Here is a 543,983-nt window from a genome sequence, read left to right as displayed (position 1 = left end):
AGGTCCCTGTCTAAACTGACTGCAAATTTGTGTTTAACATTGAATTAATTAATGTGACGCCTCAAGGTTACTTTTAGAGTTGTTGATCCCAATGTTGCAAGCGAGTGTAGATGCTGTGTGTGGCGTACCACTACCAGCCTCCCCAAAAGAGCAAGGGCGGTGCAATGTTTGCAGTCTTCCATGGTCAGAAGAGCTGATTGGGCTTGAGTGGGGATTTGCATGTTGCCCTCTGTCCCAGGGCAGTGGAATTCTCACTTCAGTATGCGCTCCCCAGAAGAGTTAGCCAGAATTCTTCCTGACAGCACTCGTTGCAGTGTGGCCTGCTGCACAGGCCGTGGCTAACTCATATAGTCTAGAGCCTTCTGTTTTGAAATGTTTTTTTAAAAAATTTTGTATATTTGTTACAAGCTTAAAATAAAAGTGTCCCTTCTTGCTGACTGCAGGAAATTTTGGAATTTCAAAACCTTCTGGGGCAGGAAGCCCGTATCTTCCTTTTTTAATGCCTCTTCTGTGTCTTCTCACAATCTCCCTACATGAGCTGGTCTGGTTGCTTGCCTGTTTGTTGGCTCCATATTGCCTTTTAATAAATCGGTTGTTTGACTTAACAGCAACATTGCCAACAAAACTGAATATTGTGAGTAGGCAATTATTGTAACTAGATAATTCTCTCTAGCTGCTTTTGAAATATGCTTTTCAGTTGCACTTCAGTGTTTGTTTTGCTGTAAATGTCTCAGCATTTCCTTTGCAGCAGGAGACCCATTATTCCATTTCAAAGTTTACTGCCAGTGACATTTTTTACTACATTTTATTAATAAAAATGAAGCAAAAATATCTCATTATCACTTCTGTTGTGATGAGACTGTATCTGATAGTAAATGGATAAAACTGAGAGCAATGAAATTATGGGATAATAATTCCAATATATATAGATATTGCACTTTAACATGTTCAGACTTATGACAGCTATGCTATCTTCCCTCACATTAATAGAATAACATCACTTCATATAAACAAACAAAAATTCAATAGTTGAAGCTCACACTTCTGTCCAAAAGAATAATAAATATTCTTGTTAAGGTGCTGGACAGGGATTCAGGAAATCTGGATTCTAATATCAACTCTGCCACAGACTTCCTCTTTGAGATTGGGCAAATTAATTAATTTCTTTGCTTCCATTGCCCTTCTGTAAAATAGGCTAATACTTCAACAGCTACTACAGTGCTGGAGAGGTCATAGGTAAGACTATAAATAAAGATTTTTTGATAAAATATAGATAAATGCATTCTGTACCCATATGTTGTAAGACTTTTTAGAAATTAAGTGTTTCTTTGGTAAATGTTTGACAGTCATGGTGGCTGAAATCCTCTATCCACAGAACAGGAACAGTAGCAATGCAAGCTTGTGCTACCACTTCCTTTCATATGCCTTAGTCCAGACCTGGAAGGATGGTTTGTGGGGTGAGGAGGTAGTTTTTGTTTTTTCTAACTCCACACACAATAGTGCCAAATAACTCCTAGTCTTCTGGCTTTTATGATCTGGATGCTTATTCACGAAGAACTGAATTCACCAAATGGACAACCAACACTTTTCAGTCATTATTTATCTGGACTAGATTTGAACTAGCTGTAGTTCATGACTAACTAGTTAAGATTTTTGTTGTGCTTATCATCTTTCTGTCATGTCAAACAAGATTTATAGGTCTTTAGCATTCCATGATTTTCTACTTCAGTTGTAAGCTTTCTGGGGGCAGAGACGTCTTTTAATGTACGTTCTGTGAACAAAGTGGGCTCTAATCTATGACTGGGGCCCCTAGGCACTGCTGCAGTACAAGTAAATATCAATTTTGAGGAAGACTCCATCGTGAATTAGTTAAAAAGCATTTTTAACGTATTTCCCTATTACCGCATGTAGCAGTGGATTACTCTTTTGAAAACCACTATCTTGTATATTTCTAAAACTCGTTTTACTGTAATATGAGATACAATATACAACATTTGTAAAGGTTTATGGGGCTTTACAAACATATATGGTGATATTCCCTGACCAGTCCAAGACAACAGAATGGACAGTCGTTCAGAAGAGGGAGGGTTTGAAGACGAGGGACTGGTAGAAGTGGTGGATTTTAAGGAAGATACGAAGAGGAGGGGGAGGTATTCCAGGCATAGGGGGCAATTTACAGTGCAACATGATAGATTTTTAGATTGTAAATGGTTTATCACAGGGACTGTCTCGTTCTATGTGCACATAGCACCTAGAACACTTTGGGTATCATATAAATCAAGAATAGTTATATTTGGAGGTTGTTTTGTGATGATATTCTGGGAGAGTGGGACAGTAAGTGATGCTGTGCAGATGGCGGTGTGAGGGGAAGCCAAGTGTTGAACCAGACTGCAACACTGCAGCGGGGTCATGTTATGAGGGGGCCAGGCCATGATGCTGTATGAAGGCCACATAATGTGGAGGGACAGTCCCTTGGGGGAGGGATAGCTCAGTGGTTTGAGCATTGGCCTGCTAAACCCAGGGTTGTGAGTTCAATTCTTAAGGGGACCATTTAGAGATCTGAGGCAAAAATTGGGGATTGGTCCTGGTTCGAGCAGGGGGTTGGACTAGATGACCTCCTGGGGTCCCTTCCAACCCTGATATTCTATGATTCTAGTGGGGAAGATGTGATGCTGTGTGGAAGCCTCATTGCAGGGGGCTGCCAAGAAGGGGAGGGGATGATGCCAGGTGAAGAGGGGGGCATGACGGGAAGGTGATGCTGTAAGGAGGCCTCATGGGGAGACAATAGTGACAGTTGTGTTTGAGACAGTCATAGTGATGTCTATGGGGTGGCCTTGTTGGCCTTGTTGCAGGGGGGGCAGTGCCAGGTGGGGAGGCTATGTGGTGGGGGACGTAGTAAAGAGGAGGGTGTCAGGTGGGCAGGGTAGTAGTGGGGGCAAGATATGGTGATGTAGAGGGCAGGGTATGTGGGAATGGGGGATGATGCCAGGTGGGCTGTAGGGAGGATATGTTGTAGGGAGAATAGTGCCGGGTGGGGGGGACATAGTGGGGAACACAGGCTGTGGGGAAGTATGTGGGGTATATGGTGTCAGGCCAGGGAGAGATGGGGGACATTGTGATGCTGTGGGGAGGGTATGGGGGGGACGGGACTGTGATGCCATGGGCATGGGATACTGTCAGGTACTGGGTGGAATGAGTGATATGGTGATGCTGTGGGGAGGGGATGCTGCCCTAGAATCATAGGATTAGAAGGGGACCACCGGGGTCATCTATTCTAACCCCCTCCCAAGCCAGATGGCTCTCCAGCCTCCTTTTTGAAAACCTCCAGTGAAGGAGCTTCCGCAACCTCTCTAGGCAGTCTGTTCCATTGTCCTACTTTTCTTACAGCTAGGGAGTCATGCGGGGGGGGGGGGGGGCATGGGGATGCTGTGTGGAAGGGAATGTAGTGAGGAGGGGGGGTTGTGGGGGTGCAGTGGGGAGGACATTGGGGTGCTGTCTGTGGGTGAAGGCAGGGGGATGCTGTGGGGAAGGGACACTGTTAGGCATGGGGGTGCTGTGGGGGAGAGGGTGTAGTGGGGAGGGCATGGGGGTGCTGTCAGTGGGTGAGGGGTGCTGTGGGGAAGGGACACTGTCAGGTGTGGGGAGGGCGTGGGGTGCTGCCGGGTGCAGGGGTGCTGTGGGGGCAGGGATGCAGTCAGGTGGGGTGTGAGGGAGCAGGTGGATGCTATCGGGAAGAGGGATGCTGTCGGGTGGGGGTGCATGCGGTGCTGTGGGGCGGGGATGCAGTAGGTGGGGTGAGGGGGCAGGGGGATGCTGTCGGGAAGGGGGGTGCATGGGGTGCGGTAGGGCGGGGATGCTGTCGGGTGGGCTGTGAGGGGGCAGGGGGATGCTGTCGGCTGGGGGTGCAGTAGGTGGGGTATGAGGGGGCATGCGGTGCTGTGGGGCGGGGATGCAGTAGGTGGGGTGAGGGGGCAGGGGGGATGCTGTCGGGGGGGTGTATGCGGTGCTGTGGGGCGGGGATGCAGTAGGTCGGGTGAGGGGGCAAGGAGATGCTGTCGGGTGAGGGGGCAGGGGGGATGCTGTCGGGGGGGGTGCATGCGGTGCTGTGGGGCGGGGATGCAGTAGGTGGGGTGAGGGGGCAGGGAGATGCTGTCGGGTGAGGGGGCGGGGGATGCTGTCGGGTGGGGGTGCATGCGGTGCTGTGGGGCGGGGATGCAGTAGGTGGGGTGAGGGGGCAGGGAGATGCTATGGGGTGAGGGGGCAGGGGGGATGCTGTCGGGGGGGGTGCATGCGGTGCTGTGGGGCGGGGATGCTGTCGGGTGGGGTGTGAGGGGGCAGGGGGATGCTGTCGGGTGGGGGTGCAGTGGGGAGGGGGTGCTGTCGGAGGGGGTATAGGGATGCTGTGGGGCGGCGATGGCCTGGGCACGGAACCACCCCTTCTCCCCACCCCCTGAGGGGCCCGTGCCCGAGCGCCCGCCCCGCCCCCGCGCGCAGCGGGGCCGGATGGGCTGCGGAGCCCGCCCCGTCACGTGGGGAGCGCACAGAGGGTGCAGGATGGTGGCGGCTGCGGCGGCGCCCGGCGGCGGCAGCGGGTAGAAAATGGCGGATTTCGAGGCGCTGAGGGTGAGGAGAAAACTCGTCGCTACCCCGAGCGCCGGCCTCCCCGCGCCCACAGCTCGGGCTGGACCCCTCAGCCGGGGCCGGTCACTGATATAGGGTCTACCCACCCTCCCCGGCCGCTCCCACTGGCCTTTTGGGGGTCCCCACCTCATCTGCCACCCCCCACCAGGGTCTTCTCTCCCCCGCGTCCTTCCAGCCCCACAGGGTCTTGACCCACTAGCCCGGATCTCCCGCGTCTCCTTCCCAATCTGCCGCCTCACGGTGTGCGGCCCCCCCCAGTGCTCGCACACTGCTGAGGGCCCAGGTTGCATTCATAATTCCCAAACGGGGATGGGGGGCGGGGGCAGGGGCAGTCCAAGTGGAGGTGCCCTCCCCTTGCTCCCCAGATTTGGAGCTTTCTGTGCATGCCCGGGCATTGATCTCTCGAATTGTTATTTGTCAAAGTTAGGTGGGGGAGAGGAGAGGAACCCCCCCCCTTCACACACACACAATTCATTGTGAATGTGGCTTTTTTTTTTTTTTAATCTAAAAAGGGAGGACACTTAAGCTATCTTTTAAATGTGACTTGAAGTTAGAGATGAATGCAGGCCTCAAGTTAAGGTGCTTTGTGTGCGCACACACTCTATCTTTCATTAGCACATCTCAATGACCTTGTAGTCCTCACCTGTATGTTCTTTGACTTCCAAGAAAAATGCTTTTTATTGTCATACTTTTTTTTTAGAGGTAGAGGAGTGGAAAACTTGCAAATCCTGGTTTCCATTTTCATGTTGAGATTGTTTTCCGACATCTTGAAATCATCCTTATGATTACATCCAGTTTACACTAGTATAGAAAATTTCTGCCTACTAAGTGAGATGATTTGTAATTGAGATCTGAAAGGAGACAATTACGCAGTCACGTATGGTACCTTTTTTCTCTATTTCACAGAAATGTGTATCATTTTGTGTTAATTGGGGGCTAGGAGGATTCTCAAACTGATTTTTAAAATCAGATTTGAGAGGTTAAATTTGCCATCCAAATATATTAATTGAATGAATTTGTGAACAGTGTACACAAATGCAAGGGCTATGGAAATCGGTATTTTTTTTTGTGGCAGAACTATTCCATCTACCCTTTTTCACTCGATGTCTTTTTACACAGTTACATTGAACTCCTATAAACACTTTCAACATCAAGCGCATTTCTTCCTTTGAAATATCTGTTAAAAGTCTAATACAAAGAGCTGACTACATCTGCTTTTTTTTAAATATCTTTTTAATTTCCTTAAAGCATCTGCAAACATCTTTTTTTTGGTATATGACATTTTCCTTCATATTCTTATTTTCAGTAAATACAGCCCAAGTCTGCAAGAGTGCCATGCTTGCAGTGGGAGTTCTATGTGTAGGTTTGCAAAACCACTCTTAAACTTTGTCTACGGTAGGGATTTCTGCTGTCACCAATTAACATGAACCCCAGTGCTAGCACCAGTGGGAGCCCCATGTGGGGAACGCTGGCAGTTGCCAGAGCTCTGCCTGTGTTAGGGCTCCCGCCAGTGCTCACATTGATTCAAACAAATTGGTCACAGCCCTGGTGGGGAATTTTCCTAATCCAAATAGGATATGAGGGAAGAGCAGAGTTTGGTCTTCCTGAATATGGGCTTTCTTTCTGAATTGATTTAGTAAGATTTTTTTTTTTCCAGGCAATATAGGTGTGGTTTTGTTTTGTTGGCTCTTTTGGGTTTGCTCGTTTGGTGTTCCAACCCCCCTTCCCATGTCCTATTATTGATGGTCTTGTCTCCCTACAAACTCTACACCAGGGAACTTCAGTCTCTTGTTTTAGCTCACTTGCAGTTTGCAGTAGAAAGGAGGATATAGCAAAATGGGTGTTGTCTCAAAGGAGGTATAAGATAAAAGGTTCCCATAAAGTTCATTCCATCTAGCCCCTAATTACATTCCGAATGAATTGGAAATATACATCTGAAATGTCCAGTGTAGAAGTGGACATCCTGAATTTCTTCACTAGACGATGTAGGTTTTGACATGGCTTAAATTGTCTGGAAGGGACTCTTCCTTCTCCATACTTCTATAGATAGAAACGTCTGTAAATTCTCCCCTTCTACAATTTGGTTGTTGGTTGTGCTGCTTTATCTTCCCCTCTATTTTTATCTCCTCATAACACCAGATAGCAGGAAGTAAGTTATATGTGGTCTTTAAGCATATTACTACCGTGCAGGAGCATAGCTAAAGTAGCTTTAACTGTAAGCCCTTTGAGGGATGTGATTTGTGTGATGCATTAATAAACTATACACATCTATGTAGATTGTCCCTTGCTATGGCTGATAGAGGGCTGTATGATCCAAGAAAGCTTTATATCATTACTAGTCTGGTGAATTAAATGATCCAGCAGAGCAGTGGTTTTCAAACTGGGATACGCGTACCCTTTCGTGGTACGTAAGATTTCATTGAGGCATGTGAGAAAAATCCTGTATTGGCAGACAATGCATCATGTTATCCCTTACAGACCGTATCTCTCTTCTCTCTCTTATCCCCCCCACCCCCCATTTTCATAGGTATATGACGACCCTATCTCCAATGGGGGTACACAGTAGACTGCATTATTTGGAAAGCAGGGTACACAGTTTAAAAAGTTTGAAAACCATTGCAGTGGAGAGTAGGGGCAGGATCACATTCATTGTAAACTATAGGAGCCTCGAACTTCCATGATGAGGGTAGATTTGATGAGGAAAACTATGCTTTCCCTTATCCTCATACCCAGTTTATATTCCTGCCTCAGTTATTGGCTTAGATAAGATACATTGCTAGGGGGGAAAAAAAATCCCCATTGTCAAGGCACCTCAGTGACTCTCAATCGTCAATGTAGATATTTTCAGAACACTTCCTCTGGCGGAAATGTTGTTACCCCCATTTTACAGATAGGACAGTGAGGCCAGAAAGACTCAGGCACAGATTTTTAAAAAGAAAAGGACTACTTGTGGCACCTTAGAGACAAACAAATTTGTTAGTCTCTAAGGTGCCACAAGTGCTCCTTTTCTTTTTGCGAATACAGACTAACACGGCTGCTACTCTGAAACCAGATTTTTAAAAAGTATTTCAGCATTGCTCTGCTCAACATTGCAAGACCTAAGTACCATTAACTTCAGTGAGACTTAGGCTCCTAAGTCACATAGGCCTTGCATTGCTGAGTGAGTAATGTCCATATTTTTAGAGGCATTTAGGTCGTAATGACTTGCCCAAGGTCACACAAGAAGTTTGTAGTGGAGTAGGGACCTGGGTCTCTTCAGTTCCAGGCTAGTGCCTAACCCCTGGATTACCCTTTCTTTGTAAGAGTTGTAGGGTAATGCTAGATAGTGACTGTTGGTCCAAAGTGATGGCTCTGATGTTTCAATTTCTATTTATCTTACTTGTAAACTGGGCTGTCTGTGATCTGGATCCTCTAATCCAGAGACTATCTTGATGTCTGTTTAGCACAGAGAAGGTGGTGGTTTATGAGCCCTTTTTGTGATCCTGTGTTGCTGCTGGAGAGTGCAATGCAGTGCATGTCTAGCCATTAAGGCCTTTATTCCTATTGATAGATCACAGTTTAAAAGACTGAGCATGAAGCTCACCTGTTTGGATTAGTGATCTGAATTACAGAAATTCAGTTCACAGATATCCTTTTCTTTTAGACAGTTTCTTTTTGACAGCCTCTCCTGCATGCCCCACAGTCAAGGAGGAGAATGGCTTCTTCTCAAACTGCTTTTATGGATAAACCTCCAAAAATTTCCTCCCTAAATTAGTGTTTTTGGATTAATCTACAGTATTGTCTGTGGCAGAGTTACTTGCTACACTGATGCTGAGCAAGCTGTTCACCTCAATATGTGGTCCCTACCTGTCTTGTGAAGGGACATTAGGGCAGCTTGGAAAGCTCAATTTTTGTAAGTAAGGTCACTGGCAGTTTAGAAGCAGCAGATCAGAGTTCAGGCTTCAGCTTGATTCTGGGGTTTTTTAGGCCAACAGAGTGTGAGAATGCTGTAGAGGCAGTGTGCTCAGCTTTCTGGGGTGAAGAAGCATTTTTATGTTGTGTTTTATGATTGTGGTATTAACATACTGTGTGGGGAACCATTACCAAAAGGTTGGGGGCAGTAAGCCTTTCATTGTGGTTAAAGAAAACCAGGAGATCTTGTAGCCACCATATTCCCAATTTTTTTGGAGGGGTGTCACGGATTGTCACGGTACTCTATTTATTTTGTAAAATTGAATGCTTTTTATTATACTTTATACAAATACACCAAAGATTATTGCATTAAAGTATAAGCTTTTGTTGTCTCTCATACAAATGGTCATTATCGTTCCTGAGCAAAACAATGCTCTCAACGTAGTTTCAAGAAAGTCTTGAGAAAAGTTGTTACCAAAAACATCCAGAGTAAGCCTTACCGCTCACAGACCTTAACATTGTGGAAAGATAAGATGAATTCTGATCAAGATGGTTTAACTGCATCGTGTATAATGGTATTTCTTTTAAAAGCATTTTGGCAATCTGAGGAACTCTAAGATTTAGGTTGAAAGAAGCACACATTTGTGCTTATCTCTTAATATTTTGTGTTTTTAGAAGGAAGACTTCCATCTGTGTGGACAATAGAAAAGTTTTAGGTGAACAAGAATATACATGTTCATGCCTTTTATGTTAGGAAACAAATTAGGTGTGACATTGGGAACCTGTCATGCCATTTGGAAGGAAAGAAGAATGTGCCAGCAGAAAGAAATTCAAGTGGATCCACATTTCTGTACCTAAAAAGAAGTTTGAATCCACATCAGGTTTCGTTAGGGCTTGTAAACAATGGAAAGTAAGTAGCATCTCATTTTAATACTACATCTGCTTTCTGACTGGGTAATGCTTGCTGAGACGCATCTAATCAGTGAACAGAGTAAGGGACTAATAATATCCTACTCAAAAGACACAGTAGCTGAGAGGAGTGCATGCAAGTTCGGAAGTCTCAAACTTCTGAGTTTTAAACTTCAGTTCCACAACAGAATCCTTGTGCAGCCATAGACAAGATACTTAACTTTTCTGCCTCCATTTCCACACTTTGTAAAATGGGGAGAATAGTTGCCTACTTAACGAGGATATTGTGAGGATTAGTTAGTATTCGTACAATGTTTACAACATGTAAAGTGCTATATGTGTCCTTAGTATTAAGAAATAGAGTAAGAAAATGGTAATAGGATGTGCAGGTACAAAACATTTTTGTATATCTACAGTAAACTGTACTATTGCCATACTGTGTAACATTAGTTGTTCAAGTATAAAATTAAAACCACTGCACTTAACCCATTTAATTTTATCCAGTATAATAATGCATTTTAAAGCATGGGTTCTCAATTGCTAGCTAGGAAGGAAACGGCATATTATAAAGTGGATGAATTTTGTTTATCTTATGTCCCATTGTGCACATCTTTCAGTTTTTGTCATGTATTACTTGCATCAAGGGCTCTGGGTTTATGATTTCTAACCCAAAGCCAATGTGTAATTCTTGATAAAACTTGAGTGGTGGAATGCAGCTGTGACTAGACAGTGAACAATTGTCTGTAACTATATAATGGAGAGATCTCGACATTGTTTAGAACATTCCATTCATTCAGTTTAGTAAAATAACTGATTAATTGTAGATGGAAGATAATCTGTAATACTTGGGACTTCATCCTGCAGTCCCTGCACACAAATATCCCACTGATTTGAACAGAGATTTTGTGTTACAGGTTTGGTACCTTAGATATTAAATGGGGAGGGGGGGGGGAGATGAATTGTAATACTCTAGATTTTTAAGATCCAGTAATTCACACAAGCGATATTTAAAGAATGTTAACGTGGGGAAAAAGTGAGATAATCCATTTCATAGGGGGTAAAAGCTATGGGTTGCTCCTTAATACCTGAGTGGTGAGCATGTAGGGCCAAGTTTTCAGAGATTTGTGTGCATCCAACACAAGCATGCAGTTATGGTTTACAATACCATGCACTGGAATGCATGCAGCTTTAAAAACCTAGTGCTTAATTTCTACATTTCCTCATTAGCTATAAATTGCATTGTTCTTCTTGCCCTCCCTATTAGGGCCAGATAATCAGATGGTGTAAACAAGAATAGCTCCATTTATTTCAGTGCACATACTTATTTTTGAGTTAATCTTGCTAACATAATTTTTGTTACATGAGTGTAGAGTAGAGAACTAGAATCAGGAGGCCTTGTTCTGTTCATGAGTCTGTCACAGTGTTGCTGAGCCACCTTGGCCAAATCACGTAAACTCTCATTGCTAGGGCCCTTCCAAATTCATGGCTATGAAACATGTCACAGACCATGAAATCTAGCTATTGCAGGGGAGGGGCAGTGATGGGGGCACCCCAGCCGGGGGCTCCTACCGGGCCCGTGGCTCCTGCTGCTAGTCCACCCCTGGACTGGGAATAGACGAGACTTAATCTTCCCCTGCACAGCTGCTCTGGGCAGGGAGATCAGACCCACCTCGGGCTACCTACCCCAGCTGCAGGAAGCTCTGGGGCTGGGCAGGGAAGAGCAAGTCCTGTTCCTCCCCAGCCCTGCTGGGACTAGCAGCTAGGAGCCCCTGGGGCACCCCCAGCAGCACGGGGGAGGTCAGACTTACCTCCACCTCTGGTAACCTCCTGTGACTGCAGGAAGCTCCAGGGCTGCTGCCTTCAGAACCCAGCTCTGAAGGCAGCGCAGAAGTGAGGATGGCAATCCCATGGATCATGCCTTCTCTTACACACACACACACACACACACACACACACACACACACACGCTTTGCCACCTCCCCTATGACTCCCTTTTGGGTCGGGACCCCCACGGTTACAACACCCTGAAATTTCAGATGTAAACATCTGAAAATGTGAAATTGACTAATTTTCAAATTCTGTGGCCATGAAATTGACCAGAATGGACTGTGAATATGATAAGGCCCTACTCATTGCCTGTGACAGTCTTGAGATCTTTGGCTGAAAGGTGGTATGTAAGTGCATCAGCAGCACTATTAGCAGTCTGCAGAGTAAAAGATGAGTTGGGGAAAAAGAATGTAGAGATTCAAGTACTACTTGGTTGAGGTTTTTTCCAAGTGGAGTAGTAGATTTAGACATGTGCCTTCCATTACTTTCAGTGGAAAATACCTAAATTCCCTCGATTGCTTTGGAAAGTTCAGTCCCTGTTCACCTGCTACACTTAAGGCTTGAATTGAAACAACCATGACTAGTTTTTAAATAGTAACTACTTCTTAGGAAAAGGAAGAACTACTTTGATTTCAACTTCTTTTTAAATGGGTGAAACTTTCCTGTCTATATTATTTGGATCTATTGACCTTAAAATCTTGTTTTTGCAAAAACACACTTGAATTATAAAAGCACAGGAAAAACCACTTGAAGTTCCCAGACTGTTTTTCCTGTTTTTAAAACTTAAACATGGTCCAACAGAACTTCCTTCAAACTTTCTCCTGCCCGCCGCGACACCCTTCCCCCCCCCCCTCCCCCAAAGAAAAAGGAAAGAAGCTGATTGGGTGCAACTTTGACAAAGCATGAAGTCATAGCTGGAAGAGATTTGATTTTTACATCTGAAGCTTGCATCCGTGTTTAAAAAGGGTGATGGTGGTTATATGTAGGAGAGACTAGAAATTAAAACTAAATCATGAAAGCACCATCAATAGCCCATATCAGATCAGTAGTGTGAAAAACACACTGGTAACTAGGCTATAGTTTTGCAGTGTCTAGAGAACAAACAAAAAATCAAAATAACTTTTTGGAACCTACATTAGGTATAACTTGTAAATGGAAATATTTACTGGAAATTACTAAGGCATGATCTTGCAAATAGATGCACAAGAGTAGATGCTTATGCCCCTACAGGTTCCTGTTGATTTTAATGGGAATCCAGAGAAACATAAGGTCTGTTCTGGTGGATCTGTTTGCAGGATCAGGAACTAAATTATGAAATAGGGACTTGATCCTGCATTCCTTACACATCCAAAACTACTGTTGACTTAAAGGGAAAGCAGAATCCAGCTCTAAGTGGGATGCTCTGTTAATGAGAGTGTTTAATCACTTGCAGTAAAATCAGTGTTAGCAATATTTTTCTTCAAAAGCACAAGTTTCATACATCAGAGCAGTGTACATATTTTTCTACTTACAAGACGTATCTGAGGTGCATTGACTCTCCATTTAACTTGGGGGTTGTGGCATTGATACCAATATGCAATAGCAAAATCTAGTCTTTAGAATTTCCACATTAAGCATGAGTTGTTTCTAGACATGCTTGACTGCAAATTTTGCCTTGATTAATTTTCAGGAATGCACATAAGCAGCAATAAGGGAAATGGAAAGCGTACTGCAAGGCATAGCCTGTTTCTTTAACCCTTGATCAAGAGTTTCCACATTACATTTTGGTTTAAATTCTGTTAGTCACAATGGATTCCATAAATACTGTCAGCAAAAAGTTTTGTTCCCTAAACCAAGAATTTCACAGTGCTATAACATTTCTTTGTTGCATTTGGTATATAAACAGTCTGACCACCAAGAGCATGTTAAGCCAATAAAGCATCTTTCTTTTTAATATTAAAATCTTATTATTTTCCTATATTTTTCTAAATTTTAAATACATTGCAAGACTGTTAATTATACTGTTAATGTAAGCTAATTTTTATAAAGCCCCAATGTTTTCTTTAAATCTCCATCCCAGGCCCAAAAATAAACCTTAAACATTTGACTTCATAGGGAGCATGATTGGACCTGAAGGAGGGAAATATGTCAAAGGATTTAAAATATATATGTCCTTTTGACAGTTTGAAAGTCATTTCTGTTTGGCTGGATATGTATATTTATCTCGAATCCATTTTTTTTCATGTTCGGTTTTTGGAGATTTTCCGCTTTAACTGAAGGGAGTGAGAATTTGAGGTGACACTTTTTTTTTTTTTTTTTTTTGGCAGTCAACTTGAGAATTCTGAGTGTGCTAATTTTAGCACATGTATTATACTGTATAGTGGGAGAATAGTTGCATATCTACAGTAAAGTTGTTTGAAAAATAGAAGTTCAGAGATCATGTCAATACCTGCAATATGGCTAATAACTGCTGACAGCCAATTTGATTATAGTGATTCTAATACCAAGTTGTTATGGAGAAATAACTGTATAGTGAGTGATGTGAATTGGACATACAGAGCTGGGAACTGTACAACCATGGGGTGGAGGGGGGAAGACTAGGATAACAAATCAGTAACTCGTTTCAGAGTAGCAGCCGTGTTGGTCTGTATTCGCAAAAACAAAAGGAGTACTTGTGGCACCTTAGAGACTAACAAATTTATTTGAGCATAAGCTTTCGTCAGCTACAGCAAGTGAGCTGTAGCTCACGAAAGCTTATGCTCAAATAAATTTTAGTCTCTAAGGTGCCACAAGTACTCCTTTTCTTAAATCAATAACTGTGTTACATCTGTGCTCTGGTGGAGGCAACTGTGGTTTAGACTAAAAATAACTTTTCCCCTACTTACCTAGTCCACAATTATATGATGGATTTATCTGCTCGAATACCAAAATAAGGGATAAAACTATCTTGAAATGTATTGTCAACAGTTTCCAATATCAATATTTTATTTACTTTCAAAAATTCCAAGACCATTTACGAGTTAGCAGTAAACAAATAACGTTTTATAGAATCCTAGGTCCCTGCCATTTCAAACTCCTATTTAGGTCATCTGGTTATCTCCCTGGCTAGTTAGTATTGTTACTTACAGTACATTTATAGCTATCCTGGACAAAATACTAGAATGTGTCAGATCATGGGACTTCCTCTACTTCCTCTGGAAGACTTCCACATTGCACACCTTACTGTGTTTCATTCTCATGAAATCTCTCCTGTTAGTCACCCTAATTCTTCCCTTCAGCAGTTTTGATTCTGTAACTTCTAGCAATATCATGTATCATTCTACATAATTCCTCTCCACCTTTTACTGTTCAAATAACTGTAGCCAGTTATCATAGTACCTTTAGATGGCATCTGTTAACCAACTATTAATGGGAATTCCCACTAAAAAGATGTATCAAGACTGTCCAAGACTTTTTTGCACACTTATGAGAAACTACCTTTCCAATCACAATTACTGTCAACTGCTAATAGTCTAGGAAAAACACACCCCACTTCAAACATTTTAGATTGTAAATATTCAAGATAAGTAATTAAAGGATAATTATTCAATGGTGATGGGAAGAAATAATAGAAATGTATGGTCTGGTTTTCCTGTTTTCCCTTCATCTTTCTCCCTCAATTCCAGCTGAAGTCAATGGGAAGTGTGGGTGCTTCACACCTTTGAAAATGAGGCCCTTAGTTGTCATCATAATAAGATAGAAGGGCATGGTTTACAGAACATTGTCTGGGAACCAGGAATAAACTACAGTAGAACCCCATTTAACTGAGCCTCCATTATACAGCTCTCCATATTTATCAAAGCACTAGCTGCCTGGGGCAGACAGTGGCCAGGGCTCAGGAAACCATTCTCTGGGTTATTTGGATTTTTGGTTATCTGATCTGGCCCCAGTCCCAATTAGATCGGATAATCTGGGTTCCACTGGAATTTTAACACCAGCTCAGCAACTGGTCCCCCTGTTGTGTTGAGTGAGTCTTTTCAAGGAACTCTCAACTTTTCAATTTTTTGTTAAACTGACTAGATTTAAAGAAGTTTTATGTATTAACCTGCCTCTGGCAGGGGGGAAATAAATCAGTCTTGTGGTTTTGGATACACATTTTCCAGTCTTGTTTCCCTCTCTCTCAAAATTATCTTCTCTGTGGAACAGTCCTCTACAAACAGGGAAACTGACCGACTAGCTGAATATACTGGAGAAATAGTAAACAGTCTAAATACAGAGAACTCTCATATTCACAGAGTAAACAAGCTGAAGAAAGACTTTATTTTTTTAGGTGTTACTTGTGATAATGGGGGGGAAGGTCAGGTGGGTGTGAAGTTTTAAGTTGACAGTATCCTTTTAATTTTCTAAAGCATGAAATCAGATCTGAAAATTAATGAGTTAAGTATAAAATGGCATGTAGTAACTATTGTTTGGGACCTAGATGCGCTTTCAAAAAAAAAGTAATCAAAATTACCTTTAAATGAGCACTAATCCTTTTTAAAATGTTGTTTTACTTTGAAAAAATCAGTGACGTTGAATAGTAACAATTCATAATTCATATAAATTTTTGCAGAATTAGTTATCTATCTAGTTCATGGTTTCCCTAACTCTGGAAAGCTGAGCCCTTCTTCAGGAGAAGAAACCAACTGCACCTCCTTTTGATCCTACCTGAGGAAAGAAAAGGAGTACTTGTGGCACTTTAGAGACTAACCAATTTATTTGAGCATAAGCTTTCGTGAGCTATAGCTCACTTCATCGGATGCATTCAGTGGATTCCATCCGATGAAGTGAGCTGTAGCTCACAAAAGCTTATGCTCAAATAAATTTGTTAGTCTCTAAAGTGCCACAAGTACTCCTTTTCTTTTTGCGGATACAGACTAACACAGCTGCTACTCTGATACCTGAGGAAGTGATCCCGCTTTTTAGCAAACACTGGTCTAGTTGAATAGGCAAGATCATACTCAAATTTTGGAAATGCGCAAGGGGCAAAGCTATACTTAGGGAGAGGCACTACTGGTTTTTAAAGAATAAATACTAAACTTGAGCAATAAAAATCTATGTACTTGCAGAAATGAATTTTATATGCTGTACATATTGGGAGTACTGTGCTAACCTTAACTTTTTTTCTCCCTTTAGAATATGGTATCAAGTTTTCGAGTTTCTGAACTACAAGTGTTGTTGGGCTTTGCTGGACGTAATAAAAGTGGGCGCAAACATGACCTCCTGATGAGGGCACTGCATTTATTGAAGAGTGGCTGCAGCCCAGCAGTTCAAATTAAAATCCGAGAGCTCTATAGACGTCGGTACCCAAGGACAATTGAAAGTCTGTCTGACTTGTCACCTGTAAAACCGTCAGTTTTCAATTTGGATAGTAGCTCCTCTCCTGTGGAACCTGACTTGGCTGTTTCTGGAATCCACCCACTACCTTCTACTTCAGTCACCCCTCAATCCCCTTCATCGCCTGTTGGTTCTGTGCTGCTTCAAGACACTAAGCCTCACTTTGAGATGCAGCAACCATCACCTCCAATTCCACCTGTCCATCCTGATGTTCAGCTAAAAAGCCTCCCATTTTATGATGTGCTTGATGTTCTCATTAAACCTACAAGTTTAGGTAAGTGTTAAATTAAGCAATCTGTAGAGTTTATTGTTAAGACTGACTAAAGAAACCATCATTTTGATCATTACATCTGATCAGTAAATCCAGATCCATAAAATAGTGAGCGTCCCACATTAGACACTTGTATAGAGGTCAACATTTCCACTTTTTAAAGACAGACAGTGCTGCTTGTCGTTTTATAAATTGCTCTAATTTCCACTCCCAGAAGCAATAATGTTCTTTACCTGAGGCCAAGTGACGCTCAAAATCATGGTTCTCTTCTGCCTTTGAAAATACTAAAGAAATGACTTCCTATATGATCTTTGCAGCAAAATGTACCTATGATCAGTATAACCAAGAAGCAAACCTATCAGGGCCAGTAGAAAATGGATTTTGGAAATAATTTTTGATCCATGTGGGTGATCACAAATTGCGCTGTCGTGTTGCTAGAAGGAAGTTGTCAAGGCTAGCAAACTGTCCTCCAGCTACAGAAAATTTGAGATGTTTGTTTTCAGGGTAGGCTATGAAGAGCCCAACTCTTCCATAATGAATGTGACATTATACCAAATGAGTGAAGTAGATTTAATCACTTGATGAATGTTGGTTGTGCAGAAATGATTGTTCACCTTACCTGTTGTTGACTGAGGCTGTTGCTACATTTGCAGAGTTTTTACGCTGTCAGTTTCACCGGTGATAGGGAACTGGTAAAAGAAAAGTGCTGGTTTGTGTTCTCGCTTACTTCCACAGGGATCAGATCATGTTCACATTTGTAGCACTTACATTGCCGATGAGAGCAGCGCATTGAGGGCAATTATCCCACAGTACAGCTCTCTCCATTTTGAGGATAGGTCTTGTGGGAAGGAGGGGTGATCATGGGGCATCCTGGGTCTCTGCACAGTCTCCTCTCCCCAAACACTGATCAGCTCCAGTAGCTCAGCACTGCTCTAAGCAGGGGATCATTTGCTCTGATAAGTGAGCACGTGCCAAGAAAACAGGAAGGGGAGTTTTAAAGTTCCTGGGGCTTTACAGCGGGAGGGGTAGGACATCTGTTTTACCTGGTGTCAGAGCTGCTGGCCAGAGTGGTCACCTTAGGCACTGTGGGATATCCTCAGGAGGCTAAAAGCCATGTGAACAGGAAGAATGTGTCTTCACTTGCACATCACCACAAAAGTATCACCTGTAAGAACTGTACGCCTCTTGTGGAGGTGGTTTTCTGTTTGTGGTGAAACGTCTGAGTTTCACAGCAAAAAGTCATTGGCAAGTGAAGACGCTCTCGTGGTTTTTGCACAAAAAAGGGACTTTTTGCGCTTTAAATGACAAGTATAGACATGCCCTGACTGTTTTTATTGGAGTACAGAATAGAACTGTTGTATGCGCTTCAGCAATTTGAAGTCCTGCTTATCCTCAAAGGCCCAGATTTTAAAGGTATTTAGGCCTTGGCACACTCAGTGTTGCAATGCTTATGCGATTTAGGGACCTAAATCTCATTTTCAAAAGTGATGTAGGCACTTATAGCCTTGGACTAGATCACTTTTGAAAACAAGATTTAGGCTCCTAAATGATGTAGGCATTGCAGTGCTGAGTGCACCAACGCTTAAATACCTTCAAAATCTGGGTCTAAATTCAGCTCCTCGAAAACATATTGTATCTTTATGAATGTTGGTTTCTGCTTTTTTTAACTTGTTTGTTGCATCATATTTAATATTCATGCCTCCGAGACTGTGCCTAAGATGGTCCCTACCTCCATCTTTGCTCTCATTTTCCCTCACGCTCCCTGCTAATTGTGGGGATTTTTCTTTTCCTAATTCCTTTGTTTTTTCCCTTCACTCTTCTGTACCTGCCCCCATGACTGCGATAGACGTTATCATTTGTTAGTAGCTCCCTCTTTCCTTAAAAACCCATTTCTTCACACAATATCTTATAAGTGATCCCTATACTCTTCCCTCAATTGAACTTAATCTTTTGCCTTGTGGAGTTTACAATCCAAGGATTGTATTTTCTGTTTTTGTACAGTACCAAGCACACTGGTGGTGAGCAAGTAATATAATAACTAGGACTGTTGATTAATCACAGTTAACTCACGCAATTAACTCAAAAAATTAATTGCGATTAATTGCAGTTTTAATCACACTGTTAAACAATACCAATTGAAATTTATTAAATATTTGTGAATGTTTTTCTACATTTTCAAATATATTGATTTCAATTACAACACAGAAAACTAAGTGTATAGTGCTTACTTTATATTATCATATTTGATTACAAATATTTACACTGTAAAAATGATAAAATAGTATTTTTCAGTTCAGCTCATACAAGTACTGTAGTGCAATCTCTATGGTGAATGTGCAGTTTACAAATGTAGATTTTTGTTTGTTACAGAACTGCATTCAAACAAAACAATGTAAAACTTTAGAGCCTACAAGTCCGCTCAGTCCTACTTCTTGTTCAGCCAATTGTTAAGACAAACAAGTTTGTTTACATTTACAGGCGATAATGCTGCCCGCTTCTTCTTTACATTGTCACCTGATTGTGAGAACAGGCGTTCACATGGCACTTTTGTAGCCTGCATTGCAAGGTATTTACCTGCCATATATGCTAAACGTTCATATGCTCCTTCATGCTTCGGCCACCATTCCAGAGGACATGCTTCTATGCTGATGATGCTTATTTAAAAAAAAAAATGCATTAAATTGGTGATTGAACTCCTTGCTGGGAGAATTGCATGTCTCCTGCTCCTTTTTTACCTGCATTCTACCATATACTTCATGTTATAACAGTCTTGGATGATGACCCAGCAAATGTTGTTCTTTGCGTTTTGTCAGATTTGCAGTGAAAATGTTCTTAAAACGAAGGTACCAATGTGAGATTTTTAAAGATAGTGACAGCACTTGACCCAAGGTTTAAAAATCTGAAGTGCCTTCCAAAATCTGAGGGATGAGGTGTGGAGCATGAGGTTCCTCCCCCACTCTGAACTCTAGGGTACAGATGTGGGGACCTGCATGAAAACCTCCTAAGCTTACTTTCACCAGCTTAGGTTAAAACTTCCCCAAGGTACAAATTAATTTTATCCTTTGTCCCTGGATCTCCACTGCCACCATGAAACTCTAACTGGGTTTACTGGGAAACGTAGTTTGGACATGTCTTTCCCCCCAAAATCCTCCCAACCCTTGCACCCCACTTCCTGGGGAAGGTTTGGTAAAAATCCTCACCAATTTGCATAGGTGACCACAGACCCAAACCCTTGGATCTGAGAACAATGAAAAAGCATTCAGTTTTCTCACAAGAAGACTTTTTTAATAGAAGTAAAGAAATCACCCCTGTAAAATCAGGACGGTAGATACCTTACAGGGTAATTAGATTCAAAACATAGAGAATCCCTCTAGGCAAAACCTTAAGTTACAAAAAAGACACACAGACAGAAATAGTCATTCTAGTCAGCACAATTCTTTTCTCAGCCATTTAAAGAAATCATAATCTAACACATACCTAGCTAGATTACTTACTAAAAGTTCTAAGACTCCATTCCTGGTCTATCTCCAGCAAAAGCAGCATATAGACAGACACATACCCTTTGTTTCTCTCCCTCCTCCCAGCTTTTGAAAGTATCTTGTCTCCTCATTGGTCATTTTGGTCAGGTGCTAGTGAGGTTACCTTTAGCTTCTTAACCCTTTACAGGTGAGAGGATTTTTCCTCTGGCCAGGAGGGATTTTTAAAGGAGTTTACCCTTCCCTTTATATTTATGACATGCCCCCCAAATCTCAGCTAGGGTGAAATGCTGGCTGGGATTTCTTCCTGGAGCTCTAGGAAAAACAGAGTTAATAAGACACATGCACCTCTAAATATACTACCAAGTACATGAAGACTAACAATATTTTCCACATCTCAAGGACGATTTTAACCAGTTGATCCTGGGAAACTTTCACGGGAGAGTGCATCAGCCACTTTGTTAGAAGCTCCTGAGATGTGTTGGATGTCGAAATCAAAATCTTGGCAAGCTAAACTCCCCCGAATAAGTTTTTTGTTATTTCCCATGGTGGTACGAAGCCACTGTAGTGCAGCATGGTCGGTTTGCAGGTGGAAACGCCGTCCCCAAACGTATGGGCATAGGTTTTCCAGAGCGTAAACAATGGCATAACATTCTTTTTCACTGACTGACCAGTTGCTTTCCCTCTCAGACAGTTTTTTGCTGAGAAACACTACAGCGTGGAATTCTTGATCAGGTCCTTTCCTTTAAAACTGCTCCCACACCACGCTCGGATGCATCTGTGGTTACTAGGAACGGTTTGTCAAAGTCTGGGGCCCTTAGTACAGGGTCAGACATGAGTGTCGCTTTAAGCTGGTTAAAGGCCTTCTGACACTTTTCGGTCCACTGAACGGCATTTGGCTGTTTCTTTTTGGTTAGGTCTGTCAGTGGGGCGGCGATTTGGCTGTATTGCGGTACAAATCGTCTGTAATAACTGGCCAAGCCTAAGAAGGATTGAACCTGTTTCTTTGACTTTGGGACAGGCCACTTTTGGATAGCATCCACTTTGGCCTGTAGAGAGCTGATAGTTCCTTGACCCACCTGGTGTCCAAGGTAAGTCACTCTGTTTAGGCCTATTTGACACTTCTTAGCCGATGAAGTGAGCTGTAGCTCACGAAAGCTTTTGCTCAGATAAATTGGTTAGTCTCTAAGGTGCCACAAGTACTCCTTTTCTTTTTGCGAATACAGACTAACATGGCTGTTACTCTGAAACCTTTAAAAGACCAACGCTCCGATGCGGAATCTCTAAAACCTGAACCCCCAAAACAGAAAATCAACCTTCTGCTAGTGGAATCTGACTCTGATGATGAAAATGAACATGCACTGCTTTGGATCGTTATTGAGCAGAACCCGTCGTCAACATTGACACGTACTCTGGAATGGTGGTTGAAGCATGAAGTGACATATGAATCTTTACTGCTTCTGGCATGTAAATATCTTGTGACACTGGCTACAACAATGCCATGCGAACGCCTGTTCTCCCTTTCAGGTGACATAAACAAGAAGTGGGCAGCATTATCTCCCGCATATGTAAACCGATATAAACAAGAAGTAGGACTGAGTGGACTTGTAGGCTCTAAAATTTTACATTGTTTTATTTTTGAATGCAGGGGTTTTTTTGTACATAATTCTATATTTGTAAGTTCAGCTTTCATTGATAAAGAGATTACACTATGGTACTTGTGTTAGGTGAATTGAAAAATACTATTTCTTTTGTTTTTTACAGTGCAAATATTTGTAATCAAAAATAAATATAAAGTGAGTGCTTGTACACTTTGTAGTTTGTTGTAATTGAAATCAATATATTTGAAAATGTAGAAAACATCCAAAAATATTTAAATAAATGGTATTCTCTTATTGTTTAACCACGATTAATGACACGATTAATCGCAGTTAATTTTTTTAATCGTTTTACAGCCCTAATAATAACTGTTAATTTTTCAGAGCTGTGAACGTGTCTTAATGATTTAATAAATTTGTTGATGGTAAATAATGGCTTGTCCAGTAGTGTGAATAACTACCAGTTAGATTTTCAGCATGATTGTGTTCAACTGGCAAACTTCGGAAAAATACTTCTATATGGGTACAGAATTACTTTACACAGGGATAGGTTTCAGAGTAACAGCCGTGTTAGTCTGTATTCGCAAAAAGAAAAGGAGTACTTGTGGCACCTTAGAGACTAACCATTTTATTTGAGCATAAGCTTTTGTGAGCTACAGCTCACTTCATCGGATGAAGTGTAATCGAGCTATTTATATATCACTATAGCATGCTTTATTGGGTTACTACTAACCAGGTAGTCTAAAGCACTTTCTCTGTACATTGGTACAGCCTGGAAGAGAGTAGTGCACCTGTCTTGATTTTAGCCAGTGGCTAGATCTGGTTTTGGAAACTTTTTGGATGTTCCAGGTCTTGGGGTTGGTTTGTATGGTAGTATATGTAATTTTTCTGGGTTGGTTTGTTTTTTGAGGAGGAAGGTGTGACGGGTTGGATCACAGAAGACCCCTTGGGAACTGCCAACTGATGTGCTTAGACTACCTCTAAGCCTGTTTCCCCTGCCAGCTTGGGACTTCAGAACCCTGCCTGGTTTGAGCCAGATACGCTTGCCTGCTACAAACCCAGACCCAGGTCTGAACAACGTCCCACAAAAGCTGCAGGCTAAACTGGAAACCACATAAGAAGTGTTCCTGCCTCTAACACTCAGATGCCCAGCTCCCAGTGGGGTCCAAACCCCAAATAAATTCGTTTTTACCCTGTATAAAACTTATAGAGGGCGAACAATTTAGGAGTTTACCCTGTATAACACTGATAGAGAGAGATGCACAGCTGTTCCCCCCACCCCCCCGGTATTAGTACATACTCTTGGTTAATTAATAAGTGTAAAGTGATTTTATTAACTACAAAAAGTAGGATTTAAGTGGTCCCAAGTAATAACAGACAGAACAAAGTAATTTACCAAACAAAATAAAATAAAAACACACAAGTCTAAACCTAATACAGTAAGACAGTGATTACAGATGAAATCTCACCCTCAGAGATGTTCCAGTAAGCTTCTTTTATAGATTAGCCTCCTTCTAGTCTGGGTCCAGCAATCACTCTCACCCCTGTGGTTACTGTCCTTTGTTCCAGTTTCTTTCAGGTAGCCTCTCCACCCCGAAAGGATATCTCTTGAGACAGCTGAAGACAAAATGGAGGGGTTTCCAGGGGCTTAAATAGAGTTCCTCTTGTGGGTGGACACCCCTCCCTCCCCCTGTGTAGAATCCCAGCTACAAGATGGAGTTTTGGAGTCACATGGGCAAGTCACATGTCCATGCATGACTCAGTTTCTTACAAGTGGCAGCCATTGTTTACATGCTACCTTGAACATGCTCAGGTAGACTTCTTATGTGGATTGGAGTCTTCCAAGATCCATTGTCCATTTAAGTGTTTCTTGACTGGGCACTTACTCTGAAACCTTCTTTAGAAAGGAATTTGCAAGTTAACAGCCGTGTTAGTCTGTATTCGCAAAAAGAAAAGGAGTACTTGTGGCACCTTAGAGACTAACCAATTTATTTGAGCATAAGCTTTCGTGAGCTACAGCTCATTTCATCGGATGCATGCTGTGGAAACTGCAGAAGACATTATATACACAGAGACCATGAAACAGTACCTCCTCCCACCCCACTCTCCTGCTGGCAATAGCTTATCTAAAGTGACCACTCTCTTTACAATGTGTATGATAATCAGGGTGGGCCATTTCCAGCACAAATCCAGGTTTTCTCACTTGACATCTGATTTGTGTCCATTTATTCTTTTACGTAGAGACTGTCCAGTTTGACCAATGTACATGGCAGAGGGGCATTGCTGGCACATGATGGCATATATCACATTGGTGGATGTGCAGGTGAACGAGCCTCTGATAGTGTGGCTGATGTTATTAGGCCCTGTGATGGTGTCCCCTGAATAGATATGTGGGCACGGTTGGCAACGGGCTTTGTTGCAAGGATAGGTTCCTGGATTAGTGGTTCTGTTGTGTGGTATGTGGTTGCTGGTGAGTATTTGCTTCAGGTTGGGGGGCTGTCTGTAGGCAAGGACTGGCCTGTCTCCCAGTGTCAAGAATGTTATAATTCTTGACACAAATCAGATGTCAAGAATTATAACATTCATAAACCAGTCGGAGAACACTTCAGTCTCTCTGGTCACGCAATTACAGACATGAAGGTCGCTATCTTACAACAAAAAAACTTCAAATCCAGACTCCAGCGAGAAACTGCTGAATTGGAATTCATTTGCAAATTGGATACTATTAATTTAGGCTTAAGAGACTGGGAGTGGCTAAGTCATTATGCAAGGTAGCCTATTTCCCCTTGTTTTTTCCTCCCCCCCCCCCCCCCCCCCCCAGACGTTCTGGTTAAACTTGGATTTATGCTGGAAGTGGCCCACCTTGATTATCATACACATTGTAAAGAGAGTGGTCACTTTGGATAAGCTATTACCAGCAGGAGAGTGGGGTGGGAGGGGGTATTGTTTCATGGTCTCTGTGTATATAATGTCTTCTGCAGTTTCCACAGTATGCATCCGATGAAGTGAGCTGTAGCTCACGAATGCTTATGCTCAAATAAATTGGTTCGTCTCTAAGGTGCCACAAGTACTCCTTTTCTTTTTTCTAAAGAAGCTGACCAAATGCCTTACTAAGGCTGCTTAAAATCAAACAAGTACACAGCCAATATTCGTAACTTCAAATGCAAAAATGATACATGCATACAAACAGGATGAATATATTCAGTAGATCATAACCTTTGCAGAGATATGTTACATGGCATATGTAGCATAAAACATATTCCAGTTATGTCATATTTACATTCATAAGCATATTTCCGTAAGCATTATGGGGTGCAACGTCACAGAAGGTAGCAAACCTGCATGAAATTTTTGTTTTCCAATATTTCAGCCAGCTCTGGCAGTGTCCATATCTTCCAGGGTGCACTGCTGTAAGTGAGTTTGCTGACAGAGAAACGTGAGGCAGTGAAAATGCTAAGTTTTTTTGAATCTACGTAAATGTGAACTGTTTCTCTACAATGGCTATGATTAAAAAGGAAACTGGGTCTTGAAAATGACTTGATAATTGAGTATTACAGGCACTGAACCAAGAACAAAGAGATCAACATATGGCAGGGAAGTTGCAGTCGAGATCTGGTGGTTGTGTCAGATTTTCTTTTAAGACATTTATTAATATAAAGTTTGCTTAAAGTTTTGTGGATTGTTTATAAACCATCTATACATATTACTATTCTTAAATGGCAGGGTACAGGATAACTTCAGTTTTTTCACTGTTGTATAACATGAACCAAAAGTTGAAATTGGTCTGAAGTACTCTTCAGGAAAATATGGCTATAGGCAGTAGGTACTCTCGCCATGGCTCAAATGAAAGTCCCCATGTAGATTGAAGACAGATGTCCTAGCCTTTGTATATATTGGATGCTTATATACTATGGTGTTGGGTGCCAGTATAAGGACACAAATGATTAATAAGGACAAAAGAACATAAGAATGGCCGTACTGGATCAGACCAATGGTTGGTCTAGCCCAGTATCCTGTCTACTACCAGATATTGAGGGAATGAAGAGAGGCAATTATTGGGTGATCCATCCCCAGTCATCCAGTCCGAGCTTCTGGCAGTCAGAGGCTTAGGGACATTGGAGCATGGGGTTGCATCCCTTACCATTTTGGTTAATAGTCGTTGATGGACCTACCCTCCATAGAATAACCTAGTTATTCTTTTGACCTTCACAACATCCCCTGGCAACGAGGTCGATAGGTTGACTATGCATTGTACGAAGTACTTCCTTATGTTTGTTTAAAACCTGCTGCCTATTTATTTCATTGGGTGACCCCTGGTTCTTGTGTTATGTGAAGTGGTAAATAACACTTTCTTATTTACTTTCTCTAATCCATTCATGATTTTTTCAGACCTTTATCAAGACCTCTTCTGCCACCCCTCCCTCAGTTGTCTCTTTCCTAAACTGAACTGTCCCAGTCTTTTTAATCTCTCCTCGAATGGACGCTGTTCCATACCCCTAATAATTTTTATTGCCCTTCTCTGTACCATTTTAAATTCTAGTATGTCTCTCTTGCGATGGGATGGCCAGAACTACATGCACTATGCAAGGGGTGGGCATACTATGGGTTTATATAGTGGCATTATATTTTCTCTTCTTACGTATCCATTTCCTAATGGGCTCTAACAAGGACCACTTTTGCTTTTATAATAGTAATGTCAGTTAGTAGCGTCAGCATAGGAAACCTTCCCAAAGAGATCTGGGGTCAAATTTTGATGTACATGTGCATGGCTTGTTGGCGGGGATAGCATTTTCCTCACAGAACTCAGTATGTACTCTTTAAAAAATGACTCCAATATTAGAGTGAAATTTCACTTTTTTTTTTTTTTTGCATCTGTATACCCTTGAAAACCATGAAAGTGAAACCATATTTTGCAACTGCAATGAGTTATGGTATCCCAGCTGTACGTTTTGAGCAATGCTAGTTAAGTACCTGTGTATCTTCTAGTGGTATTGAAACTTCATTTTGTTAGTATTTCTGTAGGGCATTAAATTTTAAAAGTACTGTGCCTCTAGTGATCTCCACTTTTGGGTGGCTTGTGGAGCTGCTTTTGTTTCAGTCATGATGAAATACTTAATTTTGATTTAGGGATATTCTTTTGTAACCAAGTGCAGATTTCATACACGATTTTTAGAAGGTTTCTTTACCATATAAACTAACTAAACCAGGACACGAACCAGGAGTTTTTCTATCTGTTGGAGGTGTGTGTTTGTAAAAGCAACTGATAGTCTTGAAAGATAATGTTAAATTAGACATAGTATAGAACCAAACCGCAGAATTTCCTTAAATGATTACTACAGTGGGAACTGCCGGCAATAAGGGGAGACTTGACAAAAATTAATGCTAAATCCAGGAAGAGGAAATGGACAAGTATTCCCACCTTGAGAATCTGGCCACAATATAAAAGCACAATTGTGCTACATGTTTGCATTCCTGAAGCAATTAAACCCTTCTCCTTGCTGGGTATCATGCTTATGAATTCACTTTTTAAAAAATGTTTTCAACTGCAATATTTTTCAGCCTTTCAAAGCCATAAGCATCCTCAAAGATAGGGTGAGATGGGCCAGTAAGACCCTCTCCATTAACTTGCAAATTGTGAAGAGGAGTGATATTGAGCAGTTGTTGGCAGTATCATTTGTTGGCTTCCCATGTTTGAAGAGGGCAATGACTCACTTCATGACAGCTTTTTAGGCTTGTCACCTGCTAAGTATGACTATCTTTTAAGAGTTCTCAAGGTGAATAACGATGATGATCTACCAAGAAACTCATGCTGCAGACTACAAGCAAACTGCAAGATGCAGTATTAATGGTTACGAACTCATTGCTGCTGTGAATGATGTTCAGTGCGGCCTGGGCATGGTCTTAAAGATGTCTCAGTCCTGAAGGATCCCAAGACCATGGGAATTTCTATTGGACAACTGACCGTAATGAATGCGTGCAAACCTCCAAATCTTGAATGGCTGAAGCCTGCATTTTCATTTTTTCCCCATTTGGCTGTGTACCTTGGTAACTTAAATAGCCACCACTCAGAATAGGGCTATAGCAGACATGATGCAGCTGGTGGACCTCATTTTGCAGATGTCTACCATCTTTGTTTAGGTTCAAAATCAGGGACTTCTTGCTTTGGCAGATAGAACACTGAACGCAAACTGGACCTCTGCTTTCTGATGAAAGACAATAGTGGTTTTCCTCTGAAAACTCACTGTCAACCAAAAGTGACAGCCAATGCTATCACCTCACCGACCTCTTGTAGTTCGAAAACCAAAACTGACCCGTTTGGCTAGACAGAAGGTTTAGAAAGAGCTCTTTCTAAACATCCAACAAAGTTCTGCCACTTAACCTGTATATCCCCATATTCCATAGTAGAAGAAATCAAGGGTCTTGTGGCTAATAAAAAAGGAAAAGCTGCTCGCAAGGATAGCATTGTTAGCATGTTAGAGTAAGGCTGTACAAGTGATTTTGGGCAGTTGGGAGGAACATCACCACTTTTTACTTAACAGATGTGTTCTCTGTGCATATTCTGATTTAATAGAAGTGTTTTACTTCTGTTAGTCCTACACAATTGTCAGTGAGTCCAGGAATTTTGCCTGATGAATTATTACCAGTGATGACGCAGAAGTCAAGAATTTTTGCTTGATGTTCAGATCCCAGGCTGTCTGCAGGACTGACAGGAAAAACACTTTAAATAAAATAAATTTTAAAAAAAAAACTTGTAAACGAGGCATACTTGAGCTAGTGTTTTATTGAGAGAGAGTGAACCCTTAAAACGCCATTTTTACTGTCAGTTTGAATGAAGTACACATCAAGCTCTACAAATTAATATTTAGAGATTGGCTGCAGCCAAGCACTAAACAGAGCTTTACTTGGTGTAATTAGTTCCATATGAGTTTTTTACATGAAATATATAAAGATAATTACCTACTGATTTTGTGTGTGAAAGAGAACTGGTTTTAAAATAAAACAGACTTGGATTATGCATAATCCCATTTAGTAGACCCAGGAAGGCTCTTGAGACTGAAAACAAACAACTTGCTGTGTGTATTTGAGAATTAAGGATTTGGAGGGCAAATAGACTCTTATGGTTGAGCAGCTAAGGAGTATAGTTATTTCCATATGACTTTTTTTGAAGGGATGAATAGTTCATATATTTGCATACTAGCAATATAGTGTAGTGTTTTGGGTTTTTTTAATCTTAAAAAACCAAACCACATGTAGGCTAATGTAATACTCCTGCCTTTCCAAATGATCATGAGACTTTTACCAGCTCAGCCCCCCCCCCCCCCCCCCCAAAAAAAAAACCCAAAACAAAACAAACAGCCTATGGACCCACCCTTAACTCCCTTTCTGCATAGTAAGAAAAACTTGTAATATTTTCTGGATCCTGACCCTTCCCACAATCTGAGATTTCTGGACTACTGCCCTCTTTAGATACTGGCAGCCCAGGCTGTTATGCGGCTCAGAGACTTGGCCATGCCCCTTATGACCTTGCCCCCAAATTCTCTGCCTCCACTGGTACAATCGACATGGCAGTTCAGGGCTTCCAAGTTGCCTGTTGCAATCCTAGTTTTTATAGGCAATCTTTGGAGCCATAGCGGCAAAATCTCTAAACCCACACCCACTCTTTTCTACTTTTAAGAGATGAAAATTTCATGGGCCTTTTCTCACTGACAGGGAGGACAAATGGAGAGCCCCCAGACTTGTAAACAAGTCTGAACTGCTTCAGTATTATGGGTGAGATTGGTCCCAGAAAAGAAATCCATAAGGTAACACATTTTGCACCCTGTTCTCATGTTAAAATAATTACCACCACAAATGGCCAAGTAGGAGTCAGTAAGAGGATTCTGCCATTAGTCTGATTTCCTCCCTGCCTCCTTAAATATTCCTAAGGGGGATCCCCAGGCACATTTAGGCCTTGTCTACACTACAAAGTTTTGTTGGCAAAACTTATGCCTCTTTAATTAAAGCTCTGTGGCATGTCCACACTAGCTCCTTGTGTCACCAGAGTGCATCCACACTCTTGCATCAACAGAGAGCAGTGCATTGTGGGTAGCTATCCCACTGTGCAACTAGCCGCAGGGTGCTTTGGGAAGGGTTTTCAATGCCTTGGGGGGAGGGATAGCTCAGTGGTTTGAGCTTTGGCCTGCTAAACCCAGGATTGTGAGTTAAATCCTTGAGGGGGCCATTGAGGGATCTGGGGCAAAAATTGGGGATTGGTCCTGCTTTGAGCAGGGGGTTGGACTAGATGACCTCCTGAGGTCCCTTCCAACCCTGATATTCTATGATTGGGCAGGTACAATGTCACATGACACAGATTTCTCAATCCCATGTTCCAGGTATCCTAGTAGATTGTCAGCTGCTTTTCCATTGAAATGTTGGGGGGAGGTAGAGAAGAGTGGTGTGTGTGGGGCAGGGGAGACATCAGGCTGACTGACCTATCCTGTCAGACCCCAGCTCAGCTAAGCAGTCTCTTCCCCCAGTCTCTTCTGCTCTGCCTGCCTGCCTGGGGTTTTCGGTGATTCCCTCCGAATTCTCCCACAGCCTCTTTAGCTGCTGGAAGCGGCATCCTGAGCAGCTCTGTGAGCTCTCCCTGCTGAGGAATGTCAAAGCAGCACAGCAGTTGTCCTGTTCTCCCCCGCCCCCTTGTGTTCCTAGTGCAGGGCAGAACAGGAGCATTCCACATTAATGATTTGCTCTTTGTTCCCCAAAGGGAGCTGCACACTCAGCTGTCAGATACTTCCTGGAGCTTTGAAAGGGAAGGGGCGCAGGGCAGCAGAGTTCAAAACAGTGAGCAGAGAGGTCACGGCAGGCATTGTGGGATACTGGTGGAAGCCAGTTATGTCGACAAAACAAACAGCAGTGTCTACACTGATGCCTTGTCACTTTGCCACAAAAAGCTTTATGCCTCTCATTGAGGTGGTTTTATTTTGGCTGCAAAACAGCTGAGTTTTGCCACCAAAATAGCTAAGTAGTGTGTGCACACCTCCCGTGTTTTTGGCAAAAGCTGTCTTTTGCTGACAAAACTTTATAGTGTAGACCAGGTCTTCGTATAGATGGTTTTCTTTAGCATTGAGGTCTGGTAGTTTCCAAAGGTGTAACTTTCTTCACCACTCCTGGGATTAAAGCAGTTTTCCAGTGAATCGTTCTTCACCTGGCCAATAACAGCTTGTGCACATGCTTGTCTGATAACTACTTACTGTAATATCTCAAACTCTACTTATATTTTTATGAGGCTATGTGGGAGGAAATGCAGGGTTGCTGTTTGCTTTGCACATTCGCCTGACACCCAGCGAAAATTCTGGGACACTTCAATCCTGTATAGTCCCTTGTAAAATCTAGGAATAAAATAAACCTAGTTTTCCAAGCTTCTGAAGAGGGCATAAATATCATTTTAGTATTAAATGTAATTTTAATATTAAGCTGACTATAATTGAATGATTCATATCCATTCCTCATTGACAATTGCATGCAATCAGCAGCAACTCCATTATTATGTGACCTTTGTTTTGTTCAAGAAAGCAGAGTTGTGGACTCTTCTATTAACTCACCACCCTTGCAATCATTTGGACTTTTATTAGTGGACCATTCTGTTTTAAAGCTGCTTTGCATGTCTTCTCTCAGTACAGAGCAGTATTCAGAGGTTCCAAGAGAAGTTTTTTATCTTTGCTTTAACACCTCAGCAAGTCAGAGAAATCTGCATTTCCAGGTAAGAGGGAGTGCCTGGCATTCATTTGTGAGCATGTGTTAAATCACTGCTTTTGCAAAGTTGCAGGGGAGTTTCAGAAAAATCTTCCTTCACATCTCTTCGCCTGTGGAACAATCTTTCAAGTAAAGTGGTGGGTGGGAGCCTATTATTCAGAACACCTAAACTAGTGTTTGTACAAACACATAATGGTTATGTTGGGGGACAATCCTACATCATCAGGGAGTTAGATAAGAAGATGGGACCTGATTATTTGAAATCAAATAGCCTTCATGGCTGCTGCAAGAGTGGTTTTCTTCCCGTGTTTCCTGGTTGCTGGTGGGGATGTAAAATATTAACTGGTTAACCGGTAAGTATTAGTCTAACCGTTAACCCTCCCTAACCATTAACCCTATGCGCGCGGGTCTCGACCAGGTTCTGGCAAGAGGTGATTATGGCAACCAGGAAAGGGTGGGTCACGAGGGTCACTGGGAGCCCACCCCTGTCTTAAAGGGGCTGGGTTGATATTAACGCTCTAGCCCAGCAGGGTTTTTGTCCCAGGGGCTTCGCAGGGATGGGGGGGGTGGGCACGGCCAGCCAGGCAGGGTGTGCGTGTTTGGCCAGGGAGGTGGGCAGGGGCTGCGGGCCCTGTCGGGGGGGTAAAATCGTCCCCTGGCTTCTCCCTGTGCCACTGGAAGGGGTTCGGCTGCAGAGGCAGTCTGCACACTGGTAAGGAAAGCTGCTGCTGGGGTGGCATGGAGTGTGTGCGGAGGCCGCATCGGGACAAACTAGGTACCTGTGGCCCCTATCCCTTTTCCTGGGTACTGAGGATGTGAGGGAGGTCCTGGGCCCCCTCAGCTACCCTAGGCTCTCCTGGCTAGGCCTGTTGTCACCCCTGGTATGAGCTCAGCTGCCCTTCCCATCTGTCTGGGGCAAGGCAGGGAGGGGAGATACGCCATCCTCGGAACAAAGGTCCTGCCTGAAATGGAGAGAGTCCTGCACATGAGGCCCGAATCTCTGTTTAAACTATTAAATCTGTTATCTTTTAAAACGATATTTACATCACTAGTTGCTGGGGTGGGAGGCTGCTTCTACCCTCTATCCTTGTTTGTCAGTGGAGTGCAGTAGGGAGGACCTCCTTTGGGCTGGTTTTCCCGCCTCAGGTGGCATCAGATTTTTTTTCTCCCCTCTCTCTTCACAACCGCCTTGGAGTCCCAAGACCTTGCACAGACCTAGTTTATCCTTTTAATTAATACAAATAGATTGTTTTGGTTACAAGTGCTTTCTTCTTGTACTACATGGGTAGTGTAGTAATGAGAAACTTAAGAGTCTTGAAAGTAACTAGAGATGTTGGAGCAGGTCTGTCCTTTTTAAAAATGTGATAAATTGGGGTGTGAGATTTTGTTTCCCCTCCAACCCCTCCCCCTCTCTTTCTCTCAATGGATTTTCTTTTTTTTCTTTTTCCCTCAACAGGGACTTCTTGCCAGGGGGCAGGAGGGACTACACAGTCCAAGTTCAGCTAAGGTGATTTAAGGTTTTTCTTACATTAAGTTTGTACTTGATTATTTTAATTCAAATATATTTTAACACATGTAAATAGTTTTGAGTGTAACGTCACTTAAAAATGAAATTTCTCTTTTGGAAATAGGTTATGCTTAGCAGAGACTAGCTGCCCTCAAGAAGATAACTATCCCAATAGTTTGTGCATTAAAGTAAATGGGAAGTTATTTCCATTGCCGGTAAGTTTTTGAAATTCTATTCAATATGTAGCTTTTGCTGATAGATTAGTATGCTTAAAGGCTAAAGTGAGGGAGAAAAAGGGCCTGACTTTTTTCAAAAATATGCTCACAAATTTATGCCTAATTTGCCTGTACAGTTAATGATCTATACATCGGGCATTTTTAGGCACTGATGATCACTAAGATACCAGTGCTAATATTTATCATTTTATATGTTAAAAGTACTATGTAAATATTAATTAATTTTTGGTCCATTTGTGACAAAGATAAATTGCAGCATAAAGATTCTTCTTAAAAATTCTGACTGTGGCTGTGAGGGAAGCCTCTCTACTTAGCATCTGCAAAATCTTATCAGGTTTGCTTTGGTTGTACGTAGTCTGTTTTTAATCTGAGTGCGCTTTCTTTTTTTTTGTGCTCAATAGATGGCTTGAATTCCTGGAGTTGTGAGGAAATTTTGTAGAAGCTATCTCACTCCAAAATTTGAGCCATTTATAGCTGTTGGTATATAGCAATATTCATGGTGAGGATGAAGGACAGACAAATACTAGGCCAATAGACAAATACAAACGTTGACAAAAAGTGGTGGCGCCAAACAATGTTAGCAACTGTGGGAAACTTTTTTTGCAAAATCTCCCTAGTACAAAGAAGGCTAATGTGAGACTCATTTCTACGGGCAGGTGTTTTCATAACAGTTAACTTTTGGGCAAGGTCGTGACTTGTATGCACTAGAACTCTGAAGCTTGAGGGTAGATGAAAATGGAGGAGAACATTACCCATTTACAGATAATCTTTGTACAGCTCTGTAAAGCTGTACAGAACTTTTCTATATTGATAACAATTTCGGGACAGAGCATGTAACTTGATGCATACCCAATCACTAGACTGAAGTAAAGATCTCTTTGCTAGTGATTAAAAGAGGCTTATTGGGGTGGGAGAGAAGGGTAGGTAAGTAACTGATTTGTGATGGCAAAATACAAAATGAGTGCCAAAAAATAACTCCAGAAAACAATATTTTTAACTTTGAATAAAAACTTCTGTTTTCCAAAAACCTTGTAATGGTGTCTCTTTGGTAGATTTCAGAGTACAGTCGGAGGAGTACCTAAAATTTTAGAGACACACTTCTTTTCTTCCTTATTGCAGGGATATGCTCCACCACCAAAAAATGGAATTGAGCAGAAACGACCCGGCCGCCCATTGAATATTACATCTCTAGTTAGATTATCATCAGCAGTGCCAAATCAGATCTCCATTTCTTGGGCATCTGAAATTGGAAAGGTAAACTATGTTCTTTGAAGTATGAGAGTAACCTCACTCAGTATTACTCCTTCCTGATTGTTGCTGACCAGAGATGTGCTAACATATGTTGCCTGTACTCCTTCACTATAAAGATTTCCACTCTCTTCCCATCCAATAGCTTGCTAGGAAGAAAACATTTATCTTAGAAGCTTTAATAAAAAGTTAAATAGTTTACAGGAATGTAGGGCTTGCAGAAAAGTTCCATAGAGCGTGTGCATGATTAATGACTATAGGAGAAAACCTGGTGCCATTGAAGTCAATGGCAAAACTCCAATGAGTTCAGCAGTGCCAGCATTTCACCTGAAACTTATTAAAGTAAAACAATAATGTAAAAGGATTTAGAATTCCTTCAGAGAACAGTTTTTTTTATTCTTCACTGTTTGTAGTGAGATGAATAATAAAAATGACTAGTAATGAGAGGAACTTGCCATTTCCTAACTTGATATAGTTTGTGACAAACAAAATGCTCTGTAGCATGAGTCTTCTATGAGGCAGTTGGCCATTCAGATCCGTAAGAGAAATCAGTGGGCACAGTAGCAGACATTTTGAAAATGACCAGACATGCCCTGTCTCCAGCCACCCTCATACAGACATGCGTTTGAGTTTCCTATTTTCTACCCAAATGCTGTTCATTTTTCAGGTTTCAGAGTAACAGCCGTGTTAGTCTGTATTCGCAAAAAGAAAAGGAGTACTTGTGGCACCTTAAAGACTAACCAATTTATTTGAGCATAAGCTTTCATGAGCTATAGCTCACTTCATTGGATGCATACTGTGGAAAGTACAGAAGATCTTTTTATACACGCAAACCATGAAAAAATGGGTGTTTACCACTACAAAAGGTTTTCTCTCCCCCCACCCCACTCTCTTGCTGGTAATAGCTTATCTAAAGTGATCACTCTCCTTACAATGTGTATGATAATCAAGTTGGGCCATTTCCAGCAAATCCAGGTTTTCTTCTCTCTCCTCCCCCCTCCCCCCCCCACCCTCCTGTTGATAATAGCTTATGCTCAAATAAATTGGTTAGTCTCTAAGGTGCCACAAGTACTCCTGTTCATTTTTCAGTAATGTTTTCATGAAACCAATTTTAATTTCACAATTAGTAAATAAAAGAAATTACTTGAAAATAGCTAAGTCTCTAGTTTTTCTTACACACTAAGTTCAGTGGCACTGCTCATGATAAAACTGAGCATGTGCATAATTATCTGTGGTTATAATGAGTAGCATATCATCCTCTGTTGCAAATGGAGCCTGGTCCCTCAAGGGCTGAGTGACTTCAGGGTGGGTGGAGAGGAAGAGACTCAAAGTAATTCTCTCCTTTCCATAGTCTCCATTTTTCTAAGGGAGCTGTGGTATACCTTTTAATTTATATAAGCTTTAATTGTTCCTAGTGGAAAAGAGTATTTTGAACTCCAAATGGCAGGGAGGCGCGCGCGCGCACACACACACCACCACCACCCCCCCAAAGAAGCTCTAGAAAATCTCACTTTCTTGTGAAAATGCAAAGGCTACTGTCAAGTAATTTAGGTTTTAAGATTTTTTTTTCAAAAGAGACATATATTAATAGAACTGTTTTCATGATCCTTTTTAAAAATTGAAATGAAAACTGTTTGTTAGAATTGAAACACTCATCTTCACTGTGTGTGCAGTTCAGGTATTAAAGCATTCTACCCGTGCATGGAAACCAGAGAGATAAACTGATCAGTTTATTTTCACTGCCTGTGATGAAAGTGGAGTGCAATAAGTAAGCAACATAAATTGTGTAAAGTAAAATGAGACTAGGAACTGCTGAAAGATGAGGCTTTTTTAAAAAACAAAACACTGCAAGTGGAAAAAGAGGGAGTCAGCCATACAAAGTTATAGACTCGTGTAAAGTTGTCAAGGAGAAGACAAATAAGCAAAAAGAACAGACTGACTTTGAGCTACGCTATCAAAAAAGTGTGCTTACGGTGGGTTTGTTAACCTATATTAGCTAATGCAAGTTAAAGTAGCAATGAAGACATGACAACTCTGACTTGATCTTGGGTTAGTAGCTCAAGTTCAGCCCCAGGCTCCCATATGGGCTTTAGCTTTAAGTTGCTACCTCGAGTTAAAAGCAGAGTTGCCATGTCTTCATTGCTTATTTTAACCCGAGTTAATACATTTATTTGTATTGTAGACATACTTTCAAGAGGCTAAAGGGAACAAGGGTGTTTTAGAAAAAAAGTATTAGAGGAAAAATTAGTTCCAAAAGGAATTTGGCTTTAATAAAGGAGGGAAATCAATGATAGCTGAAAAGGTTGATACTGAATTTGTTTTTTAAAATGTCTTTGACAAGAAAGCTAAAGGAAAGAGTTCGGACAACTAGGAGGTGAGGAAGACCATATTAAAATGGCTATTGATAAAGAGCAGGTAAGGGATACTTGAAAAATTTCAAGATCTATAATTTAGTTGGTCTGGAAGATAGTCGCCCTGTGATTATTAAGTGAAGTTAGCAAGGAACTTGCTGTATGACTGACACTTCAGTCCTAAAGTTGGGAAAACTGATGAGATGCCAGAAACATGTAGTATCTTTACTCAAAAAAGGAACAAGGTTTGATCCTGACAACTACATTCTGTAAAATAAATATTAGAGAGGAAGACAACCTGTAATGATTCCCTCATAATATTCAGCATCTATGTGAAGCCAGTGGGAAAGCTGGTTAGACAAATTAGGTCTAGTGACATTATAGCCCATCTCATTTCAAATATACTACAACTGATGCTAAACACATCAAGCCATCTGCATAGCAACATGGATTGCTGCAGATACATCGATGCGGTATTCTCTGTGCACTGGTTCCCAAGGCTCCTTTTGTGCAAAGTGTGAAGTACTCTGACACTGAAGCCTGTGGGACTACTTATAAGATGTAATCTAAGCACACGGTGAAGTCCTTTGCTAGATCCAAGTCAGAGTGCTCAACATCTTGCAGGATTGAGCCCTGAATTCAGTAGTCTGGTTCAAGGTCTCTGTCATGAAATTAGAAACCTTTCATGGTATTGATCCCAGCTTCTGAGAAATCCCCTCTCCCTCAGTGATCATAACCTCCCACAATAGCTACATTCACCAGTGATAAATCTGTTAACTGATAGTGGAAGCCTTGTGAATGCAGAACTTTCACAGGAGCTGGATCTACACTGTGGAAATTGTGCCTGCAAGAGACAAGTATGATCACAGACTGCTTTAGAACTCATTCAAAAACTCTCTCTCCCCCTTCCCCCCCCCCCCGGCTTCCCTCAGTCCCCTCACATGCATGTAGACAACTTTTGTGCACCCAGACATGACTATTCCTCCAACAGGTTTCAAAGGAAGAAATGTTGTTTTCGTTTCTATTTTTGAATACTTAGGAGTGTTTCTGTATTTAAATAGGAGGCACTCTGATACTACAGTGATGGGAGCCATAAGACCACAGCTAAAAGAAAAGAAAACGGGCTGTGAAGAACTGTAAACAAAGGGTTATAAGCAGCAAATTTTGTTGGAGGGGAAGTGTCTTTTGGGGGTACTGTAGTGTCTTAATCTTCATCAGTGATCTGAAAGAAGTGATAAGTGAGTTAATGAAATGAGCAGATGGTATGAATTAGGGAGCAGTGGTAAACACCAGTGAGGACCGAAAATTGCAAACTGAGATCTGATTTAGAAAATATAAGCAAGGAAAAATAGACCAAAACAGGTCAATAATGGAGAAACCTCAAAAGTAGTAATGGTACAAGTATACATCAGACTAGGCTTGATTTTGCTATATGATACAGTAGTAAATAGACCAATACCTTCACATATGTGGTACAAAGTTATATCATAGCCCAGGAAGGTAATGGGTGTGACCACACCTGAAATAGTGTGCTCTGTTCTGAGTTTGACCAAAAAGATGGTGACAAATTGAAGGGAGTTCAGAGGACAGCATCTAAAGTTATTTGAGGCCAAGAGTGCTTAATTTGCAGGAAGAGTGAGTTAAATATTGTTTCATTCATTTGAGTGACAGTTATGTGTGGGATATGCCTTCTAACATTGCCAGGATATAAATAACAAGAACAGGTGGAGGTGTTTGACATCGTAAAAGGAAGTATAACTGGGAGTACAGGGTTGCAGGTAAGAAGGGGAAAACTTAGGGTAAATCAGGGAAAATTTTTTGCTGGTGAGATCTGTAGTACTAAGGAATAGTCTTTCAAGTGAAGTATCGGAGTCAAGTTCTTGTAATACAATTTAGACAATACAAGATATTAACTTCTACAGAGAACTATTGCACACTGGAGGTAGGATAGAAGAAATTAAATAATCTATCTCTACATTATTACTTTTTCCCTGAAGCAAACTCCCGTCTTGAGCTCTGATCCACTCTACTACTGGTATTGGAGATGTCTAGACATACTACTCTCTTCTACACTTTCCACAGTATGCATCCGATGAAGTGAGCTGTAACTCACGAAAGCTTATGCTCAAATAAATTGGTTAGTCTCTAAGGTGCCACAAGTACTCCTTTTCTTTTTGCAAATACAGACTAACACGGCTGTTACTCTGAATACTCTCCTGCAGTTGTTCATTTGGGAGCCTGCTAAAGAGATGTGGGAGAAAGTAATAGTGTTAGAATTAGTCTGAAATCTGCACTAATAATGATTAGGTGGGCAGGCATGTGCTTTTGTATAAACAGTTTTATATTCTGTTTTGGGTCACCTTTTGAGATACCTACCATAAAACTGACAAACACATGACTTGACATTTGGCCAAGTTCTCTGTTGGTGTAAAAGGGTGGAACTTTGTGAAGAGGTGCACTGTCTTGAACCAATTGTGAATTTATCCCACTGATTGCAATAGCTTCAAACTTTGGTCAGCAAACTAATAAATGGCTTTACTTAGGAAGAAATTCCATTTCTGCACCGTCATTAATCTATAGAAATATTTCAAAAAGGTGTGACCAACGGAGAACTGATTTACATTTAATTCTACTAGCATATTTAAATCTTACTGTATTGTGAGGTATGTCTGTTACTGCATGAAATAAAACTGTTTTTGTATTTATTTTTTTTTGTTTTCAATTAAAAGGCAAGAAAACAAAAATGATTAGGGGACTGGAACACATGAGTTATGAGGAGAGGCTGAGGGAACTGGGGATGTTTAGTCTACGGAAGAGAAGAATGAGGGGGGATCTGATAGCTGCTTTCAGCTACCTGAAAGGGGGTTCCAAAGAGGATGGCTCTAGACTGTTCTCAGTGGTAGCACATGACAGAACAAGGAGTAATGGTCTCAAGTTGCAGTGGGGGAGATTTAGGTTGGATATTAGGAAAAACTTTTTCACTAGGAGGGTGGTGAAACACTGGAATGCGTTACCTAGGGAGGTGGTGGAATCTCCTTCCTTAGAAGTTTTTAAGGTCAGGCTTGACAAAGCCCTGGCTGGGATGATTTAATTGGGGATCAGTCCTGCTTTGAGCAGGGGGTTGGACTAGATGACTTCCTGAGGTCCCTTCCAACCCTGATATTCTTTTAAACTTTTCCATCCTTAATCATATTTTTCTTCCTTTGTAGAATTACTCCATGTCTGTATATCTTGTTCGGCAGCTCACTTCAGCCATGCTTTTGCAGAGGTTAAAAATGAAAGGTATCAGAAACCCAGACCATTCCAGAGCACTAAGTAAGTTGGTTGAATTTTTCTAATGTTTTGTTTTTTTGTTTGTTTGTTTGTTTTTGTTGTTTTTTTTTTTAGAGAGATCTAGAATTGGTGAAAGGTACCAGATTTACAGAAGTCTTCTATCCCCAGTAGAGAGAGAGCTTGCACTGCTTTTGTTCATTCCAGATCATGTTGGAACACCTACTCAGTGCCTGGACACTCTCCTGATATTGCTAAGAGCACCTCTGCAATGGCGGGCTGTAAAGTGTAGCACTTGTGTTGACATCAATATCCATTAATCTCACCACATGTATGAGGTGCCGTTCACCTTCCTGTGAAGTGTGAAGACTTTTTTGGAGGCCCCCTTCAAAGGTTGTATTTGATTCAGCCTATATATAGGTTAGGGCCTGCTTTTGCAAACACTACTGTGTCTAGTGCTAACTGCTGTGGGTCATCGGTGGGATTACTCTTGATGGCAGTAAGTACTCTGCCTGCCAGTGTTTGCAGGTTTGGGCCTTAAGCTAGGAAATCAATGCAAATTTGATACTTGCTGCAAGCAGATTTCCCAGCTTCTCAATATAGATGGCTTTACATGAAAATTAAACCATATATTAATGAGTATCTACTCAAACACCTGAGTGGTAAGAGTGGCATTTTTAAAAATGGTTATGTAATATAATTTAAATTGTGTTTTTCATTGTACTAGTTAAAGAAAAGCTTACTGCCGATCCTGATAGTGAAATTGCCACAACCAGTTTGCGGGTATCTCTGATGTGTCCTGTAAGTAAAGTTGTGAAGTATAATATGCAATTAAATTTTGGGGGGAATCATTCTTTATTTTTATTCATCTTAAATTCAAAGTTGGATTATTGTAAAAAGAACCCACAACTCAGAACTTTGTAAAATAGCTTTTACTGTAAGAGGAATTTCTATAATATAGTAAGTGGTATGTTTTTTAAATACAAACAGTAGTCAACAAGTAAGAGCATAAAAGTGCTGAGAGAGCATCCAGTGCAACATACTTGAGCATGTGTACCTCTCAAGACCTTTTTAAACAGGAGAAGAAGTATTATCATCTCTCCCCACCCTTACCCCCCCTTTTTCTTAAGAGGGTGAAACTGAGGCATTAAAATTGACATGACTCATCTAGAGTTTCTCAGCAGATAAATGGCAGAGCTGAGAATAGAAATTAGATCCCCTGACTCAAATGTTCTACCTACTATACCACACTACCACCTTTTTATAAGAATAAGCCAACTCTTGACCACTTTGTCACTGAATGTTACCCAAGCATAAGACCTACAGATAACTTTGGGATTCTCTTTCAGCCTATTTAAATTGAAATCATGCAGGAAATAATGCTGCAAGTCTGTAGTAGTGTAATCTCTTTAACAAGAACACGATGCCTGGGAGTCAGAACTCTTTTTTACGTTTTATTCTCGGCTCAGTCATGATTTGTTTGTGTGACTGTGACCAGCTGAGTGATCTCCTTTGTTCTTCAGTTTACCCATATAAAGTGGGTATAATACCAATTCAGAAGTCAGACTTCACTAATCAATGTTCATAAAGCACTTTGAGATCCTGGGATAAAGGGTACAAAATATTATGACTGCTTCAAACATTTTACCATAACAAAATTTTAGCGATAGAACACGGACATAGGACCAGCACAATCTGCTATTAAAAATGCCTGTGCTGGACCTTGACATTTAGAAACATTGGTTTTGCCTCTGTGAATGACACAATCCTGTATTCTTTCTGCACATGCAACTCCTGTTGATTTTGATAGGATTTATGGGCATACCAGGACCTTGGGACTGGGCACTTATTTACCAACAAGAAACCATTCTTATCCTGTGATTGGTTTATTTCATTGTTATCTCTGAAAATGTATTTCGGTTCCCTCTTGTCTGTCATGCTGATACTTGTTTCTATTGCATCTCTTGCAGCTGGGAAAAATGAGACTGACAATCCCATGCCGTGCTGTTACCTGCACACATCTGCAATGTTTTGATGCTGCTCTTTACCTACAAATGAATGAAAAGAAACCCACCTGGATTTGTCCTGTCTGTGACAAAAAGGCAGCTTATGAGAGTTTAATATTAGATGGGTAAGAGATTGAGTTTGTCATTTAGCTTTTTTACAGTAGTTCTGTATCTTAGAATGTGAATATAGGAAGTACAAACCTATGCTATGCTTTCAACATTGAGATTTTCAGTTTCTGGCTATCTTATTTCAATGGTCCTTTCTGGCATTGACATCTCTGAATATTCAAGGAAATAAAGGACCATTTATGATCATCTCAGCTCACCTTTTACATAACACCAGACCACAGAGCCTCCTCCATAATTCCTGCATCAAGCCTATAACTTCTGTTTGAGCTATAGCAGATCTCTTAGAAACACATCAGTCTTGACTTAGACATCAAGTGATGGAGAATCCACCATGTCACTAGGTGTTTACATAGGCAGGCTGTACTTCTGAAATCTTTGCATGGAATTGGACCGTAAAATATTCTGTAACTGCTTCAATCAGTGTCAAGCATTTATTCCAAGGCTATAATTTTATCTTTAATCCCTATTACTCCCCTGAAAAGGTTCATAAATACCAGTAATGCTCCCCAGGTGGAGTGGGTGTAGGCTGTGGTATTCTGAACAGACTTGAAATCTATAGAGAAGGACAGCTGTAGCTGTGTGATTGTAGAGTAATGTTGTAATACCCCAGGTAGATGAAATTTTTTTTTCTCTCCGTAGCTTCGTTGATGTAATTCACACTCCATCATAGCTGGCTTTTAACTTCATTACTTCTGATTTAGCTCAGGACTGCAAACAAAACCAAAGCAACTCAACTTTATTTTCCAGGCTCTTTATGGAAATCCTTAATGAATGTTCAGATGTGGATGAGATTAAATTTCAAGAGGATGGTTCTTGGTGTCCTATGAGGCCTAAGAAGGAAGCCCTGAAAGTGTCCAGTCCTCAGTCTACCAAAATAGAAAGTATGTATATTTGGGTACTGAATAGCAAACGGATAAAAATATCCAAACATTATAGACTCTCGGATGTAATGAGGATAACTCTTTTAGCTACCGGCAAAGAGTATGGGGGCTTAGTATCCTGGCCCTTCACCCATTTAGATTTTAAAAGAACATGCCTTTCTCTCTCAAAATATTCTTTCATGTTGATTCTTTTGGGAAATGGACTGTTCATTATCCCTGGGAGAGGCCCAAGAAGCAGTTTGTTCCCCTTGGTTTAACATAGAGATGCACTGGATGATCCAGGTCTTTCTGGGGCTGGTCTTCGCTATGGTGCTAAATCGGCACCACTGCGATTGATTCAGTGGCGTCAATTTAGCGGGTCTGCTGAAGACACGATAAGTCAATGGGAGAGCGCTCTCCCAGCGACATAGCATGGTGTAGACACTGCAGGAAGTTGATGTAAGTTATGTCACGTGGGGGTGGTCTTTTTACACCCCTGAGCAACGTAACGTACGTCGACTTAGGCGGTAGTGTAGACAAGCCTTTGTAGCACCCAATCTTTGGTATAGGGAGTAGAAATCCCAAGGTTGCTTCTGAATTCTGATTTTATATATAGAGGCCAGAAGGGCAATGTTTCAGTTCAGTAGGGTAGAATTTGAGAAGCTATTCGTACCACAAATGGAAATGGCTCATGTTAACATCGCTTAAACAATCATGTTTTTTCTTTAGGTTCCAGTGTTGTCAGCAAACCATGTTCTGTGACAGTGGCCAATGAATTAAACAAGAAGAAAGTAGATGTTATCGACTTGACAATAGAAAGCTCTTCTGATGAAGAGGAAGATCCTCCTGCCAAAAGGAAATGCCTATTTATGTCTGAAACACAAGGAAGCCCAACCAAAGGGTTTGTTAATTTTAAAGTTAGTTGTTATTCTGTAATGTCTCGGATAAGCTAACATGTGGATGGACTTGTAAATATCTCTTCGGGATGCAGTTCCAAATTTCCACATCAGAACTTCTGTTAGGCTACTTCTTGCAGAAGGCTGTATTAATATATGGTATCTTCGTACAGGTGATTATTTTATATAGTTTTACGTCACACAGAGATTTGCCCTCACTTGCTGTGTATGCAGTAATGTACTGTCTTGGTGTGATAGCTGTGGTAGTGGGGGTTCCCTGTGCAAAATGCTAATGCGTTCCTGCTAAACTAGCTTTCATTTAAGGGTTGAAAATACCACAGATAGTAAAGGGCCTGCCTCCTGAATACCTGTAGTGCTGTTTCACTGATATGCTTAAGTCCAGCATGTCAGCCTTGGAAGGGAAACCCTATACTGTGTTGAATCAACTCCTAGATTTTCCTTCCAAAGTCTGCATGCAGCTGAATTTCTTAAACCTGATCATCAGCCAGAAGAGAGACAGAAAACACTGTGTGTGAGAGAGGAAAGTTAAGTGGGATAGAAGAAGCAGCAATGGGAGTTAAGGACCAAAAAAACAACCACCACCCCAGAAGATTGGCGGAGATGGCAAAAAGCCATCCTGCTAAAAACAAGAAGGCCATATTCACTCCTGGTTACAATTCTGTTGCTTTAGTAGAGTTACAAGGGGGATGGATTTTGTTCAGTGGCTCTTGTGAGGCACAGTCAGAAGTGCTGATTCCTAAAAGTTCTCTTATCTCCTCATCCCCATGTTTTTTCCCAGGTGGACACAGGATTCCTAACTTCCAGTGAAGTTCTTACCATTATCAACATTTCTTTCTCTTCTGGGTCCCTCCCATTTTTTACATCACTCAACTGCAGTCCCTGACTACAACTTCCCATCAGGGCTTTTCAGTTGGAGTACTTTGGGGGCCTGAGAGACTTTCAGATACTCATCTAAAGAAGGGGAGTATTTGTTAGGCTGACCATTATTAGAGCTGAGCATTGCTCCACCAACCCATTCCAGAGGGTCAACCTTCTGGCATTACTGACTGGTCACGATCAAATTTCCTACAACATTTGAGAGTCACAGCATAGTCACTCATGTCTTTCCTCAAGTAAATTCTTCACCCCATGCCCAAAACTTACTACTTTTCTCCCTTCTGCCACCTGATGAAGTATTGAGCATGCCCTGTTCACGCTGCAGCAACGGATGTTTACTGCTCTTTTGCAAGTCTATAGTTGAAATTACTTTTTCATAGATTTCCAGTGGTGACCCTTTTTGAATTCCCATCACTTGTTGTGAGAGCAGCAGAGGAGTCAGACTTCTTCCCCTCTCAGTACTGATTGCAAATGTAAATAGTCCTAAATATCTTCAGGAAAGAATAGGTTTAATAGTAACCTCAGATGCCAGTGACTTCCTTTCATAGTGCTGCTGCCGCCACTTTTTGGCAAGATGGGTGCAACCAGCCATATGTTTGTCCTGTGTTGGTCTGAAGTATTCCTGTCTGTTTTCTGAGCACAAAAACATCAGCTCTACTTCTGTAGAATTAAGGTGTCTCTTAAGCCATATTTTCAGTGTCTAGAAATGTGTGCATTGTGGCATCTTTCGTGTGTAAGTTTCTATCACTGACTTGAGGTTACAAAAAGATCTTCTTCAAATATTTGAGGGGATAGTTGGCCCAGTGAGTTACTGTACTGTCTTGGACCTTTGGAGAGCTGAATTTAACTCTTGCTTTAAGTTGTGAATGAAGATGAGTTTGGTCTTTTCATACCATACATTGGTAAGAGAGGACTGATAAATGCTGGACCACGATATGCTATGCATCCGATGAAGTGAGCTGTAGCTCACGAAGGCTCATGCTCAAATAAACTGGTTAGTCTCTAAGGTGCCACAAGTACTCCTTTTCTTTTTTCTTTTTACGAATACAGACTAACACGGCTGTTACTCTGGGACCAACTTTGTGGCACTAGAGATCAGCATTGAGAAACATGGGCGTAGCGATACGTGGGGAAGCTTAAACAAGTGCCACCTTGTTCGTGGCTCCAGCTAGTTCTGTCAGTTCCTCACTTCCCCCAGAGTACTTAATTCACTTACAAATATCCATTTATATTCCTGGATGATAGTGTTATAAATGACCTGAAGCACTGTACTTTGTTTTAATGCCAGCTTGCTCCTATGTCACAGCTGCTGTTGAGAGCCAAGATACGTTCATGTTATAATGAAGACTGTTATGAAAGAGGAGATTAGAGTGGAATACTGTGTAGTGAGTAGCCACACTATAGTTGTGTTGTAACATAGTGACCTTGTGAATGAGAATGCACTGTGGTGCAGAATTTCTCTCCTCTTAACTAACAGCCAGATTGTTTTTGTAATTTCCCATGCTGTTTAAAACAGGGTTCTCATGTATCAGCCATCTACTGTAAGAGTGCCCAGTGTGACAACGGTTGATCCTGCTGCTATTCCTCCTTCATTAACAGACTACTCAGTACCATTCCACCACTCACAGATATCCAGTATGTCATCAGACTTGCCAGGTAGGTGGTGGTGAATTTTTTTTTTTAAACATGTTCCAACACTCTAATAACTAATGAGGTATTGCCTTACTGAGCCAGATTATACTGAGTGCTGCACTGATGCTACATCTAAACAAGAACAGTGCAAGCAGGTCACGAGGGTGTCTTTCCACACTCAGATTCCAGTCGTCGTATAGCTTCCAAAATGGTGACGTCAAAAACATTGCTCTAATGAGCACAAACTCGAGTTTGTGTGTTGGTAAATCAGCTAGAGGAGAAGTCTCACTATGATGGATTTAGGTTTTGTTAGTGTGATCACCTGGCTGATGTGCTTCAAAAACACGAGACAGGAAGAGTAAGCATCTAAAGTTGTGACAGCTCAACTCAACCTTATCTTGCCTCTAGACAAGGAGAGAAACCTTTTACCTCTATCTAGCTGGTTGAGGTTTGTTCCTAGTGTTACTCTGTCTAGCCTAGGAAAAAGGTTAAGGTGTGAGCTACAATGTGTAAGCTCTGACCTCTGTTGCCTTTTTTTATTTAGACATACCCTAAATGCCCATGATGCATTCTTCAACACTGCTGCTAATAGCAATCAGAAGGTGGGAAATGGTGGTATTTTCTATCCTTGCTCTTTACAAGAATGCTGTTTGTGAGGATTCTTGGGATTCTTTCTACCTACACTAGTACACAGAGCCTTGGAAAATGGTTTCAGCCAACACCCACCCCTTTCCCTGACCTGTCCATGTCCTCCCTGCTGCACTTGTGCCTTTTTTTTTTTTTCCTGTTCCAGCCCCCACCTGGATGATGGTATCGGGATAGATCTCCTCCTCTGTGTTTCACTGCGCTCTCTGGTTCTTTTATTGCTCCCTCCCTCCCAACATGCCTCCCTTAAGAAAACCCAGTGTCTTTCTGTAGAATACTCAGAAAAGCCTTCAGTTCACCTTTAATTCTCTCCTTAAGGTTAAAGTGAATTAAAGTTCTAGAATTTCACAGTGAGTTGTGGATCCCTAGTGGGCGCTGTAGAGAAATCTCCTGAAACAAATCTCCCATCCATTTTTCTCAGTGGGTGGGGGGAGAGACAGCCTGCTGGTGAGGGAACACCATTGCCTAGATCCAATTGGAGGCGAGGGCTGGCTGGCAAGGGAGGGAGTAGGAGGTCTGTTCTACAGTAGCCCATTCCATTCTCTATTCTTTTGTCTTTCTGTCAATATGGGGAAGGCAAGGCCAGGATTTTCAAAAATACAAGACTAAAGTGTCTCTAGCATTGGTAGGCTTCTGTTTTTGAAAGTTCTACCCTAAATGCTTAAGCACTGAAGGTGTATAGGAGGGAAGAAATTCAGTCACTGCCCCTTGAAGCTTGTAGTTTGAACTGCTTCTGCATTCCTAATGTTTCCAGACAGCTTCAACACCATAGGGATGATGTTAGAAGTGTTTCCTTGCTGGCTGCCGTTGGATGGAGGAGAGGCCTGCTGTTTGGTGGTGGACTTACTTCTCTACAGCGTGCTTAATATTATGACTCACTTTATGTCCAATTGATAAAAGTTATGGTCACACAGTGAATCTTGTGCTATGCTAAACTTGCATACACTTGCAATATCTCCAATTAGCTACCTCCTCATCTATGCAACTGTTAAAATCACCCCAGTATATCCAGTGCCTTGCATAATGACAGGTTTCAGAGTAGCAGCTGTTGAGAGTCAAAAAGAAAAGGAGGACTTGTGGCACCTTCAAGACTAACAAATTTATTTGAGCATAAGCTTTCGTGACCTACAGCTCACTTCATCAGATGGAATCCACTGAATGCATCCGATGAAGTGAGCTGTAGCTCACGAAAGCTTATGTTCAAATAAATTTGTTAGTCTCTAAAGTGCCACAAGTACTCCTTTTCTTTTTCCAGTATATCCAGTGAATCACCATCATCGCTGTACCTTCATGTAGGGGAAAAAACCCACTTATAACTAGACAACTTTATTTTTCCTGGCTCCTGATAATTTGAGACAGGTGTTATCACATGTCCTTCACTAAGTACTCTATAGCTAACACTAAGCAATTTAACTATGATAAAACATTTCTTAAAGCTGTACAACTCTTGATAACAGAGGAGACAACATTAATCTCTTATCTTTCTAGGTTTGGATTTTCTTTCACTAATCCCAGTTGATCCACAGGTATGTTTCCTGGCTACACTGATGTCTTTTAATTTTTTAAGTGTTTTGTTTTTCATGGTTACACACTTCAGAAAAAAGAATTGCAAACTATCCGGACTAGTCAGGTGGTCCGATTAGTCAGGAATCCTTCTCAAACAGTGGCTAGTACCAAACATTGAGAGGAAGGCACAAAGCATCCCATGATAGACCAGTATAGAATCCCTTTTCAATAAGGGAAGACTCCCTCTCTCCCCTCCCCCCAAATCCTCAGGTAGGTAGGTAGCTAGTGTCCTTTTCTCAGAAACATGAAAGTTTCCGTCCCTTTGTAATGTAACTGACTCTAGGTAAGGTATCAGACCTATTACAGTCCAGTCCCCTGCATAGGCAGGAGGCTATATCAGATATTAAATGGATACTACACTTGATCTTGATCTTAATTAAATGGCCAAGACAAGAGTAGGATTTGAGACAGATTCTGATCCTCTCCTGAGCTTTCAGGACAACTGTCATCTGTCCAGTCCTTGGAGAAAAAGGAAGTACTTACTGTTGCTGTGTCCGATAGTACTTTGTGTCAGATGGGCAGGGGCATGCGCAGGAATTTAAATGTGAACACTTTTGGAGGGACACTAAACACACACAAATGACAGGTTTTGAGTGGACCCCCGCCCCCATTTCTCGCAATGCCTCTGGTGGGGATGCCCAGCAGCATCTCCCCCTGCAGCCTGTGCAAGGAGGAAGCAGCAGGGCACCTGGTCACACGCTGCTCCTCCTCTGCCCCCCCCCCCCCCTTCCTACAGCTGCAGCCTGCTGCTGCTTCTGTGCTCCTGGAGTCCCAGCGCTACTGCCTGCTTTGCAGACACAGCTGAGGTGAGTCAGGGGCTGGAGGCAGAGGCAACATGGACTCCCAGTAGCAGGGAAGGAGAAGCAGCAGGCTGCAGCTGTAGGGATGAGGGGAGGAGGAGCTCAGCCAGCAGCCCTGCCACTTTCTCCTGGCCCAAGGCTGCAGAAACACAGATATGGGGGGGCTCTTGCCCTCCTTTTTGCATGTCCCTGCAGTTGGGCCATATAGCAGGGGACTCTGAGTTGGGGATCCAAAGGCTGCCAAGCTGGGATTGATAGAGGCTGTACACACAGGATATAGATTGAATATATTGCTGTAAATCAACTTCTCCAGCCAATTCAGACATTACAGTCTGATTCCAAACACTTGCTGTGACCTGAGGTCCCAGGGTGGGATGGTTTTGAAGACACCATAACAGTATGAATCCATTTAAAAACTAGTATAGTTTTTAGAGTGCATCAAGTAGGTAAAGACTGAAGATGTTCTGATCCCTTTTGGGTATGGACTTGTTAAAACCTGCTAGAGATTAGTAGTGCCTTAAACATTCCTCGCTGTATTCAACCATAATAATGCTAGTTTAAAAGGAGGTTCTGCCAATTCAGGAAACCTGTTTCGAATTTGCATGAGTTTAGTTTACCAAAAAAAAAAATCCGACTATTACAGCCCATTTGTCATTGGTAAAATGTTCTTAGAGTCAAGTATCTCTTCCTGTTAAGTGGCTGCACTTCAGTGGTGTGGATGAAGTGATTCTTGTAGACACAGAATTTGCAAAGCACTCTTGTGTCATTCAGGATTAAAGGTGCTATGTAAATATAAGATGATTACACAAATGACAGGAGACCCTCTTATACTTGCACATCTGCAAATTGAGATAAATTTTCCACTAATGAGATGTCATAGCAACACAAGACCTTGCCACACCTCCGTACTAAGATTTCATAGTATGCCAGTAAATGTTCTGTGGCATATGTATTAGAAGTAGTGAAGTGTTGTTAAAACTAACCTAGCCTTCTCAAATAAATGAGCAGAATATATTTTGATGCATTCTCTGCTTGCTGTGTTCTTGCTTGCTGGTTTGTAAAAGTCTGGTTCTTATTATGCATGTATTAGCAAGTTTCTGTTGTAGTTAACTAACTTGTTGTAGGGAAGATGCATCCTCAGAGCTTATTTTCCCTTGTGCAGTTAAGTCTCTTCCTTATCGGCATCATTGTTTGTTTCAAGCAGTACTGTCCTCCTATGTTTTTGGATAGTCTCACTTCAACCTTAACAAGCAGCACCCCTGGCAATATCATCACATCTACCAGCCACCAGGAGAGCAGCACTCACGTTAGTTCTTCAAGCAGGAGTGAGACAGGAGTCATAACCAGCAGTGGGAGCAGCATTCCTGACATCATCTCATTGGACTGAAACGCTGGCAGCAAAAAACTCTAGAAGTAATTGCACAAAGCTGCTCGTCATGACTAGAGAAGGAACTGCAGTGTCTTGGAAGCTATTTTGATATTTATTAAAGAGACAGATTGATTCTGTTGCCTTCTGAAAGTCGAGTAAAACTACATCTACAGTAGGAACTGATATGATTAGAACTCTTCCCCCCCCCCTCCCTTCCCCCCACGGTCATAAAATATTTGGAGTAAAAAAGATCGTCAGAACAAATGTACTGTTTGGCTTGTTCTGGGGAAACTGACTTTGTTTTGTTGTTGGATGGATTCCTACACAGCAATAATGTAAAAAACAACTTTTTTTTAAATAAAAAAGGCACTTAACCACTCTAGAATGAAAACAGCATATGTTTATCCTGGATACAAGAGAAAGGTGCAGAAGTCTGCATTGCTGAATTCTTTCACTGCAGCCTGTAATAAACTTCATTTAGAATAATGAAGGTTTGTGAAATAGCCATGATTTGTGCTATATTTGTTTGTTCCTTACATCCTTCTTTCCCCTTCCTCCCCCTTCCATGGGGGGGAAAAAAATCCTGTAAATTGGTTCCGGACTGTGTTGTTTACTTATGAATGCAAATTCCTAAAGTGTTCTTTCTTGTGTATTTTGGAGAAAAACTATGCAAACCCTTCATCATACAGATGTTAATGTGTGCTTTCAATTCATAGTGTAAACACAACAAACAAACTGCTATGCAGAACCTGGCTTTGGTCCTTTAACTTCTGGCCAGGCCTCTTGTATAAGGTGGAAAGTAAAAAAACAAACAAAAAAACCCTGTTCAGACGATGAAATCCTTTTTCTTCCTTCATGTAATTGCCTACCCATACTAGTTCATAAAACTAAACTGTGTCCTTCAGTGCAGCTGTTGGAATCACAAAGTAGTTACTTATCTCTCTAGTCTGTCTTTGGTCCAGTGCAGGATTGTTCTCTGTGCATATTTGCCAAAGCTTTGTCTAGTTGAGCTTTAAATGATTCAAACAGCTTCACCCGCCTTTTTTGCTACTGCACAGTTTGACACTACGTTTGGGAAACTTTCTTTACTCTTTCAGCCCATTACTCCTTGTTAAACTTCATGGTAGACTAGAGGGTTTCTTTGTTGTGATAATCGTCAAACAGGTGTAGACACTGTCCCTGCCTAGCCAAAATATACATATAGGGCCAAATCATGCAAGGTTTCTTAACAGTCCTATTGTGTATAGTGTCTAGAAGGGTTTGCTGATCAGGACTATAATTAATCTTTCCTCCTAATCCCTCCCTTTAATATTTTTGATCTTTTTCTTCCTCTTCCCTGATATTTTCTTTGGTGGTACCCAGAATTTTACACAGTATTCTATGGATGTTCTCAGTGCTGCATGTTGGAAGGGGTTACAGACCAGGAAAGTGATAAGGAAATGCTTTGCTTTAGAGCTGGAATCTTGGTATTGTCTGTATATCTTGACATTGCAACTTCTCCAAGTATAGTGTTTCTATTGACTATATTTAAAATTCTTCCCCTAACAACTCATTTTCATTCTTTCCTGTCTCTTCCCTAATATATTTTATTTATTTTTTGATACTAGATGAGGAAGTGTTGCACTTAGTCCAGTGTGCTTTATGCCTTCCGAAAGCCATACTCATGGCACTTGTTACCATAGTATTTGAACTAAATGTAAATACAGGAGATGTTAAAACAGGGCTGATTTCAGATCCCTTTGCCATCCTCCACTCCCACCCCAAATTATCGGCATTCCTGTTACTTGTAGCTTTTTTTGTATGCTCTTTCAGCCAGTTTTCAGTTCATGTCAATCTTAATAGTGCATCCCCTACTCTTTTTTCCCTTTGTCTACTAACTTTGTACCTATTAAATGAGCAAGTTTTTTCTGGCATGATTTGTTAATAAAGCCAAGCTGCTTATTGTTTCTAATTTTCTTTAGGTGATTAGTGTTTTTCTCTATACTAATTGCATATTTGAAGTAAAAATAGCATAGTCCTGCTAATGTTAAGACACTAAAGATAAACAATATTTTTAAAAGTTCTCTTGTACTAAGAACATCTGGTACTTTGCAGATGCTGGGATGGATCAGTATTTGTCACACACGCTCAGTATCTGGCCTGGGCCGGGGAAGCTAACGATCCAACCAGCAGACTAAATTCAGTGGTGAATCCTGGTTATGTGCCACCTGAGGCATGTTGTGCATACGACAGCTGGAGTAGAAGTCAGTGACCAAGACTGGTATTCTGATACAGTGGATCATAAACTAACACGTGAAGCACTGAATTGCAATATGCAATTCTATAATTTCCTAGTCTGTTGTATCTGCTCAATTAAAAAGAAAGATTTCCTTTTCTCAGAGCAGCAGATAACTGAGGAAACATACTTAAGAAATTGCCCATGATCAGATTTGTTCAGTGCTCCCTTCCATTTGAGCAGGGTGGAAGGGTATGCACAGTATACCTGTGCCTCCTCGTCTGCATGCTTGGAACATCCATACTGCAGCAGTGAAATGAAGTGACAAGCTGTCCCTTCACAATTTGAGAACTTTATGCAGAAGGTTTTGCCAGTGGTGCCTGCAGTTCTACAGCAACTACTATAGTCTGTTTTTCACTTCTCAGACGGAAGTCTAGTGCATTGGCTTCAGCTGCCGGAAGCCAAAGTTGTGTGGTATAACTACCTTAGTCCCAGTCCAAAAAGAAATTTCTGGTTTGACCTGTATAGTTGTGTGAAGATTATTTACAGTATGTAAAACTGGATGGAGGGAGAGCCAAAAGCCCACAACAACCCTTTGACCTGGACTGGATTTGAAGAACTGGCTGTGCAGCAATGAGAAATGGACTTCACCAGCGCATAGCCACAGGACAGATTGTGCCACTTCTCCAGGAGTCCCAGCACCAAACATACCCAAGAGGCAAAAGGTGGCTTTAGCCACACACTCTCCCTCTGCCCAATGCTTGGTTGGCAGGAAACCTGCTGTGGGCCGAGTATAAATTAGAGCTGCCATGGGGATATACTAGCATACAAGGAGCTCCAGAGGGCTGCTCTGCAACCAGGGACAAGAAAAAATGACTCACCTGATAAACCCACTCCAACTTAGCGCAGCAGGTAACGGTGGGCTGCATCATGGGTGCATGATGGCAAATGTACCCTGACAGAGCCCCCTGCAGAGGCTGTAGTAGAAGGGATAATCCCTCTCAGCTTTCATGCTTTGATCAGTGCTCAGTTTCTCAACAGTACATTCTTTGTGAGAGACTGAGTAATGGAATTTATAACAGAATTGAAGTATTTCCTTGGCACCACTCGTTGAAGTGTTTGCTACATACCATTAGTATAAATCAGGTGCAGGGGGAGAGGAGCTGTTCAGCCGCCATATAACAATGATCATTATGTTAAGTAAGTGGGGCAAATGCAGTCTCCACTTTCAAACACCGCTCTTCTCGGAGAAGTTTACAAGCACTGAGAGGAAGTCAAGTTTGAGCTCTGTGTGTGATTTTTAGCTTGACAAATGTAATTCAATTTCGTCCATTGCTGTTTTCCTCGTCAGTTGCAAACTGGCAATTGTAGAATGAGATGTTATCGCAGCAGTTTTTCAAAGTTGGGCTTCTTTTGTTTTAAAAACTGGCAAAACTTTTTGATGGAAGTCCTATGCAAGGTTTACATTCAATTAATAGGAAAGCATAGTTCTAAATATCAGGCCCAACAGTACAGTGAGAGCCATGAATGCAATTGAAAGACTTCTATGGACAAATTATAGCTGGCTACAGTTCTAATACTATACAGATGTACATACAGCAGCTACTAGTTAAGACATTTGTGAATGGTTCCTAACAGACTGCTTTGACATGTCAGCCATACCAAACCTTCTGCTAGAAAGTTTATACTGAATATTTTGAGTACTCTAGGGAATGCAGTTTGCAGTGTTGGAGAACATGCTGAATTGGGCAGCATAGGGTACCCTTATTGCACCCATGCAATAGGGGGAATATTTAAGGCTTTGTACTTCAGCATGTTCCTCGCTTCATAGCAAGATTGATGTATATTGAGGGGTTTTTTTTAGTGTGATAAAATGTAAGAGCACTTCCATTTAGCTTCCACTGTAAAAGAATTTTTTTTTTTTTTTTTTTTTTTTTTTTTGCTTGGAGTGTAACTTAATTGAACTGAACAGAGCCAGATACTGTTCAGCTGCTAGAGGAAAGTAGTTTCTACCACTTTAAAAAAAAAAAAATCCCTACATTATTACATACTCTGAGGGGTAGAGAAAATAGTGGTAGATAAAAGCAAAACTAGCCTCACCCCAACAAACTGATGATGGCTATTATTTGGAGCAGCTTGGGAGAAGGCTTTCCCGAACACCTTTTTAGTTACATTATTAAATTCTTTCAGAAACTGGAACAGGCTAGTAAGAAATTGGGGGCTGTTTTTTCTAATTGTCTACTTCAGTTTCCCTAATACAAAACAGATAATCTAGGTTCATTCAAAACTTTAATCTTGTGTTAAAAGGCTTGGTTTCTAAGATCACTTTCACTATATCAAGAACATGTATGTTTTCAAAGTGAAATAGATTATTAGCTTTAAGGGGACTAAGAAGAAAAACCTAAATTTAGTTAAGAATTCCTGCATAATTCTATAGTAAAGCAGCTGCCTCCACTGTTTTCTGCATCAGGACAGTTCTGAAACAGACTACGTTTTAATGGAAAGAATCTCTTTTGTGAAAGGTGTAGGTAACTACTGAGTGGCCTGCTTACAAAAATAACCCCTCTAGTCAGTCAACAATTTTTTTTTATAGGTTTTTTTTGGGGGGGGGCAATGAACATGATATAATTGCAATATGCTGGATTGTTTGTATTCAATGTGATATTCTCAAAGCTTACTACTTCCTTCCTGGTTTTGAGGAAATGTAACAAGGTGAAACTGGGCATTGTAACATGATAAACAGAGAAGGTAATTACAACTTATCTAAGAAGTTGTCTAGAGGTGGAATACCCTCCTTCAAGCCTTTGCGCTTGCGTATTTCAGCCACAACTTGCCAAAGACGAGTAGTTGCATCATAAGGATCTCCAGGCAAAATTTGCCAATGATCAAAGATACATTGTGGGAAAGCTTGACCACCAGTGTTGGACCTCAAGTCAGCAGTGAAACCTGGGGGCCAGGAAAGCAAAGTCAGCCAGTCATACCTGCTGTGTCTAGGCAGAGTTGGAAGCCCTACTGTGGATTTAATAGTTTTTGCTAGAATGGCACAGAGGAGTGAGATTCTTGAGGTGCGTTTAGCTCTAGAGCAGAATACCCACAGAGACAAAACATTGAACTCCAGTTCCGGTACAAGAGAGAGCCTCTCCTTTCTAGCTGTGTAAACACCGAGAAGCTAAGCTCAACTTGGGCAAGAGCATGATTAGAAAGCACGTTAAACCATTAAAATAGCCAGTGTTGTATTGTAATCCCCCCCCCCGCCCCATTGTCCACTGTTTAATTCTTAGAACATCAGTGACAATCACACAAGGCACCTGGTTACTTCACACAGGAGTCTGGCACCTCTAATCCTTCCTTCACACCTACCGCTTGTGCTCCTGCTGCAATCGGTTGCTCTGTGCTGGTTTCTTAGTGGAAAGCAACAGCCATGAAGCCAGAAAAAAGGTTAGGGGATAGGGTGGAGCAGTCCTAGCTTGACCCTTCCTTTCCAACAGCTAGGAAGTCTTGTGTGGTACAGTGCTGTACGTGTGCTATCCCAATTACAACCTCTGGGAAACTGACCACCCTGAAGTTTACCATTTTGTTTTTTTCCAGGTTTCTAACTGAGCACATTAACCTCTTGTTTACTTTTCACCTAACTGTAATTACAAGTGAACGACTAGTAACTGTATTGCAATGGTTAACTTCCTGGTGGAATCTCAGCCTCAACTTAGGCACTCGTATTCATTGTACGATGCACAGGAGAGACCTAAGCACCGCAGAAGCTAGCAAGCTGAATGGGGAGCTGCCTAAATTAGGCATGAGTGAAATGCCAAGACGACTAGGTGGATGGGGGAGAAGAGAACCCCTCCATTACAAGCAGGGTACTCACCTGGGCTGAGGGCAAGTCAGGTTCAATCCCTGCTGGGTACTTGAACCTTACTCCCTCATCACAGGTGAGAGTACACCGACTCCTGGGTTATTGTGCATTATGGACATACACACCTGTCTCATGGATGGGGGCTAACCCCACAGGTGTGCTCTGAGAGTGCCTATACCATCAAGCCCTATGGGGAGGTAGGTGAAGAACACGAGCCTGAAAAACTGCAGGGTTTCAGCAAGAGCTGTGGTCCAGTGTCAGGACTGCTGCTGGCTTTTATACATGCCCATCAGCAGAAACGCACCTAAATGATGTGAGCTGTAGTTCACAAAAGCTTATGCTCAAATAAATTGGTTAGTCTCTAAGGTGCCACCAGTACTCCTTTTTAAGTACCTTTGTGGATCTTGCCCTTTCTCCCTAGATGAGTGATTCACATGCATCAGAACTACTTTGGATGTAAGTATATTTATTAAAAAAGGATGACTGACTTGTTTCACCTTTCCCTCTTCACCAAACAACGACTGCCTCCTTTTTTCTTTTCCAGCTGCAGCAATTCAGCCATGTGACTAGCTCCTTCCCAACTGCGATATCAGTACTCCTGGGAATGCAACTTAGTATGAGCTGTATGGAAAATATCAGTTTTTGGAACAGCTTCAGTTCCTCAGCTGAGAATGACAAGCCTTACCTATATACCAAGGAAATCTAGGAGCAGCTGTTTCAGCATTTGGGTTTCTACAAGATGCTCAAGGTGCAGAATAATGTGCAACCTCCACAATGTATCCTATCATTAGAAAAAGTTCAAACTTCTGATTGCAAATAGCACCTTCCAAATAGGAAACAAAGAAACCCATGTACTGTCTGTCTGAATCTCTAGACACAAACAATAGTTCTGATGTGTTAATTGTCTCCTTACAATGTTAACTGAAATCTAAAGATGATCCTTTAAATACTCATTTCATATTGATAATTTCAGCAGAACTATCCAGTTAATGTGCTTCTCACACTATGTCAAAAGCCCATCTGTTACCTTGTCCCCCTGCCCCACAGCTGGCAAAGCCTCCAGCTTCACTACTAAACACATCCTCACTGCAAAAGGGCAGTTTCAGTTTATATATATTAAAAAAAAAAAAAAAAGTACACTGAAAATTGACAAGTTCTGGGCAGTGAAAGGAAAGGGATATAATATCAAGTTAATCAGTAAGGCTATGTAGATTGGGTTATTGGTTTAAAACATCAGGCTATCTCCTCGGCTGTGGTAAGCTGGTATAGCTCTGTGTTACACAAGTTTGCTAGAGCATAAGATCCTGCTTTTAATAAATATCTTTAGTGACAGAAGTAGGGTCCTGGTCACCCTGGAATGTCCTCAGCTGGGAAGAGTAAGTTGCATGTGTCCGCACAGGGTGCCAAGAAGACATTAAAGCCCAGCGGAGAAAGCTGCCTGTCAACACAATGAGTTGAAGATGCAAAAAACACCAGGAACGAAGTCAGATGTAAGAATTCCCATTTCATTAACTCCCAGCCACATTGTTGGAAGCCCTCCCCCACCATCCAGACATACTTAAGGAAGGTACAAGGAGTTGGCTAAAGACAATATGGCCTCCTTACCAAAAGACTCATTTACAGGTAGATAAGCCTTGACCACAAACATCGGGGTTCCTGCCATTTGGAATTTGTCAAAGACATGGCCCCGTTTCCTGTTCAGCACACCATAGATACCTCCAACCACTTGTTCGGGGCACTATGAAGAAAAATGTTACTAAGTTACATACAAATAGCAATGGCTTGGTCATTGAACATAGCAGCACTAAACTTAGCACCAGACAATCCCTTTGGATTCTTCTCCCACCCTGGAACCACCTCTATGTGTGCCTGCCTCCCTTCTCCAAGGCGTTTCCTCACCAACCTCTGCACCAGTCTCGGGTTGTACAATCCCAAGCATGTCATTTGTGTCTGCAATAGACCACACTGCAGCATATGTTTGTGCAGCACTGTCCAAAGGTTGTGTGTTCAGTAAAGAACTTCTGCTCACTTTTTGCCCCAGAATAATAATTCTCTACGTCTTTTAGTGAAAGGGCAGATCAGTGATAGGCAGGGCTCCCATCATTTGTCTAAAACTAAACGCACACTAAGGTAAATATGTAAATGGAATTATTTAAAAGAATGCTTGACACACACTGATAACGCTATGTTAAAACAGTCAAGGTACTACTTCAGGTGCTAAAAAGAATGGCTTTGCAGCAGTAGCCACAGCAAGCAGATCCAGTTGTTCATTGCAATGCCCTCACTTGGCTGGGGGGACTGTGGGAAAGTGATGGGATTCAAGCAACTCTACTGTTAGAGTGTTTTCTGGTAGGGGATTTTTACCACTACACATTTCTAAATTATGGCAGGCATTGAACTTGAGGGTTTTTTTTTTTTAAAAAAAGGCAAACCAGTATGTGTTTTGCCATAGAAAATAATACATACTTTTAGTACAAATAGAAATTTCCTGAGGTCTTGCATTTACCAAACAAAGTAATTTGAACCCTTCCTCTCCCCAAAACAAAACGAGAAGTGAGTGTTAGGCTTGGTCTACACTACAGAGTTAGGTCGACATAAGGCAGCTTATGTCAACCTAACTATGTCAGTGTCTATAGCCTTGCTCCCACCGATGTATGTGCCCTACTATACCGACATATCTCCATCTCCACAAGAGGCGTAGTGCTTAGTGTCTATGTGACACTGTGTTCCTTACGTCGGAGTTGTGAAATTGATAAGAAAGCTGGCTCCCAGCTGGGCTGCCACCCAGGCTCCCAGCTTGGGCTGCTGCCTGCCCCTCTTCAGTTGGTGGAAGTGCTCCTGGTGGCTATATAGGTTGATTTAAGATCGTAGTGTAGACACAGAGTAGGTCAAAACTCTAGAAAAACTGCTGTTTAAGTACGCAGAGACATATTTAGAAATAGAGCTGCTTATACTGAGTGGCACTGGCAGTTCATGAAGAACAGTGTGATTTAACCCAATGCATGTAGCTCTCTCTGCTCAAACTCTACCCTGTTCCAGACACACAAAACTCCAACTCTACCATCCTCAGAAAACAGGACCAACTTCCTAAAAAAACCCAAAACCACAGCAAGTGCAACTTTCTTAACAGTACTTGTACAATTACATTCCTTTCATGTCTCCTCTAGCTCACCCTCTTACATACCTGGATCTCCACGAGATAGATGGGCTCCATAAGTCTGGGTTGTGCTGTAAGAGCAGAGGCATACAGGACACTTCTGACAGTGGGAAGAATTTGTGCACCACCACGGTGGACCGCATCGGCATGCAGAGTAACATCATGGATATCAAAACGAATGCCCCTCATGTTCTCCCCACACAACACACCCTGCAAGAGAGTCAATGACCTTTTATAGAATTGAAAGGAAAATGGTGGATTTGATACTGTCACTTTTTACTACTTTGAACGTTTTTACAGATATGGGAGTTCACGTGGAAATATATTTGACAGTGTGCTTACACTGACACCTTGACCTTCAACTTAAGAGTCATGAACACTCCTTTTGGTACTGAGCAGATATCCTGAAGGAATAGAAGAACTATTCATTGCAACATGGAAATGCAAGTTTTAAGAACACAGGCGTTTTCACAACAAAGCTGCACTTGGAATCAAAGTTCAATCACTCGCAGACTACAAACTATTTAATATTTGGGTGGAGGAATTCCATGCATTTACAATCACTAGAAATCGTTCATCTAAACAGAGTTTCAATTTTTTTTCTGTTCTTTGCTGAAACTGTTCATAGTTTTGTGTAATTTCCTAACATTTCTAATAAATAAGTTGTCTTTTCCGAAAGGTTACATATATATTCCATCAGTAGCTAAAAAGGTGTTTGGATAACGTCAGAGATTTTTAATATCTAATAATATCCTGCATGTAAACTATTATTCATACTTACTTCTTTTGTTGCCCACTGGAAGCCAGCAACAACATTGTCTTTGATTTCATTTAGGTACTGGACACCCCTGGTGATATCGACCAAGATATTTGGACCAGTTCCATCAGGTCCAAAGCACCAGATCTTACAAACTTCAGAAACATCCCACTCATATTTCTCTGCCAGGTAATGGGCACGCTGCTTCAGTTCTTGATGGGAACTGACTTCTCCTTTGTCTATGTCCTCTGCCAAGCCATCGGGGAAGGGCCGAGCTTTCATATACAGCCTGTTGTGTTTATTGGCAGATTTGGACAAGCACATCTGGCTCGACTCTTCACTGACTGTTTCACGATAAGATACAACTGGGTCTGATTTCTGCGAGGTAGCAAATAAATTCCAATAAAATTGTAATAGTGAACATCCAACATTTTACCCTAAAATTACAAAAGGAACCTACTATGTCCTGTCATTTCCACATTTGTATTATTTGCCCTTTTTATAACAAAAGTTCTAAATCATTTCTTTGCCTTAGGCAGCAAGTTTTATTTTGTACTCCTGGGGGAATTCTATGCCACTGTGCACACGCACGCGTGCGCACACACACAGTAATCATGTCCGGTGCACATTCCCCCCACGCCCCCGAAAATACATTCTACCCAAGAAGTCCTGCATTTCTGCCTTTTGACCACCAGAGGCTGCTGTGCTGCCAGAACACCTGGCTGACCTGCAGAAACGGCGTTCATCTGCTTGTGGAACCAGGTTCAGAGGCAGAGTGGGGCACATGGGGCTGTTGGGGTGTGTGTCACAGACTGAGGTTCAGAAGGGCTAGTGGGGTGGACAGACTGGGGTGCAGGCTCAGGAGCAAGTGGGGTGACAGCATTGAGCCAGGGGCTGAATGGGAGGGGCACTCCAGGACCCCATGGCGATAGGGGCAGATGTGCCTGACTGAATGGGAGAGGCTCGAGGTCAGCTGCGGTCTGCATGGGGGAGGCTTCCCAACTCTCTAACGATCCCCTTCTCCCCAAAAAGAAACTGTTCCATACTTTTCCCACCCACACCCAACAGTCCTCCAGGGTTCACTCTCAGGCTCCTTCCCTCTGCCTCAGCTCCTGTATTACCCCTGGCTTCCCCATGCCTTTGCACTGCTTCTGAGGGGTGCAGAAAATACTTTTCTGTATTGTAGTTTAAATGAATTACCCAAAGTTCTGTATTAATATGCCTAGTAAGGAATCTATTTGTCAAAAAAACATTTCCTGAAACTTTTTTTTGTCTGTATTGTTACAGACATACTTGCTGACAGGTATTTTGAAATAAATTATCAAAATAATTGAAACTGGTGTGATTATATTGTGTTATTTTGACAAATAAAATATGCAGAATATTGCAGAATTTTAAAATATTGTGCACAGAATTTTTAATTTTTTGGCGCAGAACTCCCCCAGGAGTAATTTTGTTCAAGGTAGACTTTAAAGTCCGTTTCATTCACTAGTACAAGTGTTCCCTGACACAGACCACAGACTGCTAATTTCATTGAGACAATAAAATGCAGCTGAAGAACTGTGCTGTATTGACAAGTAGAATCATTATCTTCTGATTCCAAGATTTTCTGTGAAAAAAACCTCAGGCCTTATAAATATGGAAAATATCCTGTGAGAAGGAATCCTAGTAACAGAAATATTTTTCCATGGCCAAATAAGTTTTAGTGCAAATGAAGATGTCTGATATTAGGATGGTATTTTCAAAGAAGCCTAAGGAAGTTAGGTGCCCAATTTGCATCAAATACCCTTTGAAAATCCCATCCTTAATGTGTAAACATCTTCTGTACATTGCAGATATAGACACAAAAGAAGCCTTTTATACCTTGATTGGAATGCAAGCATGATCTTCTTCCAGATCTTTAAGGCAAATTTCTAGATGCAACTCACCAGCTCCAGCAATGATATGCTCACCCGACTCTTCAATAATACACTAGAACATGAAATACTAGTTGTGTAAGAGTAAAAAAATATTTTCTTAAATTAATTTAAATCAGAACATTCCACAGGCAATTTCTATTAGATTATTCTGTGACTTATTTTTTCCAAAATTGCTTAGTAATAGCTGTTATTGTGGAGATTAACCAAATATCATTACATTTATGAAGTGCCTTTCATCCCAATGACTTAACAATGAATCACCTGACCCACCAGTGAAATGTTGCAGGTGGTCTAACATCATACAGCAAAACTACACAATAGCTTACAATAGGAAGTGAAGAGCGCTCCATAACATTGGAACTGTATATGGAATTCAGACAGGCAGAAAATGCCCACGCTAATTTAGCCAGACACTAAGCCCTGGTCTACACTACGGGGTTAGGTCGAATTTAGCTGCATTAGGTCGATTTAAAAATGACTGCGTCCACACAACCAACCCCGTTCCGTCGACCTAAAGGGTTCTTAAAATAGACTTTTGTACTCCTCCCTGACGAGGGGAGTAGCGCTAAAATCGACCTTGCTGGGTCGACTTTGGGGTAGTGTGGATGCAAATCAACGGTATTGGCCTCTGGGAGTTATCCCAGAGTGCTCCATTGTGACCGCTCTGGACAGCACTTCGAACTCCAATGCACTAGCCAGATACACAGGAAAAGCCCCGGGACCTTTTGAATTTCATTTCCTGTTCGGTCAGCGTGGCGAAGTCAGCAGCACAGGTGACCATGCAGTCCCCCCAGAATTGTAGAGCGTAGAATGTTTCTACGCTCCTCCTATCATCTCCATCCCTGAGGTTATCACAGATTAGAAGGCAAAAAAACCGCAGTCAGGATGACATGTTTTCCGAGCTCATGCGGTCCTCCCGCACTGATAGGGCATAGCTTAATGCATGGAGGCATTCAGTGGGCGAGGCCAGGAAAGAATTAAGTGAGCGCGAAGAGCGGAGGCAGGACGCGATGCTGAGGCTAATGGGGGAGCAAACGAACATGATGAAGCGTCTGTTGGGGGAGCAAACAGACATGATGAAGCAAGAAAGCCAAAAAGAGCACAGATCCCCGCTGCATCCACTGTGTAACTGCCTACCCTCCTCCCCATGTTCCATAGCCTCCTCACCCCGACACCCAAGAACGCGGAGTGGGAGGCTACAGGCACCCAGCCACTCCACTCCAGAGGATGGCCCAAGCAACAGAAGACTGTCATTCAAACAGTTTGATTTTTAGTATGGCTACAATAAACAATGTGGCCTTGTCCTTCCCTCCTCCTCCACCCCACCTGGGCTACCTTGTCCGTTATCTCATTTTTAAAAAATTAATAAGAATGCATGGTTTCAAAACAATAGTTACTTTATTTCAAAGTGGGGAGGGTGGTTGGCTTACAGGGAATTAAAATCAACAAAGGGGGCGAGTTTGCATCAAGGAGAAACACACTCAACTGTCACAGCAAAGCCTGGCCAGTCATGAAACTGGTTTTCAAAGCCTCTCTGATGCGCAGCGCGCCTACCTGTGCTCTTCTAATTGGTGTCTGGCTGCTCAAAATCGGACGCCAGGTGGTTTGCTTCAACCTCCCACCCCGCCATAAACGTCCCCCCCTTACTCTCACAGATATTATGGAGCACACAGCAAGCAGCAATAACAATGGGAATGTTGGTTGCGCTGAGGTCTGACCAACAGTGCCAGCGAGCTTTTAAACATCCAAAGGCACATTCTACCACCATTCTGCACTTGCTCAGCCTATAGTTGAACTGCTCCTTACTACTGTCCAGGCTTAATGAGCCATGGGAGCAAGGGGTAGGTGCAACCATGTGGTGCTGCTGGCTGGGAGAGCAGCCTGAGGCAGAAGCTTGCAGGAGAGCAGAAGAGGAGAGTTGCAGCGGAAGTGGTGGAGCCGTACACCATGCCCTGGAAGTTGCTAGGAACCGGGCAGGGAAGACGTTCCCAGAACCCCCGGCCAAGCTACATGTCCGAGGATGACTACCAGTTCTACTGCACTGTCTGCTGTGGAGTTGCAGAAGAGCAGAGTTGCAGCGGAAGCGGTGGAGCCATACACCATGGATGAGGACGGCTAGCAGTCCTACTGCACCATCTGCTGCGAAGGCACCCAGGAGCTGCTGCTGTGTAGCAATCCCAGCTGCTGAAGGTGCTTCTGTGTCGAATGCTTGGAGGTTCTGGTAGGGCAAGGTACCTCGGCCAAAGCAAAAGAGCAAGAGCCCTGGAGCTGTTATATGTGTCAACCACAGAAGTGTTATGGGGTGTTACAACGTCGACCGGACCGGAATGTATGGCTGCAAGACTTCTTCACCAGCGACAAAGGACAGGAATATGATGCACCTAAAATCTAAAAAGGCCCGCACATTTCCCAGAGTCAGTACCCTTGATAACAGAACATCAATGATTGCATTGGCTACTTGGATCACAGCAGCCCCCACAGTAGACTTGCCCACAACAGAAGTGGTGACGGTAAGCTGAGCAGGCTCCATGCTTGCCGTGGTATGGCGTCTGCACGGGTAACCCAGAAAAAAAGGAGCGAAACTATTGTCTGCCGTTGCTTTCATGGAGGGAGGGGCGACTGACGACATGTACCCAAAACCACCCACAACAATGTTTTTGCCCCATCAGACATTGGGAGCTTAACCCAGAATTCCAATGGGCGGCGGAGACTGCGAGAACTGTGGGATAGCTACCGACAGTGCACCGCTCCATACGTCAATGCTAGCCACGGTAGCGAGGACGCACTCCGCTGACTTAATGCGCTTAGTGTGGACATATGCAATTGACTGTATAAAATCAAATTCTAAAAATCGACTTCTATAAAATCGACCTAATTTCGTAGTGTAGACATACCCTAAGACTAATAACATCCCCACACTTGGAAAATCTGTAATGACAAGTAGTCAGGATCTCGGTTTTACAATCTCATCTGAAAGATAAGCAACTGCCAACATCATGCTGGGACATTGTTTCAATGCTAAATCAGAGGGAAGAGTGCTGCCTAATGAATAACCAATACTACTCATTACAAAGCCTGGGTTTTCCTTAGAGACTTCCTATCCAATTTCTGACTAGGCCCATCCCTGCTTAGCTTGTTCAGTCTCATATGATTACAATGTAAGTGGTATGGCTGCAGATTCTAAATGTCAGATTATGAAAGCTATTGTGAATAAGTATCTTTTTGAGTAAAGTCTAGTCCCTCAGGAGTACTTCACTGAAAACCAGCAACTCTAAAACTAACACTCACCTGAACACTAACACTCACCTGAACCATGGGATCAGACTTGGCCAGACGCTTTAGACCTTCAACTAGTTTTGGTAGATCAGCAGGGTTTTTTGCTTCAACAGCAACACGTACAACAGGACTAACACTAAATTTCATCACTCGCATGTTGTGTGCATGCTCAAAGGTGGTAATTGTACCCGTCTTCACCAAAAACTGGTCAACACCAACTAGACCAACAATGTTGCCACAAGGTACCTCCTCAATGGGCTCAACATAACGACCCATCATCAAAATGGTTCTATAAAGACAGAGGTTGGGTAACAATCCTTATATATCTGTTGAAACTATGCCTTTTTTTATCTTAGGAAGTTTCTATAACTGCCTTTTATTTGCCTGCATTCCCTCTGGTACTCATTTTGTTATGTAAGCCAAAAAAAATCATACAAATCTGGTATTTTCATTGACAAAAGTAAACAATGCTCCTTTTATTAGGTTCCCAAAAATAGGCTTTGCAAGCATCTTGACTTTTTTTTTTTTTTTTTTTGCATGCATGCATTCTTCAACAGAAGCAAACTATTTCCATCTACCTTTGAACAGATTTTAGGAAGAAATCTTCCTTTTTGCCAGGTGTGTAGTTTGGTCCCATGATTCGAACTTTCTGTCCAGTGGAAACAATACCAGAGAAGACTCTTCCAAAGGCATAGAAACGTCCCTTATCAGATGTGGGGACCATTTTGGAGATGTACATCATCAGAGGGCCCTTGGGATCGCAGTTTTTGACACCTACAGTAAAACAATGCATTTCAATGAGTCTTCAAAAGCTGTTTAAAACTAGGCCTAACACTTTACTGAGCATTTCCTTCCCCTTCCACTTTATAAGCCTTGTTTTTCATATGGTACCCATTATTGTGAATGCCTCCCATGCATCCGATGAAGTGAGCTGTAGCTCACGAAAGCTTACGCTCAAATAAATTTGTTAGTCTCTAAGGTGCCACAAGTACTCCTTTTCTTTTTGCGAATACAGACTAACACGGCTGCTACTCTGAAACCTCCCAAAATTAAATATGCCTAAAGTTATAATTAACAGCTCTCCTACTTTCCAGTCCAGAGGTCACAGGTCTGTGCTTGTGTGTGGCAGGTGTATAATGTGGTAGACTAGCTCAAAGGAGTGGGTTTTGGTTTCTGCTCTTTGGACACGGTGGTTTGTGGTCAACGTTATGTCTTCCAGGTGTGAGTTCCACAATTCGGCCAGTCATCAATAAATCTCTGTCTCCTGCAAGCACAAGTTTTACTTTTCTGGTTGCAAGTTCCATTGCTCCAGTAGAACGGATGTGTTATGGAAAGCCAAGATCACAGAGTGAGGTGGTCCCTCATGTAACTTGGCCTACTTGGACGTAGATCTTGAAGAGGAGGGCAAAAACTTTGATTTTGACTCATCAGGAACCAAAGCAGCACACTGTGCACAGAAGTGACATGTTGCCAGTGGTCTGTACAGAGGAGACTGCCTGACATTAGTGACCAACTGATTTTTTTTTTAAGTGGTCACCTGTTTCAGACGTAGGTACAGAGAGTTTCAGAAATCAAGTCTGGAGGTCATGAATGCCTGGTTCACTGTGGCTAAGTCCAGATCTGACAGGAGGCTGCGCTATCTTCTTGCCAAATCTAGATGGGTTTTGGATCCATATTTATTTGGGTTTCTAAAAGCAGTGAAATGTCAGGTGGACACTGAAGCTGCAGACTGTCTTCATGACCTAAGGGAAGAAACCATCAATGAAGGGCAATATTATAGAGACGATGAGTTCTGGACAGTACTTCCTTCTCCCTACCAGCATCATTTTAGTCTTTCCCAGGTTCAGCCTCAGCCATTTGCTCTTTATCCAATTGCTGATCTCAGCTAAGCCTTTGGATAGCTGGTAGATGGCACCATTTGCCTCTGATGTAATGGTAATGCACAGTTTCCCTTAGTGGCTTCATGCAGATGTTGAACAAGATGCAGGTGATGATAGTTTAATATGGGACTCCATATAAGGAGTTTGGAAGTGGAGGAGCAGGTGCTCATCATGATTCTCCAGGTTTGGTCTGATACAAATAACCAAGACATTTCAGCATGATCCCACTGTGAGGGGGTAGTCTGCCCCATTAGGCATGCTGAGGCCTACAGAACAACCCATCCCCATCACATGTTATGGCCTTTTAAGATTTTGGGAGGTCTGATATAGACAAGGACCCTAGGAGATATTGGTAGAGAGAAAATGGTTCTGGGAATTAGTGTTGGGAGGACATACCATTACCATTTCTTTAAGGGACCAGGAGCCTTGCAGAGTGGGTGGGACAAGGCTCTCCTCTCTCCCAGCCAACTGGAATGATCCTTAGGAAGGGGATCAGCATATATACTGCCTCATTCACAGCAGAAGGCCTGCCTGCTGAACCTGAGGACAAGGGGAAAAGGAGCAGCTGGGTAAGGCCCTACAGCTGGCCTAAGCTATAACCACAGCTCCAAGAGGGGAGCTGGGGAATACCTGCTTGGGAGAAACCATCTGAAGTACAAACCCAACTCCAGGAAAGAGCGCCTCCTGAATAGAGGCAAGAAAACCTATCAAGACTCTTATATGGAGCCAGAGTGTGCATGAATTCCAGCAACTAAAGAAGTGATTTAATAAATCAAAAATCCACAAAGTGGGTATGTGCTCTGAACTAATCCAGCCTGGGTAACTGACTGGAAGAGTCCGAGCGGGTGCACAGCCCCCTAACACGTCATGTCTCGGGTGGGAAAGCAGGATTCCATATTAGATAATGGTGCAGTGATATACTTGCTGTTGTGTTGCTTCGTGCTGTACATCCAAGGGTTAAGTGCACATCATCCTCCAAACTCATCCCACCCATGTATTCTCAGAGACTGAATTAAAGAGTGCAGTTTCACACACAAGACCATCCAGCACATAAGGAGGTAAAGTGGATTGTGCAGCAGCATGAAAACACTGAATTATTATTACTGAACAATTGTATTGTGGTAGCACTTCGAGACCTCAACCAGTTTGGAGCCCCACTGTGTTAGGCACCATACAAACAGAGTAATGGAACAAATTAAATAAAGAAAAGGCCAGCACAATGTAATAACCAACTCTGAGCCAGATTTATGTGGCTTGTCAGCTAGTCAGTTTTATTCCATCCGATGTGTATAACAACGTATTTTTATCTTTGCTATGGGCATTGTGTAGTTAGAGTTGCAAAGTCAAAGAGCTCCCTCCTTACCCATAGCAGCTTCATCGTCAGGTGGCCCCTCATACAGAAGTTCACAACGATATTTCTGTGCCATTACAGGGGAAGGCAGGTGCATGGTGATCATCTGAAGCAAGGCATCTCCAGCAGGCAGCCAGTGGCGCATCACAGCCTGAGGAACACAAATGTTGTATCCTCACTGAAACTTTATTTGAGGTGATAAACATAACAACTGACCCCAGAAATAACTAATGCCCTTCTACACACTAGCAAAAATTTGGGGCAAAAACCAGGACAACTAATCAAAGCTCTCCTGGGACCATTTAAAAGTTCAAAAGACTTTAATCTAATTAAGCAGTTATTCCACTCATTGCCTGTTTTTTTTTCTTTTTTAATGAAAATAATTAACATTTGAATTATTCAAATGGAGCATTCTGAAAACTCAGTTTTTTCAAGCTGGTGCACTACATTTCAGGAGGAAGCTATGCTTCGGGCCACATTAAACTCTGAAGCTGTGAATGGAAGCAGCAGTTTTAATGTTTATTGACAAACCATGAGTATAACTGTAACTTTTCTATGTGTAGTTTTGCCATCAAATTTAACTAATCAGTTGTGGAAAATTGTAGAAAGGAGACCCAATTACACCATTATTCGTGACATTTTTAGGAGTTATTAATTCTGTGCTCTACAGTAATAGTAATTGCAGCTCTTTGTGACGGCTGGCTCTGCACAGCCACACTACCCGCCTGCCTTTCCCTCTTCCATGGAGTCTTATACCCTTAAGGATTCTGGGGTTTAGCAGAAGAACTGAGATAAAGCTTCTTACAGCCTCTGCTCTGAACACTAAGTGCTGCAAAATGGTACCTGTGAGGTCCCAATAGTCACTGCTTTTCTAGACATTTCTCAAAGCTCAATGGACAAGTTAGCACATCCCATATGTGGGAATGTGCAGAGGCAACTTTGAAAAAGTTATAGTTCTCAAGGCAACTGATGCAAAATATATATATGTTGCATTAGTAGTTTTCTTCAGTTATTTATTTACCTGAATGTGCAATCTACGTTCTCTCCCTCTTAACCAATATGCCTTTGTTTGGTTGTACAGTATCAGACTCAAATCCTGTTCACATATCTCAAGGGCTCACACTTCCAGATAATTTATTGTGAACTGTGGCACTCTAGATACACAAGGTTGTCTTTGTTTGCCCCCTATGATTAGTTGATAAACTTTGAGATTTGCAACTGACAAGTAAGGTAGGTCCTTCTAAGACCCATAAAGTATTCTAGAAGGCTGTGCTGTGTAGCAAAAATAGAAGGGGACCAGCAGCAAATGTTGCAACTCCATTAATCCTGACTATTGGGTTAAAGGAAAAAAGTCAAACTGAATTATTGCATTAAATCTTTTTAAAATACCTTCAGAAGTGGTTTGCCTTCTTTGTCTCAATCTTCAGCATCCAGCTTGATGTTAAGTTTCTCTATCAGCTTGGCTGTCTCTTCCTTGTTAAAGTTCATAATAGCATCAAAGACCTACAGAGGAAAGTGTGGTAAAAGATTTACCATTATACATCTTAAATCTGTTCCAACATATTGCTGTAAATAGTGGATCTGTAACATGCAGATTGAAAATGTCCTCACGGTCTCCAAATTTAGGTTTTTATTTAATAATTCTTTGTTCTGTATAAAAAACAAAATTCATGATTTCCAGCAAAGATCTGAAAGATGACAGTCACACCAAATGTATTTTCTAAACCTCCCAATGAAAGATAATTCCTAAACCTTTGATTTGGATAACACCAAAATAATTTCCTTTGTATATTAAAACAAATTCACTGCACTAACAATTTTTTTTAAATGGAGAACAACAAGACCTGTGCCACATTCCATTCCTCTTTCAGACTTCGTGTTGCCTTCTTTCTCCTTCATGCTGTTGTATGTAGTTTACCTAGACCATAAATTCTGGAAGGCAGGGACTGCATACATAGTGTGTGCTGTACAAATAACCAGCTTATGGAGCCCGGGTTTGGTGAGTGAGCCTCTGTCTTTTTCTAGGCTGAATCCTACACTTGTACCACCGGATGAAAATGCCAGTTGGGGCAGCTACAGATTAACTTTTTGTTTTACCTTAAAGACGGGATCCAGAATGAGCTGGCAGAACGTCCGTGGCAATTTCTTTCCATCTGGGCTGGTGGCTGATTTGCTGAATTTTCCGGTTGCTGGATCAAAATATCTAAATAAAAAGTTGAAGGAAGAGGCGAATTAAGATTTATTTGGGCCCTGGGCACAAAGAACATTTGGGCCTCCCACACTCCGGGGGCCTAAGGGCATCAGAACTGGGTGGGCCAGGGTGGCCATGGCCTGCCGACTTTTTAACATGGGTGTAGTAGCCTTGGGCAACGTGCCCCGGGGAGTGGGGACATGGGCTGGGGGCTGCTCTCAGGCACCCCAGCCCCTGCCCAGGTAGGTGGAAGGTCTGGGGCTCCCCACAGCGGCCCGAGCTCCCTTGGTGGCTCTTACCACAGCCCAGCTCCAACTTCCGGCTGGGCCAATGGGTGTAGCCCCAGGGGGGAAGAAAAGGAGCAGGGGTAGAGCTACTATTCTGGCACCAGTGGCCCCACCCCCACTTTTACACAGGTGTGGTTAGATGTTCGGCTGCATGTGTGTGTTCTCCCTGTGTACTGCCCCAGCTCTGCGCAGACATCCGGCAGAGCAGACCTTGAGCAAACAGCCCAATGACCACAAGATCCGTTAAGGCACCAGGCCAGGTTTACTGTCAACAAAGCACGGTAATAGCACCTGACAGACTTGACAAGAATACTAAGACATGCCTGTGACAATGGACACAGCTCAGTTAATGGTGGGACTTTCCATTCCCCCCTCGGCTGGACAAAAGTATTCCCTCTGAGATACATCTTTATACCCTGATACAAGCAAGTTAGTACTGCCTCTGACATAGTTAGTTACTGCCCCCTGACATGGCTATTTATTACCCATCACCTTGTACATGTTGGTTCAATTAAAACATCTCTATTACATACAGTCATCCTAGCCTTATCCTTAAGAAGGGGCCAGTGTGTTCCTGTTATCTTTGGGGAATGTTTTTATACCATCCTTAATATTGGGATGTTCTGGTACCACCTAATATCGGAATATGTTTGCATAAGTACTCTATGCTTAGCATTTCTTAGGAATGTGTACTTCTGCATTATTAGCCCTGTTCTTGCCAAATTTTGTAAGCAGATCTTGCCTCATACCAGGCCTCTAATACAAGGGCTTATGTCTCAGGCTCTCTTCCTACTACAACAGGTTCCAGTGCCCCTCTGGGGGGGCCCAGATAGGCCAGGGCCCTTGGGCGTTAATCCGCCACTGATTTAAGGTGCTTTACTCATCCGGTTTGAACTTTGGAGGAAAAGTATTTGAAGAGATGATAATCATCCATGGTTTGAAAACTTTTCAAGATTTCTACTGATCAATCACTTTCTGAGAACAAGACTGTGCTTCAGTGTGGAACACCTTGAATTATGTACAGGGCACTAAAATAGTAGGAAAAGGAGAGATTCCTACTTGGAACATTTCAGAGCTGTTACATTCATAGGGAGAAGAGTTAGTTGCTTTGGATAAAAGAAGTACAGGAAGCAAGTGTTTTTGTTTTGTAAGAGATACCCATGCACTGGGATTAGATTTGTATTTTCAATCACCGAAATTGGTCTAGTGGCTTGAGCAAAGAATTGGGTGCCGGGAACTCCTGCGTCTACCTAAAATACCTTTTGTTATCTTGGATAAATCACCTCAACTCTATGCTAAATATCCCCATAAACTTGCTTATCTCATGAATAGGACCTTACCAATTTCACGGTCAATTCTGGTCAATGTCACGGTCATATGATTTAAAAAATTGTAAATTTCATGATTTCAGCTTTTTAAATCTGAAATTTCAGGATTTTGTAATTGTAGAGATCCTGACCCACAAAGGAGTTGTGGGGGAGTCACAGTACTGTACACTTACTTCTGTGCTGCGGCTGGCGGTGGTGCTGCCTTCAGAGCTGGGCAGCTGGAGAGCAGCGTCTGCTGGCCAGGAGTCCAGCTCTGAAGGCAGAGCTGCCACCAGCAGCAGCGTAGAAGTGTAAGGATGGCATGGCATGGTATTGCCACCCATACTTCTGCGCTGCTGCATACAGAGATGGACCCTCAGTCAGCAGCAGCTCTGAAGGCAGTGCAGAAGTAAGGGTGGCAATACTGCGAGCCCCCTAAAATACACTTGTGACCCCCCTGCACTCTCTTTTGGGTCAGGACCCCCAATTTGAGAAACCCTGGTCTCCCCAATGAAATCTGTATAGTACAGGGTAAAAACATAAAAGACTAGATTTCATGGTCCATGATGTGTTTTCCATGGCTGTGAAATTTGGTATAGCCCTAGTTATGGAGTAATATTAGATTTTATTTAACATCTGTAAAGGACTTCGCACTTCCGTAGTGCCTTTAACCTGAAAATTTCTTTCTAAGCATTAATACATCTTCTAATAATTAGCCTGTAACTTCCAAACAATGCAGTTATAATTCATCTGTGCATAATTATTCCTCCTGCTATAAGGCATGGTCCAAATGTAACCCCAGAACTTGATATTACTGAAGTCAGCCATTTTGTGTGTCCAGTGACTTATAGCTGAAAACCAAATACCACATAGCTAGAAATAATTTTAGGGCTCTGAGAGGCAAGGCCAAACAGCTGCATGATTGCAATTTTGCTAATCAGAATTGGAGGATGGGACAAAAAGGTAATATATCATGAAAATGAAAAGAATGGTTGGACAGCCAACGTTGGTTTTAAGTGCTCCTGACATATAAATTTTATTGTTGTTATAACTAGAAATACCAGAAATGCTTTAATAAGAAATAATGAGTAGTTTGCTAAAATTAAGAAAATTGGTGACCCACTAGGGATTAGTATGGTGACCCACTAGGAGTCACTATGAGTTATGCTTTGTTTAAGCTAGCTATAAAAAAATTAAGCAAAAGAATACACTTTGGAACAGTCCAAAGAAGCTTTTCTTCGGGCAAAGAGTTGACACCTAAACTCCCCAGCAGCTGGACAAAAGGAGGCCCCCCGGAAGCCTAGCTGTTGATCATGTGAAACCATTTCAAACACTGGGTAACTATAATATTTGGGATACTCTGACCCTACCACTACAGCATATATGTGTGTGTGTTTAAGACCTGAGAAAAAAGCACTCTGGTTTGTACCAATCATTTAGCAGACGGAGGAACTGTGTCCCCATTGATTTATTCCTGACACTGCCTGGAGAGAAACATTTAAGTTACCACTGCTTTGGGTTCCGAAAACCCTGGGTAACACAAAGCCCTCTGAATTCAGTAGAAAGACTGCGACTGATTTCAGTGGGCTTTGGATTAGGCCCATAATCTAACTTGCTGCACATTCATTTTATCCACACATTGTAATAAAAGCAAACTCCATCCTAAAGTTCTGGCAACAATCCAGTCTCTCTCTCTCCCCCACCCCACCATGGTTTATGCCATCAGAATCCCCCTCTGGAATATATTTGTATCACATACGTGTAGTATTCCTAATAGTTTTATATATACACACACACATGCACACAGACATATTGTTGAGCCATACATGTTAACTATGTCTAGTTCTTCAGGCTGCTCATTAACATTTATTTTTTGTAAAGGCATAAGCTACTTCTCCACAAACTGTCTGGATTAAATATGTATACTGGAACAGGGTGCCTTGCCCAGGGGCAGGAGAGCCTGGGGCTAAGCCAGCCCTGATTACAAGATGAGCCCCACCTAACAGAACTCAGGGGACTTCTATATAAAGTGCAGCAGGCAACTGCTGGGGATGGTGGATGAGAGAGCAACTGAGACTGCTAGAGGCAGGAAGCCTGATACTAAGCCAGGGAAGTTCAGGAGAAAGCTTTCAAGGCAAGGAGAGATCCTGCCCAAGAAGCAGGGGACAGATAGCAAAGGCCTACCTGGAATGGCCTGCGGAGAAGGACAGACTCCAGGCAAGAGGTAATGGGAAGCAGACAGAATCCTCAGGAAGGATGGGGCTGTGCCTAGCTGAAACTGGGGTCAAGACAGTGAGAGTCTGTGTTCTGTTTTCAAATACACTGTGGTATTTTGGACTACTGAGAGAGAGAGAGAGACTGAACTGCGGTTGGGGCCTGGAGGGCCAGTGAGTACCCTGTGGAGTAAATAAATGGGACCCCTTGTGGGTACTGGTTGAACTACTCTGAACTATAAGAAGGGGTCCACTTAAATTGTGGAGTAATCACACATTTTTGCAAGTTGGTCATGGCATAAATAGCAAATTTCATGGATGCGTTCATACCATGCTACCCTTGCTTCTGGGCTGCTGCTGGTGGCAGTGCTGCCTTCAGAGTTGGACACCCAGCCAGCAGCTGCTGCTCTCTGGCCACCCAGCTCTGAAGGCAGTGCAGAAGTAAGGGTGGCAATACTGCAATCCCCTGACAATAGGCTTGTGACCCCCTTTTGGTCAGGAGCCCCAGTTTGAGAAATGCTGTATACTTTTGTATACTTTTACAGTATAGGGTAAAAGTACCCAAAAGATCAGATTTCATGGTTCGTGACACATTTTTCATGACCGCGAATTTGATAGGGTCCTAACTATGAGTTCTTAAAGGGCCCTAAGGGGGGGGGGGAACTAAGCCACTGTGCTAAATATATACACTTCATTAAGCTATTCCTGAACAGCCTATCACTGTGGTATCTAAGCACGTGCCTGTGTATACATGTGTATTTCATCACTCACTTTTCTCCCCAAAGCTTTTTCATCATATCTTCTACTTTCTTTGACTGTTCGGCTGGAGGGAGTTGTGCTTTTTCACCTTTGGCATCAAATTTGGCCACATACATCTCAGCAAACTGCTTCAAAGTAAATGCCCAGCCATGTAAACCAGAGCCAAACCCAACAGTACCAATAAGGGGATCAGTCTAAAAACAGAAAGATAGTTAATGCAGGTGACAAGATACTTTGCTTTCAGTGGGATGTAGCATGTGACTGAGGCTCCCACAATAATCCGTAATCTTGACAAGACTGGTCTTGTTGGATCTTACTTTGAAGCAAGAGTTCTATTTTGTCCCATTTTGCTAATCCAATTACACCCAAAAAGTTTTGATTATATTTTACAAAGATATCTACAGCAAAAAGTTTGTTTAAAGCCTTCCAAATATTTCCATGAATTTCTGTGAATATTTGATATTGAATTACCTCTGGAAGTTGAAACCTGGGTGCCTAAACTTAGGCAAAGTGGTCTGATTTTTAGTGGCTAGATATCTGCAGCTCCACTGAACCCCAATGTGGAAGAGCCTAGGATACAATCCTAGCTAATAAGCCCTCGTTCTAACCTCCAGACCATGATGTAATAGGTTGCGACAGAGGCCATTTGGTGGTTCAGTACTCTTTGCAGCAGCTCTTGTCAGGCCTGACATACTTACTACACCTAACACACTGTTACCTTTTAGATACAGATTATGATGTTGCGTAAGATATCAGTGCAAAACTAATAACTCACTGATCATTAACATTCTTGCATGATATAGGTACCGGGTGCGTAGAAAGTTATGACTATATGCTAGAGTTATGTGCTTGGCAAGCAGTGCATAAGCCCAGTCTGCCCTAACGGACCAATGTATTTGTTTGTCTGAGCAGCCTGGCCATCAGACAGAGCCAATGAAGGTGCATTTATTCAAAAGGTAAACAAAACCATCAAGCTAACAAGGGGAGGAGGTAATGACTCAATTATCACCAGTTGGGGAGGAATCAGCATGAAGTTTTCACCAGACAACATGGCGTCCCTTCCTAGAAGGAGAAAAGGATCTTTATCTGAGAATACATTTCAATGATTTACTGGACTATAGAGACAGGAAGTCTAAATCTCAAATGATAAGTAATTTAATCACCTGACTCTATACAGACGTTCCCCGACTTACGCAAGTGTTCCGTTCCGGAACGCGTTGCGTAACTCGAATATTTCATAAGTCGGAAACGTATCTCTGACCATTACGCAAAAAAACCCCAACAACCCTCCTATTTCTAGCTTACGGAACTTTCTCCATAAATGACAGGTTTCAGAGTAACAGCCGTGTTAGTCTGTATTCGTAAAAAGAAAAAAGAAAAGGAGTACTTGTGGCACCTTAGAGACTAACCAGTTTATCTGAGCATGAGCTTTCGTGAGCTACAGCTCACTTCATCGGATGCATAGCATATCGTGCATAAATGCGGATTTGCGTAAGTCGGGTTAGCGTAACCCGGGGAACGTCTGTACAATATTGCTGTATTATAATAAGTGTCTCAAGGAAGGTCTCTTATTAATCACCAGGGTGTCATTAACTTTCACATAATTGTGAAATGTAAGTATTAACACTGCATGGAGGAGTTATGAACACTCATTATGTTTAAAGTTTTGACAAAAACAGGTTCTCCCCCAGACAGGCGGGAAGGCAGCTATCTACCTGTCACTGCTGAAATTAAGCAAGGTGTGACCAAATATAATGAAAGCCTCATTTACATACAAATAAGCAGGGGGATGGGAACTCCACAGTTAGGGAAGAACAACATGAGGTTATCCTGAGTCTGGAGACAAAACAGTGAGTTGGGGAAGCTATAAGGGGAGAAGAAGACACCATCTTGGCTTCCATCACTGCACAGATACAAAGGGACAGAGCTCTTGCAATCTCAGAAAGATGGGTCCTTCAACCAAGGGGTTGAAGACTCTGGGAACTGAATATAGATGAGAAATCTGCTTAGGCAAAGACCCTTTACTGAGAAAGACAAGGGGAACTAGCACCTTGTACTTCTGTGGAAGGTCTTGACTGAAAGTCAGCCGTGGCTGGAAAGAAAAAAAAAAGTAAGAAATCTACCTGGAACTAAGGCTATAGCTTGTTGAATTAAGTCTTAGCCACTAGAAAGCATATTTTACTTTTCTTTGCTTGTAACCATTTTGATTTTATCCCTTATATTTGAATTCAACACCTCCATTTTGATTAAATAAACTTGTTTGACCTTTTAGTCTAAAATCTAAATCAACCCCATACTGTATTTGACTTGATGTGATTATTAACTCCAGTTACAGCAACAAGCTGCTATGCTTTTGACTCTTTAAAGGAGCAATGAACCTTATTATGCCTCCAAATATTCCAGGAGGGGGCTGGACATTTCAGGGCACACACTTTTGGGGAAATTAGGGCCTGGGGGTGTGTTGGGGTCACCCTGCAAGTAATAACCCAGGCTGGTGGAGACCACAGTGCGGCTGTTGTGTTGTAGGCAGACTGGTGGGAGCAGAGTACTGTACAAGGGCTGCAGAGCACACAGATATTCAGGGAACTGCATATTTGCTGGCTGTTGGTGTGCAAGCTGTGAACCATAGCAGCAGAGCATTTAAGGCACCTACAGTTACAGGGCAGAAGAAGATACTATCTCTCATTGGTCTGAACCCCAAAATGTGACATGGGTATCGTCAGTTTTATCAGTTAGCTGCAAGACAAGTTAGTTCTTTGAGGTAACAATTTTCAAAGTTGGCGGCTTCTAAAATTAAATATGGATTTAGAAGCTAAACTTTAGGAATCCAGGTCTGAAATGTGTGGCTATAAAGAACTAGCTTGTCTCAGAGCTAATGTATGAAACTGATTACACAATACTTACTGCAGCATGATCTAGTGATTAGAACACAGGACTAATAGTCAGGATTATATTTTAAACTCTTCCATACTGACTGTAACCTTGGGCAAGTCGCATCATTTCTCCATGACTTGCTATTCCTAAGTGCAAAATGGGAATAATACTCATACATCTATGTCAAGCACCAGATAGAACAGCTTTCATTCAACATATTATTACAGTGTCAATGATTTTAGCTCCCAATAGCCTAATTAGGTCGATCAGAGGACAGCAAATCCAGTTTGTGTGCCACAAAAATGTTATAAACTTCTAATACCAGCTGCCATCTGATGATTTTGAAGGGCTTCACGTATAATTATTAAAGGAGCCTCACAGGATCACTGTGAGGTAGTGAAATATTGTTATCCTCAGATGGGAAAACAGAAGCACAGCAAAGGAAGTGACTTGCACAGCATCATAAATGAGTTAAATAGCAAAATCAACAAAAGAATCCAAATCTCCTAATTCCTGGTCCTTGGTGTGAACCCCAAGGCTATGCCTATGTCTACACCTTATTCTTCTCTCAAAGGCAGAAGAAATGCTGACCCTGAAATTCTTTAAAATTCACAATATTTTAATGTCCAAACATGCATTTAGGAGTATCTACATTTCTCTCCTCTTCTTCAAGCTGTCTTCCCTCCTGTTGCTCCATCTATTCCCCACTATCTCTCTGATGCCCTCCTGCTACCTTTTCTCCCCCTTCAGCTCCTGATTTCTAGTTGCTTCCTTTCTCAACTGGTTCCCCTCTCTCATATATTTCCTGTTCTGCATGAGGATGAAACAATACAGGTGGCAGGGGGCTGATCAGAGGTATCTTCAGGGGGTAGGCCAGAGGATCTTGAGTTCAGGAAACTGCCAGCTTCCACTGTGGAAATATTTTAATTCATTCTCCTATACAAAATCTACAAACATGTTTGCGACAGGATCCTGGTAAGGAAGTGTGAACTACCACAGAAGCTTCTGGATATATTTATTCTTGGTATCATTTAAAGCAAAAACTTGACTTTTCTTTACCATAATATTACCCATCGGTCCAGTTTCACCTTCTCCATAGGTGGAAACGATGACATTGACACTTTCCACAATACGCTGGAAGGTCTGATAAAGTTCCTCTGGTTCTAGCTGTAACTCCAACAGAGCACGATCCATCTTGTTCATCATCAGTACTGGCTTGATGCGCTCAGCAACTGCTTGACGCAGAACAGTTTCTGTTTGAACGCACACCCCTAAGAGGAAAAAAAGTCAATGGTTCAGATTCTTCAGTCTGCTAAGGCCACTTTATGCTATATAAACTGGCCAGAGAATCCCAGCACAGAAATTCCTTGTGTAGCCTCAGTGCTTCGTGCAATTGGCAGGGACAGACTGCAGCTATTATTCCAGTCTATAAACTGGGATAGCAATTGTAAAAAGCTGTGGGGAGAAATGGGGAGTCTGAGCAGCAGCCTGGCATTCTGATGCTGGGTTGGAGGATGGATTTCACTTCCCAGCCACTCTACACTTCACCCACAGAGCCTGGGTCAGATTCATCCCTCGTGGTGTGAACAGGAGAACATGCTAGGGACTAAGACCCACCATCAATTCACTTTCAGTCTAGTTCCAAACTGAAACTAAACCTTCAAAGCAAGAAGGCCAGTGCATTAAGTCACCCACCAGGCTCTTTAATGATGCAGCAAAATCTTTTAATTAAAGCACACTCACCTGAAACACAGTCAACAACTACAAGGGCACCATCAGTGACACGAAGAGCTGCTGTAACTTCAGAGGAGAAATCTACATGTCCAGGAGAGTCTATTAAATTAATAAGAAAACCCGAACAATCTTTGTACTCTTTGATAAAGGCCAAGTCATTGTCCGAGAGTTCATAGTACAGAGAGATTGCCCTACAAGAAAGAACATTTTATTTCAGTAATTTAAAATGTATATTATGGAGTCTCCTGTAGCTCCTCTGTAAAAAACACAGTCATCATGATGTACATAAACTAAAGGAAAATGAAAGAGGAACTACTCAACACTATTTTTGGGCTCACAGAATTCTTGGGATCCAACATTTTGCTCTGGCTGTAAGGAATTTCTGTTTTGATTCAAGACCAACATAGCAGGATAGTTGTCATGCTATAACACTGTAGTCCTGGCCCAAATCACTTGCTCTACAAACTTATTTTCAAATGGTTGAAACCATTGCACGGAGTCATACGTCACATGTCAAGATGCTATTCTCAATAATCACAAATGGTCAGATTCTGCCACTTCTGGTCAATGAGTCGTATCTTACTCTGCTGCAAGTAATCCTGTTAAGATCAAAGGAACTACTCAGAATAAGGTACTGCTCATTATGAGTAAAAGTGTCAGAATCTGGCCCAGAGCAAGTAGGAGAGACCACTACATGCTGTTTATAAGATGAACACTGATATCGTCCATTTTACAAAAGTATTTGTTACAAAAATAACTCTAATATAATTAGCACTACCTACAAGTTATCTACAAACTAAAATAATTTAAAAACATTCCTATTAGATTCTTAAAACTAAAAGCCATCAAAGTATTTCAATTTAAATTCTACGTGCACAAGTGAAGAAAAAGAATGAAATGTCAATTAGTGGGTTTCATTTTAAATGTGTGCTGTTTCTAGTAACAAATAGAAAATATTATATTAGGAGAAGAGTGCAACCGTAAGAATCCACTTGATGATTTAGCACTTTAAAAAATAAAGATCACAACATCTGTATGGAGGATATAATATGTATTCTCAATTCAAGAAGCATAGCTGCAGGACATATTGGCTCAAAAGAAACAAGTGGAACAGCAAATAATTAACAAATAAGATATCCCCAACTACCCTGTAAATTAAAGGTCCTAGCATTGACGTAGCAATGCTTTGATAGTGCTATATTCATTTTATTAATTCAACTGACTAACATTTGTATCTTCTGTAGGTAAGGAATTCTGAAAATAATCGCTACTATGCTTTCAGCAAAGTATGGTGATATAGTCATCAGATAGCATGGCCTATTAACATTAATTTTATTAACAATAACATTAATCCATGTATGAATATTCTCAAAAAATCTGAGTGTGTGCAGGGTTGTGAGGAGCAGTTTTACAGTGTTGCATTACAAGATTCAGACAAAGGTTAAAAATAACTTTATGGTACTTACGTAGACTTGATTGTGATACATCTTTCTTGTTCATCTTTCCACGTGTCTGTGAATCGTGTTTCACCAGCTTTGGCTGAAGCAATGATACCTGCTTTAGATACCAAAGAGTCTGTCAGTGTCGATTTGCCATGATCAACATGAGCAATCACAGACATGTTCCTGATATTGGACTTTTTGTCCATGATCGCTCGGATCTGGTCTACAGTGAAATTCACCTGAGGCGGGGAAAGAACCAGTGTTATAGAAGACTTCTATAGGACAGTACTGTATTTTATACTTCAATGACATCTGAAACAAATTACATACACATTTCCCCTCACAAAAATTGCCTATTTTGTATTATTGTTAATTGTGACATTTTAAATCATCACCATTAGGCTTCAGAGTTCAAATACAAGAGAGCTGAATGGAGTAGTTCCAAACTCTCTGAGTTATTGTTACAGATATCACAGCATTGAGATATACTCAGTTCACATTTTGCAGATAGTTTTTGTAACTATAAAGGCTAGAAACTTCGTTTTAAAAATTACTTTGATTTCACAATACAAATTGGCAACTTCTTAAAAAAATGTATCAACTTGCTGAGGCAGCATAAGCTGGCCCAATGTGATCCCTTCCTATTTCTCACAAGTCAGGAGATACAGAGTTAAGGTGGAACACATGTGTGGCTATAGATAACTAACAAACAAAAGTATTATGAGATGTGCTCTTACTAATTAAACCCTTTCCTTCTATATTGTAAATACCCTTACTTGCATGTCATAGGAATCTAGGCCAGGCCTACACTAAGCCACTTTATTAATTTATGTAAATATTGTATCTTTATTTCCTTGAACTTTGTCATTTATTTTCTCCAGAACATACCTGGTTTGCCACTTCCCCCCCAATACAATGCTTATATAAGTAGAAAGTTATTTCTACACATACACATGCAAACAATGTACAGTATACTCCCATTTATCCAAAGGGCCTGGGGGACATCCAAAGCTTTTGGATAACTGGGCATTCAGATAAGCAGAAGTTCTAGTGACTAACATGGGGATGCGCATGGATTCAGATAACCAGGATTTTCGGACAAAGGGAATTTGGATTGGATTGATACAATGATACTATATTTGTTTTGATTATTTATTTTTTGAAATAAGGGTCAGAGTCACATTACCTGTTTAGGCCATGTCTACACTACTGAACTTACAGCAGCACAGCTCTCCTGTCTACATAATAAAACCACCTAAACAAGAGGCAGTAGCTATGTTGGCAGAAGCACTCTGCACACAAGTGCTTATGCTGGCAAAACTTATGTTGCTTGGGGGTGGGGGGGGAGTTTTTTCACACCCCTGAATGACACAAGTTTTGCCAACATAAGTGGTAGTGTAGACATGGCCTTAAATTTTCTGTATTCTTTGCTTTAACACAGTTGCTTTCCATGCAGCTGTTTAGTTTTTCAATATTAGTTGTCAGCTTGAATAAACATAATTACAGTTCACACACTTCTTTCACACGACTGGGTGTTCTCTAAAAGGTGTTAAAGCAGTTCCTATAATTTGAGTTACACTGATATCAGTGAGAAGATTTGTACATTGCAGATTTGAAATGCCATGTATTTCCAACATCACTATTTATATTACAGTAGCAACCTAAGGCCCAACCAGGAAGGGGGCTTTGTATTAAGTGTTGTAAAAACATATAGGAAGATACAGTCCCTATCCCAAAGAGATCTGAAAAGACGAAAAACAGATGTAGGACAAGCTCTTCAGGGCAGGGACTGTCTTTGTTGTATATTTGTACAATGCCAAGCACAATTGAGCCCCAGTCCCTTATTGGGGCCTCAGATGCTACTGCCATGCTAATAATTAATAACAGCACAAGAAAGGCATACAGCATACAAGCAAAGTGACCCAGTTAATCCCACACACATGGAATGTCAGTTCTAAGGGTTTGTCTGCTTTTTCATTTTTAATATTTATATTACTATTGCTTTGGGGGGAGTGGTTGAAGGGGTAAAGAAGGGGGTACGTAAACAGTAGAGGGAAAAGAGGAGAGTGGTAGATGGGAAAGGAGATAAACACAACAGCAGAAGAGTGAAGTTAGGCAGGGTCAGGGTGGGATGAAGGGGACCAACAACCAGTGGAAGTCAGGGGAAAAAATTCCAGGGGAGTTGCTAGTGTAGTTCCACTGAAGTCACTGAGTGGAGAAGCAGGCTCCCAGATGTCAAGCTTCAGAGTTGAGTGAATATTGGTGTCAGAAGACCTGGGAGGCTCCTCCTGGCTTCTGTCTCCCATGGGGAGGAGAGGCCACTGGTCCAATAACCAGGGCAGATCCCTCTGTTTCAAGTGTGTGTGTCCGTAGAAGGTGGAACATAAGAGAAGTGGAAAGCCCTGACTTAAACTCTGTGGCCTTGGCTGTGGTTGGCGCTAGCTACTTTAGGAAAGGAGCCCCAAGGGTCTGGAGATTTCCATAGTTTGTCCATTACAAGCTTTCTCACTACTGCTCAATATGTGGAGAGAGTAAGAGGGGGGCTGCTGGTCATGCTCCCCTGGGCAGACTCCTCTAAGTCCTTCTAAAACTTACAGTGAAGACTAGCTTCTCATAAGCCGAAGAATACATTACTGTGTTTCTATGTATCATTGCAATCAGTGATAGTAATGCATTTATGGAAATATAATCACAACTGATTACATTCTCATTTTCTTAAAATTGGCCTAGGAAGGATTTTAGAAAACAAAGAAGTTAAAATTGTGCCTTTTTTGCTTACAATGTATAAAGGTAGCCTGCAGCAGGGTTACACTGGCAAAATCAACAAAACTGGAGTGAATCTGGCCCTAAACTTCAGCTATATAAGTCAAACGAACAAAGTTAGATATACAAGACAGGAATCCGATGAAGTGAGCTGTAGCTCACGAAAGCTTATGCTCAAATAAATTGGTTAGTCTCTAAGGTGCCACAAGTACTCCTTTTCTTTTTGCGAAGACAGGAAGAGGGACTTATAAATCAGCAGCATAAAGACTAAAGTAGAAATTACAAAAGCAGATGAGAATATCCAGGAATAAAGTCTAGAGAGAGAAGAGAAACGAGTAGAAGACAGAACCACCCTGTAGGGTTCCCATAGAGAACTTTCTCAGGACAACGTACATAATGGTTTGCAGACAATTTAAGTTATGACATGTCTAGATGGTTTAGGAGACAAACATTCCTTTCCACTATCTCCAGAGGATCCAAGAATTCTGGAATTAAATGTTTATTTCCAAATATGCCCAACTGTTATAAATTACATCTTTAAAAAGAGACTTAACATACAACTACAAACATCCCTTATAAGGGTCTATAAATGTTCTGGATATGAAAGAGGCAGAGGCACCAACTTCCCCAGTTCCCAGGGGGTGCTTGACCCCCCACTCTGCCCCAGGCCCCGCCCTCACTCCACCCCTTCCCCCACCCTGACCGCCTCTTCCCGCCCCACCCCTTCCACCCACTCCCCCTGCCTCTTCCTACCCCCGCCCTTCTGCCCCAGCACCTCCCACTCCATAAAGTCTTCCTGTTTCTTCAGTTCAATTTCAGGATGAACTGCGGGGTTCAGTACCGGTGCTGCCTCTTTAGCAGAATAAGTGTAAATGGGTCTTCTCTTCTGAACATGAGCTGGAGCACCCATAGGCAATTCAGGCTTCTTGGCATCTGTGGGAGTCTTGTAAAAGAACATGGCTGTTGTGTCTAGGCTCCCGATATTAAAGTCGCAGTTGGAAAAAATACGTGGCTTTGAACACATTGAGGAGTTGGCGGATGTGATTGCAGAGCCATTAGCCATTAACTCTGAAAACTCATGGCAATCAGGGGAAGTCCCGGATGACTGGAAAAAGGCTAATGTAGTGCCCATCTTTAAAAAAGGGAAGAAGGAGGATCCTGGGAACTACAGGCCAGTCAGCCTCACCTCAGTCCCTGGAAAAATCATGGAGCAGGTCCTCAAGGAATCAATTCTGAAGCACTTAGAGGAGAGGAAAGTGATCAGGAACAGTCAGCATGGATTCACCAAGGGCAAGACATGCCTGACTAATCTAATTGCCTTCTATGACGAGATAACTGGTTCTGTGGATGAAGGGAAAGCAGTGGACATGTTGTTCTCTGACTTTAGCAAAGCTTTTGACACGGTCTCCCACAGTATTCTTGCCAGCAAGTTAAAGAAGTATGGGCTGGATGAATGGACTATAAGGCGGACAGAAAGTTGGCTAGATTGTCGGGCTCAACGGGTAGTGATCAATGGCTCCATGTCTAGTTGGCAGCCGGTATCAAGTGGAGTGCCCCAAGGGTCAGTCCTGGGGCCGGTTTTGTTCAATATCTTCATAAATTATCTGGAGGATGCTGTGGATTGCACCCTCAGCAAGTTTGCAGATGACACTAAACTGGGAGGAGAGGTACATACACTGGAGGGTAGGGATAGGATACAGAGGGACCTAGACAAATTGGAGGATTGGGCCAAAAGAAATCTGATGAGGTTCAACAAGGACAAGTGCAGAGTCCTGCACTTAGGACGGAAGAATCCAATGCACCACTACAGACTAGGGACCGAATGGCTAGGCAGCAGTTCTGCAGAAAAGGACCTAGGGGTTACAGTGGACGAGAAGCTGGATACGAGTCAACAGTGTGCCCTTGTTGCCAAGAAGCCCAATGGCATTTTGGGATGTATAAGTAGGGGCATAGCCAGCAGATCGAGGGACGTGATCGTTCCCCTCTATTCGACACTGGTGAGGCCTTATCTGGAGTACTGTGTCCAGTTTTGGGCCCCACACTACAAGAAGGATGTGAAAAATTGGAAAGAGTCCAGCGGAGGGCAACAAAAATGATTAGGGGACTGGAACACATGAGTTATGAGGAGAGGCTGAGGGAACTGGGGATGTTTAGTCTACGGAAGAGAAGAATGAGGGGGGATCTGATAGCTGCTTTCAACTACCTGAAAGGGGGTTCCAAAGAGGATGGCTCTAGACTGTTCTCAGGGGTAGCAGATGACAGAACAAGGAGTAATGGTCTCAAGTTGCAGTGGGGGAGATTTAGGTTGGATATTAGGAAAAACTTTTTCACTAGGAGGGTGGTGAAACACTGGAATGCGTTACCTAGGGAGGTGGTAGAATCTCCTTCCTTAGAAGTTTTTAAGGTCAGGCTTGACAAAGCCCTGGCTGGGATGATTTAATTGGGGATCGGTCCTGCTTTGAGCAGGGGGTTGGACTAGATGACCTCCTGAGGTCCCTTCCAACCCTGATATTCTATGATTCTACATGGTCAAATGCTCACTGGCTAGAGTTTTTCAAATAATCCACTCTGCAACAGCCCATTTCTGAAAGGCTCTTGTTTTAAAATCTTGTCATGTAAGGACTGGCTCAAAAAGTGCATTCTATGACGTAGCTGTAAAACAGCTTCTGATTGGTCCACCAAGAGGCGGGGATAGCTCCCAAGGTTCGTCTCCCAGAACAGTTATCATTTCACTATCGGCAGTTGCTGGGGTAGGATGTTTCACTCTGCACGTGTTCAGTAACACAGACTCTCTTATTGTGTAATTTTTTTTTATTCTCTAAATCCTTTTTTCTTTGCCCTGTGCTTATTTTTCCTCTCTTTCTAGTCTTTAAAATCATCTCTCCTTACTAAACTAACCAAACAATCTTTCTTTTCTTTTTTTCCTCTAAACCAGGGGTGGTCAAACTTTTTGGCCCGAGGGCCACATCTGGGTGGGGAAATTGCATGTAGGGCCATGAATGTAGGGCTGGGGCAGGGGGTTGAGGTGTGGGAGGGGGTGCGGGATGCAGGAAGGGGCTCAGGGCAAGGGGTTGGGGCACAGGAGGGGTGCGGGGTGTATGGGGGGGCTCAGGGAAGGGGGTTGAGGTGCAGGAGGGGGTGTGGAGTGCGGGAGGGGACTCAGGGCAGGAGGTTGGGGTGCAGGAGGGGTGTGGCATGGGGCTCAGGGCAAGGGGCTGGGGTGCGGGGTACAGGAGGGGTTCAGGGTGCAGGCTCTGGCCCGGCGCTGCTTACCTGGAGTGGCTCCACGGTGGCAGCGGCGTACACCGGGGCTAGGGCAGGCTCCCTGCCTGCCCTGACTGCACGCCGCTCATGGAAGCGGCCGGCACCACGTCCCTGCGGCCCCTGGGGAAGGGGGCAGCAGAGCACTCTGCGCGCTGCCCTCACCTGTGGATATCTCCCCCGAAGCTCCCATTGGCTGCGGTTCCCCATTCCTGGCCAATGGGAGCTGTGGGGGGCGGTGCCCGCAGGCTAGGGCAGCATGCAGAGCCCTCCCCCAGGGGCTGTAGGGATATGGTGCCAGCCGCTTCTGGGAGCACTCCCGTGGCGCCGCAGGCCAGATCCAAAGCCCTGATGGCCCAGATCTGGCCCGCGGGCCGTAGTTTGCCCAACCCTACTCTAAACCTAACCAAAACTTTATTTTTAAAAAAAACTCATTTCCTTTAAGCTCTCTCACTCTATTCTTTCAACCTTTTCCTTTAAATAATCAACCAAACGCATCAAAGCACAATCACGCAACATTTCCCTGACCAAACATAAAAAATAAGAAAAAAAAATTTCAAAATGGCCGACGGCGCCAAACCTCAACACCAAAGTAAATGGAAACTGAGGGCGGGACATAAGCCCAAAATGGGGCGTGGAAACCTGTCAAAAATACATGGTGATGAATGCTATCGAGCCATATACTACTCACATTCCTCCCAAATTGTGTCCCAAAAGCCCCAACTGAAACCTTACTCAACTGTAAAAACCTCTAAAACCACTCCTGACAAATTCTATGTTACAGTAACATATTCCTCATACGAAAATTTTTGGCATAAAGAAAACTGGAAATATGGACACAGCATAAAAAGTGTTATTCTTTATATTCAATTAATTTACAGGATTTTGTTTTACATTTAAACAAAGCTGCTGCTGAATTTCCAGTATGCTGCACCAGACTGCCATAGAAAAGAATCCTGCCACAAAACGTAGGTCCAGCTTGCAACAGAGTAGCTGGGGCTTAATAGTATGGAGACAGGGCAGGTGAAAAGGCAATCCAAAAATGTAGAGTATTTTTCTCCCTTCCACAAGTAAAATACAGCAGATTTTCAACAAAACCCAGAAATTTTACAGCCACAACTGTGGGAAAGCAGAATCACTCCTGGACAACTACATGAATCATGTTGGCTGCACATACTGCAGCAGTGCTTCTCACCGGCTCTCAGCAGCACCGGGACATGGGAGAATCAACCTCCATCCCCCCATAACAAGCTTCCCCCTCTTCGCTTGGAAGTGTTTAGATCCCCACTGTAAGGCAGGGAGGAATGACCCACAACTCAGTTTCAAGTCAGGAACAGACAGCGACATAAAGTAAATATGTACACACCCCATCTAAACTTATCACTGATGTCTGTAGACACAAGTAAGGGAGGTACAAGGCAGTAAAAGGTGTACATATTGTCACGCCCCCCCAAAAAGTTACAGAAATAGAAGGACTGAACTGTGATATCTTAACAACATTAAAGAAAAGAGCAAAATGGAGATGGCATTTATTTATCACAGAACCAGGCTCATTACAGACTGATCCCTATGATAAAAATATTCAGCAGAGATGAGATACATTATTAACAGCCAGTGCTATTTAGAGTAATAGGGCCCGCTTGCCAACAAAATAAACACAAATAAATTTTAAAAAAACAACAACCACCCAGCCGTGCCTCCAATTTCCTAGGAAAACCCAGACGATCTGATTCAGGCACAACAGATCTGACCAGGTATAACACAGGATGTGTACTGACACGCCCCAAACCCCTTTCAGATCTTGCCTCAAAGGGTGGGGTACCTTTTACCTCCCTTACCTGTCCATGCTTCTAAACCCCTCTCTACCTGCGCCAGCCATCATTTAACTCCAGAACCGTAGGGGGAACGTGTGGCTCAAGGAAGGATGGGCAAAAGGTACAACACACAACAAAGTCCTGGCGTGTGTCATGACCTCCAGCACCCCCTAAAAAACAGAGCAGCACTTCCCTCTGCGGCCTGACTCACAGGCCTGCCACCTTGATGGGAACAACAGGGATTATCAGGGGGTCCGAAAGAGAACCCGGAAGCGAGGTGGAGCAATAGCACGGTGTCAACAGCCCCAATCCGGAGTCAGGGGCAGTTCGGAGCATTGGGACGCCCGCACGAGCGGCAGGCAGGCTCAAAGCAGCCGTTTGGGAGGGTCCCCACCCCGTAGAGCTCCCACCCCACTCTGAGGCTCCAGCAGCCCCGGGGCGGGCTCTCAGGGGGGTGATCCCGCTCGGGGGGACCCCGGGACCGCAGGGGGGACTCAGCAGCCCCCCAGGCCCCGCCCGCCCCAGGACAGACACGCCGCGGTGTCAGGGACCCCGCCGGGAAAATGGCCGCGCCCAGCCTCGACTGCCCTCTCCTCAGGCCCCGGAGCAACGGCGGCGCGGCTCCGGGAGGCGCGGCGCCCTGCCGCCCCGGGGGCACTCACCATGGCGGCGGGTGGCTCCGACGCCGCCCCAACCCCCGGCTGCCGCGGCGCTTCAGGAGCCTCCGCCCCAGCCGAGACCGAGCCAGGCGGAGACGGGCCCGGAGCAGGGAGATTCGGGACGGGGCGACACAGCCGCGCGCGAGCGCCCGCCTGCCCGCGGGGCTCGGGACTGCGCCGGCTGCCCCGCGCCCAGTGCCGGCGTCCCCCGGTAGCAGAGGTGCTGGGGATGCAGGAGCAGCCCTGCCTTGAAGCGGTTCCCGTCAGATACAGAGGGTTACTTTGGTTCAGTGGGTTTCAGCATCCCTCAAATGGTTCCCACGGTACTGCCCGGTACCCAGCGATTCCACCTTCCCCGGTTCCCCTCCCGTGGCAGTGCCCCATCCCCGTCCCCTCCCGTGCCAGCTCCCCCCGGTACCCAGCGATTCCACCTTCCCCGGTTCCGCTCCTTTGCCAGTGCCCCATCCCCTGTCCCCTCCGGTGCCAGTCCCCCCAATACCCAGCGATTCCACCTTCCCCGGTTCCCCTCCTTTGCCAGTGCCCCATCCCCTGTCCCCTCCCGTGCCAGCTCTCCCGTCCCCTCCCGTGCCAGCTCTCCCGTCCCCTCCCGTGCCAGCTCTCCCCGGTACCCAGCAATTCCACCTTCCCCAGTTTCCCTCCTGTGCCAGTCCCCCATCCCCTGCCATGCCAGCTCCCCCCGGTACCCAGCGATTCCACCTTCCCCAGTTCCCCTCCCGTGCCAGTGCCCGTCCCCTGTCCCCTCCCATGCCAGCTCCCCCCAGTACCCAGCGATTCCACCTTCCCTAGTTCCCCTCCCGTGGCAGTGCCCCATCCCCTGTCCCCTCCCTTGCCAGCTCCCCCCGGTACCCAGCGATTCCACCTTCCCCGGTTCCCCTCCTTTGCCAGTGCCCCATCCCCTGTCCCCTCCGGTGCCAGTCCCCCCAATACCCAGCGATTCCACCTTCCCCGGTTCCCCTCCTTTGCCAGTGCCCCATCCCCTGTCCCCTCCCGTGCCAGCTGCCCCCGGTACCCAGAGATTCCACCTTCCCTGGTTCCCCTCCTTTGCCAGTGCCCCATCCCCTGTCCCCTCCCGTGCCAGCTCCCCCGTCCCCTGTCCCCTCCCGTCCCCTCCTGTGCCAGCTCTCCCCGGTACCCAGCAATTCCACCTTCCTCAGTTTCCCTCCTGTGCCAGTCCCCCATCCCCTGCCATGCCAGCTCCCCCCGGTACCCAGCGATTCCACCTTCCCCAGTTCCCCTCCCGTGCCAGTGCCTGTCCCCTGTCCCCTCCCATGCCAGCTCCCCCCAGTACCCAGCGATTCCACCTTCCCTAGTTCCCCTCCCGTGCCAGTCTCCTTTCCCGTCCCATGCCAGCTCCCTCCATACCCAGCGATTCCACCTTCCCTGGTTCCCCTGTCGTGCCTGTTCCCCCCCCCACATCCCCTCCTATGCCAGCTCCCCACGGTACCCAGCAATTCCACATTTCCCTGGTTCCTGTCCCATGCCAGTTTCCCCCATCCCCTCCCATGCCAGCTTCCCATGGTACCCAGTGAATTCCCCTTCCCCTGGTTCCCCTCCCATACCAGTTCTTCCTGTCCCCTCTCATGCCAGCTCCTCGTGCTACCCAGCGAGTCCACCTTTCTCTGGTTCCCCTCCTGTGCCAGTTCCCTTCACCCCCCCATTGTCCCCTCTTGTGCCAGCTCCCCCCCATCCCCTTCCGTGCCAGGTCCCCGCGGTACCCAGGAGATTCCACCTTCCCCTGGTTCCCCTCTTGCGCCAGTTCCCTGCATCAGCTCCAGTGCCAGTTCCCCCCGGTACCCAGCGATTCTACCTTCCCCTGTTTCCCCTCCCATGCTAGCTCCCCAGGTTCCCCTCTCGTGTCAGTTCTCCATGGTACCCAGTGATTCCATTTCCCCCTGTTCCCCTACTGTGCCAGTTCCCCCTGTCCCCTTCCATGCCAGTTCCCCCTGGTACCCAGCGATTCCACCTTCTCCTGTTTCCCCTCCCGTGCCAGCTCCCCCCAGTACCCAGCGATTCCACCTTCCCCCAGTTCCCATCTCATGCCAGCTTCCCCACCATTCTCTCCCGTGCCAGCTCTCCCGGTACCCTGCTATTCCACCCTCCTCCTGCCCTCTGCCCATGCCAGCTTTGCCCCAGTACCCAGCTATTCCACCTTCTCCCCATTCTCCTCCCGTGCCAGCTTCCCCCCCCCCAATTCCCTCCCATACCAGCTCGCCCCTGGTACCCAGCTATTCCTGGAGGGGAAGGGGACATGGTTCGCAGTGGTGAAAAGTGGATGGGCCAGGCCCTTCCACTTTTGAAAAGTGGGAGGGTCGTGGCCCCCTGGCCCCCCCTGTTCCGGCACCACTGTCTCTGGTATGAGCTTCCTCCCACCTTACCCCCACCACCCAGCTCCGCCAGAATATACCCCTTTAGTCACATCCTACTCACTATTGTAATAATCTTTGTACAAAGTACACCTTGTAAAGTGTCATTTGAAAACTCATCATTTGCCTATCAATATAATCCTGTTAAAATATGTGTGGCAACATTGTGTGTGAAATGATAAGACGTCTCTGTATGGTGTTATTAACACATGTTCCAAACTGAGGTTGGCAAACAGGTCTGTCTTAAACAAAGGAATGTGTGCTCTGCTTAATTTGAATTTAAGCCATAATCAGAGTCATCAAACAGGAAGGGAAACAAAGGAAGCTCAAAAAGTGAGAAAAAAGTAGCAGGGAACATCCTTCCCTGTAGACTTCTTGTCTCCAGGTACCCAGAGGGAAATATTCTTCAGACCGGGGGACAGACACCCCAAGGTACTTTTCCCCTCCTCACCCACCCCCCCCCCCCGATCGACTCACTGCACCTGGAGGGATAAAGGAAGCAGCCGTTGGACTGGGGAAGGGATCCTGACCTAAGAAGTTTGGATGATAAGACTGCTGAGAGCATGTGGTGAGGAAACTTTGCTTTGAATTGAACATAGTTTGTTAAGTTAGGCACCAGTAGTGGTTTATATTTATTTTTCTTGTAACCATTGATTTTTATGCCTCACTACTTGTACATACTCAAACTCTATCTGTTTGCAGTTAATAAACTTGTTGTATTGTTTTATCTAATCCAGTGTGTTTAAACTAAAGTGTCAGGGAAGTTCTATTTGGGGTGGCAAATTGTGTGCATATTATTCCTTTTAAAGAAATAACAGACCTAATATAACCTGTACTGTCTAGGAGAGGGCTGGGCAGTACAGGACTTACATTTCTGGGGAAAATCTAAGATTGGGGGTGTGTTGAGGTCATCCTGCAGTATGACCCAGGCTGGTGAGAACCCAGAGTGTAACCCGAATGTGGCTTGCATGCTGTTATGCTTTTTGTGAGAGGCCCAAGTGGGAACTACTTCAGCAAGGTATTGTAAGGCATTCAAGGTTGCAGGGCAGAGGTAACACAGCTGCTCATTAGTTTGGATTGTACCCTGGTATGTCACAGCCACCATCCTGTGCCAGCTTTCCCCGCAGCAGACGTCCCAAAACTGGTGGTTATTCTTCCATGAGGTGTACCAAACCAGCAACAAAAGTAAACTTCTGTCTCACCACACTGGCTAACAAGAAGTCAGAAATGCAGCCTCCTTAGGTATTCCAGTCCTGGATTCAACACCCAGACACTAGACTTATTTAAAATCAATTTCATAAAACAAAAGGGTTCTTTTGATCCCAAAGGACCAGCCACATAGCCAGGTCAATCTACAACTCAGATCTTATCCAATAATCATGCTGATGCCAATCTTTTAGTATCTAATATCTAAAGGTTTAATTATAAAACAGAAAGAGAGGTGAGAGTTAAAATTGATTAAAAGAATCAAATACATACAATAAATGCAAAGTTCTTGGATCACATTCGTAGCAGTGATGGAATAAACTGCTGGCTTGTTAAGTCTCTGGTTGCTTCCAAATTTTTGGAAGGTCCTCAGTCCCTTGGTTAGAATGCTTCCTTTAGTATAAGTCCATAGTCCAGACATTTGAGCAGGAAAGAGGCAAAATGGAGCTGTTCCCAGGGCCTTTTATAGCTTCTGCCAAGTGTAGGGAAACCCATTGTTCTCACTGTGGAAAATTACAGGGAACAAGATGGTGTTTGGAGTAACATGGGCAAGTCAAATGTCCATGCATGCTTCGCTTAGTCACAGTAGAAGCCATTACAGGAAAGTCCATTAAGTGTAGATAGGCATCTCCCATGGTCCATTGTGAGTTAAGCGTTCTTTGATGGGCCATTCAACTTGAATAGTTCCTTCACAATGTACTGGCTAAATATCTTGTGTGTGTTACTCAGAAGCAAACACGTTTGAAATAGAAATATAGAGCAAATATTCACAACTTCAAATACAAAAACGATACATGCATACCAATAGCATAATCATATTCAGCAAATCATAACTTTTCCATAGACATCTTACATGCCACACTTTGTACAAGATTTGTTGTAATTATATAACAGTGGTAGCAACAATGATCTATGTGGTCATATTTTAATTAGATAACATCACAGGCACTTTATATTTTTTCATACAGCTTTTCATTCAAGAATATCCTTTATGAATATCAACGATTTAAGCTTCAGACCAGGCTGTGAAGTGCAGAAAGCATGTACGTAGAGCTTGTTACCTAATTCTGAAATGCAGCAGCCTCTGGGTTGGAACATGGTAGCTGTTTCAAAACTCCAGAGCAACACTACACAAACATGTAAGACAGGAAATGAAGAATATTATTTATTTTATTTATTAACATGTTATCTATATAGCACCATAGATGTAATTGGTGCTTTACAATCACATAGAAAGCATAGGTCCTTGTCAACAAACATCTTTCCACCTAAAACCTTGACCATGTGAGCTGTCTGCATGTGGAACTACCATTGAGTTCCCCTGAATATCTGCCCATGAAGGGCTTGTAGGATCATGCCCCAAATTAGACACATTCAACAAAAGCAAATACGTTGCAGAAGCCAGAGGAGCAACAGAAAGCCCCAAGAAGAAATCAGCTTTGGATGTGCAAGGGTATTTAGAAAAGCAGAATGTAGGAATATAGCTAGCACACCAGGATTAGCACCCTGTGACCCAGGGAGTCCCTCAGTGCCAACTGGCAGTGGGCATACCATACTATCACTCACATCACACTCATTGCCCCAACTGTTGCCATAATCTGTATCTAAAAAGTGTCTTGGGAGGTATATGCAAATTGGTAGCATACTGGTCATTATTATTATTGTGTGATGTACGTAAGGGGGTATGTGTAAAGAATTGGAGATGTGTGCTGGAAATATGTTCTTAAAAGGTGTTTTGCAAGCAGTGCCTAAGCCGAGCCTGGCCTAGACAAAGGTATGTTGTTTTTCTTGTTTCCCTGTGTCTCCGATATAAATTGAACCAGGTAATGCCTTAGAGAACAATGAAAAGTACATGTACATATAAAGTAAAAAAAACCCCAACCGGCTGAAACAAGAGGGGGAAAATACCATTTAACAATTACAATGAGTGATGGAGCCTGCATTCCCCAGGAAAGCTTCCTGCCTCTTGAACATACACAATAGACCAGGGCATAGGCACTGACTCTATGGGTGCTCCAGGGCTGGAGAACCCATGGGGAAAAATTGGTGGGTGCTCTGCACGCACTGGGAGCTCCCCACCCCAGCTCACCTCCGCCTCCGCCTCCGCCTCCACTCCGCTTCCTCCCCCAAGCTCCCAGCGCTTGCCGCCGCAAAACAGCTGTTTTGCGGCGGCAAGTGCTGGGAGGGAGGAGGAAGGAGGGGGAACGTGGCGTGCTCGGGGAAGAGGTGGGGATTTGGGGAAGGAGTCCAATAGGGGCAGGGAGGGGGTGGAGTTGGGGCAGAGACTTTGGGGAAGGGTTGAAATGTGGGTGGGAGGGGGCGGGGCAGGGGTGGAGTCTGGGCGGGGCTGGGGGGGGGTCAAGCACCCACCAGCACTGGGAAAAGTTGGCGCCTATGGACCAGGGGTGGCCAAATAGTGGCTCATGAGCTGCATGTAGCTCTTTTACAAGTAAAATGCGGCTCATGGAATACCTCCACTCCCCCATTCCCAACCTACCAGACTGGGGTGTGGGGAGCTCAGGGTTTCTGCCCCATGGTAGGCACCTGCCAGGGCTCAGAGCTTCAACAGGAGTGGGGCTGAAGCCCCGAGCCCCAGCAGGCACACCTTGTAACAGAGCATGAGTCTGTAGAATATTTGCCAAATGAACAGGCTCCACCAAAGGGTGGCATTAATCTGGCTCACCCTACACATATTGTTTTACATCATGTACAGGACCTTCTCCCCCTATAAAACTGACAGTTCTCTTACCCAAAGTACCTTTTGACTTGTACACCATTTACAGAACTCTCTTTAAAGGCTGCTAGTTCTCTTCCTCTTCCTGCTCTTTATGGTACATCCACTGACACTTTTACATTTCTCAGGATGCTGCTGTCCTTATTTTCTCCTTCACAGCATAAACTTCCAGCCTCTGCTGTCAGACTGTCTGCAGCTAGAATACACGTTGCTGAATTAACTCCAGGGGTAACTCCACTGAGGCAAGGTGAGGGAGTTGAAATTAACAGAGTTATGCTTGGAGAATGAAATATGTATGTATTCATATGTACCCTGGGACAGGAACTGTCCCCAAAAGGTGCAATTTCTCTCCAGCTGCTTCCCCTGCCCGCAGGCAGTACTGCTCCAGGAATGCTAGCTGCCTTTGGCTTAATCCCATGGTATCCCGCACCATGCCGGCCTTGGGGAGGACTGTGAAGGACGTGCTACAGCTCTGAGCTATGTTACTTGCTGCTCAGTTTTCCATGAAGAAACTGTGTAGGGCATAGTATTGCAGGATGGACAATATCCTGCTGCATGTCTTTTTTTGCCCTGTATCCTGAACTCTGCAGAGCTCCAGAATAGGGACATCCACATAGGCAGAGAGGGATTCACGGGTGGAGAGCCCCCTCTGTGTGGATCCCAGAGTGATGATCTGGTTTATGTTCCAGGATATTGGGGAGGCAAGGTCTAATAAAATATTACCTCACCCACCTTGTCTCTCTAATAGTTCTTCTGTTCAGATCACAGTGGAACCATGGGAATTATCCTGCTGGATCAGACCAGTAGTCCGTCTAGTCAGTATCCGGTCTAACGGGGGCCAGGACCAGTTGCTTCCAAGTGTAAGCAGAGTCAGGATGAGCTCCACCCTGACATCTGGTGGTGAGGTGTGCAAGTTGTGGAAAAGAACTTCAGGGGCTGATCTCATTTGCATAGGCACACCCACCCCGCCTAGAATGAGGCCATAGCTGCCCAAATGGTCACTTTGGCTGCTGTGGGATCCCCAGTGTCTCTGTTATTGGGACAGGAAGAATAAATTGTTATTACCCTGATTATGGGAATCAAGGACAGAGGAACTGTACTTGGCCTTTTGTTATGATGGAGGGACTCGCCATGAACTAAGTAGCACTTGCTAGGCAAGGGACATAGGTTCCAAAACTCTGTGAATTGAGAGAGAGGCTGGGGACAGGTATTAATACTTGGTGGCATGGGTCCCCTGCTGAGGGCCTTACATGCTAATTTCAATTCCTCCTCTCTCCACTGTGGAATATCAGAGCTAATTTTGATTCCATTAGGAGTCTAGTTACAGGCTGCTGAGCTGAATTCACTTTGAGCTAATGGTGCACCAGTACTGAGGCTCCCCTACTACAAGCTGAAATCACAAAAGAGCTAAACTTACTAAGAGCTGAAATCACTGAGTGTTGTGTTAAGTAGTGGGGGAGCCTGAAGCTATATGGCAGAGCAGTTTGCGGGATGGCGAGTGGAGCGGAGCGGCTGGCGGAGCAGAGCAGTTTGCGGGACGGCGAGCGGAGTGGCTGGCGGAGCAGAGCCCCATGGAGAGGTGGGGCCATCAGTGTTGGACGACATAAGGTGCCCCTTAACCCCACCCCAATCTCCACCCAGGTTGGGAGGTAAAACCCTGCAGATAAACTTTTGAACTCTGGGGCTGCCCTGACCAAGGACAGAGACTTTTGGGTCGTTGGACTTTTGGGACTTTGGGTGATTTTGGGTTGCTGGACTCAAGAACCAAAGGGAAAGGACATGCCCCAAATTTGCTTGGGGTGGGTTTTGCTCATGGGTTGTGTTATGAATCCTGTTGGTGGTGTTTCCCCAACATAATGCCACATTGTTTCTCTCTGTTATTAAAAGGCTTTTTGCTACACTCAGACTACGTGCTTGCGAGAGGGGAAGTATCGCCTCTTGGAGGCGCCCAGCGGGGGTGGTATACATTTGTCCCAGGTCACTGGGTGGGGCTCGAGCCGGTTTTGCATTGTGTTATTGGAATGGGACCCCTAGATACTGAACCCGGCCCTTGTTGCTGCCAACTCTGACAGGCAGAAGGGTTACACAAGGAAGGTGTGTGAATCCCTGCAAGCCAGAATTTTCAAATCATCAGCCCACAGGGGAAGTCTTTCTAATCTCAGGCAGTTTAGTGGTCGGTGTATGCTCTGAAGCAGGAGAGGTTTTATGCCTCCTAAAACTTGTTTCTGTTTTCTCTAATGTAAATGTGGGCATATTCAGTATCCAGCCCTTTGGGAAATCCTGCTAAGCTCATGGCCTCCATAATATCATGTGGCCATAAGTTTCCAGGAGCACCATTAACTCCTACAGAGTACCTGCTGGGGATGCTACTGAGAGTCTTTGGTGTGGGAACTCAGCCAATGGCAACAGGGCTCCGACTGGAGTCATACTGCCAAAGGTGAGGTGACAACCAGCACAGCATCTTTAAGGGGCAACTCTCTGTGCACAACAGCTCCTGTGCCCATAAGTTCAAGGCTTGCCATTCCTTATGGGTCACCGGGATTTGAGCAGTAGGCTTGTCCTCTCTGTGTTTGCTGTCATGCCTAGAGGGAGTTATTGTCTGAAAACTCCAGGAGAGTTACCATGTGGTGTTTACAGTCCATTGTGGTCACCTCCTGCTAGCCCCATTGTACCACATGGAAAAAAATGAGGGGACTCCGTCACAGGGCACACACTACTTGCAGTGCCTCCTGCTGGCCATTTTGGGGATTAGCTCTCCCAGCTTGCACTCTCCCTTTGATATGGCTTTCTCCCCTCTTGTCTTGCTCTGCCACCGTGCTCACTAGGGCGACCATATTTCCGAAAGAGGAAACAGGACACCCCCAGCTGCTCGCCCGAGGGCCCCCCCTGCTGTTGCCCAGTCGCTGGAACCCGGTGGGGAGGGGCGCATGCTGGAACACGGCTTCCTCCCCCTGTGGGGGGCGGGGTAGCATCTCTGCTCATCCCCTCTGCACTGCACCCCACAGTTTTGACAAAAGTGGGCATTTGTTCCTTAGTTCTTGCACCAACATTTCAGCAGAAGCTTTTTTCTGTGCAAAAAATGAAAAATATGTGTGGCTTATTATTTATGTGTGCATGCAGTAGCACAGAATTCCCCCAGGAATAATCTACTCTGCCTAGGCATGCAGCAGTGGGAGCTGCTTTGCCAAAGTGATCAATTTTGGCTGGTGTTGGGTTACAAATCACTTTATTGTAGGGGTAATGGAATGTTTTCATCCTTATTGTATGAGTAAAGGATGGCAGAACTATACTTAGCCTGTCCTGATTCAGGGATTTCCCCTAAACTGTACCTCATCCCTACCCCTTGCTTAGTGAGTGCCAAATCCCACTGAAAGAGAGACAGAGAGGGTGGGGACAGGTGTTTCTACTGGAGGGTGTGGGCTCTGCCTAGAGAGTTCTGGATGCTATTTGGCCCTTCTCTATTCACTGTTTAAAGACAGAGCTGATTAGATTCAACTGAGAGTCCTTGTTTTGTTCAGTGATTGCTAGAGCTGAAATTACTAATAACCAGGTGCTGAGCGGTGGACATGGTGTGGGACAGTATTGCAGTGAAAAAAGACTACACAGTCTGCACTATCCGTGAGTTCTCCACTAACCACTGAAATCATTGAGAGCTGGGTCAAGTGGTGGAACCTCGGAATGTGCCCTCACAGCTGAGGCATTGCTCAATACCCCCCCACCTTGCAGGGGGTGGAAGGTGAATTCATGTGAATGCACCTCTCAACTCTGGGTCTTCACTGACTCAGGACAGCAACTGTGAGTGGAGTGCAATGGAAGAAGAGGGGAGTGATGTGTTAAAGGAACATTTGCTGTTCGACTTTCACACCACAAGATGAGAAACTGAGGCAAAGGACACTGCCCAGTGTACCCAGGGGTGGGTGTTTGCAAATGGTCAGATGCTTTTGAATCATAGCTGAGGCGTTTTCCCAAATTAATGCTGGGTTCCTTTTCTCTTTTTATTAAGTTTTCCTTGTTATACACAGACTCAACGCTTGCGACTGGGGAAATATTGCTGCTGAGCGGTGCCCAGGGTGGTGGTGAATTTTCCCAAATTACTGGATGGGGGCTCGAGCTGGTTCTATCTTCTATTGTTAAGGGGAGCTCCTAGATATTGAACCCAGCCCTCGTTACTGCCGACTCCTCCTGGCAGCAGGGCTACATATACAGTAGAACAGTGGTTCTCAATCAGGGGTACCTGTATCCCTGGGGGTATGTCAAGGACTTCCAGGGAGTACATCAACTCATCTAGATATTGGCCTAGGTTTACAACAGGCTACATAAAAAGCACTAGTGAAGTCAGAACAAATTAAAATCTCATACAATGACTTGTTTATACTGCTCTATATATCGTACACTGAAAGGTATGTACAATATTTATATTCCAATTGATTTATTTTATAACTTTATGGTAAAAATGAGAAAGTAATTTTTCAGTAATAGTGTGCCGGGACACTTTTATTTTTATGTCTGATTTTGTATGCACGTCGTTTCTAAGTGAGGTGAAACTTGGGGGAACGCAAGACACATCAGCCTCCTGAAAGGGATACAGTCGTCTGGAAAGGTTGAGAACCGCTGCAATAAAAGACTGTCCCTGCCCCAAATAGCTTATAATCTAAGACCCTGACTCTGCAACTACTTATCTAGCTGCATGTAGAACTTTACTCACCCAAGTAGTCCCAAAGAAGTCAATGGGACTGCTCACATGCAGGATCAAGGCCTAAATACATTTTTAAATAAAACTATTTTTGGCTTGCCTTATACATTTTTAAAAAGCTGAATTGATTTTGATTTTTGTTCACATTTGAAAGGGAGGGAATCCCTGCCAACAGGGACTAAAACCTCTTTTTAAAATAATACGGTTTGATATTAGAAATGCTACTAAAAGAATCTCAAAGGGACGTTGGACATCGCTGCAGATCAGTGGCGCATCATGAGCCAAGCAGAGGTTTCACTCAAGGCACAGGCTGCTGGGCTAACAAAAACTGCTGCTGTTGTCATATAAAGGAGAAGGAAAGCTCCTGAAGAAATAGGCCAGATATTGCAGATCCAGCCGAAAAGGGGAGCTGAAAGGGAGTGAAGTATTGGCAGCTCATGAACAGCATGAGCCTGCTCCTATAGCTAATAAAGTCATGAAACTCCCATTGACTTCTACAGGAGCAGGCCCACGGGATTCCACTGTTTGTCCCTTGCTGACCTCCTAGGCAGGATTTCAGTGCGGGAGGGCACGCCAGCTACTGATACAACTGCCCAGACGAGGGGAGTGTTTTGTGCGCGGACTGAAATTTGACATCGGGGGAAGCTGGAACAGTGCATTGGTTGCAAATACCCGTGAGGCAGAGGCTGGATCTGGCTTGACGCATATAGGAGGTGGTGAGGGGTGGGGAGACCTGGTGATCTGAAGAGTTTAAGAAACATGAGATTGACAGTGGAGGAGAAGCAGAAAGAGAAGGGAGCGGGGATGATAGAAAAGCTGCCACACTCACTGAAGGTAAATGAGAAATCATAGTCTGCCAGTCTGTTTGGCAAAAGTCTGATTGCTGCTGACTTACTGTTCTGTCTGGAGCTCTTGCAGCTGGTAATGTGTGATGTTCTCTGGGGCACTTTCTGAGCTGTTCATTCAAACCTTTACACAAAATTTAGATCCCTGGTGATTTGCTTAAGCCTCCTGGATTTTAAAAATGCAAATCAACTCCAAACGGTTTAGGATTTCATTTTCAAAATGGAATGCCTGTATTCTAAAGTGAGATGTTTTCTGTCTAAAAATGAGAGAGTTCAGAGGAAGGTGCAGTACAAATGAGATGTCAGATCCTTGCAGATAAATGCATAGTACCAGGAGGGAGATTTCCAAAGGCATGAAAGTGAATGGGAGTTAGGCATGAACTCTCTTTTGTGCCTTTGAAAATCTCCCCCTAAAGAATTTGGTAAAGGGATTTGTTAGGTGTAATAATTATGCTGGGCTTGTCACCTGAAGATCTCAAAGTGCTTTAATAACCATGATAGTTTATGGTAATAATGGAAATGTGTAGAATGCTAACAGAAGTAGGAAATAAATAGGTGTCATAATGAAAGATGACTGTTCAATGAGGAATAAACAAATGAGAAGTCAAATTTAGTGATATGAGATATGACCTAGAAACTGGCTTGACTGAACTTGACTTCTTAAGGTTGTTTATTTTTTTTTCCCAGCTGATATATAGATGATCTTTAACTGCTATGAAGTTAATCACAGCTGAATATTCCTCACAGATGTCCTTTGAGGAGACCTATCCCAGATCTTATTTCCTGTTTCTGAGTGATGCTCTGAATTTGGATCCAATATAAACGACTCAAAAATGCTGGGCCAGTTATAGTAATGAATCTTTCAGTCACTTGCCTACTAGCATTGCACCACCCTGACTTTCTTTAGGGTGGGTGAAACACAAAAACAGAGGAACAAGATGAAAGACATAAAAACCAACAGATCCCTAATTTTATTGGAATCAGTATATTCTAGACCAGCCCCAGTAGGTAGGAGGCTGCTTAACACTTTTGCGCTTGTCACTCACCATGAAGAATACATTCCACGTAATGTAAGTTTTCCTGGGAGACTGTAGAAAACAAGCCAATACCTGTAATCCTCCTAATAGGTGGCGTTAACAGCTGTGTCGTATCAAGCCCTGCATTTCTATAACTTGCTACCTTTTTTTAAATGCATCATTTTGAGGGGGAAGGATACTGATACCTGAGCCACAATATTACTCACAATTAATAAAGCATGGTTCAATTTCTTAATGTTCACATAAAGTGTATTAAGAATTTTCTTCAATTATAGTGTATAAGAAAAGAATCTTGGAGTGATAAAGCGCCTCCTTATTCCACTTGTGGAACTCTAATGGACTCCCTGTGAAACCATTCATCTAGTGGTAGAATCTGAATGGTATAAAATATCACAACGAAAGGACCAAGCCCTGGAGTTTGGTTTCAGAGAGGAACGTCTTCATATTTCAGGACTATTCAGATCTGGAGTTTTCGTTGTGCTCAGTATAGAGCCAGGGTTCAGGAACATAGTCTGGTTTTCAACCCAAACATTTTGGGTCAAGCCCATCTCTGCACTAGGACTGTTCACAAAGCTTCACACACACTTAAAAGTGAGAGGTGTTTATGAGAACCCTTACAGCATATGACTATTTTATAGCCTTACAGTATAGCAGAGCTGAAGGCCAGGTCCATCTTCAAAGCATCTTGGAGTCATCAAGTGATCTTAAGTATTGTTAGATCTATGGTGCAGGTCCTACTTATCTTCGTGAGTAAGGATCCAAGTGTTAGTTTTTGTCTTGTTGCCTGAAAGCATGCAGTAGAATTAAACACCGCAGAGTGAAGTAACAAGTTGTGGATTCAACCAAAACAGTATTTTAAGATACTGTAATCCTCACCTATTTTGATCTAAAAGCCTAGCTACAGACTAATAGAGACTGCTTCTCACATGGATTGAAGCTGGCTATTCTGTCTTCATTTAGTCAAATTCTTCTATCAAGCGTGCAACTGACTTCCACCCAGCTGTCAGTAGCTGTCAGTACACAAGAATGAAGACTTCATACATGATCCTGATCCTCCTCTCACTGTAGTTCATAGCAAAATTACTTCACCGAGAGGACTGAATTGTTACAACCGGGCTCAGTCCCACTCTGGATGCTCACCAGTTTGTTGCAAGTGGATCCAAGTGTTGGGCCCCATATGCTTCCAAATCAACTAGGTCTACTCTGAATCTAGTCACTGTTTCTAGATCTGGGTCTCTAGGGACACTCCCAGGCTCAGACCTATTGTTGGGTCCTTCCTTGGGATATGAGATTCAATACTCCAACCACCCCAGATCCTGGACCCAGAGTCTCAGACCTCCTGAGCCCCTCAATTGCTTACATGCATTCCTCCAGAATTCCATCTTGCTGTGGGTGATCTGACTTCTAATGTAATTACTTTGGGGACAAAGTGGCAAGAAAGCAAGAACAGAGACTTAGCAAAATAACTTCTTAATCCTAGGAGCTTTACTCTTAAAAAAGCACTAGAGAGTTACAGATCTTTGCAAAATAACAAGTCCTGAGATGCACCCCCTGCCCTTAATCTAATCTCACCCTTTCTATGAGTCTGAGGTCTCCTCAGTGGTTCAGACTAGGTGGAGTCCCTCCCGCCTTCTCTCTCTCTCCCTTTCTCTCCAGCCCTCTCTTCTTGAATATGCTGATGGATGTTCCTCTCTGCTCAGAGAAACATCCTCGCCTTAAATATAATCTCCCTCTTTGGCTATGGGGCCTTGGTGAGAAGCTGCAGATCTACCAGCCATGATGGTGCTCCAGTGTAGAAAATCCATTGTTCCATGTGGTTGGGCCATCAGCTGAGAGACAATCAAAGTAGGTATCTCTAGATTGCTCTGTGATGGCTTCTCGGTCATAGTCATTCATTTAGCTGTTAAGCGCCTTTCCTGGGCAGGTTGGCTGCCTGGGCTACATTATAATAGTCTTAGGTTAGACATAATGTAAGCACACAACACAAAATAGCTCTCCTAATCCAAAATGAAGATTACAACACAAAATGGTGCTCACAATTAGATCCTGTCATATCCTACTCTGTCCCATGGATCACATGGTCCTGATCCAGAGACTGGACTGAAAAACCCAATTGACTTCTGCCCCCTTTGTGTGTAAGTGAAGTAGTGATGAATAAAGTCCCCAGCTACTGGTGGAGCTTGAGCACTAGAAAGTAACATTATTAGCCCCAGAATTATTATGAATAGCGACCTTCATGCTATTGCCAGTGATTAAGTCAGCATACTCTTTCCCTGTAGAGCCGGTTTACTGGGTTGGGGCTGGTGAGTCTGGCTTTTCCCTTGTACAGATAAGACATGATGCAATGGGCCACACTGAGTTAGCTCCTCTATAAGGGCAACCTTTGCCTTTCTGATGTGCACTGGCTGTCTTGTGGAGCTTCCCATTGCCACCAGCGATGAGTCTTCATGTTGAGGAAACGCAGTATAGGCAATAGAGAGCCGCAGTGCAGGTAAGAGTTTTGGGTGGAGATCCAAGAGGAGACGTTTGCCTTAAAGGTTATCTTTGATGTAGGTGCCCTTTGCCGAGCTGAGCTACTCTTCTGTTTCCACTAGATGGCATTTAATTTCCTTAACAAAGCTCCTCTGCTTGTTTTCCCACAATTTCTTTCTCTATTATTATGGCATATCAACGTTAGCCTCTATTTTATATACTTTTAACATCTCATTTTTTGTCTATTTTTTATCCCCTGAAGCCCTCAGTTGCTTTTTTCCCCCCTTTGGCCCAGGCTTGAGTGCATTGCCTGAATCTCAGACTGGAAAATATAGGCGAGTTTGTATCCTTCAAGGTGACCTTAAATGGCATTAATAGAAGGAAAGCAATCTGATGCCATTAACAGCATTCTCCTGGATTAATGGCTGGCACAAACAAGGCTCCTTGGTGAAGATGCCCAGAGCCTTCCTGCATCATTGTTATTTTGGGCCCTAGGATTTGTAATTGTGTTACCCAGCAAAGCTTAGCTAAGCCACAGTACCAGGTTCTTAGTGCCCTTGGATTTTTTCCCCACATTCCCAGCTGGGCTGACACATCTACACAGCCAGCAGCACCAAGCCTGAGTCGCCAGACGTGCTACAAACACTACACTACAAACTGTAAACAGCACTTCTAAGTTGCGGCTTGGGCTCTGAAGCCCACTCTCCTTCCTAGACTTGCAAGCCAGAGCTCCAGTGTCTACACAGCTATTTTTAGCACGGTAGCCCAAGCCCCACAACCCCAGGTGTGCTGACCCGGGATGAGAGGCTCACTGCTGTGGGCTGTGTAGACATACATAGAAAAGTCAAGTGCCTTGGTCAAGGTCACACAGTGAATCAGTGGCTCTGCTGCATTTAGAACCCAACATCTTTCTTGCCCTCAGCCCTTTCGATTTAATCACCTGTCACAAGGCTGGCCCTTTAAAGGAGTCAGATGCCCAGGCTACCAGTGACAGGGTTCCCTGAAGGGCATGAACCAACCCAGGTCCAAACCTGGAGCCACAGTGTTTATAGGATGAGTCACACCCCTCTATCTGGTAGCCTGCTGATATTTGCTTTCCTGGGACGCAGGAAGCCCAGTTCCAATTTGAGGCTCCGCCCCTGCAGTCTTATTGGTGGAGCCCCAGAGCAGCTGATTGGCCTGCTGGCCCTACTTAAGCCTACTTAAGCCTTAGGCACAGGGAGCTGTTTGAATAACTGGGCTCCACTCTGTTCTGGACTGTGTGCTTCCTACTCCTATTCCCCTGGCTTGATTTCCTAGTATCTGATTTGAGGTTCTGACCTCCAGTTTGTCACCTGCTTCTGATCTCTTGGTATACTGACCCAGCTGACTCCTGTATTGTGACTGCAGACTCTGGATCTGACTACTAGGTCTGGCCACTCCTGACCTGGATGCGACACCTGGGTCTAATCAAAGGCTTAGGACAGATCAGTTAAATGAAGCTCCTGAGGAGGGGAGCCTCCCAGAGAGCTTGAACTAGGCAAAAGCTTTCTAGTTAGGGAGGCCTCAGAGAGACCCTGATAAAGTAGAAGAAAATTTTCCAGACAGGGAGGCCTGGGAGAGACCCAGTGTCAGGCTCTCTAGAGTAGCTCATGGGCTTGAGTGCTAACCTCAAGGCAGACTGTCAAGGAACAGGGCACAAACCTCAACCTGATTGTATGGTCTACTATTAGACTTCACCAACCAAATAACATATGTGAACTCCTCAAGCACTAGAGCAGCCTTAACATAGAGTCACATGGGCATTCTGGTCTATCTTGCCACCCAGGCAAGCCTGCCTTTGTGATCGATGGTCCCTTACACCAAAAATCACAATATTCAGGTTACTTCCAGTCCCAAAGGACCAGTCATTTACCCCAGGTCGATTGTACTTCAGACCTCAAACCAAAGACAAGGCTTGTAGCCAATCCTATAATACTAACCAAAAATTTATTAAAGAAGAAAAATAAATGAGTTATTTACAAGGTTAAAGCAGGTAAACATACACACACTTACACATGAGAAACGTTCTTAGGTTCCAAAAGGTAATAGAAGCTGCTATAATATGCAAGCTCTATATGTCCTTTAGGGCTAACCCAAAGCAAGCAGCTTGGGGATCCCTGCTTATGCTTAGAAATGATGCCCTCTGAATTCCAAGCAGCACAGTGACAATTCCTCTTTGGCAGGGATTTTTATTCCCCTCCCTTAGCGTTCAAACTGTGATGGGATGAGTGTTTGTGCATGTCTGCCCTTCATGGGGGGGACATGTCCACTCATGTTCCACAATGGTTTGTCTGATATCTATAGGCCTTCTTTTGTTGGGCCGGAGATGACACCTCTTGTGTTGAACTAGTGTTCACATTTGGTCATGCTTTTCTCCTGACTCAGTGGGTTTCCAGTCTCATAGTAAACACTTTTTTATAGTTACAGAGAAAACACTTATATCTGTATCCCATGTTCTAAAGTAGTATTTAGGAGAGATTAATGCATGCAGCAGTTTGCGAGCATTTCATAAAGTCTAAACATATTGTTATAAATGTATAAAAATATCTATTTTTACAATGCTAACACTCAAGTGAGTCAGACTGATTTCCAGCTATGCATTTGTCAGTGTTCAGTGAGGCCTAGGGGCCTTGGCGTGAGCTGGCACCTGGTGTGCCAGTGTCATGCCTTGACCAAGCAGGAGGGAGGCTGCAGAGCTCTCCAGGCAGTGGAGAAGCCTGAGGCCTTACAGCAGAAGGTAAACTGCTGTTGGAACCCAAAGACTTTTGTTTGGGGACTTTTAAGTTTTATTTGGGCTCTGCGGTAAGAGCCTTTAAACTTATATAGGAGTGTTCCTTTCAGAAGGCTTTACTGAAGGGAGATATACTGCTGTAAAGCAGGATGCTTGGCTTCTCCTTGACTGGGCCTCTTATGTGACCTCATTGTGACCTTATTGAGATGGGGAAACTGAGGCAGGCCACATTCAGCCATAAAGGGGGTGCTCAGGAAGCAATGATGCCACCTGTACACTGCTGGATGACCTATCCCTTTTTATCATCTTTAGTTGAACAGACTGGCTGCAGGAAAATCAGCTCAAGCTTTGTAAATGTACGTGTATACAAATATATATAATGGGTGATGTTGTCTCACAGGTTCACCAGCAGTTGTTGGGAATGGCTACCTTTCTCATGAGCAATGAAGCCACAAAACACTTATTCAGGACACCCCAAACATGGACCAATAAAACCTTTATGCCCCACCACACCACTTACAAGAAATCCACCATCTTTTTGCTTCCCCCTCTCCCCCAAAAAAGTTTTGTCTGAAAGCCACAAACATTTCTCTCAAGAAGTTGTCCAAAAAAAACCCTACCAATTTTACAAACTTTTTTTGGTCAATAATATTTTTTTCAGAGAAGACACCAAGTGTGTTTATTGCAAAGCAGCATTCTCAGAAAAAGCTGCCGGGGCCAATTTTGTTGCCACTGAAGTCAATGGTCCTTGAGTTCAGTAGGAGCAAGATCAACTCTTACTTATATTTCAAGGAACGTCTGCTGCAAATCCAGCAGTTTCTAATAATTCCCACACAGAGGCAGCTGCAGGGGAAAGTCCTTTCCATTCTGGGGGAGCTGGTTTTTGTAATAGCTTCCCCTCCCCCATCCAGATGGGCTGAGGCAGCTGCAGGCAAAGTCCCTGGGGAAATATTACAGAACTAATTACAATGATCAGTTAATGCTTTTATCAGTGCTATAAAAAACAAAATTAAAAAACAAAAGGAAAAACAGGTGGCCTGAAATGATCTTTCTGGATATAGATCCTGGAAGATGCTGAGTGCATTCTGGACACTGCTAGGAGCCTTCAATTCTTGTAGACTTCACTGGAGGATAAAGGTGCTCACTACTTTGTTGGACTGAGGTTGTATGTGCCTGCTTCTACGCCACTGATGTCAATGGGAGTTTCACCATTGACTTCACTGGAAGCAGGGTAAGGCCTTCGTGGCCATTTTTTGTGTTAAGCTTACACAGGCTGGTCGGGATGCAGAAACCCAATTAGATTCCTGAATTGACATAACGTAATGATCCAGATTGTTCTACCTCTATCTATCCCCTGTGAAAATCAATAGACAGGCTCCCATTGATTTAAATTGGAATTGATTTGGGCTCTATGCCAGTGGCGGCACTGAATCTGGCCCAATTATTTAATTTTATATGAGATGTGTGCATTAAACACTTTGGGCCAGATTCGTCCCTGGCATAACGCCACTGAAATTTGGCATCTGCTCACTCATTAAGTGTTTATTATTAAAGCATCGGTTTCTATTAAAACCTCCAAACTGTACAGAGAGTGAAGTTTCCATTTGTTAGCAGCTGGCATTTTAATGTCTCTTCCTAAAGTATTCACAACAAGCAGAGCTGAGTACTAGGAAGCGTAGCCTTGGTGAGCAGATGTTAGCAACCCACATAGCAAAAATGGTGTTTAAATTTTAAACTCCGGGAGCATGACACAACCAATGTGGCTTAGGTATGACTTTAAAAAGGAGGGGCTCTTTCAGAGTGAGTTTGTGAATCTCCCAATCCCCCCTTCGGAGCCCTGACATTGTTCTAATTCCCTCCCTTTTCATTTTCCTCGCCCTATCCCCCTTGTCCATATGATGGCTATCCTCAAGGGTGAATTAGGTGCTCAGATATCACAGTGATGGACATGGTGTAAAGCCTAGATTAGATAGAATTAGGATTAAGCTTTATAAAGAGTAATCCTAGACAGTGCCATGAAAGATCAAACCAGTGCTTCATTTTTTCCCATATCCTGTCTCTGACATTGGCCAGTATTAGATGCTTCAGAGAAAGGTGCAAGAAAACTCTGTAATGAATAGTTACTGAATAATCTGCCCCAAAGTAGGCTGCGGTTGATTTATACCCTGAATCCTGAAGGTTTATATGTAATTGTAAAAGTTTTTATTCTCCATTCAAAGACACAGTCAGATCAGTTTGGCGAAGTCTTGACGCTGTTGCGGCGAGTTCCCAAGGCTCTGCGTTGTATAAACAGGCATTTCCTTTTACCGGTTTTAATTGTATTACCTTTTAAGTTCAATTAAACCCTTTCTCACAGTACTAGAATTTAGGATAAGTGAAAGCACCTGATTGACCTTTCATTATTGTCTATACCTCTATCGCTTCACGTCTCTCAAATAAGTAAAAAATGCAAGGTCCCAAAGCCAAATCCACTCTTGCATCTGCTGCTGAGTAAAAATATTGATGAATATGGGATTCCTAGTTTTGTTTGTTGTTTAAATCGTAAGAGCAGGAGGACTGGTAATGCAGAGGATTTACCAGGAATGAGGGAGCATTAACCGTCGAGGGCCAGGATCAGTCGATCCGTATGACAATTCTTTAATCCACCAGTGACCGCTGTCCATGATGGAGCCTGAAAGGAAGACCCAAGTACTTTGTGGAAAGCTTAACCCACATTCTGTGCCAATGTCCCAGGCTTCTATGGCCCTTTGGTACAGCAGCCTGGAATTTTTGTGGCAGTTTTACATAGAGAAAATGAAACAATGGGTGTTACCATACACACTGTAACAAGAGTGATCACTTAAGGTGAGCTATTACCAGCAGGAGAGCGGGGGGGGGGGCAGGGGGAGGACCTTTGCTCACCTTAAGTGATCACTCTTGTTACAGTGTGTATGGTGACACCCATTGTTTCATGTTCTCTATGTATATAAATCTCCCCACTGTATTTTCCACTGAATGCATCCGATGAAGTGAGCTGTAGCTCACGAAAGCTTGTGCTCAAATAAATTTATTAGTCTTGAAGGTGCCACAAGTCCTCCTGTTCTTTTTGCGGATACAGACTAACACGGCTGATACTCTGAAACCTGTCCCAACTAAAGTTTCCTTTATGGTCTCTGAGCCACATCCAGAGGCTATACATAAGGTGGTCTAAATTACATGTAAATGGGTATCTGGGAGCCTAAGTTGGTGTCATTTACATGCTGAATGGTCCTGATTCTGCTGTGTCTTGCATCTTGTGTAATCAATGACACCCGTGCAAAGTGAGTGTAACATGCTACTGGTGGTGTGAGTGGAGAATTCTGATTGGATAGCATTTTTTACCCACTTTCCACTGGCGTAAATGACTCCATGTGGTGCAGAGCAGCCGGGTAAGGACTAGAAAAAACATGCAAGTTAAAATAGGGGGAAGTACTCTATCATGCACCAACTTGGGCCTTCTTGATAGCTTCTTTTCCTGCTGCACCTCTCTCTTGTAGCTTCTCAGCAAGAAAGTTATATCAGTTTAAACTCTGTTACCAATGTAACTTGCATCGCCTCTGCTCTAGGTCTTGCCAGCCTACAGCCATGAAAATGGAGAATTTCCCTATCAATATTGTCTTTTTTTTATTGGGCAAATATTTTCCCTGTGTTTTTGAAGGGAGATGAGCTCACCGTAATGTTTTTGTTTGCCATCCGTTCTTGTGTAGACAGTTTGGTACTTTGGGAACACAGCCTGGTGTATCAGCCTCACCAGTGAAGAAGTACATGGCTCTGCCAACGTTAGTTCTTAGTTTGCTCCTAGAATGAGCTGGGGGAACATATAACATTTTTGTAGGACCCATAAAAATACTAGCTATTGCTTTTTTAATATCTCACCAGTGAATGCTTATTTATTAGTAGCTATTAATACTTCATGGAGCTTTATCGGGTAGTCAAATTTTGGACCTATAAACCTTGAAATAACCTTTCAGATTGAAACTGGCATTATAATTCATTTACTTAGTGCATGTATTACAAAGAGATGCTGATTTTGCTTATCACGCACCAGCCAAAAGTCTGGGTTTGAAATGACCTGAATATTGAAAAATTATAGATTTCAAATCCAGATCCAACAGATTTAACAAGTTGTAGGCTAACCACCAAATACTGTCTTCGGCCATGCCCAGACAACTCTCATTGACTTCAATCAGGATTGCAAGTGTGAACTGGAGAGTAGAATGTGGCCCTAAATTGTAGGCAGAATCTTTAGCTGTGTTAGGCACTTCCTCTGAACTATGGTATAATCCTTTATAGTAACTAAAGGTGTATCTTCATCAAACGGTGCACAGGTGTAACACATACGGCTTTAGCTATGTGGGTCCTGTGGACTTAACTTGGAGAGGCCGTGTGCCTAGGACTTCAGGGCCAGATTGCCAAAGCTAGAGGAAGAAAGGTGCCTAGTGGGATTTTCAAAAACACCTAACCTGGTTAAGTGCCTAACTCCCACTGGAAAAAAGGGAGTTAGGCACTTTTGAAAACCCCACTAGGTGCCTATCTGCACCTTTAGGCACCTATATACCTTTGTAAATCTGGCACAGTGACCAGCCTACACAAACATGACTGCCCCAATAATAACAAATACACCAGGCCTTAGCAAACTAATATTCCTATCCCAAATATCCCTGCAAATAATCTCTTTGTTCTGCCCTCCAGGTGCCCCTTCACAGAGAGTAATAGAACTGAAACCCCCATGCATCATTCTGAAAATAATTAGGTGCTATAAACTGTAGTAACTGAACTCTGACATTTGTTATTAAACTACAGGGAAATATCTACCTGTGTTGGCTGGGATCCAGATCCTGCCCTCCCTTGCTTAGTATCATGATTTTTAAACTGGAGACATTTTATTAAAGAAAAGAACTAAACGCATAGATCCAAACAACCAGACTTCTGCGCGGCTTCAGCCCCTGCTTTGTCTTCCTTGTTTACCATGACCTGTCCTGAATTCTATGCCAGAGGCTCTCAACCTTTTTCTTTCTGAGGCACCCCGGAACATACTATAAAAACTTCAGGACCCAGCAGGGGGCCTCAGGGCTCCTGGCTTCAGCCACGGGATGTGTGTGTGTGGGGCCTTCAGGGCTTTAGCCCTGTGGGTCTTGAGGAGGCATTAAGGGCTCCGGACTTCAGCCACCAGGCGTGTGTGTGTGTGTGTTGGGGGGGTGCTGGAGCTTCAGCTGTGGGCGGGTTTGGGGCTTCAGACCCGCAGCTCTGTTCCCGGTTTCAGCCCTGCAGGGGCACTGGAACTCAGGGCCACGTGCTTCAGTTGCAGGGATCCGCAGCCCCTGGTTGAGAACTGCTGCTCTATACCGCATACAGAGACATCTGGTGTCCGAATAACATAGAGCAATTCAACACACCATTTCATAACACTTAGGGCCAAAATAGCAATAGATGTTGCAGGTGGGATCTGTATTACCCTGGTGCAGGGGATCAATCTGCAGAAACACAAAGGGTGGTTTGGGATTTAGGGTTGGGTGAAAGTGTGGTCAGACAATCCACCCTCAAACCACTCTTTTTGTGAGATGGAGGGTAGCAAACCCAGGGGGGTTCTGCTAGTGTTCTGTAACCTGGGGTGAGGTGATGAAGGATTCCATTCCCCTGCCGCCCTTTGCATTGTGCAGCTCCTGTTACTGCCTTTCAAGCTTCGATTTCCTGCAGGTTATCTGAGTGTGTTTGTCATTTGACAGCAAAAAAAATAAATAAATAAAAAATTGCAAAGACCACAAAATGCCCTGGGAAGTTTCATTTGTCACCAGCAAGCCCTTTCTAGCAACAGCTCGACAAAGCATCAGAAAGTGCCAAAAGAACGTATTCTTTTTTTTTTTAACTTGCTTCCCTGTTGCTAAAATAAGGCTTAATTGATTGGAAACTGTTCTCAGGCTGACTTTTTTGTGTTTTTTTTTTTTTTTTGTATTATGAAGTTTCAATTTAAAGTGATTTAAAGTGACTGAATTACAGTGTCCCTCATACACCTTCCCATCCACCCTGCAGTGAAAAACACCCACAGACCTTTTAACTCCAGAGGAATTACTGCGTGCAGCTCGAATAGAATGTCTAGGGTTGATTGAAAGCAAACTTTAAATACTAGTACTGCTACTCATGATGATCATGCAGAAGCTTAAAGGCAGGAAAACTCATAGCTAAATGACACACATTGCTTCCCTCTGCTCAAACTGCAGCTCTCCTGGGGATGCTTGTCCTTGTCAAAGACTTTTCTGCAATGCCTGCTTATGCAGCACTGCATCCCGTAGGCCAAATGCTGTCCTGCATCTTGGATTAATAATTGGTTGTGGTTATTATCGTTCTTACGATCATGCCGCCTTCTCCCTTTGTCATGCTTAAAGGAAAAAAAACCCCACAATCAAAAACAGTCATCTCAATTATTTAAACAAATGGCATGTTGCAGCCTCCCCGGCGGCTTAAATAGCAGAAGGGTAAAGCCATTGCACGGTTGTTACCACTCACTGCTAAATGCAGAAAGCATTTGACCTGAATTACAGTGACCTATGATAGCAATGCTGTGCTAGCTATGTACTGTTGGGTTGAAGTAAACTGCTGGGTTCTACAGGATAAAGCAAAACTCAAGAAAGCTCAGTGATGGGATTATGCCTCCTTGGCAGCACACCCCAGCGGTTTCAGGTCTGACCAGAACTGCTTTAGTGACAGAGGCCCAGATCCTCAAAGGTGACTCCTGACTTCCACTGACTTCAGTAGAAGTTAGGAGACTAAATATCTTTGGGCCAGAGGCACTGTGTTTGATCCTACACAGCCCCATTGATCGCAGCATTGAGGGCTCTTCAGCTCAGAACTTGACAGGATCAGGCCCCATATTGGAACAGGAAATCTAATTACTACTAGCCTTAGCCCGAGCCTGAGAAAACTTCATTAGCTTATTTAATGTTTTCAGTTTTTTTCAGAAATTGGACTATGGAGATATTTTATCAGCGTGACTTCATGGGTAGTTGCAATTTGCTGGAATATCATAGCATGTAGAAATGAACCTGAAATAATTCCCCAGTACCAAACATCCCCAAACTTTGGATGTGGTTGAAATCTCAGCATGGATCTTGGTCCTAACTGTAATCTTGGGCAAGCCACTCAATCTCTCTGTCCCTCATCTGTCAAATGGGGCTAATAATACTTCCTTTCTCCCACCTTTTCTCTGTGATGTCTATTTTGATCACAAAATTGTCAAGGCAGGGATTACCTCTTACTGTGTGTAACCCACACACCTTCTGGGTGTGGTGTTCTGTCCCATCTAGTGGCACTGAGACTACTTAGAGTTAAATGAGTCTGCTCTCCATGTGGTAGAGGCTCATGCACTAAGCTCCAGAGGTCCCCGGCTCGATCCTGCCCGCTAACGACCAGGGGTCTGTTGACATTAGATATGCACATATACCAGGCGTTCTCAAATTTCATTGCACTGCAACCCCCTTCTGACAACAAAAATTACTACACGACCGCAGGAGGGGGGACTGCGAGCGGGCAGGCTAAAGCCCCAGGTCTTCAAGCCCAAGCAAGGAGCCTGTAACCTGAGCTCCGCCACCCAGGGCTGAAGCCCTTGGGCTTCAGCTTTGGCCACAGATGATGGGGCTTGGGCTTCAGCTTCAGCCTTGGGCCCCAGTAAATCTAAGCCAGCCCTGGCAACCCCATTCAAATGGGGTTGTGACCCACTTTTGGGTCCTGACCCATAGTTTGAGAATTGCTGATATATACAGTGCCTAGCACAATGGAGATCTTGTCTCTGTTGTGGCCTATAGATGCTATTGTAATACATATAATAAGTAATACCGGCCTGGGCATTTATGGCAGATTAGAGGATCACACAGTGAATTCTGACCCTGAGCCAAAGGCCCGGCAGAATGACATTGCAGGGGGCTCCAGGTTTGCTTGAACCAGCAGTCACTGTAATTGTGCATGCAAGTTAGGCCTGACATTGTGTGGACAAAATTTATGAATTAGACCCACAATATGAACATAAGCTGAAAACCAAGAGAACATGAAGGTGTATATCTAGGGTTAGCAGTGTTATCTGGGTAGAAGCTTCCTTCTTTTGGAACAGTTTCAGTAGAAACTCTGATAAGTTTCCATAATGCAGAAAGCCACAAGCCCAGGAAAAAAATTTTTTTCAAGGGGTGAGGTGTTTGACGTCAATGAAAGTCAGAGGGAGATTTTTTTAAAAAATTGAATTCGTGCCTTGTACTGAAATAATTTAGGGAGCGAGATTGATTCATTAAAATAACAATATTCAAGCTTTTAAAAATATATCGGCTTAGTCAAGAAAATTAACTCGTATGAACATCTGGTCAAAGATCAATCCTTGCTGTTTTCAATATCTGATTACTAATGAATGATATAAGAGAGTGTCCTTCAAAAGAGATTTTATTAAATGAACAGTAGCCAAAGCTGAATTACAGTGGGACAACTGTGGAAATACATGTAACAAGGAGCTAATGAATATATTCATTTTGATTAACCTAGTCTTACAAATGCAAAATTAATTCAGAATGATGAAACACTTAGGACAATGGTGACTTTCCCGTCATTTCTGAATTCTGATCTTTTCCCCTCCCGTGCGCATAACTGTGCATGTCAAATTATCAAATCATTCAGTTAATTCATCAACTATTACAATACAAAGGAATCTGTTAGGAGGGGGAAGGGAAAAATACTATTCCCCCTCCCCATTTCAAGTACTGTTGTTCACTGTCACAGCAAACTATGTGCCAAGACCAGATCTTAGTCATCCTGGTCAATTAAATCTATCCTTCTGATTGAAATACATCATTGTTACAGTAACATAAATGTGTGTGCAGGGAGAAGCACATTTACAATAACAGTAAAAGAAATACACAAAGGGCACTTTGCCATGAGATGAGGTGTGGTTCTAGCAATATTCCTCATTCTAAGCTCAGGAGATTCCTGCTCATTATACCAGTAATACTGTACCTCATGGAAAAAGAAACTTCACCTGTGCTTGAACTTAACAGGTGAAATCCTGGCCCTGCTGAAGTCAATGGGAGTTTCTATTGATTCCAGTACAGCCAGGATTTCACCCAGTGGTGCTGATCCTGCTGCCACTGAACTCACTAGGGAGCAGGAGCAAGGTCCTGATATTTTCAAGCATTAGGAACATGCATGGCTCATTCAACAGCTCATGGCTTGTTTCTTTTGAGCCAGGCCTTGGGCCCCCATGCAAAACCCTGAATGGAACCAGTGTAGGTAACACATATGTAAGTCATATGGGCCAGATTTTTCTGAGCTGCTGGGCACCGACAGCTCTCATTGACTACATTTGGCATTCTGGGTAGGCAGGACCACAGAAATCAGGCTCTGTGGCCTAAATTTTCATCAATGGCTCGAAATTTTGGGTGACACAATTTTTGAGAGCTCAACTTGAGATGCCATTCAGAAAATCAGGCCCCTTTAAGGGGTGGGGTTGAGTTGGAAACCCAAAACCAGAGGTATCCTAAATACTAGCCATTCTGGAAAGTTTAGGTCTATATCAGTCGGACTTCAGTAAGTTCAAGTACTGCCTCATATGAATTAATACAAAAGTAGCTTTTCTTATGTTAATCCCCCACATATATGTAACATATATAAATTATGTGAGATGTTATCACACTTATCTTTATCTCCATTTTTTTCTGTTGGTCACATGGCAATTTTATTACCCAACTCTGTAAAGCACTTAGAGCAGCGGTTCTGAACCTGAGGGGGGGCGGTGCAAGATGCCCTTTCTGGGGGTGCGAGACAGGCTAGATTTTTTTAGAAGGTAAATCATCCAAAACACAAATTAAGCCCAGGCACGTAAGTACAACTACTTTGTTTCATCAAACCTATGTATTTATTAACATTATAATTTTTTTAACGATTACTGTAATATACAAACAAAAATATATCTAGGTTTAAAGAACTGACCTACTTCAATGATTTTTGATAAGGGGTGCGAGAACATATTTTGAGAACCAAAGGGGTGTAGTCTGCAGTAAAGGTTAAGAACCACTGACTTAGAGCTATACTTACAAGGTGCTATATAAGTGGGAAAGTATTTAATAATATGAAGGAAGTGGTATGTAAACATTTCAGCGAAGGACCGAACCAGGTGACATTTTTGACACCCCGCCCTCAACATCCTGCCCCCGCATTGAAAAAAAAATCAACATGTTTTGTTTCGATATTTTGGAAATGAAACATTTTGATTTTTCAATTTGAAATGGCCTTTTGGTTAGAAATTTCCTTTAATTTGAATTAAAAATTTAAAAAATATGAAATGCTCAAAATCTAAATGAAACATTTTTGTTTTGGGTTAAATAAAACATCTAACTGAACCTGAAATGAATTTTTTTAAAAATTTTTTTGATTTGCCAAAAATTTTGTTAAAATTTCATTTTTGGTTGAAGCCAAAATGAGTCTCTCTCCCCACCCCCCACCCCCCGAATTGCTGGTGAATGGAAACATCTGCTATTCACCAAGCTCTGGGCAGGAATTGTCTCTCACTGTGTGTGTCTGTACAGCACTCAACACAATAGGGCCCTGATCTTGCTTTGGGTCTTGGTGTACTACTGTATTACAAATAATAGTTAGTAATACTAGATTCAGTACAATACTCTTTTAAATTCACTGGTTAATATAGCAGCTATTCGAAAGCATAACCCACACCCTGCAATAAGCTGCCACTAACAATTAAAAAATAGCGACTATAGCCTAGGAACCTTGACAGATGCTGTGCTGGAGCTCCTTGCCCAAGGAAGAAGGATCCCATTCACTGACCCAGGCAGAGATCCCTTTTGCAATGTGGAAAAGACGTGTGTGGCAATCTCTGTGTGTGAATCCCACTCTTTACACAAGTTGCCTATGTGCATGGACTGTAATATGAATGGAGCTGCTTTCATATTCGCTCATGTGAGTCAATATATAATCTAATAGGCATTCAACATGCAAACCATATTCTACTTCTGTGAGGTCTCACCCCACCCAGACCATTCCACTGTTAGAGGATATGGAATTGGAATGCCTTTTGGCTTCTATTCATGGCCTCAAAAGACCATGGACACTTCCAGCTTTGCTCACATTTAATATCTGGATCTCAGACTTAACTGAATCACTCAGGGATTTATGGCACCCATGAGGGACCAGACATTGTGTTGGGTAATAGATTATGCTAATGCATCTATGTTGGTTTTTATCTGCAACAGATTTAATATTGATTTGCTCTATTTTAATATTTAACAATGTGCTTCATTTAGGCAGTAATTCCACAAAGCACTTACATACAAATGCGAAGTACTCCACTTAGGAAGGGAACAATCAGTTGCACACATACAAAATGGGAAATGACTGCTTAGAAAGGAGAACTGCAGAAAGGGATCTGGGGGTCATAGTGGATCACAAGCTAAATATGAGTCAACAGTGTAACACTTGCAAAAAAATCCGAACTCCTTTCTGGGATGTATTAGCAGAAGTGTTGTAAGGAAGACACCAGAAGTAATTCTTCCACTCTACTCCACGCTGATTAGGCCTCAACTGGAGTATTGTGTCCAGTTCTGGGCACCACATTTCAGGAAAGATGTCAACAAATTGGAGAAGAGCAACAATAATGATTAAAGGTCTAGACAATATGACCTATGAGGGAAGATTGAAAAAATTGGGTTTGTTTAGTCTGGAGAAGAGAAGACTGAGAGGGGACATAACAGTTTTCAAGTACATAAAAGGTTGTTACAAGGAGGAGGGAGAAAATTTGTTCTCCTAAACTTCTGAGGAAGGACAAGAAGCAATGGGCTTAAATTGTAGCAAGGGTGGTTTAAGTTAGACATTAGGAAAAACTTCCTAACTATCAAGGTAATTAAGCACTGGAATCAATTGCCTAGAGAGGTTGTGGAATCTCCATCATTGGGGGTTTTTAAGAACAGGTTAGACAAACACCCGTCAGGGATGGTTTAGCACAGGGGTTCTCAAACTTCATTGCACCACGACCCACTTCTGACAACAAAAATTACTACACAACCCCAGGAGGGGGGGACCAAATCCTGAACCTGCTTGAGCCCCACTGCTCTAGGTGTGGGGGCCAAAGCCTGAGCTCCACCGCCCTGGGCAGGGGGAGAAGGGGGAGGATCAAAACTGTAACCTGATCCCTGCCACCCAGGGCTTCAGCCCCAGGCAGTGGGGCTCGGGCTTCAGCTTTGGTCCCAGGTCCCAGCAAGTCTAAGCCAGCCTTGGCAACCCCATTAAAACAAGGTCGTGACTCACTTTGCGGTCCTGACCCACAGTTTGAAAACCACTGGTCTAGTACTTAGCCCTGCCCTGAGTGCAGGGGACTGGACTAGATGACCTCTCAAGGTCCCTTCCAGTCCTATGATTCTAAGTACATGTTTAATTTTAAGAATACCGTATTCAGCAAAGCACTTAAGCATATTAAGCCTGTGCTTTGCTGAATCAGGGCCCCAGTAATTAACACAAGCATAAAGTAAGTTTAAAAATAGTCTTCATTTAACTAAAATCTCTTGCAATACATGTTGCTCAGGTATACTGGATGTAGGTTCTTTACCATACGTAGCAGCCACAAACAGGCTATGAGTGTGATGTGTGTGGGGCAGGGGTGGGGTGTGAAGAGGGTTGAAAGAAATTCCACTTATGAGTGGTGAGCTTATTTTGCTTATTTTTGAAGTGACGTAGTATGTTTGAAATTTTGACTCAAATTTAATATGCTATTTATAATCGTTATTTCGATTTAAACAAACTTAAAAAGCCCCCACCCCCAAATAATAACTATTTAAGGCTTTAGTTATCTTTGTCATCAAATAAAACTACAACCCATCATCAGTAAAAGACTTAAACAAGGATTGGTGGAAGGATGGATATGAAAATCCTCAATCAGATCTGCAAATATAGACCCACTGAAATCAGAAATCAGAATAGAATAAGCAGCCCTCTGTCCCGTTTGCACTCAGATGCGCTGCAGTTTACAAGATGAGGCCCTTATGATGTCTATGAAGAAAGGAAAATTCTGGTGCACCTCTGAACATAAGAAGTATAGTAGGATTCTTACCAGATTCTGTCCTTTTACAAATCTCACTGCGTGGAGCTGGCTTGCAGACTTCAGATGCACAGAATCAGCTTTCAATGAAGATTTCCCCTAGTATTTGGGATTAGATATCAGTATTTTTTTGCTAATTCAATTTTGCTTCATTCTGGCTTCTGAGCAAACAATGGGCTCCCTATATCATTGTCTGAAGCACATTCATGTTTGTGCTAAGGCACCCAGAGTCTCGCCATGTAATCTGAAAGAATTTTTCACAATGGGTTATCCCTGACAGTATTTAGCAAACATGTCACGTACCACAATAGGGGCCAGCAGTATGTGAGAGAGAGGCTGCCGCTTGCAGCCTCATAGTATAGGCATCAGAGTGTTGTGTACCTAGAGCTACAAGAGGCGTGACTTTGCCACAATATTTATAGTTTTAACATCCGATAATTAGGGTGCTTCATAGAATTAGATAGCCCAGCAATTTAATGGGAGGGAGGAAACATTAGAGTACTGGACTGAGAGTCAGAACTCCTAAGCTCATTTCCAAGTTCTGCCACTGACTCACTGTGAGACCTCGTGCAAGTCACTTAACCTCTCTGTGTCTCAGTTTCATCTATTGTTCATAAGAACAGCCATACTGGGTCAGACCAAAGGTCCATCTAGCCAGTATTCTGTCTTCCAACAGTGGCCAATGCCAGGTGCTTCAGAGGGAATGAAAAGAACATGTAATCATCAAGTGATCCATCCCCTGTTGCCCATTTCCAGCTTCAGGTAAACAGATGCTAGGGACACCATCCCTGCCCATCCTGGCTATTAGCCACTGATAGACGTATCCTCCATGAACTTATCTAGTTCTTTTTTGAACCCTGTTATAGTCTTGGCCTTTACAACATCCTCTGGCAAAGAGTTTCACAGGTTGACTGTGCATTCTGTGAAGAAATACTTCCTTTGGTTTGTTTTAAACCTGCTGCCTATTAGTTTCATTTGGTGATCCCTAGTTCTTGTGTTATGAGGAGTAAATAACACTTCCTTATTTACTTTCTCCACATCCATCATGATTTTATAGACCTCTATCATATCCCCCCTTAGTCATCTCTTTTCCAAGCTGAAAAATCTGAGTCTTATTAATCTCTCCTCATATGGAAGCTGTTCCATACCCCTAATCACTTTTGTTGCTCAGTTTTTGTACCTTTTCCAATTCCAGTATATCTTTTTTGAGATGGGGTGAGCAGATCTGCATGCAGTATTCAAGATGTGGGCATACCATGGATTTATGTAGAGGCAATATGATATTTCTGTCTTATTATCTATTCCTTTCCTAATGATTCTCAACATTCTGTTAGCTTTTTCGACTGACGCTGCACACTGAGTGGATGTTTTCAGAGAACTATCCACAATGACTCCAAGATCTTTCTTGAGTGGTAACAGCTAATTTAGACCCCATCATTTTATACATATAGTTGGGTTATGTTTTCCAATGTGCATTACTTTGCATTTGTCAACACTGAATTTCATCCGCCATTTTGTAGCCCAGTCATCCAGTTGTGTGAGATCCCTTTGTAACTCTTTGCAGTCTGCCTGGGACTTAACTATCTTGAGTAGTTTTGTATCATCTGCAAATTTTGCCACCTCACTGTTTACCCCTTTTTCCAGATCATTTATGAATATGTTGAACGGCGCTGGTCCCAGTACAGACCCCTGGGAGACAGCACTATTTACCTCTCTCCATTCTGAAAATTGACCATTTATTCCTACCCTTTGTTTCCAATCTTTTAACCAGTTACCTATCCATGAGAGGACCTTCCCTCTTATCCCATGACAGTTTATTGTAAAATGGAAATAAAATACATACCAATCTCAAAGGGGTATTCTGAGGTTTTATTAGTTTGTGTTAGTAAAGCACTAGGAGATTGTCAGGTGAAAGATGCTATAGACATTCAGAATATTATTATTATACCTAACTTTTACACATTCCAATATTGTGCTGTCTAGGCTGTCGTATTGTGTTGCATGTGTTATCCATATCAGTGACATGGGAGAGGCTTCCTGCATGCTTGGTTTTTGGCTGGGAAACACTATCTAGGCTATCCTGTGCTACTGGTAGCTCATGATATGGCATAGTACAGTGGTCACACCATCGCTCAGAAAATACTGTTGCATGCAACCTGGCTTTTAGTTCCAGTGATATGCATGATGCAAAGTACTGCAACCCCATCTTGCATTCCTGATAGCCAATTTCTGTGCCAGATGCTTGCTCACACCTGGTGTAAAATTTTTAAAAAATCTGTCTCATTTGACTCATCCCGGGAGTAGGAAGCTTTAAAGAGATGGTCACAAATGAAAAAACAGATTTTCAAAGGGACACTGAAACAAGTGTGCAAATGAGCAATTGTGACAAAGTTAACAATTTTGAATGCACATGTGAGTGCAAAAAAAAATCACCCATGGATGCTCCTGCAAATATTGTGGGCACATTTGAAAATTTGAGTATCGACATCAGATTTCTCAGTTCTTCAGGGATGGTGTCCCTAGCCTCTGTTTGAAAGAAGCTGGGAATGGGAGACCAGGGATGGATCACTTGATGATTACCTGCTCTGTTCGTTCCCTCTGGGGCACGTGGCATTGACCACTATCGGAAAACAGGATACAGGGCTAGATGGACCTTTGGTTCTGACCCAGTGTGGCCGTTCTTATGTTTTCTTTTGATATGTTATAGTGCTGGTTTGAAGGCAATTAGTATAAATTTCCTTTATACACATTACCGGGGACAGTATTTGTACAAGATTATATTTGTCACAGAAAACCTCTGAGTTTCTTAGATATTTCCTCATACTCTGTTCATGGCTTCAAGGACACAAAATTCTCCTGGGAATGTAAAAAATTCAGTGTCCTCAAGGACCATGTTTTCCAGTTAGCTCTGATTTAGCAGATGACGGTGAAAAACACAGGTAGCCAGACTACTCCTGAGTGATGGCACACATGTTGATGTTGAGGCGAGAGAGTTGCTGCAGCTAATACTTGCATATAGGCTAGGATCAGAAATAAATAATGGATATTCTGGTTTGGGGCGGTACAATATATAAGTGTGATTTTTTTCCCCTCCCCTAATGCTACGCCCTGTTAAATCTGGAGGATCACAAGACATCACACTGCTGGTTGGTGCTGAGATTACTATTAGCCCTTGAAATATGTAAATGGCCAAATTCTGCTCTCTGGTACATTTGGTGCAGTCAGTAGTCTTACTTCAGATTTCCAGCAGTGTAACACAGCAGCATTTGCTCCAAAGAAAACCAGGTTTCTAGGGCAAGATTTTCAAAGGTACAAAGAGCAATTAGGCACCCAACTCCCTTTCAAAGTCAATGGGAAATGAACACCTAGCCCCCTTTTATGCCTTTCAGAATCTCTCCTCTAAGCTCCACGGGCAGATCTGTCCATATCACATGGGTTCTCAGCTTGGGACTCGTGACTACTTCCCTTCCATTACTGCTGAACGGCAACAGGGTGCTGGCTAGATCCTAGCTAGACAGGAGGGAACTCCCAGAGGGTCCTGGTATAAAACCACTGTCATATTATACGTGTTTAAGTGCGTAAATCTTTAGAAGGACCATATCTGGTTCTGTGGGAGGAGACTTTGACAGATGGGATCGTGTTGTGGCTGTGACTTCATTATACAGCTGTCAGTGTGTCTATTCCTCTCAGTGTGATACGAATGAATAAATTCTTGTCATTTATTTTTCTGAACAAAGTAAATGGCTAATTTGTTTTTAAAGAGCTAAAATGAACTGAGGAAAATAGGTCGACCCTCTGAGTTCATAATCAAATCTGCTTAGTTTATTAATTTTATTTATTTGTATTATGATAGTGTTAGACGCCATGGTCAGGACCTAATTGTGGTCGGTGTTGTATCAAATCAGAGAAAAGATGGTTTTTGCCCTGGAGTTTACACCCTAATAATTATTGTAGTCACTAAATTAAGTTTTGACTTCATTTTGCTACCACTGCTCTTTCAGTACAGCTGTGGGAGAGTGTACTGGATCCAACAGCACTTTGTGCATCATTAAAGGATTGTAAACGAACGAGAATGGGCCTCGTGTTCTGAATGCAGAATCTTTGGTGGTGGTGATGTGTGAGCTGCCAAGAACAGATCTGGACTCAGTTCCCAGGCTGAATTTGCTGGCTGGTAGTTAAAAAGATGGTGTTTTTCTACAGTCCACATTTGGGTAGGGTCAGCGAGAGGTATTGAATATGGACCCCACTGTCCCATTTCCATGGAAACCACTGATCAACATAGAACTACACTTCAGACAAGACCTAAATTGTAATAACTTCACTTCGGATCCCACATGTGAGCTTTGAGTGGGACTGAGAGACAATTCTATTGTATCTTTGTCTTGCCCTGAAACGGCTCTATTTTATCCTGAGGAATAGCCCTGAGGCAGATAACTTTTATGCCACCTTTGCAGCCCCCTGGTACTATCTTTGCCCCACCCTCCTGCACAGTGCCAGCTCAGACCCTGTCCAGGATAGGCCCTGGCATGTTGGTTTGAACAGCTGGGATAATGGCACGCTGGACATTGATTTAGTTGTTTGCAGGTTTATTCATGTTAAAATCTTATAAAATCATATAAAAATTCATATTAAAAATGTTGTTTTACAAAGGACTTTCCAATTTTTTTCCAAAAGATAGTTTTTTCATGTGTTATGGAGGTAAAATACCCTCCCAGCTGAGCCACTTTATTTGTGGTTAAAGCTTCCATAGGTCACTGCTTTCAGAAATAAACATTCAGGACCCACTCCTGCTCCCACTGAAATCCATGACAAAACTCTCATTGATTCAAATGAGAGCAGGCTCAAGCCTCTACCAGCAACTAGAAAGCTTAATAACAGTTCTGATGGCTGGAGGCAAGGTCTCGCATTTTCACCCTATAACAAGAGAACTGTTAATGGTTGAGGAACAATCAGAATATTTGTCTCTTTAGATGAATAGCTCTTTAAGATTGCATTGAAAGTCAATATTCCCATCTGCGGCTGTGAGGCTATCCAGAGCCCGCAATAAATCAGCATGCAGGAACTGAGAGCTCTGTCCTTGAAGAGATGCACAGTGACCTTGCTTATGCTTACTCTGGAGGAATAACCAGGAAAAACCTAGAAACCCAAACAGAGAGCAGCGATGACAAAGGCAGTGCATGCTGCACGCAAATGTTACAGTGTCAAAGGCATTATCTGAACCTCACCTTGTTAAATAAAATGCAGCTTTTCATGGTAGCCTAACCAGATTGCTGCTGCTGTTTTTGCAGGGGGCTGGAATGTAATCCTCATGATCATTACATACTTGTTCGATAATAGTATACCCCGGTCACGTCTCCCTGCAAGCGCATTTCACTGGAATCACTGAGCAGAAGCAAAGAAGAGCTGATGATATGTGCTGCCGAAAAAGGTTGCGGGAGCCCTGTATTTTCCACTGACTGCAGTTTTCTGTTTTATTTGCAGCTTCTCCCATCTGGAATATCAAAGCGGGATTGAAGTAGATAATTGTTAGCAGCGGGTTTATGTGAGAGAGACTGCAGGGAACAGAATGCCTCGCGCACAGCACAAACTGCTTCGTCTGAAAGAACTATGAATAGATGATTTTTAGATGTTACCCACATCTAATGCTCCTGGAAACTTTACAGTGGAATGAGCCATTGCGCCCAGTTCTTTAGTTAACAACCAAAAGGGGCAAGAAGGGGGACGCAGGGCTGAACAACGGGACACCTTGGATTTCTCACAGAAAAGCTAGCAAATGTTTCCCACCACCTTCAAGTGAAAAGAGCATGAATGCTACAGTGAACTGAATTCTACCCAACAGAGCTTAAGTAAGCTTTTTTCACAAGGATGGGATACAGTGACCCCTCGTCAAGCAGGGATTTGCTGGGGAACAGAACTTTGTTCTTCATCTTCATCTGCACTTTTGCTGTGGTCACTTTGCTGCAGCAGATACTGTATGGGAGAAACTATCTCAAGAGGTAAGAGGGTAGCAGAAAAAGTTCTATCTGATCAGACATATTTGTGACAGAGATTCTGGTGCAAAGGGGAATCCAATCATGCACTAATAGCATGAACATCCTGGCAAGAGTGTGGGAGAATGTGACTGGCAGCTGTAGCATTTGTCAGGATTATTAAAGAAAAATGCTAGGTAAGATATTAATTGTATGTATTTTAAATCTCAGTTGGTGTAAATCACTGGTTCTGCTGAGATCATTGGACCTATGCTGACTTATACGAGCTGAAGATCTGGCCTAATGTGCCAAATTTTGCCCTGATTTATACCCTGTATAGCCTGCCACATGGCTCTGTGTCATCTTGTGTATGTCAGGGCAAAACTGTCCAGAAAGAATGAAGTGAGATCATTGTAAAAGTTTAATGCTTTTGTAAAATAAATGCAAATGTATTTCCAGAGATTCACATGATTGTAGCAATATCAGACGTCAGAATAACAAACGGCTCACTTTATTGTTCCATGACAGTATTTGTGTTAATTTGGGAGAAGGATGGTGTGAATGAATCGGTGGTGTTGCCTAAAGATTACATCAGTCATCAGCCTGAAAATGGTGAATTTGATGTTTCTTGCTCAGTCACAACAAAATACTCGCTGGGAACGTCAAGTGTTTACCTGAGCCTTAAAGGATCTATTTAAAAAATATCGTTGATGGTTTGATTTACAAAGGGAAATATTCCTATTTAACCCTTTTAGGCACCTGGGCTTCAATAACACGTGACTGCTGTGGAAGTTTTTATGTTTTAATTTTAAAAGTAACTGGCAAAAAGATTTATGGTTTGATTCTCCCCTGCCTTGCATCTTTAGTAGTCATCTGTGTATACATTTTAAATACTATCAAATGATAAATTTCCTCTCACCATGGTAGCGTTTCACAACCACTAGGCACTGACCTTACACAGATGCAAATGATAACAGAAGGGGCAGGGCAGTGGAAAATTCAAGCCCTAAATGTGAGTGAATAACATAGAAAAATAACCACATTAAAACAAACCCAGTTCTGGGGAGAAGATGCAGTTAAAATTCTTCTATTGGGCCAAACTCTGTCCTGATTTATACCCTGTGTTTCTCCGTTGACTTCAGTGGGGTTGCAAAGGATGCAAGAAAGGGCAAAAGTTGACTCCCAAGCTCTAACTTGCGAAGAAAAGCTGGTCCTGTTATTTTAGTCTGTCCTGCTCTGGTGGTTGCTATCACAAAAACTGAAGCAACGAGATGCCACAAGTTTTGTAAGTGTAGGTTAATACACACTTACGTTAAGCTTAGCTGTGACTTTTAGTGGTTTGTGTCTTTGGTTTTCAATGAGAGTATCAGTCCCCGCAGTGCCACTCAAGACACATTTTCTTCCAGTGTTTGGGAGAAAGTACTTAGGACACCATCCTGAGGTGGGGTGATGACCCTTATCTCCCAGTGAAGACAATGGAGGTTGAAGGAACTCAGTACCTGGCGGGATCAGGCCTTTAGATATTAAAGAGGGGAGGGCAGTTGCTGTATGTAAAATCACTATAATTTGTCACTTCCCCACTGTTCTCAGTCTCTCGCTGTTCTGCAATGGGTTATGGTTGTGGGCTGGCAGTTCTTTACATCATTTGGGTAAATGCACCATATTTTAAAAAACATAAAGTTTTGGAAGCTGCCTTCTTCTCTACTCAGCCAGCAGCGCGTAAATAAAATTACAGTTCTCCAGTGGTCTGCTCACTGGGCCACTCGCTAATGAGAATTGCACGTATCCTTAGATTAGTGTCTCATTATCGTCCTCCCGGACCAGGCCCTCCATTAAAATGTTACACAGGCTGCAAAGTTGGTCAGACCCCCCTCAGATCCTTTATATGTTGCACCGCCTGATAACGCTGGGGGATTTTAAGAACATCTTTCTAGGGAGGAAGTGGGATATTTATAGTTGCAGCACAGCCTGCCAAGCTGGAGCTTGAGGACGCTGGCTGACCACGAGGCCAAGTTCCTCACTATGATTCAATGTGCTTTTGGCTTTACGATAGCCTGTGCTAGGACTCTCTGCGTGCAGCACTAATAGGCCTCTTGTACTTTTCCCAAGGCAGCAGAGAGAAATTCCCCAGAATACGTCGGGAAACCTGGAAAGTGACCTGAATTACGCTCAGAGTAAAGTTATGATGCTTTCAAGCATAAAGAGAACATCGGACCAGATTGTCTCATCCTGGCAAGAAGCCTGTGGGAATAGGAAGGGGCCTGCAAGGCAGGAAGGGTTTGTGGGGCTGAACCCACTGAGGGTACAGCTGCACTGCATGCTCCTTACAGCACTGTGTGACGTACATACACTGCACGGCACCCCTCCTCCTTCCCCCCCCCCAGTAGCGTTGCCAGGTCCGGTTTTCGCCCCGAACAGCGGGTCGAAAAGGGAATCTGGCAGCGTCAGTCAGAACAGCCGACGAGGCCATTAAAAGTTCAGCTGGCAGCACAGTGGGGCTGGCAGGCTCCCTACCCACCTCCGCGCGGCTCCCGGAAGTGGCTGGCATGTCCATTAGCTCCTAGACGGAGGCACAGTCAGAGCTCCGCATGCTGCCCCCGCCCTGAGCGCCGGTTCTGCAGCTCCCATGGGCTGGGAACCATGGCCAATGGGAGCTGCAGGGGCGGCACCCGTGGGCAGAAGCAACGTGCAGAGCCGCCTGGCCATGCCTCCACCTCTGAGCCGCGGGACATGACGGTTGTGCTTCCGGGAGCTGCCTGAGGTAAGTGTGGCCTGGAGCCTGCACCCCGAGACCACTCCTGTGCCCCAACTCCCTGCCCCAGCCCTGAGCTCCCTCCCACATCCTGAACCCCTCATTTTTGGCCCCACTCCGGAGTCTGCACCCCCAGCTGGAGCCCTCACCCCCCTGCAGCCCAACCTCCTGCCCCAGCCCAGAGCCCCCTCCTATACCCTGAACCCCTCATTTTTGGCCCCATCTCAGCACCCGCACACCCCAGCTGGAGCCCCTCATCCCCTCCAACATCCTAACCCCTTGCCCCAGCTGGGTGAAAATGAGCAAGTGAGCATGGGGGAGAGTGACCCAACAGAGAAAGGGGGGATGGAGTGCGTGGTGCGGGGCCTTGGGGAAGGGGAGGGGCACAGGCAGAGCCGTGGGGCAGCGGGCGGGGCAAGGGTGTTCGGTTTTGTGCGATTAGAAAATTGGCAACCCTACCCCCTAGCATGGGTGTAAACAGCAGTGTAGATTGAAGTACTGCTTAGGCGGATCGAGACACGCCAAAACCTGTACCCTACACTGCTCTCTCTGTGCCCAAGTGGTGCCTCCCCCACCTAATGTCCTGCTGCCTCCCTGCTGCTGGAGCCTTTCCCCACTGCAGTGAAAGACCTGGGCAGCAGGGACCTGCCAGAGCTTTTCCCTGCTGGTTACCCCCTGGCAGAGCCTTTCACTGCTGCGTGTAGCTACACACCACAGTGCGGATGCAGCCAGCTTTTCGCTGCGATGCGTAGCGACACATACCCTACATGCTGTCACCAGTGAGCCTGCAGTGTAGACATACCCTGAGTTCCTCTAAAGCAGGGGTGGCCAACCTTTGGCTCCGCAGCCACACGCGGCTCTTCAGAAGTTAATATTCGGCTCCTTGTAGAGGCGCTGACTCCGGGGCTGGAGCTACAGGCGCCATCTTTCCAATGTGCCAGGGGGAGGGGGGCTCACTGCTCAACCCCGGCTCTGCCACAGGCCCTGCCCCCACTCCACCCCTTCCTGCCCCCTCCCCTGAGCCTGCCATGCCTTCGCTCCTCCCCCCAACCCAGAGCCTCCTGCACGCTGCGAAACAGCTGATCAGGGAGTGCGGGGAGAGAGGGGGAGGCGCTGATCAGCAGGGCTGCTGGTGGGTGGGAGGTGCTGGGAGCAGAGGAGGGGAGCTGATGGAGGTGACGTGTTACTGCAGCTCTTTGGCAATGTACATTGGTAAATTCTGGCTCCTTCTTAGGCTCAGGTTGGCCACCCCTGGGCTAAAGCATCATTTCATGAGAGGAGTAAAAGGGCCAGCAGAGATGGCAGGGGTGCCAGGGATCTCAGGGCTCTTCAGGGAAGACATTCCACTGACCAGATGCATGGAGGCAAAAGGCATCCTGAATGGTGCATTCATGCTGCTGCACTGATGCCCGCATGCTGCTATTGAGTTCCCTTGTAGCCGCGTGGTGGCAGGTGCGGAGGGAAACAGAGGAAATTAACTCAGCTCCCAGCTGTATTAATTCCTGCCTGAATCTCCACGTGGATGCTGCCAAGGAGCATATCCAGTTCTGTGCTCCACCCACAGTCCCGCTCCCAAAGCCCCTTCCCTGTGGATGGACTTGGTGAGGAGAGAGACCACACAACACAAGAGGAACTCTGTGACAGGTCACCTCCGCTCACTGAGATGCAAGGGATGGTCCAGGCTTATGTCAGGAACCCTCCCTTCTCTCCTCCCCCTTCCACGGATGCTGAAATTCTAGCAACCTAAACAGGTGGTGGGGGGTGGGGGTGAGGAGGAAAACAGGTGCATGGATTGAAATCAAGCAGCCAGATCTGGCCATCCTTACTTGGGCTGAACTCCTGTTGCACATGGTGGAAGTTTTTGCCCGAACAGGAACTGCGGGCTTTGGCTCAGGGACTGTGACAGGAAGGAATAGAACTCTGGGAGACTGTCAAGAAGAAGAAGAATGGCATGTGACGTGAGCTTTTAGGCCTGATCCATTAACATCTGTGGAAAAATTCCTGTGGACTTCAGTGGGCTTTGGATCAGACCCATAGACACAGGAAACTGACACACACCATGTAATAGCCCTTCCTTGCCTCCCACCCCACCCCCATTTTTACAATGTTACTAAAATATGTGAAGACCAAACCCTGCTCAGCATAGTCCCTGAGGAGTTCTACTAAAGGAAATGGATCTTCTTGCACCACGAAGACAAGCAAGCTGTGTATCTTACATGAACCTGTTAAAGTCTAACCAAATGTTGGAAGATTTCTAGAGAGGGAATCTGACAGCAGGAAAGGGTGGGCTTAGTGGCTATAACAAAGGGTGATAAAGTCAGACACAATTAGGCTTCTTTAATACTGATCTCTGGGGTAATTATTTTTATTGCAGGGTTTATGTGACATGATTAAAAATGTCCTCTCCATTGATCTGCTGAAGTAGGTTAAATCCTGGGGAGTCTTATATCTATCCAGAACACAGCATGCTCTAGTGTGTGCTGTTGTTTCAACATTGGGCATCTGTTTTTTTTTTTATTTTGAGTCAGATTATCAACTGCGATCTGGCCCCTTTGTGGGGTCCAGGTGGCACAAAGAGGTTGGATTCTGCTCATTAAGTGGATAGCAGAGCATTCTCCTGGTGTGTGGGAGCTCCCCACTCCTGTAAAGATGTAGAAGTGGCTTCTGCACCAACTGCCTCCATCCCACAGCCCATGGCATAGGGGACATGTCAGGGGAAGGAGGGAACCTATCAGATACCAGGAAAATGTAGCTGACTTGTTGTCTGCTACATTTATCTTCCGCTGGCATAGAATCCATTAGATGCCAGCCCTCTACTGTCCTGACTCCCTCACGGAGTGGGGCTCAAATGCAGGAGAGAATTTGGCCCTCTGAGTTACATGCAGGTAACTAGAATAATGTTTAAAGTTTATTAAAGAACTTAACTGAAGTTTTCCATTGAGGCTCTCACTAGAAACACATATAACAATTCTCAAACAACCATATGGTGAGCAAGAAACAGTAAATCTTCCCATTCAGAGTGTATGCACTAAAGTATTTAAAGGCTTTCTGCATTCTAAGTTAGCATAAAATCTCACCTACATGTATATACTGGCACCTAGTATTTAAAAAAAATCACACTCTTAAAATGAAAGATTACACCAACATTGGCACGTCCCTAGCATCTTGCATTCACGGACTGCAACCTAGACATCAGTTACCTACTCCTCACAACACCTACACGAGGGAGTTATCAGCTTCTGTGCAGACTGGGAAAGTGAAGCACAGAAATGGATCGACTTGCCTGAGGTCACTGAATTTTCAGTCCTGTGCTCTGTCCACTAGAGAACTTTCCCACCCAAAACAGAAATATTTTCTTGGTGAAATGAAGTACCACCAGCTAAGGTCCTACATCACTGACTCATGGCAAATTACCTTCGGAGTGTGAAACAAAGTTTTGCTATTGGTCTGGGTTTTCTTAGGAGCAGAAGGACATTGGAGATTGAAGGAGACAACAAAGCCTCAAACCCTGGTCAGTTTCTCACTTTATGTTAAGCATTTCTGTCCCACAGTCTTGTTTTTAAGAACAAGTCTAGCCAAAAAAGTTAGGTCAACCCAGCTGTGTCACTCAGGGGTGTGAAAAATCCACACCCCGTGAGTGCAGTAGTTAACCTAACCCTTGGTGTAGACAGAGATAGGTTGACAGAAGAATTCTTCCAGCAACCTACCTACCTCCTCTCTGGGACATGAATTAACTACAGTGATGGGAGAACCCCTCCCGTCACTATTGTGAGTGTCTACACTGAAATGCTAGAGCAATGTAGCCGCTGCTGCACTGTTGTACGTCTACATTTCACCATTACAGAAGAACGGCCATACTGGGTCAGACCAAAGATCTATCTAGCCCAGTATCCTGTCTTCCGACAGTGGCCAATGCCAGGTGCCCCAGAGGCAGAGGTGAAAGTAAGCCGGTACACACGGGTGTGGTGAAAGCAAGAGCCGGTGCGCCGTAACGGGGCAGCCGGCTTCCCCAGGGGGCAATTTAAAGGGCCTGGGGCTCCCAGCAGCGGCTGGAGTCCGAGGCCCTTTAAATTGCTGCCAGAGCCCCGCTGCTGGAGCCCTGGGGTAGTGGCAGTGGGGCTCCGGGGGCTATTTAAAGGGCCGGGGCTCCCGCTGCCTCTACAGCCCCGGCCCTTTAAATAGCCTCCGGAGTCCCGCTGCTACTCCAGGGCTCTGGGGGCTATTTAAAGGGCCAGGGGCAGTAGAAGCAGGGGAGTCCCAGGCCCTTTAAATAGCCCCCGGAGCCCTGCTGCCAGAGCCCTGGGGTAGCAGCGGCAGCCCGGGGCTCTGGCAGTGGTTTAAAGGGCCTGGGGTAGCGGCGGCCGAGCCCTGGGCCCTTTAAACTGCTGCTGGAGCCCCCGGCTGCTGCTGCTACCCCGGTTTGGGAAGGGGAGGGCTCTTACCGGTACAGGGTGGGCCGGGGCTGGCTCTGACCCCCCATCCCGCCCCTTCCACCCGAGACCCCGCCCCTTCCGGGGGCCAGAGCTGGCCCCAACCCAGCCCCGTACCGGTAAGTCCCTATTTCTTCTTTCACCCCTGCCCAGAGGGAATGAAGAGAACAGTTAATCATCAAGTGATCCATCCCCTGTTGCCCCTTCCCAGCTTCTGGCAAACAGAGGCTAGGGACACCATCCCTGCCCCTCCTGGCTAATAACCACTGATGGACCGATCCTCCATGAATGTTTTGAGCCCTGCTGTAGTCTTGGCCTTTACAACATTCTCTGGCAAAGAGTTCCACAGGGTGACTGTGCGTTGTGTGAAGAAATACTCCCTTTGGTTTGTTTCAAACCTGCTGCCTATTAATTAGGTGACCCCTAGTTCTTGTGTTATGAGGAGTAAATAACTCTTCCTTATTTACTTTCTACACACCAGCCCTGATTTTATAGACCTCTATCATATCCCCTCTTAGTCGTCTCTTTTCCAAGCTGAAAAGTCCCAGCCTTATTAATCTCTCCTCATATGGAAGCTGTTCAATACCTCTAATCATTTTTGTTGCCCTTTTCCAATTCCAGTATATCTTTTTTGAGATGGGGTTAGCAGATCTGCACGCTGTAATAAAGATGTGGGGATACCATGGATTTATATAGGGCTGTAGCAGTGTATGCACACCCCGGCCCAAAAAGGGGGGTACCAGGGGGTACACGGACACCACCTTGAAGTCTGCTTGTCCGTCTCTGACCTCTCCACCCCGGGGTCTAAGGACCAGCATAAAGTTAATAGTCCTAGTGCCCTGGGCACCATGGCCTACTAGCCAGCGTCAATAGCGCGGCCCTTTGGTGAAGGGCAGCATGGCCTAGTAGCCAGCACCCAAGGGGCCACCAGCAAGGGTTGCTGGTGACCCAGGTAGGGGGTTCCGGGCCCACCCGACTCCATTGGGCCCCAACCTAGGGCCCTGGCAGCGGTGGAGCGGTCTGTCACTGGCACAGCGCTGAGCTTACGTGGGTGGGAGATACCACTCCATCACCCTCCCTGGGTCACTTCCTACTGTTATTTCTGGTATGGCAGTCCATGAGGCTTTGGGGTCTCCCGGCTCCGCAGCACTGGTCACTTCCTGGGGCTCTGTTGGTTGCAGGGGTCCAAGCTGATCCTTGGGGCCTCTGATCTCCACAGGCAGAGGCCGTAGCGGCCGCCAGTCTTCAGCAGGAGCTTCCAGCACAGGTCCTTCCCCTCCGGCATCCAGCCCCAAATGATCTGGGCTTCCTCCCTGTATACTGCTGCAGCATCTGGAGCAAGCCCAGTCTGGCCTAGGGGGCAGGACTTCTGCTGTCCATAATGTGGGCTTAACCCCATCTTGGCTAGTGCGGGGTATGCACACCCTGTCACAAGCAGCAAAATGATATTTTCTGTCGTATTATCGATTCCTTTCCTAATGATTCCCAACATAGCCTAACTCTTTACTCCTCTTTAAAATTGGTTATACCAGTTGCTGCTACTGCTGCGTTTCATATCTTACTGAGTACACGAGCACTCTGCATGGTGCACTCTTCTCTCACTCTCCACTGGTTATTCATTATCACTAATAGGAGCTATGTACACATCAGCACAATACAGTGTTGAATATAAAGGGCTTCTGTGGGTCTTGTCCACGCTAAACATATCAGGGCAGGTCCCAAGCTGGTGCAAATCAGTTTAGCTTCATTGACTTCAGTGGAACTCCCCTGATTCACACCAGCAGAGGATATGGCCCATTACCCTAAAATGGCTCATCATTGCAGCTCCACCTGTGATAACAGTAACAGCACCAAACACTGTCATACTGAATGCCAGCAGCTGGTCTTCACTAACACCACTGCTAGCACAGGTGATAACAGTGGGAAATTCTAGGAAACTGAGTCCCGAGTAGGCACCCGTTAGCGTTCAGTCCTCCTTTTGCTTACACAGATGAAACTGTCCAACAGTTGAGGAAGGTGATTCATCCGATGAAGTGAGCTGTAGCTCACGAAAGCTTATGCTCAAATAAATTGGTTAGTCTCTAAGGTGCCACAAGTCCTCCTGTTCTTTTTGCGAATACAGACTAACACGGCTGCTACTCTGAAACCTGTCATTATGGGAAACTGATGTTGAGTGCTTATATTGAATAAAGAAAAGGAGGACTTGTGGCACCTTAGAGACTAACCAATTTATTTGAGCATAAGCTTTCGTGAGCTACAGCTCACTTCTGCGAAAGCTTATGCTCAAATAAATTGGTTAGTCTCTAAGGTGCCACAAGTCCTCCTTTTCTTTTTGCGGATACAGACTAACACGGCTGTTACTCTGAAACCTATATTGAATAAAAGATCCAAACTCTTTAGATGTTACACAAACTTGCTCTGTGACACTACTTGTAAAGCTTTTCTTCCCCCTCGTCCATCTGTCTGTCCTCTTGATCACTGTGAATTTTTCACAGCTGTGAACATTCTGAGCTTGTGCCTGTGTACACCACTCCAAAGTTAAGGGGCCAGATCAACAACTAGTGTAAACTAGGGTACAGCCATTAACTTCAAAGAAACGACAGCAATTTACACTAGGTGGGGATCAGCCACTGGAGCTACACAGATTTACACTGTAGATAACAAGTATCAGAGGGGTAGCCGGGTTAATCTGGATCTGTAAAAGCGGCAAAGAGTCCTGTGGCATCTTATAGACTAACAGACGTATTGGAGCATAAGCTTTCATGGGTGAATACCCAACGAAATGCATCCGACGAAGTGGGTATTCACCCACGAAAGCTTATGCTCCAATACATCTGTTAGTCTATAAGGTGCCACAGGACTCTTTACTGCTGATAACATGATTCAAGGTAGTGGCGATGCAATGTATGCTCAATCTTCTGTCTTTAAACAGCCATCATTTTCATTATTTCAACCCCCAGATCTTCAGCGACGTCAGAAGCACTTATCCTAGTTCACAGCTCCATGAAAAGTATGAAGTGCTTTAGTCTGTAATGGATTAAGTAATGTTTGTAAAGTGCTTTGCAGATGCAATGCACTAAGGAAACGTTAAGTATTAAGTTTTTTAAAACACAGCTTGAGTTATCTGAGCTTAAAGAAAGTATCTGAACAATTTCTGATGGATGGAAAACTTAGTTTTTGATGCTTAAATAATGCAGTAACTTGGAGACCTTTAATACTTGACTGAACAAAGCACTGGAGAAAATATAGTAAGTGGGAACTAATCTTGTGCTTCAAGGGGTCTAATTTTGGTGAATAACAGCCTAACAGATTGTCATGCAACTTGGAAAACAAACACTTTTGGGCAGAGAACAAACATAGGAAACTCCAGCACATTTGCGCTGAAGGTTGAGGAATAATTTGTACTTATGAAACTTGTGGGATAGTAATACTTAACCACTCTTCTAAATTGCTTTGAGAACCTTGGGTGAAAGTTGCTATATAAGTAAAAAGTATTATTGAAAAGAGTTATTCTTCTTTTACGATCATCCTGTAGTAAATGATTTTGTATGATTGGTTACTAAAAATGGCACCTTTCCTTTTGAAAGTTATACCGGTAAGTAGCTGTAAATAGGGGTGTAGAATATAAGTGATAACTCAATTTTAATGAGCTGCAGCAGTACCGTACTCTCTGCCAGTGGGATGTTAGTTACTTCATTATTTAAAAATAGTTTAGTGAACTCCAATTGGTTACAAACAGTGGACAGTCCTATGACTGTGTTCTAAGCGCTCAAATACCGTAGTGAAGAGCACCGTGCAAGAAGCAAAGTTGAACAGGGTAGAATATGGCAGGTGGGCTGTGGAACTGCCTCAAAACTACCTTTTTTCATTCGTGCTTCTTCCTTCATGCACCAAATAAAGGGAGAGACATCACAAGTTTTTGAGTCATTCGTTAAAACTCTGCAGAAATTTGCAAATATTCACAGCTCTTTTGTCGGCTGCAACTTAATTTTTACTGTGAAAATGTCACAAAGCAAAAATCCTAAGCCTGCTAACTAGTGGCTGGGTACAGTGCGAGAATCATTTCTTGTGACTCACCAGTTCCTGTTTGCTTTTAAAAAGGAGGTAAAAGCAGAATGACAACGATGTTTTTCAGAGCTGTGTCTGTCTTAGGGTGCAGTCCTGCTCCCACTGAAGTCAATGGCAAAATTCTCTCTGGCTGTACTGGGACGAGGGCCAGTCTTCCGATCCTTCTTCTGTTCAGTGTACTGTAGTGGTTGGCTGTTGACTTACTTTATTCATAGCCTTATTATCTTAAACAGGTCATTGCCAAACTGAATAACCACACACAGTACCTACCCATGATCCTTAGAGTAATTTCAATTTTGGGTCTTATTCTTTGCACTGGTGACTCCAGCATTGTAACACCAGCACATTTTGATACCCTGAGGCAGGCTCATACCTTCAGCCTATTAAGTAATATAGTGAACAAATTAAAACCAAGTTCTGTTCCTTATGGTACTCCAGTAGTCCCCTGCTTTCTGCGTTAACTGCTTCTGCTATTGGTATCAAGGCCAATCCTTTGACCACTCAAATAGCTCCTCTTCAATACTTTACTTAAAAAATATGCCAGGCCCTTCATTTTTGGTTTTTATTTTATTTTTAAATTTCTAGGGGATTTATCAGTGATTATTTTAAAATAAAAAAAAAAAACAGTGAAAATTGGTCCAAAAAATTAAGTGCGCCTTTTTCTGGGTAGATATCAGGGTTAATATTGGGGGACATCAGGACAGAAACAAAGCAATAAATAGAGGAAAGTAAGAGTATATACACATGTTTGTGTATCTTCCACTACATTGCCTTACTTTAACAGACAGCCTCACATTTACACTTGGCCCTGGCCTATGCTACAGACTTAGTTTGACGCAAGGCAGCTTATGTTGACCTAGCTCTGTAATTGTCTATACTAATATTTCGCTCCCGCTGATGTAACTCGCCAGCTATCCTGACTTAACACCACCTCCAGAAGCGGGGTAGAGTCAATGTTGATGTAGTTAGGTTGATGCAGTGTCAGTGTAGACACTGTGTTGCTTACATTGACTGTTGCTGGCGTTCAGAAGCCATCCCACAATGCCCCACACTGACAGTTCAATTGGTGCAAGTGCTCCTGGTGAGAACGCATACTGCCGACACAAGGAACAACGCATAGACACGGACAAGCAATGGAATTACTGCAGCGGTCAACTTAATTTTGTGGTGTGGATATGCTCTAGACTAATTTACTATTAACATAAATACATCTGCCTAGTGTAATGTATTTTCTCAACATAATCATATTTTCATGTACTTGAGTGGTCCAAAATTCAGGTGAAAATCTTTAAAAAACAAATAGTAGCTTTTGTAAAACTTGGGATTTTTTTGGTTTAAAAAGCCCCCTGAAAATGAAGGGCCTTATAAATATGGGACAAATTCTATCCATTCTCTGTTGTTTGCATGCAAACCTGGCTGAAGTCAGTTGGAGTTGCATGCATGTAACTGATGGCAGAGTGATGGTGCTGTATTACAAACCCCAAGCAATCAAAAACCATTAGCTAGACCCTCCCAAAATCATGAAATTGGCTTAAAATGATATTTTTAAAAAGGACATCCATTTTAATTTGTCTTCTATTTTTGAACCTTTAGCTGGAAGTTGTCTGGAAGTTGGTATGTGGACAGGGTCAAAATTCAATCTTAACTGCATTTGCAAAAGTGGAGGATCCACTTACCATGTCCTGATCCTTGTGATGGGGCAGCTGCCATTTGGTCCCTCTCCGTTCCGCTCCTTTATCTCTATTCTCTCTCTATCCCCCATCCCTGCACCCGGCAGCGTCCATCACTACTCATATTCTGCCTTCTTGTTCCGACGCAGTCTCCTGCCCATTACCCTCTCCCTGCATTCACTGCATGTTCATTTTTGAATGTGTGGGGTTGCCAATGTTAACCAGTGTTGCCAACTCTTCCGGGTTTTTTTTCATGAGTCTCACTGTATTTGGCGTTTTTCTTAAAGCCCCAGTCCTTGGAGTCATGTGATTATGCAGAAATCTCAGCTTTCATTGAAAAAAGGGAGTTGCTAGTTCTCATGGTTGCAGAGAAAAGTTTGAAAACACGAACGCTGTGCTCAGACACCGGTTGGTAATGAAAACGAACCCACAGCTATTATTTTCAAAAATCTCTTGATCTTTAGGCCAATCTCTTAATTTTGAGGCACCCTGATTTGTGATTTTTGAATACTGGGAATTGACAATACTGTGGGTGCGTGTAGGCCCAGATCCTAATTGAAATCAATGCAAGTTAGGCACCTAAATTCCTTTGAGGATCTGGGCCATACTGCCCATTGGAATAGCAATCTCCAATTGGGGGGTGGGATAACTCAGTGGTTTGAGCATTGGCCTGTTAAACCCAGGTTGTGAGTTCAATCCTTGAGGGGACCATTTAGGGATCTGGGGCAAAAATTGGGGATTGGTCCTGCTTTGAGCAGGGGGTTGGACTAGATGACCTCCTGAGGTCCCTTCTAACCCTGATATTCTATGATGACAAGAGTATTTGCCTCTCTCAGTCAAGTCAAGTGACTAGGAACTGGCCCTAAAGTTAATGCCCCTGTCACATGACAGGGGTCAGTAACCACAGATTACAGTTACAGATATTCTCAGCGCACCAGCATCTTTCTTTTCTTCTTGACCTGATTTTATTTTCCTGATCATCTTTATACTGTGTTAACTCCAGTCAGGGATCTGCCCAGTCCTAATGTGTGTGTAAAGCTTTGTAATTTTTACTTCAGTTGTGGCTGAATCTTACCCTTGATTGCTTTTTGCATTGCCTTTTTTATTTCCTATTTTCAAGTGTATTTATTGCTCAGTAGCCCATAGAACCCCTACGCATGCTGTGGACTTAATGTCCTGTTTCCCCAGCATGTCCTTACCCTCTGTTGCTTTAAACCATTCCAGTTCATTCAGCCTTTCCCTCACCCCTCTGTAATGTTCTGCCCTGACATTCACTGTCCCTACACTGTCTCCTTTTAAGTTTCACTTTAGTCCTAATTATTCCTTGCGGATGAAACTGTAAAAGTCAAGCCCTGTCTACGCTGTTTGGACACTGCAGGTCTCGTGGCACATAAGAACATAAGAATGGCCCTGCTGGGTCAGACCAAAGGTCCATCTAGCCCAGTATCCTGTCTTCCAGCAGTGGCCAGTGCTAGGTGCCCCAGAGAGAATCAACAGAAGAGGTAATCATCAAGTGATCCATCCCCTGTCACCCATTCCCAGCTTCTGGCAAACAGAGGCTAGGGACACCATTCCTGCCCATCCTGGCTAATAGCCATTGATGGACCTATCCTCCATGAACTTATCTAGTTCATTTTTGAACCCTGTTATGGTCTTGGCCTTCACAACATCCTCTGGCAAGGAATTCCACAGGTTGCCTGTGCGTTGTGTGAAGAAATATTTCCTTTTATTTGTTTTAAACCTGCTGCATATTAATTTAATTTGGTGACCCCTAGTTCTTGTGTTATGAGAAGTAGTAAACAGCATTTCCTTATCTACTTTCTCTACACCAGTCATGATTTTATAGACCTCTATCATATCTCCCCTTAGCGTCTCTTTTCCAAGCTGAAAAGTCCCAGTCTTATTAATCTCTCCTCATACAGAAGCCATTCCATACCCCTAATAATTTTTGTTGCCCTTTTCTGAACCTTTTCCAATTCCAACATATCTTTGTTGAGATGGAGTGACCACATCTGCACACAGTATTCAAGATGTGGGTGTACCATGGATTTATATAGAGGCAACATGATATTTTCTGTCCTATTATCTAACTCTTTTTTAACTATTCTCAGCATTCTGTTCACGTTTTTGACTGTCGCTGCACACTGAGTGGATGATTTCAGAGAACTACCCACAGTGATTCCAAGATCTCTTTCTTGAGCGGTAACAGCTAATTTAGACCCCTTCATTTTATATGTATAGTTGGGGTATGCTTTCTAAGACTTTATATTTATCAACATTAAATTTCATCTACCATTTTGTTGCCTAGTCACCCAGTTTTGAGAGATCTTTTTATAGCTCTTCACAGTCTGTCTGGGTCTTAACTATCTTTAGTATTTTTGTATCATCTGCAAATTTTGCCACCTCACTGTTTACCCACTTTTCCAGATCAGTTATGAATGTTGAATAGGACTGGTCCCAGAACAGGCCCCTGGGGGACACCACTATTCACCTCTCTCCATTCTGAAAACTGACCATTTATACCTACCCTTTGTTTCCTATCTTTAAGCAAATGGGATGTCACACAAAGCAAACTTGCCCCATATGGAAAGCAAACCTTGATCTCGGCTCTCCTCCCAACCCTCTTACCTTGTTGTTGTCTCCATTGTCTCATGTCCTCACTTCTGTTTTGTATTTTTTACCATACTATCCCCCGCATCTAGCAAACTCCCTTTCTCTCCCACTTCAGTCCATCTCTTCAAGCAATTCCTCCTCCCTCATTTATTTCAATAGTTTTTTCTTTAGCCCTTATCTGCACAGTATTCGAGCAGCCCAGAGTCATTAATGGGTGTATCCTTACAGCACCCCTGTGAACTAGGCAGGTATTCTTCTTATTTTACAGATGTGGGACTGAGGTCAGAGAGATTGGACCACCTGACTTGTCTAAGATCACATGGGAAATCCGTTAACGAGCCAGGAATACACATTGCACTTTCAAAGGGCATACTACGTGTGACGGATTGGACCCCCCTTCCGGGGTGTCACCTAATGTGCTGGGATCTCACTGAGCCCACCCTTTCCGTGAGCCTGGGTTTCCTCACCCTGTTCCACTGTGCCAGGCCCTCAAGCCTTCTCCAGCACACACACACAGGTAGGGACACACCCAGCTGCAAATGGACACAGAGACACTGAGATCAGCTCTGTGTGGGAGGAATCAGCTTGGGGATTGCCCAGAACTCATGTGAACATCTCCTTTGGGGTATAAACCCAAAATAATATTGTCTTGCGCACTATAGAAAGATCTGCACAGTGCATGCTCATTAAAATTCACCCTCTCTCTCAATGTGGAGAGAGATATGCACAGCTTTATGCCCCCCTACCCCCCCGATATGAATCACACAAACTGGGTTTCGAAATAAACAAGAAATAAGTTTCTTAACTACAAAAGGTAAAATTTTAAGTGATTATAGGGGATAGCAAACAGAACAAAGCAGATTACTGAGCAAATAAAACAAAACATTAAAACTAAACTTAATACACTCAAGAAAATAATTTCTCACCCTAAATGTTGTTTTAGACAGGTTGCAGAGTTTCTATAGCTTAGAGTTCCAGCTATTTCTCTTTACAGACTGGACCCTTGTCTCAGCATGGACTCAGCCCCTGCCTTTCCTTTCAGGTGTTTTTAGCAATCTTCCTTCTTGGATGGGGAGGCAATGGAAAAGACTCCTGTTTGCCTTACTCCCCAGCCTTAAATAGAATTTACATAAGGTGGGAACCCTTTGTTTCCAGTGGAAAAATACCAGCAGTGTTCAAGGTGGTACTCCATACCATGGGACATCCCTTAGATGACTCTGCAGTGTCAAAGCAACATCCCAGGAAGTTTTTCAGGATGGTGGGAGATTAGTATCTCCAAAGTTCTACTGTCCTTCTTAAATGGCTCATTCAGGCTGATTGCCTACTGTGGGTGGGTGTTCCCCCAAATACACACACAGTTGTAATTGTTACAAAGTCAATATTCCTAACCTCAGATACAGAAATGATACATGTATACAAATTGGATAATTCACATTCACTAGATCATTACCTTTTCAATGATACCTCACATGAGCCATCTTGCATAAAAATTATGCCATATTCGTATCATAACAATATTTCTATTAATATGGGGTGTAATGTCACATTATGAACATTAATTAATGAATCTTCAACCCTCCTCCCAGCAGGGTAGATTTTATGATCCCAATTTTAGGTTTGGGGAAACTGAGGTACAGAGTGATGAAGTGACTTTCCTAAGGCTACAAAGTGAATCTGTAGCACAGCTGGTGTTAGAAAGGCAGAGCTCTCTGGTTTCCACTCCCAGTGTCTGACTACTAGATAATTCTGCCTCAAGTAAGGACTTGAGATAGAAGATAAGCATGTAGAAGATAAGCAAGGAATGAGAGTAAGAGAAAAGGCAGTGAAGAGAGAGAGACAGGAAGACATTGGGAGAAGTGTGAAACACACTGATTTCTCCTCCTGTCAGGGATAAAGTTCCCCTTACTGGGGGGTGGGATTATCTTCTAACTTCAGTGTTACCCTTCGCCAGACCATGTGTGGGATCAGCAGACTTAGTCAGGTTTCAGGTTTGCTTACAGGCATTAAATGACATTGGGTTCAGTCCATTGATGCTTGCCTTTGAGTTTATTCACCCTCTCTAGGGTAACTGCAGTACAACAGATAATGGGGATGTCAGCCTGACAAATCATGGTAAATACCCCTCATCCTGAGAAGAAACAAGTGAGCTGGAGATTTCTTGGGACTGGTTGACATTAGAGGTGTTTGGGGTCTTCTAGTCTCCCCCGACTAGTTTGCATGGAGCCTTCATTGCTATTCTGACCTTCTTGGAAATGAATGCTGAGCTTTCAGATGGTTAATCAGTTCTTCATTTGTTTGTCCTGATCTGCCCTATGACACTCCAATGACAAAGAGGTAATTATTTAGACTGTGATCAGTAGTGGACAGATCAGTGCAGGAGCTGCACGAATGATTAGGACCATCCTTCTGTTTAGGGCAAGGATAGGGCCATCAGGGACCAGGTGAAGCCCTTCAGAATCTTCTCTCTTGTTTGAGCTGAACTTTAACCAGATATCTTGCATCCATATTGTACCTTCAGAGCTGCCCTGAGATGGAACCTCTGTAATCTGATGAGATGATTATATGGATCCTAAATTCCTTATCTTAGTTCATTCACTTGCTTGGTCTTGCTCATGCAATATTTCAGAAACCCATGATTATTTGACCTCTCCTGCTACTAAAACCTCAGTTCAGGCAGTAGTGGTTTCTTATTTGGATTTTCGCAAGGGGCTTTTTGCTAGGCTGCCTGCTGCTTTCTGACACCACCCTTGACAGGCCCTCCAGAATTATGCAGCCTGATTAATTTTCTGTTTTCCCATTATTTTCACATTACTTCAGTGTTCATTCAACCACACACTAGCTCAATCCTTGTAGCTACTGATTAAGGCCAAAACATTGCTATTGACATTTACTGGCCTGAAAACTTCAAGTCTTCTTTGTTTAAGGGAGCTGACTTGTGACTACTTTCTAGTGCAAGTCTGTAAAACTCAGTCTGTCGAGAGGGTCATACTCCATGGTGAATTGTTGCCTGTGAGTTGGCCTCTAAATTAGGATCATGCACTCCCTTCCATCCACAGTAGAACTTCCTCTGATATCAAGGAGAGATTTTTCACAAAGATCAAGGGCAAGATATGGCATTTATGTAGTAACGAAGGTCTTAATTATCATTGTTATTTGTTCGAGATTTTTATTGTCATGTTCAGCATCAAGCAGTGGGAAAATATGCTAATTTAAGGGGGAGATGATATTTTATAATCATAAAGCCATCATTTGCAGCCACAAAAAAGTGCAGACATATCTTGGGAGGCTGTTTTTGAATATTTGATTCTCTGTCCCAATTACATATTAGGCCACTATTTCTGCCTCCACTTTCCCTTCCTTCCCCATCCTCTTTTCTTGTTTCTTCTCTTCTTGTTTCTTTCTTCCTTCTCCCGCCCTCACCCCAGTGCATTTCTTCCTCTGGCAACTTTCAATTCCAGAGGCTTATCTTACCTTTTCCTCACTCCAGCCACTAAGATGATAAGCAACAAAATCGTTAATGCTGACTTTTTAAGTGTTGTTGTTAGGCTTTTGAATTAATACCCCAATGAGATAGATTGGTGGGGTGGTTCGCACATCTCAGAGCCATTGTTTCAAGCTGTCTGCAGATTCAGGCAGAAAGCGCTGCGTCAATTTACATTTTGGTCTTGTCTATATGGACAGTTAGTGTGCAGCAAGCCAGGGTATAAATCTACAGTGCAGTAGCTTACCATGAGCTAAGTAGCGGTGTGGACCTTGCTACCTCACACTAAAAGTTCCGTAGCGCACTTTGATCTATTCCCACTTCAAACAGCAGTGGATCAAAGTGCGCTACGGAACTTTTAGTGCATGGTAGCATGGTCCACACCACCGATTGGTGCATGGTAAGCTAGTACACTGTAGATTTACATCCCAGTTTGTTTAGTGTTAATTCTCCATCTAGAGACAAACCCTTAGTTCATGTTTTCAAGGTTTTCTTCACAACCACAAGGACCTTTTAAAAACTTCTTAAAAACTAAAGCTGAGATTCTGAAGCATTGGCCTCACTCTGCTCTTTTTGAAGTCAATGGTAAAACTCCTACTGATTTTGATAGGAGCAGAGTTAGGCCAAGGCAGAGAGCTTTTGAAAAATCTCACCCTTAGTTTTCCTTGCAATTTGTTGTTTATGGAAGTTGCCTTACTCATAAGAATAGTTCTATTATGAAATATAGAGTTATAATAGAACTCCAGAAAATACATTACAAAGGCATGGACCCGATCCTGCATACCCGTATTCCTCCTTGCAAGTAGTCCTAGGATTGCTGTAATGTATCTTCTTGAGTGGTAGTATAGCTCTATACGTCGTTAAATTCTTGAATGGTTCCATGTGTCACTCCCTCCTTAGTGAGGGATCCTGACACCTACCTTGACATTTTTTCTCTCCTTAAACTCAGCTCACAACCTTGTGGCTTGTCCTTACCATGAAGAGAGAACAGATTCATAACCAGACCCTTAGTTGCGCTCCTTAGGTATGTGTGTATCTTAATTAGATCTCTTCTCTGCCATTTCAGGCTAAGCATGTGAAGCCTTTCCTCATAAGATATACATACCTTCCATTCCCTTGCTGATCTCCTCTTGGATCTTTTCCAAAATGTGAATGCCGTGCTTTAAACTTCATGCCTCAATTGCTGCATGGTGTATTCCAAATGAGGCCTGAGAAGAGGGTATTATAGCGTTGAATTATCATTTCCTTTATGAACACATCCTCCTGTCTGAGCATTTGAGCATTTCTTCTGCTTTTCTCCGAGAAGTTATGTGCTGTGTAGAGATGCACGAGAGGGCAGAATTTTGCTTCACATTTTTAAAGTGTTTTTCAATGATCTGAAATCCATCTGTCTGAATTTTAGCTATGGCACAGGAAGGGTCATGTATAAGGGCCACACCGATACGAATTATACATCTAGATGAGCGACCTTCTACTTCAGCTTGCAAATGTTTATGTGAATCTGAACTTGCCAAATGGAGCCTAAATCCAAATGTCAACTCAGCTCTATGAAAGCACCGAGACTATTTGTCTCACTATTACTCCATCTTCTTGTTCACTACTGCCTTCATTAATTCAAAATAACTTTTTAGAGGATATACAATCAGACACATTTGACAGTGGTTTAAATTTAAATCAAAACTCTTTAAAGCCATAAAGTGCAGTCACCAATCTGCTGGACTGAGGAACCTGGAAGAGAATAACAAGTATTTATTCCAACAGGCACAAAATTTAAAGTAGTCAGCAGGAGTGAAAGCTTTCTCATGCCTGCTTTACTCTAACATGCCACACAGAAATATGCACATGGCCTTTCTCAGAAAGTTCTGTTTGCAGAATGGAAACCAGATGGGAGATGGTCCAAGCTCCTGAGCACATATCCGAATCTGGAAGTGGGCTCTTACACCTGTGCAGATTTCCCATTGACTTCCATGATTCTCCACTTGGGAATAAAGGGACACGTTAATGGGTTTTGTTGCAGGAGTGGGGCTCAAGAAAGCAACTTTTTTTTTCATTGGATCGTCTCTCTTTTAATGTGCTACATGGAGGAATTAGAATGATCCCTTTTGATGCCAGGGCGCTTTGGTGGAGAGAGAGCAGAATGGATGGATCACATTTTATATACTGGTTTTCCCCTGCCAGGCAACTGTCTAAACTGGCCATTATAGTAGCGCCATCCAAAATGAATGCAAACTCTAAATTTGCTCTACAACCTGGTCTTACTTCATGATAACTCAGCATACACTTTAGCACTGGCTAAATATTTCTGTTTATCTTTGGAAAGTCAATGGGACACATTCAGTTACTTATAGGCCGTTGGTCTTTATTCCAAGATGTCTGTAAACAGAGTTATTGTTACAGAGGGAATGACATGTTATCATTTCATAAAGGATTTTGTATTTACATTTTGGCTGTGACTGCCATTACCTGCAGAGCCAACTAGTCTAGGAAAAGTATGGTGTCTAGCACACTGGGCATCTGATCTTGGCTGGTGCCTTTGGATTATAGTGCCAAACAAATTAATAATAATCATTGCAATGAGCAGTGTGATATCTGCATGATGGATACTCAAATTTATCCTTAGTATATTATGAGTATATGACATAATTAGCAGCATGCTGGCAACAGACCCTTTAAATACTATATCAGACTACTATAGTAGTTTCGAACTGGAGTTTTTTGGAAAGCCAAAGCTACATGATAGTCACATGATTCCCAGCAGCCCAACCTCCATTGCAGGCTAGCACACACAATAGATAGGTTGGAGGTGGACTATGGCCATGCAGCTGTGCCCTGCAAGAGGCTCATAATCAAGGTAGGTGGGAGGAGGCTAGTTTGCCATACTAGCCTGCACTAACACAAGTAGGAACCACTGAACCAACACCTACTAGTAGGTCATGTCGCAAACACTTTGTTGCAGATAAAGAGAGGCAACAGTGGAGCTACCCACATGCTGCAAGAACAAGCTTGTGAACATTTGTTTGAACTCCACCTGGCCGTTTGGTTTGACCGTGTTTGTTTCCCTTCTTATTTGCTATTTGCACAAATGGGCTTTTGTTTACACAGATGTTTGGGGGATGGCTGTTCATCTTAACATCATCCACATTAGCTGGCGAGAAAGAGTATTTGTGGTAGACAAACTCTGGCTATTCACTGTGTGCTATTCATTTTGTGAAATACTGCTACTTTGGCGCACTAGGTATTTAGCAGAAATTAGTGCCAGAGATCTGACTGGAATTTACTAGTGCCTTAGAACACCTATAACAAGATAGAAAGTATGTGCCCGCCCACAAATTTTCCCCATCTGGAACAAGTAAACTGCTATCATATAGATTCCTAAATTCCTAGGCCAGAAGGGACCATTGTGATCATCTAATCTGACCTCCTGTATGACACAAACCATAGAACTTCCCCAGAATAATCCCTAGGCACATCTTTTAGAAAAACACATACCTGGTGCAAGGCCAGAGAACAACTGGAGTTGTCCTCCTTCTCTGCTTCTGGAAGGAAGAAAATCCTTCATTTACATGTCTCAGGCAGTTCCTTCTTCCTAATTCACTTCCTGTGCAGATAACAGCTGTCAATTACACTGGTAAAAGGACATAGATGGATCACTTCCTCCCGCTTATCATCAACCAAACAACCCCCCTACATCTAAATGCCTTTAATTTCCTGAGAAATCAGCTGACAACCTGTTCCCTCATTACAACACAGCTCAACTTCTACACTATCCAGCCAGCCCATGCTGGTAAACAACTTTATTGGGAAAACAGTATTGTCACCCCAAGTGTTCAAAAATCGTGAGTGAGGCCCCCCAAATCATAGGATTGGCTTAAAAATCATGGTTCTTTTTCTTGGGCTGCTGGCTTTTGAACCTTTGGGGAGCTCTCGGCTCATGTTCTCAAGCTTTGCTCCAGAACCATGAGGGCCAGAAATCTTTTTTTAAAATGGAAGCTGAGATTCTCACATACGTACGTGGTTCCCAGAGTTGGAGCTTTAAGAAAACTGCCTACTGTCATGATGAGTGTTTGCACCACTTGCAGCAGCAATGGCTCATATTTGTTTATAACACTTCAGTTCTCCAATCAGGGAATGGAAACAATACCATGTGACTTAGGCAAGCAATCAGATGTCATAAATAATGACAGGGAAGGGATTCTCAAATCTTCTTCCAGCCTGGCCCACAAATCAGAGACATCTAAATTCCGTCATTTTTAAACCTGTGGGTCCAAATTGAAACTGAGCCAAGTTTCAAAGCTCTTTGCACATACAATCATCTGGTTTCACACACACCTGTCTCTCTCTGTATGAAATTACCTACTTGGTCATTGTACACTTATTTTGCATGCATAACCCAGGTGCTTATCTTTGACAATTTGGCCTTTTAATTCCACAGGTTTTTGTTTTGTGTTTAGCAAAATCAGGCTGAGCAAAGTGAAAGCTCCAACCATAACTATTAACAATAATAAAACAATGAGTCATGGCGCTTGATATTTTAATTTTTTAATTTAACCCCCCTCTCCCTCCTTTTGGTGAATGTCTCATATCTGCTGTATCAAGAAATGGACAACAGAACACATGCTGAAAGAATTAATCAAATGAATGACATGAACTATCAACTGCCTCATTTTCTTATTAGAGGGCTGCAGTTTAGCTGGCAGAGTGGAGAGGAATTGGCAAATTGGACCGGGACCTTTAATTTCACGGATGATGGAGCAATGAAGAGTGGCAGTGACACAGGCACCAGGTACAAACACACAAGAGAATGACTTTGGAGGGGAGAACTCCAATCGATGTAGATCTCTCTTTGTACAAACTGGGGGCAACAGCATATATAACAGGGGCCAGATTCACCAGGCCACTCTGTGATGCAAAGCATCGAGGGCATACTTGTGAACCTAGCCCTCGATATTTATATAGCTATATATATATACATTGTAATTCCCTGTAGTAGAATTGTTAGGGTGCCTAATAGAAAAAAAATCATTCTGCCAAGATGTTACTATTCCCTTTATTTACTCTATTTTGAAAACTCTTTTTTCTTAAAGAAAATCAATTGAAATCCCCAAAAGTTTTACCGTAGAGGTGTTGTTTTAAGTTTTTTGGAAGAAATGCCGGTGCCCTAATCTACTCCCATTGTTTATTAATCGATTGCTAAAAGCAGTATATTTATAGTTGGTGGTTAAATGAAACACAGTTTGTATTATAAGGTGATTTAACCAATTTGGGCCCCAACTCTGCTATCAGGTTCACATGGACCAATCCTTGTTTCCATGAAGACCCCATTGACAAGGAAAATGATTCACCTGCACAGATCCAGTTGCAGGACTGGGGTCAATACTGAGACTGTCCTCAGGAGAATGTGGGTCTGTGTTATTTCCCCCAACCTCAGAGGCTGGTCCCTATAAGAGATTAATGAATCTGTTACTGTTCCCAGCTAGTGGACTTATTTATTTAGCTCAAGCAATATTCTTTACGTATTTAGTGCTATTGGTCTTGAGGTCAAATCATGCTGTTGGCCAAATCATGCTGTTATCCAACATCGGGCTGCCCTCAACTCCCACTGACTTCAAAGGGAATTGAGGGTGATGAACATCTTGCAGCATCAGGTACAGTATATAGAAGGTATTGGGGTGGGGTAGCTGTGTTAGTCTGTATCCACAAAAACGACAAGTGTTGTTGTTGGTGGCACCTTAAAGACTAACGGATTTATTTGGGCATAAGCTTTCGTGGGTAAAAAAACACTTCTTCAGATGCAACTGAAGTATATAGAAGGGAAGCTCTTAGAAACACAGTTAAGCGAAAAATGTAATAATAAAAAAAAACAGGTCAGATCTATTTCCTGGGTATAAATACAACACTAGAGTGTCTGGATAAATTAAACTCTCTGTGTGAAATATTATCATAAAGTATTTCAGTAACCAATACCCCACTACAGCTAGGGAGCTGACAGCATTTGAAAGACAAACGGAAGTACAAAGGCTGGCCTGCCAAAATCATACAGTCGCACTCAACTAAAGCAGCTCTGCAATTCCTGTTAGGGATCCCTGAGCTGTAATATGATACCATATCAGTGCTACCAGTCGCTCATTCTGTTTAACTAGACAAGGGAGCCTTTGTGAAAAGAACCAACATAACTGCATTTTTAGCCCATGGACTAAAATATTTGGTTTACATATTTTTTAATTTCATTTGTTGTATTGATCTTTTTTATATTCTTTGTGTATATATTTACAGTCCACATATGCCAAGTCTTCAGTGTGGGCACTTGACATAAGAGAAAACAGCATGAGACACAAAGAAAGAAATCTTCGTGCTGAGAATTAATAAAGATAGAGATTTCCCTCCCCTAAGCACCCTTGATAGATCATAGAATCATAGAATCATAGAATATCAGGGTTGGAAGGGACCTCAGGAGGTCATCTAGTCCAACCCCCTGCTCAAAGCAGGACCAATCCCCAATCAAATCATCCCAGCCAAGGCTTTGTCAAGCCTGACCTTAAAAACTTCCAAGGAAGGAGATTCTACCACCTCCCTAGGTAACGCATTCCAGTGTTTCACCACCCTCCTAGTGAAAAAGTTTTTCCTAATATCCAACCTAAACCTCCCCCACTGCAACTTGAGACCATTACTCCTTGTCCTGTCCTCTTCTACCACTGAGAATAGTCTAGAACCATCCTCTCTGGAACCACCTCTCAGGTAGTTGAAAGCAGCTATCAAATCCCCCCTCATTCTTCTCTTCTGCAGACTAAACAATCCCAGTTCCCTCAGCCTCTCCTCATAAGTCATGTGTTCCAGACCCCTAATCATTTTTGTTGCCCTTCGCTGGACTCTCTCCAATTTATCCACATCCTTCTTGTAGTGTGGGGCCCAAAACTGGACACAGTACTCCAGATGAGGCCTCACCAATGTCGAATAGAGGGGAACGATCACGTCCCTCGATCTGCTCGCTATGCCCCTACTTATACATCCCAAAATGCCATTGGCCTTCTTGGCAACAAGGGCACACTACTGACTCATATCCAGCTTCTCGGCCACTGCCACCCCTAGGTCCTTTTCCGCAGAACTGCTGCCTAGCCATTTGGTCCCTAGTCTGTAGCGGTGCATTGGGTTCTTCAGTCCTAAGTGCAGGACCCTGCACTTATCCTTATTGACCCTCATCAGGTTTCTTTTGGCCCAGTCCTCCAATTTGTCTAGGTCCCTCTGTATCCTATCTCTGCCCTCCAGCGTATCTACCACTCCTCCCAGTTTAGTATCATCCGCAAATTTGCTGAGAGTGCAATCCACACCATCCTCCAGATCATTTATGAAGATATTGAACAAAACCGGCCCCAGGACCGACCCCTGGGGCACTCCACTTGACACCGGCTGCCAACTAGACATGGAGCCATTGATCACTACCCGTTGAGCCCGACAATCTAGCCAACTTTCTACCCACCTTATAGTACATTCATCCAGCCCATACTTCTTTAACTTGCTGACAAGAATACTGTGGGAGACCGTGTCAAAAGCTTTGCTAAAGTCAAGAAACAATACATCCACTGCTTTCCCTTCATCCACAGAATCAGTAATCTCATCATAGAAGGCGATTAGATTAGTCAGGCATGACCTTCCCTTGGTGAATCCATGCTGACTGTTCCTGATCACTTTCCTTTCGTGTAAGTGCTTCAGGATTGATTCCTTGAGGACCTGCTCCATGATTTTTCCGGGGACTGAGGTGAGGCTGACTGGCCTGTAGTTCCCAGGATCCTCCTTCTTCCCTTTTTTAAAGATGGGCACTACATTAGCCTTTTTCCAGTCATCTGGGACTTCCCCCGTTCGCCACGAGTTTTCAAAGATAATGGCCAATGGCTCTGCAATCACATCCGCCAATTCCTTTAGCACTCTCGGATGCAACTCGTCCGGCCCCATGGACTTGTGCACGTCCAGCTTTTCTAAGTAGTCCCTAACCACCTCTTTCTCCACAGAGGGCTGGCCATCTACTCCCCATGTTGCGATGCCCAGCGCAGCAGTCTGGGAGCTGTCCTTGTTAGTGAAGACAGAGGCAAAAAAAGCATTGAGCACATTAGCTTTTTCCACATCCTCTGTCACTAGGTTGCCTCCCTCATTCAGTAAGGGGCCCACACTTTCCTTGGCTTGCAGTTGGACTATCCTTTATTGTTGGGTTGGAGAGCGAGAACTCTAGACTATGTTGTTCAAAGTAGTTATAAGGAAAACAGATACATCTGAGATTAAGAATTTGGATCTGATTTTCAACCTGCTTACTCCTGCAAAAGTTAGTGTCTCAGTTCAGATTCAGCCTGTTATACAAACAGGCTGTAAATGTACAAGTCAGATCTGGATTTCAAACCCCACTGAAGTCCAATGCCAAATGCATGTGTGAATGTTTGTAGAGTTGGGGGATTAGGATTTTGTGTTGTGGGTAAGTCCCTCTCTCAAAAATATATTAGTATGCATATGCCCACATCATATGTGACTGTAAATTGAAAATACAGAAATAAGAACTATATGTATGAAATACCTGGAGGCGATACCATATGATGACTTGCAGAGCTAGTTGATAAATTGCATTTACCAGGCCCCTTTGGCCACCTCATCTGCCCTCTGCTCACTAGACTTTCCAGGGATTTATCCGAACACTCCAAAACTCTGAGCATCTTTACACTGCTGATATTTATTAAAAACTGCCAGCCACAAAAACGATTCATTCTTTCTACCAAGTTTGGAACTTGCTGCCTAAATTACATTGGTCTGAGGTGTGTTGATTTTAATTCTATATGTAAATCCTTGGGAAGGTGTCTAATGAGCACAAGGTAGGTGAGGTGGTCAAAGGTGCATAGTAAATGCGATTTATCGCATAGTCTGTAGTTTATCAGAGAGTGTCACTTCCTTGTAAAGTGTTTATGTAAATATTTATATCACTTTGAACAGATATTATTATAATGATATAAAACTAACACACCTCTGACAAATGCAGAGCTCTATGATGTATATAAATAATGTGTCTGTGTATGCAGCACAGAAATAAGGTCGCAGGGTATGGGGGGGTCATCACTTCTGCACTGCCTTCAGAGCTGGGCTCCCAGCCAGCAGCCGCGGCGCTTCCTGTAGCCGGTTCCCGGAGATGGGTCTGACCCTGATTCAGGAGCAGCCCCTGCAGGGAAAGAGGAAGTCCTGTCCCTCCCCAGCCCGGCCAGGACTAGCAGCTGGAGCCCAGCGCATGGTAGGAGCCCCCATCTCCCGCAATACCCATGTCCCACAGGGGAGATCAGATTTCACACTCCATGATGTGTTTTTTCATGTCCGTGAATTTGGTAGGGTCCTAATCATACAGTATATTTGCACACTGCCGTCTGTGTTTGCTATTTAATTATTTTTAAAATAAATGATTACTAACCAATAAGGGTGTCATCCGAAGTGCAAATATACATTCTAGCAATACTGACTTTAGACCCAGCCCTGGCCCAACAGACCCTTTAAAGACCTGTTGTAATGTAGGTAGATGGGTGCATCTGACATATTCCTGCCTTTTATAGCAACATACTTAGGGCGTGAGCCCTCAAATCTCCTTGGCGAGGATAGTAGTAAAGGGTAGTGGCTCACCTTGCTGGACTTGGCTCTTAATAGAGAAGGGGCCAAAATTCTTCATGAGAGAGAACAGGAAGAGCCCAAGGTATCGCTTGCGATGCTAAAAAGGGAAACAAAAAATAATATTGTTCAGGCATAGTGATTGATGTTATAAGATTTGCCATGTGCTCTGATAACCCCCCCCCTCCCATATGGGTCATATGGACAACAAGATCAGCTGCTTATTTCAATCCGAGTGATGGGAATGAACTTGATTAAAATAAGCAAACAGCAGTGTATTCAAAATGAGAGCGTTCTGGAAGGATGGAATTAAAATAGGTTTCCCTGCAGCATCCCCCATCACTGCGTGTCACAAAGGAGCTGATGTGGTCTTGATGCATCACCCTAGAAAGCAAAAAGAGACCAAAGCCTCTCCATTTCCAAAAATTAAAGACATTATTTTGACACATTGTATCCTGGGCATGCCTTCCGAAGAGAAAACATGACAATCCATGTTACGGTTGATATTACCAGAAGTCCCTCTCAGAGCAGTCAATAACCATGTAAGATGACCCTGAAAGTTTGGAGGCTGTGGTATTCTTATCAGTACTGTTACATAGTGTCCTCTGCAGGGAGGGTTTACTCTGGATGAGTAGACAAACAATGGGCTACTAGTCTGAACTTTTGATGCTTCCTCAAGGACTGCTTTTTTTAGTTCCTGATGATACTCCTACCACTGCTACAATGTAGGTGTAAGTATAGGTTCGAAGTGACCATGCAGATGCAGGAGAATATACTGTAAGGAACGATTCTGCAATGGCAGGACTAGACCTTAGGTCAATTACCATCTATATTGTCTGTGATAAGCATATTGAGCAGCTGAGCTAAATAGTGCTAAATCCCAAATGAGCAGTGTATCAAATTGAGGAGGAGGTCAAAATCAGAATTCTACTGAACAGGAGATGAGATCTCTTGCCAGGAGGACACAGACAGGAAGAGATAGTAGTGGTGAAGATGGCATCCCCTGGAATGACCATCATAATCCTAATTGTGCAGATGTGTCAATTGTCTGCAGATGTCATGGGGCTTTCTCACAGGATTCCAGAATGGAGACATCCCTGAAATCCAACAGGAAGAACCATGAACATCTCCAAGGGCTAGTCTACGCTAGAATCGCTACCGTGGCGCAGCTGTACTGATTTAGCTGTGCGGATGTAGCATGGCTAGTGCTCTCTGCTGGCAGGAGAGATCTCTCCCGTTGGCTCAATAACTCCGCTTCCCTGAGCTTTGTTGGTGGGAGAGCATCTCCCGCTAACATAGCACCGTGCACACCAGCACTTAGGTTGGTGTGCCATACGTTGCTCAGGGCAGTTGCTCAGCTTTTCCACACTCCTGAGCGACTTAAGTTGTATCAAAGTAAGCGCTAGTGTGTACAAACCCTAAGATTCACTCGGGTGGGGATGCATAAGACTAGGGTCATCATCAGTGCATACCCTGTGGTGCAGATTAGTAGCTAAAAGCTAGAGGCCCCTCTTAGTGATAAGCACACATCCACAGTTTGGGAATTCAGGTCCAGTGTGGGGAAGCATCTGAATTTTTGGATGCTTGACTGAACACCTAAAATTTGGAAAACTGGGCAAAATATCTCATGGGAACAGTCTTCCTATAAAGAGAAGGAGTTCTCGTGGCACCTTAGAGACAAACAAATGTATTTGAGCATAAACTTTTGTGAGCTACAGCTCACTTTATCGGATGCATTTGTAGCTCACGAAAGCTTATGCTCAAACACATTTGTTAGTCTCTAAGGTGCCACAAGTACTCCTTTTCTTTTTGCGAATACAGACTAACACGGCTGCTACTCTGAAACCAGCCTTCCTATAGGTATCTTGGCACTTCAGATGCAGTCTCTAATCTGAAAGTGGAGAAGCTTGTGGAAATGGAGGAGAACTAAGTTAGCCAAACATTTCAGAACCTCATAAAAGGTTTGGTTCTAAAAACTAGTGAAGGTTCGGAGATTCACAGATTTTTAAGGTCTGAAGGGACCATTATAATCATCTAATCTGACCTCCTGTATAACACAGGCCACAGAACCTCACCTAGTAATTTCTGCAATAAGCCTGTAATTTCTGTTTTGAGTGATAGTGTATCTTTTACACAGATATTCAGTCTTGATGTAAAGACTTCAAGTGATGGAGAATTGAGTGCATCCCTCAGTAAACTGTTCCAATTGCTAATTACCCTCACTGTTAAAAATGCATGACTTATTTCTAGTCTGCATCTGTCTAGTTTCAGGTTCCAGTCATTGGATCTCATTATGCCTTGTTCTACTAGATAAAAGAGCCATAAACGCCAACTCCATGGGTGCTCCAGGGGTGGAGCACCCACAAGGAAAAAATAGTGGGTGCTCAGCACCCACCAGCAGCCCCGCGGATCAGCACCTCCCGCACAACCCGCTGGCGGGCCCTGCGAATCAGCTCCGTCCTCCCAGCGCCTCCCACCCACCGCAATCAGCTGTTCAGCAGTGTGCAGGAGGCGCTGGGAGAGGGGGGAGAAGAGGCGGGGATGGAGTGGAGGGTGAGAAGAGGCAGGGTGGAGTCTGGGGCAAGGGGAGAAGTGGTGGTGGGGTCTGCGGCAGAAGGGGGTTAGTGCACCCCCTGGGAACCGAGGAAGTCGGCGCCTATGTAAAGAGCCATATGCCATCAAAAATCTCTTCCCCATTTACGTACATGTAGACCAGGATGAAATCACCTCTTAACCTTCTCTTGGGTAAATGAAAGGTGTGAGACTTAAGAAGCTCAATCTTATTAGGTATGTCTCTTCCAATCCTTGACTCATTCTTGTAGCACTTTTCTGAACCCTTTCCAATTTTTCAATATCCTTTTTGAAGAGTGGGACCCCCCCCCCCGAACTGGATACAGTATTTCAGTAATGGTCTCCCCAAAGCCATATAGAGGTAACATGATCTCCCTACTCCAGTTGATATTCCTCTGCATGGGTGCTGGGACTAAGGGTGCTGGTGGTGTTGCCCCCATCTCCCCCCTTCCCCCTGGATTGAAGTGATATCCATTATATACAGGGTTTACAGTTTGGTTCAGTGGCTCTCAGCACCCCTACTATAAAAATTGTTCCAGTGTCCCTGTTCCCCTGTGTATACACTTGAGAATAGTGCTCAGCCTCTTAGCTACAGTAGCACCTTGGGAGCTTATGTTAAGTTGGCTATCTACCATTACCCCAAATTCTTTCCAGTGTCATAGTCTGTCAGTGCTCTTCTTTCCAAACACGTTCACCCATCCGTAGCCCTTACTGTTGCCACTGCTCTTAATTTTTATTAGTGCTATTATTACTTACTCTGTCAGGTCAGGCTACGCCTGCTTACCAGAGTAGATGGTATTCTCTGTGGCTCATCAAACCCACTGTCTTGTGGGTAGTCCGGAAGGGTGTAAGGCTAAGGGAGCAACCCCTGACAAAAAAGCCCCAGTGCCTTGTGGGTGAATTCAGGAGAATGGAAGACGATGAGAGTAAACTTAGACAGAATATTTGGAGTGGAGCCCCAGAGGTGGTCAGGTACTAACATTTTAGTATCTTCAGCGGATCGGGTACCAGATATCATAGAATCATAGAATATCAGGGTTGGAAGGGACCCCAGAAGGTCATCTAGTCCAACCCCCTGCTCGAAGCAGGACCAATTCCCAGTTAAATCATCCCAGCCAGGGCTTTGTCAAGCCTGACCTTAAAAACTTCCAAGGAAGGAGATTCTACCACCTCCCTAGGTAACGCATTCCAGTGTTTCACCACCCTCTTAGTGAAAAAGTTTTTCCTAATATCCAATCTAAACCTCCCCCATTGCAACTTGAGACCATTACTCCTCGTTCTGTCATCTGCTACCATTGAGAACAGTCTAGAGCCATCCTCTTTGGAACCCCCTTTCAGGTAGTTGAAAGCAGCTATCAAATCCCCCCTCATTCTTCTCTTCTGCAGACTAAACAATCCCAGCTCCCTCAGCCTCTCCTCATAAGTCATGTACTCTAGACCCCTAATCATTTTTGTTGCCCTTCGCTGGACTCTCTCCAATTTATCCACATCCTTCTTGTAGTGTGGGGCCCAAAACTGGACACAGTACTCCAGATGAGGCCTCACCAGTGTCGAATAGAGGGGAACGATCACGTCCCTCGATCTGCTCGCTATGCCCCTACTTATACATCCCAAAATGCCATTGGCCTTCTTGGCAACAAGGGCACACTGTTGACTCATATCCAGCTTCTCGTCCACTGTCACCCCTAGGTCCTTTTCTGCAGAACTGCTGCCTAGCCATTCGGTCCCTAGTCTGTAGCGGTGCATTGGATTCTTCCATCCTAAGTGCAGGACCCTGCACTTATCCTTATTGAACCTCATCAGATTTCTTTTGGCCCAATCCTCCAATTTGTCTAGGTCCTTCTGTATCCTATCCCTCCCCTCCAGCGTATCTACCACTCCTCCCAGTTTAGTATCATCCGCAAATTTGCTGAGAGTGCAATCCACACCATCCTCCAGATCATTTATGAAGATATTGAACAAAACCGGCCCCAGGACCGACCCCTGGGGCACTCCACTTGACACCGGCTGCCAACTAGACATGGAGCCATTGATCACTACCCGTTGAGCCCGACAATCTAGCCAGCTTTCTACCCACCTTATAGTGCATTCATCCAGCCCATACTTCCTTAACTTGCTGACAAGAATACTGTGGGAGACCGTGTCAAAAGCTTTGCTAAAGTCAAGAAACAATACATCCACTGCTTTCCCTTCATCCACAGAACCAGTAATCTCATCATAAAAGGCGATTAGATTAGTCAGGCATGACCTTCCCTTGGTGAATCCATGCTGACTGTTCCTGATCACTTTCCTCTCATGTAAGTACTTCAGGATTGATTCTTTGAGGACCTGCTCCATGATTTTTCCAGGGACTGAGGTGAGGCTGACTGGCCTGTAGTTCCCAGGATCCTCCTTCTTCCCTTTTTTAAAGATTGGCACTACATTAGCCTTTTTCCAGTCATCCGGGACTTCCCCCATTCGCCACGAGTTTTCAAAGATAATGGCCAAGGGCTCTGCAATCACAGCCGCCAATTCCTTCAGCACTCTCGGATGCAACTCGTCCGGCCCCATGGACTTGTGCACGTCCAGCTTTTCTAAATAGTCCCTAACCACCTCTATCTCCACAGAGGGCTGGCCATCTCTTCCCCATTCTGTGATGCCCAGCGCAGCAGTCTGGGAGCTGACCTTGTTAGTGAAAACAGAGGCAAAAAAAGCATTGAGTACATTAGCTTTTTCCACATCCTCTGTCACTAGGTTGCCTCCCTCATTCAGTAAGGGGCCCACACTTTCCTTGGCTTTCTTCTTGTTGCCAACATACCTGAAGAAACCCTTCTTGTTACTCTTGACATCTCTTGCTAGCTGCAGCTCCAGGTGTGATTTGGCCCTCCTGATATCTTTCCTACATGCCCGAGCAATATTTTTATACTCTTCCCTGGTCATATGTCCAACCTTCCACTTCTTGTAAGCTTCTTTTTTATGTTTAAGATCCGCTAGGATTTCACCATTAAGCCAAGCTGGTCGCCTGCCATATTTACTATTCTTTCGACTCATATATTGGTTCTTCCTCTCCTATGGATTTTACTGGTGATGCTAAGAGTGGGGTCCTGATGCATGAGCAACTCAGGGCCTCCATATCATTTGCCCAGGCTTGTGCCCTGGAGAGGTACTCCAGCTTCACCTCGAACATCGACCAAACACGGGAGGCAGCAGTCACTGGTTCTAAGCTCTTACTCAATTGGTGTAGAGTTGAGTGCCAGGGGCTGCCTCCGACGGTGGGAGAGATCAGCGAATCTCACTGGACAACTGTAAGTGGGGGAATAGCCCCACTCTTGTGGGGAACTTTCCTGGCTTCTGCACTACCCCGGTGAAGTGGGCTAGCGAAAGGATCTGAGTCCTCGCTCCCACTTCCTTTACCCAGTGGCCTCCCTGCCCTTGAGGACTCCCCTTCCACTTTCCTGTCTGGCAGAGTCCTTGTAACCCCAACAAGGCTGGGCCCAGGATTCCTGGGGGGCTCGACCCCCAACTCTGCTGTGGTCACCTAGGACAGGGGCTAGGGTGTCCCCACTCCGGGGTACTCTCTCTGCACTGGGCACTTCTCTGACCCACTGACCATTACATACAATTGAAAGCAAATGCAAGTTATTTAATCAACAATTAAATTTAAAAAGAATAAGGAAGAATGGGAAAGGTTAAAGGAAACACATCACCCCGCTCTGTGGCAGGGAACATCACAAACAGTGTCTCTGGAATGTCTGGGCAGTTCACAGTCTGCTCCTTGTAAGTCCCAGGCCTCCTGCTCAGGCCCTGGCTGTGCTGCAGGGATGCTGTGGGTTGGACACTTGCTCTGGTGGTGGCCGCACGCTCTCAGGCTCTAGGTGGTAGGACCCTTCTTCCCAGTGTCACCCCCGCCCTGTCGGGGTTACGATCCAAGCCTGGCCTGCAGAGCCTGTTGGCTGAGGCATCTCTCTGTGCTGGGCCCGCTGCCCAGGGTCCCCCTCGGTCTCCCCAGCTGCTCACCACACCCAGCTCCGGACTGCTCCAGCCCCAGCTCCACCGCTCTGTCTCTGCACTGCTGCTGCTGCTCTGCCTCCAGCTCCCTGGGCTGCTTCTCTGGCCCCTCTGGCTCTGGTTGCTGCAGCTCTGCTCCCAGGACAGGTCTGATCTGCAGGCTGCTTCTGTGACTGCTCCCAGCACTGACCTGCTTCGTGGGCTGCTTTTCTGGCCCTTCTGGCTCTGGTTGCTGCAGCTCTGCTCCCAGGGCAAGTCTGCTCTCTCTGGGCTGTGCCTCTGGCTTTGGGGCTGCAGCTCTGCTCCCAGGACAGGGTCTGCTCTCTCTGGGCTGCTTTTCTGGTCCCTCTGGATCCGGCACAGCTCTGCTCCCCAGCTTAGCTCGGGTCCCTGCTTTCTCTTTAGCTCGGCCCCACTCTGTCTGTCTGACCCAGGCAAAGCCAGCTCACATGGAGGAGGACGGGACCTCCCTGGCCTCCTGACTCCCTGATTAGCCTGCTCGCCCTGTCATTCAGGCTGACCTGGAGCATTGGCCTCTCCCTATTGTTCCTGGGGGCTGTCAGTCTCAGGGTTCTGATTCCCCATCGACCCTTCCGCCTTTTTAGTACTGGGAGCTAGAAAACCAAAACACCCCCACTGAATGTTAGTAAGGGGGCAACAGTCCCCTTACACCACTATCGCCTGCCATAAAACTGGGCAACCCCCAGACAATAGGGTGTTGTCCCACCACAGTTTGCCTGCTTCAGTGGGTGCTTGGAGCTTAGTTTTATGACACGAAAAGTGGATTGTAACCAACGCACCAGGCAAATCAAGTAAAAGAAAGAAAACATCCTTAAAGACAGGGTGCTGGAACATTCACACCGTGACAACTGGATTATCTAAGGACCTTCAGCAGATCAAAGACGCATGTAAAACTGCCATGATCAATGACAAGCTGAAACAACTCAATGTGGATATCCCATCCCTCCAAGAAACCCGGCTAGCATCATGTGGCTCTCTCAGAGAAAATGACTACACATTTTTCTGGCAGGGAAAAAGCACAGAAGAAATGCAAGAGCATGGAGTGGGATTTGCCATCAAGAACTCACTTCTGGGGATGATTGAGCCACCTACGAATGGATCAGAGAGAACTTTGGCACTATGTTTGTTCACATCTGAAGGCCCAGCCAACCTTGTGAGTGTGTATGCCCCAGCACTCACCTTGTCTTCTGATATCAAGGACCAGTTCTATGACCAGTTGAACCCTGCAAGGTGGGAGTGTCCCAGTGCTCGGGCTAGAGCCCAAGCCTGACCGTCTACGTCATGTGGTGGGGCATCTGCCCCACACTGACTCATAAGAGGTTAATAGAGCCCTTGGGAGGCTGCACAGGAGGCAGCCAATCAGAGAGAGGCTGTGATGAGCAGGCAATCAGGGCTGGGCTGGCCCATATAAGAGCAGAGCAGCTTCAGTCACTCCCTGGAGCTTGAGGAGGACTGGCTGACTGGCAGGCGGAGGGCAGCCAGCACCCTGGGCAGAGCGGTGCTGCAGGCAGAGACTCAGGGAGCTAAAGGCAGCTCCTGGCAGGCTGCAGAGATCTGCAGGCTGAGGCCCTGAGGCAAGGGCAAAAAGGGTGCTGGGGCCGTGGGGAAGTGGCCCAGGGAGATCTACAGACGAGTCGGAGGTGACGCAGCAGGTGGCAGCCAGTCACAGGGTCCCTGAGCTGGGACCCAGAGTAGTGGGCAGGCCTGGGTCTCTCCCCCCCCCCCCCCGCCACTTGCCACTGAGGAAGTGGCTGGACTGGGACTGCGATACTGTCCCCCGGGTGGGGGGAACATGGAGTGTGGCACAGCCGGAGGGCTGTGTCATGAAGAGGATGCTGTAGTCTTGGGAGTGATGTGGGTCCCAGGAGCAGAAGTGACGGTGCTGAGATATCACCAGTAGAGGGCACACTGATGTACAGAGCGAATCCCCAGGACAGCCAGCAGGAGGTGCCACAGTGGTGAGTTGAACCTCATCGCACACCACAGTTGGACAGCCCCTTAGCCTGAGCCCCATCAGCCTGAGCCAGCTGGCACGGGCCAGCTAGAGGTGACTAATTGCAGTGTGGACATACCCTGTGTAGCTTGAAAGCTTCTCTCTCACCAACAGAAGTTGGTCTAATAAAAGCTATCACCTCACCCACCTGGGACTTGGGACCAACATGGCTGCAACAACACTGCTTAAAACACAGGCCTGGCACATGGTTTTATGAGCCACTCCGAGACCCAGCAAAGGTTCACCAGCAGTAGGCTGTGTGGGGCATTGTTTTTTACTGCCTTTCTGGGTACAGGCCTACAGCAGTGTTGCAAAATAGACAGGCTTGGCCTGCTAGGCCAGGCTCTTATTAGAGAGAAGGCAAAAGGCGAAGGATAGGAAAGCAAAGAAATAAGGGAAGGAAGGATAAGGACACACACCTAGTTTCACATCTGGGATTTTGCCAGAGCCAGTGAAGGTGGCGATGTCATTGGGGTCCCTTTGACTGGCTGGGACTGGTCAGGGCATTGCTCAGGCCCAGGACAAAGAAGGGCCAGTGGCGTTGTGGTGGACTCTAGGGTTTCAGGAGACGGGAGTAGCAGCTACGATGGTGAAGCTTGCACCTTTCTGCTTTTCTTTTAGTCACCAGCATTTTTGGCCGACAGCTGCTGCTGCTTAATTTTTCCCCATGAGGTTTTCTTTTAAGGAACCCAAAAGGGAGTGGTGGGTGGAGTAGTCTTTCCTCTTATTATTCTCTTTACCAGTTTGGGCTAATTTTCCACACACCAATTTTGGTCTATTGATTTTTTTCAGTCCGCCACTTTTCTTATTTACCAGGCATGCTGTTAACACAGTCTTTAAATTAACTGACTAGGCCTTTTTTGTTTAGACTAATTTAGTCTTTCTGTCTCCCTTTCCCACCTTCTCCCATTAATTATTATTGTTATAGGGTGTTATGACATTGAGTGAACTTTTACTCCCTCCTTACCCTTGATCTTACAATTAGGATAACTTTGTAGGCCCAGTTATTACAACCTCCCCACCCCCCCAAGTCACGCTTTCACTTTAAAGACCCTTCCCTTCCCAGTATCTAGCTACCACCAATGAAGTGAGCTGTAGCTCATGAAAGCTTATGCTCAAATAAATTTGTTAGTCTCTAAGGTGCCACAAGTACTCCTTTTCTTTTTGCGAATACAGACTAACACAGCTGCTACTCTGAAACATAGCTACCACTGATAGTTTATCAGACTGCAGAAACAGCATACAAAGCAATGTGACTTTTTTGTCCCGTGCCCCTAGAGGAGTGTAAATTGATCCACATGCTGTACTGTTCCCACTCCCTTGCCAGTTCTGAGCAGCTATGAAAGCAGGAGATTCCATTTGGCAATGATATGTTTTCAGGTGTTCTTTTTCACAGATACCATGTGAAAGGTTATTTCATTTAATGTCAGTGGCTGGAGTCATGTACTCAGTGTTATTGGTGCAATCTCATTCTAGTTAACAGGGATCCACTGGTATAGAGTGAGAGCAGAACCAGAACTCCTGGGTTCTCATTCTGGCTCTGCCACGCCAGTCATTTAACATTAGCTTCCTCATCTGTAAAATTGGGAAATTACCTACCTACCTTTCAGGGATATGGTGAGGATTAGTTTATATTTGGACAGCCTTTGGAAGATGTAAAATGCGAGGTAAGTGTTACTGTGTGGCTAACAAATTTGAGGTCAGAATTTAGAAGGAGATAATACATTCATCAATTTATTTGGGCCAAATCCTGAAATCTCTGTTAATGGCCAAACCTTGCTAGCCTTATTCTCGTATTCACATTGAATTATTCATTTGAGGAAGGCAAGAGAGATTTGGCCCTCACTCAGGTCCTCCATTAAAGTCAAAAGGGCTTTTCCCTTATTTAGAACTTCATAAAAGCCTGCAGGACCTGGCCCTTTACTTCTCATTTTCTTAGCCACCAGAAGGTGTTTGGTTTTGGAGAAAAGCTTGTTCTTCCTACAGTGAGCTCATAACCCTGTCCATATGGCATCAGGATCCCTTGCTGTGGAAGTATGACACGCGGTCATCACAAACTGAGTATGATGACTTAGATACAGAAGCCAGTAGGAGAGAAAGCTCTCGTTTAAAGACCCACGTCTGATAATGACACTTAACTATATTTTAAAAATCAGCACAATATATCTAATGAACTGATGCCCCAATGGTAGAGTCCCCCTAGGGCAGGACTGAGGTTGCAGACATAAGTAATGGAGCATGAGCAAGGAGATCTTGGAGGTCAGGGAGAAGAGGTAACTTGACAGCAGTTGATCGAAGAGCTCAGAGTTACACTAGCCAATGCACAAGCATGGTGCCAATTCCTCCTCTCAGTAGTGAACTCAAAAGCTGCACAGCTATAAACAAAAGCATGAAGGAGAAATGAAGGTTAGAGAGGAAGAAAGCCTTAGCTAGTCGGCGCTGGAAGGCCACAGTGCAAGTCACATTTCTTTTCACTACTGAGAGTCATAAGGAGAGAATCCTCTTCCTGCAATTGCAGCTCTAGGTGTGGTCTTAAGACCTGCGATTTGATGCTAGAAAGAGCCATCAAATATTAGATAACCAAAAGTGACCTGAATGTACATAGAGCAGTATGTAAACAAAGTGTATAGGGTACCACTATGAGAAAATCTAACCCAGTGTGTTTGCATCTTTGGGCATGTTACAGCTCCTGTACGTGTACTGTATATTTTGATATCGTTTGACCCATTTTGGACTTATGTGAAGATTCATGTATTTTTGTTTCAGTGTGTATATTTTTTGCATCAGTGTGTATTTTCAGTTAATTGGTGGTCTTGGGGCTGAGAGACATAAATTACTCAGGTTTCCAGAGATTGGGGGACGGGGGGAGATAAAGTAGAGAGAGGTGATATTCTGGGCATGCATTGTAAAACTTCTTTGAAGTAATGGAAGAATGATCATTGTTCTTGGGAAGGTAGAACATCGAGCCCCACTGGGTAAAGGGGATTGCTGTTGAGTGTCTGACAGTGAGAATGTGCACCTGGGTAATCAATAGTTTAAAACAAAATAAAATGTACCCTGCTGCCATTTCTTAGAGGTCTGTCAAGTTTAGACTAACGAAGAGAACAGAGAGGACAGATTTCTGTCATGTTACCTATTTGTGCTAATTATACTACTTAAAAGCCTAATGCCTCGTCAGTTGCAAGGAATTGCATAATTCAGAGTGGGAGTTAATAGGCAGAACTTGCACTTATAATATAGTGAGTGGGTGAAGGTACAGTGCCTCTCCTGGGAAAGTACCACACACTGCAGTTCTGAAGGAAGAGGCCTACCTGCGTTTCAGCCAACTGCCTCTATTAAAAGCAAATAAATAGAGCAAATGCTACAGGGGAGAAAGAGAGGCAAACAGGATTTTAATACGTGTTTAATAGATACCATTTCAGTGATTCTTTAAATCGGTGACAGCTTGGCTCTGGAGACTGGATATCCCAAAGCTAGAGAGCTTCACCTCTGGGTTGATGGTTCAAATCCAGATGAGGGTGATAGTCCATGTGATGGTTGTTCCATGGCTTGCTTGAGACGAGCTGGTTTTAGATCAGTTCCTGCTGCATCAACATCTAAATCACAGTTCGCACCCTTTTCTGGCAGTCGCACCAGAAAGACTAATGGTGGGGCTGGCATGGAGACTGAGCCACGTTCGCCCTTTTACAGGTGGTCCCTCCAGGTTCGGCACTGAAGCACCCTGTCAGGATAGCATGGGGAAGCTTGAGCTGCCTTGCTGTGATGTACACGCTGTGTAGCTAAGCAGAGGGCTTCAGTCTCCAGGCATCTCAGTCTGGCCCTTTCCATAGCCTGGGGGCCATGGCTAAAGGGGTCTCGGACCCCCAGATCTATTTCTGTCTGGTGGCACCACGGAGGGAGCCGGTTGGGGCATCATGTGGGAACAGCCCTACCTGTGTGCTGGATTCCCAGCAGGTGAAGCTAGAATCAATCCTGGCAGGGGGTGCTGGCTCCTGAGTGGCGCCTCCTGGGAATGGGAAGTGGAGACCCTGAGGTGATGGAAGTGGGGAAAGGACTGTCTTGAGGGAAATGAGGGGGAATCCTGAGGTGATGGAGGGGGGAGGTGAGTCTGGGGGAGGGAAAGCTCCTGAGGCCCCATGTCTGGCAGCACCAGGGATCAGGAAGGGGGCAGGGTGGAGCAGGATGTTGCTGGGGGAGGGCCCGCCTGCATGCCTGCCTGCTGAATAGGGCTGCCAAATGTCTAATCGCACAAAACCGAACACCCTTGCCCTGCCCCTTCTCTGGGGTTTTCACTGAGCTGGGGCAGGGGGTTGGGGTGTGGGAGGGGTGCAGGCTCCGTGGTGAGGCCAGAAATGAGGAGTTCAGAGTGCGGGAGGGAGCTCCAGGCTGGGGTAGGGGTCCAGGAGGGGGTGAGGACTCTGGCTGGGGGTGCAGGCACTGGGGTGGGGCTGGGAATGAGGGGTTTAGGGTACATGAGGGGGCTACAGACTGGAGCTGAGGGGTTCGGAGTGCAGGAGCGGGCTGAGGGCTGAGGCAGAGGATTGGGGTGCGGGCTCCAGGAGGGAGTTTAGGTGCGGGAGGGGGCTCATGACTGGGGCAGGGGGTTGGGGTGCAGGGAGGGGTGTGGGTTCCGGGAGGGGGCTCAGGACTGGGGCAGGAGGTTGGGGTGCAGGCTCTGAGAGGGAGTTAGGGTGTGGGAGGGGGTTCTGACCTGGGGTTGGGGGTGCACTCCAGCCAGGAGGCACTTACCTCAGGCAGCTCCCGGAAGCAGCTGGCATGTTCAGCTGCTAGGGGCAGGGGTGGCCAGGTGCCTTCATGTCCACAGGCGCCAGCCCCGCAGCTCCCATTGGCCATAATTCCCGGCCAATGGGAGCTGCGGAGTCAGTGCTCGGGTGGGGGCAGTGCGCGGAGCTTTCCTCATTGCCCCTGTGCCTAGGGGATGCAGGGATATGCTGGACGCTTCTGGAAGCTGTGTGGAGCCAGGGCAGGCAGGGAGCCTGCCTTAGCCCCACTGCACTCCAGACTGGACTTTTAATGGCCCAGTCAGCAGCGCTGACCAGAGCCACAGCATCCCTTTTCAACCAGGCGCTCTGGTCGAAAACCAGACACCTGGCAACCCTAACATCAAGTAATACTGTGCCATGCGATTAATCTGCGAGCAGCAAGAGCAACGGGCTGGAGCAGAGAGCGGGGCCCAGCCCTGCAGGCCAGTATGAGGTGAGTGTTGGGCGGGCTCAGCCCCCCAAGAAATATGTTCACCAGCTGCCTATGTAGGAGCCAGTCCAAGGAGCCAGGCTGCAAATCCCTTGTTCCCACAGGATCCCGCTGAAAGCAATGAGGCTATTTGAGAAGCGAGGTGCTACTCAGTGAGAATAAGGGGATCACAATATGGCCCTCTAATCTTTTCAAATATTATTTAATGGAGTTCCTCGGTTTATAAATGCAGTACTATTACTGGGGTTTCCTTTCATCCTGTAGGCACTGTTTAGTTTTAGTATAATCCCTTCCCCCACCCCATTCCCCCTGGTTTATAACACATCCTTTCTCTTCTTGGGCTTTTGGCTTGGCTGTTTGTGTAAACAGTAAATGATCCAGGGGGATCTCTGGGACTCAGGACATTTCATACATAGCTCATAAAGTGCCATCTCCCTCTCTGACGGAAGCCAGCTTTTCCCCCCGCAGGATTACCATATGGTAACGTGAGCTGTTTGATGTCGGAGCTGGGGTTCTCTAATTTAGGAAATGGACACAGAACAGCACGGGAAAGAAGGGTGTTCATCTGGATTTTAACAATTTCTTTCAGTCTCCAGGGACTTACTGTGTATTCTGTTCATTTGAGGTGATACGCACCCCTGTGCAGAAGGCCAGCACCAGGTCCACACACCCCTTGTGTCCCCCATAAGCCCCAGTGGACTGAGTGGTGCCTACCTTGTGGTGGATGTCGGCATGGCCTTGCGTTTCATCCTCTAGCTGTGGAGTGAAGTGCGCACATTCAGGGTTGCACTCTCCTCTTGCTCACAGCAGTCTAAGTAAGGAGTGACTCCAGTAAACTCAATGGAGCTGCGCTGTTGAAAATCTAGTGTCAGAGGAAGTCAGAGGAGAATCAGACCCTCAGTTTATAGTGGCTGTTTTGTACTACAGCAAAATACTGTCATTGATCACTCATCCTGCCTTACTGTGTTACCAGTGTTTCCTTGAGAGAATGGAAAGAACAGATGGCAGAGGCCAATGGGAGAGAGGAGTGGCTCATGTTCATACCCATTGCAAGGACAGGCTGCGTGTAGGGTGACCTGCTGTGTGTAGGGTGACCAGACAGCAAATGTGAAAAATCGGGACAAGGGGTGGGGGGTAATAGGAGCCTATATAAGAAAAAGACCCCAAAATGGGGACTGTCCCTATAAAATCGGGACATCTGGTCACCCTAGCGGTATGTAAGGGTAACCCCCATGAATACCGTGTGGCTCTTTGTCTCCCGCTAGTGCTCAGACCATGTAAAGAGCATTATGAGTTTGCTACTATCTTTGAGATGGGTCCTTTAGCTCAGGGGTTCTCAACCTTTTTCTTTCTGAGCCCTCCCCCAAGACATACTATAAAAACTCCATGGCCCACCTGTGCCACAATTGTTTGTTCGCATATAAAAGCCAGGACTTGCGTTAGGGTGTAGGAAGCAGGGCAATTGCCTGGTGCCTCATGGGTGCCCCTATGAAGCTAAGTTGCTCAAGCTTTAGCTTCAGCCCCGGGTGGTGGGGCTCAGAGCCCTGGGCTTCAACCCCGCATGGTGGGGCTTTGGCTTTCAGCAAAGTCTAATGCTGGCCCTGCTTTGGGGCCCCCTGAAACCTGCTTGTGGGGCCCCAGACCCCTGGTTGAGAACCACTGCTTAAGCAGTGGTGAGCCATGCTTTTTAAATCCAGAGGGACTGGGTTCAAATCCCACAGTTGACCCAGGTGTCATTAATACTCAGTCCATGGGCCTAGCTATATGCAGTAGAAGGGCACTGCATCATGCCTTCAAAAACAGCAGCAACTGGTGGGGCTTGGTGGTGTTTCCTGACTGCAGTCTCAGTCTGGTAAGAGAAGCTGTGTACACATAATAGTTCTGTGACCAAAAAGATGTGATACCAACTCTGATTCCTTATCGAGTTAAGATACATTGGCATGATTTAAATCTAAGTGTGTCCACAAAAGATTTGCACTGGTTTAACCAAATCAACTGTTAAATCAATGTAAAGTCAAACTGGTGTAACTTTGAGTATAGGTGAGGCCCTAGACACACTTACCTTCAGTTGACTTCTTTTGGAACTGTGAGTGCTCATTACTTCTCCAGATTAGATGTCCCAAGATGGGTTCCCAAAAATTAAGGCACTTCTTACTGCTTGAACTACCAAGAGAAGTAACTTTTTCTATGAATGTTTCAAATGAACAGTTTTTGAAAACTTAGTATTTTGATGCCAATTTACTTAAAAATAATGTTAAAAATGTGTTAGGAACCAACCCACATTCCAGTTCTGATCCCAATATATGGCCACAAAGTGGAAAACCCTTGTACTTTTCTTCCTTACGGAAAATACAAAATACGTAGTAAATGAAGTCTGTAGTTATAGATACATAGTGTTTAAGGCCTGAAGACAACAATATGTTCATCTAGTCTGACCTCCTGCATAGCACAAACCATAGTATTTCCCCAATAATTTCTGCATTAAGCCTATATCTTCTGTTTAGGCTAGAATGTGTCTTCTAAAAGATAAATGATTTTGATTTACTGACTTCCAGTGATGAAATGGTACTTAAATATTTAGGCAGATAGGGAGCTTGGTTTGAAATCATCATTCTTCCTTTGGTAGTTCCAGTATGTTATCATTAATTTGGTAGACAGCATGGGTTCCCTCTGGTGTCTAATTTGAATATCTGAAATTTAATTTAATTTGCCCTTTCATCCCAGCCCAACGAATACGGTAGGTAGGTTTAACTGAGAAAGCTGTGTTTTCATGTCTGTGTTAATCAAAAACTTGATTATCAGTCTTATTTGTGATGTAGATTAGTAAATCCACTTAAATGATTAAATCCACTTCTTACCATTTAAATTCTTGTTTTCTACATTAAAGGGATCTCAGATCAAAAACATGTACTAAGGGGGAAAAAACCCCAAAGAAAAGGTCAACTGCTTAAAATTGTGATATTGACAAGGAGAACCAAACTCAAAATGCTATTCCTGTCATGTAGAAATTGTAGCTTTCATCCTAAGAAAAGACACCAGGGGCAGATCTTAAAAAAGTACTTTGTGCCCATCCAGGCCTCTAAATGAAGGGGGACAGATATTCAGAAGTGCTCAGCCCCCAGCAACAACCCACTGCTGTCCTTGTCTTTAGTGGGAGCTGCTGGGTACTGACCACTTGAAAATCTGGTGACTTCATTTAGGTGCCTAACTGGGAGCTGAGCCGTTTTGAAAACCTGGCCACTTATTTAAACTGGCTAAATGGAAAGTGGTGGTGGGAGCTGTCTCTTGAAAATCTGACCATTAATATTTGAGTTTCTAAAGGGACAGGGACACTTGGCCCATGTGGCATTTTGCAATCACAGATGATACCAGTGTTTGCTTTTGTGTAATAACTTTGCTGTATCCTGGGGCCAGACCTTGCAGTCCTAAAAGGGACAGGGAACACTGGCATTTGCTTCAGGCATGCTTCCCTTGATAAACAAAGCTATGTTTCAGAATCTAGCATTTGGGGGCATTGTTTGTAACCTTTGTTATTTTTGTCTTTGTTCTTCCTTAGGTACTTTGAGTTTTATGAAGGGCCTTTTGAATACAACTCCACCAAATGCCTGGAATTAAGACAGGATATCATTGAGGTGAAAGTGCTCTCTATGTAAGTATGAGCAATTGCTTTATAAAATGGTTGCCCTGTGTGATACAGGGAGCAGTGGTAGAGTGCTAGAGGGGAAATATATAAGCCCAAGGCTAATTAAGGCGTGGTTCCCTGTAGACTAGGAAGGGTGGCTACAGGTTAATTGGAGCACCTGCCGTCAATTAAGGCCCTGTCAGGAACCTAATAAAACCCCCTGGTTCAGGCAGTCAGGGGGAAGGAGAGAGGACTGGAGCTTGGAGGTGTGCTGTGAGACTTGAAAGATCAAGAGCAAACCCAGACCCCTCCCCCGCTTCCCTCCTTTACCACCTTCCTGGGCCACTAGCGGGGCCTTTGGCGCCCCAAGAGCAGGGGCAAGGGATGGCATCTTAGCCCCCACCAAGAAAAGCGCAGGACCCACCATACTAACATTGGCCATCTTGTCACACCTGTCAGACAGGTTACAAACACATGTATAATGAGGGGGCCAAAAACACGTCTCCAAAGAGCAGGGCTTTTGAGCTTCCATGTCAAAGTAATGGGGATTAAGAACTTGATCCCTAGTGTAAACAATGAGGTTCTTTCCATTCATTTCAGTGGGCTTTGGGCCAGGCTCAGTGCCACTGTCTGAATTTTATTAATATAAGGAGCCCATGTTTTCATCTGTAATAGTCTATTCAGGGTCCTCTACTGAGATCATATCGTTTGCCAAGTAATTTAAACAATTCAATAGCATAGCACGATTCTGTCGTTTGATCGATGCAGTATCAGTATTCTGTCTTGTATGGTCCCACAGGTACATCAGGAAATATATCAGTTGCCTAGGAGGATTATATATCCCTGAAAAGGGGTTTTAAAACATAATAAAAAGGTAAAATAATAACTGGTGTAAGGACAAAATTCTCTTCTTCAGTCCACAGTGCATATTCCTTATCTTCACTATAGGCCTTCTTAGTGCCTGCACATACTCCCATTGATATCCAGGGGAGTTGTGTTCATGAAACAACTGCACAATAGGTAAATGTCCATGTAGCAGCTGGAAGCGTGCTTCCCAGTGCAGGCAGACAAGCGCTAGTTCTGCTCAAGCTGGCAGCAGCTTGAATACAAACCTGCCTGGACTGCCTGGGTGCATGCTCGGGTGGCTAGCCCAGGCAGCTGCCTCAGCTATCTTTAGCTACACCACTATGTTAGTGCACTAGCTCTTCTGCAGGGGTTGGCAACCTTCAGCACGGCCCATCATCAGGGTAATCCGCTGGCGGGCCGCGAGACATTTCGTTTACATTGACCATCCACAGGCATGGCCCCCCGCAGTTCCCAGTGGCTGTGGTTTGCCGTTCCTGGCTGATGGGAGCTGCGGGAAGCGGTGGCTGGTCAAAGTAAACAAAATGTCGAGCGCCCTTCAGTGGATTACCCTGATGGGCCGTGTGCTGAAGGTTGCCGACCCCTGCTCTAATGCATGCCCGTCTACCCACACTGAGAATCACACTCCTGCTGCAATGTAGACATACCCTATGACTGAGTTCTAAGCTATGGAGCGGAGGAGTTTGTCCTAGAAAAAGTAACTTAAAAGTCTTCTCTACAAAACTGTAACAAATCCTGGAGAGATTCCACATGTAAATGAAAAACAGCCCAGGTATTGGTTTAAACAATTATTTATTATTAAAAATGTGTCACCTTGAAAACAGTGCTGCAGTATGGTCTTCTGGATAAAGCATTGGATAGGGACTCGGGAGGCCGGTCCCAGCTCAGCCACTGGCCTGCTGGGTGACTTTGGGCATGTTACTTCAACTCTCTGTGCCTCAGTTTCTCCACCTGTAAAATGGGAATAATGACACTGACCTCCTTTGTAAAGCCCTTTGAGTTCTACTGATTAAAAGCACTATGAAAGAGCAAGGTATTATTATTGTCAAACACAGATCAAGACATGTTTCCTGTCCTGGGCCCCAATTCAGCTAAGTAGCTAAGCATGTGCTTAAAGTTCATTTACTTCAACGAGACCACTTGTGCACTTAAAATTAAGCATGTGCTCAAGTGCTTTGCTGAATCAGGGCCTTGAAGAGCTTTTGTTCTAAGACAAGACAAAGACAAGATAAAGCACCGGCTGGCAGTTCAGATGAGGGAGGGTTGTGGGGATTAATGATGGTGACAGGAAAGGAGGAGGGACCCAACACACACTACTCTTCGGATGTTTCTGGTGTGCTTTTGGTAGCGTGATAGGCAGGTCCATGCCAAACTCTGCAGTTTGCATTCTTTACCTAAGGAAATATGTTGGCACTCTCAGTTGTCCTGTGTGGTCCACTGCTACCCTCTGAAAAGGAGTGTCTGTAATGGACATAGTTATAAGGACAGTTTTTCCCTTACCCTCTATCTTTCATGTTTCTGACATGTATCACATTTGGCCTTTAACACATGATCCTGGACAAAATGCCTCCATCCATGGGTGGCGCATGAACTGCTCATTTGAGGAGGCTAGCCCCTGAGCCCATCCCTTCTTCCCGAGGCCCTGTCCACCTCCCCCACCACAGCTCCGAGTGCCCCACCACGGTGGGAGGAGCCCCGCACCAGCCACCCTCAGTCCTGGCTCACTGGCCGGCCCCAACCGCCGGCTCCCCTGTCCCAGCCCTGGGCTGCCCCGGCCAGCCCGCCCCAGCCCCAGAGAGCTGGACAGGCGGCCCTAGCACCCACACCAGCCGTCCCAAGTCCTGGGCCCCTGCCCTAGCCCCAGCCCCAGCCCCTGCCTGCTTCAGGGAAGAGGAGCAGCCTGGGCTGGGGCCACAGGGGAAGAGTGGGAAGCAGGAGGGGTCCTCCAGGCGGGGCATGGGCGGGCTCCCCTGGCCTGTGATACCCACCCCCATGCCTCCATCCACAGCATATTCCAGCCCCAGACAGGCATTCAGTGGAGAATCTCAAGCAAAGGATGAGCAGGACCTGAAGACTTGGTTGCTATCTGAACATTCTATGGGATTTACTGGAGTCAATCTTGCACTTGCCTTGGCGTCAAAGAAAACCCTGCGGCTGGTCCATAAAATATATATATAATATATTTTTAGCCATTGCAGCAGTAGGCCTACATGGGAGGAATTTCCCTACAGCTCAGCCACTCATTTATCAGCTATTTGTCCGAAGGACTGGGTTCTCTAGGGGTTAGAGCAGGGTAACTTGGAATTAGGATTCCAGGATTCTAATCTCAGATCTGCCACTGACTTTAGTGTGGGATCTTGAGCAAGATGTTTAATCTCTCTGCCTCCGGTTGGAAACTGGGGATTGTAGTTACTTATTATTTGGATAGTGCCAGGTAGTAGTTACTTTATAGACAGATATAAAAGACAAAGTTCCTGCCTCCGGGTGCTTAGAGCCTCAGTGATAACACTGACCTATTCAAAGGCCTGATTATTGTTTGTAAAGCGCTTTGAGATTTTCAGATGAAAAAGTGCTCTAGAAGTGCAAACAGATGAAAACAGACATCTAAAGCAATAGCAACAGCAGTTTGCTGCTACAGCTCTGCATGAATCTTGGATGTACGTCTCCCTCATGGACTCTGCATTGGTAGCAAAGCTGGCTGCTGCCTTTCCCCTTGTAACTGGCACTGGATGAAGGACATTGGCATAGCAACTTTGTCTAGTCTGCTGACTCACAATGCTTAAAAATAAATAGTGAGAATGGGAACAACTTGCCAGGGTGCGTGCTGAAGGTCGTGAGTGCTGGAATTGTGTTCTCTTATATTGATTGCAGGGCACAGGGAAAATCACCTCTCTGTATCTTATCCAGTGGCACTCAGTTGTAAGTGGATTCCAATTTAATGGAATAGAATGAGCCTTGGATGTTCAGTTATAAATTATTTGTATTACTGTGGTATCATAAGCTGTTTAACACAGCAAAGCTCTGTTTGCCACACTGGGTTCTTCTAATGTGCTTGTGGAATATTCTTTTCCCCTTAGTTATCCCTCAGGAATAATGGAAGATTTCCAAATTAGCATGCTCCGATGGGCCACAGAAGGTACAGTATGACCTAGTTCTTTAAGAGTGACTTCCACACTCTGGAAAGTCCTAAATTACACCAGTGTTAAATATAAAGCTATTCTTAAAATACCCTTGTTATTTTATTGAAAACCAGCATAGGGAGCATTCAAACCCCTCAAACCCAAAGAGAATGCACCAAGATCCAGCAGCCTCAAAGAGACCTCAAACTTCATCGAAGTCCAAAAGGGGACATCACATATCCATTCTACCTAGGTATTTGTGAGTTCCCAGTCACCATGATATCTAGGTGCCAGATATTGAAGCTCACACATGAACTTGTCTAGGTAGGAAGGAGCAACTTCTGGAGCTTTAAGGTAGTCCATGATGCTGACCATTGAAGTCCTCTTCCTTTTCCCAGAAGATATGAAAGACAGTCTTCTAATGTCAAATCTATAGACCAGTCTGGCTCAGACTCTTAGCAGAAGGCTATTTTATGTTCTGCTCCATGAAATAACTGAGCAGTAAGAACTTTCCCACTCTTAAGTACATTTTCTCTTGGTTCCCCCCGCTGAAAGCTCTTTTTTTTCCTTATTGGAGTCTGCAGAGATGCCATAATGGTGAGGCTCTGACCTCCACAGCTGCCGGCTAATATACTACACACAGGATTATGGCTGCAGTGGAGGGACAGGCAGCAGAGAAGCTGGGTTGTGAGGCAGAAAGTGCGTGTTACAGTACATCCAGGTTAAGCAAAGGAAAATTTAGGCGGGATATCAGAAACAAAAATTCTTCCAAGTGTTGACTGTGGAATAGTTTCCCTAAGGGAAATGGAGAGAGTCCCATCACTGGAGACAATTAAAACTAGAGTGGACAAAGCACTAGCAGAAAATACAGCTGGGAAAAATCTTTAACTGGAAGAGGTGCACTAGGGGCTTGATCCAACCTCCCTTGAAGTCAACGGGGACTTTTCCCATTAACTTCAAAAGTAGTTGTCGGGTCTTAGGCATTGCCTGCACTGAGGACATGCTCTGGTTACAGTCATCAGTGGCCAGCCACCAGTGTAGCTACCCCAGTGCATCACTGAGTGTACATCTACATTTGAGCTGGGAGGCGTGATTTCCAGCTCGCATAGACTTACCCATGCTAGCTCTGCTTGAGCTAGTGTCTAAAATTAGGAGTGTGTCTGTGGTGGCACAGGCAGCTCCTCAGGCTAGCTGCCCCAAGTACAATCCCACCTGGCCCCCGTGTACACACTTGAGTGGCTAGCCCAAATCATCGCCCATGCAGTCACAGACACAGTGCTGTTTTTAGGTTCTAGGTCAAGTGCAACTAGTGTGGGTCTGTCTGTGCAAGCTGGGAATCACAGCTTCCAGCTCCAGTGTAGACATACCCTTAGCGTAGATAAGCAAGGCATCTATCAGTTTCATTTGGGATCAGGATCACTTACTTAGACTGAAGCTGTTTGGGACAGGGGTCTTCTTTGTGTTCCGTGTTTGTACAATGCCTAGCTCAAAGCTCTGTGACTGGGCTCCTAGATACTACAGCAAGATAAACAATCAATAATAATAATTTATTCTCCCAGTTTCAAGCAGGGTTATGTTGCAGGGGTGGAAATCACAGTTTATAGTAGTTTTACATGTACATTAGGAGTTTGCACAGGTGCAGCTAGCCTGATGGCTGAAATTCCTAGTGTGGACAAGGCCTTAGAGGAGAATTTGAGGGCTTATACTTTGAGAATGGGATTTTCAAAGGGTCCTGAAGAAACTGGGCACCAAATTCTCTTAGGCCCATTGAAATTCCCAGCCCAAATCTTTTCCAGATCTTATCTCTGTAGTTCCATAAATTAGCCATCATTAGCCAGTGGAATCCAGAAAATCACACACAAGGGATCACCTTGTTTTTTAAACATTCTGTTTCTCCAGTTTTCTTTCAGAGTTGGAGGAAGAGAATCTGAAAGTATAAGTGTGATTAAAAGAGAAACAGGCATAAATAGGATGTGTGTATTGACATTAACTGCCACTGCTTAATCAGACTTCAGGGTCTGTCTTTAATGTAGATATATAACATTCATAGTCTAGTGGACAGGACACTGGACTTGGACAGTTCTGGACTGTTCCTGTCTTTGTTACTGACTTCTGCATGACCTTATGCAAGTCACTTCACTTCTTTGTGCCTCTCTTTCCTCTCCTGCCCTTTGCCTGCCTTGTCTGTTTAGATTGTAAACTCTTTGGGGCAGGGCATGTGTTTGTACAGCACCTAGCATAATGGAGTCCCAATCCTGACTGGGGCCCAGTAGGCACTACTGCAGTAGAAATAATAACAGTAAGAGGAACCATAGTGTCACATTCCGGGGTGCAGCCCAGACCAGCGAGGGGTTGTGCCTCACCATGCTTTGCTGCTGTAGCTCCCAACTTGGGCCACTCACAAGCAGCCTGCCAGCATGCAGGTCACACCCTGAGTGTCTGTGTATAACAGTAGCCCTCGTCTAGCACCTCTGATCCCATCAGCCTGTCAGCAACACACCAATTGCACTCTGGCTTCCAGTAACCTTGGTTACTACTTGCAGGGTGACCCCAACATACTCCCAGTCCCTAATTTCCCCCAAAACGTGTGTTCTGCACTGTCCAGCCCTCTCCTGGGCAGTTCAGATATTAAAGGTCCGTTGCCCCTGTAAAGGGTCAATAGTCAACAGTTTGCTACTTTTAACTGGAATTACCAAATAGTTCGGTTTACATACAACACTGGATTTTTTTAGATTAAAAATAAAACAAGTTCATTGAAAGAGAGTTTTTAAGTGAGTCCAAGTATAAGCCATTAATGCAGAAATGATTACAAGAGAAATAAAGATAAAGTGCTTCCTACTAGCTAAAACTTAACAAATTAGACTTGGTTCAAGGTAAAATCCTTACCACATGTTCCCAGCAACATGGCTGACCAAATTCTCAGGTCAGGGCCTCCCCTCAAAGTCAAAGAGGTGATTCCTTTGTCTTCTTAAGTGAAAGAGTAATAACCTGGGGTGTTTTTGCCCCTCACTTTTATAGTCCAGTCACATTTTGCAATGCGTTTTCCTGAGGGTTACCCCTAGATAAAGTTCATTCCAGCTGAAAGGAAGGAGACATGGAGTCTTGTGGTGAAGGTTCCATGTTGTTGTTTGCTAAAATGCAGATTGCTCTGTTCCTGCCCCACTCTGGCAAAAAATGGGCGCTTGACACATAATTGCCAGTCAACTTTGACACCTGGCTAGCATTGTCAGCTTGTCTTTTGTCTTTGAGAAACCGGTTTACCGACTCCCCAGACTTGCCTGATTAACATGTTATAGTCATAATTTCAGTTTATGTTCAGAACTCTTACTATGCATTTTGTACATACATTACAAAAGAATACTGATGATCCGTTAGTTTTTAAATAATACCTCACAGGGGGTATATTTTGCACAAAGGTTATTGCAACAATGTTTATGGTTTGAATACAGGGGTGCTTTCGTCATACATAGGGATTAGATTTTAGACAGAGAGCATTCACGTGGCCCAACTATCTCTTCCTATCAAATAACCATTACATGCCTATATCAGTGCAGTGGTTTGAATGGAGAAAAGTGCATTTCATAAAAGTGCACTCAAAAGTCTTTGGTTTTGTCTTTAGGGTGAAGCAAACTGAATTGTTTGACAGGTGGAAGAGCCTACAGATGTGCAAATGGGAGATGAATGTGACAGAAGCCAACCTATTCAAGTAAGAAGGGTTTCTGTTAATGAGACTATAGCTACCAGTAACTAACAGGGGTGAGTTTCAAGATAATCGATTATAAAGGAGTGATGTCATCACATATCAATGGTTGTTAAAGAGCAAGTAAAACACCAAGAGGCTGTTACTTTTTACCATTCATTGTGATCGGGGAGACCAATGCATTTAAATAGGTTTTGGTTATTGTTAATTTTAAAAAAGTCAGGTAGCAGGAAGGGCTGAGGGCAGAAGAATGCTATAGATGCACCTAAGACTCAACCCCCCCCTCCCCCCCCCAGGGTGACCAGATGTCCTGATTTTATAGGGACAGTCCTGATATTTGGGGCTTTTTCTTATATAGGTGCCTATTACCCCCCCAACCCCATGCTGATTTTTCACACTTGCTACCTGGTCACCCTACCTGTGGAGGAGGGGGAATCTGTGCTGAGGATCCCCCCAGCATGTTCAGGGAGAAGAGAGATGGGGGCACAAGCTGGGCCCGGGAGAGATTATGGAAGATCACAAAGAGTCAATGACCAACCATAGAACAGAACACTGGAGTCCTGTGCTCCAGTCCTAAACCAAGAGTTCATCGTGATGCTCCTTGCGTCCAGTGTGCTGACCAAATTCTCAGCTGGTGTAAATGATTTCAGCTACACTGTCTTCAGCAGTAACACTGCTTTACACCAGCCATGAATCTTCAGAATCATCAGAATGAAAATCTTGATAGCTTGTTCTGTACTCCACTGATTATCTTTCCTTATTAGCCTTCTCAATTGCCATTCTCTGGCCTCCTCAGCAGTTGTTCTGGTATCCAGAGACCGCTGCCATTTGTCCCTAGAACACTCTATCTTATCTTATATCCTTGCTGAAGTTCATCTACAATGATTTCAGAACCAGCTTTGGAATGCTGTACTGTAGGGCCAATATCTGAATGAAGCCACAGCATTGTTTTAGCTTTGTGCACATATATTTATCACTGCGGATGCACAGGCATCAGAGACATGGGCATTGGCTCAGAAACAAACGTTCTCTGGAATAAGAGTGGGAGTAATTCAAGGATTTCTGTTGCAAAGACAAAAGTAGAAAAGGCATTGCCTCCATTTTGGCACACACAGCACTCACGCCTCTGTATATTTAAGTTTAATATGAAATCTATGGTGAGAGTAGCACATTAACCATAACATCATTGGGACAGCAATTTCTATCTGTATCAATACTCATTGTAACTCTTAGCTTTAATCCATTGATTTAAGCTATTGGTTCATGTAAACTTCTTCACCTATAGTTCATTTGACAGGTCAACGTTGTCAAGATGTTGCAATGCCCCTGCCTTTCTGTTCACCACACAGAAAAATACTCCCCTGGGAACTAAATTGAAATATGAAGTGGATACAAGTGGAATCTTCCATATCAATCAAGAAATCTTCAGAATGTTTCCAAAGGTCTGTTACATGTCTGCGTCCATTTGCTAAAACCTCACACTGTAGCTGCTGCATTAGACAAAGTCTTACATAGTAATCAAGCTTTAAACAACATTTTGAAATTTTTGCAAACATCCTTGCTCATGTTACCAGCATCTTCATTTTTCATATGATATTCCATTTGTTTTTTCCTCTATCTAGGTGCCATCTGCTCCAGCTGGCATGCAATGTGTATACTTTTGACTGCAGAATTTACTGACCACATGTTGACTGGCGAGTGAAATGGCTTTAGAAATCAGCATATAATGAAACTCAGTGACCAGAACTCAACAAGGACATGTCTGCATATTTTAAAAACACTATTTGTCTGGGTCTGATTCTTATTCTTCTTTGAAAATCTGAGAACTCAGTGATTTTTACCTTTTTTTCCGTTTGCAGATTGTGAACATGTTGCAGAATTCTCAAATGTATTTATTAGAATTTATACACAAATTTCTTCAACAAATAATCCTTGACCTGAAGAACATTACAACCCAATGTACAATTCTCAGTGCACACTGAAATTTAAGAGCAGAAACTAATTTATGTGACTATGAATTTTGTAACAAACCCACACATCTCGAATTTTAAGATGTATGTTTGTGGAAATATCTGAAACTCATCTCTTTGCAGAGGACCAGCACAATATTGATTTTAAGAACTTATATGGCTGCCATTATCATAGTATCCAAGCACCACACTATCTTTAACACATTTATCTTCACGACACCTCTGTGAAGTAAAGCAGTGCCATTATCCCCATTTTACAGATGGGATCTGAGGCTCAGAGAGCCGGCCCTAAGGCCCAATTCCTCAAAATATTTGGATGCCTAACTTCAATTGAAATAAATAATTTTGATGGGTGTTAGGTATGTAAATACCTTTGAGGATCTGGGCCTAAGTGACTTGCCTGAGATCTTATAGGAAGTCTGTGGTGGGTGGAGCAAAGAATTGAATCCAGGTCTCCCAAGTCCCAGATCCAGGCTACTCCCCCACAGCCACCAGACCACTTTTACTCTCCAATGCTCATTCCCTCCCCAGGTTATAAGAACATAAGAATAGCCACACTGGGTCAGAGCAGCAGCCCATCTAGTGCAGTAGCCTGTCTAGTCAACTATCTTGAGTAATTTTGTATTGTCTGCATGCTTTGCCACCTCACTGTTTACTCCCTTTTCCAGATCATTTATGAATATGTTGAATGGCACAACAGGTCCCAATACAGATTTTTGGGGGACGCTGCTATTTACCTCTCTCCACTATGAAAACTCACCATTTATTCCTACCTTGTGTTTCCTATCTTTTAACCAGTTACTGATGCATGAGAGGACCTTCCCTCTTATCCTATGACTGCTTACTTTGCTTAAGAGTCTTTGGTGTGGGACCTCGTCAAAGGCTTTCTGAAAGTCCAAGTACCAACTGAACCACCCTTGTCCATGTACTTGTTGACTCCCTCAGAGAATTCTAATGGATTGGTGAGGAGTTTACAAAAGCCATGTTGACTCTTCTCCAACATATTGTGTTCATCTTTGTGTCTAATAGTTCTATTCTTTACAATAGTTTCAACCAATTTGCCTGGTACTGATGTTAGGCTTATTGGCTTATAATTGCCATGATTGCCTCTGGAGCCTTTTTTAAAAATTGATGTTACATCAGCTATCCTCCGATCGTCTGGTACAGAGGCTTAAGCAATAGGTTACATACCACAGTTAGTAGTTCTGCAATTTCATATTTGAGTTCCTTCAGAACTCCTGGGTGAATATCATCTTGTCCTGGTGACTTACTTGTCACCAGGTTTGTTTCAAAATCTCTTCTATTGACACCTCAATCTTGGACAGTTCCTCAGATTTGTCACCTAGAAAACATGGCTCAGGTGTTGGGCTCTCCCTCACATCCTCTGCAGTGAAGACCGATGCAAAGAATTCCTTTAGCTTCTCTGCAACGGCCCTGTCTTTCTTGAGTGCTCCTTTTGCATTTTGATTGTCCAGTGGTCCCGCTGGTTGTTTGGCAGGATTCCTGCTTCTGATATATTTTTAAAAAACATTGCTATTTGTGTTTGTGTCCTTGGCTACGTGCTCTTCAAACTTTTTTTTTGGCCTGCCTAATTATATTTTTTTGACTTGCCAGAGTTCATGATTCTCTCACTGCGTCTTTTACTCCATTGTTTAGACAAGGTGGTATTTTTTTGGTGGTCTTACAGTTTTTTTGTTATTTGGGGTATATATTTAGTTTGAGCCTCTATTATGGTATTTTTAAATAGTTTCCATGCAGCTTATAGGCATTTCATTTGTGTGACTATTCCTTTTAATTTCCTTTTAACTAGCTTCCTCATTTTTGTGTAGTTCCACTTTTTGCAGTTAAATGCCACTCTCGTGGGTTTCTTTGATATCTTCCCCCCATAAGGATGTTAAATTTAATTGCATTATGGTCACTTTTCCTGAGCATTTCAGCTATATTCTCCTCTTGTACCAGATCCTGTGCACCACTTAAAACTAAATAAAGAATTCCCTCCCCCTGTGTGGATTTCAGGACTAGCAGCTCCATTGAATCAGTCATTAATGGTGTCTAGAAATTTTATCTCTGCATCTTGTCCTGAGGTGACATGTACCCAGTCAGTATGGGGATAGTTGAAATCCCCCATTATTATTGGATTTTGTGTTTTTATAGCATCTCTAATCTCCCTGAGCATTTCACAATCAGTGTCACCATCCTGGACAGGTGGTCAGTAGTATATTCCTGTTGCTATACTCTTAATATTCAAGCATGGAATTTCTATCCATAGAAATTCTATGGTACAGTTTGATTCATTTAAGACTTTTACTATATTTGACTCTATGCTTTCTTTCACATATAGTGCCCCTCCCCCATCAGCACGACCTACTCTCATTCCTGTGTATTTTGTACCCTGTATTACCATGTCCTCACTGTATTTTCCACTGAATGCATCTGATGAAGTGAGCTGTAGCTCACGAAAGTTTATGCTCAAATAAATTGGTTAGTCTATAAGGTGCCACAAGTACTCCTTTTCCTCATGTCCCATTGGTTATCATCGTTCCACCAAGTATCTGTTATGCCCATTATATCAATATCCTCATTTAATACCAGATACTCAAGTTTACCCATCTTAGTATTTAGACTTCTTGCATTTGTATACAAGCATTTATAAAATTTGTCAGTATTTAGTTGTCTGCCTTCATGTGATGTAATTGAATGGGATTCTTCTTTGTTTGACTGTTTCTCTTCAGTTCCTGCCCTTTCTTTATCAACTTCTGTTCTCTCTTCTTTGATGGGATGTTGAGTGTCCCCTTCAGTAAATCCTTCCCAAGGGATGTCTTTGTCCAAACCATGTGCTCCTCTGCTCCAGTTGGCTTTTCCGAGAACCTTAGTTAAAAAGTCTTCTATGACCTTTTTATTTTACATGCCTGAAATCTGGTTCTGTTTAAACGCTGTTTAAGTTCCAGGTATGCCCTCAGAACACTGTTTACATGAGACTTATGTCATGCGTAATTGTGGTGCGGGCCCTCCGCATAAGGAAGGATTGACTTTTACCCAGTATGCCTCCATTTTAGCAAAGCATTTAAACACATGCTTAAAATTAGGCACATGAGTAATTCAATCCCTGTTGCTCCGAGCATGTAAGAACATGCTTAATTCTAAACACATGCTTAAATCCATTAAAATCAAGAGGATGAAGGCATATGCTTAAATTTAAGCATGTGTTTAAGTGCTCTGCTGAATCAGGGCCTATGTTGGTTTGTTGCATTAGTAATCCAATCAGGGACCAGCAATAATACCACATGATTTATGTAACTAACCAGCACAGTACAAATTGTGAATTGCACATTTTACAATCTTAGGGACAATTTGTGGTCAGCTTTCAGTGAATATTGAGCTGAAAAATTTCTATTTATTTTAAGAGTAATTAGTGGGGCTTGTAGGTGTGCGGAAAGTGAAAACAGTCAAATCAAATTTACTTTTGAATTTGGATAAATGTTAGCCAAAACCCTTTCCCACTATTTACTTATTTCTAGGACATTCCATTGTATAAGAGTAACAAGATAGCCCAGCAGCACATGTCTATGGGGTTGTTATTGCTTTTCTGAGATGGACAGTTGTATTGTATGTCCTTCAGTCTCATGCCTCATGAGCAACATGTGAAGTGCACTATAAATAATCACCTAGAAATTCATTTCACATCACTACTCTATCTGGATGTGTATTTCATCATGAAATTACTTATAAAATATGTATGTGCCAAAAGGAGAATTCTCAGGCTTATATAAGCTCGTCTCTACCATATTCATAGGGTGTCAGCTCTCCTGAGCTTTGCCTCACACTTCTCAGACCCTAAGGGCCTAATTCTTCCCTTGGATATGTGATTATAACTCTCATTAACTTCAGTGGCTGCTCCATACATTCATCTGAGAGCAGAATTTTGTCCTTTAGGATATACAAGAGATGCTTGATGCTTAGACACTAGCCCTGCAAAGGCTTATGCATGTGCATATCTTTATGCATTGCAAGTAGTTGTGTTGACTCCAGTGGGATGACTCATAGGCCCATATTCTCAAAGGTACTTAGGCTCCTTGCTTCCATTGATTTCAATGGGCCGTGGTGTTTAAGCTGAAGCAGATGCATAAGTCTTTGGAGGATCGGGGCCTTAAATTGTAAGCCATCTTTGTGTTATGACAGTAGAGGTCTTAGCACAATGGGGCCCAATCCCTGATTAGGGCTTCTGGGCACTGCCTCAGTACAAGTACAGTAGAACCTCGGGAATGGAGGTTGTTTGTCACTCTGAACTGGTCGTAACTCTGAACAAAACATTATCATTGTTCTTTCAAAAGTTTACAGCTGAACATTGACTTCATACAGCTTTGAATCTTTACTATGCAGAAGAAAAATGCTGCTTTTAACCATCTTAATTTATATGACACAAGCACAGAAACAGTTTCCTTCCCCAAATCTTTTTTTTAAACTTTCCCTTCTTTTTTAGAAGTTTTAGATGTTTAACACAGTACTGTACTGTATTTGCTTTTTTTTTTTTTTTTTGTTGGGTCCCTGCTGCTGCCTGATTGTGCATTTCCAGTTCCAAATGAGGTGTGCGGTTGACTGGTCAGTTTGTTACTCTGGTGTTTGTAACCCTGAGGTTCTTCTGTAGTAAATAATAATTACAATGCTGTTATTACAGCAAGAGATATCCAGAATCCAGGTTCGGTTCTGATTAGCATCCCAAACATTCTCCCTTTCTCTGAACTATGCAGACCTCTTGAATCTTCTAAACTATACCAGGTGTTTCCTGGGATCAGATTTTCTGGCATTTAAAATCAGGACAGAAATATCGTAAGAGCAGTGTTTTTTAGGCAATTTATAATATAATGCCTGTGATAGATTGAATCTATGGTTTTGGTCCCCATCTGGAAACTAGAAGTGAAAGAACATCTCTAACATTATGGAAACTTACACATTCAGTTCTAGATATTGCCTAAAGGTTCAGGTGTTCTTACATTTTTTTTTTCTTTCTCTGAACCATTTCCCACAGCATCTCTAACTACAATGAGAGTGGTCATGTCAGTTCATATAAACATGTATCCTGGGATTATTGGACCCCAGGGAGGGACCTATGGTCATTGCCTATTATTATTCCATCCATCTGATTTTCATTCAAGATACAGCTGAAGAAAAGGGAACTGCTGCCACATGCATGTCTCAGGAAAGTAACTGGTTTATTCTCGTTTTGCTGTAGGATATGCCGTACTATCGCTCCCAATTTAAGAAATGTGCTGTGGTTGGGAATGGAGGGATTCTCAAGAACAGCAGATGTGGACGGGAGATTGACAGTGCAGATTTCGTATTTCGGTAATCATCCTACAGTACAATTGTTTTAGCATTGTATAGTATTAAATAAAAGATCACACATCTATTCTTTCTTACGTTGGAATATAGGAATTGCGAAAATGGAACAAATGATCCAGCTAATGAATTATCCTGTTTCTGGCAATGGTTTAGAAGAAAAACCCACCGAATAGACAATTGTGAAGTTACATGTCTGTGGGGGTAATTTCTTCCTAACTCCATGCAGTTAGTTGCTGGTTTATGTCCTGAAGGCGGATACCCTATACATTTTCATCCTCCTTATTGTAACTCAGGAGGTTATTTTTATTATTCATATCAATGTCTTTAGTATTGTACCTGTGTTGGTCTCAGGATGACAAAGTGGGTGAGATGATGTGTTTTATTGGACCAGCTTCTGCTGTGGGAAGAGCCAGAGACAGGCTTCCGAGCTACACGGAGCTCTTTTGAGAGCTGTCTCTGTCTCTTCCCCCAGCAGAAGTTAGTCCAGTAGAAGATTTTATCTCACCCACCTTGTCTCTCACCAATCAATGTCTTTGAATTCTATTAAACTCTTTGTCTGTGTTACATTTTGAGTCAGTGATTTCCACAGATTATTTATTGTGTTGCATAAAAATATTTCTTTTTACATTTTTGCCTTTATTGGACCAGATTCTGATCTTAGTTACATTAAAGTCAGTGAATTACCCTGATTTACACTGGTGAAAATGAGATTAGATTCTGGCTGATTAACTTTTAATTTCATTGGGTGTCAAGGGATAATTAGGAAAACCCTATGAGTCTTCTTTTCACTCTTCATTACTGTATACACCTCTGTCATGTCATCTTTTGTATCCTCACTAAACTAAACAGTTGTGATCTTTTTAATCCATTCCTCTGTGCGTCTAGTAATTTTGTTTGGCTTTTCAGGCTAGTTTCTATTTTTGCTATATCCTTCTGGAGACAGGGTAACCAAAACTGAATTTATATAGAGTCCCATCTATTTGTATTGATCAACGCTATTCCTGTCACTTTGATTGAAATAAGCAGCTGATCTTGTTATGAATTTAGATTGCCAACCATGAGTAGGTGAATGACAGCATGTACAGCAGAAGTCATAACATTAGTGTCTGCATAATACAACTTTTAGTTGTAATAATCTTTTTTGGACTCTTTTTTTTTTTTCTGTGATCTCATTCAGAATGTTGACATTTCTGTTACACCGTGACTTTCCATAGCCTGTAATTGACCTGTACCTGCCCAGAGAGATGGAAGTGGATCAAGATAAAAAGTGGAAGTTGTGTTTATATTGATACTAATGATTAGGTTCCTGAGAGTTTGATCAAATAAAAAAAAAAAGAGCATGTCAAAAAATGACTGAATTTCAGTGGAAACAATTGTAATATTAAGGATTCTCATGCAAAGAAAGTGGTGTGATATCTAGAAGGAAGATAGGCTGTGATTAAGAACTGCACATGCTCATATCCAGAAGTCTGTTCAGAACAGAATTTCACATGTGCTTAACTTTAAGCACATATTTAAGTTCTGTTGATGTCAACTTTGAAGTAAAGCATGTGCTTAAGTGCAGCCCCGAAGAGGCAGGTTTTCCTGAACTGATGCCATATTGCTTCACTGTGGGATGATAATCATCTCATTTTGCCATAAAAACTGCTCAAAAATACATTGCAGGACATCCAAAGAACTCTGCTGCAGTCAGTGGTAATGATGTTGATGCCCATTTTAACAGTGACAGGGAAGTTTATGTTTAGAAGGATTTTGAAACTTTTTTTTCCCCTCTAGAAAACAAATATAGACCACAATGGGTTTTATTTTAGATTATATATGGAATTTCCATTTATCACCAGTTGCTGTTGCCTAACTCCACCTACTGACCAAATAGGAAAACTACATGGAAACACATCAAAAACATTTGGAGTAGATCCCTGGCAGGTTCTTGCACAAAATGTTATGATTTTATGATTCTTGCACAAAAAATATGGTTCGTTTAAGCTGATTTCATTATTTGTATAAGATGTTTTCTAATTCAACAAATAGCATTTGCCCTAATGTATTTCTGTATTGCACTGATACTTGCTACTAGTTGGGTAATTAAGAAAATTAAAAATTGAGGCTGAATATTTGGGGAATCTTCCTAAAAGTGAGTTCTAATAGGCTATGGAATAAGCTGCCAAGGGAATTAGTAGAACCCAACTTACTAGAGAAATTTTAAACTAGACTGGACAAACTAGCAGAAGAAATATCGTAGGGAACAATCCTACCATGGCTGAAGGATAGACAATGATTTCAGTCTCTGAAATGATATGGACACTAGTACAAATGTATGAACGATTGTCTTCGAATACATTCCCTCCAAAGGGTCATCACTGTCGTCTTGTTAAACAACTTCACATCTTATTGAAACGACATAAAACGTCTAATTGCAGAATCCTCAACATTAGAAGATTGTGCCCTGATAGGGAGGACTTGGAAGAGCTGAGCTCAGTTCCCTGCTCCTCCCAGTCTTCCTGTGTGATCTTGAGCAAGGCTCTTAGGGCCAGATTTGTAAAGGTACTTAGGTGCCTAATGAGGTAGATAGATCCCTGGTGAGGTTTTCAAAAGCACCTAGCTGCCTCTTTACATGCCTTAATACTGTAAAAAAAAAAATCTACCTCTTAGGGTATGTCTGCACTACAATGTAAGCCCAGGGTTAGTGGGCCTTAAGTCAGCTGACCCTGGGTTAGAGAACCCAGGGCTTGAGCATCTACACTGATGGTTACCAGTACGTTAAGAATTTTCTAACAGGCTTGAACCTGGGGCTCTGGCATCCACGCTGCAGCAACCAGACCTTAGTTAAACCAACCAAATCCCAGACTCCCTACATACCCCCAACAAGCATCATACTCCAAAATACCTCCCACAAGCATCAAGTAATCTTTAATTAAAAATTCTGTCATGTGATGAAATCTCCAAAGTTGGCAACCCTACCAGAGGAGCCCCAAGGCGCCCCACTCCCGCCCGCACTGCCGGAGGAGCTCTGGCCCACCTGCCTCAGTGCTGCCCTTGGCCATTGGCCCATCCCGTCCCCCTGGGTCAACTAAGCTCCAAGCCACCAGCTGGAGCTGAGCCCCTGCCAGCTTCAGGGGTAGGGGGAGGGCGGGCAGGGCCTCAGAGCGGAACATGTGTGGGGCCATGGTCTGGGTTAGGGGAGGCTTAGCCTGCCCTTGCCTTTGATATCCACCACCCATAATTCTGGGGCCACTAGGGTGCCATTCCAGCTGACCAGGTCATCATGCACAATGGTTGGCTCCATTCTGGGTGCAGCACCCAGCACCTGGCCAAACTCCTCATAAAACAGGCATGATTTTGACAAGTTCCCCAAGGTGCAGTTCTGGTACCTGGTTTTCCGGTACTCACTCTTGAGCCACTTAACCCACTCCCTGCACTAGTCACTGGTTTGATATATTTGCAAAGCTGCCAGCTTCTTCACTATTTGCTACTGTGTGTGGTCATTCCTGGTCCTCTTACTGAAGTCCACAGTTCTGCTGGCCTTGCACCAGAGAGTATCCAAAACCAGGCTGTGCTCCTGTGACCATGAAGCAGTGCACTTTGCAAAAAGGCTTGTTCTTTTCTATCTCCATTGCAAACATGGAAGGCTCTCTGATGGTGTGTAGGCAGCTCAGTGATCAGAAGACAATGGATGGGTTAACGCTGACTTACTAAGCTGCTGACGTACACCGAGGGTGGTTACTGCTGTTTTCTATAGAGTAGATTGAAGATTCTAGATAGAGAAGACAAAGGAAGATAGCAAGGACAAAGGAAATTGGTCTATGGGATTGTGGGATAATTTTTGGAGGACTCCCAGGACCTGAGTCAAGTGGGGCAGCATATACTCTGCAAAGCAATAGGGCTTGAACCCTGGGTCAAGGTCCTGGTACCCTGTGTCTGAGCCCTGGGTTAGCATGATTTGTGTGTGGACGGATGTGGGGTTAAGCTTGAGCCTGAGTCTGAGCCTGGGCTCACATTCCAGTGGTAGTGCCTCAGTTTCTTGTCTGTACAATAGGGAGAACAGCACTGCCCTACCCCAGGGGGTGCAGTGAGCATAAATACAAATAAGATTTTGAGTTGCTCCAATAGTGTGGTAACAGAAGGCATATAAGTGTGTAAATGCCAGTGTTACCTAATTTATGTTTTAGCTTTTTGGTAAAGTGTTTTAAGTATCCACAATATAGAGGGGGATATTTGAGGAACCCTTGGGGTTTAGAGATTAGTTTTTCTTGGAGTCTCATCCAGATATTTCTGGCCATAAATACAATGAGAATCAAAGCCAATGAACTGGTAAGAGGGAAATGTTACTAACAAGCAATGGACATTTCTACAGGGTGCATGTGTGTGTTAACACTCGCATGAGCAGGGAGGAGTAAATATTTTTCTTCTTACAGCCACTGACATTAACAATTTGTGACCTGTAGTGTGCAGTTTAAGCATCAACTCATTTTAGAATCAGAGAATTGTAGGGCTGGGAGGGACCTCAAGAAGTCATTTAGTCCACGCCCCCATGCTGAGGCAGGAGCAAGTATACCACGGTCCATCAGATTATGTATACCATGATCAGATTTTTAATTCACAGGCTATTTCTAATTTTGCTGTTTATAACAAATGTTTAAACACAGTTCCATATTCTCATCCTGAACAGCTGCAAGGCATTCTTGAACTTGCTTTTTACTTCTTTCCTTTAGATGCAATTTACCTCCTGTATCTGAGAAATATATAGTGGACGTTGGAGTAAAGACAGACGTCGTGACAGTCAATCCCAGCATTATTACTGAAAGGTCAATTCTTTTATTTTTTTTAACCCCTTTAGACTTTTCTCCTGTCTTCGCAAAACAGACAAGCAAAAGTGTCACAGAAAATTTGACTGCAGACAAGACTTAAAGGATCGATCGTGTAATATGCTGAGCATTCTGGCCCCAATCCACCGAAGCACATAAGCACATGCTTAAGTCCCACTGAAATCAGCAGCATGTGCTTAAAGTTAAGCAGGGCCTTATGTGTTCCCAGTGAGTCAATGGCACCACTCACACGCATAATGTTAATTGCATGCTTACGTGCTTGCAGGACTGGGGCCTTAGGGCTACATCCTGCTTGCCTCACTCAAGAAGTCCATTCAGTGTGTCTCCTTGCATGAGTAATGTGACTGGGATTTGGCCCCAACAAATACAAGCTTCTTTCAAACATTACATTTTAGATGTTTCTCTAAAATTTCTGCTCTGAGGTGATATTAATTCTTGTATAATCACTGACACTGATATGTGTTAATACGTATCGAATACCATTGGTAAAAACATTTCAAAATTTAAAGTTTTCTACCTAAATTTTGATGGAAAATATAAGGGATGAAATTTTTGTGGACATGTTTTCTCATTTTTTGACCACTAGTCAAAGAATTTATTGGCCTGGAAAGGAAAAATATATCCATGATTTTCTCTCTCCTCCCTCCCCTTTTTGTTACCAAAACTTTTTAATGACATATTTCCTGCCATCTACAGAGCTAAGTACATTTTTGTTTGTCACTGAAACATCATTTCAGAAGAAATTTTGCAAACAGCACTATTTATTAAGATCAGGGGGGTTTCATTGTGCCAGGGAATCTTTATTGAAAGCTTCTTGTTGGTTAGTTTAAGTCATATTGGAACTTCACAGCCTGATCATCGCTTGTACCCTTTGATCTTTAGATTCCATAAGCTGCAGAAATGGAGGAAACCTTTCTATGATGTGCTACAGGTTTATGAAAATGCCTCAGTGCTGCTGCCTGCTTTCTACAACACCCGCAACACAGATGTCTCTATCCGGGTCAAATACGTCCTGGACGATTTTCAATCTCAGCAAGCTGTCTACTATTTCCACCCTCAGTATCTCATCAACGTCTCGCGCTACTGGCTTGCTCAAGGGGTGCGTGCCAAGCGGATTAGCACGGGATTGATTCTGGTGACTGCTGCCCTGGAGCTCTGTGAAGAGGTCCACCTTTTTGGCTTTTGGGCTTTCCCCATGAACCCCTCAGGGATTTTTATAACTCATCATTACTACGACAATGTCAAACCTCGCCCTGGCTTCCATGCAATGCCCTCAGAAATCTTCAACTTCCTCCACATGCACAGCAAGGGGATCCTGCGGGTTCATACCGGGACTTGCAGCTGCTGTTGATTATGATGATGATTTTTCCTCTGATGTAAACGTGCAACAGGAACTCAGTTTAGTGCAGAAGAGTTTTATTACATCCTGAGATTATGCAATAATTATTCGATATCGATTTCTCAAAGCATTGCGTCCAATAGAAGCTGAGATTCCAGCATCCTTCCTGCTAGTTGGGGTAGGGTTATGTGATTTGGGTAAAGTGAAACTCGTCCATCATAGGATATGCACTGCCCTGAAAATCAGACCAAGAAGCACATTTCCAATAGGTTTTAGAGATATACAGAGCACATTAGTGTAGCTATCATTTCACTTTCAGGAAAAGCACCAAACTGAACCCATTGGGTAAAGCGAATTTTAGCATATACTGCAGAGCATGAGAAAGGTGTTTTGACTCATAGACAACTGGGGACATTGCTGATTTTATTGAAACTGCTGTTCTCTTGCATTAGGGTTTTAAAAACAAATTCTTTAAGCATTATTGTAGTTGTAAGGGGAGAGGTATAAGCTGTGGTCTTTATTGTGTAATGATGCATAGCATCGATGAAACATGTCTGTGTAATATCTCATGGTCAGGTTAGCTCATTGGTTAGAAGCCAGGCAGGACAGAACAGGTGGTTAAACTGCAATTCCCAGCAAAATGTAACTGCATCAATCTTATCAAATCATAGCTTCCTCTTCTTTGTTTTCCCACATACCTCCTTGTGTCTTACCCGCCTCCCTCCCTTCCCCAAACACATTTTCTTCCTCAGAGCCTGAAATACTTTCCGTCTAGCTTAAAAAAGCTAATGGTGTGTGTTTGCTCCTGCAGTCACCAGCTCTGGACTTCTGACTGTTTCTTGGCAAAGTAATATATTGGTCCCATAGAATTCTGCCAGGGCATGTGAGTAGTTCTCTTGAAGCCCCTGAGACTATTCTACATGAAATTTGCAGTACTGATTTTTGGGTTCATACAGCACCAACCATAGGAGACAACAAGGCTCTTCTTTGCAGATTATTTTTTTCGGATTATTTTGATGAAGCAACAGAATGATGAGGTACTTCCCCCATTGGGAAAACTTTCTAGTTACTTAATATTTACAGCAGTTGGTGGAAAGTAAATGCTGTTGGCTGGAGGGCTGGGAGGAGATAGAAATGAAGTTAAACAATGGAGTCACTTCTCATAGTTCGTGTGTGTTTAATTTAAAGTTATACATTCAGAGACCTTAAGTGTATGAATTAGACATTGTCTTCTGTTGGGGACACGGTTGTGAGTGTTATCCCATCTTAGCACTAACCTACACTTAAAAGTTTTACCATCATAACTATGTCAGTGATGTCAGAGGGATTTTTTTGCTCACATAATTATGCTGGTAAAAGTCCTAGGGTAGTTGCAGTTTAATAAAAGGCGCCTTATACTGGTACAGCTTATTTCAGTTCCTATACGGAAATTTGTCTATGAGTCAAATCTCCTTCCTTTGAAGTTTTTAAGGCCAGGCTTGACTGAAAAACAAAGGTGTGATTAAAGAGAGGTTAAAAGGCATAGTAGAGAGACAACCCTTCCGTTTATTGTTGCCAGTTCTGCTGAGGTCTGATTCTTGATCTGTTGATGTCAATGTTGATGCCAAGTTAGTTTCATACATTCAGTTTCATACATTCATGGAACTTGTCTAGTTTGGGGGACAGATTAATTTAGTTCCCGGGACTTACTTTAATGGCCTGTAGTAGAGAGCTAATACGGCAGATTCCAGAGTTCTTAATGACTTCAGGATATTCTGATTCCTTATCCCTATTAGGGGTAGGCCAAGGATGTGGAAGTTGGATCCAGACAAGGATTATGTAGCCATCTTTTTCAGAAACCAAATTTGCCAAATCTGACAAACTCTCTCCCTTCACTGCCCTATTCCAACACTATTTCCTTCCCTTCTTTCTTCCCTCCCTCTTTCTGACCCTGAGATCTTTCTTCTTCTGTTTGGCTTTAATCCATCAACCTCTCTCCCCCTAGCTATTTATAATATTTCTATGAATTTAGCACCTAACCCTTCGTACCTCCGTTCATTCCAGTCTCCCTTTCTAAAGGCCAATTTGAAGTCAAACACAAACTTATTGATTCTAGTAGTAGCAGGCCTAATTCTCTATCTCCATTGACAACTGCACTCTCCTTCTTATTTTCCAGGCCCACACCCTTGGTGTTATCTTAGACTCTTCTTTCTATGTCTATCCAGTCTCTCACCAAATTGCCTAAATTCGGCTTGCTGAATATCAACAATATCTGCTCTTTCTCCAACCCCACCATTAATAACGTACTTGCTGGTTCTCTCTCACCTTTATTACTGGAACTTGCTCCTATCTGGTCTCCCTGCTTCTCACCTCTCCTTTCCAGTCTTCTTTCTGTTTCCCCATTCTGTCACATCAGTCCTTTCCTTAAGACCCTCCACTGGTCCCGTCTCTTACTGTGTCAAAATCAGTCCCCTACACAGCCCTGTGTGATCTCACCCCATTTATATCTCACATCTCTGCTTTCATTTCTCTCCCTCCCCCATCCTCTGCCCATGCACTTCCCAAACTTTTCCCATGGCATCCTACATCTTTATAACGCTCTCACCTTCATGCCCCATTTACCTGAGACACTCTTGCTGTCCTCTCTCTCTTCCTTCAACCTCACCTCTTCAAACAATACACTTTCTCATCTTCCTCACCTGAATTGTTGTCCAGTGTCTTGTCTTATTTAGATTTGAAGTCCTAGGTCAGTAGGTCATCCAGTCCAACCCCCTGCTCAAAGCAGGACCAACCCCAACTAAATCATCCCAGCCAGGGCTTTGTCAAGCCTACCTTAAAAACTTCAAAGGAAGGAGATTTGACTCATAGACCTTAATTGGCATGTAAAGAGCTGTGTACCTTTATGGAGCTACAGGAGGATCTGATATAAGGTTTTGCCTAGGGTTTGAGTCCGAATCAGGGGCCTAGGGTTTTTAGTTTACAATGTAGAGATCTCAGAAGCTGTTCTTGCAAGACTTTGACTCTCTCCTTTGAAATTTGGTTTCAGAGCTCCTTCCTATCCCTATGTCTATCAAAATTGCTTCCATTATAAACAAAACATAAAGAAAACAAATCTGAAAGGAAGAGAAGTACAGTTGTTTTAATTAAAAAGTCAGTGTTTACCAGCAGTGACCAGGATGATGTTTGGAGATGCTACCACACCTCCCTTTCCTTAGAACAGGAAATACTGTGATATTTAAGATTCTGCAGCCTGTTGACTATGTAACAACCATCACTGTAATTGTTTATAGCATTTCAGAGCTCATAGGGGAAAGCTCACTGAGGAAAATACCGAGTGAAACAGAAGAGATGCCAATGCTTCAGGGTCCTGTAGTTTTGTTGTCATACTGTAGGCACTGAAGGTATATTACATTTGAGCAAGCATTAATTTGTATTTAACAGACATAAAATACTAAGCACACAATATATGAGCGGATGAATGTCTGAGTGAGTGGAATGTTTTTCCTTGATTTAATATGCAAAAGAGGTCTGCAACTTTGATGTGTTGACTAAACTAATGTATGTATAGGGCCTTGATGGTAAAAGTGTGATATACAGAGCAATTTAGACTACTGGCTATGGCATTTGAGAGGGAGTAGGAGGCCTGAGTTCTATTCCCATTGCTGAGTGACCTTAGACAAGCCATTTTAACTTCTGGGCCTCAGTTTCTCCACCTGTGAAATAGGGATAATAGTGGTCACCTACTCTTCACAAAATACCCTGAGAGCCTCGGATGAAAAGTATGATATAAGAGTCAATATTTTTGTTAGAGTGGCATAATATTTTTCATCCCTAAAATGTTCCACAAACACCAACTAGCTTATCCTCACAACTCCCTGGTGAGGTAGCTAAGTATTAACATCCGCATTTTATGCTTGAGGAAACTGGGGCAGAGGTAAATTAGGTGAATTATCACAAGGTGAGTCAGTGTCAAAGTTGAGATTAGAACTGGTGCACAGTATCTTGCCTAGATCTCTAGACAACGTTGCCTTTTGCTATGTGTTAAGCTTTATAATAATAAGAAGGATCCTGAATCCCTGACTTAGCTTTGACTGGTTCTGCCTGAATATGGATTGAGTAATGATGTCAGCATTTGGCTCAATATTTCTTTGCTGCTCTTTTTGCTATGGTTACTTTGTTTGCTGAGGAAATTTCTTTGCTTTATTGGTTGACGTGAACAACAGTGACTGAAAGGAGGCTGATGTATTGTTTGTGACAGATACTTATAACAAGGGAAGACTTGGAAAAGCATCTGTAAGTGGGGAGAAAATGGTGCAAATCTGCCTTTTCATTATAAGAAAGTGTGTCAATTTTTAGGACAGGAAAGAGGATAATAGAAAACACAACTACATGGTAACAGGCCTTTCCTTTTCTTTGTTTGCTTTACATAACTGATTGATGTACTTCAACCGGGGTTACACTGTAATAGGTGCAGTTTTACTGTCTTTAGAATTTGGTTATGATTCTATAATTACTCTATTTTTTTAACAATTTAAAAATGTATATGCAAGATACTTATACATCTGCACCAAAGGCCCAGTCCTGCAATGTTTATCCAGATGAAATTCCCATGGAAGTAAATGGGAGTTTTGTTTGTGTAGGGACTGCAGAAACAGGCCCCAAACATGTGTAGGAAGATTTTCAATATAGTGTACATAGCTGTATAGAATTAGATATATACAGTCATACACAAACTATGTAGATCTAGAAAAACTCATATCATATATGACTAGCCTATGAAATAACTGTATGCTATTTCCTGGAGAGTTTATGTTTACCTGCCTGGTATGTTTTGCAGAGTGTTGCTCAAAAGTTGACTTGTGAAAAGTGAATGCAGGTTTGAAAATGCCCTAAGTAGAAACTTTAGTCCAGTTCTCATCTTGGGCCCCGATTCTGCATTAGGCTCCATAAAGTCAGATGCCTGTGTCCCCACAATGACTTCAGTGGGGCTCTGCACAGTTGCAGAGGTCTAGCTTCATAGAGCAGCTTTCAGGATGGGGGTGTGAGACCACGGAATGCTGATCCACTCTTTCCAGAATGCCAATAAATATAACGGAGGGGTACAACACTCCTCAGATGCACAGTGGTCATTACCTGTAAAATGTTACTGTAGAATGAGATGCACTGTGGTCAGTCCCAAAGTTTATGGCATAGGCACCCTGATGCAGATTAATCAAAGGGAGGAAAAGAAGGATTTTAGGGAGAGCTCCACCATCCTTTTTTAATACCATCATTTCTTATCCCGTTCAAGTACTGTTAAGCTTAAGAAAATACCTCCTTGAAATCAGGAAGCTCGTCAAATTGGATGGTATTTTGCTTCCCTTCCCCCTCATTCAAACACTGAATGGTAAATGACTGCCTAGGAAGGAGTACTGTGGAAAGGGATGTGGGGATCATAGTGGATCACAAGCTAAATATGAGTCAACGGTGTAACACTGTTGCAAAAAAAGCAAACATCATTCTGGGATGTATTAGCAGGAGTGTTGTAAGCAAGACGTGAGAAGTATTTTTTCCGCTCTGCACTGATTAGGCCTCAACTGGAGTATTGTGTCCAGTTCTGGGTGCCACATTTCAGGAAAGATGTGGTCAAATTGGAGAAAGTCCAGAGAAGAGCAACAAAAATGATTAAAGTTCTAGAAAACATGACCTATGAGGGAAGATTGAAAAAATTCGGTTTGTTTAGTGTGGAGAAAAGAAGACTGAGGGGGGACATGATTACGGTTTTCAAGTTCGTAAAAGGTTGTTACAAGGAGGAGGGAGAAGAATTGCTCTTAACCTCTGAGGATAGGACAAGAAGCAATGGGCTTAAATTGCAGCAAGGGCGGTTTAGGTTGGACATTAGGAAAAACTTCCTAACTGTCAGGGTGGTTAAGCACTGGAATAAATTGCCTAGGGAGGTTGTGGAATCTCCATCACTGGAGATTTTTAAGAGTAGGTTAGACCAGTGGTTCTCAAAGCCGGTCACTGCTTGTTCAGGGAAACCCCCTGGCGGACCGGACCAGTTTGTTTACCTGCCTCATCCGCAGGTTCAGCCGATCGCAGCTCCCACTGGCAACAGTTCGCCGCTCTGGGCCAATGGGGGCTGCGGGAAGGGTGGCCAGTGCGTCCCTTGGCCCGCGCCGCTTCCTGCAGCACCCATTGGCCTGGAGCGGTGAACCGTGGCCAGTGGGAGCCGCGATCGGCCGAACCTCCAGACGCGGCAGGTAAACAAACTGGTCCGGCCTGCCAGGGGCTTTCCCTGAACAAGTGGTGGACCAGCTTTGAGAACCAGTGGGTTAGACAAACACCTGTCAGGAATGGTCTAGATCAGGGGTCAGCAACCTATGGCACACGTGCCAAAGGCGGCACGCGAGATGATTTTGAGCGGCACTCACACTGCCCGGGTCCCGGCCACTGGTCCTGGGGGCTCTGCTGCCGGCCTGGCATCCTACCGCTGGCCCCCTGCCACCTGGGGTCCCGTCCACTGGCCGCTGCTCAGCCCGCTGCTGGCCCCAGGTCCCAGCCACCGATCCCGGGCGCTCTGCTTCAATCCTGGCGTCCTGGCCACTGGCCCGGGGCTCTGAAGCCGCCCCCAGCTTTGGCCCATTGGCCCCAGCCTGGGGCAGTGAGGGGTGCAGACAGGGGCAAGAGAGGGCGCAACTCAGCACCCCCACTTTAAAAATTGTTCCCGTGCCACCGTACTGGGATATTTTAAAGTCCTGATTTGCTGCTTACATCACTATAACGTCACGTGGAACAGTACATTGCATTTAACGTTGTGCATGCCATCTGTTGCGATTTTTCCCCCCACTGTAAGTTGAGGGGTACATTTGACAAAATGTCAGCTCCTAAGAAAGCAAAGTTAAATGTTCGTTCATTTCACTTCACAGCAACATTTGGTGTCTAAGTCATGGCAAAGTTTTGGTGCACTTTGTAAACTGTTTTGATGCAGTCAAGGCCTTTTTATTAGAAAAAGGACAAAACTACACCAAACTGGATGATGACAAATGGCTGAGTAAGCTCATGTTTCTAACTGACATCACCACTCATGTAAACAAACTCAACCTCCATCTCCAGGGCTCAGGGCAAACGTTTCTGGATCTTTATGAAACCTGGAAGGCATTTGTTGTAAAACTACCCTTTTATTCTCGGGATATTTGAATTTCGACTTTCTGCTACTTCCAACACATAAAAGAGCTATCTACATGTTGCACTGTCAGTGTCGATGAGATTGGAATGTACATGCAAGAACTGGAATCAGAATTTTCTGACAGATTTCAAGATTTCCAGCAATTTGGCCCAATGCGTTCTTTTCTAATTAAACCTGAAAAGTTCAATGAAAGCAACTTGGATTTGTCTGTATTTCAATGGATGGGTGTTGAAGATTTTGAAATGCAGCTCATTCAGTTAAAAAGCTCAGAATTGTGGGCATCAAAGTTTGGAGTGCTGCGGAGTGCATTTAAAGCTACCGAGAGAGATCATGGGGCCTCTATTCTGACCTGCTGGACATCCCTGCCAGCAAAATTTAACTGTTTGAAGAAAATTGCATTTGCAATACTTTCAGCATTTGGATCCACATGCCTGTGTGAATAGGTGTTTTCACACATGAAATCTGTCCTCTGTCCTTCTTGGAGCCAGTTAACAACTGATCACTCAGAAGCCTGTGTGCAGCTTAAATTATCCAGATACGTGCCAGACATTGGAAAACAGCAAGGAAAAGCAAGGGCAAGGATCACACTAAACTGATAAGATCCGCATTTTAATTTAATTTTAAATGAAGCTTTTTAAACATTTTAAAAACCTTATTTACTTTATATACAACAATAGTTTAGTTATATATTATAGAGAGAGACCGTCTAAAAACGTTAAAATGTATTACTGGCACCGCAACCTTAAATTAGAGTGAATAAATGAAGACTTGGCACACCACTTCTGAAAGGTTTCAGAGTAACAGCCGTGTTAGTCTGTATTCGTAAAAAGAAAAAAGAAAAGGAGTACTTGTGGCACCTTAGAGACTAACCAGTTTATTTGAGCATGAGCTTTCGTGAGCTACAGCTCACTTCATCGGATGCATAGCATATCGTGGAAACTGCAGAAGACATTATATACACACAGAGACCATGAAGCAAAACTTCCTCCCACCCCACTGTCCTGCTGGTAACAGCTTATCTAAAGTGATCATCAGGGAGGGCCATTTCCAGCACAAATCCAGGTTTTCTCACCTTTCTCCCCCCCCCCCCACAGACACACATACAAACTCACTCTCCTGCTGGTAATAGCCCATCCCTCTTTGAAACCTCTCTTTATAATGCGCATGATAATCAAGGTGGGTCATTTCCAGCACTAATCCAGGTTTTCTCACACACCCCCCCACACACACACATTGGTGATCTTCCTGATAACACCATCCTGGCCACTATGGATGTAGAAGCCCTCTACACCAACATTCCACACAAAGATGGACTACAAGCCATCAAGAACACTATCCCCGATAATGTCACGGCTAACCTGGTGGCTGAACTTTGTGACTTTGTCCTTACCCATAACTATTTTACATTTGGGGACAATGTATACCTTCAGATCAGCGGCACTGCTATGGGTACCCGCATGGCCCCACAGTATGCCAACATTTTTATGGCTGATTTAGAACAACGCTTCCTCAGCTCTCGTCCCCTAACGCCCCTACTTTACTTGCGCTATATTGATGACATCTTCATCATCTGGACCCATGGAAAAGAAGCCCTTGAGGAATTCCACCATGATTTCAACAATTTCCATCCCACCATCAACCTCAGCCTGGTCCAGTCCACACATGAGATCCACTTCCTGGACACTACAGTGCTAATAAACGATGGTCACATCAACACCACCCTATACCGGAAACCTACTGACCGCTATTCCTACCTACATGCCTCCAGCTTTCACCCTGACCACACCACACGATCCATCGTCTACAGCCAAGCTCTGCGATACAACCGCATTTGCTCCAACCCCTCAGACAGAGACAAACACCTACAAGATCTCTATCAAGCATTCTTACAACTACAATACCCACCTGCGGAAGTGAAGAAACAGATTGATAGAGCCAGAAGAGTTCCCAGAAGTCACCTACTACAGGACAGGCCTAACAAAGAAAATAACAGAACGCCACTAGCCGTAACCTTCAGCCCCCAACTAAAACCCCTCCAACGCATTATTAAGGATCTACAACCTATCCTGAAGGATGACCCAACACTCTCACAAATCTTGGGAGAAAGGCCAGTCCTTGCCTACAGACAGCCCCCCAACCTGAAGCGAATACTCACCAACAACCACATACCACACAACAGAACCACTAACCCAGGAACCTATCCTTGCAACAAAGCCCGTTGCCAACTGTGCCCACATATCTATTCAGGGAACACCATCACAGGGCCTAACAACATCAGCCACACTATCAGAGGCTCGTTCACCTGCACATCCACCAATGTGATATATGCCATCATGTGCCAGCAATGCCCCTCTGCCATGTACATTGGTCAAACTGGACAGTCTCTACGTAAAAGAATAAATGGACACAAATCAGATGTTAAGAATTATAACATTCATAAACCAGTCGGAGAACACTTCAATCTCTCTGGTCACGCAATCACAGACATGAGGGTCGCTATCTTAAAGCAAAAAAACTTCAAATCCAGACTCCAGCGAGAAACTGCTGAATTGGAATTCATTTGCAAATTGGATACTATTAATTTGGGCTTGAATAGAGACTGGGAGTGGCTAAGTTATTATGCAAGGTAGCCTATCTCCCCTTGTTTTTTTCCTACAAACCCCCCCCCAAGACGTTCTGGTTAAACTTGGATTATTGCTATGCACATTGTAAGATGAGCTATTGCCAGCAGGAGAGTGAGTTTGTGTGTGTGGTTTTTGGAGGGGGGTGTGTGTGTGGGGGGGGTGGTGGTGGTGAGAAAACCTGGATTAGTGCTGGAAATGACCCACCTTGATTATCATGCGCATTATAAAGAGAGGTTTCAAAGAGGGATGGGCTATTACCAGCAGGAGAGTGAGTTTGTATGTGTGTCTGTGGGGGGGGGAGAAAGGTGAGAAAACCTGGATTTGTGCTGGAAATGGCCCTCCCTGATGATCACTTTAGATAAGCTGTTACCAGCAGGACAGTGGGGTGGGAGGAAGTTTTGCTTCATGGTCTCTGTGTGTATATAATGTCTTCTGCAGTTTCCACGATATGCTATGCATCCGATGAAGTGAGCTGTAGCTCACGAAAGCTCATGCTCAAATAAACTGGTTAGTCTCTAAGGTGCCACAAGTACTCCTTTTCTTTTTTCTTTTCACTTCTGAAAGGTTGCTGACCCCTGGTCTAGATAATACTTAGTCCTGCCGTGAGTGCAGGGGACTGGACTAGATGACCTCGCGAGGTGCCTTCCAGTCCTATGATTCTATGAATATCCAGTGTTAACGCAGCTCCTTTTTAAAAGGCCTTCTGAAAAGGGTACATCTGGGTGCTAATAAGTGTCTGTCAATGCTCCTTTAAGGAAACAAGGGGATGGTTTGCTGCTCACATATACACCAGCCAAATGAGGAGGATCCTGTTCCATTTCTGAATGCTGAGATTTCAGACAGGAAAGGCTGCAGGCCTTTGGCACCAAATCGCTGATCTGCCAAAGCAGGGACTTGTTCAGCTCTTCAGCTTCACTTTTGGAGGTTAAAATTTAATTTCAGGCATATTGGTGAGAACGTGAAAAGTTGAGATAGGGATGGAGTGGGGGGGATAATATTAGGAGTTAATCCCTGGATACTGATATTATCCTCAGGAGACTCAGAGAGAAGCTGTATTAGATGAACCTCAAAACATGATAGGAAGTGATAATAGTACCTGGGGAATGCAGGCTCACATCGGGTAGCAATGTATACTAAGTAGGGAGGGAAGAGGGGATGGGACTGCTCCATGTTTAGTGACTGGTCCATGAAGAGGTTTATGAATCTGCTACTGCTTCCAGCTAAGGGAGTTAGTCTTTTAGCATAAGTAGTACAGCCTCTTGCTTTTAGCTCTACAGAGCCCATGTTCAACCCCTGGTCTTGGTCCCAGCAGGTTGAGTGGTATTAGGTCAATTACATAGTACAGCACAACTGTGGTGGTTCTCCTGGGGTAGGGAAAAGTCCGGTCACAGGCTGCACAGGGAGACACTAAGGCTATGTCTACACGTGGCCGCGTGCCTCCCAGCCTGGTTCAACAGACTAGGGTTAGTGGGGCTTGCGCTAGCGCTCTAAAAATAGCTGTGTAGAAGTAGACAGCAATTTGTGGCTCAGGCTGGAGCTATGGCTCTGAAGCCCACCCGCCTCCCTGGGCTTCAGAGCCTGAGCTCCAGCTTGAGCCACAATGTCTACATTGCTATTCTTAGTGTGGGAGGCTCCCTGCCACAGGCTGTGTAGACATATACCCTAACCGCCCTGTGTGCCACGGAGCAGTGCTTGGAGGGTCTCCAGGACTGTCCCTAGGAGTGGTCTGGTCATGCCAAGTAGGTCTATGACATCCCCCAACCAACTGGCTATCAAAGCCACATGGGGAAGAGTGTAATAGGCAGGAGCCACGACTATGCTGCCGAGGCTGTATTACTGTGGAATTACATTTTGGAGGCTGTAGTAATAGCTGCATAGTTGCTGCACAATTCATTCTGGAGGCAGGGTGGCAGGAGTCATTTCCCCACAGCCTCATATAGCTTGCCCCCAGTGAGGCTTGGTGGAAGAAAGGGGTAATTCACCCGAGGTGACTTGATGAAGTAAGAGAGGGCCGCAAAAATCAACATTGTTCCATGAATGTTTTACACTGACTGGACGGTTCATTAAATCAATAGGAACATTGACATGAGAGTGATCAGGCTGGTTAATAATACAAGAGCTATCGCTGACACAGCAATATTGCAACCATTAGATTTTTATACCGTAATACGTAATGCAGTCATTTCTGCCAGAATGGCTTCTTTGCATAAGGAGGAGCGGGTCCTGAATGAATGGTGCTGGGGCAAGTGACTGGAGGCTTTCCTCCTCCTGTGACCCTTATGAGGCTCTGATATTTGCCGTCAGACCCCTAACTTTACAAAAAGGGGAGCTGCTGTTCTGAATAGTTTGTAGCTAGATCTGGATGCAGTTTTTTGACTGAAACTTTTTCCGTTTAAAAAAATGCAGATTCAGTGATGCTGAAACCTTTCGTGAATTCATGTCAGTTTCACCAAATTGTTTCGGTCAGAAAACAAGCCTAAAAAAAAAAATCTGAAAAAACCAAAATATTTCATTCTGACATTTTCAAAACAAAACATGTTGATGTTTTGGTTCAAAACAATGTTTTGTTTCAAAATTTCCTTCAATTTCCTTTAAGAAAAATCCAAAAACATTTAAAAATGATCCAAGCCAAAACATTTGGATTTTGAATCAAAACTAATATTTTTTCTGATTTTTTTTTTTTTGGAATTGCTACTGAACCAAACAATCTGTTATGCAGCTCTATTATGAACCCTGCAGAAGTCCCTTCTCTATCTAGTTTACATCTCAGGGTGCAGAGAACTCTTTGCTTTTTAACTAGTGAGCAAAAATCCCACTGCTGCAAAATCCCACAGTCTGTACCCAGGCAAAGAGGCATATTGCAGTATTCTCCTTGGAATTTTGGAGTCAATGGGGGTTGTCTGATTTACGAATAAAGCTCCAGTCCTCAGTAGGTGTTCAGCATGCTGAGGGCCTGACCCAGAGCCCATTGAAGCTATTAGAAAGATTTTAATTGACTTCAGTGTGCTTTGGATCAAACCCCAAAGGTTCAGAGGATTGGGCCCTGAGAGTAAACTGCAGGATCAGCCCTTTGTTTGTCAGTGACTTATTTTAGTAGAAAATGAGATTTTTATAAATTGCAGATACTGTGCAGTAGCAATATTGTGGTTTAAATTGTGTATGTGTATAAACAGGAACAAAATCCTATCTGGAGGCAAAAATGTGTCTCTCCCTGCTCCCCCACTCCCCACTGATATCTGCACTTTCATGGTTATCTCTGAGAAGTGTTACATTTTAAATCATCTATGCAAAGCATTTAACTGAAGCAACATAAATTGCCATACAAAATCACAGGAGCTTCAGTTATTAATGAGACTTCCATACACAACTGTGTATGTACATTAACCACATGCCTTTAGAAAAGGGATATTCTGTGCTGTCTTTAAATAGCTGTGTGGTGTTCCTTGGTGATATTAACTATTCAGGATGAGAACACAATCCCGCCCCATTTGAGGTCATAATGAGTTTTGCCATTGACTTCAATGGGAGAAGGACAGGGCCCAAGGCTTGTAAATCAAAGTTTCAGGCAAACTGATAACTGGTATCACTGGGAAAACCCTATCACACTGTGGTCCTTTTAATGTAGGTGAAGCCATGGGGTATTAGTGTGTCATTTGCATGGTATTCAAAAATCAACAGTAACTGTTCTTAGGAAAGTGCTTTTCAGTAACCCTGGAAGAAATCCAAAGGTCCACTAACGTTAACATTTAGGGGCCGGATACTGAAAGCCTTGTGAACCTCAAACTGAGTGTTTGGGGTACAAAAGAATGCAGGAATGTGTCTTACTGGGAGACCAGAGGAAGAACAAAACTGGCTTGAAAGCATACAGGATTGGAAGTTTGTAAATAAATGATCATGCTATTGACATGTCTGAGTTCCCCTTTAGAAAGCCATAAATGTTCTAGATGTTTGATCTTTAGGTGAGTTGATGTGCATTATTCTTAATAACACCAGTCATTGTAATAGGTGTCAGCATGCAGAATGGTTACAAATTAGTAAAATTTGTGCGAGGAAAGCAGATAATATGTTGGATATATCTTGATACTTATATCCTGTTGAACTGCACTAAGATGGACAAGGAACTGAAGTGTCTCCACTAGTCGGTACAACTTGTATGAACCATGGTTACTTCCAACATTAATGGTTAGAAGCAAGCAGGACTGAACTCATCCCTGTCTGTTACACCATCCTGATTATAAGGTGTGATACACACTTATGCACATGTGACTACAGGGTCTATTTCTTTAGTTATGAAGAAATTTGCTTGCTACTATACCTAGAACAGGAGATAGTGATTTGTTGCTTCTTTCCTGGGTCCCCCTTATTGTAAACCGCAAGCTCTCTGACAAGACATCAGTGTTCAGCAAATGTAAATTGTACTATATTCAAAAGAGGCCTTCGAAAAGGAGAAAAGAGAAGGAAAATGCTGGTTAAATGTCCTCCATTTTCATCTGATGGAAACAAATGCTCCAATTTACTGGAGCAAATGTCTGTGTCTTCATGCTGATGGAACTTGGGCTCTTACTAAAATAAACGTTGTTTTGTTTTTTGTCAATTTTAAGTTGAAAAAATCCAAATGGAGTCTCCTTAGTTTCATGCTGATTTGTTAATGATCTCATGTTCAGTGACTCATGGGTTTACTGAAATCTTCCACCTTGTAATTTTTGCTTATTGTTTTTGTAGCTGTATTATGGGTGTGATAGAAAACCTATCAATTGGTGTAAACCATAACTAAAAGAGTAATCAGGGTATTTTTTTTGTCTGTGTCACTGTGTTTGAAAGACAATTTAACTATCAAATAAACCAGTCTAACAGTTTCATCTGAAAAGCAAACTTTGCACTACTTCTTTTTGTGCTTCTGTACTAATTTGTGTCTCTTACAGTTCCTTGTCTCTGAACACATAGAGCCAGAACCTCTGTTGGCATAAACCAGCTTGTAAATGGAAAGTGAAGTCAATGCAGCTATGTCAATTTGCACCATCTGAGGAGTCAATACCATAATGATTGCACTTTAAATGTTAAATCCTGCAGTATTAAACAGCAGTCTTAAAACGCTCTGATCTGCAATCCACTCCTATCTATGCATCTCTAATGAATTTGTCTCCATGTATCTAGGCTCCTTCCACCAAATTACGAGTAATATCATTTCTGCCCGCAAAAGGACCAGACTCTCAACTGCTTTCTTGTTTTAGACAATTTCCTAGGTGCAGTTCATTCTCGGTGGTTGCTCTGTTGTAAGAGAATCTTTCTCAGGATGTTCTGCAGCTGCTGTTAATGAGGGCAACATTGCAAAGAGGAATCTTGCATCATGCTGCAAAAGTAGCAAAACTCGGTGCATTTATATAGTGAATCTATATCGGCAGAAATCTTGGCCTCATTCTGATCCTTGAGGGTGGGAATTATTAACCAAGGCCTTTCACCTGAGAGCGCCCACCCCTGTGGTCACTAAGAATTCTAGCCTGGAAATGGTCAGTCTCAGCCTCTCTCTTTCTCTCTCTCTCTGCACTAGTAATACTCCCGTCACTGCTGTTTTTAGGCACCATCTTGTTCAAGCCAGTTTGTTTATGTTACGCCAAACAACTCCAGCAGGTTCTGTTTCTGTTATCTGTACTGAAAAGTCTAAAAGTCCCATCACACTTTGGAGTTAAGTGACATTGAGCAACCCATGCTGAAACCCATGAGTTCATTCCAAATGCTGCTTCACGTGGGAGACCAAACAAAATTATTCCAATTGAGTGGGGAGAGCTGTGTAAGGCACATAAAGTAGGTGAGCATTTTAGTTGGCAATTTCTGGTACAGTGATCAGCAGTGAAATGGTTAACAATGGCTAGTTTGTTTAAAACGATTCTAATCAGGCCGAAAAGAGATGACCCTAAAGCGATGAATAGGGGAAGCTTATGCATCTCTAGATGCTACTGATTCGTCCTGTGGCTGCAGATTTGCAAGCCACAGTGCATCAGTTTACATGATATTTTCAGAACCAAAAGAAGTAAAACACCAGTTTTCAAGGATTTGTGAGAATACAGAAAAACATAACAGGAAGCCCCTAATTTTTCTGGAAGTCAGATATTTTCCACGCCTGTGGGTTACTATTGCTTCAGGTTACAAGCAGCTGAAACTAGGGACTGGTAATGGAAATGCTGCCCTCTCAGTGTTAACTAACTGCTCCATTATGAAGAAGATTGAAATTGCTTTGGAGACATAGCATTAAGATGAATACTGGAGGGAATCAGTGCTCATTCTTGCTGACATTAAAACTGATGGGTGCGCTTCCTTCCTACAGTTGCTCGTGATTATCGTTAGTGATTAGTCAATCAAGAAGAGGAAACGTGGAGAGGGAAAGAACGAGTAGACAAACTTACTCTGTATGATATAATTGCAGTCTATCATGTTGCAGATCGCTCAGCTAAGCAAGCTATCAAGAAATGGTTCATGTCCTTAACATCGCAGGAGCTTCAAAGTGTCATCCTCCGTAGCAGTGCATGCAATCCTTCGTCTCCCCCAATGGGCAATGAAATTATTGTCTCAACCAACGGATTCAGGTCAGAATCTTCTCCCACCAGCGTGGACCAGGTGGCTCTGCCCACCACCAGCTCCACTGGAAGCAACCTGGGAGCCTGAGTGTCCTTCAGGGGGCCAGGTCCCTGATCCTCCAGCCATTCCCTCCCATCTCCCCCAGTGGGGACACAGCAGGGGTGGGGAATGGGAAACTGTTTACTTTGGGAAAAAATTGCAAGTGAGAGATTTTCTAACTGTGAGAGTGAGGCTATGGCTCCTCCCCGAGCCCCTTCTACCAGCATAGAAATGCCCACCAGGAACAGAGCTCCCAAAAAGCTATGCTGCCTTATACAGCCTCAGCCCTGCTCCTCCAGCCTTGGCTTCCATTTCCTGATTAGAGGACATTTTACAGTGGTAACTCTCTGCCACTACTCAATAAGTATACTATCTCCCTTCCTTTTTCCCTTCCCTGCAATGCAGATAAGGGCAGTAGGGGTGTCATGACAAGACAGACATCTTATTTCAGGGGAATGGACGTCTGTTGCCAGACACACACACCTTTTCTTGGCCTCAGCCCTGACTAGTATTATTATTGTTGTTATGCCACCATGCAACCAGCACACCCACCACTGCTCCAGGAACAGACTGCTTCATCAATCCCGAGTGCCAACAGCCCACAGCAGAACCTAACACCAATTGCTGTGAAGAACTATCATCCTACTTTGCTGAAAAGGTGAGGGAAAGCATCACAAACAGCATGGATCCAATCTGAATATACCAACCAAGAGCCCCCCTGTATCCCCAGTACAGTACAGTCACTCATCAAGAAGTATTGGACACTCTAAAGGAGTCTTGGCCCAAGACCTCTGAATTCAACCTATATCCTTCCCAGTTTGTGAAAGAGAGTCATGAACAACAGATGCCACTCCTGCCTCATTCATTGGCTAGGGGAGACTGTCCCATCCTGGTGGATGGTGACCTGGCCTCAGTTATACACAGCTTTGTCAACTCCCCCACCCCCTGGACTGCAGCAATGGATATACCTGGGCATGAACCCGCAGCCCTTAAGAAACTCCAACTATTACAAAACACTGCAGTGTGTCTCCTAAGCAACATGGACTACCACAAGCATGTCAGACCTGTCCTCCTTTCTCTACACTAGCTTCCCTTACAATATTTAGTCAACTTCAAGGTCTCTATCTTTATCTTAAAGGTGCTCCATTGCCTAAGCCCTACATATCTAAAAGATCACCTAGAGCTCCAGGATGAAGACTGTGGTCAACACCTCCACTCTTCAGGCACAATGGAACTTTCTACCATCAGAGTAAAGCTTGTCTGTGTGAACACAGAGCTTTCTTGGGGGCTGGTCCTACACCATAGAACAAACTTCCTCAGGAAATAAGGACCATCACAAACTTCACCACCTTTTGCTCCAAGTGCAAAGCGCACTTCTTTGACTTGCTTTCTTGAACATAAAGCCATAAAAGCATGTACATTAAAAAGCAAACAAACTTCACAAACAAATCCCTGCCCAAAGCAAAACACTCCTCTGCACCAACACCTCTCCCCCTGGGAAGGCTGGGGGAGAGAACGAACAACACAAGACAGATGTTAGTCATATAGCTTAATGCAATACTGGAAGGCGCTCAGATTCACAGTGATGGGGGTGGTAAAGAGCCTATCTAGAACAGACCACAACAGAACATGAAATAAGGGCATTCCCATTTGTTTATATGCAGATGATCCTATGAAAACATACTTGGCATCACCAGAGGGCAAGGGGAAGGTTGCCATGGGAAAACGAGAAGAACAGGGAAGACAAGGGGATAATTACCTTTCCCTATCAACTTATTTTAGATATTCCTAGAGTACCCATCACTGTAGTATCCAAGCACTAGTAATGGGGCTGAAATAAAGAATGCAAGAGAGAGGGTTGTCATGGGGAGAATAGTCTTGCATTCATTTTGTTGTATTTATGTAGAATCAATATCAAATTAAAATTAGCTTACATTTGGTTAAAAACATATGAGTTATAAAGAAAGGCCCTAACGAGCCAGCAAAAGAAAGGCCTTGAGTGTAATGGGTTGTAAGGCTAGAAGGAATGAAGTAGGAAGGGTGTCTGGTTCAAAGAATAACTAATGAAATAAGGGGAAGTTTCTAAAAAGGAGGTCTCCTGACTGATGGGGGTGACTGTAGATGGTTTAAAATAAGACAAACAGAATCTGTTTTTAAAAGAGCCAACAGATTTTCCTACCCACATACCAGTGTTATTTCAAAAATTAGGGCCTATGTGAACCCATGTGCAATGGAAGAACTGTTGGTCAGCAAGAGGGAGGGAAAAGATAGGGAGGAAAGGCCTTGGGGAGAAAGGTGGTTGTAAATCTTAGCTGGATTCAGACTGGAAATAAGGGTGAAGTGTCTCAGAGTGGTTTTTATCTGACATCACTAACTGGCAGTGACATCACTTCTCTGTTCAAGAGTATCAGAAAATACACTCTTACAGGGTTCATTGCTAATAGCTGCTGGACCGCATTGGAGCCAGCCAATATAGGTTTAAGCAGCCCTTGGTTTAGCCCACTGGTAAGTATCTTGATCAAATACTTATCAGTGTTTTCTTACTGTTTGGATGTAGTAAATTGCTTATTATGTAGCCTTTTTAGGCATGTTTTGAACAATTGTATAAATACCATTTGGCCTTTGGATGTAATAAAGAAATTTATTATTAAATTACTGTTGTAATAATATCCTTCATAAATACTAATAATTCCAACTATTTATTTGGTGTCACAATGACTTCATAATTGTATTGTATGGCTTATAATCATGAGTGAGACCCCATTGTGCTAGGCCAGGGACAAACACACAGTAAGAGACAGCCTCTGCTTACAATCTAAATAGGCAAACAAAGGATAGGAGGGGAAGCAGTCTCAGAGAGTGAAAGTGACTTGCCCAAGGTCACATAGGAGGTCAGTTGCAGAGCTGGGACTAGAACCCAAGACTCTTGGGTGCCTGCCAGATACCCCATCCACTGGATCAAACTGCCTCTTGCACAATTATGGTATCTGAGATATATCATACTTGAAAACCTCCTAGCTGTCCATTGCTTACTCTAAAATGTTTCTTTCTCTTAATGTAATGTAGTGTGTCCATCACCGATCTGTGAGCGGTTGTCATGTGCACAGGTGTGAAAGATATACCATCTTCCCAGTGAACGTGTGAGACTATGGCCATGCATGGTTCCTCTTTCTGAAGACAGCAGCGTAAGATTGTGTCAAGCTTTGGGCATCAAATTCAGTGAATGGCATCAGGGGTATAAATATTTAATGTTTTATTATTAATTATTAATTATTATTATTATTATATTTTATTATTATGATTTATTTGTTTGTGGCAGTGGCCAACAATGTGCTCAGCACTTTACAAGAAGAGAAAGTTTGTGCTGCGAGGAGCACACAGTCTAAGGACAGACAAATAGATGATGTGATGCTTCCCAGCCGGTACCTGGGGTTGGGAAACATCTCACTACCACCTGCCAGGAGGGTCAGTTCCCTGACCATCCCAGCCACAGGCTACACAAAGTTACACCTTAGAGCACAGCTGCACATAGCACTGAGATATGTTTATAGAGAAAGGACGTATAAGTTTATTTAACAAAAAATAGAGATTCGTATGATAAAAACCATCAATAATGGAAACAAAGGGTTACAGATAAAATCATAAAAAGAAAAGGAATACTTGTGGCACCTTAGAGACTAACAAATTGGTTAGTCTCTAAGGTGCCACAAGTACTCCTTTTCTTTTTGCGAATACAGACTAACACGGCTGCTACTCTGAAACCAGATAAAATCAGAACACTCATTACAAAGCCTAAACTCGGCTAACACAATGGCCTCTTGTCAAATAAGGTCCTTCTCACAGCATTTTCAGCCTAGCTGGCTGAGAGACCCTTCTTTTATGAGCCCAAGTCTACGGGCAACTGACAGGAGTATGTGGATCACCTTTTGGTGACCTGCCTTAGCTCACAGCCCTTGAGAACATACTTTTCAGTATACAGGATCTACATATTTTCTGTGGACACATCTCAATGATTATGAGGACTGATGCGACACAGGCTTTCATTAGAGACCTGACCTGACATTCTTTAACAAACTAGTATGTAGATTCCAGACCAAGGTGATCCCTGTAACTCTTATGCACCCTTGTGCCTGGTACCAGCTGGATGGTTGTTCGCAACTTATTTCCACATGATGGAAGTGTCCAATGTATTTTCTCTGTCAGTCATTTTCTTTTCCCTGGTCACTTGTTTCCTCACCACCATTTTAAAAAGCGCCTGCCCTTCTAAAATAGAAGTAGACAAAATTATGAATGGGACATAGAATGTCAAAGGTCTTGACCAACATTAATGGATGCAGTCTCACAACAGCTGCGTGAGGCTAGTAAGCATCATGATTTATGACCAGCTTTGACTGCTGCTTATTACGTTAATCATAAGTGTTTCACTCTTACCTTGTGCTTCCTCAGTTTTTTGTTGTCTGTTTTAGGGCTTCTCTACATGGGGACACTCAGAAAAGTTAATCCAAATTAACTAAAGGTGGGAATTTAAAGTGGATCACTTAAACTGCACTAAAGCCCCTTGTAGAGCCTGTTAGTCAGAATTAATTCAGTTTAGCTTGATTTAGGCCTTGTCTACATAGCGCATATGGGGTTGTGACTTTTAAAGTGCACTAATGTGTTGGGCACTAATTGGTCCATGTAGACCTTGCTGGTGCACCCTAAAAGATCCCTAGTGCACTTGAATGTAATACTCTTTGAAATGGGACTATGTTAAAGAGCATGATGTAACTTTTATATGCACCAACAGGATCTATATGGATCATTTAGTGTTTACCTATGAATTTTCCCTCTAGGACTTTTCATATCAGACAGTCTGATCCTTTCTCAATGGACTGCATTAGGACCAGGATTAGCTATTGCATGCTTGTTAAGTAGTTTGAAAGGGAAGCAGGTCTTCCTCCAGGAAATCCCTAAATTCAATGTCAAGGCTCTGCTGCAAATGGTTTGATGTTTAAACTTCTAAATAGTTAGTATTTTTTCACTTTGGAAGCTGTTCTAAACCCACACTCAAAGGTCCGGTCTGCCCCCAGTTGCAATGGGGGCAGGGAATGCGACACCTTGAAGACTGTCTGCCCTGGGAAGCGCCTAGAATGAAAATCCACAGGTAAGACAAGAATTTTCCCTGTTTCTACTACACCTGATTCCAGTAAGAAATAGCTTTGCTTTTTTTAGAATAGCCAGTGATGGAAAGTATTGATGATAACCCTGCTCTTGCTGTGAACTTGCATTACAAACCATATGGGGTTCACTGAAGTGTCCAACAACCGGACAAAGATTTGTACTGGGCCTCAGAGCTGGTAACTAATTCATAAAGCCATGAGGCATTTCTTAAAAGGAAACAACATGCTCTAATCCAAAGGACACTGGATGGTATTAAGGCAAGGCATTTAGAGCAGCTTGACTCGAGCTCACAATTTCATGAAATGGAAGGAGGTGGGCAGACAGTGAAATACAAACATTCATGTGAAGCTGCAGGCGGATGCTTTTATGCTTTGAAGCTGGATCACTTAACCCAGTCAGAGGCTCTGTGAAAAGAAGGCAGGACTTTTCCATACTTCCATGAATCTCACTGCAAATCCAGCAGGGGACGCAGAAACCGCAAGTGTTTTTTTTCTCCAAGAAGCTATTGCATTTCAACAAAAAGGGAATGGAAACAAGATAGATACGCTTTCCAGTTTATATTCTCCTTCCATAAAATACATGTAAAGGTGATCCGCAAAGGGGAAAAATTGACAGGTTTCAGAGTAACAGCCGTGTTAGTCTGTATTCGCAAAAAGAAAAGGAGTACTTGTGGCACCTTAGAGACTAACCAATTTATTTGAGCATAAGCTTTCATGAGCTATGCATCCATATGCATCATATGCATCTGATGAAGTGAGCTATAGCTCACGAAAGCTTATGCTCAAATAAATTGGTTAGTCTCTAAGGTGCCACAAGTACTCCTTTTCTTAAAGGGGAAAAAAGGGATTTGGACATTGTTTTGCTTTTTTGAGAGGTATAAACAAGGCCAGAAAGGGTTTATTTTTTTTCAGATTTTTCTTCTTCTTGCTATCAATATCAGGAATATGAAGTCTCGCTCAGCAGCAAATTTTGGATCTGGATTATTGGCATAATTATTATGTATTTGTATTACAGTAGAGCACAGAGGCCTCATTAAATGAGTAGAGCCCCTTTTGCGCTAGGCGCTGTATACACCTAGAACAAAAAGACGTTCCCAGCCCTGCAGAGTTCGCAGTGTAACTATAAGGGCTTGTCTACAAGGTGGACACTCACGAATGGGGCTGCGTGAAGCGTTATGGAAATGCAAATACAAGAAATACTAGATTGTATCACAGCCGTGGCACAGCTTTTGTACATGGGTAGAGGACTGGCTCTAGGCACCAGCAAAGCAAGCGCCTGCTTGGGGGCGGGCGGTGGCACAATTCCAGGGGCGGCGTTCCGGCCACCCCCCCCCCTTTTTTTTTTTTTTTGGCTGGGGCAGTTGCGCTCTAGGAGCTGGGGCAGCAAATTTTTTGCTGGGGGGTGGGGGTGGGGGTCGGCCAAAAACCGAGAGCCGGCCCTGGCTGGGTGACCGGACACCGTGGTCATCCCCGTGGACTAGATCGGTGGCTGTGGCTCCGGGCTCACTCCAGGCTCCTGGGGTGGCTGGAACGTGGTTTATTCTTGCAGTGAAGATGGGACCAAACTGGGGGTTAAGCAGGATGCCAGGGGCAGGGCGCGGGCCGGGGCTCCGCTGGATGCGGGAGGGAGGGGAGCCGGCCCCCCCAGGGCGGCGCTCTGAGGCGGCGGGGCCGGGCTGAGGAAGCCCCAGAGCAGTGGGAAGCTGCTCGCCCCCCGGCCCCGCCCCCGCCGCGTCCTTAGCAACTGCTCCAACCGCCGCCGCCGCCGCCCAGCGAGCCCGGACTGAGGCAGCCTCCCGCGCCCCGCAGCCCCCCCGGACAGGTGTGTCCGTACCCCTCCCCTCCCGAGACAGGTGTGTGACCCCCCCTCCCCTCCCCTCCCGAGACAGGTGTGTCTGTACCCCTCCTCCTCCCCCCGACAGGTGTGTGACCCCCCCCGACAGGTGTGTCTGTACCCCTCCCCTCCCGAGACAGGTGTGTCTGTACCCCTCCTCCTCCCCCCCGACAGGTGTGTGACCCCCACCGACAGGTGTGTCTGTACCCCTCCCTCCCCCCGGTCAGGTGTGTGCGCGCACCCCCTCCCTTCCCTTCCCCTCCCCTTTTCCCTGAGACAGCTGTGTAACCCCCCCTTCCCGCTAACAGGTGTGTTTGCTCCCTCTCTTCCCTCCCCAAGACAGGTGTGTCTGCACCCTCTCCCCCCACCTTCACAGGTGTGTCTGCGCCCCCTTCCCTTCAGCAGGTGTGTTAGCACTCCTCCCCTCCCGTCCTCTCCCCTCCCCCAGACAAGTGTTTCTGCACCCCCTTCTCCTCCTCCCCTTCCCCCCCCAGAGATGGGTGTGTCTGCACCCCTCCCCCCACAACAGGTTTGTCTGCACCCCTCCCCCCGACAAGTGTTTCTGTACCCCATCCTCCTCTTCCTCTCCCACCCAGAGACAGATGTGTCCACACCCCGACAACTGTTTCTGTACCCCCACCTCCTCCCTTCCTTCCCAAGAGAGGTGTGTCTGTACCCCCACTTCTCCCCTTCCCTGCCTAAGACAGGTTCTGTCTGCATCACCACCCCCACCCCCCAACACAGGTAGGTTCCCCCCACCAGACAGGTGTATCTGCACTCCTCCTTCCTCCTCCACACCAGGTGTGTCTGCACCACTTCCCCACCACTCCCCTTCCAAGACAGGTGTGTATTTACCCCCCCTCAAGGTGCCAAGTGTGTCTGCATCCCTTTCCCCACCCCAGTAATGGTGCCAGGTTGCATCACCTTCACCCAGTAGTGGTGCCATTTGAATCTGTAACTGTGTCTGTAACACCCCACACGGTGCAATGTGTACTTTTGCAGCTCTCTGCCTCCAAATAACGCTCCCTTCCGCCATCATGGTGCTAGGTGTGTCTAAACCCTTTCTGCCCAAAATGTGGTGCTAGATGTGTCTGCAACACACACAACACGTGCCCCTGAATGGTGTGGGGCGCATCTACAACCCTTCACCTTTGTGCCTGTATATTCATAGTATCATAGAATATCAGGGTTGGAAGGGACCTCAGGAGGTCATCTAGTCCAACCCCCTGCTCAAAGCAGGACCAATCCCCAATTTTTGCCCCAGATCCCTAAATGGCCCCCTCAAGGATTGAACTTGTTTTTCTTTGACAGATACCTTCCATTGTGTATGCTGGTAATATCTTTGTGAGTACTTGGTCTGAATGTTGTTTTTGCCCTTTCACTAATGCAGGAGAGATACTGAACCTTCAGGAATTTAATAAGACCCAGCCCTGGTCAAGATTTGCTGGCCCTGTCGCCTGTGATCAACTGGGCACTGACTGAAAATGCCAACCCAAATGCAGTATTATAACTCCTCTCCTTCAGTGACAGGGATTCTGCATCCACAAACTGCACAGTGTGCCTTTGAGAACATGAGGCCCAGAGACCCCTATCCCAGTCATACTGCACCACGGATACAACCCTCCACAGGTAAGGGTGTGTGATGGAGTCTATCCCATAATGGCTACATGCTCTCATTGCATCTCTTTGGTTTAGTCTGTGGCTGGGGAAACACAATTTGCAGCTGGTAAAGCCTTAAAGTTGTGTTCTTCCATCAGTGCACATTTGAAACTTCTGAAGTGTACACATACAACAAAAAGAAAAGCAGATCCCTTATATTGTAAACATCCTTCTATAATCGAAACATCATAATATGGAGGTTAAAAATAAAGTAGAACTACCGCTAACTCTTTATAATGGACACTGAGTAGTGCATTCATTTACCACGAATGCATGCTCAAATTGTGATTGTGCAGGTGCAGATGACCAGTTAGATGCATACGTGGCCATCTAAGGATGTAAAAATACTTGATCTGTGTATGTAGTCATGATGTTTGTGGACAATTGCACACCCCTGTGTGCACATTTTGAAAATCAGGCCTTATGTGACTTTCCCAAAGGCACACAATATATTAGTGGCAGAGCTGGAAACGGTACTCAGGAGCAATGTTCCCTGTAAACTGTGTGCATGTGTGGCCATGTAGCAATCTTATGTCTACCGCACATGTCATGTGGCAGGGAGTGTGGCTGGCACCCAGGTCCCGCTCTGTGTTCTGGGCCCTCAGCCTGCCAGAACTCATGGTTCATCTTGGCACCGGGGACTGGGAAGCAGGGCAGACCTGAGTAAGGAGCAGGGTGGGGAAGGCAGGGGTTCCTGGTAGGGATGGGTATAGGAGATCACAGGGGGAAAGGGAGGTGCTCCTGTGCATTTAGTGACCTGGCAAAAAGGGAGGGCTGTGGCCCCAGCTGTGGGGAAACAGGCCTTGGTCTGTAGGGTAGCTATAGCAGGCACACAGCCTTCGCTACCTGGCTCACTCTTGTTGCTGCTTAAGGGGTTGTGCACCCCCACAACTGCATTGTAGGACCAGCATATGGTCTATGAACCCCTGTGAATCTCCCACACCCAGCCTGGAGAGAGACAATAAATAATACAGGGAGGTCTGAGTCTGATCATCACTAGTCCTAGCAGTTCTCTCTTTTGTCTTGCTGTTTCCTTATTATGAGATTATGCTTTAATTCTTTTGGGAAACTTGCAAATATATAAGCCAGTGTTTCTGTTAGGCTCTCATCACGAGATCTGTTTCTCTGCCACTTGCAAGTTTCTGTTGAGATGAATGGTTATTTTATTTTGCCTTAATCTTACTGTATCTATAATGCTGTCATATAAATCAGTGCCCTTGCTTGGAATACTGTGTTCAGTTCTGGCACCCTGTCTGACACCACATTCTACAGGCCATTACCCTCTGACCCCACTGAGGATTACCAAAAGAAACTACACCATCTGCTCAAGAAACTCCCTCAAGAAGCACAGGAACAAATCTACATTGACACACCCCTAGAGCCCTGACCAGGGGTATTCTACCTGCTACCCAAAATCCATAAACAGGGGAATCCTGGACACCCCATCATCTCAGGCATTGGCACCCTGACAGCAGGATTATCTGGCTATGTAGACTCTCTCCTCAGGCCCTATGCTACGAGCACTCCCAGCTATCTTCGAGACACCACTGACTTCCTGAGGAAACTATACTCCTTTGATGATCTTCCAGAAAACATTATCCTGGCCACTATGGATGTAGAAGCCCTCTACACCAACGTTCCGCACAAAGATGGACTACAAGCCGTCAGGAACAGTATCCCCGATAATGTCACGGAAAACCTGGTGGCTGAACTTTGTGACTTTGTCCTCACCCACAATTATTTCAGATTTGGGAACAATTTATACCTTCAAGTCAGTGGGACTGCTATGGGTACCAGCATGGCCCCTCCAATATGCCAACATTTTTATGGCTAACTTAGAACAACGCTTCCTCAGCTCTCGTCCCCTTACGTCCTTACTCTACTTGCACTACATTGATGACATCTTCATCATCTGGACCCATGGGAAGGAGGCCCTTGAGGAATTCCACCAAGATTTCAATGATTTCCACTCTACCATCAACCTCAGCCTGGTCCACTTCCTGTACGCTACAGTGCTAATAAGCGATGGTCACATAAACACCACCCTATACCAGAAACCTACTGACCGCTATACTTACCTACATGCTTCCAGCTTTCATCCAGACCACATCACACGATCCATTGTCTACAGCCAAGCTCTAAGATACAACCGCATTTCCTCCAATCCCTCAGACAGAGACAAACACGTACAGAATCTCTATCAAGCGTCCTTAAAACTGCAGTACCACCTGGTGAAGTGAAGAAACAGACTGAAAGAGCCAGAAGGGTACCGAGAAGTCACCTACTACAAGACAGGCCCAACAAAGAAAGTAACAGAACACCACTAGCTGTCACCTACAGCCCCCAACTAAAACCTCTCCAGTGCATCATCAAAGATCTATAACCTATCCTGAAGGGCGACCCCTCACTTTCACAGACCTTGGGAGATAGACCAATCCTTGCTTATAGACAGCCCCCCAACCTGAAGCAAATACTCACCAGCAACTACACACCACACAACAAAAACACCAATCCAGGGACCAAACCCTGCAACAAAGCCTGTTGCCAACTCTGTCCTCATATCTATTCAAGGGACACCATCATAGGACCTAACCACATCAGCCACATCATCCGGGGCTCGTTGCACATCTACCAATGTGATATATGCCATCATGTACCAGCAATGCCCCTCTGCCATGTACATTGGCAAAACCGAACAGTCTCTACGCAAAAGAATAAATGGACACAAATGTGACATCAGGAATCATAACATTCAAAAACCAGTAGGAGAACACTTCAGTCTCTCTGGTCACTCAATAACAGACCTCAAAGTGGAAATACTTCAACAAAAAACCTTCAAAAACAGACTCCAACATGAAGCTGCAGAACTGGAATTAACTTGCAAACTAGATACCATCAGATTAGGCCTGAATAAAGACTGGGAGTGATTGGGTCATTATAAAACCTAAACTTAATTTCCCCAATACTAATTTCTCCCTACAGTTACTCACACCTTATTGTCAACTGTCTGTAATGGGCCACTCTCTTACCACTTCAAAAGTTATTTCTCCTCCCTTGGTATCCTGCTGTTAATTGATTTATCTCGTTAGACTGACCTAACACTTGGTAAATCAAAACACATCCTTTCATGTATTTATACCTGCTCCTGTATCTTTTACTTCATACATCTGATGAAGTGGGTTCTAGCCCACAAAAGCTTATGCCCAAATACATTTGTTAGTCTCCAAGGTGCCACAAGGCCTCCTCGTTTTGTTTTGTTTTTTTTGTCTCAAAAAAGTTATAACTGAAGTAGGAGTTTAGAAATAGGTGATGGAAAATATCTGGAAGAGTGGAGAGACTTCTGTATGAGGAGACATGAAAAGATTGGGTCTGTTTAGTTGAGAGAGGAGATACGTCGGGGGAGACATAATAGTGGTATGCAAAATAATAAAGAGTATACTTCCATATAGAAGGTGCTCCTATTACTAGATGACCTCCTGAGGTCCCTTCCAACCCTGATATTCTATGATTTATCCTTGTCAATAATACAAGAACAAGGGGACCTTTAAACTGAAAGATGATAAATTAAAAATTTCATTTTAGTTTGGTCATCTTTAGTTTTAGTGTGCTGTCGTAAAAATACTTTCCTTCTCAGTGCATATGCATAGTTGTAGCACCACAGTGGCAAGTTAGATCAGTGTAAGAAGTCTTTAAAAAACAAACCTGTAAGCTTGCCTGAGGACAAAAATGTATTGCCCATTGGAGTTTGTAGCCCTCTCACTACAAAGAAAATTCAGAGGGAATGTTGCCCAGGAGTCCTGACTCCCCTTCCCCTTCCTTGATGCTCAAACCTTTTTCCTAAAGTAGTCGAGGATGAAAATTACAAGCGTATTTAACAGTAAAAAATCAGCAGTTTGAACTAAGTAGGCACTTATACTTGCCTGCATCGCCAAGGGTAGGGTCAAGCCCAAAATATAATTAAGTTTACTAGGTTTTTAAAGTTGAAATGTACCACAAGGAAGTAATTGGTGGTGAGCATGTCTAGATGCTGCAGTGATACTGGGAGGTCTGTCTTGCTGGCATCATATGGAGGAAGGGTGATTGTGCTTATTCATGAGGAGTGACAAAAGGTTTAGGAAACCAGACCTATGAGGAAAGGTTAAAAAAAACTTGGGCATGTTTAGTCTTAAGAAAAGAAGACTGAGGGGGGACCTGATAACAGTCTTCAAATATGTTAAGGGCTATCATAAACAGGACCGTCATCAGTTGTTCTTCATGGAAGGTAGGACAAGAAGTAACCAGTTTAATTGGCAGCAAGAGAGATTTCTGTTAGATATTAGGAAACATTTTCTCACTGTAACCCTTCTGCCTGTCAGAGATGGCTGCAACAAGGGCCGGGTTCAGTATCTAGAAGTTCCTTTTCAACAATACAACACTTGAGCTCCCACCCAGTGACCTGGGACAATTAAACCCCACCCCCTGGGCACCTCTAAGAGGCGATACTTCCTCTCTTGCAAGCACAGAGTCTGAGTGTAGAAAAAACTTTAATTAAAGGAGGGAAATAATGTGGTATTAATTTGGGGAAACACCACAAACAGGGTTTATAAACATAAACCATGAGCAAAAGACCCACTGACAAGTAAGTTGGGAAGTGTCCTTTTCCCTTCAGGGTCTTAAGTCCAGCCTTTTCCTCTCAGGGTCTCAAGTCCAGCAACCCAAAATTCCCCTTTCATGTGCCCGACCCTTCTCTGCACCCCATTCACAGTTGCTGTCCTTGGACAGTGCAAACCCAGAGTTCGGAGGTGCATCTGCAGAGTTCACCTCCCACCCTAGGTGGATGGGGGCAGGTAAGGAGGCCCCTTACTCCCTCTGCTGCTCGGGCACTCACTCACTACCCCTCTCTGCGGGGCTCTGCTCTGGCAATCTCTGCCCGCCACCCTGCTGGCTGTGCCAAGATGTCTTCAGGGCCCCCCTTTACCAGCTCTCAGTGATTTCAGTTCTGAGTGATTTCAGCAGTTAGTGGGGGAGCCTCACTTCTGGTGCACACTGGGTAGTTTCTTGCATCAGACACACGGTCCCAAAGCAGGTCTAATACTTAGACCTAGGTATAAGTAATTTCAACTCTGCAGCATGTAACAAGATCTCAATTGAATGTAAATTAGCTCTGTTATTACACAGTGGAGAGCGGAAGGGTCAAATGGTGTCTGTGACCTTAGGCAAAGCCCACCCCACCAGATACAAGTACTTGTCATGGCCCTCTCTCAACTCACTGGGCTTTGGAACCCATATCCCCTGCCTAGCGAGTGCCATTCAGTTGAGTGCGATTCCCTCAATCGGGAAATGCCAAGTACAGTTCTGCTGCTCTTGATTCACACAACAAGGATAACAGCCCTTTATTACTCTTGCACCAATAACAAGGAGACTGGGGATCCCACACCAGCCAAAAGTGATAATTTGGGCAAGCAATCCCATCATGCTGAGCAGGTAGGCAGGGTGGGTGTGCCTATGCAAACGATATCCGCTCCTGAAGTCCTTTTCCACAGCTCACCACTAGATGTCGGTGGAGAGCTCATTCAGACTGTGCTTACATAACTATAAAGGTAGTTAAGTATATTTCAGAAGGCTAGTACAGATACACCCCAATCTAGTACAAGATAAGATGGTTTGACAGAACAACGAACAGGGATGTTTTGTCCAAGATATCAGGAACAAGGGAGGTAGCAAACAGAGGTCTTGAAACATGTAAGGCGGTATATAAGTTGTGTATCCCCGTTGTTTGTCTCAGTCTACAAATGTCAGGGTACCTTGCCTCAATCCTTTGTGTAGCCTAGCAGAGACTCCTGCTGCTGACTGAGATACTCCTTGCCACTGGGCACTCATGTGTTAGTTGTACCTGTAACCACGGAGTCAGGATGCTAGGACTGTGCCTTGACGGCAGTAAACTGGGCCGAGTGCCTTTGTCACTGAACTGCGACTGTTATCATTCTTTATGAGTAACATCGAGGTCTGCTGAATTCGCTTTATCTGCTTGTCCAAGGACAGAAGCACTGAGCAGCCTGAACAGTATTACCAAGGCAATGACTTTCCAACCTTCAACATTTAACAACACCTGGGACCTCTGAATCTAAAAACCTGAGCTTCTACTGCCTGCTCTAAAAGGCCTAGGTCTGTTAGCATAAAAGCTGTCATGCTAGGCTAGGACTTTTCAGCTTGGAAAAGAGGAGATTAAGGGGGGATATGATAGAGGGATATAAAATCATGAGTGGTGTGGAGAAGGTGAATAAGGAAAAGTTATTTACTTGTTCCCATAATATAAGAACTAGGGGCCACCAAACGAAATTAATGGGTAGCAGGTTTAAAACAAATAAAAGGAAGTTCTTCTTCACTCAGTGTACAGTCAACCTGTGGAACTCCTTGCCTGAGGAGGTTGTGAAGGCTAGGACTATAACAGGGTTTAAAAGAGAACTGGATAAATTCATGGACGTTAAGTCCATTAATGGCTATTAGCCAGGATAAGTAAGGAATGGTGTCCCTAGGCTCTGTTTGTCAGAGGGTGGAGATGGATGGCAGGAGAGAGATCACTAGATCATTACCTGTTAGGTTCACTCCTTCTGGGGCACATGGCATTGCTGTCGGTAGACAGGATACTGGGCTGGATGGACCTTTGGTCTGAGCCAGTATGGCCGTTCTTATGCACCAGTCACTTCAGGGGAAGAGAGAGCCACACTGCGTAAGGCTGGGTTACACACGGCCCAATTTGCGTTGGCCAAGATTGCAGCCAGTATATCAGGGACTGAACTGGGGAACCCTCAGAGCTTAACTTGTGAGTCTTGACAGCTTTAGCTGAAGAGCTGGGCTCTGTAGCTGGGGTCTCTATCAGACTCCCATCTTATGTGGATTGGGCACAGAAGGGGACATGTAACCCACACTGACGTGTGCATTATACACACACGATACCCTCCAGTCCTAGCTCACCAAGGCATACCCTCTCTGCATACATGTCTCTCTGAAGGACTCACCTCTTTCACAAAGCCCACAATGATTTTTAGATTATAAACTCTTTGAGGTGGGGAATAAGTATCAGAGGGGTAGCTGTGTTAGTTTGTATCCACAAAAACAATGAGGAGGCCGGTGGCACCTTAAAGACTAACAGATTTATTTGGGCATAAGCTTTCATGTGTAAATCCCGCCCCCCCCCCCTCAAATGTCTGATGCATACATCAGATGCATCTGAAGAAATGGGGGGTTTTACCCATGAAAGCTTATACCCAAATAAATCTGTTAGTCTTTAAGGTTCCTCGTTGTTTTTGAGGTGGGGAATGTCATCTGTCACTTTTAGAAGTTGTGACACAACATTACTGGTGACTATTTGATTCTGATTAGGATTCCAGTTCCGAGATGTTTCACCTCTGCGGGACAAACCTATTTGGAATGACCCACGCAACAAATCAGAACCTTGGACTAAGTCCCTCCGGAAATATAGAGTAACCTTGAATCACAGGCCTGTTGAATCTGTGCTGAGCAGAAAAGCACCTTTTGCAGGTAAGTAAATATTTCTCTGTCAGTTGACACAGTAAGAACAAGTAATGATCTGGTGATTCCCTGGCTGGGATAGTTTGAATGAGGTGTTAAGAATTAAATCTACTGAAAATCTTTGTAAGAGGAGCAGATTTTGACTGTGGGTTTGAATGTGTCTGTTATTAAATATAATAAGTCCTGCTGACATCACTGTCTGTGACATGTACCTGACTCAGAGAAATGTGTACAGAAGGATTTCAGAAGACTTTGTACCAAATGGCCATATTTTGAAGCAGTACAGTAGGTCATGGGTTCTCAGACATTTTAATACTATGCAAAAAGAAAAGGAGTACTTGTGGCACCTTAGAGACTAACCAATTTATTTGAGCATAAGCTTTCGTGAGCTACAGCTCACTTCATCCGATGAAGTGAGCTGTAGCTCACGAAAGCTTATGCTCAAATAAATTGGTTAGTCTCTAAGGTGCCACAAGTACTCCTTTTCTTTTTGCGAATACAGACTAACACGACTGTTACTCTGAAACCTTTAATACTATGCACACTTTCAGTCAGTTGCAATTGCTTCGCTTTCAGCGTGCCCCAGGATCCTGTGTGTCATTTTTCATGGCATTTTAGTGGAGTTGCTATGGAAAATGGTGCAATGATGATGGAGTAAGTCCTTAGAAGACTGGAGACTTGCAACAGGAGGTGGTTCATGAGCTGCACTTATTTTATTCTACCCAGGTTTTTGTACTGTGCCTATCACTTTAATACCATAGAAGCCTTATGCAAATGCTTGTGGCCCACTGTGAGTAGCGGTAGGAAGGTGGATCCCTGCCTAGAAGCTGAGAACTTCTGAAGTAGATCAAAAACTACTATTCACCTCCGACTGTAAAGCCAGTTTACTGGTTAATCCTTTTGCGTTATTTAGAAATTCCTTTAGCAATGGATTCTCAAACATGTTGTTAGCTAGCTCTGAGCTGTTGTTGCAAAAAGCAGGCTGACTTAGACATGTACATATATACTCCACTGACTTTGCTATTACTTTTGATTTCTATGATTTTTGCTTTTTGTTTTTTTAAATATTTATCAAACATCTTTAAAATCTTTATTATTTATATGGTTAGGGCTCAGTCCTGAGAAGTGCTAAATACACTCAGTTTCCACTGGGGAACCAGCTCCTTTGCAGCTTGTATATATTTCATCATGTGCAATTATATGCTATTTTGATCATGGGTAGTGCAAATTTTCATTGAGATTGCTATTGAGCTTTGGCTTCCGAAATTAATTAGTTCTATGAATAAGAAGCTTAATTTTTATCATGAGAAGAAGAATTAATTTCTGAGGAAAAGTGAACATACTCATTCTCACTTTAAATGTCTGGAAGAATTTTTGTATGTAGTGTTGTTGTAGCCATGTCAGTCCCAAGATATTGGAGAGACATGGTGGGTGAGGTAATATCTTTCGCTGGACAAACTTCTGTTGGTAAGAGAGACAAGCTTTCAAGCCACATGGAGTTCTTCTTCAGCTGAGGAAGAGCTGTGTGTGGCTGGAAAGCTTGTCTCACCAACAGAAGTTAGTCTAGTAAAAGATATTACTTCACTCACATTGTCTTTGGAAGACTTTTTTTTTTACCTTTTTAGACCTTTTTAACTTGTTTCTGTTGTCATCAAACGCTGTGCCTACAGAATCCAATTTCTTCTGCAAGAAAGAGGATATTATTGCTAGAAAGACAAAATAGGGTGTGTGAATTCCTTATCACTACAATTACTCTTCAATATTTGTTAATTTCCATTACCTAGCCATTTTCTAGATGCATTAATAATACCAGGTTTCAGAGTAACAGCCGTGTTAGTCTGTATTCACAAAAAGAAAAGGAATACTTGTGGCACCTTAGAGACTAACCAATGTATTTGAGCATAAGCTTATGCTCAAATACATTGGTTAGTCTCTAAGGTGCCACAAGTACTCCTTTTCTTTTTATTAATAATACCAACAGATGAAAAAAATAGCAGAAGAGAGATTCAGTAAACCGTGTGGGATTTGTTCTCTGTAATCCTTTACAAAAATCCCTTTTACTATGTTTATGTAATCCAGATACAAAAATGTCATCAAATGTAAAGATGCTGCTATAGTATCCTAAACTTGTAACCTATATAATAACATGAAGACATGGTCTTATATACTTGCTATAAATGCCTTTATTTATTCTGTTTTTGTAGCTCGAACCTTAAGTGCTGGCTTGAGTGATCATAGGTATAGAAATGGTTGTGTTGATGTGTCGTCGCAATATAGTTCAATGAATGATCCCCACTTGTTTGACTACTATGCTAGGAAGTTTGGACTGCGAGTGACTACCAGGTGTCTTCCAGTTGTACGTACTGTTTTATTTCAGTTTATTTGTCTATTCCACATTAGTAGGAATTAATATTATGTATTTATCTAACCCTTCATCCTGAAGAATTCCAGAGCTCTTAACAGCCATGCATGTATATAATATATACAAATTTAACATTAACTTCATGCGTTGCTGAAATGCAGCCACTTCTGGGGTGAAATGTTTAATGCAGGTAATAACATTGCACAACTCTGGAAGATACATAGTAAAATAATGCAGTGTCCAAGCTTTAGGAGGACTTTAAGCAAACTGGAATTTGATCAAGACACAGAATAACACGCTGTTGCAAAAATGTGCTGTGAAATCTTTAATAGTCACAAGTAGTCAGTATGTCATACGTCCCATTTGGACTTCAGTACCATTCTCTGTCAGCTGATTTTGTAAAATAATGGTAATAGGGCTTTGTCATCCTATTTAACATTAGAATTTGTACTTTCAAAGTAGTGTATCACATTATTTATTAGACAATTGAGAGAGAGAGAGAGAGTAGGAATTATATTTATGCCAAGGATTCCAAATGTTTAAAAAAACAGCGCAAACCCCACTTGCTTTACTTCTATACACAAAACAAACTCCCCTCTCCCCTGCAACCAAAACAACAACAACAACAACAAAAACAAAAAAACCAAACCTCTATGCTAAAAAACCTATAAGGTTTCTCAGCAATAATTTTTCTTCTCTGTTTTTAAACTTCTTAAGTCTGATCACATGAAGAGACGTCACCAAAGTGCACCCCAATACAGGAACGAGCGTGCTGGTACCAGATCCAGTTCTGCAATGCACGGAAAAGTGCTATACAAAGTCACTGTGAAGACTGGAGATAAGAGAGGTTCGGGAACTGATGCCAGGGTGAGAACATTTTAAATGTCAAAGCCTCCAAAACTGATAGGATCTTTTCTCTTTATATTTAGCAATACTGGAAAAATAATCCTCAAAAATAAATTTGATTTACATCTGCTATAAAACTTCAGCCATTTAAAAATCAATTACTGGTGGGTTTCAAAATACAAATTGTCATTTTCTGTACGTGCTCTTTACTACTAATGTGGTAGTAAGTCATATGTGTTTCTAAAGTGGGTCTTTCAGAAGCCATTAAAATCAGGGTTACTGATACCCGCTAATCTGAACCAATATTAGTTCTGCCAATCTGGCTGGGGGGCCCATTAATCAGTGTTTATCATTTTCAACTGTATGATTTCTTAAATAACCATAATCACAGTATGAAGGCAAGAGGATTACAGGTTCTGTTTGCTGTGAAGGAGACCAGATATTTGATGAAAGGATCCATCTGTAATTTATATAAAATAAGCTTGAGTCAGTTGGGTTCCTAAAGATTCCTTATTACCTCTTTTTAAGCCCAGTATACCAGGCGTAAACTCTGCATAAGAAGACTGAACAAGATTCCCCTCAGAACTCATCAATTCATTAGCTTTGATCAGCTAACAAGCTCTCTGCTAATTGACAGATGACTTACCTTCATGCTGAGCTTAATGGCTTGCTCATTGGCAGTGCAGAAAGCTACCAAACCGTAAATGAGCCCTGTTAATTGAGTAGTCTAGCACGTCTATGTTGCCTTTCTGTCAGTGATCTCAAACAGCTTTACAACATTAATGAACTTAGCCTTACAACACACCTGTGAGGTAGTTATTAATAAGGCTACGATTTAGTCACAGAGGTCACAAAAGTCACAGGTTTCAGAGTAGCAGCCGTGTTAGTCTGTATCCGCAAAAAGAACAGGAGGACTTATGGCACCTTAGAGACTAACAAATTTATTAGAGCATAAGCTTTCGTGGGCTGCAGCCCACTTCATCAGATGCATAGAATGGAACATATAGTGACGAGATATATATATTCATACAAAGAAGGTGGAAGTTGCCATACAAACCGTGAGAGGCTAATTAGTTAAGATGAGCTATTATCAGCAGGAGAAAAAAACTTTTGTAGTGATAATGATGATTGCCCATTTAGACAGTTGACAAGAAGGTGTGAGGATACTTAACATAGGGAAATAGATTCACTATGTGTAATGACCCAGCCACTCCCAGTCTCTATTCAAGTTAATGGTATCTAGTTTGCATATTAATTCAAGCTCAGCAGTTTCTCATTGGAGTCTGGTTTTTGAAGCTTTTCTGTTGCAAAATTGGCCAAACCGGATAGTCTCTATGCAAAAGAATAAATGGACACAAATCTGATGTCACGAATCATAACATTCGAAAACCGGTAGGACAACACTTCAACCTCTCTGGCCACTCAGTAAAAGATTTAAGGGTGGCAATTTTGCAACAGAAAAGCTTCAGAAACAGACTCCAACAAGAAACTGCTGAGCTTGAATTAATATGCAAACTAGATGCCATTAAGTTGGGTTAGAAGAGAGACTGGGAGTGGCTGGGTTATGTATGTTAAGTATCCTCACACCTTCTTGTCAACTGTCTAAATGGGCCATCTTGATTATCACTACAAAAGTTTTTTTCTCCTGCTGATAATAGCTCATCTTAATTAATTAGCCTCTTACACTTTGTATGGCAACTTCCACCTTCTCTGTATGTATATATAAATATCTTCTTACTATGTGTTCCATTCTATGCATCCGATGAAGTGGGCTGTAGCCCACAAAAGCTTATGCTCTAATAAATTTGTTAGTCTCTAAGGTGCCACAAGTACTCCTGTTCTTTCTACAAAAGTCACAGAATCTGTGACTTCCGGCAACCTCCATGACTTCGGCCTGCAGCGGCGCACAAACCCCTGCAGCTCCCAGCCATGGGTGCTGCGGGACCTTGCAACTCCAACACCCAACCCGCGGTGGGGGCCCCCAGAACTCCTAGCCGTGGTGAAGCTGCCCCATTGCAGGCGGTGTGGGGACCTGCAGATCCCCATTTTGTCACAGATATTTTTAGTAAAAGTCATGGACAGGTCACGGCTTCCATGAATTTTTCTTTATTTCCCGTGACCTGTCCATGACTTTTATGAAAAATATCCATGACAAAATCTTCGCCTTAGTTATTAATATATCCAGTTTATACTTTTTTGGGGGGGGGGGGGGAAGAAGGGATGGCTGGGGGCAGAGAGAGGTTTAAGGTCTTGATTTTTTTTTTCCCCAGAGGCACTGAGTACCCACAAATCCACTAAAGATCATTGGGAGTTGATCAGTCCCTATCCCTTATGAAAATCAGGCCACTTATTTAGGTGTCTAAATATTGATTTGGGAGCCTAACTTTTAGACCAAGATTTTTAAAAATTGAGAATTAGAGCTTAGAGATTTCCCTGGGGTCCCACAGGAAGTCTTCGATGGATCGTGACTAGATCTTGGGCCTGTGTCTTAAAGAGAAAACTGCCTCTCCTCTCCTCCAGCAGTAATCTTAAGAGTGGGATTTATTAGGCTATGTTTTGTTTACTGTGGAAAATTACATAAAATTTAAACTCCTTTGACGGGACGAAAGTAAAAGAGTGTCTTGTGTTCCCCCTCTGGATCACACAGGCATGAGTTGAGCTCATACCAGCACTCCTTGGCTAAAAGAATGTGTCCGCTTCTCACTGACCCCACCTGAGAACCCTGCTATAGTCTTAAAAGATTACAAATTAAATCAAGGGTCTAATTTTGAAAAGTACATGAGCATATTACTTGTATATTGAACATGAAAAAATGCATATGGAAGCATGTGTAAGTTGCACATACGTTTTTGCACTTGCAATATCAAATTGGATCTCAGTGACTAGTAAAATTCCCCAAAGTGCCCAAATCTGACTTCCAAAAGAGATGTGGGTACTTAGGCTTGGTCTACACTAGAAATTTAGGTCAGCATAGCTACATCACTCAAGGGTGTGAAAAATCCATATTCCTGAGCAATGTAGTTAAGTCAACTTAAGTCCCTGTGTAAACAGTGCTATGTCAATGGAAGTGTAGACCTTCTTTCATCAACCTAGCTACTGCCTCTCAGGGAGGTAGATAACCTATGCTGGCAGGAGGGGTTCTTCTGTCAGCTTAGGTAGTGTCTATTTTGAAGTGCTACAGTGGCACAGCTGTTACAGTTTCAAATGTAGACAAGCCCTTAGTACCCTAAGTCCTATTAAAAATGAATGGGACCTGGGCTCTTTTGAAAATTTTACCCAACTAATCGATTTGCATGCATGGTGGTAGTAATTACATCTGCAAATTAAGCACACATTTTTAATGTGTGATTGTGTGTGCACATTTTTGAAAGCCAGGTCTTTAACCTGTTGTACACGTATCACTGCTCATAATATGTTTTTACTAATAAATTAGTGTATATTTAACTCTTAACTCCTTTAATCTTAATGAACGTGTCATAGGGATCTTTAACATTTTTCTCACTACTATCTTTCCTGTTATTTTTCCTCTCTCCCTGCCTCAGAATGATATTTTTAGAGTTTGGAACAGAAGTCTTTGATATTCTTGGCACTCTTATGCATTTAAATTATATAATTGACTGGATGATTTTGATTACACAAGGGTAACATAGGCAATACAGTTTCTGAAATATTTTTTCATGAAGCAGAAAAAGACACGTGTGTGAGGACTGAAAGCAGAAATTAGTTTAATGTTAGGTTATAATCTGCAAACACTTAACCACTGGTTTAACTCTGGTCGTGTGAGGATTCGCACTGGCTGTGCTCTCACTAATTCTGTTACCAGAGTTAAGTGGATACACTGCTACTGCTGTTTACACGATCAGGACCTTAGTAGAATGTCTCTTGTTGTCTAGCTGAATAACTGTTGATTTGGAGACTAAGAGGCAATGGCTGATTTTAACAGTTTTTTAAAAAGATAAAATGATTACACAAAAAATAAAAAATTCCTAGTGCTTTGAAGTTACATAACACCTTCCACTTGAGCATTTCAAAGAGCTTTAAAGACCTAAATTAGTTAAGCCACAAAACCCTGTGAGTGAGGGATGTATTATTGTCTCATTTTACACATGGGTAAACTGAGAAATAGATGTGCAGGGACTTGTCCAAGGTCAGTCAATAAGTCAGTGGCAGACTGGGAAGTAGCGATGAGTTGTGACTTAGGCCAGGTCTACACTAGAAAATTAGGTTGGTATGACTATGTTGCTCAGGGAAGTGAAAAATCACCACCCTGAGAGATGCAGTTAAACGGACCTAACCCCTGTTGTAGACTGCGCTATGCTGACAGGAGAATTTTCCTGTCAACATAGCTACTGTCTCTCGGGAAGATGGAGTATCTATGCCGATAGGAAAAGCCCTCCTGTTGGTGTTAGGTCAGTGGTTCTCAAAGCCGGTCCGCTGCTTGTTCAGGGAAAGCCCCTGGTGGGCTGGACCGGTTTGTTTACATGCCGTGTCCGCAGGTTTGGCCGATCGCGGCTCCCACTGGCTGCAGTTCGCCACTCCAGGCTAATGGGGGCTGCGGGAAGCGGCGTAGGCCAAGGGACGTGCTGGCCGTCCTTCCCGCAGCCCCCATTGGCCTGGAGCGGCGAACCATGGCCAGTGGGAGCCACGATCGGCTGTACCTGTGGACGCAGGAGGTAAACAAACTGGTCTGGTCTGCCAGGGGGTTTCCCTGAACAAGTGGCGGACCGGCTTTGAGAACCACTGGTGTAGGTAGTATCTTCACTGAAGTGCTATATTGGCATAGCTGCATGCTGCTGCAGAGTTTTAAGTGTAGACCTACCCTAAGTTTCCTGCTTTAAATTGTACTATTATTATTATTTATTAAAAAGCTACCTTTAGAATTAGATTTAATAGCAATATTTTACCCACAATTTTAGCTTTCAGTTAATTAGAATGTAGGAGACAATTTTAAACTAACTGTTTACTTGACAATATTTAACATACTGGAATGAAGTTTATAACGGCAATGTTCTTGCTAGGATATGGGTACCAATCCCTTTTGGTGGTTTTATAGTAGGAGCAGCTGTGGCTATTTATGGTGTGAAGTTTCCATTCTTCCCCTTCCCTTTCACCTGCTTTTCAGTTATTCATAACTTTCTCAAACAAATTCATTCTAGGCTGGAATTTTCCATGCTTGGCCTTGGATCAAATACAGTTTTTTTTCTTTTGAAAGTTCAGCAACATGTTCTTAAATGAATCAATTAAAAATATATATTCTGATATGCCCAGAAGCCTGGACAATGGTTGCCTATTTTCATAGCTACAGAAATAAGATCTAGTTGACATGTAAGGTAAGAATAAAAGTAAACACAAAGGGACTGACTGATCCAAATAGGCCAGACTTGTGTTGTGGGGAAGTGGGTAATTTCATGATACAAGTTTAAATGTTGTGACTTAATTCCCTTTATAATATGTACAAACTGTTTATATTCTGCTCCATTTGAAGTCAGTGGCTAAACTGCTATTGACTCCAGACCTGGTGTTAGAATGCATTTATTTGAGAGACTTAGGGCCAGATTCTAGTCTCACATACACTAACATAAATCCATAATAACCCCAATCAAATCTATAGTTACACTGCTGTGAAACCAGTATAAGTGAGATCCAAATCCGGGTCTGACAAAAGTGAATCATTTACCTGCTTACCATATCTTCCTAGACAATGAAATCTTAAATGTTTTTAATGTAGCTGAGTTATTAATACAGGGATATTTATTATATATTTCTTAGGTATTTCTTAAGATGAAGGGCTCTAAAGGAAAACTCAGCAAGACACGTTTATATAAGAAAACTGGATCTAATGTGTCTCAACAAACAGCTGTGTTTAAATTCTCCAAAGGGTCAATTAATACCTTTAAAATTCATGGTCCAGAAATTGGAGAAATCCAAAACATCACCCTGGAGGTAACCATTTTTTGTGACTTGAAGTTAGTATAATTTGCTTAGAGGGGAAAATATATATAATTTTATAGATCTGAATGGGTCACTTGTTTACAGTATTTTAACTTGAGGCTCACATAATTAACTGAAAACGGAAACGCAATCACAGCTTGATAGACCAGAGGTGAGTTGAAGGAAAAATAAGTTGTGACTCCAAGCTTCTACCCATGCTATGCAAAAGCATGATAAAGATAATAAAAGCTGTCTGAGTGTGCAATAATATTAACTTTTGAGGTTATAGATTTAAGAAGAAGTCATGCATGGGAACAGCAAATCAATCTTCCCAATTAGGAGACGAGGTATAGCAGTGAGAGAAACCTTGTGATAGAGACAAGTTGCAGAATTCTGACCCACATCTCAATTTTAAGATGTTCTTCCCCTCCAGCAAGAGAAGGAAAACAAAACCAAAAAACTTTGGGTCAACCAATAGGAGCTAGTTAGGACATTGAGAATTGAATTCAAATCTACACCCCCCCCCAACCTTTTGAGGTGTTCAAATCTGGTGGTGTGTTTTGGATTAAGGCCTAGAAATAATTCAACAATTATTATTTTTTCTTTGACAGTTTGAATTGGCGACATGGGGTTGAGGCTGGAGAAGGGGTTGACAGGGAGAATACTAAAAAAGGAAAAGAAAGGAACGTAAAAATTCTCATCACAGAGTAGCTCCAATGACCCAGAGTCCGGAATCCTATCTCTGATAAATACCAGTAAATATTCCTCTCAAACGTCTTGGAGCTAATATCATGATAGAGTGACAGGTTTCAGAGTAACAGCCTTGTTAGTCTGTATTCGCAAAAAGAAAAGGAGTACTTGTGGCACCTTAGAGACTAATCAATTTATTTGAGCATAAGCTTTCGTGAGCTACAGCTCACTTCATCGGATGCATACTGTGGAAAGTGTAGAAGATTTTTTTATATACACACAAAGCATGAAAAAATACCTCCTCCCACCCCACTCTCCTGCTGGTAATAGCTTATCTAAAGTGATCACTCTCCTTACAATGTGTATGATAATCAAGTTGGGCCATTTCCAAGTAAGAACACTATCCCCGATAATGTCACGGCTAACCTGGTGGCTGAACTTTGTGACTTTGTCTTTACCCATAACTATTTTACATTTGGGGACAATGTATACCTTCAGATCAGCGGCACTGCTATGGGTACCCGCATGGCCCCACAGTATGCCAACATTTTTATGGCTGACTTAGAACAACGCTTCCTCAGCTCTTGTCCCCTAACGCCCCTACTCTACTTGCGCTATATTGATGACATCTTCATCATCTGGACCCATGGAAAAGAAGCCCTTCAGGAATTCCACCATGATTTCAACAATTTCCATCCCACCATCAACCTCAGCCTGGTCCAGTCCACACAAGAGATCCACTTCCTGGACACTATGGTGCTAATAAACGATGGTCACATAAACACCACCCTATACCGGAAATCTACTGACCGCTATTCCTACCTACATGCCTCCAGCTTTCACCCTGACCACACCACACGACCCATCGTCTACAGCCAAGCTCTGCGATACAACCGCATTTGCTCCAACTCCTCAGACAGAGACAAACACCTACAAGATCTCTATCAAGCATTCTTACAACTACAGTACCCACCTGCGGAAGTGAAGAAACAGATTGATAGAGCCAGAAGAGTTCCCAGAAGTCACCTACTACAGGACAGGCCTAACAAAGAAAATAACAGAACGCCACTAGCCGTCACCTTCAGCCCCCAACTAAAACCCCTCCAACACATTATTAAGGATCTACAGCCTATCCTGAAGGATGACCCAACACTCTCACAAATCTTGGGAGACAGGCCAGTCCTTGCCTACAGACAGCCCCCCAACCTGAAGCGAATACTCACCAGCAACCACATACCACACAACAGAACCACTAACCCAGGAACCTATCCTTGCAACAAAGCCCGTTGCCAACTGTGCCCACATATCTATTCAGGGGACACCATCACAGGGCCTAATAACATCAGCCACACTATCAGAGGCTCGTTCACCTGCACATCCACCAATGTGATATATGCCATCATGTGCCAGCAATGCCCCTCTGCCATGTACATTGGTCAAACTGGACAGTCTCTACGTAAAAGAATAAATGGACACAAATCAGATGTCAAGAATTATAACATTCATAAACCAGTCGGAGAACACTTCAATCTCTCTGGTCATGCGATTACAGACATGAAAGTTGCTATATTACAACAAAAAAACTTCAAATCCAGACTCCAGCGAGAAACTGTTGAATTGGAATTCATTTGCAAATTGGATACAATTAATTTAGGCTTGAATAGAGACTGGGAGTGGCTAAGTCATTATGCAAGGTATCCTATTTCCCCTTGTTTTTTCCTACCCCCCACCCCCAGACGTTCTTGTTAAACCCTGGATTTGTGCTGGAAATGGCCCAACTTGATTATCATACACATTGTAAGGAGAGTGATTACTTTAGATAAGTACTCCTTTTCTTTTTATGATAGAGTGAAGCTTTCTTCCTGGTACATGAAGATTGCTGACCGTTGACTTTTTGTATAGGTAGTGTTGCTGTAGATTCTTACTCCTACAAATGACCAGACCCATTTTTTCTTTTTAAAATTTAAGAAGTTGATTTTGTTGCTCTTTGTTATATGGCTTTCTCTCCGTTGGAACCACAGTGAAACTGGGTAATACATATAGTAATAAGACTTCTATGCTGTGTTGGTTTTATTACATAAAAAATTCTTTAAAGAATGTTATGGTCTGTCTGCTGGCTTCTCTGCCTCTCACTCAAACAGACCCACTCACAGCTGCACCAGTCAGACCCCTTGCCCCTGCATTTTCAACCATCTCAGGGAAACCCCTCAGAGCACATGGCTTCACTCTGCTCAGTCTTTACCACGTGGCCGATTGCTTTGCCTGGTAGTTTCTGTTGTCTCAGGCTGTCTCACGCCTTCCATTTAACCTAAAAGAAGGGTAGGTAGCACACCCATCAGCTTTAATGAGGTCTTTGATAGTCTGTAGATCAAAGTTCTGCTTGATGGCAGCCATTAACAACATCCAGCATAACAGTAATTAAAAAAAAATATTCCTAGGCCTTTAAAAAAAGTAAACGGCAAAAAGAGATTTCATCATGTGAAATCATATTGACATCCACATGGGTCCGTAACAGGGTTTAGATCTTTTATATCCATAGCACAAACCACTGTCACTTGAGCTAATGGAGTTACTAGTAGCAGTAGAAGGTTGTTATATTCTGTGTGGACCAGCAACTAGATGGGGAAGAAACACACTTTTGTAAGTATTCACGAGTATTTGCTAGACAAGGAAGGAATGTAGAGAATCAGTAATCCTGGATTTAATTTAATTCCAGGTGAGTTTTAGTGGCTATAGACTAGGGGTCGGCAACCTTTCAGAAGTGGTGTGCCGAGTCTTCATTTATTCACTCTAATTTAAGGTTTCGCATGCCAGTAATACATTTTAACAATTTTAGAAGGTCTCTCTCTATAATATATAACTAAACTATTGTTGTATGTAAAGTAAATAAGGTTTTTAAAAAGTTTAAGAAGCTTCATTTAAAATTAAATTAAAATGCAGATCTTATCAGTTTAGTGTGATCCTTGCCATTGCTTTTCCTTGCTGAGTTTTCCAATATCTGGCACGTATTTGGATACTTTAAGCTGCACACAGGCTTCTGAGTGATCAGTTGTTAACTGGCTCTGAGAGGGACAGAGGACAGATTTCATGTGGATCCAAATGCTGAAAGCATTGCAAACCCAATTTTCTTCAAACAGTTAAATTTCACTGGCAGGGACGTCCAGCAGGTCAGAATAGAGGCCCCATGATCTCTTTCAGTAGCTTCAAGTGCACTCCACAGATCTCCAAACTTTGATGCCCACAATTCTGAGCTTTTTAACTGAATGAGCTGCATTTCAAAATCTTCTACACCCATCCACTGAAATACAGACAAATCCAAGTCGCTTTTGTTGAACTTTCCAGGTTTAATTAGAATAGAAAGCATTGGGCCAAATCGCTGGAAATCTTGAAATCTGTCAGAAAATTCTGATTCTGGTTCTTGCATGTACATTCTAATCTCAACTTCAAACGCAGTGTGCTGTTCCACGTGGCATGATAGTGATGTAAGCTGCAAATCAGGACTTAAAAATATCCCAGTACAGTGGTACTGGAACAATTTTTAAGGTGGGGGTGCTGAGCTGTGCCCCCTCTTGCCCCTCTCTGCACCTCTCACTGCCCCAGGCTGGGGGCAGTGGACCAGAACTGGGGCCAGCTGCAGAGCCCCGGGTCGGCAGCCAGGACCCCAGGCCGGCAGCAGGGCCCCCCGGACCGGTGGCTGGGACCCGGGCAGTATGAGTGCCATTGAAAATCAGCTTGTATGCCGCCTTTGGCACGCATGGCAGAGGTTGCCTACCCCTGCTATAGACCCTACTGCGCCTGTCCTCCTAGCTGTCCTTGCCTTCCTTCTGCTCCTGTCCCTCAACTCGTCCCTTGTACTTGACCCCACCTCTGCTCCCATCCACCATCATGCCTGCCTTTGTTCTTGTCTGTCCCTGTCCTCCTTTCTTCTCTTCTCACTACTCTGCTTTTGAGCAAGTCACTCAACTTCCTCCTTTTCTTCCATGGTAAGGAGACATCAGCATGCAGAGGAGGAGGGTCATTCAGAGCACAGGAAAGACCAGACTTGAGAGCAAAGAGAATGTGCCACGGCTGCCTTTAACAGCTCGGAAGAGCATGATATTTGCTTGAAGTTGTTAGGGACAGAATTTGCAGATTCATAACAATCTGACAGGGGCTGCGATGTAAACGCTTCTGCTATGGTCCCCAGGCAAGGCATGACTGAGGTTATGGAATGAAAGACTACATGCAGTCAGATGCACTGAAATAGATCTGAAACCCCAGAGAGGCTGACACAGACTGGTCAGCCGGGCAATGCCTGAACCGCCTGCACAGGCAAACTGGCAGATCAAAAACTAATATGATCAAATGGGGCTATTCTAATGACACACGTATATGTGAGTGGGCTGAGGTGCTGACCATGGAGCATCTGCTCGTTTCCTGACTCTTTGAGGAAACCTGTACAAAGGAGGATCCCGCTGCAGCAATGGAAAGAGCCATCACTTGTGCACAGTTCTGGAAAAGCCTCTAGTTTGTGACAAGGTCATGAGGAGAAGAAGAAGAAGAAGCTGGGAGGAGCAATTTCAGGAAAAGTCTTGCTCCGCTCCTGCAGCTCTGAGTTGGAGTATGATCGTTCAATGTGTGGGGATGGCGCATGTGAAGTCTGGTCAACCCATAGGAGCTCTTTGAGGATGGAGGATACCCTGTGCTGCCAGCCTTTAACAAAATTCATATGTGAATTGCGACTTCTAGGAGCTTACGACTTGGACAAATTTGGATGTTTTTCACAACAATGGCAAAAGACACATTCCTGACTCTAGGCCGACTTTGTGCCAAATTTCAAGCCCTTACAGGTCACCACCAGTCTGTTAGGAAAATATCTAAATGAAAAGTCTTGTGGCATGTCCCATAGGTGTTAAGATTTGTGTGTGTCTGTGTATGCACGGGTAGTATATGGACGTTATGGCATGTAGATGTATGCATACATGTAACACATGCAGTGTGTGTGTGTTGAAGTTTCACTAGACTTCACATCCCTGTAATCTCACTTTTTAAGGCTTTGCATGTTTCTGTTTAAGCATGATGGTCTAGAGAAGCAGCAAGCCTGGTATGTGGAGGAGATAACTGTGACTAATCCAAGCCGTGAGAAGACTTGGCACTTCCTAGGTCGACAATGGCTATCATTGTATCACACTGACTGCCAGCTCAGCCGCAGCTTTATGCCCACTGGCAAAGGCAGACTCGCTGTTGTGGATGGAAAACCTGACCACACAGGTAAGCACAGTGCTGCACTTTCTGCAAGCTGCCAGCCCCGTGTACACCCCAATGTGCTATGTTCAGTTTCTTGGTGGTGGTGTTTCATGCAAGCACGTAGCAGGTGGGGATACATTCCTTTTATTAACATACTACCCGTTATCTATATCTAACTATACATGTTGTAACGTGAAATATAAAGACAGATAATGCAGTTCCCTTTCACATTGGACTGAAATCTATTGCTCTGTGCAGCGTCAGCTTATATATAGGAAATGTATACTCATCATGAATTTTTCTTGCCTTCTTTAGTATCACGCTTGTATCTGGGAATCTAAGCATAGATCACTCCACTATTATTTAATTCCAGACTGTGAATAGGAGGCAGGAAAATCTCCCAGTTCATGCACGTTTTTCTTGTTGTGAACTGACACAGTGATATTCCTGGGCTGTGCGTATCCATCTGGGTTGCTGTAGAATCTGTGTGCCAAAACAAAGGGACGCGGCGCTAACCAGACTTAAATAGCATAAATGTTGTTCCCAACTGAAAATATTGGCTTCAGGATTCCATCAGTGTGTTTCTTCTTAAAAACACACAACAGCAGTAGGAGATTTACTAACTGGGAAAAAATGACAACAATAATAAATAATACAAAGCCAGGTTGGCTTGTGCTCTACATAAACTAGGGGATGGGCAGGAGGCAGAAGAGGTAAGCAATAATTACTGGTTGGAAACAGGCAGAACTGGTAAGGAATGAACTCTATTCTCAAGCTTGTAAGAGAGCAGCACAGTGTAAATGACAAACCTTAAGAATAAGTGAGTATGTAGATGGTATCCTTTAAGTTTAAACCACATTTCTGCCCTATTGAGCCTTGACTTTTCAGGACATAGTTTTATGATACTTGCCTAGTTTTGTGGTAAAATAAATTCATGATCTGCAGACAACAGGAACAACTACTGCATATAAATCATACACACGAACAAATTGGCAGCTGGGACTATAAACCTGGTCTGTCGGCTCAGAAGCCAAGCAGTGGTACCCTGTAGTTTAAGAGCGAACTCCTGAGCTTCCACAAGTAGCAGCTCCCTTATCCTTTTTGTGGGTCAGCCACTAGAGAACAATGTCTACATACTTATATATATATTTATACACACGCAGCCAGTGCATCACAGTGGGACAATATAATGAGACCATATGTGTAGAGAGTGGCCCACAACTTCACAAGTGAGTGACAGAATTAAGGCCTAAATTCAGTATTCTCTTCCCTAATGTGGTTTTGTTTGTTAAAACTGCACTATAAACTTCATAGAGTTTTCTGTTTGATTTGCACACACACTGCCAATGTCCAGGCATAGTAACTATAACAATCTCCAGGGTGATCTGTACAAACTCATAACCACCACTGGCAGCAAGTGACACAATCGTTAAGAAAATGAATGTATGCAGTGTAGTTGTAGCCATGTTGGTCACAGGATATTAGAGAGACAAAGCGGGTGAGGTAATATCTTTTATTGGACCAACTTCTGTTGGTGAGGGAGACAAGCGTTTGAGCTTTTTGAAAGCTTGAGCTCTTTTTTCAGGTTTTGAGCGCTCTGTGTAAGCTTGAAAGCTTCTCTTTCTCACCAAAAGAAGTTGGTCCAATACAATGTATTACCTCACCCACCTGGTCTCAAGAAAATGAATGAGCATTCTATTATCGGCTCTGCCACAGATTCCTGTATGATCTTGGGCAAGTCACTTAGGCGAAAGTCATGAAACTTGAATGCCTAAGGTTAGGCACTTAAATAAATGCCAGACTTTCCAAGGTGTTGAGCCCCTGCATCTTCCTTTTCTCATGGGACTCTGGTAAATCAAGGGGAGTTGTATAGGCATAACACCTCTGAAAATCAACCTGCTTATTTAGTGCCACCGATTGAATCACTAACACCACTTTCTGCGTGCCTCGCTGTTCCTTGGAGGTCTCTCGTGTTTATATACTGAGTCAGATGTTCCCACATATGCACCCAACCCAGCCCTGCTTAGCTTGGGAAGTCTGATGAGATTGCTATTGAACATGGCACAATTGCAATTTATTTTGATGCTGCTGTTAGTGCTTGAATAACATCTGTGTTAAAGGTCAGGCGCCAGCTGTGACTCACAGCATTTTGCCTTGTTTTTTATTCACAGGGAAGAGAGTAAAGGGAAAAAAGTCAGTTTAACTTTACCTTTCCTGGGTTTGTCACATCTTATTTTTCCAGCAGTATTAACATTGACATGTGGTAGGGCAGATTCACGCGGGGTCTGTCTGCAATAGAAAGGCTGCCAGGACGGGTATTGAGGCAACCTGTGCAGATGCAAATATTGGGAAAATGCATAGTAAAGATATTCAGGTGTCAGGAATTAGGACCTACAGCAGAGCCAGTCTCCGGGCTACCTAATGCACACAGCTGGCCTGTAGTAGGCTGTCTAATTGGCTATGCCACCTGAGTGGATGGCTCAGCAGACTGGCTCTTAAGCCCAGCAGCAGTTGCAGTTTAGCAGCTGCTCAAAGCATTTTCCCATGGCTGTGACAGCGCCTGTACCTGATTGTTCCCAGCCTTGGCCCATGCCTTGCCTTGCTCCAGGTAACCGGGTTCTGACCCTCGGTGCTGATTCCTGAGCTCTGACTTTGGCTGTGGCATCTGACTGCTGACTCTGACCCTGGGTGCCAATTCCTGGCTACCGATGCCTGCTCTAACCACTAGGCATGCTCCAACCACTAGCTGTGACCACCTACATCTCAGCCGCCAAGAGCAGAAGTGCTGTCTGTACCCCTGGACTTGAAGTAGTAATAGCAACCAAATGCATGGCTTAATCATATACAGGGTTTACAGTTTTGTGCGATGGCTTTCAGCACCCACACTGTAAACATTGTTCCAGCGCCCTTGAAGATGTCCAGGGCATGTGCTGATTTGACACATGAACTCAGTAGTCTCTGGTGGCAGGAGACTTATGGAGACCTCTGCAGAACCCCAAGCTGCCTAGCATGGTTGAAGTTCAGGGGAGGGTAGTGTTAAAAATGCTGCCTGCATTCCCCAGGGGTGAATTCCCCTGCATATGGCACTGACCTGGCTGGCATGGGAAGGTGTAATTTGCATCTCCCTCTGCCAGCAGAAGTGAATCCTGACTAGTTTCTTTTTACATTTTAATAAAGAAAAATCAGAAAGGTTCAGGGTCAGGTTTTCCTTTGTGAACAAGGCTTGTTATTGTGAACCTTAATTGGCTGTCAGGTCACCACCAGTGCACTGCCTAAAAATAGGCATCTCCTTGCTTTATTTATTAATTAGGGTAAGTATTTAAAGGTTAATGTCCAGGGCTGCAAGCACTGTTCTACCAGACATTGGCTGTGCTATAGAAATGTACAGCTTCTGTTGTATTATAAGGGCAGAGGTCCACATTTTCAAAAGCGGCCTTTAATTTTGGGAAGCTGCAGAGTGCTCAGCACTTTTGAAACTTGGGGGAATTGTCTGTGGCCAGTTAAGTACTTAAGCCTTTAAATATGCATAATGAAAGCACAAAGGTGTACATACAATATGTCTCTGTATTTATAATCATGCATATTGTACAGTAAATGTAAAATGATTGGGATCTGATTTTTATAAAACATTGCGTCCTTCAGCGGCACCTTCTAGGGACAAACTGAACACGTCCTATAGTGTGCTGCAGACCAGTGAGCTCTAAACTGTGCCTCCCGAATAGCGTTGACAGCGTTAATCATCCTGCCCTATAGTAATATTTCCTGGCAGTTGTTGAGCATAAAATAAGAACATAAAGAACATAAGAATGGCCGTACTGGGTTAGGCCAATGGTCTGTCTGGCCCAGTATCCTTTCTTCCAACAGTCGCCAGTGCCAGATACTTCAGAGGGAATGAACAGAAGAAGGCAATTATTGTATGATCAATAACGTCCAGTTGTCCAGTCGTCCAGTCCCAGCTTCTGGCAGTCAGAGGTTTAGGGACACCCAGAGCATGGGATTGAATCCCTAACCATCTTGGCTAATAGTCATTGATGGACCTATCCTCTATGAACTTATCTAATTCTTTTTTGAACCCAGTTATAATTTTGGCCTTCACAACATCCCCTGGCAACCAGTTCCACAGGTTGATTGTGCTTTGTGTGAAGAAGTACTTCCTTACATTTATTTTAAGCCTGCTGCCTATTAATTTCATTGGGTGACCCCTGATTATTGTGAAGGGGTAAATAACACTTCCCTGTTCACATTTTCCACACTGTTCATGATTTTATAGATGTCTATCATGTCCCCACTTAGTTGTCTCTTTTCTAAAATGAGAGCCCATTACGGTAAAGTGTCTCTGGAATAGTTGTCTTTTTTTGAAGGAGCAATAACACCTCTTCAAAATATTTCTTTGATTTTAATGGTGCAGCAGCTCCACGGTAGTTAAGCTTATGTCACATCTTCTGTTTCAAGGGCAAATTTCTAAGACCTCTGTAATCAACATGCTTAGTCAGATTCCTTTGAAATTTGGTGTGCTGCAGGAGGGTGCAAGGTAGGATTAATAAGCCAAATTTCGGGTCATTTGAACAAGGGGTTGCAGAGATATAAACCCAGAAAATAATAGCCATTTTTCAAAATATTTCTAGGTGGGTTTTTTTGTTCAGAGATAGAGGTCAAATTATTGATGTGATGCAGGCCAAAATGATCTCAATCTGTCGAGTTTTACTGAAGGTAGTGCGTGGCATCCACTAAATCTACAGGGGACCCAAATTGAGAGTGGTATTTAAGAAAATGACAGGTTTCAGAGTAGCAGCTGTGTTAGTCTGAATTCGCAAAAAGAAAAGGAGTACTAGTGGCACCTTAGAGACTAACCAATTTAGCCTCATGGGGGCTTGGGGTAGCATTATTGATCAAAATTTGGGGTCATTTAACCGAGGGGTTAGAGTTTCATCCCCCCATCCCTCCAAAACAAGTTTTTTCTCCTGCCTTGTACTGTTAAACTGAGAGGTACTAGTGACTGGATGGCTCAGAGACCTTGTTGAGACTGATAGCTGTAAACTCATCCTTCAGTTGACATAACTAAGGCTAAGTTAATCACAAAGGGGGTTTGGACTATGACTGGAGGTTGCTACAATCTATAAGTCGCGGGTGACAAATTTATTTTCTGGGGAATGTAATAAAAGTCTTTCTTTGGGAAAAATTAGACCTGTGAATGCTTCCTGGGAGGGGAGAGGTGTTGGGGGTGGAGGAATGAAAGAGCTGTCAGGGCTCAAGCAAGTAGGCGCAGGGGCTCAAACAATTATTTTAGTTTCATAACTGATGTGGTAAGCCGAGAGGTGCTGGGGCTATTAATTGCCAAGCCAAGAGGTGCCAGGGCTCAGTCCTGGCAAGCCCCGGCAAAAATTAAGCACTGATCTTGGCACTATAAGATTCAGGAGGTTCCAGATCCTGGCGTACACTCACACACTTAGTCAACTCCCCAGATAGAATACCACACATGTAAACTTAAAAACCACTTCTCAGCCTTTTACAACTCCCTTACACATACTCACAGGATACCATCTTAATCTACACTTCACTTAACCATCATTAAAGCATTGGAATCCTCTCATATTCCACCTCACTGCTGACAATATTCTTTGTAATAAAAGCCTTGTCCCCTGCTACTGACAACCTACATAATTTTTCATAGAAATGATGGATACTGCATCCTGAAGGTACACATGCACCTGTTCCCTTTGCTCTCACATACTAGAGGGTGGAAAACATAGATCTTCTCATATCACAATAACAGCTTGATCACACACTTCAAAGAAATCCACAGATCTCACAAATGCACCTCTGCCAAGCAGAGCTAACTACTGCCTCTACCATCAGTACAGCTACACCTGACACCGACCACACTTGCTTTACCTGGCGTGCATTCAGATAATAAATGCTTAGACTGCTTTCATATCCCAGCTCACTATTGACAATACTCTTTGTAATAAAACACCTGTGCCCTGCTACTTATATGACATACACAATTCTGCCCTGAAATGATGCATACTGGATCTTGATGGTACACCTGCAGCTCTTCCCTTGCTTACACACATTGGAAGGTGCAAAACACACATCTCCTTATATCATAATCACGGTTCTGTCACACACCTCCAAGTAACCCACATGTCCTAACATCACAAATGCACCTTTACCAAGCAGGCTCCGCTACTGCCTCCTCCTCTTAATGCAGGTGATAACATAACACACTTCCTGCTTCTAGAGTGTATGCAGATAATTGCCAATTTCTCCTGCTCCAGGAGAAAACAGAAAAGAGCACAATCCTTTTTTTTTCCTTCCCCATTTTTGTCCTTTAATAGTGTTAGATGGAGTCCTGGAGATGAGAGTGAATGGGTTATAAAAGAGCTTGTACATTTCAGTAACTGTGGAGTTGGCAGAGTAAAGGTATATGTGTTCATGAGGCGTACTGGGGCCTGCTGAAAGAGGGCAGAGTTAAGGTTGCATGAGCAACCTTCACTGTGCATTTCCTAGTTTTCAGAAGTTTGTGTTGTCCAAAGTTCTGCAAGTGGAAGACATGCCACCAAGCAACCGTAACTCTGCATAAATGTAGTTTTTTGCCACTGAATATTTCTTGCAAATCAGAAGTAGGTCCTCCCATGCTAGCTGCAGAAGCAAATAACAATCTCCTCTCCCGTACCACTAACAAAGATAAGGTATATTGTAATATCATCCTCTGTGCAGATTTTAGAAACTTTTCTATAGAAACAGCAATAACTAAATAGCACGTAACATGCATAGCTCTGGTAGCAAATACTAAACTTCACAGAGGCATAGATCTTTCTCCTAAGTGTCTTAAATGAAGAAATCTCTTGAAGAAACTTTAACCCCAACCCTGCTGTGATGCTCTGTACCTCGGGAGAACACCCTGCACCCCCATATTCATCTTTATAATATGATTGTGTGGTGTCCAATAAAAAGTTTGTCATATCGGGTGTCTTTGGAAGGCTCATGATGCACTGAGCATTGTTGTTATCGTAGAATCATAGAATATCAGGGTTGGAAGGGACCTCAGGAGGTCATCTAGTCCAACCCCCTGCTCAAAGCAGGACCAATCCAATGGCATAATCAATGTTATAGTAATGTTATAGTTTGTAATTCCATGTATATAGTTATGAGGCTGCAAATGTGTCCTCATGGCTTAAAACAAGCCCAGGCAAAACTCTCCAGGAGCAGAGGGGCAGTTCACACCTCATCAGGGCATGTATGGGGCAAACCCAGCCCAGCCTCACAGGAACAAAGGACACTGGCCTAGGCAGCAACAAAGGATCTATTGGACTCTTGAGGGAGTCATCCCCCTACCCTTGTTCAGTTTGGGACTCGGATGAGGTAATGCTCACCTGACTCTGAAGTGGGGGCAAAGCCAAGAGGGAAGAAAGAACATGATAAAAGGGAGAGACCTATGTCATGCTCTCTCTCTTCCACCTCCATCTACAGACACCACCACCAAATGACTGAAGAGCTGATCAAAGGATACAGCTGGGCTGAAGTGCAGCCAGCCAGCCTGTGGTGAGAAGCATCTAAGTTTGTAAGGGCACTGAAAGTGTTAAGATCAGCTTAGAATGCGTTTTGCTTTTATTTCATTTGACCAAATCTGACTTGTTGTGCTTTGATTTATAATCACTTAAAATCTATTTTTTGTAGTTAATAAATTTGTTTGTTTATTCTACCTGAAGCAGTGCATTTGGTTTGAAGCATGTCAGAGACTCCCCATGGGATAACAAGCCTGGTACATATAAATTTCTTTGTTAAATTGACGAACTCATATAAGCTTGCAGCGTCCAGCGGGCATAACTAGACACTGCAAGATGGAGGTTCCTGGAGTTGAGTCTGGGACTGGAGATATTGGCTAGTGTCATTCGGTTGCACAATCCAAGCAGTGGCTGGCCAAAAGAGCTCAGTCACGTAGCTTGGAGCAGCTTTGCTAGAGGCTGTGTGGGAACAACCTGGTAGTGGGGGGTTCTCATGGTAGAGCAGGGTAAGACTGGCTCCCAGAGCTGAGGATTGGAATGACCTAGCAGATCACCGGTCCAGATAACACCAGGGGAACATCACAGTGGCGTGGATTTTCTCCATCTATAAAATGAGGATAATAAAACTGATCTCACAGGAATGTTGTGCAGCTTAATTCATTAATGTACCTAGACACTGTGACTGGTGCTCTATAGATTCCTAAAAGATTTGTAAATTACATGTGAGATTCTTGGATGAAGCGCTATTATTGCTGCTTTAAACACCCTTGGCATAAGATTGACAAAATCAGAGTCTTATACAGATGCTATCACATGGTTTTAAACCCAAACTGTAGTTCTTCAAATATTTATTTATTTATTTTTAAAGAAAACCTAATGGTCCCAGTTCATTTCTAGTGTAACTCCACTGGTTTATAGCGGTGTTATGCCAGTGATGAAGCTGGCTCAATAGAAATAATGCTTTTCATGCATTTTTTAATGTCAATGAAAACACTTTTTAAACATAAGCAGCACCCTACCTGGCTGGGGTGTGGAACCAGACAGAACAGCATTGTACCACAAGTGGAGTTCTTGGATTCTGAGTTGTCCATAACTGTTATTTCTCCAAAGGTGCTGGGTGAGATTTTCTAAGGTCTTCAGCACTCACCTAACTTTGCTCTGATTGGAATCAGTAGTACGCTACCCATTGACTCCAGTGGGAACAAAGTTAAGCCAGTGTGGAGCGCTTTTCTGAAAATCCATCTTTGTTTTGCTGCCCAAGTAGTAGAGGCTTGGGAAGGGGTAGTGAGCCTAGGATATGGTCTTTTCCTATGTGGTCCACAGAATGACAGAACCATGGGTGAACCACTGTGCTGCAACAGTAGAACTTGGACGCGAAACTGCCTACATCCTAAAGTAGAAACAATAGTTCAGTGCCCAGACGGAGGGAAATGTGCAAGAGCATACAGGCTGAATAGCAAAATAGCTTCTTACAGCTCTCTCCATTTTAAAAATCTAGATGTTCTTAGCTATATAGGTAAGGATTTTTCAAACAAATCTTTGATTTTTATTTTGATAGAATCCTTTTGCCTCTCTGTAGTGACATTAAAAGCCTGAATTTCCCCTAGTTAAAAAAACTCCAGCCATTCAACAAAAAAAACCCCCTCTGTATATTATTGATATTAAAGTTCTGCTTTAGTGAACTTTTACAAAGCAGCTAATGTAAAGCATAGATGAAGAAGAAGGTAGGGGGAAAGGGCAGAATCTCTGTACAAAATGACATTAGTGATTCCTCTTAGTTTTCACTTTTATCATCTTCCCTCATTCTAGCAGAGGTTGATAGGTCCTTGCCAGCTTCATATTTTTTTAAAGCACTCATTAAGTCTGAAAGGGCTCTCAGTTGGCTGACGCTTGCACTTAAATACCAGAAGTGATAGCTGGTACATCTTGACTTCTCTCTTTGCTGGATCATTCAAGCTCCTTTGCTGACAAAGCCATACCTGAGACAACATGAAGAGAGCTCCCTTTCTTAAGTGGTTTAGTTAAACAATCTGCCCAGCACCAAGACCTGAATTAAGGGAGTGGACAAGACCTGCGTCAGATAAATTGCAATGTGGTGGAGAAAGAGACTTCAGTCTTCTAGTGCACGTACTGGTAGGATAACATTTTGTCTTTTGTGTTGAATGTTTCTTAAACCATAGCCACCTGCAAACAGTTTGGAGTATTCCTGGAGTATTCCTGTAAATTGTAATGTGGTTTGGTTTCAGAATCTAATGTTCCACAAAAAAATTCCCAGCTGAAGATATCCTTTTATCTCTGTCAAAAGAAAGTATTTACTATATTTGAACAAAGCCCTTATCTAGAGGTTGGAAGCATGCAAAAAAAATGCCTTAAATTGCTTCCATTCACCTTTAGTCTAATATCAACATTTGCAATCGGATAAACACAACCAAAAGTAAACCCAAATCTGTGGGATGATCTTGTTTGTCTTTTGAATCCCAACAAATTACTCCCTGGGGAAAGAAATAACAGATGAGATAAAAATGCTGTTACTCTTTAACCCAGATAGGGCATAGCTTTTGGAATAGGCATACATCAGTATAAAATATTTCACTGTAGCAGAGCCCAGTTGGCATTCCCCTATTACTGCTGATCTTTAAAGGAAGCGTATTAATAAGGTTAATGCAGGTTAATAATAATAATAATAATTAATTATAGGTTTATATCATAATAATTCAGGATTAAAAAGATGGACTATGTCTTGGTAGTATCTTATATTTTTTAATTATCATAAATTCATATGGCTGTTCAGCTACTAGGCTGCTAAGTATAGCTAGGCTACTAGAGTATAAAATAAGCAGGTTTAAAGTTTGCTTTCTCAAATGAAATGGTGAAGAACATTGCTGGGAGTGAGCTGTTTTGAAAATCTGACTCCGGTTGTGATTACTGATCCTCGCTGAAAGGTCTGGCTGTAGTCAATAAATAAAGGTTGAAGGTGCCTTGTTGTTTTTGTTTCTTTTTATTTGTAAGTGAAAAGGTGCATTAAGCATTTAAAAACAGAGACTACTGAACAGGTGCAGTTATTTTATTTTAATTGCTCCATTCTGTAGAGTCTCATGGTACGATGTGTTATCTACTTCTTTCCCAACTAAGTATTGATTTTTGGACAATATTTATTATAATTTTTATCTATACTCATTGTAGGAGCCTTGCTCTCTTCCCTATCCCATGCTGTTCTCTAAAAAAGCACCCTATTCCTAATATTATTAACAGTCAAACAAGAGCTTGACCAAACAAATATGTCGTAGAGATTGTCCACAGTGGAGATTTTAGCGTTGATGTGTCTGGTTTGAAACTGTGGTGAGTTTGCACAGGTGCAAATTCCATTTTACACCAGTGCAGTGAGTGTGCGCAAGGGGTTGGTACCAGTTCAGCCACATCAGTGTAGCTACACCAGTGCAAAAATCTCTCAAGTAGACCTGTGCTCTTGATGTGTTCTGAATCCCACCAAGATGGTCAGAGCAGGCTCAAGAGGTGTGTTCTCCCCTCTGAGGATGACTTGCTGCCAGATATGGTGGGTCTAAGTTCTGGAATCAAACCATAATGGAGACCCAGCCAAGCACAATGCCTGCCATAAGAGAGAGGTGGTAACTCGGTCTGAGTTCAATTAGTGATTTATAGATAGTAACCAAAGCCTTGATTCACCCTTGGAAATGACTATAGCTCGAATCCAGCAAAGTGCTTAAGTGTGTGCTTAACTTTAAGCACACAAGTAGTCCCATTAACTTTAATGGCACTTTGTGTGCTTAATTTTAAGCACATGCTTAAGTGCTTTGCTCGACTAGGTCCTTAGTAACCAGATCAGAGTATAGAGCCGCCATAACCCCTTAGGAACACATAACACTTCACTCAAGAGATGGAGTGCTCTGCTCCTGGGTTATCTTTTGAGGGTAGCCCTGATTGGAGTATATCACAGCAATCCTAGCACTGAGGTACAGTGGTGTGGATCTCTGTGGATAGCTCAGAATCAAGGAGGAACAGTTCCAGCCTCCTAGACATCAACAGATGAAACAAAGTACGGTTATATCACACATCACCTAGACATCCAGGACCCGGGTGGATCTAAAGTTACTCAGAGATTATGAGCCATATTGGCTAGGGACAGCTATATCTAAGGTAGATACTCCCAAACACAGTCCCAAAGTCTCTCAGGGAAGGGGAGGTAGTGTATGTCAGCTCTCCCTCCAGTGACTTCATCAGGATGGCCTAGGAGCTATGATCAACCCATGTCTGCCAGAAGGAAACCATCAACAAAAGGAGGAGCAGGGAGATCCCAGCAAAACATTTCTGGAAAAGCTTCCTGTTTTGAAATATTTACACAAAGGTAAATAGTTAACATTTTAGACATGTTATAAAATCCCTTAAGTGGCTCTATATTAAACAGTTGTTTTCACTTTCATCAGGGGCTTTGCAAAGTATTAAGTGTCACAAAACCATGTGAGGTAGGTAAGTAGTATTATCCCAATTTCATGCATAGAAACAAAGACTCTGATCCAGCAAAACACTTTAGCATATGCTTAACTTTAAGTGCGTTGGCTTCGATGAGAATACTCACATGTTTAAGTTAAGCATGTGGTTAAGTGCTTTGCTGGATCAGATTTAAGACCCCAGAGGTTCAGGTTTTGTTTTTATTTTTGTTTTTTAAATCAAACTTGAGAGCCTAAAGGTAGGCACCTAAGTATAATTGTCCTGATTGCTGGAGATGCTGAATGCCTGCAGTGCCCATTGAATTCAATGGAGACTGCAGATTCTCAGCCCCTGTGAAACTAAGGTGACTTACTTCACTCAAGTGACTTGACCAATGTCACAGAAGTAGTCGGTCGCAGAGCTGGAAATAGAATCGGGGAATGTTGACTCCTTGTTCTCTACCCCAAGGCTTGATCCTTCAAGGGGCTGAGCACTCTGGCCTGATCCAGCAAAGCGCTTAAACATGTGTGAGGTTCTGTTGAAGTCAACGGGTGAAATTCTGGCCCCATGGAATTAAATGGGAGTTATGCCCTTGATTTCAGTGAGGCCAGAATGTCACCCTGTGGGTCTAATTATATTCTGAGACTGGATCACATGGTGAAGTGCTTAGCTAGATCCAGTCAGAGTGCTAAGCACCTTCCAGAATTGAGCCCTTACCCACTAGAGTACACTATGATATAGATGGCTTTAGTCTGCCTCCTAAGTGCAGTCATAATATGTGACAGAGTAGAGAATCCAGCATAGCCTATGACTTAGTAAGTATCTTCCTGTCTGCCTGCTGGAAAGGATGATATTAATGCTTTCATTTTATCTTGCCCTCGTAAAGACTCCCTCTACATTTTCCATAGCAAATTACTTGAGCTGTTTGATATTGCTCCTCTGCCATGTTATTTCATGTTACTCCTTTCTATTCTGGGTTCAGCTCCAAGCCTTTGCAAAGAAAGGGCTGGTAGGATTGAGTTACTTCTTAATTTTTTTTTTTCCTTTAAAGTATTTGTGTGAGTGCTTAGATGCTCTTGTGCCTGTGACATTAGAAGACCCACTTGCCATTGTCACCATGTCCTTTTCTCCTGGCTAATGGCAAATACAAGTAACTATATCACTCTGCTCTTATTTCTGGAGTTCAGCTACTTAGTAATATAATGTTTATTCATAATCTTGTGAAATCCTCAGTTAGATGATATTGTGGATTAAGCTTTAAACAGCATTTCCAGGCACCCAACTGTCTGGTTCTAACAGTGTGAAGAATCACCAGTTGTTTGCTTCTTGATGGCTGTTCGCTGAGCCCTGTAATATGGAACAGTTTGGGGATTGCACTCAAAATATTTCTGAAGGCAAAGTAAACTAGTACTGGAACAAAAGTTCAATGGGAAATTCAGTAGTCTACATTCTAGGGCAGGTTTTTAGTGAGGTGCCTTGGGATCTAGATCTTGTGGGCTGAAAATGTACTTTTTATTGCATAGAAACTGGCTCATTTGCATTCAGCTACCTGACTAATGTAACAAATCTGTAATTATGCACAGACCAGTGTTGCCAGCTAAACAGCACGTAGGCTGCATGAGGAATAGGACTTGGGGACCCTCTGGTTCACAATAAAGGTCTCTGCTACTGGAGATAGAGAAGTCAGTAAATGGAGGTTTTATATTTTCTGGATGCCACCCATTAGACTAGAGGGCAAAACAACAACTAGAGAGTTCTGATTCTATCAAGCAGAAGGCAGCGGTACACATATACCTGTGAGTTGTATTCACTCTGAAGCAGCAGTAGAAGCAGCTGCCTCCCTTCTTTATGACCTGTTGGACCCTTGAAATAAGTAATGGCAATGGATGTCCTTCTCTCTAGCTAATGTGGTTCAGGAAGTGATGTGCTTGGTCTGTGATTTGCAGGAGGAAAAGGAGATGGGAATTGGATCTTACTGCCCTTCAGCAATCCGAGCTGCCCAAATGGGAGCAGAGCAGTGTTAATGGTGGTTCTTCTGGCCAGGGGGGAAATCAGATGCAGCAGCAATTAGCAGCAGGGTAGGATGGATGGGGGAATTAATATGGTTTAGTAATAAAGGCTGGAATGGACCAGGCAACTAACTTGTTCATGGCGTGTGAGGAGACTCAGGTTTTTGCTCGCTGTATGGGGCTTGGAGCATGTTAGTGGCAGCACATTTAGTGCCATGTTCATTGACATGCTGCTGAGGCATATCAGCACAGTATTCAACTGGGGGAGTAATTTCATGTGACAGAGTTCCCTGTGTTCTGGGAAGCAATTTGCATGCTTACACCGACTTACATCCATATTCAGATAAGGTATGCCAGGTGGCAGCTACTGCAGGAAATAACTAGATCAAATATGAGAACCTTAAAGTAAATCCATTGCACAGACAGATAAGAGGTATTAATATTTCTTGGGTTTGAATCTATGTAATCCTGAGAGCTTCTTCATTTTATGTAGGCCTAATGGAAATTTTCCTATTTATTTTCCCTGACCCAGACAAGTACAGCTGCAATTATTTTGCTTTTATCCTTTCCAAGATAACTTTTTTTGCCCTCCTGTTTGTTTGGCCGCTTTTAACAATGTCTCGAATTCCCTCTCCATGTGGCAGAAGTTTTCTAAAAAACCCAGTTCTGTTAATATGATTGTCACTTGCCTTGATTTTCCTCTGACCTAGAGGTTAAGATAATATGAGTGAAGAAGCCTGCAAGTTCCCTGAATTTCACTCCCAGTCCACCTTGGTTTGCTGGTCTGTGCTGCAAAGCCATATTAAATCTCCTCCGAACAAAGGATCTCAGGAGAATATTACTACAAAGAGAGAGAGAATGCTGGCTCAGAAAATCTGCATGAGTGAAGGCCGCCAGGAGTGAGAAATAAAACTGCCTTCTGGATGGCAGGCTCTTCAGCAGAGAAAACTGCCAGTGCAAAGGTCAGCCAGCTCACCAGAGGCAGACTATCTAGCTTTTGCACAGAGAAAGTACGCATTTCCCAGACAGTTAGACCAGTCCTGGCCAAGGAGTGCTCCCGAAGCAGCATTATTAGTCACTGAAGAGAGGGCACACCTTGCATTTCTCTAGAGCAACCTTCCTTTGATTCTCAGTGACATTGATGAGGTTGTTACAGGACTGCTGTATCTGCATATATGTAAATAGTTCATAGATAAGGTGCCAGCGGATGGCATTCAAGAATAGGTAGAATAGTTCCTGAATTTTGGAGGACCAATAAAACTTCTTGTGCACTGCAAACGGTTTCCTCTGGCTGCTTTGTACATCAGCTCTAACGGGTCACATTCAGCCATCATCTGGAAGAAGGGTCACTGCTGGGATTGGTTGGGACCAAAAAAAAAGGGTAAAAAATGGGGAGATATTAGCAGGCCCATCCAAAAGTATATATTTTGTCTTGAAAAATATGGCTTTGTTGGGCAAATCATCTGCTTTATTGTTGATCAATGGCTAATCTAATGCGCTAACAACTGAAGCTGTAGGAAAGGATGTTCCATTTTCAAAGTACTGTGCAAACAGACAATTATGTAACAGAGGAGATAGCATGGCCCATTGGAATAGGAGTTGGGACTCCTGGCTGCTACTCCTGGCTCTGCCACAGGCTTGGTGTATGCCCGTGGGCAAGTCCCTTAACCTCTCTATGCCCTTGTCTGTGAAATGTGGATAATAATGCTTTACCATTATAAAGTGTTTGAGATCAATGGATGGAAACACTAGAATGTAACCCCTATCCTGTTACCTGGCACTAGCCAATGTGTAGAAGGCACCCGGGTTGTTAGGATAGGCCGATGTTGAGCTACTTTGTGGAATTATCCGTTTAATCGCAACTGTATCTGATATAATCAATTAGTGCTGTGGATGTATGGTGTCTCCAGGATGTACAAAGTGGGGTCATCCTGCCTATGAGAACTATCTCAATACACACCGTGCTCTAAGAAAACAAGGAACCAGTCAGGACGTGAAAGTAAGAACTCTTAGTGCCTGGGTACTACAGGGAAGGAGCGTGTTGTGGAAAAGGTAATACTTCAAACGAAAAATCAAACTGTTCACCCATTAGCACCTTCCGCATCCCTGGTCAGCCATTCTGTCAGATCTCTGAATCCTTAGAAAGAGACCCTAGTTCTTGCATGGATAATTGTGAGACTTCTACTGGGCCTTAAGGCCAAGTGTAGACAGGTGTGTGTCTGGAAGGGGCAGTCAGGAGTTCAGGAGTTGTCTCCAGTTAAGCAGGAGTTCATAGCTGTAACAGGGCGGTAGAATCTAGGTGTCTGCATGGGGTTAAAGGGCTATTCTGCTGAGTTATCTCTGGGTCAGGTGTCCAGCACCGCATAGCGAAGCAGAGGTGTGTTTACGTAGTGACTAAGGTAAGGTGAGGTGTGTCCAGTGGGCTTCAGTCTAGGGGCCTGATTCTCATGTAAGCCATCCACGTGGGTCTCAAGAGTTAGCCCATTGAAGTCAGTGGAGTTATGCTGGTGTAAGGATCTCAGAATCAGGCCCTAGGAATATAAGAGGGGTTGGAGTGTCACTGAGGCAGAGGCAATTGGATACAATGACTGGGAATGGGGGGCGGGGAAACACTGGGAATAACCAAGGCTGACTCTTATATGGTAGTGATGTGTAATGCCAAACCTCAGGAAGAGGGTATGCTTGAACCTTCTCTTGAGTATATATGCTTTGTGAGGAGCAGGGTGGTGATGCTACCTGCTTAGAAAGTACTGGGTAGTATAATTTACAAGTTCAGATGCCTGAATGCAGTGTCCTCCACAATTAGGTTGAAAAAAGACAGCACATTTTCAGTGTTGGTGCAATTTGGTTGTATGGGAGCTAGCAGATAGAACCATAGGACTCAGAGTCAGGGGACCTGGGTTTTATTCCCATCTCTGCCACTGACCTGCTGTATGACCATTGGTGAGCCACTCACACATCTTTGAGCCACTGGTTGTCTTGCCCCTTCCACCTTGTCGGTCTTGTTTATTTAGATTGTAACTTTTTCTTGCTGTGTGTTTGCACAGGACTTGGCACAATGGGGCCCCAGTTTCAGCTGGGCACTCTAGGGGCTACAGTAATAAATACAAATAATAAATAAGAATAATAAGCTTTTTCATTATCTAGGTATAAATATGCGGAGGTCTGTCTGATGCCAATTACATGGCATCCTTGAAGATAAAATGTCGCTGTCAGTAGAGACAAGTCTTTGGATGCTCCATAGTGATAAAGCCAGATTCATTGATTCAGCCATTTTTGCTAAGAAATGTCAGAGAACCTCCAGCCCGCAGCGTGCCTTGTCAGAAGTGCTCAGCACTGTTTCCTATAACTGTTCCTGACCCCGTACTCAAGGGCTTGGCAGATGGGGAAGGGGGGACTGCAATCAGAGGCAGAAGGATGGTGATGCTCAATAGTGTTTTGCAATGTGATGGCATCCAGAAAAGGAAATTGATTAATACTGCAAAGCTAACTTTGCAGCCTTTGAAGAGTGGAATGTTTTATCTCTTCTGTTAGGATTGACTGATAGATGAGAAAAGGAGTGGCGGTTACCCCAGGTTTTCACTGCCTTGTGGAGCAGTGAAGACGTTGCTTATTCTGCCTTATTTCAGTGCTGTGCTGGAAAGAGCAACCGGTGTAGTGAGCAAAATACACACGAGTTTCAAGGGGAAACACACAGCTTCCGCCTGTTGTGTTAAACTCCCCAGTTTCACATTGTTTTTAAAGAGGAAAACCAGCCAGCTAAACAGGCATGTGCACTGTGAAAATCCCCAGATTGCCAACCTAGACAAGTCATTGCCTATAGCCCTGAGCCACTGACTGTTACGGACCTGATTCTGACCTCACATATCGTGGCGTAACTCCATTGACTTCAGTGGCATTACTCCTAATTTACACCAATGTGAGAGGAAGGTCAGGTGCTGTGGGTATGTCTGCACTTCGAGCTGGGGGTGTGATTTCCAGCTTCAGGAGATATATTTGCGCTAGCTCTCAATGAACTAGTGTGTTAAAAATAGAGTCGAGCTACAGCAGCATGAGCTAGCGGCCCCAAGTACCCACCCATCTGAGATTCTAGCCACATACTTGGGGTAGCTAGCTCGTCCTGTGCACACACTGCTGTGGCTCAATAAGAGCTAGCATGAGTAAGTCACCTCCGGTTAGGAATCACCCCAGCTCTAAGTGTAGACATATCCTGTATATTTAATTAGCATGCTAACAGTGATGGGCCTGATTCTGCAAACGTTCCTGGGTGCTGTGTTACCGTTGTAAGTGGTCCCATTGGCTTCAATCACAGTAGTAAGCACTACACCTGGTAGTAAATATTGGAAGGAATGGTCCCTTAAGTACCATGTGCTTTGTGTTACATGTATCCAGTTTTTGTAGTTTTGTAGTCTGTGTGACTAAGTTATCTAAATCCAAAGTCTCAACTAAAAAAAAGTTATTTTAACAAGCAAAACTTTGGAAATGGCTGTTAAGTTTGCAGTATAATAGTTATAGTCAGACTAAGCAATACTGAGAGATTTGGGGGTAATTTTGAATTTGTGAGGCAATTAACAGCTCGATCCATTGAAGTAAATAATGGTTTAACATGCAAAATCAGACCATATGTTGTTGTGGAATTTTAAAAGGCTGAATTACTGTTCTGTGTTCATTTAAACTTGATGCTGTTTTGGATACAGGTAACTTCTCTTCCTTGGAAATTTGTATTTAGTAGGTCTTAGTGCTAATAACCAAAAAAGTTAAACTTGGTTTCAGTTAGAGGGGTTGATTTCTGATTTAACAAAAGGGTGTGATGTGCTCTACAGTAATTTAAATTTCTTCTGAATTTAAAAGGCTACTTTTTCCTAATTTTCTGCTTTTTTGTCTTGTGGTTGTGGTACATTCTCGTGAGTTTGGAGAATTTTAGAGACCCACTGTCGGGTTAACAATATTAAAACAAACAAAACACTCCTACCCCACGACCAATATTAATACCTACTTTACAGATAAAACTACAGATTATTAAAATTGACAATTTTTAAAATGTAACTTTCGCTGATCCTGTTGTTCAATTTTTTTTTTTTTTTTTGCATTTCTTTCAGATTGGAAAATGTACAGGGTTTGGAAAATGTTAGTTTCACTTTTGGTTCTAGTCAATTTCACTCCCAGTTTTCTCAGTGCAGCAATGTCTGGGCTGCAAACACAGCAGAAAAACCCTTGTTCAATGAAACAACGTGTTTCCAATTGGATTTTTTAAATGGAAATTTATAAATTGATTTTATCCTTTGAAAAAACCTATTTTTACAAAATCTAAATCTAATCTTTTGGACAGATAGTGCCTATTTAAGATCCATCATTGAAGTTTCACTGTCCAGGTAAGACTTCCAAAGCAGCCCATACACGTCTCCTGCCCATAAGGCCTCTCTCTAAGATGAGACCCTGTCTTGTTAAAGTGTGCCACACACTGTAGTATTTTTGGGACACAGACAAGTGTTCCCCTCGCCTCAAGCAAGATGCCCTAAGGCTGCTTTCCCTTGGCTTCTAGAAATGAGAATGCATTAACCCACAATGCAATCTTAATCCCAGGAAGTAAATATATAATCCTTGTGCAGGGGAAACAAATACAGAAGGCAGAAGTAGGGGACTGGAAGTCAGGACACTTTTTCTCTTGACTCTACACTGATTTGCTAAGTAATCTAGGGCAGGCACTTACATTGCTCTGTGCCTCAGTTTTCCCATCTTTTCCTAACCTTTTCCTTCTTGGCAGGGCATTGTAAAGGTTATTTAATGACTGTAATTTTGAGATATTTGACTGTAATCTGAGATATTTGGAAGAAAAATATAGAGGTGCAAAATAGCTTTATGAAGGCTTTATGTTTGTCATGGCCATGACTTTTGTGACAGAAAGCTGACACATAGGGTATTTCATTTTTTTAAAGTCATAAGGTCTGATCTTTAACTGGTTTAAATTGGTGTAGCCCCATTTAAGAAAATGGAGCTATTCTGATCTGCACCAGCTGATGATTTGACATATAGTCTCTGTCAGTAACCTGCTACTGAGCCAGACTCCTGAATATTTACCTCTCTCTATGTCCTATGTAGCAGTGTGTGGGGTTTTTCTATTGTAACTCTTAATTTAAATAATCATTTAATGGGCCTAAACGATTTTGTATGTAAAATTATTTGACTTTCCCCATATCTTCTGAAGGCAAACCACCGTTAAAATGTTCTGTGGTATAATTTTCTCTTTAATAAAAACACCTAAAATTATAAAACTACAGTTTTTCATGCACATCCTCTGTACTGTGTTTAGCCCAGTGGAACCTTAAACTTTGAAATATCACACTGGCTCAAGGCACTGCTTCTTAACCATACGAGCATTCCCATATTTCTTGGGTAGTGGCTTTCAGCAATAAAGATAATGGAATCACCTAGATAACTTACTCCTTATCTGGTATATCTAGTTTCCTTTGTTGTGCTTTGACATTCATGCTTGACTTCTCCACCTCTCTTTTAATAAATGAAATAGGTTTCACCTTGTTGACAACACCAGCTTTTGGCCCGTTATCTCCTCTACATTGAGTGCTCCAGTAATTAAATTACTTCAGGTTCCTGGCCAGCTAACCTAATGAATACCATTAATGAATGTGTTTTAAGGAGGAGAGTCTTTATTGTTAACTCACAGAAGAAGCGCTTTCATGAACTGCAGTGCAAGAAGGGTGTTTGGATGCTTTTGAAAGGATTAGTTACGCTTTGTTCAGTGGTACTAGATGATTTCATTTCTGGAGCTCTCTGAAGGCTTTTGTATGCTTTCCATTTTCCTCTGAAGAAGGTACAATTGGAGAGGTAGGCAGATTAACTGTGTTCCCAATCCCTTGAAGGAAAAGCTGAAAGATTAACTTCATCATTATTATTTGATGTGCCTATAGGACATGCCACCTGATTATCCCTCCTCCCCCTTCTCAGCACCCTTCACCCTGTCTGCTATTAACAAATTGCTCACTAGTGAGGACAGTGAAAGGTTGGCATATCTGGCCTCTTGACCTTCCATTATCCCATATCCTTGTGAAATGACAATGAAAGCACATTTTTGTGTGCCCTACATTAATATTGGTCTGTGTCATATCCACCATCTGCTCTGCTTTTTTTCCTCAACCTCCTCTGTTAGTGTCATTTCAAGATGAAATCACGTACAGAAAACACATGCACATCAGATGACTGAATCTGACCCTTCATTTCTCCTTTTTTTTTACTGTATCCCCACTCCACTAGGAGGCACTAGCAGACTGTTCATGAGGGGGCTGAGTGCATTGGCTGGGGTGATATTGGCCTGGCTTGTGTGCTACTGATACATACCCGCATGGCCATTTCTGAGTGTACCTAAAAATACACTGTGCACCCTTTTATGTATTGTTCTGACATTGTAACATTTCCCACCAAATGCTGTTAAAACATCTGGATCTGTGTAATTTTAAGAACAGATAAACCAAAAATGAAGTGCATGTGCACAGGAAAGGAGGACTTCCAGCTGAGGCAAACGTTAATATTACAGGGGAGTCTAAGCCACGCAGTTCAGATTTCAGATGCCCCAAAGCTCAGGATGTTCTGATGCAAGGTTTGGGTGCTGCAGGTGCTAATTACCAAAAATATAGTCATTGTATTTGAGGATCTCAAAGCACTGTTCAGAACAGGACAGGTGTAATTACTTCCCTATTACAGATGTGGGAAACTGAAACACAGAGCGATGAACTTGCCTTAGTCATTCAGTGAGTTAGTGGCAGAGCTGGCCTCAACCCTGTCAATCTAGTGCCCCGTCTGCTGCACCATAGAGCCCGAGAGAGGGCGGTGCGCCTTCCTCTCCCATCTCCTCTTCCTACGGGAACTTGCAGTGGAGCCACAATGGTAAATTTTGTGAATTCACATTTATTCCTATGGCCACAGATTAGGATTTCATAAATTCAGCAGAGTAACTTCATTGTAGGAGCAAGTAGCAAAAGATTCATCTCAAGCTGTAACGCAACGAACAGGCATCTCTGAGTGAGGCATTTGCAGAAGCAGCACCGTTTTGCCGTGGTGGGTCTCAGGGGCTAGTGGTGCTTTTGAACACTTCCACACCAATGGCCTTGGGGGGAAACCTGCAGAGAGACTCCAGCTGGTAGGAGTGGAAGCAGCCAAAGCAGGGACCTTCAGACACTGAGAACTTTCTACAGTTCTGAGTGGACTTACTCTGCCCTGGGCTGTTTGCTCCCGCCCTCTCTTCTCTTCAGCTTCGTTCTATGCTTGCCCCTCTTTTCCTCTTTTTCCCCCTGCCCCATCCCTGTCACCCTCTTCCCTTCAGTGCCTCCTCTTTCTTCATTTTCCCTTTCCACTTATCTTAACCCCTGCTAACAAAACCCACCCCAAAACAAAACATGTGGAACTCCTAGGATGTTGGCTGCTATCACATTGTTCCCTCTGCTAGTGTGTTATGCCCCTTTCCCCACCTTGTGTCTATCTTGTCTATTTGGATTGCAAGCTCTTCAAAGCAGGGACTGTTGCTGCTCCGGCTTTGTAGAGTCCCTAGCCCAATGGGTTGGTCCTTTGGCACTACTACAATAAGCCTGATTATTAATAGTAATAGTGTTGTTTCCATAACTGAAGAGGCTGTAGTTGCCCCCAGAGATATTAGGTCATTGTGAAGGGAAGGGGAAATGATCCATGCAAGCGTGAATGGAAGGGGGAGTGATCCACATTGTTGTGAATGCAAACTGTCCTCGAAATGTGGCCCTTGCTATGACCTTTATTCAGCAAGGTCCTTAAACATGTGTGTAACTGTCAGCACGACTAGATCCATTGAAGTCAGTGGGACTACTCATTCGCTTAGAGATATGTGTAAATGTAAGTACTTTATTGAATCAGGGCCTCATATGGAAAAAAATTGAGAACCCTGCCATAGTGTGTGTTAGGTGTGTTCAAAGGGAACTTTGATTTTCTTGATGTGGTTGTCATTTAGTTATCCCTGCTGCTGTCTGTTACTAGTTATTTTGTGGCTTGTGTTGTGTACGTTCCTAGAGAAATCCATATTTTTGTGCATATCAAAGGATATTTTATTGAAGTGACTCCTAATTTTTAGTAAACACAAAACTGCCTTATGGTGGACGAGAGATGCCAGCTCTTGTCAGGATGTGGCTTGATAGATTGCCCTCTGTTGGTGGAATTAAAAAAAAGGAAAAAGTAGAGTGTATGACAATGGAAGAAATCCTACATTGTAACAAACGCAATACACTTAATGTACAAAAACGGGGACTGGATTAGTAGAAAACATTTGGATGAAATACTGTGGCAACTCCTTGTAAGCCAGATATTTTGGGTGATCATACACAAATGTAAAGTCAATTAAAATCTTAGGGCTGAATCATTCTCACCTTACTCACATTGGTAGTCTCCTTTGAAATCACTGGGATGACATGTGTAAGGTAAGTGGGAAATAGCCCTTAAAACTGAAATTACACACCTTTTTATTGATTGTATTTGAAACTTTACTTATGGCTGGATTGTCAGATGGTATAAATGGATGCCCATTTATACTGGCAATGCCCTTTTCTACTAGCTGAAGATCAATCTCCCTATGCACATGCTTGCAACTCTGTCCATTTGAAATTCCTTGTCTCTGCAGTAGCTGTCCCTCTCTCTTCACAGACAACTGTAGAAGAGAGTGTCAAAATACAGTCAACTCCTAACACTGAGGCCTGGCCTACACTTAAAATGTAGGTCTACATAGCTACGTTGCTGAGGAGTGTGAAAAATCCACACTGTTGAGCGCTGTAACGCTGCCGACCTAACCCCCCAGTGAAGATGCAGCTAGGTCAGTGGAAGAATGCTTCTGTCGACCTAGCTACCATTGCTCAGGAAGGCAGTGTTCCTGTAATGAGAGAAAAACCCTTTTTGTCACTGTAGGCTGCGTCTATGCTATGGGGTATATGAGATGTAGCGATGTCACTGCTGTCCCAGTAGGGTGGATATGGCCTTTCGCTTCCTCACCTACTCTGAAAAGTAAAGATCTCCTAAAAGGGAAGATTTTGATTGCATTATCCCCTGAGTCACATTGTATTTGTTTATTTGGAACAGTCTGCATTGGTTTTTGTTACCTTGGAAATCAGCTATATATGCAAAAGAATGCATTACTCCTGTAGAAATAAGAATAACTTAGCTCCTTGTACCCCACTGAGCGTGCGTGGGCACGCATGTACTGATGGCTTTCTAAGGACACATGATAAGCCATAATCACTGTTCAATCTATTTTTAATTGTTGCTAATTGCTTGTCTTAGCCTCGTTTAAATCTTGTGAATTAAACAGATAAAACTTAAATGGAAGAGAGCCTGCGTTTCGCCAACATTACAAGTTTGTTCTGATAAGGGAATTCTGTTTAATGCTCTCAGCTTGATGATACTCTTCTTGCCTAGGATTGTGTCTTTTAAAATAGTGTCTGTGGATGGTTATTAGTTAGCAGTTGTGTGCACAATAACCAGTGTACCTCTCAAGCTGTAGCCGTAGACACTGGAGTCATGCTCCCTCTCAGCCTAGGAATTTGGTAGTTACGCACAGACCCATGTGAGGAGCCAATGACAATAGAGGGGAGAGTATAGTCTAGGAGTTAGATTGCAGATCCAGATTCCTGTGATCTGTTCCCAGCTTTGCCACTGTCTCACTATCACCTAAGGCAAACTGACTCAACCTCTCAGTGCCTCAACAAAACAGGTGTAATACTTACTTATCTCAGAAAGCATTTTTTAGGCTTCAGGAATGGGTGCAAAGCACATTGAGGTCCTGTGATAAGAGGCTATGTAAGTGCCACACTTGGTGGTGATGAAGATGTACTAGATAGTGTTAAACCATTGCTCTCTGCTGGGTGGACTCAGGCCTGCACAAGTGTGTAGCCATTTGTGCCAACAGAGAATGGCCTTCAGCTCACTTGGTAAATAAAGACCTGTGGCTAATATTTTCAAAAACAGGTGCCTAAAGTTAGGCTCCTAAGTCTATGTTTAGAAATCTGAATAAGTGTTGTGTTTGCAAATGCGCATTGGCACAGATTCTGTGGGTGCTCAGCACCCACCGGCAGCCCCACAGATCAGCGCCTCCCCCTCACCCCCAGCGTCTCCCATCTGCCGGCGACCCCACCAATGAGCTCCTCCCTCTCCCTCCTAGTGCCTTCTGCCTGCCGCAATCAGCTGTTCAGCGGCATGCAGGAGGTGCTGTGGGGGTGGAGGCTTGGGGGAAGGGATGGAGTGGGGGTGGGGCAGGGGCAGAGCCGGGGTGGAGCACCCCCTGGGAACTAAGTCGCTGCCTATGGTGCTGAATACCCAGTAGCCAATGAAAGCTGCTGATCAGTCAGCACTTCTGAAAATCAGGCCACTAAGCATATGTCTGCAGTGCAGTGGGGGCGGGTTGTGATTGCAGCAGGAGCAGACATACTCAAGCTAGCTTTAATCTAGCTTGCTCAGATACCAATAGCAGTGAAGCCCACTCAGGACTGAGGCACATTACTCAAGTGGCTAGCTCATACTGAAGTCCATGCTGATGCAGCTTCACTGCTATTGGAACCTGAGCTAGCTGGATTAAAGCTGCCTTGGATAAATCTACATATGCTGTAATTGCACCTCTGATTGCAATGTGGACATGACATATCCTTATTTACATCCCTAAACATGGCCTTAGGAACCTAACTTTGGGTACCTGTTTTTGAAAATCTTGGTCTAAATCTATAAGTTTCGTGTTGGTTCCTTCTAAGGTTTCTGACTTTGAACAGTGCATTCAAACTATGTTGTCTGTGTTCATGCAGTCTGTGTTGCTAAATAGCTAGCACAGGGGACTGGGATTCATAACCACTGGTTTCTATTCCTATCTCTACCACTGACTCCTTCTCTGATCTTGGGTGAATCACTTAATCTCCCTGTGCTTCAGTTTCCCCACTTGTAGAATGGGTCTAATAACAGTTACCTCGCAGATACATACGTGCTGGGACTAGGGGTGCTGCTACACTGCCTGGTTTGAAGTAGTAATAACCCAAATACAGTAAAAGCTGTTTTATCCAGCATGTTGGGGGAATAGGGGATGCCAGTAAGTGAAAAATGCTGGTTAACAAAGAGGGAGGGAGTTTGAGTGCAGGGCTGGGGGTTGGGGCATGGGAGTGGGTGCGGGCTCTGGGAGGAGTTTGGGTGCAGGAGGGGGGTTGGGACATTGGAGGGGTTTCGGGGTGCCGGATCCAGGGGGGACTCACCTCAGGCAGCTCCCTGCAAGTGGTGACCTATCTCTGGTGCTCCTAGGCGGAGGTGCGGCAGGCTGCTCCCGCTATGAACGCTAGCTCCACAGCTCTCATTGGCTGGGAACCTCAGCCAATGGGAACTGCGGAGGTGGGGCCTGCAGGTGGAGGCAGCCTGCTGCGCCTCCACCTAGGAGCAGCCGGGATAGGTCACCGCTTGCGGGGAGCTGCCCGAAGTGAGCGGTCCTCGGATCCGGCACCCCGAAACCCCTCCCATGTTGGTAGAGCTTTCTGGTTGGTACAGGGCCAGATAACACAGCTTTTACTGTGCATGGTTTCCACCTTCAGCACTCTGACTGTAAACATTGTTCCAACACCACTGCGCAGTGGCGTTGTAAAGCTTAATTAAGGTTTGTAAAACACTTATACCTATGTGAAGCAAAAGGCTTCTGTGAATGCAGTGGGATCTGGGGAAAACTGTCCATCCTACCACTAATAGGAAAGAGGCCGCACTGTTCCATTAAACAGATCTAAAAGTCTCACTCAGTTAAATCACATTTTACCAGCAGGGGACGTTGTATCCATAGATGTGAAAACAGAGAGCTAAGGAGAAAGACCATTCAAAGATTAAACCTTTTTAAAATGCATCTTTTCCTGAGGTACCTTGGCTACATGCGGTGTTTGACAAACTAGGCCCAAACCTTGAACATCCAGAACTGCTCATGGGGTAGAGATGGAGGATATATATCTATATATAGATATAAAATATTTTTTTCTTCTTCCCACAAAAGTATTTTTTTCTCCCCAAAACACGAGCAGCTGGTGTGAGACTGAGAGGAAATAAAAGCTCCCAGTAGATTTCATAAGCTGTTCTGAAATGTACAGTACATGAAGCCAATGTGGTACAATCAACATTTTGATGAACACCTCACACAAAAATGACCCCCACAGCCTGTTAATCCCATGTCCCAGCAGCGCATGCAGAGGGGAGGTGGGGGGTAAAGGGCTAGAGAGTCTGTTGGGTTTTTTCCTTCCTCCACTGAAACAAAGACATTTATCAGATCTCTAACCTGGGCATACAGACATGCTGGCCTGCAAGAAGTATTTACCAGAAATTTTCCAGTTGATGGGGAAAATCCTACCCTACCCCCAGCTGTGTGGAAAAGACCCATAACACTTGTGACCCACTATAGTTTTGCTGCATGTTCAGGGGGAAGCAGCAGAGTAATGCTCAGTATGTGTGAGTGGAGAGGGGGAGGGGAGGTTATGTGGGTGGGCATGGAGATAACCATTGGGTGTGAAAACTGTGTAAGATCCACTGGCCAATGCTCTGTGTTAAGAGATAGCATAGAAGGCTGTGAGTGATACTAGTTTCCAGGAAGGTGATGAGGTGGTAGCATTATCTATGGGATCGATGGGAGCAACCCACTCAACATGTATAACTTACAAAATTCACTTGGGGCTGTGTAGAAATGTAGCCTCAAGTAAGAAACGGAGAACAACAATCTGTATCCATCAGCTAAAGGATCTCAAAACCTGTGAAACCATATTAATATAAATACATAGGTCCATAGAGTTTAAGGCCAGAAGGAGCCATTAGCTCACCTACTCTGACCTCCTGTGTATCACAGGCAGTAAAATTTCTCCCAGTTACCCCTGTACTGAGCCCATTTTTAAGGCCAGCTCCTCAGTGGGGACCAAGAGGAATACAGCACAGCTGCAGGTGGGAACAAAGGTGATTTTAAGCTACCTTTGCATTCCCCCAATCCTCGGGCTGGATAGTGCCTAATCCAGTGCTCAGTGTAACTTGGAGCATCCTAAGGACTGTTGTAACAGCTACCAATCTCTGGGGGTTAGGGGTGCCCTACCCACACCCTCCTTTTCCTTGGAATTCTCCCTAAGCTGGGAACTGGGGATGGTGTAATAGAGACTAGAGAGATAGTTAAGCCAACTTTTCCAGCTGCTTTGTGATGCCAGAGTGCCCCCAAGAATCAGGTCTTTAGTCTAGACCCACGCCCAAGAAAATCACTAAGGAGCATGTACGCACATCATTCTCTACAAACACTAAGACATGGTCTTCACTGCCTATCCTTTACCACATATGACCCCATGACTACTACCAAGATGGCCCTGTATTTGGATGAGATCAGCTCATGGATGATGATCAGCTGGCTGAAACTGAACCTAAGCAAGAGAGAGGTGATATTGGTGTGCAGAGGAAAGCATTTTTGAAGAGTTTGCAGCCATGGGGCAGTTGGCTTTGGTTGCAGATACACACCCACAACTGGTGACTTCAGTCTGTGGTCTAAGAGTACTCTTGGATTCCTCCGACATTGAGCTCTCACACATCAGAATCCACGAGTAACTTTTTTTGTCATCTCCAGCTGACTACAATACTCTCTCATCCTGGAGAATGATGACCTGGCCTCAGTTATTCATGCCTTCGTCACCTCTTGGCTTGACTACAGCAGTGCGATATATCTGGTCATGAAGCCTTCAGTATTTAGGAAACTCCAACTGGTGCAAAACGCTGCAGTGTGTCTCTTCAGCAACACAAGCTACCCTGAGCACATCACACCTGTCGTCCATCCATCCATAGACTATCGAATCAAATTCAAAGTCTCAATTCTTATTTTCAAGATGCTCCATGGCCTGGACCTAGACTATCTAAGGCAGTGGTTCTCAATCTTTCCAGACTACTGTACCCCTTTCAGGAGTCTGATTTTGTCTTGCGTACCCCAACTTTCATCTCGCTTAAAAACTACCTGCTTACAAAATCAGATGTAAAAGTACAAAAGTGTCACAGCACATTATTACTGAAAAATTGCTTACTTTCTCATTTTTACCACATAATTATAAAATAAATCAATCCGAATATATTGTACTTACGTTTCAGTGTGATACTTGAGCCTGTTTTTCACTTGTGCGCCTTTTCTGGAGCCCCAGGCAATTGCCAGGCTTGCTACCCCCTAACGCCAGACTTGCACTTGTAACCCCCTAAACCTGTCTCATGACCCCCCACAGGGTCGCAACCCCCAAGTTGAGAAACACTGATCTAGATAATTTGAGAACCTCCTGGAAGACCTCTGCGTAACCCCAGAGGTTTACGTACCCCTGGTTGAGAACCACTGTGGACTGCCTAAAGCTCCAAGATGAAGACTGTGATCAACACTTCATTTCTCTGGCACAATGGAACTCTCTCAAACAAGAGTAAAGTTCACCTGCGCGGAAGACAAAGCTTTCTTGGACATTGATCCAAGACTGCGGAATGAACTCTCACAGGAACTAAGGACCGTCACAAACCAAAACACCTTCCATTTCAAGTATTAGGTGCCCTTCTTTGACCTTGCCTTCTCATAGCAATGTGTATATTAAACAACCAACCAACAAAAAAAACCATCCAAAACAAGACACCACTGCAGATGCTTCTTCTCTGGGGAGAGGATGAGAGAACAAACGGGTGAGAGATGTTAGTTGTGTCACTTAATGCATGTGATGGGATGGCCTGCTGTTAAGGGCAGTAGTGTCTAGTGGTCAGCCCTCTCCACCAGCTGGCATAGCCCTTTAAGGATTTTGAAAAGCCCAATAAAGATATACAAGGACCTGAGGAGGGATAGGAATAGAGAGAAAGCTATCCCATTAATAAGTAGTAGTTGGGAGAAAGATAGATATTGTTTCTTTAAAGGCCTGGGATCAGGAACCTGGTAGAGTGGGTGGGGCAAGGTTCCTCTCTTTCCCACCCAATCAGGGGATGAAGTGGGAGAAAGGAGCCAGCATAAAGTCTGCCTCCTCCCTCACAGCAGGCAGACACTGCCAGGAGGAGGCTGGCCTGCTTAACCCTCCAGAGTGGAAGTCTAATGGGAGAGGGTGTTCAGCTGAAGGGAGCTGGCAAAAGCCTTGCAGCTGACCATTCCAAGGCATCAGGGCTGAGGGGACCTCCTGCTTGAAGAAGGGAAAACAGGCTATCCTAAGGCAAGAGGCCTGAGAGACGAATCCCAGCTCAGGAAGAGGGCTGAGGGGAAACTCCTGTCTGAAGGATGGAGATGTACCTGCTCTAAAGATGACAGGCAGAGGGACTGGAGGAGAAAGGCTGGGAGTGGTGTATGAGAAAGCACCTTCATCACTGGCTAAGGGGAAGCTCTGAGGAACCACAGATCCAGGTGGGGATAGTGAAGTCCAGAGACCTGGTAAAGATGTTGACAAGCTGGGTGAGGGTAGGAGCAGCCCAGGGAAGTGATGAAAGGATTGAAGAAACAGTCTTTATCTGCCTAAACCAAGGTCCCTGGGCTGGAACACAGATGAGAGGGCAGGCCTGGGTTCCCATGTACCTGTCCCCCAGACCAAGAGGAGGAGCATGGATGTTTAAAAGAGGCCACGAATGGCAAATTCCAGATAGATGTCAGGAGAGGGACTTTAAGGCCGTTAGATTGTGACTTTTCCATTTTTGGACTTTTCTGTTTGCCCCGGAAAGGGAATGGACGGGGTAGTGCCCTGGCCAGAGGGCTGGGCCATGGAAAACGTCAGATCCTTGTGGAATCAGAATTACTAAAGGGGGCGCTAAACTGAAAAGATCCCTTGAACACCACACCTGAACATTTGGAGATGCTGTGGAAGTGAGAGGCTTGTGTACAATGTACTTCTGGAAGGAATTCAGATACAGGTGGTGAGTACAGCTTAAAAGCTTCTGTTTGCCAGAAGCTGGGATGGATCACTTGATGATTACCTGTTCTGTCCATTCCCTCTGGGGTCCCTGGAATTGGCCTCTGTCAGAAGACAGGATACTGTGCTAGATGGACCTTTAGTCTGACCCAGAATGACCGTTCTTATGTTCTTTATAGAATACAGTAGGCTACGAAAAAGGTGTGGTCTTACCTTGTGTTAGCTAACTTGCGATAACCCACATGAAGTAAAATCCTAGTGAAAACAAGGAAGTTTGTAGTTGCCGTTTTCACAAGTGTTTGCAGGGTGAGGAACTCTTCCATAGTCTTTACCTCCACCTGCTCACTCTTGAGTAAACTGCCTTTCTTTCATTAGGATGTTATCTCGTGTTAGTGAACAAGAGGTAAGGACACACTCCTCCCGGCCCCCCCTCCAGTGAAGACTCACCTAAAGGGACCACATTCTGATAGGGTGACCAGATGTTCCAATATTTTAGGGACAGTCCCGATATTTGGGGCTTTGTCTTAAATAGGTGCCAATTACCCCCCCCCCCCCGTCCCAATTTTTCACCCTTGCTATCTGGTCACCCTACATTCTGATCTGGGTTACACCTCTGCAAATCTCAGTGTAACTCAGTGAAGTTAGTCTGGGTTTACCATATTCTGGCAGAATTTGGTCCTAGATCCCTTTTTAGGGAATCTCTTGCTGAAATCCACCATAAGAACATAAACCGGTATAAATACTGGTGACAGTTTTAACTAATGGTTCTCACCAATAGCTTGGTAGCTTTCCCAGTAGCTCTTTATGCTCCATTAAAGCCCATTATACTTCTTCCATCTAATATTCAAAGAAAAACCAAAGGATGCTGGAATGGTCTCAGCACATTACTTTTAATTTTATAAAAGTAAAATAGTACCAAGTTGAGACAGAAAATGCTAAATGTTTTTCCAAGTTAGTGTTAGTTTAATCTTCTTCTTCAACACTTAGCCAAACAGGCGGTCATCACAACTGTTCACCATTTGGTCTGTTCCTGTGTGGCCCCAAGGGCTTCACAGACCGAGAATCCAACGATGGAATAGACTTGATGCAGCCATGTAATAGGGGGTCTTCCTCTGGGCCGTCTCCAGCCCTGGGTGGTTGAATTTTATCACGGATGTTACAGGCTACCCGGAGAATGGCGTTCACTGGAACATCTTGCAGCATTCTCATGACATGTCTGAAAAGCATAAGACACTGTCTGCGGGCAGTTTAATCTACGGAATATAAAACATCTTTCTTGTTATGCTTGCGAGCCTGTTGTGCCAAAAGGCAGTGTCACAAGGCTCCTCTGTCACTACCCAGTGTACCGCACTGCCTGGGCAGTTCATGTGGCCTGTCACAAACACACAGCAGGTCGTTACCTTGTCACCACGTGTGTATTTATTCTTTCTTTACAAAGTAACACAATGTCCTGCAGTCTTACAGCAAGAAGAAGCTTCCACACAGCGTTTACTCCTCAGCCTCAGGTCCACCCTCTGAGATTTCCTTCTGCGCCTTCCCCATTGCTTCCTGTTCCTTACACTTATATCTTCCCAATTACATCGTTAGCCCAGTGGTCACCACCCAGATGTTCATCATCCCCAACAGAAATTGATTGATTTGGTGCATCTCAGGGGATTTGACAAACACAGGGTGGAAATGGAACTATGTCAGCTCGTTTACACACTTATCCTGGCAGCAGTAGCTCTGGAGAGTGCAGTGGTGGGACAGAGTTACTCTTATGTCTTGAATTGCTTTTGGAGATGTGCACTGGGCCTTAGCAAATCATTATTAAAACTGGATTACGGTCATCTGGATTTTTAGCAGCCAGATTAGAGCAGGAAACCACATGAAGTAAATAAAAGGGCAGATGGGGAAAGTTTATTTTAGAAAACGCAAAGTTACTTGCTGTACATATGGTGTGGTAGTAGACAACACTGGGCAAAGCATTTTAAGCCAGAAGGAATCACTATAATCATTTAGTTTGACTAGTAGTCCCTAATGATCATAGTGATCCCTTCTGACCTTAAGATCTATGCTTCATTACAGGGTTGTCAGTATCTTCCTTGTACAAACCCTGAGATCTAGAAGTTTAAGCCAAAACTGCTGAATGTGTGAATCCACCTTTAGGCACCTAAATACGTGGCCTGATGAAGTGCTCAAATCTTAAATCATGAAATCACAAAAAAAATGAGCTTTTATTATTCGGATGTCCTGTAGGTTTGAGGGGTTTCTTTTTCATTTTGAGTCACACAAACACAATGTCCATTTTAAACTGAGATGTTTATACCTGCAAAACATACAGTGGGCTGGTGTCAGTTTATATCAGGGAATAAATATGAGTAGAAACTTCATTATCATTTAGATAACACACATACTGCATATGGAAAACAATTGCTCATCAGCGAACATTTGTTTGATCCCCAGTCCCTTTAGGGGTCCAGAATTGCATTCCAGCATCCAGACATTCAACTCGAGTTGATTAGCACAGCTCCTTTGAACATCAATGCAACTATACTGATTTACGCCAGATGAGGATCTACTCCCTTCTTGTTAAAGGCGATCTACAAAAGGGAGGGAAGGGGGAATGGGCTTGTGACTGTTTTTTGTTCTTAACAAGGAATAAAGGAGGCCTGACATTTCTAGTGAGATGGTGACATCCCAAGAGCTCAGCAAGTGAAAGCTGATCTATTGTGGTGGAAAGAGACTGTTAGATTGTTTAAACCTTTGAAACCCATTATACTCAGTTTTGTCTATACTCTCTATATTAAAGGACATTATTCAATGATAGCTCCCAGCTAGGCTATGATATTTAATAGTAATGCATTCTTTCAGCAACAGACCCATCAAAGAGTCCAGTGCATTTTTCAGTAACTCTAAGTTGATGGAAATGGTATACTTCATGGACACCTGGTAAATGGCATACCTGCATAATTGGGCCAATTGCCTGGGAACAGATTTATCCCACTTGCACCAGCCTCCTTGTCTCTTCTCCTTCCCTTCTCAATACAGGATTCCACCTCTCTCTTCTTCCCCTTCTGCTGCCCCCTGGCAGTATTTCTCCCCCCGCCCCCCATTTGTGAAAAGTCCATTTAAATGGTTCACCTGTTGTCTGCTAATCTACTGCAGTTGGTGTGAACTGGTGTATTCTAAACCAGACTTCTCCCCCTATGACTCTTTGTTCAATTCATGCCAGTTTCCTGTTCTAGTTTGGCTAATAAAAAGTTTAATTTACCATAGGTGAGTTTTTTTTAAAGATTTAACATTGCACAGTGCTTATTTTTTAAAGTAATGTGTGCAATAAAAACAACTCTGTCCAAGCACCATGACAGAGCTCAGAGCTGCTGTCAGGCTGAGTGTATAATTCAACAGGCATATGCTTCTGTTTCCACTTGGGTTTGCCTTGGTCACTGTGGTGCACCAATTATAGGAGTTGCATTTTTAAAAGCCCCCAAATATTTGTGTCACGCTGTAACACTTACAAGGCAGGTAGTGAGGATCACCTTACAGATAAGAGACATCCCAGTCATTCTGGAGGTGGCTGGGGCTCTGGACCAGATCAGATTTCATGAAAAAGAAAAAAAACATCTCCACCATACTCCACTGGGAGCTGTCTTTGGCAGCATAAATCATTGCTTGTTGTGTAAATAATCTGCATAGTAGACCAAATTAACCCTCAGTGCAACTCTGTGGAAATAAATGGAGTTATACCAAAGCTGAATCTGGCTGTATATCTGTTTGCATTTCATTGTTTTATTTGTTAACACTGAAAATAAAAATGATTTACCAAGCACTAGTTAATATTGTATCATGAATGTCTGTGGTGTGTATCTGCAACTAACTCACATGTAACTCACAATTTGATAAACCACCTATGCTGCAGGAATTCAGTGCGTTCTATCTTAACTGTAGCAGATGGTAGTGGGTGACTTATTATGATCCTATCATGCTACCGTCCGACCTGTCATAAATTTAGCTCATGGTCCTTTCATTAATATGATTTAGTGCCCATATAACTAGCAAGCTTTGTTACATACAGCTACAGCTATAACATAGAAATTGAATATAGTTTTCCATATAACAATTTTTTAAATTAAATTGCAAACTTTCTATGACAAATCCAATAAAAGCATATTTATAAAAGACGAGATCAGATTTTTTCTTTCTTTTTACATCTGCAGCCAGATCTTAAATCATCCACTCTTGACTGTGACTCACATTCATGCAGACTGATATTACTGTATTTGTTGTTTTCTTATATACTGTATTAGGGAATGGATTTTAAAATAGACTTGCTGTCTGGAATGACAGCATGATTTGCACTGTAGTAAGCAGGCGTGGGATGATCAAACTTTTATGTCAGCAAACATCAATTTCACCTTACTCACAGAAACTGACAAAAAATTATAATTGATAATCATAAACATTTACAGATAAGCAAAGTAAGAAGTGCTGCTTGAGAACTTAGAGTAAAAAATACAGGGATATAGACTTTTGAATTAGCCTTGTTACAAATGGACTTGTGAATGAATAGTAAAAAGATCTATGATTTGTTGATTTAACAATATTTACTTTGTATATTTTGTCATGTGACATTTATTGGTTTATAAAGTTTTAACTTTTTGAATATCAGTGTGTCTGCTGTCATTAAATAATTGTCTGTTCCCCCATAATTTCCTGCAACTATGAAAATTTAAATAGATAGAAATCTAAAAAATGCTTGAAAATAAACATTGATATCCATTGAAATTATAAAAAGAAATCAAATTCTGCCAAGCCTAGTTATAAGGTACAGACTATGGAGAATTAAATTTTCTTAGCATACAACAAAAAGGCACTCCTCGGTACTGGCTTAGCATAAAACAAACAAGACTGGTAACAGTCTATGTTGCACCATCCTCTCTACCTTGAAGTTATGCCATTATTCGTTCGTTCTTTTTTCCCTTGAACCCTCTGTAGCAGCATTTGTCCATGATAGCAACCAGAGTGGCACATGCCCATGTCCGGTTGCTAAACCAGTCCATTTGTTCCTTTGGGCTTGGCCAAATTAGGTCATTACAAGGGCACTGTAGAGCAAACAAAGCATTTTCATTTGCCTACTCTATTTAATTTGCTGAGTATTAATGTTAATTTGATTGGAAACATGGCACGGTAATCTAGGGAACAGAGTAATGGGATCCTGGAGTGGTTTACCGTGCTGCGTAGGACTCCCTGTGGAGGGCATCTGTGCTGCTTTTCCTGGTCACTATTGTCATGATATCTGGACTGGTCAAAAAAAAAATCCATGTAAAATTGAGACCTCTCTTATCTGTAAATTGATCCTGACACCATGAATAATGGAGAGGAAATGCAGACCAGTAGGGTAAGGTAACTGGATGGGTCTCCTTTTTCACCTATCTGTCTGTCTTGTGGTCACATGACCTTAGTATCAGTAAGTAATTTTTCATGAGGTTCCTGAAACTGCTTCAGGCAGTGAAGGGATAAAAGCATACTTTTTTTTCCCTTCAAAGCTTGCATGCATGCTAAGGACAAGGAAGGGTTTGACCATGTGGCCCTGCCTGACCTATTTTCCAAAGAACCATTTCCTTGATTGGCTAGTTCTGATACCATAGACCCAGATTGTTATGTGATTCTCATCTAGAGCCAAAGGGCTCTAAAAACAGAAAGTTCTCAAGATGGACCAATGAATTAGTAATGTCACTGAAAAAGAAGAAAACCCCAAGGCAAGAAGAGACAGAAGAGGACGAAGAGGAAAGTGCATGGGTCAAAGAGGTGGAGGAGAGGCAGGAGGCGTTAGAGGAAGAGGGCAGACCAATTGCTAATGAGAGCAGTGGTTCAGGAAAGAAAAGCAAGCTTACAACATACCAAAGTTTAGCTGGCAAGGAGAAAAGGGACGCGGATGCTGAGGAGTTAGAGGATCCGAGTCATAGATATAGGAGGAAAAAGAAACAAGGAGTTAGGGAAATAAATCAAAAGGGAACAAATTGGAAGGTAAAGGATCAAGGGAAGAGTGGCAGAGATCCAGGAGAGGTGATAGTCGCGTGTGATATTAAATGCAGTGGGGAGGAGAACAATAATGACATGAAAGAGAAGAATAAAAAGAATAAAGCAACAGAGGAAGAGGAGGAAGATGAGGAAGATGAAATCCATGACAAAAAGAAGAAAAAATCCTCCTCCACTGAGGCCTCTGAAAAGAAGAAATCAAAGTCCAGGGAGGCATTGGATAATGGCGCGGTGAAGAAGAAGAAGAAGAAGAAGAAGGAGGACAAGGGACATGAAAATGCCAGCGAAGATGAGGATGAGGATGCAAAAAAACAGAAGAAAAAGGCTAAAAAAGGCAAGGAAGAGGAGAAATTGGACAAGAAGAAGGGGAAAGGTGAGAAGTCCAAGAAAGAAAAGAAAGAGTTGAGCTTTGCAGAGCTATATGAACAGGAGCTGCGGGGCTATCACACGGATTCCACCAATGAAACAGAAGATGAGTACAACAAGAAAAAAGGTGAACGTGGTCCTCTCTAATCTTTCTCTTTGAGCTGGCTCTTGATGCTGCTTATTTTGCAGCTTGGGTGGGTTTTTTAGCTCTATGAATTCCCCTCTGGGCATCTTTCCTAACAGAGTGCTTGTCGTTCCTGCATGGGGAAGTCTTAATATTAAAAATGTAATATGGATTATTCACATGGAAGAGTCAATAAGCTAATGGTACGATGGTGCTTGTGTGTGTGTGTGTGTGTGTGTGTGTGTTGGGTCTTCAGTTTGTGGCCATTTGCTATATAATTCAAGGCTCCATGAAAGATTTATTCTCCTAAATATAAAAATGTATTATTTGTATTATGATAGCACCTAGAAGCTTCAGGTGGGGATCAGGCCCACATTGTGCTAGACGTGTATTGTGTATATACTTATAACAAAAAGATAATCCCTGCCCCCAAAGAACTTCCAGTCGAAGTATGTGGTGAGAGACAACAGGTAATTTCACCAAACATGTGAGGGGGAGCACAAGGTGACCGTGAGATGATTATGATTAGTGTAATAAGCAGCACTCACAGCTGTCCAGCCATTGTAAGTAACCAAACAAGTCTAGAGAAAGCATTGCTGAACTTTTTAAAACATAATATTCATATGATTAAAATATCCCTTGGTTTTATATAGCACTTGTCAAACATGACAAAACAGTGCATTGGATTCTGACGTTGCAGGTAATATACAATGGGTCAGTTCTTAAGTCCTCAGCCATAGCTCCAATCTGCTTTGGATACTAGAACCTGTTTTATTTGAAGGGGGAATTGTTGGCCTAGATGCTGGGGGTAATCTCAAGATCTTTTGGAAAGGAGCAATGGGATCTTTAACTTCCTCCTACATGGCTTACAGAAAAGACTTCAGTTTAGCCTTTCATCTGAAGGGTGGCATCTCTATTAATCCCCGTAACCCTGTGCTGAAGTGTTAATGTTGGATTTAAGCCCAATTCAATGAGTGGGATGTGAAACCACAAGCTCATGGCCGCCAGGGAAGAGGTGCTGCAAAGTGAGCAATAATGACCCATGACGCATCTCCAGCACCTTAAATGTTTCAGCAGGCAACCCTCAGTAAATTAGAGGGTGCTCACAGCTAAAACAAGGTTATATGTAGATCTAAGAAATGAAAAAGGAACAGATAACGGACAACTGGGGGATGACACTTATCTATCCCAGCACCTGTGCAACTGATTGTCCTGGAGATCGTACTCAAGTCACTGAACCTCTCTGCGCTTCACTTTCTCCATTTGTTAAATAGGGATGCTAATACTTACTCCCTACACTTGGAGCTCCTCAGAACTGCATAAATTCAAAGTATCAATTATTATTTGAACCACATAGTGAAATGGGAATGGTGACTCATGGAACAGTGTTTTATGACACTATTTGAAACAGAAAAGTGACTCTAATTCTGATTCAGAGAAAAGTAAGTTTTTATATCATGCGTTAGGAAATACAAACAATTTATTTTGCATATGCGTCTTCCTTCAAACCACAGTTTCTTTAATGTAACAGAGTAAAAATAATTGTTACACTTTTCATATTTAGACATTCAAAGATTTTTTTTATGGCTCAAAATACCCTGGAGATCGTCTAGTCTGACCTCCTGCATTATGCAAGTAAAAAAAAAAAAATCCACCCAGCCATTCCTGCATCAAGCCCACTAGTTTGTGGCTGAAATAGACTGAAGATCCAGTCCTGAGACTCTTCCTCTCATAAGTGCTCTCAGTGAGTTCAGTGGGGCTACTCCATGTGAGTAAGAATTCCAAGACTGAGCCTTAATTAGTTCACTCTGTTAGTTGGATTTAGTGAAAATTTAAATCCATAACATAGTAAAACTGTGCTGGTGGTTCTGTAACATCACTGTAGGGTTGCCCTGGGAAATGGATAGAAACAATAGAAAATACTACATAAGTGAACATTTTAGCCCCCTTTTGATGAAAGCTTCCTTGAAGCACCTTTTAATAGTTCAGATTTAGCTTTATGATACCATCAGACCCTAGGTTTTACTAGGGTGTTTAAGGGGTCACGGAGGCCTCCCTGGCTGATCAAGGGTCTTCTGGGAAGTTTCCACTGTCCAAAGAGGCAGCTTCCCAGGTCTTTATCGAAATGTGTGTATGAGAGAGACAGGGAAAAAGTGGGGGGAAACATGGAATCAGCACACATCTCCATTCTTTATTACTCCACCAGAGAAGGGTGGTTCCAGAGAAATTTCGCTTCATGTTCGCTTTTAAAGTGAATAATTTGTGCTCTTTAGCATCAACAGCATAAACAATAGGGAGCTGGCTGGCAGATACTAACTGCAGCTACATCCTCTAAACTACTTGAAACAATTACGAAATCCTATAATCCCTTTGATGCTTGATTTATGAAAAAAGAAAAGGAGTACTTGTGGCACCTTAGAGACTAACAAATTTCATGAAGTTGATAGATTTCCACTCCATACGGCTAAATTCAGTGCCTTGAAGAGTTTCATCCTTTTCCAGTGTCTCGTGTGCTCTTGCGGCTACATTGCCTTTTTGTTCTAAGTGGGCAAGTTCCTTTTTCGCATGACTTAGTGAAATCTTCATTGCTGCTTTTTGATGGCAATAGCATTGACTGAAATGTGTGGTGTCCCCTTTGTGGTATTTCTAAGATTTGTTCAAACGCTCCTGCAGGGCCGGATTAACTCTCCTGTGGGCCCAGGGCTATTGGGTTTTGTGGTGACCCTGTATACAAGTCTTTTTCCTAATTTAAAACAAAACGATCACAATTATCGCATCGAGGCTATTAACGCTATACTAAACTTGCCTTTTAATTAACGTAAAGCCATTTTGTGGTCACATTTCAGTCTTAAAACATGTAGAATATAGTTAAGTTCATTCAAAATGCCCTACTTCTTACATTAGAACAGCTGTTATATGAGTTTCTTTTGGGGGGGGGTGGTTTGGGTGCAGGAGAGGGTGAGGGCAGGCTCTGGGAGGAAGTTTGGTACAGAAGGGGATTCTGACCTGGGGCAGGAGGTTGGGGTGTGGGGGGGGTGCGGGGTCTGGGAGAGAGTTTGGTTGCAGGAGGCAGATTCTGACCTGCGGCAGGGGTTTGGGGTGTGAGGTGTAGGCTCCGGTCGGGAGGCACTTCCCACAGGTGGCTCCCAGCTGGCTGCACAATATAGCCCCATGCCGCTCCTAGAAGCGGCCGGCTGCTGGCATGTCTCTGCGCGCCCCTGGCGGGAAGGGGACAGCGTGTCTCTGTGTGTTGCCCACGCCCGCAAGGCCTGGCCAATGGGAGCTGTGGGGACAGGGTGGGTCAGCATGCAGAGCTGTCCCTCGCCACCAGGGGCTGCAGAGATGTGCCAGCAGCTGGCCACTTCCGGGTGTGGCGTGGGCATGCAGGCAGCCTGCCTGAGACTTGCTGTGCCGGGGCCCCCCTTAGCCTGGCGTCCTGGGCTGCAGCCCCTAAAGCCCCGCGTTAATCTGGCCCTGCCCTCGTGTCCCTCCAGACTGCGGGGATGCTGGCTACCTTTGATGCTAGTGAACAAACAACAGCGCTGGATCTTAATTCATAGCGGCAGGTTGCCTTATTGTAAAAAGGAAGGGAGGTAGTGTAAATGTTTTATAAGCTGTGGATTGGTAGTGTCTGTTGCATCTGGTGACTTCTTGATCTTTAGTAGTAAGGGATGCCATCCCTTTGTTACATTTGGCTGATGATTGAAGAACAAGGGGCATCCAATCCCAAGGGACAGGGAAACAAAAGGCATAAAGTGGCAGGGTGATGCTGTACATGAGGAAATTATAGCTGAGATAACTGCCATTTTTAACTGAATTGCAGCTATTGTCTCTTCCTGCAACCCCAATGTTAACTAAGTTTTTTACTTATCTGTTAGCTACATTTTGCAAAATTCTTTGTTCAGTATATCTCTGATTGCCATTAATCCTGCAAACGTGGTGGGATTGCATAGTTTAGGGCTAATAGGTGCCAATTGGAAGGCTTTAAAGTAAATTGGGGTAAATATGTGGCAATACCATCACACATAATTTAAATCCATCAGCAGTGTGAAATTTTGAGAGCCCATCTAAATATACTGGAGTGAGCGGTGGTAGAAGGAATGGTGCTTTAAAATTAGTGGGCTGAATTCCGCTCTGTTACACACACAGGCATCCTCTCTGACATCTGTAGAGTCCAGTCTGGGGAGCCAGGCCTGTGCATCCAGATCCTGTAGCTATTGCAAGCTGGACTGCCATGAGAGTGAGCTGGTTCTATGGAAACCGAGCAGAGTCCTAGGAAGAGCCCTGCAACCCCTGCAGAGCAGGAGGTGGTAACAAAGCCTTCTCTGAAGGTCAGTTGGGTACATAAAACCCAACTCTCTAACGCAATTCCCTTCCTCCTCCACACCCTTCCCTAAGTACCCATACAGACTTACCTGCTATTGTCTGTTCTGGGGAGGAGGGGCAGTGGCTTGACCATGCACCCTTAATGCTCACTCCTGGGTTCAGTTGGCTCCTTCAAAGGAGGAGTGCTGCTGCCTGGCTGATCCCACTATATTCCAGCTTCAGGGAGGCCACCAGCGAAGGACTACTGCCACCAAAGCTATACAAAGCTCTGGGTTGGCAGCGAGTAACAGGATTACCTGCTTCCTCCCCTGTCCCTAGTGTGCACACAGGACAACAAACTAAACATACCCTCTGCAGCCAGCTGCTAGACTGAAAGAGACTGCAGCCCCAGTGCCTCTCAGGATAGCAGGGGATCATGGGGAATCTGAAAGATCGTATGCTTGCCACAGAAACCTCCAGTGGTTCCCTCACCTCTGCAGCAGGGAGTATAGGGTGCCATCTGTCTCTGTGGGCAGAGCAGCAGAGTGGCTGGGAGAGGCCAAGGGCTTCACTCTGTTTCTGTGAACGTTCATGGGCTTGGCTTGATGGTTTGTGGGTAGGGCTGGAACTTGATCCCACCTTCATTTCTGGCAGTTCAGAGTCAAACATTTCATGCAGGCTACTTTGCCCTCCTTGCTGTGTTGCATATGGTCCTGTTAGCTCCCTCACAAACATGCACTAATATCCAATGGATCCTTTCACCATCCTGCCCATCACGTAATGGCACAATGGTGAGCTTGGAGCCTGCTGGTTTCCATTAGTCTATTGGATTTTCTAATTCAGTGCATGTTCAACAGCTGCCCAAACTGCTGTTCTTCTTTTTGCAGAGAAACGCATCATGAGCCTCCCATTTTGTGGGTGGATTTCTGATGAAACTTCATCGATATTTTTGACAGCTATTGCATCTCATTGGCATGCTCAACAGCAGTCATGATTTTTCTCTCTAAGGAGCTGCCTGTAACTCATATTAAACATCCCTGTGATGTACATCTCATTTCAACAGAAAGGGTGTTATGTAAATCTCCCTTGTATCCTAATGATAAGCCTCTTCTCTATCTACTGAGGTGTATAGGAATTGGGTCATATCTTTTTAAATAATTTGTGAGCCTTCTAATGGCCCTCACTATCTTCTGTGTTTCAGAAGCCCCCAGAACCCTGTATACAGTTGCCACCTCAGGCCACTCCCCTATCCCCATCAACAAATAGTGTTGACATGATGACTTTAGTAATGTATTACTAAAATGTTTTAGAGAAACAATTTAGAAATGTTTCCTGGAGATCTTTAGTTGGAAGCTGCTGTAGAAATTCACATAATTATTAGGGCCCTGGATTTGTCATGGTGAGTTCTTGGTATAATGGTCATTTGTAAGAAGGTTGGCTAAATAAAGTGATCTGAAATGAACTCCTTTAAACAGTGGTCCCTTTATGGTCCGCCAGTCTGCAGATCTGGCCAGTTATTGTGTACACTTTGCTCTAGGGGAATGCAAATTCTTCATCAGGACAGCCAAGAGAGAAATTCATTGACAAATCTTATCCAGCTATCTGGAGCAGGGGCTCTCAAAAACTTTTCCTTGGTATGGACCAGAGCTTAACAGAGAAATTTACTTATAAGGACCTCCCCTCACATTTGTGTGATCAGGTATCTTCCCTTTAGCAACTACAGAAATTCCATACATGGAAAAAACCATAAGCAAAGTGATCAGTGTATTTTTAGCCTTCTTTTTAAGGTAATTTAGCAGCTGGAATCAAAGAAGAGAGCAAGTAACATGTAACCAACCAGCTCTCCAAGTACCATATAAATGTCACATACCTGTGTGATACACGTGATGAGCTGCTTTGATGATGCACCATTAGCCTCCTCACCTGCTTTCTGCTCACTAATCTAAACAAAATGCAGTTAGAGAGTCACCTTAGTAAAAAGTTTGGGAACCTCTTGAAGGTCCTGAGATACAAATGTGACATTATTTCACATGAGAAGACTGTTTTTAGATATCATTTAGGGTTTCACTAAGTCAACACACTTATCTAGGAACTGTGTTAAGGTGCAACAGTGTTCACTTATGTACCAATCCAGCACAGCATGTTAAGCACAAGTAGTTCAGCATGTGCTTAAGTGATATGATGAATCAGGACTCTATATCATAGGGAAGAAAAATTCCCTACATCCCAGAAATTAATGGGTGAAATTTTGTGGTCTGTGTTATGTAGGAGGTCAGACTAGATGATCACAGTTCTCCCTTCTGACCTTAACATATATGAATTTATAACAGCATTACCATTAGTGTAGTATTGATTTGTAAGTATAGGAAATGATAACCTTAATAAGGACAAGTACAATTAACTAAAACTTATAGAAAAAACATTAATGAGGTTAGCCAGTTTGAGAGTTTAGAACCTGATTCTGCAAAGATTTACTCAGGAGCTTAATTTTACACACTCTGAATATTCCTGCTGATTTCAGTGGGACTACTCACAGTGAGTACGGTGTGTAATTGTTTGCAGGATCTTGGCCTTTTTTTAATCCACAAAAATATCCAAATCCAATATTCAGAAAAAATATTTTAAAAGTGTGCTCCTGACACATTCATGCCCTATTTAAACTGGCTTAGCCCAGATGGCAGACACAAAAGACACATAAAAATACAGCTGTAGTAGCAAGGCTGCCATGCAAATTCTATAGCTGTCCTGTTGGGGAATTCTGGCTGACATCTGGGTAAAACTAAATGAAGAAGAAAGGCCAGATTTTTAAAAAGTCACTTCCTTCTCAAACCTGAAATATTTGGTTCTAAATAATTGCAGGTACAGTTTTTTATCCTCCATTGTGGGTGCATTAGGACATTGCCAGAAAATAATTGGGAGTGCAAAAGGAGAAGCCCAGCAAGACTGAATTGAAAATCAGGTGTTAAATATTCAGTTTAGTGTATGTTCAAATTTTTCCAGAAGGGAGTGTCTCTTTGGCTGTAATCAGTGTCATTCAAAGGAATTCACGTTGGATATCCCCTGGAGGGAAGGAGACATTTCAAGGGGTCAGGACTAGAGCTAGGTTACACAATCGTAAACATTTTTTTATTCATCGAAATTTGGTCTTTTTTTTTTTAAGTTCATGAAACATCAATGTAACTTCTGCATTTTCAGAAAATTTAAAAGATTTCCAGTGAACCTTCACTGGGATTAATTTTACTATCTCATTTTTCACAATGTAATGAGTAGCCACTTTTGCTCAAACATACATTATAAGCTTTTTGGGGCCGCGACGGTCTCTTTTTTTTTTTTTTTTTAAACACAACGGGGTGTTGGTCCAGGGCTGCGGCTCCTAGGCACTATGATAATACAAACATACATAAAATCCAACAGTTCCACCAAAACAACATAGATCTGATGTGTTAAGAACTACTTTGGAAGACAGGGAGTCCTGAGTTCCATTCCCATCTCCGCTACTTACTAATACTTTGCAAATCTTCTGTCTAGCTTTCTGTAAGGTTGTCCATCACTGTAGTCTCTGAGCACCTATGTTGTGAATATTATTCAGTTAAGACGTAAGTAATAGGAATTGCTCCCATTTAGCAGATGGAAAATATGGACTGTGTGTGAGTTACTGTAGCCTAGTAGAATAAGCGCAGAGCTGGACAAACTGCGTTCTTATTCTAGTTCTGATATGGATTTTGTGCAGCCTTGGGTAGGGCTATTCATTTCTCCTAGCCCCAGGAAAAGCAGACATTCACAGTGGAGTTGGTGCGATTCAAATATGTAATGGCATAAACAGCACTGCTCTAATTTATGATTTGGCTTCATCTGTCAAGCATTATGGGTGTGATTGGGACACAGGTTCCAGATACATTCACAACATGTCTTCTGTCCAATTAGGTTTTGTCTTTGTGGCATTATTGCCGCTGTTAGAAATGTTTGTTTATTGTTGTCAGCCTGCAGGTGAAGTCTTTCTCCAGGGGTTGTTGGTCTGAGGCCCTTATGCCTTCAGTTTCTGTTCCCTTCAGAATGAGAGAGGCTGGACTCTGGCAGGTGGTGTGTTCCATTCCTGCTGGAGGGTGCAATTCCATTCAGCCCTGGCAGTGCTGACAGGAAATGTCAAGCAGATTAGTCCTTGCTAACATGGTTCCAGGGCCTCCAACTGCTGTTCCTGCTGGCGTGTCCAAAGAGATCTTGCAACACGAGATTGATTGACACCACTATCATAATCACCTGTAAGGCGATATTTATTTAAAAACAGGTTGCATACAAATAATTATAGAAAAAAGGAGGATACTTTGCTAATTAATTCACTTACATGGTGTGACTTCATGGGCAGATATTACAGACCGGTGACTCAGCATTTCTGTCACCTTTTGTGTGATAATCAGATTCCATCAAGTCTTTCACATGCTCCACTCTTTCAAATTCAGATCCAAATGAATTTTGCAGTATTAATTTAGCATAGTCACTTCACTTTGTAGACGTTTATATCGTGATAATACTTACCTAGCCACCTACCTTTCTCTTGCTACTGTGAGGATTAATTAGATGATGTTGATGAAGACTGAGGAAAGGTTAGGGGGTCACACTTTACATTGTTTCCATTTATAAATAGATTATAAAAGGGTTAATTAGTGATTAGTAGCTGTTTTTAATAAATGGTTAATCAATTGTTAAAGATTGTTACAGAGTCAGATTGCTTATCATCCTGTCTTATAATCATCTAAAATATCTTCTAGTTATGTATTTATAGTATATAAAAAACTCATGTCTAACATTCTTATGACATCTATCAATCATTTATTAACTTGTTATAAACCATTTATACATGAAACATGAATCTAAAATGTGACTAGCTAGGGAATCAATTCATGTTTGCAAAAAATACTGAGATTCTCAGATACAAGGTGCAATAAAGTATTGTTAGTGCATATTTTTAATCTTTATTATAGGTGGCAGGGGTAGCAAAGCCTATTGTTAGGTTTCCTGACAGGTTCCATTATAAGATCCTGTTTTCAGATGCTTATAACTTTGCTAAACTTTAACTGTTTGGACAGAAATTTTCTTGCCATTCAGATTAAGAGAGAATATTTTTGAAAACTGTCAGAAAAAACAATTCAGCTGTTTCTCAGCAAAGGGATAGAGGAATATATATTGTTTTGTCCATGTTAAAAATCTTTACAACTTTTTCATTGAGAAGCTCTAGCACCCCCATGGTTTGGAACAGAGACAGGAAATTTGGCTGGGAGTTTGGGGGGCCATAGGCACTGACTCCATGGCTGCTCCGGGGTTGGAGCAGCCACAGGGAAAAAATGGTGGGCGCTGAGCACTCACCGGCAGCCCCCTATCAGCTTCCCCCCAACCCCCAGTGCCTCCTGCCTCTCGGCAGGCCCCGCAAATCAGTGCCTCCCCCTCCCTTCCCGCACCTCCCACCCGATCAGCTGTTTCCTCTTCTGAAAATGCCGTAGCTCTTCCTCACTAAAGGGGTGAGTATCCCTGCTCTGTGGCATGATTCCCTGTTCTAGGAGAATGGAGATCCTAGACTGACTACCCTGACTTTCAGAAGCAGCAGAAGACTGGTAGGAGGGGGATTTAGAGGGTGTGCAGAGGAGAGTCAGCCAAAAAAAACTGACTGACTGCCCCAAAGGCTTGCAACTGAACACTCAAACAGCCAAATGTTGGGTGCCTCACACATGCTTGGAGGAAGCTGCTTGCAGATGGATTGTTGTGGGGCATGTTGTACTAGCACAGGCTTTGGCTACTCACTGTTGCTGATTAAAGTCAACATCACACTTTATACAGATCGTGTTGCAGAGCTGATTGCACCTTTTCCACTGGACAGTCATTTCTAAAGCTGCTGTCTGGACACACAATACGCAGACTGCTCCACGCTGTGTCAGGCACTTTGCCGTGCTTGGCAGATATTGAAAGAAGTGGACCAGTTTTCTCCTTCAGCAGGCCAAGCCAAATGCCTTTTCCCCAAGGCATGGCATTTTCCTGCAATGGATTTTCAACTCAAATAACAAATATGTCAATTTCTAAGCTAATTCAACTTCTTGTTTCAAGGAAGCACCAAGATGTTTGTGTTCCGGCTGTGCTAAGGTGACGGCTCTTTTTACTCAAAGCGAGAGCACCAGATAAATCAATATTTGCCTCTTGCAGTGCATCAGAAAGAAACTTTGACTTTGCAATGGCTGATCAAGCATAACAAACTCCAAACTGTAACTGTCCTTGCCTGCAGGAACATACAGGAATCTGTTCTGCTTTGGGTTTGTTTTTCAGTAGTATACAATGTTTCAGGGCTCAGGATAATCGTATCTGTACTGGCGCTGAATGGGATGCAGAATACAACAATCCTGCCTAGTCTGTGTCGGTGATGTCTCAGAGAATCCATTGAGACATTATTAATTTTGAATTTCTTTATATGATGCTTGAACAGAACAAATGGATAACAGAGTGCAATTGGTCCAGAGACTTATGAAGAAAAAACTCCCTCTAGCTTTGAATAATTAATTTGGAGTCCACAACGGGATTCAAATGCTGCTTTTGCTAGTTCCTATAAAGAACATGCAATCTTTTATTAATACATAGCCAAAATCTATTCTCCATCACACCAAAGTGAATCCACTGAAGTCAAGGATTGACACCAGAGTAAATGAGCCCAGGATTTGCCTCAGTTTGCATATGGCACTGATATTTCTGCTCAAGATTAAGGCACCAGTGACCTGATGAGAACCCCAATGACTTCTGAAGGCCTAATCTAGCTGTCTTCACGAACAAGGTCAGCTCCCAGACTGCTTCACTGGGCAGCACAGCATGGGGAGGAGGTGACGAGCCCTCTGTGGAGAAAGAAGTGGTTCGGGACTATTTAGAAAAGCTGGACGAGCACAAGTCCATGGGCCCAGATGCGCTGCATCCGAGAGTGCTAAAGGAGTTGGCGGATGTGATTGCAGAGCCATTGGCCATTATCTTTGAAAACTCATGGCGATTGGGGGAAGTCCCGGATGACTGTAAAAAGGCTAATATAGTGCCCATCTTTAAAAAAGGGAAGAAGGAGGATCCAGGGAACTACAGGCCGGTCAGCCTCACCTCAGTCCCTGGAAAAATCATGGAGCAGGTCCTCAAGGAATCAATTCTGAAGCACTTAGAGGAGAGGAAAGTGATCAGGAACAGTCAGCATGGATTCACCAAGGGCAAGTCATGCCTGACTAATCTAATTGCCTTCTATGACTAGATAACTGGCTCTGTGGATGAGGGGAAAGCAGTGGACGTGTTATTCCTTGACTTTAGCAAAGCTATTGACACGGTCTCCCACAGTATTTTTGCCAGCAAGTTAAAGAAGTATGGGCTGGATGAATGGACTATAAGGTGATTAGAAAGGTGGCTAGATTGTCGGGCTCAACGGGTAGTGATCAATGGCTCCATGTCCAGTTGGCAGCCGGTATCAAGTGGAGTGCCCCAAGGGTTGGTCCTGGGGCCGGTTTTGTTCAATATCTTCATTAATGATCTGGAGGATGGTGTGGATTGCACCCTCAGCAAGTTTGCAGATGACACTGAACTGGGAGGAGAGGTAGATATGCTTGAGGGTAGGGATAGGATACAGAGGGCCCTAGACAAATTAGAGGATTGGACCAAAAGAAATCTGATGAGGTTCAACAAGGACAAGTGCAGAGTCCTGCACTTAGGACAGAAGAATCCCATGCACTGCTACAGACTAGGGACCGAATGGCTCGGCAGCAGTTCTGCAGAAAAGGACCTAGGGGTTACAGTGGACGAGAAGCTGGATATGAGTCAACAGTGTGCCCTTGTTGCAAGAAGGCCAATGGCATTTTGGGATGTATAAGTAGGGGCATTGCCAGCTGATTGAGGGACGTGATCGTTCCCCTCTATTCAGCATTGGTGAGGCCTCATCTGGAGTACTGTGTCCAGTTTTGGGCCCCACACTACAAGAAGGATGTGGAAAAATTGGAGAGTCCAGCGGAGGGCAACAAAAATGATTAGGGAACTGGAACACATGAGTTACAAGGAGAGGCTGAGGGAACTGGCGATGTTTAGTCTACGGAAGAGAAGAATGAGGGGGGATTTGATAGCTGCTTTCAACTACCTGAAAGGGGGTTCCAAAGAGGATGTATCTAGACTGTTCTCAGTGGTAGCAGATGACAGAACAAGGAGTAATGGTCTCAAGTTGCAGTGGGGAAGGTTTAGGTTGGATATTAGGAAAAACTTTTTCACTAGGGGGGTGGTGAAGCACTGGAATGCGTTACCTTGGGAGGTGGTGGAATCTCCTTCCTTAGAAGTTTTTAAGGTCAGGCTTGACAAAGCCCTGGCTGGGATGATTTAGTTGGGGATTGGTCCTGCTCTGAGCAGGGGGTTGGACCAGATGACCTCCTGAGGTCCCTTCCAACCCTGATATTCTATGATTCTATGTGGATGATAGAATTCTATGGTGAAATGCTATGTTTTGTGAATCTTCAACTAATATATGCAATTCTCTTTAGTGTACAGTACTGGCCCCCTTAATATGTTGCAAATGCTTTTAGGTACATTTCTGAGACTCTGATCAAGCACTGAAAGTTAAGCTCATGGTTCAGTGTTTTGCTAGAATGGGGTCAGAATTATCAGCACCTTCCAGGAGTCAGCTCTAAGTGAATATTTACAATATTCAAGGAATTCTCTATTGGAAATATAGGAAAGTATAAGAGACTTCAGCTACTGACATAAACCTATTCATCTTTGATAAAACTGGCAAGTTTCTGAGGCTCTCAACAGTATCCGTAATCTATAGTTACTATCTAATGTTTTCCTAGACCTTTTGGCCTAACTAGCCATGAATGTACAGAATTGCTTGTGCCCTCCTTTACCCTTTTATTCATTACTAGGGCATGTTTGAATATTATTAATATTTCTGTACTGCCAAGGTGTGCTAGGTGTTTCACATAGAAATGAGAAGATAAAGCATGTGTCCAGAGGAGTTTACAGTCTAAATAGGCAATATTCTAAAGAAGGGGAAGGGGGCAGGGAAGCAAGCAATTAAACAGTGATATTTACAACATAATTCTCTCCTCACACCTTTTGCCTCTTAGTGCCTGTCCTCAACAGCTTACAATATAAATTACTATCTGTTTGTAAAAACAACAAGGAGTCCTTGTGGCACCTTAGAGACTAACAAATTTATTTGGGCATAAGCTTTTGTGGGCTAAAATCCACTTCATCAGATGCATGGAGTGAAAAACACAGTAGGCAGGTATATATAATACAGCACATGAAAAGACGGGATTTACCTTACCAAGTGGGGGGTCAGTGCTAACAAGGCCACTTCGAACAGGGTGGATGTAGCCTGTTCCTAACAGTTGACAAGAAGGGGTGAATATCAACAGAGGGAAAATTACTTTTGGTAGTGCTAATAGGGTGGATGTGGCCCAGCACCTAATACAATGGGACCCTGATCTCAGTTGGAGCCTGACTAATGTGTAATACCAATAAATAATAATAATATGTTATTTCCAGAGAGACAGGGTAGGTGAAGTAATATCTTTTATTGGACTAACTTCTGTGGGTGAGAGAGACAAGCTTTTGAGCTCCACAGAGCTCTTCTTCAGGTCTGGAAAGGGTAATCACAGCGTTACAGCTAAATACAAGGTGGAACAGATTGTAAGCATGAGGAGTTAACACGTGTTGCAAGAAACCTCTGCAGTCATAGGACACAGCATGCTGCTGATCTGCCTTCATGGCAGTTGAATCACAAATTGATTTCCTCTGCCCAATCCGCCAAAACAGTCTTCACATGATAGAGAAAGGCAATTTCCCTATCTCACCAAGGGTAAAAGACCTATCGGCTACCCTCAGCTAGTTTAGCCCACTCGTCGAAGCGGTTTACCAGGATGTGGACACTGTCGCATGCAAACAATTACTTGGAGCCACCGGTGAGAGCTGGATGTAGGTGGGGACCAAAGCGGATGAACTACTCCCTACGGAGCATGACGTGTTCATATGACAGAGGTTCTACCCCTCCCTAATACCCCTCATACATCACATGACAAGGCACTGAAGGTGTCCTGATCACCCACTGCAGCTGAAGAAGTCCACAGACACAATGATTCTCCATGCTGCTGGAATCCGGCTTCCATGGCTGAGAGAGTGGGACTGCCTCTATGCAGCGGCTTTCTCGCTCAAACATTTCCTGAACAGTTTGTTTTTCTTGCAAATCTCATCCCATCAATATCATCTTTGGCGGCCTTGGGACTAGTGGTCATTCAGCTCCATCCCCAGGGCAGTGGAGAAGTTTGGCACCATCCTAGGTGGCTGAGCAGACCTTTTTAGGATAGCACTGCTCACTTTTTTAAAGGGAAGGGGCTCGAAAAGGTGCTCGTAAACATTGCCTGCCCCATAACATCTGGCCGACTACCGTGGCTGGCAGATCATCCTGCAGTGGTCAAAAAACAACAAAGAAGAAAAGACTCATTCTAGGACTGTGGAACGTCCACACCCTGATGGACGGAGAAGATGCACAAATGCCTGAGAGAAGAACAGCTCTTGTCTCCAGAGAACTTGCCCGCTACAATATTGATATTGCAGCACTGAGTGAGAATAGACTGTCTGGAGAAGGCTCCATCTGTGAGCTAGGAGATGACTACACTTTCTTCTGGAAAGGAAAAGCAGAGGATGATGACAGGATCCATGGAGCTGTATTTGCAATAAGAACGTCTTTCTGGAAACAACTTCCTGACCTCTCTATTGGCCTGAACGAACTGCTCATGAAACTTAGGTTCCCCCTGAGCCCTTCACGGCATGTCACTGTCATCCGTGTCTACACTGACCAGCACAGAGGAAGGCAAGGAGCAGTTCTACTCTGACCTGGACTCCATCCTGAGATCATCCCCTACATATGACAAGCTCATCTTGCTGGGAGACTTCAACACTAGAGTTGGTAGAGACAGCAGTGACTGGAGAGGTATGGTAGGACAACATGGAGTGGGAAAGATGAACAGCAACGGATTCCTCCTTTTCAGTAAATGTGCAGAATATAATCTGCTCATCACTAGCACCATCTTTAGGCAAAATGATAAATATAAAACAACGTGGATGCACCTATGGTCCAAACAATGACACCTGATCGATTATGTACCATCTGCCAATGAGACATCCACGATGTCAGAATTACCAGAGCTGGAGCATGGCACAGAATGCTGGACAGACCCCAGTTTGGCAAGAACAATACTCAGCCTGCATATAGTCCCTTCATAGCGCAAGTGCCCCAAGCTAAACAGAATAGCCTTCAACATAGCAAAGCTCTAGCACATCAACTATCAGGTGCAGTTTCAGCAGTCACTTGATGACAAGCTTTTTTCATGCTCACCATTCACTTGCAACCCAACTGAAAAATTGAACCAGCTCAAAGATGTGATTATGGACATATCTAAATCAGTGCTGGGGCTAAAGAAAAGGGTACACCAAGATTGGTTCAATGAGAACGAGGACATTTCCAAACTCCTAAGTGACAAACAGAGAGCATTTGCTGAATTGCAGAACAATCTCACTTCCATCTCAAAGAAAGATAGGAATAAGTACCTACAGAGCAAGGCCCAGTGTGAACTGAGGAGAATGCAAGATGAGTGGTGGGAGAGAAAAGCTGTAGAAGTTCAGCATTACACAGATACGAATAACGCAGAGATGTTCTTTGTCTCTTTTAAAGCAGTCAACCGATCATTTAAATCTGGCACAGCTCCCCTGAAGTCAGCAGATGGCACAACCCTCATCAAAGACTAGGAAGGAAACATACAGAGATGGGCTGAACACTTCAACAGTCTACACAATAGACCATTCATAGTTGATCGATGTGTCATTGATCAATGACACGGGAAACCCATTAAAGAGGATCTTGACCTCCCTCCATGAGTTGAAGAGGTCATGAAAGCCATCAAACAATTGAATTCTGGCAAAGCATCCAGAAAGGACAGAATTCCACCAGAACTGTACAAAGCTGCAGGTCCAAAGGCTATTGAGGAGTTTCATGACATCTTGAGTAGCATTTGGAAGGAAGAAGAAATGCCAAAAGACTTCAGAGATGCTATTATTGTACCACTATTCAAAAACAAAGGCAGCAAACCTGACTGTGGAAACCGCATAGGCATTTCTCTCCTCTGTACAGCAGGGAAAATACTAGCTCGCATTCTGCTGAACAGACTAATTGCAAATATATCTGAAGAGAATCTGCCAGAAGCGCAGTGTGGTTTCAGACCAGCTCACAGTACTAGGGACATGATTTTTGTCATAAGGCAGGTCCAGGAAAAATATTTTAGAGCAGAACATGGACCTGTATGCAGTTTTCATTGACTTGACCAAAGACTTCGATATGATCAACTGAGAATGTCTAAGGGCTATTCTACATAAACTGGGCTGCCAAAGAAAGAATGTTCATACAAATCATCTGTCTGTTCCATGTCCATTTGATAGTGCAAGTGTTCTTGAATGGTGACTCTTCTGATGCATTTGAAATCTGAAATGGAGTGAAGCAAAGCTATGTACTTGCTCCAGTGCTGTTCAGCTTGTTCTTTGCCTGTGTCCTCAGCCACACCACAAGGGACTTGGATCAGGGATATAAATCCATTACGAACTCGATGGATCTCTCTGATCTTTGAAGACTTAACGATAGGACCAAGATTCTGGAGAGACTTCTAGTTGAGACACTTTTTGCAGGTGACTGCACCCTGTTGGTCCATAGACATAATGACCTTCAGGTTGTCGTTGATAGATGATTTAGTTGCGGATTGGTCCTGCTTTGAGCAGGGGTTTGGACTAGATGACCTCCTGAAGTCCCTTCCAACCCTGATATTCTATGAGCCTATGATTTTTCTGAAGCATCCCAGCTCTTTGGCCTCACCCTCAGTCTTGGTAAGACAGAGGTCTTGTTCCACCCAGCACCTCATTCCAATGCCCCAGTGCCAGCCATCTCCATCCAAGGCACACAGCTGAAAAATGTGGATCAGTTAAAGTAATTGGGCAGCACCATCTCTAGTGATGGTTCCCTTGATAAGGAAATTGCCACCAGAATCAGTAAAGCCAGCCAGGCCCTTGGCTGACTCTGAACAAAAGTCCTTAACCAACACAACATTCATCTCTCCACCAAATTGAAGATCTACAGTGTAGTGGTTCTAACATCTCTCCTCTATGGTTCTGAGACATGGACTCTTCAGAGCCAGCACTTTAAACAGCTTGAGCAATTTCACATGCGCTCAATAATGAGCATTCGCTGGCAGGACAGAGTGATCAATACTAAAGTTCTTGAGAGAGCAAACACAACCAGCATCAAGGAAATACTACTGAGAGCACCACTTAGGTGGACTGGACGATCTCATCAGAATGAAGGAGCACCGCCTCCCAAAACAGATCCTGTATAGCGAGCTGAGACTGGTAAAAGAAAGAAGCGTTTTCCATATAAGTGCTTCAAAGATCACTTGAAGAGCAGTCTCCAGTGGGCTGGCATCAATCTCAAAGAGCTTGAGAAAATGGCTCAGAACAGAAGTCACTGGAAGTCTCTATAAGATGAGCATGCAACAGGTTCAAGTGGGATCAATGAAATTGTCTCCAGGCTGCACATGAAAGGTGTCACAGAGCTGCATCATCTAACATCATGGATACAGACTTCCTATGACCCCAGTGTGGCCAACTCTGTGCATCAGGATTCAGACTTTGGAGTTATATGCATAGCCATAGATGGGAATTGTGACAATATCATCATCATCATGCTCAGTGATGGACTACTACTACTAGTCATAGAACAATGGAGAGTTAGTGGTTTACAGATTTTTATAGTGAGACACAAAACCCTCTTCTCCATTGAGTGTATGATTTTTGGGGTCTAGCAGAGTTATGAATTTAAGTTCTCAGGCTCCTCTTTTGAAGGTGTTGTGTAGGTTTCCTTTCAGGATAAGGGCCAAGAGGTCAGATATGGCATGATTGTTTTGTGAAAAGTGTTCACCCATGGGCGATAGGGTGTTTTTGTCTGTTTATCATTTTTCTGTGTGCATTCATTTGAGAGCGTATTGATTGTCTGGTTTCACCCACCTAGTTGTTGTTGTGGGATTTGATGCACTGAATGAGGTGCACCACATGTTGTGACAGGCATGTGTAGGACCCTTGAATCTTGAAATGTGGTTTTTTTTGGCGGGGGGGGGGGTGATCATTGTAGCAGTGGAGATATATCTAGCTGTGACACTCTACCACCATTCCCAGGCCTGAAGAAGGGCGCTGTGGAGCTTGAAAACTTATTACTTCCACATAGTTTGGGTTCCAAAGGCTTTTGTTTCTTTCTCTTGCTCTCTTAGCTAGACTACCCTATGCTGGCAAACCAGCTGACCCTTGACAGCTTAACAAAAGGATTGCCATTGTAATCAAGAGAATTCACTTGTGTGTGGATATCAAAGAAATGTTAATTAGGCTAGCAACCTCTAACCCATTTACTTGTGTTGATAAGAATCAAAGAGTAAATGCTAAGTGTATTTGTCTGTGTTTACCTATGTCCTGTTAGAAGAAATCAATTTAGCTTGTAGATGCTAAATGTGTCTTGTAATGCTATATTACAATTCTTGATTATCTTTGGTTCAAAAGGGATATTAGCGTTTAAATGAAGCTCGGGAAGTAATAATATTATTATTCTCATCTAGCTTTGAAACTTGTGATTCCACATTGTAAACCACCTGTAAACTATCCTGGTAGTTTAAATGGCGGTTGCTAAGGGCATCCCCTTTGAATGGCCCATCGAATAAAAATCACAGACCGTGGGAATATGCTTTTCATCCAAGCCCACATAATGAAGTTGCCTGTCAGCTTGCCAGCCTGCTTCAGCTATAAAAAAGGAGCCTCGAGCCTGACTCTGGCCTCTGTAGAAACAAGGAAAGTTTAAGCCATAGGACTGAGATCTTTCAAGCAGGAATACCCTGCAAAAATGCATGGAAAGACTCTAATAAACTCTACTTCTAAGGTGCACTTTGCATTCTGACCTGTTGGAATGAGTCTAGAGAAACTTTTGTGCAAACCAGCAAACTCACCATCAATGCTCCAATTCTGATTGGAGGGCTTGGCAATCACTTGTAATGTATATGATTTCTTAACCATTTAATAATTCGCTTATTTTTCTTTTTTATTATTAATAAAAGCTTTAGTTAATTTACTAAGGATTGGCTGATAGCATGATATTTGGGTAAGATCTGAAATACATACTGACCTGCAGTAAGTGTCTGATCCTTTGGGATTGGTAGAACCTCATGTATGGTGAATTGTGTTTTCAGTAACCTCTCACCATAGAATCATAGAATATCAGGGTTGGAAGGGACCTCAGGAGGTCATCTAGTCCAACCCCCTGCTCAAAGCAGGACCAGTCCCCAACTAAATCATCCCAGCCAGGGCTTTGTCAAGCCTGACCTTAAAAATCTCAAAGGAAGGAGATTCTACCACCTCCCTAGGTAACGCATTCCAGTGCTTCACCACCCTCCTAGTGAAAAAGTTTTTCCTAATATCCAACCCAAACCTCTCCCACTGCAACTTGAGATCATTACTCCTTGTTCTGTCATCTGCTACCACTGAGAACAGTCTAGATACATCCTCTTTGGAACCCCCTTTCAGGTAGTTGAAAGCAGCTATCAAATCCCCCCTCATTCTTCTCTTCCACAGACTAAACAATCCCAGTTTCCTCAGCCTCTCCTCATAAGTCATGTGTTCCAGTCCCCTAATCATTTTTGTTGCCCTCCGCTGGACGCTTTCCAATTTTTCCACATCCTTCTTGTAGTGTGGGGCCCAAAACTGGACACAGTACTCCAGATGAGGCCTCACCGAAGTCGAATAGAGGGGAATGATCACGTCCCTCAATCTGTTGGCAATGCAAGTGTCATCTGCAAACTTGCTGAGGGTGCAGTCCATGCCATCCTCCAGATCATTAATGAAGATATTGAACAAAACCGGCCCCAGGACTGACCCTTGGGGCTCTCCGCTTGATACCGGCTGCCAACTAGACATGGAGCTACCCGTTGAGCCCGACGATCTAGCCAGCTTTCTATCCACCTTATATTCCATTCATCCAGCCCATACTTCTTTAACTTGCTGGCAAGAATACTGTGGGAGACCATATCAAAAGCTTTGCTAAAGTCAAGGAATAACACGTCCACTGCTTTCCCCTCATCCACAGAGCCAGTTGTCTCCTCATAGAAGGCAATTAGATTAGTAAGGCATGACTTGCCCTTCGTGAATCCATGCTGACTGTTCCTGATCCTCCAAGTGCTTCAGAATTGATTCCTTGAGGCTCCATGATGTTTCCAGGGATTGAGGTGAGGCTGACTGGCCTGTAGTTCCCCAGGTCCTCCTCCTTCCCTTTTTTAAAGATGGGCACTACATTAGCCTTTTTCCAGTCATCCGGGACTTCCCCCGTTCGCCATGAGTTTTCAAAGATAATGGCCAATGGCTCTGCAATCACATCCGCCAACTCCTTTAGCACTCTCGGACGCAGCGCATCCGGCCCCATGGACTTGTGTTCGTCCAGCTTTTCTAAATAGTCCTGAACCACTTCTTTCTCCACAGAGGGCTGGTCGCCTCCTCCCCATGCTGTGCTGCCCAGTGCAGTAGTCTGGGAGCTGACCTTGTTTGTGAAGACAGAGGCAAAAAAAGCATTGAGTACATTAGCTTTTTCCCCTTCCTCTGTCACTAGGTTGCCTCCCTCATTCAGTAAGGGGCCCACACTTTCCTTGACTTTCTTCTTGTTGCTAACATACCTGAAGAAACCCTTCTTGTTACTCTTAATATCTCTTGCTAGCTGCAACTCGAAGTGTGATTTGGCCTTCCTGATTTCACTCCTGTATGCCTGAGCAATATTTTTATACTCTTCCCTGGTCATTTGTCCAATCTTCCACTTCTTGTAAGCTTCTTTTTTGTGTTTAAGATCAGCAAGGATTTCACTGTTAAACCAAGCTGGTTGCCTGTCATATTCACTCTTCTTTCTATACATTGGGACGGTTTGTTCCTGTAACCTCAATAAGGATGCTTTAAAATACAGCCAGCTCTCCTGGACTCCTTTCCCCCTCATGTTATTCGTCATATAAGACCAGTTTGTCTGGATGGCAACCAGGGGCTGGAATGCCAGAAGGGGCCTGTGTTTTAGCTTCTAGTTAACCAGTGTGGTGCTACAGAAGCTCTTTTGGGGTGTGTCTGCTCTGTTTCTTGCAGTATGCCCTGAGTGAGGCATTCTCAGCAGTGATCCATTCTAGGCACCGGTCACAATTCCCTAGAAGAAAGGACTGTGGTTTGCATACACAAACACTTTGTTCACTCCAAGCTGGAGTGTAAATCTTACCACTACCACTGTCTCAAGCTGGCATCTTTCAGACATTACAATTGTTTCACCAACAGCTTTGGAAATAAGTGTTTCCTCTTGTCTGACACCTGAAAATGGCTGGGTTAATAATAACCCTCTCTTCGTCCAGGATTAGTAACTGGATGCAAGTTGTATCAGTCACCACAGTGTATCTGTATAAATTGATTTTGCACTTTCTACATCCCGCTCCTAAAATGAATCAGTTTTGGATGCTAATCTCTGGCAAAGTTGTCTGTGTATATTGTTTCCCTTAATTGTGTACTATTCTTCAAATCAGAGACTGTGCATGCTCATAAGAAGCTGTAGTGTATCTGCAGTATATCACAAAACAGTGGGATTTGTTCCCCTTTGCCTATGTTCTACTCATTAATATTTTGTATGCCTTGAAGACTGGCCACCCAGTTCTGTCAATAAGAGATGAAGTATCTATGATAAGACTTTCATCAGCATTTCTTAAGACATATCACTAGTCAGCTTAATCATGGTCTCAGCTGGGGATTCAATATCCACCAGATGAGACAGAGTTTGAACTAGGCTTCACTTGCTATTATTGAAGTACTCAGTAATTGATGTGATAATTGGAACAGGATAGTCTGCACTAGTGACTGCTGTGCAAGCCTCTTGGGGAATTAGACATTGCTTTTATCTGACTCTCACTGAGAGAGACATGAGATCCAAGCACAAGACTGGGAGCCAGACATTCCTGAGTCTAATAATGGCTCTCATGCTGACTCCCTGAATTGACCTGGACAAGTTACTTAGGGCACTGTTTGGCCCTCAGTTTGGCAATTTTCGTGAATCCACAGTCCAGGTCAACTCCTCCAGTATCAAGTAGGGAGTTGGGGGGATGGAGGGAACCCAGGTCTGTCCTCTACTCTGGGTTACAGCCCAGGGCCTTGTGGATTGCAGCTGTCTACAGAGGCTCCTATAACAGCTGCGTGACAGCTACAACTCCCTGGGCTACTTCCCCATGGCCTTCCCCCAACATCTTCTTTATTCTCACCACAGGACCTTCCTCCTGCTGTCTGATAATGCTTGTATTCCTCAGTCCACGTTCTCACTCTCAGCTCCTAGTGCCTCTTGCTCCCAGCTCCTCACACACACACCACAAACTGAAGTGAGCTCCCTTTTTAAACCCAGGTGCCCTGATTAGCTTGCCTGTCTTAATTGATTCTGGCAGCTTCTTGATTGGCTGCAGGTGTTCTAATCAGCCTGTTTGCCTTAATTGTTTCCAGAAAGTTCCTGAGTGTTCTGGAATAGTCCCTGTTCTGTTTGCGTTGTTTTGTTGCATAGTTTGGTTTGTTTCCTTGGTAATTCTTGTAACTGTTACAATAAAATTCTTTTCTGTTTCAAAAAAAAAAATAGTCCCTGTTATTTTACCCAGGGAAAAGGGACCTGCTTAATCTGGAACGAATGTATCTACCTTCGACCACTCTTTTGTAGCCATCTGGCCTGACCCTGTCACAGTATTAAATTCAAGTGTTTAACCAGAGTCTTTTTTCTAGGACCTAATCTACCTCTTCAGAGCTGTAGCACTGATGTAGCAACATTGAGATCTCTAAACCAAATTCCACCTTTGGATGTAAGTGTGGCTCCTGATTCTGATTTCAAGATTTTCAGCTAATTCAACTGTATTGCCTCAGGTAGTAAAGTACAGGATGTTTAGCTTTGGATTCAAGAGGGCTGGGTACATTCTCTCAAAGCCAGAATAGCCAATTTACTCAAGAGCAGACTTGTGTCACATGTAGCCTCATACATCTGTGGAGAGTGAGTGCAAAATGGGTGTAAAAGGCTAGCCCATGAGAATTGTAGCCCTTTCCATACACTTCCTCATTTGACACGGGTATATACATGATACAAGGCAGTGGCGAATCAGGCCTATTGATTTTTGCAATGGTTCAAATATATACAAAAATAAAAAATAATAAAGACAACCAGACCTGGACACAAAGATCTCTGAACTTTGAGGCAGTTCAGCTCCAGATCCAAGTTTTACAGTGTGGTCCCACTGCTATAAGGAAATGGAACTTTCTGCTTCTTGAGCACAATGGATTCTGCTCTGACTCTGTGTTAAAGGGAGTCAGATAGCATTAGACTCTAGTTTCAAGAGAAGCAATGTGTCTCTGTTTTCATGATGATGTCTTCATGACATGGAAGTCTTATAATGTCGTTTACTTATGCAGATGGGTGTACTGGCTGTAGTGCAAGAGCTGGGAATTGCAATAGCCTCTCACTTCCAGTAGTACATTGTGGAATTGCCTAAGCAGCTTATTAAATGGCCTTCTGATATTGCAAATTCTGTTTGGCTCCCATTTCCCTCTGTCTCCATTTTGTCCCTCTGTGGAATCTTAATTTTAATTGGTACTTAACAGTGTTTTTAATAATAGCACATGTTCCCCAAGCAGAGTTCATTGTATCTGTTTGTGTCCTCCATGCTTAAATTCTTGCCCTTAATAACTGTGGATATGTGCACTGCCAAGAAACCAACCCTGCTCTACTATGTGAATAAATTGTGTTCTTTGTCCTGTGCATGTAACACACATCCGTACCTAGTCACAAAGTTGTGCTTCCATGTACCGGTACAACTCCCTTTGCAGGAAGTATAGAAGTTACACTTTTTTTTGCTACTAGTTTCTTCTTTTATTTTTCTTTGATATCTTATAGTCTAGTATCTAGGAAGCTTTGGAAGTGAAGGGAAATCAACCTAGACTATCTATTCCACAGACTCACCCTCCGCCATCGTGTAGTTTGCCAGTGATGTGCATAAGTGGAGATAAAATGCACAGCAATCCCATTCAGGGACACAAAAGAAGAGGGTGCTTAATGAGGGAGATGTAGACAAGTATAACTTATATTGTCTGCAACATACAATTTGTAACAACTCTGAATGCTTCACTAGTCATGAAGTAACTCACTAAACAACTGATGAAATTTTGACAGACTATATGCTTGTTCTTGATATAACACTGGTATCTTAAGGGTGTAATTTGTTGCTGCAGCTGATTTTAAAGCTATTCATTGTCCTTCCATAGGCCTGTTTCTTAAATAACTGAGGAAGTGACTTTTCATCAGTACACTCACGTGGCCACCTAGAATGAAAAACAAGGGTGGGCACAAAGGTTAATGCCATCACCTTTAAAAAAACCAAGCGACCAGATGTTGCCTGGTTTCTGCGTGGGAAGGGGAGTCTTCAGACAGGGATCTTTTACAGTTCCCTGTCTGAACCCTCACACCCTGCACATCAGCTGGATACAATGACAGGGTCTGCTCCTGGGCTGCAAGCAATGCCAGAGGGAGTGAGGAAGGACAGAGACTGATGCTATGTCTACAGTACAGATCTTACAGCTGCAGCTGTACCACTGTAAGGTCTCCCGTGAAGCTGCTCTGTGCCAATGAAACCCCTCCAACGAGTGGCGGTAGCTATGTCAGCAGGAGAGTGTCTCCCCCCGACATAGCGCTGTCCACAGCGGCACTTCTGTCAGTGTAACTTATGTCAGTCAGGGGTTGTTTGTTTCATACACCCCTGAATGACAAAAGTTTTACCCACAGGCGCCAACTCTGTGGGTGCTCCAGGGCTCCCACCTGCTGGTGGCCTTGCTGATCAGCGCTTCCCCCTCCCTCCCAATGTTTCCCACCTGTCGCGGGTTAGCTGTTCCGTGGCGTGCAGGAGGTGCTGGGGGAGGGAAGCCCAAGAGCGGGGTGCGCTCTTGGGAAGGGGTGGAATGGGGCAGGAAGGGGTGGGGGCAGGGAGAGGCAGGGTGGGGACTTGGGGGAAGGGGTGAAGTGGGGGCCGGGCCTGGGGCAGAGCCGGAAGGAAGCCCCACCCGGCATATTAGAAAGTCAGTGCTTGTGGTTTTACTGATAAAAGTGTTAGCGTAGCCATGACCTGACTTTCCCTCTGCACCAGCTGGCATGCTGTCTAGGCAGACAGAGGGGAACATGCTGTGCCATCCTTGGGGAGCATGCCAAAGGTATGCTCATCTTGCGCACCTGGGAGCACCAGCAGAATAATCCCCCCTGGAGCTCCCACTGGGCTGATGTGGCTCAGTGCTACCCCAAAATTGGATTTATGGCTAAAAGCCACAATGGATTCCCAGCTTAGTTTCTTATTGGATCCCATGGCCTTTATGTTTGGCAGCAGCTGAGAACAAGGTGGTGCAGCTTGGGGGAGGTGGGGTTGACACTTGTTCAGAGGTGGCTTTAAACTACCCATGTATATTCCCCGCCCCCACCCCGCATCCAGTCCTGAGATCCCAACACCACCAGAAGCCAGCGTGAGCCTATTCTACCTGGCCGAGCTGGCTGTAGGGCCACTTGACTCCAGTGGAGTGGCACCAAGTGGCACTAGCATAGAGTAGCAGAGGGAATATCATTGATTTCCCTTCTTTTAACAGGTTTTCTGCAATCTGAATGGCAGTTGGAGCGGTTGCTATGTGGCATGCCCCACATGTTATCCTGTACAGGCTGAAATATCATTGTCTGCCCCAACAAATACAAACCTTTGCCCCTCCAAACAACTCTCTGGATTAGACGGTCGTGCTCCTTTAATAAAACAAAAACAAAATCAAAATGTCCCTCTATCTAAATAAAAAATCAGGCAGTAAATGGCCCTCTATATAATATGTGAATTCTGATTAAAGCTGCTGAAAGGTAACCATGATTTCTGGTGATTTTTAATTATGAGGCAGAGAGTATGTCTACACTAGAAACTTAAGTTGAAACTTAACTTATTCCTGCCATGAAATTGACAAGACAGCTAACAGCTGATGTAAGTAAGGCAGTGTCTATACTGACACTGCATCGCTCTAACTACAGCGACATAAGCCCTACACCTCTTGTGGAGGTGGAGTTATGATGTTGGTGCAGTAAGGCACTTACATCAGACCTAAGCTGCTTTACCTTGACCTAACTGTGTAGTGTGGATACCAGACCTCACTTGGGAGAGTTCTTGTTTTATTGTTGGCCTCACTGCCTGTGCCCCAGCAGGTGGAGTGCTGCTATTGGCTCTCTCCAACCAGTCTGGAAGGGGTGTTGTGAAACTTAATTAATTCATCTTTGTAATTAGCTAATATTTATAAAGCATCTGGAAGACCTTAAATGCTACTGAATGTGAGTGCTAAATATTATAAAGTGATTTGAGATCATTGGAGGAAAGGGCCTATGCATTATTATAAGTTATTTTCTGAGGGAATTTTGGTATTTCTAAAAAAAAACTAATACAAAATTGAAAACCATAAAATAGCCAGTGGTGAATTACCAGGGGAGGGAGAAGGGAATTTATAAGTTTGTTTCCATTGGTTGGAAATGTGACTAAAGGTTCTGACCATTAGCAACATACCAATCATTCACAGCTTGTATCAGTGACCAACAAGGACCTACAAGCTGGGGGAAGCTGAAAGTGAAACATTGCTCTATGGAGGCAAAAAATTGGTTTGCATGCTGTGGGTTTCCTATTCATGCTATGCAGTTAATACAAAACCTTGTTTTCCTTTGAGCACAAGCATAAGGCACCTCGCCCAAGGAATTCTCAAACTTTAGTAGAGCACTAACCAGGTTTTAATAGACAGATTGTCATGTGGCCCACTCCCTGTCCTGTTTGTGGATGTCCCAGATCACTGTGGAAGCTATAGCAATTGCTTTCATTGAAAGATGATACTAGAAAAGTATGTGGGTATTTCTAGCTGGCTTTTAAATCAATGGAACAGCTGGAAATAAGGAGGGGAAGCCAGCCCTATGCGACCAGTCAGTCTCCAGTAAAGTCCTTATAGATCACAGTTTGGGAACATCCGATCTAGACCATTTCAGTGTTGTCTGTATAGCAGAGTTTGCCTGCCATCAGGACTTGGTGTAAACTAGCTCATTTTTCTTTCCAGCCAAATATTTCCTAGACCTTTTGGCTAAAACTCTGAATGAGTTTCTTCCCTGCTGGTGTGTTGAGATGGGGGATAGCAGATGACTGTTATTTCTGCCCAGTGTGAACAGTGCTGGTGAATGCTTTGTTTCTTTTCTATGTGTGTATGTCTGCAGCCACAGAATTGTGTAATAATAGAATATGTAGTAATTATTACAGGTCCAGACAAAATTTACATCCTCACAATGTTAAGATGGGACTGCCGAGTTTAAAGGTCGGAAGTTCAGCCTTAACTCTGCCACTTTGTGCCTAGAAATATAGTTGATATCAAAGATATCTAATATTCATAGATCTTAAGGCCAGAAAGGACCATTAAATCACCTAGTCTGCCATGTATAACAGAGGCCTGGTCTACAATAAAAAGTTAGGTTAAAGGAAGCCACCTTAATACCTGTTAATGTATGTGTCTACACAACCAGGTCCTTTATGCCAACCTAAGTCACCTCTAATGTTGACTTCTGTAATCCACCTCTCTGAGAAGCGTAGCGCTTAATTTGATTTTCATGGGTTGACTGTGAGGTAGTGCAGATGCAGCATTGTGTAATTCGACTTAATTGGCCTCCAGGTTGTGTCCCACAACGCTCATCTGTGACCACTCTGGAGATCGTTCTCAACTCTGCTGCACTGCAGCCAGGTACACAGGAAACAGGCCCTCCGCTGCTAAAGCCCCAGGAATTTTTGATTTCCTATTTCCTGTTTGATCAGCATTGGGAGCATGCCAGCTTGAGCACAGCTGATCATGGAGACTACACTCCCCAAAAGCGCTCCAGCCTGGTCTGCACAGGAGGTGGTGGATCTCCCCGCTATGTGGGGAGAAGAGTCTGTGCAGGCAGAACTCCAATGCAGCAGAAGAAATGCTGACATCTATGCAAAGATCGCTTGTGGAAGGGGGGAGAAGGGCTACATGAAGGATGCACAGCAGTGCCATGTGAAAATAAAAGAACTTTTCCAAGCATACCAGAAGGTAAGGGAGGTGAGCAGTCATTCTGGTGCTGAACCCCACACATGCCAGATATACAACGAGCTGCATGTGATTCTCGGGGGTGACCCTACCAGCACCCCCACAAGCAACATGGACACCTCACAGGTGTGTGAGTCTAGGGACAACAAGGGGGGTGATATGGTGGATGAGGAAGAAGAGGAGGAGGAGAATGGGAGACAGGCGAGTGGTGGATCCATTCTCCCCGAGAGCCAGGAAATATTTTTAACCCTGAATCCCTGTGGGTTGCAGGACATCACGGTGGCCAACCGTGATGCCAGGGAAGGCATCTCTGGTGAGTATACAGTTACAATCAAAGTCCAGTTAAACTTTAGTGGGCACACACATTCAGTAGTATTGCATGTTTACTGTGAAGAAAAAGCGAGTTGCTGTGGCTCTCTGCTTACAAGAAGCCTCTCCAGTTACACAGAGGATGGTCCCAGGAAATGACTGAAAATGTTTTTCCCGTTCCAACTTTACAACCACTTTTCCCCAAGCTTAACTTTTTTTCTGTTCTCCCTCTTTACTTATGTTTGTTAAATAAAGTAAATGGATTTGAGAAATAAATGTTCTTTATTGAGTAGAAGCAGTGGGCTTGAGTGGGGGATTGGCTTTACAGGGACAGTGATATAAGGCAGGTGAAGATTTGGGAAAGCACAATGCAGACAAGCAGCTCACATTACTGTGACTCATTACTGAAATGGCTTTTCAAAGCCTTACAGATACGCAGTGCCCCTTGCTGTGCTCTTCTTATTGCCCTGGTGTCTGGCTGCTCAAAAATCGCTGCCATGTGATCTGCCTCAAATGCCCACCCCTGCAGAAAATTTTCCCCCTTTTTCAGAGATATTATGGAGCACACAGCAGGCAGCTATAACCATGGGGATGTTTTCTTCACTAAGGTCCAACCTTGTTAGTAAACTTCTCCAGCGCCCTTTCAAACGACCAAGGGCACATTCAACCACCATTCTACACTTGCTGAGCCTATAGTTGAACCATTCCTTACTGCTGTCCAGACAGCCGGTGTATGGCTTCATGAGCCATGGGAGCAAGGGGTAGGCTGGTTCCCCCAGGATTACAATATGCATCTCAATGTTGTCAGTGTTCATTTTGTGGTCTGGAAAGAAAGTCCTGGATTGCAGCTTTTTGAAGAGACCCGAGTTCCTAAAGATGCGTGCGTCATGAATCTTTCCCGACCATCCTACGCTGATGTCGGTGAAACACCACTGTGATCCAGCAGCGTTTGCAACACCATTGAAAAGTATCCCTTTTGGTTTATGTACTCTTTGGCAAGGTGGTCTGGTGCCAAGATGGGGATATGCATGCCATCTATTGCCCCATCACAATTAGGGAACCCAATTGCGGCAAAACCATCCACTATGTCCCGCACATTTCCCAGACTCACTCCCCGTCGTAGCAAAAGTCAATTAATGGCCCAGCACACATGGAGCACAGCAGCTCTCATGGTTGATTTACCTACTACAAATTGATTCCCCACTGACCAGTAACTGTCTGGTGTTGCAAGCTTCCAAATAGCGATTGCCACTTGCTTCTCCACTGTCAGAGCAGCTCTCATTTTTGTGTTGCTGAACTGCAGGGCAGAGGGAAAGCTCTGCACAAAGTTCCTGGAAGGTGGCCTTCCGCATTCCAAAGGTCTGCAGCCACTGCTTGTCATCCCAGACCTGCAAAACGATGTGGTCCCACCAGTCAGTGCTTGTTTCACGGGACCAGAAACAGTGCTCAACAGAGTGCAGCTGCTCTGTGACTGCCATCAGCAACTGAATTGTTTTTTTCAATGGCTTGCAGCAGGGCCGCTTGCAGGACATTGCTATGTTCTGTGCGGCAGACCCTACTTCGGCTCTGGAAATACTGCAGGAGAAGGCACGCGAGGTGTTTGAGATGCTCACAGCAAGAATGCACAACTGAGCAGGCTCCATGCTTCTGGGGTTATGGCATACGCGCGGCAGCTTTAAGGCACAAAAACCACTGGGTTGTTTGCCGTTAAGCACAGTGCATAATGTGATGCCAGTGTTCCCATTCTCCCCTGCGACAATGTTTTGGTCCCATGAGGCATTGCACAAACTTCCCAAAACATACTATGGCAAGTTGCACTTTGGGATAGCTACCCACGATGCACTGCTTTGTGCATTGATGCAGGTACTGCTAGTGAGGAACACTCCATCCAGACAATAAGCATGGTATGGCCACGCACAATCGACTTAATTAATTCGGAGGTGCCAGGTTGAATTAGATAAGTCGACTTAATTTTGTAGTGTAGACAAGCCCAGAGGCCATAGAATTTCATCCAGTTACCTCTGCATTGAGCCCAATAACTTTTGTTTGACTAAAGCATCTCTTTCAGAAAGGCATCCAGTCTTGATTTGAAATCTGCAAGAGATGAAGAATCCTGTTCCAATGGTTAATCATCCTCACTGTTAAAAATTTGTCTTATTTCTAATTTGAACTTGTTTGGCTTTAAATTCCAGCTGTTAGTTCTTGTTATGCTTTTCTCTGCTCAGTTAAATAGTCCTTTAATAGACGCTCCATTTTCTCCCCTTGATGGCACTTATACACAATAATCAAGTTCTCTTCATCTTCTTTTTGGTAAACTAAACAGATTGAGCTCCTTCAGTCTCTCACTATAAGGCATTTTTTTCCTGCCTTCAGATAATTTTTGTGGCTCTTCTCTGTACCTTCTCCAATTTTTAACATTGTTTTTAAAATGTGGATACAAGAACTGGATGCAGCATTCCAGTATCAGTCTCAGAAATGCTGTAAAGAGGTAAAATCACCTCTCTAGTCCTGCTCACTACTCCCCTGTTTACACATCCAAGCATCACACTAGCCCTTTTGGCCACAGCACTGCTCTGGGAACTCCTGAATTGTATGGCCTCTATAACCGCTAAGCACTTTTCAGAGTTACCGATTTCCAGGATACAGTCCTTTTTTTCCCTGTAGGTATGACCTACATTTTTTGTTAGTAGATGCATGGCCTTGCATTTGCTTGTATTTAAACTCATTTTCTTTGAATGGGTCCGGCTTTCCAAGCGACCCAGATCATTCTGTATGGCCACCCTGTCTTCACCAGTCTTTAACATTTACACTTCAGTGAGATCTACAAAACAAGTCAAATTTGAACTTTCTAGCTTTAGTCTCAGTTAGCCTTATGCAAATATCTCATTGGAACAAATAAGGAAGAGTACATTGCTTTGACACATGCATAAATCAAAAATAGCTCAACCAATTTTACTCAAATAATAAATATAAATTTACCTCCGGGCTTAGACCAAGTGTGGAACACTTCAGCCATGAAGGAGTTTGTCTGAGGATGTTACGAGCAGTTGGAAAAGTGGCAGTAGAAGGAATTTATAACTCAAACTAGTGGGTGCTTTTTTTTAACTTGACATGATATATAATATGGCAAAAGTTTCCACACATGGCTACCTAAAATTAGGCTCCTAAATCCAAGGATCTAAGGGTGGAATTTTTAAAAGCACCTAAGTGAAGTATAAGTCCCTTCACTTAGGTATTTTTGAAAATCCGAGGAGTCTAATTTTAGGTACCTACTTTTTTTAAAAAAAAATCTTGTTATACAAATGACATACATAAAAATATGTATACACATGAATGGATATGCACACAGAGCCTTATTTTGTTTGAATTAACTCTGTCCTGCCCAATACCAATCTGAGTAAATTCCATCTGTCTACATAAATATCTGCAACAATTTTAGTTGGATAAGTTCTAACCTGTAGTGTTAAGCAGTGATTGTTGTTCCATCCCAGAGATGGATGCATTTCAGTAGTGGGTGAAGTGACCTGTGAGTAATTTGTATTTCAATTTGTTTGTAAAGTACGTTGGGTCCTTTTAAACATAAGACCAGGGGATTCCTTCTATTGTCTTGATTTTTATTTTCTTCTTCAACAGTTTATGAGGTGGTGACTGTGACAGGAGATGTACGAGGAGCAGGAACTGATGCCAATGTCTTTGTTACTCTCTTTGGAGAGTTTGGGATCACACCGAAGACTCATCTTACCAGCAAGTGAGTATTAGAGAGAATTGTATAACCCTATGGGCCACTCTGCATTCAATAATTTGTATGGCTTTTGTTGAAACATAACAGTATTTTGCTGATAGATGCAAATGGAACATAGCCTAAATATGTGCAGATTTTATAAGGAAAATGCAGATTCATACAATTGGATATTTCTCACTCCAGTGCCCTACAACCCTCATGTGTAAAGCTGTGCTGAAGACCATACTGTGTAAGGTCCAACCCTGCAATTTGCTGAATACTCTCATTTTGCAAGAAGATAGATTGGAGTGGAGAGCACTCATTGCCTTGCAGGTCTGGACCCTGTATGCCTTGAGTGCCTACATCTCTTTCACACATAGTTCTGTACATCCGCCATCGTAACACCTGTAGGGTTCTTGGTACATCTTGACTTTTTCATCACAGTATATGAAATGAAAGGTCAATATTTTCTCATCTGGGTGCCTAAAGTTAGGCTCCTGACTCCATGTATAGTCACCTTTGTATGTAGCCTGTTTTTCATAACTGCTGACCACCCATAACTTCCAGAGAAATCATCAGAAGCTGCATGTGCTCAGCACCCAGAGTAGAAAACGTTGACCTGTGCTGTTAAAAGTTTGTATGGGGCATGGAATGTAAAGGGTTAATGCCTTGTCCTAAAGATAAAGGCCAGCTGTCTGGAACCAGTGCAAATAAGAGTTAGTGGATTAGGAAAGTATGGGCCAGACCTTCCTCTAGTGTAAATCCATTGATTTTGATGGAGCTATACCAGTGGACACCAGCTGAATGTGTAGCTCTGCACATAAAGAAAACATTTCAGAACACTGCAATTTTTAAAAAAATCAACCTGTTTCTGCTTTATGGGGCCTGGCACTAGGCTGTGGAAGGTTGTAACACATTCTTGGAAAGAGCTAAGAACAGTCAGGGAAACCACTGCAGGGGTCTTCATGGCCATTATTAACTTGCAGTTAAAAAATATTATGCAGCTTTCCTTGTGGCACAGCAGACTTGAGACTAGAGTTTTATTTGAAATATGCCTGGCTATCCCTGGTCCTGTTAATAATATCCATTCCCCCCTCCCTCTCCCCCCACTGGCTCTCTTTCTCAGAGGAGAGAGCAATCCAATGTAATGGGCACTTCACTGATACCCCATAGGCTCCTGAAAAAAGCTCTTTGACTAGTTTGGGTTTTGTTACATAAGCATCTGAGGGCAGGGTTTGAAATTTGTGTCACTAATGTAGACATGCACAGTTCTGTGCACATGGTTGCATGTGGAAAATTGCTCCCACCCCCGGAGCGTCTATTTTTTGAAAAACTATTCTATAAATTATTCTTATGAGTAACAGTATTTATTATTTGTATTACTCAGTCTCTCAAACTAAGAACGAGAGTCCCTTGTGTGAGGCTTTGTACAAGTGTGATGGCAGCCATCTTGGCTAGCACGAGGGTTTGAACCAGGAATATCCAAGGTAAAAGCATGAACTGTTACAGCTTGAGCTAAGGACCCAAAGCCCTCTAACTGGTCTTGTAACAGACTCATATCATTCGTGGATTGGCCCAGACAGGAATCTGTAACATACACTCACCAGTGGGTTACATAAGTGCAGTAGGTGACAGTCCTTGCCCCAGAGAACTTGCACTCCGAATAGATAAAACAAATAGGGGAAATGGAGGCACTGGGTGTTGAAGTGACTTACCCACAGTCACACAGTATGTCAGTGGCTGAGCTGGGAATAAACCCCAGAATTCCTGCCTTCCAGTCTAGTGCCTTATTCACCAGATCATATTTTTTTAAAGATAAATATAATTTTGATTTTAAAACCCAAGAGAAACGGTGGTCTGTTTGTCCCTTTTGAAAATTATTGACTCTGAGGAGAGAAAATCTTTTTGATTTTATGAGCATTTCACTTGATTCGGAGTTCACAGTGCTCCAGCAGAGATTCCACTGAGTCCAATTGCTTGACAGGGCTATGCTTTACCTGGATCTGCTCAGACTAACATGTGCTGATAACAAAATTGTCTGCAATATTAAAATATTATTGCTCAATAGTTTCTAACTTCCCCTTTGGAAGAACAACGTTTTAATAGAAAAAATATTAATTTCCCTTACCTATAGAATCTAGAGGGAAGTATTGATCTTATCTTTCATTATGCTTGCTTGTTTAATTTTGTTGCAAATGTGTTTCAGAAAATACTAACCCTCTGTTAATGTCATACGGTAACTTCACGTTTTCTCCATTTCTACAGCACTGACAAGAGGTACCTGAAGCTATTTTAAATTTTATCCTCAAAAGAGGTTTTCTTCCCAGTGAAGCAACTCAAACATGAGAATCTGTAAAGAAAAATGATATGGGAATGGTAATGAAAATACATGAAATTTCAGACCTGTTTGCCATATTTGATATTCTGAAATCACTACTCACAGAGGTGTTTTGTTTTGTTTTTTTTACTATTCCAGCCATCATTAGCAACAACAGTGAGAACTTGCTGTGTATATATGTATCTAAAAAAAATCCTAATACAACATATCTCTTATCCGTAGATCTCAAAGCACTTTACAAGGTAGGTATCATTTTCCCCATTTTACAAGTGGGGAAACCAAGGCACAGAGCTACAAGGTGACTTGCCCAAGCTCACAGAGCAGGTGAGTGGCAGAAGTGGGAACAATCCCAATTCTCCTGACTCCCCATCTGCTGCCCTACCCATTGAACGCTGCTGCTGTCCCATTAGAGCACTCCTATCTGCCTTATGGTAATTGGTAAGGCCATTAAAGGCACCTGTTTTTCAGTGAGTTTTCTCCTGGTCAGCTTTTATGTGAGAAAGCCCTTTAGGGTATGTCTGCAGAGCAGTTAAAGACCCATAGTGGCTGGCCCATGTCAGCTCACTCGGGCTTGCACTGTGGGGCTGTAAAATAGCTGTGTAGATGTTCGGGTTTGGACTGGATCCCAAGATCTGGGACTCCAAGAGGGGAGGGTCCCAGAGCCCAAGCTCCCGCCCGAGCCTGAATGTTTACACTGCAATTTTACAGTCTTGAGCCCAACCTCTGGGAGCCTGAGTCAGCTGACATGGGCTAGCCAAGGGTCCTTAATTGCTGTGTAGACATACCCTTAGTTGCACTGAAATGTTGTTCTGCTGGTGGCCTTGGAAAGAATCCAAAGCACGCTTTAAAAAAAAAAACACGGCATGCCCTTTTAAGAGGAAGTGAAGATATCCCAATAAAAATGCTGGCTATTTTAAAATCAGTGGTGACCGTAAATGAGTTACAAGTTGTGTAGGTCAGCTTTGCTGACACTCTAATTAACGATTTTCCTTCTAGAAGCATTAGTTGTATTTCTCTGAATGAAAGAAAGAAGAGATGGTGGTGGTTTCACTCTACCATTGGCATAAGTATGACTGTTCAAAAACATTGTAAGGGTGGCTAGCATTATCAACTTCATCCTTGTTATGGAGGAAAGCAGAGGGCTAAGATGGCTGGAAATGAGAATGAGAGTCATAGCAAACAAGACTTTTGCATTCTGAGGTTCTTAAAATTTGGTCCCCTGGGAGATGACCATTTCTACCCTGACTACAGTTTTCCACTCATGGTTTCCTAAATGTCAGCTAAAATTTCAGCACCTATAAGCAAATGCTTACAGAATTGCGGTGGTTTATCAGGTAAAAACAAGAGGAAATGATTCCAGATATAGGTTGCTGTCCTATTGTTTAATTGATTAATCTTTTCTCCCAGATTTGAAGTGAGCAATGGAATAGTGAGACTGCCACTAAATGTTTTACTCCACTTTGTGAATATGGCAAAAGGATGGAATCTCATGCATCTTCCAACTAGGAGTTTATATAGAGTTCACTGATGAAATGTCTGCAAATGCATGACATTTTATACATGTTTATTTTATGGCATAGATGGTATGATAAAAAGATAAAATACCATGCATTTCCTAATGAAGGTACTACCATTTCAGCTTCTGGTTAGCACAGGGGTGATTTTTTTTGTGATTGTGTGCTGATAGTGAAATACATGACATTTTAGACCTTTTTGTCATGCACACATGCCTTCAAAGTAAAATTATGACAAGACATGACAAGGTGATGAAATATCGTGTGTTTGTAACATTTTGTCCAACAATACGGTAATTGCAGAAACCTACATGAATTGTCATACTGACTTGTCATAAAAAGCATGAATTTTGGAAACGGAAGCTTCCAGAATCTTTCCAGTATAATGAAAGAGAAGTTTTTTGATCCCATTAAATAGAGTTAAGTCGTATCTAGGGTCTTCAATATACTGAGCCAAATTCTTTTTTCTCCTACAGCTCTTTTGCACGTCTTTTCCAGCACAAAACAGTTGTAAAGCTAGTGGATCTGGTATAAGGAAAATTCACAGGTGGCAAAGAGCGAGTGTAATGGCTTTGTGCTGCTCGCATCAGAGCCCCAGCATAGTAGGTCATGGCTAGGGTAATGGCCATAACACTGATTAGCTCTTGCTGCTGTGGGCAGCTGGGAGAAGGCTGGAGTAACCTTGAAGCTGAGTAGTTCGGACAGCCCCCAGCCATGCCCAGAACCAAAGAGCAGAAGGCCACTTTGCTTCCTAAGTGAGGTCCTGCACCCAGCGCAGCTCAGTCAGACCCAAGCACAAGGCCACTGTAAAAAGTTTGTCTTTTCATGGGTTTCACAGTGGGTTTGCACGCTGGGTCTGACTAGACCCAGATTCAGAGTCAGCCGTCCCCTGCCTTTCCTCACAGAATTATGGCATTTCTCCTGCCTTCATCGCCTCCTGCAGGTGTTCCCTGTTCCCAGGGGCATCCTCTGCACCAGGGGTAGAATTCTGAAGATCCTCCGCTAATTTTTCCTGTCCTTAGCCACCTTTCCCCAAGATTCGCTGCACTGTGGCCTCTACAGCTCTTGGGCTGAGGGCGATGGAATGGGATAGACTAAATAAATCACATCACTAGGGTAGCAATGCTGCTACCACTAAATGTATTACATCCCAGTGTTTACCTAGCTATGTTATTTTTGTTCATTGAATTACAATCTCACAGTTACCCAGTCCTATTTATGACAAGTGGCATATATATTCATGTATTTTTTTCTATAATAAATTAATTTTTAAAATGGTTTAGCAATTACTGCAACTTGAAGCAAAGGTGAAAGAACTGTTCCTGGCTCGGAGCAGATTGGTAAATGATAGCTGAGTTGTTGTAATATTAATGAGATTGAAGGTACTGTGGATTGATTTTGTTTTTTTAAACATGCTGCAGTTTCTGAATTGGCAAACTCTTCTACCTGGTCTTGAATTACCTTCACACAAGGTTTTTCTGATTCATAATTCAGCCAAATAAAGATGAATTCAGAAATATCTACACATTGGGCCAGATCCTCAGTTGATGTAAATCTCTGTAGCTCTACTGAAGTCAATGGAGTTATGCTGAATTAAATCAACAGAGGATCTGGGGCGAAACCTTACTCCCGTCGAAGTCAATGGAAATGTGGCCATTAAGTTCAATTGGGCCAGGATTTTACACTTGTTTTTTATTTAATAACTGTAAAATAAATCAATAAATATAAGGAAGGGAAGACAGTTAACTTCAGTAAATACATTAACTTAGAAAGTGTTGTTATCCACGTTTTTTCTTAAAATAAGAAAAATCAGCCTATTTTGCATGGCCCACGAAAAGCACAGCTAGAACAATTCTCCAATCTCCAGGAGGCTGAGAAACACTTGTGCAAGAAAAGGGACTTGACTGACACATTCTCCTTTTAATGGCTCAAATTGTGCTGTCATTCATACTAGTGCAATTCCATTGCATTCAGTAGAGTTGATGAGGTGCTGCAGATTAATACTGCTGTAAATGACAATACAGTCTGGAGTTACATATTTCATTTTTTTTAAAAAGAACATTCTTGCTCTTTCACCCACAAACTTTTGTTAATCTATAGTCATTGTTGTACACCAAAAAATACATGAAAAAAATGTTATGGTTGTGAAGTCTCGTACTCAAAAATTAGGAAATGCCAAATTTCAAGTTGCCTGTGCAACCTTAATTTGACCCCTCTTCTTCATATGCATTATGATGATGTCTTTAATTCAGTAAGCAACACCTGGGAGCTGCAATTGCAGGGAAAGTCTTGCCCAGGCCCTGAAGCCCTGGGCTGGCACATTCTCAGTACAGATAGAATCTTTGGAGAATTCAGCTGCTAAATTCTAAGAAATTTCTATTGAGCATGTGCAAACAGATTTTTCAAAGGTTTATAAACGTGGCCACATTTGTGTGTGTTTTCATGGGAATAACATAACACATATCACTGATGTAAAGGGGAACACTCTACCAAATTTCAATTCTCTACTCCAAAGTATGGAAGTGATAGAGCTTCTTAATAAAACATTTGCAAAAATATTTTCAACATGGCATTTTTCCCTAATCTCATTCTCAGAAATTACTGATGCATGCTGAAACATTCAAAAAACAATTCAGCCTGAAGCTAATAGTTGTCTTAGGAAATTTTGGCTCAGATGATTAAAGTTTGGCAAAGTTATAAGCAACTGAAAATAGGGTCTTATAATGGGAAGCGTTGAGCAACCGTAAGTATAGGTCCTATAATTTCTACAGCAAATAACCAATATACAAAATACATAACAAGAATATCACCATTAACACCTCATTGGTCTTAAAAGTATGGAAATCATGACCTAAAGTGACACATAAATGTCTTATATATTTGTACAGTTTATTCATTCGTTTCACAACATCAGCATAAAAATTCACATTACACATTACAATAACAACCTTAACTCTGACAAACAAGACATACATTGAAAGAGCTCATAAAGTTGTGTTGTGTGTCAAAATTAAGGTTACTGGAACGTGTAATGTGAACTTTCAATCACTGGGTTTTCACACATCACTACTGTTAAATGAAGGTATGGGCTGCAAGGATGATAGAACGTTTATTTGTTACCTTACGTCATCATTTCCATGTTTCTAAGGTTTAGGTATAAATCAATCACATTTTTTGTGTGGCAGTTAGCACCAGCAGTCAATTACAACACTTGACTTGCTGGCACTCTTGCTTTGGCCTTTAGCCTCTGCCAGTTACTTTCAGCACCTGTGCCAACTGCTGCAGCCACGTATAGAACATATTTGGCAGCTGAGACTTGAGGGCTGAATTCTTGCATTGGCTTTTCTAGCATGAGCAGCTAAGGCTTTGAACTGGCTTCTTAAATGGATTCTTGGCAAGTTCTCTGTTGGCTGTAAAACAATTTCTGAGCTATCATAGATTTAGCCTAATGCTGGGCTGTCATGTCCTACTGGACACCTCTGTGTTCTCCCACACTTTGACTGCACAGAATTATAGCCTTATAAGTGTGACCATTATATCATTGTGCAGAAGCCAGGCAGCAGTGTTTACATGCTTTGTTTAAACAACTTGCTTGGCCCCTGTCATCTGATGACAGATTATTCCTAGCAAATGGGAAATAATGGCCTTGTCATATGGATGCTTGTCAGGAGTGAGGGAAGCTCCCTAAAAGAGGGGTGGCCACTGGTCCTTGAACCGTGGCCTCGCCTCCACGCCACCTCTTTTCCCCTAGCCCCCGTCCTCGCGCCACCCCTTTCCCCGAGGACCAGTCCCCACACCACCGCTTCCCCACAAGACCTCACCCCCACTCACTCCTCTCTGCCCCTTCTCCCCATTTCTCACCCTTACGGCTGGTAAAAAGTGGGAGGTCATAGCCCTCCCACTTTTAAAAGTGATGGGGCCACGGCTTGTACTTGGTGTGCTTTCTCAGCTGGCACCTTTCCCATCTGGGGTGTCTTCTGATGTTTGTCTACCATATGCAGTACTTTCTGCAGATTACTGATTTAGCATCATTTTGTCAGCAGAATGACAACAGGTTATAGTGGATCACAAACTAAATATGAGTCAACAATGTAATATTGTTGCAAAAGAAGTGAACATCATTCTGGGATGTGTTAGCAGGAGTGTTGTAAACTCGAAAGCTTGTCTCTCTTACCAACAAAAGATATTACCTCACTCACCTTGTCTCTTAACAGATTTGATGACAGATTTGAAAGCCAAAACATCTGGATTATTCATCCCTTATGGAAGGACAGTAGTGACCGTGCTTTAAGGTGCATCCACACTAGGAGAAAAAGTGCTCTCTTACCACATCTTAGCTAACACATGGTAAAATCCTGTTGTGGACAATGCAGTTTGTAGTTTTCACATGGAAGTCAAGGAAAACAATAGCCGAGAGCCTATGGCTTATCCCCACCAGCTAGCTCATGTAAGAGCTGTACTGTATTGTGCTTTGTCCACAATAGGATTTTACTACATTAGCTAACACATATATGTTATAAAAACACTTTTTTTTTCATAGAAAAGGGCTGCGAGTTGATCTGTATCACCTACAGTACCTTCTAGAGTCATTCTACTAGAGGTTCTTCTAAAACATCAATAGCAGCTATAACAAACAAATCACAATCAGAGTTAACAAGAGTAACAAGAGTTAATAAGATACTAAGAAGATCTCTTTGCTAATCCAATGGAGCAACTCTTTAATTTATCCCAAATTTATATCTTTAATAAGAATACTACGGACTTCTATACAACTTTTCTTCCATGATCTCAGAGTGCTTTTACGGATTATTCTATGTGGGTGTGCAAGACGGGGGTGGGGGAAGGGAGGGTTCATGATGTATGCAAAATACATTGTCAGGTAAAATGTGCATCAGGAATATAGTTTAATTTATCATTAATCCACTGGGTTTTGCCTTTCTTTCAAAGCTAACATAATTCAGTCTACTGCATTAACAGTAAAGACTTTTGGTTCTATCCCTATATCTACCCACTTTAGCAATAGGTAAGAATTTCTGTATGTTCCTAGAGGCTAAGCTTTGAAAAGGATTGTTATTAGCTGATTAAATAGGGAAAACAATTTCACACAAATGTTCAAAATTTCAATTTCTTATGTGAATTTTGATTAGGCAATGATCTCAGGTGTTTCGTCTTTGCTTCCCACGCACATTAAAACACTTGAGATATATACTGGTTCTGAAGGTGAATTTTGAATTGTTCATTTGACTGTAAAATTTGCAATTTTCACTATGTTGATTAGTAGCAGATCACAGGATTTTGTTTCTGTGCCCTAACTGGGTGGCTTATATAATTAATCCACACAGAGAACTATAAATATTACAATGGACTGTACACTTCAAAATCACCCTGTGCTTATTAGCTACCTAAATCATTCAGTCAGGGAACAGACCACTATGTGACTTGTGTAATAAAAAAGCACGGTACAAATTAAGACTTCTACATTCACTTGTGAGAACTGCAAGTATGACAGTCTGCAGGCAGAGAATTATTCAGCTGAAGAAAGTTATGGATTGATTCATAGATTCGAAAGCCAGAAGGGACCACTGTGGTTATCTAGTCCAGGGTTTCTCAACCCATGGGTCAAGACCCAACATTGGGTTACAGTCACCAGAATGTTTCAAAGGGTCACATGGCAGCTTCTGTGGCTCCTGTCCCATGGTGCTGGCTGGGCTGCCTGTTCCAGGCACTACAACCTCTGGGGTCCCAGCACCATTCAGGTTTGGCCCAACTGTCAAGATGACAGGAGTCTGGATAGGCCAAATTGGAGTGAGTGGCACAGAAACCCCATGAGCCAAGTCACAACTCCACTCACATGAATTTGGTCCAGTCAGGTGAGCGGGGCCATACCTGAGTAGTGCTGCAGCCCCAGAGGTTGCAATGTCTGGAATGGAGAGCCAAGCCAAGCCAGTCCCACACCTCACTGGAGCTGTAAGAGCTGCCACTGTGGGGTGAGTGCCAGGCAGGACCCAACCTCTCCCTGGGGTAGACATGCCAAACCTGGAAAAAAAAACGCAGAAATTGGGCTTGTTTTTGGCTTCATTGGCTTATGATTTGCTTGTTGGCTAGTTTTTGGCTTGTAGTTTGTTGCTTGTTTGGCTTGTGGCTTGTAGCTTGTAAGCAGGAGCAAGGCAGGGAGAGAGTCAGGGGTGCACAGCAGGTCCAACACAGTCCCAGACTGCATGCCGGGGGGATCTAGTCACATAGAGTGTTGGGGTTCTCAGGGATTGGCTTGTTTTAGCCTTGTTTTGAAATGGAATTCGCTTGATTTTTGGCTTATTGTGAAAGTCAGGGTGCTTATTTACCACGTGAAAGTTGGCAACTGTGCCCTATGGGGTAGGACCCGCCTGAAATGACCTCAGGACCTCCACCCCCAGACTATTTACTGGGTTGCAACAGGCCATAAACATTTACAAATGGATCCTGAGCCCAAAAAGGTTGAGAACCACTACTCTAGTCTAATCTTCTGTGGGAGAGAGGCCACTGGACTTCTGAATGAATTCCTGTTTGATTGCTTTGGATAACAAATGTATCTGAGAATTTCATATTCTACTCAGTGAAATTTGTTGCATATATTATCAATTATGAAAAAAGAAAAGGAGTACTTGTGGCAGCTTAGAGACTAACAAATTTATTTGAGCATAAGCTTTCTTGAGCTACAGCTCACTTCATCGGATGCATTCAGTGGAAAATACAGTGGGGAGATTTATATACATAGAGAACTTGAAACAATGGGTGTTACACACTGTACCAGAGTGATCACTTAAGGTGAACTATTACCAGGTGGAGAGCGCGGGGGGTTGGGGGGGGAACCTTTTGTAGTGGTTAACAGTGTGTATGGTAACGCCCATTGTTTCATGTTCTCTGTGTATATAAATCTCCCCACTGTATTTTCCACTGAATGCATCTGATGAAGTGAGCTGCAGCTCACGAAAGCTTATGCTCAAATAAATTGGTTAGTCTCTAAGGTGCCACAAGTACTCCTTTTCTTTTTGCGAATACAGACTAACACGGCTGCTACTCTGAAACCTGTCATTATGCAAGGCACTGAATTTAGCCATATGGAGTGGAAATCTATCAACTTCATGAAAAAACTCATACAAATACAGACAGACATCATCTTCCTTTCCAAATGCAAACAGATGAACATCATACCAAAAGGACTGAAGGTAAAAAATCCATTACAATCTACATACCACACAGACTATGCTGACAGCTTGTGTCACACGCTCTCAAAGAAACTGCGAAACCACCTGACCAACATCCTCTACAGCAAACAGGGAAAGATTAAGAATGAGCTCTCAAAACTGGATACTCTCATAAAAAACCAACCTTCCACACAAACTTCCTCGTGGCTGGTCTTTACAAAAACTAGACAAGCTATTTACAACACATACTTTGCTTCTCTGCAACAGAAAAAGGACACTAAACTATCTAAACTACTACATGCCACAAGGGGCCACAACAGTGGTTCCCTTAACCCACCCAGCAATATTGTTAATCTATCCAACTATACTCTTAGCCCAGAAGAAGAATCTGTCCTATCTCGGGGCCTCTTCTTCTGTCCCTCCACCCCCACGAACATGATACAGTTCTGTGGTGACCTAGAATCCTATTTTCGACGCCTCCGACTCAAGGAATATTTCCAACACACCTCTGAACAACATACTAACCCACAGAGAGCTTCCTACCAAGACTACAAAAAGAAGGAGTCTGGGTGGACTCCTCCTGAAGGTCAAAACAATAGACTGGACTTCTACATAGAGTGCTTCCGCTGACGTGCATGGGCTGAAAGTGTGGAAGAGCAGCATCACTTGCCCCGTAACCTCAGCCGTGCAGAACACAATGCCATCCACAGCCTCAGAAACAACTCTGAAATCATAATCAAACAGGCTGACAAAGGAGGTGCTGTTGTCATCATGAATAGGTCAGAATATGAACAAGAGGCTGCTAGGCAGCTCTCCAACACCACTTTCTACAAGCCATTATCCTCTGATCCCACTGAGGGTTACCAAAAGAAACTACACCATCTGCTCAAGAAACTCCCTGAAAAAGCACAAGAACAAATCCGCACAGACACACTCCTGGAATCCCGACCTGGGGTATTCTATCTGCTACCCAAAATCCATAAACCTGGAAATCCTGGACCCCCATCATCTCAGGCATTGGCACCCAGACAGCAGGATTGTCTGGCTATGTAGACTCCCTCCTCAGGCCCTACGCTACCAGCACTCCCAGCTATCTTCGAGACACCACTGACTTCCTGAAGAAACTACAATCTATCGGTGATCTTCCTGAAAACACCATCCTGGCCACTATGGATGTAGAAACCCTCTACATCAACATTCCACACAAAGATGGACTACAAGCCGTCAGGAACAGTATCCCCGATAATGTCACGGCAAATCTGGTGGCTGAACTTTGTGACTTTGTTCTCACCCACAGCTATTTCACATTTGGGGACAATGTATACCTTCAAATCAGCGGTACTGCTATGGGTACCCGCATGGCCCCACAGTATGCCAACATTTTTATGGCTGACTTAGAACAACGCTTCCTCAGCTCTCGTTCCCTAATGCCCCTACTCTACTTGCACTATATTGATGACATCTTCATCATCTGGACCCAAGGCAAACAAGCCCTTGAGGAATTCCACCATGATTTCAACAATTTCCATCCCACCATCAACCTCAGCCTGGACCAGTTCACATAAGAGATCCACTTCCTGTACACTACGGTGCTAATAAGCGATGGTCACATAAATACCACCCTATACCGGAAACCTACTGGCCGCTATTCCTACCTACATGCCTCCAGCTTTCATCCAGGCCACACCACACGATCCATTGTCTACAGCCAAGCTCTACGATACAACCGCATTTGCTCCAACTCCTCAGACAGAGACAAACACCTACAAGATCTCTATCAAGCATTCTTACAACTACAATACCCCCCTGCTGAAGTGAAGAAACAGATTGACAAAGCCAGAATTGTTCCCAGAAGTCACCTACTACAGGACAGGCCCAACAAAGAAAATAACAGAACGCCACTAGCCATCACCTTCAGCCCCCAACTAAAACCTCTCCAACGCATCGTCAAGGATCTACAACCTATCCTGAAGGATGACCCATCACTCTCATAGATCTTGGGAGACAGGCCAGTCCTTGCTTACGACAGCCCCCCAACCTGAAGCAAATACTCACCAGCAACCACACAACAGAACCACTAACCCAGGAACTTATCCTTGCAACAAAGCCCATTGCCAACTGTGTCCACATATCTATTCAGGGGACACCATCATAGGGCCTAATCACATCAGCCACAATATCAGAGGCTCGTTCACCTGCACATCTACCAATGTGATATATTCCATCATGTGCCAGCAATGCCCCTCTGCCATGTATTGGTCAAACTGGACAGTCTCTACTTAAAAAAATAAATGGACACAAATCAGACGTCAAGAATTACAACATTCAAAAACCAGTCAGAGAACACTTCAATCTCTCTGGTCACTCGCTTACAGACCTAAAAGTGGCAATACTTCAACAAAAAAACTTCAAAACCAGACTCCAGTGAGAGACTGCTGAATTGGAATTAATTTGCAAACTGGATACAATTAACTTAGGCTTGAATAGAGCCTGGGAGTGGATGGGTCATTACACAAAGTAAAACTATTTCCCCATGTTTATCTCTCCCCACCCCCCACTGTTCCTCAGATGTTCTTGTCAACTGCTGGAAATGGCCCACTTTGATTATCACTACAAAAGGTCCCCCCCCGACCAACCCCCCCGCGCTCTCCTGCTGGTAATAGCTCACCTTAAATGATCACTCTGGTTGCAGTGTGTATGGCAACACCCATTGTTTCATGTTCTCTATGTACATAAATCTCCCCACTGTATTTTCCACTGAATGCATCTGATGAAGTGAGCTGTAGCTCACGAAAGCTTATGCTCAAATAAATTTGTTAGTCTCTAAGGTACCACAAGTACTCCTTTTCTTTTTGCGAATACAGACTAACATGGCTGCTACTCTGAAACCTACCAATTATGAATTATTCACTCAGCTATCGTCTTTATACTCTGTTACCCACTGTATTACACCTTAGCGCTGTTAAATTCAATCCACAACTTCCAGATCATTACTAGAAATGTGAAATAAAACTCAGCCTGAAACCTAGCCCTGAGGTCCCCTACTCTGGTATCCAAGCCAATGTGAATTCATGTTTCAAGAGAAATTGTGCAACGTGCCATGTCAAATTCTTTGCTAATGTCTAATCGTGTCTAAAACCCTACATCTGAACACTTCCAAACTTTAAGTCTCAGAATGCTGGAGCTGCATTTTCAAGTCAAGTTTTCCTCAGCTTTATTTATCACTAGAGAGCTTGGTAATTACAGTCCGCCATGACTACATTATCTTATAGTATCAAACTCCTTAATGATAATAGATCCAGGAATTTTCTGCTCTCTCTTCCAGTCTTGATGGGTCTGTAGCAGAGGCCCACAATAATTTCTCGTTTACTTTTTATTTTTTGTGACTTTATGCAAACTAGTTCACTAGTTGGATTTTTTCCCCACACTGTATTTAAGCAACACTACTAAGTACAACATTATTTATTTTTTCCTAAGCATTCAATTTCAGCTCTTTGATGCTATACAATCAGTTCAAGGGCTGGGAGACTTTAAATGCTCATTGAATTCCATCCACAGTTTAACAATTACATTTTCCAGCAGTTTGTCTCCCTTGCCACAGACACAGTTCCAAATCCCTTCACAAGCACCTTCAAGACAAGTGATGCATACAGTCTGAAACCATTTGAGGCAATGATCGCAGACACATGCTCTTTGCTGTTTAAACACTGAGTTTTCGTTCTGCCGTTTCAAGATGCAGATCGTGCCTGTGTCACAAACATAAGGAAGTCACATGTAAACTTAATACCAGTATTCAGACATTTAGTGTTGTCATGTGAATGCTGTAAATCAGCAGCAATTCAAATTAGTCTGCTAAAAGCTTTTGGACAATTAACTGCAGTTGATACTTTTACATAATTGCTGTAGTACTTTGGGAATCTGCAGTACTGTCCTGATCTCCAGGGCATGAGCAGGAAGATGCTGCTGTCATTACAATGTTCACTCACCCCTGGCAAACTAATTGCCTTGCACTTGCTGACTGTTTTCAGTTTGACAGCCAAGCTGCGGTTGAGGGGAGCTCTACTGGGTTTAATTGTCTCTTGCCATAGTGTTCTGGCAAGGTTAACTCTTTTAGCCTCTTTATGTAGCAACAATGGTCTAGCACAATATGCTCAGTATCGGTACTGGGGGTGAAAGCTACTCATGTATTTGCAGAATATAAAACAGACAACCTTTAAACACTGGCACGCACACTCCCTAAAGTGGTGAGGAAAAAGATCTGAGCAAAACTGGATGTTATTGCTCAGGTTATTCGTATTCATTGACTTTCTGAGAGCAAGTTGCTTGTCACTGCAGCATTGCTATGGTGATGTGCTGTAGTTGTTTGTTTTCAAATAGGGTGACTGCTTTTTGTTGTATATGTTCATTAGTATTACGGTGAAACCTAGAGTCCCAAATCTCAACTGGGGCCGCAGTGTGTTAGGCGCTGTACAAACTGAGCAAGAGACAGTGCCTGCCCTGAAGCCAGACAAAGTGTGCCTCTAGAATACAGAGACACAGACGGATGAATTGACTAGTTCAAGCCACATCGAGGTCACTGGGAGAGTAGGGAATAGAACCTGAATACCCTGACTCTCAGTGTTCTAGCCACTGGACCATGCTGTCCTTAACCTTCTGTCACAATTTCAGGGCACCTGAATTCCCCTTCCATGGCCACTGAGGGCACTCACTTTGGGCTTCCATCTCCCAGCCATCATCGCTGTTGGGTGAGAACTGCATCTCACTCCCTCCTGACTGGAGTTCTTGGGACACTTGGCTCCTGCCGACACTGTGATAGTCCCAGAAAGCCAGACTGCTTAAACAGGCCAGGGCCTGCACTTTACTTTCTCTGCAAGGGCTATCAACAGTGTATTGCCTGAAGTTATAAGTTACCACACAGCTCCTTCTGAGCAGGCACATTTACTCTTACGCAGTGATGGATTAGCTACTGGGCCAACAGGCCTGTGAGCAGGGTCCCCGGTCTACTGGGGGGCCGTGGAAAAAATCCACCACCAGGCAGTGGAAGCCTGGAGCCCCAGCTGTGGGGCAGGGGAAGACCCCCCCAGTGGCCCTCCCCACACGGCAGCCATCGCAGGACGGGGAAGCCCGCCCCGTGGCTCCAAACCCCGTCCCCGATGGTAGCTGCGGGACAGGGGAAACCCCTCCCCCCCAGTGGCTCCTGACCCTATCCCCAGCAGAAGCCCCCAGGTGGGGGAAGCTCCAGCGTCCCCACCCATCTCTGGAAGAAGCCGCGCCTGACCCCGCTCTCTGGCACAAACGCCGGGCAGGGTGGGAGAAGCCCCAGCGCCCCGACCCTGGTCTCCCACAGAAGCGTGGCGGGTGGCAGTGGAAACCTGAGCACATGAGCCCCTGCTGTGGCTCTGGGACTGGAGGACCTCTTGCTTCCCGCTGCACTCTGGGGCCAGGGCCCAGGGACAGAGCTTCTCCGGTCTTGGGGTTGCGGGTGGGGGCAGAAATGAGCACAAGGGGTTGTGAGGCTGCAGTCGGAGTGGGGGAGGCAGAATACAATAAAGCCTATCAAGGATATTGCAGGAAATTGCCTTATCTATCACACATTCCTCTGTCAAATGCTTAGCACTTTACAAATAAAGAAGAAGAAATAGTCCTTGTCCTACACACATTGCAATCTAGTTCTGACACAAATAGTACAGGGAGATGGTACAGGAATTGAACAGTGGTCATTTTTTTTATGGTCTTGGTATGTCAGAAGAAGCAGGGGGAAAGAAATCTTTGACCCAGCTGCGCCTGTCTTTTATCTGTGCCTGAGCTCCAGAATAGAACTGCCAGCCACAGTGCAGTGCTTTGGGCCATGGACCCCTTCAAAACACAACCCTTGTTCTGTTGCTGAAGAACACACTCCTCTCGTGATGATGTAGGAATGTGCAAAGCAGAAGGAAACCTTTGGAAGAGGGAGCAGGCTCTGCAGGTATGGAGCAGAGAAACGAGCCCCGCTTCTATAAACCAACAGACAGGAAGGTGCAAAGTGCCTGTTTCACCGATGCTGTCTACCTTGTGTAGTCATCCAGGCCAAAGCAACTTCTATGACAAAGTCTACCATTCTGAATTTGCACTTCACACTGGTCTGAATGACAGCACAAGGTGCAAGGCGACAGAGAACCGCGCCCTAAGCCTTTGCCCACAGAGTCTGTATTTTAGTATCTATCCAGGTAGTTTTAGATGAATTCAAGAAAGGAGAAGAGATATTGTAAAAAAAATTTAAATAATAGCCTGGAATTTTAAAGATGAATGGCGCAATATAAAAATGTCCGCACTGAATATTGTTTTCTATTACCTCTGAAAGCCATCTGCAGAGTAGCAAACCGCACACTACTGCAGCTCTTTTCTATACTGGTGATTGTTTAATAGGTAAAAGATTTTTTCTTTTTAGCTGGTATAGAATATGACCCAAGGTTTGCATCCATTTGGGCCAACATTGCATTTCTTCCCAAGTTGGTATGTTGGAATCTGAAAGGGTGCCTACAGACCTGCCAAGATATTAGCATGGAAAAGTTATTAAAAAAAGTCCCGGTACATTCAGACCTTTTCACAGGAATTAGGACATTGAAAAGTAGGTTTGTCCAATAACAGAAATGAGGATCCTTCATTCTTAAACTCTGATCCTTGATGGGTCTGCGATGATGTATTTGCTGACATAGTAACTATTTTCTTAACGTGGTTTTTGGTATATGTATATTACAGGAGTAGAACTGCCTTTGAGAGAAGTAAAACAGACGTGTTCAGAATAAAAACCAACAATGTTGGACAAATAAAGAAGATAAGGTATCGTGTAATATTATCACTACTATACCCAGTACAGCAAGATGCCGGGGTTGAGCTCTCAGCCTCGGCTGGGATCACAGTGGAGCTCTCAGCCCTGGCGGGAGCTCTGAGTCTCTGGCCCCACCCCTGTTCTGCCCTAAGCCCTGCCCATGGCCCCACCCCATTCCATCTGTTCCCCTGTGCCTCTGCCCCTGTTCTGCCCACGGCCCTGTCCCTGTTCTGCCCCTTCCCCCACGGCCCCACTCTGCCTTTTCCCTCCAAAGCCCCACCCATCGCTTGCTCCTCCCCCCCACCCCACCGCAGCCCTGAGACTGGAAAAACTCTGTGCTCCAGAGCCGTGGCGGAGAGCGAGGGCTCCTCCAGCCCTGGGGCCATGGCGGGGGAAGATTTTTCAGGGGCCCCCAAATCTGCTACTGCCCCCCCTCCAGCGCAAGGTTTGGGGAGGCTTAGCCTCCAATTCACCCTGCCCATGAATATTGTATCCAATAAGCTGATTCAATTACTTATCACTTCAGGTTCAGCCCCCTGCTTTATAGACCAGTAAACCCCACAGGGCATGAGCCGATGTCGCCAGGACTTCTTGGCAGACTTCACAGGGCTCTGCCATACAGGAGCAGTCTCCCCATGTACCAGTTGCGACCCACTTGGCCCGGCCACCTCTCCATCAGATTTGAGTGGTGTTGTGACCATGCAGCCAGAGCAGTGCTCTGGACCACTCTGGCAGCGGCTATACTGATTTAGTATGGGACTACGGCTTAAAAGTGACCAGGCCATGGTTTCTTCCTGGCTCTTTGGCCTGTGGAACTTTGAACAAGTGCAAAAACCTACAGGGGGCATTTGCCCCCCCCCAGCCTCCCCAATTGGTGCCACTGCTCTTACCTTGCCTAATATAAAATGTGCCACTGAATCAATGTGCTAGTTGCTGTCACACCAACCAATCCAAACTCTTGGGTATATTTTGTTCCTTTGTGCTGTAGAATTGAGCATGACAACACAGGAATGAACGCAAGCTGGTTCCTGGACCGGGTGGTAGTAACTGACATGAACAGACCTCACCTCCGTTTTTACTTTTCTTGCAACAACTGGCTGAGCAAGGATGAGGGCGATGGCCTTTATGTCAGAGATCTGATTGGCAGCCTAAACCCCATGGATGTGCCCAAAGGTAAGTGTTTCTAGCGAAGCTGGATGATGTGGTTCATTGTCAGCAGAAGAGCAAGTGTAGTCCAGTCTGATTACGCATCATTGGAAGAAAGATGGTCACAATTCTGACCATGAATATGAAGGGTTTCCAAATTCTGGTAGCATTCTACAAGCAGCCTTTCTATAGACTCCAGCCTCTTCTCTGTAACTCTGTACCAGTTCTCAGATGCCTTGGGGAGAATGTGGATTATATCATTATTGAAATTGGTGCCTGTTTTTCAGAGTGTTTTAAGTAATGATGTTGAAAAGAGGCCAGGACAGTTTGTGAACCTGACAGGTACTCCCAAGCTGACATCAGTGTGTATGCCGGGTGGTGACATACAGTGTACATAACATGAGTAGGGATCTGACCTGGGACCAAGATATGAAAGTTGAATCTGCGGACTAATCTGCAGGTTGTGTGTGTCAGTAGCTCACCTCCAACTGCTAATGGGCAACCTCAGGTTGAACTTCCCGTGCCCACTCTGTGAGTATGCCAGTACAGTCTAGATTTGGGCATGGAGATTGAACTAGCGTCTCCCCCTTAGACTGGCTTTGAGGGAAGGGCTGTGGGTGGGGGAAGCTTGTGCTTCTGTTACATACCAAACATCTTCAGTGGATAAGTAATGGACTTCTTGCTCTGGTGCTGTCAATCAGGCCTTTGTGCCTCAGTTTCCACATATGTAAAATTGGGATAATACTTACTCCACCTTCACAAAGTGCTTTGAGATCCTTCAGTGAAAGGTGCTTAGCAGGGGGTATGTGAACCCCACACCATCCAGGAAGGGTTAATGACCTGCTGTGGGCTCAGTCAGCCTCACTCACTTCACCTGCTTGAGCTGTCAGGCTTGGAGTGGGTCGTTGAAAGGAGAGAGCCAACTCAGTTGGGGATGGAGAGGGTGGGAGAGCAGGCTGACAGCTCCCAAGCCATGTGAGAAGCCTGTGTGGGGAGCTGATTAGCAGACTTCAGACAGCCAGGGCCACCCTGCCGGAGGGTAGGACTGACACCAGCTGTTAGTCTGAGGTTTGCCAGGTGGTGGGTGTTAAGGCAAGCTGCTGCAGCTGGGGTCTGCCTGAAAGGAAGGGGGCTGAAAATTGAGCCCAGCACGGATGAAGGTTCTTTTGGTCTGGGGTTTTGTTGAACCTTGCCTTGGGATATGTCTGCACTGCAGCTGGGCACCTCTCAGCCTGGGTAGACAGACTCGAGTTAGCACATTAAGAACAGCAGTGTGGATGTTGGGGCTCTGGCACAGACTTGGGGTGGCCACCTGAGTTCAAACCCAGGGGGTCAGGTGGGCTTAAGAGCCCGAGCTGCTGCCTGAGCCACAATGACCACACTGCTATTTTTAGCACACTAGCTCGAGCCCCACTAGCATGAGTCTGGCCACCTGGGCTGAGTGGCTTGGTCCCAGCTGCATTGCTGAACTCCCTCAGTGACTGGGCAGGAGGGCTAAGCCACATCCATAAGTGATATGTGCTGAAGAGTCCATGGGGAAACTGAGGCAGGGCTTCTGCAGTGCCACGCCATACCTTGAGGGGCATGCAGGGATGGCACCTCCCCCATAGTGCTGTTTAAGTGCAAATTATTATTGTTCTTATGGTGACTAGGGTTCCATCAGAAGTGACCTGATGGAGATAATCTATTCTTCCTGTTACTAATGCCATAACACTGATTGTACTTGCACTGTGTTCTTAAAGAATTTTGTCCTTCTAATGAGTTGTGTCTTTCTAAGGGAGGTTTTTATGCATGAAAGAAATATGAAATATCCTTTAATACTCATAAGTGAGTAAAAATGCATGTGGGAGCCATTTATAAGAGCAGGACCCTGCAGGATCTGAATGAGACAATGTCTGGAGCCACTCAGCCAAAAATCCACCCAGTGACTACATACCTCCCATTGTGACTGTGTGCTCTGATATGTTTTGTTGCTTCTATATTCCATTTAGTCTGTGAACTAGAAGAGCTCATGATACTTTAGAGGGATTGCAGGGAGGTAGCATATGATTCGAAGCAGTGCTCAATCAAAGAGATTCCTCAAGGGCGAGCAAACTGCCCAAGCTGTTTCTCAGTGGATCCTTTAAATGACACAACCGTTTCCTTGAATCCAGTATTGTTCCTTTTTGGGGTGGCTGATTCAAATTTAAGTGTGTGATTTCCTGCACCCTCTTCAAAGGCCCGTCTCTCTGCTTATGTGGACTTATACAGTCAAGAGGGATGGAAAAGGCTCACAGACCAGACCCTCAGCTGGTGTAAATCAACATTGTGCCACTGATTTCAGTGGAGCGATCTTGATTTGCACCACATGATGATCTAGTCCCATGTATTTATCGGTATAGTGAAGTGGTTTCATCTTCTGTGCTGGCCAACTACACTGTGTTTGGTGCTGTACATGCAGAATGGATGTAAATAACATGGTTCCTGTCCCAAGGAACTTGCACAGGTACAAGGAGAGAGGCCATAGAAATTTCTACAGAAATGTTTGCCATCATGTCATCTATTTAGTTTATTTTATCTGCTAGAAAATCATCCTTTGAAATTCTGCAACCTGTAAACGACACAATTGTCCAGATGAACCTGGGGAGTTGGATCTAGTCCAGAGATAAGAGTGAAATGAGGAAAGGATTGGACGCCTTCCAGGCATTAGGTATGAATTTGTAACAGAAGAGGACTAACTCAGCTGTGTTAGGTTGCAATTCTGCTTGAACCATAATTAATGAAAGATAAGTGTTCACAGGCTGCTGAGGTGAACTGTCAACCTGTCAAACATTCATGTAAATTTATCTGAATTCATTTAGCTCCAGCTGAATCATGAAGGTCTGAAATGAGATTGTGGTATGATTTTCCTTGTACACACAAGCTGTTTGCCCTAAGAGTCTTTTTTTTTTTTAATCTGAAAAGGATGAAACAGAGACATTTAATCCTGTCTCACTGGTATTTTCCAGGCTACTAGGCAAATGAATAATTAAGTGCACAGGTGATTGTGTGTCTGTCTGTCTGTCTGTGTGTAGCTAAAGATTAGTTATTCCCGACAAAAGCCATGTTCTGACTGGCAGAGTACAAGACAGGAATTCTTGTCTCTGATGAATTTTCTGATTCCTTCTGTTCTCATTTCTTGTATCATTTTTTCCCCTCTTGGGAGCCTTCAGTCCTTCTTTGTGAACATTCTAGGCACAGATGTTGGCGACTGGGTTTTCTTACTCTTCTCTCCACCTACAACTGCAGTAGTGACCTGATAAATTCTCCTGTGGTATGCAGACTCTCATCCTCCCTTTTTCTCCACTCCCTTTCACACAGCATATTCAACTGGTTCTGTCCTATGGTCTTTGTCTGGAGGTTTCCCTCACCTTTCACGATTGATGGTTTATTTTTCATTCATGAAATACATAGGTGACTGCTTAGAAGTGCAGGTTTTCTGTCACTTGTCTGAGATCTGGACTGTAGGAAACAATACATTGTGAGGGGGAGACTTTCATGATTTTTGAAGAATTTCAGTATTTTTCTGTAGAGCGTTCACCTTTCAACAGCCTCTCTACTCTGTATATTATGGGGTTGTTACAGCTTTACTATAAACACACTAGTTTTCACTTGCAGAGGTATTCATTTGGGATTGAATTCACCCCGTGCATAGCCCTATGTACCGCTTAAGTCACACCTAACACCTCAGAACAGGGATTTAAGTAGTGCCATAGGCCTTCTGTACGGGCGGGATTTCACCCTCTCTCTTACAAAATCAGAATTCCAGCCAGAGTGCAACGGGATCTACAGAGCTGCCATTTCCTCGATCCACCTTCTTTTGTTTGTATTGATTTAAACATTGTTAGATTTTTAAAATCTCTCTTTCAGAGTAAGTCCTTACCTGTGTTACTAACCGATTATTAAAATCCAAAGGCTTGTTACAAATCAAATGTTTATGCTCTGTGTTTATCTGCTGAGTTCCACTCAGGTTGAACAATGAAGAGACTAGTCAGCTTCTAGTTAGTTTTTGACTTCTGGTTCTCATGCTGTCAGAGTTCCCTCCCAACTCTGAACTCTAGGGTACAGATGTGGGGACCCGCATGAAAGACCCCCTATGCTTATTTCTACCAGCTTAGGTTAAAACTTCCCCAAGGCACAAATTCTTTGCCCTTGGAGGGTACGCTGCCACCACCAAGTGATTTAACAAAGAATCAGGGAAAGGACCACTTGGAGTTCCTATTCCCCCAAAATATCCCCCCAAGCCATTACACCCCCTTTCCTGGGGAGGCTTGAGAATAATATCCTAACCAATTGGTTACAAACTGATCACAGACCCAAACCCCTGGGTCTTAGGACCATAGAGAAATCAGTCAGGCTCTTAAAAGAAACAGAACTTTATTAGAAAGAAAAAAGGTAAAAGAAGCACCTCTGTAAAATTAGAAGGGAAGCTAATCTCACAGGGCAATCAGATTTAAAACACAGAGAATTTCCCTCTGCGCAAAAACTTTAGAGTTACAAAAAGAAAACCAGGAATACTCTCAGCACAGAGAAAATCACAAGCCAAAACAAAAGTAAACTAACACATTTCCTTGCTAGTACTTACTAATTTTAATGGAGTTGGATTGCTTACTTTCTTGATCTCTCTCCGGCAAGCACACAGAACAGACAGACCAAGCCTCCTCCCCCCCCACCCACCCCACCAGATTTGAAAGTATCTTGTCCCTTATTAGTCCTTTTGTTCAGGTGCCAGCTAGGTTACCTGAGCTTCTTAACCCTTTACAGGTAAAAGGATTTTGTGCCTGTGGCCAGGAGGGATTTTATAGTACTGTATACAGGAAGGTTGTTACCCTTCCCTTTATATTTATGACACATGCACTAGCAAATTCTGCCAGGTTCTAGTTATAAATCCCTACAAGCACCAGTACAAGAACCTGGTTAGGCAGATTGACATGACTGTTCTGATGGAAATGAGGGTTTCAAAAACATTAAATGGTTTCTATTAACAGTAGGCTTTTAAAAATTTAAAACAAAACATAAAAACTCCAAAGACCTCCCCCTAAACTTTGAGCTGGAACCACCTGACAGAGTCACTTGAAAGCGGAGCAGATAGAGAATCAGATCAGGCCAGGTAAAACAGTTATTGCAATTCTGCCCCTCATTTACATAGCCCCTTTTGTTCCTTGTGCTCCACGCTATTCTCTCACGTCACTCTTCCCTTCATCCATTTGTCTCATTCTTGGATTAATGCCTTTTGCCTTGTCACCCCTTATGCTTCCATCAGTTTACCAAGTGTGATGAGTTCCCTCCGGGGTGCCACCTGGAACTGGGGTACCACCAAGCCCCCCACCCACCAGCCTAGGCTCCCTCTCACACTGTCATGCTGTGACAAGCTGCAAAGGCCTCCAGCCTGCACTTTCACCAGAATACATACAGGTAGAGACATACCCAGCTGCACTTACATATAGACACTCTGACCAGCCACTGCATAGGAAGGCTACAGCTAGGGTAACTCCCAGCTCCTCAGGCATGCACTCTCTCTGGAGTGTAAACCCAAAATTATACCGTCTTGTGCTGCACAGGGAACTGTACAGTGTAAACTCATAAAATTTGCCCCCTCCCTCAATGTGGAGAGGAATATGCAACAGCCTTTTGCTCCTGAGCTAAGATACCATACACTTCACTCCAACTCACTGGTTTAGATAAAGCAAAAACAAGTTTATTAACTACAAAAGATAGATTTTACATGATTATAAATGATCAAAGCAGATTACCTAGAAAATAATCAAAAAATGCAAACTAATCTTAATATACTAAATAGATTGGATATGAATAGCAGATTCTCACCCAGAGATAATACAAGCAGACTGCAGATTCTTAAGGGGCAAGATGCACTTGCTTTACAGATTGGAATCCCCAGGTGTTTCATTCACAGGCTAGAAATCTCTTTAGCCTGGGTCCAGCACTTCCCCCAGTTCAGTCTTTGCTCCTCAGATGTTTCCAAGAGTCTTCTTGTGAGGGGAGTTGAAGAACACCCGATGATGTCACTCCCTGCCTTATATAGCTTTTGCATATGGCGGGAACCCTTTGTTCCCAAAACTTGGTTCCCAGCCCAGCCTGTGGAAAAACACTGACATCCCAAGATGGAGTCTAGAGACATGTGGTCTCATCACATGTCCTTGTAGAGTCATTACTTGGAGGCTGTTTGTAGCATTCTCAGGAAGGCTCACCAGGTGGGAGATAAGCTTCTCCTAAGGCCTATTTTTTTTCCTAATGGCCCACTGCCCTGAATAGGCCCTCTTTCCCCCCCCACACACACACACTATCTGGACTGAAAGCATCTTGTCTAGTGGGAGTTATTCAGGTGTAACTACATTGGAAATACAGATACATAGTCAATATTCATAACTTCAGATACAAAAATGATACACGCATACAAACAGAATAATCATATTCAGCAAATCATAACTTTTCCAATGACACCTCACATGGCATATCTTACATAAAATACGTCATAATTATACTATAATCATATCATAAAATCACTATGAAAAATATGGAGTGCTGTGTCACACCAAACACCATCTCTCTTTCCCCAAATCCTTCCTTAAGACCCATTTCTTTCACAACAATTTTCCAGGACTGGAAAATCTGATCTCCAGGATATATGTGCCAGCAGACTAAGTGACCTTGGGTGAAATCCTGGCTTCACGGGAGCCAATGGGAGTTTTGCCATTCACTTCAATTTGGCTAATTTACTCCTTGTCTTTTTATGGCCTGACCAAAAATCTACTGAGGTCAAGGGAGTCTTTCCATTGATTTCAGTAGGCTTTGATCGGAGCCTTTTTGTGTGTGTGTGTGTGTGTGTGTGTGTGTGTGTGTTTATAGCACTGCACGGCCGAGCTGTGTTTTCTCTATAGCAGTAGGTTGAATTGTGGTGGGGATTGGATTGAGAGGGAGCTGGTGAGTTTGGCTGGGCCAACAACCCTTCCCTCAAACCAGGTGGAGGCTAGTTATAGTTTAAAAACTGATCTGTAGAAGCACCTTAAGCTTTGGAGGGGCCCATTTTTTAAAAAAAAAAATCTAACAAAATAAAAATGAACAGTAAAGATGATTAAAAATGCAACCAAAATCCATATTTTTATTCCATGAACATTGAATTGAAAAATATGGGCAAAGTTTCAAAAATGTATTGATCAGTTTCAATAATTAAAAATAGAGATTCTCAAAAGGTGACAGTCGTGACTGTGATAGCTCAGTGACTATAGTTATTGGTTTGATGAAAAGGGTTCATCTGAAGTTCCCTGCTGAATGACCTGAGTTCCTGAGGCCTGGTCTACACTACAGAGTTAGGTCGATACAAGGCAGCTTACATCGACCTAACTATGGAAGTGTCTACACTTAAATTTCGTTCTCGCCAACGTAACTGTCCCACTACACCGACTGAACTCCACCTCCACGAGTGGAGTAGAGTCAAGGTAAATGTAGTTAGGTCAACACCATGTCAGTGTAGACACTGCGTTGCTTATGTCAACTGTTACTGGCTTTCAGGAGCCTTCCTACAATGCCCCCACACTGACAGTACAATCAATACAAGCACTCCTGCCGAGGTCGCACAGTACCAACACAAGGAGCGAAGTGTAGACAGACACAAGCGATGTAATTACTGTGGCGGCTGTATGCCGATATAAATTAGGTCGACTTAATTTTGTAGTGTAGATATGGCCTCAAGGAGAATATGTCATATTTAATGTACCTGTCAGAAAAACTTCTTTATCCTCTCCCAGCCCCCTGATCCATAAACACAGTGCCATATGCCCATGGTCCTTTGACAATTATGGTGCTACAGATTCTTATTTACCCAAACACTGCTGTTGGTAGCCCGGATTAATTTACAGCATAGATATTAATTGCAAGGAAGGGATCTTGTTCAATCTTATGTGGTTTCCCTTCCCTTCATGAATTCTTAGGGTTGTGTGACTGCAACTGAACCTTTGCACAAAGGGCCTTATCTAAACTGAAGTCAATGGGAAGCTTTCCATTGGTGTTAATGGCTTTGGACCAAACCCCCATTAGGAAACGAAATTGCTGCCAACTTTCAGGGGATTGAGAATAGTAACATTAGGACATAATACATGGCTCCTGGTGTATTGCTAAAGCACCAGTGTTTGGAACTCTTTTGGATTGAGCTAAGCATTGCCAAACAAAACATGGGAGCACCTTCACTGCACAGCCTGCATTCGAGGTGGCAGGAACCTTGCACCTTGCTTTGGAACTATTCCCATGGTTGATGTTCTCTTCCCTGTTTAGGTGAAGCTCAAAGCAGCACTGGCAGGCTGCTGTGTCCAGACCTCCTCAGCTGGAAGGAGGAGCCATCTGGTTCCTCATGTGTCCACATAAAAAAAACCCAACATCAACACTGAAACAAGTTGGCTCCTTGTTGGGAGTCTGACCAGAGAGCCAATGACTGAATTGTCACAGATATTGAACTGCCTTGCCATACCTAAGAGAGGTCTATCTAGGTCAGGACTGAGAAATATTGGTAGGGAGTGAGAAGAAGTTTGTACTGTCATTGTACCTATTCTCAAAAAGAAAAGGAGTACTTGTGGCACGTTAGAGACTAACCAATTTATTTGAGCATAAGCTTCTATGAGCTACAGCTCACTTCATCGGATGCATCATGAAAGCTTATGCTCAAATAAATTGGTTAGTGCCACAAGTACTCCTTTTCTTTTTGTGGATACAGACTAACACAGCTGCTACTCTGAAACCTGTACCTATTCTATGGTTTAATGATCTTCGTGCTCCAGGGCTGTCAATCCAAAACCTTTTGCCTTTTCACTGTGGTTTTGTCTAGATTAAGAAAAGTGGCTGGGATTTGCTAACATGCTAGCTAAACATGGCCTGATCATGACCTTTTCCCTTGTGAAGCCACAGGTTAATCATTTTAACCTCAATTTAGCTGGTTGAGGTCTGCCGTAGGCTTTCCACCACATACCTGCACACTAGGGATAAGGCTGTGGTTAGGCCAGGATTATCTAGTGCATGTTAGCAGACCATGACCTAACCCAGACCTCTTTTCCTAATCTAGATAAATCCTGTAAGAACATTCTTTTACAAAGAGAAAAAAAGGAAGCTAATTTTCAAAAGGGCCCTTTACTTTTCTAAGCCTTAAAACCAATAAAGAAGCATAAGCATCCAGAAATAAACTTATACTTTGCATTGTTTAAGTGAATACTGAATTATAGATTATAATGTTTTCATGACATCCTGCCAACGTGGCTATTCCAAACAGGTTCAGAACTAAAGACTGGTCTCCAACTGGCTCCTAGGCTCCAAAGTTGCTAAAGTTCAAACACGATGGCTATAAATGTTTCAGATAACAGTTTATGCAAACCCTAACAAGGCTACATATTTAGAATAGGACAAAATTATTACTGTACCCTGTGTGTGAGCTCAAACCATCTAACTGTTCCATTTGCTTAATTAGTGATAACTCTTTCTTTGGGAAAAGTTTAATGTTATCCAGCTTATTAATAATAAATTTGATTACAATGGAGTTGTATTATGTCTCAGAAATCTAAAAGGGCTATTGAACAAACATGTCATTCTTCTTGCTAGGAAGCAGATGTAATGCATTGTTCATCATAAACTTGAGGGAGGAAGCAGCCAGCTTAATTTAGTGTATATATTATCCTCAATGTTAAAAGCACCAGGAGTTGCTCACTGATTTATACTATTATTTTTATTATTTGGCAAAAATTTAACATTATAAATAAAGATTAGCCATATCTGTGACTACATCTAAGTAATACAGCTGCCTAAATTGCTTCCCTAAAAGAACACATCTGGCAACAAGAAATTGAATCATTATGGATGGGAACTAACAACGAATCCTCGGAGTGAGTTTCTGTATGTGAGTAAATTATTGAAGTTCAGCTGATCAAACTGAATATTGACATGGGTCTGTTACTTCTTCACATGCTTTCATAGCCACTTGTTGGTATGTTCTTGTGTAGGGTGAAGGTAGTGAGATCAACCAGGGAGATTGCGACTGAGTCCTTCAACAATCAGAGGAAAAGAAAGACCATGATCAATAAGGACCATAGAATACATTTTCTTCAAATTTTATTATGGTTGGACTTTATCTCCCAAACTACCCAGAACTTGTTTGTCTGGGATGTGTATCAGTATATGCAAGATTAACATGTGTTAGGTAATCAGTGAGTGTTTGAGTCGAGTCTAGACACAATCTGCGCTATTCAGAGACTAAGAATGAGGTTTGCTTGTTTGTTTGTTTTTTGCTAGGAGGAAGGCTTCACAACTCCCTTTTGTTATGTTTTAATATTAGCCAACGTGAGGAATTATGAGTTCTTGACGCAGTTAGGGCTTGAAAAAGCCCTCCGTTCAGCAAAGCACTTAAGCATGTGCTTAAATTCATCCTGATTCAATGGGATTTAAGCACATGCTCAAATGCTTTGCTGAATCAGGACTTAAATATTCTAAATTGTGGCCAGTATTTCTTAATAATAGGCACAGTGCTACAAGCAATGGTATAGCAAAGCTCTTTGGACTTGGACTTGAGATAAAATTTGGTGTGATCCTGCTAGATTTTTGGCTTGATTTTGCAAACTCTCTTTATGCAGAATACCCATTGAGTTTAATAGGAGTTTTGCACATTCTAGGGTTGCTGAATTGGGACTTTAAGTGAGGCTGAACCAATGAAAAATTATGAGAATCTTTGAAAGCTGTGAGAGTTAAGTAAAACTAAAGGAACTCAACTCAATACACCAGTGCTTCATCTGTAGATTGCTTCTGATGAACTGTTTCACAGGAATGTCCCTATTGTATTCCATATATTCTCAGCATTTTGATGGAGATGAAGTGGGTGAGGTAATATCTTTTATTGAACCAACTTCTGTGGACCAACATAAGTTGATTCAACAAAAGATGTTACCTCACCCACCTTGTCTCCCTCATATCCTGGGGCCAACATGGGACCAACAACAGCACTGCAAAAAACATTTTGATGCACGTTTTAATTTCATACTGAGGTCACACCTGTTGGGGCTTGATCTTGTGGTCTCTGGGCTCCACAATGCTGAAATGAACAGCTGAATTAAGCACAAGAGGGTATTGGGCAAAAGGAGAATAATCATAATACTCAATGGAGGAAACAATCATTTCCCTTTTTCCTTTTACTGTTAGGTTTTGTTGCATAATAGCAATCATCTCGATTGCTCTGGAGCATACTCAGAGCAAAACAACTTTTGAGACTAATTAGCTTTGTTTCAGGGTTGCTTCAGACGTAGCAGCTGTTTCTAAATGTCTGTACTACAAAGTAATAGAAATACTCTCTGGAGTTTCTTCCCTAGTAGTACTGCATTTTGATAGGGTGATAGTCGTGATCAAATTCAGTTAATAGGAAAGCATCACTGAACTCTTCATAAACATCCCCTGTCCTCCAAATGCTCTTGTACCTCCAGCAAATACACAAGCAGTCTGAATTCCCAGTTCAAATATTCAGGTGAAGAAGCTATTCACAGGTTATGAAAGCTGCCATTCATTACAAAGGGTAGTCGTCAATTACTATTGACAGGAATTAATTATTCTGAGGCACAGAAAGGACCTGCTGATCTAATGAGTTCCACATTTTTCTTGTGGGGACGGGGGAAAAGATCTTTTATTGGACATTGTACAATGTTTTTATGCAGCAAAAAGCCAAGCCTTTCCAAAGATGCTGGAGCAATGTGTATAGTGGGGGTGCTGAGAGCCACTGACTGTAAACCCTGTATATGATGGACTCTCCTTCCAGCCAGGGTATGCAGCAGCGGCCATAGTTTCAGCACCTGTGAGCATCTCTCTCTGGGAGACTGAGCTGACTCCTCTTGAGATCAAGGGGAGTTTTTCCATTGACTTTAATGGCAGTTGTTCTGGGTTCTTGCTGTTTGTCTCACTCTGCCTGTTATATGGCCCCTATTATTTGTAGTCAGCAGGGAACAATTACCACCCTCCTTTCACAGTGAGCTACTGAGGCACAGAGGGTGGGATTCACAAAGGTGCTTAGTCACCGAAGCCCCCAGACTTAGGCACCAACGTTCTGATTTTAGGTGCCACTGAGATCCATAACCCCCCTGCTCGGCTGCCACTAAACCCTGTGGGCACCTAAACTTGCTTGGCACCTACGTTTTTGTGGTAAAAGTCCCCTAGGTGCCTATGTTTCTGCCTCCAAGTATGTGTACTGCAGCCTTCCCCTGGCTGTCTGGACACCTATCTCCTGCCTAAGTCCCAGAGTGAATCATGAACCAGGGAAAGGTTGGTGTGACAAGTTCCCCCAGGGTGCCACCTGGAACTGGGGTACCACTGAGCCTTCATACCCACCAGCCTGGGCTCCCTCTCACACTGTGCTGCTGTGACAAGCTGCAAAGCCCTCCAGCCTGCACTCTCACCAGCATTCACATGGTGGGGATACACCCGACTGCAGTTACATGCAGACTCTCTAACCACCATCCTCCCAGCCTAGGACCCCAGAGCAGTACTCCCCTAGTCAAATCTGGCCAATATATGGGTTTAATATATATGTGAAGAGGCGAATGGGGGAAGCAAACATCACAGTTGAGTGCCCTAACCACTGCGCTAAGGGTGAAAAGGGAGGTCCTCCTCCCTGTCCTCGCCTTCCTCATCTCCCCATCTCCTCCGGCTGTTTTGTGTAGATCTATGCAGTCACTGAGCATGCCTGCTGCCATAGGCGCTGATTTTTATTTTTTCCCGGGGGCACTCCACCCCTGCTCAGCCCCGCCACTACTTCACCTCTCCCTCCGATGCCTTGCTCTTGCTCCGCCTCTTCCCGCCCCCACTCCGTCCCCTCCCCCATGGTGCCACCCTTGCTCCACCTCTTCCTGCTCCCGTTCCGCCCCCTCCCTGAGGCCCCCGCATGCACACCGCTGGCTGCTCTCTGCCCTCCGCCAAACCCCTCTCCCAGCTGCCGAACAGCTGATTGGGGGCGGGCTGCTGAACAGCTGATAGGCAGGGCCCCGCAGAACAGCTGTGGCTGGTGGGTGCTGAGCACCCACTATTTTTTTCCATGGCTGCTCCAGCCCCAGAGCACCCATGGAGTTGGCATCTGTGCCTGTTGGATCAGGGCCCCCACACACATTAGGTGGACAAATGCCTATCTTCCCCCAGCTCGTTACTTGCTAGCAGAAAGAGGCACCTCCCTGAAGCCCGGACTTAGGCACCTATCTCTGAGAGCGGGTTGGCGCTTAGCACATACCTCTCTCATTGGCATCTCCCATTAGCTAGCTTAGGCAGTTTCCTGCTTAGCATGTGCTGGCTTTTGTGGATGGCATTCTAAGGCACCTCTCTGTCTCCATTCATTGTATAGGGCGCCTAGGTGCCTAACTCAGGCTTTGTGAAACGTGGTGTATTCCTGTGATTTTTCTCAGCACTTAAAAGCTGTTGCAATGCTCAGTACCGAATTGCCTACGTCCCTTTGTGACCAGAGAGAGAAAGTGAATTTTTGAAGGTCACATAAAGAATCTATAGCAAAGCTAGGAATTGAACATCCATCACCTGAGTCACAGGCCAGTGCCTTGCCCACAGTACCATGCTTCCTTCTTCTGCTAGGGTGAATTATTCTGCTTTTCAGATTAGTTATGAGTCAATTTCTAGGGCTGCAATAAAGCTGGAGTGTCAGAAATCACAGGCAATAGGGCTGGCTCGTTTCTGCATGCTCCATCGCGTCTTTATGGATCCCAAACACGCGGTGGAGTAACAGTCACAGTGTTCGTCAATGTGGGGATGCATTTTAACAGACTATTCCCATGGCTGTGTTTGTAAAATGGAATTAAAATTACTAGAACTCATCTAGCTAGGTAATCACAACGCTGCCCAGAGTTAGATCTCTGGCTTTTACCCAGTGTGCTATATATCAGATGGCTGTGCCATTGCTTGATTGTTTGACACCCTGCTGGTAACCTGCCACATTGCAGGTCATGCACAAGGAAGCTAGTCAGAAATATATAATAGAGAGCTTCACCGAGCACAGTGGGAGATGATAGCTTTAAGTAATGAAGCATAATCCTCCCTGCTTATTGCAATAGATGAGTTCGGTAGCTCGTGTTTGACGGTGCCATCTAGTGTCTGAAATAAGATTAGCTAAACTATTAGCCCTCTCCTCCCCCTCCCCCAGCACTTTCTTTCTTTTTTTTTTTTTAAAGTACTGATGAGATTCTTTCTTACGGAATTTCAGGAGACAGACATCATATATCCAATGACTGACTGACAGCTAAATGAACTGCACGGTTAGTGGAATAGTGTGGCATGGCAGAAACGGCATCTGGTCAATGTCAATTTGCAAGCGGAAGGAGAGACTGAGTTTAAGCTGAATGGAAAATAAGGAAGTGGTTTTCAAATTTCTGAATGGACTGGGATGTATCCATAAGTTGTCCACAGCTACGGAAGTAAGAGTAATTTAGACCAAGTAGGGATGCTATGGAGTGACTAAATGGAATCCTTGAAATGCATTATTTATTTGTATTACAGGGGGGGCTGAAAAGCCCCAGCCAAGATCAAGGCTCCATTACATTTAGTGCTGGACATATTCCGTAGTAAGGGACAGTTTCTGCTCCAAAGGGTACAATTTAACTAGACAAGAGGGGGGGAAAGGGAGATTTACACATGTAGAACTGATACCCAAAGAGAGAGAGACAGATTACTTGCCCAGGGTTTATGGGATGTCTGCGGAACAGCTGGGAATTGAGCTGAATCCCGGGCTGGTGCCAACAATCACACGACTCTACCACTTCACAACAAAACAAACCCTGAGCCCTTAAATGCTAGAAAACTCAATCTAACGCCAGGTGGAATTACCAGTCAGTTCACTTGGCTGTTGACAGCTGCACCCAAATTTGTTAGGAGCATACAATGCAATAAAGCACTTGACTACCACACCTCCCACTTCTTCAGTACACCCAGGCCATGTCAGTTAGTGCCACCCCCTTACTTTCCAGAGATAGCATCTATCTAACATCTCTAAGAATCCTTCCTGGGGACTGCTTTATGAGTGCCGCTTTCCTAGATGAGTTGTGTCAGTGGAAGCTGGAATGCCTGTAAGCGCACAGCATACATGATTGCATAGAAAAAGAAAAGGACGGTAGACATTATACACACATAGGATATACCCTTGCAGGTTACACAGGTTGTGCAGTAGTTACCGTGAAGATGTAGGGACATCAGGAAATAGTTGAAAGCTCTAATTTCGGAAAAGCTGAAATATGATGTTCCTTAAACACAATGTGAAATTGACATTTGTCAGCTATTCACTGAATAGCAGCCATGAAACTGACAAGAATGTCAATTTCCTTAGCAGCTCTGCAGCAGGTAGCCAGCCTGACTTGTGATGGGCCCCCAGGGCTGCTAGGCTCTCTTCTACTGCTGGGGCTCTAGAGTCTGGCAGGTGTCCTGCCATGGAGTGGGGATCTTAGCAGCCTGAAAAGACCTGGCTTTAGCCAAGGCTGCTGCCACAGAGCAGGGACCCTACCAGCTCCCAGAGCCCTGGCTTCAGCCAGGAATCTGGGGTTGGCAGGCTCCCTGCCACAGTATGGGCAAATTCCCATATTTAAAACTGTACAATTACAGGAATCAAATATGCTGGTCCATGTGACGATAACCTCCAAGATCAACAAAGAAATATATGCGTGTTTTTTTTTTTTTTACAAATTACATGTATGCATGTACTGTAATTACAGCACTGGTTTGACAGATATGTCCTGTATTAGTGGGCACAGGAGGAAACTAAGTGTACCAAATGAATAATATAAAAACAATTTCATATATATCTCTGCAGATATCTAGTCTGCAGAGTGTACATTTTTATTATGATCAGACAACACTCATTTCCCAGATGAAAGCCCAACCATGGGGCTATTGTCTATTCAGGGGTGGGGTGAGGTCCCTTTCTCTCTCATTTTGTTGTGAAAAACTTTGAAAGGTCTAATCTTCATTCTGATGTGTAACAAAAACAAATATTGAAATATCTTTTTTTTTTTTGTGAAACGGAATTTGTGTTGTCTGAAAGTTAACCACATGCACAAGTGTTTCCAAGATCAGGGCTATAGCACTTTAGTTTTGAAAGTTTTTTTCTTCCTCCTCTGCCTGTGCAACACGACACTTGGTCCCATCAGCTCTTCCAACTAGATGGTTGATCCATGAAGTCATTGCCTCAAATTTTCATCCTAGGATGTCAATGAAATCTTCAAGGTATCTTATCTGGCAAGCACTTGTACAATCATATCTCTCACTGACTGGTCATGCTCTGAGAAAGTCAGGGTACTAGCTGCTGTTTTCAAAAATGGGTCTGCTCTGGCTGTGGCTTGAAGAAGTCCTCTCTGCTGTCTTGTTTGGACACTTATTCCCTGATTCTGATCCTGTAAATTGCTCTGTGCGGGATACAACAGGGACCAGCGAGAGGTTCTGTCACTGCTTGTCCTGAAACCTCAGTGGCTTAAAATGCTTTGCTGCTATAGCTCCCTGTCTGGATGCTTCCAGCCAGCAGACAACTATGCACTGAGTATCTGTGTGATAAATAGCCCTGGTTTAGCAACTCTGACTCCAGAAGCCTGCTTGTTGCAACACATCCACACTCTGCTCTTCACCAGCCTTGATTACTACTAGTCAAGTGACCTCAACATACCCCCCCCATTCTGAATGTCCCCAAAACCATCTGCCCTGAAATGTCCAGCCCCTATTGGAACATTTGGTAATAAGGTCTGTTGCTCCTTTAAAGAGACAAAAACAACAGTTTGTTGCGTTAACTGGAGTTAAACAATCACTTTGATTCAAACACAGCACTGGGTTAGTTTAGATTGAAAGTAAATGAAGTTTATTAATAAAAAGAGAGGATTGGAAGTGAGTTCAAGTGTAAGGGAGAAAGACAGAAATGGTTACCAGAAAATACATGTGAGAAAGTGAAATCCCTTGGGGCTCTTTGCCCCTCTCTTTTTTATAATCCAGTGAACCTTTGAAATGGGCCCTTCTCAAAGTCCTGTGCCCCTGCTGTGAGGAGAGGTGCCATGGAGTCTGATGGAGAAGGTTCCATGCTGGTTTCTTCCCCACTGATGCTTCTATCATGCATGTTGATCTGACCCTGCAGCCTCCAATATGCTAATGAATGGCTGCTTGACTGTGGTTACCAATTGTCTGTGATTGCACCTGGATGGAGGCATCAGCCTTTTTGTCTGGAAAAAACCTGTTTACCTGCACCCTAGACTTACTGGTTCAAACACATGTTAGTCCCATATTTCTTTCACATTTGTACAGTCCTTTGGGCATTTACCATACATACAACATAAAAGAATATTAATGATCACTGTGTTACTTGTTTTTCCAATGATACCTTACACAACACCTGTTAGATACAGATTATGATGTACACTGAATCAGGGTACAATGAACTGGTCAGGCCAGCTGAAACGCACTACCTGATACCAGAGCCCCTTGCTCTCTGACACTGGGATGCTCTTAGGGTCACAGCATGTTTCCCCCTTCGCTAGATTGGGGACTCAAGGCCTAATAGTGTTGTTAGTAGCATGTGGGCACAGAAGTCCACCAGCAAGATCAAAGCTTTAAACTGTACCAACTCTATCTTTGGCTATTAGAAATGAGAACTCTCTGGGGTTTGCATCTCCTGTTGTTGCATTAGCTGTACTAGCAAAAGTCTTCAAGAGTCCTCCCTATTGGGAGTCAGGTTCTGCCCTTTACTTCTTGTTGTTGATTATGAAGGGCATTTTAACTCATATTATTTTATTGTGTGTTGATGCATTTGTGAGAGGGGCTCTTCAACTGTCAACTTGATTTTTAGTCTATTTAAAAAATTAGCTGTGAGAGGTACTGTATTTGCCCCACAGCCCCCCTGGCCAAATTTGTAGTTCTTCAGTTGCATTTCCTACTTGTTCAATAAAAACTCATCAACACATCTTAAAACAGGAATACTAAAGACTTGTAGCAAACTACCCAGAAACAGTCTCTAGACCAGGGAATAGTTGGCAAATAATAAAAATGTACAAGTCATTTATAGGCTGTTCGTGGAGAGAGCCATCACTGAATACATTATTTGCTGCATGTTGTTCACTCAGGTCTAAATATACATGGAGCTTGCCACCTGGTATAAAGAAAGATGAGTACTGCTCCAATACAGTCAGTCGACTAAACTAGGGTACGATTTTTAAAATTGCCAAACATTGTCCTAAATTTCCTCCCATTGAAGTCAGTGGACATTTTTCCATTGATATCAATGGGAGCGGGGTTAGGCTAACCTTGATCACATCTGAAAAATCCCATCCCTAGTTTTGAAGAGCCTGGGCAATGGAAATATAATCTGTGCTTCTTATTGATGTAATTGTTTTTCGGGCTCCTTCGTGCCACATATGATATAGCATTGCATTTTAGCATTGCAATGTCAAAGGTACGGTGCTTGATACCTTCACTCGCTTATGGCTTTTTTTATATTCTAGAAAGCAGCAGAATTTTTAAACTGGATGGGGTAGCGGGATGGGACCTTTCCAAGTCTTTGCACTGCTTCAGTTGACTGATCTTTCTTCAAAATATTTGTTATCACCTGCTCTTGCTGAGTGTCATAGAATCATAGAATCATAGAATATCAGGGTTGGAAGGGACCCCAGAAGGTCATCTAGTCCAACCCCCTGCTCGAAGCAGGACCAATTCCCAGTTAAATCATCCCAGCCAGGGCTTTGTCAAGCCTGACCTTAAAAACCTCTAAGGAAGGAGATTCTACCACCTCCCTAGGTAACGCATTCCAGTGTTTCACCACCCTCTTAGTGAAAAAGTTTTTCCTAATATCCAATCTAAACCTCCCCCATTGCAACTTGAGACCATTACTCCTCGTTCTGTCATCTGCTACCATTGAGAACAGTCTAGAGCCATCCTCTTTGGAACCCCCTTTCAGGTAGTTGAAAGCAGCTATCAAATCCCCCCTCATTCTTCTCTTCTGCAGACTAAACAATCCCAGCTCCCTCAGCCTCTCCTCCTAAGTCATGTGCTCTAGACCCCTAATCATTTTTGTTGCCCTTCGCTGGACTCTCTCCAATTTATCCACATCCTTCTTGTAGTGTGGGGCCCAAAACTGGACACAGTACTCCAGATGAGGCCTCACCAGTGTCGAATAGAGGGGAACGATCACGTCCCTCGATCTGCTCGCTATGCCCCTACTTATACATCCCAAAATGCCATTGGCCTTCTTGGCAACAAGGGCACACTGCTGACTCATATCCAGCTTCTCGTCCACTGTCACCCCTAGGTCCTTTTCCGCAGAACTGCTGCCTAGCCATTCGGTCCCTAGTCTGTAGCTGTGCATTGGATTCTTCCATCCTAAGTGCAGGACCCTGCACTTATCCTTATTGAACCTCATCAGATTTCTTTTGGCCCAATCCTCCAATTTGTCTAGGTCCTTCTGTATCCTATCCCTCCCCTCCAGCGTATCTACCACTCCTCCCAGTTTAGTATCATCCGCAAATTTGCTGAGAGTGCAATCCACACCATCCTCCAGATCATTTATGAAGATATCGAACAAAACCGGCCCCAGGACTGACCCCTGGGGCACTCCACTTGACACCGGCTGCCAACTAGACATGGAGCCATTGATCACTACCCGTTGAGCCCGACAATCTAGCCAGCTTTCTACCCACCTTATAGTGCATTCATCCAGCCCATACTTCCTTAACTTGCTGACAAGAATACTGTGGGAGACCGTGTCAAAAGCTTTGCTAAAGTCAAGAAACAATACATCCACTGCTTTCCCTTCATCCACAGAACCAGTAATCTCATCATAAAAGGCGATTAGATTAGTCAGGCATGACCTTCCCTTGGTGAATCCATGCTGACTGTTCTTGATCACTTTCCTCTCATGTAAGTGCTTCAGGATTGATTCTTTGAGGACCTGCTCCATGATTTTTCCAGGGACTGAGGTGAGGCTGACTGGCCTGTAGTTCCCAGGATCCTCCTTCTTCCCTTTTTTAAAGATTGGCACTACATTAGCCTTTTTCCAGTCATCCGGGACTTCCCCCGTTCGCCACGAGTTTTCAAAGATAATGGCCAAGGGCTCTGCAATCACAGCCGCCAATTCCTTCAGCACTCTCGGATGCAACTCATCCGGCCCCATGGACTTGTGCACGTCCAGCTTTTCTAAATAGTCCCTAACCACCTCTATCTCCACAGAGGGCTGGCCATCTCTTCCCCATTTTGTGATGCCCAGCGCAGCAGTCTGGGAGCTGACCTTGTTAGTGAAAACAGAGGCAAAAAAAGCATTGAGTACATTAGCTTTTTCCACATCCTCTGTCACTAGGTTGCCTCCCTCATTCAGTAAGGGGCCCACACTTTCCTTGGCTTTCTTCTTGTTGCCAACATACCTGAAGAAACCCTTCTTGTTACTCTTGACATCTCTTGCTAGCTGCAGCTCCAGGTGCGATTTGGCCCTCCTGATATCTTTCCTACATGCCCGAGCAATATTTTTATACTCTTCCCTGGTCATATGTCCAACCTTCCACTTCTTGTAAGCTTCTTTTTTATGTTTAAGATCCGCTAGGATTTCACCATTAAGCCAAGCTGGTCGCCTGCCATGTTTACTATTCTTTCGACTCATCGGGATGGTTTGTCCCTGTAACCTCAACAGGGATTCCTTGAAATACAGCCAGCTCTCCTGGACTCCCTTCCCCTTCATGTTAGTCCCCCAGGGGATCCTGGCCATCTGTTCCCTGAGGGAGTCGAAGTTTGCTTTCCTGAAGTCCAGGGTCCGTATCCTGCTGCTTACCTTTCTTCCCTGCGTCAGGATCCTGAACTCAACCAACTCATGGTCACTGCCTCCCAGATTCCCATCCACTTTTGCTTCCCCCACTAATTCTACCCTGTCTGCTAAGTTGCAAAGTTAGCTGCAGTGTAGTGTTCAGAATTGATGTAGATCTAAACTTGAGCAGTTGTTTGGGTTACACCGATCATTGATCTTTCAGAAAAACAAGGCTAACACGTGTTTAATGGCCATGTGTCAGCACCATAATTTGAACCACTTGTGTCATTTGTTCAAACTTCCAATAAAAAGGCCAAGAACTGAATGATCTGCACCTGAGAAGTGGACACCAAACGTCACTGAGATCTGACTGGGCAAAAGGTCTTCCTTGAATGGTTTGCACGCCTTCCACAGAGGGAGAGAAGATGATCCAATGCATAGGGTACTAGCCTAGCCTAGCTTGTGGGATGCCTGGGTTCAATTCCCTCCTGTGCCACACGCATCCTGTCTGAGCTTGGATAAGTCATTTAGTCTCTCTGTGCTTCAGTTCCCTATCTGTAAAATGGGAATAATAGCACTTCCCTTCTTCAGAGGGGTGTTATCAGGATAAATACATTAAAGATTGTGAGGTGTTTGGCTAGTCCAGTGATTTGGGGTGGGGGTGTTTATAAGTACTGTAGATAGAAGAAGCACAGAGTATCAGATGTCTCTGTGGCACAGTTTCCAACCCCACAGAGAGCTCACTACAGAATTAGGATGGGGGGGCTAATGCAAGAGGGGGGATTGCACAATACCCTCCAGCAGAGTCTCCGCAGATGTTGCCACTCTTATTAGGAGAGGGATCAGTGTAGGATTAATTCTGGTAAAGTTTTGGGGGAGTATTTCAATTGCCTTGGCTAAGCTTTGGTTTTCCTTCTTTATTGAAATTTTCTTGTATGCGTTGGCATCCTGGCTCTCCCTATGGTGGTAGTCTTACAACAGCCAGGAAAGGCTGTGAATGGTGGCCTGCGTACACATGTTGGGTGAAATCCTGACCCCCATAATGGCAAAACTCCCACTGACTTCAGTGGGACCAGTATTTCACTCTTTGAGTCTGTTGCAATAGTTACCATAGCATTCTGTGTACTAACCATTATGAACAGTGGCTCCTAGCATCCCATCTTGTCCAAGTGCTTCCAAGGCATATTGCACCACAGTGGCAGGTCTGGTGTGGATCTGTATGCTTTATGTTGATCCATGGCTTGTATTGTTAATATGCTGGGCATTTCTCCTTCTTTCTTTGCAGTTAACAAGTATGTGGTCAAAGTGTTTACCGGAGACATTAGCGGCAGTGGAACAGATGCTGATGTCTTCATTAATATCTTTGGCGAGAATGGAGACACAGGTATTCAAATGCAAATCATTTCCTAAAATACTTTTGCCTGCTCTGCCCTAGGTGAGCCTGATATCTGAACAACAAACAGCACAATCTGGAAAATGCAAAATGATTTGGCTCCGTGAAAGGACAACAAATGGCCTGTCTAGTTTAGGATTTTTCAGACCCATAATTTTCAGCAGGTGCAACAGCAGAACAGCTGGAATGTGAACAAGGGTCAGGCTTTTCTACCACTGTGTCATCTAACACAAAAATTCCTGGTATAGACACTCGGGCATAGACCAATTCAACAGGGAAACAATCCACCAAAATATCTGATGTTAATGTGATACCCATACATGAAGGGAAAGCAAAATATTGGCAATCCCTTTTGGGAAGCTGAGAGAAGAATTTTGTCCACACATATTATTTCAAACTTTAATTGTGGACTATGATTGAATCTCTGTCCATTTAAAGTGTGATCATGTCACCATTTGTATCACCATTTAATTCAAATCAGCTGATAAGATGCATTTATTTTATGAAACAGAGGCTGTAGCAAAACATGATAGTATGCACTTGATTTTAGTAAACATTATGTTTCATCTATAAGATCAGAATAATAACTAGAGATGGGCCCAAACCAAACCCACCCTTACAGAAAAGTCTTCAAGACTTCAGTAAAAAAATGAAGTCCTTTCTATAGTTTAACTATCCTATAGAATTTAATAGAGAATGATATAACTTCTCTTGCATTCTGTGAAATGGTTCATAAACATCTGTTGAAATGATTTCATTCCCTATTAAATTCTATGGGCTTTTAGAGTAATTAATGTAGTACACTATTGGTTTTATCCCTGTTCAATTCTTTAACACTTTTCCATAAAAACAAACTCCTTTGAGTTCACAGGTGTTCAAAATCCAAACCTGGATCCTAATTTTGCAAATAACTCCTCTCTTTATAGTGGTCTGGAACAAAATCCAGGATCCAAATGCCCCTGAGCTTTGAGACATAGTAAATCTGGAATTCTGCAGCTTGTATCTACCCCTAAAAGTATTTTAAATGGTTGGATAGATTTTTAAAAGCAGAACTGTTTGAAATGTTGCAATAGAGAAAATAAAAGAGATGCCCACTCATCTATTTTTGGAAACTTCTGAGTGATGTAAGTAACTGCTGTAGGGCGACCTTGCCTGGAGAAGCCTCCTACAGCAAGTCATTACATGACAGGTGTGTCTGCCTCAGTTTCCCTTTCACACAGGCTCGCTTAAGTAGTACCCCTCCTTAGGGCCAGTTAATTACCAAAGCATAGAGTAAATAATGCCAAGTAAGAGTCCCAACTATAGTTTACTTCTCACACTCACTGTTTATAGTCCTTAAAACCCAGTTCTTCCCCATGGGAATCCCTCCAGCCTCTCTGCTGGGAGTCCTTCCATACCATACTGCAGTATCTTCTGCCACACCTGGGCTCTTCATCACATGCCTCCTGTCCTTTTACCAGAAGGGCCACCACCTCTCATCCCAGGTGGGGTATAGTCCCACACTTCCCAGTGGGAACTCTCCCTGCTGCTCTGCTGGGAGCCCTTCAGCCGTCTGGCTCCAGCTCAGGCATGTCCACTGGTAAGTCACTGCTCCCCTGCCATCAGCCCTCTCTGGTTCTTGGCTCCAGCTCTCCGACGTGAAAGCCAGAAGTCAATTCCCTCTGCTGTTCTCCTTCCTCCAGCCCTGGCTTGGGGAGATCAGCCAGCAAACCCCACTTGCTACTCTCCTGCTTTTTTGTGTTCTGAAGGAATGGTGCTTTGTCACTGGATTATAAAGTTCCCTGTCTTCTACTGTCTGCACTGTATAGAAGCAGTGCTTTGGGACTGGTTGATTTACTCATAACAGTAGCATTGCTAGACAGAGATTTTTTTTTATGCATAAATATGTACTGATTCCTTCACCAACTTTTTTCCATCTCATTCACCTTTCCCTTTGCTGTTGTTTTGCTTAGGGGAGAGGAGACTGGACAACGACAAGGACAACTTTGAAAAGGGAGCAGAGGACAAGTTCACCCTTGATGCTCCAAATTTGGGAAAGTTACGGAAAATTACCATAGGCCATAATAACAAGGGTGGCTCTGCTGGCTGGTTCCTTGACAAGGTTAGTTATTCCATAGGAGACAGTTAGTTAGGGCTGCACTGGGACCAAAAAGTCTAACTTTTCATCTGCTCACTGCTTCGATACCAACAGACCCAAATACTCACTGGTAATTTGGTCATTCAAGTTTCTTGTTACTCAGAAAGATGTGGGTCAAGCACTCAACATTCAAAGCTAATAACCACACCAAAATCTTCTGAGATAATTGATTTTTAAAACTGCAAATCTGGTGTTGACGATGGTATGTGAAGGGCGAGTGCAGGTGTTATAGCAGAAACTTCTCTTACCTGCCCTGCCAGTCAATTCAGTCATGTCCTGCAACACTCTAGTTTTGAGCCTGCTCTAAATAGTTGGTCCAGTAAAAGATATCACCTCACTCACCTTGTCCCTCTAATATCTTGGGACCAACACAGCTATAACACTGCATATATTCTAAATAGAGGTGCTCAAGCAAGTGACCAAAAATCAGAGGCACTGACTTTCTGAGTGCCTGGGGGATGCTTGACCCCCGCTCTGCCCCAGGCCATGCCCCCATTCCACCCCTTCCTCCAAGCCCCCACCCCTGCCCCACCTCTTCCTGCCCTTGCCTCTTCCCTCCCGCCCCAGCTGATCACCAGTGGGTGGGAGGCGCCGTGGGGGAGGGGCAGCAGCTGGTAAGTGGGGCCCGCCGGCGGGTAGGAGGTGCTGGGGGGGAGGGGGAGGACCTGATTGGCAGGGTTGACAGTGGGTGCTCAGCACCCACTGTTTTTTCCCATGGGTGCTCCAGCCCCAGAGCACCCATGGAGTCGGCGTCTATGCCAAAAATGGGGACCAGGTTGTAACTCACCAGTGACTTGACCTAAGTCAGTGTTTGGGCCCTGGACTGCAGAGGTGTAAGTACTCTGCACCTTCTAACATCAACCCTCCCCATCCTCTGCTCTCCTCACTCATTCAGTGAAAGAGAGACAAAGAAAGGCCTGTTAATGTGACTCACCTTTGTGGCAAACACTTATTTTTTTTACAGGCCAGTGCAAGGTCCATGCACCACTGAGCTCCCATATAATCCCTCAAAATAAATTTAGTGGTACAAGGGCACTCTATAGAGAGTATACAGTTTAGTGTGTCTTGTTTGTATGAAAACAGTTGGTGCCACCGGACTCCTTGTTGTTTTTATGATTCTACGATCATTTGCATGGTAAATGAAGGGGGGTTTAAATGGGCTACTAACTTTTCTCTGTGTCCGTTAATGTGCTCACTGCTTTTACTCTGCATGACTGCAGCTCACCACCTTCTTTGTGCATCCAAAGGGCCTCTCATTAACAGTTCTCCTTGCAAGTCCCTGTTTGATTTCTTTCCTCTTCAGCCGCAAACTCTCACTGAAGTTAATGGCAAATCTGTCATTTGGAGCATTTGTGATTAGGGGCCCAGCAAATGAGTCAAATTGCTGGACCTCTTACAATACAGAAAACTTACCCATGCAGTAAGTATACCACATCTGGGCAGATTAATCGCCCATGCTATTTCAGAGCGCTTTTATCACAAGTGGGTCCAATGACTACAGAGCACAACATAGGTACCATTCTAAAAGGTGAGCTGCAGTCAGTGGGAATTATAGATTCCCATGTCAGAAAACCATGTGGAATGATCCATGTTTTGCCTGCAGATCCACCCTGATTTATTTTCAGTAATTCCAGGCATAGCTATAATCCTTGTGTAGGAGATCTTCAAGGAACACCCCTTGTAGGTGCTGCAGGACACGGTGTTGTGATTCAACAGATGGCACATTTCCTGCTGAGTTATTATTGAACCAGCTCCCCAAAATGATGTTAGCTCTGTACTAGATGGTGTCATTGTTCAGATGAGATGCAAAACCACGGTTATAATCTGGAGATTATTATATGTAAAGAAAGGTCCTGATTAGCACCGAAATTATGTGGTAATGAATATCATAGTAATTTGTCCTAAACCAAACTTTATAACTCACACCATTCACCCTTGAAACTTTTTGTATGTTTAGTTCAATTATGCACTGACTAAGTAGTTCATCCACCCAAACATGATCCAGTGATAACAGCACAGGTTACTTAAATGCTTGTTTAACAACTTGCAAAATAATTACCTTGATATCTGGGTGATATGAATCATTCCCACATCTTACAATAATATGCACCATTTTGGAAACATGGACAGACATAAAACACAAAGAAATATAGAGGAAACATTTTTTAATAAAATAGCTGTGTCTTCTTTCAAAGCTTCACCAGCACAACCTTATCTGTTGTCGTTTGCATTGTGATCATGCCCAGAGTCCCCCAGCTGTGCATACCCAGAGACAGCCCTTCCCCTGAAGCGCTAACAATCTAAGTAGACTAGACAGCCAAAGAGTGGGGAAGAGGAAGTATTATTCCCAAATTTGCAGATTAAGCAATTTGCCCAAGGTCACACAGGAAGCGTCTGGAAGAACTGGGACTAGAGCATAGATCTCCTATGTGTCAATTCAGTGCCTTGACCTTAAGACCAATTTTGCTGTCTGTCTGACTTTGCCTTTATCTTGGGATCTTGTTGTATGGTTCACTCCAGTTAGCTGTCTCTCCCCACTGCAAGGATTGCAAAAAGACTGCTTTTCAAAGCTGGCTTGCACTAGTTATTAATATCATTTTATTTGTTATGTGCCAGCAATGTTTTTGTGTCCTGTCAACTTGACAGAGTTAAGAGTCTCAAATCACAAGGCTCATTCTAATTCAAGATGCAGAAGCTAGGCAGCCCTTTCATCCATTTGTTGCTGGCTGTAGGGGTGGTCCAGCAGAGTGCCAAGTTTCTCCATCTTGGGGTGCTCGGGCTTTGTAGGATTGAGCCCTTGGAGAAGAAAGTTAAAGGATAGAAGGTGAAATGAGACAATAGTGATCCCAGTTTGATCAAGTCATTTCTTAGAATGGCACTGCAGAGTGTTTTAGAACAGAAGATAAACACTAATATAACTCACTCAGAGTTCAAACTCCTGGTATTCTCCTATTAGACAATAAAAGGTTAAAGAGTATTTAGATAACTTGAATATATTGACATCAGCAGGGCCTGATGAATGCACCCTAGAGTGCTGAAGGAATCAGTGCCTGAACTATTGGCAAAAAGGCAATTACTGTACTATATAGGGTTGTATTACTAGTAATATCATGTGTAAAACAAGTCAGATAATTATTCTGCCCTACTTAGCAGTGCTTAGGTCTAAAGCATGTGAAAGTTCAGAGGGGATTGAGAAAGATGATTAAAGATCTGGAAAATAAGAGCTGTGAGTAAAAAGTTAAGTGAATTCAGCAAGTTCTCTTTGGAGACAAGCAGACCGAAGAGAGACAGGGTTAACTGCCTGCAGATGTGTGAACAGATCTTGTAAAGGGGTCAGGAATCAATTATTTTTCCTACTCAGCAAGGACAGAATGGGAAGCTCCTCATTGTAGGGAAGAGGTAAAATGTAGGTTCAATACCAGAAAATGTGCAGCGACCATGCCGCCACTGGACCAAGCTCTTAAAGGAGGTTTGGGAATTATTTTCACTGGAAACACTCAAAGACAGGCTAGACCATGCTCCTCTCTGTGAGAGATGATTTAGAGGTAATGAATTCTGAATTCAGTTTTGCACATTTACGGGGAGCTTGACAAATCAACCCAGGAGAGTTTCTTTTGGACCCTGCTGAAAATTGTTTAAATCGGTCCAGATCCAAAGCCAATGGAATTCAGTAACTTCCTTGTTACTATAGCTGAAAAGGTCTGTTTACCCAGGAACATCAAAGCAAAGAACTGAAGCATGCACTTGCAGTTCTAGCATAAGGACGACTCCAACTGGAGTCCTTCCTACTGTATTGAGTGGAGATCTGAGTCCATCATGTTTACCTCGAGCTCAGCTAAGACTGGAGAGTGTGTTTGTTAAATCTGTGTCAGATAGTGCTTGCTTGAAGGAGTGCGTGAAGGGTTGGATGCTCTTGAGGCTAAGCCATAGGACTAGGGGTTGAGGCTCTTTGGTTCTATTCCTCACTCTGCCACTGATTCTTTAAGAATTTGGGTCATTCAATCACATCTCACTCTTCTCAACTTTAAAATAGAGATAATACTTCCCATACACACAGGTGTATTGGAAAGCTTAGATGAGGGTTTGTAAAAGTGCTGCAAGTTTCTCAGATGGAAGGCAGTACGTAGGTTATATGTATGTGTTGTGTGTGTGTGTATATATATATATATATTGCACATATAAAAACTATGTTAAAAGAGCAATAAGGTTGCAAAGTCAAGTAGTCAAAAGTTAGGAAAAGTCAGAATTAAAGTTGCCTGTGCAACCTTAATTCTGCCCTCATGTGTGTATGCATTATGATACAGGCCTTAATTACATGGTCACATGCTATTTTTCCCACCAGACCCCTGTCTCTTTCATTGCACAGGATGGACAGTGCTCAGTTAATGACCAGCTGTTCAATATTTTGTTTTATCCTCATTGTCACTAGTCAAACCCTGCTCCTTATACAGAATTATTAATTTCCGCCGGGGCTATTCTGTGACGTTCATCACTATAATATCTGAGTGCTTCACAAATGTTAATACATTTATCTTCACAACACCCCAGTGAGGCAAGGGAGTGCTATTATCCCTATTTTACCACTGGCCAATTGAGAAGGGAGATTAAGGTCAAAAGTGTCCACTACTTTTGGGTACCCAATTTTAGATGCCTAGGACCTGATTTTTCAGAGTCCTTAGCATAATATAGCACTTATATCTTCAAAGCACAGCTTCCATGGATTTCAAAGGCAGCTTTGAGTGCTCAGCACTGCTGCAAACCAGATTCTAGTTGGGCACCCAGAAAATGAGGAACACACAATTAGTGGCCGTTGGTTAAAATGATTTCCTCAGCATCACACAGGAACTCTGTGGCAGAGGCAGAGAAAAAGTCCAGTTCTCCAGGGAAGCATTCAACCGCCTTAACCATGAGACCACCCTTTCTCATCCTGCAATCCTCTGCCTCATTTGCTACATACCTTCCAACTTCTACAGCAACTGGGGCAGGGGTCCTGCAGACAACAGCCTCCTTTACTAAGCAGCCCCAATTCATCCCCAGGAGCTGTGGCAACTGATATTGTGCAAAGTCTTATAACTTGGCCAAATCTGGATGTTTTTTCATGGGCACAGCAAAAGGCGCATTCCTGACACAAAGGTCATACACCCCTGCCAAATTGCGACCCCTTCCACCAAAGCATGGCATCACTAGAATTCCCCATCAAAATGGTGGTAAGAATATTTTTAAATGGCAAAATAATGTATTTTCCCTATTCTCTGAAGCAGCTGAGCCATTTTTTTGCTGAAACTTCAAAGGAAAAGAAAAAGAACGAGCCTTTGTCAGACACGCAGCATAGAAAATTTCAGCCCAAACAGTTAAAATTTTGACAAAGTTATAAATAACTGAAAACATGGTTTTATAATGGCAAGCTTAACTATAGGCATCACTACCTCTCCTGCCTGTAAAAGAAGTAAAGAAATAGTATATAAATTCACCACAACCTCAGCTGGTGTTGCCTTCCTGATTTATACCCGTTGAGGATCTGACCTAGTATTTTTGAAGCCTGGGTACCATGACTAGAAATGCAAGTATTATCTCAATCTTTAGTATTGTTCCTGGGGTCTAAACCAAAGTTTGCCCAATGGGATCAGAGAAAATGAAGAATAGAGCCCTGGGGAATCCCTCTGATCAGTGGGAACAGACTACAGGAAAAGGAGCATGATTAGGATACTATAAATAGTCCCTGCATGACATAGACTTTAGAGCCACTTTGTTTAGGTCAGTGGTGGCACAGACACTGGGGAGGTGACAAGGGGCAGCCCAAAAAACTAGCCCTCCCCTTTGCAGCCGTAATCAGTAAGATAGTTGTGAACATAAACGAAGCAGTTTCCTGAGCTGTGAGCTTGACATGAAATCTAGCTGGAATGTAAGCCGCCCCAAGTTCGAAGGTGCAGGGTAAAACATAACAGAATTTGTTTTTCTCCTTGTGCTGTTTTTCCCAAAGTGTTCCATGATCTAATAAAGGAAGCTTTGTCAGACCCAGACACACACATTAAACATCTCTGGTCATTCCTCTCACACTTCCTAAGTTGTGGATGTTGTTGTCTAGTTGTTTATGCTCAGAGTGAGCTTGTCAGCTCTAAATATAAAATGAAATGTGAATAAAGAGCTTGAAGAGAAGCATAAGAAAAGTCCTAATTTATAAGAGATGGCTCCAAACTATTGATACTCCTATCATGACTGCTACTGGGCACTGCTATTATAGACACCCCCAGTCCACATGTACCTTAATGGAGCCGTCTCTTTTAGATCCAGTGCCCAGCTGCTGCTTGATTTCCCAGCATGCATTACCACCCAAACTCTGGAGACAAGCTCCATTCCGGGATTGACTATATGCTATTAGAACCGGAGGCAGCTGGCACTACCAGCTACAACCAAAGTCTTAGAGCAGGGGTGGGTACGCTTTTTGACCTGAGGTCCACACCTTGGTATGGAAATTGTATGGCGGGCCGGCTGGGGCAGGGGATTGGGGCGCATGGGGGGGATGAGGGCTCTGGATGGGGGTGCAGACTCTGGGGTGGGACTGAGGCTGAGGGGTTTGGGGTGCAGAAGGGTGCTCCAGGCTGGGTTGGAGAGGTTCGGAGGGCGGGAGGGGGCTCTCAGCTGTGGCAGGGGATTGGGGTGGGGCTTCAGGCTGGGATCAAAGGGTTTGGAGGGCAATCAGGGCTGAGGCGGGGGGTTGGGGTGCAGGGTGGCTCAGGCATGTAGGATCTGGGCGACACTTACCTGAAGCGGCTCCTGGAAACAGTGGGCTCTCCCCCCTCTGACTCCCAAGCAGAGGTGAGACCATGTCACTCTGCGTGCTGCCCCATATGCAGGCATCACCCCCTCAGCTCCCATTGGCCATAGTTCCCAGCCAATGGGAGCTGCAGAGCTGGTGCTTGGGGCGGGGGCAGTGTGTGGAGCCCCTGGCTGCTCCTGCTTCTGGGAGCTGTGTGGAGCTGCTGCACACGCAGAGTGGAGCAAGGCAAGCCCACGACTCCACTCCCCGGCTGGAGCACTGGAGCAGGGGAACTCAAAGGCTGGATTAAAAGGGTGTGGCCCGTGGGCTGTATTTTGCCCACCCCTGTTTTAGATGAATGATAAGGTTGGGAATCACTGGTGTCTGGATTTTGGAATAAATAGTTCTCAGACTCTCTCCCTCTGGCCTTGAAGGCTGAGGGAAATACAACAAGAACAGTCTAGCCTGGAGAGCAAATCTTATTTACTGAAGACATTCACCAGCAACATGAATGGAGATTCAGATTTTTCATGTCTAGCAGAAAATCTATTATCCTCTAATGGTATAAAACATTGCAGTAGTAATGGTATAATGGTATAAAACAGTTATAGTAATGGTAGTAGTAATGGTATAAAATATTTCCTAGTCAACTATGGAAATCTACAAATGTTTTGGAACAAAGGATATAGAAATTGTCATATCTGATCAGACTAAGGGTTTGTCTGGTCTAGTATCCTGCCTCTGGTAGTACCACATGCTTCAGAAGAAGGTCAAGAAACTGCAAAATTGGTAAGAACAGCCTTTCTGGCCACATAGGGGAAGTTCTTTCCTTGGCTTATCAATGTAGAACATATTTAGTGGGCCAGGAAGCCAAGTCCCGCCTAACTCATGGAGGATAGGTCCATCAGTGACTATTAGCCAGGATGGGCAGAGATGCAAAACCGTGCTCTGAAGTGTTCCTATCCTCTGTTTGCAAGAGGCTGGGAATGAGTGACAGGAGATGGATCACTTGATGATTACCTGTTCTGTTCATTCCCTTTGAAGCACCTGGCATTGGGCAATGTCAGAAGACAGGATACTGGGCTGGATGGACCTTTGGTCTGACACAGTATGGCTGTTCTTATGATCTAACTAGCAGCTGTTTCTGCTCTAGGTTCACTGCCCCCATTGCAGAGGGAGGGTGCAGAACTGTGAAAGGAGGAAGCTGGTAGTTCAGTAATGGAGTCACTGGGTGAAATTCTCTGGCCTGTGTTATGCAGGAGGTCAGATTAGGTCAAATGGTCCCTTGTGGCCTTAAAATCTATGAAAAAAATCTTTGAAAAAGGTTTCGTCATGGGGCTACCAGTTTAGCTGCCATCCAGACTAAGGATAGAGAGAAGGCAGCCAGCTGAGTCCAGAGAGGAGTAAAGCAGGCCAGCCAGATGGTCCTGCTGTCAAAGGTAGCTGGGAGCTCCAGTAGGGGGCAGATTCTGACAAAGTTCACTAGGCAAAATAGCCGCATTAAAAGGTGACGTATGTGCTGACTGTCTGCAACTCTCTGTCAGCCAAAATTGTGGAGAGGACGGTTTCATCTTGTTCTCCAATAAATGAATTTGTAAGTCAGGTAAGACAGAACGGGCAACTCAAATGCTGCATCTCCCCTGCACTCTTTGATCTCCTCTCCATGTAACGCCGCCCTTCGCTTTAGCTTCACGTTGATCACAAACTGTCTCCTCTTCTCCTAGGTGATCATCGAAGACATTGGCAATAAATCTGTTTACGAATTCCCAGTTGGTCGCTGGTTTGCTTTAGATGAAGATGATGGGAAAATCCAGCGAGACATTCTCGTGGGAGGAAGTGAGGCCACAGGTAAAGGCAGTGGGCCTGATTCTGGCGTTGGGGGCAAGGAGAACTGGGGAGCGAGCAAAGGTTTAAATAGCACTAAAATGAGATCCAATAAGTGGAGCATGGGAAGTGAATGTCAACCTCCAACATGGTCATAAGGGGCAGGTCACCCACATAGCTGGGTTAGGGTTGGAGAGGCAGATATAGAGAGGCAGAGTCCACTTCTTCATGATCCTTGGACCACAGGGACCTGTGCTGTGTGGAGATCTCTAGCCATGCCCCATTTAGAAGTTAACATGCCATGTTTGTGATTCATCATGGAGACCTGCTGTGGACCAGACATCTGTGACATGCCAGTCCTCTAGTGCCCAGCTCACCAACATAGCTGATGCATGACATGTCCATTGACGTAGATCAGGAAGCACCTGCATCAGCAGGCTCCAGGCTGATGGCTCATGGAAGAAGGATCCAGTGTATGCGTTAACATGTCGACTGTCAGCCTTCAGAACGTGGGTTACCAGTGCCAAATGGCTTAATTATTTTTCTGAGTAACTGATGAAAAAGCTTCCAATGTGCTGCTCATCAATCAATTTTATGCTTGATACTATTGCTGGGGAAGCATAATCTCCTTTTACAATGCACTATGTTCAATTCCAAACTCTAATATTGACTTTATGATTGTCTAACTTAATTAGAATGCAGACAGACAAATGCTTTCTCATTGTTTGAGGAAATCTGAGCTCCTATGGTTTGATAAAGATGCTCCACTTGCATAGAACATGCCAACATACAAATGTTAATGTAACTTTTGAAAAGACATGACTGTTTATAAAACATCAAGTTCTGAAGTCCCTACTTAAGCAAAAATCACTATTGAAGTTTGAGTTAGTTAATCTGAGCAAAGGCTGCAAGGCTGGACCCAAAATATTTATATGTGCACCTTGGAACATTCTTATGGTAGTAGGAATGTTTCCTTACTTATTAATGGAAGTTAGGTATGAACATATATGTGGGAGCCAGGAGTGGCTAACTTCTAAAAATCCCAGCTGTGCCATCGACTCTGTCCGTGACATCGACGTCTCTAAGGCGAGATTTTCAGATTTTTTTCAATGGACATGGAAATTGCCATGCTGGATCAGACCAGTGGTTCATCTAGTTCTGTATCCTGGAGCTTATTTTCAGTGGCACTGAAGATTTACAGGTCCACTTCACTTTACTTAGAACTTCTGGTGCTCAGCTCCTCTGAAAAGCAGGTCTCTCTTACTTAGGTGATTAAATATGGGTCTAGGCACTTAATGTTAGGCACCCACGTTTGAAAAGTTGGTGTTGACAACTATGCCTCAGTCTCCTAGCTCTTAAAGTCGAGTAATCTCTGTGACTACCTTGTGAAATGTAATGCAGAACACTCTGAAGATATTACATATGTGTTCAGTATTTTTCATTTAATTTAATAGAAAAAGCAAGAATGTCAGAACCACTGAACTTAAGCTAAGGGTTCTTTCTTTCTGGGACCTTGTAGTAGAGAGGCTATCACCCTATGTGTACTCCTGCTGGAATATATGAAGTTATATACGCTTTAGCTGTGAGTTTCTCTGAACACTCCATGGCATGAAAAAACAATCATATTTACAGTGCACTGCATGGTGGTTGAAAACAAAACACCCTGCAGGAAATCAATGCAGCAATGAACCACATTCTATGTCATGTCAAAAATTGTTACTTTCACTTTTTTTTCTTTCTAACTGACTCTCATTCCTTTGTGAACCCCTCAGGTATTGTTTACAATGTTGCTGTAATGACAGGGGATGTCAGAGGGGCTGGCACTAACTCCAAGGTCCACATAATCCTGCATGGCTCTAAAGGTTTAAAGAACAGTGGGAAGATTTTCTTGGAAGGAGGTGAATTTGAACGCGCCAGGACAGATCTATTTAACATTGAGATAGCAGCTCTTCTCAGCCCCCTGAGCAGAGTCACAATTGGGCATGATAACTGCGGTGTCAGTTCTGGCTGGTTTTGTGAGAAGGTGAGAACAGGTCAAAGTCTTTAGGCAACTCTCAAATTATTTCTCATTTGCAGTCTGCCCTGGACAACCAAATCAGTTTTAAAATTCTACTTTTATTTAGATTACAATATCTCCAGTGTATTAAGTCAATATTATGCATAATGCATGCTATGAGACTGATTGCCACTAATATATGTTAGATGCATAAATCAATCCCTCATTAATTGGGTCAATTGCTCGTTTGCTGTCACAAAGAGAGAGAATATTTTCTGCTCAGCACAGAAGCACTGTTAGATGCTTGCATAATGCGTATTGAAGAAATGTAATTTAGTGTTGTATTCAGAGCTTCTAAGTTAAGATCCAGATTCAAACTTGCCCGATGTTTAGGGGTTGTTGTGATCTTGGGTTTTGGATGGGTCCAGAACAGGGAAAGGGGTCAACCACATCACTTTATTAGGGGTCCAAATTTGGGCTTTTCAGATCTATGGGTTTGTGTCTATGCCCATCTCTAACTGTGTTCTGCCATGAGATTGTCAGCTCTTAATCTAGTTTGCCAATAAAGGGGCAACTTTCCCTAGGTGTTGGAAGGCCATGTGGTTTCTCTGGGAAGTGATGTAGTTTAGCAGTGGAGACACCTGAATCATTTGCATAACTTGGGTCTCCTGCCAATCACTGAAAAATGTGGCTGCCCAACCCCCAGTCCACTTGGGCTGTTGAATTGAAAATGAAAGATGCATGCAACAGGCCCCTGTCATTGACTTCAGTGGCTCCTGGTACATCCTGCAACCCCCACTTCTCAAGCCCATGTCTTTGGAGGATGAGCAATTGACCCTTTTCTCCCTCCAGACTCTACAGTGGTGTTTGGCCTCTGCTTGGTAGCCACATGTCAATGCACCCCAAGAAGAATCTTCTGGGGGAGTAGGAGGGCAGAAACCATTTGTTGCACTCATAATTGGACAAGAAACAGCCTGTTGTTTTTTTTCTGATGACTTCCCAAAGAGCCTAACTTTTCACAGAGGACTCACAACTCCTTGCTCAGTTGTTACCTTAGCTGTGGCAGGTTTCACACACCTCTAATCTGGGCTGCTAGTGAAAGGAACTGGATAACTGGACTTTCTTTCCTTGACTTCTTTTCCTAGGTGGTGGTTTATTGCCCATTCACTGGCATTGAACAAACCTTTCTTTGTGGAAAATGGCTGGATGAAGATGAAGGAGATGGACTGATAGAACGGGAGCTCTATGAAATGGTCTCTTTGCGCCAGAAGAGACTAAAAAGTATGTATAGTGGCAGATAGGGCACAAGCAGATTCCTTCTACCCTCAAACTTGGATGCTACCTATCCTGACACAATACAGGTAGACTGTTCTGCAAGGCAGAGGCCTAGGTAATGCAGTGATCAAAGCTCTCAGGTCTTGCTTTAATTCCAGTTTGAGACATTGAGATGGACATGGGTTTGGGGGTTTCAAGAAATTAAACTTTTAAAATATTGTAAAGGAATGCACCAGTTTCCTTATGTAGGAGAATTATGGGCTTCTCAGGTTGGGTCACTGGCCAGGAAAAGAGTCCCTATAGCACCTTTACACTGTAAGCATGTTAGATCTAGAGTTGTTCTCCCTATAATATTAAAACCTGATCTGCTAGTGAAGCTGAATAGCTCCCTCCCCAACTCCCACCCCAGGGCATCCTAAAAAAATGGAAATGAGGAAAAATAAAAGAAGCAACCATTATTGTTGATTTTACACAGTTTGCAAACCTTATTTTTCACTTAGGGTGGGTAGGACAGGAGTAAAAAGTCCAATAATATTTTGTCATCTTGACCAACTGCAGAATGTGCCTCTCCAGGTAGCAAAGTTAAGCATTTGATCCCCCTGCATTAGAGGGAGGCATGCTTAAAGGCATTTGGCTCAGTGTGCCATTCCATCTAGCAGAGGGCAATATGGTAGCAACATGGTTCAAGACCTGTTTGGTGTCTTTGCAGCAAGAAGGGAGTTCCTACTATTTCGTCTGCATTAGAATGTATATGTAAGCAAAACATTTTAATTAGCAAAATAGATGCTATTTAATCAGGATGTCTCCGTGGATTCCAGTTTGTCCTGTTTAAGCAGCAGTTTCATTTAAACTAAGTTTATCTAAATGTTATTTAATGTTATCGTCGCATTATGTCTCTGACGCAGTCCATTCAACTAAAGCATTTATGACCTTTAACTGCCATATTATCAACTCTGATTGTTATTGACCGGGTAATTCCCTGGTTGCTATTGTATGCGAGATGGGCAGAGAACATTAGCCTTGAGAAATCTGTGCCCTTTAAATGCCACATTAAAGAATTGTAAAAGCTGGAGATGGGGAAAACCTCTTATGTCATCCAGCCCATCAGCTTGCCAGTGCAGAATTGTTCCCTACTGCACATTTATTGGAGTATTGTTCAAACTCATTTTAAATGTCCACAGAGACAAGTCTGCCTGCACTGCTTTTGGAAGAGTTTTCCACAGACTAATAGATCTCACCGTTGGGAAGCTTTTCTTGCTGTACAACCAAAAATTTTCCTTCCTTAATTTCATTCTAGAACCCTTTGCACCAAATGATTCCTGTCTCTCTTTGGTGCTTATATCCAGGAGAATCTCTGCTTACCAAACCCTGCTTATGAGAACCTCCTTGCTATCCAAACACCCTGTGTCACTTGATGTGGAGGGAGGTTTGGACAGGAGATGAGTAGGGTAACAGCCTGAAGACTTCAGATTTATAGAGCCACTAAGATCTGCAAAGATGTGGCAAATGCCTGGGGAACTTCTAGTCTCCTCTGACAGCTCCATCCAGACTCTGTGCTTGGTTCCTTCTTCTTTGACCCCTTTAGTGCCTTGGCAACCAAATAATCACTGGGTTTTGCAGTCTGTTACTGTCCAATTTTTATAAGTTCCTGGCTAATTTGATTTTATGAATTACACCTGTGCAATGTACAACTACAGTAAGGCATGGATCTATGCCACTCCAAGTGTTGTATACCACTGTTATACCAAAGGTAACTCAACCAATCAACACCCTTACTTTGCAGCTAATTTGTGTGCAACAATTTCATTGGTTGAGGGAGACTGCACACATGATGGATTAGTTGGTCCAACTGCCACACCCATGTACCCAACTGCCACACACACAAATCAACACAAATCACCCAGCACAACCCACCTCATCTAGACACATATCGACACAATCATTTAGACAGCACAACCAGTATACACATGTAGCCCCTTATGGCAGCACACACCGCTTATTCGCTGCCTGCACAAATCCACATAACCCTCCCAGCATACCACAACCCTCATACAACAACACAACCTTCACACACTATAACCCCAAACTCACATAGTTCCTCACCACAGCACACACCCCTCATTTGCTACCCACACAAATCAACACAACTCTCCCAGCACAACACAACCCACACACAAAACAACCCAACCACCCACACAACAGCACAACCAGCACACAAAATAACCCCACACATCACTCCGAAGCCTAGATTGTCTGTTAAATCAGTGTGAAGTGATAAAAACAGACACAAGCATGGCCAGGAGCTCTTTTGGTCTGTTACTGTCCAGTTTTTAAGTTCTCAGACATTTTTGGCTTTTTTTACACATGTGACTTTACAAATTACACCAGCACAACAGCACAGGCTTTCAGCTGCTACTTATAGTTTAAAGGGAGTCACATGGTTAAATCTCCATGCAATGCATGGACTGTTATTCCTGTATGACTATAGGTACCCAATTATCTATATACCTAAGAGGATAAAAGGCCTGAATTTTCCTCATATAAATACCCAGCCTCCTCTTGTCCTAGTGAAGTTATAGGAATGTTTTTACCAGCATGTTTTGATATTTTTATTTGCTGTTTTGTTTATAAAATGGTTTGAATCTTCTTTGTAGAAAATCCCTGGTCACTTTGGATCTGGACAAGTGACATTAAGAATGCAGGGACAGATGCCAGCATCTTCCTCCAGATTTACGGAGACAAGGGGAAGTCAGATGAAATGAAACTGGACAACAATTCAGACAACTTCGAATCTGGACAAACTGACAAGTTCACGGTCAGAACTTTGCATTTGTGGTGGAAGGACTTGACTGCGGTTCTCTTAGGGCGAATTTTACCCCTTTGCAGAGGGCCAGCAGCCCAAGGCCTATACACCAATTAAATCCCACTTTAAGCTTTGGACAAATCCTCAGCTGATGTAAATAGGTATAATTCCATAGACTTCCATGGAGACACGAAGATTTACACCAGCTGAGAATCTGGCCCAAGTTCTTAAAATAGGGCTTACGGCTGTTCCGGCGCTGGTGACTTGAAGTAATGATTGCGTATTGATTGCGTATTGCATAGTATGTTCCCTCCAGAGCTCCGGGCTACATCCTCAGGTGACGTAAATTGGCACAGCTCCATTGACTCCAGTTCATTTGCTGCACCCATTTCTGCCAGTGGAGGAGATGGTCCATTATGCCTGCAGAGGGGAGGAACAAGCACAGTACCTCCAGTGGTGCTGGGGTGCGGGGAGCTCATGGACCAACAGCTCTTGTTAGAACCTTGGGAAGAGCAGTCTATCCACATTCCATGCAGCACTAGCCTCTTTGCGCTTGCACAAGTGTGACTGTCATGGCTATTACTATGCTTAGGAATAGTTTGTGTACAGTGCCAAAAAGTGCTCTGGGCTCTATAAAGAACAAGTAGCAGACAAGGTTCCTGTCTCAAATAGTTTATAGTCTTAACCTGGCCACGTCTCCCGTCTCCTTGGACATGCTCCTCAAAGAGTAACCAGGACTGATGTCAATATTGCCTGCAGAGTTGGGGTTGGGTAGGAGCTTCCTGTGCATGCTAGTACCCCTAATTCCTTGACATGCTTGCATTTGACTGGCTACGACACATCCTTAAAACTTAGTTATGGGTTGTCCAGAAGAAGGTTAAAAAGCAAAGGGTTACTTACCCTGTTGTAACAATAATTCCTCTATCTAGCTGAAGCTGTAGCCTTCTCACAGAAAGAAGTGCATATGTTTTGGAGGCTTTGTTTGGGGAACAGCTGTGGAGGATTCAGACAAGAATAATGCCGTGAGATGAAGGTGCTCCAAATTTTATAGCTGACAGCCCTTATTCAGATGACTTATTCAGGGGACAGTGGATTCTCCTCAGTGTCCAACAGTGAACAGCTCAGGCCAATACAGGAGGATCTGGATGACCTTGTAAACTGGAGTAATAGTAATAGGATGAAATTTAATAGTGAGAAGTGTAAGGTCATGCATTTAGGGATTAACAAGAATTTTAGTTATAAGCTGGGGATGCATCAATTAGAAGTAACAGAGGAGGAGAAGGACCTTGGAGAATTGGTTGATCATAGGATGACTGTGAGCTCCCAGTGTGATATGGCTGTGAAAAAAGCTAATGCGGTCTTGGGATGCATCAGGAGAGGTATTTCCAGTAGGGATAAGGAGGTTTTTGTACCGTTATAAAAGGCACTGGTGAGACCGCACCTGGAATACTGTGTGCAGTTCTGGTCTCCCATGTTTAAGAAGGATGAATTCAAACTGGAACAGGTACAGAGAAGGGCTACTAGGATGATCCAAGGAATGGAAAACTTGTCTTATGAAAGGAGACTCAAGGAGCTTGGCTTGTTTAGCCTAACTAAAAGAAGGTTGAGGGGAGATATGATTACTCTCTATAAATATATCAGAGGGATAAATACCGGAGAGGGAGAGGAATTATTTCAGCTCAGTACCAATGTGGACACAAGAACAAATGGATATAAACGGGCCACCAGGAAGTTTAGACTTGAAATTAGACGAAGGTTTCTAACCATCAGAGGAGTGAAGTTTTGGAATAGCCTTCCAAGGGAAGCAGTGGGGGCAAAAGATCTATCTGGCTTTAAGATTAAACTCGATAAGTTTATGGAGTAGATGGTATGATGGGATAACATGGTTTTGGTAATTAAATATTCATGGTAAATAGGCCCAATGGCCTGTGATGGGATATTAGATGGGGTGGGATCTGAGTTACCCAGGAAAGAATTTTCTGTAGTATCTGGCTGGTGAATCTTGCCCATATGCTCAGGGTTCGGCTGATAGCCATATTTGGGGTTGGGAAGGAATTTTCCTCCAGGGCAGATTGGAAGAGGCCCTGGAGGTTTTTTGCCTTCCTCTGTAGCATGGGGCACGGGTCACTTGCTGGAGGATTCTCTGCACCTTGAAGTCTTTAAACCATGATCTGAGGACTTCAATAGCTCAGACATAGGTGAGAGGTCTATCGCAGGAGTGGGTGGGTGAGATTCTGTGGCCTGCATTGTGCAGGAGGTCAGACTAGATGATCATAATGGTCCCTTCTGACCTTAGTATCTATGAATCTATGAATGATTGTCCCCACATTGGTTTCTATGCAGTCCTCCTCATCTGGAAAATGTTGGCTCTGATGTTGGGGCTCTAGGTGTGCAACACCAGGAGAACACAGTGTATGGGTGTGTGTCAGTATCCTATCTAAGGCAGAACTCCAAACTATGGCAGAAAATTCTACTCCATGCCGTGACTTCAGTGACTTTCATGACTAAGGGTTGCAGGATTCCAACCTTACGTTATTTATCATGAAAGTAAATTCATCAAACTGTCATTGCAGTGTAGAGAATGAGACCTTTCTAACAGCATTCATTCTCAGCTCCTGTTCTTCCTCCTGTCGACCCTCATTGGAAGCTGTGGATTACAGGAGGTTTTAAAGAGCAATGTATGTGCCTTGCTGAGTTATGTAATGTGCCGTTTTGGGTATGTTTGTGTTTGTTTATGTAGATTGAGCTCCCTGATTTGGGCACATTTTATAAGGTCCGGATATGGCATGAGAAGAGGAGTCCTTTTGCTGGCTGGCATCTAGACAAGGTGAGATGATGGAAAGGCAGACTGCACCTGAAAAAGCCAAGTCCGTTTCAATGGAGCAAGTCATCCTCTCTTGTCGCCAAGACAAGAGACATTTTACAGACAATATGCTGTGCTAATGAGCAAGTAGTTGCATTCAGTATGCAATGGTCTGATATTAGGAGTCTGAATTGGTATCTCCATTTACAAGAGTGTGTGGAGCTGCTGTGCAATGGATCAGGATCTGGGGAGTCTGCATGGAAGGTGCATGCACTCTGCATATAGCAGAGCACAGCTCCACTGGGGCTCCCTGCACGCCTTTGTCTAGCCCAGCTGTGTGGGATACCAAGTGGAAAAGAGGGAGCATGGCTGGTGGATAGGCTGCTACAAAGGCACACTGAATATTGTCCCCTTCTGAGTAGGGGTGCGGGTGCTGCAGGAGATACCACAACTTTCCAGTGCAGTAGTAGCTAGAGAGTGACTCCTGTTGGTGTTTCATGGGTTTTGGGAGAGGATTCCTTCTCCTCTCAGCTCCATGGCAGTTCCCCTCCTACCACCCCACCCCACCCCACCCCAGTATTCAGCCCAGCCACTTTGGCTGTCAGGTTGCAAGAAAACTTACCCTCAGAAATGGGAACTGTTTCCAAGTCCTTTGTTTAATCTGAGCCGATTCCCGAGGAAGTTTTGGTGCTGTGCTCAGGTCCTGATGGCAGGAGGGGAGAGAGGAGTGCCCCTCATTGTTCCTAACTCCCGCCAAGTTAGAGGTCCTGGATTTTACATATAATTCTTTTATCACTAGCCAGTCTGAGGACTAGAAGCTAGCCCAGTCTTCATTGCAGGGGACTAAGATTTCAGTGGGGATTTGGGTCTCCTGCTACTTCATGAAGATGACATGTTGGGTAGCAGGTGTGGAAAGGAATGTGTGTAGATCAGCCCACTCTTGTAGCATTTACTGTGATAAGTAAGCCAAGGAATAGTAATGGGGCAGGAGGCCAGCGGTCTAATATTCCTGTCGAGTGCAGTCACTGCAGAAGATGAGAGGCATGGAAAATGGCAGCACCCAACAGCCTGGACTTCAGTGCCTGAAGGGTACATCCCTTCTCCCCGTCTTACACAGACAACTATATTCCCCCCTTGCCTGCAGTATAGATGTGCTTTCCTGGGGCTCTCAGACACATTATCTTATGCAGCAGGACCCGCAAGCAAGTGCCTTCCCAGCCTGTTTTGGCTGATTGTTAAGAGAAAAAGATTCCTAACAGCGAGGTCTGGGAGGGTGTGACACTGTCTCCCAACGGATAATGCTGGAAGCCCCACGCTTCAAATCAGTCATTTACATCTTCAGTGAGGGAAACAGTACAGGCTGTGCTTTAGAGGGCACCCCTGTCCTGTCTGGGGGGATAAATGATAACCTAGTAAAAAATCTTTACTCATTTCTTATTTCTCTCACTCAGCCAGCACTAGTTCTCTTTGTTACTTATCCAGCAGGAAAATGTTCTTGTGAAGAAGGGTCTAGTTTGTTTCTCCATTACTTTGACACTGATTATGATGCTGTCAGCCTTTGCCTAGGTCTGGAGGCATGGAGTTCATCCCTAAGCTTTATTCTATCAGCCAAAAAATGCAGCATGCTGTCACTAGGCCACCAGACCAGCTCTGGATCGCTTGGAAGATTGTGCCTAAGAAAACATTCATTTTACACTACAGCCATAAATAACAGTGATTCACCATTTACCATTTAATAAGGTCACATTGTTTATTCTTTAGTATCTCTAATGCAATTGGGCTGGACTCTGCCCTCTTTCACCCTGAGGAAGCTGTACATGCTTAGGCAGGTTCTATTTGAGCTAGTAAACTGTGAAATATTACAGATCACACTAGTTCTGAAGATACATGCAGAGTTATTCATGCTTCATGAGCCTTTGCTTGCTGTCGCTTTTTCTCCTGAAGGAGGGGATGATGCCGTACTGAGGAGGAATCCCCATTTTGTCACTCAGAGGGACTCCATTCACTCTCTTCACTGCCTGCTGAAGCAATAAGTGGGGCTGCTGTGGGAATATATCATCTTTATATCAGATGGAATGGTCTTGTCTTGCTCCCGCCAGGACACTCCCTCATTTAAGTGAGGGACTCTTGAGTAACCCCAGTGGGCAGCTAGGAATGTTTAGAATGGGTTCTGGAAGGTTATGTATTCAGTCCTCCATCACAAGGGCAAGGAATACACCGTGGGGAATGATGGGATTCCAGAGGATCCTCAGCTAGTTGCCTTAAGATAATTATTGGACTCTGGGAAATGACATGTTCCCACAATAGATTTATCTCGGTGGGCCGTTCTTTGGAGCATAAGCTGCAAATGCAGCCTCTTTGTGGAACACCTGAAAGAATCTGGATGTCACCAGGATTCACTAGACCTGGTGGGACCATTTTGCACTTGACCATTTCTACATTTAGTGCAACTGAGATGTCTATCCTGGCTTCTGCCCCAGAGTCCGTGTGTTACAGTGCCTGGGTTCTGGACCATGTTGCTTCACCATAGCACCACTCAACTCAGCATGTATGAAGTCGGCAGCACCACCGAAACTATCTACTGTTGGGTTTCATACTGGCACCCATCACCGTAGTTTCTGAGTGCCTCCAAGGTCAAATGAATTGGCATGGCAAGGTCCCTACTGGAGTTCATGGAGTTTCCAGCTCCTCCTCTTCACTAACAGGAAGATCTGTGTTGGGTAACTTTTTTCAGGGAGTGTGGAAGGTTGAGGATTTTTTTGCATGGGGATTGTTGTAACTATCATTCTGGTCAGTCTTTATCAAACAGAGAAGTCTTGCAGCATGAATTTACAGGTAGTCAGATTCTGGGTGTCCAGTCTTCTCTGCTAGTTTGTTCCATAGCTATTTCCCTTGACCAAGAACACCTTATTTCCAGCTCTCTCACACTTCTTCCTGGCTTTGTGATCTGCATTGTCTCAGAAGACTAAAACTGCAGCTGTCTTGGCAGTTTGTAGATGATGATGTAGTCTCTAATATAACTGGGACCTAAACTACTACTAATGTTCAAGGTCCTGAACTGGAAGTGGACTCAGACTGTGAGCCAGTGGAGGGACTGAAGCACAGAGACCTAGTCTACAGAGAAGCCAGGCCTCTACATTTTATACAAGCTGGAGTCTTTGTGTTGTTTTTATCTTCAGGTTCAGGTTCAGGTGAATTGCTGTAACCCGGCCTGGAGGTGACAAATGCATAGATTGCCAGGGCGATGTCCTTGTCTGGGAGGAAGGGGTGGCATTTCTTAGCAAGCTGGACATGGGAAAAAAATGTTTTTTGTCATGGATGCTAGGTGATCCTCTAGGGTATCACGATGTGTCAAACAAGACCCCAAGGTCCCAGATCACTTTCTGATGAATGGGGATGAAGGGGTGTGTGCCTGCAATGGGAGATGATGACAATCTCCCAGCATGTTCTTCAACATGTTTAACCCTGCTGACCAGCGTCACTTTGGTCTCACCTGGTTGAGTTTGAGCCTGCTACTTTTTATCCTGGAGATGATCTTTTCCAGGCTTGTGGCATCATAGCAGCAACAGGACTAGTATGCAGATGGTGCCTCCTTCCCCTGTGCCATGTGGCCTTGGGGAAAGACTGCAGAGAGCAGCCAACCAGAGATTCCAGCTGGGAGGGGCAGAAACAGCCCAAGCAGGGACCTCTGGATCAGAGCAGTTTCTACAGATTTAACTGGACATTCACCTCCCTGTGCCAATTGGCTGGTTGTTCCAACCCTCCCCCTCTCTCCCTCACAGTCTCTTGACCTCAGCTCCAGTCCACATCTGTCCCCCTTACCCTCTCCTCCTCGGCCCCCTTCCTTTCCTTTTCTTTCTGTTTAGCTGATCCCCTCCTAACTAACTTCCTTTACCCCCCAAATTAGTGGAACTAATATGCTGATTATTATTATCTATTTGTATTGCCAGAGCACCTAGGAGCCCCAAGCACGGACCAGGACCCCATTGTGCCAGGTGCTGTACAAACGCAGAACACAAAAACAGAGCTGACACTCTAAGTCTAAATAAAAGATGTGAGACAACAGATGGATACAGACAGACAAATGGGGGAGTACAAGGAAACAATGAGGCAATATTGGTCAGCGTTGTAGGCAGTAGTATCAGCACACCAGCCACCTCTAACTATTGTCAAGTTTTGTGTAGGCCTTACAGCAAAGGAGAGTTTTAAGGAGATTTTGAAGGAGGATAATGAGTTAGTGATGGGGAGCTCCTCCCAAGTGGGAGGGGAAGTGCTGGAGAAAGCACAAAGATGCTTGTTTGACAGCGTAACAAATGGGTGATGGAGGCTGGAGTCATGGGCTGATTGGAGGCGGGAGTCAAACTTTCAATACTGGATGAGAGATAAAAAGTAGGGTGGGGTCAGGTCATAAAAGGCACTGAACGTGAAAACAACTCGCTTATGTCTGATGTGGTAGAGCAGGGGGAGCCGGTGGAGGGATGCCGAGAGAGGGGTGACACAGTCAAAGTGATGGGCTAGAAAATGATCTTTACAGCAGCATTCTGAATGGATATGAACATAGCAAGATTGCATTTGTCCAGGCCAGAGAAAGGGCTGTTGCAGTAATCATGACACAAGGTGATGAGAGCCTGGACAAGAACTTTAGCTGTTGTGGAAGGACAGGAAAGGCTGTATTTTAGCAATGTTATGCTGAAAGAATCAGCAAGATTTAGACGTAGCCTGGATACGAGGGCTTAACGAGAGGTCCTAGTTGAAGATGACCCCCAGGTTTCAGGCATGACTGACTGGCAGAATGGTGGAGTTGTCTGTGGTGATTGAGAAAGGAGATAGCAGGGAGGGGTTCGGAGGGAAGATGAAGAGTTCTGAGATGATGGGAGCCATGTTTTAGCTATGTTTTCCCACCACCACATTGTTCACTCTGCTTCTGTTTTATACTCTTACCCTCACTCTGTGTCTTCTTGTCTATTGATATTGTAAGATCTTCAGGGCAAAGACCATCTACTACTCTGTGTTTGTACAGCACCTAGCACAATGGGGCCTCATTCTTGGTTGGCCCTGAGGCCCTATGTAATAAACACAGGTAAGTCATGTGGGTTGCACATTTGTCAATGAAACCATGTAGAAAATGTTGAGGACAGCAGTTCATGACATTTCTTATTCCATGAGACTGCTGGGTGGGAGGTCTTCACACTGGAAGATGGGCTGGACTAATGAAGGAGGAGAAAAGCTACTCAGGGAAAATGGGATTTTTTTTCCTTCCAAATTCGGAGTATCAGTAGTACTTTAAATAGTTATCCTCGTTATTTCTTAGTAAAGATAAGCCCAAGCTGCGAAGTTTAGATGGCCTTTCAGCACTGGACATTATTTTCATCACCAAGCCACCACCCTCTCCCCATTCATATCTCTCTTACAGACTCACATCTTCATGATACACAACCCAACAATAATAGTTACATTTAAACAAAAATCCCAGTCATTCCACCCAGTGTGTCTTGCCTGTTCTGCGTTTTTCTGCTTTGAACTTGCAATCTGTATGATTGCATGAATTATCTGTATGTTATCTCTATGTTGTCTGTATAGTGCTGCTGGGTGTAGTGTGAGCACATAAGAAATTCTGAATAATAATGAGCTTGATCAAAACTTTTTTCCAAGTTTTTTGGGGGAGGGCAGATGTGATTGAGTCAACGGTTTTGCCTTGAGGAGAGTGGAGAAGAAAAGGAATGAAAAGGACTCAGATTTGACAGAGGTTAGCCTCTTTGTTCAATGTCCTAATTCTGGTAGGTGCTCATATACCACAACGATGAGCATAGTATGCAAACCTGAATAGGTTCGCTAATTATTAATACTTATTCCTTCACTGCTCTGAACCTACCCTTCCTCCCCTAGCAGAGCTTATTGGGAGCTTGTCATTTTTGTTTTTAAGCCTGTGAACTCATGTGGTGTTTCGGTTTAATTAAGATAACTCTGCTGAAAACGCTGACAAAAGAGAAATATACATTCAACTGTGGCCGTTGGCTGGATATAAATGAAGACGACAATGAGATCATCAGGGAGCTCCCTGCAGAGGGACCTCTAGTGACTGAAGTCATGCCAGGTAAGAATCAAGGACTCCTTATAGAGGCTTGTTTAGTGACTGAATAGAAATAAATCCTCTTTGTTTCAGTGATGCACAGATAGACCTGTGCAATTCAATTAGCCTCTTTTTTTGGCACTGATTTTCCAATGGGATTTTATTTTTGCACCATTAACTGCACAAAGTGTTTGAAATTGTAGGCTCTGTTTTGAGCCGACTTAACAATAGAGATGGGAAAGATCAGGCCAGAATACAGTTGTTCCTTAAAGTATATTTTCTTTCTTCTCATGCAATTTCCATTCCGTTTTTAAATGGAAAGTACAAGATTTGAATATTTGTGTGTGTATAAAAATATTGAAATGAGGTCTAAAAAGTTTTGTAAAGATATGTATACCAAAAGGGTGTACGCTATCTTTTTATACATACACACACACAAGGAAATGGGCACCTTTCGTACATGCAAGTACTCAATATATGTTTATCACCTGTAGCTTTAATTAAGGAGCTTAACAGGACTCCATTTATTCAAGAAGAATTCCATCCTATTGCTTTTAGAACTGAATCATGAGTACAACCTCTCAACTGTATTTCGTAAGCATTAAACTTACTTAACAGAGACTTTCCGTGGGGGAAGGGAGGAGGATACCTCACATCTACTTGCTGTGGGGTTTCCTGTACCTTCTTGCTCCTCTCTAGCATCTGGTGCTGGTCATTGTTGGAGACAGGACACTGGACTAGATGGACCATGAGTCTGATCTCATATGGAAATTTTGATCTCGTATGGAACTCAGTGATCTGTAAGCAGCTGAGTGCTCCTCTAATGATGAAGAATAATTGTAATTGCAAATGTTATTAAAATGTCACACTGGTTTTTAAATTTATTTTTAATCAGCTATGAAGAGGAGGCCTGAATTTAAAAAGTTTATTTGTTAGGGAGCACCTGGTGATGCTGTTTTAGTTCTACTGTTCACCTGAGTTTCAGGCTTGAGCATTTAATGTGCCTAAACTTGCATGTAGGTGTCTAAGGGCTAGATTATGAAAGACTGTGCTCAGAGTAGTTATTAATGGTTTACTGTCAAACTAGGAGGATGGATCTAGTGGGGTCCTGATAGGACTTAGTCTTGGCTCCGGTACTATTCAATATTTTCATTAATGACTTGAATAACAGAGTGACGTGTATGCTTATAAAATTTGTGAGTGACACCAAGCTGGAAGGGGTTGCAAGCACTTTGGAGGGTTCAAAATGATCTTGATAAATTGGAGAACTGGTCTGAAATCAATAATATGAAACGCTATTAAATGAAAAATACTACACTGAGGAAGGAAAAATCCAGTGCACAAATATAAAATGGCGAATAACTGACTAGGTAGCGGTACAGAGGAAGAGGATCTGGGGGGTTATAGAGGAGGGTTATATCCATGCGTCAATAGCATGATGCTGCTGTGGAAAAGGCAAATGTCATTGTGGAATTTATTAACAGGAATATCACATACAAGACATGGGAAGTGATTGTTCCACTTTACTCAGTACTGCTGAGGCCTCAGCTGGAGTACTGTGCCCAGTTGTGGGCACCATACTTTAAGAAAGATGTGAACAAGCCAGAGAGAGTCAAAAGGAGAGCAACAAAAATTGAAAGAGAATTAGAAAACATGGAAGGTTGAAAGAAATCAGGCATGTTTAGAGAGGAGAAGGCTAAAGGGAGATTTGATAACAGTTTTCAAATATGTAGAAGATTGTTATAAATAGGATTGTGATCAATTGTGCTCCATGTCCACTGATGGTAGGACAAGAAGTAATCAGCTCAGTTTGCAGCAAGGGAAATTTAGGTTGGATATTAGAAAAAAAAATTAAACTCTAAGGATAGTTAAATACTGGAACAAGTCTTCTAGGTTGGGTGCGTTCATGGCTGATTCCCCACTCTTGCACTTCACTGCAAGGATTTTAAAAATTAATACTGGCCACTCCAGGCTTGTATTAAACCACCAAGGTTACAGCTTTTCTCTGACCTTGGATGGGTAGATGCTGCCACCACCCAACTGCAAAAACCCCTTTGAGAACCCAGGAAGGTGCACTTGGGAATTCCTTCCTGTGGAGTACCCTCAAGCCCTTTCACCACCCTCACCCCAACCCGGGGAAGAGCTGAGAAGGAAAACAAAGGAAATCAGCTGTTGCCACCAGATAATTAAACAACGTGTGCACAAACCTCTTAGGACACAAAAAATCTAATCCTGTTCTTAAAAAAGGTAAATTTTATTAAGAACAAAAAAGAAAGAAAGTACATCTGGAAACTTAGGCTATTGCTAGATTTAAAAAAACCAAATACAAAAATTAAGAATCAAGAATAGCTTCCTTGAGGGCCAGCTTAAAGGTTACAAGCAAAACAAAACCACCTGGGGTTAGCACAGAGGAGTCCACAAACTATAAAGAAATAAACAGAGATAAACCTAATCGCATCTTCCTAGACATTTCCTGATCTACTTATGTATCTGGGATTTTAAATGAGTAGTTTCTAGGTATGATCTGATGATTTTTCATACCTGGCCCAAGCTCTTACAGCATTGCTGCTCCCTGTCCCTTCTCTCCGGGAGAACCAAACAGACAGACAAAGGGAAAGTTTTTTTTCCAATTTTAAAAAGTTTTAGCCTTCCCATTGGCTCTTTTGGTCAGGTGCCCACTCCCTTCCTTTTACCTATGAACTTTTTAATCCTTTACAGGTAAAGCAAGTAGAGAACAGCTACTAAGAGGAATTTTATAGCTAACTGGCTGGCTGGGGGTGCATAAAAGAAAGCTACCCCTTACCCCACTTCATTTATCACAGGTGCAGAATCCCTGTCATTGGAACAGGGTTAGATAAACACTTGTCAGAAATACTTAAACACACTTAATCCTGCCTCACCCCTGGGGGATGGACTGCAAGACATCTTGAGGTCCCTTCCAGCCCTACATTTCTATGTTTCTGTGATAAAATGCTTTGAGGTCCTCAGCTGCAAGACACTACAAGGTGAAAATTTTTATTGCTGCTTCTTTAGGGCTTGAGAAGAATGTAGGCGTTATATGTATTATCGTTAGGACTGTTATACATATATCTGTGGGCTTGGTGGTTATTGTATTTGCTGGTTAATGGGTAACAAAGAGTTAAATCAGCCTTAGTTAACTTTGCAGGAACCAAAACTCAATGGCTGGAGACAGCCCCAGTAATCTGTACTCAAACAGACAATGGAGGTGATAATGCCTTTGAGGTGTACCTCCACTAATGTGAAATCAGCATCTGGATGGTTTCACAGGATGAGAGCAGGGAGAGATTCCAGTTTAAGGGGGTTTTAGTCCGAAACTCTCAAACAAAGAGCTAGAAAGTGGTTAAAAAGCTGTTCCTCTGAGGAGACAGGGAGACACATGGTCTACAGGTTTCAGAGTAGCAGCCGTGTTCCAGAAAATCAGGCTGCAACTCGGTTCCCAGGAAAACAGGGGTGGGGGTACCGAGGCTAAATCAGGCCGGTCCAATTGCATGAGGCAAATGTTAAATTTAGGTTAGACAACGTATGTTAGGCTGTTGTTGTTGTAACCCTTTTCCTGTGTTCCTATGGATGAATAAATTATAACAGCACTTGCTCTGCTATAGTTAAGATTAAAACCTTCTTTCTGTTTAAAGCTCGACTGTTCTAAGTGCTCTAAAATCTATATGGTTAATCAGATTACCTTGAAATTTGGTGTGCCTTATGGGGGCATAAGGTATGGTCAGTGAGCTATATTTGTGGCCATTTGACTAAAGGGTTCCTGAGATACAGCCCCCAGAAAAAACAGCTTGTCTTAAAGTTGACACATTCTAACAACATTTTTTTTTTTTGCTCACGGAGAGATGTAATCTCTGATAATCATGCCAGGATCTCAGACACACGAGGGTGACCACAACAGAGTGCATGGTATCAACAGTCCCTTTGTCGGAAATATAATCAAAATGTTATTTCAAAAAGAGTTTACTTCTCCATTTAGGCATGCTAAATCTCATGGGTTTATTCATATGCCTAGCGGATTACACTGAGCTTGTGCAGAGGGAGAGGCTAACTATCTAGAAAGACACCTTCCCATCACAGTACCTGGGTGACTCTGACGGTATGTTACAGTCATTTAGTCTGAGCTGTGCCTTATGTACTCTGAGTTCAAATCCATCCAAGGGCAGAAATCTGAAGTAAAAGAAACAGCATATTGCTCCAATCTGCCCCTATCAAAGGCGGGTATTTGTTTTGGGGACATGTTATCTGAATACAGCAGAATAATCAAATGGTGCTGAAACTATTTTTGGAAAAGAAAAGAAACTAAGCAAGCAAATGCTGGTTGAGAGGGGAGGGTGATGAGGGGTAGAAGAGTAAGTGGGAATGGGGGAGCTGGTGAGGGGATGGGGACTGGGGCAGTGGGAGGAGACGGTGGGACACTGGGAAGGTGGACATGAGGGTGAGTGATAAAGTGAATGGGACAGAATAGGGACAGGTGTGCTTGTCAGCCCCACATTCCCCTCCCATGTGTGTGCCATGATCTGCCCCCCCCCCCCAGCCTATCTACACAGGTATAACCCCATTTCTTGCTCCCATCATGTGAGCTGTGTTCTGAAGGGGGCTTGTCTGTCTGGGGAGTTTGAGTTTCCTCTCCTTATTTTCCCATGTGAGCTAGGATATGGGAGTCCCTGTCCCTGGAGGAGTCTGAGACCCTCACCTGACCCTCCTATCTATCTGAGTCGAGATTGGCATTTCCCAGCCAATGGGAGCTGCGAAGCTGGCACTTGGCGTGGAGGCAGCGTGCGGAGCCCCCTGGCTGCCTCTGTGCATAGGAGCTGGAGGGTGGACATGCCGCTGCTTCTGGGAGCCGCACGGCGCCATGGCAGGCAGGGAGCCTACCTTAGCCCCACTGCACTGCCAACCAGATTTATAACGGCCCCATCAGTGGTGCTGACCGGAGCCACCAGGGTCCCTTTTCAACTGGGCATTCCAGTTGAAAACTGGACACCTGGCAACCCTAGATACAGCCCCAGTAAAAATAGAAACCCCCCTCCCCAGCATTTCATTAAGTTCACAGCCTCTAGCAACTTTGAAGTTTGAAACCCACCTTGGACAGAAATTTGAGAATGATCTGTAAACATCTGGGGAAATCTGCCTCTGTCAAGATTCTTGTTTGTTTGCAGGGGGACGTTGTTTTGTTTTTGAGAAATGTAGTCTGAGGGCAGCAGGATATTCAGTAGGTGCTGAAACTATGTTTGAGAAGAAAATAAATTACACATGCAACTGCTCACTGGGAAAGGAGGGTGATTAGAGGTGCAACAGTTGCAATGAGGAAGAGGGGTTTAGATCTATAGTGAAGGATATAGCGTATTATGGGGAGGGGCATACATGGGAGTGGGTGGCAGGGGAGGGATGAGGGTTTGGGGGATGCTGGTAAATGGGAGGGGGAAGGATTAGGGTGAGTGAGAGGGGAGACAACAGGATGGGAAGCAGAAGAATTAGGGTGTTTTTAGGGGTGCAGTAGGGATCTGTCAGCCCTGAATTCTCCCCTTCTGTGTGTGTGCTGGGATCTGGGAGAGTGCTACCCCTCTGCAGGGCCCCTCTCCCTGACGGTTGTGTATCCTGAGACATGGGGGACCCTGCTCCTCTTGGGGTGTGTGAGCCCCGCTCCCTGCCCCTCCTTGTGAGCTGGGATCTGAGGTTTGGAGGGGCTGAAGGTGACACAAATGTATATTTAAGGTACATATCACCCCTGGGGGAATGGTCAGACTGTGTGTGGGAGGGTCCCGGTATAGAGTAGGGGTGAACTGGGTGAGCCAGGGACAGCTGGGGAAGCCTGGAGGAAGCCGGGGCAGGAGTCTGATCTGGGCATGGGTACTGGGTAATTGGAGTGAGGGGCTGTCATAAATATAAAGGAAAGGGTAAACACCTTTAAATCCCTCCTGGCCAGAGGAAAAAACCATTTCTCCTGTAAAGGGTTAAGAAGCTAAGACAACCTCGCTGGCACCTAACCAAAATGACCAATGAGGAGACAAGATACTTTCAAAGCTGGAGGTGGGGGAGGGGGATTGTTCTTAAGATCCAAGGGTTTGGGTCTGTGTTCACCTATGCAAATTGGTGAGGATTTTTATCAAGCTTTCCCCAGGAAAGGGGGTGTAGGGCTTTGGGGGGGGGGATTTTGGGGGAAAAGACGTTTCCAACTGGGCTCTTTCCCTGTTATATTTGTTAGACACTTGGTGGTGGCAGCAATAAAGTCCAGGGACAAAAGGTAAAATAGTTTATACCTTGGGGAAGTTTTAACCTAAGCTGGTAAAAATAAGCTTAGGGGGGTTTTCATGCAGGTTCCCACATCTGTACCCTAGAGTTCAGAGTGGGGAAGGAACCTTGACAGGGGCCCTGCTCAGTGTGCAGCTCAGGCTACATAATCAAGGTAACATGCAGCCCTGCAGTAAGCTGTTTCCTGTCGCAGCACTACAGGGCAGAAGACTACAAGGATCAACTTCTTATGTGTTAATGGCTTCTACAGGCCAACTAATGGCTTGATGGGATGGGATGCTGGGGAGGAGGAAGATCTGGAAATGTTGGTGGGGGAGCTACATGTTGTGGGAAATGGTAGGACAGGTGGTGGGGAAAGAGCAAGAGAGACACCGCTCTTCTCTCACATGCTTTAAGTTATTGTAACAACCATTTAATAAAATTATCACAGTTTTGGGACTTAGACTGTGGATGAGATTTCTCTCACCCGCCCTGTTAATAACTACATACTGCAAACATTTCAAAGCACAATCATTATCCCCATTCAAGTATAACTAAATGTACAGGAGTGGAAGGAGTACTTAAGGATCACATAGTAATGTGGCCTAGTGGAAAGACCACTGGTCTGGGACTATTCCTAGCTTTGCCACTGGCCTGCTGGGTGACCTTGGGCAAGTCACTTCACCTGTCTGTGCCTGAGCTTCCCATCAGTAAAATGGGGATAATGATGTAAAGTGCTTTGAGATCTACTGATGAAAAGCACTATATAAAAGCTAGGTCTCATGCAGGAGAGTGAGTTTGTGTGTGTGGTTTTTGGAGGGGGTGAGGGGGTGAGAGAACCTGGATTTGTGCAGGAAATGGCCCACCTTGATTATCATACACATTGTGAAGAAAGTGGTCACTTTGGATGGGCTATTACCAGCAGGAGAGTGAGTTTGTGTGGCGGGGGGGCGGAGGGTGAGAAAACCTGGATTTGTGCTGGAAATGGCCCAACTTGATGATCACTTTAGATAAGCTATTACCAGCAGGAGAGTGGGGTGGGAGGAGGTATTGTTTCATGGTCTCTGTGTGTATATAATGTCTTCTGCAGCTTCCACAGTATGCATCCGATGAAGTGAGCTGTAGCTCACGAAAGCTCATGCTCAAATAAATTGGTTAGTCTCTAAGGTGCCACAAGTACTCCTTTTCTTTTTGCGAATACAGACTAACACGGCTGTTACTCTGAAACCTAGGAGAGAACTACAACTGTCTAAAAGACCACTAACTCCTACAATGAACATTTCTCTTTTTATTTAAAAAACTGGGGAATGAAATGACATAAAATGCAGTGAGTAGCTTGTTCAAAATATAGTGTTATTAAATGGCAAAAAAATTTGTTAACACAGAGTTAAGCTTGTTAGGCGATATAGCTCATGCTGTTTCAGAAGGTCGAGTTCAGCAAAAGTCAAACTCTGAAAACCAGGAAATAAATAGTTAAGGTAAATGCCCATGTAACCTTAACTCTGCCCTCTTTGAGCGATGTGCCAGTACTCCCATAACACACACACAGACACACACATACACACACGCTCCCACTCTGCCTTTTCACTCTAATGGACAGGTGCTACCAGCACTTGTGTTGTGCTCAAACACTGAGCCTGCTTGCCTGACAGGTGACCACACTTAGAAAATGTGACAATCACTTCAAGCCCTTTTACAACCCCTTCACACTGTTACACAAGACACCACCATAACCTATACTTTCCTATACCAACCATTAAATCCATGAACTGCTCTCATATCCCACCTTGCTAAGGACAATACCCATGGCAAGAACACCTCAGTGCCCTGCTACTGACACGAGCTACACAATTCTGTACTGAAATGACAAAGACTGGAACCTCAAGGTACACATGCACCTCTTTCTTTGATAACACAGAGGGGGAACTCAGCCCCTGGTCTCCTCATACCAATCATAGCTCTTCCAAACTGCTCTAAATTATTTCTCCACCATTTAATACAACTACACCTAACACAGTGAATGCAGCTGGAATAGATGCAGATAATTCCCAGTAGCTATTGCCAGCTCCATGGGGCAGAGTTAAGGTTACATGGGTGTTTACATTAACTCTGTATTTTCTGGTTTTCAGAAGTGAGAGTTTTGCTGAACTTGACATTCCAGAGGGGCATGAGCTATCACCTGGCAACCTTAACTGCATTAATAACGTGTTTTGCTATTTAATAATATTTTGTTTGGAACAAGCTGCTCTTTGCCTCAGCATTTTCACACTGGCCACAGCCCCCGGAGAGGAGGCTGTTGCAGGGGCCAAAGCCATTTGGACTTGCTGAGGTAATGCGGTTGGTAAATGGGATGGTAGAACCTGGTGATCCAGTCTAAAAGTGAGATGAATCACGGCATTCCACACTGAGAGAAATGCAGGCGTCGACCTGGCACTTGAAGGAGGTACCGATAGAGAAGAGAGGCCAAAGGGATAGCTCACCACTGAACTGCAACCAGGCTAAATCATAGTTTAAGCAAGGGTGCTGCCCCAGAAGCAGTGCAGGAAGCAGACTGTGACTTTGAGGTTCATAATGTACCATTCCGTCTTTGCCTGGCTGTGGTGGGGCATGTAACCTGCACCCGGCCTGCACGTCTCTCAGCATGCCAGTGTAGCTATGCTAGTGTGCACGCTGGTGGTCAGGGTCAAGGCTCTGCCCACTCCCCACCCCATCCTGCCCATGTGTATGGCAGAGGGCATCACAGCTCTGCAGAGGCTATATCTATCTCTGTGCTTCTACCCATGATCGGGTATCCAAGCCAGGGAAGTAAGTGGGTGCCTTAAGTCCCTTAGTCTCCTGTACAGCTGCACAGGATGGGCTGCTTTGCCCCTTTATTACCTTTCAGTGGGGATGATGATGTCTACCTGCCTCACAGGGATTGTTGTAAGAATTGATTACTTTTCAAGCTCTTGGCAAGGTGCTGAGCTTCATGTAGCTCAGTAGCAATTGTGCTGCATACAGGTCAGTGAGTTTGTTTGCACCTCTCTTTGTTTAGTTCTGAAAATCTGTCGTTACCGGTATCTGGCTCTAACTAGCTCACATGTATCTTCTCGAGTGCTTACAGGTTACTCCTGTAGCTGGTTGGCTAGCTTGCAAAGAATGGGGGAAAATAGGAAGGAAGCCTAAGGCTGGACTCTCTCTTTCTAAAACATATCGGTCTGTTTATTGGTGGGTTTGATGTCTCTTCGCCCTGAAGCTCTTTCTCAAGTTTGCAACCAACTTTCCCTTCTGAATTCTTTGGTAATGTGCAAGAAAAGGGAACCAGAGTTGGTGTTTATACTCTGGGTTTTTCTCCTTTTTTCTGTAACAATATACTGACTTGTGGCATTAGTAAAGTAAAAGCCAATACATTAGCAAAATTACCTAGTGAAAGTTTGAGCTGTGAATCAGAATGTTTGGAATTAATTATGGAAAATGAAATAAATTTCAGGTACAATAAATTGCATTCTGAAGTTGCTTTATTAATTTGTGTCTTCACAGTGATAAAGTACCGGGTAACCGTTTGCACTGGGACAGTAAGCGGAAGTGGGACAGACGCCAACGTCTTTGTCAATTTCATTGGGGACCAGGGAGATACGGGGGAACGTATCCTCTATAACAGCATAAACACCATGAATAAATTTGAGAAAGGCAGTGTAAGTTGGCCCCGGGGTCCCATAAGCCTGTCTGAGCATGCTGCTTAAAAAGTGCAACAGTTGGCAACTAACTGATCTCCTTTGGGAATTGGGTTGGGGGAATGTAGTTCCTAGGACTGTTTTAAAACATTGCCGATACTATCTTGATATCACAGGAGCTACATGTTGCACTGAGGCATAGGAGCAGCTGCAACCTCAGGAGATTCAGCTCAAGCTTGGCACTGATACTTCTTGGGACAATGGGGGGTTAGTGGAAATCATGTGCATGGCAGAGGTGTCCTGATAGGTTTTGAGTGGAGAGAGGGTTAGGTGAGGAGGATGGTGAGAGGGAGGAGTGTCCTTTGCTTGACAATGTCTGGATGTGCATTGTCTGGCCACACCAGAAGAAAGACAGGCCGCCACCAGCAGCACATTTGTGCTTTCTGTGGAGAGAAGAGACAAATGCACGACAGCACTATGTTCCCTCCAATTTTCTCCTGCCTAACCAGGCATTAAAGCAAGGGGCCCTTGTGATTGCATCAGGAGCATGGTAAACTACAGTGGTCCTCTCTGTGTATATGTCTGTCTAAGGTACTTATATGGCCCCATTGCTGGAGTATCTGAACACGTCACAATCTTTACATGTATTTATAGTGCCCCCTTGGGGTGAGGAAGTGCCATCTCCATTTATAGTTGGAGAACTCAGGCACACAGAGACTTACCCTAGCTCCCCAGGAAGTCTGAGGCAGAGCAGAGAACGGAACTTGGGTTTCCCAGATCCCAGGCCAACACCCTTAGAACTGGACCATCCTTCCTCCCTACTAGGGGGAGGTATGAGACTATGGGTAGGAGTAAGCACCCAAAATCTCTGGCCGCCGTTGCTTTATCAATCCCACCCTATGAGTCTAGCACAGATATTCAGGTTCATTCTTTGGTAAATTAACTTGAACTTAATGCATTCACCTGCTTCTGAGGGATCTTCTCCATCCTGCAGCTCTGGGATTGGTTTGATCACAGTAATAAATGCTTGTGTTTCGTTTTGTTTCTTAGGAGCAATATTCCCTAATCTTGTTTCTTTTTCTCTCTGTCAAAGGCTGATGAGTTCTACATTGAAGCAGTGACTCTGAAGCAGGTGAGGAGGGTGAGGATAGGGCATGACGGCAAAGGAGGAAGCAGTGGCTGGTACCTTGACAAAGTGATAGTGAGGGAAGAAGGGCAGCCAGAAAGTCAGGCTGTGGAATTCCCATGCCACAGGTACTGGAAATGATGCTCTCAAATGATGCCTGTATTTACTGATCTGTCACACTTCCAAGAGCCTCATTACCGTTCAGGGTTGGACTCTTCTGAGCTCATCTAAATCCTGCCAGATAATTTTTTTGCTTGGCCTGAAAGCAAAATGTGTGGATTGGGAGATTAAGTATAATATGGCCCTCTCCTACTAAATAGGCAGCAATCTGAAGAATAAACTTTACAGTGATTAACCCAATGGGGCTGAGGATTTCCCAGAGACAAAATGCAACCTTCTGGTGATGAATCCAATGTCAATGCAACCTCCTGCTGCAGGAACATTCGCATTGCTTCTGCAGCCTCCTAGTTTTGTTGCAGATGGGGGGCCTTCTTCTGCCCCCACATGCATGTCCCGTGATCCTGAGAGCTGCGGCATGCTAGTCTCTTGTTGCGAGTATGCAAAATTGATAAGATGCTGTCATTAAAACTCACCACTGGAATGGAAGTGCAGATTGCCCAAGGGCAGGTGGGAATCGAAGAGAAAAGGGTCCGTGACTCTGCCACCCAGGCAAGTTACAAATGTATTCTTCTCTTTCCTCAAGACAATAAGTGGCCGGAAAGAAGGTATGAAGCTTCCCTTGGAGAAGCTATAGCTAGCACTCATTTTCACATCCCGCACACAAGTGCTAGCCAGTATCTGCCTCAGTGTGGAGAATGCAAATAATCAATAGCTAGGTGAAAACACCGCAGACACAGCTTTAACATAGAGTCCTGGGTCCTTCAAATCCCACTTTTCTTTGCAGAGGATTTCATGCTTTGCAGGGTGAATTCCATGGAATAACAATGAATTCCTGTTTTTAAAAATATTAGGCACACTCTTCCCACAGGACTGGTAGAATTTTATATACTAATATGATTATTCTCAAATTGCCAACAAAGGTAAAGCCACTGAGTCTGATTCTGATCTCATGTTGGTATAACCGGCAATTACTCCCCTGAAGTCAGTGTAAAACAATGTGAGCTCAGAATGAGGCCCACTGAATTACTAAAGCCACATCACATAACAGAGAGCAGAGCCAGCTTGCCAGTGATGTAGAGTTTGACACGAGATGCGACATGTTCATTGCAAAAATTGGGCAAGTTTCCAAATTATAGCCCCCTTAACCACAAAATAAACCCATCATGTTATGATGTTACCACTTTTTAATACCCATTTAATAAGTTAACTCACAATATAGTAACCAGACAGGCATTGATGTGGACATGAAATGTCCACATTGAGAACTGTTATGCTGAGTATCTTCAGAGATCTTCACAAGTCTAGCCATGTGATACATCTGGCTCACATTAATGGCTACTTCTGAATAACCTCATGACTGAAGCCACTTAATTAATGGCCTTCATCCCAAGGGGATGTTCAGATCCTGTTCTAGTAAGGTTACGCTAAAGCACTTGGCACACCATCCAGTTGTGGAAGAAAAGATTTCATTGACCGTTAAAAACAACAACCATAAACAAGAGGCTGCAAATTAAGACCTGACTGTAGACTATCCAGCTTGCACATTCAGCCTTCGCACCATGAATCATTGGATTCTGCTCTTCTTGTGTTTTCCACGATCTGTTGTCCAAGTGAGACCATCGTCACTCACATGGGTTGTTTTGCTGTCCTTGTGCCACCATTATCTGTTCCTTTCAGATGGAAATGGTCACATGACCAACAGAGTGGGAGTAAGTGGAGTACTGTTCCTACCACTGCCTCTGGTGCCTGCGTCTTCTGCAGGATCATGAGAAAGTGGAGCAGAATGACAGTCTACAGTTGTCGTGGAGGCTGGAGGTATCTGAAGGCAAAGGTGCTCACCCACTGCATCCTCCATCGGAATGAATAAACTTGTCCATGACCCGCAGCGTTTGGATGCTTCCATTCCTGCTGGCCAGGGATACCTCCAATTCCCTTGCTGCTCTGGATGTCATTCAGAGGGGCCTGCTCCTCCAGGATACAGATACTTCTAGAAATCTGGCTAGGAGGAGCAGCCCTTTCTTAATGAGCCAAGGCAAGCAAGTGGTAATGAGAGGTAGAGACTACAGTTCAGAAAGGCCAGGGGGAGCATCTGTCTCAGTCAATCTGTTGCCAGCTGGTGGATATGTAGTTGTACCCATCACCCTTCTCTTCTGTGGCCTGATCATGTTCAATTGTTACCTATAGCACACTGACAAAGTCCAGGGGAAATAATTTTTTTTCTGCTGTGTCCTGTTATTTAGGACTGGTCCAGAGACATGCTCTGAGCTCAGCTGCTTCTGCTGTGATCCAGCAAAGCCAGAGCACAAATACCTTCTTCCAACAGGAACAGATCATACTGGTGCAGAAGATGCTAAACCTTCTCCCGCCGATCTGGGTGCACTAAGATATAGGAAATACTTCCATTGTGGGGTGCTCTCAGCTCTCATGATGTCTGATGCCGCAAGGACACCAACATGGATTTCCTTTCCATGTAGCACACTGAAGTCTGTTTTGTTCTTCTCATTTATGTGTATAAACACGTGGCTAAGATTTTTATTAATTTAAAAGCTTTTAACAATAAACATTTATGTAGCACTGGAGGAACATCCACTAATTAAATCACAACAGTCCTACAAGGAGTATTAGCAAAGTGAGGTACAGAGAAACTAAATGGATTAACAGTGAGTTTGTGGCAGAGTCAGGACTAGAATCCCGGAGTAATGTCTCCCAGTCCTGTGTTTTAAACTACCAAAATAGTTGCTGTAAAGAAAATGTAATGGCTCAGAGTTATTCTCAGAGTCAGTGCATTAAAAATGCTCCTTTGAAGTACATTTCCAAGAGCTCTGCGTAAGCTCAAGAGTGTGTCTCACACCAACAGAAGTTGGTCCAATAAAAGATATTACCTCACCCACCTTGTCTCTCTAATATCTGAGTGTTCTTTACAGAGTGCTAGCTCACCATTCAGATGCCTTGAAATCTTTTATGACTTTCTGACATTAGAATAATTCAGATTTTTTCAAAGTGAATCACTGAACCATTCAGTGCAATGACTGAAGCCATCTGTATATTATAAGTACTTTACAGTTTGGGTGCTATAAACATAAATAGTGCTCACAATAAAAAGGATAGATGAAAGGGCTGAATCAAATAAGAATCACCTTTCCCACCCAAACCTAGAACCACACCTATTTTGAGGATCAAAGCTTAAGTTTTTTATTCTTCATTTTCACTTTGGGGCTTTGTGCAAGGCCAGGAGCGGAGGAGCTGACATTCAGTAAAAGAGGCTGCTTTCATAATATCCCAGGCAGAAATGAAATGGAAATCAAAGACAGCCCAATCTCATGTTAGGCCACATCCTCAGCTGGTGTAAATCATTATACCACCGTTGAAATGATTTTATACCAGCTGGGAATATGGCTTGATATTTCTAGCTGAGCTTTGCAGACCCAAGAAATCTGAATATTTGTGATAAGCTTTGGATAAATGTCCAAACCTGACCCGAATCTCTGAACTTCTTGTGGTTTTCACATCATTGTGCGTTTTGTAAATATTTGTGCAATATGGGATTACAGAACATCATTTTAGCCTGATAGTGTGTGTAGCTCAGAGTGGTACCAGACTGAGGTATGTGTATGTTAGAAATATGTAGACAGATATATATAAACTACCTAGGGATTATTGATGATTTTACATTGCAAACCAAATGCTTCTACAAGCACTTTGTACAAGAAGTACTTTGGCCGTTAGGTCGAATGAATGCTATTTTAAATGGCCTGATGTGTTTAGAATGTGTTGATCCATTAATGTCATGTGTATATATATAACTTAGTTGAGATCATTCTAAACCTTGTTCATTATACATAGAGTTCTTTTGTCCCTCCGAATTTTTGCAAACTTTGCTGCTGGGCATGGGAGGTACCTTGAGCTTGATGTACAAGGAACAAATATGTAGATACAAGTGCTTTATGGCGTTCCATTGTGATGCCAGTGGAACAACATTTGAATGGCACTTTGCGCGGGAAAAAGGAGAAACAAGAATGTGTTGCAAATCAAAATCACTCATCTATCATTATTCACACGTCTTCATCTTGCGCTGCTTGAGGAGACGGTGTCCTTGCCACAGCCTGCTAGTCTTTTGGTTAACACAAGATTGGCAATGGTAGCTGCCTTACGTCATTTCTGTTGGTGGTCTATCCCCATCTTTCTTTCACCAGCCTGTAGCAAGCTTTCCACACCTGATTTAAACTCTTCCTTGCCTCTTCATCAGTAGCCCCCGGCAAGGAGCAAAGCTCTTCTCCAGAGAAGTCTTTCTTCATGAATTCCCTTGAGGCACTCCCTTCTCCACCAGAGAAGCAGTTAATATTTTCCCTTCTGCACCCAAAGCTCTGTTTCTTGTGGAAGACATTTTGATTCTTTCACCTTGGCTCAGGAGGTGTCCTTGGATTCACTCCATATTGGGTGATTGCACCAGCAACAGTGAAGGATACAAAAACAACCACATATACACCAGCAACAGAAGAAGCAGCTTCCAAGATGACTGATGCTAGATTAGCACAAAAAGCAGCTGGCATAAAGTCAGCTATCTCAGGGGCTTCTCTCTTCCTGAAGGGCATTCTGAATTGAGAGGATCATGGGGTGGGCAGAAATTAAGTTCTGTTTTCTGGGGGCACCTCATTTAAGTTCCATGTATGCAGAGGCATCTTGACTTTTGTGATGACTTAATTCCCTAGTTGTTGGATACCTATCCAAGAGTGGGACCACTGAATCAACATCAAGGACTACACAACACACAGGTACTAAGGATCAGTTGCAACAGGTAAAAAAACCCCAAACCAACGACTAATACAAAGACTTCCTTCCGTAAGACACATGTTCTGGTACGCTCTTCATGTGTCCTCCATATACTCCACACTTGGCTCCAATTCTTTACATCAATCTCTCATTCTTCAACACAGATAGCTGTGCTTCTATATCCCTACAGTCCATCTCACTCACCAACAAGGGCGAACATCGCACCTGATAACCTACCACAGTGTTAAACTGATATTTCTTCATGCTGATATAATTACCGCTAAACCTCTCCAACACATGTGGCCACAGGTTTTACAGAGTGAAAGGGAAGAATACTGGGTAGATTACATACCCGACAACCAACAAAAGATTAGTGGGGAGACTGGGGTGGGGGGAATGGCATTACATGTGTCTCTCTTCTGCATGCTGCCGGGCACTTAGTATTGCTGCAAAATCCTGGTGGCTCTTTCATGTTCCCCTTATGAATTCTGGGCTACAGAATATTCCTGGGGCTGTTGCTAACTCTGAGTTCTGCTTCGTGTTTGGTGTTCCTGCAAACTGCTGTTTCTTCCACATAGCACCTGTGCTGATATTATTTCTGTGTGCAGGGGTGGGTGCAGAAAGGAGATTCTAACTCTTTTTTTTTCAGATGGAGGGAATTAGAACCTGACAAATTAAAAAAAAAAAACTAGCAAAACTGGTGGGAAAGGGAGTTGGTAGCTCAAGGGATTGATCATTGGCTCTGGATCCCTTCACCTCTAGGTCACCATTCAAATCCAGATGGTAGTGACTTTGAAGGTGTTACAGCTTGATGCGTGTTTGGCCTATGAGAAATGAAAAGATGGTCTCATTCTAATTGTTAGTTGATATTTGTCCATATTCTAAAACCACCGCCTCATCTGCTCTCATTGGCTTCCTTGTAATAGCAGTCTCAGCAGCAAAGCTGAAGATTGAATATGATGGAAACTGAACTGCCCTCTCCCTTTGTGTAATGGGTAAGGATGGAGTACATTGACAGAGGACAGTGTGGGGAAACTTGCCTTGCTTCTGTGCTGCACTTGTTCAGTCCACAGTTCTGTTTGTGCCAGAGCTCTCTCCTTAATTAGCCTAATGATTTGCTGTTACATGAATGTTGTGATGAAAATATATTCCTCCCTCCCTCCTGTGTTAGCACTCCAGGGTGAAGCATGCTACTTTCAGAGCACATCCAGCTCTGAAATCGAGAGGCAAGGTCCAAAAATATAATTCAGCTCTTGTCTGGTTTCCTGGTTACCCATAGAAAGCGTAGGATGAAAAGATAGAGGAATCGGCGGTCATAAGAAAAGATGTCAATAGCCATATCTGATTTTATTGTCAGAATAAAAGACAATAAGAATTTCTGGATAATGGGCAAGATTTTCAAAAGGCCCAGCCTGTTTGCAGGAGTGATTTGTATCTGCTGAATTTACACCTTCTATGTAAATGCAAATGCGAGTCACAATAGATGCACCTCTACCTGTGTTGCAAATGGAAGATGGACCTTTTGAAAATATTAGCTGTTGGTGAATTTAGACTAATGTGTGACTGCTGCAGGGTTAGATCACACTCATGTTAACTAGGTCTTGTCTTCTTCACAGACGGATAGCCACCTAAAAATGTCACTTTATCTACTCAGTGTTACTTTTTGTTACATACTGTATCTGTCTGGACCTTTAAAACCCTGAATGTGGTAAATATTAGGAGATAACTTACTTTTATTTGCAAACCAGATGGCTTGACAAAAATGAGGATGATGGTCAGATTGTTCGAGAGTTAGTACCGGCTGGGGATTCACCGATCCTGAAAAGTGAGTTTGGTCTGGGATGAAGAAGGCTTTGGGTTGGGCTATTTATTTATATTTAAATCAACAGGAAAACTACAATATTTATACCAATAACATCTAAGAAATGTGTGCTGGGCCATATGGGGAGAAATCTCTGATCTTTAAATCGTAGTTTATGAGTGGGATTAATTCGCGTACAAGAGGATGACCGCCACATTTTTGTGTAATGGAAAGAATTTTTAAAACATTTTAAGAATGGCTTGTTTTGTGTGACTAGAAATTGGATCCTTAAACATTTGTCTCCTGTGCAGGGTGAATTCCATTGAATAACATTGATTTTCAGCCAATCCAAAAAAAAAAAGAAAGAAAGACAAAGATGACAACCCTCCCTTATCAGGATTTTAAGGCATCAAGAGTGTAATTTCCTGAAACATTGCTAAATGAGAACAAGAACATAGCTCTTAGTAGTTATTTTGCATGCAAAAAAAATGGCTAAAATCAAACTGTAGGCACAAAAGTAGATAAAGCTACTTCCGTTTCTAAAAAGCTTACTTTTTTTGTGTTTTGGTGGTAATCTAACCCTGTGGGTCTGTCATCAGACATTCTCAGTTCATTTGTATATCTGTTATGTTTTTCACCACTTGTACAGCTGGTGAACACATCTCATAGGTTTATGAGCTCCTTCCAGTCTGCTCCTCTGGGCAAGACTCTGATGCAAATGTTTCCAAGCCTCTCTCATTCATGCTTGTGTTCTATTCTAGTTTGCAGCAAGCTTCAGTGGTTCAGGATGAACTTTGGCAGTGCATCATGTGTCTGTGTTGTGTACATTAATATCTCTTTAGATGTCAGCTATCACATCAGTGTGAAGACAGGAGATGTTCCTGGAGCCAGCTCAGATTCTAAAGTTTTTATCAAACTATATGGTGAAAAGGCAAACACCAGCAAGGAGCCTCTGTTAGTTTCTGATAATGACCTAGGCAATTACTTTGAACGTGGGCGAGTGGATGAGTTTATTTTAGAGACTCTGGATATTGGAAAGGTAAGACTTAATTACAAGTGGGTCAGTATTATATGCAAGTGATTTGTGTAATAATCAGCACAGTACTAAGGGAACTGCTGCACTGAAAGAGAATCTGACCTTTGGACAAAATGTTACAAACCACATTTTCAAATAGGCTGCTACAATTGCAACTAGGGATTTTTCATAGATACCATGGTGTTTGCACATGTAAGGCAATGTTTCCATGTGCAGTATGGCTCTCTGGCTGCCTAACTGTCCAAATTGCATGTTTAAGGGAACATTATATGTTCACAAGCTGATACATATAGAAAAGGTTTGCATGCACACAGTGAAAGAACAGAACATACGTGGGAAGTAGATTTTTATTTTATTAAGTAAATGCCTTCCTTGTTCTCCTCGCCCCTTTTTGCTTTTTCTTTTCAAGATCAACCGACTTCTGATTGGACATGATAATGTAGGGCTCCGATCTGGTTGGTTCCTGGCTAGTGTCCAGATCACAGTTCCTGTCCATGGAAGGCAGTACATGTTCCCATGCAACCGATGGCTTGACAAAGACGAGGCTGATGGGAAGGTGGAGGTGGAGCTCTACCCAAGTGAGATTGTGTCCACTGAGAAATGTGAGGGAGCAAAGCATTTGTTGTTATTATTATTGTTATTATTATTAATAATTATCTGTATTATTGTAGTGCCTAAAAGGTCTTGGGATGAATCAGGACCCCATTGTGCTAGGTGCTGTACAAACCCAGAAAAGACAGTCTCTGCCCCAGTGAGCTTACAATCTATGTATAACACAAGAGATAACAAATGGATACAGACATATAGACAAGGAAACAATGCTGCAATATTGGTCGGCATGATAGGCAGTGGTAGCAGCTCACTGTTTGTGAAAGTGAATGATAAAGCCCTGTTGCTGTGGTCATTTACAATCAGATGAGAAAAAATGAAAAAAAAAACCCACAAGAAAAAAACACTCTTGGGTTTATTCTTGCATTGACGGGGTTATTGCTGAGATGATGATGTAATAGCTCTCCTCCATCTCTGACTTCTGAAATTCTAGGAAGAACCTAGGCTATGGCCAGGCTCAGTGCAGTCAGACACTGGGTTTCCCTTGCTGCAACATCAAGGCATCTCACTGCTGACCTGCAGCTACCATGCTCTTCCAGAGCAGCATCCTCACACAGCTCTTCCAGTTCATTATGGTCTTGACTTGCAACAGCATCTGAATTTCCAGTCCCTAGTCTCTCTTGAGGAGAGAAGTTTTATGATAGATACGGATGAAGATCCATTCTGGTTTTGACTGACATCAGTACATTAATTTTCATTGAGAACCAAGATTAAAAGTTGACCTCGTGTCCCAAGGAGGAAAAATGTGGTGCATTTCCCCACTGCTCCACGTAGCTCCCGGCCTGCTCCTGTATGATGGAGAGGTTCTAACCTCTCCATAGTTAATGTGGCAATGAGGTTCAATTTTTAAGGCCCTATTAGTACCCCTCTAACTTTGAGTTGAGAAATTCACTTGACCTGACAAGCCAGTGGTCTGATGGAGAATATTTTTATCATCCGCTACTGGACCAGGCCAGACTATTTTTCTTGCATGAAAGGAAATTCAGGATCTGGTAAATAACTCCTCTTGCATTTTCAACCAAAGTATTCCCCTTCCGGGAAATGTATATAGGTCCATTTTCCAGGTGGGGTAAGAGCAACAGAGTTTCTGAATGACTTGCCAAGAGTCTATATGGGAAGTCTGTGGGTGGTAGACATTTGGGGTATGTCTATGTTGCAGCTGGGAACAAGCCTCCCATCCTGGGTAGACAGACTTGCACTAGTTCCTTTGGAGCTAGTGGGCTAAAAATACCAGTGTGGATGTTGAGGAGTGCAAGCCTGAGTCCAAGGTCGCCTGGACCCCGTAGGTCTGAGCTCAGGCAGCTGATCCAGGCTGCAGCATTCACACTGCTTCTTTTAGCCTGCGAGCTCGAATAGAGCTAGTGTGAATTTTTCTACCTGGAGAGGCATGCACCCAGCTGCAGCATAGACATGCCCATATTGTATCCACTAGATCATTCAGACTGATCTCTGTACTGAGTTTGGCTACTTGTAAAATTAGAACATTAGACAAATAATAATGTTTAGCTAGAGTTTGGAGAGCTGCAGATTTTTAAAGCCGTATTATTAGACACATTTGCAGGTGGTTTTACCAAAGCAGAATGTGTCAGAGCCATTTCTGGGAGGTACCCTAGCCTCTTGAGATAGGCACTGGCTGTGGAGCCATGCATTGTTTTATACATGGTAAAAAATATCCTTTGTGTATTATAGACAATAATTAATTTTCATCTCAAAGCAATTCTATGCACTTCACCATTAGCAAACCCACCCCAGAATTAAACTAAGGAGCTTTGTGTATTAATTCCTCCATTACATTTATTTTTTCTTTTGGAATAGTGGTAAATTATGAGGTGTCTATAGTTACGGGGGACGTGCGGGCAGCAGGCACCAATGCAAATGTCTTCATGCAGCTTTATGGCGAGACTGGCAAAAGTGAGTTGATCACCTTGAAAAGCAGGTCAAACAACTTTGAGAGGGGAGCAACCGATATTTTTAAGGTATGATGAAGGCAGCCTTTACTGTTTATCTGAAGGGAAAGAAATGAGAACCAAAATAATGTACTTTTAACAAAATGGCAAAGCATGTTCACTTTTCAACCTTCCTGCTCGACTGGCTTTTGCACTTCATGAAAAATAGACCAGTCTCCCTTTCAGGTTTCCATGCACTAGTATTTAGGATGCAGGCAGTGTAGAAGAAAAAAAATATTCATTTTAGCTTTGCAAAACATTTGTAAACCTATATTTTTGGCCTTGATCTAGTGGCATTCTCCCTTAAGTTTTAATTAAGCTTTTGTATTTAATCAAAAAAGCATGCATGACATATTGTCATGCTTACTCTGGGATGTGCCATTAATCACACATGGCACTTGCGATAGAGATACACATGATTGGCTCAACCCTGCCAGTCCTTGCTACTAGAATTACTACTCTTCGTTTCGTAGGAAACTGTACTAAGATTGTGCTAATAGTGTTAGGGGGGTACAGAGCCAAGTCATCCCAGGAAGCATGCTGTTTTTAAGGGGTGCATCGTATGCTCTTCTGTACTTTATCTGTTGAAGGTGCTAACAGTACCCTCCTACCATAGTATCTGAGCACCTTATGGTGTCTCTATTGTATTCTTCCCTGAAACCTCCCACCAGGGTTTGGAAGGGCAGTGCTATTATCCCTACTTGCAGAGGGAGAACTGAGGCACAGAGAGATTAAATGACTTGCTAAGGCCACATGGTAAGTCTAGTGGAGAAGAGAATTGAACCTGCGCCATCTGAGTACTAGGCAAGTGCCCTAACCTCTGGGTCTCAGTCAACCTGGGCCTAGCAACCAAGGAGTTAGTGCAGGAACTGCCGGCCAATGCTGATTGGCTGCCTGACAGCACCTGGGAGAATAAAAGGGCTGAGCGGTGGGGCAGCTGACAATGGAGCAAGGTGGTTAGAGAAAGAAGGTCCTGCCAGCAAGCTGATGAGAAGCCTCCCCCGGGTGACAACAACCCAAAGAAGGGCAGATCAGAGGCACAGGCTGCAGAAGCCTACAGAACCAAGAGAGGAAGGAAGGAGCTCAACAGGGGAATTGTTGAGGACTGATTCTGCCTGCCTGGGTTCAGGGCCCTGTGTTGGAACCCAGTGGAGTGGGTAGCCTGGGTTCCCCTACCTACCTAGTAACAGAGATTTAAGAACCAAAAGGGCTTCCAGGCCTCTTGAGGACAAGGACCAGATAACCTTTGCCAGACATGAGGAGAAGGGGGCAGGTATGCTCCAGTGGGACAAAATTAATGTCCTTGCCTCTAGAAGAGGTCGATAGAGATTCAGACAAGAAGGGTGGGCTGACCACCTTGAGGTCTGAGCAGACTCTGTGCATTGCCCTGTCTGGCCAAAGGGGGTGCTGATGCAGTGGGGCACTGTCCACAGGAGGTGAGAGCAACTCAGTCACAGCTCCTGTGCTATTCTGAGCACAAGTCGGCAATTCAGTGAAATAGGCCAGGCAATGGAGGGCTAACACTTTTTAAAGGAAGTAAATAAGAACACTTAGGAAGTCCTGGGTCTAGCTTGAATGAGATGGATAATTAATGACTTCTTTACACCTCTCATAAGCGGGAGGCAGCATGGCCTACTGGATAGTGCAAGGAGATCAGTCAGGAATAGGCCGATGTCTGTGCTGTTTCTTTAAGTCTACAGAAGGAAACTGGGCAGAAGGGAGGGATAGGTGTGGCAGGGTCTAGGCACAAGTCCTATCGTGAAGGAGAGTGAGGGATAAAATGTTTCCTTTGTTCTAATAACTTCCCTGTTAAGAAACTGACTTGTTCAGTGATTCTTTACCATTGTCACATTATGCCTAGTACATGTAGGGATAAAGTGAGAAAGGCTAAAAGTCAAGTAGAGTTGGACCTTGCAAAGGGAATTAAAACCAATAGTAAAAGGTTCTATAGCCATATAAATAAGAAGAAAACAAAGAAAGAAGAAGTGGGACCGCTGAACACTGAGGATGGAGTGGAGGTCAAGGATAATCTAGGCATGGCCCAATATCTAAACAAATACTTTGCCTCAGTCTTTAATAAGGCTAAAGAGGATCTTAGGGATAATGATAGCATGACAAATGGGAATGAGGATATGGAGGTAGATATTACCATATCTGAGGTAGAAGTGAAACTCGAACAGCTTAATGGGACTAAATCGGGGGGCCCAAATAATCTTCACCCAAGAATATTAAAGGAATTGGCACATGAAATTGCAAGCCCATGAGCAAGACTTTTTAATGAATCTGTAAACTCAGGGGTTGTACCATATGACTGGAGAATTGCTAACATAGTTCCTATTTTTAAGAAAGGGGAAAAAAAGTGATCCAGGTAACTACAGGCCTGTTAGTTTGACATCTGTAGTATGCAAGGTCTTGGAAAAAATTTTGAAGGAGAAAGTAGTTAAGGACATTGAAGTCAATGGTAAATAGGACAAAATACAACATGGTTTTACAAAAGATAGATCGTGCCAAACCAACCTGAGCTCCTTCTTTGAGAAAGTAACAGATTTTTTAGACAAAGGAAACGCAGTGGATCTAATTTACCTAGATTTCAGTAAGGCGTTTGATACCATGCCACATGGGGAATTATTAGTTAAATTGGAAAAGATGGGGATCAATATGAAAATTGAAAGGTGGATAAGGAACTGGTTAACAGGGAGACTACAGCGGGTCATACTGAAAGGTGAACTGTCAGGCTGGAGGGAGGTTACCAGTGGAGTTCCTCAGAGATCGGTTTTGGGACCAATCTTATTTAATCTTTTTATTACTGACTTTGGCACAAAAAGTGGGAGTGTGCTAATAAAGTTTGCAGATGATACAAAGCTGGGAGGTATTTCCAATTTAGAGAAGGAGCGGGATATCATACAGGAGGATCTGGATGACCTTGTAAACTGGAGTAATAGTAATAGGATGAAATTTAATAGTGAGAAATGTAAGGTCATGCATTTAGGGATTAATAACAAGAATTTTAGTTATAAGCTGGGGACGCATCAATTAGAAGTAACGGAGGAGGAGAAGGACCTTGGAGTATTGGTTGACCACAGGATGACTATGAGCTGCCAATGTGATGTGGCCATGAAAAAAGCTAATGCGGTCTTGGGATGCATCAGGAGAGGTATTTCCAGTAGAGATAAGGAGATGTTAGTACCGTTATACAAGGCACTGGTGAGACCTCATCTGGAATACTGTGTGCAGTTCTGGTCTCCCATGCTTAAGAAGGATGAATTCAAACTGGAACAGGTACAGAGAAGGGCTACTAGGATGATCCGAGGAATGGAAATCTTGTCTTATGAAAGGAGACTCGAGGAGCATGGCTTGTTTAGCCTAACTAAAAGAAGGTTGAGGGGAGATATGATTGCTCTCTATAAATATATCAGAGGGATAAATACCGGAGAGGGAGAGGAATTATTTCAGCTCAGTACCAATGTGGACACAAGAACAAATGGATATAAACTGGCCATCGGGAAGTTTAGACTTGAAATTAGATGAAGGTTTCTAACCATCAGAGGAGTGAAGTTCTGGAATAGCCTTCCAAGGGAAGCAGTGGGGGCAAAAGATCTATCTGGCTTCAAGATTAAACTCGATAAGTTTATGGAGGAGATGGTATGATGGGATAACATGATTTTGGTAATTAACTATTCATGGTAAATAGGCCCAATGGCCTGTGATGGGATATTAGATGGGGTGGGATCTGAGTTACCCAGGAAAGAATTTTCTGTAGTATCTGGCTGGTGAATCTTGCCCATATGCTCAGGGTTCAGCTGATCGCCATATTTGGGGTCGGGAAGGAATTTTCCTCCAGGGCAGATTGGCAGAGGCCCTGGGGGTTTTTCACCTTCCTCTGTAGCATGGGGCACGGGTCACTTGCTGGAGGATTCTCTGCACCTTGAAGTCTTTAAACCATGATCTGAGGACTTCAATAGCTCAGACATAGGTGAGAGGTCTATCGCAGGAGTGGGTGGGTGAGATTCTGTGGCCTGCATTGTGCAGGAGGTCAGACTAGATGATCATTATGGTCCCTTCTGACCTTAATATCTATGAATCTCAGAGCACTTTATAAAGGTTGGTGTCATCCCCATTTTACAGATGGGGAGATGTAGGCACAGAGACAGGGCCGTCCCTAGCAATTCTGGGGCCCTACGCAGCCCCCCCTGTGGGGGGGGGCAGCAGGCCAGTGGGCTGGAGGCCTCCGTGGGGAGCCGGGGGGGGGGGCAGGGCCCAGGCCTCCGCAGGGGGGCAGGGCTGGCTTGGGGGGGAAGGGGAGAACCACCTCCCGCACTCACCAGCGGCGCGGCTGAGGCTGGGTTGCTGCACTCCCGCTGCTGGTGAGTGCAGGCCCAGCCCGGCTGCAGAGCTCAGGGGAGTGGGGGCGGGGGCCCTGGGCAAGAGCCGGCGCAGGGGCTGGAGCAGCATGCAGCTGCGCAGGGCACCAGGAAATTTGGTGCCCCAAATTTCCTGGTGCCCTACGCAGCTGCGTACTTTGATTTGGGTAAGGACAGCCCTGTGCAGAGAGGATAAAGTGATTTCATTCGGTCACCCAGAGGCAGAGCCAGAAATAGAACCCAGGTCTCCTGGGTCTGAGTCCAGTGTTCTATCCGCTAGGTCATACTGCCCCTGTGAGACAGAGATATGCATTCCTTTCTGGGGTCTGCCACTGCCTTGCTTTGTGTGTTTGTACAGCTCTGTTAACCTCTCTCGGCCTCTGTTTCTTCATCTGCAAAACAGGGACAACTCCTTTGAGTGTCTTGAGATCCTTGAATGACCAGCACTTTATAAACACTTATCATTTGTTATAGAGACAAGACCAACTTCTGTTATAAGACCAACTTCTGCTGGTGAGAGAGCCAAGCTTTTGAGCTATACAGGGTTCTTCTTCAGGTTAACATATTTCTAGGGTTAACTACTTAAGCTAAACATTCTGTTCCACCTTGTATTTAGCTGTGATATTCTGAGTTCATTCCCCAGACCTGAAGAAGAACTCTGTTTAAGCTCAAAAGCTTGTCTCTCAGCAGCAGAAGTTGGTCCTATAAAATATATTACCTCACCCACCTTGTCTCTCTAATATCCTGGGACCAACACAGCTACAACAACACTGCATATATAATTTGTTATAACATTTCAAATACCAGCTGTACATTCATCTGTTTCTAAAGTAAATGAGCTTCTCCTGACATATTAAATCTTACAGATTTTTATCAATCTTCTACGTAAATCACTCTATTTACATAGCCATGATTGTTTTCTATTAAATGCTTACACAATTTGGAAACCTTAAGTTTAATGTGTGTGACAGGGTCGGGCCAGACGGCAATAGGAGAGTAATAGAAGGCAGATATATTAGCCCCAGGCTAAGTAGGTCCCTTTTCCCTGGGTAAGGTAACAGGGAAGATTCCAGAACAATCAGGAACCTTCTGGAGACAATTAAGAGAGGCTGATTAGAACACCTGTAGCCAATCAAAAAGCTGCTAGAATCAATTAAGGCAGGCTAATCAGGGCACCTGGGTTTTAAAAAGGAGCTCACTTCAGTTTGTGGTGTGCGTGTAAGGAGCTGGGAGCAAGAGGCACTAGGAGCTGAGAGTGAGAAGGCGTACTGTTGGAGGACTGAGGTGTACAAGCATTATCAGACACCAGGAGGAAGGTCTTATGGTGAGGATAAAGAAGGTGTTGGGAGGAGCCCATGGAGAAGTAGCCCAGGGAGTTGTAGCTGTTGCACAGCTGTTCCAGGAGGCACTCTAGACAGCTGCATTCCACAGGGCCCTGGGCTGGAACTCGGAGTAGAGGGCGGGCCCGGGTTCCCCCCAAATCCTCCCAACTCCTGGTCAGACACAGGAGGAGTCGACCTGGACTGTGAGTTCAGAAAAACGGCCAAGCTGAGGGCTGCCGTGAAGCTCCAAGGCAAGCAAATTCACCAATAAGCACAAGACCCACCAAGGTAGAGCAGGAATTTTGTAAGTGTTACCCAATTTCTGCAGTTTTCCAAGTACACAAGGTAGAAGTTTGAAGCATTAGGAGATTAAGGATCTCTATCTTTCCCAATATTAATATTTACAGGAACATATGGGAAAGAATAAGACTATATGAACTACATGTTAATGAGACAATGCTATCAGCTACAGACAGGGAATGCTGGATACACATGAGCTGGGAAAAGAGAGACACTTTTCTCTGTGCTGGGATAGGTGGATCAATTTCAGTTTCCTGATAAACATCTCTTTTGCAATTGATTATTGTTTTAATCTGATAAAAATGCTTCTAGGCTGAAGCCTTCTATGTTAAAATGCCAAATTAAAGCCTGAAAAAGAAAATAGCCACAGGGTTCCTAGCATATAAACTACATATCAACACAAAAACCCACCAAAACTAAAAGTGTAATTGGTTATGGGGCCACCATGCTGAGAAGCACTTTCTAATGCAGTGGTTCTCAAACTTTTTGGCCTCATGACCTATTTATAAACCTTGATGGCCTGTCGTAACCCAGAGATCCCCAAGACATCCCAGATCCAATGCCCTCCTACCTCCTGGCAGGGGTTCATCCAGGGGTGGCAGAGCTTGGAGCTAACATTTGAGATATGATCAACCAGATGTGAACTCCGCAGGCCACTGGGGGGAGGATTGGCAAACCGAGACCCCCCCCAAAAATACAGCTCCCCCATATGGCCCATGGGGGACAGAAGGTGAATTGGGGGGAATTTGGGGGCCTGGAGGTGAAATGGGGAAATTGGGGTCCTGGCAGTGTAGTAAGGAAGGAAATGGGAGTTCAGCAGGGGGCCCCCCGACCCCGTTTATCCCAGAGTAACCTGCTGCATCCGACGCAAACAGACACCAACCACTCTGTCCCACTGGGTTCAGCTTCCCACACTGGGTGTTATGACCTCTGCAGTTGCAACTCTGTTCAGATTTGGCCCACTCTTCCTGACAGGAGGCCCAGCCAGGCCAAATTTGTGTGAGGGGAATTACGACTTGGCACAGGAGATCGCAATGCCATTTGCTCAAATTTGTCCTGATCGGCCCCCATCTTCATGACAAAGGGGTGGCTGTGCCAAACCTGAGCAGTTCTATGACCCCTTGCACCAGGTCGCAACATCTGGAGTGGGAGCTGAGCCCAGCCAGCCCTGCAAGGCATTGACACAATCTGGCGATCCAATTTTGGGTCACAACACACAGGTTGAGAAACCCCATTCTAGTGGAGCAAGTTACTAAATAATTTGGGCAAATAGTCTAAAACAATGAGGTGCCCATTCTCCATATCTGCTTTATTGGCTCGAAAGATCTACTCCTACTCCTCCCTGTATAGCCTCCATCACTGTAGTGTCTGAGGATGGTACAATCTTAATGGAGTTTACCATCGCAGCACCCCTGTGAGGTAAGGAAGTGTTATGGGGAACTGAGGCACAGATAGATTAAATTACTTGCCCAAGGTCACACAGGAAATTTGTGGTAGAGGTAGGAATTGAAATCACATCTCTTGAGTGCTAGTTCAGTATCCTCGCCTCTAGAACAGTCTTCCACTTTGACTGGCTTACCATACTGCATTGCTCATATTTATTTAAGGAGCACCATATGTATATACAGCATTTTACTGATCACCTAACACCCCCCCCAAAAAAAAACCCCCAATAGTGCAAGGTCCACATCCCAAGAAGCTTGCAGACTGTTAGAGATTAATACAATAGTCAGCCCAGTAATTTAACAAAGGCACAGCTACAATGTTGGTGAAAGCAGGAGAGGCAGGACTGGTACCCAGTAGATCTTAGTTTGGGTGTCTCTGCCACAGATGTTCTGTATGACCTTGTGCAAGTCACTCGGTCAGTTTACATCATGTTTGGTGGAAGAGCACTACACAGTAATTTAGAACAGGAAGTGAAAAAGAACAATCAATCCAGCTGAAACTGGGGAGTGGGGCAGGAAATGACTTGAGCTTCACATCTCATAGTCAAGCTAATAGTGAGGTAATAGCTTTGGGTGTAATGATCCATGTTGAGTTTTAAGCACTGTCGTTGGTTATTTGTGAAGAGAAGACATTTCATGTTCTCTCAGACCTTAAACTTTTCTTTGGTGGCAGGTAGAGGCTGCAGATGTTGGCAAGATCTACAAGCTCCGAATTGGCCATGATGGGAAGGGCATTGGGGATGGCTGGTTCTTGGAAAGTGTCACTCTTAAATGGATGGTAATGAAGATGAAGGAGATGGATAAGAAGAAAAAGAAGAAGAAGAAGAAGAAGAAATCCAGTGAGGAAGAGGAGGAGGACTCCCAGCCTGAAGAAGTGATGGAAGTCTGTAAGTTCGTGGCTCACCGCTGGTTGGCTACAGATGAAGGGGATAAGGAACTGGTTGTGGAGCTGATACCCGAGGATGGATCTGGACTTGAGGGTAAACTTCAGCAGTAAATACGTGTCCCTAAATATCTCATAATCAATAACAAAAAATTACATTAAGAGATCAGTACACAGTTAAGCACTCAAAAGTCTGGAAATGCCATAAAGTCATATATACCCCCTTATCTCTACCCCCTGGTGCACTCAGAATAGCTCAAAGAATGTGCTTCTGCCAGGCTGCTACACCACCCCAACCCCAGTGAAATGAAAAAAAACAGCAAATTTAACAATGAGAAAAACATGTACTTTTCACATAGCATATACTTCTAGGGGAATTCTGTGCAAAAAAAAAATCTGCACACAATATTTCAAAATTCTGCATATTTATTTGTCAAAATAACACAATGTAATCACACCAGTTTCAATTATTTTGGTAATTTATTTCAAAATACCTCTCAGCAAAGTATGTCTGTAACAATTCAGGCAACAAAAAAAAAAAGATTCAGGAAATGTCTGTTTGACAAATAAATTCTTTAGTAGGCATATTAATACAGAACGTTGAGTAATTCATTTAAACTACAATACAGAAACTATTTCCTGCACCCCTCAGAAGTAGTGCAAATGCTTGGGGGAGTCAGGGGTAATGAAAGAGCTGAGGGAGAGGGAAGGAGCCTGGGAGTGAACCTGGAGGGTTGGTGGATATGGGTGGGAAAAGTATGGAACAGGATTTTTTTGTGGGGGGAGGGATTGTTAGGGAGCTGGGGTTCCTCCCCCATGCAGACCCTGGCTGACCCCTAGCCTCTCCCATTCAGTCAGGCACATCTGCCCCTGGTCCCCATGTGGCCTTGCAGCCCTCCTCCCGCATTCCCATGTGACCCTGCAGCCCCTCTCCCCCAAACTCATGTGGTCCTGCAGCCCCCCTCCCATTCAGTTCATGGCTCAATGCTGTCACCACTAGCTCCTGTCTGTCCCTCCCACTAGCCCTTCTGAAACCCAGTCTGTTACCTTCCTGTAGCCCCGTGTGCCCCACTCTGTCCATGCTGTGCCTCCTCACCTGGCCCCACTGTGAGGAATGCATCCTCTTCCCGAACCTCTCTGCCCTCTGGCGGCCCTCTCTTCTGGTACCACAGCAGCCCCTGGCCAGAAAAGGGAATAATTGCAGTGCCTCTCCAGCAGAATCTATATTCTGCAGAGAAAAAAAATCGGAATGAATTCTGTACGTGTGCAGTGGCACAGAATTCCCCCAGGTATAAGCATGTCATTAACCTGTGGAGCTTACTGCCACAAGATATCATTGAGGCTAAGGGTTTAGGATTGTTAAAAAAAACCCAGATTCAGCATTTATATGGCTAACAAGAATGTATGACATTACAATAGATAGGGTAAAAAATAAGATCTAAATCCTTATGTTCACAGAAGCAAACATGGGGGTTTGGAAGAAAAGTCCTAAATGGCTGGGTTATTCCACAGTGGTCCACTAGGGGTTTCTTGAAACTTCCTCTGAAGCATCTAGTGTTGGCCACTGTTGGAGACTGAATATTAGACTATATGAGTGTAAGTGTAACCCACACACCTCCTGGGTGTGGTGTTCTGTCCCATCTAGTGGCACTGAGACCACTTAGAGAAAGAGATTAATGAGTCTGTTCTACAGCCTTAGTTAACAGCCATATGGCTTTTAGTTCATGCAGTAGATGCTCATGCATTTAGCTCCAAGGGTCCCATGTTCAATCCTGCTCGCGGATGACCAGGGTCTGTCAGCATTACATAAGCTGGTGAGCAAATAACCTGGGTAGGGAAGGTTAAAATAAAGCCCAAGTAAGAGTTCAGTTCAAGGCCCTTTCCTCAGAGCTGGCTTTATTATCACAAAAGGATTGGAAACAAGAGCAAACAACTCAGAACAGTTGGTCCCAGCCAAGCTGGGAGGGCAGAGGTCACACCATTCTTCCTTGCATTCCTGGCTTACTGACAGCTCCCGTGGAGGGACTTCCTCCAGGGTCTTACCTCAACTCTTACCTCCTCTAAAATGATCCAGAAGCATTCCTTTATATAGTTTCTGGCAGGCAATCACATGACAGTCACCTGATCCCTCTCCAGCGTGTGTCCTGTCTGGACCACAACTCAGAGCAAACCTCATCTTAATGGAGCTGGCGATGACTGTGCTTATAGGCCAGCATGTTGTTATAATGGACTACTGTCTGATCCAGCATGACAGTTCCTATGTTCCTATGTCATCTCTTCTGTGCAACTTCACCTACAGAGAACACCTATGAGGTCCATGTCATCACTGGGAATGTGTGGGGTGCTGGGACTGATGCTAATGTCTTCTTGAGCATCTATGGCGAAGGAGGAGGAGACACTGGTGAGCGCCAGCTGAAAAGGTCCAACCAGCTGAACAAATTTGAGAAGGGCCAGGTAAGGCATTAATTAGTCACTCAAGCAAACAAAAGGCAGGTATGATCCTCTGTCCTTGAACACAAGCTTCTGGTCCTTCATTGCTACATCTTCTCAGTAAACCTCAGGCTTTTCTTTGAATTAAAAGTTCGGACATCTGGTTTTCTCTCTCAAACAAATAGAGGTGGGAAATACCTCAAATAGAGTAGAGACGGATTAAAGCTGGTGATAATATGATTTTAATATCTGAGAAAGCACGAGAGAGTTTGCACTTTTTTTTAATGGAAAAAATACCCTGTCCAGGGCACTGACTCCCTCTAGGCTTGAGTGTGAAACACTAGTCTGCCTCTGTTTCTGCTTTTGCAGGAAGATATATTCACCATCAAAGCCATTGATCTGGGAGTACTGAAGAAACTGCGGATTCGTCATGACAATTCCAGCAGCAACCCAGCCTGGTTCCTGGACAGAGTGGAGATTGTTGATCTCAAGGACAAAACCAGGTGAGCAGATTGCTGGACTCCATTCATGATATTGGGTGCATGGGATTCATACTTCTGGTCAGATAAATATAAATCCTTAGAAATACAAAGAACATAGTGATTTTGTTACATGTGTCATGAATTCAAACTGGATGATCCTCTTAGAATGCTAAAATAATGGTGCTGTTGGATGTGGGGATGGCTCTCTCAGACGTGTGTGCAGAGGACCCCTGGCTCTGTGCAAGAGGGAGGAAGATGGTATAAAGATGTGTGTGCAGGATGCATTCCCACTGTCATCACCCATCCAGAACTGTGCTGAAAAGGCACTACAGCTCCTGTCTCTGTTTCCTTTTCTAAGACTCCCCTTCACGAGAGTTCCTGGGGTAAATTATCAGTGCAAGTAGCCCTGGGAGACCAGCTCTAATGGTGTCAAACTGACTGGGAGCCTAGAGCCAGTAATGAGGCAGCAGTGTTCAATACTGATAGCTTTGGGCTCTGGGAAATCCCCTGAGATCTTCTGGGATCAAAGTGAAACTCGGGCCAGTGAAGTATGGAAGCAGAATCTACCATTTCTTCCAGGAGGAACACACTCCACTTGAAGGAAATTCCTGTTGCAGAGCCCTTGACCTGTGGGTTCCCTCCTATAGCTTGTACTCTGGAAGCTTGTGACCTAGCACTGGGTTTGCTTTTTACATATATGGGGGGAAATAAACCAATGGGCTAAATCCAAAGGTCCTGACCCAGGCAACTTGAGAGGGAGCCGACTGAGTAAAACTTGAGCCCCCAATCCATCAGAGTGCTTAAGCATGTGCTCAACTTCAAGCATGTGAATAGTTCCACTGACTTTAATGGGGCTTCTCCCATGTTAAAAGTTAAGCATGTTCATAAGTGCTTTGCTGGTTTGGAACCTGAGTGAGGACATCAAGACTCGTTCCGTTGTTTGTAAATATGGAGTATATTTTACTGTGAGACTATCATTAACCCTTAGGTTATTTATCTGCTTCTGGGCCTCAAAATAAAATGAGCCAGGTGGGACTGACAGCTTGACACTTAGTACCTATCAGCAGGCATCAGTTGCCAGGCCTGGATAAGTCCACACAAAGGGAACAAAAGACAAGGAAGGAGACACATTTATGCTTATCAGCTTTGAGTGCTGTTACTCTTTGTTAACTAGCCTCTCATCTTTGCTAATGACTGCTGTTCATATCTGTGAAGTGCTCTGAAGATGAAAAGTCCCGTGTGAGTGCTGTGTACCACTGGTTTCACAGTAACAGCCGTGTTAGTCTGTATTTGCAAAAAGAAAAGGAGTACTTGTGGCACCTTAGAGACTAACCAATTTATTTGAGCATAAGCTTTCGTGAGCTACAGCTCACTTCATCGGATGCATACTGCTAATAACCACTGTTATTCTTGCAGGTATTATTTCCCATGCCAGCGGTGGTTGGCAGGTGAGGAAGATGATGGTCAGATTGCCAGGGAGCTGGTCCCAGTGGATGAAGCATTTATAAGGAAAGATTCGGACAATGATAACCAGTCCCTTGCATCTCTGGGCCTGGAACAGAAAGGTTTGCAGCAGTCTTGTGATTCTTTCAATAAGTAAAAAGGAAGCCAAGTTATGAATAGCTCTAAGAGCGTTCTCAATTATCATATTTGTTAGACCATGAAAGAGTCCCCTCCTAGATCATGAGATCATTACGTGTGAATGAAATGTGAAATACTCAGTGCCCTGTAAGCCACGAAGCCCCACCCCAACCCCATTCTCGTGAACTGTAATCACCTTGCAAGATTGGACCCAGCGTGTGGAAAGGTTTCAGAGTGGTAGGCATCCGTAGAGTCCTCATCTGTTTCAGTCTCTCCCTTTCTCTTGCAAAGGAGCGAGTGCTGCAATACATCTGAATTGGAATGCACAGCCACCATTGAAACCATAGCTGCTTAGCAGTGCTAGTTAGCAGTGGGTACAAGTCTGGATATGAAACTGGCCAGGTGTCAGTGACTAAAACCAGAGACTGTTGCTATCAAGGGAAGGAACCTGAAAATGTATCTTTTTTTCATTCAGTACCCTGCTATCTTATGATCGGAGGTGGTGGTGGCCCACTGGGGGCCGTAAGCAGGAATATTCCCACCCCCCCACATGCACACACAACATATACTAAAAAAGCAAATAGGGGGCCCCCTTGTGCTGCTCGGGGACCTATGCAATTGCTTGGTCAGCTTATGCCTCATGCCAGCTCTGCTTATGTTTATCTTCCTGAAACTACCTTGTATCCAGTGTGCTTGATTGCCCATGCCGACAACTGAATAATGATGCCACCATGGGGCCTGATCCTGCAAGGTGCTGAGCATCCTGGATTTCCACTGACTCCAATGGGAGTTGAGAGCCTTAAGCTAAGCACCTGCGTCCATATTTATATGGCTGAATAAGTGGACTAATTTTCAAAAACGTTGAGCACCCAGCAGTTCCCATTGACTTCAGTGGGAGCTTCTTGCCGCTCAACACTTTTGAAAATCAGGACACTCCTTTGGGTGCCTAAATATGGATCAATGAGTCTAACTTTAAGCACCCATGTTTGACAATCTTGGCTTAGTATTTTGTCATGTTGTGGATACAACTTCTAGGAATTTCCACAGTTCTTAAGAGTTTGCCACACTTTTCAGATGATGGTGTTGTGGGAAACTATACAAATCTGATATAGTGAAGGGCTGTCTGTATATATAAAATCCGGTGCTTTAAATGAAATGTTATTGTAGATTGCAGCAAGAAACAAATCTGAGAAGCATGTGAGACTCCCAGGAAAGAAATGGGAAGTCTGAACTGCCCTCTCATCTGTAAAGATGGAGAAAGCATTACTGAATGAAGAGCGGTCGCGGACCCTGCAGCCCACAGTCCTGTTTCACCCTAGCAAATACCAGAACAAACGACAGGAATTACTGTCAGAGCTTTAGGAATACACTCTGACTGTCCAAAATAAATAAATAACATGTGCAATGAAACAAAAGAAGAAATAGAATTAGTAGCTGCTCAGTGTTCACACTCTCAAATTAAGAAATGCTTTTTGACAGCTAAATCAACTACTTATACTGTGAAAGTGAAAACCGGGGACAAGAAGAATTCTGGGACAGATGCCAATGTCTTCATCATTCTTTATGGAAATAAAGATGACACGGGTAAGAACCAAGTATAACCTGTGTGAGAGAGATGGGGTCCGTGCTGTTGGTATAATTGACTGAAATGGCTGAGAAGAGTTTGGGGTTTTTTTTTGCTTTCCTCAATACAGTATCTGTTCTCAGTTAAGATGATTTCATATTCTTGCTGTAAGTCTTTTTCTTATCAAAGTGCATAGGAAAGCCAATGTTATTTAGCATTTTAGTTACTAGGGGATAGAGCTTCAGCTCCTGCAAATCACTGTCATTCCATGGGCTTCAATGGAGCTAGGCCAATTTACACCAGCTGTGTAAGCCAAATTGTTGACAGCATAGATTAAAACAAAGAGTAGGAAAACAGAACACTGGGTCTGGGTCAACTCATTTGTATCCCAGCAAGGGATACAGCCCACTCTAGAAACCCAGCTTGTCTTCAACTGCTGAGATGTTGCAGAAATATTTGATCTGTTGATGAGCAAACCCTGTTGGGACCGACACGATGCATATGTAGTGAATCTTAGTATATGTGAAAGTGACAGACAGTGAAGAGAAGTGTAGGGCAAATTCCCTTGCACAACTTTCAGAGTAGCAGCCGTGTTAGTCTGTATCCACAAAAAGAACAGGAGTACTTGTGGCACCTTAGAGACTAACAAATTTATTAGAGCATAAGCTTTTGTGGGTTACAGCCCACTTCATCGGATGCATAGAATGGAACATATAGTAAGAAGATATATATATAGATATATATATAGATATATAGATATATATATACAGAGAAGGTAGAAGTTGCCATACAAACTGTAAGAGGCTAATTAATTAATATGAGCTATTATCAGCAGGAGAAAAAAACTTTTGTAGTGATAATCGAGATGGCCCATTTAGACATTTGACAAGAAGGCGTGAGGAAACTTAACATGGGGAAATAGATTCAATATGTGTAATGAACCAGCCACTCCCAGTCTCTATTGGAACCCAAGTTAATGGTATCTTCTACGCAAAAGAATAAATGGACACAAATCTGACATCAGGAATCATAACATTCAAAAACCGGTAGGAGAACACTTCAGCCTCTCTGGCCACTCAGTAAAAGACTTAAGGGTGGCAATTTTGCAAAAGAAAAACTTCAAAAACAGACTCCAACGAGAAACTGCTGAGCTTGAATTAATATGCAAACTAGATACCATTAACTTGGGTTTCAACAGAGACTGGGAGTGGCTGGGTCATTACACATATTACACATCCAATGAAGTGGGCTGTAGCCCACGAAAGCTTATGCTCTAATAAATTTGTTAGTCTCAAAAGTGCCACAAGTACTCCTGTTCTTCTTGCACAACTTGGACCACATCTCTAGCTGGCCCTTCAACAGCATAGTTGCTGTGGCAATGAAGGGAGACCGCTCAACTGAAGAAAGATGTGATGTGTATTTTGGTGTGTGGGGGGGTTATATACAGTTGAAAATCTAGGGTTCAGTGTGACAAAGGACAGATTGGAAACCAAATCTCCAGGGATGAAGATTTATTACACTGTAGGCACATCCCCCATTCCTGTTTACAATCCCAAAGAATTGATTTTTATACACTAAACCAGTGATACTCAGACTGCAGCTAACGAGCCACAAGTGGCTCTTTAATGTGTCTCCTGCGGCTCTTTGAAGGACATGATATTAAAACACTGTGTGATTTAATTATTAACCAATCTAAGTTATTAACCAATCAGCATAAGTGCTGGAAGTAGGTGTGCTGGGGATGCTGCCACACCCCTTGGCTTGAAGTGGTTTCCATCATACACAGAGTTTACAGTTGGGTTCAATGACTCTCAGCCCTCCCCCACTATACAAATTGTTCCAGCACCCCTGCCAATCAGGATGCTTTTACTATGTTATTAACCAATTATAGTTGATACAGTAATAATACTTGGTCTGTCATTTTACTGTGAGAATAATTATATACACACACACACACACATCTAATCTATCTATCTATTAAATGAAACAATGAATTCACATTTTTTGGGTAATGCTGATTGCTAATTTGGCTTCTGAACCACTGAGGTCTGAGTATCATTGCACTAAACAATATCTGTATGTGCTACAACAAACAGGGATAATCAATCTAAAGGCCTCCAAAACTAACAAGAACAAATTTGAGCGTGGGAAGGTCGATGAATTTACAGTGGAGTCTGTGGACATTGGAGACCTGAAAAAAATAAAGATTGGCCATGACAATAAAGGTAAGATGACCTGGCACAACATAGCTTTCCTTGTTCCACATGTGGGGGTTATATTTGGAAATATTCATTTCATGACTTATTTATTAACATGCTGGTCATTATTATCATCATGTGCTTGGTGCTTTGCAGACAAATGTACAGGCCCTTTCCCCAAGGAGCCTGAAATTTAATTTAGACATGGTACAGCAGTGGTGGCAAATGAGGTGTAAGCGGCGTGAGCAGTGTTGAAACACAGCTGTTTTTTCATCCTTTTGTAAGCTGTGATATTATAGCAGGAGGAGTATGCACCAGGGTGGAAAGGCTACCCAGGAGAAGTGAACATTGCAAGGGAATTGCTGTACAAAACCATTATTCCATGAAAGGGGTGATGCCAATCCTCTGTCTGGCTTTATAACCACCTTGTGGTATATATTCAGGGCATTCCGACCTGATTGCTATGCTTTAAAATGATCCGGATTTCAAAATGGGATCTGTAGATAATAAAACCCTGGTGCTAAATTCACACAAAGGGCCCAGATTTTCACAAGTGACTAGTGGTTCCAGGTGCCTCAATTTTTGAATGCCTGACTTCAGACATTTCTGATTTTCAGAAAGTGCTGCAAACCCTCCCTCTGATAATGAGGCCCCTTTAGTCTCCCACTGGACATTCAGACTCTGAGGCACCCCAAACACGTAGCCACTTTTGAAAAAATTGGCCTCAAGTTCTGACAAAAGAAGCAAGAGTGAGCGAGAGTCTAATGGTGATGGCACAGCACTGCCAGGCCAGTGAGCTCCTCCTGTGTGCTGACCCTGGTTTGAACTCCCTCTGGGACTTCGGGCAAGTCACTTAGCAGTAACTTGTCTACTGCAAGTGACTTTTCTGTAGAATTGAATGCTAACACTTACCTCTTTCACAGGGATCTTGCGGGATGAATTAATTAGTTCATTGTCTGTAAAGCGCTTTGCTGGTGAAAAGTGTTATTCACTCTGAGTATAATCTCCTGCTACAGGTGGCTCCGCTGGCTGGTTTCTGGAATGGGTGGAAATTGATGCCCCATCACTTGGGCAATGCCTGAAGTTCCCTTGTGGCCGCTGGCTGGATAAATCAGAGGATGATGGAGCCACTGAGAGAGATCTCTTCCCTGCAGAACTGCAGACAAAAGAATATGTTCCATGTATGTAGAGTTTTGCCTTGTGGCAGACATTGAATTGCTCCTCTCTAAGCCCCCTGCTTTCCCCTTTCCCTATTTCTGGGGGTGGGAATCCACTGTGCTTCTCATTCCTCACATTCACAACTTTGGGGCTCTCTCTGACTCTTCTCCACATATGCTGGCTGTCGCCAAATCTTGTCACTTCTGCATCCATGGCTTTTTTTAAAATCTACTCCTTCCCTTTATTAGGAAGATGGTCCAGTAGTTAAGGTGCTAGCCTGGGACTTGGAAATGAAGTTCCATTCCTTGCCCTGCCACACACTTCCTGTGTAGCCTTGGCCAAGTCACTTAGCCTGTCTGTGTGCCTCAGTTCTCCCTCTGTAAAACGTGGACAATAGGACTTGCCTTCTTCACAGGATTGTTATCAGGATAACTAACCTTAAAGACTGTGAGGCACTCAGATACTATAGGTTTATAGATTCTTTCTTCTCTCCCCTGCCCAAACCCTGGTTCATGCCATTGTTCCTTCTCACCTGGACTATCCTCCTCTCTGGCCACCCTGATCTTTACCATCCCCTCTTCAAACTAGCCAACAGTCAGAAGCTAGCATAATCTTTCTCTGGTGATGCTCTGACAGTGTCTCCTCACTCACGTCCCTGCCACCGCTGCTGCTCTGACCATGGCATCCCCTGTCTCTCAAGCATATTTGCACTTTCTTTCCACATAAAACATTAGTGGTGGAAGAAGGGATGCTCCTTGTACCCTTCCCCACCACCACCCCTTGTGAACGCACCTTGTGCGTTCAGTCTGCTGTCAGACACAACTGGCCCCAGGTTTAGAATAATAAATATATAGACACATGGGATGAATGTCAACCCATCGGAAGGCCTCTGCAAACAGATCACACTTCAGCCTTAGGGACCATCAATGTCACATTTCAACCCTATGGGACTTAACCAGTGCATAATGCTTGTGCTGGTCCTCTTCAGAGGAGTGACTGTCACCCATAGTACCGTGGTTTTGCTTCTCACCGTGTTTTTCCTGAGACGTATCACATATGGTGTTAAATTCTTGATACATAACTTGAGTGGGTAATTTATTAGGGGTATTACATGACGTAAGAGTTTCTGGAATGCCAGCTCTTCGTGTATAAAGCTTATTTGTATCAGCAGCGTCTGGGACCAGCAATCAGGGCTATGTAGAAGGAGGCTTGCAAGATGCTAGAACCAAGCATAAATACACAAGCACGTAAATACACATGTTGTACTATTCACAATATTCTAATTTCCCAACCACTAACCTGGTGATTTCAAATTGCCACTAAAATGGTCTGACATGGTTCATGATCGCTCACGCCAAATTATTTCCCTGAGCATGGGAAACATGTCATTGTTGTGCCCGTTAAAACAGTGCCTGTGGGGTACAACCTGAAAACGAAAGGGGATTCTGACAGCTGAGAGCTGTGACCTTGTGTTGCTGATTCAGTTCTAAACTGATGTTAATATTCAAATAAATAAACCAAGCATAGCAGCCTTGAGAAGATCAGATCATTTTTAATTCATTACGCATAGCAGGCCATTTTGGTCTCCAGGATTAGTTCTTTATTTTTACCTATTGCAGGAAACTATTTCAGTTTATCTGCAGCACAGGCGAATAGGTTTCATTGGTTCTGGCAAAAAAGAATATTAAGTACCTTCAGGCTGATTGTCTCTAAAAGCAAACTTCTTCATCTCTGTTCTCCTGAGAGCTGTGTTTAGAAAGCCTGGATAGTTAATGAAGGATTATGCTCTGATATGCATAATCACAGTTACTCCAGCAATAATAGAAGTGGTGCCAGAAATACACCATCTGTTCTGATCTAGGATAGTGAGTCCTGGAACTCCCAGCACTGTGGCATAAAGCATAACAAAAAATATTGAAATGGGTGGAGTGTGGGAGAGCACAGGATTATAAGCAGCTCAGAAAGATACACAGGAAAAGGAAGAGAATGGTTGAAGTGGGTTTGATAGACATGAACAGGTAAACCAAAGAGAACAGAAGAGCAACCAGAATGACAGAGTAGGGATAGAAAAAATGGAGGCCCATGGTATGTGTATGGGCCAAATGCTGCACAACTCTAACAGAGACTGGTAGCATCCTGAGTGTGAGTCAGCAAAGATATTATCTCTATTTAGGGTTCAAGAACTGCAAAGAGGCCTTTGGTCATTTGAAATAAAATAAATAATATTAACGCTGAGCTCCTGTCAGGCACTTTTCATCCATATACCTCAAAACGCTGAACAAAAGAGAGTAAATATCATTCTCCACATTGGGAAACTGAGACACAGAGAAGGGAAGTGACTTGCTCAAGGTTATGTAACAGGTCAGTGACAGAGCCAGGAATCTGTCCTGGTCTTGTGGCCCCCCAGGCCAGTCCCCTATATCCTGGGCTAGTCTATTTCTTACATCAGTAAGAGTCTGAAAAAGAATAAGAATAAGAAACAACTGTAGGAAGTATGGAATTAAAGGCAACAGTAAATTCTAGAGAGACCGAAGTAGGAATAAGGAAGGTTTAAAGGGCCCAATTCATTGTTGCTCTGCACGTTGTATAGTCACAGTTCTAATTAGGTAGCATTTTATGCCCACTTTGCACTACTGTAGGTGACTGGACAAGGTGCAGGGCATTGGAGAATCTGGCCTCAAGAGAACACTAGATAAAAGAGTGAAATGGAGATTAGTTCTTTAAAGCGAGAGGCAGGTTCACATTCCTTCGCCCCCCCCAACCCCGGTTGATGTTACCTCTGCAAACTAATACTTAAAATAGTCCAAAAGTTTTAATGAGGTTTATATAGAATTTTTCATACCAGCTCCAGCTAGTTCAGTTTTGCCAGTTTGCTTAGTTACTCAAAAATCTTCTGAGTCTTTTCAAGACTCAGTGTACTGTGGGAGATTCATGTTTCAATGACTTTGCAGTATAAATATTCAGAGCTCTCTTGACTCCCAGGATTAAATCCAGTGGGTCAGATTCCAACCTCAGTAAATCAGTATGAATTCAGAGTAGCTCTGTTGGCTTCATAGATTTAAATGGAGTTCTCCAGATTTACGCTGGTGTAACTGAGATCAGAATCCAGCCTGATGGCTTGCAACATAATGTAACAGTTGTACATAACTTCCGTGTGTATAATTCCTAATGAAGCTTTGTAAATGTTGACATTTCTAATCTAGGTTTGAGTTTGTTAAATTCTAAAATGAATGATAGACTTTCCCAGTTGGAAGCCTGGCTTTTTGCTCACAGCCCGTGGTTTGTTTTTTGTTTTTCTCTGCTTACCTTAGTTGTCCCTTATGAGATCACAGTTTACACCAGTGACATCTTTGGAGCTGGCACTGATGCGGATGTTTTCATTGTTCTCTATGGAAGTAATGGAATCTGCAGCCAACAGAAATCCCTGTGCCAGAACAAGAGAGAGCAAAGGATGTGCTTTGAGAGGAACTCAGTGGATCAGTTCATTGTGGAGGTAAAATAAAAAATATTTGCTCTTTTTCAGGAGCAATGATTGGGTGCGGGGTTTAGGGACACAAAGTGAAGAGAAAAGCAGTTGGGATGTGGAAAAACATTGAAAAAGGACTCTTCATGACAGCTGGGTGAAATTTTTTGGATGACTAATTCTGGACAAAAGGTGCATTTTTGGCCGACCTGAAACTATTTGTGAATTTGACATGAATTGTTTTGGCCATTCACAGACTGGCCAGAGAAGGAAGAGGTGGGGGTGCTGCTGGACCCTTATAACCTTTATCCCAGTGGTGGGGGCACTCATGTGGAGACCCAGGCTTGAATCTCTGCTCTGGGTTCAAATCCCTCTTCTGGGGTAGACCTCAAGCAGACTTTCTCAATTTACCAGAGAGTCTACAACATTCAGATATGGCTCAGCCCAAACAGAATATTTTTTTCCAGTTTTTTGGAACTTCCACTGAACCAAGAAATCAATGACTTGCCCAACTCCACTCTTTACCTCTCTCCTCACAGGAGACTTGTGCAGGTACTGCAGTGAGGGAGGAAGGGTGCTCTAGTGGTTAGGGCATTAGCCTAGGACCTGGGAGTCCTGGATTCCGATCCCAGTGCTGCTACAGACTTCCTGTATGATCCCAGGCAAATCACCAAGCCTTCTTGTGTAACCTACACACCTCCTGGTGTGTGGTGTTCTGTCCCATCTAGTGGCACCGAGACCACTAGAGAGAGAGAGAGAGAGAGAGAGTTAAATGAGTCTGCTGTACAGAATTTGCTAAGAGCCAGTTGGCTTTTAGCTTATGCACTAAGCTCCAGAGGTCATAGGTTCAATCCCGCCCGCCGATGGACCAAGTCTGTCAGTGTTACACTTGCACCTCAGAAACCCATTTATAAAATGGGGATAATAGCCCTCTTTCACAGCATGTTACAAGGATAAATACCCTTAAAGCGCTGTAAGGTGCACAGATACAGTAGTAGGAGCAACATAAGATAGATAAGTAGCAACCCCTGCCATTGCTTGCTAAGGGCCTCATCTAGAACCTTTAATCAATTATAATTTCTCTTCCTCTCTCTTTGGTACACTTACACATATTCTCGCTTCTCTCTGTCCCTCCAATATTTTTAAAAGGAAACACCTTCTAAGAACCAAAGGTAATATCTGAAATTGCATGCACAAATGGAGGACCTATATGCACCATTTTGTGGGTGTACTTTCAGAAGGCACTTCAAGTTACGGAGGTGTTTAAAAATCTGGCCCTATATGTTGTTTCTGTTTGATATTTTCATCCACTGCATGCGACAGAGACTAAGTTTCCAGAGGGACTTAAAACCTTTCTTTTTGTTTCTTTTTGTTTTGTTGTGGTGGTGTTTTTTTAATAATCAAGACCAAACCTTAGAACATTTTTAAACAAATTAAAATATTTTCAGCTCAAATTGTTGTCCTAGGAAACAAATCACAATAAACCTTCCTCTTTACATCTTTCAAAGACCAGAACTTACCTCCATGGAGTTTCCCTGGAGTTGCCTATGATGGAGTCTGCCATTAATCAATCCATGTGTATAAATCTTGAACTGCACATTATTTTAACGTTGTAACCCTCAGGATTTATTTTCCCTTTAGACAAAGCTGAGCATCAGTGCATTTGAGATGAAGAACATGAAAATGCAGTTTGTTCTGTGGATTTAGAAGGACATATTAACTGGTCCCCCAAATTTATTTTTTTCTTTACCAAACCACAACAAAAAAGCAGAAAAATATATTCTTCTTTCACCTATTCATGAGGATCCATAATTTGAAGCTCAGTAGACCTTGAAAATAATTCTGGGATTTCAGAAAATACAGAGCTGAGAATTGCCTTTTTGTTTTAGTGGTTTTACTGCCGGTGCTGTTTGGCATTCTGCAGAAGGGGCAATAAAAGCCTTAAAAAACACATTACCAGCTACAGTTCTGAGTGGTGATTTTCTGGAGATGCCTAAAGCGTTGCAATAAACACATCTTTTTTTAATAGCCATCTTTACAGTCACATGCCACTTCACTGCTATGTATAGATTGAATGCCTCATTGAGGGATGGTTATTCAGGCTGAGCGGAGGAAGAATAACATCGCTTCACCTATATTAATGTTTTTGGATGAATTCAGAGAATTTTAATTTTTATGCTAGTAAGGGATTGATAATGCTCTCTATAGTCAAATCAGGTAGAGTGAATGCAGACCTCATGCAAGCTTCCCTATCCAGTTCTGTTGCAGCACCAAACCCTGAATTGCAGCAACCAGTCTACTCTAATTCTCTGTCTCTCCTGAAATGAGACACACTGTGCTTCAGTACATAACAGTCTTGTCATGTTGGGGGCAAGTGGTAGGGGAGCTAAATTGATACCTGCAAACTTTTAACGTTTGCAAGATCAAAAAATAGTTGGTATACAAAGCTCCGTAGGGAAAACGCTAGCTTAACAGGCCTCTCCCATGTGAAAAGGAGGCATTCAATCAGTGCTGATCTACACTCAAGCTGGCACTGAAATAACAAAAGGTGCAAATCAAAATCAGTTTCATGGTTTAGGTTTACAGCTTTATTTTCAGAATATAAGTGGCTAAAGGGGCACCCAGAAAATTAGTGGCTATTTAAAACATTGATCTGTGTGATTTGCTCAAAGTGTCAGACGGAGTCTGTGGCTGAGCAAGAAAGAAAAGCAGATTTCAGGGCTCTCAATCTTGTGCTTTGATTTCAAGACCCTCCTTCCCCTGTTATAATCATGAATCAATAATCTAACACAGAGCTGTAAAAAAAAAAAATCAAACCACAGTAAACTTACAGCTTCTGAGGATTGGTTCAATTCCAATTCCATCTGAAGAGCTTGAGGAAATGCTCCACGCACAGACTTACACCTATTTAACAGAATCTGTTCCCAAAATGTAGTTATTTCAGTGCAAGTCAGTGTGGACGCACTTATTTCAGAATAAACACAATGTTGAGCCCCTCATTGCACCTGCATATGGATGCTATGGTGAGGCTAATATTTGCCCTTTTGGGAACTTAATATAGACTGAAAATAAGAAAATGGATAACGAATCAGTGGATCTTGGCTTTAGCTGTAAAGGAACCGAGGCTGCCGCCTATTACTCACTTCATAATCTTTTCTTTGTTTCCGTAGCTGGAAGATGTTGGAGACACTATTGAGAAGATTCGTGTTGGGCACAAAGGCGGAGGGCTTAATTCTGGATGGCATTTAGATCGGGTGGAGATACGGAGACTTTTGCCAAATGGGAAGGTAGGCATTGAATCTTTGGACTTTGTGGAAGGCTTCCAGTGGCAGCTGCTTCTGCTTCCCAAAGTGGAGCAGCAATATACCAAGAATGATTAAGAGTGAAAAATGACTCCCCAGAGAGCAATGCTAGCTAATGAAGTAGCAGGAGCTTGGGGACCCTGGGGCAAACATTTATTATGGTGGTTTATTCTTCAAATGTTGATTCTAAAACTCTGCAGCTTAACAAAAAAAAATGCTTAACCTCCTCCCCTCCCCCATTCTTAATGCACTTGTTGAGTAGAATAAAGGTATCAGGGCTCACATTAGAGCAAAATATTTCAAGACTACAGATGGTTAACAACAGATTGATGAGCAACCAGTATGTCCGACTGATGGCCCAGTTATCTGACTTTTAAAACTGCGGACATGTCTGCTTTCGGTAGCTACGATAAAGATCTCATGGTGGTTTTTGTAAGGGTAGACTTTTCCCCAGTTATCTTGGGAAAAATTTCCCCTTCCACCACTGTTGCATAGTGCATGCTGGCTAGCATCCTCCCATCCCAGAGTTGGCTGCATTTCAGTGTTGTGAAATGGCTGCTGTATGTGTAGATTGTAAAGAGTTTGGGGAACTTTGGAATGACTGTGCACTGTGTAAATACATATGCCACTCTGTTGGTCTATAGCTGCAAAGGCCAGGGGAGAAATTTCTGTGAGGCAGGAGTAGTGAAAGGAAACCATAATCAGACATATGCTGCCCCCTTATATGGGGCATGTCAGGAGTGTCAGAAGAAATCTTCCTGGTGCGGAGCACGACAGAGATTGTGGGATGCTCCGGGATGTGGTTCTGCCACTGGCTGTACTGGGGAGTCTGTTGTAAATTTGGGTAGCCCTTGAGGCTGTCTAATTTATGCCAGGAAGGTGCACCAGCCCTCATTAGCCTGGTATCGTTCCCTCACTACCTCTGGGCTGCTGCTTCTCTGCAGCACCTCCTGTAAGGCACAGGGCAGAAACTCTCCCAGGATGTGTAATGCTCCATTTCTGTCTGGAGAGCCTTGCAGGTTTGATCCAACTACCATTTTGTTCCTGAGCCAGACAGGAAGCTCTTTACCTAGGACTGCAAAAGGATTTAGGCACCTAACTGCACTTTAGGCACCCAAGTTTGAACTTCAGATCCCCCCACTCAGTTGCTGCCCAAGGGCCTGAGGTGCCTACGTTTCCACAGATAAAGTCCTTTAGGTACTAAATCTCTGCCAGTGGACATGAGCACAGCTGCCTCAGTCCTACCACGCTTCACTGGGCCAGCGAAAGAGAGTGAGAATGACCCCCTAGCCTAGTGGTTAGGGCACTCCCCCGGGATGCGGGAAACCCAGCTTCAACTCCCTGTTCCAAAGACTAGTTCATTATTTATACAAAAAAAGAAAAGGAGTACTTGTGGCACCTTAGAGACTAACCAATTTATTTGAGCATGAGCTTTCGTGAGCTACAGCTCACTTTAAAGTTTCAGTTTCAACAGGAGAGATGGAGGGAGCCTCCCTTCCCCTTCCCCTCCTCTGAGTACCCCATAGCCCAGTGGTTAGGGCAGAGGTGGGCAAACTATGGCCCTCGGGCCACATCTGGCCCGCAGGACCGTCCTGCCTGGCCCCCGAGCTCCTGGCTGGGGAGGCTAGGCCCTTCCTCCACTTTCCCCCCTCCCCTGCACCCAGGCCGCAGCGCGGGCAGTGCTCTGAGTGGCGGGGCTGCGCGCTCATGCAGGGGAGTGCGGCAGCATGTCTGGCTCCAGCCGGGCGGCGTGGCTCTCAGACATGCTTCTCTGAGCAGCATGGTAAGGGGGCCAGGGGGCTGGATAAGTGGCAGGGAGTCCTGAGGGGCAGTCAGGGGACAGGGAGCAGTTGGATGGGGTGGAGGTTTGGGGCGGGGGTGGTCAGGGGACGGGGAACAGGGGGCGGTTGGGTAGGGCAGAGGTTCTGGGGGGGGCAGTCAGGAGATGGGGAGTGGGGGGGTTAGGGATGGGGGTCCCGGGTCAGGGGACAAGGGGCAGGGGTAGGATGGGTTGGGGGTTTTGAGGGGGGAAAGGAGGGGACAGATAGGGGGCAGAGGCCAGGCTGTTTGGGGAGGCACAGCCTTCCCTACCCATCTGTACATACAGTTTCGCACCCCGATGTGGCCCTCGGGCCAAAAAGTTTGCCCACCCCGGGTTAGGGCATCCTCCGGAGCGGTGCGGGTTCAATTCCTGCTCCACGTTTGCACAAAGGGGCTTAGGCACCTCACTCCAAGAGAGGGTTCCTGGCTGTGAATCCCCAGCAGAGGTAGGTGCCTAACTCCTTTTGAGGGGTTGGGTTTAGGCCACACCCCTCTCATTAGCATTTCCCTCTTGGCTAGTTAAGGTAGCTCCCTGTTGAAAGTGCTGTGTTTTGTGGATCTCCAGTTCGTAAGGGCCTACGGGCAGGTCTACACTACAAATTTACATTGTGCAGCTGTGCCGCTGTAGTACATGATGAAGATGCTCTAAGGCAACAGGAGAGAGCTCTCCTATTGGCTTAATAACTCCACCTCCGCGAAAGGCGGTAGCTATGTCACGGGGGAAGGTCTCCCGTCAACATAGCACTGTCTACAAGGGGGGTGAGGTCAGTATAACTACATTGCTCTGCGGTGAATGCAAGTAAGTATGTAGTCTAGACCAGACCTAACTCTGCCCATACATTGTGTAGGGAGCTTGGCCACCTAACTCATTAGGCAGCGGGGCACATAAAGTTAGGCCCAGCATTGCAACACGTAAGTCCTCTTTGTGTATCCAGCACTAAGTGAACAGCATTATAGGATGGGGATGGAGGTGGGTGATGTCTACGGAAGAAACATATGTGTGAATGGGGAAAATACCCCTGTGTTGTGTTTTGGCTTGTGAAATTCGCTGTGCTGGAGGAATTGTGTATTCCTGTTTTTGTGTCTTTTTGTAACTTAAGGTTTTGCCTAGAAGGATTCTCTATGTTTTGAATCTGATTACCCTGTAAGATTATCTTCCATTCTGGTCTTACAGAGTTGTTCTCTTATCTTTTTTTGTTCTTCTAATAAACTTCTGTTTTTCAGAATCTGATTGGGTTTTTTGGGTCTTAAAAATCCAAGGCTGGTTTGTGCTCATCTTGTTTATTCTCAAGCGTCCCCAGGAAAGGGGGTGTAAGGGCTTGGGGGAATATTTTGGGGAAATAGGATCTCCAAGTAGTCCTTTCCCTGATTATTTGTTAAATTATTTGTTGGTGGTGGCAGCGTTTTACTTAATCCAAGGGAAAAGACTTTGTGCCTTGGGGAAGTTTTAACCTAAGCTGGTAGAAATAAGCTTAGGGGGTCTTTCATGCAGGTCCCCACATCTGTACCCTAGAGACAGGCCAGAACCTCATCCCGAGATCTAAACTTCCCTTGACATCCCTCTGAACTTTAGAAGAATTTGGATTCAGATCTGACCTTTACAGACCTAGCCCATCTCGAGTTTCAATGCAGCTGTCCTTATTTATAAAGAACAAGGGGAGAGAGTTATAGAAAATGACACTTACAAATATGTATGTTTGCTGTAATGTTTTTTACAGTTTTCCATGCACACTCTTTGCATCTCTATGCATCCTGTCCATCCAGCTCAAACAGCCCTGTCTCCCAGATAACTCAGTGCACAGGGATGCTGGATCCAAGAAAAGATGAAGCGATGTTAATTAATAGGGTAATGCTTTGAGGAGGTGGCAAGCACCACCATTTCACCTGGAACCAGTGGTCCTTGGGTACAGCTGAGAACCTGCTTGACACAGGGCATGGCTCCTCTCCTGCCTTCTTCCCCACAGAAACAGGACGGACTCCTGATGCAGTATCCACTAGGCCCTTCTCCCATCTCCTCCTCTCCTTCTCCAAGATTTTGGCATTTTTCTTCACTGCTCCCGTAAGGTTTCAAAATTATGCTAGCCCACAGTCCATAGATGGGCAGTCTCTTTTTACACGTCCCTGTCTCCCACATTGGTAACAGGTAATTTCCCGCCTCCCCAGAGGGGACTCTTGTTTTCTTCTCTTTTCTTCTCTGTAGACTTCACCCCTAACACTTCTCCAACCCTATTTCCAGCTCAGGCCTGTTAGACAGACACACCCCCTTGCAGGGAAAATCTACTACCTCAAACTCTTCCGTGAGTTTCACCACTGCCTCCAGGGCTGTAGTTCCTAACCCAAAGATGAGTGTTCTCCTGGAGGCCATGTAGAAATTGTTCAAGGATTATGGAGTCCGTGATTTTGCCCACAGTCTGAGTGCCTGGCTTTAACCAGTGGGTGGCCCAATCAGTTAACCTTTGGGCACATGCCCTGGGCTATACACATCTGGCCCATCTAGCAGCCCAAAACTTCTGCTGGTATTTCTCTGTAGACAATCCCACATGGTCAAGTATGGCTGCCTTAACAGCATCATAGTCCTCAGCCTGTTTGCTGCCCAAGGACATGTAGGCCACTTGAGCTTCTCCTGCCAAATAGGGTACTAACTAGAGAGCCCACGTTCCTCTGTCCCAGCCAGCTCCCATTGCTACCATCTCAGATATCACTAGAGGGGTCATTGGCAGGCCCCTTTTACACAGGCTGACCCCCTGGCTCCAGTTACCATTCCCCAGGTCGGGACTCACCAGTCTCGGAAGAAACTACTGCTGCATTTGTGCTTAATCCCTGATAAATTCCTGCAAGCTCCTCTGTTTCTCTGCTTGCCAGGCCAGCAGGGATTCTCTGGCCAGTTTGTGTGACTGATGGAAAGATTTCATGTTCTGCTGCAGCTCCTTCTGCCGTCCACCAGCCACTGCAGAGTCTGCTCCATCATCCGGATGCCAAATACTCGCAGAAGCTTCCCCCCTTATGCCTCTCAATTGCCACTGTTGTTGGTAGCTACCGGTGTGGTGCTCCGCTCTTGTTCGATGATGATAACAGTCGGCTGTGTGCATGTTCCCTCTGTGTGCTGCCCCAGCTCTGCACAGATAACTAACACCGCAGACCCCGAGAGAACGCCCCAAAACCACAGACTCTAGTAAGGTACGAAGGAACCCGAGCCAGGTTTATTGTCAAACGAAGCACAGTAAGAGTTCCCTATAGACTCTACAGGGCATACTATGAATTTGTGCTCCCTGGCAATGGACACAGCTCAGTCAGTGGCGGGACACTCCACTGCCCCCGAGGCTGGACAAAGATGTGCGCTCCGGGACCTACTTTTATACCGTTGCAGGACAGATTACTCATCATAGTTCAAACGAATCTATCCATCATGTTGTCCTTTTGACCCTGTCATTAAGATGCACCTGCCTGTTCCTTGTTATGTCTATGGAGTGTCTTGCCGCTGTCTTTGCACAAGTTCCTCTCATTAGCACTTGTGTGTGAGTGCATGTGCCTCTAACAACCTTTTCTTGCCAACTTCTGTGAGTGGGACCTGCCTCTGGCTCACAACCCAGCTTTGCTTATCACTGCCTGGAAGTACTTTGGTTCAGGCTTTACTTTGGTTCAGGCTTCAGGCCTCAGACTGGGCCTCTGATACAAGAATTTATGTTTCACGGCCTCCTCTTACTACAGCCACAATTCAGGGAGTCAAGATCTCGGGCAAGCCCCCACATATCACAAGGCATGGCTTCTCTCCTGCCTTCTTCCCTGCAGAAACAGCATGGACTCCAGTGGCTGTGCCTTCACCTTATTCTTTTATGTTAAGTTCCCTCCACCACTTCTACAACAATCCGTGTGCAACAGTTTATTTACAGTACCAACAGCTCTTTCGGCCCTCTCCCCAAGAACTGAGGGGAACAGAGGTGTCCCTCCCTTGAGACCTCCGTGTTACTGAGCTCAACTTGCCCTGGTCCCCTTCCTCTCCTCACCCTTGGCACTTCCTTCCTACCTCTTTAACGGCCTTGGGCTGATGGGGTAATTGGCTCCTTAGATCATCAGCCAACCAGCCTGATTGACTAATTACCCCCCGCCAGCTTTCTCCAGGGGAACTAATTAATATCTGAGTGATCAGAGTGCAGGCTCACCTGTTTGCACCTTGCACTCTGTCATACTGTCCCTTGAACTTTAACCTTTGTCAATAGTTCAATAGGAAATGGAGGTCCAGCAGAGAGAGGAGGTTAGAGCTGCCTAGTGCCTCTCTCTAGCGACCTTAAAGAAGTTTTTGGAACAGTACTGTGGGCAGACTGCGAAGGAATCTGCACCCGTTTCTCAGCCATAAGAAAAGTTGCCTCCATATGAGAGAGTTCACTAAGGAAAGGATATAATAATCTCTTGTTTGGTAACAATTTTGTTTTAAGTGAATCAAAGGGTGAGGATGAAAAGAATTAGGGCATATAGTTTGAAAGATACAGTTGCTGAGCATGGGCAAGGAATTGCTTACAATCAGTCTTATAACCATAGAAGGATAATTGCAGGTGGCTAGCACTGTTGATAGACACAAAACACCCATCAGTGTAAAGCAGCGAGTCAATAATGCACGAGCACCATACGTTAGGTGGCTGATATTCTTGTGTATGCGAGTCAGCAGCACCGGGAAAATGCAGCCAAACCGCAAACTAGCAGTCATCTCTATCATGTTTCATACAAGGGAGCTTTTTCACAACCAGACTTTACAGTGCCAGTTTCCCAAAGTGGGGACACAGGGGGTTGTGCCATTAGGCTATGGTGTCAAGTCTGGGAGCATGCAGGAAAGGATCAACCTTTCTGGACTTGAAATATGAGCTACATTCAGGGACATGCAGGTTCTGTCCTCTGCCTCTTTGTCTGTTCTTTTGTGCAGTGCCCATCTATAACCTCACCCATTCTTACAGCTTCAGCTACCATATCTATGGTGTTGGGTTCAGAAAGCTGCCTCTCCACCTGCAGCTTCTACCCTCTGCCTCACATTTGGGACTTTCCAACATTTAATCCTGGAAAATCTGTTCCAATTCAAAGTAAACAAGCATGTTTCTCATGTCTCAGCCTCCCACTTTCTGTTGTCTCTCCTTTGTCCATCACCTTCAAACACTGCACTCTCCCCTCTGGTACCCAGGCTCTCTCACACAGTTTCATTTGATTCCTCCCTCCTCTTTGGATTACTCTGTTGGCTTCCTTGAACTTTCTTCATCAAATTCAGGGCCACACCCTCCTCTTCAAGCCTCTGCACAACTCCATCACTGCCTACATTTTCTCATTTCCTCCTGCTGCCTATCCATCTCCCAGTCTACCATTCTAAACACACACTCATTTCCTTCTCTCACGATCATACTTGCCTCTGCTTCCGTGCCACCCACTGTGTATCAGTTTGCAACTGGCATTTTTACAACAGCATAAAGGTGCTTTTGCCATACAACTTATTTCACTCGGGGAACTGGTACAATCAGTACTATTGAAAGCATATTGGTGGTAGAACCTGCATCTTCACTCGGAGAGTTTGCTGGCATAGGTCTTTCCTGGTGTAGACTAGGCCTCTGATATTGATTCAGTATTTATTGAAACAGAGGAGCGCCACCTGCTGAACAATCAATATAATTTCCTGAGGCCCACAAGTGTTCCTCAGAGATCTCCCATCCAAGGATCAACCCAGCTCGCTCCTGTTTAATGTGTGATAACCGATTGGGTGACAGCACAAGGGGTGGTGTTGCCAGTTCCAGAGGGGTAAAAGAAATGGGTTTGACTCTATGGGGAGTTTCAAGAGCACCACACCCAAGGGAAAATATGCTTCCTGCCTGCTTGCCCCTATCAGGCCCACATGTTTGACTCAGCACTTTGGACAGCTCCACCTGCTCAGTGTCTGGACGCCCTCTCTTCGGGCAGGGAGGTGGGTCCTAAACCAATCAGCCAGGCAATGGTTAAATCAGCATTTAAAAGACGTTAAGTGAGAAGACTGAGCAGAAAAGCCTCACAACCTAAGATAAAGCAGAGAGATCCACAATTTTGCTGAGCTTTGACTCTGGCATGTGGAAAAGAAGAAAGCAGAGCACTGCATGATGCCGCTGTAATCAACCGCAGGATATTATGACCTGCCACAGGATAGCAATATGCTGCCAAAGCTTCTAAAAGCTGTGCTACCTGATTAGGCTGTTAAGATGTATCTGTATGTTGCAAAGGAAAAAATGAGGTCAGTCGCTTTTAGAGTAAATTGAAAGCACATGGGTAGGAAACTAAGCTCATTGCATATCAGTAGAACGCTGCCTATGCGTGTCAATTATATCTGATCATTATATTTCATTTGCTACGACTCAGGCGGGGAAAGCACTGAGTTTAGCAGACTGTCATACCGCCTGTAGCTCAAAGCCAAAAATCAAACTCGAATGAAGCAAATCCCAGTTGTAAGCGCTGTGAGATTTTACAGTCGTTACCACAAAATAATACACTTTGTGTCACTGTAATAATAATACCATCACTAACGAGTCAGCTCCAATGGAAACTGTGGCAATGACATGGAGACTAGTGATTACAATACAGGTAACGCTTGCCCTGACTACTTTATTTCCATCATGCAGGCTTTTAAGCTAGAGTCCCCCAAATATCATGTAACCTAATATATAATGTTCACAGCAATGACTCAGGCACATAAAACCAACCATGATAACACTATCAGTATTTAGGATCAGTTAAAGTTTTAAGCAACCCGTATGTTCCTTCAGTAATGCCTTTAATGATGAAACACATTAGGAATCTCTAACTGTAATAGGGAATACCAACGCATAGGCACAGTTACAAAATGTCGTCTCTTCCTTCTCATTGACACTAGATTATAACGTCAACTGGTAGTTCTAATTGTAATGAATGGTTTGGAACATAGAAAGAAAATACTGGTTACATTTCCTGGACTGCAGTCGTTATGTGTAGAGCTGTGCAAATCTGTGGATATCTATTTTTGCGGATCGTGGATCAGATGTGGATACAATTTTTGTATCTGCATAGGACTCTAAATAAAGGATTTTGAAGGCAGGGAAGCAGCTGTCTGTAGCTCATAGTCTCTGAGGCTGCTTCTTCGCCTTCAAGATCCTATAATCTCTCTACCCCGTATACAGAGAAAGGGAAGGTGATAGATCAAGACAAGCAGCAAAATCACCCCCATGCTCCTATCGCAGCAGTTTAAGCAGCCAAGCAATTTAGGAAACCTATCCCGACTTCATTGCCGTATCAGGTCACTTGGAGAGGGAGGAAGCTGCTTGTGCATAGTAAGTCAGTAGCTGCAGACAGCTGCCTCTTGATTTATCAAGAGGATCTTGAGTATGAAAATGATACCGCCTTATTTGGAGAAACTACTGATCAACTGCTGCTAATGCTGGAAGAGCTGCGACAGACTGCAGAATCTATAGGACTTAAAATAGGTGGTGATAAAATCAAACTATGCATGCCTCCTGTAAAATGGAAATGAATGACCTGTCGACACTGCATGACGATGACAATGGCATTGACTGGGAAAATAGTTTTATCTATCTGGGTAGTCAGTTGAAAGCAAGAGGTTCGGTATCCAAAGTCATACGTCGGATCAGTCTTGCATCAATGGCATTTCATCACCTTCAGCGGCCTCTCTTTTGGCAGTGGGATGTAATAATGCAATAATAATGGGAACTCTGTTATATGAAGCAGAAACATGACTGTAAAAAACAGCTGAGGAGAGGAGACTAAACAGTTTTCAGTGTCAACAAGTTATGGCATATTCTTAACATCCGTTGCTTTGATTTTTATCACAAACAAGGAAATACTTAGATGATCCCGGTAAGTTGCAGTCTTCCACCAGTTGAGAACAAAATGATTGCAGTGGTCAGATCATATCCAATGTGCAGACAAACCTATGCTTTTACAGAAGGATTATAGAGATGAGGAAATAGAGCACAAATCTGACCAGGAATGAGGTTGGAAAAGGAAGAAGACTTACAAGGGATCATTCAAGATGGAAGTCTGTTCTACATGCCACCTCCTCCTGCATCCCAGGTAAAATGGAAATAAGAACTTCATTTGCCATAATCTAAAGTCCTATTTGATTTTGTATATTGTCAGTCATACAGGCCATGCTCCAAAATGCTTTAGAGTGAACTTTTGCAAGTACAGGGTTAAATAACAGCTCTGAGAGGAACAGCAAGATGAATGAAGAGGTATACGCAAGGGAGAAATCATGTTTCTGGAAAAGATTTGGAATGAGAGGAAGGTTGTTCTAAATGACAGATGCTGCAGAGGAGAAGGCTCCTGCAAAAGCGTTGGGAGTGTCGGGAAGTATAAAGAGGATGACAGCATTACAGCAGAGTGAACAGGGAGGATAGTGGAGAGAGTATGATAGGGGAAGGAGGGCTGGCTCTCCACCAAATGACGCCCCAGGCGTGGCGAGTCTTTGGCATCCCCCCTCCATTTGTTAAACTTTTCAATACCTTATTTTTTATTGTATTTGTAGCCCATTTCATGACTTTGATGCACAATTTGCATGCATTATTTATCTCTGTCATATTGGATGATAAATACTACGCTAGGATCTGTAAGTCTGTATTTATTCATGCCATGTATAAGCAAATAAAAAATTGTTTTCTCTAAGCTTATAGAAACTTTTTTAATGTTACAAATAACTGAAATGTACTAACATCAAGAAATGGAACTGTGCACCAACACTGGGTGGATCAGTATTAAACACTGTTACAGTAGGTTACAGTAGGTGACAACTTTAGAATGTTAACCCTAGTCCATTAGTTCAAAAGGTCACTTTTCTCACCTTTGCCCTCGTGAACTGTAGCACATCGTTGGAGAGATCCAAAGACTGCCCAATGGCATTTTCAAGCAATCAAATAGCAAGCAATGTCAGTGTATCATTGGCCATCATTGATCAAAGATACGTTTTAATGAGCCTGAGCTTTGAAAAGCTGTGCTCACCACTCACGACTGTGACAGGCAGCGTGAGCAGAATCCTCAAAGTTATCCACAAATTAGCAAAAGTGTCCTTGAGCGCTGCCTCATGAATAAATTGGAAAACTTGGAGTGGAGAGTGCTTCCCCTATGGCAAAATGTGACAGAGGTCATCCAATTCGACATAGAGGTCTTTATCATTGAGCTCCAAACATTCCCCATGTGTCAGCGTCTGGTGAAGGTCCGTATAATTGTTCAAGAGTGTTTTCCTGTCTGCTGGCAGCTTACTAAGATCATAGGAACACCCCCCTCCAATCTTTTCGTAGTGCTTCATTTGTCCAAACCTTTCTTTGATGGACACTCGAGCAGAGTCAACGCGTGAGCAAAAAAACTCCCTTTTGAATTTTTCTTCTAAGCTTCCCGTCACCTCATCTCTGATCTCATAACCAAACTATCTCTTCTTCCAATGAATACGAGTTTCCTTGAAGACAAGCTCAACTCCTAAGTTTTCGACCATTTCTTTGGCAGCAGTGATGACATCTTCAAATCCATTGTCTCTGTAGGCCACAATGAAATCACGGCAGCTTCTCATTAAAGTAGTAGCGGTCACGATGTCCATCGATGGAGTTTGTAATGCCTGGCTTACAACATTTGGTTGGAACAGGATATTGTGCCAAACCACAACTGAGACCAGAAATTTGAAGTCAATGATCTGGTTTGCCAGGCTTTGCGCCTCCTGTTGGATTCCAGCTTTGACTTTACTTGACTGTGGCAGTTCCATCAGGGTGTCATAAACCTCAGTTACTTGATACCTCACTGGCTTTACACTGTCAATGAGGCTCTCCAAGAAAGTGTCACTTAGCGGCTTCCTGGTCAGATTTGTAACATTGTCCATGAAGATCTTCCACCTGATAGTTGATGCTGAAAACAGGATGTGTCTCCTTTGCAGTACTTCAAAAAGAGATACTGAATCTGAAGCAGATGACACTGCTCCTGACACCCAGGTTGAGAGACTGGCAGCCACAAGGCATAAAGAAAACTCTTGGATTCAGCACAAGGATCCTTGCCTGGACGACACTGTTTCTTCCCTTCATGTTTACACCATTGTAGTAGCCTTGGCCATGGCAGTCCTGAAGCTTTATTTTATTCCCATTCAAAACATTCATAAAGAGTTCTCTTAGGCCTTTTCCAGTAGCATCGTACACAGACCGGAAACAGATAAAATGTTCCTTTACTTGGATACAGCTATCCTTGTCGTCAATAAATCTTACTGTAAATGACATCTTTTCATTATGACTAATGTCAGGAGAGCAATCCATTATTACAGTATAGTACTTCACTTTGCGAGCTGCATCAATATGTTATCAAGCCCCTTCTTTGCCATAAGGTCAATCAATTTATATTGAATTGTTTTGCAGCAGTAACGATCCATAGCTTCTTTACGAACTACTTGACATAGGTGCTCACACATGACATCATCGTATTTCCCAAGGAGCTCTACCAAACCGAGGAAATTACTGTTATGTTTGGTGAACAACTTATCTGAGTCCCAGAAAGGCAAATTAGTCTATGCAAGGAAGAGGGTAATTGAGATCAGAGGCTCAAGACTCTGCTATCAGACGGAAGCAAGTCCATGGAGGGTTTCAGAAACAGGGAGCACTATGCTACACAGGATCTTTAAATGAGCGGGAATGCCTGTGGAGTCATTTGAATATAGATTCGAGATGGCCCTACAGAGAGGAAGGGTAGTCCGGTGGTTAGGGCACTAGCTTGCAACTCTGGTGATTTTGGTTCAAGTCCCAGCTCTGCCACAATCTTCCTGTGTGATCTTAAGCAAGTGGATCAGAATAGCACTGTCCTGCCTCAGAGAGGTGTTGAGAGGATAGATACATTAACGATTGCGGGGGGACATATAAGTACCATCGATATAATTGTGTATAAATGTTACATGACAGACAATGGCACATAGCTGTTTGAAAGACAACAGCATGGAGCTGCAATAGTCAAGGTGAAAAGACCTGAAGCCCTGGATGAGGATCCCATTTGAGATGGAGTCAAGGCAGTTACACATTCAAAAGCTTTTTCTTCCTTTATGCTGTGTAGTTTGTGGGTGGTCCGGAAGTTAACTTTGTTCTGTTCACACTTATGGGATCGGCAGTTTACATGAAGATTTATGTCCACTTCATACAGAGTTATCCTGGTTAAATAACATTTTGAAGGCCTTGAAGAAGCCTGTTACTTCTCCTTAGCAAGTGATCTCACATTGATTTTATTTGCTGTTCCACTGTTTTCATTTCTTCCTTGATAGGACAGAAATCATGCTTGTTTCTCCTAAAGTAAAGTCGAAACAAAGAAAAAAATTATTTCCCTTTTTTTCTTAAAGTACTCATGGGAAATGGCTTGAGAGTGCTTGAGTTTTAGTATTTTATTGGGAAAAATCATGAAGTTTGTACTTCAGCAAAATCCTGGAGTATGTACTGAAGCAAAACTACTGACTTCAAGGAAAGTATTGTCTGAATAAGGACTGATAAAGGGTTGCAGGATCCTGCAAATCCATATTCACAAACGTCTTCAGTGGGAGGATACTACTGGTAATAATGGTTTTCAGGATCAGGCACTGAACGCACTGAAATTAGAGAGGGAGAATACCTATTGGATTATATTAGTCAATCCCCTGTTAACTAGTGGAGTAGTGTACTCTGCATTATCTAGTGCTTTGGTTAGTCTCATTTGAGTGCAGTTTAGCTTTTGATACTGAATAATAGAAAGGGTTTTATTACCTAAAAGTATACTTTGTTCTGCTTCATTGCATACTCGCGTTGTCTGGTTGTTGCACTTAACACAGTTTTTAATCTGTGCATACAAATATACTGGAATTCACTGTGCTTGCAAATCAGTGGCTGTGTCCAATGGCTGAGAAGCAACTAACTAGCTCTCCCTCTAAAAAAGAATATGTCTTTGTCATATTACACCAGGGTTCGGAAACAATCACATTTCCATGTCAAAGGTGGCTTGCAAAATCTGAAGATGATGGCGAGATTGTAAGAGAACTTGTACCATCTGATATCTTTACTGAAAAACTCCTGAAAGATGGGACACTAAAGCAGATAGAACAGGAAGTTGAAGAACCACTGGAAAGTAAGTAAAATTCCACCACACCTTGACTTATTATTTTGACCCTTTGGAACAAGCCATTTGGATATGTAGTTCAGGTAGATGCATGCTACTAAAGGTTGCTTCTTTGCAATTATGGCCATTGAGTGAAAAATCAATCATTTAAGCTGCCATATTTTATGTGAAAAAGCTAGTATGTCCCATCTGGATTACTGTAACTTCCGGCCTCCTGGATGCCCAACATGCTTCCCATCCAGTCCTCACAAACACAGCTGCTACAATCATCTTCCCTGGCTGCTGTTCTGATTGTGTCTCACATACATCCTTTGAATTTCTCTATTGGCTCTCCTTTACACACAAGTTTCCAACATCTTGTCTTCCAGGCCCTGCAAGTTATTTGTCCTCATCTAGTTATCTCTAGTTATTTGTCCTCATCTCCTGTCGTATTGTCCTCCACCCCTTCTGCTCCACTGACCAGCCTTGATGCCCCATTTGTAGCTTTTTTCCATGATTGTCTTTGCACTTTCTTCCACACTGCCCCTTAGGTACATAACACTCTCCCAGACCTGGTCTGCAGGGCAGCTACCCACTCCTTATTCAGATCACTCTGTAAGTAGGTTGAGTTCCTATCCTGCTGTGAACAGAGAAGACAAATGCTATGCAACATCTGGATTTACACTCTTCCTGGTATTTGGCTTCCTAATGTAAATAGTAACCACACAATATAAATTTCAGCCTCAACTTCTCCCTCAAACTTGGCTGTTGCTAAGGATTTCTCTGCAAGACCTCCCTGACCCAACCCTTAGTTACCTCTGCCCTAGAGAGAGATTCTTACCCCTCTCATATTCTGATTGGAGCTAATTGAATCCAACTGCCAGTATTGCTTGCCATCTTCTTTCAGGGTTCAAGTACCAGGTAAGAGGACGATTCAACCATGGAAATCATCCAGTCCAGTATTTCTTATTCTCTTTCACAGCCTGATTTGTATTTACACTATGCCTAGGGCCCTACCAAATTCACAGCCATGAAAAATGTGTCACTGACCTTTTGTGTGCTTTTACCCTATACTATGCAGATTTCACAGGGGGAGACCAGTGTTTCTCAAATTGCAGATCCTGACCCAAAAGGGAGTTGTGGGGGGAGGAGGGGGCGGTGTCGCAAGGTTATGCTAGGGGGGTTGCGGTATTGCCACCCTTACTTCTGCACTGCCTTCAGAACTGGGCAGCCAGAGAGCGGCGGCCGTTGGCTGGGCTCCCAGCTCTGAAGGCAGCATCCTGCCAGCAGCAGCGCAGAAGTAAGGGTGGCAATACCGTGACCCCCCCAGCAATCCCGTAACAGGCCATCCTTACTTCTGTGCCGCAGCTGGTGGCAGCTCTGCCTTCAGAGCTGGGCTCCCAGCCAGCAGCCGCCGCCCTCCAGTTGCTCAGCTCTGAAGGCAGCGCCGCTGCCAGCAGCAGCACAGAAGTAAAGGTAGCTGTACTGCAACCCCCCCTAAAAAAAATTTGCGACCCCCCCCATGCACAGAACTCCTTTTTGGGTCAGGACCCCTACAGTTACAACACCATGACATTTCAGATTTAAATTGCTGCAATCATGACATTTTCGATTTTTAAAATCCTATGACTGAAATTGGCCAAAATGGACCGCGAATTTGGTAGGGCCCTAACTATGCCATTCTGTCAGTGTACATAATTTATGCACCCCTAAGGCCTTTTGTAGTTATAAGACGAGCTAGCAGGTCAAAGTGAGGACTAGACAGGAGCCTGGGGTTTACCTGAACCTGCTAACTCCTATTACAATTACAAACTGCCTTGTCTTCATTAGGATTTTACCTCGTGTTAGTTACCAGATGTTAACTAACACCAGGTAAGAACATGTTTTTTCTAGTGAAGACAAAGCCTTAGAATATTAAGTTCTTTGAGTCAGGGACTGTGTCTTCTGAATTGTTTTTACAGCTGATTTTGGGCACTAGCCCAATATAAATAATAAAAAATAACAGCTTCCTTCGCTATAGTCGTGCATTCTGTCCTGAAGAGCTACTGAAATGATATGCAAAGAATCAAATTTAATAAACTGATTATGCAGAACATATGTTGGGAGCACTGCACCCATTATTAAAGTGCAAAAAGAACAGGAGTACTTGCGGCACCTTAGAGACTAACAAATTTATTAGAGCATAAGCTTTTGTGGGCTACAGCCCACTTCATCAAATGCATAGAATGGAACATATAGTAAGAAGATATATATATATATATATATACACATTCAGAGAAGGTGGAAGTTGCCATATAAACTGTAAGAGGCTAATTAATTAAGATGAGCTATAATCAGCAGGAGAAAAAAACTTCTGTAGTGATAATCAAGATGGCCCATTTAGACAGTTGACAAGAAGGTGTGAGGAGGATACTTAACATAGGGAAATAGATTCAATAAGTGTAATGACCCAGCCACTCCCAGTCTCTATTGAAACCCAAGTTAATGGTATCTAGTTTGCATATTAATTCAAGCTCAGCAGTTTCTCGTTGGAGTCTGTTTTTGAAGCTTTTCTGTTAGTCTCTAAAGTGCCACAAGTCCTCCTGTTCTTTTTGCGGATACAGACTAACACGGCTGCTACTCTGAAACCTATTAAAGTGCAGTTATTTCTTGGCTGGAACACCACAGTTTAACTGAGTATAGCAATGCTGCACAACAGTTTAGGACATAATGTCAGAAAAGTACTTTATTCAGTTGAAACTGCAGGTGAAATTTAAGTAGGTACATTGTAATTAACTACCCAAATTGTAATTTGGCCAGCACGCCAGAGTTAACACCTCTACTCTGATGAAAAATGCCAAAGTATCTTTGATAACCACAAGCCATCAGAATATCTTTTGTTATGGCACCTACTGCAGCATAATGCTCTCTGTGGTTAGTGAAAAAACAAAGCAGAAAAAGTGAAATTGCAGCAAACCAAACAAATATTTTCAGGGCTAAATGAACCTGATCCGTCTCCCACTGCAATCACAGGGAGTCTTTCCACCGATTACAATGGAAGGTGGAACAGCCCCTGTATTATTCTGAGAGCTAAGTGTGAAAGGACTCTAAAAAAAGCAAAAAAACCCACACCTTATCTGTGAAGCTATTAATGTACACAGAAGTATCCCACCATCAAACATGGTAATTCTCCATACCCCAAGTTTCTGTGCCTCCAATAAAAAGTACAGCTTTTTCTCCTTCTCATTTTTGAATCGTGTGGGAGTAGCATGGAAAGCTGCCAGTGAGACTCTCTTTGGGGTTTACATGGCACTAATGTGAGTAAAAATCTGTTAGCTCCTATTTGTGTTTCCAGGGAACATTCTTTCAGTCACTGTTTGTTCCCCTCATGTAAATGGGGCGAAGCAGATACATGGAAATAGCTGCATTTAACACATTAGAAAAGCACCTTACTAAAGATTGTTATGAGATTTCATTGGATCACTGTTGAGTGAGCTCAACAAAGAAGATACTTAAACAGTACAACTGCAACATGTCTTTAATTAAATATTGTCCGAGCAACAAGATTCTGGAGTCTGCCCTCTTCTTTCAGTGCCGGGAATTTATACGGGTAAGTCCCATTAACTCTGGTGGAAATTTCCCATTGAAATCCCTAGAGCTTGTTTGTGGAGGATAGAATATTAAGAATCCACAACTCCAGACCACTTAACCCTCTCATATGCAGTGGAGAGCAGATCCTGAATCCTAATCATGAAAGACGCTGCATTCACTCAACTCCCATTGACATTAGATGAAGTCAGTAATAATAAGGATACTTAGCATCTTTAATTGCACGTTTTGTGGTCAAGGCACTGTGGAGACATTAACTAGGTGGGAGTTCATGGGAGCTCAGCACCTCTTACACTGCACTCAGCATATAGGATTAGGCCCTGAGAATCAATCTGCTCCCAAATCATATATTTAGATATCTGTTTCTTTATATAGTTCATACATACAAGATAACTGTGTTCACTGGCAATATCTATGGCGCTGGGACAGATGCAAATGTTTTCCTGACTATATATGGAGACCTCGGGGACACCGGGGAGAGAAAACTCAGCAAGTCTGAAACTAACTCCAACAAGTTTGAAAGAGCACAGGTACAGATGAAACTGATTGATAATATTTTCCATATTGCAGGCCTTTAAGCGAAGCGATGAACAAATGTTGTAACTGCTCTTCCCTAATGGGAAGTACCAGTCTGCAAGGATGGTCAAAACTGATGGATCATGTTTATTACCTCTTAAAACATTACATTCTCAATTTAATGTTGGTATTTATGTACTACAATGATAGGCTCTATAGCAATCCCTAAGATGGACAAGATCTTTCTTTGCTTGGAATCAGTGAGATAGGGCCAGTCTGGCCCATACCAAGCCTCCTATATTTCAGCTGCAAAATTGGAAGTATCCAGTGCTTAATTTTTGCCAGGGCTAAGCATGGGCACCTCTTGGCTTGGCGGTTCATAGCCCCGGCAGCTGTGGGCTTGCTGCATCCGTTATGAAAGTAAACCAATTGCTTGAGCCCGGCACCTCTTTCATTACAAATTAAGCATTGGAAGCACCAATAATTGAAGGCATGGTAACCATCCCTTGAGCTGATTTGTATCTCCTAAAAGGGGGGCAGCTTTGGTGAATCTGACTATAATGTGTATTATAATTAATATTGGGGCATCATCTTACGACACATTTTTGTAAGCTCTTAACGTGTGATTCTACTGTGAGAAGTGATGTAAAAATGGCACTAGGTTGTTCCATGTTTGTCACTCCATGATTTCCAGATCAGTGTGCTCAATTTAAAAGTTACCAACAGCCAGCCCTGCCGACTCCATATTATATCTGAGGGTATGTCTACACTGCAAAGAAAACCCACCCACCAAGTCACAGAGCCTGGGCCAATCAACTTGGGCTTGTAGGCTCAGGCCGTGGGACTAAAAATAGCAGTATAGATGTTCATGTTCAGGCTGGAGCCTGGGCTCTGTGACTTTCCCTACTCACTGGGTTTTAAAGTCCAGCTCCAGCCCAAGTGGGAATGTCTGCACTGCTATGTTTAGCCCCGGCCGCAGCCTGAGCCTCATGAGCCCAAGATAATTGGCCTGTGCTCTAAAACTCGATGCCGTGGGTTTTTCTTTGTAGTGTAGGCATACCCTGAGAGTCAAGCGAGTTTCTTTCCTGCTAATTTCACTAGCAATTGTGTATGCATAATAACCAAGTGCAGAATTTTCTCCATTGTCTCCAGTGTGTTGCACCAGGTATAAATGATAGCAGAATTTGGAGCTGCAACTGAAATGTAGTTAACAGTTCAGTTGTTGTGTTAACCAGTAAAATTTTACTTTTGACACTAAAGTCAGCAGATACCAGCTCCAAGTGCTCAACACATCTATTCCCTTTGAGTAAGAGGGTGAGTTTATACATGGTCATGTTCACAGCACAACTGCACTTTAAACCTCTCCCTCTCAGAACAGTTTTAACGGACACAGAATCTTTTACAGACAACTCTGCTGCAGCTTTTAATCAATTACTGTCCAGTAAGGCTGGGTTTACACATGCATTGTACTCCATTGTATATATTAGCTATTGTCCATTGAGAGAAACTATTGCTATTAAACATCCTGTAGGAGGATAAGTTCACAATACAGGCCGTGGACCTGGGCATTATATACAAGATCAAGATTCGTCATGACAACACCATGCTGAATGCTGACTGGTACCTGGAAAAAGTGGAGATTCTGGATGAAACCACAGAAGAATTGTACCTCTTTCTGTGTGAGCGCTGGCTTTCTACAAAGAAGGAGGACAAAAGGATAGAGCGGACACTTTATGAACAGGTACAGTAACAACAGCTAGCGCAGTGATCCTGACCCGGGCTTCTGAGCACTACTGCGTTGCTGCTAATAAAAATGAGATGCATGGCCTTTCATCTGGTTGCAGTCCAGCACAGTTCATGAGTGGCTTGACCATGTTACCCCCTGAAGGTTGTGTTTTGGCCTATGTAAAATGAATTGATGGTTCTCTCTCTGGTCCTCCATCACTGACTTCTTTTGTTTGCAGTCTCAGTGGAGAGGCCAAGGACTGAATGGTTAGTGGAGACTTACCCTCTTCAGATCAGGAGCCAAGTGCACTGGCAGGGCTGGGTAGAGAATTCTGCTCTGTTGCTGCCTGCGCTGTCCCTACCCAGCGGATAAGTAATAGATTTCTCTCTCTGGAGTTCTCAAGCCAAAATTCCAGGTTGCATGGCCCCTGCCTCTCCACCCATCAATCCTAATCATCGAATAGGGCAGCACCTTTCATCAGCACTAAAAATATGCAGTAAAATGTCCTCTTACCAGCACCTGGAAAGGCTCCATATGTATTGTTTAATCAGTCTAATACAGCTAATTAGAATTCAAAGTACATGTATTAATTAAAATTAGCAAACAGGATTAAGTTAATAGGCGCTTCTTGCCTTTACACAGGAAGGCACAGCACTGCAGCTGATTAACGTCTGTTGTGTTTAAGGGGTTTGCTTTACAAAACATAGTTACATTTTAATTGAAAGTTACTACTAAAATTATCCAAACTCATCCCAGGTATAGTCCCAGAGAGGTAAGCAGGGATGATCCTGGTGCCTTGCATCTAATATAATTACAGTTCCCAGCAAAGAGTCCTCTGAGTTCTTGTGGTCACGCCCACCAAATTGCTCATATTAGTTCCTTCTCAAAATCAATTAGATAAAAAAATGAAATGGTTGTGGGGAAGGATTCTCATGTTAACTGGGCTATGACACAAAACCCATCTTCAATAACTGTTCTAAAAATATAATAGCTTTGACATTTAGGATTATTCAGCTTTGTAGCTTTTGTTTGACCTTTGACTTTTGTGTAGTGTGGATCAACTACTCCAACAGCTACAGTGTATGTCTTATTCAGCAAATCTGTGGCTACTCTACCTGTCTACCTTGCCTGTGGTCATTGCTCTCACATGCTGTGTAGCCAAGTCACAACACATCTTTGTTATGTACATTAAGCGCATACCAGTGGCCTTCATTGTAGCTGTCAGGGTTCCCTCCCCACTCTGAACTCTAGGGTACAGATGTGGGGACCCGCATGAAAGATCCCCTATGCTTGTTTCTACCGGCTTAGGTTAAAACTTCCCCAAGGCACAAATTCTTTGCCCTTGGAGGGTATGCTGCCACCACCAACTGATTTAACAAAGAATCAGGGAAAGGACCACTTGGAATTCCTATTCCCCCAAAATATCCCCCCAAACCCTTACACCCCCTTTCCTGGGGAGGTTTGAGAATAATATCCTAACCAATTGGTTACAAAGTGATCATAGACCCAAACCCCTGGGTCTTAGGACAATAGAGAAATCAGTCAGGTTCTAAAAAGAAGGATTTTATTTAAAAAAAAAGGTAAAAATCACCTCTGTAAAATCAGGATGGAAAATAACTTTACAGGGTAACAAACGATTCAAAAACACAGCAGAACTTCCTCTACGCTTAGTTTCAACGTTACAAAAAACAGGAATAAACCTCCCTCCAGCAAAGGAAAAATTCACAAGCAGAACAAAAGACACACCTTGCCTGGCTTTTACTTACAATTTTTGTAATATGAGAGACTTTTAGGATGGTTTATAGGAGAAGGAGTTTTCTGACCTGATGCTTCTCTGCTTCCCGAGAGAACACACAAAACAAAGCCTCCCCGCCCCAACCCCGCGCCAAGATTTGAAAGTATCTTCTTTCCCCATTGGTCCTTTTGGTCAGGTGCCAACCAGGTTATTTGAGCTTCTTAACCTCTTACAGGTAAGGAGGAATTCTAGGCTACCCTTAGCTGTATGGTTATGACAGTAGCACTCATGGAAATGGTGGAGGTAAGGTCATTACAGTAAAGAAAATGGATGAGCTGTAATAAATGATGAGGAGTCATGCTTATGAGAGCTGTACTCAGCAAAAACTACATGGAGAGATAGAGGGATTTCATGTTATGTTGTTTGAGGCATATAGGAACAGCTGGCAATGCAGTGAGCCCTGAACCTGGTTACCTTCACATGTGTGTGTTCTAATTAGAGCTATGATGGTGAACGGAGCAGCCTGGGTGGCTCATCTCTCAGCTTGAAGAGCCAAGATAGAAATGCAAATGTGAAGAATAAGAAGAAACTCAGCTTGAACGGGTCTGCCCAGGAAGGCTCATGTAAGAGAAATGTGTGTGTGTCTGGATGCACGTGTGTGTTCTTGATTTGAGTTCTTTGGGCCATGTGTTTATAGTGGTGAAGACCAAAGTGGGGCAGAAAGGTAAATTGTTCTGGTCATCCTGCAGCTGTACCCCCCAGGGCTGTGGTCCTATGGGATCTCATAAACTCAGCAGAATCAGGCTGGATCGGTGCTTGGATCTGTTTGTGTATTGCTATTTCTATAGTGGTCTTCACCATAGCAACTGAATAATCCTGCACAGTAAAAGGCACTTCCTATACTTCCAGACTTCTTCTTTCCCTCCCGCCTAAATCTAGATTATGTAGCGCTAGAGCCCGGGGATTGAGTCCTTCATCTCCTGTGAAAACAAATTCTACAAGCAACGTGTTTTGTGTGACATGAGCACATAACTAGGTAGATTCTCCAAGAACACCCTCTCCACAACCACCCTGAGGTGAAACCTGCACGGGGAACTTCTAACACAAACCCAGAGCTCCTTAGGAAGCAGTATGGCTAGTTCATAGGGGGTGCTCTTTTCGTCAAGTCTGTGTTGACTCAATACTTTCTCATGGTGTTGCTGAAGGTGCTGTCTTTTGCATGAGACTCTTGGTGGGCGTTAAAAATCCCATGACTCTCTTGTAAGAGTTGGAGTGTTAACACTCATATCCTGGACAAACTCCAGCTCATGCAACTGCATTCTGACTCCTTAAAATCCCCCCTGCATTTTAATTTGGAAAAGGGTTCTCACTTCCCCTTTCCTAATCTGCAGTGTAATATTACTGTCAGCTGCTAAACAGCTGCTGTGTTTCATGTGTGCATTCGGTTGTGGGCAAAGTGATCCCTGCGTATATTGTTTGTTATCATTTGTTAAGCACTAATTGTGTGATTGGCTTTGTGCAAAACTCAGAAGAAGATTTCATCCCAGGCACATGGAGCCTCCTTCCAGCCAATGTCACCTTGATATCTAAGTATAATGCCCTGATCTTGGATGGGTGACCAGGGCACGGGGAACCTCACATATTCTACTTAGCACCTACTGGTGCAGGGACCAGTGGCCTCAATACCCCTGAGTGCTAGGATAATACAAGGATGAAGGAAACCCCAGGCAGGCACTGGCCCTCCTGGGGTATAATAGCAGGCATGTCTAGATGGTTGTGAGAAGGGCAACACCTCCACTAGACTTGTAGCCAATCAAGGGGGAGCAGCCAATCGTCTAGACTTACAGGATTTGAGACAGGCAGCTAGCCCCTTAGATGAACAGGGCTTTTTGGGAAGACAGCCACCTCCCAGACACACAGAATCATGCACCAGTTCCCTCCTCCACCCTCACCTTCTGGACACCAAGGATTTGAGAGGGGGAGAGGAAAGGCAACTCTCTGGGAGGGACAGGATTGGTGGAAGAAGTTGTACAAGGCATATATAGTTTGTGCATTCAAGTATGCAAAGCTCTTTGAGATCCTTTGCCATGAAAGGGGCTATATGTATGTAAGATGTGTTATCACCAAGTAACAGCCTCTTCTGTACTGGTTAGAGGATCGATTTCCAGTGAAGACTTTTACTTGCTGCTTGTATCAGATGTTCTTTCCAGCTCTCGCTCTCTCCCTTCTGAGGCCTCATGTCCTATGTGGCACATTAGATCTAAATTAAACTCTGTGGGCCCTGAAATTCTGTGGCACTGTTTGCCACCCACTACTCTTATCCCATTCAAGACCCCTCCCTGCACAGCACAGTCAGTACAGTATGAATGGCAGTGTTTAGTTAATTTGATTTTCAATTCATTTATTTTAATCTGCCCCCAGATTTTCAGTGTGCTACAGATTTTGCTCCTGCAATGCGTAGCTGCATTGCAGAAGTTGGCAGGCTGGTGATTTCATAGAATCATAGAATATTAGGGTTGGAAGAGACCTCAGGAGGTCATCTAGTCCAATCCCCTGCTCAAAGCAGGACCAACACCAACTAAATCATCCCAGCCAAGGCTTTGTCAAGCCGGGCGTTAAAAACCTCTAAAGATAGAGATTCCACCACCTCCCTAGGTAACCCATTCTAGTGCTTCACCACCCTCCTAGTGAAATAGTGTTTCCTAATATCCAACCTAGACCTCCCCCACTGCAACTTGAGACTATTGCTTCTTGTTCTGTCTTCTGTCATCACTGAGAACAGCCGAGCTCCATTCTCTTTGGAACCCCCCTTCAGGTAGTTGAAGGCTGCTATCAAATCCCCTTACTCTTCTGCAGACTAAATAAGCCCAGTTCCCTAAGCCTCTCCTAATAAATCATGTTCCCCAGCCCTTTAATCATTTCCGTTGCCCTCTGCTGGAATCTCTCCAATTTGTCCACATCCTTTCTGTAGTGGAGGGCCCAAAACTGGATGCAATTCTCCGGGTGTGGCCTCACCAGTGCTGAATAGGGGGGAATAATCACTTCCCTCAATCTGCTGGCAATGCTCCTACTAATGCAGCCCAGTATGCCTTTAGCCTTCTTGGCAACAAGGGCACACTGCTGACTCATATCCAGCTTCTCGTCCACTTTAATCCCCAGGTCCTTTTCTGCAGAACCGCTGCTTAGCTAGTCGGTCCCCAGCCTGTAGTGGTGCAGGGGATTCTTCCATCCTAAGTGCAGGACTCTGCACTTGTCCTTGTTGAACCTCATCAGAATTCTTTTGGCCCAATCCTCCAATTTGTCTAGGGCCCTCTGTATCCTATCCCTACCCTCCAGCGTATCTACCTCTCTACCTTTAAAGGCTCTCTTCCCAATGACAAAGGCTAGAGACTTAATTTTTTAAGAAAGTGAAAGCATTGATTATGGAGCATAATTGTAAACCAGCTGCTTTTAAAATGGGGTATTTGGGGGGGCCATTTATGCACCTTCATGATCTCAGTATGCATGGGCCCTGACAGTATTTTGCTCTGTGTTTATAAAGCACCTGGTCACCGTGGCATCTGTACAAACATGCAGCATTTAACAGCTAAAAAACCACAGCTAGTGTTACTGGTTCTCCTCTCTTGCTTTTTCCATTTTCAGGCTTAGGTTATGAATTTGATTTTATGTTGCCCAACCCACCCTGTAACCTACTTGTCTTGGTGCCACTCAGATCTTCCTCTTGTTCTTCACTTATTCCAGGATGAGCAGATCCAGTGTTGTGCTTGTGAAGGAGGTGTACTCACCACCTGTAGTACGCCCTTGTATCCGGGTGCAGTGCTGCAAGGATCCTTGTCTCCAGTGCCTCCAACTGGTTGTCTGCCTCTTGCCATGTCTTCCGTGCCTCAGCTCTCTGGCCAAGTCACAGGAAGTTCAGTCATATCACTGTCATATCACTGTCAGCTGGGAGGGTCATAGGCAAGGCTGAGCCTGGCCTTAAAGGGCCAGCCCTCCTGTGACAGTGCTGCAATGAGAAATAAGTGAGGTCATTCTGTAATTCGCACCTTCCTTCTGATACTGCTTCCTCAGTGGAGGAAGGAATAACTGCCTTGCATCCATCATCTGGGCATTCCATGTAATTTCCCAAATCACATGTAAAATCTCAATGTCTTCCATTCGGCGCCATCGCTAATGGAACTGTAATGGTTTCCGTGTTCTTTTGCAGGTATAGCAACTTTTAGGCCTCCAGTACTTTCAATACCTGGAGAAGTACCACATCCCCAATAAACGAGAGAGGTTGTCCCATGCCCCAGAGGAACAAACAAAGACGTTATTTTGTAGTGGTCAGGGCACAGGATTGCAAGCCAGAATGCCTCTGCTTAACTCATTGGATACCCTTGGGCAGGTCACTGAGGCCCAGATTCTTAAAGGTTTTTAAGCATGTGCTGTGCTCAGTGTTACAACACCTAACTGATTTAGGAGCTTAAATCTCATTTTCAAAAAGGATATAGGCACTTAAGAGACAAAATCCCATGAACAGTCAATGTGATTTAGGGTCCTGGGTGCCTAAATCACTTGTAAAAAAGGAAACCTAGGCTCTTATATCAGTTTGGCATTGCAACGCTGAGCACAGCAATGCTTAAGTACCTTTAAAAATCTGGGCCTTAACAACTCTCAGCTTATCCATATGTAAAATGGGGGATGATAATACTTTCCTAGCTCACGTGTGCTGTCAGATTTAATGCTTGTAAAGTGCTTTGAGTTCTTTGAATGGAGCATGCTATTTAAGTTCTATATAGTATTAGCAGTAATTGTATGAAGAAAGCCATTTAACCTACCACAGGATGACAGAATGAAATGGTCTTCCAGTGGAAGCACTCTCCAAAAGGAATTCAGAATACTCTTTAATTAAGGTGGGAGGCTACAGCTTGACATGTCTTGTGGTGTGTGTCAAATGTATGTAACCCACATTGTGATCTTTTCGATGAAGAGGTGCCATCATTGCATTGCTTCAACAATTGTACTACAGTGAATTCATTGCACGCTCATTACACGGATGTGCACAATTAAGCATAATTGGTATTGTATAGTGTAGAATAATTCTTGCCTAATGTTTAATTCACTTCTGTGCTGTTACAGTCAATTTCAGAAGCCTGAAATTGGGGTTGTATGAAACTCATTGGTTTCAGCTCACAGAGGAAAGAACAGATTTAATTTGCATGAAGTCATGCCCAGGTGTAAGTTTCAAGTTCAAACCAAAAGCAAAAACTTGATCAACACCACTGTCGCTAGAATCATAGAAATGTAGGGCTGGAAGGGACCTCCAAAAGTCATCCAGTCCCGCCCCCTGTATTGTAGCAGGGCCAAGAAACCTAGATCATCCTTGAGAGGGGTTTGTCCAACCTGTTTTTAAAAACCTCCAGTGATGGGGATTCCACAGCTTTCCTTGGAAGCCTGTTCCAGAGCTTAACTACCCTTTATGGTTAGAAAGTTTTTCCTAATATCTAACCTAAATCTCCCTTGCTACAGATTAAACCCATTGCTTCTTGTCCTACCTTCAGTAGACATGGAGAGCAATGGATCACGGTCCTCTGCATAGCAGCCCTTAGTAGATTTGAAGACTGTTCTCAGGTCCCCTCTCAGTCTTCTTTTTTCAAGACAAAACATGCCTAATTTTTTTAAAACTTTCCTTATAGGTCAGGATTTCTAAATCTTTTATCATTTTTCTTGCTCTCCATGGGACTCTCTCCAATTTGTCCACAATTTCCTGAGGCGTGGCACCCAGAACTGGACACAATACTCCAGCTGAGGCCTCACAAGTGCTGAATAGAGTGGGACTATTACCTCCTGTGTCTTACATACAGCACTCCTGTTAATACACCTCGGAATGATATGAGCCTTTTTTCCACATTGTTGACTCATATTCAATATGTGATCCACTGTAACCCCCAGATCCTTTTCAGCAGTACAACCACCTAGTCAGTTATTCCCCATTTCGTAGTTGTGTATTTGATTTTCCCTTCCTAAATGAAGTACATTGCACTAGTCTTTATTGAATGTAATATTGTTGAATTCACACGAATTCTCCAATTTATCAAGGTCATTTTGAATTCTAATCCTGTCCTCCAAAGTGCTTTAATCCCTCCCATCTTAGTATCACCTGCAAATTTTATAAACCTACTCTCTACTCGATTATCCAAGTCATTAATGAAAATATGGAAACCTTAAATCAGTCCAGAATCACTTGAACCTCGGCCAAGTGTTACTCAAAAGATTTGTGAGCCTTGCCCCCTGTAACTGGGCCTCAGTGGGTCACAACTGAGGATGCCAACTTCAGGACAAACTGCTGAGAAACAGGGGAAACACAACCTAAAACTGGTGGTGGTTATTCCATAAAATATACCAAACCAGCAACAAAAATAAACTTCTGTTTCACTGCACTGGCTACCAGGAAGTGATAAAATCAATTTCCTTGGGCATTTCAGTTCTTATGTCACCACCAAAATCACTGGATTTAAAAATGAGTGGTTCTTTACAACCAGTCTCATCAAATAAAAGGTTCTTCTGATCCCAAAGGACCGGCCACACACTCAGGTCAATATATAACTTAGATATTACCCAAAAATCACGCTGATGCCAATCCTTTAGTATCTAAAATGGAAAGGTTTAATCATAAAACGAAAGAAAGAAAGGCGAGAGTTAAAACTGGTTAAAGGAATCAAATACATACACCAATTGCAAAGTTCTTGGTTCAGGCTTGTAGCAGTGATGGAATAAACTGCTGGCTTGTTAAGTCTCTGGTTGCTTCCAAATCATTGGAAGGACCTCAGTCCCTTGGTTAGAATGCTTCCATTAGTATAAGTCCATAGTCCAGAGGTTTGAGCAAGACAGAGGCAAAATGGAGCTATTTCCAGGGCCTTTTATAGCTTTTGCCATGTGGAGGGAATCCCATTGTTCTCACTGTGGAAAATTACAGCAACAAGATGGAGTCTGGAGTCACATGGGCAAGCTATATGTCCATGTATTTTGCTTAGTCACAGCAGGAAATTCCATTAAGTGTAGATGAGCATCTCCCATGGTCCATTGTCAGTTAAATATTCTTTTGATGGGCCACTCAATTTGAATAGTCCCTCCAAGATGTGCTGGCTACCTACTTGTGGGCGTTACCCCGGGGCAAACATTTGAAATCCAGGTATTGAGCCAATACTTATAACTTCAAATACAAAAATGATACATGCATACACATAGCATAATAATAACCAGAAAATCATAACCTTTTCATAGACATCTTACATGCCACATTTTGTACAAGATTTGTTGCAAAAATATAACAGTGATTGCAACAATGATCTATATGGTCATATTTTAGTCAGATAATGCCACCTCCCTCCCCCACCCCCAAAAAAACCAATCTGTTGATTAACCTTGGCCAAGTTTGGAGTTTGTGCTGAGGTACATTTCACAGAGTTTTGAACATATTTTGTTGTGAACATGTTGTACAGCTTGGCGTGAAATGTTCTGAGAAGTCATAGGTGTATTCATCATCTTTCTCTTCATCGTCCAACAGACGTACCCAAATGGGCTCTTGGAAACCACTTGAAAAGCAGCCTGTCACTGGAGAAACAGCTCTTCCTTACTAACAGCTGAGCTGAAATGTTTCAAAACCACTATAAAACTACCTAGGGACGCTCCGAAGCTCTGGTCTGAAGGATTTTTTCCCCAAATATATATTATATAATGTATAAATATTATTCAGTGTCTAACCTTTAATATGAGAACATTCATAGTTTTCCTTGATTATATAAAGAGACACTGGAGCCCTGAAAGTGCCCCATGTATCAAAGTGATCCTTGAACAAAGAACAAGGAGGAACTACAGTGGTACTGGGGATGTTCAGTCAATGATTCTGTTTGGCTTGGCGCTAATAGAGTTTTTTGTGCCTTTGTTATCCTATGAGTGTGTGAACTCTTTGGTCTGCTGGCCTATTTATGATGTAGGGCCTGAGTCTTGTTGACACTAAGGTCCCTTAATGTAAATCAAAACCAGGTCCTTAGTCTACACAGGAAAATTCTGCACTGAAATGCACCCTATGTAACCTTATGGAAATGAATGGGTTGCGTGGGAGGTAAGTGAAGGCAGAATTTGGCCCTGTGTGTGTGTATATGGGAAAATTTCCCAGCACACGTTCATAGCCCAATCCTACAAGGTGATGTGCATCTCACAGATTGAGATTACTCAACACCTCACAGGAGGCACTCCGCACCTTTTAGGATTAGACTATTGGCACTTGAAATGTTGGTATCCTTGCGTCTCTGTACACGTTTTCTGATTAATGGAACTTTGTCCTTTGCAGTGATTCCATATCACCTCATCATCACTACTGGCACAGAATATGATTCAAGCACCGAGAGCCGAGTTTACATCATCATTATGGGTCCTCAGAAAGTGCAGACAGGCAGAATGTGGCTGGATCTCCCGAAAGAAAAGAAAGAGTTTGCTGATGGCTCCGTGGAGAAGTTCTCTGTTATGGGATTAGATGTTGGGGAGATCAAAAAACTGGAGGTACTGTGTGAACAAAGAATGGTCATTGGAGGCTTGAATGAAGCATGTTTCACTTATCTTCAGTGTAGTTAGAAAAGGCCAAAAGAGGAGGTGTTTGGATCCAGAATAGAAAATGGGGTTCTCTCAAGTTGTTCTCTCACAAGATTTCGACTACACCCAAACCAGACTCAGCAAATAAGTCCCTTCTGGTTTTGGATCAGACTTAGAACCAAGACTTTAGAGGGCAGGTTCAAAATCTGCAAAATTTAAATGCCTTTGATATTGATGTCCCAGTTTGGTCCCATCTCTAATAAAATGACAGTTGCTCTTCCATAAGACGATTGTTTGAACATCTTCAATGTAAATTTGTTTTTTTATCTGATGCAGTTATAATTTATCCACAGGTGCAGTAAAAATAGGCCCAGGGATTTCCCTACACCCCCCCTATGAGGGTGTTTCCCCCCCACCCTGAATTTCCCCAACACCCGCCCCAGTTTTGTGAACTAGTTACATGCAGTGTTGCCAATTTAGTGATCGTTTGGAAATGTGAGTTGAAATTGAAACATTAATACACACTTTAAAAGCATATGCAGTGTATGATAAAATACGTGTATCTGAAAAAGTATAATAGATTTGAGAAGTATGAACATAGACTAGCTTCCTTGTACAGCTGTTTATGACAATGTCAGTGCATTCATTTTGGTAATGTTGGCCAACCTAATCATTTCAAATTATGATTTGTAAGCAAAGTCTAAATGAGCTCTCCCTGACAGCTAGTGATGAGCTGGGGGCTGGAGGGAAAGGATTCAGGACCAGACTGTATTTACATTCACACATAATCTACCTAGGTATCCAGCAAACAGAGCTATGTTGCCCAAGTGATAGATTTTGGCTGGGGTTGGGTTACAAATCACTTGAATGCGAGGGGTAAAGAAATGTTGTTATTCTTATTGTATGAGTAAAGGGCGGTAGCACTGTACTTAGCCTGTGCTGATTGAGGGCATCATGAGAGAGGGTGGGGACAGGTGTTTTGCTTGATGGTCTGCCTGAGTCACAAGTACTATTAGACCTGCCCCTCTCCACTGTTTAAAGACAGAGCTGATTAGGCTCCATAGATAGTCTTTGTTTTGTTAAGTGACCACTACAGCTGAAATCACTGATAATCAGGTCTAAATGCTTAGACCTGCTGTGGGACAGTGTTTCTGTGGAAGAGATGGCCCAGTCTGCACTAGCAGTGAGGTTCCCCCACTGAGAGCTCAGCTAAAATCACTGAGAGCTGGCTGGAACCTCAAGAGACCATCTCGCAGAGGTCACAGTGGCAGGTGGCAGCAGAAGATGACAGCACAGGGCCACTGGCAACAGAGCGATGGAGTGAACGGTGGCACAACAAACAACAGTGGCCAGAGCGAACAGTGAGCAGCTGGAGGAACGAGCAAGATGCCTTCTTGCCCCCCCCCAGAGGTGAACTCATGTGAAAGCACCTCTGAACTCTGAGTCTCCACTGACCAAGGACAACACCAGTGAGTGTTAATGAGGCTGTTACACAACGCAGTTCTTGCGAACAAACATGGCCGTGGCATCGTACTTTCTATTTAAGCAAGAGATACCACACACTATAGACTGGAGGTCAATGTTAAGTGCATTGTCACTTGTTCTGAAGTTGAACACTGTTTCCAAACAAGACCAGCAAATGTTCACTATCTTTCTGCAAGAAACTCAACTGACTGGCTAGACGCATGTGGTGCAACAGTGAAAGACTCAACAGTTGAAAAAGTGAAGAACTCTCTCACCACATTCAAAAAATTTGCATACATGGCTTATGAATGCACCAATGCAAATGATCATCAAGTACTAAGTCATTGTGTATGTTATCTTGATATCAGTGGTAGGCCAGTAGATGCATTTCTAGATGTTCAAGTTATAGAAGACAGATTGGCTGCATCTGTGACAAACCACATCTTAGAAGAGTTAAATGCTTGTCAATTGGACCCCAAACAGATGGCTGCTTGTGCATTTGATGGAGCTGCAAACTTCTGTGGAAGACATGGTAGAGCACAAACTTTGCTCAGATAGAAGTGTAACCCTAGTCTCTCCTATATACACTGCAGAGGCCATCTACTCCAACTAGCACTAGTACAAGCTGCAGACTCTTCAAAAGACATTAAAAAAGCTATAAATTTAATGTCTTCATTATATTCTTTTTTCTGCAAGAGTCCAAAAAGACTGAATATTTTGGAAAATATAGAAGATACACTGGGACTGAAGTTCAAATTAGTCCAACATTTGGATCAATCAGAGAGCTGTCCATTGAAAAAGACTTCAGTCCAGAAGTTGACTAATGAAGGCATTTATATTGAATCATTAAGTGAAGAGGACGAGAAGTGTTTGTTAAGACAACTGAAAAAGTACACAGACTTGATTCTTAAAAATCTACAACAGCGACTTCTAGATTCTACTCAACCTCTACGTAACTTTTACAGATCCCTGTCCTGTAAAACACCGACAGTTGAGTGGAATGAGGCACTACCAGCAATGGGGCTGCCATATGCTCAGGACAGAACAGAGAATTTGAAAACAGAGTGGACTATCATATGATGAATGAATGAAGATTTGACTTCAACTTCTTTTTTTATCATCACTAGTGGCTCAACTCGATCTTTATGCTATGTTTCCTGAGCTGAAAGAAGTAGGAATTCATCTCTTGCTACTCCCAGTCACAACAGCTACAGCTGAGCGTTCTTTTTCCTCATTGAATAGAATTTTGTGTTTTGAAAGAAGTCGCCTTCTGCCTGATCATGTGAATGAACTAATGAGCATATCAGTTGAAGGAATGGAAGTACTGGACATATGAGAAGCGACCAAAGATGAATGCATTGCATTCAAGGAGTTCATTAACAGAGTTGTGCACAATTATAACAAGAAACCAAGAAGGATGTAGATGTAATGCTTCATAGAAGGCTTGAGTAGCCAACTTTAATTTATGTGATGATTGTAAAATCTGATCAAATGGTCATGAAACATTTTTCAGTTTTTATTATGGTGCCATGCAGCCCACCTTCACCCTCACAGTCTCACCCCTCAGCGGCCCTGACCTGCCGCCCCCCTTGTAAATTTGAACACACACACCCTAATTTCAATTCCTGGGGAAAACACTGCTCCTATTCTCTATTCACCTTTTCCCTTGTTGATTTTTGCAGTGCTTCCCACTGAGTTTCATAAGCTGCCTCCAGTGAGAAAAACATCTTGTATAATTTTCTAGCTAAACATGGAAATTGTTTTCGGAGCTTGGAGGGCCTCACAAACGAGAATTAATCATGGCTCATAAGCAATGTGCACAGATCAGAGCTCCTAGAAAAGGAACCTTTCTTTTTTTATTGTTGTTATGGCTCAGGGAGACAGAATTTACATAAACTCCCCGTCACTGAGTTTAAATGTAGTATGAATCTTCAAAATATGAATAATTCTTGCTCCACATGGCAGCTACCACCTCCTGAAAGTTAACCCAAGTCCCACAAGTACTGCAGTCTTTCTGCAAGCCGAAGCCCACCAGGACTGAAGATTTCAATAGGCAGTCCATTCCAGGCCATGCCCAGCTGTTGCTGTTAACTTTCCAGATGTGCTGAAAAGCCTTTTTTAATTTTTTTGTCCAGCGAGAGAGGGAGGAGTGAAATATACAAAGAGAGAGAACTCCTAAACAAATTGAAAATCTCTTGAACTTGCATGCCCTGTTGCAGCAGGTAATGGTTAAAGTGTAATGCTTCCATTAACTTCCATTCAAGCAATGCATTCTGACACCTTGAGCTGTGCTTTCTAATAGCTTTTAGTTTATTATCAAGCCACTTTCTTAATGCACTCTAAGTGCCTAGTTATTAACGTTAGGCCAATTTGTTTCCAAGCATTTTTGGTGCAGATTTTCAAAGTTAGGCAAGTATATAACGCCTTTTCCCCCTCCCTCTCCAGTGTATGTTTATATGTAAATGTACCTCTGACCTGGGCAGGTAAGTTGTGGGTGAACAAGTATTGGCCTCCACCAAACTGTTCAAAAGGAAAGGAGAGAAAATCAGCAGTCTGGGGAAAGAGGGATAAAGAAATGAGCAGGAATGGTGGGAGGAAGAGAGGGAATGGGGAATCAGAGAAGGAAGTGTGAAGTAGGTAGGGACACTGTGAGAAGGGAGACAGGCAGGACGAGGGGAGAAAATAATAGAGAAGAAAAGGGGGGAAGGAAATGATGTGAAGGTGAAATTGAGAGAGAGAGAGAGAGAGAGAGAGAGAGAGAAAGAGAAGAATAAAAATCAAGAAATAGCACACAGCTTTTAAGCTAGCCTCTGGCCACTTGGGCTCCCAAAGCCTCAATAGGCCCTATCATTATCGTATCCACCCTCCTATTCATTTGCCCATTTTTCCTTTTTAATGTGCCCTGCCTCTGTTTTGATAGTCACCCACTCAGGGTTTTGTGCCTCTTTTCATGCAGTCCCCTGTGCCTGGAAAGTCTCTCCTGGTTAAAATGCATCTCAGTATGACATCCACAAGCCAATCTGCACTGGCTGCCATGGCACATGTGCTTCTTTTCTTGTACAATATTGTACCCTTTAGAGGTACTGGGGAAGAAAATTGCTTGCTAGTTATCTACTTGGTTGAGGTGAAGAACACCTGGGTATTTGGAATTGGCATTTGCTTGCTATTAGCAGAACGTGAGAGGTTATAGACATAAATTCTTGAGCAGAAATAACAAAGTATATTGCAGAAGATGCTGGAATAGTCTCTGTATTCTGTTTGACTGGCTTTACTAGCATAGTAATATCTGCACTGTGATGCAGTTTGTAATCATGTATTTTAAAGACAGACACAATGAAGATTTGAGTGATATGAGAGGGCCCCTTTGCTGCCTGCTTTGTCTACAGCTCTAAAACTTTGTCATGATAAATTTTAATTTACACATTGAAATAAAAATAATGTGGACACCTGGTAGTCACAGGAAACGACAGGCAGGTACTTGGTGAACGCTGAATAGTGCTTTCTTAAATTCATGTTCATTTTTTTTCTCCTAATAAAGAAAAATAGCCCAGCATCTTTGATTTCGACTACCACAGAGAATCACAATATTATTTAAAATTCCACATTTCCCCCTGTGCATGGGGTGTCTTTCTTGGGCTGATATGCCAGGAATCTAGTCCTGTCCTCATTCAGATCCCTCCGCAAGATTCACTTCTGACATGATACCTACCAGAAAGAGCCGAGCTCATTTCATTGTTACAAATTCTGCCCCACTGTGCTGTGCGCTGGACCTGATCTGGAAAGACACTGAGCATCCTCTGCTCTCAGGAGTCCGGGAGATTCTCAGCACCTCCGAGCATCAGACCCTAACCATGTAATCTCTTTGCTGTGACCTTTGTCTGTTCTTTCCCCTTCTGTTTTTTTAGTTTACCCTATTGTTGTGTCACATCTGAAATTTGATTGTAGGCTCTTAAGGGCAGGCTCCCTGCCTTATTATCAGTATTGTGAAGAGCCTAGCAAACTTTAGACTCTGAGAAATAATAACAGTGACTAGGATTTTCAAAGCAGCTGTGAGGTTAGGCACCCAAGTCTCTCTGAAATTCTGCTTCATTAGGATCCTTTCAGCATCCCAGCCAGAAATATCATCAGTCTTCCTAGGTGGTCATTATGGCTCTATGTTCAGAGACTACCCTCTGGTGTGATTATGACTTAAGACCATGCAATGTATTGATGTGGCTTATTGCACTATTCATTTAGAAAAGGAACGAATATGACAGCTATTTACCATTCCTGCAGGCTCAAAAGTAACCTGCTAAGAAAACTCAAAATTAAATAATCCCAGAGTTATGTTCTGAATGCCCCACTGACCATGCTGTAGGGGTAATTCAGCACTGAACTAAGTTTTAACTCCAGTCCTCAGAACAATGTTTAAAACCTTAGGGTTGCCGACTTTCTACTCGCACAAAACCGAACACCCTTGCCTCACCCCCTGCCCTGCCCCTCCTCTGAGGCTCCATCCATGCCCTGCCCCTTCTCCAAGACCCCGCCCCTCACTCACTCTATCCCCCTCCTTGTGTTGCTCGCTCTCCCCACCCTCACTCACTCACTCATTTTCACCGCACTAGCTCAGGGGGCTGGAGTGCAGGAGGGGGTGAGGGCTCTGGTGGGGGATGCAGGCTCTGGGGGGGGGGCAGAAATGAGGAGTTCAGAATGCAGGAGGGGGCTCCAGGCTGAGGCACTTGGTTGGAATGAGAGAGGGGTGAGGGCTCTGGGGTGGGGACCGGGATGAGGGGTTTGGGGTGCAGGAGGGGGTTCTGGGCTAGGGGGTGGAGCTGAGGGGTTTGGAGTATGGGAGGGGGCTCCAAACTGAGGCAGGGATTTGGGGTTTGGGAGGAGCTACGGGATCTGGGCTGAGGGGTGTGGGTTCTGGGATGGGATCAGAAATGAGGAGTTCAGGGTGCAGGAGGGGCTTGGGGTGTGTGTGGGGGTGAGAGCTCCAGCTGGGGGTGTGGGCTCTGATGTGGAGCCGGGAATGAGGGATTTGGGGTACAGGAGGGGGCTCCAGACTGGGTCTGAGGGGTTTGGAGTGAAGGATGGGTGTGAGGGCTCCAGCTAGGGGTGCAGGCTCTGGGTGGGGCCGGGGATGAGGGGTTTGGGGTGCAGGAGGGTGCTCCAGGCTTGGACTGAGGGGTTTGGAGGGTGGGAGGGGGCTCAGGGCTGGGGCAGGGGGTCGGGGCACGGGGGAGGGGTCAGGGTGCAGGCTCTGGGTGGCGTTTATCTCAAGCAGCTCCCAGAAGCAGCGGCATGTTCCTCCTCCAGCCCCTATGCGGAGGCACAGCTAGGCTACTCGGCGCGCTGCCCCATCCACAGGCGCCACCCCTGCAGCTCCCATTGGCCACAGTTCCCTGCCAGTGGGAGCTGCGGTGGTGGCGCTTGGGGTGGGGGCAGCGTGCGGAGCCCCCTGGTTGCCCCTACGCATAGGAGCCAGAGGGAGGACATGCCGGCTGCCTCCCGGGAGCTATGCGGTACGGAGGCTAGCCGGGAGTCTGCCAGCCCCACTGTGCGGTGCTGCAAACTGGACATTCAATGGCCCGGTAAGCCTCCAGGATCTCTTTTCAACCGGATGTTCTGGTCAAAAACCGGACACCTAGTCAGCCTAGAGGACCGATGAAAGTCTGCTGGTCTTCTGGATTCTCAAAGGTAGCCCAGAATGCAAATGTTGATGTCAAGAGGTGTCCCAGAATGATGCCTAGTGGGACATTTGTAATGAATTGAGACAAGAAGCAGACTTTCACAGGAGTCCCAACAGAATTTCCCCTAAAGCTACTCTGTGTCTGCTTTCTAGGACTTCCCCATCCTCCTCATTCCTGGCATCTTCCTACAGATTTAAAGAAACAGTGCACGTGTTCTCATAAGGGCTGCTGAGTTGGCAGGGAGGGTGTGGAAAAGCAAGTGCATTCTCCACACCCCCCTCGGAATCTGAGAATTATTGCATCCACTGTGCACTTGAACGTCCCAAGTGGTTAGCATCAATTGTCTGCGGCTGCACAGACATTATCAGTGTAATAATATTCCTAATAGGAGTAATGGTTGAGACTGTTTGATAAAATGATCATTTGTTTTTGGGTGGAGTAAGATACAGACCTCTCATCCTCGATAGAGCTGTTATTCTTAAAAAGTTATTAGATATTTAGAGGGGTTCAGAAAATAATTTATAATAGTTGAGAGCTAAGAGTTCTGTATCTCTTAATGATGCATAAGTTTTGCTTTGAAAATAATGAACTGCAGGCATCTCTTATTTCCAGCCTGTTATGAACAGATTGTTCATTAGAATGACAGACGGAGAGAAGTTTTCTTTTTGTGATTGGGATACAGAATTATGCTGTTAGGGATGTGCTAAGATTAATCTCCCCAGTTATTTAACAGTGACACACACGTTCTTGGAGAGGAGTTTGAAGGATTAGCAGTTGACTGCAGCTGTATCATCTCCGGCTGTGATGTTGTCAGATCTCATAGGCAAAGGCTGGGAGACCCGTCAAGGAGCTGCAGAATGATAACTAAATATGAGGCATTTTTCACACTGAGTCAGTACTGAACCAGTGCTCAGCATAGTGCTGGGGTTACGGTGCTGCTTCGGGTACCAGCTTTCAGCTGTCTATCTAAGATAAGCAGATGGCACCATCACCATAGTATCAGAGGGTTTGTCTACATTGCGGCATGGCCACTGCTGGCCCAGGTCAGCTGACTCAGGCCATGGGGCTCTAAAGTCTCAGTGTAGATGTTTGGGCTCAGGCTGGTCTCTCTGAGGGAGCTGACCCAGGCTCCGAGTGCCATAGATGTTTTAATTGCAGTGTAGACATACCCTCAGTGCCTCACAATCTTTAATGTATTTATCCTCACACCATCCCTGGGAGCTATGGAAGGACCATTATCCCCATTTTACAGATGGGGAACTAAGGCACAGAGAGACTAGGTGACTTATCCAAGACCATACAGAAAGTCTATGGCAGAGCAGGAAATTGAACCCAGATCCTCCAGTTCCTAAGCTAGTGCCCCTTGGACCAGCCTTCCAGAGGTCCTGGAACCAAATGGTCATTTAAAGATCCATTTAATATTTATAGTACAGTAGCAGTTAGAGACTCTGATCAACATTGGGGCCCCACTGAGAAGCAGACACAGTTCCTGCCCGGAAGAGCTTACAATTCAAGAAAATGAGCCACATACCAAAGTTAGGGAAGAGGGAAGCAATCCGATATATGTATTTTTATATACAGACATACATATGGGGGGTTGGTGTGTGTATGGGAGGGGGTGTATGGCCTTACAGGGTGTGATGAGGCCATTCTGTACATGGGGAATGGCAGGGAAGAAAATGCAAACTAAGCAGAGCCAACAAGTGGGTGGTCATAACTGTTATTGTTGGTGGAGTGGAAGGGGGTGATGCCATAATAGGTGTGGTACTTTTTGCAACAATAGGGGTGTTTCTTGACCATGTTTCAATGTGGGCAGTTGCATTCTGCCTTTTTAATATCGCTCCCCCCACACACACACACGTATATACAATTAGGGTATTGTATTGTCCTTCACTTCTGTCTAGGTTTTAAAATCATGGCCATCAGTATGATATCTGAGCACCTTAACTAGTATTAACTGCAGTGGATACTGACATCCTTCCTTTCATGTAGAAATGTCATGCATTGTTTTACATCTGCTCTGTTCCATCCTGGAGGTTGCTGCATTTCAGCAGTACATGAAATAAACTGGCTTTGGCTGTCATTACCAATTAAAACATCTGGTCTGATCATTTCCTATTAGGATCCCTGGATACATCTTTACTTCCTTTAACAGTCAATGTTTTTATCTCTCTGAATGTCGTAGCTGGGTCATGATGGTGCCACACCAGAGAGCTCCTGGCTAGTAGAAGAGCTAACACTCATTGTGCCCACTAAAGGGGTCATGTATACCTTTGTCTGTAAATGCTGGCTGGCCAGGGACCGAGGGGATGGTCTTACTTCACGTGTCTTCAACATCCTGGATGCAGATTGTATTAACATTGGCCACAAGGTATGTTCTAAGATGTTGTTACTCTTTAGCAATTAAATTAAAACCTACCTCTATATAAGTGTGTCTATGCCATATATGGTAACAGATTATAACATAACTACAGTGAATACATTTGTAAACTACTGTACTTTCTACATGAGGTTTGGGTTTCTTATTTTTAAAAGGTATCTTTATTATTTATTTATAATTTTTGCTTAGTATCATTACCTGTTATAAAGCACTGTATATATTTACAATTCTAAAAAAATAATTTCTAATCTGTTATATTGTATGCACAGGAAATAATTTCAAAGTTAACAAAGTAAGATGTGACTTTTTGTTTGAATGAAGTTTGAGGATTGTTTCTGTACAAAGTTTGTGTTTCAGAAAAAAAATATTTTTGTTTTTGCTCAATTAAAAGAAAGCATCTGGAAACCATTAGACTTTTATAGCTTTGCTTATCTCTGAATCAAGTACCAAATGATTTAAATCAAATGTAGCCAAGAAAAATTAAAAAGAAAAGACAAAAACCACTATATATATATATATATATATATATATATATATATATATATATATATATATATAAACATTTGAGATGAGATGTTGTGTGCTATATTTTAACCAAATACAAATTTAAAAAGCCTGAATTATGCAGTCCTTGGAAATAAGATTCACAATGGAAATACTAGCAGACAATAATGTTGAAGAGTGAGACAATAATACAGTGTTGGTCTGAAATCTCTGTTGGTAACTCTATATTCACAGCTAAATCACCCTGCTGGTAAAACAGTAATTTCATACATTGCTCCTGACTTCCAACTAAATGAAATTTACTCATAAAATCTTTTTTGTACCCCAGACAAACAGAAGTATAACAACATTTTTTACTGACAGACACAGCCACTGCACACAGCCTTCAACAGTAGAACCTAGTGCACTCATAAAGAAGACTTTGGGCAGAAAACTGGGACTAAGATCTACTTTATCTGAAACGTTCTACCAGTTCTTTAACTTTCACCTTGACAGCTTTCAAAGAGTCACACCAGAGACCTCCTCTAATTTGTCATCCATAAATCAATATTGATGCTAATTAAGGTTTAAGCTTAGTTTTCCATTAAAAGCTCAGTGTTGCCCACCACTTCCTTAAGTTTACCAAAAGTAATTCCACCCACCTGAAATCTCATATGTGAAGTTATGCCAGAATTTTGCTGGAAAATTTAGGGGAAATTAGGAACAGTGTCTGAGAGCTGAGAGTTCAAATACTGAAGGGTAGGTTTCACTTTTCGAACAGTTCATAACATATTCTGTCCCATCTTTCCTTATAAATGTCTTGGATCAGAAACTCCAAATTTGTTGGCATTGGTGAGGACTGGCACCTTTAACTATTTTTGGAAAGTTAATGGTATGATTTTTCTTCACCTCCTGCACAGCTGCCGCATAATTTAAACGTATCAGTTTTAATTTATTTTCCCTCCTATTCCTTTGACACTCTTGAATAATGTGGCATCCATGACTGATGCCTATAAAACCTACATAACGTATCACACCAATAAGGAGTACAGTGTATTGGGACAGTTTCAGATATCCCTCCACTGATAAACCCAAAGGCCTTAGTTACCATGAAAAACATCTGCAAAAGTGCCTAAGTGACTTAGGTAACTAAGTCCCATTGACTTTCAGAGGGACTTCTAGGTCACTTAGGTGCTTTTTGAAACGTTATCGAAAGTCCCATGGAGCATTGGGACTCAGGGACCTAAATCACGTAGGTGCTTTTGAAATATTTTACCCCATGAGTCCAGCTGTTTACGTCTCAGAGAAAGAGAATAAAGTAAAACTAATATGTTGAAAACGACCCCAAGTAGCATTCCTATGCAAAAGCTGGCACAACTTTAAAGTCTGATATCTTGGGACCTTCCAGAGCTAGATGCAAGTGCTGTGTATCGCACTGGGAGAGTGGGAATCTCCACTTTGCCATGGCTAAGACACCCAATTCTGCACTTGGGACAGAAGAATCCCATGCACTGCTACAGACTAGGGACTGAGTAGCTAGGCAGCAGTTCTGGAAAAAGGGACCTAGGGGTTACAGTGGATGAGAAGCTGGATATGAGTCAACAGTGTGCCCTTGTTGCCACGAAGGCTAACAGCATTTTGGGCTGTATAAGTAAGAGCATTGCCAGCGGATCGAGGGACATGATCATTCCCCTCTATTCGGCATTGGTGAGGCCTCATCTGGAGAACTGTGTCCAGTTTTGGGACCCCCCACTACAGAAAGGATGTGGACAAATTGGAGAGAGTCCAGCAGAAGGCAACAAAAATGATCAGGGGGATGGAGCACATGACTGATGAGGAGAAGCTGAGGGAACTGGGATTATTTAGTCTGCAGAAGAGAAGAATGAGGGGGGATTTGATAGCTGCTTTCAACTACCTGAAAGGGGGTTCCAAAGAGGATGGATCTAGACTGTTCTAAGTGGTACCAGATGACAGAACGAGGAGTAATGGTCTCAAGTTGCAGTGGGGGAGGTCTAGGTTGGATATTAGGAAAAACTTTTTCACTAGGAGGGTGGTCAAACACTGGAATGGGTTACCTAGGGACATGGTGGAATCTCCTTCCTTAGAGGTTTTTAAGGTCAGGCTTGACAAAGTCTTGGCTGGGATGATTGAGTTGGGGATTGGTCCTGCTTTGAGCAGGGGTTGGACTAGATGACCCCCTGAGGTCCCTTCCAACCCTGATATTCTATGAGTCTATGGGTATGTCTAAAGTACGAAATTATTTCAAATTTATTCTATTCGAATTTTCTGAAGCGATTTTATACATTCGGTCTTCTGTGTCCCCAGTAAGTGCATGAATTTGGCGGACTGCATCCACAGTACCGAGGCTAGCATCGAATGTCGGAGCGGTGCACTGTGGATAGCTATCCCACAGTTCCTGCAGTCTCCACCGCCCACTGGAATTCTGGGTTAAGCTCCCAGTGCATGACGGGGCAAAAACATTCTCACAGGTGTTTCTTGGTGTGTGTCGTCAGTCGCTTCTCCCTTCGTGAAAACTATGGCAGACAATCGTTTCGCACCTTTTTGGCATAAGGACGCCATACTGCTTTTAGCAGACAGTGCACTGCTGCTCTCCTGCTACTATGAATCCACCTCGCATTTCCTCTTGTAATCTCTAGTATCGACTCTTTCTCTTCCTCATCGACCGCTTCCACTGCCAACTCTGCTCGGCCATCATGAACCGAGCAGCACAGCTTCCACCGCCAACTCTGTTCTTCCGCTCTTGCCGCGCTACCAAGCTTCTCCATGTTTTCTGTCCTGGGCTCCCGCCTCCATGAAAGCTATAGAAGGCAACCATTTCCCGCCTTTTTTCGGCTATCGTGAACCAAACAGCACCTCTTCCGCTGCCACTCTGCTCTCCTACATTTCATGGCCTTTTCCCAGGAATACCCATGCAGGCACCATAGCCATGGAGCCCGCTCAGATCTCCACTGCAGTTTTGACCATTGTAAATACCTCACGCATTATCCAGCAGTATGTGCAGTACCTGCAAAATCGGGCAAGGAAGCGACGACAGTGCGATTACTATAATGATGAGGACATGGACACAGACGTTCCTAGAAGCATGGCATGTGGCGATAGGGAGATCATGATGGTGTTGGGCCAGGTTCATGCCGTGGAACGCTGATTCTGGGCCCGGGAAACAAGCACAGACTAGTGGGACCGCATAGTATTGCAGGTATGGGATGATTCCCAGTGGCTGCGAAACTTTCGAATGCATAGGGCCACTTTCATGGAACTTTGTGACTTGCTGTCCCCTGAAGTGCAAAGACATCAAAATGAGAGCAGCCCTTACAGTTGAGAAGTGAGTGGCCATAGCTCTGTGGAAGCTTGCAACGCCCGACAGCTACCGGTCAGTCGGGAATCAGTTTGGAGTGGGCAAATCTACTGTGGGGGCTGCTGTGCTGCAAGTAGCCAACGCAATCATTGACCAGCTGCTATCAAGGGTAGTGACTTTGGGAAATGTGCAGACCATTGTGGATGGCTTTAATATGCTGGGGTTCCCTAACTGTGGTGGGGCGATAGACGGAACACATATCCCTATCTTGGCTCCGGAACACCGGGGCGGCCAGTACATAAACCACAAGGGGTATTTTTCCATGGTGCTGCATGCACTGGTGGATCACAAAGGACGTTTCACCGACATCATCGTGGGATGGCCGGGAAAGGTGCATGACACTCGCATCTTCAGGAACTCTGGTCTGTTTGAACAGCTGCAGGAAGGGACTTACTTCCCAGACCAGAAAATTACTGTTGGGGATGTTGAAATGCCTATAGTTATCCTTGGGGACTCAGTCTACCTCTTAATGCCATAGCTCATGAAGCCGTACACAGGCACCCTGGACAGTAGTGAGGAGCAGTTCAACTATAGGCTGAGCAAGTGCAGAATGGTGGTAGATGTGCTTTTGGATGTTTGAAAGCACGCTGGCGCAGTTTACTGACTCGGTTAGATCTCAGCACAACCAATATTCCAGTTGTAATTGCTGCTTGTTGTGTGCTCCACAATATCTGTGAGAGTAAGGGGGAGATGTCAATGGCGGGGTGGGAGGTTAAGGCAACTCGCCTGGTGGCCAGTTTAGCACAGCCAGACAACGGGGTGATTAGAAGAGCACAGCAGGTTGCGCTGCACATCGGAGAAGCTTTGAAAATCAGTTTCATGACTGGCCAGGCTACGGTGTGACAGTTGTGTTTGTTTCTCTTAAAGTTACCCGCCCCCTATATATATGAAAGGAAATAAAGTCACAATTGTTTAAAAACTGTTCTTTATTATTTGTTGCACCAAACATTGAGAGAAATCAGAAGCTAGATGGCAGGGGAGTGGGGGGAGGGATTGGGTTAGGGGGGTGGAGGAGGAGGGAAGGACAAGTCCAGAAACCAAATCAAAATTTTGGATATGCCAGCTTTCTGCTGCTTGTGCAATCCTCTGGGGTTGACTGTGTGGGTCCCCGTAGCCTCCCCCTCACGTGTTCTTGGGTGTCTGGGTGAGGAGGCTATGGAACTTGGAGGAGGGCGGTTATACAGGGGCTGCAGTGGCAGTCTGTGGTCTTGCTGCCTTTCCCGCATTAGATCCATCATACAGTGGAGCATGTCAGTTTGCTCCCCCATGAGCTTGACCATAGCATCCTGCCTGCTCTCATTGCACGTGTCCCTCCTCTCTTCGTATTCATGTAACGTTTTACGCAACTCCGCGTAAAACGTTTGCCTCCACGCATTCAGCTGGGCCCTATCAGTGTGGGAGGACTGCATGAGCTCGGCGAACATATTGTCCCGAGTTCGTTTTTTCTGCCTTCTAATCTGGACCAGTCTCTGGGACGCAGTAGATAGGGGCCGGGTTGAAACATTTGCACTGGCAGGAGGAGAAAAAGGGAGGGTGGTATTTTAAAAGATACATTCTAGAGAACAAAGGGGACACTCTTTCTCAGTGAAACAGGCAATTCACAGTACACAACACATGTTCTTTCTGTACAAGGTCGCATTTTGCCTCTTATACTGAAGTGCCTGCCACTTTGGTGTGAGTAAGCCATCGACATTGTTGATGCGGCTGGGCAACAGAATGCAACTTGCAGGCAGCCATGGTAAGCCCTAGGAGCACGCGGGATTCTGCTTCTTCCACATTCATTTCAATGTTTTCAAACTGCCAGGCTCTCTGGGATGATCGCTTCACACAACACGCTCCCCCACGTCCCCCCTTCCCACTGCATGGCTCCAATGAGGCTCTGAGCAGGGATGAGCGAGCCCTTTAAACTAAATGCGAACAGCCCAGCACAGCTGGGTTTTCCCCCACCCCCCACCGAGTGGCTCTGATCAAGCTCTCACTCACCAGAAGTGCCTTCTCTGGGGTGATGGTCCAGGAGCATGCCTTCGGAGTGGGGGGGAGGCTATTGTCTCCAGCGTTAAGAATAGTTTCTGGCTAGGGGAGGAAACGGATTCCCCACTTGCTGCCTGTGCACTGTCCTCCTCCTCCTCCTCCTCCTCCTCCTCTTCGTGCTCCAAAAACTCATCCTCCTTGCTCCATGCTACTCCCCCTTGCAGGTGTCCACGGACAGTGGTGGGGTTGTGGTGGCATCACCCCCCATAATTGCATGCAGCTCACGGTAGAAGCGGCATGTATGGGGCTGTGACCCAGAGCACCGATTCGCCTCCCTAGCTTTTTGGTACACTTGCCTGAGCTCCTTGATTTTTGTACGACACTGCTCTGTGTCCCTGGAGTAGCCTCTTTCCATTGTGGCCCTGGAAACTTTAGCATACGTATTTGCGTTTCTTTTTTTTGAATGTAGTTCTGCCATAACAGATTCATCTCCCCAGCATGCAATGAGATCCAGTACCTCCCATTCGGACCATGCTGGAGCTCGTCTGCAAATCCGGGACTGCTTGGTCTCTGTGATGGTGGACTCTGCATGGTCGCCTGTGATGGTGGACTGTGCTGATGGTCACCTGTGCTGATGGTGACCAAACAGGAAATTCAAAAGTTCCCGGGGCTTTTACTGCTAACCTGGCTAGTGTATCGGAGTTGAGAGTGTTGTCCAGAGCAGTCACAAGGGAGCATTCTGGGATAGCTCCCGGAGGCCAATAATGTCGAATTCGATCACAGTACCTGTAACCCAGAACTGTGATCTCGATTTTAGCGCTACTCCACTTGCCAAGGTGGAGTACAGAAATCGGATTCAAGAGCCCCTTAAATAAAAAAAAACTGGTTTGGTGGTGTGGATGGAATCAGTTTTATTTCGAAGTAACTCGGCTAATTCCGAAATAACCGCGTACTGTAGACCAGATTCTAATTCTTGCTGTGCAATGTGGTGAGATATGTATCAGGCTTTAAACCTGTCACTGAAACAGGACTGAATATTGTCCACTCTGGGCATCAGAGCAGTAACATTTGGGGAGGCAGGTCAGGGGGGATACTGTATTTGAGGAGAAGAAACAAACATTTTCCTAGCAAGTTGATTTTTTAAAGTGGCAGCAGTTTGAAGCTGCTTGGGGCGGGGCTGGAATATCGAAACAGTCTCGAGGGAGATGGATTTCTGGGCAGAGTGCAGATGAAATAGACAATGCTGTATGATCATTGCCATTTATCTCTGCCTCGCAGTTCATCAGATGCCTATCACTTCCAAAGTGTGTATGGGTGTAGTAATAACAGTCTCTCTCACACTCAGACACATTGTGGGGGCTGTCAAAACCCCCTGAAAAGGGTTAAGTGATGAAAAAGGAAAATATTTCATAATACGTTTTGGCCAGTAACTTTGCAATAGAAAATATCAGTGTAAAGGGAACCGGTATTAAAGGTACAGTGCAATGATAACTACACTTAAAGAAGCAGACAAACTGCAGAGTTTGACTCGCTTTTTGCTTAGGCTTTTGTTTGGATCAAGAATAGCTGTTTGCAGTGAGACGCTTCATGATTGTTTCAATCCTTGCCAGATTCTATATGAAGTTACAGTTGTGACTGGAGACATCCAAAATGCTGGAACAGATACCAGTGTTTACATGACTCTCTTTGGATCCAGCGGGAACACTGAGGAGATGCGGCTGGAAAAAAATGGAGAGAGGTACAGTATCTTGTCCTCTTTGTTCCTTAAAAACAGGCAACAACAAAGCTCAGCTTTCAAATTTAAACACAGTCAGGGCCCTGCTCCTGCTCCCACTGAAGTAAATGGCAAACGTGCCATTGACCATTTCCAAGTTGTGGTATTGGACTTAACAGCGCAGTGGGAAGAAATATACTGTGCAACAAGTGATATATCATCCTTGGGCATTTGCACAAGCCTTGGAGTTTAGCCTGTTTCTATGCAGTCTTAAAACTAGACATTATATGGAAAATTGTGAATACGGATGCTCCCCGGGTTACACAAGACCCAACTTATGCAAATTCGCATTTATGGAAAAAGTTCCATAAACCAGAAATAGGATTTTCGAGTTGTGGAAATTTTTGCGTAACGTAGAGGTATATGTTTCCGACTTCCGCAAAATTCAAGTTACGCAAGGCTTTCCGGAACGGAACGATTGCATAAGTCGGGGGCATCTAAAGTCTTGTGTCAGCTACAGCCAGGGTCCTATATATTCCATGGTATCATAGGGGCAGTATCTGATGTGGAATCCATCTTTGCGGGAGAATCTAAGATTTGGGGATTTTATAAATTTATCTTTCATAGTTGTGAAGAAAATGTAAAAAACATGGATTGAATGTAAACTGACACTGTAATTCTGCTGACAGAGCCATGTGGACTGACCCACCCATACCAAGGGGTGGTGTACTCTGTAGCCTCAAGATAACCTTTGTAATTACTTCACTAATGATCACTTTCACAGACACAGCTAAAATATGTACCCTATCATCCTAATCTGACTCCATCACCTTCCCAGATGCCAAAAGCTCAAACTGACCCTTACTCATCTGCCAAAACCACCAGCATCCTCGCTGATATCTTCTGCCATCCAGTTGTACCTTATCAAAATGTGAGGACAGCATGGAATGAATATCACAGGGATGACAGCAATGATTGTAAAATTCCATTTCAATTTTAGTTAAATAAACCCCTCCATTTTTAATATTTATATGAAGCTGCCACAGCATTTCCAGGCTGCCACACCAGAAAGCTGCAGGATCCAAGGATCTAGCCACAGAATTTAGATCCAGTTTGCTGTAGGGGACACCAGACCTTTGACCACAGCCTGATAGTGCGTTAACTGACTGAGTTCTGATTCTGTGTATAGCGCACTGACTAGTATTACTGAAAATAAGAGCTCTGTGGCCAGGATGATGAAGAGATGTTATATTTTCAGGTGGCAGTAAGGAATAGTTACATGGGCAAGTATATTCAAAGGATCTTGATGCCTTCCTGTGTTTCGTTATGTAACGAGAAGGGTGCTGTTGTTTTGTTTTGGAAAGGTAGAATGCATTTACCTCTGCCTAAAATCTCTGCATCATCTTCAAAGGACCCAACCCAGCAGAGTGGATACGCTCCCTTCTGAGCCATGCAGGCTACAGAATGCCATCGCTTTTGGATCCAGACAGAGACACGCAGAAGACAGTTTGTTTCCAGGCATGCTCAGGTGCTTTTAACCTAAGAGCACCAGAGGGATGACCTTCCCCCGCCTGCTGCCCTTTGCAGCTCCCTACACTTTTACGGGTCTGTCTTCCAGTGTTTTAAGCCCAATGTGCAACCCCAGCAGGTCAGGGAGGGGGATGGACTGTTGTTTTTCTTGTTTAAGAAACAAAATCAGTCCCGTGTCAGCTGAAAAGGCCTATGAGGGATGGGGAGAGACTCCCAGGCACTGGAGAGGAGTCCTTCAAGATAGCTCTAGATATCCCAAACTCCCGCCGTTGACTGAGTAAGCCGGGAAATAACTTACATTACTGTAACTCCTGAGGGAGGCCCACAGAGCTTCTATGACTAAGTTTAAAGAGACCTTACCACAACATACTACATTGTGTGCCGTGACAGGGCCCCACAAAACATAGTGAAAAGCAACAGAAGCAGCAACGGAAGTACATGGCCAGCGAGTGACTCCTAAGGAATAACAGCTAATGTGTGCAATATATAAAGCAGCTTTGCACACACTGTAGCTCTCCCACAAGATGTCACAGACCAGGGCATGGGCAGTCAAGCCTAGTGCTCGGAGCAGCCGCTGTCCAGCCTAGCGCTAGAGTCGAGATCCAGGAGCCAGAGCCGAGGGTCAGGAACAAGGAGTCAGAAACCAAGTGGGGCTGGAGTGGACTGGAGCAGGATAGGAGCAAGGCTGGCGCAAGGCTGAGAACAAGGCAGGTACAGGAGCGATTGACGCTGTGGGCATACACAGTGAGCATCCCCTGGCTGAGTGCTACTAGTCGTCTTCAGAGCAGTCCTGGCAATGCCACTCAGCCAGTCAGACCGTCCAGCTGATTAGGGGTTAACTAGCTGCTCCAGGCCCAACTGCAGGCCCTCATTCCTGACCCAAGATTGATTGTAACCTGCCCATTACTTGCATTGGCATGGCTGTCCTTAACACCCTCAGCAGAAGGGAACTTTACACAATGGGCACACTGCCTGTTTACTTGTAATTCCTGTTGTCTCTCAGCCCAGCAATTCACAACACAAACTTCCATTGATTCAAGTCCCATACGGAAACATCTGTAATCATCACACAACTGGACCGAGAGAGGGGGAGGAGAAGGCACTGAATACAAAATTGTTAAAAGAGACACTTCATCTTTACTGGGGCCATCCAGTACCAGCTCACTGACAGGAGCTCTCCACCTTACAAAGAAACAACTCTCTAACCTGTCACAGATTTAAGGCGATTTTAGTTACGTTACTGTTTATTGCCCAGACCTCAAGACAATAGAAACATTTTTTAGTGGAGGCATGGATAGGAAAGCTTAATGAAATCCTGCAGACAAATGGTTCAGTGTCCTGAAGAAGACATTTTGCCAAATACTTTATCTCCTCCAGTATTCCTTCCCCGCCCCCCCTCCCCCAGTTTTTATTCAGATTTACAATTCTTATGTTCATGCTCATATAAATTAGGGATAGAAAAGACCAATTAGGTCCTCCAGTCCATCTCCTTAGGGCAATTGTTTCCCTATAGTGTAATGAGTTCTTGTGAGTAATGGGTTGGATATGAAACCTACAAATTCTGAACAGGATATTGACTGATGACAGGAGGTTGAAAGAACGGGTTGATGGGAGACTGCTTAGACTAGAGTTATTTAGCCTGGAAAGGACAAAAGTGTGATGGGGCATAAAGCTTTACAAACAACGGTGTCCGTAATGAAAAGTGATGGTTTGCTCCTTTTCATTTTGCCTTATAAAGTTAGAAACTGGAGAATCAATCCACTTATATCATGAAAGGAAATATTATTTTCCACAGTGTATAGTGAACCTTGGAATTCACTACCACAGAAAGGAACTGAGGCAAAGAACATAGCACAAGTTTTCATGAGGGTGAGGGTGAGGTAAATTTAATCATTAATTCCTAGAAATGGACCTGAGTCAAAACCCCACACCTGATGCCTCTGTAAATCTGGGGAATTTAAAGTCTGGATGAAAATTTTGCAGCTCATGCCAAAACTATTGGTAGCATCTGCAGCTATGCAGGCTGAGATAATGGCTCAAGGATAATCAGATTTACTCTATAGGGTGTAATCTGACCAGAGGCTGGAAAGAAATGTTTCCCTCATATCACAGAGTTTCACAACTGGTAGCAGATACAGCCCACTGCCAGGAATGGGGTGCCATTACTATTTATTATCTAGGCTGTAGTAGTGCAGTGTACAAAGCTGTGTCCAAACACATGAGAAGACACATGCCCTGTTCCCTAAAAAACCTCATGTTCACAACTTTTAAATGATGGACAAATGGGAAGACCATACCACACATAAGCAGAGGAGCCAGAGTGATGGCTGGTCGTTCCACTGGTGTTTTGGGGAATAGTTTATGCAAATATTCCTATCTCCAACCGCCCTGCTAGCTAGTGATTAGTAGTTGGCTATTTTCTTGTCGGTCTACAGCAATCCTGCCAGCCTGAGTGGGATATTACACGGTGGGCCTGGGGGTGCATTGGCTGTAGACAGCCTGCAATAACACATGCTTCTCACTGTAGGTGAACAGTGGCCCCTCTGGAATCAAAGGTTAAACTCCTGTTGACTTCAATGGGGCCAGGATTTCTCGCTGTAAGCATAGATACTAAGCAGCTGGTGAACTAGACACACACTTAACCAACGTACTACATCATTCAAGATGCACATTCCAGCCCATCAGTTGGCCCTTTTTCCCCGGTTGATCCTCAGCAGCAAAGGCCAATGTTCCCTCTACTCTCTTCTCCGCATAGTGCAACAGCATGACAGAATACAACCCCTGGCTTGAGGCCGAGTTTCCAAACACTAGCCTGTCCCGGGTGTAACAGGAGATGGCTTCAATCTGCAAACTTCAATTCCAGATTCAGTCTCTCAAAAAGTTTGGGGATATGTAGATGAGGTTTGTAGTTTTGCCCCATCTCTACTAGTAACACAATTTGCGTGTGCACGGTATAAACGTAGTTATATCTGTGTTACAACCAGAGTAATGAGCCGTGCTGTAGATTAGCTTGGGCAACCTACAGTGGGGTTTGTATTGGCTTAATTCTCAGGGAAAAAGAATCCCTGTCCAAACTGGGCAGGGGAAGCTTGCCAGAACCGTGCTAGCATGCAATAACCAGACTGGGAAACTCAAGTCCAGAACAGTGCACATAGAACGGGTGGTTTACAACCATTTTTACTGAGGTTGCTGGCCCGGTTTGAGTTGTAGTATGCACAGAGCGTGGTGAATGCATCAGCACAAGAAACCAAGCCAGATAATACAAAACCTGCGTGACCTTTTAATTTCTCCAGATTCGAGAGAGGTCAGGAGGACACTTTTATCATGGAGATTGCAGATATTGCACCACTCAGGAAGATGAGGATCAGGACTGATGGAAAGGGGACACGCCCAGACTGGTTCCTGGAAAAGGTAACATGGTTACTTCATGCAGTACACAAATCTGAACTCTGTTGTGTCGAGGCCCCAAGCCCTAGTGGTGGGAGAACAGAACGGGACCAAGCTGTGAGTAGGAATAGTTGCCTTTCTCATTCACACCATATCTAACATTCTTGTAAAAAGAAAAGGAGGACTTGTAGCACCTTAGAAATTAACAAATTTATTTGAGCATAAGCTTTCGTGAGCTACAGCTCACTTCATTGGATGCAAGTGAGCTGTAGCTCACAAAAGCTTATGCTCAAATAAATTTGTTAGTCTCTAAGGTGCCACAAGTACTCCTGTTCTTTTTGCAAATACAGACTAACATGGCTGCTACTCTGAAACCTAACATTCTTGTAGTGTTTCTTTCCTTTCAGTTTCCGAATTCTTATCCCGGCAGAATCTGAGACCAAGGAGATTGGAGGGTGCAGGAGGGGAAAAAATGCAATGTATAACTTTACCCAAATGGAGTCTCTGCTGTTAAATGTCTGTCTTCCTTACTAGGAAAGAACGCTGGCTCAGTGCCAGTGCACCTGGAATATGTTATGGACTGTATGATGTAGTGAGAGCATCTAGAAAAACTGAGCTGCTGTGTGTGTATTGAAGAAATGATCGTTCACTAGCAAGTGTGGGTAAATAGTACCAGCTGAGCTGGCTGGTGCATTATAAAAAGACAGTTTTGGGCAACTGTAAATCCTGTAAAACTGGAATGCATCTCCCATCCCCCACGCAATTTTTTTTTCTTTTTTCGTATGGCAACTATGGATTATTTTCTCTCTTGTGTTTCCAATGGAACCAATAATCTGGCTGCACTGGGAAGAGGGATCAAGAAGTATATGGGGCAGCACTGCAGTGGGGTTTCCAGGTATGGGATGTAGCAAAGGCCATCACCATATGTATCACAGACAGCAGATACTTAGGGGGGCACATGCTGCTTCTTCCTAAGGCAGTGTCAGGAGCATTCGAAGGTATGCCCCATTCAGCATGGACTAAGGCATTCTGCTTGCCTCTGCCCTGTGTAAGCTGCAGATGCTAGAGGTGTGCTACTCAGCTGCCATGAATCTACACCCTTATCTTAGCATGCCAGCGACAAGTAAAGCCAAAATTGAGATACTTAGAATCCAGATGATTTTCCCCAGGAGATGAATTTGTGACAAGTCACATTTAGGGGTTGCTGTATATCTCTTCAGCAGCAGAACTGTTTCTAGGTTTGGCTGGTTTTTGTCTTGTTTTCTAGTTCAGCTCTTGAAAGGTCTGTGAGGTCTGGTCTACGCTACACAGGTCGATGTAGGGCAGGTTACGGTGACCTACTTATGCCAGTGTAAACACTACAGCCTCGTCGCGCTGATGTAAGTGCCCTACTACACCGACATAATAACTCCACCCCCACGAGAGGTGTAGGGCTTATGCCGGTGTAGTTAGGATGACGCAATGTAGACACTGCACTACTTAGGTAGGCTCTTGGCTGTCCTGTCAATTTCAGGGCTCCATGCTGGAGTTGTGAAACTGACAAGAAAGCCGGGCAGCTAAAGCCCAGCAGTCCCCGGCTTCCTGCCAGGCTGTGCCCACCCGGCTCCCCACTCCCAGGCAGTCTGCACCTGCTCTAGCTCCCCACTCAGAGAGCCAAGAAGCCTGGGCAGTTGCCCCCTCTCCCAGCGGGGAGATGAGAAGCCCAGATGGCTGGCCCCTGTTTCCCAGTGGGGAATGGGGAGGTGAGAAGCCTGGGCAGCTGGCCCCCGCTTCTGGTGGGAAACAGGGAGATGAGAAGCCCAGGCAGCTGCCTCCCCACTCCTCTCAGGGAACAGGGGCCCTGGCTCTCAGCTGCCCCACACTGCCCCTCTTCAGTCAGTGAAAGCACTCCTGGTGAGGACAGGCACCACCGACAGAAGGAGGGTAGTGTGGACATCAGCCACCACAGTAAATCAACCTAACATAGGTTGATTTAAGTCTGTAGTGTGGACATGCCCTCTGAGACTCCAGACTGCTTCTTCCTCTGTCCTAATTCCCTGTGGTGTATTTGTAGCCCCATGGTTATTATTTCAGGACACAGGAAAGTTGCTCTACATTTGAACCCAAATGTAACAGTTTTTATTGCAGGGTCATTTCTGTTACTCTGAGTGAGCCTCACTTGTCAATTGGCAGATTCAGTAAGGGCAGAGTTCTTACCCTCTCTCTACACTTTCCCCAAAGCATGTCAAGCTCATATATTCTGAAGTTTTCCTTTCAATCTTTAAGGGGAAGAGAGTGTTTGGGTGAAATTTTCAATGAGACTTAGCTTTCTAAGGTTATGTTTCTAAGAGCCGTAGGTTTCTAAGGGCCAGATTTCCAAAGGTATTTAGGCACCTCAAGATGCAGACAGCTGCCTAATGAGATATTCAAAAGTGCCTAAGCAGGTGAGGTGCCTAACTCCCAATTTAATTAATACTCCTTCATTACTAATGGATTGGAAAGTACTTCATTTTCATCATGTGATACAAGTACATCAACCTGCTTCTTTCCAAATACAGAACAGAAATATTTATTAAACATTTCTGCCTTTTCAACATCATTATTAACAAGTTTTCCATCTCCATTTAGTAATGGTCCTATATGTTTGTTAGGGTTTCTTTTGCTCCTAATATACTTTTAAAAAAACAGCTCCATTTTATTTTCCTTTGCCCTACTAGCCATGGATTTTTTCCGTGATGACTTAAGCTTCCCTTATCAATTTTTTGTTCATATTAACTTATAATTTATATTCATTGCTATCTACTCTATCCCCCATTTTTTCTATTTGTTATGTATTAAGAATTTTTTTCTAATTGCTGCCTTCACCACTTAACGAGGATGGGCTTTTATTCAAAGTGTCCTCTTTCTTGACTGTAGAATTTGGCGTTTTAGCTGTCTAATACCCTCCTCTTAAACAACTCCCAATTTTCATTCACATTTTTCTGTCTAAAATTTCCTCCCAATCAATTTTGTTCATTTTCCTCAGTTTGGGGAAATTAACCCTTTTGAAGAACTGCTGCTTGGGACTGTCTTCTTTTTGCCCACATTAGACGCAGTTAGGTCATGATCACTGGTCCCTAGGCAACCACCCACTGGGGTGATTAATTCATCTTTATACACATTAGCGAGGTCCGAAATAGAGTCATCTTATGTTGGGTGCATTTTGTGTTAGAAAATTACCAACTGTAATTTTTAGAAACACTAAGACTTAAATACTAAGTTTTACTATTGGCTGCATGAGACCTACAACATATTTTCAAATTGAGGATGTGAAAACATAACTTTTATTTCCGTACACCTTACAGAGAGGTGCTTAAGGAGTAATGCATACTGTTCTCTAGTTTGATTTGGTGGTCTGTAACAGACCCCCACCAGTACATTCCCCTGGGTTTGTTAGCTAGAGCATTGATTTATATGCATTCAAGACCCAGTGGTTCTGAGATATCAATAACTATAAAAAAGTTAATGGTATCTGTAATGTAGAGTGCCATCTCTTTCATCCACTCTATCCTTCCTAAACAGGTTGTAACAATGTAATGATTTTAACATTCTAATAATGTGTCCCACAAGGTTTCAGTAATACCAATACCAATTATATCAAATTTCTTCTCAGTGAGAATTTCCAACTCTAATTGTTTATTGCCCAGACTCCTAGCATCGGTATGTAAGCAATTGATATTTTCCTTCTCTTTACATTCTTTGTCACATTGGTTCAATTTGTTCATTACAGGCTGAGTTTGTACAACATTCACCTCCTTACCATTCTCCTCTTGGATTATTAATTTAACACCCTCCGGGCTGCTCCAACTAAGAAGTCCCTTGCTGAATTATCTGTCCACTCTGATGGAGTCACCAATGATGATTGCTTGTCTTCTTAGGACAGTTGAAGAATCTCTCTTGGTAGCTGATTGCTTCATACCATATCACAAGAACGCCCATCAAGTATGTCTCCTGTAGCATTCTGTTCCATTCTTCTAGAGATAAGTTCCTTGATAGTTGGCTCACTGAGCTGGCTCACTAGCTGGATTGAATGCCACCTGTTTCTCTTTCCTCCCTCTTGGTCTCAAATTGCCTATCTTCTTCTTTGGTTTATACTCTCTCCAATGGCAAACCTTCCCCATGTGGAATCTGTAGCAATAATTTCTGAATCTGGTTGTCCAAAAAGACTTCGTTTTCTCAGACACTACACACTGTTGATACCTGTGCTTCCAGACTATGTATCTTGTCCTCCAGTATGGCCACCAGCTTGCATTTCATGAACCAGAAATCTTTACTATATTCCAGCAGAAAGGAAAACATAGCACATCCAAAGCAAAACACAACAGTTGTTCTCTCGTCCTTCATATCCACTACCTGGCATAGAACCATACTTAAAACAGAAGGAATCACACTTCCTATTGCAGTTCCCTCCAAAACTCCCCTGGTTACTCCTGTTCTCCTCCTTAAATGTTCACTTGGCAACTGACTTATATACTAAGACTTGCTGCTTAACTTTACCCCATCAGAGACTTCGAACACCAGATCTGATCAAAGAATCCCAGCCACATGGTCCTCATGGAGATGCAACAAATAGACCTCACCTGACCTGACCTGTTCACCTGGTAACCCCCAGCCACACAGCCCTCACAGGGTATGTCTTACACAGGGATTAAAAAAAACCGCTGCTGGCCCAGGTCAGCTGACTTGAGCTCATGAAGCTTGGGCTCCGAGGCTGAAAAATCACTGGGTAGACATTCGGACTGGGACTGGAGCCTGAGCTGTGGGACCCTGCAAGGTTGCAGGGACCCAGAATTCGGGGTCCCTCCCAAGCCTGAATGTCTCCACAGTGATTTTTAGTTCAACAGCCCAAGCCCTGTGAACCCGAATCAGCTGACTTTGGCCAGCCACCGTCATGCCACGGGTATTTTATCCCTGTGTAGACATCCCACAGAGACAGACAAACAACTAATGCACTACATTCTTTTTTAATGCTTTTGAAAATCGGGTTTAGGGTCCTAAGCCACTTGGGCACTTTTGAAAATTTTGCCCTCGTCTCCTTTTTAGTACACAAGTACAGGAGAGAGGGAAGAAGCTGAGAAAGCTGGACTTTTCTATTAACTATAGTGCAATTTTTCAAACATTCTTTATTGATTCTTTTTTCCTGAGGTAAAAGTACAACATGATATTCTCAACAAGTGAACCAGGACAGGAGTGATCCATAAAATGGGAGAAGGGAGCCATTGTGTGCCCTGATTTGTATTCCGAATTTGAAAACGTATGTAGCTTGGTGTGACATGAAAACTGATCTGAACCATTTCTCTCAGCAATGCATATTAAAACCACATCATGAAATACATGGGGGGATATTGCTAAAATCTCAGACAGATGGTTCACAGTTAGTGCTAACTAACTGTGGTGAAATGAGAAGCTAGATTAAGCTATCAACCCCATAATTAACCATTTGTTGCTCTATTTAGCCATAGGACATTCTCAGTTTTCTTGTTTTGTTGAAATAACAATAAACGTTCATTTTAATTCTCTTTGGTCTTTTTGTAAACAGTTCGCTGATCATAATTTATGCTGCTTTTAGTTTACTAGAAATAGAAGTGCACAAATACCAATGAAAACGCATGAATTGTCATTAAAGATGTACATAGCCAAACTTACCAGCAGAAAAGGTATTTTTCTTCAAAATTCTTTTTCTCTATTTGAGATATGTTGCAACCCCATTCAGAATCTCAGTGGGGTAAATAACCTGATACTTAAGATCCAAACTGCATTAAAAATGCAAACGGATTTAAAAGTATGACTTAAAATATTTAAAAATGGATTGAAAATTATGCATAATGATAGGTTTCAGAGTAACAGCCGTGTTAGTCTGTATTCGCAAAAAGAAAAGGAGTACTTGTGGCACCTTTTGGTTAGTCTCTAAGGTGCCACAAGTACTCCTTTTCTTTTTGCAAATTATGGCTTCAGATATTCATGGGATCAAGATCTTGATGCATAGCATGTTGAGCAGTAGTCATCATTGTTCATAGTTATTTATATATCCCCAGACATTAACATGGCATTTTACAAACTTAGTCCCCAGTTCTGCAAACAGATCCCTATGTGCACACACAGCAGTTTGCAGCACTGGGACCATGCAGTAAGGGGTCGAAAGCTCTGAAGAGCTTAGGAAAAAATTCAAAACTTGCCACTGATTTGGGGTGATACAATGTTGGGATGTCTACCTTGAGACGCTGAAGGCCTGATTTTTCAGAATGTTGGGCACCTATATCACCGACGGGAATTGCAGGTGCTCAGCACTTCAGGAGATCAGGCCCTGGGTGGCTGAAGTCAGGAGACCCAAGATTCAAAGCACTTAAAAGTAGAGGCCACTTTTTACAACTCTCCTGCTGTTGTCGGGGTTCTGGGCCACATGGCAGCTCCACCTAGTGCCTCAATGGTTATACCTATCCCCTACTGATTAGTCCCCTCCAAGGATCCTGCTAGTGAAGGTAAAGCATTTCAGTGGCTCTGGGAGGTAAGGTAGTGGGTTGGGAACTAATGGGAGGAGATGAGGATTTGCTGAGTGGGAGAAAGGGAAACTGTTAGGCCTTTAAAATCTGGGCATTTGATTCATTTGGGGTTGTATAATCCATGCCCAGTCTGCTATGAAGCTGCCTTAAAACACTCCTTGCATTGCATCCAATACCTGACAAACCGTCTGAGTTGGCATTGTTTGGTTAGAGTTTTCCTTTATATTATAAAAATTCCATGAGAGTTTGAGACAGTTCATTCAAAGTAGAGCCCGCAAGTGTTCTCCCTTTGCAATGAAGAGGGGGTTATTCTCTTTCCTTTTTCAGTGTCCTGATGAGAACAATCACAGAATCAGAATCTCGTTATGGATTCTTCTACACATGTGTGCTGGGCACTTTAAAGTATAAGCACAAAGGCAATTACCCCCAGCATTGGTTTGTGTACATTAGGGAGTCTGCATGCCCCCAGGGGAAGCTGTTCAGATTGGACTCTTCTGGCAGATGTGGGTAGAGGTCAATTGAAATTATTGATGTACCAAACCTCTCCATTACAGTACTCAGTGTGACAGGTTGGATCACAGAAAACCCCTTGGGAACTGCCAGGTGATATGCTGAGACTACTTCTAACCTATTTTCCCTGCCATCTTGGGACTCCAGAACCTTGCCAGTTTGAGCCAGACACGCTAGCCTGTACAAACCCAGACCCAGGTCTGAACCACGTCCCGCAACAGCTGCAGGCTTAACTGAAAACAGCTTAAGAAGTGTTCCTGTCTCCAACACTCGGATGCCGAGCTCCCTATGGGGTCCAAACCCCAAATAAATCCATTTTATCCTGTATAAAGCTTATACCGGGTAAACTCATAAATTGCTCACCCTCGATAACACTGATAGAGAGATATGCACAGCTGTTTGCCCCCCCCCCCCCGATATTAATACATACTCTGGGTTAATTAATAAGTAAAAAGTGATTTTATTAAATACAAAAAGTAGGATTTAAGAGGTTCTAAGTAATAATAGACAGAACAAAGTGAATTACCAAACAAAATAAAATAAAACATGCAAGTCTATGCCTAATACAGTAAGAAAGTGATTACAGATGAAATCTCACCTTCAGAGATGTTCCAGTAAGCTTCTTTTACAGACTAGCCTCCTTCTAGTCTGGGTCCAGCAATCACTCCCACCCCTGTGGTTACTATCCTTTGTTCCAGTCTCTTTCAGGTAATCTTTGGGGGTGAAGAGGCTATCTCCTGAGCTAGCTGAAGACAAAATGGAGGGGTCTCCCAGGAGCTTAAATAGACTTTCTCTTGTGGGTGGAGACCCCCCCCCCATGCAAAATACAGCTCCAAGATGGAGTTTTGGAGTCACATGGGCAAGTCACAAGTCCATGCATGACTCAGTTTTTACAGGCAGCAGCCTTTGTTTACATGCTACCTTGAATGTCCTCAGGTAGACTTCTTATGTGGATTGGAGTCTTCCAAGATCCATAGTCCGTTAAGTGTTCCTTGGTTGGGCACTTAACTTGCAAATTCCTTTCTAAAGAAGCTGACCAAGTGCCTTACTAAGGCTACTTAAATTCAAACAAGTACACAGCCAATATTCATAACTTTGAATACAAAAATGATACATGCATACAAATAGGATGAATATATTCAGTGGATCATAACCTTTGCAGAGATATGTTACATGGCATATGTAGCATAAAACATATTCCAGTTATGTCATATTTACATTCATAAGCATATTTCCATAAAGCATTATGGGGTGCATCACATTCACAGCAAAATAAAATTGCAAAATTGCTTGGGTGCAGATTAAGGCTCCTGCCAGTGATGGTATTCACTTAACTACACAGCACACTACTGGGGCTGTATTTATACACACTGTTCCTGAAACACCTTTTTAAAAAAAAAAGTGAAGGATTGTCACAGGGTGTGCCTGCCCTATAAGACCCCTGCTGGCCAATAATGGCAATGCAGGCACTCCCTGCTCTGTTTTCTCCCCTGAAGTGGGTCCTCTCAGCCTTCTCCACACAGACTGAAGTTGGCAGCAATTCTTTTGCTCCCCTTGGACTCCATCTTCTGAGCTCCCTTTAAGTCTCTCTGCTCTGGGATAGAGCATTCCTCAAGGAACCCATTCTGAAGCACTTGGGGAGAGGAAGGTGATCATGAACAGTCAACATGGATTCACCAAGGGAAAGTCATGCCTGAGCAATCTGATTGCCTTCTATGATGAGACAACTGGCTCTGTGGATGAGGGGAAAGCAGTGGATGTGATATATCTTGACTTTAGCAAAGCTTTTGATACAGTCTCCCACAGTATCCTTGCCAGAAAGTTAAAAAAGTATGGATTGGATGAATGGACTATAAGATAGATAGAAAGCTGGCTAGATCATCAGGCTTACAGGGTTGTGATCAACGGCTTGATGTCTAGTTGGCAGCCGATATCAAGCGGAGTGCCCCAGGGGTCGATCCTGGGGCCAGTTTTGTTCAACATCTTCATGAATGATCTGGATTATGGAGTGGATTGCACCCTCAGCAAGTTCATGGATGACATTAGGATGGGGGGAGAGGTAGATAAGCTGGAAGGTAGGGATAGGGTCCAGAGTGACCTAGACAAACTGGAGGATTGGGCCAAAAGAAATCTGATGAGGTTCAACAAGGACAAGTGCAGAGTCCTGCACTTAGGATGGAGGAATCCCATGCACCCCTACAGACTAGAGACCAAATGGCTAGGCAGCAGTTCTGCAGAAAAGGACCTACGGGTTACAGTGGATGAGAAGCTGGATATGCGTCAACAGTGTGCCCTTGTTGCCAAGAAGGCTAATGGCATATTGGGCTGCATTAGTAGGAGCATTGCCAGCAGATTGAGGGAAGTGATTATTCCCCTCTATTCGGCACTGGTGAGGCCACGTCTGGAGTATTGCATCCAGTTTTGGCCCCCCGCTACAGAAAGGATGTGGACAAATTGGAGAGAGTCCAGCGGAGGGCAATGGAAATGATTAAGGGGCTAGGGCGCATGACTTATGAGGAAAGGCTGAGGGGACTGGGCTTATTTAGTCTGCAGAAGAGAAGAGTGAGGGGGGATTTGATAGCAGCCTTCAACTACCTGAAGGGGGGTTCCAAAGAGGATGGAGCTCGGCTGGTCTCAGTCTCAAGTTGCAGTGGGGGAGGTCTAGGTTGGATATTAGGTAAAACTATTTCACTAGGAGGGTGGTGAAGCACTGGAATGGGTTACCTAGGGAGGTGGTGGAATCTCCATCCTTAGAGGTTTTTAAGGTCAGGCTTGACAAAGCCCTGGCTGGGATGATTTAGTTGGTGTTGGTCCTGCTTTGAGCAGGGGGTTGGACTAGATGACCCCCTGAGGTCTCTCCTAACCCTAATCTTCTGTGATTGACTCTCAAGCTGCTTCCCCTCTCACAAGCTCAGCCCCTGTGGGTTCCCTTTCCATCTTTCCTGCTCTGGGTAGAGCCCAGACTCCCAGGCTACTTCTCTGGAAACTTTTCAGAGCCTTCCACAAGAGTCCAGCTTGCCCCCTTGCCCCCAGACTTGTGGCTCCTCCCACAAACTGAATTTTCTTAGTCCTTGTTTGAGTTCCAGGGGTTTCAGGCTGTCTCCTGACCACAGTTAGGCAGCTAACTAGGGCATGGGGGCGAGGGAGGGGCTGACTGGCTAGCCCCAGGCCTCCTGATCCTTAAAGGAGAAGGCCACCCTCTTATAGAGATACTGAAGTTCCTGTCAAAATCCTAATAGGGTCAACTATCATTTATTAATATATTTAGGTGAAAAACATTTTAAATATTCCCATCAGAGGCTCAAGGGGCTTCGCTGAAAAATAGTTGAAACACAATCCACTACCCCACTGGCATTGTCAAGCCAGCAGCCAATGCTCTCAACAAAAAGAACAGAAAACAAACAAAAAGAGCCCCACCTCAAAGCTAGAATTCTAACTCTAACCCTGATCCAAATGCAACGAGAATAACATTGGGCTCAAACCATGGGCACTGAGGCCCAGCTCCTTAAAGGTACTTAGGCTCCTAACTGCCATTAAAATGAATGGAAGCTTCAAGAGGAGAAATTGAGGGAGCCCCCCGCCCCCACATCAGACTAGCCCACAGCAGGGTGGGTAGAGCATGCTCCTGCGAGGTGGGAGACTCCTGTTCAAATCCATTCTCCCCCTCAGGCAGAGGGCAGCATTGAACTGTTGTCTCCCTCACCCCAGGTGAGTCCTCAAACCACTGTGCAAAAAATTATTAGGTGGGTGACACTACCACCTCCTTCCCTGCACATCTTGTGTGGAAGGAGGCAGGTGCCTAAATCATGCTCACAAGGAATGACTTTAGCGGCCATACTCCAGGAGAGGGATTGCTAACAGCGATCAGTGACTCCTTCCAGCATGGATTTAGGCGCCTATGTCCATGAGAGGGCTGCCGCTTCAGAAAGACCCCTCTCATCAGCATCTTCCATTCATTAGCTTAGGCAGCTCTCTGCCTACCATGCTGGCTTCTGTGGATTGCAGTCTAAAGCGCTTACCTCTCCCCAATCATTGTATAGGGAAGCCTAGACACCGAACTCAGGATTTGGAGATTGCAGTGTTGTGCTGTGATTTATCTAGGTGCCCAAAAGTTAGGCATTGCAATGCTTTGCATCACAATGCCTGAGTCCCTTTGTTGATCCAGGCATGGCGGCTCCTGCACCAGGTATTTTCCTGAAAGCTTTGGTCAGGATATGACGCTACTCACAATGGTACCAGAATGCATGTGTGGGGCACAGGATCACTAGTACTGGGAACAGGGTTTGGTTGCATTTTACATTGAAGATAAATTCGTGCAGTTTTGGTTGCAATATTACATTGAAGATAAATTATTATAGTTTCTTTTTCAATTGACTTTTTTTAAAATCTCTCTAGTTTGGCAACACTGCCATATGCCGATAAGGTAGCACCATGCCAGGCTCCTCTGACTCACCGCTCCGCGCCCAGCCCTAGATAGCCTCTTGCGGGGGCCGTTGCCTTTCCATCATACGAAGGTCCAGCATTGTGGAGAGGATTAGCCACAAGGGGTTGCTCGAGAATAGCACACAGTACTTCTCCCATCCCAATGGAGCCATCATGATACCAGTAAAAGTTGCTCAGAAGGAGCTGGTGACCTGAATACATGTGTGTTGGACTCTGCGCTGGTCTGCGGCCAGAGTTATACCAAACAATCTATCCACTCTCAACTGCACAGTGCTACTTCTAAGCCTTATCTCTGCCCTTATTTTAACCGTGGCTGAAATTCCTTTGTTTCCCCAGATCATCATGAAGAACCTGTCGAATCAAGAAGTGACCACGTTTACATACAGCGCATGGCTGTCCAAGCTCAGAAATGCTAAGGGAGCTCTTGTGTGCGAGATGCCTGCAGTGATAAATGAAGAGCCGATGATGGAGAATACCACATACACTGTTCAGGTTAAAACCAGCGATATTGGAGGTAGGGTCATTTGGGCTATTTCTGATTTGCTAGCACCAGGCTCAAATTTTACCTACAGATACAATCTCATATTTCAGTGGAAATTATGCAATTTCTTAGGGCAGAATTTAGTCCTACCGTCCTGGAACCTTGAAATCCCTGGAGGATAAAAGTGTCTTTATTACAGAAACTTGACATTATTCAGTGGAGAACAGAAAACCTGCTAGAGAGCGAATATAATTTTAAGCCTCTAGGTCTGTATTTGATTGCAGCTGCTTCCCCTTAAAGAGTTAATAGGCAACAATTGCTAGACACATTGCTACTGTCACTGGTCCTTTCTTGATTGGGTCCTGCTGTTGTGTACAGCAGAAGGTTGTTCTTGTGGTTAAGGCTCAGGGGATCTGGGTTCAATTCCTTGACTTGCTATGCAAAGGCACCCAGAGTCTGTGGAGATGGATGCAGAAAATAACTCTATAATAAGAAATGAATGGGCCTGATTCTGATCCTGATTCCTGTGTGACTTGGGTTATTCCCTTAACTGCTTGGTGCCTTGGTGTATTTCTCTGTTAAACAGGGCTGATGTTATTCACTGTCCTTTGTAACATGCTTTGAGACCCTTGCAGGGATGGTCTAGGTATACCTGGTTCTCCCTCAGTGCAGGGGACTAGACTAGATGACCTCTTGAGGTCCCTTCCAACCCCACAATTCTGATTCTATGAAAGTGCAAAGTATTTAAAGAGCATGAAAAGCCAGCCCAAGGGTAAGACCCAGACTGTGAAACTTTGGAAAAGTTCAGTTAATGACAGAAGAAAGCTGCAGAGCTTCAAATATCTCAATAAAATGCGCTTGCAATGCCATTTGCTGGGATCACTGCCTATTTCCATGGGACCCTCTCTCCAACTCCTCTGTGAATCTTACACTCATTTTACACAATCACTGAATGCCAAATCAGTCCAAGATACACTTTATCACGTACACACACTTTCTGACTGACTTAGCTCTGGATCTTACAACATTGCTTAGTCTTTTATTTCCCCCTTTCCAGCACTGAATTTACACCGTGTGAGGGATTTGTGTTTAGAATCTAAAGATCGCCCCGACAAGGTGTCTTCGTGACATCGCACCATTTTGCTGCATCGCTGCCCACTGCGTGCCTTAAAAACATGTAGAGAGACAAGGTGGGTGAGGTATATCTTTTATGAAGAGGATCTCTGGATAGCCTGAAAATGTGTTTCTGTCACCAACAGAAGTTGGTCCAGGAAAAGATATTACCTCACCCACCTTGTCTCGCTGATATCCTGGGGCCAGTGGGGCTGCAAAACAGTAAAAACGTGTTGTGGAGTACTAAAAACAAGAGAAAGAGTGAGGATGTGTTGGTGTCCTAAGTATAAAGAGAAGGGTAAACACCTTTAAATCCCTCCTGGCCAGAGGAAAAACCCTTTCACCTGTAAAGGGTTAAGAAGCTAGGATAACCTCGCTGGCACCTGAGCAAAATGACCAATGAGGAGACAAGATACTTTCAAAGCTGGGGGGGGGGAAACAAAGGCTCTGTTTGTGTGAAGTTTTTGCCGGGACCAGAGCAGGAATGCAGGTCAGAACTCCTGTAAAGGGCTAATAAGCAATCTAGTTAGATATGCGTTAGATTCTGTTTTGTTTAAATGGCTGATAAAATACGCTGTGCTGAATGGAATGTATATTCCTGGTTTTGTGTCTTTTTGTAACTTAAGGTTTTGCCTAGAGGGATTCTCTATGTTTTGAATCTGATTACCCTGTAAAGTATTTACCATCCTGATTTTACAGAGGTGATTCTTTTACTTTTTCTTCTATTAAAATTCTTCTTTTAAGAACCTGATTGCTTTTTCATTGTGCTTAAGATCCAAGGGTTTGGGTCTGTGTTCACCTATGCAAATTGGTGAGGATTTTTATCAAGCCTTCCCAAGAAAGGGGGTGTAGTACTTGGGGAGATAATTTGGGGGGGAGACGTTTCCAAGTGGGCACTTCCCCTGTTATTTTTGTTAGACGCTTGGTGGTGGCAGCATAAAGGTTCAAGGACAAAAGGTAAAAGTTTGTACCTTGGGGAAGTTTTAACCTAAACTGGTAAGAATAAGCTTAGGGGGTCTTTCATGCAGGTCCCCACATCTGTACCCTAGAGTTCAGAGTGGGGAAGGAACCTTGACAGTTGGTGTGCTTGACCTTCCATCTGGTATAAATAGTATGATCATAGTGTGAACTTTTTCTGCAATTCAGCCCTGTCTCACCATAGAAATGAGAGCGGAATGGGAGATGACAGCAGCCACAGACTCACCTCCTCTTCATGTTGAATGAAGGGTGATGGGTATGAATGATGAAACATTTTATTTCATTATGAGCCACGGCAGTTGGTGGGAGAGAACAGATGAAAATGAGAATGAGTTTGGTTTGGATCAAATTATACACTAAACTGGAATGATACTGTGCTTTAGCCAACATATCTGGGAGGGGTTCAAATTGTGAACCATGCCTTATGTGTTTTGTGGTTACCACTTGTCTTCAGGAAAAGCCCTTTTCTCTAGGTAATAAATTGCTTGTTCAATATATTGAGCATGATGCATCTGCCACTGTCACACCGATGCAAACCAGCAGTAACTTCACTGAACTCAATGGAGTTTCACTGGTGTAAAGAAAAGCAGAATCAGGCCCATTTATTTCTCATTATAGAGTTATTTTTTGCATCCATCTCCACAGCCTCTGGGTGCCTTGGAGTAATTTAAACAATAACACAAACTCTGCTACCTATATTAGGCAGGAGCACTTTTGCCAGCCACCTTAATTGCTCACCCTTTCCCAACACTTTAAAATACCTCAGTGTTACTCAGGCTCAAGAAAATGCTTGAGTCATAGATGGGCCTTCTACTGTGCTCTGAAGGTCAGCAAACTTGGACTGTGGCGGAGAAATGGAGATGATTCTACCACCCCTCCTGCAAGTGTGGGTCCTCTACTGCAAATGACCAGATCTTCCAAAGACCAGACCTAGGGGCTGTCAGAAGTGCTTCAGCTGTCAGCATGAAGGTAGATAGGAAGAGAGAAGGTCTCTAAAGCAACCAGGTCCCAGGTTATATTCCTTAAAAACAACCCCTTGAATTGCTCCCTAAAGCAGATAGGAAACCGGTACAGTGCATGAATGCAGAAATAATAGGTTTACAAGGGCCTGTTCTAAGATCCTTAGAATCCGGATACACTAATACAGTCTCTGGGTTCTAGCTCAGCCTAAGATAGGTGACCCTTTAAGAAGATGTGGGTGATTTTATGATGTCAGGGCCCTATCTTGAGGCATCCTTTTTTTAAAAAAAAATCCTGGCATGTCTATTTTGGGTTAAATGTACCCTAAGTCCTCCTTTGGGCCACTAGATAAGTGGCTTGGCTTTTGAAAGAGCTGGTCTCCCAGCAGCTAAGAAGGAAACTTGAGACAACTTCAGCTGCACTTTCAGAGGTGCAGAGTAGTCATAACTTCAGATGAAGTTAGTGAGGGGTATATTTGGGTCCCCAGATATGAAGGTTCTCAAAATTTAAAGACACTTTTGAATATTTGTCTTTAAGAGACTTGCCCAAGGTAATGGTGAGTCCGTCTGGTTCAGTGGCGCAGTACTAGGCAGTGAGTGTAGGCAATTTTTACTTGAGAACATTAGAAAGGGAGTTTAGGGAGGGGAATCAGCAGAGAAGGAAGGAAAGAAACATGGTAAGAGCTATTCCTTTTTAGTGACTCAGGTTTAAACTATTTAATTCAGGATATGACAGACACATAGCTGGAAATAGAACCCAGATCTCCTGATGCTCAAAACCATCCTCTCTCCTTAGTGATCTTGATTTAAGTCATATTTCTATATTTTATTTGTAGCCATCAAATATGTGGCATTGCAAAAATAAAGATCCTGAACTAATAATAATATTGCTCTCTCTATCTTCAAAACTCATTACTTAATGCAGCTGGCCTAAGAGGCGGGTAAATATTAATATCCCTGCTATTATACGATCCATTATTGCTGTTGTAAGCTCAGCTACAGTTTACAATTTACCTAATATGAGGTGATTGGTGCAGTCCGTTTCTAAGTGTCTGATCCAAAGCCAGTTCAGTTCAAGGGAAAACTCCCAATGACTTCAGTGGACTTTGGATCAGGCCCAAGTCTGGTAAATTGGTACAGCTCCTCAAAGAGTAAAGGACCCACTCTGGCTTCTGCCACCAGGAGCATGACAGCTACCTCATCAGGCTGACTTGACCTCTTTGTTTTGTTTGTCAATTGCATGTCAAATTTGCTGCAGCTCCTAAGTGTGTCTGACTGTTTCAAGGAACCAAAAAAAGTCAGCTAGGTGAAATAGCCATTGATTCAGCAATTTCTGTTCTTTTCTTTCCCATCTCGTACTAATTGCTTGTGAGGTTACTGTCACGGCATGAGGCCTTCATAAGCTGCCTCCTGCCAAGAAGGTTTTGCTAAAAGCCAGGTAGTTCTGTGTTTTTTTGAGACCTTGCATTAATTGGGAGCTTGCCTCTTATAAGAAAGTAGACTATTTTGCTTTCTTCATCACCTCAGCAAGCTTTAGAGCCATGAAAGGTACTGCCGACTGAACTGCATGAATCCCCGGTGCTTTCCTTCCTTCCTTAAATTTTTCTCAGGGAACTGCTGAAAATTAGTCCCAATTTAACATAAGCAAAATGTCATGTGGATGTGAGACATTTATTTGACTGTCCTCTGCATGCAAGTGAGTTACTTTTGCATTGGTTCTGTTTTTCTTTATGTAAAGATGTATGTGGTTAATACAAATTTGGAAGAATGAGTTATAAAGTATTGTCCTGCAGTGAAACTTATTTTGTCACAGGCTTTCCAGGTTCCTCACATTTTCCCCTTGGCACTTGAGCAGAGCTGTACAAAAATCATTGTACAGATGATGGGTTTGCAATATGCTTGTACAAGAATTGGCTTGAGGCCTCTAAAGTCTGAAAAATTGGGGCTTCTAGCAAAGGGTGGCAAAGGCTGAGTTTCTTTGTGAGCCAAGTTTGGGTTTGATAGTCTCTTTTACAGTTGCCAGAATTAGAAGGCCCCTCAGGTCTGATGCAGCAATAAAAGTCCGGCCTCAGAAAAGCAAATTTGCTTCTGTGAACCAGTGCTTTATTATGGAATTATAGAAGGTGCCAGGCAAAATGCTAAAATGCTCATAATTTCACCCACACCCATGTGAAATTCCATACTGGGTACCAGATTGGTATAGAGGCCATCTTAGAAATGCTTCCTTTCTAGATTGTTCTGTGGTGGGATGGGGTGGAAGAGAGACACATAATAGGTGAGATTTTCTAAAACACTCAGTGTTGGCCTAATTCTGCTACCATTGAAGGAAGTGAGAGAAGAATTAGGCCAATGCTGAATGCTTCTGAAAATCTCACCCACTGTATTTGTTAGATAAGCACACGTGTGCATAGACCCTGTGTGATGCAGAAGAGACTAGAGGTAGATAGGAAGAAGGTAAGGATGGTGGTGCAGCTGGGAGAGAAACTGAGGGCACTTGAATGAGGCGTGCGGAGGGCATTGTGCTGAAGAATGGGGAAAGCAGATGAGTTAGAATTCTGGGAGAGACAGCAAGTGTCTGAGATGACCTCTCAAGGTCCCTTCCAGTTCTGTGATTCTGTGATCAAGATAGCAGCAGTTTGGTCGTGTCTGTGGAACACTCCCTGTGCTCTTTGCTTAGCCCTGCACTCAAACCCCATGCTTGACAAAGGGAGGAAGGTAGCAGCAAGATGGGCAGTATCTGGAGGGCCAGCCCGTAGAGCACGACTAGCCTCTCTCCCATGTGGGAGCACTTTGAGGATCAGTCTGGGGCCACTACTTGCCAGGAGAGGGAAATGGCAAAGTGGGAAGGGACCCTGGCAGGCCAAGAGAGGCCTGTGGCAGTGAGGAGGAAGGTGTCCATGCCAGCCCACAAGCCCAACACAGAGCATTCCAACAGGTACTAGCTCCTTGACCACTAGTTTTTCTATGACTTTTGGCATCCTACTCTCTAAGCAAAGATGATACAAATCTCTTACTGTCGGCTTCCCTGCCCTGCCTTTAAGAGCATCTGTGCTGGGCCCCAGTGCAATGATCCTGCTGCCTGCCTCCTATGCAACTGTGTGTCCTTTGGCCTGTGGTGGTGCTTAGAATGGCTTCCAATGCCCGTGTTATCACACCATGCTATTTGGGAGATCCCAGGCTACCCCGTGAATTAGAACTGCACTACTGAATGGCAGGCAGTGGCAGGCAGCCATGTTCTTACTGTATTACTCTGGTACAGACACCAGGAATGTTAGGATGAAGCACTGGACTGGGACTTAGAAGACCTAGGTTCTGTTTCCAGTTCTGCCACTGGGCTGGCCGGTACCTTGGGCAAGTCACTTCACTTTCCCGTGCCTCAGTTTCCCCATCCATAAAATAGGGATAATGACAGTGCTCTCCTTTGTAGAGTGCTTTGAGATCTGTGGATGAAATGTGCTATATAAGAGGTACATATATTATCATAATTATTATGAGAACTTGCGTATAAGGACTTGCCATTCACACTAAATTTGTGGGAACAAGTTAAAAGTATCCACTTGTTACCTGCCTGCTGTGAAGCCTCTCTTTACTGGTCCAGCAGAATCCTGCAAGAATCAACTCTAATCATCACCTCTACCCTAAGAGTTTTGCACATTAGAGCAAGAATCCCAGTCACTTTTAGCCTGCCGTCTCTGTGCCCATTTTGGTTGGCTTGGTAATCGTTCAGAGACATCATAGCAGTTACTGTGTTGTGTTTTGCTATCTCCTTCCAGGGGCTGGTACCGACGCCAACGTGTCCTTGATTATGTTTGGGGAGAACGGAGACAGTGGGACTCTTGCTCTGAAGGAGTCTAACAAGTCTAACAAGTTTGAAAGGAACCAGATGGATGTTTTCAATTTTCCCGACACACTGAGCCTGGGAGACCTGTGTAAGGTGCGCGTCTGGCACGACAACAAAGGTAACCAGACTGACGTGAGTGGCTTGGTGAAGGGTGGGGTGGGTAATGGTCTAGAGCTAGGAGAGGCAGCCGGGTCTAGTGGATTTGGCATGGACTCAGGAGTTCTAATCCCAGCTCAGCCACTGACCCAATGCGTGATCTGCAGCAAGTCACTTCACCTCTTTGGGCCACTGTTTCCCCTGCCATTCTTTGTCTGTTTAGTCAGGCTCTCTTCAGGGAAAGGACTCTCTCTTACTATAAGTTTGTACAGCGCCTAGCAAAATGGGGCCCCTCTCTCAGTGGCGGCTTAGGAGTGCTACTGTCATACCAATAATAACCTCTATAGCCGTCTTTATATTCTGCAAAGTGCCAGACATCCGGTCTCTGCCATCCTCGCAACATGACTCGGTTAATGGAAAACTTTAGTAACATGACAGTACCACATTCCAGCAATTTAACTTCATCAGTCTGACACTGACAAGCAACAGAGTAATGTAGCTTGGTGTAATGCACTGAGCTTTAGAAGATAAAAACCATAAGGATCTATGTCTATCTTTATTAAAATCACTATATTATATGTATTATATGTATAGAGTTTGCAGGGCTCTGCCTTTTACTGTTTGAAACCTTAAATGAATTAGGGAGCACAGCACTCGGTGCAGCTACATTCATTAGGGAACGTATGCAGATGCCAAGTAGCATGTTAGCAAACTGTCCAAGAAGGTATTACCATGGTTCATTGTGGCTTCATCTTGTATCTTGGCTAACAACTGAGTTTCTCATCTCAAAAAGAAGATCTTGCATTCACACTTGGTTTTCATTATAGCAATACATGTAAATGAATCAAATGCTGACTCCTCTTATTCTATCTCTCCTTACGGACAATATATAGGAATGGGGAAGGTTGTGACCCACATGGAATTAATGTAAAATCAGCCTTTTGGATCAGAATCTCAAACTGAAGGGCTGTTTGCCGTTAGTCTCCAAATATAAACTTGTTCTGAAACGGCCGAGTAAAAACATAAGAAATACAAATTTTCACTTCACGTGGCCTCCATTTCTGCTTGCACACATCAATGCAAGCATAACTTTGGATCCACAATTATTTGCACCAACAACATAGGTCACTTAGGTGTGTGGTTTCTGTGTCTTCAAATTAGGGATTTAGACAAGTAACAGTCTAGACCAGTTCTCATTGAAGTCAGTAGAAACACACCTGTTGACTTCATTGGACCAGAATGGATCAATACTGAAGATTTCAGACACAATAAATTGTAGACGTACAATTTGCCCACAGTTATTTGTGTATACAATTTGCACCTGCAAACGTAGAGGCTCAAAATCTGAGCAGTATAGCATGCCAGGTTTTCATGGGCCTAATTCCGTGCTCACCCAAACTCTACTAAAGGCCAGCTCTCTATCTCTGATTGACTGAGCACTTAAACACTACAAAGGCGCTATAGAAACACATGGTAGCATTTTGGCTGGGCAGACAGTGCAGGCTCCACCTGATTTTTCGGTGCCATGTTTGAAAGCAGAGGCTGATCAAAATGGATGTGCCAATCTGTTTTCAAAGAGGTTAGTAATTAAAAATATTACAAAGAGAATTTTTTCCTTAACAGAACTTTTATCTCCCCCAATGATAAATCATGCTATCAAAATTATAACATATCCATCAGACGCAAAGCAGATCTGAGAAAATAGCCAGTGTTTAGGAATATATTCATACACTGCAATCTCAAATTCTTCTGTCTTCTTATTCCCCCAATGTATGTTTAAAACTGCATGTAATAGGATTTTTGCCAGATTTAGGAGCTGTAATTTTGGGCCCTATGTAAACTATCTACCCAGGTTTTGTTCAATATAAATTTACTTGGTTTTTTTTTTTCCCACTTGTAAGAAAGAGAATTGTGCTTTAAATCAGAACACATGTCATCTTCATTGATCATTTTGAATTTTAATCCTATTCTCCAAAGCACTTGCCACCCCTCCCAGCTTGGTATCGTCTTCAAACTTTATATGTGTACTCTTTATGCCATTATCTAAATAATTGATGAAGATGTTGACCAGAACCAGACCAAGAACTGAACCCTGTAGGATCCCACTGGATATACCCTTCCAGCTTGACTTTAGAACCACTGATATGGGTTCTCTGGGAACGGTTTTCCAGCCAGTTATGCACCCACCTTATAGTAGTTCCATCTAGGTTGTATTTCCCCAGTTTATTTAGGAGAAGGTCATGCGAGACAGTATCAAAAGCCTTACTAAAGTCAGAATAGACCACATGTACCACTTTCCCCTATCCACAAGACTTGTTACCCTGCCAAAGAAAGCCAGTCAATTGGTTTGACATGATTTGTTCTTGACAAATCCATGCTGACTTTTACTTATAACATTTCCCAAAAACGTGACCAATATTGAAATATGTAAGGCCACTACTTGGGTGTCTCTACATACTATGCAATAATTCACGACTCTGCTTTTGATACTGTGTTCGGCTCAGCTGTACTTACTTCCATACTGGACTCAACTTTGATATGCCGGAGTCCTGAGCAGGGGGTGTGGCCTCAACTGGAAGAGGCTTGGCCTCAACCAGAAGAGGTGGAGCCTTTAAATACCCCGGACCTTTAAATCAAGATTTAAAGGCCCCGGGGCTCCGGCAGCAGCTGGGAGTCCCAGGGCCTTTAAATCACCCCTGGAGCTACCAGCTACCTTTAAATCGCCGCCCGAGCCTGGCTGCCAGAGCCCTGGTGTAGCAACGGCATGGCTCAGGCAGTGCTTTAAAGGACCCAGGGCTCCCCACAGCAGCCAGAGCCCCGGGCCCTTTAAATCACCACCGGCCCTGCTGCCGCTACCCCAGGGCTCCGGCAGCCGGGCTCGGGCGGCGATTTAAAGGGCCAGGGCTCCGGCTGCTGTGGGGAGCCCCGGGGCCTTTAAATCACCCCCGGAGCTACCAGCTGCAGAGGTGGCTGGGAGCCCCGGGGCTCAAGGGCAATTTAAAGGGCCCAGGGCTCCCCACAATGGCCTGAGCCCTGGCCCTATAAGTTACCGCTGGAGCCCTGCTGCCGCTACCCCAGGGCTCCGGCAGCTGGGCTCAAGTGGCGATTTAAAGTGAGGCACGGGTGGCACTTTAAAGGGCCTGGGGCTCCGGCCACTGCAGGGAGCCCCGGCCCCTTTAAATCGCCAGCCTGGAGAAGCCGGTCCAGTCCAGCACGGTGTACCGTCTCTTGCCGGTACACCATACCGACTTACTTTCACCTCTGAGTGGAGCACCCATAAGGGGACACATCTCGAAGAACCACAATTACTCCACAGATTGAGCAAGCATTTCTTCCAAATCCCTTCCTGGTTTGGGAATTAGTCATCAATGTGGAAGTATCAGGTTTGAATGTTTTCCAGTATCTGAGGTTCCTGCATTTACGTAACTAAAAACTCTGAGTAGTGACATTATTTCCCTACAGAATCAGAGAGACTTTTTTCTTATCTTTCCTTCCATCCTTCTTGTTAGGAGAAGTTCTGTACAGTGTTTCTAGAGTCATCAGTTTCCAACTCTTGACCATCTCCATCACCTTGATCTAAAGAGATTCAAAGAGCTTAATTACTGAGAAACCACATTTCTCTTTATTGTCATAGAAGTAACAGAGAGAAGAGAGTCACCATGTAATTCAGTCCATTCCTCTGCCAGAACAGGATTGTGCCCTACATAATATTTAGTAGCGTCTTATCTGATCTTGTTTTAAATATCCCAAGTGCTTCCACCACTTCTTTTGGGTGACTCTTCCACAGGACAATGAATCACATCCACCTTTCTTGAGATAGACACAACTGGAGAATACCTTCTTTCTGACCATAGCAGATGGCCCTTAAAGGAACTTATCAGGTATGGTCCTACTACTGTAGGTCTTACACTGCCTAGCACTTGCGCTCAATATATATCACAATTCTGAAGGCTCCATCACTGTAGTATGTAGGCACCAACCCAATTCCAGTCCTTTCAGACAATAATAAAAGAATACATTATGAAAAGAAAATGAAGGACTCTCTGTGCCCTTACTAAAGATTTGTTTAAGTTTCAAACTCCAAAACTCTTTTCTGAAGCCCTTTAGTCAACTCTTGATGGTTGTCCACATATTCTGTAAATCCAGTGCCCAGTTTTGTTCCCTGCCTTTTTAAAATCAGCCTGCTTGAATGTATCTTGAGACTCATCACATGGAAGTGGGTGAATGCACTGAGCTCCTATTTCAATAAGAGTTGTCGCTGTTCATCCGCTTTATTCACAGCTGGGGAAAAGGCCCCTTCCTTGTATCTGTCTATCACAGACATGTGCTGTGGGCTTTAGAGAACAAACAGAAGACAATCATCCTTCCCCAAAGAGCTCACAGTTTTAGACAGGATACAAAAAATTATTGAAGCAAATAACATTGGGGAAGGTAGGACAAGGGTCACATAATAATGTTACATGGTTACTCATGTCTATCTAACCTACTTCATTACGGTAGTATCAGAACTCTCTCCCTCTCTCTGCCCCATAAGATTAAAATAACTCACTAGCCCATACAAGCAGTTGTAAAGTTATCTGTTCTTTAAAAGCATATCTTTACTATGAGCCTCATCTGTTATGCTGGCCTACAAATTACTCTTTACGCATGCTAAGTGCTCTTACATAACGTATGCCTCAGTAAAACATGAAATATGCTTCAATCACAAGAATATCTTTAGCATCCTCAAAACACTGTTCCGTATTCACCCAGAGTAGTAAAATGTTTTTGCACTGGAGGCTTTTAGAGGTAAGATTTTCTGTCTCAGTGCCTGCATGGAGTTTATTGTTAGGTTTCACCTGAGTCAAATTCAGTGATACTCAAGTTGTGCAGGTAGTGGAGAATAAAAATACGTCTGTTCCTAAAAGCAGTGTAAAAGATAAGCTCACCATTTGTCAAAAGCTGTTAGAGGCACTTGGTTACCTCTCTGCTCAGTGAGAAAGCGTGTGCTGTGAGATGCTGTATTAATTGAGATGGAATAAATGGGCCCAAAGAGCCAAAGGTGTTAACATAACCCAGTCACTGTCCTACATGCAACAGTTTTAAACAAGGTTTAGGGTTTGGGACACAGAAACCTCAGACTCAGTGCCATTGTAACCCATGCCTGCTTGGGGTGGTGCTCTGTCCCCCTCTAGTGGCAGCTAGACCAACTAGAGATTGATGAGACTGCTATAGCCTTGGCTAAAAGAGATGTGTCTTTTACCTCATGCAGTACCAGCTCATGGATTAAGCTCCAGAGATCCCAGGTTTGATCCCACCCTATGACGCCCGGGGTCTATCAATTTTACAAGTGGGGACTCATCAGGAATATCAACTGGGAAGTCTCTGAAGCTCAGGATGTACTTTCTCAGCTAGTGAAGTACGTAACCCATGCCTGCTTGGTGTGGTGCTCTGTCCCCCTCTAGTGGCACCTAAACCAGCTTGAGCAGGGGTGCGCAAACTACGGCCCGCGGGCTGGATTCAGCCCGCCAGTTGTTTTAAGCCGGCCTGCAAGCTCCTGCTGGGGAGCAGGGTCTGGAGCTTGCCCCACTCAGAGGTCCAGCTGGGGCACTGGGTTGGGGGCTGCACCACATGGCTTGGCCCCACTCCGGCCAGGGCACTGGGTCGGGAGCCGCTCCTGGAAACTGCAGCATGACCCTGCTCCAGCTCCTACGCGCTCCAATGGGAGCTGCAGGGGCGGTGCCTGTGGATGGGGCAGCATGCAGAGCCACGCCTCTACGTAGGAGCTGGAGTACGGACATGCCACTGCTTCCAGGAGTCGCTTGAGGTAAGCGCCGCTCAGAGCCTGCATCCCTGAGCCTCTCCCAATGCTCCAACCCCCTGCCCCAGCTCTGATCCCCCTCCCGCTCTCCAGACTCCTCGATCCCAGCCGGGAGCACCCTCCTGGACCCCAAACCTCTCATCCCCAGCCCCACCCCAGAGCCCGCACTCCCAGCTGGAACCTGCACCCCTTCCAGCACCCCTACCCCAGCCCTGATCCCCCTCCTGCTCTCCAAACCCCTCGGTCCCAGCCCAGAGCACCCTCCTATACCCCAAACTCTTCATCCCCAGCTCCACCCCAAAGCCCGCACCCCCAGCCAGAGCCCTCACCCCCCTCACACTCCAACCCCAATTTTGTGAGCATTCATGGCCCGCCATACAATTTCTATTCCCCGATGTGGCCCTCAGGCCAAAAAGTTTGCCCACCCCTGAGCTAGAGATTGATGAATCTGCTACAGCCTTGGCTAAGAGACACACATCTTCTCATGCAGTCAAGGCTTATGTGTTAAGCTCCAGAGATCCCGGGTTTCATCCCGGCTGATGACAACCAGGGTCTGTTGGCGTTATAAGTGCGGGCTTGTCTGGCATATCAACTGGGAAGTCTCTGAAGCACACCATTAAAAATCCTGTTAGCCTTTTATTAATGATGCAGAAAAGAAGGGAAAACAGTTAAAGCATTTGAAATGTAAAGTATTGAATGAGGCGTAACAGCATCCCTTGTTCCCTTTCCCTGTAGAGAGTCTTTAGAAGGAAAATATCCTGTCTGGCAGTCTCTTAGAGGCTACCAACGAGGGTAGTAACTGTCCTTTGGGGAAATAAGTCAGCTGAGATGGGCAGGAGTTTTTGTTGCTGTTAAAGTCTGATTCTGTTTCCTAGAAGCCAGCAAGACAAACACACAAAGAAGGGAAGAGAAAAGAACAGAGAAGATAGGCAATGCTGTTTCTGTCTCTGGTGTTGATTCTCGCTTGTAACCTCACTGCTGGAGAAACACAAGCACAGCATAGAGTTCTGTCAGCCACTCCGAGACCTGGCAAACTTGTACCAGCAGCCGGCTGTTTAGGGCCTTTAGGGCCAGCTGCATTTAGCTGCCACTTTCTGGTCACCGGCTTACAGCAGCTGTGCTTCAAGCTATACAGACCTGGCCAGCTAAGCCAGACTCTTATTACACAGAAGGAAAAAGGTGAGGGATAGGAAAGAGAATAAATAAAGTGAAGAAAGAAAAGAACACACCGGGGGGTGAAAACTCCCCATAGTTTCTTATTTGAGGACCCCAAAAAGGGAATGATGGGTAGAATAGACTATACCCTCATTATTTTGTCCACCAGTTAAGCCTAAACTCTGATGTACCAATTTTGGTTTATTGCTTTCCATTTCCAAACTTTTCTTGTTTACCAGGTATGATCTTAACACAGTCCTTGAGTTATATCAGTAGGCCTTTTTGTTTGGACTCATTGAGTCTGTCTTGCTTTATCACCTTTTCCCATTGGTTATTATAACTTATTGTGACTTTTTATGATCTTTCCACTTCATTTTTACAATTGAGCTCACAAATAGGGTAAGTTTGTAGGCCCATTTACCACACCAGAACACAAATGAAGCGAAATATACAAGACTGTTCTATTCCTAGCTCTGTCACTAGCCTGTTGGATGATATTAGGCATATCTTTCACCTCCCTGTGCCTCAGTTTCCCCATCTGTAAACTGGGGATCGTAGAATCATAGAAATGCAGGGCTAGATGGGACCTTGAAGTCACCAGCTCCAGCCCCCTCATTGTGGCAGGACCAAGTAAACCTAGACCATTCTTGAGAGGTGTTTGTCAAACCTGTTTATAAAAACCTCCAATGATGGGGATTCCACAACCTCCCATGGAAGCCTGTTCCACAGATTAACTACCCTGATAGTTAGAAAAATTTCCCTAATATCTAACAGAAATCACCCCGCTACAGATTAAGCCCATTATTTCTTATCCTACCTTCCGTGGATATGGAGAACAATTGATCATCATCCCCTTTATAACAGCCCTGAACAGATTTGAAGACTGTTATCAGGTCCCCCCACCTCAGTCTTCTTTTCTCAAGACTAAACATGCCCAGTTTTTTTAGCCTTTCCTCGAAACCTTTTATCATTTTTGTTGCTCTCCTCTGAGCTCTCTACAGGTTGTCCACATCTTTCCTAATGTGTGACATCCAGAATTGGACACAGTGCTCCAGCTGAGGCCTCATCGGCACCAAATGATGCGGGACAATTACCTCCCATGACACTTTAATTAATATACCGCAGAATGATATTAGCCTTTTTCACAGCTGCCTCCACATTGTTGACTCATATTCAATTTGTGATCCACTATAACCACCAGATCCTTTTCAGCAGCACAACCACCTACCCAGTTAGTCCCCATTTTGTAGTTGTGCATTTGATTTTTTCCTTCCCAAGTTAAGTACTTTGCACTTGTCTTTATTGAATTTCATCTTGATTTCAGACCAATTCTCCAGTTTGTCAAGGTCATTTTGAATTCTAATCCTGTGCACCAAAGAGCTTGCAATCCCTCCTAGCTTGGTGTCACTTGCAAGTTTTATAAGCATACCCTCTACTCCATTTATCCAAGTTATTAGTGAAAATATTGAATAGTACCAGACCCAGGACAGACACCTGCAGAACCCTGCTAGATACACCTCCCAGTTTGACAGCAAACTATTGATAACTCTTATTTGAATACAGTCTTTCAACCAGTTGTGCATCCACTTTGTAGTAATTCCATCTAGACATTTCCCTAATTTGCTTATGAGAATGCCATTTGGGACTGTCAAAACCCTTACTAAAATCAAGATATAGCACATCTACTACTTCCCACCTATCTACTAGCCAGTAGCCCTGTCAATGAAGGAAATTAGGTTGGTTTGGCATGATTTGTTCTTGATACGGACTTCCTTTGGAAAGCACTTTGAGATCCACTGATGAAAAATGCTAAATAAAAGCATATAAAGGAAATATCTCACTGACATACTGTCTGGAGTGGTTCACGCCTCAGGGCAGACTGTCAAAAGCAGGGTAGACACCCAGACTGGTGGTATATTCTATTATTAGATTTCACCAGCCCCATAACAAATGTGAACTCCTAAGTATTGTAACAGTCTTACCATGTGGTCGCAGAGAGATCCCCTTGTGCATTCCAATCTATCTATCTTGCCACCTAGGCAAGCTGGACTTAGTGATGAATGGTCACTTACACCAAAGATCACAAAATATTCAGGTTATTGCCAGTTCCAACTGACCAGTCACTTACCCCAGGTCAATTTGTACTTCAGCTCTCACACCAAAGACAACACTTGTAGCCAATCCTATAGTAAAAACTAACTAACTAAGAATTTATTACTGGGAAAAAGAAATGAGAGAGTTATTTACATATTTAAACAGGCAACGTATATACACAATTGAGTTACAGTTTGTGGTCCCAAAAGGTGACAGAGTTGTAATAATCTGTCTGCACTGAATGTCTTTTAGGGCTAGCCCAGGTTGAGCCTGGGGCTCTCTGCTTCTGTTTCCTAGCTCCAGCTCTGTGAGAATCCAAACAGCAAAGAGATGTAGAATTTTCATGTGGGCGGTCTCCGTTCCCTTCTTCCAGAATTCCAGCTGACGGCACGAGCTTCCTTGCATGTAGCATCATATTATCCTGTGAGAGGGCCATTTGCTCAGTCTTCGTATTGTGATGCTTCACAATGGCCCACTTAGGTTTGATAGTCTTTCTTGATGAGTGTGGGAACCCTCCTCCTGCTTGGGTTCACAAGTTCGCAGCAAGCACTTTTACAGTTATAAAGCAAAAAATTTATATATCACCTTATAGCACATTAGGGATACAGACATTACAAGTAAGATTAAAACATGCGGCAATTTACAAGCCTTTATGGAGACTAAACACTGAAGACATCTTTACAAGTCTCTTGAACAATACTACCATACAGGTGAGCTGGTCTGGTTTCCAGCTATGAGTTTGTCAGTGTTCAGCTGACTCCTATAGCCTTGGCAAGTGCTACCATCTACCAGCCTGTCTCTCCCCACCCTGATGACCTCACACATTTGTTTTGCATTTCCGATCAATATGGTTTATGTGTATTGTCCCATTTTACAGATGATGCCTGATATGGTCAAATAGAGTGGTTGGTGGGCAGATAAGCAGGAGCAGTGTAGCAGGGCCACATGGAGGGGAATGCATTATCAGATCTAGTGCTGGCAGTGGACAGTATCTAATGTTTTAGAGGAAGACTAAAAGAAAGCCATAGTGCACCCAGCAAATCGTGCAATGCTGCAGTGAGGGAATGGGGAACACAATTCCTTCTTGACCCCCTAAAACAGTCATTTTACTACCTGAAGTGGATTTTTTGAAATCTGTCTCAAGTACTAGCAATTGCAGATGTTATCATTCAGGGATGGCCAAACCGCGGCTTGTGAGCCACATGTGGCTCTTTTACAGTTAAAGTACAGTTTGCAGAGCCCCCCCCCCCCATCTCTGCCTACCGGAATGCCTACCAGACTTGGGGGTTCTGCCCTGCAGTGGGGGACTCGGGGGGGGGGGGAGGGGCTCTGAGATGACTGGTGCCTACTGAGAGTGGGGGGGGCACAATTTAAAGGTTCAGCTCCCCCCCAAGAGCTTGAGTCACCTGCTCCCGAGACACCTTCCCTCTTACATTCAGCGGCCCCTCCCTGCAACTCCTAGGTGTTAGCCCCAAGCTCCGTGGGGAGAGGCAGCAGCAAAAGCAGTGGCTCTCCCTGCAGCTCCCACCTGTTTGCTGCTGCCTCTCCCCAGGGGCCACAGGGAGGGGCCCTGAGGAAGCATGTGACCAAGTGGGGCCAGCAAACCCTGACAAAAATCTGGGATCCTCACCCCCCCACCCACGCGTCATCTCTGGTTCTGCCCAGCAGTAAGGGAGGTCTCAATAACTGGGAAGGGGAGCTTATAACTATTTCTGAGTAAGTCTGAACTGGATTTTTCTCATACAACTGTAAAGGATCGGTGTCTGCAGACAATAGACATGACTAGTTAGTCTATGGGGCTGGGGCCATCTTTTCACACTTGCCAACTCCAGCAACCCCACGAACAGAAAACAGATGGAAGAACTGAACTGCTCCTTGTGGCTAAGGATGCTTGGAGGAGATAATACATCTGCCTACATGACACTAAATTGCACAACTGCCAGAGTCAAGCCAGCAAAGGGATTCTGTTTTCCCCAAAGCTCTTCTCCTCTAATTACATTTGAAATGTTTTGCTTGCTATTGAAAAAGGGGGACCATGCGGGAAGCCTACGTGTCATAGCCGTGGGTTTTATTAGGACAGGTTTGCTGCTGGGGATTTCAGTGACAGCAGAACAGGCTCGGGATTAAGTACCTTTTGTTAAAAACATTGATCTGGGTAATCAGCACTTGTTACGGTGATCAGGAAAAAAGCATGTTTGACAAAGGCACAGCAGTGACCAGGACTGTTCTTAAGACTAAGTTTGTACAAAAAAAGCAGTGACTGGTCAGTCACTTAGTACTTAATATCTTATAAAACTGCAGCAGAGACAACACACACGTTGGTCTAAGTTCATCCCCAGCATAAGTGCAGCAAAGTCAATAAAGACCCTCTAGGCTTTCATACAGTGCACCTTGGCCTGATCCCAGCCTGGTCCCTTCTGTGCATCCCAAGCTCCTGTTGGCATCAGTTTTAGGTCTTCAAGGAACATGTCTGTTACAAGCGTAAAGCAAACCACGCATATTTAGAGATGAAGTCAGCCCTGGCGTCTACAGCCCCAGAGATCCCCAGACAGTGGGATCAGGGTGGGAGAGGGAATCAGGTTGCAGGGTTGCTCTAGAGCAGAGGTTCTCAAACTTCTTTTGCTGGGCCCCCCCTCTGAAAATATTCCAGGCTGTTATGACCCCGCCCTCCCATTCTCGGTACCGGACATAGCTTTCGCGGCACCAGAGCAGATCCCCCCAGAACTCACCATAACATGCCACCCTTAGTTCTGTGCTGCTGCTGAGAACTAACAGAGCTGAGCACCTGGCCAGCAGCCACAGCTGTCTGGCCACCTTGAAGGCAAGGAAAAAGGACAAGCAAGGAAAAATCATGGATATTTGTTCATGTTCCAAAAATCCACCCGGACAGAGATCGGAGGACAAAAATCAAAGTCATGTCCAGGAAAACCCGGATGTATGTAGCCCTATTTTTTGTGATCTCATGACATGCCCCCTCCCCATAGCTTTATGACCCTTTTTTGGGTTGGGACCCCCAGTTTGAGAAACACTGCTTTAGAGGATCTCTGCAGGGCAGCTCACAGGGGCTTAGGACTGGTTAGGCCAAGGGAGGGGTGAAGCCGGTGGATCGGCAGAGCAGTGGATCCTCTGGCCTCTCTCTGCAATGGGGCTACGGTAGGGAAGCACAGGGCTGAAATAGCTCCTGAGGAGCAGCTGCATGTGCTTGAGGTGCTCCTACTCTTTACCTTCCCATATCTCGCTAGAACCCAGCCCAGGCTGGGCTGAGGATCTGGCCCGCGACAGGCTACATTCTTTTGTGGTTTCAGAGTAGCAGCCGTGTTAGTCTGTATTCACAAAAAGAACAGGAGGACTTGTGGCACCTTAGAGACTAACCAATTTATTTAAGCATAAGCTTTCATGAGCTACAGCTCACTTCATCGGATGCATTTTCCACTGAATGCATCCGATGAAGTGAGCTGTAGCTCACGAAAGCTTATGCTCTAATAAGTTTGTTAGTCTCTAAGGTGCCACAAGTCCTCCTGTTCTTTTGTGGTGTAACTCCATTGGCTTCAAAGGATCTGGGTCCATTTACAAAGACAGCTTTGAAACAGAATGCTTCAACTGAGGTTTCGTTCCCTGAAAGGCAGCTGTGCCAATGCAGCACCTTCTTACTCGGCAAGTCTGCTCCTGGGTGTACGCTGTCTGTGCAGCCCAGTGAAAACACGAGAATCATTGTCACGTATCAGGGTGCTGCTTCGTTCCCAACCCCAGACACAATGGGCCAGATTTTCAAAAGACAGAGTCTCCGCCTCTGGGTTTTGAAATTAAAAGTGTGGGGGATAATTACGAGGTATCAATCCAGATTAAGTGTATACATCTATCTCTCTCTTCTGTAGAGAGAGAGATCTCTTATGTGTCTGTATGCATGTTATGGTGTGTGCACACACACACATATGATGGTCCCCATTTAAAAAGTCCAATTTACGAACAGTTACATTGCCCTGTACTTAGAATAGGAAATAATTAGTATTGCAGAGAGGTAAGTCTTGACTCTCTAATGGCATCTGTGATGTATCCACTGTGAACTCTCCTTTCAACACAGAGCTTCACAAGGATATCTGCAATAGCAGCAAAGTGGGGTACAGAAAAAGAGTGGAAGAACTTACAGTCTAGTTCACTTAGTCTGACTCTTCCCCAACATGTGGGGAGCCTTCTTGGGGTCTGTCAAAGTTCCTCCCCCACTCTGAACTCTAGGGGTATGTCTACACTACGGAATAAGGTCGAATTTATAGAAGTCGGTTTTTTAGAAATCGGTTTTATATATTCGAGTGTGTGTGTCCCCACAGAAGTGCATTAAGTGCATTAACTCGGCGGAGTGCTTCCACAGTACCGAGGCTAGAGTCGACTTCTGGAGCGTTGCACTGTGGGTAGCTATCCCACAGTTCCCGCAGTCTCCGCTGCCCATTGGAATTCTGGGTTGAGATCCCAATGCCTGATGGGGCTGAAACATTGTCGCGGGTGGTTCTGGGTACATATCGTCAGTCCCCCCTTCCCTCCCTCCCTCCGTGAAAGCAAGGGCAGACAATTGTTTCGCGCCTTTTTTCCTGAGTTACCTGTGCGGACGCCATACCACCGCAAGCATGGAGCCCGCTCAGGTAACCGTCACCGTATGTCTCCTGGGTGCTGGCAGACGCGGCACGGCATTGCTACACAGTAGCAGCAACCCATTGCCTTGTGGCAGCAGACGGTACAATACGACTGGTAGCCGTCCTCGTCATGTCCGAGGTACTCCTGGTCGCCTGTGTGAGGTCGATCAGGAGCGCCTGGGCAGACATGGGCGCAGGGACTAAATTTTTAGTGACTTGACCAGGTCATTTTTTTTAGTCCGGCAGTCAGTCCTATTGAACCGTCTTATGGTGAGCAGGCAGGCAATATGGATTGCTAGCAGTCCTATTGCACCGTCTTCTGCCGAGCAGCCATGAGATGTGGATGGCATGCAGTCCTTCTGCACCGTCTGCTGCTAGCCAAAGATGTAAAAGATAGATGGAGTGGATCAAAACAAGAAATAGACCAGATTTGTTTTGTACTCATTTGCCTTCTCCCCTGTCTAGGGGACTCATTCCTCTAGGTCACACTGCAGTCACGCACAGAGAAGGTGCAGCGAGGTAGATCTAGCCATGTATCAATCAGAGGCCAGGCTAACCTCCTTGTTCCAATAAGAACAATAACTTAGGTGCACCATTTCTTATTGGAACCCTCCGTGAACTCTACCCTTGTAAGCCGTGTCCTCAGTCGCCCCTCCCTGCGTCAGAGCAACGGCAAACAATCGTGCATCTGAGTTGAGAGTGCTGTCCAGAGCAGCCCAATGGAGCACTCTGATTGGGCTAAAACATTGTCGCGGGTGGTTCTGGGTACATATTGTCCGGCCCCCGTTCCCTCCCTCCCTCCGTGAAGGCAAGGGCAGACAATTGTTTCGCGCCTTTTTTCCTGAGTTACCTGTGCGGATGCCATACCACCGCAAGCATGGAGCCCGCTCAGGTAACCGTCACCGTATGTCTCCTGGGTGCTGGCAGACGCGGTACGGCATTGCTACACAGTAGCAGCAACCCATTGCCTTCTGGCAGCAGACGGTGCAGTATGACTGGTACCCGTCCTCGTCATGTCCGAGGTGCTCCTGGCCACGTCGGCTGGGAGCGCCTGGGCAGACATGGGCGCAGGGACTAAATTTTTGGTGACTTGACCAGGTCATTCTCTTTAGTCCTGCAGTCAGTCGTATTGAACCGTCTAATGGTGAGCAGGCAGGCAATAGGGATTGCTAGCAGTCGTATTGTACCATCTTCTGCCGGGCAGGCAAGAGATGACGATGGCTAGCAATCGTATTGTACCATCTTCTGCCGGGCAGGCAAGAGATGACGATGGCTAGCAATCGTACTGTGCCATCTTCTGCCAGGCAGGCAAGAGATGAGGATGGCTAGCAGTCGTACTGTGCCATCTTCTGCCGAGCAGCCATGAGATGTGGATGGCATGCAGTCCTTCTGCACCGTCTGCTGCCAGCCAAAGATGTAAAAGATAGAAGGAGTGGATCAAAACAAGAAATAGACCAGATTTGTTTTGTACTCATTTGCCTCCTGCCCTGTCTAGGGGACTCATTCCTCTAGGTCACACTGCAGTCACTCACAGAGAAGGTGCAGCGAGGTAGATCTAGCCATGTATCAATCAGAGGCCAGGCTAACCTCCTTGTTCCAATAAGAACAATAACTTAGGTGCACCATTTCTTATTGGAACCCTCCGTGAAGTCCTGCCTGAACTACTCCTTGATGTAAAGCCACCCCCTTTGTGGATTTTAGCCTCCTGAAGCCAACCCTGTAAGCCGTGTCGTCAGTCGCCCCTCCCTCCGTCAGAGCAACGGCAGACAATCATTCCGCGCCTTTTTTCTGTGCGGACGCCATACCAAGGCAAGCATGGAGTCCGCTCAGCTCACTTTGGCAATTAGGAGCACATTAAACACCACACGCATTATCCAGCAGTATATGCAGCACCAGAACCTGGCAAAGCGCTACCGGGCGAGGAGGCGACGTCAGCGCGGTCACGTGAGTGATCAGGACATGGACACAGATTTCTCTGAAAGCATGGGCCCTGCCAATGCATGCATAATGGTGCTAATGGGGCAGGTTCATGCTGTGGAACGCCGATTCTGGGCTCGGGAAACAAGCACAGACTGGTGGGACCGCATAGTGTTGCAGGTCTGGGACGATTCCCAGTGGCTGCGAAACTTTCGCATGCGTAAGGGCACTTTCATGGAACTTTGTGACTTGCTTTTCCCTGCCCTGAAGCGCATGAATACCAAGATGAGAGCAGCCCTCACAGTTGAGAAACGAGTGGCGATAGCCCTGTGGAAGCTTGCAACGCCAGACAGCTACCGGTCAGTTGGGAATCAATTTGGAGTGGGCAAATCTACTGTGGGGGCTGCTGTGATGCAAGTAGCCCACGCAATCAAAGATCTGCTGATATCAAGGGTAGTGACCTTGGGAAATGTGCAGGTCATAGTGGATGGCTTTGCTGCAATGGGATTCCCTAACTGTGGTGGGGCCATAGACGGAACCCATATCCCTATCTTGGCACCGGAGCACCAAGCCGGCGAGTACATAAACCGCAAGGGGTACTTTTCAATAGTGCTGCAAGCTCTGGTGGATCACAAGGGACGTTTCACCAACATCAACGTGGGATGGCCGGGAAAGGTACATGACGCTCGCATCTTCAGGAACTCTGGTCTGTTTCAAAAGCTTCAAGAAGGGACTTTATTCCCAGACCAGAAAATAACTGTTGGTGATGTTGAAATGCCTATATGTATCCTTGGGGACCCAGCCTACCCCTTAATGCCATGGCTTATGAAGCCGTACACAGGCAGCCTGGACAGCAGTCAGGAGCTGTTCAACTACAGGCTGAGCAAGTGCAGAATGGTGGTAGAATGTGCATTTGGACGTTTAAAGGCGCGCTGGCGCAGTTTACTGACTCGGTTAGACCTCAGCGAAACCAATATTCCCACTGTTATTACTGCTTGCTGTGTGCTCCACAATATCTGTGAGAGTAAGGGGGAGACGTTTATGGCGGGGTGGGAGGTTGAGGCAAATCGCCTGGCTGCTGGTTATGCGCAGCCAAACACCAGGGCGGTTAGAAGAGCACAGGAGGGTGCGGTACGCATCAGAGAGGCTTTGAAAACCAGTTTCATGACTGGCCAGGCTACGGTGTGAAAGTTCTGTTTGTTTCTCCTTGATGAAACCCCCCGCCCCTTGGTTCACTCTACTTCCTTGTAAGCTAACCACCCTCCCCTCCTCCCTTTGATCACCTCTTGCAGAGGCAATAAAGTCATTGTTGCTTCACATTCATGCATTCTTTATTCATTCATCACACAAATAGGGGGATGACTACCAAGGTAGCCCAGGAGGGGTGGTGGAGGAGGGAAGGAAAATGCCACACAGCACTTTAAAAGTTTACAACTTTAAAATTTATTGAATGACAGCCTTCTTTTTTTGGGGCAATCCTCTGTGGTGGAGTGGCTGGTTGGCCGGTGGCCCCCCCACCGCGTTCTTGGGCGTCTGGGTGTGGAGGCTATGGAACTTGGGGAGGAGGGCGGTTGGTTACACAGGGGCTGTAGTGGCAGTCTGTGCTCCAGCTGCCTTTGCTGCAGCTCAACCATACACTGGAGCATACTGGTTTGGTCCTCCAGCAGCCTCAGCATTGAATCCTGCCTCCTCTCATCACGCTGTCGCCACATTCGAGCTTCAGCCCTCTCTTCAGCCCGCCACTTACTCTCTTCAGCCCGCCACTTACTCTCTTCAGCCCGCCATCTCTCCTCCTGGTCATTTTGTGCTTTCCTGCAGTCTGACATTATTTGCCTCCACGCATTCGTCTGTGCTCTGTCAGTGTGGGAGGACAGCATGAGCTCGGAGAACATTTCATCTCGAGTGCGTTTTTTTTTCTTTCTAATCTTCACTAGCCTCTGGGAAGGAGAAGATCCTGTGATCATTGAAACACATGCAGCTGGTGGAGAAAAGAAAAGGGACAGCGGTATTTAAAAAGACACATTTTATAAAACACTGGCTACACTCTTTCAGGGTAAACCTTGCTGTTAACATTACATACATAGCACATGTGCTTTCGTTACAAGGTCGCATTTTGCCTCCCCCCACCGCGTGGCTACCCCCTCAACCCTCCCCCCTCCCTGTGGCTAACAGCGGGGAACATTTCTGTTCAGCCGCAGGCAAACAGCCCAGCAGGAATGGGCTCCTCTGAGTGTCCCCTGAAGAAAAGCACCCTATTTCAACCAGGTGACCATGGATTATATCTCACTCTCCTGAGGATAACACATGAACGGATGTTGCTTGAACGCCAGCAAACATACACTGCAATGCTTTGTTGTACAATGATTCCCGAGTACGTGTTACTGGCCTGGAGTGGTATAGTGTCCTACCATGAAGGACGCAATAAGTCTGCCCTCCCCAGAAACCTTTTGCAAAGGCTTTGGGAGTATATCCAGGAGAGCCGCGAATGCCAGGGCAGAGTAATCCTTTCACATGCTTGCTTTTAAACCATGTATAGTATTTTAAAAGGTACACTCACCGGAGGTCCCTTCTCCGCCTGCTGGGTCCAGGAGGCAGCCTTGGGTGGGTTCAGGGGGTACTGGCTCCAGGTCCAGGGTGAGAAACAGTTCCTGGCTGTCGGGAAAACCGGTTTCTCCGCTTGCTTGCTGTGAGCTATCTACAACCTCCTCCTCATCATCATCTTCTTCGTCCCCAAAACCTGCTTCCGTATTGCCTCCATCTCCATTGAAGGAGTCAAACAACACGGCTGGGGTAGTGGTGGCTGAACCCCCTAAAATGGCATGCAGCTCATCATAGAAGCGGCATGTTTGGGGCTCTGACCCGGAGCGGCCGTTCGCCTCTCTGGTTTTCTGGTAGGCTTGCCTCAGCTCCTTCAGTTTCACGCGGCACTGCTTCGGGTCCCTGTTATGGCCTCTGTCCTTCATGCCCTGGGAGATCTTGACAAAGGTTTTGGCATTTCGAAAACTGGAACGGAGTTCTGATAGCACGGATTCCTCTCCCCATACAGCGATCAGATCCCGTACCTCCCGTTCGGTCCATGCTGGAGCTCTTTTGCGATTCTGAGACTCCATCATGGTCACCTCTGCTGATGAGCTCTGCATGGTCACCTGCAGCTTGCCACGCTGGCCAAACAGGAAATGAGATTCAAAAGTTCGCGGTTCTTTTCCTGTCTACCTGGCCAGTGCATCTGAGTTGAGAGTGCTGTCCAGAGCGGTCAAAATGGAGCACTCTGGGATAGCTCCCGGAGGCCAATACCGTCGAATTGTGTCCACAGTACCCCAAATTCGACCCGGCAAGGCCGATTTAAGCGCTAATCCGCTTGTCAGGGGTGGAGTAAGGAAATCGATTTTAAGAGCCCTTTAAGTCGAAATAAAGGGCTTCATCGTGTGGACGGGTGCAGGTTTACATCGATTTAATGCTGCTAAATTCGACCTAAAGTCCTAGTGTAGACCTGGGCTAGGGTACAGATGTGGGGACCTGCATGAAAACCTCCTAAGCTTACTTTTACCAGCTTAGGTTAAGACTTCCCCAAGGTACAAATTAATTTTATCTTTTGTCCTTGGAATATCCACTGCCACCACCAAACTCTAACTGGGTTTACTGGGAAATGTAGTTTGGACACGTCTTTCCCCCCAAAATCCTCCCAACCCTTGCACCCCACTTCCTGGGAAAGGTTTGGTTAAAAATCCTCACCAATTTGCATAGGTGACCACAGACCCAAACCCTTGGATCTGAGAACAATGAAAAAGCATTCAGTTTTCTTACAAGAAGACTTTTAATAGAAATAGAGGTAAAGGAATCACCCCTGTAAAATCAGGATGGTAGATACCTTACAGGGTAATTAGATTCAAAACATAGAGAACCCCTCTAGGCAAAACCTTAAGTTACAAAAAAGACACACAGACAGAAATAGTCATTCTATTCAGCACAATTCTTTTCTCAGCCATTTAAAGAAATCATAATCTAACGCATACCTAGCTAGATTACTTACTAAAAGTTCTAAGACTCCATTCCTGTTCTATCCCCGGCAAAAGCAGCATACCAACAGACACAGACCCTTTGTTTCTCTCCCTCCTCCCAGCTTTTGAAAGTATCTTGTCTCCTCATTGGTCATTTTGGTCAGGTGCCAGCTAGGTTACCTTTAGCTTCTTAACCCTTTACAGGTGAGAGGATTTTTCCTCTGGCCAGAAGGGATTTTAAAGGGGTTTACCCTTCCCTTTATATTTATGACAGGGTCCAGAGGAAGGGGGGCTGCTGCTGCCTTACAACTGGCTGCCCTGCTTCCTTACTCATGATATTTCTTTTAATATAGGCACAGATTCTGATCCCCTTATTCCTTTTTAGAAACCAATTAATCTAGTCAAGAGGGAAGGTGCCACCCAGCCAGAGTAAGAGGATCAGAACGTGGTTCTTATAGGATAAGCTCCACAGGGGAGCGACCTTGTCTTCTCTGCCTCTGTACAGCACTGGGCCCACTTATGGCCTTTCTAAACAAAGGACATACCTTTTCAGTGCCCACAGGTTCCTTCTGGTGATGGGTATGTCACCTACCCAAGCATTATATATTTGTTCTTTTTCACCAAAAAGGAGTTGCACCTGGCTGGCACTTGGAATACATCGAAGTGAAAGACGCCACCCTGGATAAGACTTTCCGTTTCCAGTGTGATCGCTGGCTGGCTAAAGGTGAAGATGATGGTCAGCTCATCAGAGAACTGGCTTGTGCCAATAATGACATCCTGGAACTGAAGGAGCGCACATGTAAGTTGGAGACTTTCTCTGAGAGTCATCGGATATCTGGAGCTATTGAAACCACTCAGCTGAGTGTCACCGGACCGGCACTTGGTACTTCTCAGGATTAGTTTACCTCAGTGCCTGTAGAAACACAGCCCCATGGTTTTATGGGAGAAGGTTTATGAGGGGGAAGCACACTGAGTCTCACTCTAGGCTGAAAGTGAAGATGGCACCATATGCATCTGTTGATGCTGGCAATATGCAGAGATGATACAAGGTTATGTCCTCATTAGAAATAATGGGCTTGAATCTTTGAGGTGGAAAATAAATTCAGTTTCCAAAGGCTTACAGGTAACATTGCCCCAGCTGCCTTGGGGCTGCAAGTTTGACTGCAGGGTTTAAAACCCCATAGCCCTGATTCTACTCTGAGTTATTCCTGATTTGACACCAGGGTAACTCCACTGATGTCAGTGAATTTACACACTGGTCTACAAAGCGGTGAGAGAGAAAGCATTATTATTTAATAGCTCCAAGGAAAGTGCCAGGCATGTCACAGGTCCCTGCCGTGAGGAGCTTGGACAATTTATATCATGTCACTCAAGGTATATCTGCATTTGGAGCTTGGGGTGCGATTCCTGGCTCGATGAGACATACCCGTGCTAGCTTTCATTGAGCTAACATGCTAATAACAGAGTGCAGGTGTGGTGATGTGAGCGGCTAGCTGCCTCAAGTACAGACGGATCTGAGACGCTAGGCACATCCTTGTGGCAGCTAGCCTCTCCCACCACTTGTGCTGCTGTAGCTACACTCTATTTAATGCATTAGCTTGATGAGGAGACAAACCCATGCTAGCTCTGCAGATGGGCATTTCACCCCCAGCTCCAAGTGTAGACACACCCTAACAAATCCTGCATCTTAATTCAATTCTCTCCATTCAATTGGACACCCTTGCATAATAGGCCATCCGTCTATCTAAAGTACTTATAAGTTCAAGGCTCTTAGGCAAAGTAAGCAGTCATGGGATAAGAGGGGAGGTCCTCTCATGGATCGGTAACTGGTTAAGAGACAGGAAACAAAGGATAGGAATAAATGGTCAGTTTCCAGAATGGAAAGGTCAATAGTGGAGTCTTCCAAATATCTATATTGGAATCTCTGCTGGTCAACATATTCAGAGATGAAATGGAAAGGGGGGTAAACAGTGAGGTGGTGCAGATGATACAAAGTTACTCAAGATAGTTAAGTCCAAAGCTGACTGCAAAGATTTACCAAGGGATGTCACAAAACGGGTGACAGGGCAACAAAATGGCAGATGAAATTCAATGTTGATAAATGCAATGTAATCCACATTGGAGAACATGATCCCAACTATACCTATAAAACGATAGGGTCTAAATTAGCTGTTACCACTCAAGAGAGAGATCTTGGAGTCATTGTGGATAGTTCTCTGAAAACATCCGCTCAATGTGCAGCAGCAGTGAAAAAAAGGGAACAGAATGTTGGGAACCATTAGGAAAGGGATAGATAATAAGACAGAAAATATCATAATGCCACTATATAACTCCGTGGTACACCCACACCTTGAATACTGCGTGCATTTCTGGTTGCCCAGCTCAAAAAAAAGATATGGGAATTGGAAAAAAACTGCAGAGAAGGGCAACAAAAATGATCAGGGGTATGGAACAGCTTCCATATGAGGAGAAATAAAAAAGACAGAGTGTTCATCTTAGAAAAGAGACGACAAAGGGGGAATGATTTCTCTAAAATCATTAATGGTGTGGAGAAAGTGAATAAGGAAGTGCTATTTACCCCTTCACATAACACAAGAACAAGGGGTCACTCAGTGAAATTCATAGGCAGCAGGTTTAAAACAAATATAAGGAAGTTCTTCACACAATGCAGTCAACCTGTGGAACTCATTGCCAGGGGATGTTGTGAAGGCCAAAAATATAACAGGGGTCAAAAATTAATCAGATAAGTTCTTGGAGGATAGGTTCATCAATGGCTATTAACCAAGATGGTCAAGGATGCAACCCCATGATCTGGGTGTCCTAAACCTCTGACTGCCAGAAACTGGGGCTGGACAACAGAGGATTGATCACTTGATAATTGCCCCGTTCTGCTCATTCCCTGTGAAGCACCTGGCATTGGCCAGTGTCGCAAGGCAGGATACTGGACTAGAAGACGGACCATTGGTCTGACCCAGTATGGCCGTTCTTATGGTTTTAAACCAGAATGGAATACAATATAAGTTACAATATAAAAATACACTCTCCTCAAAAATACACCCTTCTCAATCAATCCCTTCCTCAGCAGACTAAACAAAGTACAGGGGGTGGAGGGAAGATGAGCTTTGAAGCATGCTCAGGAAGTTAACAAATCCAAGCTCTGGCAGACCAGTGAGGGAGCAAGTTCCAACATTATGGAACCCTCCTAGAGAATGCCTTGTCAGCAGCTCCTTCTTGTTTGTACTGAAGGCGCCTCTGTGGATCTCATCCATGGCGGCTTATGACAGATCGAGAGGTGATCTCTCATGGTACCAGGTCCAAAACCAGTTAGGGCTTTATAATTTAAAACCGACACCTTGAATTCTACCTGGAAGCCTACTGAAAGCCAGTGCAGATTACAGAACACTGATCTAAAGCGCTCCTGATGTGTAACTCCCCTTAATAAGCAGGCTACGGCATTATGCACCAGCCGCTGCTTCCTGGTCCCAAGGTATAACCCCATGGGGAGCACCTTACAGCAGTTTAATTATGAGGTGGTCGAGGAATGGATAATTGTGAGAGGATTCCCACGGGAGAGAGAAGGTTGTACGTCATTTTGCCAGGCAGAGATGGAAGAGAGCACTCTTGGCTACAGCCATTGCCTGGGCATGTAGGAGCTGCCCACGGCCTAATACCCCGCCCCCGTATACACACATATGAAGTGCACACCTGTTTCACAAAATGGTGGTTGCACTCCCCCAGTGAGGGGTGTCCATATAAATTCTGCCAGCTCCTCAGCGGCTTCCACGACCCACCAACATGGTCTCAGTCTTGATGGAATTGCATCCAGTTAGTTCTCATCCAAGCCGCACTTTCATCTAGGCACAAGATTATTCGTCCCCCTGCTCCGGCCAGGTGAGACATGATGGAGACACAGCTGTCATCAGCATACTGACTGTACTGCAGCCTCTGTCTCCTCACTAACCTTCCTAGTGGCCTCATAGCCAGGTTGCGCCAGAGAGGGAATAATATCAACCGCTGCAGCACACCTGCCATCAGGGCAGAGGGACAGCTGCTCACAACTGCCCTTTGAGTTCTCTGAAAGAGGAGAGCCACTCAAGAGTAGCCCCAGGCACTGCTGCTCATTGATCCGCCAAAGCCTATTCTGTTTTCTGTTTATTCCTTCCCTGGGGTGAAATGTTGGCCCCACAGGAGTCAATGGCAAAGTTTCCATTATCTGAAGGCCATAGTGACAGTCCAATAGTCAAGTCTCTGTCTGGCCATTGTCATTGATTGCATCTGCTCTGGCTATTTAATTTTGTGCTTTAATTTTGCCTTGGAAGCCTATGAAATTGTCACAGTGACAAGTGACACAGAGGATGCAGAAACCAAGGAAAACATCTGGATCATCTTAGAAGGAAAGAAGGGACGCTCAAAAGAATTCCTTCTGGAAAACGCCTCCAAAAAAAGGAAATTCACAAGGTAGGTGAGATAGGCCTTGATGGGTGAACAGGAAGGGAATGTCACCAGCTGTGTCTCTCTTACAAAGGCCCCTCCTCCTTCCCTCTGGAGGATTCATGGAGCGGCATTAGGAGTGTCAGACCATTTCTTACTTTCCTTTCCAAAAGATACAATGGGCAATAAAGTGGAAGAAAGTAGTAACATTTGTCTCAGCAGTCCAAGTTTAAGAATGAGCAGAAATGTCCATCTGGGGATTGGACTCGTACATGTATGTATGCGCATGTCCTTCAAAACTTAAACAAGGGTCCTGATAGTTCAGGGGTTTGCCAGATGAGCCTAAAGGGAACCCCAACAGGCTCAGCTGGGAGGAGCTGTGGAAGAACTCATCTGAGAGAGAGGTGTTTTTAACATCTCTGACAGAAGGTTGCTGTGGTGGAAGAGTAAAAATAATTCCAGGCTAAATGTTGTCAGTGCTGTTTAGATCTGACCTGACATTCCAAATCTTTGGTTTAGGAACAGAGGTGAAAGTAAGCCGGTTCGCTCCGGCAGCTGCTACCACAGCGGAGCCCCAGGCCCTTTAAAGCTCTGCCAGAGCCCAGAGCCCTGGGGTAGCGGTGGCAGCCGGGAGCCCCCAGGGCTCCTCAGTGATTTAAAGAGCCCGGGGCTCCAGCCGCTGCTACCATCCTGGCCCTTTAAATACCCGCCGGAGCCCCACCACCGCTACCCCAGGGCTTTGGAAGCAGGGCTCCGGCAGGGATTTAAAGGGCTGGGGCAGTAGGGGTGGCTGGAGCTCTGGGGCTCTTTAAATCCCTGCCAGAGGCCCCCCCCCCACCCCTACCCCAGGGCTTCGGCAGCAGGGCTTAGGCAGGGATTTAAAGGGCCCCGGAGCTCCAGCCCCCGCTACCCTCCCGGGGCCCTTTAAATCCCTGCCTAAGCCCTGCTGCCGAAGCCCTGGGGCAGGGGTGGGGGGGCTCTGGAAATTTAAAGGGCCGGGGCGGTAGCGGGGGCTGGAGCCCCAATCCCTTTAAATCCCCACCTGAGCCCTGCTGCCCGAGCCCTGAGGTAGGGATGGGTGGGGGGGCTCTGGCGGGGATTTAAAGAGCCCCAGAGCTCCAGCCACCCCTACTGCCCCGGCCCTTTAAATCCCTGCCAGAGCCCTGCTGCCAAAGCCCTGGGGTAGTGGCGGTGGGCTCCGGCAGGCATTTAAAGGGCCGGGGTGGTAGCGGTGGCTGGAGCCCATGGGCCCTTTAAATCCCCGATGGAGCCCGGCCACCGCTACCCTAGGGCTCGGGCAGCAGGGCTCAGGCAGGGATTTAAAGGGCTCGGGGCTCCGGCAGCTGCTACCACAGCAGAGCCCCAGGCCCTTTAAAGCTCTGCCAGAGCCCAGAGCCCCGGGGTAGCGGTGGCAGCCGGGAGCCCCCAGGGCTCCTCAGTGATTTAAAGGGCCCATGGCTCCGCTGTGGTAGCGGCAGCTGGAGCCCTGGGCCCTTTAAATCTCCCCCAAACCCCGGGGCTCCCAGCCGCCTCTGCAGCTGGTAGCTCGGGGGTGATTTAAAGGGCCCCGGGCTCCCAGCCGCCACTGATTTAATTGGGGATCAGTCCTGCTTTGAGCCGGGGGGTGGACTAGATGACCTCCTGAGGTCCCTTCCAACCCTGATATTCTATGATTCTATGATACTGCAGCTGGAGCCCTGACCCTTTAAATCAAGATTTAAAGGGCCCGGGGATTTAAGGCCCTGCCTCTTCTGGTTGAGGCCACACCCCCTGCTCAGGACTCCTGCGTACCAGTAAGTCCTCTAACTTACTTTCACCCCTGTTTAGGAATGAGAGATCTCTGCTTTAGGTCCTGGGTGCAAGAAAAGCAAAGAGAGAAATGATGAAAGAAAGCTTTATACTGCAGATATGAATGGGCACTATTATGTGTAGTGTATAGACTGGCTGGGGGCACCTTCATGTAGAGGAAATGAATGAGAGTCCCTCTTCCACATTTGAAATCTACACCTGAACACACTCAGAACTGGTCAAACCCCTCTAGTTTTTAGTGTGCATGAGATAGGTTTTGTGCTGTTTTTGTTTATGGATACTGTACACAGTATGCTGCCCGTAGACCACAAAGAATATTAGAGTAGCCAGTTTGTTGTGGAGGGAGGGAGTGTTTCTCTGTCAGGAACTCAAGAGACTTTCTTCCAAGGCAGGCAAACTTTTAAGTAAATTGGACTCTAATATTAATGGCATCAATGTGTATATAGCTATTTTAAACATCAGTGACCCAACAGCAAACAGCCATGATACGAGGAAACCTCCATCTGTTAAACAGTGCCGTGCTCCTGGTATGAAGCGGTTTGGCAAAGTTTGGGGAAGGATAGGATAGGACTGCAATAAAAAGAAACAACTCTCTTATTTCACGGAATAAGCAGATTGTCTATGGTGGTCAGGAAGGAACCTCCTCTATTTACACAGTTGGCCAGGGGTATAATGGGGCTAGGATTCCTTCCTCTGAAGTATTAAACATTGTTTACTGTTGGAGGCCGACAACTGGATGAACTACTAGTTAAGGCTACGTTTTAGTCAGGGGTATATAGTACAAGTCATGGACAGATCACGGTCAGTAAACAAAAAGTCATGGCCCGTGACCTGTCCATGACTTGTACCACACACCCCTGACTAAATCTTGGGTGCTGGGGTGGGCGCATGGCATGTAGCCTGGGAATCTGCAGCTGCTGGGGAGAGGGACTGGTGGCACACAGCCCAGGACCCCTACTGCTGCTGCTGGGGATGGGGTGGCCCGAGACTGCCCCAGCAGCGGCCGGTGTAGCTGGCCCAGGAGCTGCCCAAGCTGCTCAGGCACCCGCGGCTGCAGAAGTCATGGAGGTCCTGGAAAGTCACGGAATCCGTGACTTCCGTAACCTCCATGACAGACTCCAATCCAGGGGTTCTCAACCTGTTTATCATAGCGGGCTGCGTATGCGGCCCACAATGTATTACACAGACCACAGGCTGAGAACCATAGCGCCCTCTCCCGCCCCCGCAAAACCCCACACACAGTCACCCATGTCCAGCACCCCCCCTACCCAGAGACGCCTCCACAGAGTGGGACCAGGCGTGGAGCCCTGGGCACAGAGCTGGACAGCTGGGACCCGGATCTGCCATGTTGGTCCAGGCAGCCAGACCGGGGATCCTGCAGCACGGGGCTGGAACCCACCAGCCCGACCCACCACACAGGGCCAGGCAGCCGGCAGCCAGACCCAAGTCACTGGGCCGGGAGCGGAGCCCCACCTAAAACCTGGGAGTGCAGCAGCACCCCTGCAAACCCCTAGTTTCCAGTGCCCAACCCCCTCACTGCCCAGAGCCCGCCCCCTGCAAACCTGCCCAGAGACCCACTCTCCTGACCCCTGTTCCCCCTGCAGCACTCACCAGCCCCCTGCTGGTAGGAACACTCCTGCAGGCTGCCTTACGCCCTCTCCCCCTCAGCCAGCTCCGCCCTCTGCCAGACTAGAGCAGCAAATTTTGAATTTTTGTTAGCACACAGCTGGGCCGCAGCTGTGTGCTAATTGGGCCAGGGGTTGAGAACCACTGGTCTAATCCAATAAGTCAGCTACTAAAGATACACAGGATACACAACAGAAGACTTGGCCAAATGTTTGACAGAGATACATTGTTCTTAAAAGTCCATCTTAACAACAGCTTAAAAGCAGGAGGGATAGTTTGATTAGTGGTTTTAAAAGCAGCTATGATTAGTAGATGTACAACAGATACAGTATCTGTCAAGAAAAAGAATGAATGCTTTAGGGGAAAATAAGTCATTCTTTAGCTTTCCCTATAACAAGGCAAATTGATTTTGGATGTGAATTAGCTCAAACATACCCTGGAAGGTCCTAGTGGTAGTAATTTAAAGTGTCACCCTAACCAGGAAAAATACTGAATTTAAATACGGAAATTATACTTTGTGTTAAATAATTATGGGTTAAATCAAATGACTTTAAATGAAGGTTTGTTTTATATCTTTCATAGCCATGCGCAAATTACTTAATGCCAACATGACACAAGTCATTGCCAGTCTCCAGGATGTTAATTGAAACTCTTCTATGTTTCCTGCAGAGGAGCAACAGACAAATTTCTGTTTTCTTCAAAAAATGTTGGTGATATTGCAGCCATTTGTGTTGGTCACTGTCCAAAAGATGGAAGGAAGTCAACCACAAAAGCTGATGTGTACTGGTATGTCCGAGAGATAATCATAACAGAGATGGAACTTTGCAACAAGTAAGTTGCTTCCATCAAAACAGACATACAGTGTGCAATAAAGAACTCCAGGAGCTAAAGGCATAATGGCCTGGGAGATTTAAATAGTATTGTAACCATATTTCTGAGGTTCTTCATAGTTAACCTTTCCTAGCCATACATGTTGAGCCTTAAAAATTCTTAGCATGTTTTAAAAACTAAGGGCAAGATATTTAAAACATTTAAGAGCTGCCGCAGACAAGTCTAATTTGCATGCATGGTTTCCATGTTTCTGGTGCAAAGTATTTGCATGTGCAGATGGATGCACAATCATAAAAATAATCAGCATGTATTTTGCAAAAAAAACCAAAACCCTGCACTCCTAAACTCATTGAAAATCTAGACCTAGTCATTTAGATTCTGTGGGCCACTTTTCAAAGATTGGCCTCTAAACTGCTTCTCTGAAAAGGACATTCAGGCATGTCAGTATTCAACATGGGAGAAACCTCAGATTTGACTCCCTTTGCATTGTGGGATGGTTCCAGTAGGAATCCTTGGATCCAAAAGGCATCATCTACAAAAGTATAACAAGGGAGATATACCTCTTCAGTGCCTCCTGCTGCTGTATGCAGTATGGATAGACTTGCTTGGCAGGTCTTCTGAGGCTTGGCTCTCCAGCCAAGTCACTAAATCCAGATGAACACCTTCTGGGGTATATACCATCTGATAGATAAACAGTCTGTCTGCCCTTAGTAGGTGCCTTCCGCCCTTTCTTTGGGCTCCTAACTCAGTCCTGCCCACTTTGTGGGGTTTACACCACTTTACTTCTAGCCAGTAGCAGAACCCAGGCCCGCCCAATACTCCAGGTTCCAACCCAGTGACCCTATGAACCGCCACAACATATTGCTCAATTTCAATTAGCTGCCACTTCTTTCCTTGGCCTTTTCCTACCTGTTCCCTTTTAGCTTCACCCTTATCTCAGGATTAAGGTGCTATGTCCTCACTCCCTGCAAACCCAGCTAAGCAAATGCAGCCAGTAACAGACTCTGTCTATCCTGTAAGCTCCTAAGGCCAGAGAGAAGCACCCCACCTTGCCCCCTCTAGTTCCAGCTAGGGACTGACCTGTTTGCATCCTGCAGTGCCTTTTATCTGAGTCTGCTTGGCTCTGATTGGCTGCTTCCATGCAGCCTCACTAGGCATATCCAGGATCCACCCTCGCTGCTCCTTTCCTAGGGCAGGGTTATGGGGCCTCCAGGAGGGGGCCACAAAGGCCTAGTATACCCTGTCACAAAAACCAAAAGATATTTTTATTCTCTGGTTTGGAGATGGCGGAAATTTTCAAGAGACTTCAAATCATCTTGGTAAACTCGTGTGATCGGCTAACCTCTCAGCACTTCAACTCCCTGACCCCGTCAGCCTGAGCCCTTCATGTTCATGCAGCATTAACGAGCTGCTAGCATGGAGACTAGGCAGGAAAAGGAAAAGAATGGTCATCCAAAGAGCAAATACCTAATAGCTGTCAATCTTGGGCCAAAATAGCTAAGCAAGCACATCCAAACTATTAATGGATTCCTTTTCTTCTCTGCGATATTTCCACTACCGTTAAAGTATTTAACTTTAAGGGTTTCATTCCTGCTGAGACAGTTTAGTGTTTAAAAAGAAATCCTTGACGTGAGATTTTGATGTTAAGTGTCTCTTCCAGCAAATTAATCAACGGCTAAATCAAATCAGCCTGTAGAAGGGCCATGTTAATATTTGCAGAATGAAAACTCAGTCAGTCATATTCTTGTCTCGCAATCAGGGGAAACCTGCGACTCTTAACGCCCGACCCTGCAATCACAGCCACATGCTCGAGGCTATTGTGCATCTGAAGAGCCTCATTGAAACCAGTGTGGCCCCACAGGGGGGCAGAGGTCTTTTTAAGGCACAATTCTAGTCTTTTATTTAAAATGACATAGTACAACGCAAAAAGATTCTGCAGTAAGTTGCAGCATGTCACAGCCCATTCTGCCCAGAACCCTGCCTTCTTGCATGTTCTCCATAACCACAACCCTATCTAGCCACAGCTGCTCCACATTGCTGGATCAAGCCTTCAGTATTGCCTATCCCACAGGTTCAAAAATGATGAGTGGAGGACCCCCGTTTCCCCTCCACCCTCCCCAAAAAAGAACCCAGACAAATTTAAAAGATTGACTTAACAGTCATGATTTTATTTTAAATAATACATTTCGGTTCTTTTCCTTTGCCTTTTGGTTTTAGAGCCATTGGCGTACAATTGGGTCATGTTTTCAAGCTTTTCTCTGCAACGCTGAGGGGTAGAAATTTACAAGAAAGAAAGAAAGCTGAGATTCTCACCTAATGAGACAATTCCCCCAGCCGAGGTTTTAAGGAAAACTCAGAATATGACAAAATTCACAATAAAAATCCCAAGAGCTGGCTACTCTGCAGTTGTGAGAGAGTTAAAAAAGCTCTCACTGGGAAGTACGTTCCCACCCCTGAATAAGGGCTTCAGGATTTATTCTCATCAGACCCTCCCAGGTACAAAACTCCTTTCCAAACATGGGCAGATATTTCTGTGGTTTCAGATGCATTAGAAATGTTGTAAGACCTTAAGAAATATGGTAACACTATGGTGCTGAAGCAGCCCTTTCTTCAGGTCTTAATTTTACTGGTGCATAATGCAGTCCAGCTGAATTCCTTGAGGGAGTGCCTACTGCCGTTTGGACAGGAGAGGGAGGAAACTCAGGTGGAAATGACTTGCATCATTGCAAATAAAATACCTCATTAAAAGCCCAGTGTCCAAACCTCTGGCTGATTACCAGACACACAGTAATTTATGAGTATGTTATGTGCTTCCTCTACATCGCCAGGGGCATTCCAGTGGAGTGAAGGGTTTTCAGCATCTGGTACATATTTCAGTGCTTGCTGCTTCCTTTGTCTGCTCAGGATGAGCTAAGAGTTATAAACGAGGAGAGTGGGGACACACATACTTCCTGCCCCAGACTTTAATATTCCCTCTTTTCCTGTTCTCCCTCACCTCTGGCCCCTTCCTTGTCATCCCATAGATGGTGGTAATTGTTGAACTTCACCTTGATTTGTGAGAGCATAGATGATGCACCTAACTTTGAAAACTTGCCCCTACGTTTGTTTGTTTGTTTTAAATCCAAAAGCAGCAGCCTGCCTGCCCTGCTGGGCTCTCCGATAGTAGCCATTTATGATATTATTTTTATAGCTCTGTAAGCGTACATGACACTTGACAGGCAAATAAGATGACAAGGGCACCACATTCAATTCTGGCATAAGTTGAGTGACTTCAGTTATCTAGGGACATGTTGGATTCGCCATCACTCAAAGTCTTTACAGCAAGACTGGATGCCCTTTTAAAAGCAATGCTCCAGCTCAAATAAAAGTTACGGGCTTGATGCAGGATTTACTGTGTGAGGTTCTGTAGCCTCTGTGATGCAGGAAGCCAGACATGATGATCATAATGGTCCCTTCCGGCCTGAAAATCTATGAAAGTGGGACTTGAAAGTGACTTCAACAGACACTGCACCTGCTGGCACTGGAAGAGAATTTGGCTCAAGGACCCTGCCTGAAAGATATTTTTAAGCTGGTCTAGGCATAGGGAGCAGCATGGTCTGTTGTTTTTGATCTTCAGCCCTAATGCCTAACTAAATGTGCTAGCATAACACGCCTGTCCTTACACAACTCCCTCACTAATCTTCCCCTCGGCTCTGCAGTGGTACCTGGCCTAGCAGAGGGCAGCACTAAACCTGCAACATGGCGGCCTCAAAACAGGTTTTCAACCGGTGATCCGAGGAGGGGCTGTTCGGCTAGAAAGCCCCTTCCCCTTGCCACGTTGCATGTACGAGATGGCAAATCTCAAGGTGCAGTTTAGGAAGATTGAAGTCATTTAAACCAGCTGCTTGAAAGCGTGGGATTTGAACACTCGTTCTATCAGGGTTGCCGCTCACACCTACAGCTACAACAGCCTTCAGAATAAGTCCATGATATCCATCAAACGTGGGTGGTAGGCAAAGCTTCCTCTTGGGGAGGCTAGCCCCCTGCCCACCTCTTCCAGCTAAGGACCCGCCTCTTCTGGCCGAAGCCCCGCCCCCACTCGCTGCTGTCAGCCAACCCCCACTGGTCCTGGCTGAAGCACCGAGCCTGGAGCCCCTCCCCTGTTCTGCCCTTTCCGCCCGTGACCCCGCCCATGGCTCCACCCTCTCCCACCCCCCCCATTCACTCCTCCCCCATCCCTGAGACTGGAAAAGCTCTATGCCCCCCGCCTCAGCTCCAGAGTCGCAGCGGGGAGCTCCTCCAGCCCTGGGGCCGTGGTGGGAGGAGACTTTTCGGGGGGGGGGTCCCAAATCCACCACTGCCCCTCCCCCTTGGTGGCTGGAGGGTTGGGGGGAAGGCTCAGCCTCCATTATGCACCACCTACGCCAAAAAATCCAGTAAAAGCACAAGTGAAAGGAGCTGCCTCCACTGTGATTAGGCCAGGGCTGTCTGAGGGCAAGAGGGCAGTGGAAATTGTTACGGTTTGGGGAAAATCAGCTGCCACGGGACTTTTGAACTTCAGAAAAAGTTTAAGCGTTCATACACATACTGCGTAACTCAAGCCAGCTGTTTCAGCTCGGCGTGTTCAAAGGCGAGTGTATTACCCTGGGTAATGCTGAAATGTAGAAGAACTGGAAGGTTGAAGGGCTGAGCTGACTTTCTCTGACTGGAATTTGTATTTCCAGGGAGGCTACATATTTCAAACTTGCAAAATAATTGGCTATGTCCTTTAGAGAGTTTCCTGTAGCACACCGAGCAGTGCTGTTTTTTAAAATCCTAAAATCTTCAGTTCAAGTCCCAAGCAAGGATATGTCCCTCTCATTCTAAATACAAGGTTGAAACATTAGTAGTAGGTGAATTTCTAAATCACCTGTCCCCATTATACCTGGGCATTCATAATGCAAAGCAAAAGGCCATATTATTAACACACTGTTAACTTTCCTTTGGCAGATATTTTTTCAAGTGCAATGCAAAAATTCCAGTGAGGAACAAGAGGGGTGACTACAAAGTCTTTGAGTGTGCCAAGGTCATAGAGAGTTTTGCCAGCAAAGCCCGGAGCTTGGTGCCAGTCAAATATGAGGTCATTGTGGTTACAGGGTCTGAAAAAGGAGCTGGGACCGATGCCAATGTCTTTATCACCGTCTTTGGAATAAATGGAGATTCGGGCAAGCGTGCTCTCAAGCAGAAGTTCCGGAACCTCTTTGAACGGGGCAAAACCAATAGGTTTTTCCTGGAAACCCTGGAGTTGGGGGAGTTGAAAAAAGTCCGGATTGAACATGACAACAGTGGCATAGCAACCGGCTGGTTAGTGGAGAGGGTGGAGATCACCAATTCAGCTACTGGGGTGACCACGATTTTCCCTTGTGGGAAGTGGCTGGACCGGAATAGAGGAGATGGTTTGACCTGGAGGGAATTATTTCCAAGATATTAACAGGGATTCATCTGCAGCCTTTAAAAGGAGCTGCAATGAAGATATTTATATTCACTGCAGAGTGGTTTTTCTTACTCACTTCTTACACCGTTTTGTATCATGTTTTACTTTTTAAAATATTGTATTTTATATTGAAACGATTTTAGTAGGAATATATACTCCCTGGATTAACATTTTATAAAAAGAATCATACTTTTTAAATGTGTATATAAAAATGTGAATGGCAAAATTTTTCTGGTCCACTGATTATCCATATCAAATCCGCTTCATTTATGGCTCAAAGGGTGTGGTTTTATGTGCCCAACTACCAAGGCTGGAAACACCAACAGAGAACGGATGATCAGGCCGGCTCCTCTTTTAAAGTACAAGAGGCTGCAATAACAATTAAGCTGACATAATCAAGGGGGTTGGTTGTAGCAGTCCCAGTTTTGACCTACTTCTACTAAACGTCTCTATATTCGAGTGTGTATATTTGTTTTTGTGTACATGTGCAATGAAGAGTTGAAAGCAACAACCCAGATAAGATTTTCTGAACAGGAGTTTCAGCAGGAAAGTGAATCATCTAGGCCAGGTCTCTGCTGGTGTGAATTGGCGTAGCTCCTTTGATTTCAATGGACCGACACCAGTTTACCGCGGCTGAGGATCGGCCCCAGTGCACAGGTGTTAAGCAGCTCCAAGATCATAGCTATGAACTGAACAACATAATGATTTTGTGCTATTCAGCTGAATACATTAACAAAACACTTAACAATAATCAATTCTGCTTTAGGGAAGCAGCAAAGAGCACGTGTTCAAAGCGATCTCAGCATCATTCTGCGCTGTGTGGCATGCATAGCAATCACTTGTAAAGGCAGCTGCCATTGATTTTATGGGGGGTTTTTTAAGTATTGCAATTTCGACTTTTCAAAAAAGGATAGTTTCATGGGCAGAGTCAAAACTGACACACCAGCACATGAGCTTCCCAATCCCTAATACCCTTTAATTCACCTATTTGGCCGGATTATATTAGATTTCCTAGCCAATAATTCTGTACTTAAAACAAAAAGAACATTTCTAAAAAAAATCTTTGGGACCCCATCGACCAACCTAGGAGAGTGCATACTATCTCCATTGAACTCCGTGGCAAAACTCCCCTTGACATCATTGAGGCCAGGATTCCACCCCCGGGGTATGTCCTGGTCTCCTGGTTCTACCATTGTTTGGGGCAAGGGCGGGAAGAACAGTTTGCCCAGCTGAGGAAGGGGAGACTCAAGACTCCAGAAACCTGCAGATCTTGAGCAGGTGCCATACAGTCTGCTTTGCTCCATACACTGCTTCCTGGCCACCCTCCTTCCCAATAGGAGTTGTGTTCCCATAGGCATCTCTGCCAGCAGGTGCCTCTTCATTCCCCACTCAGGACAGGGGTTCCCAATCTGAGCAGGGGCTAACTGCACACATTAATCCTGATTTGGCCATCAGTGAGTTACACAAGCTGCCAACCCCTTGTGGAGTCAGAAACCTGCAGAGCACCAAAGGGGGGGTTTCAGTGGGGAAGGGGAGAGGATCTTACAGATGCAGCAATCCCTAGCATCCCAGCCAGGATCACAAGGGCTTCAGCACTTCCCCACCAATCTGCTAGCTAGGCAAAGCTACCCCTATGAAACATCTTCCTGCCCTTTCCAGCTGAAGACTGGCTGTAGTCTCAGTTGTTTCTTTACCAAGGAGTCTGGTCTTAGATCCACTCTGCAGCCTTGTGGTCCCATACTCTGCTCTACCTACCTGCAGGGCCTTGGGGGTTTAAAGGGCGATTAGCTGTAAATCCAGGGGTTAACGAGTGAATCTCAGTCTGGGACAGGGAGCCATGTGGATTTGCTTTGCATCGAATTGCTGATGACTGGTGCTGTTAATCACAGCCAGGGTCCAACAGCTCTTCAGATTCAATGAGCTAGGGTATTTTCCCAGCTCCCCCTTCCCCCATTTCTCTTTTGTTTACCACACCAGAGGCAGGATACATGATCCTGAGCGGCCTCATTACACGGCTTGTATCTCTGTAGATAGTTTAGGTACAATCTGAGAACCTCACAACAGCCCTGGGAGGTCTGGAAATACTGTTATCCCCATTTTACAAACGGAGAACTGAGGAACAGAGAAGCTAAGGCCCAGCGCCACAAATATATTTAGGCTCTTAAGTGACTTTCCCACACAGGGAATCCATGATCGAGCAGGGACCTGACACCATGTCTCCTACAGCCGAGGCCAGTCCCTTAATACTGGCCCATCCTTCCTCTCGTATGCAGTAGCTGTAGTAAAGTAGGTGCCACATGGGCCAGCTTATCTGAGCCTACTAAATGGTATGTTTTGGTATCGGTGAGGCATTTTTCTTCTAATATGGGGGAATCCATCCTAAGGAGTGGCACCGTACCTTTGCAAGCTACTCTCCCCTGGGCAAATTTCACACTACAGGGGTCCTACATCATGATCTTCTTCTGTAGACGCCAGCCAATGTACCTCATAGGGCTTGTCTACACTACCGTGTGGGGTCAATGTAAGATACGCAACTTCAGCTACGTGATTAGCGTAGCTGAAGTTGACGTACTTAGATCTACTTACCACGGTGTCTTCACTGCGGTAAGTCAACAGCTGACAATCTCCTGTCGACTCTGCTTGTGCCCCTTGTTCTGGTGGAGTACCAGAATTGAGGGGAGCGTGCTCAGCAGTTGATCTATACTAGACGTGATAAATCGACACCCCCACCCCCCCCCACTGGATCTATCGCTGCCCGCCGATCCAGCTGGTAGCGTGGACAAGCCTTTAGAGTGCATTCAGCCCTGTGTCGTCAGTTAACAGATAATCATAGAATCATAGACTATACGATCAGAAGGGACCATTATGATCATCTAGTCTGACCTCCTATACAACACAGGCCAAAGAATCTCACCCACCCACTCCTGTAACAAACCTCTGAACTATTGAAGTCCTCAAATCGTGGTTCAAAGACTTCGAGGTGCAGAAAGAATCCTCCAGCAAGTGACCCCGTTCCCTATGCTGCAGAGGACGAACCCCCCCCCCCCGCCCCCAGGGCCTCTGCCAATCTGCCCTGGAGGAAAATTCCTTCCTGACTCCAAATATGGCGATCAGCTAAACCCTGAGCATGACTCACCAGCCAGACACCCAGGAAAGAATTCTCTGTAGTAACTCAGATCCCGCCCCATTTAACATCCCATCACAGGCCATTGGGCATAGCTACTGCTAATAGTTGAAGATCAATTAATTGCCAAAATTAGGCTAGTCCATCATATCATCCCTTCCATAAGCTTAGTCTTGAAGCCAGATATGTCTTTTGCCCCCACTGCTTCCCTTGAAGGCTTCTCTTCTCTTGGAAGGCTGTTCCAGAACTTCACTCCTCTGATGGTTAGGGTTAAATGGCTTAAATCAATTCATTTTCCAAACCTTTCTGGTAAATGGTGGTTTTTGGAGAACAGTGAGTTACTGAAATCTACCTAATAATCAACTGCATAAGTGATCAAGTACTCACTGATGTGAATAATAACAGTGATTGACTCTCAGACTCTGTCTATAACTGTCGTTATTCCCTCCAGCTACAGGCCTGAGGCTACAAAGCACGGAGTATTCAAAACGATGGGCATTGAGAGCTCGCTGGAGGATCAGACCCTACTATGGAAATAGCCAGGGCCAGCATCTGTGCCAATGAACACCCGGCATGCTTCACTGGCACTGCTATGCCTAGCTAGGAGCCGAGCCTAGGGACCTGCTAATTTTATAATGCAAGCCACTGGTGTTACAGCGTGTTTAACCAACTCCGTACAGGAGATTATACTGTGGGCAGCGTTGAGGACGTTTGTCCTGCTGCTGCCGGCTGGGTCGCAGCTCTCTGGGGACTCGGGCATCCGTCACCATGGGCAAGCTGTCGTTCTTGTAAAAGGTTTCAGCCTAAGCATGCATTCAAAACTAGCCTGCAGTGGCTGGAGCCTCGGCATGTTCATTTGAAGGGCTTGGCTGCCTGATCATCTCCTCCAGGGGCTAAGAAGTGTGCTTTATTCCCCACGCCCCCCCCCCCCCACACACACACATAGTACCAGTAGTATGTTATTTATAGATGCTCTGGACTACCAGAGCCCTGCCGCCCATGGAGTTATTATCCAAATTATGACGCATGGAATTCTGTGACAGCGGAAGTGCAGGTGGTCAGACTCGATGATCACTGTGGTCCCTTCTGACCTTAAAAAAATCTATGAATTAAAATCTATGAGGTTAGCCTCAACTGAGATCAGAGCTAGGCTATTGGGCTAGTCCCTGTACAAACACATTGTGAGAGATAATCCCTCCCCCCCAAGAGTTTACAGTCTAAACATGCAGAGGTTGGGAGAAAAGAGGTGGTGTTATCCCCATTTTAAAAATGGGGACTTGTGGGCCAGAGAGATTTAAGTGATTTGCCTAAGGTCACCCCACAAATCTCTGGCAGAGTTCAATCTAACTCTCCTGAGTTCTACGTCAGCGCTTTAACTGCAGTGGGGGGGGCGTATGACCTAGCAAACGAGATCTTCCGTGAAGTTGCCTAGAGCTATTCTCTGAAGTAGAAGGTGGCTATTTTTCTACTATCTGCCTTTTAATTTTAAAAAGTTTCTTTCCCCCTTGAAGTAAACAACCACTGTGCATAACTTTTAAAAAAGCCACTTTGTGTTATAGCAGTACGATTGATGCCATTGTGTTATAGCAGACGTGCCATGCTAAAACGCAGTTCTCGGGGCTTTTTATTTTAGCCCCAAGTTCCTTGGTGAAAGTGACACTTTGGGAATTTCAGTATTTTCGTTCACTCTGTGCTTTTATTTTTGCAATAGAACATATATGATCATCTTCTTATGCTTCAGGTGGTAACCGACAAAAAACATTATTTATTTATTTAAGTCTGATCAGTCCATAAGGTAGGTTTCTGGTGCTGAGTAAGTGACAAGAAGATTTGCTTTTTTAAATAAAGATCAGTTTTTAAAACATAAATCAAGCAACTTTCAGGCTAAGAAACATTTGATGTCTGTGCCACTGTTTTTAATTTGGCCCAGGCTGACAGTTGCTGCAAGTCATGGCAGGCAGACAGCTGTCTGAGGGCATATGGCCAGTCAGTTGGTGGTTCCAGGCCAGTATTGAGTGATCAAGTAGCCATGTCACCAAAGGACACACACATGACAAGCCCGAACTGGCCTCCTCATAGAACGAAAGGAGGTCAAGTGGTTCAGGCACTAGACTAGGACTCAGAAAATCTGGGTCCATTCTCAGCGCCACCACAGATGGCCTGTGTTGACCTTGAGAAAGTCACTTAATTCCCGGTTCCTCAGCTTCCCACCTGTAGCATGTTCCATATACTTCCCTCCCTCAAAGGGTGTTTTGTGAGGACAAGCTATACCTATCTGGGAGGAGCTCCCATGGTATAGGCATGTGGCCATATAGAAGTGCCTAGATGGCCTAAATGGGTGCCCATGCTGTGAAAAGTATGACATTTTTTATGATGACCACATGGCTTCCAAAGATAAATATGGCCTTTGGTCTTTTAGCACAACTTTGCCATGGTTTTAATGAACACCGGAAATGATCCATCCAGTCCAGTGGAGAGGGACCAGCAGCCTCTGCGTCAGAGGACGGTGCAAAAAACCACCGTCCTCCCCACCCCCCAAAAAAACCTCCATAATGGACAATAGTGGCCTAAGAAGCCTATAACTGTGGCCATTAACCAAAATGGTGACATTTAGTCCTGGATCAAATTAGCCAATTCTCATGCGCTCCATTGTTAGTTTGCGACAGATCTACTTATGCTGCGAGTGAAAGTGACTTTTGTTTTTTGCATCTTTACTGTAATGACTATAAACTCCAAGAGCGGAGGACACGGCATAAACCCTCAGACACCAGAGTATGACCCAACCTCTAATTAATTAGGGGTAGAAAGATTATTTTTTATTTTTTAAATCAAGACCAGTTTTTAAAAACCTGGTGGGTGGTTTATCCCATAACTGCCACTGCAGGGTTTATGGCATCGTCTTTTAAAGAATCTACTACTAGCCACTCTCAGAGACTGGAGTCTAGCTGGATCCATGGAAATCCCAATGCATAAGAGTTGCTGGTTGGGAATGAGGTACATCAATCTATGTAGGGAAATTGGCACATCACCCTTCCTTCCATCCCTCCCCCCCATTATGCTGGCTCTAGTCAATGCCATATTCCCCCTGCGCTTGTACACACTCCAACTTCGGAAAGAAAAATGGCTTCTTAGTTCACTGAGCTCAATCACATCAGCTACGTCAACAAGGCTTATGTTGCCAAGTTACTGCATAGTTCCAAAATGAGAGCCACAATCCCTTACTGTTGACATAGAACATACCTGCTGCTGTGGACAGAAGTAATCACTTGCAGGTTTTTATCTATTCTGAAGGCAGTCTAATAGCTGCTGGAAACGCCAGGCAAAATTTTGCTAATAAGGAACCAATGGGGAGTATGTTAATACCAAGGGTCACTGATCTTGCTGTAACCATGGAGGACAATCTTGGAGGGGGGAGGAGGGAAAGCCTTAAAACTTACCCCTTGTTTTCTATAAAACTAAACACTATCCCATCTCAGGGGAGCTGTTCATTTGCTACAACAGCTAATGCTATGAAAGTAATGAGGTTCAATGGAATTTTCCCAGTGTAGGGATTTGCATTATGTGGCTAAAATGAATACATTCTTCGCAGAACCTGTGGGAACAGATCCTCAGCTGGCCTAAATTGTCAAAGCGCCATTGACTTCAAAGGCGCTGGAACGATTTACACCGGCGGAGGATCTGCCTGCTGGGCCTGTAAATTGGTCAGCTGGGCAACTCCTCTTCACTGCTCTTTTGCCATTTTGCTTTCTAATTATTTGATCCTTAATGAGGGACGGGCACATTTTAGTGTATTTCTTTTTCTTGTTTGGACTCTGACACGTTGAAAATTGCAACCACCACTCTAAAGGCAGACAACAATGTGGCAAATGTTCCTGCATCAAGCTATATTTTGTAATGACAAGAGTCTCCTATTCTTCCTCCTCGTCAGCCTGGTACTCGGTGCAACTAGTGAGCCTTTGGTGGAAAGGTGCTGTTTGGTGAAAGGTGAGTTGCCGGACGTTCTGTAGGCATGAAAAAGAAATTAGCCTGAAACCTGTTGTAACTGACAGGTTCATTAAACTCCTTTGCAACTTAGTTTATCCGCTGTAATACTTAGACTAGGTGATCATAATTATCCTTTCTAGACTTAAAAACCTATGGAAGTGGGTGCAAAATGCCGCCATTTTCATTTGGTAGCATTCATACCCATGCTGGATTGGCATAAGTGAAAAAAGAGGTGGACCAGCAGGTCCCTATCGTCCCAATAAAGGTGTCCATACAGGGCTCTTTAATCTGCAGGAAGATGTTAAAAAGACATAAAAGAACCAAATTCATTTTGATACCAACCCAAAAGGTTTGGCGGCTCAAAATTACAATGTAGGGGGGCCAGATGATGCTAGATACTATTCAGCATGAGTAAGTGTTACTCGACAAATAGGCCCACTGACGTCGTGGAGGCTACTGGTGGAGTCAAGATGCTACTTCAGGTGAATAAGGGTATTGGAATTTGGCCCTATCTGCACTAACCTAATGGGCAGAAGTATTTTTTATCCCCACACCACTTGCTTGTTACCATTTGCTGTCATTGGGCAGCAGGATGTTATCAGCCCCACACCTAAAAGCAGCATCGATTATGTTTTGTTGCGGAGGTTTTAAAGCTAAAATGACTGTGTTCTAAACTGAATTCTCCCAGTGCTATTACCCTTCCGAAGGACGTCAATAAGATCTCCACAGAGCAACTGAGAGGTTGAGATCCGGTACCAGGAGACCATTTTGCCTTGGGCTTCGTGTTGCTTGAAAATGATACCACACTTACTCTCTGTCTCTGTCTCAGAAATGACAGCACAAGAAAGTACATCCAGCTTCTTCTTATCAAAATGAGCTCAGAGTAATTATGAAGTCAATAAAGCTACTCTGCTTGAAACTGGTCACAGCTTTATAGCCGAGGTCACGCTCAGGTTTCCTTATAAGCCCTATATTTAACCCTCAAAGAGCTTCCCTTTTTCAGCACTATGATTCCCTAATTTGGTGTAGATTTGTACCTAAACCCATTTAGTAGTTAGGATTCATCAAGCCTTTATCCCTAGAATAAATATGAACATTGGATAATAAATTTTAATAGCTCCAGTCAATAACTTTGTATTATTCTCTCCCCAGCAAAAATAAACAGATTAATAGGATGAATGCTATAAAATTTATCAGGTAAACTATGTCATAAAGAAAAGGAGTACTTGTGGCACCTTAGAGACTAACCAATTTATCTGAGCATAAGCTTTCGTGAGCTACAGCTCACTTCATCGGATGGCCGATGAAGTGAGCTGTAGCTCACGAAAGCTTATGCTCAAATAAATTGGTTAGTCTCCAAGGTGCCACAAGTACTCCTTTTCTTTTTGTGAATACAGACTAACACGGCTGCTACTCTGAAATATGTCCTAAAGAATACTCTAGGGGGGCAGCCAAACATGCGTCGTGTCAGTGAGATTCACACTTTTTTTAGGCATTCCCTTGAAATGGTCCAAATACTCTTGATGCTGGGAGAAAGCAGTGAACACTCTTTCAGTGGGATATTGGGGGTGACCTGACTCCGAGAGTTATGTGGAGGGACACTACCTTTATCTGACTGCAGCAGCAGATACTTGTGTTCTCCAGGCCTCTTCGTCTTCGCAGTGGGGTGGGGGTTCTGCCAATACCCGCTCCTGGAGCACCTCAGAAGATGTCTGGCTGGCTGCAGCAAGTCAGTGGCATTGCAGCGTTAAGCTCTCATGCTGCTTCTTCACCAGGTCTGGTGTTGCTGGCTCCTTCACGGGACTGGAGTAAGCTTGTCTTCATAGGCACTGTAGTCAGAAGGGGACTTATGCAGCTTTTAGCCATGAGGGCAGTAGGAGGCACAGGACAATGTTGACTATTGCCTGCCTACCAGCCCTGTGTTCAGGGAGGTGGAGCCTGACTTTGACTTGTCGGTGCTAAACCTTTTAGAGGGTGAAAGACAAGTTCATTTCTCAACATTGTCAGCATCGTATTTCCAGGTTCCATTCAGGACCAGAAATGCAAAGTACCAAAAGGCAGGTTTGCTCTTTAGGTATTCCCAGCATGCAGAGGAGACACCCGAATTACCCACCCTGGGGAATGGCCAGGATGCTCGCCTTATCTTGCACAAAAGAGCCAGTGTGCCTTTAAAAGCAGCCTAAGGAAACAAGGTTGAATGTGTGTCCCCTTTGATTCTACAATGTATCAAGAAGTCCTGAAATCTTCTGGGGAGGGGGGACAAGGAAGTTTAAAAAAAAAAAAGCGTTTCTTCTGTCAGTTTTAGAAATAGCAGGAAAGTCTCATCTGCTCTGGCTCAGCTGGAGGACTCATGACAGTGACCTATGTGCAACATGCCTCTCTCAGCGCTTCATTACACAGATGAATCCCCTCTCGCTTTCCAGTCATTCATAGACTCCTGCAGGCGACACAAAGCAGCCAAAAGCAGCAAAAGAAGGTACACACCTAACAGTGGTTTTGTTCTAGCTCACTCATGCCCAGGCCACCCATGGACGTTTTACTGGTATAACTGTGTGGGTTAGGGGAATGCTTTCTTCCAGTTACCGTTACAAGCCCCAGTGTCAACCCAGTTACACTGGTATAAAGGCAGCTTGTACCAGTCTATTATTCTTCTCCCTGTACTGGAATAACTAGACAGGATGAAGCACCTAGACTGAGAGAAAGACAGCCGCACTGGGAGGGTTATGCCACTTTAACTATACTGGTATAAGACAGGCCCATCGGGCTGGAGCCAAAGCTGGCTGGAGTCAATGGACAGTCTCTCACTGACTTCAATGGTCTTTGGAGCAGGCACACAAAAAGCCCAGACAGGCCGGTGGGTTTTACAGCTGACCAGAACTCTCCCTGCTCATTTAAGAGTTCTTACAGCTCCTTGCTCTGGCGGCATCACTGACCCGATACTGTGCTCTCAGCACACATACTGTTCTATTTTTAGACAAATGGGAAGTAAAATTTTCTACTTACGGAAATTACCGTCTCGACAGACGGCGTTGGAAATGAGTCCACCTGGCGGGGCTGAGTCCCAGGGAAGTCATTGGGCCATAGAGCAGGCCTTTCCTCTACACAACTGGTACTCCATGGGGGAGAGGTGGCAGCTCCCTGTTTATGGGGAGGCGGAGGGATAGTTGGGTGCACTGGGGGAAGATTACAAGACTAGATGGGAGGGAGGGAGCAGCTGGCTCCAGGCTGGGACTGAGGGTCCCAGAGGTTCCTGGTCCTGGGCCTGTTCCAGCCCCTCTGGGTCCCACTCCTGATCCCAGACTCCAGCCCTTCTCCGTCTCGCTCTTGCCTCCAGCACCCTCCCACCCCAGCCATGTGCAACTTCCACGGTGGGAGTGCTAGCCCCCTGCAGCGTGGGCAGGGACACTAGGCTTCCCTTGAACCATTCTATCAACATTTTCCCACTCTTACCTGAGAGCGTGATCTCTTGGGACAAAATGGTCCACAGGCCATGTCTACACAATCTCTGGCCTGTCTGCGTCAACAAGGGCACTAACACGTGCTGGGGCCCCAGCTGTTTGTGGCTGAGTTTTAATCTTCACACATTTTAGCCTCAGTTTTAAAATTTAATCAAAATTAAAATAGTGCTACTAAGTTTGCCCAGGAACCTCTAGTCTCAGGACATACCAGGCAATTTTACAAAGGAGCACTTATTCCCATGAGTATTTTCCTTGACTTATGGGAGTAAAGGCGGCAAGATGGCACCCCAGCCATGTGATGAATGGCACAAGCCTAATATGTGGCGTGGGGGGAATAATTTGCCCCAATTTCAAGTTTAACACAGACTTTCAGATTACTAAACTGCAGATTTTATGTTGATAATTTTACAGTCTATAGGCCCAGACCCTCAAAGGTATTTAGGCACCTAATGCCTATTGAACTCAATAGGAGATCTAAATACCGTTGAGGATTCTGGACCATAGTGTCTTCCATCCTAAAAGAGCTGAAAATGCTTTACAGACATCAACAGTTATGCAAAGCTGGGGCCCAAGTCAATGGGCTTTGGATCAGGTCCTGTATGCAGAGCTCACATCAGTGGAAATACATTAAGAGGGCCTGAAACATTATAGGAAAGGAAAGTAGAGATACAAAAGTAAAAGAAAGAAACCTACCAGAAATAAATAACTTCCACTTAGACCGGGAGGTGTAGTTAGCAATGCAATTCATTTTATTAGTTATAAATAAAGTACAAAAAATCCACCAAAAGTGAATCTAAGCATTTACACAATTTCTAATGTCTCTTCATTTCTTCAATGCACTATTGCTTTAATATTAATAATAAATATTTTGTCTAGCTTCCTTCTATAAAATAGTCTATGTAGCAAAATGTTGCACAGCACAACAGAACAGCAGTAGGATTACAAAAAAGGTGGAAAATCCTTTCACTTGCCCGTGCCATTAAAGGCGTTTTTGTTTGTTTGTTTGTCCACGCATTGCTCTAGTTATCCCCATTACAGTCCGATGGTGCCCACGGGAAAAACAAAACCAGCTCCACATTATGGGTATGTGCACATTAAAGAACGGTGTGAGATGGAGGTGGACATGTTTTAGTCACAGTGACAAAGCAAGCTAAGCAGCACCTTTAAGGGACGGGAAAAAAAAAAAAGGCAATTAAGACTGTCGTGTTTTTTGGTCTCCCGTCCAAAATAAAATCACTTTGAAACAAATTATGGGAAAAACTGGCTCACGGCCAGGATAATTGCTCAATTATTTTCTCACTGATATTCTTATGCAGTTGAACCGCTAATTATTGACACGACAGCTATGACTCAAGGTTAACATTTCACAGCAAGGGCTCCCACCCTCCTGAGCTGTCTATTTGCTGGTTATGGCTCAAGCCCATTTAAAAGTGCCCCTCCTTGCCCTGCTGTGGCTGCTGAGCTATTCACTGGTCTTGCTGCTGCTATGGTGCCCCCTACTGGAATATGCTCTGCACTGTCTGGAGAGTGGCACAGTTGTCCCTGCCTGTAACCTTCACCTGGAAAAGGAAGGGTGCAGGGGGCAGAAGAGGGGGGTATACTGTTTGAATTGACACCTCTGAATGGCAGATAGGCTTGGGATGAAGGTTTGTTTATCTGCAGTTTTATTAGTGGACCAGTATCTCAAGGGTGGAAACAATCACTTCTAGCAGAGCCCTCAGGGTTGTGATAGCTTGTGGTGATAGGTCTGTCACACAGTGTGTGCTGTCCCCATGCATTCAAAATACGAAAGAGGTGTTTAGGATCAACAGTGGCTTGGGTTCATTAATCCCCTTTTTCTAACTTCAGTTAAGTTTTGGGGGTAAGGTGGGCTTTTATTTGGAAATGAACTGCCTGGTCTACACAAGTACCGTGCAGGATTTTAGGATTTAAAAAAAATTAAACTCAGCTGTCACACAGAAGAACAACCATTATACAGAATTATCATCTTTACGTATATTATAGGTGACTTCTCCAATTCACAGGAAACCTACTTATACGTATGTGCATCCCCTCCTTAGTAGAATGCTTATATGACAAATTTCAACCCAAGAGAATTTGCCTTGATTACAGTGAGTTACTCCTAAGGAATAACGGTTTCAAATGGAACACTGCCAAACCGTTATTTCTCTAATGCAGCTAGCAAGTCTGACCAGATTATACAGTGGTTGTCATAAAAGAATCAACATTTGCCAGCAGCTACCATAGTTTTCCTTCTACATACACCAGGAGACATCTAGTGAAATGACTGGCAATTTTTTTTAAGTGGCTTCTACTATTCTCCACGTGAACCAATTATATCAGACATCTAGGGTCACATTTTCTAGAGAAAGGGATTTCCCTTCTATGCCTGAAAAAGCATTGTGAAGATGCCAGCTAAAATTACTGTGTCATATTAAGTTACAACTTTTTGATGGGGAGAGTAAAAAATGGAGGGTGGGGATTTCAATACTGATTTATTTTTAAATGATTAAACAAACAATTTCTAGGCATCTTCAATTCCAAGCCCTAGAGGCAATTTATAACTGTTTCTAACCAGTGGTGCTGCTGTCACTGAACCAGCTGAGACACTTGGAAAAGTCAGACAATAAAATTACAGGTGGGGTTGGGGGGGAGTACTCTCAGACCTAATTCTTTTGCTGGATTCATGGGTGTTCATTCTACACAGTGGTCCCGCCACACAGGAGAAGGGGCCACAGAGGCCACTTTCTGTGGTGCCCCAGTCTATTCGGTCTGCACCTGCAACTGCCTCTAGGGGGCTCCAAAGTAACAGCAACGTCCCTGAATTGGCTGGCAGCCACAGCAGAGCAATGGAATGATCTTTCCAAAAAGTGCCCTTTGTTAATCAGCACTCAAATTCCACCTAAAACTTGGTCACAGCTCCTCTATAATGGAAATCCTGAGAGGTCAGCCACTGCCACTGCACAATCTAGGGCCCAGTCGTGCTCCACTCCCCATGATGAACTCCCTGTCTTCAAAGGGACTTCCACACTTGGGCTCAGCCACAAGGTCAGGCTCCACACTTAAAAACACAGTTTGATCATCTCAGAGGGCAGCCCCTGTCTTTTGCTTCATCCCCTTTGAAATGCTTAGCTGGCCAGACATGTAGCATGCTGAACAAACCACCACCTCACACACGCACAGGCACACCAGACAACAGATACAGCAGGAAGGAGAAAGCCCACAAAAGGTTAGTTTAAAGGGAACCATGCAAGGCCAGCCTGAGCTCTGAGACAGTGGTCACCAGGCAAAAAAATAGATCCATGTGCCTGTTTCCCCGCTCATCCATTTGTTGATC

The 543,983-nt window shown here is 44.0% G+C and overlaps 4 protein-coding genes across 11 annotated transcripts; 3 read left to right on the top strand and 1 right to left on the bottom strand.

The window, feature by feature from the left end:
• The first annotated feature begins 4,596 nt into the window (after positions 1 to 4,596).
• Positions 4,597 to 53,012, top strand: PIAS2 (protein inhibitor of activated STAT 2). Of its 4 annotated transcripts, none has more exons than XM_074952322.1 (13): positions 16,402 to 16,876; positions 31,605 to 31,689; positions 33,139 to 33,189; positions 33,314 to 33,404; positions 34,545 to 34,679; positions 40,234 to 40,339; positions 41,022 to 41,095; positions 42,265 to 42,425; positions 43,177 to 43,310; positions 44,019 to 44,190; positions 46,599 to 46,738; positions 48,848 to 48,885; positions 50,956 to 53,012. In XM_074952322.1, the coding sequence occupies exons 1-13, from the start codon at positions 16,405 to 16,407 to the stop codon at positions 51,034 to 51,036; spliced, it is 1,740 nt and encodes a 579-aa protein (XP_074808423.1). In that variant the 5' UTR covers positions 16,402 to 16,404; the 3' UTR covers positions 51,037 to 53,012. The 4 variants fall into 4 exon arrangements, with proteins under 4 accessions (XP_074808424.1, XP_074808423.1, XP_074808420.1 ...); XM_074952319.1 differs by having other exon boundaries at positions 50,927 to 53,012; XM_074952321.1 differs by having other exon boundaries at positions 50,930 to 53,009.
• A 3,556-nt stretch (positions 53,013 to 56,568) lies between these two features.
• On the bottom strand, positions 56,569 to 90,864 carry LOC141987199 (elongation factor 2-like). Its single transcript, XM_074952318.1, is given in 15 exon segments — positions 56,569 to 57,783; positions 58,768 to 58,900; positions 60,347 to 60,529; positions 61,101 to 61,454; positions 62,940 to 63,047; positions 66,302 to 66,560; positions 66,850 to 67,045; positions 69,515 to 69,653; positions 70,892 to 71,005; positions 71,600 to 71,705; positions 76,272 to 76,453; positions 80,193 to 80,404; positions 80,877 to 81,058; positions 82,334 to 82,548; positions 90,810 to 90,864. Coding segments are annotated over 15 exon segments (2,418 nt in total). The 5' UTR covers positions 90,813 to 90,864; the 3' UTR covers positions 56,569 to 57,751.
• A 36,251-nt stretch (positions 90,865 to 127,115) lies between these two features.
• On the top strand, positions 127,116 to 200,806 carry ST8SIA5 (ST8 alpha-N-acetyl-neuraminide alpha-2,8-sialyltransferase 5). Of its 4 annotated transcripts, none has more exons than XM_074952327.1 (8): positions 127,121 to 128,018; positions 151,681 to 151,788; positions 173,972 to 174,064; positions 181,640 to 181,726; positions 183,018 to 183,162; positions 188,921 to 189,033; positions 193,743 to 193,835; positions 194,739 to 200,806. In XM_074952327.1, exons 1-8 carry the CDS (start codon positions 127,888 to 127,890, stop codon positions 195,205 to 195,207), a joined length of 1,239 nt encoding a protein of 412 aa, XP_074808428.1. In that variant the 5' UTR covers positions 127,121 to 127,887; the 3' UTR covers positions 195,208 to 200,806. The 4 variants fall into 4 exon arrangements, with proteins under 4 accessions (XP_074808429.1, XP_074808430.1, XP_074808428.1 ...); XM_074952326.1 differs by having other exon boundaries at positions 183,006 to 183,162; XM_074952328.1 differs by lacking the exon at positions 151,681 to 151,788 and having other exon boundaries at positions 127,116 to 128,018; positions 183,006 to 183,162.
• Positions 200,807 to 220,004: 19,198 nt separating this feature from the next.
• On the top strand, positions 220,005 to 530,113 carry LOXHD1 (lipoxygenase homology PLAT domains 1). 2 transcript variants are annotated; one of them, XM_074952316.1, is made up of 46 exons: positions 220,005 to 220,200; positions 227,593 to 227,751; positions 229,947 to 230,098; positions 230,822 to 230,971; positions 236,720 to 236,893; positions 242,626 to 242,821; positions 312,672 to 312,786; positions 330,534 to 330,614; positions 331,592 to 331,776; positions 353,829 to 353,927; positions 355,889 to 356,037; positions 364,555 to 364,678; positions 366,427 to 366,677; positions 367,796 to 367,931; positions 370,580 to 370,740; positions 373,469 to 373,555; positions 379,490 to 379,625; positions 389,370 to 389,524; positions 390,597 to 390,757; positions 397,268 to 397,344; positions 398,163 to 398,359; positions 398,766 to 398,958; positions 400,781 to 400,941; positions 409,013 to 409,319; positions 411,522 to 411,676; positions 412,022 to 412,155; positions 413,551 to 413,699; positions 415,195 to 415,299; positions 417,376 to 417,504; positions 418,494 to 418,658; positions 421,947 to 422,128; positions 425,269 to 425,385; positions 439,158 to 439,320; positions 443,254 to 443,408; positions 444,926 to 445,135; positions 447,355 to 447,478; positions 455,188 to 455,396; positions 464,748 to 464,933; positions 472,383 to 472,510; positions 477,310 to 477,427; positions 489,211 to 489,388; positions 496,179 to 496,364; positions 516,560 to 516,730; positions 520,251 to 520,389; positions 524,467 to 524,628; positions 529,597 to 530,113. In XM_074952316.1, the coding sequence occupies exons 1-46, from the start codon at positions 220,056 to 220,058 to the stop codon at positions 530,075 to 530,077; spliced, it is 7,497 nt and encodes a 2,498-aa protein (XP_074808417.1). In that variant the 5' UTR covers positions 220,005 to 220,055; the 3' UTR covers positions 530,078 to 530,113. The 2 variants fall into 2 exon arrangements, with proteins under 2 accessions (XP_074808417.1, XP_074808418.1); XM_074952317.1 differs by lacking the exons at positions 220,005 to 220,200; positions 227,593 to 227,751; positions 229,947 to 230,098; ... (28 more) ...; positions 425,269 to 425,385; positions 443,254 to 443,408 and having other exon boundaries at positions 439,225 to 439,320.
• Positions 530,114 to 543,983: the final 13,870 nt, after the last annotated feature.

Source organism: Natator depressus, chromosome 5, assembly GCF_965152275.1.
Source record: "Natator depressus isolate rNatDep1 chromosome 5, rNatDep2.hap1, whole genome shotgun sequence".
Taxonomy (NCBI): domain Eukaryota; kingdom Metazoa; phylum Chordata; order Testudines; family Cheloniidae; genus Natator; species Natator depressus.
Note: the sequence above shows the minus strand (reverse complement) of the source record. Positions and strands in the feature narration are given on the sequence as shown.

Coding starts and splice junctions, on each gene's coding strand:
- PIAS2 (XM_074952319.1), top strand. CDS start 16,405: ATGGTATCAAGTTTTCGAGTTTCTGAACTACAAGTGTTGTTGGGCTTT. Junction 31,690..33,138: donor AGAGAAATCTGCATTTCCAG/GTAAGAGGGAGT, acceptor TTCCCTCAACAG/GGACTTCTTGCCAGGGGGCA. Junction 41,096..42,264: donor GGGTATCTCTGATGTGTCCT/GTAAGTAAAGTT, acceptor CATCTCTTGCAG/CTGGGAAAAATGAGACTGAC.
- ST8SIA5 (XM_074952326.1), top strand. CDS start 127,888: ATGGGATACAGTGACCCCTCGTCAAGCAGGGATTTGCTGGGGAACAGA. Junction 151,789..173,971: donor GGCAGTGACACAGGCACCAG/GTACAAACACAC, acceptor GTTCTTCCTTAG/GTACTTTGAGTTTTATGAAG. Junction 189,034..193,742: donor AGTGCAGATTTCGTATTTCG/GTAATCATCCTA, acceptor TCTTTCCTTTAG/ATGCAATTTACCTCCTGTAT.
- LOXHD1 (XM_074952316.1), top strand. CDS start 220,056: ATGCCAACCCAAATGCAGTATTATAACTCCTCTCCTTCAGTGACAGGG. Junction 227,752..229,946: donor CAGAAAAGCACCTTTTGCAG/GTAAGTAAATAT, acceptor CTGTTTTTGTAG/CTCGAACCTTAAGTGCTGGC. Junction 418,659..421,946: donor GACAAAAGAATATGTTCCAT/GTATGTAGAGTT, acceptor TGCTTACCTTAG/TTGTCCCTTATGAGATCACA.